The 544,676-nt window shown below is 47.5% G+C and overlaps 3 protein-coding genes, 1 long non-coding RNA gene and 1 other non-coding gene across 11 annotated transcripts; 1 reads left to right on the top strand and 4 right to left on the bottom strand.

Annotated features, from left to right (window-relative positions):
• Positions 1–62,178: 62,178 nt before the first annotated feature.
• Positions 62,179–66,812, bottom strand: LOC138431270 (amelogenin, Y isoform). Its single transcript, XM_069573393.1, has 4 exons — positions 66,759–66,812; positions 64,867–64,914; positions 63,373–63,417; positions 62,179–62,619 (listed from the first exon to the last, which is right to left on the bottom strand). The coding sequence occupies exons 1-4, from the start codon at positions 66,810–66,812 to the stop codon at positions 62,179–62,181; spliced, it is 588 nt and encodes a 195-aa protein (XP_069429494.1).
• A 77,091-nt stretch (positions 66,813–143,903) lies between these two features.
• On the top strand, positions 143,904–177,587 carry LOC138431418 (G-protein coupled receptor 143). The gene is made up of 9 exons (XM_069573554.2): positions 143,904–146,849; positions 154,233–154,342; positions 155,139–155,233; positions 158,034–158,126; positions 163,370–163,479; positions 165,787–165,895; positions 167,563–167,680; positions 168,990–169,233; positions 177,141–177,587. Exons 1-9 carry the CDS (start codon positions 146,582–146,584, stop codon positions 177,221–177,223), a joined length of 1,230 nt encoding a protein of 409 aa, XP_069429655.1. The 5' UTR covers positions 143,904–146,581; the 3' UTR covers positions 177,224–177,587.
• LOC138929851 (uncharacterized) lies at positions 153,394–182,052 on the bottom strand. 3 transcript variants are annotated; one of them, XR_011446058.1, is made up of 5 exons: positions 181,958–182,052; positions 167,538–167,710; positions 155,205–155,316; positions 154,218–154,882; positions 153,394–153,747 (listed from the first exon to the last, which is right to left on the bottom strand). It is a non-coding gene; the product is annotated as an uncharacterized lncRNA (long non-coding RNA). The 3 variants fall into 3 exon arrangements; XR_011446059.1 differs by lacking the exons at positions 167,538–167,710; positions 181,958–182,052 and adding exons at positions 159,591–159,736; positions 162,510–163,388; XR_011446060.1 differs by lacking the exons at positions 167,538–167,710; positions 181,958–182,052 and adding exons at positions 159,591–159,736; positions 163,186–163,388.
• Positions 182,053–182,166: 114 nt separating this feature from the next.
• On the bottom strand, positions 182,167–430,159 carry LOC138431416 (F-box-like/WD repeat-containing protein TBL1X). 5 transcript variants are annotated; one of them, XM_069573549.2, is made up of 18 exons: positions 429,874–430,159; positions 337,419–337,492; positions 298,412–298,564; positions 256,453–256,541; positions 245,197–245,307; positions 217,579–217,724; positions 212,216–212,480; positions 208,662–208,794; positions 206,991–207,132; positions 204,516–204,579; positions 204,285–204,382; positions 201,882–201,942; positions 194,537–194,658; positions 191,922–191,996; positions 191,311–191,438; positions 188,344–188,509; positions 186,593–186,694; positions 182,167–185,645 (listed from the first exon to the last, which is right to left on the bottom strand). In XM_069573549.2, exons 5-18 carry the CDS (start codon positions 245,252–245,254, stop codon positions 185,619–185,621), a joined length of 1,587 nt encoding a protein of 528 aa, XP_069429650.1. In that variant the 5' UTR covers positions 245,255–245,307; positions 256,453–256,541; positions 298,412–298,564; positions 337,419–337,492; positions 429,874–430,159; the 3' UTR covers positions 182,167–185,618. The 5 variants fall into 5 exon arrangements, with proteins under 5 accessions (XP_069429650.1, XP_069429653.1, XP_069429651.1 ...); XM_069573552.1 differs by having other exon boundaries at positions 256,453–256,537; XM_069573550.1 differs by lacking the exon at positions 429,874–430,159 and adding an exon at positions 372,466–372,621.
• Positions 342,904–342,979, bottom strand: TRNAC-GCA (transfer RNA cysteine (anticodon GCA)). Its single transcript has one exon. It is a non-coding gene; the product is annotated as a tRNA-Cys (tRNA).
• Positions 430,160–544,676: the final 114,517 nt, after the last annotated feature.

Below are 544,676 nucleotides of genomic sequence, written 5' to 3'. Positions count from 1 at the left end.
CCATTGGTGCTTTAATTTTGCTTCTTATAATCATTCTTCCTTGAATTGTCAGGATTCTTTGGCAGAACGTTCAGAAGCTCTCAACTGACCTGCACCTGATTAAATTAAACAAAAAAGGGGGATATGCCGGGGGCCAGCATGAGGAACTCCGCCCATGGCAAAGGTCATGAGGAAGGAGGCTTGATCACGCCTTTGCGTATGCCAAGCCTCCTTCCTCATGACCTTTGCCATGGGCGGAGTTCCTCACGCTGGCCCCCGGCACTATGGTGAATGGGATTGATTCCTTAATTTCTCTTTTTGATTTTTCATTATTAATTTAAATGTGCAAGTGATTTCTGTGTATTCATTTTGTATCCTGAAACTTTTCTAAATTCACTGATTAGCTCTAGTAATTTTCTGATTCTATCTTTAGGGTTTTCTATGTGTAGTATCATGCCATGTGCAAACTATTAGAGCTTTACCTCTTCTTTTCTGATCTGGATTCCTTTTGTTTTTCTTCTCTGATTGCAATAGCTAGGACTTCCAGAACTATGTTGAATAATGTGAAAGTGGATACCCTTGTTCTGGTCCTGATCTTAAGGGGAATGCTCTCAGTTTTTCACCGTTGAGAATAGTGTTTCCTGTAGGCTTATCATATACAGCCTTCACTAGGTTGAATTTAGTTCCTTGTATGCTCATTTTTGGAAGATTTTTAATCATAAATAGGTGCTGAATTTTGTCAAAGGCTTTTCCTGGATCTATTGAAATGATCATATGGTTTTTATCTTTCAATTTGTTAATATGATGTATCACATCATATTGATTGATAGATTATTGATTAATTTTGATAAATTGAAGAATCCTTGCATCTCTGGAAGAAATGCAACTTGACCATGGTTTATGGGCTTTTTGATGTGTTGCTGAATTCTGTTTGCTAAAATTTAGTTGAGGATTGTTGCATCTATGTTCATTAGTGATATTTGCCTGTAATTTTCTTTTTGTGTGTTATTTTTGTCTGGTTTTGATATCAGGGTGATGGTGACCTCGTAGAATGAGTTTGGAAGTGTTCCATCCTCTGCAATTTTTTGAAAGAGTTTTAGAAAGATAGGCATTAGCTCTTTTCTAAGCATTTGATAGAATTCTCCTGTGAAACATCTAAGTCCTGGGCTTTTGTTTTTTGGAAGACTTTTTATCATAGTTTCAATTTCAGTGCTTGTAATTGGCTTGTTCATAATTTCTATTTCTTCCTGGTTTAGTCTTGGAAGATTGAACTTTTCTAAAAAACTGTCTATTTCTTCCAGGTTATCTATTTTATTGCCATATAGTTGTTCATAACAGTTTCTTATAATCCTTTGTATTTCTGCATTGTCTGTTGTAATCTCTCCTTTTTCATTCCTAATCTTGTTGATTTGATACTTCTTTCTTTTTCTTGATGAGTCTGGCTAAGAGTTTGTCAATTTTGTTTATCTTCTCAAAGAACGAGCATTTACCTTTATTAATCTTTACTATTGCTTCTTTCATTTCTGCTTCATTTATCTCTGCTCAAATATTTATGATTTCTTCCCTTCTACTAATTTTGGGTTTTTTTCCTTCTTCTTTTTCAGTTGCTTTAGGTGTAAAGTTAGATTGTGTTTTCAATGTTTTTCTTGTTTCTTGAGCAAAGATTGTATTGCTATAAACTTTCCTCTTAGAACTGCTTTTGCTGCATTTCACAGGTTTTGCATTGTCATGTTTTCATTGTCATTTGATTCTAGAAATTTTTGATTTCTCTTTTGATTTCTTTAGTAATCTGTTGGATATTTAGGAACATCTTGTTTAATCTCCATGTGTTTGTGTTTCTTACAGTTATTTTCTTGTAGTTGATATCTAGTCTCATAGCGTTGTGGTTGGAGAAGATGCTTGATACAATTTCAATTTTTTAAAATTTACTGAGGTTTGATTAGTGACCCAACATGTGGTCTATCCTGGAGAATGTTCCATGTGCACTTGAGAAGAAAGTGTATTCTTCTGCGTGTATGGAATGTCCTGAAGATATCTATGAGATCCATCTCATCTAATGTATCATTTAAGACTTGTGTTTCCTTATTAATTTTCTGTTTTGATGATTTGTCCTTTGGTGTGAGTGGGGTGTTAAAGTCTACAAGAAATTCTCCTACTATGATTGTGTTACTGTCAATTTCTTCTTCTTTTTTTTTGTCTGTTAGTGTTTATCTTATGTATTGAGGTGTTCCTCTTTTGGCTGCATGCTGCTGCTGCTGCTGCTGCTACGTCGCTTCAGTCATGTCTGACTCTGTGCGACCCCATAGATGGCAGTCCACCAGGCTCCACCGTCCCTGGGATTCTCCAGGCAAAAGCACTGGAGTGGGCTTCCATTTCCTTCTCCAGTGCATGAAAGTGAAAAGCAAAAGTGAAGTTACTCAGTCGTGTCCAACTCTTAGTGACCCCATGGACTGCAGCCTACCAGGCTCCTCCGTCCATGGGATTTTCCAGGCAAGAGTACTGGAGTGGGTCGCCAGTGCCATAGATATTTACAATTGTTATGTCTTCCTCTTGGATCGATCCTTGATCATTATGTAGTGTTCTTCCATATTTATTGTAATTTATTTGTTTATTTAAGGTCTATTTTAAGGTCCAATTTCTTTATTTTAATGTCTATTTTTTCTGATATGAGGATTTCTACTGCAGCTTTCTTTTGCTCCCATTTGTATGCAATATATTTTTCCATCCTCTCACTTTCAGTCTATACGTTTCTTGAGGTCTGAAGTGAATTTCTTGTAGACAGCATATATATGGGTCTTATTTTTGTTTCCATTGAGCCAGTCTGTGTCTTTTGGTTGGAGCATTTAATCCATTTACACTTAAAGTAATTATTGATCCATATATGTTCCTATTGCCATTTTCTAACTGTTTTAGAGTTGATTTTGTAGATCTTTTTTACCTCTTGTATTTCTTGAGTATGTAAGTCCATTTAACATTTGTTGTAAACCTGGTTTGGTGCTACTGAATTCTCTAAACTTTTGCTTGTCTGAAAAGCTTTTTATTTCTCCATGAGTTTTAAATGAGATCCTTGCTGGGTACAGTAATCTTGGCTGTAGATTTTTTCCTTTCAGTACTTTAAATATATTCTGCCATTCCCTTCTGGTCTGCAGAGTTTCTGCTGAAAGATCAGCTGTTAAGCATACTGGGCTTCCCTTGTGTATTACTTGTAGCTTCTCAGTCACTCCTTTTAACATTCATTCTTTGTGTTTAGTCTTTGTTAGTTTGATTAGCATGTATCTTCATGTGTTCCTTCTTGGGTTTATCTGGTATGGGACTCTTTGTGCCTCTTGGACATGATTGGCTGTTTCCTTTTCCACAGTAGGTAAATTTTCAACTATAATCTCTTCATAAATTTTCTTATAGAATTTCTTTGTCTCTTCTTCTTCTCAGACCCCTGTAATTCAAATGTTGGTGCATTTGATATGGTTCCAGAGGTCCCTGGGACTGTCCTCAGCTCCTTTCATTCTTTTTAGTTTAAAGTTATTTCCACCATTTTATCTTCCAGCTCACTGGTTAGTTCTTCTGCTTCAGATATTCTGTTATTGATTCCTTCTAGAGTATTTCTAATTTCAGTAATTGTGTTGTTTATCTCTGTATGGTTATTCTTTAATTTTCTAGGTCTTTGTTAATTGATTCTTGCATTTTCTCCATTTTGTTTTCAAGGATTTTTATCATCTCTACTATCATTATTCTGAATTCTTTTTCAGATATTTTTCCTATTTCCTCTTCATTTATTTGGACTTCTTTGTTTCTAGTTTGTTCCTTCATTTGTGTAGTATTTCTCTACCTTCTTTTTTTCCTTTTTTTAAAGTTATTGTGCTTGAGGGCTCCTTTTCCTGGGCTTCAAGGAAAGTTGAATTCTTTCCTTGAAGAAGGTTGAATTCTTTCTTCCTTTTGGTTTCTGCCCTCCTAAGATTGGCCCAGTGGTTTGTGTGAGCTTCATATAGGGTGAGGTTTGAGCTGAGATTTTATTTGTTTTTCCTCTGATGTGCAAGCCTGAGTGAGGTGGTGTCCTGTCTGCTGATGATTTAGTTTCTATTTTTGTTTTGTTTGTTGTTTAGATGAGGCTCCTGCACAGGGTGCTACTGGTGGTTGGGTGATGTTGAGTCTTGTATTCAAGTTGTTTCCTTTGTGTGAGTTCTCACTATTTGATACTCCCTAGAATTAGTTTTCTGGTGGTCTAGAGTTGTGTAGTCAGTGCTCCCACCCCAAAGGCTCAAGGTATGATCTCTGGTCAGGAACGAAGATTCCACAACTGGTTTGTTACGGTATTAAGGGACAGTAAAACAAATATCCAAAAACAAGAAACAAAAGATGAATCCCAGACAAAAGGCAGTTATAAAGTTGGGCAAATAATAATTAAAATAATGGAATACACACATATACTCATGAGCAAATAGAAAACAGTCCAACAAAAACAGAGTACAGTACAGTGATCTCGTAAACAAAGGAAGTCAAAATTTTTATTTATTAGTTGAGAACAAAACTAACTTAAGCACAAACTGGAAAACAAAACTAAAGTAAGGTGCTAAGTGGGGAATAAAACAATGAAAACAAAACTATCAAATATGTTGAGTGGAAAGGAAAAAAAGAAAAGAAAGGAAGAATATGCAAAGTTAAATAAAGGTAGATGAAGAAGGTTTATATACATTAAATATTAACTGCAAGGGGGAAAACAGTAGAAAGGTAAACAAAGGCATAAATATAGAAAAAATAAGATAGGTTTAAAAATTAAAATTATAAAAAAGAGAAAAGAAGAAAAAAAAGGGGTGGGGCAGGGGGAGGTAGAAAATCTCCACAGAACTGCAAAAGCCCAGTTTAGAGGCAGAGGTTAGTAACAATAGAAAGTGTAACTGAATATACATATATACATATACACCCATAAACAAGATCAAAACATTTGTCCAACAAAAATTAAATAACATAGATTGACCTGGTGAACAAAGGAAACCAAAAGTTATATCTACCAGAAAGAACAAAACTAATTAAAGCACAAACTTGGAAGACAATACTAAGGCAAGGTGCCAATTGGGGAATAAAGCAATGAAAACAAAACTAACAAATACATTGAGAGGACAAGAGAGAAAGAAAAGAAAGAATGAATAGATATGCAAAGTTAAACAGAGGTAGATGAAGGTTTATATATGTTAAAGATTAACTGCAAGGGGAAAGAGCAGTAGGAAATGCAAACAAAGAAATAAATATAAAAAGTAATAATAGGTTTAAACAACTAAAAATTAAAATTTAAAAAAGGAGAGAGAGAAAGAAAAAGAAAACTCCGCAGAACTGCAAAAGCATAATTTAGAGGCATTGTTTATGACAACAATGATAAATGTGTCTGTGGAAAAAGGAAAAAAAGAAAAGCTCAAAAGCTTAATTGGCTTTCTTAGTGCCAATAAAATCAACAACTGCAACAGAGTGGGGAAGAAAGGGGAGGGGGGAATCCAAAAGAATCTACAGAACAAGTCAAAAAATAATAAGAAATGTTTTTCTTGAGTCATTGCTGTCATAGTCCTTTTTTGTGCTCAGAATCACAGTCCACTTCCTTTGATGCCCTCCAAATACTGTGCTGATCTCTGAACCTGCTGTGGGGGCTGCTCAGATTCTAATCTAGTCCTACTCCTCTGTGTTCTTGCCTTCAATGTCCACAGCTATCAGAGCTAGTACATTTTCTGTTGTGGAAGCTCTCCATGGCCTTTTATATATTCCATAGACATAGAGTCTGCTTAGTTGATCATGTGGATTTAATCTGCAGCTTGTATAGCTAGTAGGAAGGTTTTGGGTCTTCTTCCTTTTCCACACTGCCCCTGGGTTTCAATTGTGGTTTTATTTCCACCTCTATATTTGGGTTGTCCACTGGGGTTTGACTCCTGAGGCTGCTCTGGATGGATTGGGTTTGCTCCTTTGAGGGCCAGGTGTGGAAATGGTCCAGCTACTTGGGACACAGGGGTTCTGACAGCACCAGGTGCCAGGAGTTTGGCATCTAGGGTAGTGGGAAATACAGTGCTCTAGAAGTGTATGGCAACCAATATTGACCAATACACTCCAGTATTCTTGCTTGGAGAACCCCCTCTCTGTCAGAGAAAGCTGGCAGGCTGCAGTCTACAGGGTCACAAAGAGGCAAACAGAACCAAAGAGATCCTGCACGCATAAATGCAATAATTTTTTTTTTTTTTTTTTTTGCCTATGGCAGCTCTGCCTCAGTAAGAGTTGAGAATGAAGGTATGCACCTGCTTGAGTTGTGGGGACCATGGTGGAGCCAAGTGTGCGGGGACACAGACTGCCTCCATGGCAGGAATTATGGCCCTTTCAGTCTTTTTTTTTTTTTTTTTTTTTTTAAGCCTCTTGTAGCTGGCAGTCAGAAGGCTTCTTTGTCCAGTCTTTCTCCATAGCTCTACCTGTTCAGGCACTTAGAGGGATCCCTTGTCTGGGATCCTACTCTATAGATCTGCATGTCAGGCACTTAAAGGGGTAGGACCTTGGATGGGGTCCTACTCTGTAGTTCAGTGTGTCAGGCCTTTGATGGGCCAGTCTTTCTGTTGATCAGCTGCCAGTGCTGGTGGGTGGGGAGAGAGAGGCTATGGTGATGGCTCCACCCCAAACGCATGACTCAGCAGTATTGCCTTGCTTCCATGGCTGCCTGGCTTTCCTCCACAGGCATTTCCAACCACAATCTCCTCCCTCACATCCCATTGGCCCGTCTCTCCACAGAACAGTAGCCCTTGCCCTGGCTTGCTCCACAATCCCTAAACTCCAGTTCCCAGCCGCTGCCCCTTCCAGGAGATCCATGTTTCTGCCTCTTTACATATGGCTGTGGCAAGGACTGTCTGATTCTCATTCCATTTAGGCTGCCACAGGTCAGCTGTTTCCCTCTAAGCTTCAAATGTTTCTCCTCTGATTCAGAGAATTGCTCCGCTGCGGGGATCAGACGCCTGCTTTAGTTCCCCCACCCGTTGAAGTAAGGTGCGGTCCTAATAACACTCCTGTTTTTCCCTACTTCCTTCATTCTACCATGTTTTGCGTGGTTCTATATCTTCTTTTTCACAGGTCAGTTACTCCTGTCCTCTGTTAGCTGGTGTTCTACATGCACATCTGTGTCTGAAGGTGTATTGCTGATGTATATGTGAAGAGAGATGTACTCCATGTCCACCACATACACCTACTTCACCATCTTGTTCTCCCTGAGGTCTTTTTTCACATGCATATTAGAATTTATTTTTCTTCTTGATATACTCATCTGAAAATCCTAACATGTCTCTTGTTTCACATATCTTTGCATTTTAATTCTCTGCTTTAGATTGCATTTGTAGGCCACCTTTACTGTTTTCTTTTTTGTCCAAAAACATTTAACTGCAAGTTACAGGAATGTGACTTTTTACAGGTAGCTTTGTGGCTTGTCTTTAAAAAATAAACCAAACAAAATACAGACAGGTTCCCCTCCTGTGTAAGACAGTGGTTTCCCATGAGTAAGGCTTTTCACCAAACTGTCACTTTGTGTTCTAATTATATTAGTGAAATACATGGCTGGAAAAGAGAATAATTATCAATATTTTATTAACTATACAAATGTACCACATTACATATACTATATATGCATATATTAATCATTTCTTGTGGTCAGACCTCACTGAAATACCTGATTAGGCCATTTTTATTCTTTCACAAACAAAAGCTCAGCATACATGTTGTGTGTACACACACACAGTCATTATCTAACGTGATTCTAGAGAGTTCATTTTCCCCCTGCAGCTGATTAATAGACTCCCAGTTAAACATTTTGTGATTTTTTTTTTCGCCAAATCTCTGTCAAGAGCCAATATTGATACTAGCATCATATGTCAGTTTTAAATTTAAAGCGGTTAAAATTAAATATAGTTAAAGATTCAATTCCTCAGTTAGACAAACCACAGTTCAAGTGCTAAATAGGGAGATACAGCTCCTGGCTATGAAACTGGATGGCACAGAGAAGGCTATTTCCACCAAGGCAGATAATTCTCTTAAGTTGTATTCCTCCAGTTTCACAAAATATTTAAGATTTTCCTTGTTGACAAAGTTTGTATTTCCCCCTCTCACTTGTTTCCTTGCAACTGTCCTTCTGATGCTTAATGACTAGTTATATACCCGAACAATGGTACTTTGTTTAAGCAAAATTGGTGTGTGTGTGTGTGTGTGTGTGTGTGTGTGTGTAAAAATATCTTTTTGAGTTTGTATACTGTGTGTATTTTGAAGTTAGTTTAAAAAAAGCAGTGACTGTCTGAGTAGGCTTTGCAAATAGCTGAGGAAAGAAGAGAAGCAAAATGTAAGGGAGAAAGGGAAAGATATACCCAACTGAATGCAGAACTCCAGAAAATAGCAAGGAGAGATAAGAAAGCCTTCTTAAATAAGCAATACAAAGAAATAGTGGGAACCAATAGAATGGGAAAGACTAGAGATCTCAACAAGAAAATTGGAGAAACCAACAGAATATTTTTTGCAAGGATGGTGCAATAAAGGACTGAAGGGGCAAGGACCTAACAGAAGCAGAATATATTAAATACAGATGAAGAATATACAAAAGCATTGTGTAAAAAAATATCTTATTGATCTGGATAAACACAATGGGGTGATCACTCACCTAGAGCCAGACATCAGGAGTATCAGTCAAGTGGGCCTTAGGAAACATTATTGCAAATAAGGCTAATGTAGGTGATGGAATGCCAGCTGAACTACTTCAAATGCTAAATGATTATGCTGTTAAACTACTGCACTCCATATGCCAGCAAATTTGGAAAACTCAGCAGTGGCCTCGGGACTAGAAGAGGTCAGTTTTCACTCCAATCCCAAAGACAGACAATGCCAAGGAATGTTCGAATTACCTTACAGCTGCACTCATTGCACATGCTAGAAAGGTAATGTTCAAAATCCTCCAAGCTAGACTTCAGTAGTACATAAATTAAGAACATCCAAATGTACAAGCTGGGATTTGAAAAGACGGAGGAACCAGAGATCAAGTTGCAAACATCTGTGCATCAAGAGAGAAGTCCAGAAAAATTACTTATGCTTCATTAACTATGCTAAACCCTTTTACATGTGGGTCACAACAAACTGTGACAAATTCTTTAAGAGATGGGAATACCAGACCACCTTAACTGTATCCTGAGAAACCTGTATGCAGGTTAAGAAGCAACAGATAGAATCCGACATGGAACAACAGGCTGTTCCAACTGGGAACGGAGTATGTCAAGGCTGTATATTATCATTCTGCTTACATAACTTATATGCAGAGAACGTCATGTGAAATGCTAGACGGGATGAAGCACAAGCTGGAATCCAGATTGCAGGGAGAAAGACAAACTTTAGATATGCAGATGATACCACTCTAATGGAAACTAAAGAGTATCTGGAGCAGGGTAAAAGAAGAGAGTAAACAAGCTGACATAAAACTGAACATTCAGAAAATGAACATTGTGGTATTTTGTCCCAATACTTTATCGCAAACAAAAGAGAAAAGGTGGAAGCAGTGACAGATTTTATTTTCTTTGACTCCAAAATCACTGGACAATGACTGCAACTGTGAAATTAAAAGATGTTTGCTCCTGGGAAGAAAGTTATGAAAAATTTAAAGTATGAAACCTAAAGTTATGAAAAGCCTGAAGTGGAGACATCAAGGGGCAGTCCTAAGATGGCGAAGGATAGGATGGGGAGACCACTTCCGCCCCCACAAATCCATTGAATGATCATTTGAACGCTGACCAAAATCCACAACACAACTTCTGAATGCTGGCAGAGGATACAAGGCACCCAGAAAGGAAGCAGATTGTCTTCTAAAGGAGATGTTTTATCATCAGTACTGTATGGATGGAGAAGTCTTGAGGTTATTGTAAGAAAAAGACTGAAAGCCAGAGGAAAGAGGCTTAAATCCAAACCTGAGGACAACAGAAAACTGACTCCAGGGAATATTAATTGATAAGAGCTCATCTGAAAGCCTCCGTACTTACACTGAAACCAAGCTCCACCCAAGAGCCAACAAGTTCCAGAGCAAGACATACCACACAAATTCTCCAGCAACACAGGAACATAGCCCTGAGCTTAAATATACAGGCTGCTCAAAGTTATGCCAAACCCATAGAAACCTCAAACTCACTTCTGGACACTTCATTGTACTCCAGAGAGAAGTAATCCAGTTCTACCCACCAGAACACCGACACAAGCTTCCCTAGCCAGGAAACCCTGAAAAGCCACTCGTCCAACCCCACCAGCTGGGAGGAACCTCCACAATAAAGAGGAATCACAGCTGCCACCATACAGAAAGGCCACCCCAAACACAGCAATCTAAACATGATGAAAAGGCATAGAGATATTCAGCAGGTAAAGCAACATGATACATGCCCACCAATCCAAACAAAAGAGGAGGAGATAGGGAGTCTACCTGAAAAAGAATTCAGAATAGTGAGAGTAAAACACAAGCTGGAATCAAGATTGCTGGGAGAAATATCAATAACCTCAGATATGCAGATGACACCACCCTTAAGGCAGAAAGTGAAGAGGAACTAAAAAGCCTCTTGAGGAAAGTGAAAGTGGAGAGTGAAAAAGTTGGCTTAACCCTCAACATTCAGAAAACGAAGATCATGGCATCTGGTCCCATCACTTCATGGGAAATAGATGGAGAAACAGTGGAAACAGTGGCAGAGGTTTTTTTTCTTTGGTGGGGGGGGGGGGCCTCCAAAATCACTGCAGATGGTGATTGCAGCCATGAAATTAAAAGACGCTTACTCCTTGGAAGAAAAGTTATGACCAACCTAGATAGTATATTCAAAAGCAGAGACATTACTTTGCCGACTAAGGTCCGTCTAGTCAAGGCTATGGTTTTTCCTGTGATCATGTATGGATGTGAGAGTTGGACTGTGAAGAAGGCTGAGCACCAAAGAATTGATGTGTTTGAATTGTGGTGTTGGAGAAGACTGTTGAGAGTCCCTTGGACTGCAAGGAGATCCAACCAGTCCATTCTGAAGGAAATCAACCCTGGGATTTCTTAGGAAAGGAATGATGCTAAAGCTGAAACTCCAGTACTCTGGCCACCTCATGCGAAGGATTGACTCATTGGAAAAGACTTTGCTGCTGGGAGGGATTGGGGGCAGGAGAAGAAGGGGACGACAGAGGATGGCTGGATGGCATCACTGACTTGATGGATGTGAATCTGAGTGAACTCCGGGAGTTGGTGATGGACAGGGAGACCCGGCGTGCTGTGATTCATGGGGTCGCAAAGAGTTGGACACGACTGAGCAACTGAACTGAACTGAAAAATGATCCAAAATCTTGAAAACAAAATGGAATTACAGATTAATAGCCTGGAGGCAAAGAATGAGAAGATGCATGAAATGTTTAACAAGGACATAGAAGAAATAAAAATGAGTCCATCAATAATGAATAATGCAATAACAGAGATCAAAAACACTCTGGAGGGAACCAACAGTAGAATAACCGAGGCAGAAGACAGCATAAGTGAGGTAGAAGATAGAATAATGGAAGTAAATGAAGCAGAGAGGAAAAAAGAAATCAGGACAACCTCAGAGGCCTCTGGGACGATGTCAGACACTACAACATTCGAATCATAGGAGTCCCAGAAGAAGACAAAAAGAAATTACATGAGAAAATACTTGAGGAGATAATAGTTGAAAACTTCCCTAAAATGGGGAAAGAAATAGCCGCCCAAGTCCAAGAAACCCAAAGAGTCCCAAACAGGATTAACCCAAGGTGAAACACCCTAGTTCAGTTCAGTTCAGTTGCTCAGTCATTGACTCTAAGACACATATTAATCAAATTAACAAAGATCAAACACAACAAATATTAAAAGCAGCACGGGAAAAGCAATGAATAAGACACAAGGGGGTTTCCATAACGATAACAGCTGATCTTTTGATAGAAACTCTTCAGGTCGAAAGGGAATGGCAGGACATACTTAAAGTGATGAAAGAGAAAAAACTACAACCCAGATTACTATACCCAGCAAGGACCTCATTCAAATATGAAAGAGAAATCAAAAGCTTTACAGACAAGCAAAAGCTGAGAGAATTCAACACCACCAAACCAACTCTTCAACAAATGCAAAGGTATTTTCTTGAGATAGGAAACACATAAAATCTATATAAATTTGAACCCAAGGCAACAAAGTAAATTTGAACCCAAAGCAAACTCAAGATCATACTTATCATTAATTAACTTAAATATAAATGGGTTGAATGCCCCAACCGAAAGACAAAGACTGGCTGAATGGATACAAAAACAAGACCCCTATATATGCTACAAGACACCCACCTCAAAACAAGGGACACATACAGACTGAAAGTGAAGGTCTGGAAAAAGATATTTCACACAAATGGAGATTAAAAGAAAGCAAAAGTACCAATATTCATATTAGATAAAATAGACCTTGAAATAAAGGCTGTGAAAAGAGACAAAGAAGGACACTACACAATGATCAAAGGATCAATCCAAGAAGATACAACAATTATAAATATATATGCACCCAATATAAGAATACCACAATATGTAAGGCAAATGCTAACACGCATGAAAGGGGAAATTAACAATAACACAATAATAGTGGGAGACTTTAATATCAAGAAAACATAAAATTAGCAAGGAAATACAAACTTTAAATGACACAATAGACCAGTTAGACCTAATTGATATCTATAGTACATTTCACACCAAAACAATGAATTTCACCTTTTTCTCAAGTGTACACAGAACCTTCTCCAGGATAGATCACATCCTGAGCAACAAATGTAGCCTTGAATTCAAAAAAATTCAAATCATCTCAGACATCTTTTTGGATCACAATGCAGTAAGATTAGATGTCAACTACAGGAAAAAAACACAAAACTATTAAAAAACTACCAACATATGAACTAAACAACACGCTTCTGTATAACCAACAAATCACAGAAAAAAAATCAAAATATGCATAGAAATGAGTGAAAATGAAAACACAGCTACCCAAAACCTAATGGACTCAGGAAAAGAAGTACTGAGGGGAAGATTCATAGCAATACAGGCTTACCTAAAGAAAAAAGAAAAAAGTCAAATAAATAACCTAACTCTACACCTAAAGCAACTAGAAAAAGAAGAAATGCAGAACCCCAGGTTTAGCAGAAGGAAAGAAATCACAAGAATTAGGGCAGAAACAAAGGAGACCACAGCAAAAATCAACAGAGCTAAAAGCTGGTTCTTCAAGAAGACAAATAAAATGGACATACCATTAACTGGACTCATCAAGAAACGAAGAGAGAAGAAGAAAGTCAACAAAATTGGAAATGAAAATGGAGAAATCACAATGACAACACAGAAATACAGAGGATCATAAAAGACTAATATCAGCAACTATATGACAATAAAATGGACAACTTGGAAGAAATGGACAAATTCTTAGAAAAGCATAACTTTTCGTAATTGAACCAGGAAGAAATAGAAAATCTCAACAGACCCATCACAAGCATGAAATTGAAACTGTAATTAGAAAGCTTCCAGCAAACAAAAGCCCAGGACCAGATGGCTTCACAGCTGAATTCTACCAAAAATTTAGAGAAGAGCTAACACCTATCCTACTCAAAGTCTTCCAGAAAATTGCAGAGGCAGGTAAACTTTCAAACTCATTCTATGAGGCCACCATCACCCTAATACCAAAACCAGACAAGATGCCACAAAAAAAGGAAACTACATACCAGTATCACTAATGAACATAGATGCAAAAAATCCTTAACAAAATTCTAGCAAACAGAATACAACAACATATTAAAAAGATCATACATCATGACCAAGTGGGCTTTATCTCAGGGGTGCAAGGATTCTTTAATATTCACAAATCAATCAATGTGATAAACCATATTTACAAACTGAAAGATAAAAACCATTTGATTATCTCAATAAATGCACAGAAAGCCTCAACAAAATTCAATATCCATTTATGATAAAATACTCCAGAAAGCAGGAATAGAAGGAACATACCTCAACATAATAAACGCCATATATGACAAACCCACAGCAAACATTCTCCTTAGTGGTGAAAAATTGAAAGCATTTCCCCTAAAGTCAGGGTCAAGACAAGGGTGCCCTCTCTCACCACTACTATTCAACATAGTTTTGGAAGTTTTGGCCACAGCAATCAGAGAAGAAATAGAAATAAAAGGAATCCAGATGGGAAAAGAAGTAAAACTCTCACTATTTGGAGATGACATGATCCTATGCATAGAAAGCCCTAAAGACTCCACCAGAAAATTACTAGAGCTAATCAATGAATGTACTAAAGCTGCAGGATATAAAATCAATATACAGAAATCCCTTGCATTCCTACTCAGTAAAAATGAGAGAACAGAAAGAGAAATTAAGGAAACAGTTCCATTCACCATTGCAATGAAAAGGTTATCCTTTTAGGAATAAATCTATGTAAAGAAAGAAAAGACCTATATATAGAAAACTATAAAACACTGATGAAGAAATCACCTATGACAGAAATAGATGGAGAAATATACCATATTTATGGGCCAGAATAATCAACATAGTGAAAATGAGTATAGTCCACAAAGCAATCTATATATTCAATGCAATCCCTATCAAGCTACCAATGATATTTTTCACAGAACTAGAACAAGTAATTTCACAATATGTATGGAAATATAAAAAAACTCGAATAGCCAAAGGAATCATGTGAAAAAAGGATGGAACTGGAGGAATCAACCTGCCTGACTGATTTGTTGAGCCTCAGTGTCTTAAGGTTGAAACTAAACATTGATTTTCTTCTAATCAGAACATTCAAAGCTAAGATACAGAAAGGAACATGTGAATTCAGAAGAGAAGTTCCTGAATTAAACCTAAAGTGATTATTTCGATTTAAATTTTTGAAAAAGGAGTCTGAAATAACAAACTATGTGTTTCTGCCCCTGGATCCTGCCTCAGAGCTCCTGAATTCCTTGGAAGTTTGGTTAGTGATAAGAATGTTTTTTGTTTTAATGAGTCAAGGTTTCCAGGGCTACTGAATGGGGGAAAAGACCATACTGTGGTTAGAAGTGGGAGGGGATGGACTTGAAAGTGGTGTTAATGACTGATCTTGCTTATACTTAAGCCTTCATAAAATCCCAATAATTTGCCCAGGGAGTTTTTGGATTGATGTACAAATGACGATATTGGGAGAGTTGTACACTGATCAGGACACGTGCAGCTCCATGTCTTTTCCAATGCCTTGAATATTTTCCATCTCAATGTTCATTTGTTTCTAAGGTGTATCCTATTATAATAAACTAACTTCAGTTATGAACTGAGGCATATTGGAAATTTTAAGATTTTATGTTAGCAAAAAACTTTGAATTGGGCTGCGCTGAACCTGAAGTAGTTAGGAGTGTCCTATTCACAGCGGCTGGGGGATAGACTTTTTTCTTTAAGTTGTATATAATTTTGCAATGTTGTGTCAGTTGCTGCTGCTGCTTCTGCTGCTGCTAAGTCGCTTCAGCCATATCCAACTCTGTGCGACCCCCTAGACGGCAGCCCACCAGGCTCCTCCGTCCCTGGGATTCTCCAGGCAAGAACACTGGAGTGGGTTGCCATTTCCTTCTTCAATGCATGAAAATGAAAACTGAAAGTGAAGTCACACAGTCGTGTCCGACCCTCAGCGACCCCATGGACTGCAGCCTTCCAGGCTCCCGCGTCCATGGGATTTTCCAGGCAAGAGTACTGGAGTGGGGTGCCATTGCCTTCTCTGAGTCACAGCTGTACAACATGAATCAGCTATATTTATATGTGTATCGCTTCCATCTTGAGCCTTCCCCTCACCCCTGTCCCACTCCTTCGGTCATTACAGAACATGGAACAGAGCTCCTTGTGCTATACAGCAGCTTCCCACTAGCTATCTGATTTACATGGTAGTGTATACATGTTTCTGCTACTCTCCCAGTTCATTCTACCCCTCATTCCTCTGCCATGTCCATACATCCATTCTCTACATCTGTGTCTCTATTCTTGCCCTGCAGATAGGGTCACCTGTACAATTTTTCTAGATTCTGTATATACCCATTAATGTCTGAAATTTGTTCTCTTTACTTCACTCTGTATGACAGACTCTAGGTCCATCTGCATCTCTGCAAATGACCCAGTTCTGTTCCTTTTTGTGGCTAAGTAGTAGTCCATTGTGTGTGTGTGTGCACACATCTTTGTCCATTCATCTGTTATCTATGGATCATTTAGATTCTTTCCATGTTCTCACTATTCTGAATAGTACTGCCATGAATGTTGGAGTGCATTATGGCTTTCTCAGGATATTTGCCCTACAGTGAGATTGCTGAGTTATATGCTAACGTTTTAGTTTTGGGTGTTGAAGCTCCAGTACTTTGGCCACCTAATGTAAACAGCAGATGCATTGAAAAAAAAACCCTAATGCTGAGAAAGATTGAAGGCAGAAGGAGAAGAGGATAACAGGATAAGATGGTTGGATGGCATTGCCAACTCTGGACATGAGTTTGAGCAAACTCCAGGAGATAGGGAAGGACCAGGAAGCTTGGCATGCTACAGCCTATGGAGTCACAAAGAACTGGACACAATTGGTGACTGAACAACAACAACATACTGTTCTTCATAGTGGTTATATCCTACCATCCCACCAATGGTTTACATTCCCACTAACAGTGTAAGAGGGTTGGTTCCCTTTTCTCCACACCCTCTCCAACATTTAGTTTTCATAGATTTTTTGATGATGGCCATTCAGAGGTGTTCAGTGGTACCTCATTGTAGTTTTGATTTGCATTTCCATAATAATGAATCATGCTCAGTGTTTTTTTTTCATGCGTTTATCAGCCATCTGAATGTTTTCTTTAGAGAAATATCTATTTAGATCATCTATTTTTCAGGTTTTTTTTTTCATTTTTGAGTTCTATTTATGTATTCTATAATATAAGTCCTTGTAAGTCACATCATTTGCAAATATTTTCTCCCAGTCTGTAGATGATCTTTTTGTTTTTGTCTGGAGTTTTCCTTGCTTTGCAGAAGCTCATAAATCTGATTAGTTTCCATTTGTTTGCTTGTATTTTCTTTACTCTAGATGTGGGTCAAAAAATCTTGTTGTGATGTATGACGAATAGTGTTCTGTGTTTTTTCTTTAAGAGTTTTATAGCGTCCACTCTTACATTTAGGCCTTTACCTCAATTTTAGTTCATTTTGTATTTGTTGATAGAGAGTGTTCAAATTTCATTCTTTAACATGTAGCAGTCTAGTTTTTCCAGCACCACTCACTGAAGAGACTGTCTTTTCTCCATTGTATATTCTTGCCTCCTTTGTCAAAGATAAAGTGTCCAGAGGTGAGTGGATCCTTCTCCAGGCTTTCTGTCCTGTTGAACTACATTTCTGATTTTGTGCCTTTATACCATATTTTCTTTATTACTGTAGGGTTTCATTCAGATATGGAGGAAAGGTTTACAGATGAGTAAAAGGTAAGAGAATTCAGCAACACCAAACTAGCTTTAAAACAAATGCTAAAGGAACTTCTGTAGATGAGAAACACAAGAAGAAAAAGACCTGTAAGAAAACCCCAAAACAATAGAGAAATAGGGAATAGGAAAGTACATATCTACAATTACATTAAATATAAGTGGATTAAATTCTTCAATCAAAAGACACAGAGAGGCTGAAGGAATAGGCTTTTATGTTTTTAAGGTGACCATTCTGATTTTTTTCATTGCAAATGATGATTATGCCCTGAAGAGTTACTGTAAGATTTATAATTTATGTGATGTACATTTTTAAATGGCATTTAGTCCACTTGCCATAGTATTACTTGATTATTGTAGTCATTCTAAACTCTGTAATCCAAGGGATTTTTGCACTCATTTTTGGTAGATAAACAGTCTTTATTCTTTTAAAATGTCTATAAGCTGTTCATCAGCCATCTCAAGTTTGATGTATCTATGTGGTATCTCTGAATTGAATGAAAGTGCTTTTATGTCAGTAGAAAAGAAGATAGTTTATACAATTGTTTCGATCATGATATATGGCAAAGTAGAGCTCTACAGTTTATTCAGAGGTGTTGGATGTCATCATTGACTGAATAGACATGAGTTTGAGCAAACTCGAGGAGATAGTGAAGGACAGGGAAGTCTGGCATGCTACAGTCCATGAGGTCAAAAGAGTAGGACACGACTGAGCAACTGACACCAACAAAATGCTCATCTGATTATTTTAGCAGATGCTGCCATATTCCCAAATATGAATGTCTGAGAGGCCTCAGTTGTAAATGGGAAATGTAAATATGGTACTGTCTTCTGTCGTGTGGCTCTAGCATACATGACATTTATTTGGTCACAGTAAGGCATAAAAGTTCCACATTATAATGCAAAAGAAAAAGAATGTACTCTCCTGGTAAAACTATAAATTACAAGTTGTAAGGAAATTATAATTAATTTAGTGTATTTATGTAGCTAATAATTTGAATGGTCTTGTTACATTGCATGATCTGGCTTATGCTATTATTTAAAGATTTCAAAAATTCAGTATTACACACTAAAGTTATTTTCTGAGAAGGCACGCAGACAGATTGCTATTAAAATTTTCAGATAGACTTCTGGCTCCTTACCCAGCATGTAATGATCCTGGAAATGTTATTCCCATCCATGCTGTGCTGTGCCCAGTTGTGCCTGACTGTATGAAACCCCTTAGACTATAGTTTTCCAGGCACCTTTGTCCATGGGATTTTCCAGGCAAGAATACTGGACTGAGTTGCTACTCCCGTCGCCAAGGGATCTTCCCTACCCAGAAACTGAACATCTCTCTCCTGCTTGGCAGGCAGATTCTTTTCCACTGAGCCACCTGGGAATCCCGATTCCCAACCATAAAACCACACACACTCAAAAAAATAAATCTTCTTGAGGAACTGAAAATCATTACCTGTTCTTACATCTGTCACAGAATTGAGGTAAAAGAGCCAAGCATGCCCCTTGGAAATGAAGAGACAGGCAGATACAGAGAGTCACTTACTGTGAACAGAAGCTCAGGAGTATAAGCTATCTTTGACTATCTGTTGTAGGCTGAATGTGAATGATCTTAAGAGTTTAAAAAACTCCAGGGACCTAGTTTTGAGACTGAATATTTTACCTCTAGGAAATCTAGTACATTTCTGTGTGAAGAATGGATGACAAAAAGGAACAGAAAAAAGGAAGAATAATCTGTTGGTGTTTCTGGCAGAATGAGGGGAAAGTTAAGAAAACTATTCTCTTTAACAAGAGCCCAGCATACAGGAAGAAGTGTAAGAAAAAGGAGAATAAATATTTGAAGTATTGGTGACAGAGATTCAAAGAATTAGTAGTACACACCAAACCTCAGATTCAGAAAGCCCTCCAAAATACTGGCAAGAATATACCTAAAAACTACACCTTAACTATCATACTTACTATAGAAAATCAAAGAGAACAATGAAATCACGAAAGAATCCAAAGTATAACTTTACCCTAAGAGCAGTACTGAAAATAATCACGCTGGACTACTCTTTCAGAAACCATGATTCCAAAAAGAGTGGAATGAAAGAAAATATTAAAAGGAAAAAAGCAAACCTGGATTCTATGTCCAGCAAAATTGTCCTTTGTAAAAAATGACAAATGTAAACTGTCTCACACAAGTCAAAATTAGAGAGTTTGTTGCTGTATGTGTCTGCAAGAAATGTTAAAACAGCTTGTTTCGAGAGAAGGAACATGGCACCTATTACTCAGAAACTGGAGTCTAAATAAAGAAGGAAGAGTTAAGAGTTACAGAAAGAATAAAAGAGACTTACAGAAGGTGAAATACTTATTTTCCTTATCATTATCTGTTCTAACACATTAAAACTTCTTTAAAATAATCATATTGAAAATAACATCTGTCCTGAAACGTATCTGTATTACCTATGTAGCACTAAAGTATGGTGTTATGTAAAGATGAACCTACCTTAGCGATAAATATATAATGCAGGCTCCAGGAGAGCCACTAAAAAATTTGCTTAAACAAAAAAATATTTTGTTAAAATATTCTAAAAGAAGAAAAAAGTTATGCAAAGTTCTTAATAAAAGCAGAGAAGGCAGAAGGAGTTAAATGAGTAATCATTTAAAAGTGTTCTGAATATACCAAATAAAGGAAGACTTTCAGAGTGAATATAAAAATAAAACTTAACTTTTTTGTCTACACAGAGTGAAGTAAGGCGGAAAGAGAAAGGCAAATATTGTATATTAATGCATGTATATAATATAAAAGTGATATTGATGATTCTACTTGAAGGACAGCAAAGAAGACACAGAAACTTTGGACACAGTGCCAGAAGGAGAGGGTGGGATGATATGAGAGAGTAGCATTCAAACAAATACATTACCGTATCTAAAATAGACCGTGGGAATTTTCTGTGTGATGTAAGGGACTCCAATCTAGTGCTTTGTGACAACCAAAAGGAATGGGATGGGCAGAAAAGTGTGAGGGAGATTCAAGAGAGGAGACATATATGTACCTATGGCCCACTCGTGCTGATGTTTGGTAGAAACCATCACAACATTATAAAGTAATTATCCTTTAATTAAAAATAAAGAGAAGCCTCAAAAATGACAATGTAGGTTATTCTGTGTTACATATCAGTTCAGTTCAGTCGCTCAGTCGTGTCCGACTCTTCGCGACCCTAAGAATCGCAGCACACCAGGCCTCCCTGTCCATCACCAACTCCCAGAGTTCACTCAGATTCATGTCCATTGAGTCACTGATGCCATCAAGCCATCTCATCCTCTGTCGCCCCCCTTCTCCTCCTGCCCCCAATCCCTCCCAACATCAGAGTCTTTTCCAATGAGTCAACTCTTTGTATGAAGTGGCCAAAGCTTTAGCATCATTCCTTCCAAAGAAATCCCAGGGCTGATCGCCTCTAGAATGGACTGGTTGGATCTCCTTGCAGTCCAAGGGACTCCCAAGAGTCTTCTCCAAAACCACAGTTCAGAAGCATCAATTCTTCGGTGCTCAGCCTTCTTCACAGTCCAACTCTCACATCCATATATGACCACAGGAAAAACCATAGCCTTGACTAGACGGACGTTAGTCAGCAAATGTCCTTATTTCAATGGCTGACCAACTTTTCAAGAGAGTAAAATCTTTCAAAACGATGGATATCTATGAAAATTGTTGCTGTTCAATCAGTAAGTTGTGTCCAACTTTTTGTTACAGCATGAGCTGCAGAATGCCAGGCTCTCCTGTCCCTAACCATCTCCTGGAGTTTGCTCAAACTCATGTCCATTGTCAATGATGCCATCCAACTATTTCATCTTCTGTTACCCACTTCCCCTCCTGCCTTCGATCTTTCCCAGGATCAGGGTCTTTTCCAATGAGTCAGCTCTTCACATTAAGTGGCCAAATTATTGCAGTTTCAGTTTGAACCTGTTCTTTCAATGAACATTCAGGATTTACTTTGTTTAGAACTGAGTGCATTGATTTCCTTGCTATCCAAGAAAGACTTCAAGAGACTTCTCTAGGACCAGTTTGAAAGCATCCGTTCTTCATTACTCAGCCTTCTTTATGGTCCAGCTCTCACATCGGTACATGACCATGTAGCTTTGCTTATCTTTTTTATCAAAGATAACCTTTGTTATCAAAGTAATGTCTGTTTTTTTCTAGGTTTGTCATAGCTTTTCTTCCAAAAAGCAAGTGTCTATATGTTTAAAAGAGAATAATCCTTTTTTTTTTCCTTGTGGGTTGCACTATCAAAATTAAATTTTAAGTGAACTCTACTTACAGTCATCAACATTAAGTATAAAACCTTTGTTACATGTAGGTTCAGTTCAGTCGCTCTGTCATGTCTGACTCTTTGTGACCCCATAAATTGTAGCACCCCAGGCCTCCCTGTCCATCACCAACTCCCAGAGTTCACTCAAACTCACCTCCATTGAGTTGGTGATGCCATCCAGCCGTCTCATCCGCTGTCGTCCCCTTCTCCTCCTGCCCCAATCCCTCCCAGCATCAGAACTGAGCTAATTAAGACATACTGATTTGGTAATTTATACATTTTAAAGAGAATTGAAATATTTATCTTTTCTCTATCTGCTCCCTCCAGAAATTGAAAGCTCTTAGGTTCCCAGAAGTTTTATCAGATAAATTAGGAAGGCTACCTCCCAAAAGGTTAATAAATATCAAGGTATTTTAGGGACCTTGAAAAGAGAACTTACCTATATATGTGTTAGGCAAAATCTCTTGCAAGCCCATGGCATGAATTTCCTAGCCTTGAGTTCAGTCTGAGGCTCCTTACAGAAAAATTCCCAAAAACAAAGAAAAAAAAAAGCCTATATGATTATATATATATATATATTTATATATATATATATATACATATATATTTCCCCCCCCTGCACCCCCCCCCCCCGCACCCCGCCTTAGGCCAAATTTACTGAAAGCAGATGTACTTTGGAAAAAAAAATTAGTGTTAATTTGATTATATTTGGTAGAAATGAAAATAATTTTAGAAAAGATTTGTTTCAATGAATGTTAAATTTCAGTTTTAATAATGGAGGTGTGTATTTACTAAGACCCATTACCCAGATAGTTTCTTGCTATTACATTATACTGATGTAAAGATTAATTCACTTACTAAAGGACATTCTGAGTTTGTTTCTGAAGGCTATCTCAGTAATCTATCTTTAGATGAAGATCAGATACCCTGTGACCTACAGCCAGGGGATTATGCATACTGGAAAAGAATAATTTAAATGCCTATCTTCAATCTAGAGGGAAGGCCTTTTTTTTTTTTTTTAAATCATGTACTCTTAGTTCATGCATAGTGAAATTGAAAGGAATTGACTCTTGAATTAATTCCCACTTACAAACCCCTACACTGGACTTATCCTCAAATTCACCTTAAAGCAATGCTCAAAGAAAGGAAGAACTATACTACATCAGGACATGAAGAAGATGGCATTAGAAGTAGACAACTTGCCCAAGATCCTGACTTGACTTTCTGATCATTATGTTTTCTTGACTTCTTGAATTTTTGCACGTGAATAAAATATTTTCTATCATAGGCATGATCTGATGCTAATCATAAAAATATTTCTAATTGTTTGTATTGTGGATTACTCAGTCTCTGTCAATTTTGGATTACCTTTGTGGGTTTCTCCACCCCAAGGCTTGAACTGGATGTCCCTTAGGAACTGTATTCTAGGATAGAGAAACTTAAGTCCTGTTCAGTATAATACCTGCTTTGACTCCACCATAAATATGAAAGTTCCTCTGAGTTACTCAAGCTAAAACAGGGCTACAAGCAAAATTTCAGCCAAGAAATAAATGTCTCAGAGTTATAGGATGGATTAGGTGTTTAACACAAGGCTGAAGTCATTTAGGTTTAACGTCTGCTCCATGTTAGGAATAGTTAAATCATAATAAGAATTACCAGTCTAGTGACAATAGGAAACAGGATTGTAGGCTTTATAGACAATGCCAATATAGAATTACCCTGAAAGAAAAGGGTTGGTACAGAATATAGTAAGTCAGACAACCTAAGATATTACTGAATTACATGTATTGAAATTTCTTAGCTTAATTCTTACTTACACTTTATTAATACTGCTAGCTATGTTATTTGTATTTCCTTGTTTCACAAGATTATTATTTCTTGCATTACCAAATGTGTGACTGAACCTCCAACAAAAATAATGAAGACTAAGTGCCTTGAAGCACTGATTCAATGTAGAATTCTGTATGAGATGAATATAATATTCACTGACTATAATAATAATTATTACATTCAATGAACATAATAGTGTAACTCTAGATATGGGAAGATGCAAAAAGATGAAAAATTTTTTCCTGGACTCTTAAGAGACCATTTTAACTGTCTCTTGAGAAATCTGTATGTGGTTAAAGAAGAAACAGAACTTATGTGAGATAACTGACTAGCTCAAAATTGAGAAATGAGTACATCAAGGCTGTGTATGGTTTCTCTATATAAGTTATATGCAGAGTACATTATGCAAAATGTCAGGGTGAATGAAAAATGAGCTGGAACCAAAATTGCTGGGAGAAGTAGCAACAAACAGATATGCAGATGATGCCACTTTGGAGAAAATGAAGAGGAACTAAAGAACCTCTTAGCTGGTGGTGAAAGGGTGAAATATGAGAGTGAAAAAACTGGATTAAAACTCAACATTCTAAAACTATGATTACAGCATCTGGTCCTACCATTCCATGGCAAATAGATGGGTAATAATTAGAAGCAGTGACAGATTTTATTTTTTGGAACTCCCAAATCACTGTGGACTGTGACTGCAGCCATGAAATTAAAAGATGCTGGCTCCTTGGAAGGAAAGCTATGACAAACCCGCTGCTGCTGCTAAGTAGCTGCTGCTGCTGCTACTAAGTCACCTCAGTTGTGTCCGACTCTGTGCGACCCCAGAGATGGCAGCCTACCAGGCTCCCCCGTCCCTAGGATTCTCCAGGCAAGAGTGCTAGAGTGGGTTGCCATTTCCTTCTCCAATGCATGCATGTATGCTAAATCCCTTCAGTCGTGTTTGACTCTGTGTGGCACTATGGACATCAGGCTCCTCTGTCCACAGGATTCTCTAGGCAAGAATACTGGAGTGGGTTGTCATTTCCATCTCCAGTGGCAAACCTAGACAGCATATTAAAAAGCGAAGGCATCACTTTCACTTTGCTAACAAAAGTCTATATGTCAAATCTATATTTTTTCGATAGATCATGAATGGATGAGAGAGTTGGACCATAAAGATGGCTGAGTCCTGAAGAATTGACACTTTCAAACTATTGTGCTTGAGAAAAATCTTGAGGGTCCTTTAGACTACAAGGAAGTCAATCCAGTCAGTCCTAAAGGAAATCAACTCTGAATAGTCATTCGAAGGACTAATGCTGAAGCTCCAATACTTTGGCCACGTGATGCGAAGAACTGACTCCTTGGAAAAGACCCTGATGCTGGGAAAAACTGAAGGCAAAATGGAAAGTGGGTGGCACAGATTGAGATGGTTAGATAGCACACAATGGACATGAATTTGAGCAAACTTTGGGAGATAGTGAAGGGCAGGTAAGCCTGGTGTGCTGCAGTCCTTGAGGTTGCAAAGTTGAACATAACTTAGTGACTAAACAACAACAGACTAGTAAAACATGTGATTCAAAGACCTTTAGTTACTCTTAGTAAGACCTAGTCCAGAGATAATATATTTGAGTGGCCTATCAATGAAATCTTTTCCAAATCTAGAAAGGAAGCTTCCCAGCACTGTGGGATGAAATGCTCCTGCAGTGTGGTGTAGTGTCCTACACATTGGTACTTGCCAAGGGTACCTGCCATATACCTCTACAAAATTAGTAAATTATGTGCTGCTACAGCTGCTGACCTCCAACACCCCCTGAAAGGAACTTTGCATGGATAACAAGAATGAAGCACCCGTGTTCTTGGAAAAAATAGGCTCAGTACAGTTCTTCAGGTAGTTAGATATTTTTAGGATCTTATCTTATGTTCCCAATTCTTGTATTTCTTCATATCTAGAAATACACTAAATTCCTTCACAGTTATGATTGTTTTTCTCAAACTTGCACAACACATTGTGAAAATATGTGCTTGATTGCAGTAACACTCCCTTCACCAAAATGACATATATACAGACCTTCCTCCACCTGTTTGGAGCAGATTCTCAGAGTTATCTGAAATCTTAGTCAACCACAAAGATGGACTTGAAAGAAGTCAAGAGTGTAGATGTCCCATCTTCCAGGTTGGCACGTTTGGAGCCAAGACTTTTGTAAGTCATAGGCATGGGTGTGACCAAGTGGAAGAATTTCAACGGGGAGGCTGGGCTTTTGCTGCCCAGGGCTTAGGGCTTTGGGCTTTGGGCTTCCGCACTGGCTCAGTGGTAAAGAATCTGTCTGCCAAGCAGGAGACACATTTTTGACACTAGGTTGGGAAAACCCCCTGGAGAAGGGCATGTCAACACACACTAGTGTTCCTGCCTGGGAAGTCTCATCGACAAAGGAGTCTGGTGGGCTGCAGTCCATGGAGTTGCAAAGAATCGAACTAAATAACAACTCTCATCTCAGAGCCCTTTAGATGTCATGAGCTAGATTTTGCTCTATGGGTGGTGAGCCTTTGGAGTCCATTCTGCCTCTCAGAAGTCCTGAGGTAGATGCAGAAGCCTGAACTATCCAAGTTTTCTCTTTAACACTTCTGCTAAATACCTGCTTCTGACTTCCCCATCTTCTTGTCTAGTTCAGTTCAATTCAGTTGCTCAGTCATGTCTGACTCGGTGAATCCATGAATCACACCATGCCAGGCCTCTTTGTCCATCATCAACTCCCGGAGTTCACTCAAGCTCACATCCATCAAGTCGGTGATGCCATCCAGCCATCTCATCAGCTGTCGTCCCCTTCTCCTCCTGCCCCAATCCCTCCCAGCATCAGAGTCTTTTCCAATGAGTCAGCTCTTCGCATGAGGTGGCTTAAGTATTGGAGTTTCAGCTTTAGCATCAGTCCTTCCAATGAACACCCAAGACTGGTCTTCTTTAGGATGGACTGGTTGGACTTCCTTTCAAACCAAGGGACTCTTGAGAGTCTTCTCCAACACCATAGTTCAAAAGCACCAATTCTTTGGTTCTCAGCTTCATAGTCCATTTACTTCTCTTCAAACTGCAGTTATTTGGAACTTATCAACTTTTGTTCTTACTTCAGAGCTCTTTGGGACTGTGGAATTATGAACCTCAAGCTTTTTTTTTTTTTTAAGTTACAAATACATGTGTTTTTTTAAATAAATTTATTTTAATTAGAGGCTAATTACTTTACAATATTGTAGTGGCTTTTCGCCATACATTCATATGAATCCACCATGGCTGTACATGTGTCCTCCATCCTGAACGCCCCTCCCACCTCCCTCCCCATCCTCAGGGACATCCCAGTGCACCAGGCCTGAGCACCTTGTCTCATGCATCGAACCTGAACTGGCCATCTATTTCACATATGATAATATACATGTTTCAATTCTATTCTCTCAGATCATCGCACTTTCACCTTCTCCCACAGAGTCCGCAAGTCTGTTCTTTATCTCTGTGTCTCTTTTGCTGTCTTGCATACAGGGGCATCATTACCATCTTTTAAATTCCATATATACATATATGTGTGTGTGTTAATATACTGTTTTGTTGTTTTTCTTTCTGACTTAGTTCACTCTGTATAATAGGGTCCAGTTTCATCCACCTCATTAGAACCGATTCAAACGTATTTTTTTTTAATAGCCGAGTAATAGTCCATTGTGTATATGTACCACAGCTCTTATCCATTCGTCTGCCAATGGACATCTAGCTTGCTTCCATGCCCTGGCTATTGTAAACAGTGCTGTGATGAACTTTAGGGTACATGTGTCTCTTTCAATTCTGGTTTCCTTGGTGTGCATGCCCAGCAGTGGGATTGCTGGGTCGTATGGCAGTTCCGTTTCTAGTTTTTAAAGGAATCTCCACACTGTTCTTCATAGGGTCTGTGCTAGTTTGCATTTCCACCAACAGTGTAAGAGGGTTCCTTTTTCTCCACACCCTCTCAAGCATTTATTGTTTGTAGACTTTTGGATAGCAGCCATTCTGACTGGTATGAGATGGTACTTCATTGTGGTTTTGATTTGCATTTCTCTGATAATGAGTGATCCTGAGCATCTTTTCATGTGTTTGTTAGCCATCCGTACGTCTTTTTTGGAGAAAATGTCTGTTTAATTCTTTGGCTTAATTTTTGATTGGGTCATTTATTTTTCTGGAGTTGAGCTGCAGGAGCTGCTGGTATGTTTTTGAGATTAATTCTTTGTTAGTTGCTTCCTTTGTTATTATTTCCTCCCATTCTGAACGCTGTCTTTTCATCTTGTTTATAGTTTCCTTCGTTGTGCAAAAGCTTTTAAGTTTAATTAAGTCCCATTTGTTTATTTTTGCTTTCATTTCCATTCTTCTAGGAGATGGATCATAGGGGATTCTGCTGTGATTTATGTCAGAGAGTGTTTTGCCTATGTTTTCCTCTAGGAGTTTTATGGTTTCTGGTCTTACATTTAGATATTTAATTCATTTGAGATTATTTTTGTGTATGGTGTTAGAAAGTGTTCTAGCTTCATTCTTTCACAAGTGGTTAACCAGTTTTCCCAGCACCACTTGTTAAAGAGATTGTCTTTTTTCCATTGTATATTCTTGCCTCCTTTATCAAAGATAAGGTGTCCGTAGGTGTGTAGATTTATCTCTAGGGTTTCTATTTTGTTCCATTAATCTATATTTCTGTCTTTGTGCCAGTACCATACTGTCTTGATGACTGTAGCTTTGCAGTATAGTCTAAATGCAGGTAGGTTGATTCTTCCAGTTCTATTCTTCTTTCTCAAGATTGCTTTGGCTATTTGAGGGTTTGTGGTTTTTTTTTGTAATTTCATACAAACAGTTCTGTGATGTTCCTGACCCAGGGATTGAACCCAGGTCTCCTTCATTCAGGCTGACGCTTTAACCTCTGTATTCTTGCTGTAGAACCCTATGGATAGATAAGCCTGGTGGGCCAGTCCATAGTGTCACACAGAGTTGGACATGACGAAGTGACTGAGCATACATGCAGATTATTTCTAGTATTTTCATACTGCTAACAGCCATGCATGGGATATCCTTATACATCGGCTAATGCATATATTAGGCTCAGCTTCTAGAATTTAAATTGTTAAGTCTAGGTGTTGGTTTTCCACTTTGCCAAATGTACTAATTAATCTCCCTCTGATGTGAAACTAATTTTTTAAAATTTATTTTATAGTTTATTTTTATTGGAGTATACTTGGTGTTCCAAGTATATTCCCCAACTACTAATGCCAAAGAAGCTGAAGTTGAACAATTCAACGAAGACCTACAAGACCTTCTAGAACTAAAGCCAAAAGAAAAGAAACAACAACAACAATAAAAACAGTCATTTCCATCATAGGAAAGTGGAATGCAAAAGTAAAAAGTCAAGAGATACCTGGACTAACAGGCAAGCTTGGCATTGGAGTACTAAATGAAGCAGGGCAAAGGCTAGCACAGTTTTGCCATGAGAATGCACTGGCCATAGAAAGCACCCTCTTCCAACAACACAGGAGATAACTCTACACATGGTCATCACCAGATAGTAAATCCTGATATTTGTTTATATTCTTTGCAATTGAAGATGGAGAAGCTCTATACAGTCAGCAAAAATAAGACCTGGGGCTGACTGTGGCTCAGATTATGAACTCACTGGAAAATTCAGCCTTATTGAAGACGGTTGGGAACACCACTAGGCCATTCAAGTATGACCTAAAACAGATGCCTTATGATTAGACAGTGGAAGTCACAAATAAATTCAAGTGGTTAGATATGATAGACAGAGTGCCTGAAGAACTATGGGTGAAGCTTCATGACATGGTATAGGAAATGATGATCAAAAGAAAAAGAAATTCAGGAAGGCAAAATGGTTGTCTGAGGAGGTCTTACAAATAGCTCAGAATAGAAATGACAAGCAATGGAGGAAGTTAAAGATATACATGTCAGAATGCAGAGCTCCAAAGAATAACAAAAAGAGCTACTAGCTAATATTTGCTAGAAGTAAAGAGAATAAAGAAAGACTTCTTAAATTCTGTAAAGCAATTCTAAAAATGAGAAATTCTTCTTAAGAGAACAGTGCAAAGAAATGGTGGAAAATAATAGAATGGGAAATAGAAGATCTCTTCAAGAACATAAGAGATACAAAAATGGGCACAATAAAGGACAGAGTAGATAGGGAACTAATGGAACCAGACGATATTAAGAAGAGGTGACAAAAATACACAGAACTATTTAAAAAAATCTTAATTACCCAGATAACCAGGGTGGTGTGATAGCTCACCTAGAGCCAGACGCTGGAGTATTTCTTGACTCCTGTAGTGAGAAGTCAAGTGGGCCTTAGGAAGCATTATTCAGAGCAAAGCTAGTGAAGGTGATGGAATTCCAGGTAAATTGCTTCAAATCCTAAAATATGATACTGTTAAAGTGGACTGATGTTGAAACTGAAACTCCAATACTCTGGCCACCTGATGCTAAGAGCTGACTCATTGGAAAAGATTCTGATGCTGGGAAAGATTGAGGGCAGGAGAAGGGGACAACAGAACATGAGACGGTTGGATGGCATTGCTGACTCAATGGACGTGGGAGCTGGTGATGGACAGGGAGGCCTGGTGTGCTGCAGTTCATGGGGTCTGAAAGAGTAGGACACGACTGAGCGACTGAACTGAACTGAACTGAAAGTAGTGCACTCAATATGTCAGCAAATTTGCAAAACCCAGCAGTGGCCACAGGATTGAAAATGGTCAATTTTCAGTCCAATCCTAAAGAAGGGCAAAGGCAAAAAAATATGTTCAAACTACTGCACAATTGCACTCATTTCACAAGCTAGCAAAGTAATGCTCAAACTCCTTCAAACTAGGCTTCAGAAGTTCAGGAACCAAGATCTTTCAGGTGTAAAAACTGGGTTTAGAAATGGCAGAGGAAAACAATGATCAAATTCTCAACATCCATTGGATGACAGAAAAAGCAGAGAATTTTCAAAGTATATCTAATTCTGCTTCATTTAGTAGCTTAAATTCTTTAACTGTGGATCACGATAAATTGTGGAACAGACCACCTTACCTGTTTTCTGAAAACCTGTATGGAGTCAAGAAGAAACAGTTAGAACTGGTCATGGAATGGCAGACTGATTAAAAATCAAGAAAGGAGTATGTCAAGGTTATGTATTATCACCTGCTTATTTAACTTATATGCAGAACATATCATGTGAAATGCCAGGATAGGTGAATCACAATTTGAAATCAAAATTGCTGGGAGAAATATCAACACCCTCAGATATGCAGATGATACAACTTTAATGGCAAAAAGTGAAGAGGAACTAAAGAGCCTCTTGAGGAAAGTAAAGGAAGAGAGCGAAAAATCTGACTTAAAACTCAACATTCAATAAACTAAGATCATGGCATCCAGTCCCGTCACTTAATAGCAAATAGACTGGGAGCAAATGAAGACAATGACAGATTTTATTTTCTTGGGGTCCAAAATTACTGTGTACAGTGATTTCAGCCATGAAATTAAATGATGCTTGCCTTTTGGAAGAAAAGCTGTGACAAAACACTAGACAGTGTATTAAAAGTCAAAGACAATAGTTTGCCAGCAAGTTATTTATAGTGAAACTATATTTTTTTTTCCAGTAGTCTTTTACAAATGTGATCACTGGACCATGAAGGAGGCTGAGCACTGAAGAACTGATGCTTTCAAACTGTGGTGCGGGGGAAGACTCCTGAGAGTCCCTTGGACAGCAAAGGGACCAAACCACTCAATCCTAAAGGAAATCAACCATGAATATTCATGCAAAAGATTGATGGTGCAGCTGAAGCTCCAATACTTTGGCCACATGAATGGAAGAGCCAGCTCATCAGGAAAGACCCTGAAAGTAGGAAAGATTGAGGGCAGAAGGAGCAGGAGATTACAGAGGATGAGATGTGAGGATGGTGTCTCCAACTCAATGGAGAAGAGTTTGAGCAAATTCTGGGGGATAATGAAGGACAGAGAAGCCTGTTGTTCTGCCATCATGGGGTCACAAAGAGTTGGACACAACTGAGCGACTGAACAACAAAATACATACCTATTAATAATTTCTTTAAATGTCAGTGGCATTAAATCTGTGATCAAAAGACACAGAGAAGCTGACTGGATTAAAAAAATGAGAACCCACAGCAAGATGCCTACAAGAGACCCACCTCAGAATGAAAGAAACAGACTGAGAATGAGGGATGAAAAAAGGTATTTCATTAAAATTGAAGTCACAAGAAAGATAGGGTATACAAACATATCAGACAAAACAGATTTGTAAACAAAGACTCTAGAGGAGAAGAATATTATGTAATGATAAAGGATTAATACAGGAAGAGGACAATATACTTGTTTATAAACAAGGAAAAAAAATATGAGCACCTAAATATCTAAGATATATAAAGTAACTACTAAAGACAAAATAAGGAGAAACTGGCAAAATATAATGATACTAGGAGATTTTTAACTCTCCAGATATCAGTGGACAGATGATGCAGGCAGAAAATTAGGCAACAAAATTTTTAAATGATAAAATAGAATGATCATATATAATTTTTCCTGAATTGTTTCCTTTATTTTACTTTTCCATCATGGATTCTTGCTTTTACACTTGGGCAATTTTAAGATCACTTTCATTTTTTGCCACTTTATTTTTATTTATTACATTTTAATGTAAATTTATTTATTTTAATTGGAGGCTAATTACCTTACAATATTGTATTGGTTTTGCCATACATCAACATGAATCCACCACGGGTGTACATGTGTTCCCCATCCTGAACCCCGCTCCCACCTCCCACCCCATACTTTACCTCTGAGTCATCCCAGTGCACCAGCCCCTAGCATCCTGTATCATGCATGAACCTGGACTGGCGATTCATTTCACATATGTTATTATACATGTTTCAATGCCATTCTCCCACTTCATCCCACCCTCACCCTCTCCCACAGACTCCAAAAGCCTCTTCTATACATCTGTGTCTCTTTTGCTGTCTCGCATACAGGGTTATTATTACCATCTTTCTAAATTCCATATATGTTGAGGTCCTTTAATGGACCAGAACCTCATGGTCTGGAGTTGGTGATAACAAAGTAAGTTCAGTTCAGTCGCTCAGTCATGTCCAGCTCTTTGCGACCCCATGAATCACAGCATGCCAGGCCTCCCTGTCCATCACCAACTCCCGGAGTTCACTCAGACTCACGTCCATCGAGTCAGTGATGCCATCCAGCCATCTCATCCTCTGTCGTCCCCTTCTCCTCCTGTCCCCAATCCCCCCCAGCATCAGAGTCTTTTCCAATGAGTCAACTCTTTGCATTAGGTGGCCAAAGTACCAGAGTTTCAGCTTCAGCATCATTCCTTCCAAAGAAATCCCAGGGCTGATCTCTTTCAGAATGGACTGGCTGGATCTCCCTGCAGTCCAAGGGACTCTCAAGAGTCTTCTCCAACACCACAGTTCAAAAGCATCAATTCTTCGGCGCTCAGCCTCCTTCACCATCCAACTCTCACATCCATAGGAAAGTAAAGGAGAGAGAAAGAGAGGCTGATATTCCTCGGTTTATGGAGAGAACCAATAAAGCCCTTTGACACAGGGCTTGCAACATGCACGAAGGCACCTGGAGCCCATTTTATGCGCCACTGTTTTCCCATTGGCACCCCACTCCAGTTTTCTTGCCTGGAAAATCCTATGAGTGGAGGAGCCTAGTAGACTGCAGTCCAAGAGTCAGACACAACTGAGTGACTTCACTTTCACTTTTCCCTGTCATGCATTGGAGAGGGAAATAGCAACCCATCAAGTGGTCTTGCCTGGAGAATCTCAGGGACGGGGGAGCCTGGTGGGCTGCCTTCTGTGGGGTCGCACAGAGTCAGACACGACTGAAGTGACTTAGCAGCAGTAGCAGCAGTTTCCCCATCTGTTTCCCATGAATTGATGGGACCAGATGCCATAATCTTTGTTTTCTGAATGTTGAGCTTTAAGCCAACTTTTTCACTCTCATCTTTTAATTTCATCAAGAGCCTTTTTAGCTCCTCTTCACTTTCTGCCATAAGGGTGGTGTCATCTGCGTATCTGAGGTTATTGATATTTCTCCTGGCAATCTTGATTCCAGCTTGTGCTTCCTCCAGCCCAGCATTTCTCATGATGTACTCTACATATAAATTAGATAAGCAGGGTGACAATATACAGCCTTGACGTACTCCTTTTCCTATTTGGAACCAGTCTGTTGTTCCATGTCCAGTTCTAACTGTTGCTTCCTGACTTGCATATAGGTTTCTCAAAAGGCAGGTCAGGTGGTCTGGTATTCCCATCTCTTTCAGAATTTTCCACAGTTTATTCTGATCCACACAGTCAAAGGCTTTGGCATAGTCAATAAAGCAGCAGTAGATGTTTTTCTGGAACTCTCTTGCTTTTTCCATGATCCAGCAGATGTTGGCAATTTGATCTCTGGTTCCTCTGCCTTTTATAAAGCCAGCTTGAACCTCAGGAAGTTCACAATTCCCGTATTGCTGAAGGCTGGCTTGTAGAATTTTGATCATTACTAGTGTGTGAGATGAGTACAATTGTGCAGTAGTTTGAGCATTCTTTGGCAGACTTCACAGAGTTAGTAGTATATATGCTTGTCCACATTTACAGTGGTTTCTTCCTCTGCTATGACAGTTTACCACAAAAGTAAACTAAGTTTTCCCCATGCAAATGAAAAGTTGTTATTAGAACAGCTTTCTGTTGTTTGACTTTTTATAGTTACATGGCACATCTTAGGAAACTCAAATGAACAGGGACATTTAAGTGATAAAAGGACAGCTTTCTGACATTAATCATATTGAGTTCATAGCTGCTTTTGTAAATCGTTTCATCATTTGAATGATGATCCTAGGTATAGCGTGAGGTAGAGTATAAGCCTCTTTTAATGACTGTCTTATTTCATGTTGAACTAACTTTGAACACATCATCTGTAAAATGAGGCTTAAAATACATCTACATCTATATGGCTGTGAGTGCTAAATGCTATAATGCATGTTATTTGCTTAGAACAGTCTCTGGAGTATTCAGTTCAGTTCGGTTGCTCACACGTGTCTGATTTCAGCAGACCAGGTTCCCTGTCTATCACCAACTCCCAGAGTTTACTCAGACTCGTGTCCATTGAGATGGTGATGCCATCCAACTATCTTATCCTCTGTTGGCACCTTCTCCTCTCACTTTCAATCTTTCCCAGCATCAGGGTCATTTCAAAGGAGTCAGTTCTTTGCATCAAGTGGCCAAAGTATTTGAGTTTCAGCTTCAACATCAGCCTTTCCAATGAATATTCAGGACTGATTTTCTTTAGGTTGGGCTCGTTGGATCTCCTTGCAGTCCAAGGGACTCTCAAGAGTCCTCTCCAACACCACAGTTCAAAAGCATCAATTCTTCCATTCTCAGCTTCCTTTAGAGCTGAACTTTCACATCCATACATGACTCCTGGAAAAACCATAGCTTTGACTAGATAGACATTTGTTGGCAAAGTAATGTCATTGCTTTTTAATATGCTGCCTAGGTTGGTCATAACTTTCCTTCCAAGGAGTAAGCGTCATTTAATTTCATTGCTGCAGTCACTTTCTGCAGTGATTCTGGAGCCCAAAAGAATAAAGTCTGACACTGTTTTCACTGTTTCCCCATCTATTTGCCACGAAGTGATGGGACTGGATACATGAACTTTGTTTTCTGAGTGTTGAGCTTTAAGCCAACTTCTTACTCTCCTCTTTCACTTTCATCAAGAGGCTCTTTAGTTCTTCACTTTCTGCCATAAGGGTGGTGTCATATCTGAGGTTATTGATATTTCCTCTGGCAATCTTGATTCCAGCTTGTACTTCTTACAGCCCACATGTCTCATGATGTACTCTGCATAGAAGTTAAATAAGAAGGGTGACAATATACAGCTTTAATATACTCCTTTTCCTATTTGGAACCAGTCTGTTGTTCCATGTCCAGTTCTAACCATTGCTTCCTGACTTGCATACACATTTCTCAAGAGGCAGGGCAGATAGTCTGGTATTCCCATCTCTTTCAGAATTTTCCACAGTTTATTGTGATCCACACAGTTAAAGGCTTTGATGTAGTCAATAAGGCAGAAGCAGATGTTTTTCTGGAACTCCCTTGCTTTTTTGATGAATCAGCAGATGTTGGCAATTTGATCTCTGGTTCCTCTGCCTTTTCTAAATCTAGTGTGAACATCGGTAAGTTCATGGTACACATACTGTTGAAGCCTGGCTTGGAGAATTTTTAACATTATTTCACTTGTGTGAGATGAGTACAGTTGTGTGGTAGTTTGAACATTCTTTGGCATTGTCTTTCTTACGGGTTGGGATGAAATTGAATATTTCCAGTCCTGTGACCACTGGTGAGTTTTCCAGATTTTTTAGCATATTGAGTGCAGCACTTTCACAGCATCACATTTTAGGATTTGGACTAGCTCAACTGGAATTCCATCACCTCCACTAACTTTGTAGTGATACTTCCTAAGGCCCATTTGACTTCATATTCCAGGATGTCTTGCTCTAGATGAGTGATCACACCTTCATGATTATCTGGGTCGTGAAGATCTTTTCTGTATAGTTCTTCTATGTATTCTTCCCACCTCTTTTTAATATCTTCCACTTTTGTTAGCTCCATACCATTTCTGTCTTTTATTGAGCCCATCTTTGCATGAAATGTTCCCTTGATTGCTCTCATTATCTTGAAGAGGTCTCTAGTCTTTCCCATTCTATTGTTTTCCTCTATTTTCAGTGATCACGGAGGACTGCTTTCTCATCTCTCCTTGCTATTCTTTGGAACTCTGCCTTCAAATAGGTGTACATTTCCCTTTCTCCTTTGCTTTTCACCTCTTCTTTTCACAGCTATTTGTAAGGGTTTCCCAGACAGCCATTTTGCTCTTTTGCATTTCTTTTTCTTGGGGATGGTCTTGAACTCTGTCTCCTTTACAATGTCATGAAGGTCTGTACATAGTTCATCAGGCACTCTGTCTGTCAGATCTAGTCCCTTTAATCTATTTCTCAGTTTCACTGTATGATCATAAGGGATTTTATTTAGGTCAATCCTGAATGGTCTAGTGGTTTTCCCCACTTTCTTCAATTTAAGTCTGAATTGGGCAATAAGGAGTTCATGATCAGAACCATAGTCAGCTCCTGGTCTTGTATAGAGCTTCTCCATCTTTGGCTGCAAAGAATATAATCAGTCTGATTTCTGTGTTGGTCATCTGGCAATATCCATGTGCAGTCTTCTCTTGTGTTGTTGGAGGGTGTTTGTTATGACCAGTGCATTCTCTTGGCAAAACTCTATTAGCCTTTGTGCTATTTCATTCTGCAGTCCAAGGCCAAATTTGCCTGGTATTCTAGGTGTCTTTTGACTTACTACTTTTGCATTCCAGTCCCCTATAATGAAAAGAGCATATTTTGGGTGTGTTCTAAAAGGTCTTGTATGTATTGATAGAACTGTTAAGTTTCTTCAGCATTGCAGGACGGAGCATAGACCTGGATTATCATGACATCGAATGGTTTGCCTTGGAAACTATTGCATTTAAGTACTGTATTTTGGACTCTTTCGTTGACTATGATGGCTACTCCATTTCTTCTAAAGGATTCTTGCCCACAGTAGTAGATACAATGGTCATCTGAGTTAAAGTCACCCATTCCAGTCAATCTTAGTTCGCTGGTTCCTACAGTGTTGATATTCACTCTTGTCATCTCCTTTTTGACCACTTCCGGCGCACTTAGCACGGGCGGCTGTGATCGTTGCACTTAGCACGGCTGAGAGGAGCTACCCCAGTCCGAGGTCAGGGGTGGCAGCCTGGAGGAGCTACCCCACATCCAAGCGGTGGTGGCTGCACGGGCGCAGAAGGGCCTAGGGGAGCTATCCCACATTCAAGGTCAGGAGGGGTGGAGGTGAGGAGATACCCCTCCTCCAAGGTAAGGAGCAGCGGCTGCACTTTTCTGGAGCAGCTGTGAAGAGATACCGACGTCCAAGGAAAGAGAAACCTAAGTAAGAAGGTAGGTGTTGCAAGAGGCCATCAGAGGGCAGACACACTGAAACCATACTCACAGAAAACTAGTCAATCTAATCACACTAGGACCACAGCCTTGTCTAACTCAATGAAACTAAGCCATGCCCGTGGGGCCACCCAAGACGGGCAGGTCATGGTGGAGAGGTCTGACAGAATGTGGTCCACTGGAAAAGGGAATGTCAAACCACTTCAGTATTCTTGCCTTGAGAACCCCAGGAACAGTATTGTCATGCAAGTGTATGTTCCTCAGTTCTTTGTCTTATCACAACAAAGATTTGGAGTGATGGACATTAAAGCCCCCTCAGCGTGTCACAGCTCTCAGGTCTTGCATATACCGTGCTATAGCTGTCAGGTCTTGAATGGACCATGTTATAGCTCTTAGACAAATCAGTGTTACAGCTGTATTTTATTTAGCAGACAGTAGGAAAACCCATCTTTGAGGTGTGAGGGCACATCGATCCAAAGACACGAGGAGAAGAGCGCTCCAGCGTGTTGTGGGGAGAGAGAGAGACAGAGAGCTAGCTTTGGCTCTTTTATTTATATGTTCATCTCTCCCTGGGCCTGTCCTAAGTAGATTGGGCCAGCGAGGAGTGTTGCTGTTTTACCTGAGGTCTTCACTCTGGTCCTCCTTTTTCCTTCCTTGTGTTTTAGCCACCACCATTTTGGACTCCTTTCCCCTATTCTATCTGCCTAACAGTCCCCCCTCAAGAGATGGGAAGCCCAATTCTTTGGAAATAGGGGTGTTGAGGTCTTTCTGGCTACTCCCAGCTGAACTGGGGCGGCGAGGGGTATTGGGCCTCCACCTCTTTTTAGTCTCAAGCCTCAGAGTCTTTATAGCGGTGTCCATCTAAGGGTGTGATATTTTCTGTGGTTAGCTGTAGTTTCACATCTTTGTTGATCTGGCACTACGTGTTGTAGCTTGTTGACCTGGGCAGAGACAAAATAGGTTAGACAATTGACAGTACATGGAATAATCATAAGCATCATCAGTATAGCATAACAAGGACTAATAGGGGCATTAGTCAATTTTAAATTTACTTGAGCCAAGTCCCTCCTTGTTCAGGGATCAGAAGATCTAACTCCTGTCTGTTTTGGAGTACAATCTCTGTCAAGCTGTGTTGGCTCTTTAGAGCTATCCTGAGAAATCTTATCTCCAGAAACTAGATTTTGGGGGGTGTTCATTAGAATGGTGCTCATTGGTAGCCCTGAGTAGGTATCTGAGATCTCCTAGAGGCTCACAGGTGTATTGAGTGACCTCTTCTGTTTTCTCTGTTGACTCGTGAGTAGTGAATCCAGGTGTCATGTCCTGGTACCTTGACTGCTGGGGGCGTAGAAAGCATTACAGGGTAGGGGCCCGTCCATGTGGGCTGGAGTTGAGCCTTTGGGGACCCATCTTTCCAGACTTTAATTAGGACTTGAGTTCCTGGGGCCTATAGTGGTGACTCCTTAGAAACTTTTGGGTCCTGGTTCATACCCCACAAGCGTATATCCTGCGGGAATTGCCCAATGGCCGTGGTATAAGACTGGAGGGTCTGAACCTCTGGATCTAGGAAGAGGTCACTGACATAAACAGAAAGTCTTCCATATAGTATCTCAGAAGGACTAAGGCCAAGCTGTTCCTTAGGGGCAATGTGGGTGTGGAGGAGAGCTATTGGTAAAGCCTCCTTCTATCCCAGGGAGGTCTCCTGGGTTATCTTTTTTATCGCTGATTTTAAGAATTGGGCTCTTTCTATTTTTCCTGAAGATTGAGGCCTCAGGCACCATGGAGATAGTAAGTAATGTCCAATGCTTTTGAGACCCCTTGGGTAACCTTAGAAGTAAATGATGTCCCATTGTCACTTTGTAATGACCTGGGCAGACCAAATCTTGGAATGATTTCATGAAGCAGTTTTTTTTTTAACCACCTCCTCAGCCTTCTCAGTCTGGGTGGGAAAGCCTTCAATCCATCCTGTGAATGTATCTATCATGACTAATAGGTATTTTTACCCTTCAGAAACTGGCATCTGGGTGAAGTCCATCTGCCCGTCCTCTCCTGGGTAGGCCCCACGTCGTTGGGTGGGCTGGGCCAGCTGGGGTCTTTGAGCTTCTTGGGGGTTGTTTAATTGGCAAGTGGGACAAGAGGAGACCACCTATCTCATAGTTGTTTGGAAGCCTGTTCTTCTGAAGGACCTTTCTAGTAATCTTTGGAGGGCCTTTTGTCCTAAATGAGTAGTGCCATGTAAGGAGTTAAGCAACTTCCATTTGAGGTTCCCAGGCAGAAAAAGGAGTCCCTCCTTTTGGAACCACCATGTATGATCTTGAAAGCCCTCGCTCTTAGCTTTAAGAGTCTTACCTTCAGTATATGAAGGAGTTTCTGGCAAATTAGTCTGTGGAATTAAGGTGGCAATCAGTCCCTATTAGGTCATGGTTCTGTAATGCTGTTCTCTTAGTTGCCTGCTTGATTCCCTCATGCCACTTCTCTGCTCCCTTTTTGGTGTCCTTTACAGTGGGAGACTGAAACCTCAGTGGGCAGATGGTCTGCCTCCAGGAGTCGAAGAATCTGATCACCATATTTGATTGGGGACCCTCGGGTGGTCAAGTGGCCCCTTTCTTTCCAAATAGCAGCAAGTGCATGTATCACCAGAAAGGCCTACTTGGGATCAGTATAAATGGCTATTCTTTTTCCTTTCCCCAGCTCTAAAGCTCGAGTCAGGGCTATAAGCTCAGCTAATTGGGCTGAAGTACCTGGTGGCAGAGGCTTAGCCTCTATGGTCTCAAAATTGGAGATTTCTGTATACCCAGCTCTTCTTTTTCCATCTTAGACAAAGCTGCTTCCATCAGTGTACCAGATTTCCTCAGGATTGGTCAGAGGACCTTTTGACAATCCCTCTCGGAGTTTTATCCAGTGGTCCAAGGTTTCTAGACAAGAGTGAAAGGGGAGAGAGCCCTTGAGGGTAGGCAGGAGGGTGGCTGGGTTAAGAACCTCACAAAGGGATATAATGAGGCCTGGATTTTCCATCAGCATTACTTGATATCTGAGGATTCTTTGATCAGACATCCATAAGTGGCCTCTCCCATTTATGAGTTGTTTTATTTGGCAGCTGGTAAAAATAGTTAGTTTGCCCCCAAAGGAGAATTTTAAAGCATCTTCTATCATGATTGCAATAGCTTCAAGATTTCGAAGGCAGGGGGGGTCCGCCTCGGGTAGTTTGATCGAGCTTTTTGGATAAGTAAGCTACAGGCTGGGGCTCAGATCCCAACCTTTGAGTTAACACTCCCAAGGCTATTCCCTCTTTCATGGACATAAAGTTGGAATGCTTTTTCTGGATCTGGCAACCTCAAGGCAGGTGCCTGAGTTAAGACCTGTTTTAGTGTAACCTCTGCCTTCTTTTGAGGAGTTCCCCACATCAGTGGGATTGAATCATCTCATTCCTTTAAGCTTTCAAATAAGGGCTGGGCAATTAGACCATAGTTGGGTATCCAGATTTTACAATATCCAGTTAGCCCCAGGAAAGCTTGCAATTGTTTTCGAGTCGTGGGGGAGGGCAACTGGAGGGGCAACTGGTCAGAGGACAGCCTCCTGGACCCGTGTGTAATCTGAACTCCCAGGTAAGTGACCTTTGTCTCCACCATCTGTGCCTTAGCACGGGAGACTTTATATCCTCTTTCTGCCAAGAAGTTTAGAATCTGAATTGCATGTTGTTGGGCACTTTTCTCATCTGGAGAGCAGATTAGTAGGTCATCTATGTATTATAATATTTTCCCACCAGGTCCCAGGTCCAGATCTAAGAGATCCCTGGCTAAGGGCCTGTCCAAACAGGTGGGGGCTATCTCTGAACCCCTGAAGTAATACTGTCCAAGTCATCTGTTGGCATTTTTCTGCTGGGGCCTCCCACTCAAAGGCAAAAAGATATTGGGATTCTTTAGCCAGTGGTATGCAAAAAAATGCATCTTTGCGATCCAAGACTGTAAACCACTTGGCACCGGGTGGGATTTCTCCCAAGATTACATAGGGATTGGGTACTGTGGGATGGAGAAGGGACTACAGCTTCATTTATGATCTGGAGATCTTGAACCATTTGCCAGGTTCCATCTTTTTTCTTTACTGAGAGGATTGGGGTGTTAAATGGTGAACTGGTGAGGACCAATAGCCCACAAGCAAGGAATTTATTTATTAAAGGCTGTAGTCCCTCCCGAGCCTCTCTTTTGAGAGGGTATTGTTTCCAGTTAGGAAACTGAGTGGGATCTCAGAGGACAATGATGACTGGTTCAGCTTGGTGGGCTCATCCAGGAATCCCCTGGTCCCACACCTGGGGGTTAATTTTGTCTTCCCATAGTTTTGGTCCCTCTCTATTGAAGGTGTTATGGGTTCTTCAGTAGTAACCAGGAGCTGTAGAGCTCTAGGGGCTGAAAAACTTCTAATCACAAGGGTGGTCCCCAGTTTAGTGACTATATCTCTTCCCAATAAGGGAGTAGGACACTCAGGGACCACTAGAAACTGGTGGGAAAATATTTGTCCACCCCAGCAACAAAGAAGTGCTCGGGTGAATCTTTTAGTAGTTGCTTTTCCTGTAGCACCCAAAATGGTACAGGTTTGGGAGGAGAAGGCTCCAGAGTAGGAGAGCAAGACAGAGTAGGTAGCCCTCTTGTCAACCAAAAAATTCTCGGACCTACCTGCCACATCCAGTTGTACCCTTGGCTCTAGCCCCGTGATGGTTATCTGTGACAGGCGGGCTGGCTGGGGTGGGCCGCTTCAGTCCTCTTGAACCATCGTGAGAGTAGGCTTGGCGCTTGACCATGAGGCTCTTGGGCCCCCAGGGCAGAGTGTCACCCAATGTCCAGTTGATGACATTTGTGGCAAGGCATTCTAGGAGACTTGTCACGGTTTGGACACTCTTTGGCCCAATGCCCCGCCTGTCTACAGATCAGGCATTTGTCTTGTGCCTTGTCCTTCAAGGACTTGGGGTTTGCCACAGGACTTCTCTGGAGGGCGGCCAGCATCTGGGCACGACTTGTCTGTTTCTTTCTCTCCTTTCCCTGGGCCTTGGCCTCCTTCTCCTGTTCTCTGTTATAAGACGTATTGGTGGATGTCTGGACCATCTCATATAAAGAGGCAGCAGGGTCCTGCTGTTGTAGCTCTTGTAACTTAATTTTGATATCTGATGCACATTGGGAGAGGAATTTGTCCTTTAAAACCACCTGTACCTGGTAAGAGTCTAAGTCCAGATTGGTAAACGTTTGCACTGCCTCTTTTAGCCTTTCCAGAGGCAATGGGATTCTCATTGGGCTCCTGAGTTATTGCTGAAACTGGGCACAGTCCCACAAGTAATAGGCTTTCTTTTGTTTCCATGAGTGGACTTCCTTAGGGGTGAGTCTTTCTGAAGCTTATCCTACCCAGAACTGTTGCAACCTGAGAGCCAGGCGTCCCTGGGCCAGGGTGCAGATCCCCAGGCAGGCTGAGGCATGACAGCCTCCTAGAGATCGAATTCCTGGGCAGGTTGAGGCATGATGGCCTCCCGAGAATTGGGTCCCTGGGCAGGTCGAGGCATGATGACCTCCTGGGACCCTTGGACTAGAGTTTGGGCATCCCCAGCATGACCAGTGCTGGGTAGAATTAAGGGGTTTGTAACTCATTGCTAGTTTGACCACCATGGGCAGGAATAGATATGATGTCTGAGTGAACTCCAGGAGTTGGTGATGGACAGGGAGGCCTGGTGTGCTGCAATTCATGGGGTCGCAAAGAGTTGGACACAGCTGAGCGACTGAACTGAACTGAACTGAACTCAAGCTCATCCTACCTAGTACTGTTGCAACCTGAGAGACAGGTGTCCCCGGGTCAGGGTGCAGATCCCCAGGCAGGTCCAGGCATGACAGCCTCCCCAGAATTGGGTCCCTGGGCAGGTCGAGGCGTGACGACCTCCTGGGACCCCTGGGACTAGCGGATCCCCAAGCAGGTTGAGGCGTGATAAACTTTTGAGGACCAGATTCCTAGGCAGGTCAAGGCGTGATGACCTCCTGGGACCCCCGGACTGGAGTTGGGCGTCCGCAAGATCTCCAGCATGACCAGTGCTGTGTAGGATTAGGGGGTTGGATATTATAGAGTATTTCCCTCCCAAGGCCAGCTATTTTCTGGTTGTTTCTCCAGAAGATTGTAGAGGCAACCTTGTGGGTCTGGATGGGGCTCAGGAAAAGAGCATGAAACAGGAGGGAAGGGGGCAGAGCATAACCTTTGAAAGAATGACATGGCACAAGGGTATAATGTAAACCAATTAAAATCAACTGGGTCCCAAATGACAAGTCAAATTCAATTAAACCTTAGTCCCCAATCTATAAACCAACAGACACAACCAGAAGTGGCAGGACAGCTCCAAGGCACTGTCAAAAGATGGAGGAGTGGGTGGCTCCCCAATGGCTGGGTGATCCTCTCAGTCATTAGTATATGAATTTACCCCCCAACACCCCCACACACCTCCCCACCCCCCCACCCCCACCCCCCCTGCTCGCAAAACCTAGCCAGGTTGCATTCCATGGCCAGTACCCTGTAGAGTGGGCGCTTCTCTCTGAATCTTAACAAGTCTACCTCTTATCTATTGCTTTGAGTCTCAGTGAATTTTTGTAGTGAGACCTCAGGGCCTGAGTTTCATTAGTTTTGGCCAGACTTGCGTCCCAGGAGAGAGCTGAAGGATAGGAGGACAAAAGCAGTGGGGAAAATGTGCCAAGGAATCCCCTTCATAGCCTGCCGGAAAATTTGCTAAATATCTGACCAGGGCTCACAATTTCATTGGTCTGATTCTTGGCACAGAGAAGAGAAAGGAGAGAAGAACCCCCACTGGCTTGTGTAACAGCTACTGGGGCTCAGCAGATAGCACCTTTGGGACATGCTGAGGAGTAGCCTCTCCAGAGTCCATCAGTTGTGCCCCCTGCTGCCCACCTGTTCGCAGGAGGTTCAAGGGAACAAGAAACAAGAGATTGTAAAGGAATTAAGATTTCATTAGCCAGAAGAGGATAAGCCTCTTACCTTAACTGGAGGTCTTCTGGGATCTGAGACTGGGTCATGTGGGCTTTCCACTGTCCTGGTTTCCAGCACGATGGGCCTTCCCCTGCACTGAATTTTCTTCGCGTTCTGCCTCTACCGCGGAAGCTTCACTGAGCTGGGATCCTGCGTTGCTTGGCCTCTTTCGTGTGGAGGTTGTTTCAGCCAGGTTAAGCAAGACTGATGGCACTATAGATGTCACGCAAGTGTATGTTCCTTTGTTCTTTGTCTCGTCACAACAAACATTTGGAGTGATGGACATTAAAGCCCTCTTGGCGTGTCACAGCTCTCAGGTCTTTGATAGACCGTGTTATAGCTCTCTGGTCTCGAATGGACCATGTTATAGCTGTTAGACAAATCAGTGTTACAGCTCACTGTTGCAGCTCTATATTATTTAGAAGACAGCAGGAAAATCCATCTTCGAGGCGTGAGGGCACATCAATCCAAAGACACGATGAGAAGAGCACTCCAGCGCCCAGGAGAGAGAGAGAGCGAGAGCGAGCTAGCTTTGGCTCTTTTATTTATATGTTTATCTCTCCCTGGGCCTGTCCTATGTAAATTGGGCCAGCCAGCAGTGTTGTTTTACCTGAGGTCCTCACTCTGGTCCTCAGACCTTTTTCTGTTCTATTTTTGTGGGCTTTTTCCTTCCTTGTCTTTTAGCCACCACCATTTTGGACTCTTTTTCTCTATTCTACCTACCTCGCAGTATGAAAAGGCAAAATAATAGGATACTGAAAGAGGAACTCCCCAGGTGAGTAGGTGCCCAATATGCTACTGGAGATCAGTGGAGAAATAACCCCAGAAAGAATGAAGGGATGGAGCCAAAGTAAAAACAATACCCAGTTGTGGACGTGACTGGTGATAGAAGCAAGATCCGATGCTGTAAAGAGCAATATTGCATAGGAACCTGGAATGTCAGGTCCATGAATCAAGGCAAATTGGAAGTGGTCAAACAAGATATAGCAAGAGTGAACGTCAACATTCTAGGAATCAGTGAACTAAAATGGACTAGAATGAGTGAATTTAACTCAGATGACCATTATATCTACTACTGCAGGCAGGAATCCCTCAGAAGAAATGGAGTAGCCATCATGGTCAGCAAAAGAGTCTAAAATGCAGTACTTGGATGCAATCTCAAAAACGACAGAATGATCTCTGTTCATTTCCAAGGCAAACCATTCAATATCACAGTAATCCAAGTCTATGCCCCAACCAGTAATGCTGAAGAAGCTGAAGTGGAATGGTTCTATGAAGACCTACAAGACCTTTTAGAATTAACACCTCCAAAAGATATCCTTTTCATTATAGGGGACTGGAATGCAAAAGTAGTAAGTCAAGAAACACCTGGTGTAACAGGAAAAATTGGCCTTGAAATGCGGAATGAAGCAGGGCAAAGACTAATAGAGTTTTGCCAAGAAAATGCACTGGTCATAGCCAACACCCTCTTCCAACAACACAAGAGAAGACTCTACACATGGACATCACCAGATGCTCAACACTGAAATCAGATAGATTATATTCTTCTCAGCCAAAGATGGAGAAGCTCTATACAGTCAACAAAAACAAGACCAGGAGCTGACTGTGGTTCAGATCATGAACTCCTTATTGCCAAATTCAGACTTAAATTGAAAGTAGGGGAAACCACTTGGCCATTCAGGTATGACCTAAATCAAATCCCTTATGATTATACAGTGGAAGTGACAAATAGATTTAAGGGCCTAGATCTGATAGAGTGCCTGATGAACTATGAAATGAGGTTCGTGACATTGTACAGGAGACAGGGATCAAGACCATCCCCATGGAAAAGAAATGCAAAAAAGCAAAATGGCTGTCTGGGGAGGCCTTACAAATAGCTGTGAAAAGAAGAGAAGTGAAAAGCAAAGGAGAAAAGGAAAGATATAAGCATCTGAATGCAGAGTTCCAAAGAATAAGAAGCAGAGATAAGAAGGCGTTCCTCAGCGATCAATGCAAACAAATAAAGGAAAACAACAGAATGGGAAAGACTAGCAATATCTTCAAGAAAATTAAAGATACCAAGGGAACATTTCATGCAAAGATGGGCTCGATAAAGGACAGAAATGGTATGGACCTAATTGAAGCAGAAGATATTAAGAAGAGGTGGCAAGAATACACAGAAGAACTGTACAAAAAAGATCTTCACGACCCAGATAATTGGTCATGGTCGCTTACCTAGAGCTAGACATCCTGGAATGTGAAGTCAAGCGGGCCTTAGAAAGCATCACTACAAACAAAGCTAGTGGAGGTGATGGAATTCCAGTTGAGCTATTTCAAATCCTAAAATGTGATACTGTGAAAGTGCTGCACTGAATATGCCAACAAGTTTGGAAAACTCAGCAGTGGCCACAGGACTGGAAAAGGTCAGTTTTCATTCCAATCCCAAAGAAAGGCAATGCAAAAGAATGCTCAAACTACCGTACAATTGCACTCATCTCACACACTAGTAAAGTAATGCTCAAAATTCTCCAAGCCAGGCTTCAGCAATATGTGAACCATGAACTTCCAGATGTTCAAGCTGGTTTTAGAAAAGGCAGAGGAGCCTGAGATCAAATTGCCAACATCTGCTGGATCATGGAAAAAGCAAGAGAGTTCCAAAAAAACATCTATTTCTGCTTTACTGACAATGCCAAAGCCTTTGTGTGGATCAAATAAACTGTGGAAATTTCGAAAGAGATGGGAATACCAGACAACCTGACCTGCCTTTTGAGAAACTTGTATGCAGATCAGGAAGCAATATTTAGAACTGGACATGGAACAACAGACTGGTTCCAAATAGGAAAAGGAGTACGTCAAGGCTGTATATTGTCACCCTGCTTATTTAACTTATATGCGGAGTACATCATGAGAAATGCTGGGCTGGAAGAAACACAAGCTGGAATCAAGATTGCCAGGAGAAATATCAATAACCTCAAATATGCAGAAGACACCACCCTTATGGCAGAAAGAGAAGAGGGACTAAAAAGCCTCTTGATGAAAGTGAAAGAGGAGAGTGAAAAAGTTGGCTTAAAGCTCAACATTCAGAAAACAAAGATCATGGCATCCGGTCCCATCACTTCATGGGAAATAGATGGGGAAACAGTGGAAACAGTGTCAGACTTTATTTTTTGGACTCCAAAATCACTGCAGATGGTGACTGCAGCCCTGAAATTAAAACATGCTTACTCCTTGGAAGAAAAGTTATGACCAACCTAGATAGCATATTCAAAAGCAGAGACATTACTTTGCCAACAAAGGTCCGTCTAGTCAAGGCTATGGTTTTTCCTGTGGTTGTGTATGGATGTGAGAGTTGGACTGTGAAGAAGGCTGAGCACCGAAGAACTGATGCTTTAGAACTGTGGTGTTGGAGAAGACTGTTGAGAGTCCCTTGGACTGCAAGGAGATCCAACCAGTCCATTCTGAAGGAGATCAATCCTGGGATTTCTTTGGAAGAAATGATGCTAAAGCGGAAACTCCAGTACTTTGGTCACCTCGTGCGAAGAGTTGACTCATTGGAAAAGACTCTGATGCTGGGAAGGATTGGGGGCCGGAGAAGGGGATGACCGAGGATGAGATGGCTTGATGGCATCACAGACTCGATGGACATGAGTCTGAGTGAACTCCGGGAGATGGTGATGGACATGGAGGCCTGGCGTGCTGTGATTCATGGGGTTGCAAAGAGTCGGACATGACTGAGCGACTGAACTGAACTAAACTGAAATCACAAAATGAAATATAAAAAAACTAACTAAAGCAAAATGCCAAGTCAGTAATAAAGCAATGAAAACAAAACTAGCAAATATCATGAGAGGAAAGGAAAGAAAGAAAAGAAAGAATAGATATACAAAGTTATATAGAAGTAGATAAAGATTTATATACATTAAAGATTATAGCAATTGAGAAAGAACAGTAGGAAAAGGAAACAAAGAAATAAATGTAGAAAAAAATAACAATAGGTTTAAAAAGTTTTTAAATTAAAATTTTTAAAAGAGGAACAAGATAAGGAAACAAAAAAAGAAAAGAAAAAGGAAACTCCACAGAACTGCAAAAGGCCAACATAGATGCAGAGGTTTATAACAACAATAAAAATATGATTAAAGAGTAATATGGAAACTTACATTACTGTATGTAAAATAGAGAGCCAACAGAAATTTGCAATATGTCTCAGGAGACTCAAAAAGGAGCTCTGCATCATTCTAGAAGGGTCGGATGGTGGGGGAGATGGGAGGGAGTTTCAAAAGGGGTTATATGTATACCTATGGCTGACTCATGTTGAGGTTTTACAGAAAACAACAAAATGCTGTAAACCAATTATCCTCAAAAAAAAATAAATTAATAAAAAAGCATAATTCAGTTCAGTTCATTTCAGTCGTTCAGTCGTGTCTGACTCTTTGCGACCCCATGAACCACAGCACACCAGGCCTCCCTGTGCACCACCATCTCCCAGAATCCACCCAAACCCATGTCCATCGAGTCAGTCAGTGATGCCATCCAACCATCTTATCCTCTGTTGTCCCCTTCTCCTCCTGTCCCCAATCCCTCCCAGCATCAGGGACTTTTCCAGTGAGTCAGATCTTCGCATCAGGTGGTCAAAGTAGTGGAGTTTCAGCTTTAGCATCAGTCCTTCCAATGAACACTCAGGACTGATCTCCTTTGGGATGGACTGGTTGGATCTCCTTGCAGTCCAAGGAACTCTCAAGAGTCTTCCCCAACATCACAGTTCAAAAGCATCAATTATTCAGCGTTCAGCTTTCTTCACAGTCCAACTCTCACATCCATACATGACTACTGGAAAAACCATAGCCTTGACTAGATGGACCTTTGTTGGTAAAGTAATGTCTCTGCTTTTTAATATGCTGTCTAGGTTGGTCATAACTTTCCTTCTAAGAACTAAATGTCTTTTAATTTCATGGATGCAATTACCATCTGCAGTGACTTTGGAGCCCAGAAAAATAAAGTCAGCCGATGTTTCCCTATCTATTTGCCATGAAGTGATGGGACCGGATACCATGATGTTAGTTTTCTGAATGTTGAGCTTTAAGCCAACTTTTTCACTCTCCTCTTTCACTATTATCAAGAAGCTCTTTAGTTCTTCTTCACTTTCTGCTATAAGGGTGGTATCATCTTCATATCTGAGGTTATTGATATTTCTCCCGGCTGTCTTGATTCCAGCTTGTGCTTCCTCCAGCCCAGCGTTTCTCATGATGTACTCTGCATATAAGTTAAGCAGGGTGGCAATATACAGCCTTGATATACTCCTTTTCCTATTTGGAACCAGACTGTTGTTCAATGTCCAGTTTTAATTGTTGCTTCCTGACCTGTATACAGGTTTCTCAAGAGGCAGGTCCGGGGGTCTGGTATTCTCATCTCTTTCAGAATTTTCCACAGATTATTGTGGAAAATAAACTGTGATCCACATAGACAAAGACATGTCATAGTCAATAAAGCAGAAGTAGATGCTTTTCTGGAACCCTCTTGCTTTTTTGATGATCCAGCAGATGTTGGCAATTTGATCTCTGGTTCCTCTGCCTTTTCTAAAACCAGCTTGAACATCTGGAATTTTATGGTTCATGTATTGCTGAAGCCTGACTTGGAAAGTTTTAAGCATTACTTTAATAAAAACATGATTTTAAAAAACTGAAAAGCTTAATTAGATTTCATTGTCCTAATAAAATCAATAGCTGCTAAAAAAAGAAAAGAAAAAGAAACAAACAAACAAATCCAAAAGAAACTGCAGAACTAGTCAAATAAAAGAATAGTAAATATTTTTCTGTAGTTACCTGTGTCAATGTCCTTTCCCTCACTGGGAGTTACAGTACCCCTCGCCCCTCTAAAGTGCCTTCCAACACTGACCTAAGTCTCTGGACCCGCTGTGGGGGCATCTCAGATTCTAAACGTGTTATAATCCTGTGTGTTCTTGCTTCCAGTGTCCACAGCTGTCAGAACTAGTGTGTTTTCTTTCATATGGGGCCTCATTGTCATTTTATATATTCCACAGTCTCAGAAACTGGCTAGTTGATCGTTTAAATTTAATCTGCAGCTTATTCAGCTGATTAGAAGGTTTTGGGTTTTCTTTGTCAGCCACACTGCCCCTAGGTTTCAATTGTCGTTTTGTTTCCACCTCTGCATGCGGGTTGTCCACTGGAGTTTGCTCCTGAGGCTGCCGTCCAGGACTTCGGTTTTCCCCAATGTAAGCCAGGTGTGGTGGTGGTGCAGCTGCTTGTGTTACAGGGCTTCTGGTAGAACCAGGTACTCGGGGAAGTTGGTGGCTTAAGAGCAGCAGGAAATATACTGCTCTAGAAGCATATGGCAACCAATACCCTCCACTATTAGCCAATTCACTCCAGTATTCTTTCCTGGAGAACTCCACCAATGGAGAAGCCTAGCAGGCCACAGTCTGCAGGATCACAAAGAGTTGTACATGACTGAAATATTCCTGTGTGGATAGACACAAGACTTTTTTTTTCCTGTGGGCAGTTCTGCCTAGTGAGGGTTGATCATGAAGGTGGTGCAGCTGCTTGGGTTGTGTGGACCCTGGTGGCACCAAATGTGCTGGGACACAAACTTTCTCACCTTCAGGAGTAATGGCAGTATCAGTCTTTTTCTTTTTCTTTTCTTTTCTTTTTTTTTTTTTTTTGAGACTGGTAGTTGGCAATCAGAAGACCTCTTTGACTAGTCTTTCTCCATAGCCCTGCCCAGTCAGGCACTTGGAAGGTTCCTTTGCCTGGGGTCCTTTTCTGTTGTTTGATGCATCATGCACAGAGAGGGGACCCCCAGCTGGGGTCCTACTCTATAGATCGGCCCATCATGCACTTAAAGGAGAACTCTGGGTGGGTCTTACTCTGTTGTTCGGTGGGTCAGGCACTTTATGGGCCAGCCTCTCTTGTTCAGCTGCCAATGACAGTGTGTTGGGAGAGAGAGGCTATGGTGATGACTCCACCACCTATGGATAACTCACAGCATTGTCTTGCCTCCATTACTTCCTTGTTTTCCTCCACAGACATTTCCCACCACAGTGTTTTCCTCATGACTCCCTGGTCCATTTCTGCTCAGTTGACAGAAACCCAGTTTCAGCTGCTGTGCCTTCTAGGGGACCGTCATCCCTGTCTAGGGTACATATGGCTGTGGCAAGGACTGTCTGATTCTCATCCCATTTAGGCTGCCACAGATCAGCTATTTCACTCTCAGCCTTAAAAGTTTCTCCTCTGACCCTGTTAATTGCCCCAATATGGGGACTGAACCCCTGCTTCAGTTCTGTGATCTGCCAAGTGCAGATCCAGACCTATTAATACTCCTGCTTTTCCCCCCTAGTTCCATTATCCTACCAAAATTTTCATGATTCTGGGAGGGATTGGGGGCAGGAGGAGCAGGGGGCGACAGAGGATGAGATGGATGGATGACATTACTGACTCGATGGATGTGAGCCTGAGTGAACTCCAGGAGATGGTGATGGACAGGGAGGCCTGGCGTGTTGTGGTTCATGGGGTCACAAAGAGTCGGACACGACTGAGCAACTGAACTGAACTGATACATCCTTTTCTCATGGTCAGGTATTCCAGTCAACTCTCAGCTGGTGTTCTGCAAGCACTTCTGTGTCTGATGTATCTGTGAAGAGAGATTACTCCAGGTCCACCTATTCCTCTGCCATTTTGTTCTCTCTCTGTTTTTCCATTCTTTATGCTCACATCTATATGGCATTCAGTCACAATCTAGATGAGGGACTCATACTACATGTACTTTTCTGTTGCTACATTATCCCTTTGATCCACCCCTGTTTCCCTCTTCATCATCACTTTGGCCAAGGACTTTTTCTATAATCAAAAACCTGAAAAACTCTCCTAACATTCTAAAGAATCCTCTTCTCATTTCTCCTGTCTCTCAGAGTTGGAGGAGCACAGAAAATGGGAAGAAAACCAATTTTCCCCACTCCTGCCAAATTCCCTTACTCCATCAGATTCTTCTGGTCAAACTAATGCCCAACCACCACAGAGGAACAGTTCCTCCTAGGGCAACATCATATCAGTCAGTATCCACCTGATTTAGGGCCATCTGAAGCTCTGTTTGGTCTATATTGTAATTATGAAACTATAATTGAAAAGATGACATTTTGGACACTGGGTGGCTGTGATATTTTTAGGCTCTGGAGAAAAGTGGATAAAATGAAATCATTCTGAATTTTCTAAACTGGTTCTTTTTGCAAATACAGTTAGAAAAATTTAGCTTGTTGAAAAAAAATTTTTATTTGGAGCTCTGACCCTGAAAAAACAGAAACATGACTAGAAAATCCCTGAAGTTAACTCTTTTCATGTCCCTGAGACAAACAGCCCACTATGCCTGAGACTAACCTTGGGCAAATCAATAGAAATTCAAGCCATGTCAAAAAAAAAAAAAAAAAAAATCCGGGGTGGGGGGAGTGGCAATTGAGAAGTGGAAAATTGTGAGATCTCTGTATGTCTGGAATTATGTATATCTCAGTGTGTGTCTTTGGATAATAGGATTAATTTGTAAATTAGTTCTAATTTATTTGGCCTCAAGAAAAGTTCAGTTCAGTTCAGTTCATTCCAGTCACTAACTCATGTCCAATTCTTTGTGACCCTATGGACTTCAGTGCTCCAGGCTTCCCTGTCCATCACCAACTCTTGGAGCTTGCTCAAACTCATACCTATAGAGTCAGTAATGCCATCCAACCATCTCATCCTCTGTCCTCCCCTTTTCCTACCTTCAATCATTCCTAGCAACAGGATCTTTTCCAGTGAGTCAGTTCTTCATATGACATGGGTAAACTACTGGAGTTTCAGATTCAATCCATCTAGTGAATATTCAGGACTGATTTCCTTTAGGATTGACTGGTTTGATCTCCTCACAATCCAAGAGACTCTCAAAAGTCTTCTCCAACACCACAGTTCAAAAGCATCAATTCTTTGGCGCTCAGCTTTCTTCATATTCCAACTCTCACATCCTTACATAACTCCTGGAAAAACCGTAGATTTGACTAGATGGACCTATGTTGGCATAATAATGTCTCTGCTTTTTAATATGTGGTCTAGTTTGGTCATAGCTTTTTCTCCAGGGAATTCCCATCTCTAAGAATTTTCCACAGTTTGTTGTGATCCAAACAAAGACTTTAACACAGTCAATGAAGCAGAAGTAGATGTTTTTCTAGAATTCAGATTTTCTGTGATCCATATGTATTTTGGCAATTTGATCTCTGGTTCCACTAACTGTTCTAAATCCAGCTTGAACATCTGGAAGTTCTCACTTCATGGACTGTGAAGCCTAGCTTGGAGAATTTTCTTCGTTCCTTTGCTAGCATGTGAGATGAGTGTAATTGTATAGTAGGTTGAACATTCTTTGGTATTGCCTTTCTTTGGGATTCGAATGTAAACTGATCTTTTCCAATCCTGAGGCCCCACTGCTGAGTTTTCCAAATTTGCTGGTGTATTGAGTGTTGCAGTTTAGTAGCATCATCTTTTAGGATATGAAATAGCTCAGCTTGGAATTCCATGGCCTCCACTAGCTTTGGTCATAGTGATGCTTCCTAAGGCCCACTGGACTTCACACTCCAGAATGTCTGGCTTTAGGTGAGTTTTCACACCATTGTGATTATGTAGTCATTAAGCTGTTCTTTGTATAGTTCTTCTGTGTTATCTTGCCACCTCTTCTTAATATCTTCTTCTGTCAGACCATACCATTTCTGTCCTTTATTGTGCCCATCTGTGAATGAAATATTCCCTTGGTATCTCTAGTTTTCTTGGAGAGATCTTTAGTTTTTTCCATTCTATTGTTTTTCTGTATTTTTTTTTTCCACTGATCATTTAGGAGGCTTTCTTATCTCTCCTTGCTTTTCTTTGGAATTCAGCATTCAAATGAATATATCTTTCCTTTTCTCCTTTGCCATTCACTTTTCTTAATTTCTCAGCTCTTTGTAAGGCCTCCTCAGGCAACCATTTTCCCCTTTTACATTTCTTTTTCTTGAGAATGATTTTGATCACTGCCTCCTGTACAATGTTTTGAACCTCTATCCATAGTTCTTCAGGCATTGTGTCTATCAGATATAATCCCTTGAATCTACTCGTCATCTCCATGTATAATGTTAAGGGCTTTGACTTAGGTCATACCTGAATAGTCTAGTCATTTTCCCAACTCTCTTTTCAATCTAAGTCTGAATTTTGCAATAAGGAATTCTTGATCTGAGCCACAATCTGCTCCTGGTCTTGTGTATTTCTGACTGTATAGAGCTTCTCCATCTTTGGCTGCAAAAAATATAATAAATCTGATTTTGGTTTTGGTCATCTGTTTGCTATAATCAGTGCATTTCCTTGGCAAAACTCTGTTATCCTTTGCCCTGCCTATTTCTGTACTCCAAGGCCAAACTTTCCTGTTACCACTCCAGGTATCTCTTGACTTCCTATTTTTGCATTCTAGTCCCCTATGATGAAAAGAACATCTTTTTTTTAGTGTTATTTCTAGAAAGTCTTGTAGGTCATCATGGAACCATTCAGCTTCAGTTTCTTCAGCATTAATGATTGGGCATAGCCTTGGATTACTGTAACACTGAATGGTTTGCCTTGGAAACAGATTAATCTGTTGTTTTTTAAATTGCACTCAAATACTGAATTTTGCAAACGTTTATTGACTTTGAGTGAAGAAGGTAATGGCAACCCACTCCAATACTCTTGCCTGGAAAATCCCCTGGACAGAGGAGCCTGGTAGGCTGCAGTCCATGGGGTTGCAGAGTCGGGGGCGACTGTGCGACTTCACTTTCACTTTTCACTTTCATGAATTGGAGAAGGAAGTGGCAACCCATTCCAGCCTACTTGCCCGGAGAATCCCAGGGACAGCAGAGCCTGGTGGGCTGCTGTCTATGGGGTCACACAGAATTGGACTTAGCAGCAGCAGCAGCATTAACTTTCAGGGTGACTTTATTTCTCCTAAGGGATTCTAGCCCATAAGGACTTACAAATCAAACAATTTTAACTACAAGTAAATTTAAAAGAAACGAATTTCAGGTTCACATGAACTGGGAAATACAATATTAAATAGTACCTGATATTAATGCTTGTTGTTCTAATTAATAGAGGGATGTCTTAAAGTTCATTAATATTAGGAGTAATACCTTTATTTTGACTGGGCTTCCCTTTGGCTCAGACTGTAAAAGAATCCATCTACATTGTGGCAGATCTAGGTTTGATCCCTGGATTGAGAAGATCCCCTGGGAGAGGGCATGGCAACCCACTCCAGTATTTTTGCCTGGAGAATCCCCAAGGAGAGAGGATTCTGGAGGGGTACAGTCCACCAAAAAGAAGAGTTGAAGTTGCAAAGAGTCAGACATGACTGAGTGAATAAGCACATAATATACATGGGCTAAATAGAAACTGATAAAATCTTATTATATCTGCTACAAATTTTCAGCAGGGAAAGTAACTGAATGTGAAGAATCTTTCAAGAAAAGAAAATGCAAATGGGATAAGGGTTTTCGTTGATTTGTTTACCAGTCTGCTGATATAAAGGACAGTTCATGGTTGCTTAAGGAAAGTAGGATGTGTGTTTTTAGTTTTAAAAATGTATAAAAATTGAGCTACATTTTATTAACGGTAAAGGAAGTAGGTCTGACTTATAGGCAGCTGTTCTCTGAATGGATAAATAAAATGAATATATAAAATGAAAGAAAGGTTAGTGGAAATTGGACATCAAGAAAAGGATTTTGTGCATGGTACAAGTTTTCTTGAGATGTTGAACTACCCTTGAAAATGAATTTCAAGTTTCTTTGCCTCATAAGTGATATGTTCTGTATTTATGTTTGAAATGTTTATTACCTTGGTAAAACTAACATGTATTATTATTTCACAAAGATCTGTGAAGACTGTGGCACACAAAGATATAGATCATTCTGTTTCTACAAAGATTAACCCCTTATTATCAGATTTTTGCTATCCCAATGCCCTGTGGTACTGCATACTCTTGAATCAGAAAATTTAAAATAGGTAAACAGTGTCTGCAAATCAAACAGTCAATGTTATGATAAATTCAAGATAGCTACTTGGCTCTTCCTGGCTCCCTGACAAACCTCACTTTTTATTTGATGGGATAAAGTTCCCAGCTTAAGGACTGATGTTCTCACAATGGAAAAAAGGGTTAAAATGTGTCTTCCACTTAGAGTATACTTTCCACAGTCTCCAGTGATCAAGGCATGCACTTCACTGGAAAAATCGTATCAGCCTTCACAAAAATGTCACAAACCTCTCAAAACTATGTCAACATCATCAATTATCAGACAAAGACTATAGGACAAAGATTCATTATATGATTAATTAAAGGTTAATCATTATTAATATACTTATTTTAAAAATAATCTTTAATAAAATAATCTTTAGAATAATCTTTATTAATTTAAAATTTTAATTAAAGATTAAACTGCTAAATATGATTATACTTTTCATGACTTTTTTGTCTGACATATTAAGTGGCTTTTAGTCTTTGTTTTCAAATATAAAGAAGCTTTTCTCCTCCAGTTATTTATGGTTTAAAACAATTTGGTAATTTGCACTGTGGGTAAAATTAAAACATTTTTCTTTTTCCTCTGCTTTGTTCCTCCAGAAGTTGGAGACATTTAGGTTCTGAACAGCTTTGTCAGGTAAATGAAAAACTATCTTCAGACATGTACAGGAATCTCAAAGTAGTTTGAAGACCTCCAGAAAAGAAAACATTCACATTAACAAAATCTGATAACAGGTCCATAGCAGCTATGGTTAACAGATCAAACTTTTTAAAATTAGTCTTGTTTAGATATTACTTTGCCAACAAAGATCAGTCTAGTCAAGGCTATGGTTTTTCCAGTGGTCATGTATGGATGTGAGAGTTGGACTGTGAAGAAAGCTGAGCACTGAAGAATTGATGCTTTTGAACTGTGGTGTTGGAGAAGACTTGAGAGTCCCTTGGACTATAAGAAGATCCAACCAGCCCATCCTAAAAGAGATCAGTCTTGCGTGTTCGTTGGAATGACTGATGCTGAAGCTGAAACTCCAATACTTTGGCCACCTCATGTGAAGAGTTGACTCATTGGAAAAGAGCCTGATGCTGGGAGGGATTGGGGGCAGAAGGAGAAGGGGACAACAGAGGATGAGATGGCCGGATGGCATCACTGACTCGATGACATGAGTCTGAGTGAACTCAGGGAGTTGGTGATGGACAGGGAGGCCTGGTGTGTTATGATTCATGGGGTTGCAAAGAGTCAGACACGACTGAGCGACTGACCTGAACTGAACTGATGTTTAATATCTGGGGAAGGAAATGGCAACCCACTTTAGTATTCTTGCCTGGAGAACCATGGACTGTAGCCTGTCAGGCTTCTTGTGTCTATGGGGTCACCAGAGTTGGAGACGACTTAGAAACTAAACCAACACCACCACCATGTTTAATATAAATGGGAGTACCTTCAGAAAATTATGTTTCACTAAATGTTAACTTTTAGCTTTGTTAATTAAGGCCTGCATTTACTTAGACTGACTTGCCAGATAGTCCCTTGCTGCTATGTTATGCTGCTAAAAGTTTTAACTGAGTTAATGAAAGCTCATCCTAAGTTCGTTTCTAAAGCCTAACTTTGTAATTAACCTTTGGATAAAGATCAGATGCTCCATTATATACAGCCTTAATGCAAGACTACAGTCAATTAACAGACTAAGTCAACCTAGTTGTGTATCTAATAAAACTTCTTAAATTCTTAGTCATGACCTTATTTTTACTACTAACTATATTGTTTTCTCTGTGCTTCCCAGGTAGTGCTAGTAGTAAAAAATCTGCCTAAGAATGCAGAAGATACAAGAGACTTGGATTACATCTCTGGGTGAGGAAGATTCCTGGAGAAGAAATGGCAACCCACTGCAGTATTCTTGCCTGGAAAATTCCATGGACAGAGGAGCCCAGTGGGCTACAGTTCAGGGTGTTGCAAAGTCAGATATGACTAAGCATGCGTGCTTTTTGGCTTTTTATGTTATTTGTGTATTTCTTGTTTCAGAAAGTTTCTATTTCTTACATTAGCCAATATGTTACTGAACCTCTAATAAAACGATGATATATAGTTCTATATGATATCAGTGATTATAATAATGTACCTCTAGATATGAGAGAGGAAATAAGAAATATTTTCTCTGACTATAAGCCTGCCAGTAAAGTGTATTATCCAGGACTTTTGCTACTTTCATGGACCAAACCAGGGACAGCATACTGAGTGAACTATCAGAAAAATCTTTGCCAGGCCTGGAGCAAAATTCCATGAGATGCCCCAAATCCATGCTTCAAATTGTGGCCATGAAGGGATCCTGCCAGCTGGAAACTGGCCCTTGTCATCTGCATCTACAACGATTACATTGGTAGTCACTTCATGTGCTGACCTTCAATACCCACTGAAAGGTACAGCATGGAAATCAGAAAGGCCCTCTGTGCTCTTAGAAAAACTGGCAGGGTAGGCCTTCAGATAGTTACAGGTTTTCAGTTAAACTTTTTTATGAACTCCAATTGTTGCATCTTCTAATTCCTAGAGAAACACCAACATCATGAGTTAATTTCTGGTCCTGGTTCTTCAGACCAGCCCTCTTCTAGGCCCCTTGGCAGCTTTTCTACTTCTATTAATATTCAGGCCATGTATCTTTAACCTTCTTGTTAAGTTTGTTTTTTTCTAAAACATAGTAAATAAATCTCCAGATGCTGTTAAATAAAGGATTCCAGCCAGTTAACACACAGACTACTCTGGAAAAAGCTGCCTTGTTATTTCATGGACTCTCATCTTCCTCCACAAATGTACCCTGACAGAGAGGAGGTATTAGGACCCAGGAATACACAATGCCCCTGTTCAGAAGTAAGGAGTCAGAGTGGCCTCCACCCCTTTGCCCAAAAATTTGGGACCCATGTCCTGATATAGGTAGTTAGACATGAGTTAAGGGGCCAACAATCTGCCCCACTTGTAAGAAAAAGGGTGATGTTGAATCCTGCACCAAGGCTACAGAAGTGTAACCCAGAAGCATGGTCACCTCTGAAGCTGACTGAGTCCCTTTGTAACTGCTGCCAAAAGCCCCCTAGTCATAACTAGCAGGCTTCGTGATTTCAAATTAGGCAAAAGATGCCCATTGTGGTAGTCACCCTATAACATCCTAACCAATCACCTGATGCCAACCTTCCAGGAGGAATTTTCTTCATCTTGAGCTTATAAAAACTGGCTATTAACCCACAAAAAGACTGTCAGTTTTCTCGTGTTTGTCAGGAGGCCAGCCAGCTACACTCACAGTGCCTATTATATTCTCTACTTTTTGTTCTTAATAAGCTCACCTCCTTCTGAAATACTGTGTCTGGAAACTGTTTTCCAACCTGTGCTCAGACTGCCTCAACAAATAGTTTTCTAAAATTTAGGTTCAGTGACTTTACTTATGTTTTGACTGTATCATGAATAAAGTAAAAAAGATGTTAAGTAGTATATCTTAAATTTTGCCTAAAAAGGAAGTAGCTTTAGTTACTTGACAAATACCTGTTTATAGGTTGTAAATTATATGACCCTTTAGGTGACTTGAAAATTTACATTCAATTCAAAAGCAATACATGATTAATTTTTACAATATTTTTATTGGTTTTTAATAGTACTTACTTTTACTTACAGAATTTACTAGTAGAATGATTATGGGACAAATTATTGGTTTTTGTGTCATTCCTAAGAACAGTTGCATAATAACAGGTTTTGTTCTCTCATTTTCTTTTAATCCTGGGGAAAAAAAACAAAATTAACATGTAATTTACAAATATTACTAGAGAGCACCATGTATAATATAATGTCATATTCATCTTCAGTTTTACTAGAAAAGATGGTAACCAGTAAGTTAAAATTTATAATTTGCAAAAGGTCTTTGTCATTTTATCATTATATTTGAAGTGTCTATGCAGGCAGCCCTGCCTTAAAACCTTTATAACCATCAGATAATTTTGAAATAACAGAGCTATTTTGCTCTGACCTTCTCCTGCATGACAGACTTATAGCTAATCTGTCAATCTAATAGTTAAAATAATAATTTTATATCATTTTCTATAAATAATTCTAAGAAGATCCATTTATCCTAATTTACCAGAAGCAGAAATGAAGTTTTAAGAGTCTACCTAACTAAAGCATCTTTACATGCATATATTTGACATGATATAAACATACTGTAAATTCCATGACATTGTTAATGAACAAAGAAATGTATCTTCTATATAATAAGAGCTATATAGGTTAGACTAAAATAGTCATTGGTACCACAATGTTTGGGATACAACCAATTTTCAAACAGTGATAATTTCTCATAAATGTACCAAAATTATGGTATTGTGTATAAAAATTTTTATTGGGAAATTATATTTAATAATAAAATATTTTGATTAACTGAATATTTTAACTTTTAAATAATGAATGTAAAATATTTTACTACTTGTACTCTAGGCACTGCTGCTAAATCGCGTCAGTCGTGTCCAACTCTGTGCAACCCCATAAATGGCAGCCCACCAGGCTCCCCCGTCCCTGGGATTCTCCAGGCAAGAACACTGGAGAGGGTTGCCATGTCCTTCTCCAATGCATGAAAGTGAAAATTGAAAGTGAAGTCACTCAGTCATATCTGACTCCTAGCAACCCCATGGACTGCAGCCCACCAGGCTCCTCCATCCATGGGATTTTCCAGGCAAGAGTACTGGAGTGGGGTGCCATTGCCTTTCAGAGAGCCTTTAAACTGATCACTTTCACTTATTTTAGAAAGAGGAAAACAAATTTAGAGGAAACATTTAAAGGAAAACAGCTCTAAATTTCTTCTTCAGGGCAAAGCTAGCAATAGAAGCCACATATCCTGACTATATATTCAGGTTATTTCTACCTTTCTCCTCACTATTTCTCAGTAGCAAATCCCTAACAGCATTTATAAATTGTAGAATTACTAAACTTAATGCAGAGAAATGAGGGTTTACAGGAATGAATGAAGATGACCTTATTGGTTACTTCTCATTTATTTCCAAAAGCTTTCTGAAGTGGGAGGAAATTTTGAGCTATGTTATTAAACATTCATATTAAAATTTTATTTTAGTCCTGGGAATGAAATAGAATCTAAAAGTTTGTCTATTTTAGCTGTCTCGAAATTACTGTAAAAACCACCTACAACAGGTAATATCCCTTGAGAGCCTTGAAGATCCAGCTATCATTTTTTAAAACTGATACTTCCATCACCTCAATCCGAGAAGTACTCTTTTTAATTATTTCTGTGTAAGTCTAATGTACTAGTTAAGCAACCTGAAGATAAGAATTGTTGCGTTTATTATACCGCATTTCAATAGTAATTCATATTGCCATTAAAATTCAAAACAATTGTAGATTTTGAATTCACAAAGTATATGCCATATAGATAGACAAGCTCATTTATAAACTTACAACACACACTTGGACTAATAGCATCACTAACTGCAGTTGAAACTCTAGGCCTTGGACTGTGAGAGAATTTTTATTTCTGTGGGCTTTTTGCTGGATCATTTTCATAAGTGTTGTAAATGGCTTCAAGGTGTGCTCACCACTTCTTCCCGCTTGGTCTTGTCTGTTGCTGGCCAAGCTTCCAGAGGCAGGTCAGGAAGCACAGGGGGCAGAGGTTGCATGGGGAATATTGAAGGCAGAGGTGGCTGTGGTGGCAAGCGCTGGATGGGGTGCACGGGTGGCTGGGGCTGCAGGGGTTGGTGAGGCTGTGGCTGGATGGGCTGGGGCTGGAAGGGCTGCTGGGCGGGCAGAGGGAGGTTTGGCTGGTGGTGTTGGATTGGAGTCATGGAGTGCTGGCTAGGAACTGGCATCATTGGTTGCTGGGGTACCACGGGCTGCTGAGCTGGCACCATGGGGATGTGGTGATGAGGCTGCAGGGCATGATTCTGGGGACTCTGCTGGGACACCACAGGAATTATTTGGTGATGCAGCCATCCACCAACGGGTTCATAACCATAGGAAGGGTACTGGTGAGAAACAAAGAGTCAGGTTTACCATCAGCTCCATTAACTACTATCAATTACAGATTGACACTTGCCTTGGACACCTGCCATCTACCTCTACAAGGATTAGGTCATTGATTGTTGCAGCTCCTGACCTTCAGCACACCCTGAAAGGAGCTCAGGGTGGACAGCAGAAATGATGCATCTATGCTCTAGGAAAACTAGCAAAACAATACTTCAGATATTTCAGTAGCTGATTTTACTAGCTCAACTTTTGTGTCTTCTCATATCTAGAAAAACACTAATTTCCTTCATGTGACATCTGTTCCACATGACTAGCAGTAAACGTAGAGACATCATCAACATTTTGAAAAAAATGTGTGAATTCATGCATTCCCCCTTCCCTAAAATCAAATATATACATATATATGACCTCTACCTTGCCTCTTTGGAGCAGTTTCTGGAACTACCTGTGGTGCTGTCTCCTAGACTGCAATCCTCACCTTGTTCCAAATAAAACTTAATTCATAACTTAGGTTGTGCATTTGTTTTCCAGTCAATGCTTTGCACAGATGGGGCAATATTTTCTTTGTCATTGTGACAAAATGAATTAATACTTATTCATTTTTCCTTGCAAAAATTCCTAACTGTATATACAGATATAACCTATTATAAACTGCATTTCCCATTAGTGTCTATATGTGACATAGATATGTTTCCTCATTTAAAAGGGAATTGAAAATGCATGCTTCACTAAATAACTAAAAGTCTACATACCGGATATCTTAACATGTTCTGATACCATTTCAGAGGTGTAAGTACCTTAGGAGAAAAAGACATTAGAAAACATTGGTTTTAATTTTGTTACTTGAAACACAGGCTCACAGATACATTTCTGTCAGTACTGATAACCTTAAAAATAAGAGCTTTATGAATGAAAGAATAAGGAAAACATTTATCAAATGCTTCTTATTTGTGAGGCTCCAACTTGCAGACATCATACATATTTTTCATGTTTTCTTACAGATTCTGAGGCAAGTATCATCCTCACTTTTACAGAAAAGGTCATGGATAGTTAAAGAGGTTTATAAAGATTGTAAATCTGTTTAATTCTCCAGCTTCTGCTCTTCTTTGCAAGAGGAAAATAAAACCAAATTAATGTGTTGAACATTAATTGTATCCTTTTTTTAAATGTGATGTCACAAAGGAAAAAGTAAAAGCATAAACACTGTCCATCCTACTAGAAATCAGGTTTCCAGGTCAAATGTAATTCTTTTAAGGTTCAACAGAAAATCTGCCTCAGATTTTTACTAATGCTTTTCCTTAGTTTGTATGAGTAAACAAGCTCATGGATTGTCATTTGAACCTGTGAAAGAAGGAAGAGTTTCCCTCCTTTCTAAACATGTATTTGGTTCACCTCAGATCCAGGGATTCCTTCAGATACTAGTACAGTATTTTATATCAATACAATAAATAATAACCTTAAGCATCTTTGATACTGCTTTAACTATTTTGTTCCCAAAACAATACTTTAAAGCTGTGTATATCATTATTTCCCTTCTCCAGATGAGGAAATCAAAATTCTAGAGAGAGAAAATGTTTTTCCCAAGGTCTCATGCCAAGTATAGGGATGAGGAGAGCCTCAAACTTGATTTCCAGAAATTTCTTTCTTTCCATGGCATCACTGACTCAATGGACTTGAGTATGAGAAAACTCAGTGGGTTAGTGAAGGACAGGGAATTCTGTTATGCTGCAGTTCAAGGGCTTGCAAAGAGTTGGACACAACTTAACTGAACAACATCCTTTCCATTGCTCTCACAAATCACTTGGTCATTGGAATTTCAATAAAGATAAATAAAGGAGATACACAGAGTGCGAAACACCTTAGAATCAGGAGTTTTCCAAATGGAAAGAATCTTAAATAATGTTTTACCTGATTACCCATGTTTTACAGTCTGGGACAGAGTAAAGTTGTTCAGCCAAAGTTCATTTCTGCCCTACTGTGCAGTCCTCCTGACTAGTAGTTCATGGGAGATAAATTTTATAGCCATATAAGTAGAAGAAACTGAGTCAGAGAGGCCAGGCAGGAGTGTTCTGGGGCAATGAAGGCTTGAGGTGACCCATCAGTGCTTAAACCAGTAAGCTGGTAGTGAGATCTGAAAAAGTGGAACTGACAAACATCTTGAATGAAGAATAAACACATTATTATTTACAGACTCCAGGGAATTTTTAAGCTAAACAATGGTCAAAATTATTAAAGAGAAAAATTACCTCATAGCTGAAGTTGATATAACCAGGGTGCCCAGGATGAGGTGGTAGCTTTCATGTGAGGGGGGGAAAGGGAACAAAAAGAATGAGAGAGAGGAAGAGAAGGGGGAGAGGAAGAAGTGGGGAGAGAGAGAAACAGAGAGCGAAAGATTAATTATGCAATTTTACACTAAAAGAGATTGCAGCTACTTTAAAAAATCTACATAGTACAGAAGATATTTGAGATCTGCTTTTAGTTTGAACATGTATGTTGTGTAGAAGAGGAACACTCTTATATTAAAGAGGTGAAAAACAATTAAAAGAGTCCTGGGAACAGAGAAAAGCACATATTTATCCTTTAATGATCTTCAGATACCCCTCCATCTACGCTGCCAAGTCAGTCCTACTCTAATCCTGTCATTATTTTATTTCTTGATGAAACCACTCAAGGTTGGGGAGAAGGATATATTTCTGTTACACAATTATAAAATAGCCACAAAAAAGCACATTGTCTCAAAAACCCTTCCTTTTGGATCAGGAGGTGGATAAGCACTTAAGGAGGTAGATAAGCACTTAAGTATCAAAGAAATTACTCATAATTGGGGTGCAAAGTAAATAACACATCAACAACAAGGGAGCAACTTTGTATAAGTTATTAATGAATGTGAAAATAAGATAGGTATGGTAAGGTAGAAATGTTATAAATCCCATGGAAAATGAAAGAGTTTATTAGTGAAGTTTAGGCTGATTTTTAAAAATTATTCTGTCAATGTTTCTATGGCAGAAAAAATTAAAAGCTCAAAATAAAAAGCTACATAAGTAATTATCTAAGCCATGACTCTCTGTCTTGTCCAAAGTGGAAGCCAAGTATTTGATGTCTGCATTGTGGAATTCTGGTTGGCTCTGGGGTAGGGGATGAGGAGAGGAGAATCATGTAGATCATCCCCCTCGGGCAGTGAATTAAGGGTCTATTCCTTTAAAATGCTCATATTTCATAAAAAAAAAAGGCTTGCTCCTCTCAGCTGTAAAATTATAGCCAGATAATTTCCTTTCCTCTATCTTCTGGACACAAGGCCACAGACAGTAGGAGCATTAAGTTGAAAAAGGACAGAGCTTGTAAAGCAGAAGCCTTCAGGGAATTAAGAATTATCACAGTGCAGGATTTTAGGAAGGCTGAGCATAGAATATTGGTCTTATGGATGTGAAACAAAAACATGAAGTTGATATTCAAGCTTTGTTGGCTTTTGGATCTTGCTTTGCTTGCAGGTGATCTAACCTTTCTGAATTTATGTACATATATTTCAAGAGAATAAGTCAGACTTCCTGGTTCTTGGTGCATTTGAATGTAAAACTTATATTTATGCGTTAGGCATATAGAATATTCTCAATAACAGCTTGTAAGTCATTTCTTAATTAAGCACAATGCACCAAAAGAACTGGAAGGTGGTTTGAGAAGGGAATTTTTAACACAGAAGCATCACTCTCTGAATGATAAGAGCAGTGGAGTTTGGAGGGCAGGAAAATATTTATAAACTTGTAAGAAATTGGATTTTGGGTAAAACTAGTATTTTTGAGTATGTAACTAACATTGATTAAATACTTACTCTTGAGGCCTTTGAAGAGTGCCTTCCAGAATTTCTCACAATTAGAGATGGGTAATTATATTTATAGGATAATTGTATCAATGGAATCCTCTCACATGTTAAAATACACTTCACCCCAGCTACAATGAAGCAGAATCTTTAGCAGAAATATCTGAGTATCTTATTTTTTTTTTAAATAACAAGCTCTTCAAATTGTATCTTAAACAGAGACATTTTAGGACATTTGATCTTATTCTAAACACTGAAATTTACCAATTTTGTGGCAGATTTTTTTTCCAAGCCTGGAAAATTAGCTCATTGGTTTATACTTACAGGCATACTATAGGCTCCTCCCAAAAGGCAGGCGAATAAAATCCAGGTCCCCATTTCTTGATGGCCCTGAAATACAAGTCAGCATCTGCTTTGCTTAACCCATGTCAAATGAGCACATAATTAATGTTTTATAAAATACAAGTAACTCACATCAGTCTATAGCTAATGATTAGGGCCATTTTTGGTGAGGTTACTTCATTCATATTTAAGCTTCAATTCTCAGCTCAGTTCATTGTTTTTGGAGTCAAAGAAGTAAAAAGATGCTTTTTATTTAGACTGTCTGATAAAAAAGCTTAAGGGGATGTATTGTCTATTATGTATTTTTACATATTAGACATAATATCTGTCTATTATGTATTTTTACAAAGCCTTTTTCTATATCTACTCAGACTTTATAGTCACCTCATCTTGTGTCAGAGAAGCTAAATATGATTTATAATTAAAAATATACAGTTGGCTGTAAAAGTTCAGGGGACATTAAGGTATTTTCATTGTCATATTATTATTTTATAGCAATGGATGGCAAAAATGTTTCTTTTATTGTCCACTGGGTATTGGTACTGTTGAGGAGATGATATTTTGAGGAGATATACTTAACTACTGTTGAGGAGATTTAAGCAAGTTGCAAAAATAGATTAAAGAGTAAATGAGAAATAATTCTGGTTGTTCTAACTGTAAAGCACTTTAGACAAGATCCTCAAGTAATACCTCTGAATTCTAAGAGTCCACATTGCAAAAAAAAGTGCTTGAAAAGAAATTCTCTCAAGGGATGAGAGGTTTTTAAATTTTTAATTCTACTATTTTTTTATTTTTCTGTGAATATGGAATGATTTTTACCCCCAAAATTCCATTTTTAGTCAATGGCATTTTCCTCTTCATAGGTGTTTGCAATTCTTCCACAAATTACTCAAATGAAGCAAACCTAAACATCCTAAGAAATGCTTATTGCTTCACGTCACAAACTTACTTTGAAAACTGTAAGTAGATAAGTCTAAACTATTTCTATAAAAAATAAATATAATATGCCATAATGCTGATATAAGAAACATAATATGATTGTTAACATTCGGTCTGTTGTTTTGTGAACTAATAAGAAAACTGTGAAAAAGAAAATTTAGTTGATGATTCTATTTTAAAATAAGTTTTTGATGTACTTAAACTTTTTAAAAGCATAATAAGTAGATCACAGCATAAAAATAGAATTTTAGCAATTGTTAAATGATTAAAATATATTTACTGTAGCTATGATTTTAGAAAGTCTTTCTGGGTTCTGGAACTCAAATTTAAGGAAATTAAACTAGTGGTCTGCTACATTAAAAATAAAAATTAGTTTAATCAATCAAAGAATAATTAAATTATAGTTCAAATGAAGAAATTACTAGACAACCTAAGGTATTTGTATCTGTTAAACATTAAACACAGAGAAACCAAGAAGGATAATAGAAATATAATAGAAAGGATATGAATTTATGGATAAACTTCACATACCTTTGAGTGTACTCAGAGGAAGTTTCTATCTGAAAGTCAAAAATGTCTGATCTAATGGATTTCTTGCAAGTATGAACTCAATTTATATCACTCACAGCATCTAAAATAACCAGTCATATTTCTGAAGACAAAAATATGTGGTGTATAAATAAAAATTATTGTATCATGAATTTTTAGCAACTGTGGGCAAATTTAAAATGGTATATTGCGATTAGTATGTATAGTCTTTCATTATGGGAAATAATACATTTCAGAAGCAAAAAGAATTTCACTAGACTGTTTTTAAGTCAGTAAATTGACTGATCATACATTGCTGATACATTCAAGATTATAAGAAACTGCTATGCCTGAGCAAGTTACAATTTTGTAATAACCACTGTTATGCCTGAACAAGATACAATTTTGTAATCACCACTGGTTTCATTGAAGGTGTGGCCTCCTTTCCCTGTGATTACCCTCTGATTACCAGTATGACTGTCTATTCAAGTAAGGGACAAAATCTATTTTCCTTAATCCAAATATGAAACATATTAGCCACCAAAGCAACAAAGTTTGTCACAATAGCAACACTTTTACTACTGATCTGAAAGATAAGGTAAGAGACATATCACATACTACATCACACACTAAAACATATATTTTTAGTTTTACAAACTAAGGACATATTGCCCTGGCTTCCGTATTCTTTGTAGCAATAATTCAACCTTATTTAAACTAAGTAGACATAGTTGCAGGTCAGCATATGTACACCCCAAGGTAACCACAAGACAAAAACCTACCATAGATATACAAAAATTAAAGAAAAGAAGGCATACTACTAAAGAAAATCATCATGCCACAAAGAGAGAAACAAAAATAATTTTTAAATGACAAGTGCATACCTGTTAATAATTACTAAATGCTTTGATTGAAAGACATATGGTGGGTGATTGGATAGGGGAAAAAAGACCCATCCATATACGCTTAACAGAGGCTCAGATTCTACAGATACTATAGGCCTTTAGAAACAAAGGCTATAACAAAAGACATATACAGTGATAACAAGATCAATACTAAAAGAGGATATTTTAAACATTAAAAAATATGCACCAATACAAGAGGATTTAAATATATGAAGCAAATACTAACAGATACAAGAAGATAAATTGATCATACTATAAGACTAGGGGACTTTAACATCCCCACTCACATCAATGGACAGATCATATACACAGAAAATTAATAAGGACAGAGTTGCCCACTATAACATAGTAGTCCAGTTGGACTTAATAGATATATATGGGACATTATGTCCAAAGCTACAAGAACACACCTTTTTTTTTTTAATTAAGTCCACATGGAGCATTCTACTTGAAGGACCTTGATCTAAGCTAAAACAGACATCTCAACAAATCTTAGAAGGTAGAAATTATACACAGCATTTTTTCCTGACCCCAATTCTGTGAAACAAGGAACTAATATCAAAAAATAAGAAAAGAAACACATGGATGTTAAACAACATGCTACTATGAAACTAGTGAGTCAATGAAATCAAAGAAGCCAGAAAAATCCTTGGGACAAATGCAGATGGAAACACAATGCTCTAAAATATATAGGATTTAGTAAAAAGCAGTTGCAAGAAGGAAATTAATAGAAATATGAGCCTTCCTCAAGAAATAAGAAAAGTCTGAAATAAACAGCCTAATCTACCATACATACCACTTAGATGTCAGAGAAGAAGGGCATGTCCTCATCTTATCATGATAACATCAAAATTGCAAATAGCTACTGCAGAGGCATCAGTAGGAGAATTCTGGAACCCCACATCCAGGGGCAAAGAAGAAGCTGCAACAAGATGGTGGAAGGGATTCAATAGCATTCAAAAATCAAACCTCATTCCCACCAGAGATTCTGGGAGGGCAAAAACAAAACCTTGTGCATATCAGGATCCCAGGAAAAGGAGCAGTAACTGCCGTAAGAGACTGAGCAAGATCTGCCTTGAGTGTTCAATAGTCCCCTGCACAGGCAAGGATCAGCAGTGGCATGACATGGAGACAGGACAGCAACAGTCATGGGAAGTATGGTGTGTGGCATAAGTCCTCTCAGAGGTGGTCACCACTAGCCCTACTAAAGAGCTTCTAGGTGGGCAATCCACAAACTGGAGAACAATTATACCAAAGAAATTCTCACACTATTGCAAAAGTTCTAGGCCCTTCCCAGCCTGGGCACCAGCAGAGGGATGGAGAATCCCCAGGGAATCTGCCTTTGAATGTCAACAGGATTTGATTATAGAACTTCCACAGGACTGGAGAAACAGAGGCTTGGAAGGCCCAAGTAAAACCATGTGAGCAACCAGGACCCAGGAGAACAGAGCAGTGACCTGAGAAGAGACTAAGCCAGTCTTGCCAATGAGTGTTTGCAAGTCTCTGGCAAAAGTGTGGGTTGACAGTGGCCTGCCATGGGGTCAGGGTCACTGACAACAATGGTCCTGTGAGGCACAGCATACTGTCATAAATCCTTTTGGAGGAAGTTACCATTACACCGTTACCCCTACCACAGTTTGGCTAAACAGCAGGAAGGGAACACAGACCCACTCATCAGCATAAAATTGGACTAAAGATTTACTAAGCATGGACTTGCCCACCAGAACAAGACCCACTTTTCCCTACTCCCAGTCCCTTCCATCGGGGAGTTTCCGCAAAATTTTATCCTCATTATCTGAGGGCAGACAGAATGAAAACCACAACCACAGAAAGCTAATCAAAATGATCAAATGGATCACAGTTTTGTGAACTTAATGAAATTATGAATCAGACTGTGTAGCACCTCCCAAGATGGACAGGTCATGTTGGGAAGTTCTGACAAAACATAGCCCACTGGAGAAGGGGATGGAAAACCACTTCAACTTTCTTGCCTTGAGAACCCCTTAAAGAGTATGAAAAGGATAAAAATATGACACTGAAAGATGAACTCAATATGATACAGAAGAAGAGCAGATACCTATATCTCTGGAAGAAATGAAGAGGCTGAGCCAAAGTGGAAATAACATCAAGTTATGGATATGTCTTGGAGGTGAAAATAAAGTCTGATGCCATAAAGAAAAATACTGCCTAGGAACCTGTAATGTTAGGTCCCATGAATCAAAGTAAGTTGGAAGTGGTTAAACAGGAGATGGCAAGAGTGAACATCAATATTTTAAGAATCAGTGAACTAAAATGGATGAGAATGGATGAATGTAATTCACATGACCATTACACTACTACTGTAGGCAAGAACCCCTTACAAGAAATGGAGTAGCCATCATAGTCGACAAAAGAGTCTGAAATGCAGTACTTTTGTGCAATCTCAAAAACAACAGAATGATCTCAGTTTGTTACCAGGGCAAATCATTCAATATCAAAGTAATCCAAATCTATGCTCCAACCACTAATGCCAAAGAAGCTGAAGCTGAATAGTTCCATAACATCTTATAAGACTGCTAGAACTGGCAGCAAAAAAAATTATATACATATATATTTTTTCATCATAGGGAACTGGAATGCAAAATTAGTCAGTCAAAAGATATATAGAGTAACATGCAAGTTTGGCCTTGGAGTATAAAGTGAAGCAGGGTGAAGGCTAGCACAGCTTTGCTAAGATAATGAGCTGATCATAACAACCACCTTGAAGAACACAAAATACTGCACATGGAAATCACAGTGGTCAACACCCTAATCTGATTATTCACTTTGTAGTCAAAGATGGAGAAGCTCTAGAATGTCAGCAAAAACAAGAACCAGAGCTTAACAAGGTTCAGATCATGAACACTTTATTGTGAAATTCAGACATAAATTGAAGAAAGTTCGGGAAATTATTAGGCCATTCAGGTATCAGTTATTTCAGTTGCTCAGTTATGTCCAACTCTTTGCAACCCCACGAAGCATGCCAGGCTTCCCTGTCCATCACCAAATGCTGAAGCCTACACAAACTCATGCTCATTGTGTCAGAGATGCCATTCTACCATCTCAGCCTCTGTCCTCCCCTTCCCCTCCAGCCTTCAATCTTTCCCAGCAACAGGGTCTTTTCAAATGAGTCCACTCTCCATATCAGATGGCCAAAATATTGAAGTTTCAGCTTCAGCATCAGTCCTTCAATGAACACTCAGGACTGATCTCCTTTAGGATGGACTGGTTGGATCTCCTTGCTGTCAAGGGACTCTCAAGAGTATTCTCCAACACCACAGTCCAAAAACATCAATTCTTTGGCACTCAGCTTTCTTTATAGTCCAACTTTCACATCCATACATGACTACTGGAAAAAACATAACTACGGAAAAGCATGCTGGAAAAAACCACTCAGGCAAAGCCTAATCAAATCCTTTATGATTACAGTGAAAGTGACAAATACATTCAAGTTATCAGATTGGACAGAACTAAGAACTGAAGAACTATGGGCAGAGATTTATAGCTTTGTACAGGAGGCAGTGATCAAAACCATCTCCAAGAAAATATGCACAAAAGCAAAATGGTGCCTGAGGAGGCCTTAAAAATAGCTCTGAAAGAAGAGAAGTGAAAGGCAAAAAAGAAAGAAAAGATATACCCATCTTAATGCAGAGATCCAAAGAATAAAAAGGAGAGATAAATGGTAATGATGACCCTATATGTGAGACAGCAAAAGAGACACAGATGTAAAGAACAGACTTTTGGACTTTGTGGGAGAAGGCAAGGGTGGGATGATTTGAGAGAATAGCACTGAAACATGTATACTTCTATATGTGAAATAGATCACCAGTCCAGGTTCAATGCACGAAACAGGGCACTCAGGGCCAGTGCACTGGGGCAATCCTGAGGGATGGGATGGGGAGAGAGATTGGAGGGGGGTTCAGGATGGGGGACACATGTACGCCTGTGGTTGATTCATGTGAATGTATGGCAAAACCCACCAAAATATCATAAAGTAATTAGCCTCCAATTAAAATAATTTTTAAAGGCCTTCTTAAATAAGCAGTGGAAAGACATGGAGGAAAGCAATAGAATGGGAGAGACTAAAGATTTATTCAAGAAAATTAGAGATACCAAGGGAAAATTTCATGCAACGATGGACACAATAAAGGACAGAAACATTACAGACCTAACAGATGCAGAAGATACAAATAAGGGATGGCAAGAAGATGCAGAAGAAGTTTACAAAAAAGGTCTAAATGACCCAAAGAACTATGATGGTGTGGTCACTCATCTAGAGCCAGACATCCTGGAGTGTGAAGTGAGGTGAAGTGGGCCTTAGGAACCATTACTGCAAACAAACTAGCAGAGGTGATGGAATTCAGCTGCCCTATTTCAAATCCTAAAGATGATGCAAAGTGCTGAACTCAATATGCCAGCAAATTTGGAAAACTCAGCTGTAGCCACAGGACCAAAAAAAGGTCAGTTTTTATTCTAATCTGAAAAAAGGACAATGCTAGATAATGTTCAAACTGCTGCAAAACTGCACTTATTTCACGTTAGCAAGGTAATGCTGAAAATCCTTCCAGCTATGCTTCAACAATATCTGAACTGAGAACTTCCAGATGTTCAAGCTGGATTTAGGAAAGGCAGAGGAACTAGAGATCTGATTGCCAACATCCCCTGGGTCATAGAAAAAGCAAGAGGATTTTATAAAACCATCTATTTCTGCTTCACTGACTATGCTGAAGATTTTGAATACAGTTTAGACATATTTCTTTTCCTATTTGGAACCAGTGTGTTGTTCCATGTCCAGTTCTAACTGTTGCTTCATGACCTACATCATAGTCAGCAAAAGAGTCCAATATGCAGTACTTGGGTGCAATCTCAGAAATGACAGAATGATCTCTGTTCATTTCCATGACAAATCATTCAATATCATGGTAATCCAAGTCTATGCCACAACCAGTAACGCTGAAGAAGCTGAAGTTGAATTAATTTATGAAGACCTACAAGACCTTTTAGAACTAACACCTAAAAAAAGATGTCCTTTTCACTATAGGGGACTGGAATGCAAAAGTAGGAAGTCAAGAAACACCTGGAGTAACAGGAAAATTGGGCCTTGGAATAAAGAATGAAGCAGTGCAAAGGCTAATAGAGTTATGCCAAGAGAATGTACTGGTCATAGTAAACACACTTTTCAACAACACAAGAGAAGATTCTACACATGGACATCACCAGATGGTCAACACTGAAATCAGATTGATTATATTCTTTGAAACCAAAGATGGAGAAGCTCTACACAATCAGCAAAAACAGGACTGTGAGCTGACTGTGGCTCAGATCATGAACTCCTTATTTCCAAATTCAGACATACATTGAAGAAAGCAGGGAAAACCACTAGACCATTCAGGTATGACCTAAATTAAATTCCTTATGATTATAAAGTGGATGTGAGAAATACACTTTAAGGGACTATATCTGATAGACTGAGTGTCTGATGAACTATGGATGGAGGTTCATGACACTGTACAGAAAAAAGAGATCAAGACAATCCTCAAGAAAAAGAAATTCAAAAAAGCAAAATGGCTGTCTGACGAGGCCTTACAAATAGCTGTGAAAAGAAGAGAAGTGAAAAGCAAAAAAGAAAGGGAAGGTAATTCCCATTTGAATGCAGAGTTCCAAAGAATAGCGCGGAGAGATAAGAAAGCCTTCCTCGGCAATCAGTGCAAAAAAAAAATAGAGAGAAACAATAGAATAGGAAAGATGAGTGATCTCTTAAAGAAAATTAGAGTTACCAAGGGAACATTTCATGCAAAAAATGAGGTCAAGAAAGGGCAGAAATTGATGGACCTAACAGAAGCAGAAGATATTAAGAAGAGGTTGCAAGAATACACAGAAGAACTGTACAAAAAAGATCTTCATGACCCAGATAATCACTATGGTGAGATCATTCACCTAGAGCCAGACATCCTGGAATGTGAAGTCAAGTGGGCCTTAGGAAGTATCATTACGAACAAAGTTAGTGGATATGATGGAATTCCAGGTGAGCTATTTCAAATCCTACAAGATGAAGCTTTGAAACTGCTGCAATCAATATGTCCACAAATTTGGAAAACTCAACAGTGGCACCAAACTCGAAAAGGTCGGTCTTCATTGCAATCCCAAAGAAAGGCGATGCCAAAGAATGATCAAACTGCCACACAACTGCACTCATCTCACATGCTAGTAAAGTAATGCTCAAAATTCCCCTTCCAGCCTTCAGCAAAATGTGAACCATGAACTTGCAGATATTCAAGCTGGTTTTAGAAAAGGCAGAGGAACCAGAGATCAAGTTGCCAACATTTGCTGGATCATGGAAAAAGCAAGAGAGTTCCAGAAAAACATCTATTTCTGCTTTGTTGACTATGCCAGAGCCTTTGACTGTGTGGATCCCACTAAACTGTGGACAATTCTGAAAGAAATGGGAATACCAGACCACCAGACCTGTGTCTTGAGAAACAACACAACTGAAATTAAAAATACTCTAGAATGAATCAATAGCAGAATATCTGAAGCAGAAGAATGAATAAGTGAGCTGGAAGATAAAATAGTGGAAATAACTTCTGAAGAGCAGAATAAAGTAAAAAGAATGAAAAAAGCTGAGGATGGTTTCACAGACCTCTGGAACCATATCAAATGCATGAACATTTGAATTTCTGGGTTCTGAGAAAAAGAAGAGGAAAAGAAATTTTATCATACAATTTTTTTTTTAATTTTTAGTTTTTTATTTTTTAAATTTTAAAATCTTTAATTCTTACATGCATTCCCTAACATGAACCCCCCTCCCACCTCCCTCCCCAGAACATCTTTCTGGGTCATCCCCATGCACCAGCCCCAAGCATGCTGCATCCTGCGTCAGACATAGACTGGCGATTCAATTCACATGATAGTATACATGTTAGAATGTCATTCTCCCAAATCATCCCACCCTCTCCCTCTCCCTCTGAGTCCAAAAGTCCATTATACACATCTGTGTCTCTTTCCCTGTCTTGCATACAGGGTCATCATTGCCATCTTCCTAAATTCCATATATATGTGTTAGTATACTGTATTGGTGTTTTTCTTTCTGGCTTACTTCACTCTGTATAATAATTTCAAGCTTTGTATGGAAATACAAAAAACCTCGAATAGCCAAAGCAATCTTGAGAAAGAAGAATGGAGCTGGAGGAATCAACTTGCCTGACTTCAGGCTCTACTACAAAGCCACAGTCATCAAGACAGTATGGTACTGGCACAAAGACAGACATATAGATCAATGGAACAAAATAGAAAGCCCAGAGATAAATCCACACACATATGGACACCTTATCTTTGACAAAGGAGGCAAGAATATACAATGGAGTAAAGACAATCTCTTTAACAAGTGGTGCTGGGAAAACTGGTCAACCACTTGTAAAAGAATGAAACTAGATCACTTTCTAACACCGCACACAAAAATAAACTCAAAATGGATTAAAGATCTAAATGTAAGATCAGAAACTATCATACAATTTTTGAAGTTATTATAGTTGAAAGTTTCCCCAACATGGAAAAGAAAATATCTAATCAAGTCCAAGAGGCACAATAAGTCCCCAAAGGATAAACCCAAGGAGAAACACACAAAGACACATACTAACAAAGATGAAACACAAAGAAAGAATATTAAAAAACAGCAAGGAAGAAGCAACAAATAACATACAAGGGAAACTCTATATGCTTAACAGATGATCTTAAGCAAAAACTCCACAGGCCAGAAGGGAAAGGCAGAATATAGTTAAAGTACTTAATAGGAAAAAATCTACAACCAAGACTGCTGTACCCAGCAAGGATCTCACTCAAACTTTATGAACAAATAAAAAGCTTTTCAGACAACTAAAAGTTAAGAAAATTCAGTACCACCAATCCACCTTTACAACAAATGTTCAATGGACTTATGTAGTCAAGAAACACAACAGAAGAAAATAGATCTAAAAAATCAACCCCAAATAATTAGAATATGGCAATAGGAATGTATATGGGTTAAATACTGCAATCAAAAGAGACAGACTGGCTGACCTGATACAAAAACAAGACCCTATATATGCTGTCTAGAAGAAACCACTTCAGACTTAAAGACACTATAGACTGAAAGTGAGAGGATGGAAAAGCATATTCCGTGTAAATGGGAAGCAAAGGAAAGCTGGAGTAGAAATCCTCATATCACACAAAATAGACCTTAAAATGAAGATTAGAAGAAATTAGAAGGACACTACATAATGATCAAGGGATCAATCCAAAAGAAAAACATCACAATTGTAAATATCTATGCACACAACATAGGAGCACCTCAATACATAAAACAAACACTAACAGACATAAAAAGAGAAATTGACAATAACACAATCATAGTAGGAGACTTTAACACCCCACTCACACCAATGGAAAGATCATCAAACCAGAAAATTATAAGATGGTTCTCACTGACATCTTCAGGACATTCCATCCAAATGCAGAAGAATATATCTTCTTCTCAAGTGCACATGGAACATTCTCTAGGATAGACCACATCTTGGGTCACAAATCAAACCTCAGTAAATTTAAGAAAATTTAAATCTTATCAGACATCTACCCCGACCACAATGCTATGAGACTAGATATCACTTACAAGGAAAAAATAAAAAATAAACCATAAGAAACACAAACACGTAGAGATTAAGGAACTCTTTTCTAAATAACCAATTGGTTTCTGAAGAAATCAGAAGGGAAATCAAAAAACTTCTAGAAACAAATGGCAATGAAACACAACTCAAAATCTATGGGATGTAGCAATAACTGTTCAAAGAGGGAAGTTTATAGCCATATAATCCTACCTCAAGAAGCAAGAAAAATATCTGATAGAGAACCTACACCGAAGAACAGAGAATAGAGAACTAAGAATAGAGAAACTTTACACCTAAAGCAACTGAAAAAAAAATAGTAGAAATCAAAATATCCAAGCAGAAATAAATGAAAAAGGAATGAAAAAAATAGTAAAGATTAATATGGAAATAGAACTGTCTTATGACCCATCAATGCCACTGCTGGGCATACACACCGAGGAAACCAGAATTGAAAGAGACACGTGTACTCCAATGTTCATTGCAGCACTGTTTATAATAGCCAGGACATGGAAGCAACCTAGATGTCCCTCAGCAGATGAATGGATAAGAAAGGTGTAGTACATATACACAATGGAGTATTACTTAGCCATAAAAAAGAATATGTTTGAATTAGTTCTAATGAGGTGGATGAAACTGGAGCCTATTATACAGAGTGAAGTGAGCCAGAAAGAAAAACACCAATACAGTATACTAACACATATATATGGAATTTAGAAAGATTCAGAAAACGAAGATCATGGCATCCAGTCCCATCACTTCATGGGAAGTAGATGGGGAAACAGTAGAAACAGTGTCAGACTTTATTTTTGGGGGCTCCAAAATCACTGCAGATGGTGACTGCAGCTATAAAATTAAAAGACGCTTACTCCTTGAAAGAAAAGTTATGACCAACCTAGAGACAAAAGCAGAGACATTACTTTGCCAGCTAAGGTCCGTCTAGTCAAGGCTATGGTTTTTCCTGTGGTCATATATGGATGTGAGAGTTGGACTGTGAAGAAGGCTGAGCACCAAAGAATTGATGTTTTTGAATTGTGGTGTTGGAGAAGACTCTTGAGGGTCTCTTGGACTGCAAGGAGATCCAACCAGTCCATTCTGAGGACCAACCCTGGGATTTCTTTGGAAGCAATGATGCTGAAGCTGGAACTCCAGTACTTTGGCCACCTCATGCGAAGAGTTGACTCATTGGAAAAGAGTTTGATACTGAGGGGGATTGGGGGCAGGAGAAGAAGGGGACAACAGAGGATGAGATGGCTGGATGGCATCACAGACTTGATGGACGTGAATCTGAGTGAGCTCTGGGAGTTGGTGATCGACAGCGAGGCCTGGCATGCTGTGATTCATGGTGTTGCAAAGAGTCAGACACAACTGAGCAACTGAACTGAACGATAACTCTGTATGTGAGACAGCAAAAGAGCACAGATATATAGAACAGTATATGTGTTTTATATGACATATAAAACAGTATATGTGTTTTGGACTCTGTGGAAGAGGGAGAGGGTGAGATGATTTAGGAAAATGGCATTGAAATGTGTATAATATCATATATGAAATGAATCGCCAGTCCAGGTTTGATGCATGATACCGGATGGTTGGGGCTGGTGCACTGGGATGACCCAGAGGGATGATGGCAGGTTCATGTTGATGTATGGCAAAACCAATACAATATTGTAAAGTAATTAGCCTCCAATTAAAATAAATAAATGTATATTTAAAAATAAAAGTAAAATAAAAATAAAATATTTTGAGGAAGAAGACTGTGAATAAAAATAAAAAGAAATAAAGATTAATAAAACTAAAAGCTGGTTCTCTGACAGGATAAACAACATTGAGAAATCCTTAGGCAGACTCATCAAGGAAAAAGAGAAGAATCAAATCAACAAAATTACAAATGAAAAAGGAAAGGTAGCAACACATAATGCAGAAATAAAAAGGATTGTAAAAAAGACTATTTTGAACAACTATATAGCAATAAAACAGATAACCTGGAAGAAATGGGAAGAGTCTTAGAAAAGTTCAATCTTCCAAGACTGAACCAGGAAGAAACAGAAATTATGAACAACCAAATTACAAGCACTGAAATTGAATCTGTGACCCAAAATCTCCCAAAAAACAAATGTGCATTACCAAATGGCTTCACAGGAGAACTCTGCCAAACATTTAGAGAAGAGCTAATGCCTATCCTTCTAAAATGCTTTCAAAAAATTGCAGAGGAAGAAACACTTCCAAATTCATTCTATGAGGCCACCATAACCCTGATATTAAAACAAGACAAAGAGAACATAACAAATGAAAACTACAGGCCAATATCACTGATGAACATAGATGCAAAAATCCTCAACAAAATTTTAGCAAACAGAATTCAGCAACACATCAAAAGGCTCATACACCATAAACAAGTTGAGTTTAATCCAGGGATGCAAGGATTTTTCAGTACATGGAAATCAATCAATGTGATATACCATATTAACAAACTGATTGATAAAAACCATGTGATTATCTCAACAGATGCAGAAAAAGCCTTTGACAAAATTCAGCACCTATTTATGATTAAACTCTTTGAAAAATGGGCATAGAAGGAACCTACCTCAACATAGTAACTAAAGTTAATATATGATAAGTCTACAGCAAACATTATTGTCAATGGAGAAAAACTGAAAGCATTTCCCCTAAGATCAGGAATAAGACAAGGATGTTCATTTCACCACTGGGAAAACATAGTTCTGGAAACTCCTGGCTATAGAAATTAGAGAAAGAAACAAAATAAAAGGAATGCATATCAGAAAAGAAGTAAAGCTCTCACTTTTTGCAGATAACATGATACTGTACATATAAAACTGTAAAGAGCTCAGAAAAATACTAGCACTAGACAGTGAATTTAGCAAAGTTGCACCATACAAAACCAATAGACAAAAATCACTTGTACTTCTATATACTAACAAAAAAAAATCAGAAAGAGCAACTAAGGAATCAGTCTCATTCACCATTGCAACAAAAAGAATTAAATTTCTAGGAATAAATGCCTAAGGAGAAAAAAGAACTGTATGTTGAAAATTACAAAATATGAATGAAAGAAATCAAAGATGACATAAACAGATGGAGAGACAGTCCATGTTCCAAGGTAGGAAGAATAAATACTGTGAAACTGATTATTTTACCAAATGCAATATACAGATTAAATGCAACCCCTATCAAATTACCAATGACATTTTTCACAGAAGTAGAACAAAAAATTTCACAATTAATATGGAAACACAAAAGACCCCAACTAGTCAAAGGAGTCTTGAGAAAAAAGAATGGAGCTGGAGGAATTAACCTTCCTGACTTCAGAATATACTGCAAAGCTACAGTCATCAAGACAGTATGGTACTGGGAGAAAAAGAGGAATATAGACCAATGCAACAAAATAGAAAGCCCAGAAATAAACCCTAGCACCTATGAGGTCCTTCTTTTTGACAAAGGAGGCAAGAATGTATAATGGAGCAAAGACAGACTCTTCAATAAATGGGGCTGGGAAAACTGGACAACTGCATGTAAAATAATGAAATTAGAACACTTCATAACCCCATAAACAAAGATAAATTCAAAATGGATTAAAGATCTAAATGTAATACCAGAAACTATAAAATTCTTACAGGAAAACAGGCAGAACACCCAATGATGCAAATTAAACCAAGATCCTCTACGACCCACCTCCTACAGTAAGGGAAATGAAGACAAAAGTAAACAAGTGGGACATGATTAAACTTAAAAACTTTTACCCAGCAAAGGAAATTATAAGCAAGGTTAAAAGACAACCCTCAGAATGAGAGAAAATAATAGCAAATGATACAACTGACAAATGACTAATTTCCAATATATACAAGCAGCTCATACAACTCAATGCCAGAAATACAAATGAAAAACTCAATACAAGAAACTGAATGAAAAAGTGGGGGAAAACCTAAACAGACATTTCTCCAAAGAAGACATACAGATGTCTAACAAACACATGAAAAGATGTTCACCATTGCTCATTACTCACTTCAGTAAGGTTCACTCACTCAGTCGTGTCTGACTCTTTGAGACCTCATGAACCACAGCATGCCAGGCCTCCCTGTTCATCACGATCTCCTTGACTTTACCCAAACTCATCTCCATTGAGTCGGTGATACCATCGAAACATCTCATCCTCTGTCATCCCCTTCTCCTCCTGCCCTCAATTTTTCCCAGCATCAGGGTCTTTTCCAATGAGTCAGTTCTTCACATCAGGTGGCCAGAGTATTGGAATTTCATCTTCAATATCAGTCCTTCCAAAGAACACTCGGGACTGATCTTCTTTAGGATGGACTGGTTGGATCTCCTTGCAGTCCGAGGGACTCTCAAGCGTTTTCTCCATCACCACAGTTCAAAAACATCAATTCTTCAGCATTCAGCTTTTTTTTTGAAATATAAATTTATTTATTTTAATTGGAGGCTAATTATTTTAAATATTGTGTTGGTTTCACCATACATCAACATGAATTCACCATGAGTATACATGTGTTCCCCATCCTGACCACCCCCCGCCCCCATCCCACCTCCCTCCCCATACCATCCCTCTGGGTCATCCTAGTGCACCAGCCCCGAGCATCCTGTATCATGCATCAAACCTGGACTGGCGATTCATTTCACATATATTATTATACATGTTTCAATGCCATTCTCCCAAATCATCCCACCCTCACCTTCTTCCACAGAGTCCAGAAGACTGTTCTATACATTGTGTCTCTTTTGCTGTCTTGCATATAGGGTTATCATTAGCATCTTTCTACTTCCATATATATGTGTTAGTATACCGTATTGGTGTTTTTCTTTCTGGCTTACTTCACTCTGTATAAGAGGCTCCAGTTTCATCCACCTCATTAGAACTGATTCAAATGTATTCTTTTTAATGGCTGAATAATATTCCATTGTGCATATGTACCACAGCTTTCTTATCCATTCATCTGCTGATGGACATCTAGGTTGTTTCCATGTCCTGGCTATTATAAACAGTGCTGCAATGAACATTGGGGTACACGTGTCTCTCTCACATCCATACTTGACTACTGGAAAAACCATAGCCTTGACAAGGTGGACTTTTGTTGACAAAGTAATGTTTCTGCTTATTAATATGATGTCTAGGTTGGTTATAACTTCCCTTCCAAGGAGTAAATGTCTTTTAGTTTCATGGCTGCAGTCACCATCTGCAGAGATTTTGCAGCCCCCAAAATAATGTCTGCCACTGTTAACCCATCTATTTGCCATGAAGTGATGAAACGGGATGTCATGATTTTACTTTTCTGAATGTTGAGCTTTAAGCCAACTTTTTCACTCTCCTTTTTCACTTTCATTAAGATGTTCTTTAGTTCCTCTTTGTTTTCTGCCATAAGGGTGGTGTCATCTGCATATCTGAGGTTATTGATATTTCTCCTGGCAATCTTGATTCCAGCTGGTGTTTCACTCAGCCCAGAATTTCTCATGATGTACTCTGCATATAAGTTAAACAAACTGGGTGACAATATATAGCCTTGATGTTCTCCTTTATCTATTTGGAACTAGTGTGTTTTTCCATATCCAGTTCTAACTGTTGCTTCCTGACCTGTATACAGATTTCTCAAGAGGCAGGTCAGGTGGTCTGGTATTCCCATCTCTTTTAGAATTTTCCAGTTTATTGTGATCCACACAGTCAAAAGCTCTGCCATAGTCAGTAGAGCAGAATAAATGTTTTTTTCTGGAAGTCTCTTGCTTTTTTGATGATCCAGCAGATGTTGGCAATTTGATCTCTGGTTCCTGTGCCCTTTCTAAAACCAGCTTGAACATCCAGAAGTTCATGGTTCATGTACTGCTGATGCCTGGCTTGGAGAATTTTGAGCATTTCTTTACTTGTGTCGGAGATGAATGCAATTATGTAGTAGTTTGAACATTCCTTGACCTTTCCTTTGTTTGGAATTGGAATTAAAACTGACCTTTTCCAGCCCTGTGGCCATAATTGAGTTATTTCCAAATTTGCTGGCATATTGAGTACAGCACTGTTACAGCATCATCTTTTAGGATTTTAAATAACTCAACTGGAATTCAATTACTGCCACAAGCTTTGTTTGTAGTGATGCTTCCTAAGGCCCACTTGACTTCACATTCCAGGATGCCTGGCTCTAGGTGAGTGATCACACCATCATGATTATCTGGGTAGTGAAGCTCTTTTTTGTACAGTTCTTCTGTGTATTCTTAATATCTTCTGCTTCTGTTAGGCCCATACATTTTCTTCAAAAGTATAATGAGATATCTATCACCTCACACCAGTCAGAATGGCCCTCATCAAAATGTCTACAAACTATAAATGTTGGAAAGAGTGTGGAGAAAAGGGAACACTCTTGCACTGTTGGTGGGAATGTAAATTGTTACAGCCATTATGGAAGACAGTATGGAAATCCCTTAAAATCTAGGAATAAAACCACCATATGACACAGCAATCCCATTCTTAGGCATATACCCTAAGGAAACCAAAATTGAAAGAGACACACGTATCCCATTTTTCATTGCAGCACTATTTACAACAGCTAGATTATGGAAGCAACCTATATGTCCATGGACAGATGAATGGACAAAGAATTTGCAGTTTATATACACAATGGAATATTACTCAGCCATAAAAAGGAACACATGATTCAGTTCTAATGAGGTGGATGAACCTAGGACCTATTTGAACAGTGAAGTACATCAGAAAGAGAAAGATAAATACCATATTCTAACACATATGTACAGAATCTGGAAAAATGGTACTTAAGAATTTATTTACAGGGTAACAGTGGAGAGACATACAGAATAGACTTATGGACATGGGGAATGGGGAGGAGAGGGTGAGATGTATGAAAAGAGGAATGTGGAAACTTGCATTACATATGTAAAATAGATAGCCAATGGAAATTTGCTGTATGGCTCAGGAAACTCAAAGAGGGGCTCTGTATTAACCTAGATGGGTGGGATGGGCAGGAAGATGGGAGGGAGTTTCTAGACAGGAGATATATGTATACCTGTGGCTGATTCATGTTGAGGTTTGACAGGAAATGGCAAAGTTCATAAAGCAATTATCCAATAAAAAATAAACTAATTTTTAAAAAGAAAAAGGAAAAAATCAATTTACTAATAGGATCTACATAGGTAGTCAAAATTTTGTTTGTTTATGGGGTAAACAATGCCCATTCTATTATAGATTGCCATATTATTCCTGTAGGATAATGAGTTGTAGGTATAATTAAAGCAGTTAAGTGTTGTTGAATATCAATTAGAGATAATTGTTTTTCTTGCATGGCTTGGTTAATTTGTTGTAATTCTTAATTAGGTGCAGCTGTGAGTGTTCTAGACTATTGAGATCTGCATCTCCTTTTAGAATATTAGATAAACTTCTCAAAGCTTAATTGGTGATATCTAATGTACGGGGTTACACAGAGTTGGACACAACTGAAGCAACTTAGCAGCAGCAGCAGCAGCAGTGTAGTTTGTAACCAATTAATATCTCGTAATAATTTTTGGAAGTCATTGAGGATATTAAGGTGATCAGTTTTAATTTGCATCTTTGAGGCGATAAGGTATGAAGATTAAGAATGTATCCAAAATAATTGTAAGGTGCATCATTCTGTATTTCATCCAGGGCAATTATTAAACCAAATTCTTTTAATGTGTTTTGAGTGTCTAAAAATATACAGTGCAATAACTGATTATTAGGGGAACCAGCAAAATTGCCCCATAATATATAATATAAATGGGGATATTTTTGTCTAATGATAGATAAGGTTGATTAACAGAAATTTGACATAAAGTAGGACTGTTCATCATTCCTCAAGGTAAGAGAGTCCATTGATATTTCCGACTGGGCCCAATATTATTAATGCTAGGGAGAGTACAAGCAAATTTAGGAGCATCAGAAGGATCTAAAGGAATAGTAAAAAAAAAAAAATCTTTTAAGTCTATTATTATAAGATGCCTTTTTTTAGGAATCATAGATAGTAAGGGAATACCTGCCTGTAGGCTCCCATGGGTTCCATTACAGCATTAATTTTTCTTAGATCTGTTAACATTTTCCTACCTGATCTCTTTTCATAACAAAAACTAGGGAACTCCAGGGGCTAGTAGATTCAATTATATCCCCCTTTTTTTGGCCCTAATATTAGCTCAGATAATGCTTCTAATTTCTCTCTGGTTAAGGGCCATTACTCCACCCATATGGGTTTTTCTAAAAGCAAAGTCAGTTTTAACCTAGTCTTTTTTGAAGCAGTGGCCCCTAGGATAAATTTGGGTTTTGGAAAGGGTTATTTATTTGCGGGGATATAGTCAGTATGGTTACATATGCTCCCCATTGCATTAATAAATCTATGGGGATCAACCTCAGATTGCAATGTGGCAGCTTGTTCTGGGCCTTTAGAGAGCATAGGTTGAGAGCTTTGAGATATATCATTCATAGTCTGTATTCCTGTTATAACAGTAGGAACTGATTTTAATGGCCAGGAATGAGGGCAATGTTTTGTAGCTATCATTGAAACATCAGCTCTTGTTTCCATTAGCCCAGAAAATCTCTTTCCTATTATTTCTATATCTAGTTTTGGTCTCTCATTAGTAACATATGTCTGCCAATATGTTTGTTTTCCTGTACTTCCAAATCCTCCTTCACTTTTACTAGGAGAATTATTAATCTTTATATAAGGCAAGAGAAGGAGTTGTGCAATTTGGTCTCCCTTATTTATTCAATATGGAATATTAGTGCTCATCATAACACGAATTTCCCCTTCAAAATCTTCATTAATAATTCCAATTTGTACTGTCCTTTATAGTAAAACTATTTCTACCCATCCTAAGTCCAATAGTACTTTTTGGAAGAGGACCCCATTTTCCCCATAGGAATTTTATAGATTCCCATAAATGGCACCAATAATTGATTATCTAGGGCAGGAATATCTACTATTGCACTGTCTGAGGTTTCTAAGAGTAAATCATAGATTGTTTTCTAATGTTTGAGTGGGATATATGAATGAGACTGCATTCCATGAACTCAGATTGTTTTGGAGGAACCAAGCTGGGTCCCATGAGATGTTTCCCAACAGAGAAGTCCCATCTTTATGAAATTTGGGATGGCATTGATTAGCCCAGTGATTTCCCATTTGACATTTGGGACATAATCCAGGGGCTTTAGCTTCCCCTTTTTGATTATCATTTTTTTTTAATTTTACAATCTTTTTTCATCCAGTTTTCCATATCCATGATGTTTAATTTTATTGTCAATTTTTTCCTTTTGAAAGGGCCTGTGCCAATAATTCCATCTTACATAGTTTTGATTCAATATCCTGATACACCTTTATATAATCTTCCAAGTTGCTTCCCTTAGATTTTAAAGATTGGGGCGCCTTTTGGCATTCAGAGTTAGCATATCATAAGCCAATAGCTGTAAAAGCATGTCCCTCAGATTATATTGAGACACCACCCTCACTAAATTTTGTTCAAGTCTGGCTATAATGTCAACATAAGGTTCTGCATAAGATTGTCTAATTTGTGTAAATGGTGAAGTAGTACGTCCAGGAGGATTAAATTTTTCCCAAGCTCTTAAATATACGTATCATACTTTGGGAGGACCTGACCATCAAATTGTAATTGAGCCTGTATTCCAAAATATCCTCCTGACCCCATACCTGTTCCAAGGAAATCTTAAGAGGCAGATCTGAAGTAGCATTTTTATGGGCTTGTTGATTTGCTTCATCTTGCCACAAGGTTTTAAATTGTAAAAATTCAGGAAATGGCAAATGAGTTCTTGCAACCATATCGCAGTCAAAAGGGATCAGCATTTCAACTTGTAAAAGTCCTTGAATTAAATCCATGGCATGTGGAGTTAGTATCATATTTTAAACATGCTTGTTTTATCTCTTTGACTGTCTTAAAAGGAAGAGGATGATAATCATAAGTAATAGCACCTTGTGGATATTGTGGACCAGGGGGAACATGAGTGACTACCCACAGGGAGGGTTAGGGTATCTCATCCTCTTGTAGTTGTGCCTGTCCCCTTTGAAAGGGAGAATATGGTTGGGCACTGTCAGACAAGATTTCAAAATGTCATCATCCCATGGAGTCTCTGGATCCAAAGTGGGTGACTCCCTTAAGGATGCTGAAGGATGAGCCACATTAACTATGGGAAAATAATCATTACTCCCATGTAATTTTATTCTCATTCACTCTTTTCTTTTGGGATGCAGAGGTGCTTTTCCCCTTCAGAATCACTATTTTCGTATAAACAAGATTCATTCTCCAACTGTTCATGTATTGTCTCTACAGAATCTTCAGAATTGGAAGCTTTCTAGAGCAGTGTTAATAAGATTCCCCAATGACCAGACAAAGGAATACATTCCCCACTATGACAAGCTCTACGTAGGCAATGCATAACTTCTTACCATTCTTTATACCTTAAAGTACCTCTATCTGGATCAAGGCCATTAGCGATGCTTTTCAACAGCAGAAAATAAGTCTTTAAGAGCAGAATGAAACACCTGCAACTCCCAACCTTTTCAACAGTCTTTAAGACCTGCATATACCCGGTATGCTTAGAAGGATTTTTCCCCATTGTTCGATTATAAGCAGGGGGTATAGTCACCAGGTGCTTTTCACCTGCACCTCTTTAATCAGAATTCCCTGCATATGTGGCCGCCTGAGGAGAAGCTTGGAAAGCTGGCTTCAGCTTTCAGGTCCCTGTTTGGCCACTACTTGTCAAGTCCAGCTCAATACAAGTTCCTGGAAGCACAGAGTGGGAAAGAATGAGAAACACTCAAGAAAGTTACAGCAGGGATCAGGGGACCAACATCTCTATGAAGTGAAGGTGCCCAAACTAATCTCACGTCTGCTTTATTATACTTTTTGAGACTTGCTTGTACATGTTTACATGAGCATAGCAGGCCAGATGGCCTTCAATGATAATCCTGTGCAGTTAACATTTAACATTTTTTGTGTCCCTGTTTTTCTGCCTCAAGGACAAAGACCCAGTTAATCTTCCCAGTACTTTGGACACCTCATGCGAAGAGTTGACTCATTGGAAAAGACTCTGATGCTGGGAGGGATTGGGGGCAGGAGGAGAAGGGGACGACAGAGAAATGAGATGGATGGATGGCATCACAGACTTGATGGACGTGAGTTTGAGTGAACCCCAGGAGATGGTGATGGACAGTGAGGCCTGGCATGCTGTGATTCATGGGGTCGCAAAGAGTCAGACACGACTGAGCGACTGAACTGAACTGAACTGAATCTTCATGTGTCTCCCAGGTGCCAAAGGTAAGAACAGTTTGTGGATGGCTGGTGCCAAAAATAAGAACAGTTTGTGGATGGCTTTCCATCCTCAGGCGTATATCCTGCTTTCAAGATGTTTTTGTGCCTTCTTGGATTCCCTTCAGGAGTCAAATACTGAGTCATGTCCTCTTAGCAAGATTGTTTAATTATTTTGCCAGACCTTAGAGTAGGTCTGTATTCTACAGGTTTCCTTTAAAATTCTGTGTTGCCATGACAACATATGGTTCCACCAGAACTTAACTTTTCTCAAACGTTGAGCTACCCAGTGCATTTTTTCTTATGGAATGTTTTTCTTATGCTTTGTCAGTGAGCTATGTATTTACCTAAGTCTCCATCTTTCTTCAAGTTGATTCTGCATAAGATGCAGAATAGACTTAACAAGCCAGTATGTTTTGCTCAACAAACCAATATGTATTACTCATTCAAAAGTTACCTTAAGCTATGTTAATGAGCCTATGTATTTGCTTGCAAACCTGCCTTTCTTCAAGATTCATGTCAAAAATTTTATAGCCTGGGGTGACTCATCTTGTGCCAATGTTATCTCAAAATGCATGTTGTGGGTGAAAAGCCTGCTGCCACTCTGAGTTGTGAGACATTTCCTTTCACTAATTAGCACCCTAATTATGTAACTTCCTGCTAAAGACTGTCATGGGGGCACTCTTTCTGCCTCCTTCTTATGCCTTTGTCAGAAGTTTTCTTTATCTCCCTTATACTTTAATAAAACTTTATAACACAAAAGCTCTGAGCAATTGAGGCTAGTCACTGGCTCCAATTTAATTCCTCTCTTTGGAGGCCAAGAATCCTGGTGCTTTTCATGGCTTAGCCTTTAAAGCTGAGGTAACAGGGAAGCCCTCATACTTTAATAAGCAGTGCAATATACTAAACAATGGGATACTATAGAATGTTCTAGAATATTACATAATCAAGTTTCTGTGCTTAGCGATAGCATCTTAACCAAGGTAGTTCTTCCTTTAAAGAATGAAAAACACGCTTAAAGTATTGGGGAAATAATCTTTGCACATGACAGCAAGATTTGAAAAATGCAGTCATTGTATTTTTCCACACTAAATATGTTTTATTGATGTAGAAAACATATTTTTTAGGTTCCAAGATAGTGAAGGAATAGGATTGGGAGACAACTTTCTCTCCCACAAATTCATCAAAAGATCAACTGAATACTGAGCAACTTCCACAAAGCAACTTCTGAACACTTGCAGAGGATACCAGGCACACAGAAAGGCAGTCCAATAGCTTTGAAAGGAAGTAGGACAAAATATAAAGACAAAAATTTAGACAAAACATTTAGGGATAGAGACCATCCTGGGGAGGGAGACCAGAAGGAGAAATCTCCACAAAGTAAGAGACTTTGTGTGTGTCTGTGGGGAGGTTTGAAATCTCAGAGGGCAACATAACCAGGAGGGGGAAAAAAAGACTAAACAAACACCCAGAATACAAATTTAATCAACTTATAGTAGAGAAATAGCATATATATGCAAGTATGCCATCAACAAGTGGGGGCTTGTCAGAGAGGCACAGGCCATCATTAGTCCTTAGGGTAAGGATGGGGCCTGAATGCCCTGAGGACAATCTGAGGAAGCTAATATGAGATAGCAACCCAAACCATGGGCTCACCAGAGAGACAAAAAGAAAAAAAAAAGAAAGACATCTCCCACAAAAGGCTCAATTGCCACACGGTAAGCCCTGGTGCCCTAGAACAAGGCTTAGAGTGAGTACCAAAGAAAAACAACCCAACTGTGTATAGGGCCTGCCTCCATGGAGGCAGAGAGGCGGGCGTGCCATGGCTAGACCTGGAAGGCAAGGGGCTGCTGCAATCTTGGATGGAGATACCACATCTTACACCAAACTCTAAGCAGACTCCCAGGTGCTAACATCATTTTCCTGGGAACATGGATGGTTGACATCTGGCAGGAGTATTGCAGCTTGAGATGAGCTTCCCAGAGGAGACACACAGCAAACCTGGGATTGTGCTCACACCGCACACCCAGGAACCCAAGCAGCGGGGACTGGGCAGGTGAATAAGATGCATGGCCCTCATGGGACACTGTGCTTGCTAGGTACCCAGTCACCTGAGCTGCTCGGATCTGGGAAAGGCACAAAATGCACAACCCATCTGGGTCTTGCCCCTGTGGAGCACCTGAGAACCTGAGCAGCTTAGACCTGGGAAGTGCATAAAATGCAAAGCCCACTTGGAATAGTGCCCTTGCAAAGCACCTGGAGTACCTGGAGCAATGTAAACATGGGAAACACATTCTTCCTTGGGCTGTGGCACACCCAGTAAGGTTCATTCACTGTGAGCACTCCCCACACATGCCAGAGGTATTTGTTTGCAATGTCCCTCCCTCCCCACAACACAACCAAACAAGTGAGCCTTAGTAAGTAGCCACCTTCACCCTCTGGTGTCAGGGCACAAGAGAAATTAGACACTGAAGAAACTTGCAAACAGAGGAAGTCAAATAATGAAAACCACTTTGGAAGAAACAGGCGCAACAGATTAAAACCCTGCATTTAATACCGGAGACATTTGGGGGACACCCACAGAACTTATCAACAAGCGCAAGATGGAACAAGGGACTATCTGAGCCTGAACTGACCCCAAACTACCCATAACAGCACCAGAGAAATTTTTAGATATGTCTTTACTTTTATCACTTAAAAAAATTTGTTTTTTAATTTAGCTCTTTCAGTTCAGTTCAGTCACTCAGTTGTGCCCGATTCTTTGTGACCCCATGAACCGCAGCATGCCAGCCTCCCTGCCCAACAACAACTCCTGGAGTTTACCCACACACACGTCCATTGAGTCAGTAATGACATCCAACCATTTCACCCTCTGTCATCTCCTTCTATTCCCACCCTCAATCTTTCCCAGCATCAGAGTCTTTTCACATCAGTCAGCTCTTCATATCAGGTGGCCAAAATATTGGAGTTTTAGCGTCAACATCAGTCATTCCAATGAACACCTAGGAATGATCTACTTTAGGATGGACTGGTTGGATCTCCTGGCAGTCCAAGGGACTCTCAAGTGTCTTCTTCAACAATACAGTTCAAAATCATCAATTCTTCTGTGCTCAGCTTTCTTTATAGTCCAACTCTCACATCCATACATGACTACTGGAAAAACCATAGCCTTGCCTAGATGGATGTTTTTTGACAAAGTAATGTCTCTACTTTTTAATATGCTGTCTAGGGTGGTCGTAACTTTCCTTCCAAGGAGTAAGCGTCTTTTAATTTCATGGCTGTGGTCATCACCTGCAGTGATTTTGGAGCCCAGAAAAATAGTCAGCCATTGTTTCCACTGTTTCCCCATCTATTTGCCATAACGTGATGGGACCAGATGCCATGATCTTAGTTTTCTGAATGTTGAGCTTTAAGCCAACTTTTTCACTCTCCTCTTTCACTTTCATCAAGAGGTTCTTTAGTTCTTCTTCACCTTCTGCCATAAGGGTGGTATCATTGGCATATCTGAGGTTATTGATATTTCTCCTGAAAATCTTGATTCCAGCTTATGCTTCTTCCAGCCCAGTGTTTCTCAAGATTTAGCTCTATATTACTTCTTTAACTTTCATTTTTGGAGAAGACAATGGCCACCTACTCCATTACCCTGGTAGGCTACAGTCCATAAGGTCACAAAGAGTCAGACACAACTGAGTGACTTCACTTTCACTTTTCACTTTCATGCATTGGACAAAGAAATGACAACTCAATTCTGTATTCTTGCCTGGAGAATCCTAAGCACAGAGGAGTCTGGTGGGCTGCTGTCTATGTGGTCACACAGAGTCAGACACAACTGACACAGCTTAGCAGCAGCAGCAGCAACTTTCATTTTTATAGCCCACTATTACCTTGGAAAGAATGATGCTAAAGCTGAAACTCCAGTACTTTGGCCACCTCATATGAAGAGCTGACTCATTGGGAAAGACTGATGCTGGGAGGGGTTGGGGGCAGGAGGAGAAGGGGACGACAGAGGATGAGATAGCTGGATGGCATTACTGACTTGATGGACATGAGTCTGAGTGAACTCCCAGAGTTAGTGATGGACAGGGAGGCCTGGCATGCTGCGATTCATGGGGTCACAAAGAGTCGGACACGACTGAGTGACTGAACTGAACTGATTACCTTAACAAAAAAAAAGAAAAAGAAAGAAAAACCCTATTTTTAAGGGAAAATCCATATATTTTAAAAGTAATTGTGATTCATTATGTTTTGTATTTTTATATCATATTTTTGAGAGTCTAAACTCCATTCTAGGTATCTAATCTTTGCTTTTATATATTTGTTATCAATTTTGTACATCTAAGAATCTAATCTTCAGTATTCAGTTTTGCTTAGAGATTTGATTACTGGCTTGATTGCTCTCTCCCCTGACCCTCCTTTTTCTCTTCCAGGTCACCTCTGTCTCTTTCCTCACTATTCTCTTCTTTACTTAACACTGTGACTCTGTTTCAGTGTTTCAGGCTGTGGTGAGCACTTAGGGATTAGATTACTGGCAAGATTGCGCTCTCACTTACTGACTCCCCCATTTCTTCTCCTGGTCACCACTATTTCTCTCTTCCCTCTTCTCTTCTCTGTATAACCCGGTGAGTCTCTCTGTGTGATCCTGGTGGTGGAGAATTGTTTCAACAATAGACCTAGAGATTTTATCTTCTATAAAGAGTGGAGAAATCTTAAGGCTACTCTTAAGAGAAGGGCAGGAGCCAGATGCATGAGGCTTAACTCCAAAACCTTAGAACATCAGACAATTCCAGACTTCAGGGAATATTAATAGATAAGAGCTCACTCAAAAGACTCCACAACTGCACTGAAACCAAGCTCCACCCAGGAACCAACAAGATCCAGTGCAAGACACACCATGATTATTCTCAAGCGAAACAGGAACACAATCCAAACATTAAAGACAGGCTGGCAGGCCTGTCTTTTAAAAGACAAAGCCAGCCCAAACCCTAGACACCCCAAAACTCACTACTGTACACTTCATTGCACTCCAGAGAGAATATATCCGATTCCACACACCAGAACACAAACACAAGCTTCCCCTACCAGAAAAACTTGACAAGCCATTAGTTCAACCCCACCAACAGTGAGCAGCTTCCACAATTAAGAGGATCTATGAACTTCCTTTGCGCAAAAAGGGCACCCCAAACACAGCAATCTGTACAAAATGAAAAGGTAGAGAAATACCATCAGATGAAGGAACATGATGAAAACCCACCAAAACAAACAAAAGAGGAGGAGACTGAGAGTGTACCTGGAAAAGAATTCAGAATAATGATAGTAAAGACGATCCAAAATCTTGAAAACAAAATGGAGTTATGGATAAATAGGTGAGAGACAAGGATCGAGATGATGCAAGAAATGTTTAACAAGGACCTAGAAGAAATAAAGAAGAATCAAAAAACAATGAATAAAGTAATAACTGACATCAAAGGTACTCTGGAGGAAAACAATGGTAGGATAACTGAGGCAGAAGATAGGATAAGTGAGATGGAAGAAAGCTGGAAATAAATGAAGCAGAGATGAAAAAAGAATTAAAATAAATGAGGACGACCTCAGAGACTACTGTGACAATGTTAAATGTGCTGACATTCTAATCATTGGTGTCCCAGAAGAAGACCAATAAAATAAAATAAAATAAAATAAAATAAAATAAAAATTGACGAGAAAATACTTGAGGAGGTAATAATTGAAAAACTCCCTAACATGGGAAAGGAAACAGCCACCTAAGTCCACAAAACCAAGAAAGTCCAAACAGGATAAAGCCAAGGATAAGGCACCCTAAGAGACATATTAATGAAACTAACAAAGATCAAACACAAAGAGCAAATATTAAAAGCAGCAAGGGAAAAGCAACAAATAACACAAAAGGGGATTCTCACAAGGGTAACAGCCAATTTTTCAATAGAAACTATCCAGGTCAGAAGGGAATGGCAGGACATACTTAAAGTAATGAAAGAGAAAAACCTACAACCAAAATTACTATACCAAGTAAAGATCTCATTCAGATATGAAAGAGAAATCAAAACCTTTAGAGATAAGCAAAAACTGAGAATACAGTACCACCAAACCAGCTCTTCAAGAAATCCTAAAGGATCTTCTCTAGAAAGGAAACACAGTAAAGGTTTAAAAAATGAACCTAAAACAATAAAGTAATGGTAATGGGATCATATTTATCAATAATTACATTAAATATAAGTGGGCTAAATGCTCCAACTAAAAGACAAAGACTGACTGAATAGATAAAAACACTAGACTCCTATATATATGCAGACCCAATTTAACATAGGGACACATACAGATTGAAAGTGAAGGGCTGGAAAAAGATATTTCATGCAAATGGGGATGAAAAGAAAGAAAGCAGGAATAGCAATACTCAGATAAAATAGACTGAGATAAAGACTGTGATAAGAGACAAAGAATGACACTACATGTGTCATTCAATGATCAAAGGGTAAATCAAAGAAGAAGATATAAAGAATATAAATATATATGCACCCAACATAGTAGCACCTCAATATGTAAGGCTTACAAGTATGCAAGGGGAAATTAACAGTAACACAAAAAATACTGGGAGACTTTAATACCCCACTCACTCATATGGATAGATCAACCAAACAGAAAATTAACAAGGAAACACAAGGACCAGTTAGACCTAATGGTATTTATAGAGCACTTTACCTAAAAACAACAGAATTCATCTTTTTCTCAAGTGCACATTGAACATTCTCCAGATACATCACACCCCGGGCCATAAGTCTAGCCTTGGTAAATTTTTTAAAAATTGAAATCATTTCAAGCACATTTTTGAATCACAATGCAGTAAGATTAGATGTCAACTACAGGAAAAACATTCAAATAGATGTTAAAATAAAATAAAATAAGATATATTAAAAATGAAAACACATGGAGGCTAAACAACATGCTTTTGAATGACAAATAGATCACAAATCAATATATGCATAGAAACAAATGAAAATGAAAATACGACAACCCAAAACCTAAGGAATTCAGTAAAAGCAGTGCCAAGAGGGAGATTCGTGACAATAAAGTCCTACTTCAAGAAACAAGAGAAACATCAAATAGTGACCTAACTATACACCTAAAGCAACTAGAAAATGAAGTTAAGAAGAACCCAGAGTTCATAGAAGGAAAGAAACAATAAAAATCAGAGAATAAATAAGTGAAAAAGAAATGAGAGACTATCACAAACGTCAACAAAACTATAAACTGGTTCCATGAGAGGATAAGTAAAATTGACTAACCATTAGCCAGACTCATCAAGGAAAAGAGGGAGAAGAATCAAATCAATAAAATTAGAAATAAAAATGAAGAAATCTCAACAGACAACACAAATACAAAAAATCATAAGAGATTACTGTGAGCAAATATATGCCAATAAAATGGACAACCTGAAAGAAATGGACAAATTCTTAGAAAAGTATAACCTTCCAAAACTGAACCAGAAATAAATAGAAAATCTTAACTGACCCATTACAAGCATAGAAATCTAAGCTTTAATAAAATATCTTTCAACAAACACAAGCTCAGGACCAGATGGCTTCATAGGTGAATTCTACCAAAAATTTAGAAAAGAGCTAACGCCTATCCTACTTAAACTCTTCCAGAAAATTACAGAGAAAGGCAAATTCCGAAACTCTTTCTATAAGACCACCATTACCCTAATACCAAAACCAGACAAAGATGCCACAAAAAAAGAAAACTATAGGCCAATATCACTGATGAACATAGGTGCAAAAATCCTAAACAAAATTTGAGCAAACAGAATCAAACAACATATTAAAAGATCATAAAAATCACATGCCATAAGTAAGTGGGCTTTATCCCAGGGATTCAAGGATTCTTCAATATTCACAAATCAATCAATGTGATACAACATATTTTTAAAAAATGAACGAAAAAATCCATGTGATTATCTCAATAGATCCAGAGAAAGCCTTTCACAAAATCAACTATTTATGATCAAAACTCTCCAGAAAGTAGGCAGAGAAGGAACATACCTCAACGTAATAAAAGCCTTATGCAACAAACCCACAGCAAACATTATTCTTGATGGTGAAAAATTGAAAGCATTTCCTTTAAAATCAGAAACAAGACAAGGGTGCCACTCTTACCACTTCTATTGAACATAGCTTTGGAAGTCCTAGCCACAGCAATCAAAGAAGACAAAGAAACAAAAGGAATCCAAACTGAGAAAGAAGAAAAACTCACACTGTTCGCAGATTACATGATCCTCTACCCAGAAAACCCTAAAGACACCATCAAAAAATTGGTAGAGCTAATCAATATATATAGTACAGTTTCACAAAATAAAATCAATACACACAAATCCCTTGCATTGCTATATAATAACAATGAGAAAACAGAAAGTTAATTTAATGAAATATTCACCATCATGATGAAAAGAAAATATTCAAGAATAAATTTACCCAAAGAAACAAAAGACCTATAAATAGAAAGCTGTAAAACACTGATGAAAGAAATAAAAGCGACACAAATGGATGGAGAAATACTCCATGTTCATGCTTTGGAAGAATCAATAGTGAAAATGAGTATACTATCAAAACCAATCCATAGATTCAACATGATCCCTATCAAGCTACCAATGGTATTTTTCAGAGAACTAGAACAAATAATTTCAAAATTCGTTTGAAAACACAAAAAGCCTTGAATGGCCAAATCACTTTTGAAAAAGAATAGAACAGGAGGAATCCACTTGACTGACTTCAGACGATATTACAAAGCTACAGTCATCAAGACAATATGGTATTTGCATAAACACAGAAATATAGATCAATGAAACAAAATAGAAAGCCAAGAGATAAACCCACCCACCTATGGACTCCTTAACTTTGACAAAGGAGGCAAAAATATACAAAAAAGGAACGACAATCTCTTTAATAAGTAATACGGGGAACTGGCCAACTACCCATTAAAGAATGAAATTGAAACAATTTCTAGCACCATACACAAAAACAAACTCCAAATGGATTAAAGATCTAAATGTAAGGCAAGAAGGTCTAAAACTCTTGGAGGAATACATAGGCAGAACACACTGTGACATAAATCACAGCAAGATCCTGTATGATCCACTTCCCTTAGTAACAGAAATAAAAGCAAAAATGAGCAAATGGGACCTAACTAAGTTTTGAACAATGAAGGAAACTATTAGCAAGGTAAAAAGGCAGCATCAGAAGAGGAGAAAAAAATAGGAAATTAAGCAACTGACAATTAATCTCCAAAATATACAAGCAGCTCATGCAGCTCAATACCAGAAAACTAAATAACCCAATCGAAAATGAGCCAAAGAACTAAACTGACATTTCTCCAAAGAAAACATACAGATATGGCTAGCAAACACATTTTGTCAGAACTCTCCACAATGGCCTATCCATCTTGGGTGGCCCTATAGGGCATGGCTCACAGCTTCTTTGGTTTTTCCAGTGGTCATGTATGGATGTGAGAGTTGGACTGTGAAGGAGGCTGAGGGCCGAAGAATTGATGCTTTTGAACTGTGGTGTTGGAGAAGACTCTTGAGAGTCCCTTGGACTGAAGGAGATCCAACCAGTCCATTCTGAAGGAGATCAGCCCTGGGATTTTTTTGGAAGGAATGATGCTAAAGCTGAAACTCCAGTACTTTGGCCACCTCATGCGAAGAGTTGACTCTCTGGAAAAGACTGATGCTGGGAGGGATTGGGGGCAGGAGGAGAACGGGACGACAGAGGATGAGATGGCTGGATGGCATCACTGACTCAATGGACGTGAGTCTGCATTAACTCCGGGAGTTGGTGATGGACAGGGAGGCCTGGTGTGCTGCAATTCATGGGGTCGCAAAGAGTCGGACACGTCTGAGTTACTGAACTGAACTGTGGTCTCTGTGATCAGTTTGATTAGTTTTCTATGATCATGGTTTTCATTCTGTCTGCTCTCTGATGGATAATGATAAGAAGCTTATGGAAGTTTCCTGTTTAGAGAGACTTACTGATGGGAACACTGTGTGTAGTTCTAATTGGCAGGGCCATGCTCAGTAAATCTTTGATCCAATTTTCTGTTAATGGGTGGGGCTGGGTTCCCCCTTTGTTGTTTGTTGAGGCCAAACTATGGTGCAGGTAATGAATATAATGTCAAATTCCTTGAAAAAGTCCTGTGCAGGGCACTCAGACCCCAACTCTGCAGCAGGCCACTACACCACGCCTCTGTGGAAACTCCTAGACATGCATTGGCAAGTCAGTGTCAGTCTCTTGTGCAGTAACTAGTCCTTTCTCCCATGTCCTGGGGCACACATGGCTTTGCTTATGCTCTTCAAGAGTCTGTTTTCCCAGTGTTATGTAAGTTTCGGTGGTTCTATGGTGGGGTTAATGGCGATGTCCTCCAAGAGGGCTCATGCCATACCCAGTCCCTGCAGTCCTTGGACTGCTGCACCAAGTCCCTGCCCCTGCAGCAGACCACTGTTTACTAGTTACTTCTTCAGGAGACATAGAAACATTCAAAGGCATGTCTGGCTCAGTCTCTTTGGGGTCTTCTGGTGTGTGCACAATGTTTTGTTTGAGCCCTCTGAGCGTCTTTGGCGGGTAGGATGTTTGATTCTAAACGTGATTTTGTCCTTCCTAGCATCTTTCTGGGGCTTCTCCTTTACCCTTGGTGTGAGTATCTTTTTTTGGTGGGATCCAGCATTCTCTTGAAGATGGCTGTTCAGCAGTGAGTTGCAATTTTGGAGTTCTCACAGGAGAAGATGAGTACCATCCTCTACTCCATCTTGTATTAAAACAAAACACAACACACTAGCAAAGTTATTTTTGAATTTTTCCGAGCCAGGCTTCAATAGTACATGAACTGTGAACTCCCAGATGTTTAAGCAAGATTTAGAAAAGGCAGAGGAGCCTGAGATCAAATTGCCAACATCTGCTGGATCATCAAAAAAGCAAGGGAGTTCCAGAAAAACATGTATTTCTGCTTTATTGACTATACCAAAGCCTTTGACTGTGTGGATCACAACAAACTGGAAAATTATTCAAGATATGGGAATACCAGACTACCTTACCTGCCTCCTGAGAATCTGTATGCAGATCAAGAAGCAACAGTTAGAACCAGACATGGAACAACATACTGGTTCCAGACTGGGAAAGGAGTACATAAAGGCAGTATATTGTCACTCTGCTTGTGTAACTTATATACATGATGAAGTGAACTTGCTCAGTCGTGTCCAACTTTGTGACCCCATGGACTGTAGCCTATCAGGCTCCATCCATGGGACTTTCCAGGCAAGAATACTGGAGTGGGTTGTCGTTTCCTTCTCCAGGGGATCTTCCTGATCAAACCCAGATCTCCCTCATTGCAGGCACATGCTTTACCATCTGAGCCATCAGGGAAGCTCATATATACATGGTACATCATGCTAAATGCTGGGCTGGATGAAACAAAAGCTGGAATCAAGCTTGCCAGGAGAAATATCATTAACCTCAGATATGCAGATGACACAATCCTTATGGCAGAAAGCAAAGATGAACTAAAGAGACTCTTGATGAAAGTGAAAGAAGAGAGCGAAAAAACTGGCTTAAAATTCAACATTCAGAAACCTAAGATCTTGGTGTCTGGGCCTATCAATTCATGGCAAATAGATGGAGAAAAATGGAAAGTGTCAGACTTTATTTTGGGGGGCTCCAAATCACTACAGATGGTGACTGCACTCATGAAATTAAAAGACACTTGCTCCTTGAAAGGAAAGTTATGAACAATTTACACAGCATATTAAAAACAAAGGCATCACTTTGCCAACAAAGGTCCATCTAGTCATGGTAAGATTTTTTTCTAATAGTCATGTATGGATGTGGGAACTGCACCATAAAGAAAGCTGAGCACTGAAGAAGTGGTGATTTTGAGCCTTGTTTTTGGAGAAGACTCTTGTAGAGTCCCTTGGACTGCAAGCAGATCAAACTAGTCAATCCTAAAGGAAATTTATCTTGAATATTCATTGGAAGGGCTAATGCTGAAGTTGAAACTCCAATTGTTTGGCCACCTGATATGAAAAGAGCTGACTCATTTGAAAAGACGCTGATGCTGGGAAAGACTGAAGGCACAAGAAGAAGGGGACAACAGAGGATAAGATGGTTGGATGGCATCTCCGACTCAACGGACATGAGTTTGAGCAATCTCTGGGAGCTGGTGATAGACAGGGAGGCCTAGCATGCTGCAGTCCATGGAGTTGCAAAGAGTTGGACACAACAGAGTGACTGAACTGAACTGAACTGAACTGAACTGAACTGAACTGAATACTGAATGGGTAAAAGGGAAAAGTCATATTTGATAATTTTAATACTTAGATTTTCAAACACTTTACAGTTGTAATCCAGTTTCAGGTTTTGAAAACAACAAAGTAATTATACCATATCAGTGAATTCTGTGGTGATTAAGATGGTCAGGTCTCTTGTGCTTTCACTCCAAGTGTGCAGGTTCAATCCATGGTTATGGAACTAAGGTCCTCTAAGCCACATGACAAAAAAAAAAATACATTACAAATTATCTATATAAATTTGTATTTAATTTATGTAACGAAATTAAGTGTATGTAATGGGAAATGTATGTATGTAATGGGAAAGACAACTTACTTTTTCTGTGTTAGGCATAGCTTTTGTACTATTTGTACTGAGTCATTTCCAAAATAACTGTCAGATATATGTTTTCTTTTTTTAAATTGTATTTATTTTAATTGGAGGCTAATACTTTACAATATTGTGGTGGTTTTTGCCATACATTGACATGAAACAGCCATGGGTGTACATGTGTCCCTTGATCCTGAAACTCCTGCCTATCTGCCCCGCACATCCCATTCCTCTGGACTGTCCCAGAGAACCAGCATTGGGTGTTCTGCTTCATGCATCAAATTTGCACTGGTCATCTATTTGACTTATGGTAATATACATAGTTAAATGTTTTACTTTTATATTGTCCCACCCTTGCCCTCTCCCACTTAGTTCCATAGGCTGTTACATCTGTGTCTCTTTTGCTGTCTTGCATATAGGGTCGTCATTACTATCATTCTAAATTCCATATATTTGCGTCAATATACTGTATTGGTATCTCTCTTTCTGACTTACTTCACTCTGCATAATAGGCTCTAGTTTCATTCACCTCATTAGAATTGATTCAAATGCATTCTTTTTTATACCTGAGCAATATTTCATTGTGTATATGTACCACAACTGCCTTATCCATGAATCTGCTGATGGACATGTACATTCCTTCCATGTCCTAGCTATTGAAAACAGTGCTGCAATGAACATAGGGGTTACATGTTTGTCTTTCTGGTTTCCTCAGTCTTTATGCCCAGCAATGGGACTGCTGTGTTATATGGCAGTTCTATTTCCAGTTTTCAAAAGACTCTCCACACTGTACTAGTCTGCATTCCCACCAACAGTGTAAGAAGATTCCCTTTCCTCCATGACCTCTCTAGCATTTACTATTGTAGACTTTTTGATGGCAACCAGTGTGAGGTGGTAGCTAATTGTGGTTTGGATTTACATTTCTCTGGTGATGAGTGATGTTGAGCACATTTCCATGTGTTTCTTCAGTCAGTTCAGTTCAGTCACTCAGTCGTTTCCTACTGTTTGCTTTCTGCCATAAGTGTGGTGTCATCAGTAAAACTGAGTTTATTGATCTTTCTCCTGGCAATCTTGATTCCAGCTTGTGCTTCTTCCAAGCCAGTGTTTCTCATGATGTACTCTGCATAGAAGTTAAATAAGCAGGGTGACAATATACAGCTTTGATGTACTCCTTTTCCTATTTGGAACCAGTCTGTTGTTCCATGTCCAGTTCTAACTGTTGCTTCCTGACCTGCATACAGGTTTCTCAAGAGGCAGATCAGGTGGTCTGGTATTCCCATCTCTTTCAGAATTTTCTCAGTTTATTGTGATCCACACAGTCAAGGTTTTGGCATAGTCAATAAAGCAGAAATAGATGTTTTTCTGGAACTCTCTTGCTTTTTTCAATGATCTAGTGGATGTTGGCAATTTGATTTCTGGTTCCTCTGCCTTTTCTAAATCTAGCTTGGTCATCTGGAAATTCACTGTTCACGTATTGCTGAAGCCTGGCTTGGAGAATTTTGAGCATTTCTTTACTCACATGTGAGATGAGTACAACTGAGAGAAACTGAACATTCTTTGGCCTTGTCATTCTTTGGGATTGGAATGAAAACTGACCATTTCCAGTCCTGTGCCCATAGCTGAGTTATTTCAGGTTTGCTGGCATATTGATTACAGTATTTTCACAGTTCTGCCTTTGAGGATTTGAAAAAGCTCAACTGGAATTCCATCACCTCCACTAGCTTTGTTTGTAGTGATGCTTCCTAAGGCCCACTTGACTTTACATTCCAGGGTGTCGGGCTCTAGGTGAGTGATCATACCATCATGATTATCTGGGTCACAAAGATCTTTTGTACAGAGCTTCTGTATATTTTTGCCACCTCTTCTTAATATTTTCTGCTTCTATTAGGTCCATACCATTTCTGTTCTTTATTGAGACCGTCTTTGCATGAAATATTCAACTGGTATCTCCAGTTTATTTGAAGAGATCTCTAGTCTTTCCCATTCTCTTGTTTTCCTCTATTTCTTTGTTCTGATCACTGAAGGTTTTCATATCTTTCCTTGGTATTCTTTGGAATGCTGCATTCAAATGGGTATATATTTCCTTTTCTCCTTTGTTTCTCACTTCTCTCTTTTCACAGCTATTTGTAAGGCCTCCACAGACAGCCATTTTGATTTTTTGCAATTCTTTTTCCTGGGGATGGTCTTGATCCCTGTCTCCTGTGCAGTATCACAAACCTCCATCTATAATTTATCAGGCACTCTGTCTATAAGATCTAGTCCCTTAAATCTGTTTCCCACTTCCACTGTATAATCATAAGGGATTTGATTTAGGTCATACCTGAATGGTCTAATGGTTTTCCGTACTTTCTTCAATTTATGATCTTAGCTACAATCAGCTCTCGGTCTTGTTTTTGCTGAATGTATAGAGCTTCTCCATCTTTGGCTGCAAAGAATATAATCAGTCTAATTCTGGGTCAACTTATAGGCAATTATTTGCAATTGGAAAAAAATATACCTTTTTAGTTATACCCAAGAAGAAGACTCTTGAGTCTCTTGGACTGCAAGGAGATCCAACTAGTCTATACTAAAGGAGATCAGTCCTACGTGTTCACTGGAGGGACTAATGTTGAGACTGAAACTCCAATACTTTGGCCACCTGATGCAGAGAGCTGAATCGTTTGAAAAGACCCTGAGCCTGGGAAAGACTGGGGGCAGGAGGAGAAGTGGATGACAGAGGATGAGATAGTTGGATGGCATTACCACAACATGGGTTTGGGTGGACTCCGGGAGTTGGTGATGGACAGGGAGGCCTGGCATGCTGCTGTTCATGGGGCTGCAAAGAGTCAGACATGACTGAGTGACTGAACTGAATTAAACCAAAATCTAATGAAATGCTTTCTTAAGAAATTTTTGTTGTAAAATCATACTGTTGAGTCATATGGAAGTTTTCAACTAAAAATCATTTCTTCTCTTCAGGTGTCTCCTTACTGTTTTATTTTACTGCATAAGAAAAGCATGCTATAGAAAAAGATTTGTTAATTAAAACATGCTCTTTGTAATTTTCACACAGATAATGACAGTTTTGTTATGAAAATGTGTTTCTACAATGTATATCTTGTGCTATAATGAATAAAAAGTTATGTAGAGGCTTTGTCCTCTGGCATTAAATAAACTTTCACCCCATTCCAGATCTATACTTCATTCTGCTGTCAAATTTTAATGAATAACGTAAAAACTATAAAAATAAAGCTCAAAAACTTGTAAAAATGTCAGCTGCTTTGGAAAAACCTATCCTGTAATACTTAAGAATTAATGAATTTATAATAAATTTGTAATAATTGTTTGTAGCAAGAAATGTTGATTTCCTCAATTATCAATAAGGAAGCAGTTTTCTACAGGTGAGAACTTAGCTTTCCTACCTGCTGGTTACAAGAGCCAAGACAAATTTTACTAGTCTCAATTTCTCTATAAGCCTTAGATGCTTATTTTTTTTCAGGGCTGAAATAATAAAATTTAATATTATATCTAATGTTTTTTTGGTGAAATAATTGGGAAAAAAGAGCACTGCTAAGTTGCTTCAGTTGTGTCTGACTCTGTGTGACCCCATAGACAGCAGCCAACCAGGAGCCACCGTCCCTGGGATTTTCCAGGCAAGAACACTGGAGTGGGTTTCCATTTCCTTCTCTAATGCATGAAAATGAAAAGTGAAAGGGAAGTCACTCAGTCGTGTCAGACTCTAGTGACCCCATGGACTTCAGCCTACCAGGCTCCTCTGTCCATGGGATTCTCCAGGCAAGAGTACTGGAGTGGGGTGCCATTGCCTTCTCCAAAAAGAAAGAGCACATTATTTTGTAAATATTATTGTGTTGTTCAGTCACCAAGTCAAGTCTGATTTTTTGCAGTACCATGAGCTGCAGTGCACCAGGCCTCATGTCCTTCATTAACTCCCAGAGTTTGTTCAACTTCATATCCATTGAGTTGGTGGATGCTATGTAACTGTCTCATCCTTGGTCACCACTTTCTTTCTTTGCTCTCACTCTTTTCCAGCATCAGGGTTTTTCCAGTGAGGCAGCTCTTCACATCAGGTGGCCAGTGCTGGACTTCAGCTTCAACATCAGTCCTTCCAATTGACATTCAGGGTTGACTTACTTAGGATTGACTGTCTTGATCTCATTTGAGTCCAAAGGATTCTCAAGAGACTGCTCTAGAATCACAATTTGAAAGCACCAGTTCTTCAGAGCTGAGACTTCTTTGTGCATCTCACATCCATATATGATTACTGGAAAAGCTATAGCTTTGAATATATAGGCATTTGTTGGCAAAGTGATGTGTCTGTTTCTTAATAAGGTGTCTAGTTTTGTCACAGGAGCAAGCATCTTTTAATTTCATGGCTGCAATCAACATCCACAATGATTTTGGAGCCCAGAAAAATAAAACGTGTCACTGCTTCCACTTTCACCACCCTCTCTTTGCCATGAAGTGATCGGACCACATACCATCATCTTAGTTTTTTGAGTACTAAACATTAAGCCAGTTTTTAAACTCTCTTTCAAGAGTCCTCTTTCAACTCTCCTTATCAAGAGGCTCTGCTGCTGCTGCTGCTGCTGCTAAGTCACTTCAGTTGTGTCCGACTCTGTGCAACCCCACAGACGGCAGCCCACCAGGCTCCGCCATCCCAGGGATTCCCCAGGCAGGAACACTAGAGTGGGTTGCCATTTCCTTCTCCAATGCATGAAAGTGAAAATGAAAGAGAAGTCATTCAGTCGTGTCCGACTGTTTGAGACCCCATGGACTGCAGCTTACCAGGCTCCTCCCTCCATGGGATTTTCCAGGCAAGAGTACTAGAGTGGGTTGCCATTCCTGTCTCCAATCAAGAGGCTCACCTGCACCTAAAGGTCACAGGAGTACTATTGACAATATCTAAGATATTAAAGAAATCTAATTTCTATTGCTAGATAATGAATAAAGATGTGGCATATAAAGAAATGGTACTCATCTACAAAAGCAAAATTTTTCCATTTACAGGAAAATGGATGCACTTGGAGGGCATTCAGTTCCGTTCAGTTCAATCACTCAGTCGTTCAACTCTGTGACTCCGTGAACCGCAGCACGCCAGGCCTTCCTGTTCATTACCAACTCCTGGAGTTTACTCAAACCTATGTCCATCAAGTTGGTGATGCCATCCAACCATCTTATCCTCTGTCGTCCCCTTCTCCTTCTGCCCTCAATCTTTCCCACCATCAGGGTCTTTTCCAATGAGTAAGCTCTTTGTATCAGGTGGCCAAAGGATTGGAGTTTCAGCTTTAGCATCAATCCTTCCAATGAATACTCAGGACTGATCTCCTTTAGAATGGACTGGTTGGATCTCCGTGTAGTCCAAGGGACGGACTCTCAAGTCTTCTCCAACACCACAGTTCAAAAGCATCAATTCTTTGGTGCTCAGCTTTCTTCACAGTCCAACTCTCACATCCATACATGACCACTGGAAAAACCATAGCCTTGACTAGATGGACCTTTGTTGGCCAAGTAATGTCTCTGCTTTTCAATATGCTATCTAGGTTGGTCATAACTTTTCTTCCAAGGAGTAAGCGTCTTTTAATTTCATGGCTGCGATCACCATCTGCAGTGATTTTGGAGCCCAGAAAAATAAAAGTCAGCCACTGTTTTCACTGTTTCCCCATCTATTTGCCATGAAGTGATGGGACCCGATGCCATGATCTTAGTTTTCTGAATGTTGTGCTTTAAGCCAACTTTTTCACTCTCCTCTTTCACTTTCATCAAGAGGCTTTTTCGTTCCTCTTCACTTTCTGCCATAAGGGTGGTCTCATCTGCATATCTGAGGTTATTGATATTTCTCGCAGCAATCTTGATTCCAGCTTGTGCTTCTTCCAGCCCAGCGTTTCTCATGATGTAGTCTGCATAGAAGTAAGCATGGTGACAGTATACAGCCTTGATGTAGTCCTTTTCCTATTTGGAAACTGTTGTTCCATGTCCATTTCTAACTTTTGCTTCCTGACCTGAATATAGGTTTCTCAAGAGGCAGGTCAGGTGCTTTGACACTGTTTCCACTGTTTCTCCAAATAGTTTATAATAACTATAAGTGCAAAATAAGCTTTAAAAATTATGAATCACTACATTGTGAACCTGTAAGAAATTACACTGTACTTCAGCTATAATTTTTAAAAATAATAGTAATGAAGTAAAGGAAAAAGAAAGAAGATGTTGGATAACAACAAAGGGGAAAAAAATCAAGTTTAGAAGAGAATATAGAATTTTATTTGAGCCAAACTGAGATATATAACCTGAGAGACAGACTCCCAGAAAACTCTGAGGACTATTTCACCTATTAGAAGTCAAAAACATAATCATATCCATTTGGTGGAAAAGCGAATATACATCAAAGAACATACTGATATTTTACATAAGCTTCACCAAGGAGGATACATGGTCCAGCTAGGAACACACAAAACAAATAGAAAGCTGCAGTTACCCACTACAGAGTTGGAAAATAATTCCATTCTTTTTAGAAGCTGGTAATTGATAATGTCAGAAGAAAGGAAAAGAAAAGATCTTTATAATTGAGCAGGCAGTTTCCACCTTTCAGGAACTTTGATTAATGTGCATTGCAGGTGCACACTGCACATTAGGGAGAGAAGGAGGAGATCTAAATAGACAGAGAAAGTTTTTTAATGCCTTAAAATGTAAATATTAGTTCATCTATAGTCTGAGTCCCCAGGGAAGCCCAGATGAGATAATAAACCTACCAGTTATATTATTTTCACATATTTTCTCATTCAACTAGATTGTCTTCCATTTTCTCATGTACCTTTGCTGTGAAAAAGCTTTTAAGCTTAATTATGTGTCATTTAATTTTAACTATGTCTAATTTAATTATGTCTCCAAAAGTTGCTTTAAAACTCAACATGCAGAAAACAAAGATCAAGGTATCTGGTCCCAGCACTTCACGGCAAATAGATGGAGAAACAATGGAGAGAAACAGTGAGAAACTTTATTTTACTGGCCTCCAAGATCACTGCACATGGTGATTGCAGCCATGAAATTAAAAGATGCTTGCTCCTTGGAAGAAAAGCTATCTAGACCAACCTAGACAGCAAGTTAAAAAGCAGAGGCATTACTTGCCAACAAAGGTCCATTTAGTCAAAGGTATGGTTCTTCCAGCAGTCATGTAAAGGTGTGGGATTTGGACCATAGAGAGAGTTGAGCAGCAAATATGTGATGCTTTTGAACTATGGTGTTGTAGAAGACTTTTGAGAGTCCCTGGAACTACATGGTGATCCAACCAGTCAACCCTAAAGGAAATCAGTCCTGAATATTCATTGGAAGTACTGATGCTGAAGCTGAAATTTCAATACTTTGGTCACCTTATGTGAAGAACTGACTCACTGGAAAAGACCCAGATGTTGGGGGAAATTGAAGGGAGAAGGGGATCACAGAGGATGAGATGGTTGGATGGCATCACCTACTCCATGGACTTGAGTTTGAGCAAGCTCCAGGAGTTGGTGATAGACTTGCAAGCCTGGTGTGCTGCAGTCCATGGGGTCACAAAGAGTCAGATGTGACTGAGAAACTGAAATGAACTGACCTGAACTGATATCTCATGTAGTTAATCTTTTTTGTGCTTATTTTGCCTTCAGAGACAGACTCCAAAATGCTGTGATTTATGTCAAGATTTGCTGCCTATCTTATATTTCAGAAACTTTATCATTTCAGTTCTTTAGATATTTGTCTTTAATCCATTTTGAAAGGTTTTTTTTAATATCATTTAATGGAACCTTCTAATTTTATCCTTTTGCACTCAGTTCACTTCAGTCACTCAGTTGAGCCCGACTCTTTGTGACCCCATGTACTGCAGCATGCCAGGCCTCCCTGTCCAACCAAACCCATGTCCATTGATCGGTGATGCCATCCAACCATCTCACCCTCTGTCGTCCCCTTCTCCTCCTGCCCTCAATCTTTCCCAGCATCAGGGTCTTTCCCAATGAGTCAACTCTTCTCATGAGGTGGCCAAAGTACTGGAGTTTTAGCTTCAACATCAGTCCTTCCAGTGAACACACAGGACTGATCTCCTTTAGGATGGACTGCTTGGATCTCCTTGCAGTCCAAGGGACTCTTAAGACTCTTCTCCAACACCACAGTTCAAAAGCATCAGTTCTTTTCAAAAGCATCAATTCTTTCAAAAGCATCAGCACTCAGCTTTCTTTACCGTCCTCTCTCTCACATCCATACATGACTACTGGAAAAACCATAGCCTTGCCTAGATGGACCTTTGTTGGCAAAGTAATGCCTCTGCTTTTTAATATGTCTATGTTGGTTGTAGCTTTCCATGCAAGGAGCAAGCGTCTTTTTATTTCATGGTTGCAGTCACCATGTGCAGTGATTTTCAAGCCCCCAAAAATAAAGTCAGCCACTGTTTCCACAGTTCCCCATGTATTTGCCATGAAGTGATGGGACTGGATGCCATGATCTTAGTTTTCTGAATGTTGAACTTAAAGCCAACTTTTCACTCTCCTCTTTTACTTTCATCAAGAGGCTTTTTAGTTCCTCTTCACTTTCTGCTATAAGGGGTGGTGTCATCTGCATATCTGAGGTTATTGATATTTCTCCCAGCAATCTTGATTCCAGCTTGTGTTTCTTCCAGTCCAGCATTTCTCGTGATGTACTCTGCATAGAAGTTAAATAAGCAGGGTAACAATATATAGCCTTGACCTACTCCTTTTCCTATTTGGAACTAGTCTGTTGTTCCATGTCCAGTTCTAACTGTTGCCTCCTGACCTGCAGATTTCTCAAGAGGCAGGTCAGGTGGTCTGGTATTCCCATTTTTTCATAAATTTCCACAGTTTATTGTGATCCACATAGGCAAAGAATTTGGCATAGTCAATAAAGTAGAAAGAGATGTTTTTCTAGAACTCTCTTGCTTTGTTGATGATCCAGTGGATGTTGGCAATTTGATTTCTGGTTCCTCCACCTTTTCGAAAACCAGTTTGAACATCTGGAAGTTCATGGTTCACGTATTGCTGGCCAGTTTTTCAAGCACTGCTTATTGAAGAGTCTACCTTTTCACTGTTATACACTCTTGTTTCTTTTGTAATCAATTAGATTTCTATCTGGGCTTTCTGTCCTGTCTCTATCTGGGCTTTTTGTCCTGTCCTTTTGGTCTTTATGTTTGTTTTTGTGAAGTACCATACTGTCTTGATTACCATAGCTTAAAAAGCCTAACTTGAAGTTAGGTAACATGATACCTCACCTGGATTTTCTTGGGAAGATCATACCTCCACTGCACACAAATATATCAAAAATACAACTGCATACGAAAAAACTGCAGAACACCTGAACACTTCCAGAAAGGCAAGATCTCATCAGAATGAGATAGGGTGAAAGGTAAAGATAAAAGAACAGGCAAATAATTTCAGGACATTATCTGCACCTGTGGGAGGGAGTCTTGAAGGAAGAAAAGTTTCTGCACACTTGGAAACCCCCGTAAGGATGGGAACAAGGGGAATTTCAGAACCTCAGAGGGTAGTGGAGCAACAGGTGTTCAGAAGGCAAAATGGAGAAAATTCACCACAGAAATAACTACTGGGTATCACTTCTCGGCTTGTACTCTTGGGCTGGGTGCTCACGCAGGCTTTAGACTCCAGGGAAAGGACTGGGATTGTCGGCTGTGAGGATATTCTGAGGGGCCAGTGTGACACAGTTGTTGGAATCCAGGCAAAACCTTAGGCATTCAAGAGAGACAACAGATTATTGCCACGGTGATACTCTAACTCCACGTGCAGGACCCCACCTTCAAGAGTGCTATAGGTGAAATAAGCCTTGGCTGTGGACGGTGACCCCAGAGGTAGATGAGCCAAACCAAGCATGAGCGGCAGAGGCAGGACTATATGAACTGCAGTTTATGATCCTAGAGGAGGGTACACTGGCCACCTGACAATTTCCAGGGCCAGGGTGGTACCAGAGGTGGAGGACAAATGGTGTGTAGTCCCAACTCCTGTAGCCAGAGCTGCCACCAAGCTGTGAAGTCAGCACAAGTTGCACCCCAAACTTTCCTGGGATCCTTAGGAGGTCAGCTCTGCTGATTGATCCACAACTTGCAGCCAACTCCCCTGGGAAAGCAAGTTATCTTCTTCAGACTGTGGCGACTTCCCACAGCTCTTGGCCACAGCAGACATTCTGCACACACAACTTTGTCTGCTGTTCCCCTCACTCTTCCTAGCCCAGTTCAGCACCTGACACCTAATGCGTTGCTTCTTTCATCCCCTTAAGCCTGAGTGAGGAACAGATATTGGAGGGCAGTCCTCAAGCAGAGGCATGTCCTACCCCAAGGCAGAGCTGGCTGTTGAGCAAAGATGAGAATGGGAATTCACTCCTGCAGCAGCAGCTGTGAGGGGTAAAATCCCCACACTTAGCCTAAGACTGTGGACTATATGAGTAATTGTGGATTTGGTAGCAAGTATAGGCTGGAGTAACGCAAGATTTGAGTCTTTATACTGCACAGAGCAGGTGCAGAAGCCTTCCTACACTGGAGGACTTTCTGAGTAGGCAAATTGGCAAAAGCACACTGTGCGGAGAGGTCAAAGAAGGAATCACTCCACACTGTGTAGAGTAAGACATTCTTCTTACTACCACTCTCTCTATACTTTTCTCTTTTTTTTAAAATTCTTTTAATATTAGAAAAAAAAATTTTCATGTTAGAACAAAACATGTCTTAATGTTTTTAAATCTTTTTTATTTTTATAACCTCTTTCTTAAAAAAAAATCTTGTTTTAAAATGGAATTTTCTGGTGGTTCAAATGGTCGAGTCTGCCTGCAATGCAGGAGACACAAATTAGATCGGGTTGGGACTATCTCATGGAGAAGGGAATGGCAACATCCTCCAGTATTCTTGCTGGAAAATCCCAAGGGCCAATCGACATCAATTCAGGCCCCGAAATCACTAACTGGAAAAGAATGACTCAACAGAACAAAACTGTTTTTCAATCCAAAAAATTATGGTTGAAGGAACCATCATTTAAACAATATGATCGATCAATGTGCCAAAATTACTAAATAAGGTGCTTTATTATGTTCCAATTTCAAATGTTCCTAACACCACATTTAGCTGTTCCCACAAGGCAAAGTCTTACCCAGGACCATACACTAGATTTAATTAGCAACAAGACTCCTTTTGTCTTAAAAATAATTTTCAGCTGTTTCATTTTTCTTTCTTCCTGTCACAGCTTAACATTTTTGTTAAGAGTCTAGGCCATGTGTTTCACACACGAAATCTGTCTGTTTCCCCAAGAGCAAACATCTCTGGCATACGTCCAGCCTAGGCGTCACAAATCACTCTTTCTATATCTAAGTCCAATCATGAAAGTTATCGAGGATTTGCTAGTTTTATGCATTTATACTGCCTTATACATCACCGTTTTTGAAGTCTTCAAGAATTCACCAAGTTCACTCACTTGGAAGCACAGATAAATGTCTTAAAGGTAACTTCTGTACTAAAGGAAAACATATCTACACACTGACCTGTTTCCTCAAGCTTCCTCGGATACGACATATCCGTGTCACTCCATCAAAACACATTGCTTCCAATCGTGCATTTCCCAACATCTTGGTTACCTGAGCATATTCTTAGGAAGGGGCAAAAAAGAAGAAAGCAAAACAAAACCGTAAACTACTGTTCAATTTTTCTTAAAATGCCAACACTTGTTATTAGGTTGGTAAGGTCACTTTTAGTGCTAACTGTAGACCAAACCAAGATTTAAAAAAGAACAAAATGTTCAAGTATTAGAACAACTGAGAGCTGTCTCAAGGTGACATATATATGAATTTTATCCACAAAAAGGAGAAAACTCTTAATCTCTCAAACAATGTCTATAGTCTCTTCCAGCTACACCTTTGCATTTAGCCTCTTGTTTTTAGAGCAAGGAAAAGTTGACAGAAGTGAAGCAGTTAATCCAAAATCACAAATGTTATTTCCACGAGAAGATACCTGCTGCTGGGAATGTTTATCTACTAATTTGAGAAAATCAGTTCAGTCTTGGTCTTCATGACTGCATGCTCTATCTTTGGACATCAAAGCAGCTCACTTCAGACTGCACCCTAAATGCTGACTTAGCAACCTCTCACGCTGAGTATTCACAAAATCTTGGCTCTCCTTTCCCTCATTAACTCTACTGATAATCAACTGATCAGTAGGCTGATCGTTAACAAACTTTTGCTTGGGAACACGTTGATGCTTTTTCTAAAGTTCTTAAAATGGCATTTCAAGGTAAAGCGTCAAATGTTTAAAGACAATTATATCTAAGCATAGTCAAGAGGCCACCTGATTCTACTGTCACTTGAAAACACTGACGTACGCATTAGCCAGTACGGGACCATGTCTTCTTTACTTAAATGACAAAAGCGGGCATCCGAATAAAGAGAAAGAAACAGGTAGTTAGTATAAAGCCAGTACATTACTACTTTTTTTTTTTTTAACCAAGGACTAACATCAAAGTGACATCCACCACAGCCACAAAATTAAAAGGCACCTGCTCCTTGAACTTTCAGGTATGACATAAATCACATCCAATCCCTGATGATTATACAGTGGAAGTGAGAAATAGATTTAAGGGACTAGATCTGATAGACAGAGTGCCTGATGAACTATACAGGAGACGGGAGCAAGACACACTGTACAGGAGATGGGAGCAAGACCATCCCCCAAGAGAAAGGAATGCAAAACAGCAAAATGGCTGTCCCATGGAGGCCTCACAGGATAGCTGTGAAAAGAAGAGACGTGAAAAGCAAAGGAGTAAAGGAAAGACACACCCATCTGTATGCAGAGTTCCAAAGAGTAGCAAGGAGAGATAAGAAAGCCTTCCTTGGTGATCAGTGCCGTGAAAGAGAGGAAAACAACAGAATGGGAGAGATATCAAGGGAACATTTCATGCGAAGATGGGCTCCAGAAAAGGCAGAAACTGTATGGACCTAACAGAAGCAGAAGACAGTAAGAAGAGGTGGCAAAAAATACACAGAAGAACTGTACAAAAAAAGATCTGCCAGACCCAGATAATCACCATGGAGTGACCACTCCCCTGGAGCCAGACATCCTGGAATGTGAAGTCAAGTGGGCCCTAGGGAGCATCACTATGAACAAAGCTAGCAGAGGTGATGGAATTCCAGCTGGGCTACTTCAAATCCTCAAAGATGATGCTGTGAAAGTGCTGCACTCAATATACCAGCAAATTTGGAAAACACAGCAGTGGCCACGGGCCTGGAAAAGTCAGTTTTCACTCCAGTTCCAAAGGAAGGCAATGCCAAACAACGCTCAAACTACCGCACTATTGTACTCATCTCACACGCTAGCAAAGCAATGCTCAAAATTCTCCAAGCCAGGCTTCAGCAATGCATGAACCGTGAAATTCCAGAAGTTCAAGCAGGTTTTATAAAAGGCAGAGGAACCAGAATCAAGTTGCCAACATCCACTGAATCATGCAAAAAGCAAGAGAGTTCCAGAAAAACATCTATTTCTGCTTTGCTGACTATGCCAGAGCCTTTGACTGTGGGGATCCCACTGAACTGTGGACAATTCTGAAAGAGATGGGAATACCAGACCACCTGACCTGCCTCTTGAGAAAGCTGTACGCAGGTCAGGAAGCAACAGTTAGAGCTGGATATGGAACAACAGACTGGTTCCAAGTAGGAAAGGGAGCACATCTAGGCGGCACATTGTCACCCTGCTTATTGAACTCACGTGCAGATTACATCATGAGAAACACTGGGCTGGATGAAGCACAAGCTGGAATCAAGACTGCCAGGAGAAAATTCTATAAACTCAGATATGCTCATGACACCACCACTGACGAAAGATCCTCTCTAAGAAAGTGAAAGGAGAGAGTGAAAAGGTTGGCTTCAAGCTAAACATTCAGAAAACCAAGATCATGGCATCCGGTCCCATCACTTCATGGCAAATACACGGGCAACAGTGGAAACAGTGGCTGACTTTATTGCGGGGGGCTCAAAAATCACTGCACATGGCGACTGCAACCATGAAATAAAAAGACACTTGCTCCTTGGATGGAAAGTTACTACCAACCTGGACAGCGTATTAAAAAGCAGAGGCATTACTTTGCCGACAAAGGTCCGTCTAGGCAAGGCTGTGGCTTTTCCAGTAGTCACGTACGGATGTGAGAGAGAGGACGGTAAAGAAAGCTGGGTGCTGGAGGACTGATGCTTTTGAACTGTGGTGTTGGAGAAGAGTTGTGAGAGTCCCTAGGACTGCAAGGAGATCCAACCAGTCCATCCTAAAGGAGACAGATCAGTCCTGGGTGTGCACTGGAAAGACTGATGTTGAAGCTGAAACTCCCAACATTTTGGCCACCTGATGGGCAGAGCTGACTCATTTGCAAAGACCCTGATGCTGGGGAAGACTGAGGGCAGGAGGAGAAGGGAACGACAGAGGATGAGATGGTTGGATGGCATCACCGACTCAATGGACAGGAGTTCGCGTACACTCCGGAGTCGGTGATGGACAGGGAGGCCTGGGGTGCTGCAGTCCATGGGGTCGCAGAGAGTTGGACTCGACTGAGCGACTGGACTGAACTGAACCGCTCCTTGGAAGAAAAGCTATGACGACAAAGGTCAGTATAATCAAAGCTCTAGTTCTTCCAGTAGTTACATATGGATGCGAAAGTCGGGACCGTAAAGAAGGCTGAAAGTTGAAGAGCTGGAGTTTTTCAACTGTAGTGCTGGACAAGACTCTTGAGAGTCCCCTGGACAGCAAGGAGATCAAACCAGTCAATCCTAAAGGAGATCTACCCTGAATAGTCAGTGTGAGGACTGCTGCCGAAGCTCCAATACTTTGGCCACCTGATGCAAAGGGTCAGCTGCAAGCAGACCCTGAGGCAGGGAAAGCAGGAGGGCAAGAGAAGAGGACAACAGAAGATGAGACGGTTGGATGGTATCACAGGATTCAAGGGACACGAGTGTGAGCAAATGCAAGGATACTGTAAGGACAGGGAACCCTGGTGTACTGTGTCGTTCATGGGGTCCTGCAGGGTCACAGACATGGCTTAGTGGCTGAAAAACAACAACTCCTCCAAAGAGATCCTAGGCTAATCTGTCGTTATCCTGAAAGGTAAACGGGATTCAAACTATGGAGAGTCCCTTGGATCACAGGCCATCAGTCCAGCTTGGTACTCTGGACTGCTACACAGGAGAAAATAACAAAGAAAAAGAAAATGATCATTTAAAACCTGGCGCTGAAAACAGACTGCTAATGTAAGGAAAAAATATGAAGGTCAAGGACCAGCTTATCTTTAGCCACACATCACGTTTCAAATGATTAATAAAAATAGTTGTGTTTCTCCCTGAGCATGTGTGTATGTGTGTGTGTGTGTGTGTCTAGTGACTTGCACTATGCAGGAATAACTACATGGCTTTGTTATGAAGTGCTGGAAATTACTGAAACAAATGGCCAGCTCAATAACAGAGAACAGAATTGTTAGTTCAGAGAAAAGTATACGTTTGAACTGAGCAATACGTTCACCTCAACTCACTTCAGCATGCACATAGGGCTACTGGCTATTCCAAATCACAGGTCTGCCCGGTGGCTCAGCCATGAAGAATCCGCCTGCAAATGCAAGAGACAAAGGAGACACGCACTAGACTTCCGGGCCAGGATGATCCCGTGGAGAAGCAAATGGCAACACACTCCAGTATTCTCTCCTGGAGAATCCCATGGACACAGGAGCCAGGTGGGCTACAGCCCACGAGATCGCTAAAGAGTGAGACATGCCTAAGCGCAAGCAACGGGGCTAGAAAAAAGTACTTTTTCGGTAAGCTTAAATATCTTGAAACCGTGCTAATGGAGTTACATGCGAAAAAGGCTTTGCTCTTAGAGGATGATATAATTAGGGCGAAAAACCGTAACTGTATGTAACTAGACCTGCCTACAGGAAAGTTTAAAACATTAGGAGGAAAATGTGCGTGTTCCGAAAGAAAGCACAGGGAAAAAACATTTAAGATTAGGGAGTGAGTAAAAACATACGGGAGTTGTACTCATATTTCAGCTCCTCTGTGGGGCTTAGCTATCCATTAAAGGGAAAAAAGGAAGTGTTTCAGTCAATTATTTTACTCTTATTTTAGTCTGCACTTACTTAAAAAAGAGATAGTCAATTACTCAGTGACTTTATTAAACACACTCATGCGCTAGTGACACTGGAGTACTGAGGGGCTGAGGCCTTGGCATAGATTTCTCATAGTCTACTGAAAAATATTACAAGAGTAGGGGATTTTCAATGTTGGCAGCCAGGCTTGCTCTGCTCTCGACACTACGATTCACCGTCATTCATACCATGTTTTTCCTCAGAATAAAAACAGGACACCTTGTTTACACATGCCACATTAAGCCTGCAGGAAAAATAGTGTAAAGTGAATTATTTAATACAGAAATTCTGGAAAACGTAGGGCACTGGAATTGGGGAAAAGCTGGAGATACGAGGGGCTTCTGGGTAGCTCCGTGGTAGGGAATCCACCTGCCTAAAGTCCTGGTTGTTCTTTGGAAGGACTGATGCTAAAGCTGAAACTTCAGTACGCTGGCCACCTCATGCAAAGAATTGACTCATTGGAAAAGATTCTGATGCTGGGAGGGACTAGGGGCAGGAGGAAAAGGGGACGACAGAGGATGAGATGGCTGGATGGCACCACTGACTCGATGGACGTGAGTCTGAGTGAAGTTCATGAGTTGGTGATGGACACGGAGGCTGGTGTGCTATATAATTCATGGGGTTGCAAAGAGTGACACACGACTGAACGATTGAACTAAACTGAACTGAAGCTCTGCATAGCTGAGCCAAAGAGCAATGAGCTGAGGAGGGCTGAGCTAAGGGGAGCTAAGCTAAGGAGAAGTATGGACTGCTAAACTAAACAGACCTAAGCCAATCAGAGCAGAGCTGATTAAGGAAAGCTAAGCTAAGGAGACCTGAGCTAATGATAGATATCCTAAGGAGGGCTGAGCTAAGGAAAGCTGAGCTGAGGATAGCTGAACTGAGAAGGGCTATGCTAAGGACAGTTGGCCTAATGAGAGCTATGCTAAGGAGAAGCAACTAAGGAGAGCTATCCTAAAGAGGGGTAAGCTAAGGAAAGCTTAGCTAAAGAGAACTGCAGAGAGCTAAGCTGATGAGAGGAGAGCTGAGTTAACGAAAGCGAATATAAGGAAAGCCGAGATAATGATAGCTCTCCTAAGGAAGAGCTGAGCTGAAGAGAGCTGAGCTAAGGAGGGCTAAGCTAAGGAGGGCTGAGCTAATGAAAAGTAAGTAAGGAGAGCTATCACTGCAGATGGTGATTGCAGACTTGAAATTAAAAGATGCTTACCCCTTGGAGCCCACTTCTCTTTACATTCCAGCATGTCTAGCTCTAGGTGAATGATCATACCATTGTGATTATATGGGTCATGATGATATTTTCTGTATAACTCTTCTGTGTATTCTTGCCACCACTTCTGAATATCTCTGCTTCTGTTAGGTCCATACTGTACGTACTTCTGTTAGGTCCTTTATTGTGTCCATCTTTTCATGAAATGTTCTCTTGGTATCTCTAATTTTCTTGAAGAGATCTCTAGTCTTTCCCATTCTATTGTTTTCCTCTATTTCTTTGAGAGCTCTCCTTAGCTCTCTTTAATTACTTCTCTTTAGCTTAGCTCTCCCTAGTGTGGCTCTCCTTCACTCAGCTCTCCTTAGCTTAGTGCTCTTTAGGATAGCTCTTTTTAGATTTGCTTTCCTTAACTCAGCTCTCCTCTCATCAGCTTAGCTCTCTGCATCTCTGCTTAACTTACAGAGAAGGCAATGGCAACCCACTCCAGTACTCTTGCCTAGAAAATCCCATGGATGGAGGAGCCTGGTAGGCTGAAGTCCGTGGGGTCGAGAAGAGCTGGACATGACTGAGTGACTTCACTTTAGTTTACTCCTTGGAAGGAAAGTTATGACCAACCTAGATAGCATATTAAAAAGCAGAGACATTACTTTGCCAACAAAAGTCTATCTAGTCAAGGCTATGGTTTTTCCAGTGGTCATGTATGGATGTGAGAGTTGGACTGAGAAGAAAGCTGAGCACAGAAGAATTGATGCTTTTGAATGGTAGTGTTGGAGAAGACTCTTGAGAGTCCCGTGGACTGCAAGGAGGTCAAACCAGTTCACCATAAAGGAGATCATCCTGGGCGTTCATTGGAAGGCCTGATGCTAAAGCTGAAACTCCTAGCCACCTCATGCAAAGACTCATTGGAAAAGACCTTGATGCTGGGAGAGATTGAGGGCAAGAGGAGAAGGGAACAACAGAGGATGAGATGGCTGGATGGAATCACTGACTTGATGGACATGAGTTTGAGTAAACTCCGGAAGTTGATGATGGACAGGGAGGACTGGTGTGCTGCAATTCATGGGGTCGCAAAGAGTCAGACACAACTGAGTAACTGAACTGAGCTAGCTAAAGGAGAGCTACAGACAGCTAAGTAAAGAAAGCCAAGCTAATAATAGCTATCCTATGGAGGGTGAGCTAAGGAAAGCTATGGAGAGGAGGGCCAAGTTATGGAGAGCTATGGAGAGCTAAGCTAAGTCTGCTGCTGCTGCTAAGTCACTTCAGCTGTGTCCGATTCTGTGCAGTCCCAGAGACAGCAGCCCACCAGGCCCCCCATCCCTGGGATTCTTCAGGCAAGAACACTGGAGTGAGTTGCCCTTTCCTTCTCCAATGCATGAAAGTGAAAAGTGAAAGTGAAGACTTTCAGTCATGTCCAACTCCTAGAGACCCCATGGACTGCAGCCTACCAGGCTCCTCCATCCACAGGATTTGCCAGGCAAGAGTACTGGAGTTGGTTGCCATTGCCTTCTCCAAGCTAAGGCTAAGGAGACACTAAGGAGAGCTATCCCAAAGAGGACTGAGCTAAGCGGAGCTGAGTGAAGGAGAGCTACGGCTGAGGAGACACTAAGGAGAGCTAAAGAGAGCTATCCTAAAGAGGACTGAGCTAAGGAGAGCTGAGTGAAGGAGAGCTACACTAGGGAGAGCTAAGCTAAAGAGAAGTAATTAAGGAGAGCTAAGGAGAGCTCTCAAAGAAATAGAGGAAAACAATAGAATGGGAAAGACTAGAGATCTCTTCAAGAAAATTAGAGATACCAAGAGAACATTTCATGAAAAGATGGACACAATAAAGGACCTAACAGAAGTACGTACAGTATGGACCTAACAGAAGCAGAGATATTCAGAAGTGGTGGCAAGAATACACAGAAGAGTTATACAGAAAATATCATCATGACCCATATAATCACAATGGTATGATCATTCACCTAGAGCTAGACATGCTGGAATGCAAAGAGAAGGGGGCTTTAGGAAGCATCGCTATGAAAGAAGCTAATGGAGGTGATGGAATTCCAGTTGAGGTCTTTCAATTCGAAAATATGATGCTGTGAAAGTATTGCAGTCAATATGCCAACAAATTTGGAAAACTCAGCAGTGACCATGTAACTGGAAAAGGTCAGTATTCATTCCAATCCCAAAGAAAGGCAATGACAAATATGCTCAAACTACTGCACAATTGCATTCATCTCACACACTACTAAAGTAACATTCAAAATTCTCCAAGCCAGGCTTAAATAGTATGTGAGCCATGAACTTCCAGATGTTCAAGCTGGATTTAGAAAAGGAAGAGGAACCAGAGATCAAATTGCCAACATCCTTTGGATCATCAAAAAAGCAAGCAAGTTCTAGAAGAATAACTACTTCTGCTTTATGGATTATGCCAAAGACTTTGTGTGGATCATGATAAACTGTGGACAATTCTGAAGATGGGAATACCAGACCACATGACATGCCTCATGAGAAATCAATATGCAGCAGCAGTTAAAACTCAACATGGAAAAACAGACTGGGAAATAGGGAAATACTCCTTTCCAAATGGGGAAAGGAGTATGTCAAGGCTGTATATGGTCACCCTGCTTATTTAATTTATATGCAGAGTACATCATGAGAAACACTGGGCTGGATGAAGCACAAGCTGGAATCAAGATTTACGGGAAAAATATCAAAAACCTCAGACATGCAGACACCAACACGCTTATGACAGAAAGTGAAGAAGAACTAAAGAACCTCTTGATGAAAGTGAAAGAGGAGAGTGACAAAGTTGGCTTAAAGCTCAACATTCAGAAAACGAAGATTATCCCATCAATTCATGGGAAATAGATGGGGAAACAGTGGAAACAGTGGCAGACTTTACTTTTGGGGGCTCCAAAATCACTGTGGATGGTGACTGCAGGCATGAAATTAAAAGACGCTTACTCCTTGGAAGAAAAGGTATGACCAACCTAGATAGCATATTCAAAAGCAGAGACATTACTTTGCCAACAAAGGTCTGTCTACTCAAGGCTATAGTTTTTCCAGTAGTCATTTGTGGATGTGAGAGTTGGACTGGGAAGAAAGCTGAACGCCGAAGAATTGATGCTTTTCAACTGTGGTGTTGGAGAAGACTCTTGAGAGTCCCTTGGACTGTAAGAAGATGCAACCAGTCTATCCTAAAGGAAATAATTTCTGAATATTCATTGGAATGACTGATGCTGAAGCTGAAACTCCAATACTTTGGCACCTGATGTAAAGAACTGATTCATTTGAAAAGACCCTGATGCTGGGAAAGATTAAAGACTGAAGGAAAAGGGGATGACAGAGGATGAGATGGTTGGATGTCATCACCCACTCAATGGACCTGAGTTTGAGTAAACTCTGAGAGTTGATGATGGACAGGGAGGCCCAGTGTGCTGCAGTTCATGGGGTTGCAAAGAGTCAGACAAGACTGAGTGACTGATCTGACTGACTGAATAAGAGCTGAGCTAATGATAGCTATCCAAAGGAGGGTTGAGCTAAGGAGAGCTGAGCTAAGGGAAGCTATGGAGAGCCTAGGTAATGATAGGTATTCTAAGGAGGGCTATGCTAAGGAGAGCTAGGAGGTCTGAGCTTGGGGGAGCTGAGCTAAGGAGAGCTAAGCTAAGGAGAGTTTAGCTGAGAAGAGCTGTGCTAGGACAGCTACACTAAGGAAAGCTGAGCCAAAGAGAGCCGATCACCAATATGGTGGGTGAGATGTCACAGATATAGTGGATGTGAAACCTATAATGGGTATGATGTCATAAATACATGGCTGCTGGTGCTGCTAAGTCATTCAGTCATGTCTGACTCTGTGTGATCCCATAGATGGCAGCCCACCAGGCCCCTCCATCCCTGGGATTCTCCACGCCAGAACACTGGAATGGGTTGCCATTTCCTTCTCCAATGCATGAAAGTGAAAAGTGAAAGTGAAGTTGCTGAGTCATGTTGGGCTCTTCACAACCCTATGGACTATAGCCCAAAAGGCCTCTCTGTCCATGGGATTTTTCAGGCAAGAATACTGGAGTGGGTTGCCATTTCCTTCTCCAATAAATATGTGGGTGTGGTGTCAAATATAGTGCATGTGATGCCCTGAAGACGGTGGTTGTGATGTCATCAATACAGTGGTCATAGATATAGTGGATGTGAAGTCACAGATGGAGTGGATATAATGGATATAGTGCATATGATGTCATATATACAGTGGGTGTGATATCATCTATACAGTGAGTGTGCTGACACAGACACAGTGGATGTGATGTCAGATATAATGGGTGTGATGTCAGATATAGTCATTTTATTGTCATGAACACAGTAGGTATGATGTCATATATAGTGGATATGATGTTATAAACATATTGGGTGTGATGTCATAGATACAGGGGCTACTACGATGGCACAAGTATAGTGGGTGTGATGTCATGTACAGTGGTGTGATGTCATATATATATATTGGGTTTGATGACATGAATACAGTGCATGTGATGTCATAACTACAATGGTGTGATGTCATAGTGGATGTGATGTTGTGTATAGTGCATATGATGTCATACATACAGTAGCTGTGATATCATTGATGCAGTGGGAATGATGACACAGATAAAGTGGATGTAATACCAGATATAGTGGGTGTGGTGGTTGCGTTGTCATATGCAGAATAGGTGTGATGTCACAAATACAGGGGCATGATGTCACTGGAGTGGGTTGCCATTTCCTTCTCCAATAAATATGTGGGTGTGGTGTCAAATATAGTGCATGTGATGCCCTAAAGACGGTGGTTGTGATGTCATCAATACAGTGGTCATAGATATAGTGGATGTGAAGTCCACTATAGATAGAGTGAAAGTTCACAGATAGAGTGAAAGTGACATCATAGAGTAGATGTGATATCACATACAGTGGGTGTAATGTTGTCATTACAGTGGATGTGATGTCAGATATAGGGCTTCTACTCAGCCTAATTGGCTGGCCTCTCCTATTGCTGGTGGGAGATCTTCAATTTGGGGGCCATGTTGCATGACAGTGGTGTGATATGTGGAGCCCGGTTCCCTGACCAGGGGTTGAACCCACACCTTCTGTATCGGAAGCATGGAGTCTTCACCCCTGGACCACCAGGGAAATCTCGAAAAACTTTCTGTAGGAGACAGGAGGCTGTCAGCATCCTGCCATGGTAGATGCATCTCAACAGGGCAGGAGGTTGAAAGGGTGTTTCAGAGCTGTCCTGTTTCCTGTTGTGTTCTACCGAGGGTTGTCATGAGTGTGGCAGGCACTTTATCCTTTCTCTAAAGTGGAGGTTCCCACTTGGGAATGATTACTTTTGTCCGTCACGGTACATACCACACAGTATCTGGGGGCATTCCAGTTATTATTGGTGGCGGGGGAGGTGGGGCATGCTACTGACATACAGTGAGCAGAGACCAGGAATGGCGATCATAGACATCCTTCAGGTAAGGGACAACCCTGACAGAGGATTATCCAGCCCTGGACATCACTAGTATTCAGGGGACAAACGTGATGAGGCATCCTGTCATTCAGCTAGGCCATCCATGTTTAATTTTTATTACTTTTAAAAAAATGTTTATCTATTCGGCTGTACCTAGTCTTTGTTGTGGGGCACACAGGGGCTTTGATCTTATTTTTGAAAACCTTATTATAATTTTTTCTACATTTATTCCTTTGTTTGCCTTTCCTATTCTTCTTTTCCCCTGTGGTTAATCTTTATGTTTATAAATCTTCATCTACCTCTTTTACTTTTGTATATCTATTATTTCTTTCTTTTATTTCCTTTCTGCTCAACATTTTGCTAATTTTATTTTCACTGCTTTATTCCCCAATTGACACCTTGCTCCAGTTTTGCTTTAGTTAGAGTTTTCTTCTGGTAGATATAATTTTGGTTTGCTATTTTAGAGAGTTTGATCTATTGTAACTCATTTTTCTGGGACTCTTTAGATTTGGCTTATGGGTGTACATGTATATGTGTAAATTCCATCACACTTTTTATTGTTGCTATAAATCTTGGCCTCTATGTTGGGCTTTTACAGTTCTGTGGAGTTTTCCTTTTCTTTTCTTTTCTTTTTTTCCTTTTTCTTTTTACTTCTGTTATTTTTTCTCTTTATAATTAGAATTAAAAAATTTTTCAACCTATTATGTTTTTCTACATTTATCCCTTTACTTGCCTTTCCCACTCTTCTTTTCCCCTTGCAGTTAATATTTAATATATATAAGCCTTTTCATCTACCTCTACTTAATTTTGGATATCTATTCTTTCTTTTCTTTCTTCGGTTCCTCTCTACTTCATTGACTATGCCAAACCCTTTAACTGTACCAGACCACCTGACCTGCCTCTTGAGAAACCTGTGTGCAGGTCAGGAAGCAACAGTTAGAACTGGACATGGAACAACAGACTGGTTCCAAATAGGAAATGGACTATGTCAAGGCTGTATATAGTCACCCTGCCTATTTAACTTCTATGCAGAGTACATCATGAGAAACGCTGGGCTGGAAGAAGCACAAGCTGGAATCAAGATTGCAGGAGAAATATCAATAACCTCACATATGCAGATGACACCACCCTTATGGCAGAAAGTGAAGAAGAAGAAAAGAGCCTCTTGATAAAAGTGAAAGAGGAGAGTGGAAAATTTGGATTAAAGCTCAACATTCAGAAAACTAAGATCATGGCATCTAATCCCATCACTTCATGGGAACTAGATAGGAAAACAGAGGAAACAGTGTCAGACTTTATTTTGGGGGGCTCCAAAATCACTGCAGATGGTGACTGAAGCCATGAAATTAAAAGATACTTACTCCTTGGAAGGAAAGTTATGGCCAACCTGGACAGCATATTAAAAAATAGAGACATTACTTGGTCAACAAAGGTCCATCTAGTTAAGGCTACGGTTTTTCCAGTAGTCATGTATGGATGTTAGAGTTGGACTATAAAGAAGGCTGAGCACCAAAGAATTCATGCTTTTGAACTGTGGTGTTGGAGAAGACTCTTGAGAATCCTTTGGGCTGCAAGGAGATCCAACCAGTCCATCCTAAAGCAGATCAGTCTGAGGTGATCATTGGAAGGACTGATGTTAGAGCTCAAACTCCAATACTTTGGCCACCTGATGCAAAGAGCTGACTCTTTGAAAAAGACCCTGATGCTAGGAAAAACTGGAGTCAGGAGGAGAAGCAGATGACAGAGGATGAAATGTGTGGATAGCATAACCGACTCAATGGACATGGGTTTGGGTAGGCTCCAGAAGTTGGTGATGGACAGGGACGCGTGGCATGCTGTAATTCATGGGGTCACAAAGAGTCAGACTTGACTGTGTGACTGAACTGAACAGGCTAGTCTGTCATTTGACTGAGCCAACAGAATAGGCCATGGCCACACAGGCTGTTGGCCATTTGATTGAAAGCACTGTTTAGGCCAGGCCCAAACAGGCTTGTCTGCCTTTCCATTGACACCACTGATTAGGCCAGGCCCACCCAGGCTAGTCTGCCTTTTGTTTGAGACCACAGATTAGACCAGTTCAAGAGGCTACACTGTCATTTGGCTGAGACCACGGATTAAGCCAGGGTCATCTACCTTGCCATTTGATTGAGAACACAGATTAGGCTAGTACCAACAGGCTTATCTTCATTTGACTGAGACCACGGATTTGGCCAGGACCACACAGTCAAGTCTGCCTTTGAATTGAGACCATGAATAAGGCCAGGACCACCGAGGCTAGTCTTCCATTTGTTTGAGAGCACTGCTTAGGCAAGGCCCACCCAGGCTAGTCGGCCTATTGATTGACACCACTGCTTAGGCAAGGCCAACCCAGGCTAGTCAGCCTTTTGATTGAGACCACGGATTAAGCCAGTACCAACAGGCTAGTCTCTCATTTGACTGAGCCCACGGATTGGGCCAGGACCACCCAGACTTGTCTGTTATTTGATTGAGAGCACTGCTTAGGCCAGGACCACCTGGGCTAGTGTGCATTTTGATCAAGACCACGATTAGGTCAGGCCCACACAGGAGAGTCTGCATTTTGACTGATACCACTGATTAGGCCAGGGCCACCAAGGCTAGTCTGTCATTTGACTGACATGAAGGATTAGCCAGGCCAATCTAGGCTAGTGCCATTTGACTGACACCTTGGATTAGGCCACAACCTCCCAGGCTAGTCTCCCATTTGATTGAGAGCACTGCTTAGTCCAGGCCCACCTAGGCTAGCCTGCATTTTGATCAAAACCACAGATTAGGTCAGGCCCACACAGGCGAGTCTGCATTTTGACTGGCATCACTGATTAGGACAGGCCCACCTAGTCTAGTCAGCCATTGACTGATGATACGGATTAGGCCAGACCAAATCAGACTAGTCTGCTGTTTGATTGACATAATGGATTAGATCAGCCCCACCCGACTAGTCCACGTTTTGATTGTCACCACTGATTTGGCCAGGCCCACCCAGGCAAATCTGCCTTTGAATTGAGACCATGAATTAGGCCTCACCACCCAGGCTACTCTGACTTTTGTTTGAGAGCATTCCTTAGGACACTTCCACCCAGGCTACTGTGCCTTTCGATTGACACCACTGATTTGGCCAGGCCCACTCAGGCTACTCTGCCTTTGAATTGAGACCACGGATTAGGCCAGGACGACCCAGGCTAGTCTGCTTTTTGATTGACACCACTAATAAGGTCAGGCCTACCCAGGCTAGTCTAACATTTGATTGAGACCATGGATTAGGCCAGTACCAACCGGCTAGTCTGTCATTTGACTGCGACAATGGATTAGGCCCAGCCCACCCAGGCGAGCCTATCATTTGACTAAACCCAATGATTAGGCCATTCACACCCAGAATAATCTGCCATTTGATTGTGACCAGTGCTTAGGCCAGGCCCACCCAGGCTAGTCTGCCCATGAAGTAAGACCACAGATTAGTCTACCCAGTCTAGTCTAGTCTACCATTTGTTTGAGAACACTACTTAAGCCAGTCCTACCCAGGGACTGCCTTTCAATTGAGCCTGAGAATTAGGACAGACCACCCAGGCTAACATGCCATTTGTTTGTGAGCACTGCTTAGGCCAGGCCCTCCCAGGCTAGTCTGTATTTTGATCAATGCCACGAATTAGGTCCAAGGCCAGGGGTGGCAGCCAAAGGAGCCAGCCTTTGTTCGAGGTCAGGGGCAGCCAGGAGAAGCAACCTCGAGCCCAAGGCCAGGGTTGGCGGCCAGGAGGAGGCACTCCAAGCTGGGGGCCAGGGGCAGCGCCCAAAGCTAGGGGCAGCAGCTAGGAGGAGCAACCCGAGGAGCAGTGGCTGCCTGGGTGCAGGAGGGCCTAGAGGAGCTATCCCACGTTGAAGGTCAGGAAGGGCGGTGGTAAGGAGATACCCCTCATCCAAGGTAAGGAGCAGTGGCTGTGCTTTGCTGGAGCAGCCGTGAGGAGATACCCCAAGTCCAAGCTAAGAGAAACCCAAGTAAGAAGGTAGGTGTTGTAAGAGGGCATCAGAGGGCAGACACACTGAAACCATACTCACAGAAAACTAGTCAATCTAATCACACTAGGACCACAGCCTTGTCTAACTCAATGAAACTAAGCCATGCCATGGGGCAACCCAAGACAGGTGGGTCATGGTGGAGAAGTCTGACAGAATGTGGTCCACTGGAGAAGGGAATGGCAAACCACTTCAGTATTCTTGCCTTGAGAACCCCATGAACAGTATGAAAAGGCAAAATGATAGGATACCAAAAGAGGAACTCCCCAGGTCATTAGGTGCCCAATATGCTACTGGAGATCAGTGGAGAAATAACTCCAGAAAGAATGAAGGGATGGAGCCAAAGCAAAAACAATACCCAGCTGTGGATGTGACTGGTGATAGAAGCAAGGTCCAATGCTGTAAAGAGCAATATTGCATAGGAACCTGGAATGTCAGGTCCATGAATCAAGGCAAATTGGAAGTGCTCAAACAAGAGATGGCAAGAGTGAACATTGACATTCTAGGAATTAGCAAACTAAAATGGACTGGAATGGCACCAGATAGTCAACAATGAAATCAGACTGAATATATACTTGGCAGCCAAAGATGTAGAAGCTCTGTACAGTCAACAAAATCAAGACCAGGAGCTGACTGTGGCTCAGATCATAAACTCATTACCAAATTCAGACTCAAATTGAAGAAAGTAGAGCAAACCAATAGACCATTCAGGTATGACCTCAATCAAATCCCTTATGATTATACAGTGGAAGAGAGAAATAGATTTAAGGGACTAGATCCGATAGACAGAGTGCCTGATGAACTATGGAATGAGGTTCGTGACATTGTACAGGAGACAAGGATCAAGACCATCCCCATGGAAAAGAAATGCAAAAAAGCAAAATGGCTGTCTGGAGAGGCCTTACAAATAGCTGTGAATAGAAGAGAGGTGAAAAGCAAAGGAGAAAAGGAAAGATATAAGCATCTGAATGCAGAGATCAGAGAATAGAAAGAAGAGATAAGAAAGCCTTCCTCAGTGATCAATGCAAAGAAATAAGGAAAAGAACAGAATGGGAAAGACTAGAGATCTCTTCAAGAAAATTACAGATACCAAGGGGACCCCTGGTGACTCAGAGGTTAAAGCGTCTGCCTCCAATGCGGGAGACCTGGGTTCGATACCTGGGTCAGGAAGATCCCCTGGAGAAGGAAATGGCAACCCACTGCAGTATTCTTGCCTGGAGAATCCCATGGACGGAGGAGCCTGGTAGGCTACAATCCACAGGGTCGCAAAGAATCGGACACGACTGAGCGACTTCACCTTCAAGGGAACATTCCAGGCAAAGATGGGCTCAATAAAGGACAGAAATGGTATGGACCTAACAGAAGCAGAAGATATTAAGAAGATGGGGCAAGAATACACAGAAAAACTGTACAAAAAGATCTTCACCACCGAGCTAATCATGATGGTGTGATCACTAATCTAGAGCCATACATCCTGGAATGTGAAGTCAAGTGGGCCTTGGAAAGCATCCCCACGAACAAAGCTAGTGGAGGTGATGGAATTTCAGTTGAGCTGTTTCAGGCTACCTGTCTGTTTCAATTGACACCTCTGATTAGGCTAGATTCACCCAGGCTTTCTACCTTTCAATTGAGACCATGGATTAGGCTTCACTCACCCAGGCTAGTCTGCCCTCTGATTGACACCACAGATTAGGCCATGCCCACCCAGGTTAGGTTGCGAATTGAGTACACTGCTTAGGCCATGCCCACTCAGGCTCGTCTGTCATTGGATTGTGAGCACTGCTTAGGCCAGGCCGCCCCAGGCTAGTTTGCATTTCAACTGACATCACTGATTAGGCCAGGACAACCCAGCCCTGTCTGCCTTTTGACTAAGACCATGAATTAGGGCAGTATCAACAAGCTAGTCTGTCATCTGACTGACCCATGGGTTAGGTCAGGCCCACCCCAGCGAGTCTGGCATTTATTGAGCCAGTACTTCTTAAGCCAGGCACACACAGACTAGTCTGCCTTTCAATTGACACCACTGCTTAGGTCAGGCCCAGCCAGCCTAGTCTGCCTTTCGATTGACACCAATTAGGCCAGTACCAGCAGGCTAGTCTGCTATTTGACTGAGACCATGGAAGAGGCTAGGACCACGAAGGCTACTCTGCCTTTCAATTGACACCACTGATTAGGCCAGACCCTCCCACGCTAGTCTGCCTTTCAGTTAACAGTACTGATTAAGCCAGGCCCACCCTGGCTAATCTGCTTTTTGATTAGGCTGGGCCCACCCACGCCAGTCTGCCCTCCAATTGACACCACTGATTAGGCAAGGCCCACTCAGTCATGTCTGCATTTTGATTGAGACCACAGATTGGGCCAGTATGACAGGCCAGTCTGTTATTTGACTGATCCCAAGTACATTATGCCAGGGCCACATAGGCTAGTCTGAAATTTGACTGAGCCATGGATTATGCCAGGCTTACTCAGGCAACTCTGCATTTTGATGACACTATTGATCAGGCAAGGCCCACCCAGGCTAGTCTGCCATTTGATTGAGACCATGGATTAGACCAGTACCACCCAGGCTACTCTGTCTTCGATTGACACCACTGCTTAGGCCAGGCCCACACAGGCTAGTCTGCCTTTCGATTGAGACCACGGACTAGGCCAGTACCAACAGGCTAGTCTGTCATTTGACTGAGACCACGTATTAGGGCAGGACCACACAGGCTACTCTGCGTTTTGATTGACACCACTGATGTGGTAAGGGCCATCCAGGCTTGTCTATCTTTTGATTGAGACCACGGATTAAACTAGGCCCATCTAAGCTACTCTGCCCTTTAATTGGCACATGGATTATGCCAGGCTAACTCAGGTGACTCTGCATTTTGACAGATACCACTGATCAGGCCAGGCCCACCCAGTCTAGTGTGCAATTTGATTGGGATCATGGATAGGTTAGTACCACCCAGGCTTTCTGTCTTTTGATTACACCACTGATTAGACCAGACCCACCCCAAGGTTAGTCTGCCTTGGATTGACACCACTGTTTGGGCCAGGACCACCCAGGCTAGTCTCCCTTTTCAATGAGACTGATTAGGCCAGTAGCAACAGGCTAGTTTGCCATTCGACTGAGACCACGGAATAGGCCTGGACCACACAGTCTACTCTGCCTTTCGGTTGACACCACTGATCAGGCCAGGCCAACCCACACTAGTTGGCCTCTCGATTGACAGCACTAATTAGGCTAGGTCCACCCTGGCTACTCTGCCTTTTGATTGAGACCGTGGATTAGGCCAATACGAACAGGCTAGTCTGTCGTTTGACAGAGCTCATGGATTAGGCCAGGCCCACGCAGGCTAGTCTGCCTTTCTACTGACACCACTAATTTGGCCAGGTACCAAATTAGGCTAGTCTGAAATTTCACTGAGCCATGGATTATGCCAGGTTCAATCAGGCGACTCTGCATTTTGACAGACACCATTGATCAGGCCAGGCCCACCCAGGCTAGTCTGTCATTTGAATGAGACCATGGATTAGGCCAGGACCACACAGGCTTCTGACATTCGATTGACACCACTGCTTAGGCCAGGCCCACCCTGGCTAGTCTGTCTTCTGATTGAGACTATGGATTAATCCAGTATGGCTCTTGAAAGTAAAAGAGGAGAGTGAAAAAGTTGGCTTAAAGCTCAACATTCAGAAAACTAAGATCATGACATCTGGTCCCATCACTTCATGGGAAATAGATGGAGAAATAGTGGATACAGTGTCAGACTTTATTTTGGGGGGGCTCCAAAATCACTGCAGATGGTGATTGCAGCCATGAAATTTAAAGACAATTACTCCTTGGAACAAAAGTTATGACTAATCTAGATAGCATATTAAAAAGCAGAGACATTACTTTGCCAACAAAGGCCCATCTAGTCAAGGTTATGATTTTCCCAGGGGTCATGTATGGATGTGAGAGTTGGACTGTGGAGAAAGCTGAACACCAAAGAACTGATGCTTTTGAACTGTAGTGTTGGAGAAACCTCTTGAGAGTCCCTTGAACTGCAAGGAGATCCAACGAGTTCATTCTAAAGATCAGTCCTGAGTGTTCTTTGGAAGGACTGATGGTAAAGCTGAAACTCCAGGACTTTGGCCACCTCATGTGAAGAGTTGACTCATTGGAAAAGACTCCGATGCTGGGAGGGATTGGGGGCAGGAGGAAACGGGGACAACTAAGTATGAGATGGCTGGATGGCATCACCAACTCAAAGGCGGTGAGTTTGAGTGTACTCCAGGAGTTGGTGATGGACAGGAAGCCTGTCAGGTGCTGTGATTCATGGGGTCCCAGAGTCGGAAAGGACTGAGCGACTGAACTGAACTGAACTGAACAGGCTAGTCTGCCATTTGAATGACACCACAGATTAGGCTAGGCCCACCCTGGCCTAGTCTGCCCTCCGAGTGACACCACTGAAGGTGCCATGCCGAACCAATTTAGTCTGCAAATTGATTGACTACACTGCGGGGGGCGGGGTGGGGGGGCGGGGTGGGGGGGGGCAGGGCGGGAGGGTGGAGGGGCGGAGTGGGTAGGGCGGAGCTGGGGTAGGAGGAGGGGGAGAGGGAGGGGGAGAGGGAGGGAGAGAGGGAGGGGGAGGGGGAAGAGGGGGGACGGGGAGGGGAGGGAGGGGGGAGGGAGGGGGAGGGGCGGGGGCGGGGCGGGGGCGGGGGCGGGGCTGGCTTGCTCCGCCTGGGCAGGAAGGGGGTTTTCGCGCTGCGTGTGCCTAGAAGAGCGGGGTGGGGCCGGGTCGGGGGTGGGCAGGGGGGGCACGGGGGCCGGGGCGGGCCGACACCCGGCGCGCAAGCGCCGCAGGTGGCTGCGGGCCCCGCGTGCGCAAGAAGGCGGAGCTCGCGCCCTGCAGCGTGGGCAGGAAGGGGGTCTCTCGCCGCGCGTGCCGGTGGACCCTGCGCTCACCGGAAGATGGGGGCTCGCCCCCGCGCAGAGGAAAGGGCGGCACGTGCCTCTCGCGCCAGGAGAAGGGCCGGTTACGCGCGAGCGCGTCTTAAGGTCTCTTCCACCTCCGGGTCAGGGTTGGGACGCGCTATGGCCGCTGTGAGCTGTCCGGAGGGTGGCAGGGGCGGGGAGAGGCGCGCTTGGGACCTCCCGCCGCCTGTGGGGAGTAGAGAGCTGCGGGCTACGGCTGCAGCTCGCGCGGCTTGCGGTGCCCTGGAGCGGCGCGGGGCTGAGTGGCTCTCCCCGTGGGGCCAGAGGTCCGGCTGGGGCGGCGGCTCGAGGCCCAGCCATTCCCCGCGCCCCCAGGCGACAAGCTCGGCACGTGAGGCGGCGGGAGCCCCCTTGTTGGCACCGGGGCCGGGCGGCGCCCAGACATTGTTCGCGCGGAACCCTGGAGGCCGGCGACCGCGGAGGTGAGGCCGGAAGCGCCCGAGTCCCCGCAGCTGTCCCACGCCCGCCCGCCAGTCCCCTGTGCCCCCAGCAATGGGCCAGGGATGCCGGTCCCCGGAGGCCTCTGCGCGCGCACTCGCGGCGTGGCCAGAGAGCTAGCCATCAGGCGATGCTCGGAAATCGGGCGGTAGGAGAAGGGGTCTTGATCTCTCACGGGGGCTGCCCGTACATCCTCACATTGCCCAGTGCGGCGCGCAGCCCAAATGCGGAATGGTCTCTGTGGGCGCTGCCTGTAGTTACCGCTCTCAGTCTTTGCGCTCAAACCCTGCTGTCGCTGTGGCACAAGTGTGCGACGAGGACGTTAGGTGGTATATGACTGTTCTGTAGCTGGGCGCTGGTGAATACCTGATCCCGTCAGCCAAGTGCTGTGCAGGAAGAAGGTGGCAAGGTCAACCCAGGAGAGCACAGACAGAACGGTGAGTCAGAGGTCCTGGCAGGTCCCAGAGGAGGTCGCGCCAGGACCTGCATCTCAGCAGGATTGCCAGTGTCTTTAAGTGTCACGAGCGGGATTTGTATTCTCTGGTTCCGTGGCATCTTATGCAGACACCTGGGAAAAGACGCCCTGGCCAGGTGGACAGGAGTTTCCGCCCCATAAAGGATTCAAAGCTTCAGTGTCCACAAGGCCCCCGGGAATTAGTATGAAAGGACTTCTCCTTTGTAAAAGGAGTCTCCAGGAGGGCGCCTGTGAGAAGCAGGCTCTGGTGGACGTTGGCTGTGTCGGGTCCATTCAAATGCACAGAACTCAACCCAGGCACGAGCTGTATGGTATCAGTGTTCACATCCTGGTTGTGATAGAGTGGTCTATCATTCTGCTGAATGTTCCAACTGGGAGAGGTGAGCACGGTGCAAGGTGGTTTTTTTTTTTCGTTTCTTATGTTAGAGTGCCATCATGTGGAATGTTTATGTAATTGCAGTTCAGTTCAATTGAGTCGCTCAGTCTTGTCCGACTCTTTGCGACCCCGTGAATCACAGCACCTGCCAGGCCTCCTGTCCATCACCAGCTCCAGGAGCTTGCTCAAACTCATGTCCATCGAGTGGGTGATGCCAACCAACCATCTCATGTCTGTCGTCCCCTTCTCCTCCTGCCCTCAATCTTTCCCAGGATCGAGTAGCGCGGTCTCGGGACACCTCCGTGCTGCCCGCGAGTAGGCACTACGCCGTGCGCGGTTGAGAACTCACGGCCCGCGGGTGGGAACCGCTCCATGCCCAGTGGAGGCCACAGGGCCCGCGGGTGGGGACCCCCTTCTTGGGAGTTGAGGGAACACTGCCCTCGACTGGAAAACCCTTTATGGGCGAGCGCGGGGAAGGACACCTGTCCGAGGGGACCCCCGAGCGCAGAAAGGGGGATTCAGGACACGCGACCAGGAAGCAGGGGCTCGCGCCGCCCCGCGTGGTCAGGAAAGCTTGGGGCGGGGGAGGTGGACGCTGGCGTTGCCTGGTCAGAAAAGGGGGGCTAGCGCCGCGTGTGCTGGGGGTAGGAATGGTTCGCACGCGCAGGAACGGGAGTGGTCGCGCTGCGCCGGCGAGTAACAAAGGGGCGGTTCGCGCCGCGCACACCTGGGGAAGGGCTGGCCCCACACACGCTCAGGAACTCGGGGGGGCTCGTGCCCCGCCGCGCGCGCAGCAACTGGGGTTTTGCACAGCAAGTGCTGGGAACCTGGCGTGTGCATGAAGTGGGGGTTCGCATCGCGCCGCGTGGGCGGGTAGCGGGCGCTGCGCTGCGCCAGCCTCGGGAGGGCTGGCTTGCGTGCGTAAGAAAGGGGCGACCCCGCCAGGTGCGCAGGAAGTGAGCTCGTGCCGCGGGTGCACTGGAGCGGGCTGATATCGCGTGCGCAGGAACGGGGGATTTGGGTTGGGGGGACTTGGAGGGCTTGAGACAATCAATTCATTCGCTCAGTCGTGTTTTTGCGACCCCATAGACTGCAGCACGCCAGGCCTCCTGTCCATGACCAACTCCTGGAGCTTGCTCAAACTCATGTCCATCGAGTGGGTGATGCCAACCAACCATCTCATCGTCTGTCGTCCCCTTCTCCTCCTCCCCTCAATCTTTCCCAGGATCGAGAACCGGGGACCCCTCCATGTCCAGTTGAGGACGTACTGCCGGTGAGGACCACTACGTGCGTGGTTGAGAGCACACGGCCCGCGGGTGGGAACCGCTCCATGCGCAGTTGAGGGCCCACGGCCCAAGGGTAGGAATCCCTCCATGCCCAGTGGAGGGTGCGGGGCCCGCGAGTGGGGACCCCCTTCTTGGGAGTTTAGGGAACATGGCCCTCGACTGGAAACCCGTTCGTGTGCGGGGAAGGACAGCCGTCCCAGGGTGCCCCGCGAGTGCAGAATGGGGGACTCAGGACATGAGCCCAGGAAGCAGGGGGTCACGCCGCGCCACTTGGTCAAGAAGGGGGGTGCTGGCGCTGCGCCGTCCGGAAGGGGGAACTCGCGCCACACGCGCTGGGGGGAGGGATGGTCCGAGCGAGCCGGAACGTGGGTGCATGAGCCACGCGCCCAGGAAACGGGGTGCTGGCGCTGCGCCACGCAAGTAGGAAAGGGGGCTCGCGCCACGCGGGCTAGGGTAGGGCTGGCCCGCGTGCGCGAGAAAGCGGTGCTCCCGCCAGGTGCGGAGGAAGTGGGCAGCTCGCACCTTGCGCGCGCAGGAGAGGGCTGATAACCGCGCACGCAGGTATCGCGGGGGGAGCTGGGGGGGGGGGGGGGGCTTCAGTCAATTCAGTCGCTCAGTCGTGTCTTTGCCACCACATAGACTGCAGGGTTAGGCCTCCTGTACATCACCAACTCCTGGAACGAGCTCAAACTCATGTCCATCGAGTGGGTGATGCCAACCAACCATCTCATCCTTTGTCTTCCCCTTCTCCTACCCTCAATCTTTCCCAGGATCGAGTAGCGCGGGCTTGGGACACCTCCGTGCCCAGTTGAGAGGGTGCTGCTCCGTGAGCGGTTGAGAGCACAATGCCCGCGGGTGGGAACCCCTCCATGCGCAGTTGAGGGCACATGGCCCTCGGGAAAGAACCGCTCCATGCCCAGTGGAGGGCGCGGGGCCCGCGAGTGGGGACCACCTTCTTGAGAATTGAGGGAACACAGCCCTCGACTGGAAAACCGTTCGTGTGCGGAAAAGGACACCCGTCCCATGGGGCCCCGCGTGCGCAGAAAGGAGGATTCAGACCGCGTGGTCAGTGAGGGGGGCTCGCGCCGCGCGTGCTGGGGGGAAGAACGGTCCGCGCGCCCAGAAACGTTGGGGGCTCGCGCCGTGCGAGCAGGAACCGGGTGCTCCCTCTGTGCTGCGGGGGCAGTAAATGTGTGGGATTGCACCGTGCGCGCCCGGGGAATGGCTGACCAGCGCGCGCAGGACGTGCAGCATGTGCCAGGGGACCCCACGGGCGCGCAAGAAGGGGAGCTCGCGTCGCTCCGTATGCGCAAGACGGTGGGGCTGGCGCTGCGCGCGCAGTAATTAAAGGAGTGCGCGCCCAGGCAACGGGGGCTCACGCCGTGCCGTGCGCAGAAAAGTAGGAGCTCGTGTCCCCCGGGTGGGGTAAGGGCTGGCCCCGCGCGCCAGGAATTGGGGTGCTCGCGCCACGCGCGCAGGAAAGAAGGCCGCGCCACGCGCGCCCAGGAAATAGCTGGGCCCGCAATGCGCAGGAACAGGGATGCTCGCGCGGTGCCGCGCGAGCAGGAAAGGTGGGGGCTGGCGCTCCGCGCGCCCAGGAAAGGGCTGGCCTCGCATGCGCGCAGGAACAAGGGTGGGGGCTCGCGCCGCGCGCTGGGAAAGGGCTGGCCCCACAGGCGCGTAGGTACTCGGCGTCGGGGGGAGGGGGGGTGCTCGCGCCCCGCTGCGCGCGCAGCAACTGGGGTTTTGCACCGCCTTTGCTGGGAGGCTCGGCGCACGCAAGAAACCTCACGTCGCTCCCGGAGAGCAGGAAAGGGGGCGCTTGGGCCGCCCGCGCCCGGGGAAGGGCTGGCCCCGCTCTCGCAGAAGTGGAAGCTCCAGCAGCACGTGCCGGGGGGACCCACGCGCGCAAGAAGGGGAGCTCGCTTCGCTCCGAGTGCGCAGGACGGGGTGTGGGGGCTCGCGCTGCGCGCGAAGAGTGCGCGCGCAGGCAACGTGGGGCACGCGCCGTGCGGAGGGGCAGGAAAATAGGGGCTCGTGTAAGCGCTGGCCCCGCGCGTCAGAAATGGGGGAGAGGGGCTTTCGCTCCACCGCTCGCTCAGCAGCTGGGGACTCACGCCGCTCTATGCGCGCAGTAAAGCAGGGACTCGCACCGCGCATGTGCATAGGAAAAGAATTGCGCCGCCAGTGCCCCGGGGAGGGCAGAAGTTGCGGGTGCAGGAATAGGGGGAGACGCGAGATAGCGCGCGCGCAGGAAGTTTGGGGAGGGTGGAGGTTCACGCCACGCCGCGTGGGCAAGAACGGGGGGCCTGCCTCCGCGCGTGCCTGGGGGAAGGCTGCCCGCGTGCGCAGGAAAGGGGGTGCTCCCACCAGGTGTGCAGGAAGAGGGGAGTCTCGCGCCTTGCGCCCACTGGAGAGGGCTCATCCAGCGGGCGCAGGAACGGGACTGGGGGGTTCAGTCAATTCAGTCGCTCAGTCGTGTCTTTGCGACCCCATGAACTGCAGCACGCCAGGCCTCCTGTCTATGACCAACTCCCGGAGCTTGCTCAAACTCATGTCCATCGAGTGGGTGATGCCAACCAACCATTTCATCGTCTGTCGTCCCCTTCTCCTCCTGCCCTCAATCTTTCCCAGGATCGAGTACCGCGTGTCGGGACCCCTCCCTGTCCAATTGAGGGCGTGCGGCCTACTTAGGAGTGGGGACCACTCCGTGCGCGGTTGAGAACCCACGGCCGCGGGTGGGAACACCTCCATGCCCAGTGGAGGGCGCGAGGCGCGAGTAGGGACCCCCTTCTTGGGAGTTGAGGGAACACGGCCCTCGACAGGAAAACCCTTCGTGTGCGGGGAAAGACACCCGTCCCAGGCGGCCCCGGGAGCGCAGAAAGGGGAACTCAGGACAGGCGCCCGGGAAGCAAGGGCTCGCGCCGCGTGGTCAGGAAGTTGGGGGCTGGCGCCGCGCGGTCAGGAAGAGGGGTCTCGCGCTGCGCGAGCAAGAAAGGGGCGGGGGCCGCACCGCGTGTGCCCGGGAAATGGCTGGCCCCACACGCGCGCAGGGACTCGAGGGGGTTCGCACCCCGCCGGTCATGCAGCAAGTGGGGTTTTGCACAACCCGTGCCTGGAGGCCCGGCTCGCGCAACAAGTGGGGGCTCGCGTCGCGCCGCGTGGAAGGGGGAGTTTGCATCGCTCTTGCCTCGGGGATGGCTGGCCCGTGGGCGCAAAAAATGGGTGCTCCCGCCTGGTGCGCAGGAGGTGGGGACCTCGCGTGGAGCGCGCACAAGAGAGCTGATACCGCGTGCTCTGGAACAGGGCAGGGGAGCTGGGGGTCGGGGGTCGGCCGTGGGGCGGGGGGCGGCTTCAGACAGTCAACTCATTTGTTCAGTAGTGTCTTTGCGACTCCCTGAATCGCAGCACTGCAGGCCTCTTGTCCATCACCAACTCCCGGAGCCTGCGATTTTGCTCAAACTCATGTCCATCGAGTGGGTTGATACCAACCAACCATTTGATCGTCTGTCGTCCCCTTCTCTTGCCCTCAATCTTTCTCAGGGTAGAGTACCGCGGGATCGGAATCCCTCCGTGCCCAGTTGAGAACGTGCTGCCCGCGAGTGAGGACCACTCCGTGCGCGGTTTGAGAGCACACAGCCCGTAGGTGGGAACCCCTCCATGTCCAGTGGAGGCCGTGGGGTCCGCGAGTGGGGACCCCCTTCTTGGGATTTGAGGAAATACGGCCCTCGACGGGGGGACCCTTCGTGTGCGGGGAAGGACAGCCGTCCCCGGGGGCCCGCGAGCGCAAGAAAAGGGGGCTCGCGCCGCACGCCCAGAAAGCAGGGGCTCGCGCCGCGCCGCGCGGTCAGGAAGGGGGCGCTGGCGCCGCGGGTGCTCAGCGGAGGGATGGTCCGCTTGCGCAGGTAAGGGGGTGCTCGCGCCGCGCGCCGAAACTGGGGTGCTCGCGCTGCGCCGCGCGAGCAGAAATGGGAGGGGGGCTCGAGTCGCGCGCTCCAGGGGAAAGGCTGGTTCCGCACGCGCGCAAGTTGGTTTTGCACCACCGGTACCAGGAGGCCCAGCACACTCAAGAAGTGGGCACTCGCGTCGCACCACGCAGGCACAGGAAAGGGCTGATACCGTGCGCCCAGGAAGAGGGACTCATGTCGCCTGTGGCGTGGGGCCCCGCACGTGACAGAAGGCAAAGGTCGCGCCCTGCAGCCTAGGCAGAAAGGGGGGATTCGCGCCTCGCATGCCAGGGGGAGGGCTGGCCAGCATGCGCAGGAACAAGGATCCTCGCGCCCCGCCGCGCACGCAGGAACTGGGGTGCTTGCGCCGCCTGGGCAGGAACGGGGGTTTTGCGCCGCGCTTGCCTGGGGGAGGACCGACACCCAGCGCTCAAGAACCGCGGTCTCGCGCCGCGCCGCGCGTGTTGGGGGTACCCGCGTGCACAAAAAAAGAGAGCTCGCGCCCTGCAGCGTGCCGTTGTCTCTGTTCCCACAGGAAAGGGGGACTCGCGCCGTGCTCAGAGGAAAAGGGGACACGGCCGCTCGCACCAGGGCTGGTTGGGGTCTCTTCCACCTCCGGGTCAGGGTTGGGATGCGCTATGGCCGCTGCGAGCTGTCCGGAGGGTGGCAGGGGCGGGGAGAGGCGCGCTTGGGACCTCCCGCCGCCTGTGGGGAGTAGAGAGCTGCGGGCTACGGCTGCAGCTCGCGCGGCTTGCGGTGCCCTGGAGCGGCGCGGGGCTGAGTGGCTCTCCCCGTGGGGCCAGAGGTCCGGCTGGGGCGGCGGCTCGAGGCCCAGCCATTCCCCGCGCCCCCAGGCGACAAGCTCGGCACGTGAGGCGGCGGGAGCCCCCTTGTTGGCACCGGGGCCGGGCGGCGCCCAGACATTGTTCGCGCGGAACCCTGGAGGCCGGCGACCGCGGAGGTGAGGCCGGAAGCGCCCGAGTCCCCGCAGCTGTCCCGCGCCCGCCCGCCAGTCCCCTGTGCCCCCAGCAATGGGCCAGGGATGCCGGTCCCCGGAGGCCTCTGCGCGCGCACTCGCGGCGTGGCCAGAGAGCTAGCCGTCAGGCGGTGCTCGGAAATCGGGCGGTAGGAGAAGGGGTCTTGATCTCTCACGGGGGCTGCCCGTACACCCTCAGATTGCCCAGTGCGGCGCGCAGCTCAAATGCGGAATGCCCTGAGTATTTGCGCTCAAACCTTGCGCGCTCAAACCCTGCTGTCGCTGTGGCACAAGTGTGCCACGAGGACGTCAGCTGGTATATGACTGTTCTGTACCTGGGCGCTGGTGAATACCTGATCCCGCCAAGAAGCTTCAGCCAAGTGCTGTGCAGGAAGAAGGTGGCAAGGTCAACCCAGGAGAGCACAGACAGAACGGTGAGTCATAGGTCCTGGCAGGTCCCAGAGGAGGTCGCGCCAGGACCTGCATCTCAGCAGGAGTGCCAGTGTCTTTAGGAGTCGTGAGCAGGATTTGTATTCTCCGGTTCTGTGGCATGTTAGGCAGACAACTGGGAAAAGAGGGCCTGGCCAGGTGGGCAGGGGTTCAGTTCACTCAGTCGTGTCCGGCTCTTTGCGACCGCATGAATCGCAGCATGCCAGGCCTCCCTGTCCATCACCATCTCCCGGAGTTCACTCAGACTCACTTCCATCGAGTCTGTGATGCCATCCAGACATCTCATCCTCTGTCGTCCCCTTCTCCTCCTGACCCCAATCCCTCCCAGCATCAGAGTCTTTTCCAATGAGTCAACTCTTTGCATGAGGTGGCCAAAGTACTGGAGTTTCAGCTTTAGCATCATTCCTTCCAAAGAAATCCCAGGGCTGATCTCTTTCAGAATGGACTGGTTGGGTCTCCTTGTAGTCCAAGGGACTCTCAAGGGTCTTTTCCAACACCACAGTTCAAAAGCATCAATTCTTCAGCACTCAGCTTTCTTCCCAGTCCAACTCTCACATCCATACATGACCACTGGAAAAACCATAGCCTTGAGTAGATGGACCTTTGTTGGCAAAGTAATGTCTTTGCTTTTCAACATGCTATCTAGGTTGATCATAACTTTTCTTCGTTACTACCCCATAAAGGACTCCAAGCTTCAGTGACCTCAGGGCTCCTGGGTAGAAGTATGAAACGACTTCTGCTCTTCTGCTCGAGGAGAAAGGAGTCTCGAAGAGGGTGCCTGTAAGAAGCAGACTCTGGTGGACTTTGGTTGTGGCAGGTCCATTCAAGTGCACAGAACTCAATACAGGCATGTGGTGGATGGTATCAGTGTTCACATTCTGGTTGCAATAGTGTGCTCTATCATTCCGCTCAGTGTTCCCATTGGGAGAGGTGAGGCATGGCGCACAAAGCAGGTCCCTGTATCATTTGTTTACAACTACATGAAAATCTACAAGTGTCTCCAAAACCAAAGTTGAAAAAGTTGCTGGCGTGGGAATGCCATGGCAGTCCAGTGGTGAGGACTCTGAGCTTCCACTGTGGGGGGCACAGGTTTGATGCTTGGTTCTGGCCGAGGAACTAAGATCTCATGTGTTGAGGAGCAGCTAAACCCGCATGTATCAGAGCTACTGACCCCAGGCGCCACAAGTAGAGGGTCCAGGCACCACCCTAGACAATTCCAAGTGCAATAACTGACACCTGACACAGCCAAATTTAAAAAAATAAAAAATTTTTTAAGTGGATGGATTTGATCAATTGAAGGCCTCACAGGTGGCACTAGTGACAAACAACCTGCCTGCCAAAGCAGGAGACGCAGGAGACACTAGGTTTCATCCCTAGGTGGGGAAGATCCCCTGGATGAGGGCATGGCAACCCGCTCCAGTATTCGCACCTGGAGAATCCCATGGACAGAGGAGCCTGGTGGGCTACAGTCCATGGTGTCACAGAGAGTCGGACCTGACTGAGTGACTAAGCACATGATCAACCATAAGATGAAAGACCATATAAATGCACCTACAGCTTTTGGATGTGCCCTGTCCCAACTCAGGGCTTCCCTTTTGTCTCAGCTGGTAAAGAATTGTGCAGTGTGGGAGACCTGTGTTCCATCCCTGATTTGGGAAGATCCCCTGGAGGAGGGCATGGCAATCCACTCCATTATTCTTGCCTGGAGAATCCCAGGGATAGAGGAGTCTGGGGAGCTACAGCCCATAGGATCACAGAAAGAGTCAGACATGGCTGAAACTGAACACACATAGCATCCTAACCAATCACCTAATGCCATCCTTCTAGTAGGAATTTTCTGTCTTGAGGCTATAAAAATGGGCTGCTAGCCCATCAAAGGGGCTGTTCTAAAGGCGTCTCCCTCTCTGATAAACTCCTCTCCTCTCATTCTGCCTCACCTCTGGAAACTTTTCCAACCGGTGCACGGACCACAACACTCCCCCCAAAACACATTTCCTTCAAAGTGCGGTGACATTCAGATGCCATCACATCTGAGACCACCTGCGACCTGCCTCCAGCCTCTCAAAAGCGGACTTCTTGCTGCTTCGAGATGCTGAGTCGCACAGAGTGCTTTGGTCAGTCTGACCCCTTTGTGGACACTCAGACTGATGGGGCAGTGAACCTCCTATTCCCCACTGGAGCTTAGGGAATGACCTGCCTGGATTGAAGTCTCAGCTCTACGACCTTTGTGAGCTTGGACACGTCACATGTCTTCTGCTGCCTTGGACAGAAACTAGAGATAGAAAGGTGAGCCACCAGGATGGGGGGTGCCAGTTAAGCCAGACTTGAAGTTGTCCAGTGCAGCCAACACTGCACTGGGAGGCAGTCGGATAAGGATACTCGTGTTAGCTTGGGTTCCTTCTTTGCCTCTGGACACAAACCCCACCCTGTCCTTTCCAGCCTGGGCTCATCTCCTTGCAGACTGAGAGATGGAGCTCAAGACTTAGTCTGATGGCTGCAGCACTGAATGTTCTGCTGACTGCTCTCTTAGGCACTATTTCTCAAGCCATCCATTTGTGCTGTTTTTTTCAGAGCAAAGACTGGGTTTCCTTCAGGAAGCCAAGTCAGGTGAGGTTAATTCCCCACAAAAACCACAAGTCAGACTCTTTGGCTTCTAACTCTCAGTAGCTCACTCATAGTCTGATTCTTTGTGACCCCATGTCCTGTAGCCCGCCAGCTCCCCTGTCCACGCAATTCTTCAGGCAAGAATCCTGGAGTGGCTAGCTGCTGTTCCCTTCTCCAGGGGATCGTCCTGACCTCTGATGGAAACCTGGTCTCCTGCATTGCAGGCAGACTCTTTACCTTCTGAGCCACTAAGCCCAGGTTCAAAACCCATCCACTGTGTGCAATATTTACAGAGCTACTGAATTCTCCCGGGGTAGGGGGTGGGGGGCAGAAAAGAGGTTGCATGCCAAGCTGTAACCCACAGCAAAACTTTTTTTTATCCTCGTAGAAGCTCTGTAGGCAACCTTGAGCAGTTTTGTCTGTTCTGGAGACACTGGGCAGAAACAGGCTGAAATGCAGTGACGCTGTTGCACGGATCCACCCCCCCGAATCTTTGGCATCAGGGCAAATGGACAGACGCGGCATTTTCATCTTTTAAGGCACATTCCACACACGATCTTCCAAAAGAATGTTCTGGTTTCCAGGAACCAAGGAAATAGAAGAGCAACTGTTCCCAACAGGTCCTGAGATCTCCGCTCTGAAGGAATCAGGGTCTCGGGAGTAGTCCTACGATGGTTTGTCCTGTGTTTACAAGCGAGTGTGTACTCCCCAAGGGTGGTTAAGGTTTCATCACCGTCAGCGTGTGTTCTGACTTCTATCAGAGCAGCTGCCCCTGCTTCCAGACAAGCCAGCCTGGATCTTTCTGAAGTGGTAGCGCTTGCAGCTCCTGGTTAGAGGCCCTGGTTCAATCCCGCAGTGACCTCCCCTCTGCCTTCTGCCCCAACAGAAGCCCAGTCCTGGGGTTTTCCAAGAGGAAGGCTGAGGAGCTGAGGCCAAACTCTGTCTTACTTAAAACTGCAAAGCTGGTGGTGGAAATGGAGATGAGCCGCTGGGGTGGGAGAAGGTGGAGGAAAAGCTTAGGGACACCTTACATCTGGTTGGAAAAATTCTGAAACGGCATGTTTACTGCTGGGAGGAGGTCAAAGACTGCTCTTGACTGCAAATGGACCTGTTAAATTTCCTGATGATAAGTATGATGGAGCTGGTGTTTTTCTTTCTTTCTTTCTTTGTCAAATTTTGATTAGTGAAGAATCTGCCTGCAATGTGGGAGACCTGGGTCCGATGCCTGGGTTGGGAAGATGCCCTGGAGAAGAGAAACGCTACCCACTCCAGTATTCTGGCCTAGATAATTCTATGGATGGTATAGTCCATGGGGTCGCAAAGAGTCAGCCACGACTGAGGGACTTTCGCTTTCACTTTTAGTAAAGCCATAACTTAGATGAGGCTCTTACATTTTCAACTTGAAGAGTTTTTTTTTTTAAAGTCCACTCAGTATATTACCAATAGTACTAATATAATTTTGAAACTTTTATGCATATAGAATTCAGCATGATTGTCAATGTTTAATGCAGTTCCTCTAAAAATTAAAGCAGGTGGCTAACTTGGTAAAGAATCCACTTGCAATGAAGGAGACCTGGGCTCAATCCCTGTGTCCAGAAGATCCCCTGGAGGAGGGCATGGCAACCCACTCCAGTATTTTTGCCTGGAGAGTCCCATGGACAGAAGAACCTGATGGGCTACAGTCCACAGGGTCGCAAAGACTCGAACACGAATGAGGGACTAACATACTTTAAGAAAATCTGAATAAACTTAAACTTTTTTTTTTCCTAAAGAGAGTTACTCTTGAAAGCTAATATACAATGTCAAAAATCTAACCCTACATTATTGAGCTGAGTAAAAATGGAGCGGATCTGAAGGTGCAAAACTGTGTGTGTGTGTGTGTGTGTGTGTGTGTGTGTCCAGCTTGGCAAAAGAGTTTCCCCTTTCTTCAAAGGTTTGTTGATTTCAAGCGAGAGTCCTAGCTCTGTGGGGTGATATCCGTTGTGGAGAGGGGTCATAGAAAAGAAGTATTTTCATGCTAATCACGGAAGGGGCACTGTTTATGAACTGGCAACGGATCAAAATGAAGGATGTCAGAGACTCAGACTGCTCAGACCTGGCAAGAGCGCGTGCTTTCTGGGGGAGATGAGTTAAGATGAGACAGCACTGTTGAGGGCTCCGGGTTCTGGGTAATTAACCTCCCCCGCCCCCCGGGAAGGCCTGCTGACGGGCGAGAGAGCTGACTTCCCGCCCCTGAGCTCTCTGCCCCCACCCCTCCTCCTCGCTACCAAGCATCACCCTCGTGAGGCCTCGTGGCGTTCCGCGCTGCCCTCACCGAGCCTGGCGCCTCTTCTGCCAGCGCGGGGCGGGGATCGGGCGGGGGCTGCGGGGAGGCCCAGGGCACATGACGCCCCCTCCCCGCGGCCCCCGCGCCAAGCACATGACTCAGGCCGGCAGGCAGACCCGAGCCGCGCGCGTCCCCAGCACGACCCATGGCCTCTCCGCGACTGGGCACCTTCTGCTGCCCCACGCGGGACGCCGCCACGCAGCTCGCGCTGGGCTTCCAGCCGCGGGCCTTCCACGCGCTGTGCCTGGGCAGCGGCGCGCTCCGCCTGGCGCTCGGCCTCCTGCAGCTGCGGCCCGGGCGCCTACCGGCGGGCCCCGGGATCGCCTCGGCCTCGCCAACGACCTCAGCCCGCGGCCCCGCCTCCGTGCGCATTGTGCGCGCCGCCAACGCTTGCGACCTGCTCGGCTGCTTGGGTTAGCGCGCGATCCGCGCGGGCTTGGTGCGGGGGTGGGGAACCCGTCAGTGTGCGAATGAGGGCGCCCGGTCCGCGAGTGCGGACCTCTTCTTGGGAGGTGAGGGCGCACGGCCGGGGACCCTTCCGTGCGTGGTTCAGGGCCCGCGCGGAGACCTCTCCGCGCGCAGTTGAGTGCGTGCAGCCTGTGGGTGAAGACGTTGGGCTCCTAAGTAGGGGCGAGTCTGTGCGTTTTTTCAGGGCGCGCCTAGGTGCGCGGTTGAGAGCCCGCGGCCCACGGGTGGTCCTTTGTGGGAGGTTGACGGGGTGCGGCCCGCCAATGGGGACCCCTTCGTGGGAGCTGTGGGCGCACGGCCCGTCGTAGGTGGGGACCACTGAGTGCGCGGTTGAGGGCGTGCAGCTCAAAGGTGGGGACCCCTCCATGCGCAGTTGAGCGCGCGCGGCCCGCGAGTAGGGCTCCCTCAGTTTGTGGGTGAGGACGCCCGGCCCCCAAGTAGAGACACGTCTGTGCCTTTTTTCAGGGCGCGCCTACGTGCGCGGTTGAGAGCCCCGAGGGTGGGCCTCTGTGCGAGGTTGACGGGGTGCGGCCCGCCACTGGGGACTCCTTCGTGGGAGCTGAGGGCTCACTGCCCGTCGTAGGTGGGGACCACTGCCTGCGCGGTTGAGGACGTGCGGCTCTACGGTGAGGACCCCTCCGTGTGAGGGTGAGGACGCCTGGCCCGCGAGTAGGGACCCGTCTGTGCGTTTCCTGGGGCGCACGCACCGCAGGTGCGGACCTCTCCGTGCCCAGTTGAGGGCGAGTGGGGATCTTTCTGTGTGTGCTTGAAGGCACGCTGTCCGCGAGTGGGGACCCCTCCGTGTGCAGTTGAGGGTGCACGGCCCGCAGGTGGGGACCACTGTGTGCGCAGCTGAAAGCACACGGCCCGGGGTGGGAACCCCTCCATGCCCATTTGAAGGCTCATGGCCCACGAGTGGGGACCTCTCTGTGCCCAATTTAGAGCGCACTGCCCGCGAGTGGGGACGCCCTTCATGGGAGTTGAGGGCACACAGCCTTGTGGTGAGGACTACCACTCCGTGCGTGGTTGAGGGTGCATGGCCCACGGGTGGGGTCCTTGGTGCACAGTTGAGGGTGCGCATACTGTGGTGGGGATCCATCCATGCCCAGTTGAGGGCCCAGGAGTGGGGACCCCTCTGGATGCAGTTGAATGCGCACGGCCGGCTGGTGGGATCCCCTCCATGTGCCGTGAGGACGCCCAGCCCATGAGGCCCATTCCGTGTGTGCTTGAGGGTGCGCTGCACGCGAGTGGGGACCGCTCCGTGCATAGTTGAGGGCGCATGGACCGCGGGTGGAAACCACTGTATGAGCGGTTGAAGACACATGGCCCCGGGGTCTGCGAATGGGGACCTCTCACTGCACACGAAGGGGTCCCCACTCGTGGACAGCTTGCTTTCAAGCACACACAGAAAGATCCCCACTCGCTGGCCGCGGGCCCTCAACTGGACACGGAGGGGTCCTCACCCGCGGTGCGTGCGCCCTAGGAAACGCACAGACGGGTCCCTACTCGCGGGCCAGGCATCCTCACCCTCACACGGAGGGGTCCTCACCGTAGAGCCGCGCGTCCCATGAATGGGCCCTTCATGGGCATGGAGGGCGCACAGCCTTGTGGTGAGGACCACTCCATGAGGGGTTGAGGGCACACTGCCCATAGGTGGGGAACCCTTGGTGTGCAGTTGAGGGCGCGCCTACAGCCTTGAGGACCCATCCGTGCGTGGTTGATGGTGTGTGGCCCGTGAGTGGGAACCCTCTCTGTGTGCTTGTGGGCTCACGGCCTGCGAGTGGGAACCACTGGGTGAATGGTTGAAGGCACACAGCCTTGTGGTGGGGACCACTGCATGCACGGTTGAAGGCACACGGCCCGTGGGTGGAAAGCCTTTCGTGTGCAGGTGAGGACATCGGGCCGCGAGTTGGGACCCGTCTGTGCGTTTTCCAGGGCGCGCGTGGAAAGGATAGTACATGTCAGGATCCCTCCATGCCCAGCTGAGGCCCGCAGCCCTCTAGTGGGGATACCTCCGTGTGTGCTTGAGAGCGCGCTGCTCGCGAGTGGGGACGCCTCTGTCTGCGGTTAAGGGCGCACAGCCCAGTGGCAGGGACTACTGCGTGCGCGGTTGGGGACACCTGGCCCGCGAGCAGGGAGCTGTCTGTGCGTGTTTCAGGGCACGTGCACCTCGGGTCAGGGCTCCTCCGTGTGCCGTTGAGCGCGCGGCCAGCGAATGGGGACCTCTCCTTACGCGAATGAGGGCAGACGGCCCGCGGTGGGAACCCCTCCATGCCCAGTGGAGGCCGCGGGGCCCAAGAGTGGGGACCCCCTTCTTGGGAGCTGAGAGAACACGGCCCTCGATTGGGGAACCCTTCGTGTGCAGGGAAGGTTCCGGGAGTCGTGTGCATGGTTCAGGATGTACGTACCGCGGATGGGGACCACTCCTTGCAGAATTGAGCGCGCCTGGTCTCCGGGACTCGGGGACCCTCAATATGTGGGTGAGGATGCCAGGCCCGCGTGTGGGGGACCCGTCTGTGAGTGGTTGAGGGCGCCTAGCAGATGGGTGGGGTCCCCTCCGTGCAAGGATGAGGGCACCCCGTCCATGGGTGGGGACCCATCTGTGCGTAGTTGAAGGCATGGGGCCCGCAAGTGGGGAGCTCTGTGTATGAGTGGGGGTGCCCAGCAGTCGGGTGGTGCGTGTTTTAGGGCCCGTGGTCCGTGAGTGGGGACCCCTACGTGTGCAAATGAGGATGCCCGCCCCGGGGAATGGGTACTGCTTGTGCGTGGTTGAGAGTGCCTGGCCCGCGGATGGGAGGACTGATCCAGAGGCTGCTACCCAGGGACACTACGGGAGAACGAGTGGATTCTGCAATACAAGATGGGTAAAAGTTGCTTCCAGGGACTTCTTTTTTTCTTTTTTTAACACTTTGGTGTATTCCTTACTGCTCATACTAGGGAAGCTTTAGGCAGTGTTGTGAAGGAAAACCCAGAAAATACAATGGTTCCATGATCTTTCCACCAATAAGAGACTAAGAGTTGATATTATCAAGCCTGTGCTCGCAGGCATGCAGTTGTTTCCAAACCAATTTAGCAGAATTAGGAAGAAAACTCCATATATACGATAAAATTTTCATTTCCTTTTTTATCTATGTATCTAAGTTTGGGTTTTCTGTCACAGGTGTGCAGACTTGTAGTCTCTAGGCTAAATCCAGCCTGCTTTTCTATGTACGGCCCATGAGTTAAAAATGTTTTTACACGTTAAAGTATGTTTTAAAAATCTACAGGGACTTCCCTGGTGGCTCAGACAGTAAAGCATCTGCCTGCAAGGTGAGAGACCCAGGTTCGATCCCTGGGTCGGGAAGATCCCCTGGAGAAGGAAATGGCAACCCACTCCAGTACTCTTGCCTGGAAAATTCCATGGATAGAGGAGCCTTGTGGGCTACAGTCCATGGGGTCACAGAGAGTCGGACACAACCAAGCAACTTCCCTTTCTCCCTTTCTAAGGGGAGAGTGAAAAAGCTGACTTAACACTCAGAGCTTAAAAATCTACAGAACAGGGGCTTCCCTGGTGGTCCAGTGACTCAAACTCTGCACTCCCAATGCAGGAGACCCAGATTCAATCCCTGGTCAAGGGAACAAATCTCACATGCCGCAGCTAAGACCCGGCCCAGCCAAGTAAATAAATACTTTTAAGAAAATCTACAGAACAACGGTATTTCAGACATGTAAGCATTCTGTGAAATGTGAATGTCAGCATCCGTAAGTGGAGTCTGATGGGGATACAGCCGTGCCCTGCACTTGTGCACTGTTGGGGCAACATCTTCCACCCACCCTGTTCCCCCACGAGGGCAGAAGTGGGTATTGCATAGATAAAGTGTGGGCCACAGGCCCTAAACTATTTTCTCTCTGTTCCATTACAGAAACTTTGCTGACCCCTGCTTTCAACCCTAGCATGGCACGTTTTACAAACTCTAAGCTCAATACTGCTGACCTTTTAAACTTTTTATTTTGGACTTTATTAAATATATGCAAATGTAGAGAGACTGTAGAATAAGCCCCCTGTTCTCATCACCTAGCCTCCTCTATACTTCATCCCTGTACCCCACTCCCCATTGAATTAATTTGAAGCAGATCCAAGAATTTATATCATTTCATCCACACAAATCTCAGATGTATCTGCAGAAGTATTCAGCATATATATATATGTATATAACTATATACATAATTATATAACATGTCTATTGTAACATACTGTATACTACATGTGTGAGTGTGTTAGTCACTCGCTCATGTCTGACTCTTTGCAGCCCATGGACTGTAGCCCGCCAGGTTCCTCTGTCCATGGGATTCTCCATGCAATAATACTGGAGTGGGTTGCCATTCCCTTCTCCAGGGATCTTCCCAACCCAAGGATCAAACCTGGGTCTCCCACATTGCAGAAGGATTCTTTACTATCTGAGCCACCAGGGAAGCCATATATTGTATGTTACAATATTTTCTATATTACAATATATAGCATATTTAATATGTTATATTAGTGAAGTGAAATTGCTCAGTCATGTGCAACTCTTTGCAACCCCATGAACGGTAGCCTACCAGGCTCCTCCATCCATGGAATTTTCCAGGCAAGTGTACTGGAGTGGGTTTCCATTTTCTTCTTCAGGGATCAAAGCCAGGTCTCCTGCATCACAGGCAGACACTTTACCCTCTGAGCCATCAGGGAAGCCCAATATGTTATATTAAGTGTATATTTAATATAGTATCATATTATAATATGTAATTATATATATATATATCACACTGATATCACTACCACCTAAAAAATAAGGAAAACCATTTCCTTCACGTCACCACTACATGTTCAGGCATGTCGTACACGCCGGTTTTCAGTTTGTTTGTTCAAATCAGGATCCAAAGGGCGTCGATGTTCTGTGAGCGCTGACTGGTGCTGGCCATGTTGGAATCATGTACTCTTGAAAGAGAGGCTCTGATGGTATTTGAATGGCTTCCACCTCGTGTCCTGAGGGTGTAGCAGCAGCTTCTAGCCCACCTTGACCAGATACCTGGTGGATGTGTCCCAGGGGTTGGCTCCCCTGTTTCTCTTGCTGTTTTGTGCTTGGAGACGCTCAAGAATCTTGACTCCAGACACATGCCATGGAACTTGTAGTCACTTTTTCAGACTGGAGTAAGACAGGAAGGAATACATCTCTTTCTGTTAGCGACAAAGCGAGTGTGGTGCAGGATAATTAAATTTTTAAAAATTGGCTTTCTCCCTGATTCTGCTGAAGCATTTGGGGGAAGCATCTTAATAGTTTCAGTAACTTGAATATCTGGAGATAGAGTTGCAGCCAAACATCTTTTGAGGGGTCAGGAAGTAAGATTGGTACATCCTTTCACCTTTCGAAGGAAGGTACATGGCACTGTGGGCAAATGAACAGAAGCAGGAGTCAGGGCAAGGCGGGGGGTGTCCAGACCTCCTCGCTGAGAAATAACAAGCACAGATGCCAAGGCATCCCTGGTGGTCCAGTGGTAAAGGACCCGCCTGCCAATGCAGGGGATGCAGGTTCGATCCCCGGTCCGGGAGGCTGCTGCATACTCCAGAGTCTGTGAGCCACAATTGCTGAGCCTATGGTGTAGAGACTTCTGAAGCCCACGACCCACCTAGAGCCTGCGCTCCTAGAGATGCCCCGGTGGTGAGAAGTCCACACACCACAGTGAAAAGTAGCCCCCCCTCTCTGAAACTAGAGAAAGCCTGCGAAGACCAAGTACAGCCAAAATAAAGACAGAAAGAAATACAGATGCTATCGCATGGAGTGTGGTCCCCCGCCCCCCCCCCAGGATTTTTTAAAATCTTCCCCCCCACCCGGACAAATTGCACAGCTTGTGGGACCCCAATTCCCTGACCAGCGATTGAACCTGGGCCATGGGGGTGAAAGCACAGAATCCTAGCCACTAGACCACCAGGGAAGTCCCACCCCAGTTTTACTGAGACTTCACTGACATACAGCACTGGGAAACATTTAGATATCCAGGACAATGATTCACATTTACCACAAAATGTTTCCTAAACACCCATCACCTCATATACATGCAAAAATATATACATATGGTGTTTACTGAGCTCAAAGCAGATCTCTATAGTGAAAACAACAAAGCACTGATTCGAATAAAACATTATTCCTGTTATTTGCGCTTAAGAATGAGAGGCGACATCTTTAGGATTTTAGTGTGCATAATTCCCTTTGGTGGTGTAGGACAGTGTATATTTGGTTGCCTAATTTGAAGTATATGTTTGTATGCCAACTATACACATCATGCTAGTATCCAAGTCTGTACTGTTCATTTCCCCTTGAGCATTTGGCGTTATGCAGTGTACACTCAAACAGACGTTATCACAAACCTCACAACGCTCGAGTGTGGATACTGACTATAGGCGAATTAGATATCTGGATCTAAGAGCAAGGAAAACTCACAAATAATAAATGTCAGAAGTAGATTACCAAGAGCTAACTTGTGAAAATCTTCAATTTTTATTTTTTATTTTTAAAAAGAACGGAAGGACTCTCTTCCACAACTTCAGAATAAGCTTTTTCGGGACTTTGCTGGTGGTCTGGTGGTTGAGAATCCACCTTGCAATGCAGGGCACGTGAGTTCCATCCCTGGTCGGGGAAGATCCCACGTGGCATGGAGCGACTAAGCTCATGCCCCACAACTACTGTGCCCACGAGCCATGACTGCTGAGCCCAGGTGATGAAACTGCTGGAGCCCAGGTGCCCTGGAGCTGGTTCTCCACAACAAGGGAAGCCACAGAGACGAGAAGCCCAAGAGTAGTGCCCCTGCTCGCTGCACCTGGAGAAAGTCCTGTTAGCAGCAACAAAGACCAATCAATAAAATAAATCAATACATCCTTTAAAAAAAATTAAAAAAGAAAGAATGTGCTTCTTTTCAGTCGTTCTTTTTTTTTTTTTTCACACAAGGACTAGTTAATCTGGACACTAAAAATACAGCCAAGAAACAGTTGCTTCTTAGAGGCAAATAAACGAACAAGCAAAGTAAGGAACGTGACTGTAGCTGATGTCAGTGGAAGTGGAAATCAAAGTGCCTGGGTTTGCCTGCAACCATAATCCTTATCTTCTGAGTCTTTTTTCTTCCCCCTGTCTCTCCTGCACCCATCATCTCTGCCTCCCTCACGTCTTTCTCTCTCCCTCCCTATCTCCTATCCATCCATCCTTTCACCTGTCCATGTGTCCATTTGTCCATCCATCATTTTTACTGTCACCAGGTCCCCTTTAGGTCTGAGTCAGGAGCAGATACAAAGAAAGCGTTATCACCTGGTTGTCCCTTAGGTATCGTGGTCCGATCTGCGGTGTGGTTAGGGTTTCCGAGTTTCGTGGATGACATCTCCGCCGTGAACAGGACAGATGTGTGGCCAGCCGTCTTCTGCATGGGGAGTGCAGTAAGTGTGGCTCCCCTGGCCCCCCTCCCCACCCCTTCACTCCCCTCTGTTACACTGAGTCCTCAAAGTATGGTCCTGACCTTCCCACCAACCCAGTGCAGTTTTTAGAAAAGCTCAGAGACCCCCACCCTTACCCCACTGACCAGGGACCCTGCGGAAGGGGGCCTGTTTGTGATTTAACAAACCCTCCAGGGGTCTCTGGAGCTTCCCAGGTGGCTTACGGTGAAGAACCCGCCTGCTAATGCAGGAGATGTGGGTTCGATCCCTGGGTTGGGAAGATCCCCTAGAGGAGGAAATGGCAACCCACTCCAGTAATTTTGGCTGGAGAATCCCATGAACAGAGGACCCTGGGGGGCTACAGTCCACGGGGTCGCAGAGAGACAGACACCATGGATAGGACTTAGCATTGCAGCACGTCCCTGCCTTGCTTCTCCTGGGAAGGCCCTTCCTGCGCGTCCTCTTCTTTCGTCCTCAGCAGAAGGGAGTCTGGTTCAAAGTGCCAGGCCAGGCCTTTCGTCTCTGAGCTCTTCATCTCTCTGCCTACATGTGTGAGCACCAGGCAGGGCTAGCTGGACCAGTCCAGCTGAGCAGACGGGGAAGCCAAGGCCACATCCCAGCCTGGGCTTCCAAGGGTGGCCACATGTCTGCGGAGGGCTTTCAGGGACACGTGATGACCTCAGGGGAGGAGGCAGGGCCACCTGGAGCCTGCCCCCAGGGGCTGGGATGACATCAGGGGTGGGGCGGGGCCACCCGTAGCCTGCACCCTGGGGCTGGGATGCCGTTCTTCTGATTATAGCTCTGGATCCAGCTGCTGTACAGCGCCTGCTTCTGGTGGTTGTTCTGCTACGCGGTGGATGCCTACCTGGTGATCCAGAGGTCGGCTGGACAGAGGTATGCAGGGCGAGCAGCCGGGGTCTTCTGCCCTAGCTCATTGCCCAAGGGGAAGGTTGGAGAGGCCACGAGCACTCTTATTTCTGTAGGGTAGACACGGAAAGTGAAAGAGGAGAGCAAAAAAGTTGGCTTAAAGCTCAACATTCAGAAAACTGAGATCATGGCATCTGGTCCCATCACTTTATGGGAAATAGATGGGGAAACAGTGGAAACAGTGGCAGACATTCTTTTTCGGGGGCTCCAAAATCACCGCAGATGGTGACTGCAGCCATGAAATTAAAAGACACTTACTTCTCAGGAGAAAAGTTAGGACCAACCTAGATAGCACATTAAAAAGCAGAGACGTTACTTTGCCAACAAAGGCCTATCTAATCAAGGCTATGGTTTTCCCAGTAGTCATGTATGGATGTGAGAGTCAGACTATAAAGAAAGCTGAGTGCCAAGGAATTGATGCTTTTGAACTGTGGTCTTGGAGAAGACTCCTGAGAGTCCCTTGGACCTCAGGGAGATCCAACCAGTCCATCCTAAAGGAAATCAGTCCTGAATATTCATTGGAAGAACTGATGTTGAAGCTGAAACTCCAATCCTTTGGGCACCTGATGTGAACAACTGACTCATTGGAAAAGACCTTGATGCTGGAAAAGATTGAGGGCAGGAGGAGAAGGGGACGACAGACGATGAGATGGTTGGATGGCATCACTGACTGAAAGGACATGAGTTTGAGTCAACTCCGGGAGTTGGTGATGGACAGGGAGGCCTGGCATGTTGCAGTCCATGGAATCACAGAGTTGCACATGACTGAGCGACTGAACTGAACTGAGACACAGTCCGTCAGAACCTCTCAGTGGGCACTCCACCAAGAAACATCTAATGCCAGCTCGTTTTTGTATAAAAGGCAGAAGGCACAGTCAAAACAGCAAGGTATTCTTGCTGGGCACCTGAAACATTGCCAGTCAACTATATATACATATATATAAAGAAAAAATAGCAAAATATTTTCCAGGTGCCCCTTCCCCCCAAAACTGAGGATTTTAAAACCGTGGAAATAAGTAATTCAGTAAATTTCATATTTGGAACTGGACAGATACTAAAAAAGGGTTGGCATGATTCTGATGGTATCTAAAGGTTATAGGAAGAAGTTCTAAGAAGTATGTATGGATGTGTTATGCTAAGTACAGAGCCCAAGAATTCTGGAGCTGGAGAGGGGGCTGTCTAGGAGGAATTACATAGTGGTTAGTGCCTTGGCCCCAGTAGGTTCAAGTTCCTGGCCCTCACTCATGCACCTCAGTCACTGAGTGACTGTTGGCAAGTTTCTGAACCTCTCTGGATCACCTGCAAGGCTTACTGCCTCTGCTCCTTCGGGGGGACAGGGTGGCGTGTGTGGGTGTACAGAGATGAAGGATGGGGATGGTTAAGGATGTAAGCATGGGGGTGGTAAGAGTATCAACTCTGCCAGGAATGATCAAGAGTGGCAGTGGAGAGAGATGGGAAGTTTCCCTGCTCTCCGGGAATGTCAGATGGCCACCCGTTTCTCAGAGACCTTCCTTGTGGTTTGGACTGAGCATTAAGGCCCTTGCACGTTAGGTACCGAGATGACCTCAGGAAGGACAGAGGCTGGGAACCCCTTGCTACTGGGGGAGCGGGGTCCCTAGGAGGAATTATGCCAGCTCATTTTTACAAAAAGAAGAAGGCACAATCAAAACGGCAAGGTGTTCTTGCTGGGCACCTGAAATGTCTGTCCCTCCTGTCAATCTTGAAAGCCTTCAGTTCAGTTCAGTCTCTCAGTCATGTCAGACACTTTGTGACCCCACGGACTGCAGCACGCCAGGCCTCCCTGTTCATCACCAACTCCCAGAGCTTACTCAAGCTCATGTCCATTGAGTTGGTGATGCCATCCAGCAATCTCATCCTCTATCGTCCCCTTCTCCTCCTGCCCTCAATCTTTCCCAGCATCAGGGTCTTTTCTAATGAGTCAGCTGTTCGCATCAGGTGGCCAAAGGATTGGAGTTTCAGCTTCAGCATCAGTCCTTCCTCAGGATATTCAGGACTGATTTCCTTTAGGATGGACTGGTTGGTTCTGCTTGCAGTCCAAGGGACTCCCAAGAGTCTTCTTCAATGCCACAGTTCCAAAGCATCAATTCTTCAGCACTCAGCTTTCTTTATAGTCCGACTCTCACATCTATACATAACTATTGGAAACACCATAGCTTTTCCTAGATGGACCCTGAAAGCCTTAGGTTAAGGGAAACAAACCAGACACAGAAGGCCACACTTTTTACACTTCCACTTGGATGAAATGTCCAGAATAGGTGAATCCATAGAGAGAGGTGGTAGCTGAGTGGTTGCCAGGGGCTGGGGGTGCAGGCGTGATGGGGAGAGACCCCCAAATGGGTGTGGGTGTCCTTTTAGGGGGATGAACATGTTTTGAAACTGGCCTGAGGTGGGGCTTGCATGGCACTGTGGATGTCCTAAATGCCGCTGAGTTGTTCACTGTAGAATGGTGACTTTGATGTTACGTGACTTTCACTACTCAGCACTAAGGGGTGAAGCAGCCATAGACAATACATACACTAATGGGCACAGCTGTGTGCCAATAAAACTTTATTTACAAAAGCAGGCGGAGGGCCGGATCCGTACTGAGGGCTGTGTTTAAACAAATAGACAAACAAAACAACCTCAGAGGCACAATCGGGGCTGTTTGCTGAGAGTCTGCTCTGCATGTGTTTTACCGCTGCTCGCAGAGTGCGAGGCCGGGCAGGTGCTGGACCTGAGGTTCTGGACCTGTATCCTCCCTCCCCAGCACAATCCTGCTGTACCACCTGATGACCTGGGGCCTGGCCGCCCTGCTGAGCGTGGAGGGTGCCCTAATGCTGTACTATCCCTCCGTGGCCAGGTGAGCCGGGGCTCCCCCGATGCCCAACCCCCATGGGGTGTCCTCCTGCAGGACGTGCCTGGGTGCTGACCCCACATAGGTGGGCGGGCCTTTGTCCAGGTTCCGTGCAGCTGCAAGCATCTGCCTGGCTCCTTGAGCCGGCCAGGGTCCCCTGCTCCTGCCCGTCACGTGTGTGTTGGGTCAGTGCTGTGCCCAGTGTGGATACAGAGCTTGAGGTGGGGCTTGCACAGCACCATGGATGTCCTAAATGCCGCTGACTTGTTCACTGTAGAATGGTGAGTTTGATGTTATGTGACTTTCACTACTCAGCGCTAATGGGTAAAGCAGCGATAGATAATACACGCACAAGTGGGCATGGCTGTGTGCCAATAAAACTTTATTGGCAAAAGCAGGCGGAGGGCTGGATCTGTACTGAGGGCTGTGTTTAAACAAACAAACAAAAAAACAACCTCAGAGGCACAATCAGAGCTGGGGGTGCATCTCTTCTCCCTAGATATCTGTGATGGGCATGGCTCCCTCCTATCTGCTCTTGATTTTTTTTTGTCCTTCAAACCAGCTTCCTCTGGGCATGCAGGTGAGTTGAACATCCCAGGGCTGAGTTCCAGATGTCTGGGAGACTCAAAGGGTTGCTTTTAGAATAGCTCATTTTCAGCCTCTGCTGTCTACACCTTTTTTTCATGTCTCCATCCTGTGCTCTTCTGAACACACACTGGGAGATGTGGCCTCTGAAACTGTCTCAGACATTTCTTTGAGTCTGAACCCCTGCCCTTTACCATTTGTAAAACCTCAAGGTCCCTCTAAGGAGATATATTCTACATTTTAATGGAAAACTGAAAATCAGAGGTTGAACATGGTCTCTTGGTGGTTTTAAGGTGGTGTAGACCCAGGGAGGGGCTTTCTGGGTAGCTCAGCTGGTAAAGAGTCTGCCTGCAATGCAGGAGACTCCAGTTCAATTCCTGGGTTGGGAAGTTCCCCCAGAGAAGGGATAGGCTACCCACTCCAGTATTCTTGGACTTCCCTGGTGGTTCAGACAGTAAAAAATCCGCCTGCAATGTGGGAGACCTGGGTTCAATTCCTGAGTTGGGAAGATCCCCTGGAGGAGGGCATGGCAACCCACTCCAGTATTCTTGCCTGGAGAATCCCATGGATAGAGGAGCCTGGTGGGCTACAGTCCATGGGGTCACAAAGAGTTGGACACAACTGAGCGAATAAGCACAGCACAGCACAGACCCAAGGATCAGTGCAGCATGGCCCTTAATACAGATCGGGCCCTTAATACAGATCTGGCCCTTTGCCTGCTTTTGTAAATAAAGTTTTATTGGCACACAGCCGTACCCATTTGTGTATGTATTGTCTATGGCTGCTTTATCCATTAGAGTTGAGTAGATTTGACTCAAATCCACTAGTAGGTTCTAAAGCCTAAAATATTTCCTATCTGTTCCTTTAGAGAAAAAAATTGCTGACCTGTGGTGTAGACTGTTTCTCCCCATCTTTCTTAATTTCTTGCAGCTGCTCACTCAAATGTCTCCACAGTCCTATTGCCTTGTCAACTGTGACTACTTCCAGGGCTCTGCGTAGACCCCTCAAAATAATCTGCTCTCCCCAGGAGCCTTAAAAGGGCAAAGACAGAGTTAGCAGCTGTTACAGAGGGATGCACTTAATCGGAAAGAGAATCTTTATCACTTGCCTCCACCCGTGGGATCCTGGGGCTGTTTTATTTGAGCCCAGGTGCTCCAAGATTAACACAAGGCCTCCCCCTGAAGCATTTTAACTCTGCATCATCTCATCCTCCAACATCTCCACCCTCAATCATCCCCACCCTCTATCATCTCCAACATGCATCACCTCCAACCTCCATCATCTCCACCCACCATCATCCCATCATGCCCATCTTCCATCATCTCATAGGCCACCATCTCATCCTCCAACATCTGTACCCTATATCATCCCCACCCTCCAACATCTCCACCCTCAATCATCCCCACCCTCAACATCTCCACCCTCAATCATCCCCACCCTCCAACATCTCCACCCTCAATCATCCCCACCCTCCAACATCTCCACCCTCAATCATCCCCACCCTCCAACATCTCCACCCTCAATCATCCCCACCCTCAACATCTCCACCCTCAATCATCCCCACCCTCCAACATCTCCACCCTCAATCATCCCCACCCTCCAACATCTCCACCCTCAATCATCCCCACCCTCCAACATCTCCACCCTCAATCATCCCCACCCCTCAACATCTCCACCCTTAATCATCCCCACCCTCCAACATCTGCAACATACACCACCTGCAAGCATCATCATCTGCAACTTCCATCATCCTGTCTTCTCTAACTTCCATCATCTCATCTTGTCTTCCACCATCTCTACTCTCCATCATCTCCACCTTCCATCATCTCATCTTTCATCATCTCCACCTTCCATCATCCCATCATCCCCCCCATCATCTCCACCATCCATCATTTTCATCCTCCATCATCTCCATCCTCCAACAGAACCATCCTCCATTATCTCCATCCTCCATAGTCTCCAGCCACCATCATCTCATCTGCCTCATGTCCACCCTCCACCATCTCCACCATCCATCAGTCTGCCCTCCACCATGCCATCATCTCCACCTTCTGTCATCCCATCATGTCTAACTCCATCTTCTCCCCCTCCATCATCACCACATTCCATCATCTTCACTCTCCATCATCTCCACCTTCCCTCATCCCATCATGCCCACCCTGCATCATCTCATCCTCCAACATCTTCCCCCTGCCTCATCCCCACCCTCCAACATTTCCTCCATCATCTCCGCCCTCCATGAGCTCCAACTTCCATCATCACATGTCTCTAACCTCCATCATCTCATCCATAATTATCTCCACCATCTATCATGTCCACCCTCCATAATCTCTGACCTCCTTTATGTCATCATCTCCATTATCCCATCATCTCCTGCCTCCATCATCTCATCTTCCACCATCACAACCTTCCATCATCTTTCAGTTCAGTCGCTCAGTTGTGTCTGACTCTTTGTGACCCCATGAATTGCAGTACACCAGGCCTCCCTGTCCATCACCAACTCCCGGAATCTACCCAAACTCATGTCCATCAAGTCAGTGATGCCATCCAACCATCTCATCCTCTGTCCCCTTCTCCTCCTGCCCTCAATCTTTCCCAGCATCAGGGTCTTTTCAAAATGCCCTCCATCATTTCCACCTTCCATCAGTCCTCTCTCCTTCTACCATCCCAATCTCCTCTAACCTTCATCATCTAATCCTACATCACCTCCACTCTCCATCATGTCCAGATTCCATCATCCCATCATGTCACCCTCCGTCATCTCATCTTCCTTCATCATTCATTCAGTCCAGTTCAGTCACTCAGTCGTGTCCAATTCTTTGCGACCCCATGAATCGCAGCACGCCAGGCCTCCCTGTCCATCACCAACTCCCGGAGTTTACTGAAACTCATGTCCATCAAGTCGGTGATGCCATCCAGCTCTCTCATTCTTTGTCATCCCCTTCTCCTCCTGCCCACAATCCCTCCCAGCATCAGAGTCTTTTCCAATGAGTCAACTCTTTGCATGAGGTAGCCAAAGCCCTGGAGTTTCAGCTTCAGCATCAGTCCTTCCGAAGAACACCCAGGGCTGATCTCCTTCAGAATGCACTGGTTGGATCTCCTTGTAGTCCAAGGGACTCTCAAGAGCCTTCTCCAACACCACAGTTCAAAAGCATCAATTCTTTGGCACTCAGCTTTCCTCCCAGTCCAACTCTCACATCCATACATGACCACTGGAAAAACCATACCCTTGACTAGACGGACCTTTGTTGGCAAAGTAATGTCTCTGCTTTTGAATATGCTATCTAGGTTGGTCATAACTTTTCTTCCAAGGAGTAAGTCTTTTAATTTCATCATTACCCTCCATCATCATCACCCTCTATCATCTCCATCCCCCATCATCTCCAGCCTCCACCATCCCATCATCTCCTCTGCACCCTCCATATTCTCTCCACCCTCTATAATCTCCACCCTCCACCATCCCATCATCTCCTCTGCACCCTCCATCTCTCCACCCTCCATCATCCCATCATCTCCTCTGCACCCTCCTCTGCACCCTCCATCTCTCCACCCTCCATCATCTCCACCCTTCATCATCTGCATCCTCAGAGCACTGTGCAAGCTCCCACCCTCACTCATCTGTCCCTCATCATTCGAATCTCATCTTTTGTTCCTCCTGTTTCCCTTTCTCCCCTCAAGCCCTTGTAGACCATGGTTTAGCTTTCACAGCTGAAGAAGAAAGCTTCATTTAAAAAAGAACGCACCATGTTCACATGGTATTGCCATCCTTAGGGCAACAAAAGGTGGGCACTGCATTGTTCACACCTGTTTTCTTGCATTCTCCTGCCACTTTCATCTCTGGCGTGCGCACTCCATACTGATGAAAGCACCGGCATCTTTATCAAGCCGTCCTCCCGGACCTCCAGGGCTGCGCCTTCCTCTGGTTTTCCACCTCATCTGGGGTCAGACCTGAGCAACTTCTCCTTTGGATGCCCTTTCCCCCTTTCCCACTTTCTCTACATTACACATTTGTTCAGTGACACTCCCAGCCTTGGCAACATAGCTGTGTGTGGCACACCACCATGTCATGTTGCTGACGGATGAGTCTCACAACCCATCTGTAGACATTCCTGTCTTTCTTTCTGAAAAGAACCACCAAAATGATTATGGGTCACCTTGAGAACAAGTGTCCTGAGAAATAGGAAGCTCGGGTGTTTTCAGTTGTTCGAGGGCAGAGCTTGGATCTTATTGATGATGTCAGCCAGGCCTAGCATGTAGTAAAGTGCTGAGACCTAACTAGTCTGTTGAGTACCTTTGTCTTGCTTGAACTGTGTGTGTTTTCTTTGCAGGGGTCCCACAGAGGTGTTGTGGTGGGGGTGGGCATCCACCATCCCATCTTTTCCTGTCTTTACTTTTTTTCCAGCGGGCAACTTGAAAAGCGGCCTGCTTTCTGAGACAAGACAGAACTGTGATTGATCCTCCTTCTCCTTCTGTGACTTACTTGCTTGTCCACAGACAGGAGGAGATGAGTCAGGTTTCCTTCCTGCAGCCAGAAGTGATCTGTGCATTTCCCTTTGCACTTGGGTCCTCTTATCTCGGCTTTCAGATAAAGCAGCGGGTTATTTCAGGTAAAGCCTCATTGTTGGAGAATGCCTCTGTTTTTCTCTCCCCCCACCCCCCACCAGGTGCGAGAGGGGCCTGGAGCACGCCATCCCCCACTACATCACCACGTACTTGCCGCTGCTACTGGTCCTCGTGGGCAACCCCATCCTATTCCGAAAGACAGTAACTGCAGGTAAAGGGCAGGGAAGCTTCCCTGGGGATGAGGCCACGGGGATGAGCCCCAGGTCTTGGGTCCCTGACCTCATCTGTCATCCTGCAGAGACTAGCAGAATAGAGTTGGAGAGAGTGAGTGGGTTTACATCAGTGACAGGGAGCAAGCCTACTCAGTCACAGGCTAGATGAAGTCTTTGCCAGCATCCGTTAGCGCACGGCTCAGGGACCTGTGGACTTTTCCCTTCTACCTGGACTCACCCTGGGTCTGTCCTTGGCGTGCCCCAAAGACCCAGTGTCCTTGAAACCTGGCGGAGGGGGAGATGGGAACAGGAGAGGAAAGGAAAGGTCAGCTGTTGGCGAGGGGTGGAGATGGAGAGGGCTATCCCCGTGTTGTCTGGGCCCGTGTCTTCTCCCAGCTGGGCAGGAAGCAGGAAGGGGCCCACAGGACATGAGTCAGAGGCACCAGAAAGATCTGGGCAAGAAGGTGAGTCAGCAGACCCGGAGGAGGGGGACTGCATTCCAGCCCCCTACCCCATCCTTGAGGAGACGAGCCCTGGGGCAAGTCTCCAGCCCCCTCTTGCCCTGTGGGTCCCTCACGGGCAGAATCAGGATAAACAAACACACCTCCGCAGAAAGGTCACTGGAGGAGCGACTGGACTGCAGAACGTTAAGCGATATGCTCTGCTACTTAGGGAGACATCACCAAGGCTCTTTGGGTCTCTCTCTTCATATCTGTGTTGAAAACCAGTGTGTGTACGCATGTCACTAACACAACACTGGAAATCAACTCTACTGCAAGAAAAATTGAAAAACACACAACCCCCCTAGTGTATTAGAAAGAAAGAAAGTGAAGTCGCTCAGTCGTGTCCAAACTTTGTTACCCCATGGGTTGTAGCCTGCCAGGTTTCTCCATCCATGGAATTTTCCAGCCAAGAGTACTGTAGTGGGTTGATATTTCCTTCTTCAGGGGATCTTCCCAACCCAGGGATTGAACCCTGGTCTCCTGCATTTTAGGCAGATGCTTTTACTGTCTGAGCCAAATACAGCTTTTTTAAAACTACTGCATTAAAACATAGTGATTAAAAAATAGTGATTCAATTACATCAAATAAAACAAAGTGTAGAAAAAAACACTGGAAAGAAATACAGTAAGATGCTAATAGTTGTCTTTGGGGGATGATAGGTTATTAATTTTTTTCTAAACTTTTTAAATATTTTTCAACTTCTGTAAAGGAGGAATGCTAACTCTTTCAACATTTTAAAATAGCAAGTATGAGACGCACATTCTTTCACTGCAGGGGGCCTGGGTTTAATCCCTGGTTGAGGAACTAAGATCCCACATGCAGAGAGTCTTGGCCAAAGAAAGAAAGAAATCAAGGATAAATTATTATTATTTTAAAATTTTTTGGCTACACTTTTCAGCATGGGGCATTATAGTTCCCTGATCAGAGATCGAACCTTCACCCTCCGTGTTGGACGCATGGAATCTTATAACCACTGAACCACCAGACAAGTCCCCTAGTGAATTATTCTTATAATAAAAATATTTTTTTATATTTGTATTTTATATTTATAAAATAATTTTTATTATAAAGATAAAAAGTATAACCTGTTAAAAATACAGTTCCTGAATGAATAAAATCCAGATAAAATTGGGGGTGTAGTTAACAGCCTGTACCAGCATTGTGTTCTTCATGCTGACCAACGTGTGGTTGTGGAAGATGCTAACACTGGGGGCAGCTGGGTATAGCTATATGGGGACTCTGCTATCTTTTTATATCTTGTATAAATCTAAACAATTTCAAAAGTGAAAGTGAAAGTTGCTCAGTCATGTCCAACTCATTGTGAACCCACGGACCATAAAGTCCGAGAAATTCTCCAGGCCAGAATACTGGAGTGGGTAGCCTCTCCCTTCTCCAGGGGGATCTTCCCAAGCCCAGGGATTGAACCCATGTCTCCCACACTGCAGGCAAATTCTTTACCAGCTGAGCCACCAGAGAAACCCCAGAATCCTGGAGTGGGTAGCCTCTCCCTTCTCCAGGGGCTCTTCCCGACCCAGGAATTGAACTGGGGTCTCCTGCGTTGCAGGTGGATTCTTTACCATCTGAGCTATCAGGGAAGCCACAAAGACTTCAGAGTAAACCTTTAAAAGCTATGTATTCCCCCCGAGTGTCTGAGAAGCACCCCGCCCCGCCCCATGCAGTGGTGAGAGAGGCATGGCTGGTATCTTGCCTCTTGCTCTCCAGGGTGACTTGCGGGGTCCCATCAGGTTTGCTGGCCTTTGCAAATCATGAACATCACACGCCATTCCCCTCTGCTCTTCACAGTGGCCTCCTTACTGAAGGGAAGACAAGGCATTTACACGGAGAACGAGAGACGCATGGGAGCCATGATCAAGACCCGATTCTTCAAAATAATGCTGGTTTTCATCGTTTGGTAATGTGTTTCTGTTTCTTTAAACTGTCACTGGGAGGTGAAATGCAAACCACTTGTAAGATGCCTCCCCAAGTGTGACCTGAGTTCCAGAGGCAGAGTCTTGGGAGACAAAACCTTCTGAGGCTTGTCCAGATAGCCCTGGAGGCAATGCTGTCCAGACAGGAAGGCCAGTCTACAGCCGTAACCTTCTGGAAAGAAATTCATGTCCACTCAAATTATAGAGAATCCCTAAGAACAGAAAATCCTCACTTTTATGTGGTCACATCCCAACCACTTGCCTCCAGAGTATTGTCCCATCGCCGGGGGTTAATGTTCAAATCAAATGCTTCATCATGCCTTCTAAATCCATCTTTTATTTTTGCATCCATCTTTGTTTTATTTTTTAATTAATTAATTTTTTTAGTCGTTGCTGCAGTGTGAGGCAGGTGGGATCTTACTTCCCCGGCCAGGGATTGAACCCTCATCCCTTGCACTGACAGTACCGAGTTCTGACCACTGGGACGGCTAGGGAAGTCCCTGCATTTGTCTTGACAGCAGGATTCCTGTGTCTGATGAGACACAGGGGCAACGGCCCGTGTCTGTGTGATGACTCACAGCTCAGGGCAACAAGGACAGAAACCATGACTCCCCAGGGAGTCCAGTGGTTAGGCCTCTAAGCTCCCATTGCATGGGGCAAGAGTTCCATCTCTGGTTGCCACGGCCAAAAAACAACCAAAAAAAAAAAACAAAAACCAAGAATGGTATAGAGCAATCTTCATCTCCTCAGTGGGCCTACCCTGTCCCCCACAGTCAGTCTGCCCCAGCATTTCAGGTGGGTTTGCTCTGTGCACATAGACCTGTGACGAGCACCAAATCAGAAAGCCCTTTGCTGCAGCGACAGAGTGCTTTGCAAGACAGGGCACATGCTGGTGGTTAATAATTTATCTGATGGGAGGAGGCTGGTTTGGACATTCTCCTGGGAGAGCCGTGAGTTACCTCCCTCTAAAAATATCCCGAGCCTGCCATTTCCAACTTCACTGACCTGCCGACAGTAACGTCAGAAATTTCCGACGTAAAACATCAAGGTTCGTGTTGGTCTCCATTAAGACGTCAGCTTGCTCATCAAAGGAAGAATGACTTCTGGGCTATTTGACGTGTGCTAGAACCTTCCACCCAACATGGTGTTGATTGTGACCATCGGAAGGGTCTCTTGGTCTCTGCTTTTGGCTGAGGGGGATGCCATCTCTGACGTCTAATTCTCGTCTAATTCTCCTGCAGCTATTTGGTCACCCCTGCCAGACTTCTAGGTCTTGGGAGACATGTTCCCTGGGGCTTCTCAGGTGGCTCAGTGGATAAAAAAAATCTGCCTGCAATACCAGAGGTGTGGGTTCGATCCCTAAGTTGGGAAGATCCCCTGGAGGAAGAAATGGCAACCCACTCCAATATTCTTGCCTGGGAAATCCCATGGACAGAGGAGCCTGGTGGGCTACAGTCCATTGGGGTCGCAAAGAGTTAGACATGATGGAGTGACTCAACAGTCATGGGTGCAGACATGTCCCCTGACCTCTGGCACTGATAAAAAATGATATTGTGACGCAATTATCCTCCCATTAAAAATAAGCAAAAAAAAAAAAAAAAGAATAATATCGCATGTTCTCTTTACCTGTGGCCCATTTTCTGTCTCACAGCTGGTTCTCAAATGTCATCAACGAAAGCCTTTTGTTCTATCTTGAAACGCAAGCAGATATCAACAGCAGCTCTTTGAAACAGGTCAGAAATGCAGCCAAGACCACGTGGTTCATGATGGTAGGTCAATCTTGATTTTAAATGTACTTCCTAAAGAAGAAAAAAACCCAGACAGGATAAAAACCACTGAGAAGTATGATCTATGTGTTATTTAAATATGCAGTGAGTTGGAGAGGTTGCGGGGGCCCCCTTATCTGGCTGTGGTCCATGAGCCAGCTTGTGCATTTAGTGTTGGCATCATTATTAAATGGATCTGACTCTGGTAAGTCAGTTTGGCAAGTGTCTCGAACCCTTCAGGCTGACTAAACATATCTGGGAATTTATCTGGAAGAAATGTTTCAGACTGAAAACGCCGCAGAGTTGGAGGTATTCCTTGGAACACTATCCATAAATATAAAGCATTGTAGACAACCCACATTTTTTTTTTAATAAAAGGGAACGGTTAAGTAAATCACTGTCTTTGATCTTGACGGAATGGTATGCAGATGTTGAAAATGATAATGTAAAATATAACAATTCTGAAATCTCATAAATGAAAAATGCAGGATGTAGAGATTATACTCATTTCAACCACCTAATCACACATGTAGGCAACCATATTGCCTAGAAACTCACCACCATAATCAGGTGGAAAGCTGTTTCCAGTATATTGTGTCTCCACTACAAAAACTCCATACAGGAGCTGTTAGTGGAGAGGTGCCTGGGTTTCCCTGGTGGCTCAGCAGTAAGAGAATCCACCTGCCAACGAAGGAGACCCCAGTTTGATCCCTGAGTCAGGAAGATCCCCTGGAGAAGGGCCTGGCAACCCACTCCAATATTCTTGCCTGGAGAATCCCACGGGCAGAGAAGCCTGGTCGGGCTACGGTCCATGAACTTGCAAAGAGTTGGAAGCCACTTAGCAAGTAAACAAGTGGAGAGGCGCACCGTGTCCTCAATTAAATGCTTGTGCGTTCAGTGTTAGCATCATTATTAAACGCATTTGACTCTGGTAAATCAGTTTGGCAAGTGTCTCAAACTTTTCAGGCAGACTAAGAATATCTGGGAATTTCTCTGGAAGAAATGTTGCAAAGTGAGAAAGCCACAGAGCTGGAGGTATCCCTTGGAACACTGCCCATAAATATCAAGTGTTCTAGACAACCCACATTGCTGGGGTGATGCCCGGGACCTTCCTCTCCACCCCGCTGGTCTCCTGTGTCCCCCACGCACCTCTGAAGGCCCAGCACCTCCAAGCCAATCTCTCTCTTGCCCCAAACTAGCCAATAGGACGTGCCCCAGCTGAGGCCAGACCTGTGGACCGAAGTGACCCCCATGAGCCCCGATGCCCGTCAGCACCCTGACTTATATGCCGTCTCTTTCTCCTCCCTTCCAGGGGATCCTGAATCCAGCCCAAGGTTTCCTCTTGTCCCTGGCCTTCTACGGCTGGACGGGCTGCCGCCTGACACTTCCAGGTCCCAGCAAGGAGATCCAGTGGGACTCGATGACCACCTCGGCCACCGAGGGGGCTCCCCCATCCCCCGGGGGCCCCCACGAGCCCAGGGAAGGCCCCGCTCCCAAGAAGGAGCTGCCAGGCGGCACGCACACTTCCGATGAGGCCTTGAGCTTGCTTTCTGAAGGTAAGAGCCTCTGGGTAGAGGCAGGCCTAGGTTGGGGGCCCCAGGCTCCCCAGGAACTCCTTTGTCAATGACCAGGAGACTCTCTGCCCTGATTTCTGGAACCAGCTTCAGGGCATGAGTGGAAAGGGACCACCTTAATCTTGCAGCTCATCACTCACCTGTCCTTGTAATATGAGCATGGTGCCTTTCCCCTGCCTGCGAGCCACGTGGCTTCAGTCCTGTTGAACTCTCTGCGACCCCAGGGACTGTCACCTCTGCCAGGCTCCTCTGTCCGTGGGCATTCTCTTGGTGAGAATACTGGAGCAGGTTGCCATGCCCTCCTCCAGAGGATCGTCCCTTTCCCACTACTGAGCACCGTAGCCTTGCGTTAATGATCACTAGCTCTGCCTTGGGGTGCATGACATTCTGAGTCTGAGATAAATGGTCATTTCTCACCCGGCACTGACGTGTGCTGTAAGACAGTGAACAGTAGGCAGCCTGACCTCTGGAGATTTTTACGTGCAGTTTTGGTTTGTCCACTTCATCCGGGGGCGTTTAAGATGAAATGCAGGTCGCCTATCACTGGCTATTCCACTCTGTCCTCTTCATTTCAAGACTCTTGCACTGTGGTCCTCAAATCGGTCCTCTTTTTCAACTCCTGTTCATCTAATTTGGACTCCCCTAGTGGCTCAGATGGTAAAGTGTCTGCCTACAATGCTGGAGACCAGGGTTCGATCCCTGAGTCGGGAAGATTCCCCTGGAGAAGGAAATGGCAACCCATTCCAATCTTCTGCCTGGAGAATCTCATGGATGGAGGAGACTGGTGGGCTACAGTCCATAGGGTCTCAAAGAGTCAGACATGACTGAGCGACTTCATTTTCACTTTTCCTCTAATTTGGGGTTATGTCCATTAACCCAACTGATATGGAGGATGAAAGTATCAGTTTACGGCCCAAATAATGCTTTAAAGCTTGAAAGTGAAAGTGAAGTCAGGACTGATTTCATTTAGGATGGACTGATTGGATCTCCTTGCAGCCCAAGGGACTCTCAAGGGTCTTATCTAACACCACAGTTAAAGATGTGGGTACAAGTCAGCAAAGAGAATGACTCCCACATACAAGACCCCTGTGTCTATACCACAGGCTGTATGCTGAGGCCAGAACCCTCAGGAACCGGGGGCCTTTTCAAATAAAGTGGTAATCTCGGAAATGAGATAAGGCTGCCTTAATCTCGAGCGTGTTTCCTTTCTCCTTTCCAGCCAGTTTGCTTCCATAAAACAGAAAATAGTGTTACATGTCAGAGAAAAACCCAGAGACACAAACTCGAAGCGGTAAGTATGGTTAGGCCTCTCCCCATCTGCACTGTTAGGACGAAGCTTGACCTGTTTATCATCCTTAAGCCTCTATCTGCTACTTTAGGATTCACTTCCAGGCCAACAGGCTTCCATCAAGCCTCCGTCATTAAGTGTCTAACGCGGTGTCTGGCACTTACTCACCACTTAACAGAAAAGTCAACGGATTTTGAACAAATATTCCTCGAGCGCTTGCAACCCAATCAACACCATTTTAGCTGAGGCGGGGCTGGGGTGTGAGCGTCTCTGAGAAGTATCATGAGGGGAATTTAGGAATAAAGACTTATAAATAAATAAAGGCTGAACTTGCATGTAGTTTGGCAGTGGGAAGCTGGAGAGAGGCAGGTGGGGCAGAGATCCATCAAGGGGTGTTTACAGATTCTGCATTTTGGAGCCGGCAAAAGGCCAGTTAAGGTTTCTGAGCGGAGATAGAACGCTTACATTTGCTTGTAGGACTAACCTAGTGACTGGAAAATCCCATGGATGGAGGAGTCCATGGGGTCGCGAAGAGGCGGGCAGAACTGAGCGACTTCACTTTCATGTCTGTGGTGGCGGTTCACAGTGAGAGGATCTGCGTCTAATTCCTGGTGACAACTTGAGTCCAGAATACGAGGAGCACCTTTGTAAAGAGTCAGGATTTCCCACAAGCCCTCCCATCTCTCCAATAATCCCTTGCTTTTCCGTTCTTCCTCCTTCTCCATGCAGTCCCCTGTGTTTCCCACAAAGCTCTATTCCCCGTAATTCCCTACTTCTCTCTCCAACCCCGTGTCTTTTCCGCAGCGCTACACTTCTCCCACAATTTTCTTTCTTCCCCATAATCCTTGTCTTGCCCACAACTCTCCATTTTCCCGCAGCTTTCTGTTTCTTTCCAGAATTCCTCTTCCGGATAATCCCACTTTCCCATAGCTCTTTGCTGTCTGTGGTCTGTCTCACATCGCCATCTTGTCTCCTAGGGTTCTGTCCCGACCACATTTCAGTTCTTCCGCCATTTTATTCTTCTATGATTGTCTATGTTCTCATTTTTGTTTTTTTCTTTTCCACAACTGCCTATTCATCCTCAAATTATTCATTCTTAGGCAAAAATCTTCCAGGGCTCCCCTAACCCTCTTTTTCACGACGACCAGTCTCTCCCACAACACGCTTTCCCCGAAATGAAACAAAGCGAGACTATGATCCTTGCCCACTGCCGCCCACCATTCCATTATGTTCTCTGCCTGCCTGCTGCTGGTGGAGAAGTTTAGTCAAAGAATCAGTTTAATCAGAGAGGTGAGAAATGCTAAAAACAAAGGAAAACCGTCAAAGGAGACCAAATAATAATAATGTACTCTTTAAGTGTCGTGAGATTTCCACTGTAGCTCAAACGGCAAAGAATCTGCCTGCGAGGCAGGAGACACGGGTTCGATCCCTGGGTCGGGAAGATACCCTGGAGAAGAGAATGGCAACCCACTCCAGTATTCTTGCCTGGAGAATTCCGTGGACAGAGGAGCCTGGTGGGGTACAGTCCGCGGGGTCACAAAGAGACATGACTGAGTGACTGACACACACACATACACACAAGGGCCTTTAATTCTTTCTGAAGGGGCTATAGGTAATATTCTGAGCCACCTCCTGTGAGCTGTCTTATAGATACCAAAACACACCAGGTGGAAATGTTAACTACACAATGACCCGACTGTACCCAGGTCTTGAGCTGCCAACAATTCCGAGAACTGACCGCAAAGACGTGGGAACACGTGCTCCCAGGAAGTAAAGATTATCTGTACCTAAAACAACCACGGTGCTGCTCTCAGTGAAGATGACTGTCAGAGGGGACTGTACTGTTTCTGCATGTACCCCCTCCCCCAACTTTGTCTCACCCTCTGCCTGTCAGGGGTTGGCCTTTGGACAGACATCTGCCACTCTCCCCTGTAGTTGCCAGCATCTGAAATATAGCATATTTTTCCTTTCCACCAACTTGGCCCGCTTATTGGCTTTTGAGCGGCGAGCAGCCAGACCCTTTCACATATACCTTTTAGTAACCATAATTTTCTGTTCTGACAATTCTGTATCTCTCCCTCAAGTTCCTGCCCTTTCCCACAGCAGCCTTTCTCACGATTCTCTCTCTCCCATCTCTCTGCATCCTCTGAGCACAGTTCCGTGGCTCCAAAAGTTCCTTTCTCTCTCCAGAATCCCACGCTTCCCCCCAGTTCTCTTTCCCCCTCATCATCGCTCGTCTCCCTCTTGCAGTTTGCTCTTCTTCCGCAGTTGTCCCTCTCACAATGCCTTGTGTTTCCCTCCACGCCCTGTTTCATCTGTGTTTTTCCCCCCACACAGTTCTATTTTGCATAATCTTCCCTTGATCTTCAGAGTTCCCTGTTCTCTCCCACGCTTCCCCGTTCCCTTCCACGTTTCTATTCTGTCTCATCCATCTTGTTGTCTCAGATTCTTTCCTGCCACCCACATGCGGTCCACATGACTCCTGGTGGTTCCACGGGTTCCCAGTGCCCAGGGAGTGTGGGAGCTAACAGACCCCAGGGCCTCCAATCTGTCAGGCTGGCTAAACCTTGAAGACGACTCCACAGCTCGCAGGGGATGCGCGGCCAGGTGTCATACTTTCTGTATAGCGTATGCTCCATACCTCCTGGTTGGGGTTGCCAATTTAGGGCTTTGAGGTGTCAAGGAATCCAAGGACAATGGCCTAGGGCCCAAGAGATGACATGCCTCCCCAAATGGTAGGTCTGCACAGAGCCAGGAAGCTCCCAAGAGCCTGCCTGGACTTGCAAAGCTCACTGCTGGGAGTTGCTAGGAAGGAGGCCCAGCCCTTGGGCACTGTGAGGTCACCAGCAGCTGCACTTCCTGCAAGGACACTCAGGTATTCACACAGTACCGATGCAGAATGAGTACACACCCACCACGGCCTTGTTTGATTTGCTAAGCCCAGATGAGAAGCCCGTGGAAAGTCAGACAGGCTGGAAAGCGCTCGGTGCAGACAGCAGACCAGCTCAGCCCAGGCTGGGCTAGGCCTAGGGGGTCAGGGGTCATCTGAAACGGTGCTGGCATCTGAGACTCACAGAGTGGTTGTGGCAAGAAGGGGTCTCCTTTGAGGAGCCCGAGGGGACAGCGAAGGATGCAAGAACTTAGGAGAAACGAAAAACCACAGGATGTGGAGCATGCCCCAAAGTGTCAGGTCACGAGGGTGGGTGCTGAGCTGAGACCTTGATCACGAGCCACTGTGTGACCCTCCAGGCCATGGTCTTTCTGCAAGAACTACAGAAACTGCACCCCAGTTCCCACGAGCTCAGGATGTGAGGGTAAACAGTGTGGGGTGACCCTGTGAGAAATCAAAGCCTTTGTGAAGCGCCTCCAGCAGGAATGCGGTTTTGGAACCGGAAGTCGTCTTCCCAGCTGGTGCCTGGTCTCCAGTTGAGCTGTTTCAAATCCTAAAAGATGACACTGTGAAAGTGCTGCAGTCAATATGCCAGCAAATTTGGAAAACTCAGCAATGGCCAAAGAACTGGAAAAGGTCAGTTTTCATTCCAATCCCAAAGAAAGGCAATGCCAAAGAATGCTCAAACTACCTCACAGGTGCACTCATCTCACACGCTAGTAAAGTGATGCTTGAAATTCTCCAAGCCAGACTTCAGGAATACTGAACCATGGACTTCCAGATGTTCAATCTGCCTTTAGAAAAGGCAGAGGAACCAGAGATCAAATTGCCAACATCTGCCAGATCATCAAAAAAAGCAAGAGAGTTCCAGAAAAACATCTACTTTTGCTTTATTGACTATGCCAAAGCCTTTAAGCATGTGAGTCATAACAAACTGTGGAAATTTTTTTAAAGAGATGGCAATACCAGACCACCTGACCAGCCTCTTGAGAAACCTATATGCAGATAAAGAAGCAACAGTTAGAACTGGACATGGAACAACAGACTGGTTCCAAATTGGGAAAGGAGTACATCAAGGCGGCTGTACATTGTCACCCTGCTTATTTAACTTCTATGCAGAGTACATCATGAGAAACGCTGGGCTGGAAGAAGCACAGGCTGGGATCAAGATTGCCAGGAGAAATATCAATAACCTCAGATACACAGATGACACCACCCTTATGGCAGAAAGCGAAAGTGAACTAAAAAGCCTCTTGATAAAAGTAAAAGAGGAGAGTGAAAAAGTTGGCTTAAAGCTCAACATTCAGAAAACGAAGATCATGGCATCTAGTCCCATCACTTCATGGCAAATAGATGGGGAAACAGTGGAGACTGAGAAACTTTATTTTTTTTTGGCCCTGAAATAACTGCAGTTCATGGGTCACAGAGTCGGACACGGCTGAGCGACTGAACTGAACTGACTGCCTGGCCTCCAGGAGGAGCACGTTTTCCACTCCAGCCAAACGGCTGCTCCCACACTCTTGACGGGCAACCTGGACTCTCCTGAGATGGGGCTGCAGGGTCCATGCCCGTTGATGTGAGCCTTCCCCCCCTACCCCCGTCTTCTAAATTCCTCTGCTCTCTGGGGGCTCATCACTCTTGGTGTGACCTACTCTGACCTAGAGCCCCCCGGACATAGCTTCATCCTGCCCTGGGAGCTCCCTACGAAACCGTGGGGTTTTGTGGGGGTGGTCGTGGGGATGCTGCAAGCACACACTTGCTTTTTCTTGGTCGTACTCGTGGCCTCTCCCTGCATCTCAGCCTTCTCCAGGTATTTACACCCCTGAGGCTCTCTCTTCTCTTCCTTGAGTATTCTCCAAAACTCTGCACCTGTTAAATAGGGCTCATTTCTGCCTGTCTTGATACATTAGTGTCTTACTGCTCAGAGGGACCCGTGTGGCCTCCCCCTGTTTCAACGCCGCGACCCCACAGGATTTACGCATCTCACATTTGTTTATGGAGCACTTTCTGTGTGTCAGGGGCCACACGTACTACGGCGACTAAGAGAGAGAAATGCGCTGTCCACTGAGATGCTCCATTCTAGCGGCAGAGACAGAATGAAAATCACAAAGAACTGAAGGACGTCCCTGGTGGTCCCTGGGGAAGAATCCACTTGCCAGTGCCAGGGACATGGGTTCGATCCCTGGGCCAGGAAGATTCCGCATGCTGTGGGGCAACTAAGCCCAGGCACCATAAGTACTGAGCAGCAAGTACTATGAAGGACTCCAGCGGTTCCTTGGTGGTCCCTGGTGCTGTGACGGACCCTTGGTGGTCTGGTGGTTAAGAATTAGCTTTGCAATGCAAGGAACACTGGTCTGATCCCTGTTCCAAGAAGACCCCACATGCCACAGGGCAAGAAAGCCTGTGTGCCACCAACTACTCGGCCTGTGAGCCACAAATACTGAAACCCGTGCTTTGCAGCAGCAGAAGCCACCACAATGAGAAAGCCGCTTACCGCAACTAGAGAAAGCCCACGCAGAGCAGCAAAGGCCCAGCACAGCTACAAACAAGCGATTTAAAATAATGCACTTGAAGCAGAAGCGACTCAAGGGAAAAAAAAAAAAGCTGGACGTCATCGAAATTAAACAAGTTAAAAAAAGAGAGGAAAAAGGAAGTGCTGTGAACAACGGCATATCCGTAGAGGGCAGGAGACTGGTTTCAGCAAGGTGTCCAGGACACCTCTTTGAGAATGAAGTGACATTCGCGTTGAGACCTGAGTGCAGCGTGGGAGTGAGCCACAGGAACATCAGGAGAGCTTCATAGGCAGAAAAGGGGACGTGCAAAGGCCTGGTGGCAGGACTGAGCTTGGGTGTAAAGAAGCCTGTGCCTGAAGTTTGTGAGCAAGCGGAGGGTCATGACGGGAACAGGCTGCAGCCGTCCGTAGGGTGTATAGGTTGAGAGAATTTGGGATTTGGGAGGTTTTCAGCAAGGGCAGTCACCTGCCTCACGCACAGCTGAAAAGGCCACCCTTCCCTATGTCCTCCATGGCTTACTCCTGACACACACATACACACCCACCCTAGAACCTGGCACAACAGCAGGCAAGCCTGGGTACTTCTGCCCTGAGAGAATAATCCTCACATCTGTTCCCACAGAATCCAGAGGAAGCTGTGTCATTGGGATGGATTAAACAGGCCTCTAGGAGTACAGTTTTGGCAAGGCATGCCTGGCTTTGATTCTACTGATTGCTCCCTACACCCTTCCCCCTCCTCCATCCGCGAAAAGGCCACTCTCAGTTTTAGCAAGAGAAGGCCTCTGGGCACCTCCTGGAATTGTGCAAAAGCAGTGGCCGGGTGACCATGTAGCCCCACTGCCCTAGTGACCCCCTAGCATCACAGAGCGCTGAGATAGCAGGACCCCTGATTTAGCGCAAGCCCCAGGGCCGGGAGCTGCAGAGGGTCAGCAGGCCTGGTTTCCATTTGCTCTGCAGCACCCACAGGGTTTGGCTGAGAGTGTCTCAAGGCAAGGGGGCGGGGTGGATATAGTCATGACGTCAGTCAAGTTGCCCGAGAAGATTCTGTAGGGCTTGCTGTGCCCTTTGGGATGCTTTAATCCCACGTAGGTGGACGTATTGTGTATTTTTCTTTTTTCTCTTTTTAATACGGCCGTGAAAGTTGTAAAAGGCATTCCAGACATTGACACCAACCCGTGACAGTCTTTCCTCCTCCCCAGGTTCCGACGGCAGCACCATTGAAATCCACATCGCAAGCGGGTCCCGCGGCGGAAAGGCGGCGGACTCTCTTCTGAAAGTCTGAGGAGACCCGTAGAGAGGACAAGACAGGGGGGTCTGGACCCTGTGTGTGTTTTCAGACACGAGGGTTCTCATCCCTTCCGACAGTACTCTTGCCCCGCAGTCAGCACACTGCGGGGTGTAGCGTGCCCCGCCACTGGATCTTCCTGCCATCCCAGTTAAGAGCATGTTCCCTGGCAGCCTCTGTGTGACGCAGAGGCCCACCGCGAGCCTGTGCTTGGGAAAGAAAGGCAGATTCCCTTGGAGACCAGCAGCTTGTCTGAGTCTCTGTGGACATTCATTTCTCTAATCTGGCTGTAATCTCAACGCCAGATCCAGGTCCTTGGAAGAGTTAATAAATAACAATAAAAAAAAGTAGTTGTGTCCGAGCTCCCAGCCTGACTTGGGGTCTGTCTGAATAACACCTCTAAGTGAATGCTATTGTTTAAGATAAGTGATGTTGCAGGGACCGGTGACGCACCTGGGAGCAAGTTCCTCATCCACCACTAGGGGGCAGAGGAGGGCAGGCTTGGACCTCCAGGTTAGCCTTCGCTGGGTCCTCAGCTGTGTTGAGCGGTGGTTGATGCAGTCTGAGGGAGGCTTCCGTTCAGTGACTCAGCCAGGTCGGATTCTTTGCGACCCCATGGACTGCAGCACGCCAGGCCTCCTTGTCCATCACCAGCTCCCAGAGCTTGCTCAAAGGCATGTCCATCCAGATGGTGATGCCATCCAACCATCTCATCCTCTGTCATCCCCTTCTCCACCTGCCCTCAATCTTTCCCAGCATCAGGGTCTTTTCCAAGGAGTCAGTTCTTCGCATCATGTTGCCGAAGTATTGGAGCTTCAGTATCAGTCCTTCCAATGAACACCCAGGACTGATCTCCTTTAAGATGGACTGGTTGGATCTCCTTGCAGTCCAAGGGACTCTCAAGACAGTTCAAAAGCATCAATTCTTCGGCACTCAGCCTTCTTTATGGTCCAACTCTTACATCCACACATGACTATGGGAAAAACCATAGCTTTGATTATATGGGCTTAGGACCTGACTCTGCTCAGATCATTGCCTACATTTCCATCTTTCCATAATTTTACATATATAATAATATATGTATGGATGCGAGAGTTGGACTGTGAAGAAAGCTGAGCGCCGAAGAATTGATGCTTTTGAACTGTGGTGTTGGAGAAGACTCTTGAGAGTCCCTTGGACTGCAAGGAGATCCAACCAGTCCATTCTGAAGGAGATCAGCCCTGGGTGTTCTTTGGAGGGAATGATGCTGAAGCTGAAACTCCAGTACTTTGGCCACCTCATGCAAAGAGTTGACTCATTGGAAAGGACTTTGGTGCTAGGAGGGATTGGGGGCAGGAGGAGAAGGGGTCGACAGAGGATGAGATGGCTGGATGGCATCACTGACTCGATGGACGTGAGTCTGGGTGAACTCCGGGAGTTGGTGATGGACAGGGAGGCCTGGCGTGCTGTGATTCATGGAGTCGCACAGAGTCGGACACGACTGAGCAACTGAACTGAACTGAACTGAGTAATATAAAGCTGTCCTTTGGTATCCATGAGAGGTTTGTTCTGGGACCCCTACGGATACCAAAATCCACGGAGGCCCTCCACACCTGCATAGTCTGCCGTCACGGGGCAATGTGGATGACTGTCTGTTTACAGACTTCATGTATTATAAACATACATGTGTATATACGTATTTGGAGACAAAAATATTGGACACACTACACCCAGGAGACACAAGCCACCTAGGTAAGTCTATGGCACAAGCACACACCATTTCCTCAGTTCTTCTGTGTGACCCTCATTCACATCAAGACTAGGACTCTTGTCTCGCACTGGAAAAGCTGCTTCTGGGTTTGTGCTTTTGGAGTCGTAGGGCCACAGATGGGATTCAGGGCATCCCACAACCGTGACTGTGGTACCCCAGGGCCGCACGCTCCTAAAACTGCACTTGTTATTACATCACAGCCACCTTGACCCAAACTGTCCAGCAGCAGTAAAAAGGACTTTTGAGCCTGTCTGGGTTTTTAACCTCTGTGTCGATATCCTGTCTGCCCCAATCATCAGAGAAGCCCCGAGACCTCTTCTCTGAGGGTTCCTCCTGCCGAGCAAGACACAGCCCCAACCCCACTCTAGAGCAAAGATGCTAGCCGCTGGCTTCCCCAGGCTCCCTTTCAGCTAGAGTGTGTCTGGCGTGGCCGATGAGACTCGTGCCCCAAGTCAACGCTGGAAACTGATGCACAAGGCAATGGTCTGTGCAGAAGCAATGCTGGGGAGGGGTTGGCAGCTGGCATGTCTGCTTTGGAAGGCAGCCTGGGTGAGACCCCAGGGGCCAGCCCAGCGTCTGGCATCGAGCTGTGAGCAGCTCCCCAGTGCTGTGTGTGTTACCTGCATGGGCCTGATTCGGTGCCTGGCTCAAGCCAGTTCTATCTGCACTGCCCACAACACCTGGGATACCCCAGAGCTGCTCAATATACTCCTCAGCCATTCTTTCTGGCTTATGTTAGCCAGAGTCCAGTGGACCAGCTGGTAAAGAATCTGCCTGCAATGCAGAAGACCTGGGTTCGATACCTGGGTGGGGAAGGTCCCCTGGAGAAGGAAATGGCAATCCACTCTAGTATTCTTGCCTGGAGAATTCCATGGACAGAGGAGCCTGGCGGGCTACACACAGTCCATGGGGTAGCAGAGTCAGACATGACTTTAGCAACTAACAGTTTCACTTTCAGTTCAGTTCAGTCACTCAGTCTTGTCCGACTCTTTGCCACCCCACGGACCGCAGCACGACAGGCCTCCCTGTCCATCATTAACTCCCGGAGTTTACTCAGACTCACATCTATTGACATGAGTTTCACTTAGTTGCTCAGTCATGTCTGACTCTTTGCAACCCCATGGACTACAGCACAGCAGGGCTCCCTGTCCATCACCAACCCCCAGGGTCCACCCAAACCCATATCCATTGAGTCCGTGATGCCATCAAACCATCTCATCTTCCTTCTCCTCCTGCCCTCAATCTTTCCCAGCACCAGGGTCTTTTCAAATGAGCCAGCTCTTTGCATCAGGTGGCCAAAGTATTGGAGTTTCAGCTTCAACATCAGTCCTTCCAATGAATACCCAAGACTGATCTCCTTTAGGATGGACTGGTTGGATCTCCTTGCAGTCCAAGGGACTCTCAAGAGTCTTCTCCAACACCACAGTTCAAAAGCATCAATTCTTCGGTGCTCAGCTTTCTTTACAGTCCAACTCTCACATCCATACATGACCACTGGAAAAACCATAGCCTTGGAAAGTGTTTAAATGAGCCTACTCACTGGCCTATTGCAAAGATTCCCTACCTCCTCATTCACAATCATAGTTTGGGTGGAGTTTCTCTCAGCAACTCGCCTCAAGCATAAGTGTTTCCCTTTATAGGAGCTCCCATGCTCCAGAGTATTATTAACTTCAAGGTTCAGGGGAAGGTAACACTTTTAACCGTCCCTGCCTGCCCCCACCGCTGTGGAGTGTCCCTCCCCTCGACTTCCCAGGCCGCTCTGCGTGTGGACCTATATCTTAACTTTGCTTACCTTGCACGTGGATGAAGACACTTTGCAGAAAAAGGGAGCCAGGCTGGGGAAAAAACAACAAAAATCCCACCCAATTCTGAGTCTTTCGTAAAGGTCCATATCTGCTGCCCACGCCTTACCATGAGTGTAAACTAGTGATTTGCAGGCTCCCAACACCAACAGTGACTAATACCAGTGCCCACAGGTGCACAGAACCCTCGCCGTGAGTATGAAGAACACCTCGAAGACCTTTTAGGAACATCACCCAGATGTGTGCCCCTAAAAAAAGCCAAACAAGTTCTCTGCTCCGTGAGTGGAAACTCAGATTCCCAAAACAAATTGGGGAAAGGGGGGTGGTTCTCAACAGACAAATATTTTTAGAATCACTGCAGCAGAGGGTTGCATAGAGATTCAAGTTAGGTAAAAGTTTGGGCAATCTGGTCTCAACCCAGTTTCCGTCATAGCGTGAAGAGACCTCCTTGGAGCTGTGCCCGAGCTACCAGTGTGTTGCTTCAGGTACGGAAGCCCGAGTTCCAACACACTCATTTACCGGTCGTTAAGTCCTGCCTTGCGACGTGCACCCCGGGGGGTTTGGGACATGGGTCACCCCAGGCCCTTCAGCAGCAGGGCTCAGGAGTGCTCAGAGATTCACCCCAGATCCGCCATGTGAAAGCACTGGCAAGGCTTACCAAAAAAAGAGAGAGAAAAAATCAAAACCGGGCAGGTCTGCACCTCGGGCAACACTGGGGTAGAAGCAACAGCCGAGGTCTGGCGTGATTCCCACGCAGGGTCAGCTTGTGGCCAGAGGACACGGGGGCTCTTTGGGGTGGCTCACATGCACAACCAAATGCAGCCCGTCTGGCTGCCTCTGTGTCAGCTCCCCGCTGCCTATCACCAGGGGAACATCTCTTCAAAGTGACCATGTCACTTCTGTTTACTGATCACAGTGGCATAAAGGGAACCGGTCACCGTCTGCATGCATCTGCCTGCACCGTGGGTTGTGCCCAGTCACCGGCATCCCTATGACTTTAGGTTCTTCTAACTCATTACTCATCCTGGAACTCAAAACTGCCAGCGACCCAAGCCTGCAGACAGGAGAACATCCATCTGCTTTTTGACTTTTCTAAAACCGCCCCAGCCTGAAACAAAGTAAGGAGAAGGAAACTAGTTACCAAAAAAAAAAAAAAAAAAAAAAAAAGGGCACGCTCACCTTTCACATCAGAATGCATCTGCAATCTCTGGTCTCTTCATCCATCTGGTTTACAACCAACCGGTTGTAAAAGCAGCCCCGGCCCCTGCCCATTTCTCCAGGAGAGAAAAAAAAAAAAAGAGCTTGGGGACTTGAGGCAGCGGAGTTAGGTTAGCGCGGGGCCCCCCGGAGATGCCACGCCAGACGAACAAGAAAGCACACGCGGAAAGTTCTCTATCAAAATAGAGCAATTTATTCAAGACAACCGAATATGGTCTGTTGATTCTTTCTTGGAACAAATGAGCCATCTCTCTCGCTCTCTCTCTCTCTCTCACACACACACACACACACGGTGATTCTCTTTCTGGGAGCACGTGAGGGTGGAGGTTGCAGTGGGGGATAGGTGGAGAGAACGGAACGGGGTTGGGGGGAGGGGGCCAGTGTGGATGGAACAGAAGCTGGAAGATGCGGACAGAACGACATCTGGCTGTACGTCTGACACAGACAATAAAAACCGCAGAAGCCAGACATTCACAAACCTCAGGGAGCGGCGGGAGGGAAACACTCTGCATTGGATGGGAAACACGATCGGAAAAACAAAACAAAACAAAAAAGTGGGCTGAAAGGTTAAAAAAAAAAGAAAAAGAAAAAAAGAAAAAAAAAACACGGAACAAAGTAGACCCTTACTCCCGACAAAGTGCACTTCACTTGGCTCCGAGATGTCTTTTCAGAAAGACGAAGTGAATGAACATCGCGGTTCTGTAGCCGTCGAGTGGGATCGGACGCGCTTCACCAGGCGTGTGTGCGCACGTGCACACAGGGCGAGCTCCGCAGCACGGAGGACGATTCCGGAGTTTTTTCTGCGCGTTACTCTCTGCTTTCAGCACCAAGGTCCCATCTGCGCACTGAGGACTGCGAAGCGCCCTACACGACGTCTAAGACCCGCTTGCACGGACGGAGCGATGCGCCCACCGCACACTGGCAGAGGGTGTAGCGGGCGTGACTCAGGGCAGGCATGGTTTCCTGGGGCGCCGGCTGCCTCCTCTTCGTGGTCCCCACCCCGGGGGCTTCTTCCCGATGGTACATGGGCAGTTCTGCCTTCCTCAGCAGCGTCAGGTCATCGCCAGGCCCAATATCCAGTCCTTGGCCTTACAGCCCCCGTGGCTCCAACCTGGCAACTTCCAGCCTGGTACAGGTTTACCAGGAGGCCCCCATCAGTACCTGGGAGACCCTGCATACCGACCTCCCCGTGGCGATCCTCTCGTGAGCCTTTTATACCAAATCCCACCTTCACCACCCTCCAGCAGCATTTGGCTCATCAAACGTAAACCGCGTCTGGAACCTGGACAGCTGATGCTGTGTGGACAGCGACAGGTTTTCACTCCGGGGGCGGGGGTCCAGATGGTGTTCAACTAGACCTCTGCAAACTGCATCTCAAACTTAATCATTTTGGGGGGTGGGGGGAGCAGTGATTATCCGTGGACCCCCGAGGGCGTCTGCTATCTTCAAAGGTGGGAGTGGAGACTCCAATAGAACACTGACCTTAAAGGTTAAACGTTTAGATATAGCAGAGCCTGAAGAACACGCCCAACCTGTGCAGAGTGCCTTTTGGTCTTCTGCTATCAGAGGGGTTTGAAAAACTCTCAGATCCACGGAGATAATGAGCTGAGAGAGATGAATGCACTCTGGCTTTGGGGCTGCTCCTGGGACAATCCAGCTTCTGCACAAAGGCCTAGCCATGCCTTACTGTTGCCTTTTGGTGCATGGACAGACACCACCAATCTCCGAATACCATCCAGGCCGGTTGCTGGAACACAAAAGGGCTGCAACCTACCCACTGCCAGCCCCACCCCAGGTGGAAGATGGATAAGCCCAGAGGCCCTGCTGCTAATTTACAAGCTGGGTGGGCATGGGGTCATGACATTAAAAGTACAAAGATCACCTGATCCAAGGGAAAGGAAAACTCCCCTAGGGACACACAAAGCCATGTTTTGGTTTTTGGTTTTTTTTTAAAAAAACAGTAAAAAGATTCATTGCTTAAAAAAAAAGGACAATTTCTCCTGACCTACTGCCAGAGGAAGCAAATTGTGAAGATGGCCTGTGAACTGACGCACCCTACCTCTGTTAATTCACCCTCAGGACTGAAAACCTCTCCCCGATCACTTGTGTCACTGTGAGACCCAGTGAGGTCCCAGAGGCCCCTCCAGTTGGTCAGCCCTGGAGGGACTTGGCCGAGCTGCTCCTGGTTTGGAGGGGAGTCCCCCCGCGGGTGGCCCCTAGTCTTAAACGAGGTGGCATTGGTGTTGTGGAGTGGGGTGGTTCCGACGGCCCCCTTTCAGTGATGCTGGTTCTGGGAACGCTTCTTGGGTTTGAGGGCACTCTCTTGTCCACTGTTCCGGTCTGACGCAACCGGAAAAAAGAAACGCCCAGGTCTTCCTGGAGCAGAAAAGGGGTTGGGGTCTTCCTCTCCAGCCGCACAGACCAGCCCCAAAGCTGACCCCAGAGCTCTCCACCCAGAGTCCCCTCACTGCCTTCCACCAAGCTCAAAGCGAAGGGACCCCTCTACCTGTCTCTTCCTAAAGGTTTCTTTTTTTCTTGTTGTTAAATATGAATCACACAAAGCTCTCGTGTCTGAATGGCCATTTTACGATTTTAAAATTGTTTTAACATAAAAAATATCTTTTTTTTTCTTCTCCAAAAATACTCCGGGCTCTTTCTCTTATAAGTCACTTTTTTTTTCTTCTTCCCCCTCCTGCAAAAAGTCCCCCTTGCCCTGCCTTCTTACATAAAGCACTTACTATGCAAGGAAAGTGCCCTTGAGACTGGAAGATGGGAGGTGACTATGAGGGAGGGGGAGGGGGATGGGGGAGGGAGAAGGGGAGGTGGAAAATGTAGGCGAGAAAGCTGTCATCAGAGATTGTCACCACATCCGAGAGAGGGGCTGTCTCTCTGGTGGGTGAAACAACAGCAAAGAAGCAAGACACCCAGTAACAGTTTCCACCTTGGACCCAAGGCCCGGCCCGCCTCCCCCACCCTTCCACCCCACCCACCAAGACGACAGGATTCCAGCCCATAGAAAAACCACGGGGACAAAGGTTCTAGAAAATAGAAACTGTTGGGATTACAAAGGTACCCATTTCATCCATACAAACTGGTCTTTCGAACGTCCTTGTGAGAGTTTTAACTGTAGTGTCCAAATTTTTAGGGGGGGGAAAAAACCCAACCCATTGAAGGGAGGAGTTTTTCCTCCCCTTTTGGTTTATCACAGCATTTTTTTTTCTCTTCATTTTGGCACAGGCTTTCCCGTTTTTTCGTTCCTCTCAATCATCGGAGCCTGTTCTGGGTGGAAACCAATCCATGCGCCGAGTCAAGCTGGCGGCTTCGCGCTCCCCCGGGGCTGGACGTTCCGGGTGGAAACCATTCCTTTTCCCCCCCTTTGATAGGACTTGCGTGTGTGTTTTCCATTTTAAACTTCTCAGTGACGGTTATGAAAAAAGAAAAAGAAAAAATAGAGCCTCCTGTGGCCAGGGATGACGTGGTCTCAAAGGACACTCCCTAAGGTCAGGCTGGTGCTGTTTTGGAGCTGACGGAATTGTGTCTGAATAGTGCTACGACCCCACACATCCACTGCTGGTCCGCTAGAATTCTCTTCTCATGCCTATAATACTTTTCCTGTGTGTGTTTACTTTCGCAGATCTAACACGCACACCTGAAAGGAGAGAGAAAAGCGCCTGTTATCTTGAGAGGCAACACAAGATGCCCTTAAGAGCTCAGGACAGCACGTGGCCTGTGGACCAAATCCGGCCCACCGCCCACTTGTTTATAAAGTTTTATTCGCACACAGTCCAGAGGGTTCAATCAGACCGGCTCTAGCGGACAGGGGAGTGTCTAAACATCATTAGCAACCAACCCCAGGCCATGGCCGTCAATGGGTGTCACAGACCAGACCCCTACACGGTGGAGCAAATGGCAACTGAAGCCTTAGCACACATCTAGTGGGGGGCGGTGGGGCACAGGCTGACAGCCAGCCAGCCAGCACCCTGCCCTACATCTCAGGGCAATTCCAAGTGCAGAAAGCTAGACACCTCAGGGGACCAGCACAAGCTTACTGGGACCCAGGAGACCTGCTGAATGGAAAGTTGGGCCCTCATCATCAGAGGGTCCAGGTGGGAGCGCAAAGGTTGAAGCCAAGGGTGGACCAAGTTGCTCAGCCTCAGCATCTGTGATGTGGGGGTCACTCCTCTGTTGTGGGGGGGAGGTCCTAAGCACCCTAAGACTTCCAGTAGCAGCCCTGGATTCCACACCAGGTGCCAACATCTCCCCACCCACAACCCCCCAAAAGCACTAAGAACCCAAATGCCTCCAGACACCTCCAATGTCTCCAGGGGTGTAATCGATGCAGCTGAGAACCACCAATTCCGCCGGGAAAAAAACACACATCATTCAGGAAGCGAGAAGAGCCGTCTGCTCCCAGAGCACTGCCCAGACCAGATGCTTCCTTCACCAACAAGTGTCTCTGAGGCCCATCACGGCCCTGGGAGTACGCCCACGTGGGTCTCAGGGGTCTGGACTGTTCTTGACCCCACCCTCCCCAAGCCCTCCCTCCTCCCTGCACCCCCCCTCTCCTGCCTGGGGAAACCCCAGGGTGCTGCTTACGGAGCCGTCTGACGCACTGGCGCCCACTTTGTCGCCCCGGGCATTCCAGCACACCTCGAAGATGCCCCCGGTGCCTCGGTAGCTGTGGACGAGACTTCCGCTCTGCAAGGCAAGGGCGTCGTCACTCAAGAGGCACAACACTGGTGAGGCCACCCCGTCCCATCCCACCTGGGGATGTCAGCCCAGAAGCTTTCAAAGACACAGATGCTAACAGAACTTTCAGTTAAAGGGGCTCTGGCAGCTGCAGGATCATGTGACTCAGAACTACGGCCATAGGGTCGGGGCGGGGGGGTACCTAAATGACCCTCGGCTGCCCACCAAGAGAGACAGCCTCTACGGTTTCCGCCGAGCTAATGCCTCCTGGGGGAAGGAGAAAGTCAGCAAGATCGGATATGTGCTTCTATTTCAACCAGGCTTCCGTCTCACTGAGTGTTCAAGGGAGCCTCAGAATGACTCAAGAGAGTTTGATGATTTAGTGGGGGGAAAAAAGGATGCAAAACGCGGGAAGCTGCTGTGTATGTACAGCACAGGGGCCTCAGCTCGGTGCTCTGCCGTTATCTGGAGGCTTGAAGACGGGTCGGGAGAGGGAGGGTCAAGAGGGAGGGGACATTTATTTACTTATGGCTGATTCCGTTGCTGTACAGCAGAAATCAGCTGTAAAAAAAAGCAATTATCCTCTGATTTAAAAACAAACAAACAAACAAACAAAAAAAGGGTGGGTAAAATGATTTGCTGAGCTGCTGACGGCAGAACCCAGCTAATGATGGCAATTTTTCTGAAAGTCAAGCATCCTCCTGTGATGCAAGTTCGATCCCTGGGTCAGGAAGATGCCCCTGGAGAAGGGAAAGGCTACCTTAACTCCACCATTTTTGCCTGGAGAATCCCGTGGACAGAGGAGCCTGGCAGGCTACATAATATAAGTCTATGAGGTTGCAAGAGTCGGACACCACTGAGCGGCTAAGCACACACATGGGCGGCCGTCAGCCTGGTTCCATGTTAGGGCCACTGTTGCATCTCGTTTGCCAAGAAGGCACGACTGTGTGAGGCGGCCGCAGAGGAGGAGCCCCAGGTCTCAGCAGGCTGCAGCCTCGGCCGCAGGCTGGCTAACATGGCGTTCGTTACTACCTCCCTTGAGAAAGCATGTTCATCAGTGTCTGCCTGGCCTCAGGGCACACCAAGGGGGTGGCGGATTGAAAAAAGGCCATTTCATCCCTCCTGGGACCACACGCAATGTCTGCTGTTGTCAATGGAAGGCAGTGGGTGCCAGGTTTCCTGCCAAGGACTCAGAAAAAAGATAACCCAAGTCCCTGGCAGGGGCGACCCAGCATCCACAAAGAGCCCGGGGCAGATGGCGCTAGGTGGGCTTCTGACCCTCTGGGGAACCAGGGATGTGTCTAGGTCCGTGTCCGAGGCAAGGTGTTCCTGAGTGCAAACTCAGGTTCTGGGGTCACCAAGAAAGTGAAATCAAAGCGTCAGTCACTCAGTCGGTCCGACTCTTGGCGACCCTACGGACTGTAGCCCGCCAGGATCCTCTGTCCATGGGATTCTCCAGGCTAGAACACTGGAGTGGGTTGCCATTCCCTTCTCCAGGAGAATCTTCCCAACCCAGGGATCGAACCCGGGTCTCCCGCAATGCAGGTGGATTCTTTACCGTCTGAACCACCAAGGAAGCCCACGGGTCACTGAGAACTTGACTGTATTGGGTGTGGGGCTGGGGAGGGACCCGGGCAGTGGGAATGCAGGGGGTTTACCTGAGTGTTCCAGATGTGCACACACTTGTCGAAGGAGCCGCTGGCCAAGTACTTCCCGTCGGGGCTGAAGGCCACGCTGTACACGGGTTCCTGGTGCTTGGTGAGCGTGTGGATGCACACGCCCCGCTCGACGTCCCAAAGTCGGACAGTAGAATCGAACGAGGCGCTGGAAAGACACAGAGAAGGTCACTGCGGACGCCCATGGGTTCAAAAAAGGTCACCAGAGCTGTCGGCAGGTTCCTGCTGGTCTCCCGAGGATGCCGCTATCACAGTGGAACTGACTTTCCTTACATTTCAGAGACCTTAAGCGGGTACCTCTTTCTCTTCTAGAATGTGACTCAACACGCATGGAACACACAGCCTTGGTCCAGGGAGGGCACATGTATGCCTGTGGCCGATTCATACTGAGGTATGCCAAAAACCATCCCAACATCGTAAAGTATTCCTCTTCCAATTAAGATAAAGTCGTTTTTAAAAAATCACACAATAAATCTCTTTCTCTTTTTGGGTGCCGTTATCAAGGCAACAAATTGACAGCCACACTCATTTATTTCTGCACTTCTCTGAGACACAAATGATACGTATTCGCTACATTTGCTAAAACGGTCCCACCACTGACAACACATGTATCCCTGCCAAGTGTAAAACAAAGCCAAAAATAAAGCCGAGAGCCGTATTCAGGGAAATGGCTAAGTGAGTGAACACAAATTTTAATCCCACAGGAATTAAAATATAATCGCATCCAAATATATAATCACACTCCCGGGAGCTGCAAATTTTAGTTTCGTCTAAATCTGAAAGAAGAGCGTGCGTGCATGCGTGCCAAGTTGTCCCATTCATGCCTGACTCTGAGACCCCATGGACGGCAGCCCAGCCAGGCTCCTCTGTCCATGGGATTCTCCAGGCAAGAATACTGCAGTGGGTTGCCGTGCTCTCCTCCAGGGGATCTTCCTGACCCAGGGATCGAACCGATGTCTCTTACATCTTCAGCACTGGCAGGCGGCTTCTTTACCACTAGGGTCACCTGGGAAGCCCACCCACCATAAACCTGTTTCACCCGGCATTTCCTTCCTCTTCTGGGACTTACATCCCTCCCTCTATGCTTGGCACCTAGAAGGCTCACTTACGGCCGTCATGGGTACCATGTGATTCAAAAGCACCTTACAAGTCATCAAACAAAACAAAACAAAACAAAGAAAGATAACGTTCTGTTCCTGGACCTTTAAGTGGATTTCAGGACAGCATGCTATAAGAGGATAACAGCTCTCACGGTTTTCTGGATCAGCTTTTCAGCTGATGCAGGAATTCCTTTCTGTGGTTTCTGAGAGATGGCCTTGGGTCAGGCACTTTCAGTAACAGATTGTTCATCCCACTGCTATGTGACAAAGACAAGGGGAGGGGGGCTCCCCCTCATTTACAGCAGGGCTGGGCCACCCATTCTCCCCACTACCCCATTCTCTGCAACTCTGCAGAAAAAAACACCCTGCCACTTTCTCCCAAGTCCGGTCTTTCCCAGACCAGACACACACCGACCCTTCGTGGGATCACGTCTCCAGAACCCTCAGTGTACCCCACGTTCACTCCTAGAATCTGTTTAGCTTGTGTGCCTCAAGGTTCTTACTAAAATATCCTCCTGGGAGTGCCACACTGTATCCTGCGTGAGGTCAGACCAGGACCTGGAACACAGAATGCAGCCTCAGTGATGAGCTTCTGTGGACTTCTAACCGCTCTGCTCCCCTCTGGCGAGTCACTGACTCACTAGTCCTCTGCATCTGATCCTGGTGTCTTCGGGGGTTTACTGCATAAACCTGGGGGCCCCATCCTCTGGGACCTGATGCCTGATGATCCAAGGTGAAGCAGAGGCAATCATAACAGAAATAAAGGGCACAATAAATGTAGTGTGTTCGAATCACCCTCTAAACCTTGGAAAAGTGATTTTCCATAAAACTGGTCCCTGGTCCCAAAAAAGCTGGGGACAGCCAGGATGAATGGTTAGGCTGGATCTGGTATCACCATTCAACATTCTCACCACCTGTAGCTCCGAGTTGGGCCAAGTAAACCAAACCCAAAGTGAAGTGAAATGAACTGAAAGTCACTCAGTCGTGTCCAACTCTTTGCGACCCCGTGGACTATACAGTTCATGGAATTCTTCAGGCCAGAATACTGGAGTGGGTAGCCTTTCGCTTTTCCAGGGGATCTTCCCAACCCAGGGATCAAACCCACGTCTCCCACACTGCAGGCGGATTCTTTACCACCTAAGCCATCAGGGAAGCCCAAGAATACTGGAGTGGGTAGCCTTGCCCTTCTCCAGAGGATCTTCCTGACCCAGGGATCGAACCACGTCTCCTGTGTTACAGGCAGATTCTTTACCAACTGGGCTACCAGGGAAGCCCAACCAAGCCTGAGATCCAAGCTAAATTGCTTCCTTTTTTCAGTCATAATAAAAACCTTCACCAAAGCAAAATGCTGGGAGAGTGGATGTAGGCAATTCCTCCCTCCAGCATCATGGTTTAAAGCATCCTTATTTCAACTTAGCCATCATATGATAACCTCTATCTCTCGGCCCTTTCACAGTGAGCCGTCTCTCCGTTTACTTTGAGTTAGTTAGTTTCTAAGTAACTTTGAATGTGAGTCACTCACTCGTGTCCAACTCTTTGTGACCTCACAGACTGCAGCCCTCCAGGCTCCTCTGTCCACGGGATCCTCCAGGCCAGAATACTGGAGTGCGGTAGCTTTTTCCCATCTCCAGGGGAACTTCCCAACAAAGGGATAGAACCCAAGTCTCCAGCATTATAGGCAGACTCTTTAGCAGCTGAGGGCATAAACACCTTTGCAAGCCACACTGACAGCATCTCCTGGTCTCTTCGGGACATGAGTGACTTTTACCCGCCACGTGGCTAGAGCAAACTCAGCCACCAAGGCTGCTTTCGAGAACCGAGACTGGGGTGCAGGCTGTCTGCCCTTTACCTCGCCAACATGATGCTGGAGTTGGGGTTGCTGGTGGCCGGCCCGGTGGGACTCCACTTGATGGTGTATATCTCTTTGCTGTGTGCCTGAAGGTCGTGGACACACGTGTCCTGCTTCATACTCCAGATCTACGGGCATGCAACGAGAACATGGTGAGCAAAGGCTGATTCTCCCAACGGGAGAAGCACTGCAGAGGTTTCTCTGTCCCTGGGAAGCTGACGTCCAGCAGGGTGGGTGGCTGACAAAGGGCAGGTGCTTCCCAGGCAGAGGCATCTGCTCACCACCAGGGGGCGCCCGTCAGAAAGGCCAGGGGGATCCATACTACCCTGGTCTGATCTCTGAAGCCAGGCAGGGCCGGGTCGGGTCTAGTTAGTACTCGGATGGGAGAAAGGCCTCGGGAACGGAATGAGGCTCCACGGGACCCTCGACCGATAAACAGGGCTTCACTGCTGGGGCAAGCAGCATGTCATTTGCAAAGAGAAAAAACGACAGAGGCAGCGAGAGGGCTCACAAACACAACAGTCAGCTGCAGGAGGAGCGCTGGGACTGAAGACACAGCATGAGGCCCCCGGGGTCACCAAGGGTCACACGGCCCGGCCTTGCAGCCTTACCTTCAATGTCATATCATCAGAGCAGGAGGCTAGCAACATGCCAGAGGGATCCCATTTGATAGCGTTGACCTCATTCTGCAAGAGAGCAAAAGGTTTAAAAAAAAAAAAAGAAAGAAACAAATGAAGGCCTGGGTGTAGTAAGCACAAGCTTCCAGCAGGGGGCAGGAGCGCTCTGTCCTCACTGCAAAGAGCTTGGGACCTGTAACAGAATTTGAATGCTGAGTTCCAAAGAATAGCAAGGAGAGAGAAGAAAGCCTTCCTCAGAGATCAGTGCAAAGAAACAGAGGAAAACAAAAGAATGGGAAAGACTAGAGACCTCTTCAAGAAAATTAGATACCAAGGGAACATTTCACGCAAAGATGGGTTCAATAAAGGACAGAAATGGTATGGTCCTAACAGAAGCAGAAGATATTAAGAGGAGGTGGCAAGAATACACAGAAGAACTGTATAAGAAAGATCTTCATCACCCAGATAATCATGATGGTGTGATCACCAACCTAAAGCCAGACATTCTGGAATGCAAAGTCAAGTGGGCTTTAGGAAGCATACTACAAACAAAGCTAGTCGAGGTGATGGAATTCCAGTTGAGTTATTTCAAATCCTGAAAGATGATGCTGTGAAAATGCTGCACTCAATATGCCAGCAAATCTGGAAAACTCAGCAGCGGCCACAGGACTGGAAAAGGTCAGTTTTCATTCCAATCCCAAAGAAAGGCAATGCCAAAGAATGCTCAAACTACCACACATTTGCACTCATCTCATACACTAATAAAGTAATGCTCAAAATTCTCCAAGCCAGGCTTCAACAGTACGTGAACTGGAACTTCCAGATGTTTAAGCTGGATTTAGAAAAGGTAGAGGAACCAGAGACCAAATTGCCAACATATGTTGGATCACCAAAAAAGCAAGAGTTCCAGAAAAATATCTACTTCTTACTTTATTGACTATGCCAAAGCCTTTGACTGTGTGGACCACAACACACTCTGGAAAATTCTTAGAGATGGGAATACCAGACCACCTGACGTGCCTCTGGAGAAATCTGTATGCGGGTCAGGAAGCAACAGTTAGAACTGGACATGGAACAACAGACTGGTTCTAAACAGGGAAAGGAGTACGTCAAGGCTGATATTGTCCCCCTGCTTATTTAACGTATATGCAGAGTACATCACGAGGAATGCCGGACTGGAAGAAGCACAAGCTGCAATCAAGATTGCCAGAAGAAATATCAATAACCTCAGATATGCAGATGACACCACCCTTATGGCAGAAAGTGAAGAGGAGCTAAAAAGCCTCTTGATGAAAGTGAAAGAGGAGAGTGAAAAAGTTGGCTTAAAGCTCAACATTCAGAAAACTAAGATCATGGCATCTGGTCCCATCACTTCATTGCAAATAGATAGGGACACAGTGGCTAACTTTATTCTTTTGGGATCCGAAGCCACTGCAGACGGTGACTGCAGCCATGAAATTAAAAGACACTTACGCCTTGGAAGGAAAGTTATGACCAACCTAGACAGCATATTCAAAAGCACAGACATTGTTTTGCCAACTCAGGTCCGTCTAGTCAAAGCTATGGTTCTTCTAGTAGTCATGTATGGGTGTGAGAGCTGGACTATTAAGAAAGCTGAGTGCCAAAGAACTGATGCTTTTGAAATGTGGTGTTGGAGAACTCTTGAGAGTCCCTTGGACTGTAAGAAGATCCAATCAGTACATCCTAAGGGAGATCAGTCCTGAATATTCATTGGAAGGACTGATGCTGAAGCTGCAACTCCAAAACTTTGGCTACCCGCTGCAAAGAACTGACTCCTTGGAAAAGACCGTGACGCTGGGAAAGATTGACGGCAGGAGGAAAGGGGACGACAGAGGATGAGATGGTTGGATGGCATCACTGGGTCAATGGACATGAGTCTGAGCAAGCTCCAGGAGTTGGTGATGGACAGGGAGGCCTGTGTGCTGCAGTCCATGGGGTTGCAAAGAGTTGGACACGACTGACCCACTGAACTAACTGAACTGAACTGAAGTAACACAACCTTCCAGCAGGGGGCAGGAGCGCTCTGTCGTCTCTGCAAGAAGCCTGCTTGCATTCACCCTGGATAACCAAGCACCACCGCAGGTTTCAGGCATTTTTCTCTTTCTCCTTAATCCAAAGTGCAGTCATATGCTCTACACAACCAGCCACCCTCAGCCATATTTCTCCAAGGGGAAAAAAACCAAAAACAAAATCACATCTAAGAAGGAAGCCAAATGAATTTATCTAGAAACCAGTGTAAAAGCAGTTAGTTATTTCAAAGCTTACTTTAAAAGTAATTTTCCTACTCACTTTTTTTTCCCGTTATGTCCTCAGACATTTTTATAATACCTACTTTAGTGTCTTTCCTGCAAAATCCAACACCTGGCTCATCCAGATAATTAAAAAACCAACAAACAAAAACACCACTGCCAACCCAGGTGGATAACTGACCACCAGAGGTAGCAACAATAGTCCCGAGGAGGCTGTAGGAGAATGAATCGGCAGTCACAGTAAGCAGGCTTTTAATCCTAGGCAGAGACCAGCCGGTTTCCCAGCTCCCCACACACCTTTGGTGAACCCAAGGCCCCACAGTCAGGACTCACACTCACCGTGTGTCCCTGGAAAGTTTTGACGGGACGGTCGCAGCCGAGTCTGCAGACGTGAATGCACATGTCCGTGCTGCAGGAGGCAAAGGTAGTGTTGTTCTGCCAGTCCACGTCGAGAGCAGGGGCTGCAGAGAAGCAAAGGGCGGAGGGGAGGGGGAGACGGGGCGACACAGCCATTCAGCAGGTGTGCACAGAGCTCAGCTGACTCGGCGGCAGCAGCAGCAGAGTTGAGAAACCTGACTGTGTGATAGAGCAACACTCGCAGTGCCAGCACAGTCTCGGTCCATCACAGACCCTGAGGTCTGCCGTTTCTATCTGCAAGGATACCCAGACAGCTCCAGAAAGAGACCCGACCCCCACCAAAGTGTCACCCAAAGTGATCCCAAAGTGATGCTTTGGGTGCCCTGAACACAGCAACTCACTCCCCTGGTGCAGGTGAGACGGTAGGGGAGAAGCACCCTGCTGCTCCCAGGGACATCACCGGGCTGGGTGATGGATTTTTTTTTTGGTGGGGAAGGCAGAGAGCACACACTTCACAGCCTATGTTCAACGTGTGTGTGTCTCTCGCTCAGTTATATCTGACTCTTTGGGACCCTGTGGACCGTAGCTCGCCAGGCTTCTCTGTCCATGGGATTCTCCAGGCACGAATACTGGGGTGGGTTGCTATCCCCTTCTCCAGGGAATCTTCCCTGATCCAGGGATGGAGCCCAGGTCTTCTGCACTGCAGGCAGGTTCTTTACTATCTGAGCCACCAGCGAAGCCCCTCGTTCAAGGTTATCAGGGTTGAAAGAATTGCCCCACAACCCGTTACTGCATTCTACAACTTCAAGATGCTGAGTTGACAAGAATATCTGAGGGGAGACGTGTGGCCTTAGGATGGACACCGTCTCTAGGTCCTGGGCCTTTCTCAGGGGCCGCTGGCTTGAAGACCTCCATGAAGGTTTGGGGGATGTGACGGCTTGCTTCCCTTCTGCCATTGTCCCCAGGAGACGACTCAGTACCCACGTCCCTGCTTCTACGGAAAAGGAGGGTTAAGTCCTGCAAGCCTCTGCTCAGATCTTCCTCAACTGATCAATACCTAACCTTGTCTCACATGTTTCTTACACATAAGTCAGCACTGAAGTGGGACAAGACTCCAGCTCACCCAGGATATGACAAATTGGAAGACCCCCTCCCATCCTTAGCCTTCAACATATGTTTATTAATTTTTTAAATTTATACTTTGGCCACCTGATGCAAAGAGCCGACTCATTGGGAAAGACCCTGATGTTGGGAAAGATTGAAGGCAGGAGGAGAAGGGGATGGCAGAGGATGAGATGGCTGGATGGCATCACCAACTCAATGGACATGAGTTTGAGCAAACTCCGGGAGTTGGTGATGGACAGGGAGGCCCGGCATGCTACTGTCCATGGGGGTCACAAAGAGTCGGAGACGACTGAGCGACTGAACAATTTCTGGCTGTGCTGGGTCTTGGCTGCTGTGTGTGTGTGGTCTCTAGCTGAGGTGTGTGGGCTTCTCACTGAGGCGGCTTCTCTTGTCGGCGAGCACAGACTCCGTAGTTGAAGGGCATGCGTTTACTTGCTCCTCGGCACAGGGTATGTTCCCTGGTCGGGGATCGAACCCAAGTCCCCTGCCTTGCAAAGGCAGACTGTTAATCGCCGGACCGCCAGGGAAGCCCCTGTTCTTAACCTTCAAACCAGAGGTGCACCCTGTCCACCCTCCTGCCTTCCAGAACTGCAAGACGGATCCCATCAGCTTCTACGTCTTAGCACCAACCCCTCACAGAGCCTGCGTGGGAGGGTTTCACGTAGCGGCAGCGCTGGCTTCCTCAAGAACCCACGAAGGGGGGTTCAGCACAGGTCCACAGCTGCTGCTAAATTTGCCACACGCGCCCAGTGGAAGGAAGGAGCCGGACCCACTTGGTCAGCAGGACGATCCAGGGAGCGTGGAAGCAAAGCCCGCAGCGGCTCTTGTTTATAACACCACACACGAGCCAAGTCACAGATTTCCCTCTGCCTTCGGGCGTGCAGTTAACACGCCTGGAAGGGTGACAATCTGGCACGCGGTTCCAGGGATGGTTAGCGGCACCTGGCCATAAAAACTAACGTGTGCTGAGCCCCGGCCATCTAAACAGAGGACGCTGGGTTGCTGGTCTGCGTCCACTGTGCAGCTGGGACCCTGCCCTCCCCCGATCAGTCACGATCCAGTGTGGCTGACAGACACATAACAGGGCTCAGCGGTTCTAGGGGGTGACTTGCGCACACTTGGCCAATGACATTTGACGATCAGCACCGCTCTAGGTACAGTCGGGCTTCACTTTGCTTTTGTCCTTTTAACTTTTAATTGAGAAAAGGTTATCGAATGGATGCTTTGGAACTGTGGTGCTGGAGAAGACTCTTGAGAGTCCTCTGGACAGCCAGGAGATCCAACCAGTCCATCCTAAAGGGAATCAACCTGGAATATTTATTGGAAGGACTGATGCTGAAGCTGCAATACTTGTGATGAAAGTCACCTGATGGGAAGGACTGACTCACTGGAAAAGACCCTGATGCTGGGAATGATTGAAGGCGGGAGGAGAAGGGGATGACAAGAGGATACGATGGTTGGATGGCATCACTGACTCGATGGGCATGGGTATGAGCAAACTCCGGGAGATGGTGCAGGACAGGGAAGCCTGGCGTCCTGCAGTCTGTGGGGTGGCAAAGAGTTGAACACGACTGAGCAACTGAATGATAACAACAAACAGAATCCCGGGAAGGTGCAGAGGTGTTACAGGAAGGCTCTACCTTGAATCCGTCACCCAGTGGTTGCATGCCACGGCCCTACAGTACAGGGCCGGACTTGGAAGGTGAATGGGTCCAGACTCGGCTGTGTGGGTCATAGGGTTTGATCTCGAGAGCCGATCCATGTAACCACCACTGCGGTCAAGAGCCACAAGTGTGTCCCAACACCACCAGGACCTCCCTTGGGCCATGTTACTGGCCCACCATCCCCTCCCTGGACTGAGATATAAATGCTATCTCACCCAGGATGTGATCTTTGCAGTCTGACTTTATTTATTTTATTTTCCAAACTGCAGAAGCCCCTTGAGACCTATCCAAGCCTTTGGGTACTACCCACCTTATGAGTCACTCAGTTGTGTCTGACTCTTTGCGACTCCATGGACTATAATAGCCCGCCAGGCTCCTCTGTCCATGGGGTTCTCCAGGCAGGAACACTGGAGCGGGTTGCCATTTCCTTCTCCAGGGGATTCTTCCCAACCCAGGCATCAAACCTGGGTCTCTTACATCACACGCAGATTCTTTACCATCTGAGCCCCCAGTCAGGTCCTGTCTGAGCCACAATTTGACCCTTGTGGCTCGGGCAGTATTATCCACAGTCTATCAAAAAAAACGAGTGGGGTGCCATGCCCTCCTCCAGGGGATCTTCCTGACCCAGGGACTGAACCTGGGTCTCCTGTATCACAAACAGATTCTTTACTGTCTGAGCCACCAGGGAAGCTCCTGCACTTGTTTTTAACCTGTTCTTTCCCATTGCTGAATGTGGTACAACACTGTTAAGCTCTGAGGCCTAATGCTTCTTGCTGACCGAGGGCACCCCCACCAGGCCTTCATGGGGAGCACCTCTGGAGAGGCAAGGCAACTGCTGATTTTCAACGCATCACACACTGAGGGACGGCTGTCCCTGCAGCTTGTACAAAAGCACGCTCCCTTGTCTTCCATCTTGGACAGTGTCTACCACACTGCTTCATGCTATAGACAAACAGCAAATACCACCCAGAGGCAACCCAGCAACGGGCTACGGGTCGACCCCGTGGGCAGCATCACCCCAGGTGAGAAGCTCCCTGAGGGCAGAAGAGACACGTGGTCCACGGGATAGAAAGCCTGGGACCTTGGCAATGCTCTGGGGAAAATTTACACCCTGCTGAAAGACTCAATACAGAGTCCTCAAGATGAAAACTGGTACAGGAAAGTTATGGGCATATTCCTCTCAGAAGAAATCAGAAGCCAGAGCTGCCTGTGTTACAGACATCTCCCCCATCACATGAGCACACTGGTGCTCAGCACCAAGAATCAGAACCCTGGCAAGCTTCTGCCCCATCACTGAGTCCCTTCCCTACAACAAACCTCGAGATGGTCTTAGCCTCTGTCATGAGGTTGCAATCCCAAAGGGGGCTCACATCAAACCTGACAGAAAGCCACCAGGCTCACCTGCCACGGTCTGCTCCGTCTATGGCACAGACGGCCGTGACACGCACGGATCAAATCATGGAGATTGGGAGACTGGGTTGTCAGGGCCTGGGGAGAGGGGCCCTAGACACACAGACACAACCCACCCCACCCCTTCCACAAAGACAGACACACGCCCACACACAGACACAACCCACCCAGACCCCTTCCATAGAGAGAGACACACGCCCACACACAGACCCCTTCCACAGACACACCTACCCACCCACACACAGACCCCTTCCACAGAGAGACACATGTGCACACGACCCCTTCCAGGAGAGACACACACCCACACACAGACCTCTTCCACAGACACACCCACCTACACACACACAGACCCCTTCCACAAAGAGACACACACGTACACACACACACACCCACCCCCACACACACCCCTTCCACAATGAGAGACACCCACCAACACACAGACCCCTTTCATAAAGAGAGACACACGCCCACACACAGACACAACCCACACACAGACCCCTTCCACAAAGAGACACACATCCACACAGACGCCTTCCACAACGAGACACACACCCACACAGACCCCTTTCATAAAGAGACACACACCCACACACATACACATCCAAACACAGACACCTTCCACAAAGAGATACACACACCCACACAGACCCCTTCCACAGAGAGACACATACCCACACACAGACACACACACACACACACAGTTTCCAGAGAGACACACACACACAGACCCCTTTCACAAAGAGAGACACACCCACATACAGATACACACAGACACACAGACTCCTTCCACAAAGAGAGACACATGCTCAGACACAGACACACACCCACACACGGTCACACACACAGACCCCTTCCACAAAGAGAGACACACAGACACACAGTCACACATGGACACACACACACACAGACCCCTTCCACAAAGAGAGACACACACACACACAGACACACAGTCACACATGGACACACACACACACAGACCCCTTCCACAAAGAGAGACACACACTCACACACACCCACACACCCACACACAGACCCCTTCCACAAAGAGAGACACACACTCACACAGACACACAGTCACACACGGACACACACACACAGACCCCTTCCACAATGAGAGACACACACCCACACACATACACAACCCACACACAGACCCCTTCCACAAAGAGACACACATCCACACAGACAGGCCCCTCCAGAGAGATACCCACACACACAGATCCCCCCAAAGACACATCCCTTCCCTCACACAGACACACACTCACACACAGACCCCTTCCACAAAGAGAGAGAGAGACACACACACACAGTCACACACAGACACACACACAGAGACCCCTTCCACAATGAGAGACACACACCCACACATAGACTCCTTTCTAGAGACACACGCCCACACACAGACACAACCCACACAGACCCCTTCCACAAAGAGACACACATCCACACAGACGCCTTCCACAACGAGACACACACCCACACACAGACCCCTTTCATAAAGAGACACACACCCACACACATACATATCCAAACAGACACCTTCCACAAAGAGATACACACACCCACACAGACCCCTTCCACAGAGAGACACATACCCATACACAGACACACACACACACAGACAGCTTCCAGAGAGACACACACACACACAGACCCCTTCCACAAAGAGAGACACACAGACACACACCCACACACAGACCCCTTCCACAAAGAGAGAGACACACACACACACAGTCACACACAGACACACACACACAGACCCCTTCCACAATGAGAGACACACACCCACACACAGACCCTTCTAGAGACACATGGCCACACACAGACACACACCCACACACACACACCCACACACAAACCCCTTTCACAAAGAGACACACACCCACACACAGACCCCTTTCTAGAGACACATGGCCACACACAGACACACACCCACACACAGACACACACCCACACAGACCCCTTTCACAAAGAGACACCCACACACAGACGCACACCCAGACCCTTCTACAGAGAGACAGACACCCACACACATACACAACCCACACACAGACCCCTTCCACAAAGAGACACACATCCACACACAGACAACTTCCACAAAGAGACACACACCCACACAGCCAGGCCCCTCCAGGGAGATACCCACACACACAGATCTCCCCCCCAAAGACACATCCCTTCCCACACACAGACACACACCCACACACAGACCCCTTCCACAAAGAGAGACACACTCACATACAGACCCGACCCCTCATACACAGGGACTCCCCTACAGAGAGACACATACACAGACCCTCCCCCCCGCGACAGATGCACATCGCCACACAGAGAGACATGCACAGAAACACACACACAGACCCACCTACACACGCTCACACACACACACACCCACATACACACGCTCACAGGTTGGGCGTCCAAGCTCCCTGCTCTTGGAGCCCTGCCCACTTCCTGGTGGGGAAACACAACTCTACAAAGGCTCAGTGACTCCCACCTCCATCATGCTGTCAGGAGTAAGGCAGGACCAAGCACCCCGAGCCCAGCACCGCCAGAGATGTGTGCACAGATGAGTCCTCGGGCACAGCCACGGAAGACACGGGCTGACTGCCTCTCCAGCGGGGCGAGGTATGCACGGGGCGCGGTATGCACGGGGCGCGTATGCACGGGGCGCCTCCCCGGGTCTGCCGGCTGCACCAGGAGGGAACCAAGGGCCACGTGCCTCTGCCACAGTCATGTCGAGGACCCTGCGGGGAGCCTCTCCTCCCAGTCTGCTCCTGCAGGGACACACCGTCCCCTCCTGCTTGGAGCCCTTCCCGGGCACCGAGGTGGGTCGCGCTGGCTTGGGGAGTCCTGGGGGCCAGCCCTGTGGTTCTGAACATCACCAGGAACCCAGATCTGCCCATCAGGAGAGACCCTCGGAAGTCTGCCAACACATCACCTCAGGGCCACGATGTGTCAGCAAACGTCCACCCCACACGCTCAGCACTGCTCTTGACGCATGCCCTCTTCCGAGCATTCACCGTTACTTAAAGGGACCCTTCTCAGGACTCCGGATTCTTATTTTTGAATTAAAAACAAGAAAAGTTAAAAAAAAAGGAAAAAGTAAATATTAAGAAAGTACTCACCAGAATGAAACGGAAACTGCTGTTTGGCTTCTCCTGTGTGAGCATCCCAGATTATTGTTGTCTGTAATCCACAAAAAAAAAAAAAAAAATTTAGTTACGGGTTCCTCCAGCCAAGTTTTCTCCAGAAAAATTTGTCACACACGAGAACACAGCGAGCCCTTCTTTTTTCTAAACTAGCACTGTTCAAGTTAAAATTTTCTAGTAAGCACAGTAAAAAATAATTAAAAAACCAGTAAAACTTATTTTCACAATATATAGTTTATTCCACTCCAGTACAGTGAAAACGTCGTCACTTCAACGTGAATCGATATGTTCGCATCACGTGGCCTGCGTCTTTTTCGCCCGCTCTTTGGAATCCAGGGTGTGTCTTACACACTTAAATCACCTAGACATCACACTTATGAACTCAGCCACGCCTGTCTGGTTATTATACTCCTCTGGACAACGGCAGCCATAACTGATATGCAGGAAACTACCAATTCTGGTGGGAGTCCCATTTTTATCCTCAAACTTAAAAACCTATCATTAAAACAAAAAAACTTTTCTTTTTAAATGAAGAGATTTTTGGTTGCACAGGACGTGAGATCCCAGCCATGCATCAAACGTGTGCCCCTCTGCACTAGAAAGTGCAGAGTCTTAACCACTGGACCCAGCAGGGAAGTCCCAAACTTGAGAAACTATTAAAACACACACACACAAACAATGCATATATAAAACTCTGTTTTGGAGCAATTTTCCAAGTGAAAAGCTGCAGAAATGGTTACTTCTGAAAATTCCTGTCACTCTGTGAAGTAGGGGCATTACACAGGCTAGAGAAACTGGGTTCCACTGGGGTCTGGCACTGATGTATTGCTGCACATATTAAGGAGGGAAAAAAAAAAAAAGATCTCCACTCCAGAAGACAAAGGAAGTCTCGAATGCTTCGGAACACATTATAGTATTTGGGAGACACTTGGGGAAGAAGCCGGAGGCAGCTCGATGCAAAACATTTGGAATTAATTCTCAACTGGAGTTTTCAGCTAAACTGGAAACTTGACGCCTCCCTGTCAATGACATTTTAATCAAGATCTTCCTTTAGGAAAAACTGGTTCTACTTTGTATCAACAGCCTTAACTTTTCCTGGCGAAATACTGACAGCACTGAGTGTGTTTGAAAACCTTCAGGCCAGCTCCAGCACAAAAGTCGCTTCAGTCGTGTCTGACTCTCTGTGACCCCATGGACTGTAAGCCCACCAGGCTCCTCTGTCCATAGGATTCTCCAGGCAAGAACACTGGAGTGGGTTGCCATGCTTTCCTCCAGGGGATCTTCCCGATCCAGGGAACGAACCTGCATCTCATAAGTCTCCTGAACTGGCAGGCGGGTTCTTTACCACTCGCGCCACCTGGGAAGCTCTAGACCAATTAACATTTTTATCCCCCGCTCCACACTGTGGTTTATAGGATTTTAGTTCCCTGACCGGGTACTGAACCTGGGCCCTGAGCAGAGAAAGTGCCACGTCCTAACCACTGGACTGCCAGGGAAGTCCCAACAATTTTTTGTTTGATGGAGATCAATCTTGAGTGTTCACTGTAAGGACTGATGTTGAGGCTGAGACTCCAATCCTTTGGCCACCTGATGCGAACAGCTGACTCATTTGAAAAGACCCTGATGCTGGGAAAGATTGAAGGCGGGAGGAGAAGGGGATGGTAGAGGATGAGGAGGCTGGATGGCATCACCGACTCAATGGACATGAGCTTGAATAAACGCTGGGAGTTGGTGATGGACAGGGAGGCCCGGCGTGCTGCAGTCCATTGGGTCGCAGAGAGTCGGACACGACTGACTGAACTGAACTCTTTACTCTTAACGGAGCCAGTCACAAGTCTGGCAAGGCAGAGAATATATAAACACTTTCACAATTCTGACACAACTTCACACACTACATCAGTTGTCGTAACAACTTACTATCAGTTCAGTTCAGTCGCTCAGTCATGCCTGACTCGTTTGCGACCCCATGGACCTCACAACTTACTCTGCGTTACCTTAAGCATACACTGAGCCAAAGTAAACATGACTTACCCAAAGACTTTTATGGATCAGAAATACAGGTTAGCCACTCTGGGTTAAGCACGCACTGAGGGCCAAAGCCAGTATCCCTAACTTATATTTCCTCCCTGAGATTATATCATTTTCAAGAACACTGTTATTATTCCCGCCATAGTTGATTCATCACGGTAGACAGTCTCTCACTCAGACACTTCTAGAATTCCAGAAGATCAAAACCACAGAAGCTCACAAAACCTCCAAACAAGGCCCCTTTGATTTCTTAAGGGGGAGGCAGAATTCCCAGAATTCAAAGAAACCGTGACGTTTTCCGAGAGATTAAACATAGATGAAAATAGCAATGTATCTCACGCAAACACTCACTTTGTCTACTCCAGCACTCAAAATGTAATTGCCCTTCTTGTTCCACTTCAAGGCGAAGATGGGGCCTTTATGTTGACCTAAGGTGCTGGCCAGGTTACCTGGTACGTTACAAACAAAGAGAGAAAGCGGGGTGATTTCTGAGACACGCTCGGTCTGTACCCCAGATGATGACAACTGAAAGCACCCCTCCTCCAACCCTAATGCGAGGGAGGCGGGGTCAGGAGGACTTACCATCCTCTGTCCAGATTCTTGCAAAACCATCATAGGAACCCGTAGCCAACAGTGTCCCGTCACTCTGTGGGCCAGAAACACACACCAACACAAACTGTTTATTAGAGCTTGCACAGGGGACCTTCATTCCCCGAGCAGGGGTCGAACTCACGGCCCCTGCGATAGAGGTGCAGACTCCTGACCTCTGGGCCACCGGGGAAGTCCCAGGCTTCCCTCCCCCAAAATCATCACAAGGCCAGGGGGCGAGGAAAACACACCACACTCTGTCACCACTGACGACATCAACAAAAGGCACTGTATGAAAAGCTACTGTGTGGCTTTCGGAGACCTTGGCGAGCTTTGAGAAATAGCTGCAGATACTTGGACGAGAGAAGCATTTGTGACGAAATGACAGGATATACAGGGATATGATAAACTGTTGGTGGGAATGCAAACTAGGACAGCCACTATGGAGAACAGTGTGGAGATCCCTTAAAAAACTGGAAACAGAGCTGCCATACAGCCCAGCAATCCCACTGCTGGGCACACACACCGAGGAAACCAGAAGTGAAGGAGACACGTGTACCTGAATGATCATCACAGCACTTTACTATAGCCAGGACATGGAAGCAACCCAGATGCCCATCAGCAGACGAATGGGTAAGAAAGCTGTGGTACATATGCACAATGGAATATGACCTAGCCATGAATAAGAATGCATCTGAATCAGTTCTAACGAGGTGGATGAATCTGCAGCCTATTATACAGGTTACAAATAGGAAAAGGAGTACGTCAAGGCTGTATACTGACACCCTGCTTATTTAACTTATATGCAGAGTACATCATGAGAAATGCTGGGCTGGAGGAAGCACAAGCTGGGATCAAGATTGCTAGGAGAAATATCAATAACCTCAGATATGCAGGTGACACCACCCTTATGGCAGAAAGTGAGGAAGAACTAAAGAGCTTCTTGATGAAAGTGAAAGAGGAGAGTGAAAAAGTTGGCTTAAAGCTCAACATTCAGAAAACTAAGATCATGGCATCCGGTCCCATCACTTCATGGCCAACAGATGGGGAAACAGTGGCTGACTTTATTTTTCTGGGCTCCAAAACCACTGCAGATGGTGACTGTAGCCATGAAATTAAAAGACGATTACTCCTTGGAAGGAAAGTTATGGCCAACCTAGACAACATATTGAAAAGCAGAGACATTACTTTGCCAACAAAGGTCCGTCTAGTCAAGGCTATGGTTTTTCAGTGGTCATGTATGGATGTGAGAGTTGGACTATAAAGAAGGCTGAGCACAGAAGAATTGATGCTTTTGAACTGTGGTGTTGGGGAAGACTCTTGAGAGTCCCTTGGACTGCAAGGAGATCCAACCAATCCATCCTAAAGGAGATCAGTCCTGGGTATTCATTGGAGAGACTGATTTTGAACCTGAAACTCCAAGACTTTGGTCACCTGATGCAGAGAGCTGACTCATTGGAAAAGGCCCTGATGCTGGGAAAGATTGAGGGCAGGACGAGAAGAGGATGACAGAGGATGAGATGGCTGGATGGCATCACTGACTCAATGGACATGGGTATGGGTGGACTCTAGGAGTTGGTGATGGACAGGGAGGCCTGGCGTGCTGCGATTCATGGGGTTGCAAAGAGTCAGACACGACTGAGCAACTGAAGTGATACAGAGTGAAGTCAGAAAGGAAAACACCAAGACAGTATACCAACACATATATATGGAATTTACAAAGATGGTAACAATGACCCTATATGCGAGATAGCAAAAGAGACACAGATGTACAGAACAGTCTTTTGGACTCTGTGGGTGAAGGCGAGGGTGGCATGATCTGAGAGAACAGCACTGAAACATGCATATTATCGTATGTGAAACAGATCGCCAGTCCAGGTTCGATGCATGAGACAGGGTGCTCAGGGCTGGTGCACTGGAATGACCCAGAAGGATGGGAAGGGGAGGGAGGTGGGAGGGGGGTTCAGGATGGGGAACATGTGTATACCCATGGCAGATTCACGTCAAGTATGGCAAAAACCACCACAATAGTGTAAAGCAATTAACCCTCTGATTAAAATAAATTAGTAAAATAAAATCGAAAACAGAAAAAAAATAAACTTATGTATAGTCCAAAAAAAAAAAAAAAGAACGTGATAAAGAGAAAGTGAAAAGACGCTGGAGAGCTGTGTGTGCGCCCAGGCACAGATGCTGGGGGTTGGGTGGGAAGTCAGCATCTTCCTGGGCACACCTCACAGGGTACCCCCATGTAACAGGCTCCGCGATAAAGCCGCCAGACTCCTCCTGTCGACGTGCAGCTTACTGAACACCATCCGGCTGGTGGTCGGCCTGGACCCCTGGCTGGGCTGACCCACAATCCCGTCCCCTTCCTGGGGTGCGCCCCAGCTCCATCCAATGCCACAAGCCCTTGCCAAGGCCACAGGGACCGCACAGGTGTCCCTGATGGCGTCCGGGAGGGAGGCGGCTTACGTTCCAGTCCAGCGAGGTGACGTCTTTGTTACTGGGGACGTCGTGGCCCCCCTCCCGGATACAGTGCCTCAGCACCAGCTGCGTGGAGCCCCCGTTGCTGTTTTCATTCAGGTTCCATATCCTGGCGGTCGAGTCTCCGGACCTGCGCAAGGAACACAGCCAGGCTTCAAGCTCCCGGGCCCAGAGCAAGTGACACCCACTGCTGCTTGTCACCTGGCTGGGTATCCATCTTTTTAATCTTGCTCCAGAAAACAAAAAATCACCGTGGTTTTCTCTTTCCACTCTTAGGTGCCCTTAGTCATTTTAAATGTCTGCGCATAGCTTTCCACACGGCTGAGAAAAGAGCTGAATAAGGACTTTTGCACAGGCTTAGACACCCCAAGGGTTCCCCTCGCTCAAAGCCCTGCTCTGTACACTGAGAAGATTGCAAACATGACGTAGGAAGGTAGTGTCTGTCCCAGGAGGAAGGACTTGGACACCCAGACCCCGGGCACCTATGTCTACATACCCCCCAACCTGTGTATACTCAGACACCTGGACCCTGGCGCCCCCTAACCTGACCCTGGAGGACTCAGAACACCCAGACATGGGCACCCCCCAACCTGACCCCGGAGGACTCAGACACCTGGTCACTGGGCACCCCTTGCCTGACCCTGGAGGACTCGGACACCTGGACCCCAGGCACCCTCCAACCTGACCCTGGAGGACTCAGACACCTGAACTCCGGGCACCCCACCAACCTGACCCTGGAGGACTCAGACACCTGGACCCCAGGAAAACCCCCAATCTGACCCTGGAGGACTCGGAAACCTGGTCACTGGGCACCTCTTGCCTGACCCTGGAGGACTCGGACACCTGGACCCTGGGCACCCTCCAACCTGATCCTGGAGGACTCGGACACCTGAACCCCAGGCACCCCCTGCCTGACCCTGGAGGACTCGGACACCTGGTCACGGGGCACCCCTGGCCTGACCCTGGAGGACTCGGACACCTGAACTCCGGGCACCCCACCAACCTGACCCTGGAGGACTCAGACACCTGGTCACTGGGCACCCCTGGCCTGACCCTGGAGGACTCGGACACCTGAACCCCAGGCACCCCCTGCCTGACCCTGGAGGACTCGGACACCTGAACCCCAGGCACCCCCTGCCTGACCCTGGAGGACTCGGACACCTGGACCCCGGGGACCCTCCAACCTGACCCTGGAGGACTCGGACACCTGAACTCCAGGCACCCCACCAACCTGACCCTGGAGGACTCAGACACCTGGACCCCAGGAAAACCCCCAATCTGACCCTGGAGGACTCGGACACCTGGACCCCAAGAAAACTCCCAACCTGACCCTGGAGGACTCGGACACCTGGACCCCGGGAAAACCCCCAACCTGACCCTGGAGGACTCGGACACCTGGACCCCAGGCAACCCCCAACCTGAGCCTGGAGGATTCAGACACCTGGACCCCATGCAAACTCCCAACCTGACCCTGGAGGACTCAGACACCTGGACCCCAGGAACCCCCCCAACCTGACTCTGAAGGACTGGGACACCTGGAACCTGGGCACCCCCCCCCGACCCTAGAGGACTCGGACACCTGGACCCCAGGCACCCCCCAACCTGAGCCTGGAGGACTCGGACACCTGGACTCCGGGTACCCCCGACCTAACCCCTTACCCCGAAGCCAAGAGGTCACTGACAGGGTTCCAGGCACAAATGAACACCTCGGACTCGTGGCCCCGAAGGACGGTGGCTTTGCTGGGTGGGATCTCCACATCTCCGTCGATTTCCATTGGTTTTGAATGATTATCTGTTGCGGGGAACAGGACAGGACACGGGTCACGGAAGAAACCCATCCATCCTCAGGGCATGTAAGCTTTATAGACAACTTCCTCCACTGCACTGCCAGGCCACTGGTGACGATTATAATCAGATTACGGCTTCTGTGAAGCCACACCTCTTCACAGTCTCCAAATCTGATAGGAGAATTAAAAACTGGTGTTTATTCTTTGTAACTAGGGCCAGGCTCATAGGTAATAACAATGGGAACAAGACTGGACACACACAGGAGACAGCTGTCTCTTGGACAGAATTTGAAGGTTCCTTCTCTCTCTTTTATTTCTACAGTAAAAAGAAGTATATTTTGTTACATTTTCCTAAGAAGTCAATGAGGAGAATTGGATGGCATCACTGACTCAATGGACCTGAGTCTGAGCAAACTCCAGGAAATGGTGATGGACAGGGAAGACTGGTGTGCTAGCCCACGAGGTCTCAAAGAATCAGATACCACTGAATGAACAACAGCAACGAAAGAGAAGTTAGGAGTTTCTGAATACCAAAGGCTATCTCACTCTTTGTTATATGCCTAGAACTTAAGTCAAGTTGCTGCTGTTTAGCGCTGTCACGTCCGCCTCTTTGGGACCCGGCTTCTCTGTCCACAGGGATTCTCCAGGCAAAAATACTGGAGTGGGTTGCCATTTTCTTCTCTAAGGGATCTTCCCGACCCAGGGATCGAACCCGCCTCTCTTAATGTCTCCTGCACTGGCAGAAAAGATCTTTACTGGTGAACAACTTCGCAACTGAGCAAGTCAGCTGCAGACACTGCTGCTAGAATACAAGTTACAATTCAAATGACAGTGGGGATAACTAGGATACATATAAAGTTTTCTCAGCAAAAGTTCCTTCTGTTGAGGGGACAAGTGATTTTATAAGACATCTTCCTGATGTGTTAGCTCCTAACCTACGAAGCTCCCACATGGACATGGCATCCTTCTTCCAGAAGGCTCACCACCCACAACCCCTCAGCCTGCAAACCACCTCATGGTCTTGGGACTCAAATGCTATTTTCTTACTGGAGCCAAGTGTGTTCCGGGCTTTTGAAGCCATGCAGACACACCCCAGATGACCCCAAGGGGACTCCAGGTTGTGAAAGAGTCGGGGGCGACAATCATGGTCGACGCTACACAGAAGAGACTCATCCCGGATCATACTGTAGCGTTTAGTCACTCAGCCATGCCCGACTCCTTGCGACCCCCTGGACTGCAGCCCGCCAGGCTCCTCTGTCCATGGGATTTCCCCAGGCGGGAATACTGGAGTGGGTTGCCATTTCCTTCTCCGAGGATCTTCCCGACCCAGGGATCGAACCTGGGTCTCCTGCACCGCGGAACCGTTTTTTCCCCTTCTATGCGGCACAAGAAAGAAGGTTCTTGAAGGTCAGAGTGAAGTCTAAATTCAGACGCTGTAAGTCTGGCTGAAGCTGCCTTGTAACAAGAGCAGGTCGGACGGAGTAGAGGTTGGAAAACTGGACATTGCCTGCGTGTGTGTGTGTGTGTTTAGGTGGGGAGGTTGGTGGCCAGCCGTCAAGTGGAAAGTAACCCCACCGCCGAGGCCCCCTCAAACGAAGGAGGAGCTGGGAGCTTCCAGCACACCTTGAGGTCTCCATGTGGCTACGCTTCCTCGGCATCTTAGATTGAAAGACATGGTGGAGTTTAAAAGTTCGCAAGATTTCTGTCACAGTCGTAGGTACGTAGATTTCTCAAGCCTCACCAGTTACGCTTCCTTTCTGGGGTGGAAGGTGAAGAAAACAGGGACGTTCACCCCCTGGGCTGTAGCTGAAGCAAACGAGGACGTTCACTTTCTTCCTGTTTCGCTCTTAGCACCTTGACGGAGAGACCCCACGGGGCAGGGCAAGTCCACGAATGACGTGAAGGCACAAGCCACGTTATCTTTTCATCTCCTTTCCTGGCCCCCATCCTTGCGAACCTTGTGAACAATGATTACGGGGCCTGCTGATGGGAGGTCATGTGATTCGATGCATGGCAGCCTGGCCCTTCTCTCTGCCCAGTGGTTGAGCCGTGTCCCAACTCCAGTGCGGAGAGGCCTCGGCCCGAAGATGACTATCTTCCCCCTCGGGAGAGTGCAGCGCCTTGGAGGGAAGGGGCGTTCAAAATAGGGAAGAACACACACTCACTGGCAGAGCCTTACACGCACGTACACAGATGCACACTCTGAAGCTGTCCTTGAAGCCGTCTCTGAATTTGTAAGCAGGAGGTTCTCTGGCCTTCCCTAGCGGCTCGGACGGTAAAGAATCCGCCTACCAATACAGGAGACGCAGGTCCGATCCCTGGGTCGGGAAGATCCCCTGGAGAAGGGAATGGCTACCCACATTCCAGTGTTCTTGCCTGGACCATTAAATGGACAGAGGAGCCTGGCGGGCTACAGTTCATGAGGTTGCAAGGAGCTGGATATTATTGAGCAACTAAGCACTCTCTAATTTGAGGCTCTCTGCCTCATTTCGCACACACTTTTGGGCATTAGCTAACAGGAACCCTGCTGCAACGAACCGCATAAGCCAGCATTCGCTATGCGGGCCTGGTGACCTCTCAGTGACCACGGGTTCTGAGTGTCATGTCAGAATCCGTCCACAGGGCAGGACAGTGCAGGGAGCCTCCAGAGACGAGACCCTCCTGAGCCGGGCGGTGTTCACACGGCAACACAATTACCTTTACACCAAGTGAGCTGTCAGAGCAGCAGAATCCCTACAGCTGAGGACGTGCAGGTATTGGAAAGTCACGTCACTGGTACCACGTATAAAACTAGACAGCCAGCGGGAGTGTGCTGCGGCGTCCCACGTGGCGCTCGTGGTAAAGAACCCGCCTGCCCATGCAAGAGACAGGGGTTCTACCCCTGGCTTGGGAAGAGCTCCTGGGCAGAGGAAACGGCGACCCACTCCAGCATTATTGCCTGGAGAAGCCCGGGGACAGAGGAGCCGAGACAGTCCACTGGGGTTGCAAAAGAGGCAGACGCGACGGAAACGACCTCGTGCACACTCCTGCACAGGAATATGCTGCTGTGATGCACGGCGCTCTGTAAACAACCTAGAGGGATGAGATGGGCTGGGAGGAAGCTTCAAGAGGTAGGGGACATGTGTATCATGGGTCTATCTATGGCTGATTTGCGCTGACGGATGGCAGGGGACCTATGGATACCTATGCAGATGCTGGTGTTGATGGATGGCAGAAACCAACACGATTCTGCACGTTAATTATTCTCCAATTAAACAAACAAAACCACATCTAAGGATTTCGATGGGAAAATTGGAGCAAGAAGGCCTCCTGGGTGCAGAGTAAGCAAACGCTAGGCAAGGCCTGCAGGGCACCGACCAGAGGACCCAGCCGGACTGGGAGGACACCAGAGAAGCCGGCCAGGAGTGGGCACCCCCCCGCACTCACTGATGGCGTGTGCTCCGTTTTCCTCCCCGTTGACCGTGGCCTCGCCGTTCTTTGGTGGGTTCTGCTGGGAAACGGCCGCGGGGGCTGCCGTCGTGGCGGCTGCTGCTGCGGCTGCTGCTGCGGCTGCGGCTGCTGCGGCCGCAGCCGCCTGCTGCTGGGCCAGCTTCTCCCGGAAGGCCTGCTGCCGCGTCTGCACCACGTCCGGCATCACCGCGTCGATCAGGGACAGGGACTCGATGGGGCGGCCGTCAAACACTGTGCCGTCCTGTGGACAGAGCCCCAGGGAGCGGGGTGGGTCAGCGCTGGCTGGGCATCTCCTGGGTTGGAAATGCAGCTGCCTGGGGGAGGCGTGGGGGGCTGCCCGGGATTGGAACTGGGAAGGGGCAGCCCACAGACACCGAGGCCCAGCACTCGGTCAATAGCAACGTGAACCCAGGCGTGAGGGGGCCACCCCGAGCCTCCTACTTCCCGTCACAACTGGAGGGCTGCAGTGGTCTCAATGGAAGGGGGCGATCCTGCTCCTCAGGGCCGGGGGGCATCCGGGAAAATCTGGAGGTGTGTCTGGTGATCACGACTGCAGGGTGGGAGGGGGATGGGTGCAGCCGGCACGCAGCGGGGAGGGACCGGAGATGCTGCCGAACATCCTCCAGTGCACAGGATGCCCCCCGCCTCCACCCCCAGGGAGGAACGGTGTGGTCCTCAATAGTGGAGAGCGGCGTGAGAGACCCTGCCCTTGCCAGACCCTCTGACAAGTCTCCGGCTCAAGCTGCAAAGTCCTGCTTCTACCCCCACAACAAATCAGGCTCTGACTCAGAGCGTATCCTTCCATCTGACATTATCAAACGCATGTACTGCCATGCGAAGTGACTTCTGGGGACTCAGGATGCAAGATGCACCCATAATACAGCTAACGACGGCACCGCTGAGGTACCATGCCTGTTTCCTCAGCTTCCTCCGAGTCTCCTAGTGTTCATCGAGGATGAAAAAAAAAAAAATCTCTCCCTACCTGCTGAGAAAACACAGGAGAGAGTAACAGAGTCCTTTCCTGAGAAGGTGCTCTGATTATTAGAGTCACACGAAACTCCGGGCCTCTCGCTGTGTCTGCTGGATACTCAGACAGGTTTTAGACTGTTCTTTCCTCATAAATCAGGAAGAGCTGAAGGACGTGTGTGTCAACTACACAGTAGTCAAAAGAAACGGCAGCCCAGCTGACTACCGGATACTACACAATATCTGAAAATTAGAGACCAGTGTAGAACCTGGAAAAAGAAGTCACCCTCATCCCCTGATTCTGCCCATGGAGTGGCCAGTGATGACCGGCCGGCCGGCCGCCTTCTACGTCACCTTCCTTCTTTGCATATTCATGCCCCAGACGGATGACGATTTTGCAAAAGGTAGTAACTGCGCAGAGTAATAAAAACGCTTCCTTGCCTAAACTCTAAACGCACACTGTCTCACTTGTAACAACTGGAAAGCTAAGTGACAAGTGAGACGACCTTTCCGTCTCCTCTAGGCAATGTTGCATTTTGAATTGACAAGGGAGAGAAGGTATGGAAATGAAAGACATGGAAACTGGGTGTATGTGAGGCTATGTGTGTGTGTGTGTGAAAATGAAAGTCACTCAGTCGCGTCTAACTTTCGCAACCCCTTCTCCAGGCCAAAATGCTGGAGTGGGTAGCTGTTCCCTTCTCCAAGGGATCTTCCCAAGCCCATGATTGAACCCAGGTCCCCTGCGTTGCAGGTGGATGCTTTACCAGCTGAGCCACCAGGGAAGCCCAAGAATACTGGAGTGGGTAACCTATCCCTTCTCCAGTGGATCATTCTGACCAGGAATCAAACCTAGGTCTCCTGCATTGCAGGTGGATTCTTTACCAGCTGAAAATCCTTTGCCTTTACAAGGGAAGCCTGTATGTGTGTTTGTGTGCCTGTGTGTGTGTGTATGTGGGTATGTGTGTGTGTGTGCCTGTGTGTGTGTATGTGGGTATGTGTCTGTATGTGTGCCTGTGTGGGTGTGTGTGTCCGTATATATATCTGTTACGTGTGTGTGCGCTTGTGTGCATCTGTGTGTGTGCAGGGAAATCCAATCACAGCATTGCACAATCTGAGAGCTGGGGTCCTGTACTCCTATTCCCACACGTATCTTGTGGGGAAAAAAAAGAGAGAGAGAGAGACTTAGATGGGATCGTGTTGCCAGCAGAAGATCCCGGGCACCCCGATGTAAGAAAAGGAAAGAGGAGATTGCCTGCTGTCAGGCAGGAAAGCCTACAGTGTCGGCAGACAGCTGGGTGTTCTCTGAGATGTGGGGTTTTGGAAAAGGAGAGAGGAACACACAAGAGAGAATGTGAGATACGCTACGTCTGTGATTGTAAAAGCTGAAGGGAAAGTGGCGATAAATACGACAAAGAAAAGACAGGCCTGCAAGGATGAGAAAGGGGAAGAGGAGGCGGAGCAAAGTGTGCAAGGGTTCAGGGAGACGGGCTCGAGGGTGGGGTGACTGTGGGAGCAGACTTCTGGTGGTAAAGGGGAGGGGGCGTGTGGCCGCTGAACGATGTCAGCCGTGCTGGACGCGTCGCAGCAGGAAACGGGGACCTGGGGCACGGCAGTGTGCTGGATGGAGCGGGGTTGTCGCTAAACGGAGGCAGGACGGGGGAGAAAGGGAGCTAAGTGCAGTTACAATCAGACGGTCTCAGACTGAGACTCCAGCAAGACCCGGATGTCACAGGAGGCCCAGGATCCTCACAGGACAGTCCCCAGACAGCAGCAAAGCAGGTGGGAAGGGAAGCTGTCTTGACCCCTCACCCTTTATCTTTAAAAGGGTTCAGTTCAGTTCAGTTGCTCAGTCGTGTCTGGCTCTTTGCGAACCAGCATCAGGATCTTTTCCAAAGAGTCAGTTCTTCACATCAGGTGGCCAAAGTACTGCAGTTTCAACTTCAGCATCAGTCCTTCCAATGAACACCCAGGACTGATCTCCTTTAGGATGGACTGGTTGGATCTCCCCTGTAGTCCAACGGACTCTCAAGAGTTTTCTCCAGCACCACAGCTCAAAAGTATCAATTCTTTGGCACTCAGCTTTCCTTATGGTCCAACTCTCACATCCATACATGACTACTGGAAAAAAACCATAGCTTTGACTAGAGGGACCTTTGTCGGCAAAGTAATGTCTCTGCTTTTTAATATGCTCTCTAGGTTGGTCGTAGCTTTTCTTTCAAGAAGCAAGCATCTTTTAATTTCATGACTGCAGTCACCATCTGCAGTGATTTTGGAGCCCCCCAAAATAAAGTCTCTCACTGTTTCCATTGTTTCCCCATCTATTTGCCATGAGGTGATGGGACCAGATGTCATGATTTTAGTTTTCGGAATGTTGACTTTTTAAAAAGGTTACAATAACTCATTTAAAAACCGCTATAAAATTGGCCCCGATACGCACGTGCCCTCATCTATAAAGAGGGAGGGTATTTAAGCAAATCGGGAGCGACTTAAATGCACACGTCTGGTCCCAACCTCCCGGAGGCAGCTGTGCAGTGAGGCCTCTATCAAAGCCATCGCTTGACATAACCCCCTTGAACTGAACAGTACTCATCTCTCTCTGCTTCAATTTTCTGGGAGTGCCCTTGCTCAGGTTCACATAAAACACAGACTCTAGGCGAAATGACTCACACGGTCCCTCTTCCACTGAACTGCTGAGAGACCTCCAGGAGGAAGGGTGATTTCTGCGCCCGTGGCTGGCCCATGCCCGTCGTGAGGCACGGCTGAGTCTTGAACGAGGCGGGTCTGACCTCCCAGGATCCACTACACGCGGATGTGTTCCAGCACGCTCACCACTGTGTTTGCCCTCCGCGGCGGGCGGAATCCGCAGATACAGAAGGGCTGGCTGTGGGACCCGAGCACCCCCTGTGGATTTTGGTACCCACGGCAGGTCTTGGAACAAATCCCAGGAGGATTCCGAGAGACTATAAATCAGCATCCTTTCCCACGCATCACGATGATCCCTTCATGGTGAACGGTGTCGGACTCTTGATCTCCAAAGAAGAAGATTTCACTTCAGGACCAGGGACCAGGCTTGATCACTCAAGAGCTGTTGTGTAGCAGAAGTTTTACTAAAGTATAAAATGGGACAGAGAAAGCTTCTGACACATATATCAGAAGGGGGACGAAGAGTGGCCCCCTCACCAGTGTTCAGTTCAGTTCAGTTCAGTCACTCCGTCGTGTCCGACTCTTTGCAACCCCATGGACTGCAGCACACCAGGTCTCCCTGTCCATCAGCAACTCCTGGAGTTCACTCAAACACGTGTCCATTGAGTCAGTGATGCCATCCAGCCATCTCCTCTTCTGTCGTCCCCTTCTCCTCCTGTCCTCAATCTTTCCCAGCATCAGGGTCTTTCCCAATGAGTCCGCTCTTCGCATCAGGTGGCCATAGTATTGGAGTTTCAGCTTCAGCATCAGTCCTTCCAATGAACACCCAGGACTGATGTCCTTTAGGATGGACTGGTTGGATCTCCTTGCAGTCCAAGGGACTCTCAAGACTCTTCTCCAACACCACAGTTCAAATGCATCCATTCTTCGGCGCTCAGCTTTCTTTATAGTCCAGCTCTCACATCCATACATGACCACTGGAAAAAGCATAGCCTTGACTAGACGGAGTGTTACCAGTGCTGGCAAGGGAGCTATATTCTTTCTCATTAATTATTACAAGAAATCAAAAGAATGTCTCAAGTTTGTGAAAACTTTACCAGACCGACTCCCATAATTCATATCTAAGATAACAGGATAAGCCAGAGGGTTTTCAGGAAGGAGAAACTGTCCTCAAGCAGGAGATATACACTGTTGTTACATAATCCTTAGGACAGAGTTTAAAGTGAGCTGTTTACGTATTCATCAGTTCAGGCTCAAAAATAACAAAAACAAAAACGTTTTATGTGACTAAGACTTAAGGAAGTGTCAAGGGGGGGAAAAAAAAAAAGATGTTTGTCTTTCCTCCTCCTTGAGAATTCCAGGCCCCTATCTTCACCTTGAGCACCCCAGGTCCCTTTCTCCTCCTCCTCCTCCTGCTCCACAGCAACTCCGGACTTCTTGTCAACCTGCCTAGGCATTGCCTCTCTCAGTGATACCACCACGACCAACCAGTCCACAGCCATCTACGGGGCCTCAGGAGCTGGCTCCTCGGGTGTCACAGCACCGGGATCCCTGCTGGGAAAAGGGCTAGCATAAGGGAAGACGGGACCCTAACGCACTGGGAGAGGCTGTGGGGAGCTCCCTCGCTAGGGTCTTCCCAGAGCGCCCAGGCTCCCCGGGGCGGCAGCGTGCTGCAGGGGCCCCGTCCTGCTCCCCCGCGTGCCCACCCCCCGGGGGAGGGCCCACGTTACCTCGTTGATGCTGATTTCGGCCTCCACATACTGCAGGCCCTTCTGCAGGATGGAGATGAGCGCGGCGGGCGGCACTAGCGTCCCGTTGATGTTGGACTGGCTGATATGGCTCTCGATACCGAATGTGAACGCCGAGTGGGAGAAACCTGCAGAAGCGCATGGGAGGTGGGGTAGGAGGGTGCGTGGGTGGGTGGGGTTCCGTGAGGCCTGGACTTGTAGCACGCACCCCTGGGAGGTCAGATGCGCCTAAGGAGTACGGGGCAGGGGGTGGGTTCGTGGTCATAGGACGCCCAGCCTCTGGTGTGGGCCGTGTCCCAGAGACAGACGGCAGACCAAGGTGTGACTGCCTGGAACAGCTGGTAAAAAAGCTTTAAAAAAAAGAGAGAGAGAAGAAAGCAAGCAAGCAGAGGCTTTCCAGTGCCATTATTATTATTTAAACAAAGAAACAACTTATTTTTTAAAAAATATTTTTTGGCTACCAAGCGCAGCAAGTGGGACCTTAGTTCCTGGACCAGGGATCGAACCCATGGCTCCATCCCACCCCTGCACTGAGAGCTCAGGAGTCTTAAGCACTGGACTGCCGGGGAAGTTCCCCCTCCCCCATACCCAACCCTTTCCAGCATTATTAAAAGCAAAACAGAGGCCACAGTCTGCCCTGGGGTAGACGTTACAGAAGTTGGACTCCAGGCTCTGTGTGCCTGGGTTCCGCACGGCTCCTTCCAGAAGCTCACGCTGATGTCTGCTGGCAGGAGCCAGCCTCCTCCCAGCGTTCGGGGCAAATGAAGCTCATCACCAACCGTGGGAAGAAACATGAGGCGGTTCTGCACCCATCGCGGGGTAACCTTGAGTCGCTTTACGGAACTGGGCATGACCCCCTCCCCACCCTTGGCTAAGGGATGAAGGGTCCCCCACACCCGCAAAGCCCCTGCAGCACCCTCGTCAAATGCCTCAGCATGAACCCACTGACAACACTGGGCAGGTGAAAGGTGCTCACGGAAAAGGCGTGCAGGAAGCTGCTTGGATGAAAATATGCAGGGAGAAAGACTGGGCCGGTGACCACACGTAACGAACGAGGCGCGATTCAAAGACGGAGACTGCTGTAACAAACGAGGCCCGTGTCAATGAAGGAGGCTGCAGGGCCAGGAAGGAGGTTTTCGGGGGCCTTCTGGATGGGGAGGGAATGGTCTGAGGCATAAGTTTCCCCTCTGCTGTCACCTGTTGGGGGGTCCCGGGCAACCCACTGCCATCACTTGTGAACATCTTCCCATCAAGACCAGCTCATCCTACATGCTGGGGTGGGTAGAGGGGTTGGGGGGGAGTCTCACGGGGGAACCTGCACACCGCCTCCCCACTTCACTTTCCTAGGACACCCCCTTCATCAGCCGGATGATGGGCTGCCCGCCCCCAGATCCCCCAGCCTCCATCTGGGTCAACAAACACAGCCAGCCTCTGCAACACACAGAACGGCCCGCAAGATGGCAGTGTTGCTCCAGGCAAGGAGAGCCCTGTCTGCAAACTTCCCTTTCTCTTCCCTCACCCCTCCTCCTCATGGCCTGATTATTAAGAATACATGCAATAGGCGCTTGATTCATATTTATTTCCAGAGTAATACTGTAGAGCCTGCTATTAACTTCCCGTGTTATTTCTTTACAAGCTGGAACCACCTACATGAGACTGTGCAGGAGAGCACCTTGGAGGCCCCTCTCCAACACAGGGTCCCTGTGCTCCTGTTGTTGGAAGGGCATGAGCACAGAAAGGCCCTCTGCAAATCGGCCTTCTGTTTTTCCTTCTTACTTGTTCTCTCTCTGGCCCTCCTTTGCCCTAACCACTCCTGCCACAACAGAAACATCCACCCCCGTCTTCACCAACGACCTTATTCTTTGCATCTCCGCCACCACACACAGAGTCTTAATCTCCAAGCTCTCTCATCCAGTTTCCGGCAAGGGTGCACGAGAAAAACCTGGGTCAGCAGACAGAGAAGGACCGAGTGGGTATCACTGGCTGAGAGACGCCCCAACCTCATGGACTCCCTTCCTACGTACTCTGGGCCACCATCGCTTCTGGCTTGTAGAATTCTTCCCGGGTGACCATCTGGCTCACTGACTTTTTCCATCTCCTTATCCGTGTCTCCATCAGCAGATGGGACAGGATGTAGGACTGAGAGTCATCTGCTTCCCTCCTGGTGTCGTCACGAGGTCCAGAGCAGGACCACGCCCACTGGGGTAGTGACAAGACGCCACCCCGCCAGCTCCGACACGGTGCCCACAACTGACCAGGTTTTGCTTCTAATTGAAGAACGCTTCCTAATTCATGTAAGCCTCCCCACGACCACCTTCCCTCCCTGCTGGCTCAGACAGTTAAAGAATCTGCCTGCAATGTGGGAGGCCCTGGGTTAGATCCCTGGGTTGGGAACATTTCCCTGGAGAAGGGAATGGCAACCCACTCCAGTATTCTTTCCTGAAGAATCCCCACGGACAGAGGAGCCAACAGGGTCGCAAAGAGTCGGACGTGACTGAATGACTAAGCACGCACAGGACCGCCTGCAGTCTCTCCCTTGCACCCTTCTCTTCTTTTTATGAATCAGGTCCCGAGATCACCCTTGGGGCCTGACACAGGCCACGCGCTAGCTCCAAGCTTGTGGCTGGACACCCGTCTCTCAGCCCACCACAAAATTCCACGTAGCACCTTCTGCAGAGCACTGCCCCAGGGCACAGCGTGGACTATGGCCAGGGCCCCAGACAAATAACCTCTCAGCAACCGATGGAGTAGCAGTCGTCAGAGAGAGGTCACACTTCTGGTGTACGTCTTTGTCCATTCGAGCTGCTGGAGGAAAATCCCACAGCCTGCGTGGTGTCAGCCACAGACATTTACTGCTCACAGTTCTGGAGGCTAAACTCCAAGATCAAGGCACTGGCACGTTCAGTGTGTGCTGAGAACCACTTTACGGACCACACACATGACTACATTTTCCTCGTAACCTCAGGAGCAAGAAAGCTCTGTGGGGCCTCTTACAAGGGCACAACTGCATTCACAAAGGCCCCATCCTCAGGACCTGATCAACTCCTAACGACTGAACTTCCCAGTATTAACTGGGGATAGTTGTTCAGTCGCTCAGTTGTGTCTGACTCTGCAAACCCATGGACTGCCGTACACCAGGCTCCTCTGTCCTTCACCATCTCCCAGAGTTTGCTTAAACTCATGTCCACTAAGTTGGTGATGCCATCCACCATCTCATCCTCTGTCGCCTGCTTCTCCTCCTGCCTTCAATCATTCCCAGGAACAAGGTCTTTTCCAGTGAGGCAGTCTTCACATCAGGTGGCCAAAACATTAAGAGTTTCAGCATCAGTCCTTCCAGTGAATACTCAGGGTTGATTTTCTTCAGGATGGACTGGTTGGATCTCCTTGCCGTCCAAGGGACTCTCAAGAGTCTCCTCCAACACCACTGTTTACAAGCATCAATTCTTTGGCGCTCAGCCTTCTTTATGGTCCAACTCTTATATCCATACACGACTACGGGAAAAACCGTAGCTTTGACTCTATGGACCCAGGTTACGTTTAAACGTATGTACTGGGGGGAGGCTCGCAAAATTCAGTCTGGAGTCACCTTGGAAGACTGCCATCTCCAGGAAGGATGCTACCCTTGGGGTGGCCCAGCCTCCACCAGCATCAGCACCCACCCCTCCCAATCGGACTCCAAGGCTACTGAGCATATTCACTAGCAGCTTGCCGGTCCTGTAGCTTCTGTGCCTTAAGCCTGTTCAGCTTTCTGCACACCCCTTCTTCCACCCAGCAAGACGCGGAGGAATAAAGAACACAGTATCAGCAGGCAGAGACGGAAACGCTCGGGACCGGCTCAGTGGCAGGCGTGGAAGTTGGTGAAAAGGGGCAGAATAGAGAGCTTGGTGGCCCCTGGATGACTGATCCACGTGACGGCTCAGTGTGATTGCCGCTGGTGTCCACTGGAGCAGTCGCTGAAGCCTGCAGACGTGCCCACTACCTAGGAGGCGTCCCCGATGAAGCACTTCTCAGGAAGGTTTCTCAACCGTGACATTGGGACCAAACTGTTCTTTGTTGTGAGAAGCGCTGTGTCCTAGGCATTACAAGATGTTTAGCAGCATCTATGATCTCCACACCCTGGATGTTTGTTTTCTGTCTTGGGTTTTTTTTTGGCTGCCCTGCATGGTGCCCTGCCCCGCATGATCATAGTTACCAAACCAGGGCCTGAATCCACGGCTGTGGGAGTGAAAGTGTGGGGTTCTAACCACTGCACCAATAGGGACGTCTCATTACACACTAGATGTTAGTAGCAAGCCTTCCTCAGTCATGACAACTGAAAAACGTCTGACGAACCCCGCCACGGCAGAGAACCAAAGACCCACAGGAACCACAGCCCCTTAATGACACAGTCCTCAGGTCTACACGCTTCTGCTCCATTTATAAACACCACGGGTGGATTGCTGTCACTAAAAAGCAAGCCAGCGAATTCAGGAAACACACAGTAATGGGGGGGCCGGGGGCACGGGCGGATAACCAGGTGAAGTCAGAGTATTTCTGAAGAGGAAAAAAGGGGATAAGCATGCTAAGATGGGAAAGGTTTCCATGTGCTTAGCCACTCAGTCGTGTCTGACTCTTTGTGACCTCCGTGGACTGTAGCCCGCCAGGCTCCTCTGTCCATGGGATTCTCCAGGAAAGTATACTGGAGTGGGTTGCCATGCCCTCCCCTTCAGGGGATCTTCCCAACCCAGGGATCAAACCCAGGTCTCCTGCACTACAGGCGGATTCTTCAGTGTCTAATCCAGGAAGGGAAAGATTTATACTACATTTTCTATAAGGCACAACAAGACCATCAAGAGTTAAGTATGCACCCCATCTGTCCATTGCAGCATTATTTACAATAGGCAAGACATGCAAACAACGGAGAAGTCCATCAACAGGTGAACAGATAAAGAAGACACGGTACATAGAGAAAATGGAATCTTACTGAGCCAAGAAAAGCAATGAAACAATGCCATTTGCAGCAACGTGGATGGAACTGGACACTATCATACTAAGCGAAGTGAGTCAGACAGAGAAAGACAAAAGCCAAATGATATCACCTGTATATAGAGGCTCTTAAAAAAAAAAAAGCACTAATGTACTTATTTACCAAACAGAAACAGACATCCAGATTTAGAAAACAAACTTGTGGTTACTAAAGGGGAAGGTAGGGAAGGGATAATTAGCAGTCTGGGATTAACAGAGACACAATACCATTCAGAGAACAGATAACCAACAAGGACCTACTGCAAGGCACACACGACGACAGTCAATACCGTGCAATAACCTATAAAGTGACAGAAGTTTAGAAAGAATATACGTATACATTTATGGGGCTTCCCTGGTGGCTCAGCTGGTAGAGAATCCGCCTGCAGTACGGGAGACCTGGGTTCCATCCCTGGGTTGGGAAGATCCCCTGCAGAAGGGAAAGGTCACCCACTCCAGTATACGGGCCTGGAGAATCCCAGAGTCCATGGAGTCGAAAAGAGCTGGACACAACTGAGCGACTTTCACTTTCACTTGCTAAACACCCCAAACACACACATACTGTAGATCAACTATCCTTCAATAAAAACAATACATTGAAAAAAAAGATCTGGTGCTATACATCTGAAACTAACACACTATAGATCCACTATGCCTCAACACAAACAATACGTTAAAAATAATAAGATCTTGAAGAGCACTGTTCTTCCCATTTGGGGTGACAGGTGCTAGGAAAGCAGCGTGGGCATGGATGTGCCTCACCCACTAGGCAACCCAAACAGATTAAAAACTAAACCACTGCTAAACCACTAAGCCAGACCTCTTTCACAAATGGCCTCCCAAACCATTCGAGCTGTGCAGTGAACCATCCTGCCCAATTAAATGTTGGCCTGATTCATCAGCAGAACCTGCTGAAGAATCACTCACTGGCCCTTGGAAACACTGGTTATTCAGCGGAGAAAGGCAGACATATAATATTCGGGCAGCTGTGAGGCCGGTGGTCCACCTTCAGCTGAAACAAAGGCACCTTGGTTGGGAAGATCCCCTGGAGAGGGGAAAGGCTACCCACTCTGGTATCCTGGCCTGGAGAATCCCGTCGACGGTGTAGTCCATGGGGTCACAAAGAGTTGCACACGACCAAGCATGTCCAACTCTTAACATTAAAGGCAGCATTACAGGCATTTGTTTGAGGCATTAAATGCAGAGTCTTTATTAAGGACTTCATAGACTCAATACTGGGAATACTGACAGCTATCCAAAGCCGGCGGGCACGATATGAAAATTGTCTAGACCAGGGATATACAGCCCAGGGCCCACGCTGCCTGTGTTTATCAATCAAGTTTTATTGGAGCAGTTGTTGCCCATGAGTTGATACGCTATCTGTGGATGCTTTCACACTGCAACGGCAGAGCTGAGTCATTGCAAGACACACAGTATGGGCCGCAAGTGAAAGTGTTCACTGCTCCGTCGTGTCTGACTCTTTGCGACTCCAGGGACTGTAGCCCGGCAGGCTCCTCTATCCATGGGGATTCTCCAGGCAAGAATACTGAGGTGGGTTGCCATGCCCTCCTCCAGATGGGCCACAAAGTCAAAAATATTTAGGATATGCTCCTTTATAGGAAACGTGTGCCAACTTGACTATTACGTGTATATTGTATATACACACTTATGTGTCTGTGTGTTCAGTAGCTTAGCTGTGTCCGCCTCTTTGCGACCCCTTAGACTGCAGCCCGCCAGGCTCCTCTGTCCATGGGATTCTCCAGGCAAGAATACTACAGTGGGTTGCCATTGCCTCCTCCAGGGGATAACATCCTGACCCAAGGGTATCGAACCCACGCCTCTGGCATCTCCTACACTGGCAGGTGGATTCTTTACCAACTGTGCCACCTGGGAAGCCCATATATACACATATGTACGAACGTATGTATGTATATATATGTGTACCACAGACGTGTGTGCAAATATATATATATGGACCCGCAGACACAGACCACACGAAAGCAAGTGTCAGTCTACCCCGCATCCATTCTGCCCTTTCTTACTGCTATGGACTAAACGCCTGTCTCCCAACATTCATATGCTGAAAATGCACTCCGTCAGGTGGTGGTGTCTGCTTTTGAACTCTGGTGCTGGAGAAGACTCTTGAGAGTCCCTTGGACTGCAAGGAGATCCAACCAGTCCATCCTAAAGGAGATCAGTCCTGGGTGTTCATTGGAAGGATTGATGCTGAAGCTGAAGCTCCAATACTTTGGTCACCTGATGCGAAGAGCTGACTCACTGGGAAAGACCCTGATGCTGAGAAAGATTGAGGGCAGGAGAAGAAGGGGATAACAGAGGATGAAATGCTTGGATCTCAATGAACATGAGTTTGGGTAAACTCCAGGAATTGGTGACAGACAGGGAGGCCTGGTGTGCTGTGGTTCATGGGGTTGCAAAGAGTCGGACACGACTGAGTGACTGAACGGAACTGAACTGAAGGTGGTGGTGTCAAGGAGGTGATTAGGACACGAGGGTGGGGTCCTCACGAATGGGGTTAGTGTCCAAACATCGACACGGCAAACACTCAGTTCATGACTGTTATCTGCAAGACCACATACAACTTTCTTCCCACAACACCTTCCTGGCCTTTCAGCAGCCCGCAGTGACTCCACCGGCACCTGGGAATTCCTATTCTCCGTAATGGTAAGAAACAAACTGTTCGTGTTTACGAGCCTCTCGGTCTGCAGCCTTTTGTCACGGCAGCCGGAAAGGCCCTGAGACGCGCCTTCTGCTCTGTGTGATTGACAAGGTGACGGCATCAGTAGCCGCCGTTCACCGAGTACTTCCCTAAGTGTCAGCCGGCAGTAGTAGAGCTTTCTAGGTGCTAGTCGACAGGACCCAAGGCCGTCACGGTAACCTGGCTGATCTGACACGAGGAACCGAGGACTCCCTCTCAATCTCAAAAGCAGTGAAGAGTCTGCAGACCCAAACGTAGCCCTGCAAACCTCTCATTTCCTGCCATAAGAAGCTTGGCCATCTCTCACTATACCTCACCAGGCTGCCTTTGCGAGAAGCATATATACCACTTTCCTGCAGGACACCTCTGCTTAAGACTCTGCTCCCTTGGTGTACAACGGTGGTTCCTGGTTGTGAAGTGTGGGCACTTCTGTCAGCCAGAGGGAGACGGGGGCAACACCTGGAACACCTCTGCTTGTCACCAGAGGGTGTGTTGGTGTGCAGTTGCTAAGTCTTTGAACAACATTCCATGCATTTGCTACAGTTCCTTTTTATTACGAAGGGGGCGACAGAGGATGAGGTGGCCGGATGGAATCATCAACTCAAATGGACATGAGTCTGAGCAAACTCTGGGAGATGGTGATGGACTGGGAGGCCCGGCGTGCCGCAGTCCATGGGGTCACAGAGTCGGACACAACTGAGCAACTGAACAACTTTCTATTTGTGGAGAGAACACACTTCACCAGCCTGGGCCTGCCCTCATTAGCTTCCTTCTCTAACCAACAAAACAGGTGGAATTAGCTGATCGCCAAGGTCCCTTTCAATTCTATACAGAGGAAGGAACGACCTCATCGTCCCAACTGAACCCGCGAGATCTTGATTTATGGAGGTGAGTGAGTGACGTCACACAGAGATTAAGGCCACCAAGAACCCGTGACTTGCAGTTCCTGTGGGAAGGGGCCGGGCCATGTCACGCTGCCGGGGATACAAGAAAGCTTATCGCACCAGGGGCCACATCACCGAGAAATAGACAGGAACTGAGACTACAGCTTTATGGAAACGAGGGTGAGCGAGCAGCTCAGTGGGAACGCTGCCCACTGGACAGACGAGAGTTAGAGTCTGTGTGCCTGGGAGGTCTGTAACGTGATTTTCACGAGAGCCACCTCTCAGAGAGAGAGAGAGAGAGAGAGAGAGAGAGCCCACTGGCTCTGGCCATCGGTCCAACCCTACAATCAGTGAATGTCAAGCAGCCACTGGTCAGGACACTCATCCATTCCAACTGGCTATGCGGATGGAAGCCCAGTTCAAAAATCACTGCAGATGGTGACTGCAGCCGTGAAATGAAGACGCTTGCTCCTTGGAAGAAGCGCCATGACAAACGTAGACAGCGCATGGAAAACCAGAGATGGTGCTTTGCCGACAGAGGTCTCAACAGTCAAAGCTGTGATTTTTTCCAGCAGTCGTGTGCGGATGTGAGAGCTGGACAATAAAAAAAGGCTGAGCGCCAAACAACTGATGCTTCTGAACTGTGGTGCTGGAGAAGACTCTTGAGAGTCCCTTGGACTGCAAGGAGCTCCAACCAGTCCCTCTTAAAGGAGATCAGTGCTGAATATTCACTGGAAGGACTGATGCTGAAGCTGAAGCCCCAATCCTTTGGCCACCTGATGGGAAGAGCGAACTCTTTGACAAAGACCCTGATGCTGGGGAAGACTGAAGGTGGGAGGAGAAGAGGACGACAGAGGATGAGATGGTTGGTGGGCCTCACCGACTCAACGGATATGAGTTTGAGCAAGCTTCGGGAGGTGGTGATGGATAGGGAAGCCTGGCGTGCTGTGGTCCATGGGGTCGCAAAGAGTCGGACACGACTCAGCGAGTCAACAACAAACGGGGATGGCACCTAACAATGGGATCATCTCTGGAAACAAAAGTGTGGATTCTAAGGTAGATCAGTGCCTCCTTGTTTCTGGAGCATCCCTGGACGCAGAGCAGTGAGCACTCTCTGTCCATTCTCCTCCATCCGTTCTTCCTGAATCGTAGTTTTCTGCCACAGAACCGCAGAGGCCTGCAACACGGCCTGCCTTCCTCTCGGTGTGGGAGACCAGGAGATTCAGGTGCAGGGGAGTTGGCGAGAGTACAGGTAACCAATATACATGGAAGAGAGGTTGGAGGGAGGTGAAATGGCTGATGTTGTTTAGTCACTAAGCTGTGTCTGACTCTCTGTGACCCAGTGGACTGTAACCCGCCAGGCGCCTCTGTCCATGGGATCTCCCAGACAGGGATACTGGAGTGGGTTGCCATTTCTTTCTCCAGGGGATCTTCCCAACCCAGGGATCGAATCCAAGACTCCTATGCTGGCAGGTGGATTCTTTACCACTGAGCCCAGTTAGGTGCTGAACCGCTGAAGTCGCTCAGTCGTGTCCCAACTCTTCGTGACCCCATGGACTGTAGCCTACCAGGCTCCTCCATCCATGGAATTTTCCAGGCAAGAGTACTGCAGTGGGTTGCCATTTCCTTCTCCAGGGAATCTTCCCAACCCAGGGATCGAACCCAGGTCTCCCACATTACAGGCAGACACTTTACCATCTGAGCCACCAGGGAAGCCCAGTTAAGTGGCAGCTGGGTCCAATAAATCAAAACACACACACACAGACACAGACAGAGACAGAGACACACAGACACAGACAGAGACAGAGACACACAGACACAGACAGACACAGACACACACACACAGACACAGACAGACAGACAGACAGACAGACAGACACACACACACACACACACACACACACACTCACACTGTAAACAGGCAAGGCAGGAGAATAAGATACCATCCCCTCATCTTTGCGGGCTAATTTATCATCAGTTCACTTCTTTTTGGATGTGATGGCTTTGTCTCGCCAGAGGATTACCTTTTCTGTCCGGGAAGCCACACAAAACCGCTAACCCCAGTTTCATTTATGGTCAACAGCACAAATCTTTGCTCAGAGTTGCTTTTGACTCTGCGATCTGCAATCACTGCACACATGCACACTGACTTTACATTTCATCTAAACCAACTCCTCCCCCCACCCCCCAGCCCCGAGACCCAGCCCCGCTTTCTGTCCTAATTCTCTACTATCTTGCTGGAGAAAAACTTGAGCGCAGGCAGGCTGCTCTCAGAGCTGCAGACCTACTCCCACTGACCTGCCGTCACGTGGAATTTGGTGTAAAATGGAACTGCTTGGAAGGCGCCCAAAAGAAATAGCAGGAGGACCTCGTTAAAAATAGGGTTTTGCTTCTAACATCTGGCCCAGACCCCAGGGGTGGCGGCTGAGTGCGGGCCTGCCAAGATGTTTAATATCTCCCAAACCTGGGAGGGCTCCAGGAGGAGAAGGCATTAGTCAGGTTATAAATGCACGGTGCTATTTCCTCCCGGGGCCGACAAACTGCGAGGGGAGGCAGCTCGCCCACAAGGGGCATCGGGGCGCGCTCCCCCAGACCCCAGCCCTGGCTTCCAGCCGCCATGCAGAGAAGCAAGGTTTGCAGCCAGCCCCCTTTGGCCCCATCACCCCCAACAGCCCTTGAACCCTCATAAAGCTTGGATTTACTATTTTGTTAATTGGGGAATTCAACCACGACCGCCAACACAGAGATTTACGATGGATGACACCATTAAAAATTACAATAATAAAAACACACACACGACTTAGGGGGAGGAGAAACAGAGAAAGCAGTTTGGAAGAGAGAGGGAACAGTCACATCACTAGATGCTTGATGCAACTGCTGTTCTTACCCGGGGGTAATTTCCTCCAGTCCCCCTTACCTCTGTAAATTGATTTTTTACACGTTTAATTCTTGCGGTCCTAGGATTTCACACCCCTGCTCTTTCTCACCTAACACAGTATCAGCAGCTCTCCCAGTGACTCATTAGTCTCAGCCACCATTCTGCCTGGGGCTTCCTTCCCTGGCGCCTGAGACGGTAAAGAGTTTGCCTCCAAGGCAGGAGACGCGGGTTCGATCCCTGGGTCGGGAAGATCCTAGAGGTGGACACAGCAACCCTCTCCAGTAACCCCGCCTGGAGAAGGACAGAGGCAGCCTGGTGGGCTTATAGTCCACAGGGTCGCAAAGAGGCAGTTGGACATAACTGAAGCGACTTAGCATGCACATTGTTCTCGTGGAGTCTGTTTTCGCGGAGAGTCACCCCTGATGCACACGGCCTTCAGATTTCATTTTCAAACACTAGCCAATGGGCCTCCCGTCGGACACCCTGGCCTTCACTTGCTCCCCGTGACCCAGAGCCCCTGCACTTCCTTCCTCTTCCTCCCATCCTGTATACTTTGTACTTCTTGCCAAGATGCTTCTTCTCCCCTAAACGGTGTAGCCGGCTTTTGCTGAGGCTTGTAACGTTAATGCGGGCTCTTGACGATTTTGCTTGAAATGCTCTGCTTCCTTTTCCCCTGAAGAGTTCTAGCTCAAATGCCTCCTTCTGTCTGCACCCCTCCCCTGCTCCTCTGTGAACACCGCCAACTCGAGTTTAGCAGCCCCTGTGTCAAGACGCCTGTTTAATTCCCTGGGTGGGGAGAAAAAGACTTGCTCCTCTCGTGCGTCCCCTTCTAATGCTAGCACTAGGGCGGTGCCACCACTCAACAGGGCCAGCGGGAAACACTTGGTAGAGCTGAAAATCCTGACAGCTGCTTAATCCGCACACATCGGATTCCTGGAGAGTGCCCGTACCTCTGATGGTACCCAAAACAATTTTACAAAGCATGAGGGGTAGATATTTTAAAATTTAACAATCATTATTTTTTTAAATTGTGCATTATGCAAACACAATAGTAGACGTATTTGAAAATTTAGTGAAACGTTAACTGCTTCAATTTAAGGAAAAATGTAAGTAAATATTAACAAAATACTTTCAGGTGTACGCAAATATGGCAAAATGAGGTCTCTGGTACAAGAGAACCAAGGATGGGAAATACACGCATAGACAAGGGAGGGCTACAGACACGTTCAAAAGACAAGGAGGTAATAAATACTCAGGATACCAACACTGCGTCCAGGCTCCCTGGACAGGAAGAAACATATGTATTCTATGGGCCGTCTCAGACAAGAGTCTGCAAGCTGTATCCTCTGGGCCAAATCTGGCCCCTGGCTTGTTATTATAAATAAAGTTTTATTGAAACACAGCTACTCTCAATGGTCTATGCACTTTTGATGGCTGCTCTTGGACCACAAAGACAGAAATGACTGGTTGCGATAGAGACCAAAGCAATACCTTTTAAAGTCAGATTCTGCCAACTAATCCAGGGGAGAGACCTAAATTATGGGACTACAGGTCCTTAGGAAAGCAGTTTTTGATCCGTCGGCTTGTGTAACCCCTAAGGTGCAAACCTAATGAGAATACTGGGAAAGGAACATCACTGCCTAGCCGCCCTTAGTAAAACAGACATGAACATGCCAGACAGAGAATCAACAAGACGGAATCCAGTGAAGGGGACAAAATGTCCAGGCCATGTGGGGTTTATCTCAGGAATGCAAACTTAATGCTGAAAAAGAAACCAACCATCCCACCACGTTAAGAGCGAAGAAAAATCATTTAAGTGGAAGATTCTGGAGCCAGAGGGTGTGTTCTGAATTCTAGTTCTATGTCTTCCTGGGCAAGCCACTATCTCCTCAATGCTTTGGGTCGCTCACCTGTCAACGACGGAGGCAGCTGTATCTACTTCTTGAAAAGAAAATGAAAGCGTTAGTTGCTCGGTCGTGTCCAACTCTTTGCAACCCCATGGGCTATAGCCTGCCAGGTTCCTCTGACTGAGATTCTCCAGGCAAGAATACTGGAGTGGGTTGCCATGCCCTCCTCCAGGGGATCTTCCTGACCCAGGGATCGAACCTGGGTCTCCTGCATTGCAGGCAGACTCTTTATCGTCTTGAGCCACCAGGGAAGCCCCATCTCCATCTTAGGGGGAAACAGTCTGACTCATCAAGAACTTGAGAATCATGCCCGGCACACAGCTCATGCTTAGTAAATGGGACCTACAGTCACTCAGACAAAACAATGGAACAGATGGAAACACTGATAAGATACAGGGAGTGCCCAGCTGACAGAAAGGCGAGGGGGAGAGGACTGGGCATGGAGGCAGTCGGAAAGACACCGTGAACGAGAAATAGATGACAGTGATTCTGACATTTTCACGTGAAACCTGGATGAGGTTACGGGGTCAGAGGGAGTTCCTCTTTGCAGGGGAGGAAGAGTGGTCAGGAAATGGCAATGCTCTCAGTGTGGGATCATGTTGAAGAATGCTTGGGAAATACACAATGAACACAGCAGTACAGAAGGCAACAGAGAGGCTGGACGTGGGCCCCGCAGACCGGGGGAATCTGAGGAGAGGCTGGGGAGAGACCGCCCACTCCCACCCCCAGACTGGCGGAGAAGACGTGAGTTAGGGACAGAAACCTAGACCTGGATGTGGGAGGGAAAGAAAAAAGGATGTCACCCTGGGGATCGTGGCATTTTAGACGTGGACAGAGAAGACATCACTAAGGCTACAGACAGAAACTTGGGGAAAAAAGGACAGTGTTGTGTCTGACAGTCCAGATGACTGGCTCGCTGAGTCTGGAAGGAAGAAAGGGAACTATGATTGGCAGAATGAAGCACATCAAAGCTGGACACTTTGAAGGTCACATTAGAATTTCAGAGCAGGCAGATCTGAAATGTGATGGTGTATGAACTTTGGAAACAGGCACCATGGTAAGCACGGTTAATTCATCTCAGCCAAAAAAGGAAACGGGAACCATCTGAGGCTTTTTCGTATCGTCCCCACCCTTTAAAGGAGGAAGCAATGGCCTAAGAAGCTTTAAGGACTTTTTCAACAGCACCTAACCTTTCTCTGATGGCCATACTCATGGACACGATTTGGCTATACTGAGCAAGACGCACAGTGAAACAAGTGTAACTTACATGCAGGCTTCCCAGGTGGCTCAGTGGCAAAGAACACACCTGCCAAGGCAGGAGACCCAGGAGACACGGGTCCGATCCCTGGGTTGGGACGACTCCCTGTCGAAGGAAGTGGCAACCCACTCCAGCATTCTCGCCCAAAAAAATCCCACGGACAGAGGAGCCTGGGGGGTGGGGTGGGGGGCTAAAGTCCACGGGGTCACGAAAGAATCAGACGTGGCTGGGAGACTAAACAAGAACTTACAAACACTCGGCCGATTCTCCAGTGCTTTTCTAGCGAACTGCTTTCTCCCGATTCTCTGAGAAGTAAACAAGCACAGGAATGGCAAACCTTGAATCTGAGCTTTGACCGCACGGACGACGGAAAGCAGCACACTCAGAAAAGACGGCACAACCACAGCCACGTGGGAAATCGAGAGGACCGTGAACCTCGGGGATGCATCAAGAGCAACTGCGCCACGGTTCCGTTTTGCTACGCTTCAGTGGGTTATCGTCACACCCAAAGGGCAGTTCAGAAAGACACTCTTTTTCTGAATGAAGAGGAGCTTGTTGGCAATGGGCACCAGTCAAAAAGGGTTTGGGATGAGATGACCCCCACACAGTGCAGGGTCTTTCGAAAGCCCTAAGGGGCCTAAGGGGAGATCGGCCCCCCAGACTGAGCTCTGTCCTGCAAAGGAAATGTGGGCAAGCTTTGCTGTGGGAGGTGTGTGCAGCCCTGCCCCGACAAAGCTCTCCTGGGGGGTGCTTTACGCTCTTCTATGTGAGAGGCGTGGATATCACATTCTCCAGCTACTTATCTGCCCCTACACTCTTTACAGTGAGTTTTCAAACGTGAAGTAAAAACACACGTGACCGATACACAACCACACACCGCAGGTGTCCACCTGGAGGGGACTGGGGCTGGGTGGACAGCCTGGGTCTGCCCAGGTGCTCCTGTCCCTTCGACAAGAGTTGCAGGTCCACATAAAACCCTGGATGGCGAAGCTCGGGAGGCTAGCAGCTCAGCCCCTTTGCCATCAGACATGCTGCTGGGAGAACCAGGTATCATCACACTGCTCAGCCAGGAGGGGACACCCGCAAGTCTGTGCCTGGTTCTCCTGGACTGGACCCCACGCACTTTGCCCTCGGCTGACTGTAACCTGTCTCTTTTTTACTTGGGAGGGGGGTGGGGGTTGTTCCCAGGTGCTGCTAGGGGTAAAGAACCCTCCTGCCAATGCAGGAGACTTAAGAGATGCAGGTTTGATCCCTGGGATGGGAAGATCCCCGGGAGGAGGGCAAGGCAGCCCACTCCTGGAGAATTCTTGCCTGGAGAATTCCCCCAGTCCATAGGTTCACCAGAGTCACCGAGAGTCACTTGGCACCCACGTACGGATTATATCTCAATGGAGAAAAACTGAAGCTATCAATTCAAACAAAGGGCTCCACTGGATACTGTATAAACAAGCCGAACAAACAAAATATACACTCAATCTATATGATTAAGAGGGATGTAACAAAAATGGAGACGTAGCACCGACTTTGATGAACCTGTTGATCTTTTCGATTGACTTTTCCTGGGACTTAAGTGCCATGTAACAAAGTGTAAGTTTGGGGTATACACGGTGATGATGTGACACGTGGATATACATTGTGGAAGAACTACGCAATAAGGTCAGCTCACATATGCAGCACCTCACATGATTAACCTTATTTACTTCACTGAGAACACTTCCACGATCTCAGCAACCTCAAGTACCCCATATACCACTACGAAGGTTATAATCCGTATCTTTTTGCTGTAACCCACTGCGAGTGGAACGGTTACCAAATTCTGTGAAAGTCGCTCAGCTGTATCCAATGCTTGGTGACCCCATGGAATTCTCCAGGCAGGAATCCTGGAGTGGGTAGCCTATCCCTTCTCCAGGGGATCTTACCAACCCAGGCATCGAACCCAGGTCTTCCGCATTGCAGGCGGATTCTTCGTTTACCAGCTGAGCCACAACGGAAGCCCAAGAATACTGGAGCGGGTAGCCTATCCCTTCTCCAGTGGATCTTCCCGGCCCAGGAATCAAACCGGGGTCTCCTGCATTGCAGGCAGATTCTTTAGCAACCGAGCTACCAGGGAAGCCCAAATTCTGTGACTCCTAGCAAATCATAGAGCCTAGGGGTAATCTAGGAGACAGGGATACATCACCAAAGAACTGGAAACAAAGAAATGAGACGTTTCTGTTTCACCTGACTTAATTCCTTGCTCCCTCTCTCCCTTTCCTTCCTCACAGCTTGCAAGACTGTAGATCCCCAACTGGGGATCGAACCCCGGTCCCAGCAGTGAAAACGCCAAGTCCTAGCCACTGGACCACCAGGGATTTCCCTCACCTGCTTTTAAATTACTTCTACCCTGCGCTCATGAGGACAAACCATTCAGGTATTCCTTATTTATTATCTGATGAAACGAATATTTTCCTGTATGCTTTCTAAAGCAAAGACTACCACTGCCTCACAGAAGTGCTTGCCTTTACCATTTCATAAGGATTCTCTCTTTAAATGGGGACAACATTAGCAATGTAAAAACGCCACCGCAGTCAGAGAAGTATTTTTAGCGGCTCAGCTGAACAATGAGCCCTGAACCTGGGTTTAAATTAAGCTAGCTGAACCATTAAAATGCCTTCCTGAATCTGGGCGGCGGGGGGAACGTGTCTAGCATAAGAAGGCAGTCCAAGCTCCCAGGAAACACAGAGGAGCCTACAGGGTGACCTGTCAGCTGCTGAAATTAGAGGGCAACGCTGCTGAATCATTTCTGGAGACGCAATTATTCACGAATGTTAAGAGTAACACCCTTTTCCTGGTTATCTAATCTCCTCACCGGGAGTCCAAAAAAAAAAAAAAAAAACCCGAAAAACAAAACCCAAAGAAAAACAAAACCCGGATTGAAGCCAGCTACTCCCAATTATTTTATTATCTGCTGGAAACAGTATTGGCAGAAGGTCCCCCCCTTCCTTGAGGGGAAAAATACTGTGGAAAAATTTAGTAAAAGCAGGGACCACCAGGACCACTGTTAAAGAGTTCACTTGCGTTCTGCAGAAAGAATCAAAATGTAGCCCGAGACGAAAAAGAAGGGAGAAATGAGAATCTCGTTACAACTCCACTTTGCAATAAAAACTAACTGAAGAAACACATTCCACAATTGAAGGACGTGTTATCAGTGGTTCGCAACCAGGGGTGGTTCTGCCCTCAGAGGGACATTTGGTAAAGGGCAGAGACATCTTTGGTTGTCACCATGGAGGGCAAGGGGGCAGGGCATTCCTGTCACGCAGTGGGTGGGGTCCAGGGATGCAGTCTTAAGAACCTACAATTCAGCATAGCCGCCCAGCCCATACGTCAACAGTGCTGAGGTTCAGGAAGCCTGGCCTCTAGGAAAGGTTGAGCGTCTTTAGATAATGCATGCTGTTCTGACCATTCAGAGTCCCTCCAAGAGATTCAGTTCAGTTCAGCTGCTCAGTCGTGTCCGACTCTTTGCGACCCTATGGACCGCAGCACGCCAGGCCTCCCTGTCCATCACCAACTCCCGGAGCTTACTCAAACTCATGTCCATCAAGTCGGTGATGCCATCCAACCATCTCATCCTCTGTCGTCCCCTTCTCCTCCTGCCCTCAATGTTTCCCAGCATCAGGGTCTTTTCAAATGAGCCAGTTCTTCGCATCAGGTGGCCAAAGGATTGGAGTTTCAGCTTCAGCATCAAGTCCTTCCAATGAACATTTAGGACTGATGTCCTTTAGGATGGACTGGTTGGATCTCTTTGCCGGCCAAGGGACTCTCAAGAGTCCTCTCCAACACCACAGCTCAAAAGCATCAATCCAAGCGATTAAGACCCTCAAACTCTGCCCACCTAGGAGAAATCTGCAAGGTGAAGACCACGAAGGGGATATTGAAAAGCTGGCAAGACACGGGACCCGGAGTGCAGAAGAACCCCGAAGAACACCATTAAAATATTTCCTGATTTTCGGCTGGGACGGGTCTTCGGTGCTGTGGGCGGGCTTTTCTCTGGCTGTGGCCAGCAGCGGCTACTCTCGAGGGACAGTGCCTGAGCTCCTCATTGCAGTGGCTTCTTCTGTTGCAAGAGCACGGTTTCGAGGGGCACGTGGGCTAACTCATTTCAGCCCAAGGGCTTAGTGGCTCTCCAGCATGTGGCATCTTTCCGGACCAGGGATCGAACATGGGTTCCATGCACTGGCGGGTGGATTCCTACCCACGACACCACCAGGGCAAGTCCCTGACTATGGACCTTTATCCTTCTGCTAACGATACAGCCTGTCCAGCGACTACGGTGCCAATCAAATGCAGAACGGCTTCTCACGACAATGTCCCAGGAGGAGCCAGCAAGGTGAGCCTGGTCTATGATGTGCACTGGAGTCTGCTGAATTACCAAGGAAGCAAAAATCTGACTCTGGATACACAACAACCGCTGTTCACCTTCAGATGACTCTATTATTTTTCTGTTGCCAAAAGCCCCAGAATGGCTGTGTGGCTATCCGCTTCTAAGCACACACGGTAACGCTCAAACTCATTATACAAAAGATGCTCCATCAGAACCGAAGCCTGCGCCTTGACTAACGACCTGAAAAAATCTTAATTGAAATGTCTCAGCTGCATTTGTATCACTGGCCACCTTCTCCGTCTCATAGGCAAAGCTCTGCAGAGCATGGAAGCGCAGTCATGATTTCTCTGCTCTTTTTTCATTTTAGTAATTTCAAGATGATCACAAGCTCAAAGGAAGCTCTGAAAACAGTGGAGTCATTTCACCCAGCCACCTTCAACGGTGACATCTTCTCTTGCCGTAGGACAGTGTCAAAACCAGGGAGTGACATTCAGCTGATGGGTCACCTGACTCAAACCTTCAGCTTTCCTCATTTCTGATCAGTGTGTGAGCATCACCTAGGCACACAGCATCTACGTGAAAGCCATTCAGTCGTGTCTGACTCTTTGTGACCCTGTGGACTGTAGCCCACCAGGCTCCCCTGTCCATGGGATTCTCCAGGCAAGAATACTGCAGTGGGATGCCTTTCTTTCTCCAGGGGATCTTCCCCACCCAGGGATCAAACCCAGGTCTCCTGTACTGGCAGGCAGGCTTTTTTTTAAATCACTGAGCCACCAGGGAAGCACTTACCAAGTGAATTCCACCATGTGAGATATTCCCGGGCCAGGGATCAAACCGCTGTCAAACCGCAGATGGATTTTTAATCCCTGGACCACCAATATGCATAATTCTCACACTGCTCAGGAACATTTCTGCAGAGCCATACATACCTCTGTGTGTTCAGAACAGAACCATCCTTCAGCTCTGTGCTTGGACTTGCCTGTGGAGGGAAAATGCCACCTAAATCTTACTCTAAATCTGCCGTGGTGGGGTCGGGGGGCAAGACAGGACATATGTGTGTGCTACGTGGTCAGCAAAACTTTCTAAGCATTCTCTTAACAGAAGCTCCAAGAAATGAATGAAAAAATGCCATCTACCTTCCATTGAGAACCTCAAGAGTCTGGCTATGTAACATGTATTCACAAGGGTAATATAGAGAGATGTGGGTATTATGTAAACCAAATGAAACATGCCTGATTCTACCTGGCCAGTCACATGAGTGCAGATATGGGCTCGAAACCAGTCCATCCTAAAGGACATCAACCCTGAATACTCCCTGGAAGGGCTGATACTGAAGCTGAAGCGCCAATACTTTGACCACTTGATGCGGAGAGCAGACTCACTGGAAAAGACGCTGACGCTGGGAAAGATGGAAGGCAGGAGAAGGGGATGACAGAGGATGAGACGGCTGGATGGCATCACTGACTCGGCGGAGTTTGAGCAAGCTCCAGGAGTCGGTGATGGATAGGGAGGCCTGGCATGCTGCAGTCCATGGGGTCCGCAAAGAGTCAGACACGACTGAGCAACTGAACCACAACAGAAAATAGCACGCGTCGCATGTGTAGGTGCTTACGTTTGAAAACCACCAGCGCTCCTTGCAGGAGACAGCAGGTATGGCTGTGCTAACGTAGGCAACAGATATGCATAACAGATTAGCCTCTTGAGCATGAACCGTGACAAAGCAGGAAGCATATTTCACTGTATAAGGAGTTTCCAATCTTATTCAAAGGTGTTCATTTAATTTTTTAGTCTTTATTCAAAGTCTTACCATGTTGCTTCCGTTCTATGTTCCGGGATTTTTGGCCTCGAGGCACATGGCTCCCCAACCAGGGATCGAACCCACAACCCCTGCGTTGGAAGGTGAAGTCTTAACCACTGGACCACCAGGGAAGTCCCTCGAGGGTCTTTTTGTTGTCGTGTTGAGTCGCTAACTCGTACCCGAGGCTCTTTTGAGACACCCATGGACCACAGCACGTCAGGCGCGAACGTTTCAAAATCCCCACAATACGCAGAGAAATGCACCATCGTGTTGATTTCTGATATATGCGAAATGAATTTCTGCCATCTGCACCCTAACCAAAGGCTGCTTTTATTGTCTAAAGTGTTTCAAATGACAGCCACTGGGGACACCCAGCCTGGTGGCACCTGACAAAACATTAGGGAAACTGAATTTCTCACTCGAGTTTCTGGTTTGCTGTCAAAGCTACCACCACAGTCGTCAAATGGTTTTGATTAAGGGCTCTCTGTTTTTCCCGGTGTGCAGATGTCGGTCACAGCGCTAGAGGTGGGGGAAATACTTCCCCCAAGCCATGAATACCTTGGGTGAATTTGCATGAATACCCATGCAAATCAATGCACGTGGAGTTTTAGCTTCTGCCTTCCCAGGTGGGGCAACGGTAATGAACCTGACTGCCCACGCAGGAGACTCAGAGGACTTGGGTTCGGTCCCTGGGTGGCAAAGATCCGCTGGAGGAAGGCATGGCAATGCACTACAGTATTCTTGCCTGGTAAGTCTCACGGACAGAGGAGCCTGGCAGGCTACAGTCCATGGGGTCGCAAAGAGCTGGACATGACTTAGGGACTAAGCATATCAGGTTCAGTTCAGTCGCTCAGTCGCATCCGACTCTTTGCGACCCCATGGGTTGCAGCACGCCAGGCCTCCCTGTCCATCACCAACTCCCGGACTTGACCCAAACTCATGTCCATAAGGTCGGTGATGCCATCCAACCATCTCATTCTCTGCATCCCCTTCTCCTCCCACCTTCAATCTTTCCCAGCATCAGGGTCTTTCCCAGTGAGTCAGCTCTTCGCATCAGGTGGCCAAACAACTGGAGTTTCGGCTTCAACATCAGTCCTTCCAGTGAATACTCAGGACGGACTTCCTTTAGGATGGACTGGTTGGATCTCCTTGCAGTGCAAGTGACTCTGAAGAGTCTTCTCCAACACCACAGTTCCAAAGCACCAATTCTTCAGCGCTCAGCTTTCTTCATAAAGAAACTCCAGTTTCTTTATAAAGTTGGATGTCCAAGTCTCACATCCATACATGACTACTGGAAGCACCACAGCGTTGACCAGACTGACCTTTGTCGGCAAAGTAATGTCTCTAGTTTTTAAAACGCTGTCTAGGCTGGTCACCAGCAGCTGCGGTGGGGTGAGGGGTAGATAGCAAAGGTTCAAGGGGGACTTTTGGGGTGGTGGAACCATTCCATATGTTGTTTGTGCAGCTGTTTACATCACTCTGAACATCTGGCAGGTGCTGCACATTTGTACTCTAAAAAGGGTCAATTTTCTGGTGTGAAAATTATACTCTATGTAAAAAAAAAAAAAAAAGGTAGAAATGAAGGTGCGGAGGGATGGAGAAACTGGACACTGATCATGAAGGGAACTGATGGGCTGGGTGGCAGAGACGCTCTGCCTCAATCTGCTTCTTCAAAATCATCCGGATGGCAAAAGTGACCCCTGATTAACCCCCAAGAGGCAGAGGCCCATGGACTCCTAGCCCTCAAAAGCGGACTGCCGCAGCTCATGCAAAAATAAACACTTTGCTGCTGGGGCTGCTCAAAATCTCTAGCTGAACTGGGAAAAAAGAAAAAACAAGCCTTGCTCACTAACAGATCTTCTTTATCTGGCTGCCAGGAGGAGCAACCAGAAACAACAGCATGCAGACAGCGCCTTCCACTGGCACGGCCCTTGCTTTAGACAACAGTGATGCCATGAAATCCCGTCTGCCTTAGAGGCTGTGGAATCCACGGCCGGGTGGAGGAAGGCCAGACAGGAACCCTACATGATGCGAATTCTGCCTCTTGAGGGCAGAAAAGGAAGCCCCTTTCCAAGATACTTTTCCTGAGTTTGCGGAGATGTGATGTGCATTTTGTCATAACGCTTTCAGGAAAGTGTTGCTTCCGTACTGCGCCTCCCAGCTATCTGGTGGGGTGGGGTGCGTGAGGAATCAATGTTCTGATGGGGACCGTCTTCCCTGCAGCCCCGAACATCCTGACTGGCACAAGTGCTGCACAACTCGGCACCAGCCCAGCCCCTGCGGTGGCAGAGAACCTGTGCCTCGAGGCGGGGTGGAATATTCTGGGTCTACCCACTGCCTGGTTGTAAAGCCAACAGCAGACCCCCCCCCCGCCCAAGCCCAGGGATCCGGAGGCCTGCCTCCCTGCAGGGTCCTCCCCACCGTCTCCCAACCTCCTGCACACACACACACCTTCTACACACAGCCTGGGGCGGGGGGAGGGGGCGGGGGGGGGGTGACACCACTGAAGACTTGGAAATGGAACTTTCAAACCCCTAGTGGAGAAGCCGCACTGGGAGGAGTTGAGTGAGTCTCCTAGTGTGCTAGAGAATTTATGGATGATGGGTTTGATGCTGGTAAAGGAGAGACAGCACAGATACTTGATCAGGAGAGTCCTTCCTTCTCCTTCCTGCCTTCTTTTCCTTCCCCTTCCTCCCCTCCCCTTCCTTCCCTCCCTCTTCTTCCCTCCCCCCTTTCAGCTAGAAAGGAGACATTATGAAGCCAAGAAGGTGCTCTGTCCACCTGGCGGCTGCTCAGTAAATTCCCTGGTGGCTCAATCAGTCAAGAATCTGCCTGCAGTGCAGGAGGCCTGGGTTCAATCCCTGGGTCGGGAAGATCCCCTGGAGAAGGGAAAGGCTACCCACTCCAGTCTTCTTGGGCTTCCCTGGTTGCCCAGCTGGTAAAGAATCCACCTGCAATGCGGGAGACTTGGGTTCGATCCCTGGGTCGGGAAGATCCCCTGGAGAAGGGAAAGGCTACCCACTCCAGTCTTCTTGCCTGGAGAATCCCCATGGCCAGAGGAGCCTGGTGGGCTACAGCCCACGTGCTTGCAAAACGTCAGACACAACTGAGCAAGTAAACCACCAGCTAACCAAAGTGTGAGGATTTGAGATAAATGTTAACCAGTCCCACCATGAACGCTTCACAACATTAGGTGTTTCTTCTTTGGAGTATGCCCTCGTGGGGGTTCCAGAGGCAGTTCCCGGACACACACAGTCGTCAGAGGAACACACAGTCATCTCTTAACTCCTCACTCGATCTATGGCATCCTACTCGAGGCCGACAAATTACGACAGCCGCTCAGCAGACGCTACACACAACCGGCATTGATGGAATACATTGCGTCTCCCAAGGCTCCTTTCTCAGTCGCCTGGTTACAGAAAGTTTCTCAACAAATGTGAGACAAATGTAAACAGAGCCTAAAAAAGGAAGTCTCGCTTTTCTCAGGGGGGGAGGGATAGACATTTCTGTGTTTATTCAAAGAGGCCAGCAACGCTCTTGCCCTGGGGGGCCCTAGGGACTGCCCACCGGGAGAAACCTTTCTCTAGGTTACACAAAAGTTTTCTTTCCCAAGTCTCTATTTATCCTCATGTTCACAGAGGGATGGCAATTTCACCTTAAGATTGTTTACACATTTGGACTGCACTGTTTCAGCCTATTTTTGTGCAGGTGTTTCTAAAGGGAAAGAATCCTGAATTCCAAGCTGGAAGTCTTCAGGGAGGCAGGGTTTGGTACGTGGAATTTTCATCTGTAGACATCTCTGGGAATCTATGAGATCAGTGCTGGGAGGACACTTGGACTCCAGGTGAGAGATTTCCTGGTTAATTTCCGAGGTTAAGTTATCAGAGCCGTGGGTGTGACCTCCCTGACTGACGAGGGATGAGGTGGTACGTTTTGTTCTGCTCATCATTTTTTTTTATACAAAACATCTAGCGAGAGCTAATCCAAATGGTCAAACGTATATTAGAAAGAAGGTGTACTTTTCATGAATAATGCTAGCTAGGGTTGACAGCAGAAACAGGACCTCAGGCTTGCGTGGGGAGAGGTTTACTTATAACATGTGGCATGCCCCACGTATTTCATCCTTTTTGTTCGAGGATCAGTACTGAGCCATCTGGGTCGCCTGCAAGACTGGCCCATCTCACCCTTGTGGGCTGATTCTGCAACAGTCTGGACCCAGGGACTCACACTTCGATCACCCTCAATGACAGCATGTGCGGAAGTGGGATGTGAGAACTGGCTTCCTTCTTGAATAATCAATTTGCAGACTACAGAAAACGTGGACACAAAGTGAATAAAGCTTCAATACGCGCAGAACCGACGGTTATAGCTCGGACTGTGTCCCCTGCAACTGCCCAGGTTGGTAGTCCTGGCCCACAGTATGGCTCAGGATGTGACGGCGTTTGGAAGAGGGTCCCTGAAGATGTCACTTGTTAAGACGAGGTTGTGCTGGAGTACCGTGAGCCCCCTAAATCCAGTATGACTGTGTCTTTACGAAAAGGGGAAATTTGACAAACGTGGACAGAGGGTGACACGCACACAGGCAGAGCGCCTCGTGAAGGGGAAGGCAGGCCTCGGGGGAAGAAGCGCCTAGGGAGCAAGGAGTGCCAAAGACGGTCCAGCCGAAGCTGGCAGACAGGCTGGAGCAGACCCCCGTGAGGCAGGCAGTCGTGGGAGGAAAGCCAGCCAGCTGGCACCCTGCTTCGGACTCTGTCCTCCACGGCTGGGATGGTGCACTTCTGTTCAAGCCACCCCACTGAGTTACCCCGCCCCACACCAATTCTGTACACGCATCTGTAACCAGCCCACAAACGCTCTCTCTGTGGTCGGGACCAAGAACACCAAACACCTCACCCCCATATATATATATATGTGTGTATATACAAAAACACACACACACACTCACCCCACCCCCATATATATGTGTATACACACACACTCACCCCACCCCCATATATATATATGTGTATATATACACACACACACCCCACCCCCATATATATATGTGTGTATACACACACACACACTCACCCCACCCCCATATATATGTGTATACACACACTCACCCCACCCCTATATATATATGTGTATATATACACACACACCCCACCCTCATATAATACATGTGTATACACACACACACTCACCCCACCCTTATATATATATGTGTGGACACACACACACTCACCCCACCCTCATATATATATGTGTGGACACACACCCCACCCTCATATATATATATGTGTGTACACACACTCACCCCCCATATATATATGTGTATACACACATGCACACACTCACCCCCCCATATATGTGTGCACACACACACACTATATGTATATACCAGCCCACAAATGCCCTCCCTATGGTGGGGGGGGCTGAGAACATCCAATCAACCCACTCCCCATGTATATACCCCATATGTATACACCAGCCCACAAACGCCCTCCCTGTGGGGGGTCTGAGAATATCTAATCACCCCAACTGCCATGTATATACACGATATGTATACACCAGCCCATAAATATCCTCCCTATGGTGAGCACCAAAAACACCAAACACCCCACCTCCACATACATATATGGGATCTTCCCAACCCAGGTCTCCCGCATTGCAGGCGGATTCTTTACCAGCTGAGCCACCAGGGAAGCCCAAATGTATACAGCAGCCCATAAATACCCTCCCTATGTTGGTTGCCGAGAACAGCACGCACGCAGCACGCACGCACGCACGCACGCACGCAGCATGCACGCACGCACGCAGCATGCACGCACGCACGCAGCATGCACGCACGCACGCAGCATGCACGCACGCACGAAGCACGCACGCACGCACGAAGCACGCACGCAGCACGCACGCTGGGTCCAATAAATTGGCGGCTGGGTCCAATAAAACACACAGACACAGACAGAGACACACACACAGACACACACACACACACCCAGCCACCCCCGTATTTATATATATACACCATACGTATACACCAGCCCACAAGTGCCCTCCCGAGGACGGGGACCCAGAACTCCAAATCCTCCTCGCCCCCCACCACATCTATCACAGCTGCTCTTCATCTTAATGCGCTTCCCTTGTGGCTCAGCTGGTAGAGAATCTGCCTACAGTACGGGAGAGCTGGGTTGTATCCCTGGGTGGGGAAGGGCCCCCTGGAGAAGGGAAAGGCCACCCACTCCAGTATTCTGGCCTGGAGAATCCCATGGAAAGAGGAGCCTGGTCAGTTATAGGTGTTCGGGTTACAAAGACTCAGGACTGAGTGACTGACACTTGACTTCACTTTATTAGAGGTTACTTCCTTGGTGGCTTAAGCCGGTAAAGAATCTGCCTGCAGTTTAAAGAGACCTGGGTTCAATTCCTCAGTTTGGGAAGATCCCCTGGAGGAGCGAAAGGCCACCCACTCCAGTATTCTGGCCTGGAGAATCCCATGAACCAGACAGTCCACGGGGTCGCAAAGAGTCGGACAGGACTGAGCGACTTTCACCTTCCCTTCACTTGATCTTTATTCCAGGCTGGCTTCAGGTGAACAGAAATGTCAGCGGAAACAAGAACACGTTCTCTCATCCCACCCCAAGAGCAGGACGGCCCAGCCCCTTCTCCACCTGCCTTCAGTCCTCTGAATGAGAGCATCCAGAGCTCTGTCTTCTCTATAGCCCAGGTTTTCCATCCGTGGTTGCTGGCCCTGCAGGTGGTGTGTTGGAAGAAGGTGTTTTTCTCCCCGCTCCCGGCAGGAAGCCAGCTTCTTACCTGACTCCTGGAGATATCGGTACACCAGGAAGTTCACCTCGTCACTGGTAATGCTCATCTTAGCCTCACCTCGCGGGGATGAGGTCTTTACGAAGCAGCAGCCACCACCCTCTGTCGGAAAAGGCGAGAGGAGAAAGCGGAGAGATGTTTCAGACACTGCCTGCGTGTTCCTCCTCAATCGCGATTCTTTCGGAAAACAATTAACACATGTAATACTCAGGAGGTAACTAATGCCCGATTCCTGCTGTACGTTCCGGTAACATAAAGGCTTTATAATTATCTAAACACATACAGGTGAAAATTTTCCCCTGTATTTTCTGGTGACATAAAGCTTTTATAATTATCTAACATAAACATACCGGTGAAAAATTTCCCCTGTATTTTCTGCTTATGTAAAGATTTTACAATTAAACATATAAACATACAGGTGAAAATTATCCCCCAGAACATGAGCTGATGCGTTTCAGAAGGCTGGCATGGACCCATCTATAAACCACATTAACGGAGACAAAATCAGGGGCACCAGAAAATGAGGACAAACACCACGACTTGATTCAATGAAGACCCTGAAGCGGTTGGTACCGAGCTTCAACAGAACCCCGGGACAGAAGGTGGCTGCTTGCACCAGCTGGCCCTTCCGTGGACAGATGAGGAAGATTACCGGGGGTACCCCCATAGTCCTGTCAACACCCTCAGGTGGGGTGACCACGTGGCCCCATTCACACCTGTGGTTCTGCAGCACAGATGATTCACAGCAACCTCCCACACATCACAGTTCCATGCTGAACCTGACGGTCACCGAACCGACAGGGTGCACCCACGTGGCCCCAAGACACACATCAGCGAGGAGCTGAGTCATCGACACAGTGACGTGACTTCTATCACGAGGTGGGGAGTCAGCAAGCAGCCCCATGGACACAGACCGAACCAACAGAGTTCGATTCTGCGGCAGACTGGCCGAGACCCCGGCATCTTCAAGGATGGACTGAGTGCTCCCCGGGACCCAGGAGCAGGAAGACCAGCCTGTGTGCCTGGACCGTGGACTCTGAGATGGCAGGAGTCGGCCTGTGTCATCAGCCAAGCAGGATTCTTACAGAGCTCAGAATGCCTCTGCGTGCTAAGTTGCTTCAGTTGTGTCCGACCCTCTGCAACTCCCATGGACTATGTGTAGCCCTGCCAGGCTCCTCCGTCCTTGGGATTCTCCAGGCAAGGATACTGGAGTGGGTTGCCATGCCCTCCTTCAGGAAAATGCTTGTGCTGGCTGCAACGAAGTTAGGGGAACCCCAGGGCGATGGTTCGGACCTCCAACGATTGATTGGCTGGAGGTAAGGGGAATCATGTCCTGAGGGCACCAAGGAGAACAGGGAACGTGGCACTCGGGGTGTCAGGGGGGCTTGAGGCTGAGCCAGGAGGCCTGATGCTGATTGCACCTTCATCCCTATGCAGCTGTGGACCGCAGGCCTCAATTTTCCACCTATGCCAACTGTGGATGCTAAAAACCGCTGCCCTCCCCCTCCCCCGGGAAGGCGGTGAGGATGACATGCTTCTGCATACACTTCCAGACCAGGGCCCCGAGCACCCCAGAGACCCAGGAGGGCTCTTAATCCTACTCTGCCCCCCTGCAAGCATCCTCAAAGCAGAGAGGCCACACTCGCCCCCAAGGAACACGCCTCCAAAAACAACAACAAAAATGGGTTCTCGATTAGTGGCATTAGTTTATTTTCTTGCCTGACCCAGTTATGATTCATGCATGTGAGTGCTCTATTGCGCCCGGCTCTTTGTGACCCCTATGGACTGTGGCCCGCCAGGCTCCTCTGTCCATGGGATTTCCCAGGCAAGAATACCGGAGTGGGTTGCCATGCCCTTCTCCAGAGTTTTCACTGGAGGCACCTCCCATTAGGTAGATCTGAGATCTCTGCGGTTGTGACTGGGCAGAAAGGAAATGACCATCTTCACTGTGTGGCAAAAACCACATATTCCCTCACTGTTCTGGTTTCACAGGAAGAAAAAAATCAGTGTGAGCTGATGACACGTCTGGAGACTTCCTGCTTAACATGAGTATTCCAACATAAATAACCACTGGGGGGGCTGAAATCCATCACGAAGCTGAAGGGAAGATTATTTACAGTATTTTTCCTTTTTTAACAACTTAATTTCCAGGTGGCAAAAGACTCTTAATAACCAAGGTCACAAAACAGTTTGAAATTCAGTTGCAAGAGAAGTCAGAACCAACAGGACCTGCTGTCCAGCACAGAGAACTCAGCTCAATCCTCTGTAATAACCTTATGGTTCCCAGGGGGAAGGAAGGGGTAAGGGTTAGTTAGGGAGTTTGGGATGGACATGGACACACTGCTGTGTTTAACATGGAGAACCAAAAAGGACCTGCTGGACAGCACAGGGAACTCGGCTCAATGTCATGTGGCAGCCTGGATGGGAGGGGAGTTTGGGGGAGAAGGGATACATTTAATGTACGGCTGAGTCCCTTTGCATTCCACCAGAAACTACAGCAATGTTGTTAATCGGCTGCACCCCAATACCAAATACAAAGGTAAAAAATATATGGTTTGTTTTTTTTTTAAAAAGGGAGCAGGAAATGTTGTCTAAGGGTTTGGCTGTATTGCGTGTACAGTATTTAATATGCTCTCATACTCCAGGAAGGGACAGGACCGCTCCCCAAACAATAAAATCTGAACTGCTGCGTGATGATCTTGTAATGGATGTAATGACCACAGAGCCACTTGAACGTCGGCTCTGGGAGATGAAGACAGAAAGGGCGAGTGAGTTTCCCTGCCCATGGGTGGGGAGCCTGGTTCGGAAACAGTGACGGCGCACAGTGACTCCAGGGTGGGGAGCGTGGTGTTCAGCGTGATATCATCCGTGGCAGAAGTTTCTCTCTTAGCAAATCGGTACTGTTAGGACGCGGTCTCTTAACATCCTCTCATGCATCCCCTTCCTTCGTTCTCCAGGAATGGAAGAAAAAGCCGGTCTGAGGTCTTGTCTCTGCTACGAGTCTGCTGGCCTGGACGCTGGAAGAATGCATCGCGTAAAGTGATCTACTGGACGAGGCTCAGGGCTATGGGACTTGATTCCATGCGGGGTGAGGGTGCAGAGTCAGAGCTGCTGGAAAATCTGCTGTGAATGACCTCATTGCAGCAAGGCGCTTTCACAGATTCTCTGCCGACTGCAACGCAGTAGGTCTCACCCCCTGGCTTCCCTTCTCCATAACACTGGGGGTGGTTTAGCTGATCAGTCGTGTCCAACTCTATGTAGCCCGCCAGGCTCCTCTGACCATGGGATTCTCCAGGCAAGAATACTGGAGTAGGTGGCCATTTCGTCCTCCAGGGGATCTTCCCGACCCAGGGATCCAACCTGTGTCTGCTGTATTGGCAGGCGGACGCTTTAGCGAGCCACCAGGGAAGTCCATAACATTGCTCTCTTTTCAAATGGAAACTGTGTTTTCCAGTGGCCAGTTATGAGACTAGAAGTTTAATGTGTGCATCAACATTTACATATAAATGCTCCTGTACACACTGCTGCAGACGAAGGTAGAGAGGAAGCAAGCCTGTTTCAGCAGGTCGCACACCTGCTCTGCTTGTGCTGACTGAAACGAAGCCGCCACGTAACTGCTGGAAAACGACTGCAAACTTGTTGTTGTTGTTCAAAGACAGTAATGAGTACTATTCAACAAATGATGGCTTTTACAGTTGGACTTCAGCTATTGCAGAATATATATATATATACAGAATAGACTGGACAAAGAACAAGAAAATGTCAACAGTGGTTTCAGCTTCTTCCCCGCCCCCCCCGACTTATCTTCATTTTAGTAAGGAGTATTTTCATGCATATTATTCTACAGTAAGAAAGAGAGTCCCCCCCAAGGTAAGATTTTTCACTAATTTTATATTCAAATTTATTTACTTGGGAGCCCAATGGTCCAAAATTATAAACATAATCAAAGAGCTATTCTTTCCTCACCAGAGTTCACATGCCCAGCAGTGGCACGCATGCGTGCCAGCTTGCGTCAGTGTGTCTGACTCTTTGCAACCCTATTACCTCAGCCCGCCAGGCTCCTCTGTCCATGGGATTCGCCAGGCAAGAATGCTAGAGTGCATGGCCCTGTTCTCCTCCAGGGGATCTTCCCAACCCAAGGACTGAAAGCCTCCTGCATTGGCAGGCGGGTTCTTAACCACTAACGCTACCATCTGAATAAGAGAATGAAGTAACCTAGTAAGATTGTAGTCCTCAAAAGGATTTTCATGACTGGTGATGACGTCCACGATACAGTGCTATGTGGGAAAAAAAAAAAAAGGAGGCTTCAAATGGAATGCACGTGTGCCTAAGTTTCATTTTGTACACACACACAAGGCCTCCCCTGGTGGCTCAGTGGGTAAGCAATCTGCCTGCAACGCAGGAGACCCAGGTTCGATCCCTGGGTGGGGAAGATCCCCTGGAGAAAGAAATGGCAATCCATTTCCAATTCTTGCCTAGAGAATTCCATGGACAGAGGAGCCTGGCAGACTACAGTCCATGGGGTTGCAAATAGTCAGACACGACTTAGCAACTAAACCACACAAACCACACACACACACACACACACATACGTACACATAAAAGATACCCTCTAAAATGTAAACAGTAAAATAAAATACACCGGTCTCTCCAGGCCTGGGATGATGCTGGACTTAAATCTATGTACATGTGGCGTGCCTTTTCAGTATTTTCCTAATTTCCTCCTACGAACGTGAACTGCAGTCACATTCATTAGAATGTAATTAAAATCTGGCAGCGTCTTCAGAAATCAGTATGAGAACAACCCAGCTAAGGAGGAAAGAAATTGGCAGGGTTGAGACAGCAGGGAAAAGGGAGCCTCCTCGGGTTAGAAAAATAATGACGCGCTTCACAGAAATCAAAAAACACCCCCAGGGTGAGGCCTTCAGAAAGGGGCCTTTCTGAGCCTATTTGCCCGCCCGGATTCATTAGTGGCTGGTTGGTGAGCTCCGTTCCGACCCTGTGCACAAAGGCATGAAGCATGGAGATTCGAGAGGATGGGGTGTCCTGGCCCAGACATGCTGCCAAGACCACATGTCCCCTCCCAAGCAGCCATGGGTCCCCATCTAGAACCCTCTGAGCCGCACACCCTGCCCAGCCCACACTCCTCTGCCAGATCGGGAGGCAGGTCCAGAGGGAAACCTTCCTAAAAAGTCCACCCCGATGACAGCAAGCCACTGCTAAGAAAGGTCTGCGTCACAGAGAGACAGACATACACGTAACTCCGACAGCACGGTTTCACTTAGCCTTCCATCCACGCGGTGAAATGCAAGTTCAGGCACCCAAGCTTTCGCAGCTAAGTGCCTCAGGAGATACGGACAGCTTCAATGTAAAAATGTCCTTTCCCTTCTTTGCTGGAGGACGTGGGTCTGCCAGCTAAGGCTTCCGATTAGTCTGTAAATTAATTTACAGACTTTAATTATCTCTGAGACCAAGGGGCTGGAATGAGAGTCTCTGCACTAGGCCCTCTGATAAATCACAGGAATCTACACAGGCTGGTTACGAAAGCTCTCAGACACTGTGATTTTCAGCCACATACGCAAGATTTACCTTGGCCTGGATGATTCCCTTTTCTGTGGTAGGTGGAATCCTAAGTGAGGTCATCGACTCCTATAATGTGGTCTCCAGAGTTGTGAAAAAAAAAAAAAAACAACAAAACCCTGTGGCTTTCTCTGTAAATATAAAGGCAGGTGATGCTTTGCCCTCTGGGTCAGCCTGTATCTCAAAAACCTTGGTACTCAAATAGGGAGACGTTGAGGGCAGGGGGAGGGGGTGACAGAGGATGAGTTAGCTGGATGGCATTGCTGAGTCAATGGACATGAGCAAACTCAGGTCAACAGTGAAGGACAGGGAGGCCTGGCATGCTGCAGGCCACAGGGTCGCAAAGAGTCGGACACGGCTGAGTGACCGAACAACGACAACAGAAATATATTGTGATGCCTCAGCTTTAAACGAGCATGGTGACCCATGGCTCTATTCTTGCCTGGGACATCCCTCGGACAGAGGAGCCTGGTGGGCTACAGTCCATGCAGTCTCAAAGAGTTGGACACGAGTGGGCACGCATACACACACACCGACAACAACAACACACCGCATAAAAGAAAAATACTAAAAGCATCGTGAAGTCGAGCATCGCAAGAGCATCCTTTGACACTTAAATCAGCAAGCGGAAGGCAATTCAGTTTTCTCATCCAGCGCTCGGCAGGTGAAATTCCCACAGCCAGAGGACTGCGGCGATCAAACCACAGAAAGAAATACCGACGGGAGCAGGGAGGGGTCGTCGGTCTCGGTACTGTGGGCACTCGGGACCACATGGACCTCTGTGATGGGTTCCCCGATGCCCTGGAGGATGTTGAACAACATTCCTGGGTCTCCACCCACTGGGTGTCAGGAGCAACATCTTCCTCAAAGGTCTCCAGACATGATCAAATGTCCCCTGGGGAAGGCTGGTTACACACGTCCAGAGCCACTCTGCTCATGGAAGGGCCTACAATTCCTAAAGTCCATGAGCAACTGCAGGGTCTTGGCCGAGCAACCACAACTTAGTAATAAAGTGTGAGTCCCTTCAATCGTGTCTCACTCTTTGCGACCCCATGGACTGTAGCCCGCCGGGTTCCTCTGTCCATGGGGATTCTCCAGGCAAGGATACTGGAGTGGGGTTGCCATGCCCTCCTCCAAGGGGATCTTCCTGACCCCAGGATCGAACCCGTGTCTCCTACGCTGCAGTCGGATTCTCTCCCATCTGAGCCACCAGGAGAAGCACAATGTGGATGCTGTCTTAAGTTCTCCATGGACCTCTCAGAGCTGCATGTTAAAGGCCCTTCAACTCAGAGCTCATGGTTGGAGGAGAAATGAGACAGGTGTCTTTCTCGAGGTCAAGCCTGGTGCACTGCAGCCCACAGGCAGATTCACATGTTGCCCACCTTCCGTAAGGCTTAGGAGCTATCCACGGAGTCTCTGCTCCTACATGGTTGCAAGGAAAATCAAAACAGTCCTATTGTGCCACTCCTGAAATTGCGATGACAATGGAATTCCAGTGCCCATCGGCGACGTATTACCGATGTCACTCAGCCACACTCGTTCATTGGTGTGTATGATCAGTAGCGGTTCTCACAGAGTAAAGGCAGAATAAAGTAACAGAGACCCCGGGGCCCACAAAGCATCAACTATCAACATCTACTCTCTGGCCCTTGATGGAAAACGTCTGCCAACCTCGCTCTCCCGAAGATTCTCCCCTCTCTACATTAGAGCATGCCCGCTTTGTTGCTTTCCGGCCGGAAATCTTCCTGTCTGGGAACCTGAAGGTGATGCCCCCAAGAATGTGGACGGATGCTCCTCGGGGATAACCCACCGGTCTCTCTGCAATGAAGAGCCAAGAAGAAACCACAGCCGTCATCTGCTGTTTGTCCGTTGCTTTCCGAGGAGGGACCTGCTGAAACTAGGCTAAGTCAAATGGGAACAGACCAAGGTCCATCTGGTCAAAGCTATGGTTTTTCCAGTAGTCCTGTATGAATGGGCGAGTTGGACCATAAGAAGGCTGAGGACCAAAGAATCGATGCTTTAGAACTGTGGGGCTGGAGAAGACTCTTGAGAGTCCCTAGGACTGCAAGGAGATCCAACCAGTCCATCCTAAGGGAGATCAGTCCTTGGTGTTCATTGGAAGGACTGATGCTGAAGCTGAAACTCCAATACTTTGGCCACCTGATGTGAAGAGCTGACTCACTGGAAAAGACCCTGATGCTGGGAATGATTGAGGGCAGGAGGAGAAGGGGACGACAGAGGATGAGATGGCTGGATGGTATCACCGACTCGACGGACATGGGTTTGAGTAAACTGTGGGAGATGGTGAAGGACAGGGAAGCCTGGCGTGCTGGAGTCCATGGGGTTGCAAAGAGTCACATAAAACTTGGCGAATGAATAACAACAGGAACAGACATGAGCCCTCACACTCTAACGCACAGCACCCAGCACAGAGAGAAAGGGCTGTGATTTACAGCTGACTCCCAAGCTCACCGTCACGGAGGCACCATGGGCACTGTGGTATGTGAGCAGCAATGCCTTTCCCCAGCATAATCCCAAATGAACATCCGCATATGGAAATTGCACAGGGAATCATCAAAGGCTACACGAAATTCCAGAGTCATCTATGAAGCTAAACACCAATGCCCAACTCACAACAGGAAGTCAACGTGTGTGCTCAATGCAACTCACTCAAAGCTTGTATGTTCCCTGAATACTGAATTCAGACTCAATCAAGACACTGGTGAGCAAAAGACGTTCTCTCTCCCCTCTGCCCTCTGACATTTGAACTATGACTCAATTGCATTTTATTTATTTATTTTTTCAATTGCGTTTTAAAAATACTGACTGATGGCACAGCCACTTTGGAAAGGTTGGGATGATTCTTCCAAACGTTAAACAGAGTTACCATATGACCAAGCAATTCTCCTCTCAGGTATATACCCAAGAGAAAATGAAGGTACATATCCAGATAAAATTTACACACGAATGTTCATGGCAGCGCTATTCTCAACAACTCAAGAAAAGTAAACACGACTCAAATGTCCATCAGCTGATGAATGGATAAATAGAATACAGTGGTACATCCATACAAATGGAATATTCTTTGCCCATTAAAAGACTCATGCTACAACCTGAACATGCGATGTCACAGACTCAATTAACCTTTTCTAATTTTTTATTTTTAAAAAAACCAAACTACCCCTTCCAGATAATTAAGAAAAATATTGAAATTCTAATACAGCTGGCCCTTGAACAAAATGCAGTTTGGGGTGAAAATCCCACACAGCTGAAAATCCACTTATAACTACAGTGGGCCCTCATATCCATGGTTCCTCATCTGTGGATTCACTCACGGACTCTGCACAGCAGTTAGTTACTGGGGGAAAAAAAAAACCCAAGTATAAGTGGACCGGTGCAGTTCAAACCGGTGCAGATGACCCCAGTCAAGGGCCAGCGGTACGTATTTACCTTGCTACATGTTTGGTCTTAAACAAAAATACCACATAAGGTTGTTCCTGTGGTTACATCTGGGCCTATGATTTTACTTCTGACTGGTTCTTTTTAAAGCAGTACAGCAAAAAAATCTTCTGCAGATTTCTACCTCTTATGTTTTTAAAATAACAAAACTCCTATCAGCATTTTTTTGTCCCATTAAAACAATTAAAGAACCAGAAAACACACACAAAAAAGGATAAAATCAAACGCTAAAATTCCATCTTCCAAAATATTAACAGCGCTGCTTCTTGATAGAGGCTGGAGAAGGGAACCATCAGCTTTAGGTTGAGACATGGGCTTCAACTCTGGTTTTTCATTTTTGGGGGGGTCACAAGGCTTTTGGGATCATAGTTCCCCGACCAGGGATGGAACCCGTGCCTCCTGTAATGGAAAGTGCAGATTCCTAACCACTGGAACCACCAAGGAACTTCCTGGGCTTCCATTCTTGATGTCTGTGCATCTGTGATTGTTTGGTTTGCTCCTCTGGGTACTCCTTGTCATCTCACTAGATCTATTGATAGTAAGCTGCATGTTTTCCTAATACTTTCAAGGTTAAGTAGGAAATCAATTTGCAGATAGACACAAATCATATTAAGAAACTAACAAAGCAAAGAATTAAGATACAGGAGCCAAATAAGATACAGACTCATGCCCTCAAGTATAATCCATTTTGCTGCTTAATTTTAATTCATAATGCTGATGAGAGGCATTGATTTTAGAAGGTGTCATCTGCTCCTGGTAAGACCCAGAAAAGTTTAAAATAGCTGGTTCCGTATTCAGCTTCATCTTCAGTTCAGTACAGTCGTATCCAACTCTTTGCGACCCCACAGACTACAGCACGCCAGGCTTCTCTGTCCATCACCAACTCCTAGAGCTTGCTCAAAGTCATGTCCATCGAATCGGTGAGGCCATCCAACCATCTCATCCTCTGTTGTCCCCTTCTCCTCCCGCCTTCAATCTTTCCCAGCATCAGGGTCTTTCCCAATAAGTCAGTTCTTTGAATCAGGTGGCCAAAGTACTGGACTTTCAGTTTTCAAATCAGGTGGCCAAAGTATTGGACTTTCAGCTTCAGCATCAGTCCTTGCAATGAATATGCAGGACTGATTTCCTTTAGAATGGACTGGTTTGATCTCCTTGTAGTCCAAGGGACTCTCAAAAGTCTTCTCCAACACCACAGTTCCAAAGCATCCATTCTTTGATGCTCAGCTTTCTTTATGGTTCAACTCTCACATCCATACATGATTACTGGACACACCATAGCTTTGACTAGACAGACCTTTGTTGGCAAAGTAATGTCCCTGCTTTTTAATATGCTGTCTAGGTTGGTCATAGCTTTTCTTCCAAGGAGCAAGCATCTTTAATTTCATGGCTGCAGTCACCATCTGCAGTGATTTTGGAGCCCAAGAAAATAAAGTTTCTCACTGTTTCCCCATCTATTTGCTATGAAGTGATGGGACCGGATGCTGTGACCTTCATTTTCTGAATGTTGAGTTTTAAGCCGACTTTTTCACTCTCCTCTTTCACTTTCATCAAGAGGCTCTTTAGTTCTCCACTTTCTGCCATAAGGGTGGTGTCATCTGAATATCTAAGGTTATTGACATTTCTCCAAGCAATCTTGATTCCAGCTTGTGCTTCATCCAGCGGGGCATTTCACATGATGTACTCTGCATATAAGCTAAATAGGCAGGGTGACAATATACAGCCTTGAGGTACTCCTTTCCCAGTTTGGAACCAGTCTGCTGTTCCATGTCCGGTTTTAACTGTCCGTGTCTTGACCTGCATACAGATTTCTCAGGAGGCAGGTATGGTGGTCTGGTATTCCCATCTCTTTAAGAATTTCCCCAAATTCTTAGAAGGCAAAAAAGCCCAATTCATCTTAAAGAATCAAGTTAGTAGCACATCATTATTTAATAATGCTTCGTCTATTACCTTCATGGAGAAGGAAATGGCAAGTACTCCAGTATTCGTGCCTGGAGAATCCCATGGACAGAGGACCCTGGTGGGCTACAGTCCATGGGGTAGCAAAGAGTCAGACATAACTTAGTGATTAAACAACAATTACCTTGAACTTCAGCAAGACGACCTCAGACACATATCATTTTAAAACAGAAGGTGTTCAGTTTTGGCAAAATGCAGTTGTGTTTGAAACGAATTTCAGGTAGAGAACAAAGATCAAATGCAGGGGTGTACCTTTAGGGCGACTTCATGTGTAGACCTCTGAACCAGTGGGCTCCCCAGCACCCGATCATAGGAACCGCCAAGTGTCTGCTGGGACCTGCCTGGTGAGAAACAATGAGACTGAAAAACAGGAAGACAACAAAACCAAAATAAACCTGAAAATCCTTTGGGAATTGTTCACCTTTGATCTCTCCTATTCTTCTTTTCCGTTGTGATCTCAAACACGTGTTACTGTTTCATACCCTCTGTCTTCAACTTTTACACAAACTATGCACTTTTATTTGCAGTGTAAAAAAGTAATTAAAACCAGCCATCAGCATTATGGTACATGCAGAGATTTACAAGGAAAACCTCTCAAAGTAAGTAACACTGGTTTTAGGGCAGACAAGGGTTCTGCTATCATTCAATGATAATGAACGCCCACTTGAAACATCTTTGTTTTAGGGAGTGTATCATATACAATCAATCAATTAAACTGTACACATCCTGAAGAGAAGAAAGATGCCTCACAGAAAGTTTATAAAGAGTGCTTGGGCCAACGTTACAATAATCATGGCACGCATGTTTGTGTGCAGATATTTGCTCATTTATGTGACAGGGAAACATTAGAATCTTTCTCCCCCCCTTCTTTCGGCTTCCTAAAATAAAGCAAGGAAGCACTGACTGCTAGGTCTCAAGTTTTCCTCTATTATTCTCCTACATTTCCGTTTCAGAGCGGTTCTGTATTTGCACAGATTTGTAAAGAAGCCAGGGGTGTATCTCACAAGATAATCCTTCATATCACAAGCTTGCTTTTTTCAGTCAATATTAATACAAAGCAGTCAACCAGCCTCTATTTCAGGATATGTACCTCCTTCCTTACAAAATGTCTTTGGCTGGGGGTGAGTCCAGCCTCCTACAGGGTTTAAATTATCCACATGCTCAAAAACTAAGGAAATTACATGACTACCGCTTTCTGTAAATTCTTGTTCAATAGTCTTAAGTGATATAAAAAGGTGCCAGGTTTAATGTAATTCAAATTCAGAAGCACGGCTATGAATGAAGCTGTTTCTTATTAGTGAATTAATCAGAACCTCTTGAAACGTTTTTAAGGAAAGTCAAGGAAATTATTCCCACTGAGGTATGTTTATAGTTACACTGTTCAAAGAAAGGAGATTAAAAAGATTCTATAAGCAGGTTCATAGGCTGTTAAGTTTCATTACAGTGCATTTTTAAAACATCATAAGGATCTGTAAGATGTAAGTAATAATCAGAACAACTGAAAAAAAATCTACCACCGAAGGAAAATAAGATTTAAACGAAACTCTACAGTTGTTTGAACAGGCATTTAAGGGCATCAGACTGAAGCAGGGACAAGGGAATATGCACTTTTCTTATAAAATAAAAAATGCATTTCATTATGAAATAAGTTCTGTAGTAGAGATGAAATAGGACAATACTCCTGAGACTAACCTGATGCAGAAAGCAACTGACTGTTTTCAGGACTGTGTTGCAAACCCAAAATAGCCTTCTGATGAGACTGCTAAATACGATAAACTATCAAAGTATGAGCAGATGTCACCACAATAAGCCCCAAATTGCTTGAAAATTGAAACATTAAGATACACAATAATTCAATTAGGCAATTAATATATAAACAGCTCTTATTACAAGCTGTTCAGAAAAAAGAAAAAAAAAGCCTCAGTATTTAGTTTGGACCTATTCTTTGGTCCAAAACAGATGGTAACTCACAAATTGAAGGTTATCTTTGATATAAGTTGTTAAATTCAATAAGACTAATTAACATCATGTGTGTGTTATAAACACACAAAACATGTGAAATATGACTTTGGTTAATGACTTTCTGGTTATACAACATGACAAATTAATTAGTTTACTGCTAAAAAATAAGAAGTGAGAAATCTGACCTTCCAATACCTTGTCATTCGTGATTTTCCCATTATGAACAACCAAAGAGAACCACTATCCATAAACCGTGCTGGTAAGAATTTATGGGGCTGAAAAGTATTTGTGGGATATGCAAATGATTTTAACAAATGCAATACATTCCTTAATTCTCAAAGGTATTCAGAATGAAACTGACAGTGAGTCCCTCAGTCACGTCCAGTTCTTCGTGACCCCATGGACTGTAGCCCACCAAGCTCCGCTCTCCATGGAATTCTCCAGGGAAGAATACTGCAGTGGGTTGCCATTCCCATCTTGGATTTAAGAAGGGAGTGAATTGAATTGGATTGATTCCATTGAATGAACTGAATTGGATTGACTCCACTGAATCAGTTGAACTGAACTGGATTCCATTCAATCCCAGGGGATCTGCCCGACCCAGGGATTGAACCTGGGTCTCCTGCATTGTAGAGATTCTTTACCGACTGAGCTGAGTTACCCGTAATAAAAACTCGGAAGCATCATGGCACGTCCACAGTGGTAACACAGGTGCTTTCAACCAGGGGTGGCTGTGTCCTCTGCTCCAGGGGACTCTAGGATATTAGGCAACGTCTGGAAACATTTTTCGGTTGTCCCAACTGGAGGAGGGAAGCTAGTGGCATAGCATTAAGCATCTACAACTCACAGAACAGTCTTCCACACAGCAGACAGATCAGGCCCCCAAATGCTAATAATATCCAGAAACTATATTTTAATGGGACAGACTTTACTGTTAGGTAGGTTAGACTAGGGAAACAGAGTCCAAGATGGTAGTCAGAGGAAGGGACGACGAGAAGAACCATGTGCAGAGGAAAGGAAAGGAAAAAGCCCATGAAAAGGAAAACTTGAGGCCTGGAATAAGAAGCTCTGGAGGGGAAGGAGCCTAACACGGCCCTTTCCCTGATTGGCTTGACCATACACCCTAACTGCATTCCCTTCCCTGACTGGGTGCAGACACAAGCCCTATTTTGCAAGGGGAAACAGCCAATGGAGCCCGAGAACCGCCAAGGGGACGAGAAACACGTATGCAGAGGGAAACGGAAAAAATGAGACCAGACCACTCCAGTGGGTGTGGGTCCACTCTCCCGTCTGAAGACTGTCCTGCCTGTGGCTTGCTTAAGAAATCCTGCCTGCTTGAGCTGTGTCGGTCTGTCGTTTCAATTCTTTCCTACGAAGAGACAAGAATGGAGGGGAAGAAACCTACTCGACAGTAGACTCACCAAGCAGACACTTCTCTTCACGACTTCTGCCTGATTCTTACTGTGCAACATTAGAAGTAACGCTTTCACACGGGCCTTAGACTCAGAAAGGAATGCCTAGGGGACACTTTAGCCTAGATTGTCACCATCTAAAACGGGTTACCGAGGTCAACCATGGATTCTGTTCAGAGAAAATGGTTCACTAAGAGACACAAAAACATCAGATATCCAACTGCGAAATAATTCAGGGCATTCAGTGAATTAAGAGCATGAGAATAACAATGAATTCTGATAACATTCATTACAGGGGGCACATCTCCTGGTAAGCGAACTAGGACCCCACATGCTTCGAAGCATAGCCCCCCAAAAAATTCTGATAAAGAAAAAATATTTAAGAGCAATGAAGCGAAATAATAACTATTACAGAGAGAAAGTCTCTGGAAAAATAGGAATAGCAAAACATGCACGGTTCAGCATATAATCCCATCACTTAATGAGGTACAAATGAAACCAAGAAGAAACTGCATCATTCATTTGAAAGAAGAATATCCCTGTTTGCAAAAAACATTTAAAAAGAGGAAGAAAAATGGCTTTAACAAAATAAAGTTGCAATTTGAGTGGAAGGGCTTGAAAATCAAGTATAAAGGATTATAAGAGAGGAAGTTTATAGGCTTATCCTTTTCTGTAAATACACGTAACGTGTACACGCTTTCTATAATAAAGAGTCCTGAAAAAAGTTTAGCAAAATGTTGAAAATTTCTGATGCTTTGCAATGAATACTTGGAAGTCCATTCTTCTCTTCATTTCTTAGTATGTTTGAAATCTGCCAAAGGGTTTTGTTTTGTTTTTTTTTAATTCACATAAAAAGATCTGTGAACTTACTGATTTGCCCTTGTTATTTATGAGGCTGTAAGCTACTTTAACAGTGCCTTATACCATCTCTTTGTACTTCACTGTGGCTAATGTACTATTCTACATTCAGGGATAAACAGCTCATCAGGGTATGCTGAAATATTAAAAACAAAATGTCTTTTTTGTGGGGAGCTAGATACAGTTAAGTGCCTTCTAGCTCTGAGATTCCATGCTATCAAGTTTCAATTTATCTGCTTATGCTGAACTCTTAACTCACCAAGATACCAAAAATTACCTGGCCAGGTGATCAAGTCACGTGTTAATAAGTCCTTTCCAAAGCACAGGTGAAGAGATTCCAGGCTTGGCTTGTTTTTCTCAATTACAAACCAGCAAATTAAAGAGAGAAGGAAGCAACCTTTGCAATATTGTCAGGGGTCTCACACCCTGATTTCAAGCAGTTTATGTCTGAGTTCCCTCCAATATTCACTTAAACATCCATGATTAACAAGAAAGTAGAAAAGAGCCTCCTCCCAGAGGAAAGGACCAGGGAACTGGAGCTTTGAGAAAAGACTAACATGTGACTTGACTGCTGCACTGGAAAACTAAAAGGAAAGAGGAAGTGAACTCACAAGATTTTTTGCACAAGAAACCACAAATGAAACAAAAAGACAACCTACAGGCTGGGCTGCAGTTCAACAGGGCTCAGTTTCCAAAACACATGAATAGCTCATACAACTCAATAACAGAAAACCAAACAACTCCACCAAAAAATTGGCAGAAAACCAAAGTAGATGCTCCTCCAAAGAAGACACACAAATAGCCAATGAGCACATGAGAAGATGCTCGATGCTGCTGATCACTGGACAAATTCAAATCAAAACTACAATGATGCACCACTGCACACAGGTCCACATGGCCATCATCAAAAAGTCTACGGATAGTAAATGCTGGAGAGGGTGTGCAGAAAAGGGAACTCTCGTACCCTGTTGGCAGAAATGCATTTGGTATGGCCCCTGTCAAGAATGGTATGCTGCTGCTGCTAAGTCACTTCAGTCGTGTCCAACTCTGTATGACCCCAGAGACGGCAGCCCACCAGGCTCTCTTGTCCCTGGAATTCTCCAGGCAAGAGCACTGGCGTGGGTTGCCATTTCCTTCTCCAATGCATGAAAGTGAAAGTGAAAGTGAAGTCACTCAGTCGTGTCCGACTCTGTGCGACCCCATGGACTGCAGCCTATCAGGCTCCTCCGTCCATGGGATTTTCCAGGCAAGAGTACTGGAGTGGGGTGCCATCGCCTTCTCCAGAAGAATGGTATGGAGGCCCCTTAAAAAAACTCAAAGCAGAATTGCCATAGGATTCAGCAATCCCACTCCTGGGTATGCTGCTGCTGCTGCTGCTGCTGCTGCTGCTGCTGCTGCTGCTACTGCTGCTAAGTCGCTTCAGTCGTGTCCGACTCTGTGCGACCCCACAGACGGCAGCCTGGGTGTATATTTAGAGAAAACCCTAACTCTAAGAGATACATGCACCCAAATATTCACAGCAGCACTTTACCCAGCAGCTAGGACGTGGAACAGCCTGAATGTTCACTGACAGACAAGACGGTAACGGTGTGGGATGTTGTTGTTTAGTCGAGAAGTCGTGTCTGCCTCTTCTGTGACCCTATGGCCTGTAGCCCACCAGGCTCCTTTGTCCATGGGATTCTCCAGGCAAGAATACTGGAGTGCATTGCCATTTCTTCCTGCAAGGGATCTTTCTGACCCGGGCATCAGAGCCACATCACCAGCATTTGCAGGTGGATTCTTTACCAATGAGCCACCTGGGAAGCCCCAAAGGTGTGGTGTGTGTGTATATGTATATGTGTGTGTGACTCAGTTTTGTCTAACTCTTTGCAACCCCATACACTGGGGTAGCCTGCCAGGCTCCTCTGTCCATGGGATTCTCCAGGCAAGAATATGATAGTGGGTTGCCATGCCCTTCTCCAATATATCCATATCCATCTATATATATATACACACACACATATATATACATACAATGGAATATTACTCAGACATAAAAAAGGATGAAATAATGCTATTTTCAACAACATGGGCGGACCTAGAGATTACTGTACGAAGTCAGACAAAGGCAAACTCATCACTTATACGTGGAACTTAAAATATGACACAAACGAGCTGAGTTACAAACCAGAAAGACTCAAAGACACAGAAAACAGATTTATGGTTACCAAAGGAGACTGGGGAGGGGTAAGCTAGGACTTTAGGACTAGCAGACACATGCTACTAGACTTAAAACATAGAAAAAACAAGGTATTTCCATGAAGTACGGGGAACTACAGTTAATATCATATAATAAGCTATAATGAAAAAGAAAACTAACCGTAAAAATGGTTTATACATAGCTGCATCCACTGTGGGTCTAAGTGCCTTAAAGTCATGTAATCCTGCAAATAAATAATGGCAGAATCCTTCCTACCAGAATGTCACAACATGTTTTCAACGAGGAGCCCAGGTACCACCACGGGCAGTGTCAGACCAGGGGTTCACACACAGCAAATCATCGCTTTCTTGCCATGATGCCTTCCTGGCTCTGAGCTGCAGGCAGCAGAAATTTTGTGAATCACTGTCCAGGTCTGCCCATGTTGTTGAAAATAGCATTATTTCATCCTTTTTTATGTCTGAGTAATATTCCATTGTATGTATATATATGTGTATATATATATAGAGATGGATATGGCTATATTGGAGAAGGGCATGGCAACCCACTATCACTGGCCTTCCCTGGCAGCTCAGCTGGTAAAGAATCCGCCTGCGATGCGGGAGACCTGGGTTCCATCCCTGGGTTGGGAAGACCTCCTGGAGAAGGGAACGGCCACCCACTCCAGTGTTCTGCCCTGGAGAATTCCACAGACTGTATAGCCCATGGGGTCGGACACGACTGAGTGACTTTGACTTTCCTTCTCCAGCTTGTCTATGTACGTAGGTTTTCCCCTAGAAAAATGACACTCCGTGCTCAGTATGTAACTCTCCCAAACTTCGACTTTTCAGACACATGCTGAGATGTTCCTGACGACTTCCTGACAGATTGTGAATACACCAGTTGCTAGACACGCTAATAAACGGCGGTTCTCCTGCTGGAAGCGTATAGATTCCCCAAAAGAAATAGAAAACCAACGTGCATTTCTCTAGACTCTGGAAGGCTACAAGCTAAAGATGACAGCGCTTGACGAAAATGAATGCAAGTATGCCAAGATGGTAATGACTTCCAAAAATAAACTCTACTTTTAATATCATAATAGTGTCAAGAAGTAGGGCAGTTCTACATGAGCCTTTACCCGCTGGGAATTAAAATCAGGCCATGATCCTCACTGCTCTTTTCACTCACCAAACTAGGAACATAGGTACCGTGAGGTGAGAGGTCACACTGCATTAATCAGTTCCAAGGCGATGGCACCCCACTCCAGCACTCTTGCCTGGAAAATCCCACGGACGGAGGAGCCGGGTGGGCTGCAGTCCACGGGGTCGCGAAGAGTCGGACACGACTGAGCGACTTCCCTTTCACTTTTCACTTTCATGCATTGGAGAAGGAAATGGCAACCCACGCCAGTGTTCTTGCCTGGAGAATCCCAGGGACGGGGGAGCCTGGTGGGCTGCCGTCTATGGGGTCACACAGAGTTGGACACGACTGAAGTGACTTAGCAGCAGCAGCATCTCCTATCATCGCATTCCTCTTTGAAAACCATTCATTTTTGGAATACTCTTTATTTACATGGAGTAGTTATTTTTTGTCACTATACTAAAAGGTTACCCAATTCTCTTTATATGTAAACTGGCAGACAAGAGTAAAGGGATCCGTTCTCTTTAAAGAGTTCTATTTACGACACACACACAAAGATTCTGTGTTGTTTCGTTCATGATAAACACTAATTATGTGCATGAATTTCAAGGGGAAAAAAAGGGAAGGAAGGGAGAGGAAGGAAGAAGAGGAAGGAAGGACTGGGAAGGAAGGGGGAGGAAGGGGAAGGAAGGGAGAGGAAGGAAGGGGAAGGAAGAGAGAGCAAGGAAGGGGAAGGAAGGGAGAGGAAGGAAGGGGAAGGAAGGGAGAGGAAGGGAGAGGAAGGGAGAGAAAGGAAGGGGAAGGAAGGGGAAGGAAGGGAGAGGAAGGAAGGGGAAGGAAGGGACAGGAAGGAAGGGGAAGGAAGGGGAAGGAAGGGAGAGGAAGGAAGGGGAAGGAAGGGAGAGGAAGGAAGGGGAAGGAAGGGACAGGAAGGAAGGGGAAGGAAGGGGAAGGAAGGGACAGGAAGGAAGGGGAAGGAAGGGGAAGGAAGAGAGAGGAAGGGAGAGGAAGGAAGGGGAAGGAAGGGAGAGGAAGGAAGGGGAAGGAAGGGAGAGGAAGGAAGGGGAAGGAAGGGAGAGGAAGGAAGGGGAAGGAAGGGAGAGCAAGGAAGGGGAAGGAAGGGAGAGGAAGGAAGGGGAAGGAACGGAGAGCAAGGAAGGGGAAGGGAGAGCAAGGAAGGGGAAGGGAGAGGAAGGAAGGGGAAGGAATTGGAAGGAAGGGGAAGGAAGGGAGAGGAAGGAAGGGGAAGGGAGGGGAAGGAAGGGAGGGGAAGGAAGGGAGAGCAAGGAAGGGGAAGGAAGGGAGAGGAAGGAAGGGGAAGGAATTGGAAGGAAGGAAGGGGAAGGAAGGGGAAGGAAGGGGGAAGCTTGGTGTTTTGTATCCTCGGTTAAAAGGCCCAAGGAGCAGGCATTTCAACAAAGGCATCCTATACGCACGGAGTGCGTCTCACATGCAGTTAGCAGGAGTAGCGCTGCAGGATCCTTCACAGGGGATGTACTTGTGTGGCTCTATTATTTGTCTAACTAGGCTACTCTGCCGACAATCCTCCCCTTTTCTGAAACCGAGTTTAAAAATCAGGAGACATTCAGGATATGATGCCCGAAGAGGGAAAAGTTCTAGACTGGTAAAGCAGGGGTGAGCACACTTTCTCTGCACGAATCTTGGACCCTTGACAGCCAAACTGAGTCTGCTACAACTGCTCACGCCTGCTTTAGCTGAAAAACAGCTGCAAATGGTACATAAATGGGTGTTGGGTATGCTTCAACACAGCTTGAAAAAAAATAGACTGCAGGTGGGGTTGGCCTATAGGTAGGAGTCTGCCGATCCCCACCTGACGGCAGTATCAGTGAAAATCACTCAGTCGTGCCTGACTCTTTGCGACCCCATGGAGTACGCAGTCCATGAGATTCTCCAGGCCAGAATACTGGAGTGGGTAGCCTTTCCCTTCTCCAGGGGATCTTCCCAACCCAGGGATTGACGTGAGGTCTCCCACATTGCAGGCAAATTCTTTACCAGCTGAATCACAAGGGAAGCCCAATAATACTGGAGTGGATAGCCTTTGCCTTCTCCAGCGGATCTTCCCGACCCGGGAATCAAACCAGGGTCTCCTGGATTGCAGGCAGATTCTTCACCCACTGAGCTGTCAGGGGAGCCCCAGGCAATATCACGTTCATTTTATTCAGGTGTGTACTCCAAACTTGTTGTGTGCAGGTGTGCCGTCACTTCAGTCGGGTCCAACTCCTTGCGACCCCATCGACTGTAGCCCACCAGGCTCCTCTGTCCACGGGATTCTCCAGGCAAGAACACTGGAGTGGGTTGCCATGCCGTCCTCCAGGGGATCTTCCCAACCCAGGGATCGAACCCGCGTCTCTTATGTCTCCTGCAGTGGCAGATGGGTTCTTTACCACGAGTGCCCCCTGGGAAGACAACCCCTATTACATTAAAACAGACAACCTTCTAATATCCTCAGGGAGACTTTAGACGATTAACATATGGCAGAAGTGGTCTATTCGAGAAGTAAAACAAGTCTCTGCCTTGTTTCTGGGAATGACCACAGTGGAGGGGCTGCCGCTGGACTGAGGGGTGGATTTCAGCCCAGGTTCTTGGTCTCTGGGACACACACACACACACACACGCACGCACGCACGCACGCACGCACACCTGCCACGGGGAGCCTTCAGGACACTACTGCAAATGCCCTTCCAGGTTAAGATGACGCTTTCAGAACCCAAGTGCAAAGTCTCATGAAACTTCCCAGTTCTTTCATGGATCGTGTAAGTGTGAAACTGAACAGAATAAATCTCAAAGGTGTGCAGATGACATCTCTCTCTCTCTTTTTTTCACCCCTTTTAACAGGTTTCATTTTTATATTAGTTTTGGATCTCCAGCGAAAGTGACAGGCAGGTACACAGATTTCCTGTATACCGTTTGCCCCTACACAGGCTCCATTTCCCTCATTATCCAGGTCCCCCAGCAGAGGGCCCATCTGTTACAACTGATGAACCTACAGTGACATTATCACCTGAAGCCCACAGGTTAGATCAGGCTGTGGCACCTTCTATGGGTTTTGACAAATGACATAAACACACCTGAGCCTCCCAGGTGGCGCTAGTTGTAAACAACCTTCCCCCTTCAATGCAGGAGACCTAGGAGACGCAGGTTCGATCCCTGGGCCAGGAAGATCCCCCGGAGAAGGGCACAGCAACCCACTCCAGTATTCTTGCCTGGAGAATTCCATGGACAGAAGAGCCTGTTGGGCTACAGTCCATGGGGTCGCAAGGAGTCACGCACGACTGAGCGACTTTCACTCACTCATTCAAGAAAACCGAGGCTTAGCGGACTGATGGGGTCGAAAGAAGTCGGACGTGACCGAAGCAACTTAGTACAGATGCACGCACGTGTCCACCACTACACCACCATCAAGAATACCTTCACGGCCCTAAAAGTTCTCTGTGCTCCAGGGGCTCATCTCGGCACTGAAGATGGTGTTGCAAAGAGCTGGGACACAACTGAGTGACTGAACTGAACTGAACTAATATTCCACTGTCTAGATGCAACATTCAAATATTTATCCATTCATGTATAAAAGGACATCATGGTTTCTCCCAAGTTCTGGCAATGATGAATCAAAGCTCTATAAACATATGTGTCCAGGTTTTTCCTTTGGGTACATTAAAAAAAAAAAATGCCATTAAAATGATATTAAGTAAGGATTTGCCTGCTGGTCCAGTGGCTAAGTCTCCACGCTCTCATTGCAGGGGGCCTGAGCTCGATCCCTGGTCAAGGAATTAGATCCAACATATGCAACTAAAGATTCTGGATGCAGCAATGAAGCCCAAAGACCCACAGTGTTGCAACTAAGACCTGGGCAGCCAAACAAATTAACATATTTTTATTTTTTATTTTATTTTTATAATTTTAAAATCTTTAATTCTTACATGCGTTCCCAAACATGAACCCCCCTCCCACCTCCCTCCCCATAACATCTCTCTGGGTCATCCCCATGCACCAGCCCCACAAATCAACATATTTTTAAAAGAGTTATCTAATTAACAGATGTTCATGGGAAAGATTTAAAGAGGTTCTCAATTGTGGGCAACTGTGTCCCCGTAGGGTCATCAGTCGATGTCCGGAGATATTCCTCACTGTCTCAACTCTGGGGAGGGTCTCTGGCATGGAAGGGGTAGAGGTCAGACAAGACATTCCCACATGAGAAAGGATTCTTGGGCCCTAAATGTAACTAGTGCTGAGGTTGAGAAACCCTGCTGTTGCTGTTCGGACACTCAGTCCTCTCCGACTCTTTGCGACCCTGTGGACTGCAGCCCGCCAGGCTCCTCTGTCCATGGGATTCTCCAGGCGAGAGGACTGGAGTGGGTGGCCACACCTTCCTCCAGGGGATCTTCCCGACCTGGGGATCGAACCCATGTCTCTTATGTCTCCTGCATGGCCAGGCAGGTTCTTTACCACTAGCGCCACCTGGGAAGTCCGGAGGAACCCTGGCGTGAGGACAAAATGATAACTCTCCCTAGGTCCACTCAGTCTCACCTCACACAGACTGCCTCTATTTCCCAGCTTCCCCTGCAGTCCTACAAGTGCCCACCGGGGGGCACTCTGCCTTTTAACACAAATGTGCTCTGCTACCTGTCCTTGAATGTGAGTCATGAGAGGCGCGTGTCACTGGTTTTCATCTCAGCACCTGCCTACACAAAATAACTCAGCGTCCACCTGTTCTCGCGCAAGTGTGCATTTTATCAAGTCCCTTTAGGTCCGTGATATAACTTAACCGTCAAGTCAATCCTTTTGTTATACCCACTGTCTAGCTGAAAAAGGCCAAGTTCTAGAGAGTTTAAGTGAAACAGTCCAGACTGGTTTCACAGCTCGGAAATGGTCAGATTTGTTTGCTGTGGTTCAGAAGCTCAGTTGTGTCCGATACTTTGCGACCCGATGGGCTGCAGCACGCCAGGCCTCCCTGTCCATCATCAACTCCCGGAGTTTACTCAGACTCCTGTCCACTGAGTTGGTGATGCCTTCCAACCAACTCATCCTCTGTCGTCCCCTCATCCTCTTGCCCTCAATCTTTCCCAGCATCAGGGTCTTTTCCAATGAGCTGGCTCTTCGCATCAGGTGGCCAAATTACCGGAGCTTCAGCATCAGTACTTTCAATGAATACTTGGAGATGATTTCCTTCAGAATGGACTGGATGGATCTCCTTGCAGTCCAAGGGACTCTCAAGAGTCTCCTCCAACACCACAGTTCAAAACCATCCATTCTCTGGTGCTCAGCTTTATGGTCTAAATCTCACATACATACATGACTGCTAGAAAAACCATAGCTTTGATTAGATGGATCTTTGTTGGCAAAGTAATGTTTTTGCTTTTTAATGTTCTGTCTAGGTTGGTCATAGGTTTTCTTCCAATGAGCAAGCATCTTTTCATTTCGTGGCTGCAGTCACCATCTGCAATGATTTTGTAGCCCAAGAAAATAAAGTCTGTCACTGTTTCCATTGTTTCTCCATCTATTTGCCATGCAGTGATGGGACTGGAAGCCATGCTCTTAGTTTTTTGAAGGTTGGTTTTTAAGCCAGCTTTTCCACTCTCCTCTTTCACTTTCATCAAAAGGCTCTTTAGTTCCTCTTTGCTTTCTGCCATAAGGGTGGTGTCATCTGCCTCCCTGAGGTTATCGATATTTCTCCTGGCAATCTTGATTCCAGCTTGTGCTTCATCCAGCCCAGCGTTTCTCATGATGTACTCTGCATGTAAGTCAAATATGCAGGGTGACAATATACAGCCTTGAGGTACTCCTCTCCCAAAATGGAACCAGTCTGTCGTTCCAAGTCCTGTTCAACCTGTCCAGTTCTTGACCGGCATACAGATATCTCAGGAGGCAGCTAAGGTGGTCTGGTATTCCCATCTCTAAGAATTTTCCATAGTTTGTTGTGATCCACACAGTCAAAGGCTTCTGCGTGGTCAATGAAACCAAAGTAGACGTTTTCCTGGAATTATCTTGCTTTTTCTATTATCCAACAGATGTTGGCAATTTGGTCTCACACTCCTGAGCTGGTCTGAAATGTATTTGGTCATTTGCACTGTGTGTATACGTGTGTTAGTCTCTTAGTCGTTTCTGACTCTTTGCGACCCCATGGACTGTCCCAGGCTCCTCCATCCAGGGGACTCTCCAGGCAAGAACACTGGAGTGGTAGCCATTCACTTCTCCAGGGGATATACACGACTCAGGCATCGAACCGGGGTCTCCTGCACCGCAGGCAGATTCTCCACCGCCTGAGTCACCAGGGAAGCCCTCGCTTGCACTTTATCTACAAGCAACTACGCTATATTCAGTTTTGGATTTTCTTTTTTCCTTCACCTGACCGCCTTCCAAGTTTCCGCAGTTAGCCTTGACATCTAGAAGATCAAAGCCAGAATGGGAGTGAGTCATCCTGGGGCTTAGCATTCCGTTCACGTGCGCGTCTCTCCCATGGCGTCAAACTCAGATCCACAGCGAATGTCTTATTTATAGCGATTGTTTATTTATAGATGAGCAGGATGACCAAGAGCACCCTGACCCCTACCGAGAAAGCAGCAGCCTGTGCGGCTGGACGAGGAAAGGCAAGTGCGGAAAAAGGCGGTTCCTTCCTGATTCGTGGAATGCAGTTCTTTGGAGATAAAACACACCCTATCTGTCATTAAAATTCTTCCTGAGGGCATCTGCCTTCAAGATGTTCACGCTTCTCTTGTTCCATCACTGGAGACTTGTGAAATCACAAGCAACCATTATTATTCATGTCATGACTGGGGACTTGCCTGGGAGTTTAGTGGTTAAGACGTGACACTTTCACTGCAAGGGGCGTTGAGTCTGAGCCCTAATTGGGGGCCTAAGATACTGAATACCTCGAGGTAAAGCCAAAATGCAGACATATATATACATATATATACACACACATGTACACACACACACGACTGTAAAATCATAGCTAAATGTGTACAGTGTGCATTCTTACATCAGGCCTCATGTCATGCAGCTACAGCTATTGAATATGGATTTTCCGAACCAGAAAATGAGAGCTGGGAATTCCCCGGGCTCTGTGCTTTCAGTGTCAAGGGTCTGGGTTTGATTCCTGGTCGGGTAATTAAGATCCCATAAGCCCTTGTGGTGCAGTGAAACAAAAAGAAAAAAAAAAGTCACCCGCCACTTTTTCTAAGTCTTTTTTGATTTTGTTACAGTATCACCTCTGCTTTATGCTTTGCGTTTTTAGGCCTGCGGGGTCTTAAGCTTCCCCGACCAGGGATCAAATCCACACGTGCTATATTGGAAGGCGAAGTCTCAATCACTGGATCTCCAGGGAAGTCCCGGCCCACCTTTTTTAGAATTCTGATTCCTCACTGCCCCTTCCTCCTACGTGAAGGCTGCTAACCAGAACAGCCTCACGTGTGGGTGCCAGTCAGTCAGTCCGTCCTCCAAAGCTAGGGACAAAGAGGACATGTGGGTTGGTCTGTCTCGGATAAGATGACTAAAACAGTTTGAGAGTTTGTTTCTTTCTAGCTTTCATGATATGTTTATCTCCACGTGAGGCACTTTCTACTATGGGCTCCAATATCACTGGGGATGGCAACTACAGCCATGAAATTAAAAGACACTTGCTCCTTGGGAGAAAAGCTATGACCAACCCAGACAGTGGATTCAAAAGCAGAGACATCACTTTGTTGACAAAGGTCCGTCTAGTCAAAGCTATGGTTTTTCCAGTGGTCATGTATGGATGTGAGAGCTGGACCATAAAGAAGGCTGAGCACCAAAGAATGGATGCTTTGGAACTGTGGTGTTGAAGAAGATTCTTGAGAGTCCCTTGGACTGCAAGGAGATCCAACCGGTCCATCCTAAAGGAAATTGGCCCTAAATATTCCTAAGAAAAACTGATGCTGAAGCTCAGATACTCTGTCCACCTGATGTGAAGAACCAACTCATTTGAAAAGACCCTGATGCTGGGAAAGATTGAGGGCGGGAGAAGGGGATGATAGAGGATGAGACGGATGGATAGCATCACTGATATGATAGTATCACAGATATGAGTTTGCATAAACTCCAGGAATTGGTGATGGACAGGGAGGCCTGGCGTGCTGCAGTCCATGGGGCCACAAAGAGTCGGACACGACTGAGCTACTGAACAATGGACAATACAATACAATACAATAGCAAGTATGCAATTATTTGGAGCAACAAACACTTGAGACAATTCATTTGAAGCAAGACCAAGAGATCCATCAGTTAAGTAAAGCCTCCCCTTTTAAAGCAATCTGACATAAATTCTGCGAGGCAGGTACCACCTCTGTAAGCTGATGGTGTGTGGTACCAAACGATAGCACAGCTCAGGGATTGAGGAGGCACTGCAGGGCCTGGCATTACACACGTCAACAAAGACTTGTGGTCTCCTGTAGCTTCAGAGGGCGACTGACTCGAGACATAAAAAAATGACACGCAATTTAACGCCAGAAAAACATAAGCACAATTTCATGAGTATCCATGGGTCAACAAGCCCTGCTTGGCTGGCGCTCAGAATTCCCAGATTCATCCCAGGGAGTGATGGTCCCCACTGGCTTTCCAGGGTGAATGTCACCCTGCGTGATCAGGGATCAAAGATGCACACGTAGGACAGGGCTACAGGACACGCGCGTCATGCTTCAAGTCTGCACGGACGTGGTCCCCGCAGCGATTTCATCATCACCCTGTGCCACCTCACAGACTTGGGAGAGCCCATCGCTGGGCAGTCAGAACCCGGAAGCCATCCCAGGTGGTCTGGCATTATATATCCCATCTCCGTTCCACTGTACCTCTGGCCCATCTTCAGATGCACCTCTGAGGCCCTAAGAAACATAAAATGAACACACTCGCACATGCCGGTTCTTCTAGCCCTTTATGTTTGCCTTGAAGGCCACACTCTTGCCTCTGTCTTGGGTGGCTAGTCTCAATCACGCCGTTCTTTACGCCCACTCTAAGCTGGCTTCCTTTTCTCCAGATTCCAGCACGGTGTTATTTCCCAGAAATTACACTCAGTGCTTGGAAAGCGTAGTGGTTCCCTTCTGACACAAGCTGGCAAACTTCCGGAGAAGCAGTGTGGTCCTGGCGTGACCTCAGCTAAACCCCAGACTCCTTCGCTAGGGCTGTGTGTCCCCGGTGAGGAATGTAACCTCTCTGGGCCAGTAAAGGAGCATGGTGTGCTTAACAGTTATGCTGCTGAAATTCACAGATTCAGACACATAAAGGCGGATGTGTAGGCCTGTACAGAATGATAGTTAACTGCAGCATGCTAACACCTGTGGAGTGGTTACTGGAATGATGCTGTGTTCCCTCTGTTCTGTTCATCATTTGTTTCCATTTTTAAAGAAAAAATAAAAACCAAGATGATTAAATATATCAATATATAAAATTATAAATAATAAATTATATATAAGTATAATATATATACCTATAAATAATAATGTATAAATATATTAATATATTGACTATATAATTAAATATAATTATATTAATAATTATATATTAACATATTGTTGATATAATTATATATTAATATATTTAACCATCTTGATATATATAAGCCAAGAAAAAATAAAAACCAAGATTATATTAATATATATAAATTATATTATAAATAATAATAAACATATATAAATATAATATATAAATCTGTAAATAATGTATAAATATGTTAATATATTGAATATATAATTAAATATAGTTATATAAAATATACAATAATTATATTACATATTTAACCACCTATATATATATATCCCTAAAAGCCAAGATAAACCTACATTTTCACCAGTAACTCCCACAAAGGAATAAACATCAGAAGTTTCTTTTAACGGGATTAAGAGAGTCACGTAAGTGAAAGTGTAAGAGAATGATGTTTTTGTTTCCACTGGAACATCATCACAGTTATCTCTGGTTGTTTCTTAAACGGAAACTAACTGCTTGGTTTTCAAACGACTGAACTTTGAAGTGAGCAAATGTGTCTGAGAAACGAAAAGAACAGGGTCAGAAGAAGGAAAGAAACCCATCAAGTTAGACGGAGTGTAGACGCTACAATTCTCGGCTCTAGCAGCATCTTCATGCTACACCCACCGAATGATCTTACCTGCCTAGCGTTCTTTTACTGACCCCCCTTTCCCACTCTAGTAAGCAGTCAATTCAGTTCAGTTCAGTCGCTCGGGCGTGTCCGACTCTTTGCGACGCCATGGACTGGAGCCCGCCGGGCTCCTCTGTCCGTGGGACTCTCCAGGCAAGGAGACTGGTGTGTGTGGCCACTCCCTCCTCCAGGGGATCTTCCCGACCCAGGGATGGAACTTGGGTCTCCTGTATTACAGGCCGATTCTCCACCGTCTGAGCCACCAGGGCGGCCTAATGGCTGCAACCACAGTAAAACGCAAATGCTCTGTGTCCTATAAACAGCAAATATAAAGGAAGACTAGGATTTAGGTGAATATCCTAGTTTAAGCTTAATCTGATTTCCTTTGAGCCTGTTCAAACTTCTCTGGGGTCCTAAGATCACCCTCATGAACTATGGAATGTGTTAGATGCCTAAGTATACTGGAGTGTGTAGTATAGGGCTTCCCAGGTGGCGCTAGCGGTAAAGAACCCCCCTGCTCATGGAGACATAAGAGGCGGAAGATCCCTTGGAGGAGGAAGCAACCACTCCAGTACTCTTTCCGGGGAAATCCCATGGACAGCGGAGCCTGGTGGGCAACAGTCCGTGGGGTGGCAAAGAGCCGGACACGACTGAAGTGACTTGGCACGTCTGTACTATCGTTTGGAAGGTATATTAAGCTGTTCTGGGGATGCGATTTCTGACAGCACACTAAACAGAACAAAGGGTGACCCTGAAATGGTGCTGGGAAGATGTCACTGGTAACAGGGAACCGGTGTTGTGTCAGATTACCTGCTTGTGCAAACAGAACTATTCACAAGCCACACGCAGCCCTAAACACACAGAAACCCTCTCTGCAAAAAAATGCTGAAACGCCCTGCACTTTCACATATGACATTTACATGGTTTTACAGAAATGCGACAGATTAAAAATAAAAGTGTCTTTTGGTAGGACAGAAGCCTTGTTCCTCCAAAAAGTATATGAGAAAACTAAAGTGAACTTTGAGATATCTTTCTCAATTTGGTTCCTCCATTACACAGAGATTTACTTACTCAAATAAGTAGAGAAGAGACGGCCCCTTACAAAGAAAAGAATGCAGAGTCTGGAAGCGGGAGCAGAAAAGTTAATGTGTCTGAAACAGGTGACTCTCAGGTTTAACTGGGGACTTTACACTGTGTATCTCCCGCTGACAAAGGTCAGTACAGTCAAAGCTATGGCTTTTCAGTAGTTACGTACAGATGTGAGAGTTGGACCACAAAGAAGACTGAGTGTCTAAGAAGTGATGCTTTTGAACTGTAGTGTTGGAGAAGACTCCTGAGAGTCACTTGGACTTAAAGGCGATCAAACCAGTCAATGCTAAACCCTCAATATTCAATGGAAGGACTGATGCAGGAGCTGAAACTCCAATCCGTTTGCCACCTGATGTGAAGAACTGATTCACTGGAAAAGACGCTGATGCTGGGAAAAATTGAAGGCGGGAGGAGAAGGGGACAACAGAGGATGAGATGGCTGGATGGCATCACCGACTCGGTGGACATGAGTTTGAGCAAGCTCTGGCTTGGTGATGGACAGGGAGGCCTGGTATGCTGCAGTCCATGGGGATGCAAAGAGTCAGATATTACTGATCTGAACAACAACAAATCTCCTACTGAAGGAAGTCTCCTGGGGGCTTTTATTTTTCCCCATAAAGAATAAAAATCTCTATTTGGGATCTTAAGAACCGCAGTCCAGGAGACACAGATACAGGTAAAACCAAAGGAAGCGTCTGGGGAAAAGAAAGAACCAGGGGCTTATAAAGACAGAACTCACAAGGTTGCTAAAGTTGCCCAGTGAGAATTATGACTGACTCTGTTGCAAGTCACAGGTTATCTGTCCTCAAAGAATCATGAGTTATTTTAGGGTTCCCCGGGGCTTTTTTTTTTTTGATACTCAAATGTGAAACAGTGACAGCAAAAGGGTTCCGAACAGCGTGATTCATTAAGGAGACACTCGATGCACCCACGGACACCCCGGAAAAGCCCCTGTACACAGGCCCAGCACTCGACAAGTGTGAATATGCTCCTCTGACTTCTGGGATCTTAACGAGCTCGATTCGATTAGAGGTTGGTTAAGATTGTTCTTAAAGGGCCAGAGACTAAATACGTTTCACGCCATGAGCCACAGAGAGCTGCAACCGTGCAATTTCACCACTGGCGTTTGAAAGAGGCAGACAAGAGAGACCTCAGTGGGTGCAGCTGCGTCCCAAGGAAACTTAATTGTGTATAACGAAACTGATGGAATTTTCATGCCTTATACCTTGTCATTCTCCTTGGCTTCATTAAAAAAAAAAACACACTCGCTTTATTTATGTTTAGATTATTTATCTGGCTGTGACTAGTTGCGGTATGCAAACTCTTAGCAGCATGTGGGGTCTAGTCCCCTCAGCAGGACTGAACCCAGGGCCCCTGCATTGGGAGACTGGAGTCTTAGCCACTGGACCACCAGGGAAGTCCCTGGTTTTTACATTTTTAAGTGGTTAAAAAAAAAAAAAAAACCACAAAAACCTGGTGGTTCAGTGGTTAAGACTCCATGCTCCCAAGGCTGAGGTCCCAGCTTGGATTCCTGGTCAAGTAAACTAGATCCTACATACCTCAAGGAATGATTCCCTCTGCCGAAACTAAGACCCAGAGCAGCTAAATGAATGAATGAATAAATCAGTTTAAGTTCAGTTCAGTCGCTCAGTTGTGTCCAACTCTGCGACCCCATGAACCACAGCACGCCAGGCCTCCCTGTCCATCACCAACTCCCAGAGTTCACCCAAAGCCATGTCCATTGAGTTGGTGATGCCATCCAACCATTTCATCCTCAATTGTCTCCTTCTCCTCCTGCCCTCAATCTTTCCCAGCATCAGGGTCTTTTCAAATGAGCCAGTCCTTCGCATCAGGTGGCCAAAGTATTGGAGTTTCAGCTTAAGCATCAGTCCTTTCAATGAACACTCAGGACTGATCTCCTTTAGAATGGACTGGTTGGATCTCCTTGCAGTCCAAGGGACTCTCAAGAGTCTTCTCCAACACCACAGTTCAAAAGCATCAATTCTTTGGTGTTCAGCTTTCTTTACAGTCCAACTCTCACATCCATACATGACCACTGGAAAAACCATAGCCTTGACTAGATGGACCTTTGCTGGCAAAGTAATGTCTCTACTTTTTAATATGCTGTCTAGGTAACTAAGTATTGGGTTGGCAAAAAAAAAGAGAAAATGTAGAAACCATCCTTAGCGTATTTAATGTACAAAAGTAGACAAAGGGTTAAATTTGGCCTGCAGGCTACTCTGCTAAAACTGTCTTAGATAAGATGAGGCATGGTTAGATTCCATTGCTATCGTAGCTTGCAAAGATTCCTGAAAAATGAACCTCCAGGAAAGCACTATGATGATTCATCAAAACATTCAACACACAGTTACCATATGATCCAGCAATTCCACTTTTAGGTGTAAAACCAAAAGAACGGAAAGCAGGAACCCGAACAGATATTTGCACCCCAATGTTCTAAGTAACAATATTCACAATTGGCAAATAACAGAAACAACCCACATGTCCACTGATGGATGAATAAAATTAAAAAGTGATGTTTATTCATACAGTGCAATGCTATTCAGCTTAAAAACAGAATGAAATTCTGAGACATCCTACAACATGGGCAAACCTCAAAGACATTGTTTAGTCGCTAAGTTGTGTCCAACTCTTTGCGAGATGCCATGGAGTGTATCATAAAGAAAATCAGTCCGGAATATACACTGGAAGGACTGATGCTGAAGCTGAAACTCCAATACTTTGGCCACCTGATGCAAAGAACTTACTTAATGGAAAAGATCCTGATGTTGGCAAAGATGGAAGGCGGGAGGAGAAGGGGACAACAGAGGATGAGATGGTTGGATGGCATCACTGACTCGATGGACATGAGCTTGAGCAAGCTCCAGGAGTTGGTGATGGACAGGGAGGCCTGGTGTGCTGCAGTCCATGGGGTCGCAGAGAGCTGGACATGACTGAGCGACTTAACTGAAGCAATGGACTGTAGCCCATCAGGCTCCAATGTCCATGGAATTTTCCAGTCAAGAGTACCGGGAGTGGGTTGTCATTACCTTGTCCATCTGAAGACACTATGCTAATTGAAATAAGTGAGACATAAAAGGAGAAATAATGTATGATCCCACTTACGGGAAGTATCTAGAGTAGTTAAAAATAGAGACAGAAAATAGAATGGTCTTGCCAGGAGAGGGGCGAATGGAGAGGAGAGTTAAGTTTAAGAGTTTAAATCTGGAAAGATGGAAAAGTTCTGCAGGTGGATGGTGAATGTACTTAACACTACACAGCACAGTATACTGTGTACCTAAAAGTGGTTAAAAGGATAATTTTTATGCAACGTATATACTTTACCATAACAAAAGAGATCTCAAAGAAAATGAACCTTCAGTGCAAATGTATTTCCTCCAAAGACCCAGCGGCTAGTTACAAACTTAGGTCAAAATGTTTGTGACAGCTAAAATGTGGATTAGCCAGTTTACTCTGAAGAAAAGTCAACAGTATCTGCTTTTTCCATACTGCTGCTACTGCTACTGCCAAGTCGCTTTAGTCCTGTCCAACTCTGTGCGACCCCATAGACGGCAGCCCACCAGGGTCCCCCGTCCCTGGGATTCTCCAGGCAAGAACACTGGAGTGGGTTGCCGTTGCCTTCTCCGGCTTTTTCCATAAGCCAGAGCCAAATCCTTCACTGTGAAAAGAAGCTGTCCTCGGTTATCTTCAAAGTCACAGATGACATTTTAAGATACTTGCCACTGCAGCGGAGGCATTCCCTAGAAAACAGTCTCAAAATCTGGGTAATTTCTGGAATTTCTGAACATTGGTCAAACCTAGAAATTCTTAAGCCAGCTTCTGTCCTTGGAGAATTTATCTTCACAGAAGCAGAATGACACATTTTGGCTAACTGAATTTGTATTCATCTTTGTGGCTGGGAAATGAGATTGATGTTCTTGCTAAATCAAGGTTCGTCATAAAAGTTCATTCAAAAAAACAAACACCTGATGCTGTGGCGTGATTCTCAGGACCATACTTGTGGTTGTTAGTAAAAACTCTAGAATCCAGGAACAAAAACAGCAGCTAATCTATCTAGGGGGGTTGTTTTGTCCTACCTAAGATGAAAGCTGCAAAGAGAGGGGGAGAAACTGGGGGTGAGGGTGGCGGATTTAAGCATAATTCTTGGTGGAAGCTATTTCCCTTATTTAAAAGAAAAGAGCTCATAAGAATAAAAGGAGATTAATGCATTTTTCCATCAAAAACTCTCCCGATGGCTGGTTCACTAAACTCTGATCTCCTGTAAGCTTGGGGCTTCCCAGGTGCCTCAGGGGAAAAGGTCTGCCTGCCAGTGCTGGAGGCATGGGCTTGATCCCCGGTTGGGGAAGATCCCTGGAGGAGGGAAAGGCTACCCAGTCCAGTATTCCGGCCTGGAGAATTCCATGGACTCTACAGTCCATGGGGTTGCAAAGAGTCGGACACAACTGAGCGACTTTCACTTTTTCACTGAATGAAAATACACAGGGGGTTATCAAATGACTTTGGAAAACTTGCAGGCACCTTAAGTTTCCAACAGGCATTTTTTTTTTTTAATTGGCCTCGCCTCTTGGCTGGCAGGATCTTAGCTCCCCGAGCAGGTATGAAATTCAGGGCCCAGGGAGTGAGCACGCCTAGTCCCAACCACTGGACAGCCAGAGAATCCCCAAAGGCCTCTTTCTGTCATTTGGTTTTCTCCCAGTGCGTGTACACTAAGGCGCTTCAGTGGTGTCCGACTCTGTGCGACCCCACGGACTGTAAGCCCACCAGGCTCCTCCGTCCCTGAGATTCTCCAGGCAAGAACTGGAGTTGGGTTGCTGTGCCCTCCTCCAGGGGATCTTCCTGACCCAGCGATCGAACCCATGTCTCTTCCATCTCCTGCACTGCCAGGCAGGTTCCTTTACCACTAGCTTTCTCCTTCACCGGACTGCAAATCGACCGCCTTTTAGGACAGGACTATGCTGCGTCCTGGAGAAGGCAACGGCAACCCACTCCAGTATTCTTGCCTGGAAAATCCCACGGATGGAGGAGCCTGGTAAGCTATAGTCCATGGGGTCGCAAAGAGTCGGACACGACTGAGTGACTTCACTTTCACTATGCTGCGTACAGCCACCCTGTGAACTCACGCAGCACCCCTGCCCGCTTTAAATCCCAGATCCACGCCTCAGGTCCCAGGCCTCGCCGCTGCACACTCAGCCCAGGACCGGCCCCAATGACGCGTGCACATAGCGGTCCCTGTGGCATCTCAAACATGGCGTGTCCACGTGTCCACCCTGCACGCCCCCCCACTCCAGCCCACCTTCAGAGTTAAAAATGACACCTGCCTCCCACTCAGGGGACACGGACCAGACCCGTGGCTCCTCCAACCGGGATATCCACACATCCGCTGGGGCTCATTGCCCAAGACCGCCCAAGTCTGCTCTTTTCCTTCTCAGATCCACTGGGCTGTGCTAGTGGAAAAGCAAGACTGCCTTCATCCCGGGACCCACTAGGACCACTCCAGTTCTGACCCCCAGCAGTAGCCAGCCACCTGTCACTGTGGTGGGAAAAGTCTGCAGGCTCTCAACTTCAAACGCACCACCATGACCATCGTATCCTGCAAAGAGCCGTCGGGTGGGCCCCGCACACAGCTCTCAACCTCATCTCCTGGTCGGTCTCGGGCCCCCACCAAACTGGCCTGGCCTCCTTTTTGTCCCTGGGGTTTCCAGAGCTCAGCGCCGCAGGCTGCCCTTTCTCTGAAACCATCTTTTCCCTGCTCTTCCCGGAGACATCCTTCAGATGGTGGCTCACCAGTCTCCCCTTCTAAAAGCTCCAACATAGAAGCCCTCCTGGTCCGAGGCCTTCAGCTACACGGTCCCACTCCTTCTTGACAACATGAGTCACCATCAAAACATCTGTGCCATCTGTGTACTGCCTGTCCTCCAGGCAGCAGGCAGGCTCCGGCAGGACACGGCCTCTGGACCACCATATCGCTGAGCTCAGAGCTCTCCCTCCAGCCACAAAACTGAGTTTCACGCCAGATGCAACAAACACACGTGATACACAGCCTACGACATACAAGCATGAACTTAAAAACGGGCATGAACTTAAAATTCAGAACACAACACAAAAGGGACATCCCGGGCGGTCCAGCGGTTAAGACTTCGACTTCCAAAGCAGGGGGTAATAGGTTCGATCTCTGGTCAGGGAGTTAAGATCCCATATGCCTTGGCGGTGGGGTGGGGAGGGGCAAAACACAAGAACACGAAGCAGAAACAGTATTGGAACAAAATCAATAAGGACTTTAAGAAATGGTCCACATATGAAGAATCAAATAGAGAAGTTAAGGACACAATCCCCTTTATCACTGCAACAGAAAGAATAAGATGCCTCGGAATAAAGCTCCCCAAAGAGACAGAAGACCTGCATGCAGAACACTGTAAGACCCTGATAAAAGAAACCCAAGAAGACACAAATATGGAGAGACATACCATGTTCTTGGATGGGAAGCATCAATACTGTGAAAGAAACTATGCTCTGCCGAAGTAAGCTACCAGATCCAGTGCTATCCCTATCAATAACCAATGGTATTTTCCACAGAAGGAGAACAAAAAATTCCACAATGTGTAGGGAGAAGGCAATGGCACCCCACTCCAGTACTCTTGCCTGGAAAATCGCATGGGCGGAGGAGCCTAGTGGGCTGCAGTCAATGGGGTAGTGAAGAGTCAGACACGACTAAGCTACTTCACTTTCACTTTTCACTTTCCTGCATTGGAGAAGGAAATGGCAACCCACTCCAGTGTTCTTGCCTGGAGAATCCCAGGGACGGGGGAGCCTGGTGGACTGACACCTATGCGGTTGCACAGAGTTGGACACGACTGAAGTGACTTAGCATTAGCATGGAACTCAAAAGACCCTGAATAACCAAAGCAATCTTGAGAAAGGAGAAGGGGGCTAGAGAAATCAACCTTCCTAACTTCAGACTTTACAGTCTGAAAATAGATAGCTACGGTCATCAAGACAGTATGGTACTGGCACAGAAACAAAAATGTAGACCAATGGAATAAGATAGAACGCCCAGAGATACACTAAAGCACCTATGGGCGCCTTATCTTTGACAAAGGAGGCAAGAATACAGAAGGGAGAAAAGAAAGCCTCGTAATAGTTGGTGCTGGGAAAACTGGACAGCTACATGTGAAAGAATGCAACCGGAACACCTCCTAACACCCAACACAAAAATAAACCCAAAACGAATTAAAGACCTAAGTGTAAGACCAGAAACTATAAAACTCTTAGAGGAAAACATAGGCAGAACACTCGATGACATAAATCATAGCAAGATCCTCTATGACGCACCCTCTAGAGTAATAGAAATAAAAGCAAAAAGAAGCAAATGGGACCTGTTTAAACTTAGAAGCTTTTGCACAAACAATCGACAAGGTGAAAAGTCAGCCCTCAGAATGGGAGAAAATAACAGCAAATGAAACAACTGACGAAGGATTAACGTTCGAAACATACAAGCAGCTCATGCAGCTCAACAGCAGAAAAACCAACCAACCAAAAAGTGGGCCAAAGACCCACGTATCTCCAAAACAGACATACAGATGGCTAATAAACACATGGAAAGATGCACAACAGACTCACTATTAGAGAAATGCAAGTCAAAACAATGAGCTATCACCTGACACCAGTCAAGAATGGCCACCATCAAGAAACCTACCGACAATAAGTGTTGGAGGCAGTGTGCAGAAAAGGGAACCCTCTCGCGCTGTTGGTGGAAATGCAAACTGACGCAGTCACTATGGAGAACAGTGTGGAGAACCCTTAAAAACGGAGGAAGAAAACTACCATCTGACCCAACAATCCCACCACTGTGCATATACCCTGAGAAGACTGGAACCGAAAGAGACACGTATCCCAGTGGTCACTGCAGCACTGATCACAAAAGCCAGGATGTGGAAGCAACTTAGGTGCCCACCGGCAGATGAATGGATAAAGAAGCCGCGGTACACGCACACAATGGAATATCACTCAGCTATGAGAAAGAACGCATTCGAGTCAGTCTAACGAGGTGGATGAACCTGGGGCCTATTATACAGAGTGAAGTGAGAAAGAGAAAGGCAAACACTATATATTAGCGCATATATACGGAATCCAGAAAGAGAGGGCTGATGAACCTACTCGCAGGGCAGCAACGGAGACGCAGGCGCAGAGAACAGACTCGTCCACACAGTCAGGGGACGGGAAGGAGCGAAAACTGGAGAGAGGATCATTGCAACATATACAGTACCGCACGTGAAGTTAAAAGCGGCAGTGGGAATTTGCTGTATGACGCAGGGAGGTCAAACCCACCTAGAGAGGCTGTGAGGTGAGAGGTAGGTTCAACCGGAAAGGGTCACACACATACCTGTGGCTCATTCATGCTGGTGTCTTGCAAAAAACCAACACAATATTGTAAAGTGATTATCCTCCAATTAAAAATATTTTTTTTAAAAAGAGAGAGAGAGGGGGAAAAAAAGGCCCATGTTAAAAAGACAAAGAAAAACCAAACATGAGCGCTGAAGACCCAAACTCCAGTGAAGATGGCACTTTCCTCCTTCATGACTCAGGGGCAGCTTTCAGGCCTTGCTGGGCTTTTATACCAAGCGTTAACGACAAGCAGATAGTGTGTGTGGAAGTTGCCTGGAATCATATCCTTCTAAACGCATAGTTGACCGAGCAGATGGCATGACACCTCCACATCACCTACATACAAGGATACATCATCGACATTACATGAGACAGACAATCGGGCAAGTCCTGCCCCCAACACACACGTACACACATACATAATTAACAGGGTCTGCTCTTCGCTGGCAGGGCTAACATTTAAAAATATGAATGGCAAAAGGATCTCGTAAAGGATTCAGCCACTCCCAGGGGCCGAGCCTGCTACCACCAGCTGGGCACGGATTTCCACGAGCACAGCTCAGGAAAGGGACGCCAGCCCGTCCAGGCTGTTGACAGGTCCTTACCCATGATCTGCACCTTCTCTACCGAAGAACCTTAAAGCGGGATGCCCAACGCACAGGGATGGACGAACACAGCTGGGAAGGCAGTGTTCACAACCATCCGCATCTTTCCTCCCCGTACCTCTGGATACGCCCGCTCCCAAAGCCGGTCCCGCTTTGCTCAGCTGCACCTGCTGCTATAATGACACACGTCCCTGACATATTTCACTTGAGGAAGTATGACTACACACACAGCCAATGACCGGAGTTTTGCTAAAGCAGAGTTGACGCTCTGCAGACAGGGTGAGTGGCAATCATTTTAACAGAGGCTGTGGAATCACATGTGGGAAAGACAACCACGAGGGGCTTCCCTGAGGGCTCAGCTGGTAAAGAATCCGCCTGCAAGGCAGGAGACCCTGGTTCAATCCCTGGATTGGGAAGATCCCCTGGAGAAGGGAAAGGCTACACACTCAAGTATTCCTGGGCTTCCCTAGTGGCTCAGCTGGTAAAGAAGCCACCTGCAATGTGGGAGACCTGGGTTCGATCCCCAGGTTGGGAAGATCCCCTGGAGAAGGGAAAGGCTACCCACTCCAGGATTCTGGCCTGGAGAATTCCATGCACTGTATAGTCCACGGGGTTGCAAAGAGTCGGACACGACTGAGCGGCTTTCACTTTCAAGACAACCAAGACTCAAACAGAGGAAGACCTTACGGTCCTTTCCCCTCACGTCCTGCACCTCCTTTTTTGTCTGTGGAAAAACGTTAGCCAAGGAATAAGTTTAATCAGAGGAAATGCAGAAACAAAGAAAAACAGTCAGAGACCAACCATAAACTATAATAACAATTTAGTCACTAAGAATTGATGCCTTCGAATTGCGGTCCAGGAGAAGAGTTTCACAGTCCCTTGGACAGCAAGATAAAAGCAGTCAATCCTAAGGGAAATCAACTCTGAATATTCCTTGGAACGAATCGAGCTCCAATATTTTGGCCACCTGATGAGAACAGCCGACCCCTTTGTAAAGACCCTGATGCTGGGAAAGATTGAAGGCGGCCGGAGAAGGGGACAACAGAGGATGAGATGGTTGGATGGCATCACCGACTTGATGGACCTGAGTTTGAGTGAGCTCCTGGAGTTGGTGATGGACAGGGAGGCCTGGTGTGCTGCAGTCCATGGAGTCACAAAGAGTCGGACGTGACTTAGCGACTGAACTGAACTGAGCTGAATGTGCAGAAATCTAAGAACTCATTTGTGCTTCCAAATGTCAGGAGTTTATGACAGCTAACAGTGATTACACACACTTTCTGGAGTCCTGAGAAAGCCCAGAGTTAAATGGCTATAACTTTATAATATGAAATTAATGTAGCAAAATCACTACAATATTCCAGACACCCCTAGTATTCTGAAGCCCCTTCACAAGACAGTAGTGTCTGAATGCTGACTCTGTAACACAGATAAATTAAGAATATATACAACTAGCTTCTTGGGCTCCCCTGGTGGTCAGATGGTAAAGAATCTGCCTGCAGTGTGAGAGACCCGGGTTTGATCCCTAGGCCAGTAAGGTCCCTGAGAAAAGGGAAGGCAACCCACTCCAGTATTCTTGCCTGGAGAATTCCACGGACAGAGGAGCCCGGTGGGGTACAGTCCATGGGGTCGGCAAAGAGTCAGACACGACGGAGCAACTAACCCTTTCAATTTTTCACAACTGGTTTCTTAACATCAGAAAGGATACACAATGGAATTGGAACAAAATTCATACTGAAATGAGTATATTCTGCACTTTGTTGAATGCATTAGCTTATACAAAATCATTTATGACAGTTTTTAAAATTAAAGCAGCTATCTGTGAAGTGAGATATATACCCATGAAATAAGATACATTTTAAAAAAAGGATACACCCTGCTGATCCTTTTGATCTAATCCCTCACCGTATCTCCACTTCTGCCTTCACTGGCTTAAATTTATCTCCCCAGGAGATGGTTAAGTCAAAGCCTTCTGGGCCTCAAAAGGAATGGTTCATTGGTTGCTTGCCTGGGCCCCAGGGTATGCTTGTGGGCATCGGCATGAAAGAACCTACGTCATCATGTTACTCTACGTCTGTGTTGCCATTGCTGCAAATCACTTCATCAGTACTGTCTCTGTAGATCCCATATATGTGTGTTGTGTGTGCTCAGCCGCTCAGTCACGTCTGATTCTTTATGACCCCATGGACTAGACAGTCCATGGAATTCTCCAGGTCAGAATACTGGGGTGGGTAGCCTTTCCTTCCTCCAGGGGATCTTCCCAACCCAGGGATCGAACCTAGGTCTCCCGCACTGCAGGCAGATTCTTTACCAGCTGAGCCACCAGGGAAGCCCAAGAATCCTGGAGTGGGTAGCCTATCCCTTCTCCAGGAGGTCTTCCAGACCCAGGAATCGAACCAGGGTCTACCACATTGCAGGCAGATTTTTTACCAGCTGAGCTACGAGGGAAGCCCAAGAATCCTGGAGGAGGTAGCTTATCCCTTCTCCAGGAGGTCTTCCAGTCCCAGGAACTAAACCGGGGTCTCCCGCATTGCAGGTGGATTCTTTACCAGCTGAGCCACCGGGAAAGCCATTAGTATACAATATTTGTTTTTCTCCTTCTGACTTACTTAACCCTGCATTTTGCCTTGTCACCTTGAAAGTGTATGATTTATTATAAGATTATGTCTGTTCAAATATATTTATAAAAGGTTTTTCATTTAAAATTATCAGTTGTGTTTGACATAGGGATTTGAATTTATCCTCAAAGATTTAAGTCCCTATGATGTAACTAATCCAGCTCTAATTCACTCAATATATATAGAATGACTTTGCAACTACTATTCAAATTAAAGTACTAGCTGATGTAACATAGCCTCCTTATAAAATGTATTTACAATAAAAAAAGGCTGCAAGGGATTAACCTGAAAACATTTTTTAAAAAGAACTTACATTAGTACCCTCTAATGGTTTCTTTCATTTCGGAAGCCCCCACCAAATGCAAGAGAAGATCCTCCCATCTGTCTGCACTGACCTACCTACTGTGGTAGTTCTCACTGGGGGTGATGTTGCCAAGCACTCAGGGGTGGGGGGATATCCGCCAATATGTGGAGACACATTTGGTTGCTTGAGCTGTTGGAAGAGAGTTCCTGTACACTACTGCATAGAGACCAGGATGCTGTTCCATACCCTACAACGCAGAGAACATCTCCTACCATCAAAAATTGGTGTTGCTGTTCAGTTGCCCAGTCGTGTCCGAGAGCTGGACCGTAAACAAAGCAGAGCGCCAAAGAACTGATGCCTGTGAACTGTGGTACTGGAGAAGACTCCTGAGAGGCTTCCCCCCAAATCCAGTTCAGTTCAGTCGCTCAGCCGTGTCCGACTCTTTGTGACCCCACAGACCGCAGCATGCTAGACTTCCCCGTCCATCACCAACTCCCGGAGTTTACTTAAACTCATGTCCATCGAGTTGGTGATGCCATCCAACCATCTCATCCTCTGTTGTCCCCTTCTCCTCCCGCCTTCAATCTTTCCCAGCATCAGGGTCTTTTCCAGTGAGTCAGTTCTTCGCATGAGGTGGCCAAAGGATTGGAGTTTCAGCTTCAGCATCAGTCCTTCCATCCTTCCAATGAACATTCAGGACTGATTTCCTTTAGGATGGACTGGTTAGATTTCCGTGCAGTCAAAGGGACTCTCAAGAGTCTTCAACTCCAAATGTGAAAGGCACCAAGGTTCAGAAACCCATTCTATCCCCCTTATGTACCCGGGGAATTTATCTCCTCTTCCTGGAGCCAGCCAGTTTTCACAGTTTATACAAGTTGTACCTTTTTATCCTCACCCCGTTGTTTCTAGATTGTCCATAAGATACTTTCATTTTTGTAATAACTCAGTCTTGCTTCTGTCTTTCCAGCATTCAAAGACTCTTCACGTCGTAACGGACAGCTGCTGGGAATAAGTCGTTATGAGCTGGCAATTCAGACACCTTTTACACCTTTTTTTTTTAATATTTATTTTTATTCTTGCTTATTTGTTTGCACCAAGTCTCACTTTTGTTGCTGCTCACGAGAACTTTCGCTGTGGCATCTGAATTCAGTGGTGGTGTGTGGTACCTAGCTCCCTCACCAGGGACTGAACCCGGGTCCGCCTGCATCCGGAGCAGCGACTATCAGCCACTGGGCCACCAGGGAGACCAACATGCCTCTCTTCGGAAGCTACTACCTCACAAAGATAACTCCCCTTCAGTCTCCACAGGTTAATTCTCAAGGGGAAACTTCTACCTTCTCCCCAAAGTTAACAGACTTAAAAACACTGGAGATAACGCCAGTCAACTTGATGAATTCTAGGTCAGATAATTCCACCATCGATGTACCATCTTTTACTCCAAACATTTAGAGCATCAGCTTCATCCAGACGGGGGAAAAAAAAAACCCAGCAGGCCAAAACGGAAGGATGCTCTGAAGCTTCTAGAAGGCAACGAAGCTAACCTTCTGCTCCAGGGAGAAGACATTCTGTACGTGGTCCTGTTTTGAGCAGAGAACCCAGGTCTATGATCAGGGCAAAGTTTTGTGGAAAGGACGGAGCGGGCAGGCGAGAAATGGAAGACCACGATGATCATTTGGGCGTCAACAGGCTGAGAATTCACAAGGCATCTATTTCAAATGTGGCACACCAGCCATCATGAACGCTGTCTGATCAGAGCGTCTACCACGAAAAGCTGCACCTCCCAGACCTCGCACATCCAGCATATTCAGTCCCAGGTCGGTCAAATAATAATAATAATTTTAAAAAAATACAGTGTCTTGTAGCTTATCTGTGCTGTCTTCCCCCCACTGCACTGCATTATTCCTACTGGATTTTAAAGGCTCAATGAGTCAAAAATGGGGTCACACAGATGAAGTCCACATTAAAGCACTCGTGATAAATGGCTCTGCTCCTCTGTCCACACAAGGGAGGCAAAAGTCCACCCTAAACGCAAGGAAATCCATCACCACACACAGAGGGCCTCACACAGCTAGCTCTCTCTACATTTATCTCTTCTTAATTTCTACAGGGCACAAGCCTCCATTCCACAATACGATTTTCGCGGAACAGAAAATTCACAGTGTCAGGTCAAGAGGAGCGTTGAGAACCGATACCCTGGATAAAAATAATTGTAATGATTTACCAAGAGCCCTGGAAAGCAAAACTGCATGAAAGGCCCAGTAATAATTAACGCGTTCCATCTGCATACATTTTAATAACACTACCACTGTAAGAAAACACAGTGTGAATTTTCCTTACTGTCTCAGCATATGTGATTAAAACAAAATTAGGGGCTTCTTATTAATCAGTTCAATTCTCCTCTAAACCACTATCCACTCCATTCAGCCTGCACGACCAAAAATTTCTCAGTAGCTTAAAAGAGACCATGCTCAGGAAAAATCATTATGTGTGCTAATTTCTATTAAAAAAAAAAAAAACCCAGGAGGAATCAATTTTTCCTTACAATCTTTCTGATTGGCAAAGGTCCACTCAAGAGTGCTGTGGTTTTGTTTTTTTCCCCCAACTCAAGTACTATTATATTAATATAAAGGGAGGTAATAGTTTACATATTTGTTGAAAACATAGAAAGAAGTTAAATGAACTTTCATTTTCTATTTACATGGCTGAAAAATTATGAACAAATAATCCAAACACACCATATTCACATTTAAAAAAACATTCAATGAATACTCAACATTTCTACTCTATTTCTTTTCAGTGGCTGGGGATGTGTGTATGTTTGCTAGAATCTGCTCTCTAGTAAATACTGCTGATATTTAAAAATTATGAAGCACAATGTATGTTGCAAATATCAAAGTGATTTCACACGCACTCATGTTTGACACCAAAGCACCAAATGCAGGCTTCCCAAGTGGCTCAGTGGGAAAGAATCCGCCTGCCAAAGCAGGGTTGAAACCTTGGGTTGAGAAGATCCCTCTGGAGAAGGAAATGGCAACCCACTGCAGTACTCTTGCCTGGAAAATCCCATGGATGGAGAAGCCTGGTGGGCTGCCGTCTATGGGGTCGCACAGGGTCGGACAAGACTGAAGTGACTTAGCAGCAGCAGCAGCAGTATTCTTGCCTGGGAAATCACAGACAGAGAAGCCTGGTGGGCTACCGTCCATGGGATGGCAAAAAAGAGTCAGACACGACTAAATAACAACACCCAATGTGTCACGCCCAACACATACTGTTACCCATCAGGATGCACGCGTTCTGTCTAATTTGTTCACTGTAAGATTCTCTGCATCTAGAAGAATTCCTGAGACAGGTGGTAGGTGCTCTAGAAACATTTATTTACTGGTTAGGTGAATGTGTTCAATCTGAGAGATGGAGTGAACGCAAATGACCCAAGAGGCATACAAGTTCATCAAGAACTTCATGTGCAAATATTATGCAAAGTGCTACGCGGTGCATAAGGACCGTGGAGACAGATGCCTAAGCCACTTTTGTACAAGAAGCCTGTGCTACAAACCACACAGGCTTTGTGTAGAAAGATAACTCCCAACAAACAGCACATTAGACTGTGACCGAGGTACAAGGAAGGCCACAAAGGCATGCCCTTTCATCTTTATTACTTCATGCAACCACTATAAACTCAGGGGAGATCATATTCCCACTTGGTGCACAAAGAAAGAGGTTCCTGGTCACCTGACTAAAACTCAGAGTAAGTGGTGGGGAAGAAGGGAAACACACAGCTGAGCAGAAGATGAAACCCAGAAGCTCTCTGCAGGAGCCGTTGCTGTACCATATACCCATCCTCATCCCACAGTCTAGAATTCTGCATTGAACACGTGGTTGTTTTAGCAACGCCTTGTTCCCACTAGAGTGAAGACAGGGTCGAAGGTAGAATCTGCAAGACTACCATTATCCAAGAAACACAAGCTGGAATCAAGATTGCCGGGAGAAATATCAATAACCTCAGATATGCAGATGACACCACCCTTAATGGCAGAAAGTGAAGAGAAGCTAAAAAGCCTCTTGATGAAAGTGAAAGAGGAGAGTGAAAAAGTCGGCTTAAAGCTCAACATTCAGAAAACGAAGATCATGGCATCCGGTCCCATCACTTCATGGGAAATAGATGGGGAAACAGTGGAAACAGTGGCAGACTTTATTTTTGGGGGCTCCAAAATCACTGCAGATGGTGACTGCAGCCATGAAATTAAAAGACGCTTACTCCTTGGAAGAAAAGTCATGACCAACCTAGATAGTATATTCAAAAGCAGAGACATTACTTTGCCGACTAAGGTCTGTCTAGTCAAGGCTATGGTTTTTCCAGTGGTCATGTATGGACGTGAGAGTTGGACTGTGAAGAAGGCTGAGCCCGAAGAATTGATGCTTTTGAACTGTGGTGTTGGAAAAGACTCTTGAGAGTCCTTTGGACTGCAAGGAGATCCAACCAGTCCATTCTGAAGGAGATCAACCCTGGGATTTCTTTGGAAGGAATGATGCTAAAGCTGAAGCTCCAGTACTTTGGCCATGTCATGTGAAGAGTTGACTCACTGGAAAAAGACTGATGCTGGGAGCGATTGGGGGCAGGAGAAGGGGACAACAGAGGATGCGATGGATGGATGGCATCATGGACTCGATGGACGTGAGTCTGAGTGAACTCTGGGAGATGGTGATGGACAGGGAGGCCTGGCGTGCTGCGATTCATGGGGTCGCAAAGAGTCGGACACGACTGAGCGACTGAACGGAACTGAACCATTATCCGCTTCCATCCCTCCCCCTTTGAGAACAGGACACCTGGATTCTGTGTGGGCACATGGCACACCCCGCCCAAAAGGACAAGCTTTCCCTTGTAACCCAGTTCTGGCCAACGGCTACGAGCAGAAGTCAAATACGAAATCTCTAGTCTGTGCTCTTAAAGGCAATGAAACCCCTCTTCTCACTCCTTCTCAGGGACGTGATGTGAGGGCAGGAGCTGGCGCAGCCATTCCAGACACAGAGGAGGACAGAACTTCGGGGCGCCTACTGTGAGGCAGTGCTTCATGGAATGAGAGGTCCATCACCCCACTTCCAAAGCCACAGAAAGTTACATCTCAGCTGACTTCAATGACTTGCCCCGTCACTGCCAAATCACCTTGCAGAAAGGTTAGAAGCTGCTTCCTGGCCTCTTATAACACAGAGACATGCATCAGCAGGGAAGAGGAAGTGAAGAAATTAAAAAGTACAGCTACTAATGATTTCCTGGTCAGAAACCTAAGGCTTCACAGCGTGTTTTGGAACCGATGTTAATTCACGGGCACCCTAGGGTGTTCTACCACATAAATAAAGCCTGAAGAAAGTCCCTTTTGTCAGAGGAGGCATCAGTTAGAGGCGGCCCTGAGCTTATGACTTTCTGGCTCTGAACCTGTATGAGTGTCAAAGCGTGTGCACAGCAGTCTGTGAGACTCTTGGGGACCCCTGAACTTATAGGCTGCCAGGCTCCTCTGTCCGTGGGATTCTCCAGGATTGCAAGAATACTGGAGCGGGTTGCCAGTTCCTTCTCCAAGGGATCTTCCCGAGCCAGGGATCGAACTGGCATCTCCTGCAAAGGCAGGGGGGTTCTTTATCACTAGAGCCACCTGGGAAGCCCAATTCAACCTGAGACCTTTTTTTTCAAGTGCACACTGGGAAGAACCAACCACCTTTATCTCACGCGAGAGGCCGAGGGGTCAGAAAACCAGTGTAGACTGAGGACCTCGTTCCCTTCCACGTCAGCAGTGCCTTTTGTGGCCAGTAACCCATACATCCAGCAGAGGTAAGGGGAGGTGGCCACGCATGAACGCATCTCTCAGTGAGCCGAACAAATCCTCACACTGACTCACGGGCGTACAGAACGCTTTACAAAGGCCAACAGTGGAAGCAGGGCCCATGTTCAGACGGGGGTGTCACAACCCACCCACCGCCTGTGACCTCAAGCACTGCTTCTTTCGTCTGTGGTGCGAGAGCTCTGATGGGAGACGTGGATGGTCCAACAGAAATGCGATGGGATGGGCCAACAGAATGTGAGGTGAGCTTACATCCAATTAAAGAATGTTTAAATGCAAAGTAATTTTCACAACATATTTAAACTTCACCCAGCATATCCCAAATAGCATCATTTTAACTGTACTTCACACTGGTTTTTTTTAAAAAAAAACTATTGAGATCTTCGACATTCCTTTTACCTACAAAATCTCTAAAATTCCCAAAGTCTACGTATTTTCCACTTGCGTCACATCTTAATTAGGAAACGGAATTTTCAAAGGAAATAGACCATTGCTATTATAGTTCAGAAGATGTATTCTGTACACTGAAAACACAGATACACATACCCATGTGATTCCCAACATAAAACTTATGGAACAGCTGAACCAAGGATCGAAATTTAAATCAATAAGGAAATGAAATCTCTAAATCAGATCCTCAGGAACCCTAGCCATATTTGAGGGTGCTCCTTGGGTCTACAAGGCTTGCGGCCCCTATACTGGATGGTGCAGGTCAGCATGGCTGCTAAGAAGCCTGCAGCAGCGAAAATGACTGTGGTCTGCAGGACGGAAGGACCTGGGGACATTCCAGGCCACACGATTCCTCTGTAATTGGTCCACATGCAAATTCTTAATTATGCACCCGCAACTTTTTTTGCCCTTAACAAATTTCAAATAAATTAAAAAGAAAACCGAACAAACCGTCCAACTTTTAAACTATCCCTTTCTCAGAATAGTGTAGCTTCCTGATAGAAAATAATTTTTCACAATGCACATTTATTTTCATATTTTTACATAGACACTGGAATTTGGGTTCTCAGACCGGACTGACCAAAGCAATGAGTCCAAAGTGAGAAGGGCTGCAGGTTTAAATTCTACGCTGGATTTTGCAGACTTAGAACAGAAATGGAAAGAACATAAAATATGTCTTGGATGATTTTTAAAATATGAGCAACTTGTTGACATGATACTATTTTGGATAGTGAGTTGACTAGATTATTGAATTATTATATATTAATACATATGTTGCAAATAATGGGCTTCCCTGGTGGCTCAAACGGTTCGATTTGCCTGCAATGCAAGAGACCTGGGTTCGATCCGTGGTCTGGAAAGATCCCCTGGAGAAGGGAATGGCAACCCACTCCAGTATTCTTGTCTGGACAATCCCATGGACAGAGAAGTCTGGCAGGCTACAGTCCACAGCGTCCCAAAGAGCTGGGACATGACTGAGAGACTGATTTTAATGTTTCAAATAATATTAATCTAGCATATATTTTGGAGAAGGAAATGGCAACCCACTCCAGTGTTCTTGCCTGGAGAATTCTTTGGATGGAGGAGCCTCGGGGGCTGTTGTCCACGGGGCTGCACAGAGTCAGACACAACTGAAGCAACTTGGCATGTGTGCATGTATTGAAGAAGGAAATGGCACCCCACTCCAGTATTCTTGCCTGGGGAATCCCTGGGACAGGGGAGCCTGGTGGACTGCCGTCTATGGGGTCGCACAGAGTCAGACATGACTGAAGTGACTTAGCAGCAGCAGCATATATTTAGATACATATTGCAAAAATAATTTATGATTTCTTTTTACTTCTCTACTGTGGCTACTAGAAAACCTTAAATTAAACTTATGGTTTGCATTCTACTTCTATTTGGAGAGTGCAAAAACCCAGACAGTTTCTATGGTGCCTGCAGGCTCTAAAATGTGTTGCTAATAGTCAGCAAGATGAAACCATAGCATTTTTTACAAAGCTTCTTTTGTGTCTACTGCAAAATTTTAATTAGATGCCCCTCACATCATTTTTTTATTCCGTGACCAATTCAAGACAGATTAATAATCACAAATTGTTCTAAATGCAGACCACCTTTCTCTAGGAAAAAAAGCAACTTTCTGTTGGAGGATTTTTAAATATAGGGATTTATCACAAGTTCTGTTAAGACACCTGAAAGGGTTGTGGGTCTCAAAAAGAACCACGGTCACTGGCAGGTTGCTCGCTTTGTGGGCAAACACTGACCTCGCATCTGAGTGTGTATTGTTACACCTTCTAGTTTCAGAGCCACCTGGCCCAGCAGACAGCAAGGTTCGCGGTGAACTCCAGGGCTCACTGCAGAGCACTGGGTGTGGATCCCGTCTGGCTGAGCCTCTCTCGTCTATAGCCTGGGGGGTGACGTCACCAGAGCTGCACCCCTCTTCCTAGCAGGTTGCCATGGGAGACCAAGGGTGACGATGCTACAATGGACTCTGTACCACAGTCGACAGTACAGCTCAAATTTCAGTGTTTAAGATGCGCTTCCCTGATGGCTCAGCGGGTAAAGAATCCGCCTGCAAATGCAAGAGACACAGGAGACACGGGTTCAATGGGTTCAACCCTCTGGATCAGGACCAGGAAATGGCAACCCACTCCAGTATTCTTGCCTGGAGAATCCCATGGGCAGAGGAGCCTGGCGGGCTACAATCCAAAGGGTTACAAAGAGTCGGACACGACTGAGCTTGCACACATTCTGTTTAAGAAGGGGTGCTGCTGAACAGATATTTTAGCCAGGACTACAGTTTCTCTTGCTGTTATTGTTATATTAAACCTCCTGTTAGACAAGGCTTCCTGCCCCTTACACTGTCAGCTATCACTTTGAAGGTTTAATTCAGCCTTGCCCACTCAAAGCGCTGGAGAACCCACAGCTAGAGATGCTTAGGCTCCCAGCACAGGGAGCTGTGTGCATCTCATCAGTGACGACAAACTGAACACTCGAAGGCCTCCTTTTGCAAGAGGCCCTTTATTGTCTCTTTGAGTTCTACTATGAATTAACAATAAAAAAAAAAAAAGGAAAGAAAGAAAGGAAAAAAACACCATCCAGATATGGATTGGTTGAGTAGCTTGGCCACTAAGTTGCTTTCTAGCCTCTGAGTCTCCTGAGTCGTATTCCACTGTTTCCCAGCCTCAGGGACTATAGCCCACCAGACTCCTCTGTCCACGGGATTCTCCAGGCAAGAACACTGGAGGGGTTTCCATTTCTTTCTCCAGGGGTATCTTCCCGACCCAGGGATTGAAGCCGAGTCTCCTGCACTGGAAGGCTGATCCTTTACTGCTGAGCCACCAGGCAAGCCCAGGTTGGTGTTAAGGAGAAGGAGTTTATTTTGCAGCAATGGTACGATAGTACAGGAGAGCTTTCTACTTTTACTACTTGGGTGAAGGGAATATGGCTTCCGTTTGCCCACAGCTGGAACCGTTTGCCCACAGCTGGAACCGGTACTGTGCACGTATCTGGGAAACGGAGTTCAAACTGAGCATCTCTGACCTCTAGCCACCGTGGGGAAGGGAACCTGGGAGTGAGTCCTCTCCCCATCCCTCATTTCTGTGCGTAATCACACAGAATGGAGAAACAAGAAAAGTCCTAGTAGGTAGGATCCACGTAGACAGGTAGAAACAAGGCAACTCCTCGTGTGCAGCAGTAACAAACTGAGAGGAAAAAGAACCCTGAGACCTGAGAAGATGCATGTTATTACAGAAATAAGGTCATTTCTCCACGCACTCATTACCTCGTCGATTGAAATCTGGCAGGAAATGATTCATGGCTCACCTACTGAACATAATCTAGAGCAAAGACATTCACACGTCATTGAGAAGCGAAAACCGTTAAGCTACAAGGCGACAAGAACCGTACCCCAAAATCATCACATTTGTTTTTTAATAATCTATCGATGAATTTTTTTTTTGCGGTCACATCCACAGGCATGCAGGATTTTAGGACCCTGACCAGGGAGCAAACCAGCAACCCCTGCGATGGAAGTGCCGAGTCTTAACCACCTGACCGTCAGGGGAGTCCTTCTACTGATCATTGCTGTATCATCTTTTCCCTCGCCTTTCCTTTCCAGATTTGGAAACGAAAAAAAAAAAAAGAAAAGAAATACTTAAACTCTCTGAAAGGAGGAACTGAAATAGATCTTTGCAAAGCCTTCCAAATGTGTGATGTTATACAACAGCGAAAGGAGAGAGAAGTAACAGCAAATGCAGAGACATCTCACTGATGACTTCAGAGCAACACAGAAAACAAACAATCCCCGCCTCCTTGTCCCTAGTGTGCCAAGAAACAGCACCGTGCTTCAAAGACACAGCAGAGACATTCGATCAATTCATTTGCACAACAAAACACGTCACCCGTACACACTCATCCACACCTGGACACACACCCTTGGGAAACAAACTTGTGCTAATGACAAGCAGAAACAAACTGCAAGCTGGCCTATTGATAATTATAAATATTTTAAGGTCTTTTGCAGGCTAACCTAAGAATCTGCGCTTTTCCTACAGACGTCATTCTGTAAAAACACCGTCTTCTGATAAACACACTAGGAATCGTGAGATGCGCTGAATCCATGTAGAGCAGTGATATTCAAAGGCATCAATTCTCATCCATGAGCAGTCACGGCCCACACACACCCCGCCCCCCCCCACACCCAGCTTTAAAGAAAGGGCCAAAGAGTTAATGAGCAAAGAACGTATTTTGGTATAATCTCAGTAATAAGTTCATGTGCTGACCTGCCTTCCTGCTTTCTGGACTCAACTCCTGTTTAGGACGCAGCCCCAGTATGCAGACTCACAGTCTGGCTCCAATCGGGAGACTCAACTTCCCGGCAAATGCCAGAAACGGCCCGTGTAGCTGAAACTCTGACAGTGCAGTCTTTATTAAAACAGCTGGCATTCACGTGGAACCCAGAGAGTGTAACCCCAAACAGAACCTGAGCCATTGCTTGCAAAACAACTTACATCCAAGTCACAGAAAAAAAAAGAAATGCAAAAGACTGGCAAACAGGATGAAATATTCCACCTCATTTTTTTTTTCAATCAAAGAAATCCAAAAACAACAAAAAAAAGTGCCTGCATCCCCTTCTCAGTTGACCACAATGTCCTGAGCTGTCTGAGAGGCAGGGCCCCACCCCCACCCCAGCACACTCCACCCTGGGCTCTGGCAACAGGGAACAACTGCCACAACCTTTCAAGGAAAGCAATTTGGTAATCGGTCTCAAGGGCCCTACAGCCCCATTCCCAGCCATCTCTCCCAAAGTAAAAAAAAAAAAAACAAATTGGAAGCAATCTGAAGCTCCGGCAACAAGTGTGAAATCAATTACGGTACATGCACTTGACGGGATGGATGCCTGAAAAATGTTTCCAATGAACGTCGGCGATGATCACAAGGCTCACTCCGTAAGGTTAAGCTGGGAGAGCCGGGTCACAAAGCTGAACCTCCTGACGTTTCATGCACAGGAATACAGGCAGCTGGGAGGAAATGCACCAACAGTCTGATGGGGGTGGGCTCAGGTGTTTATTTTGTTTTCAGATTCCATTCTCTCTCTCCATCTTTTCCCCAAATTGCTCATTCTATGCAGCACGTTGCTTTTAAACAATCAGAAAAGAGGGACCGAAACTACTAGCCTGCAAGGAATAATGACTAAATTCCTCATCTGTCGAGGATGACGAAGATGAATTAAGACAGTGATGTACCTGTTCACCTCTTTCCTAAGAACGTCAACGAGGGCTTTCTTCACAGTGCGGTGTACCGGCGGGGCAGGGCAGGGGCGGAGATTCCTTCTCCTCGGGGGTTCACAGTGATCAGCCTCCTCTGAGTCACCTTGTGAAGTTTTATGATGCCAGAGTCTATAAACACAACATTAAATATTTACGGTTGATATTTGCTGCTTCTAAAAATAATGTGAAGGAGAAGGTCTCTTAACAAGGCCTCCCAGTGACCTTCTCGCTGAAATCACCAAGGCTGACTGTAGGTGCGCTGACAGCCACCCCCAGGCCCTGGAAATCCGTGATCCAGTGGACGCCCCAGGGGCCCTTTCCACTTGAGCCAGGTACCCTGGGCCTTCATACCCCAGTGTGTCGATGGGGCCCCAAACCCACTTATGTGATGGGGCCTCTTACTCCATCAATGAAATGTAACGAAATATTACATATGCTTATCAGCTAGGAAGACAGTCTTTTTTTCCCTCTACCAAAACTCCTTTGGATGCTTTGTTACAGACTAATAGACACGTGGTCAGACAAAAATGGACCACGAGGGGCTTCTGGAAGGTCCGCTGGTTAAGACTCTGAGTGTCCACCGCAGGGGATGTGGGTTTGACCTCTTGTCAGGGAAACTCGGATCACACATGCTGTGTGCATGGTGCAGAGAGCAGCCCAACATAAAAAAGGGCATCATGAGAACACTGGTGGAGTGAACAAGACCGAAGAGATCTCAGAAAAGCCAGTGAGCATGCAGATGGATTCTGTGCAGAGACGGTTTCCTTCGGGAACCACTGCGCTTCACGGGACTCAACCCCAGAAACCGTAGAGGGTGCATCATGGGTACAGTTTATTACGGAGAGACGACCCCAAACTAGAATTACTGGACTCATATTCCAAAACAAGGCTGAATTATCTTCCATCAAGCGACGAGTGAAGAAACCTGCGTTTAAATTTGCTGCTGTTTAGACGCCATCGTCGGAGAAGGTGATAGCACCCGACTCCAGTACTCCTGCCTGGAAAATCCCATGGACGGAGGAGCCTGGTAGGTCGCTAGGAGTCAGACACAACTGGGCGACTTCATTTTCACTTTTCACTTTCATGCACTGGAGAAGGAAACAGCAACCCACTCCAGTGTTCTTGCCTGGAGAATCCCACGGACGGCGAAGCCTGGTGGGCTGCCGTCTATGGGGTTGCACAGAATCGGACACGACTGAAGTGACTCAGCAGAAGCAGACGCTGTTGTATCCCACTCTTTTGCGACCCTGTGGACTATAGCGTCCGCCAGGCCCCCTCTGTTCATGGGATTTTGCAGGCAAGATTACTGCAGTGGGGGACTGCCCTGGCTATCCAGTGGTTCAGACTCCGTGCTTCCCACGCAGGGGGCACGGGTTCAATTCTTGGCAGGGGAAATAAGATCCCACAAGCCACATGGTGCAGGCCCCAAAAGTTAAAAAAAAAAAAAAAAAAAGAATACTGGAGTGAGTTGCCATTTCCTTCTCCAGGGGATATTCCCAACCCAGGGATTGAACCAGAATCTCTTGCCTTGGCAGGCTGTTTCTTTATCGCTGAGCCACTGGGGAAGCCTGGCATTCAAACAGTTTAACCTAAAGCCTCCAGGAGGTGAAGCTTACCTTGCTCCCCCTACACCAGTGAGCATGGGCTTTGAAAGAAGTGTGGACAGACGAGAGGGAAAAGCGGTAACTCGATAGTGAAGAGACTCTGCAAACGCACACCCTGAGCAGAGGGCAAGCTCTGCAGGCTCATCAGCGCTAAGTCGCGTTGAGAGTGCCCGCCCTGAGGCGATGTGTCCCCGCCCTGAGGGGACATGATCACAGGGCCCGTCTCTGTGGTCTATGCTCCCCACACAACCCCAGCCTCATCACGGGGCACACACCTGCCAAGCCCAAAGTGAGAGACGTTCTACGAAAGTCGTGGCCGGTATCCCTCAGAACAGAGCCACCAAAACCAAGCAAAGTCCGAGACCTCGCCCCGGCCCAAAGAAACATGGAGAGCGGTGACTGAGTTCAGTGTGATGGGGATGGAATTCCAAGACAGAAAGGGGACATGGATCAAGAAAAGGTTAAAGGTGAAAAATAATCCAATATGTAGTGGACAAAATTTTTTAAAATCATGTATACGTGCTTCATTTCTTTTTTCTAATTCATTTATTTATTTTGATTGGAGGCTAATTACTTTACAATATTGTATTGGCTTTGCCATACATTGACAGGAATCTGCCACGGGTGTACACATGTTCCCCACCCTGAACCCCGCTCCCACCTCCCTCCCCATCCCATCCCTCAGGGTCATCCCAGTGCTCCAGCCCTGAGCACCCTGTCTCATGCATCGAACTTGGACTGGCGACTCGTTTCACATAAGATAATTTACATGTTTCAATGCTATTCTCCCAAACCATCCCACCCTCGCCTTCTCCCACAGAGTCTAAAAGTCTGTTCTGTACATCTGTGTCTCTTTCGCTGTCTTGCATACAGGGTTATCATTACCATCTTTCTAAATTCCATATATATGTGTTAGTATACTGTGTTGGTGTTTTTCTTTCTGGCTTACTTCACCCTGTATAATCGGCTCCAGTTTCACCCACCTCGTTAGAACTGATTCAAATGCATTCTTTTTAATGGCTGCTTTCTGATGAAATGCCCAGAGAGGGGTCTCACTATTCCAGCAAAGCGGCTCAACCATGATGGTTAAGAAATCTGTTCAGGAGTGGCTGTGCTTGCCACCTATATAAAGCCCCATGTCTCTGGGCAGCAAATCCGCACACACACAGGTTTCCAAACTCACCCCCATCTGGGTCAACAGCTGTTACTGTGGCCAAACCACCAATAATTCTTTCACGGTTATGAGCGAGCCTCACTCCAAATCTTCAGACACATCAGCAGTCCCCGGTCTTGGCAACCCAGGAGGAAACACACGCGTGCACACACACAGACACACACACACACACACACACACACACACACACGATCCTATCAAGTTGCATTTCCATCCTTCAAAATGCCATTTTCTTTCATTTCTCTTTGACTTTCCGCTTTTCCTCCCTTAGGAATTTTGGCTATCTGCCTTAGCTGAACTTGAAAAGGCAAGGAAGATGAGTGTCCATGGGAGAAAAATTAAAGTTGGGGTAGGGGGAGAAGATACTGGCAAAGCCCTGGACAGCAGCATGATGGCCACTAGCTGTGAAGGTGGCAATATCTCCAACCTCATGCCAAAGAGACCAGCGGCATTTAGGGCAAGTCAGGTCTTCCCATTCAGCCTTTCCACGTGCAAAGGCTTCTATACATGAAGGCTGCTGACGCAGCTCGTCTGGGGGTCAGATCCTTTGGGGTCCACCTTGGGCCAGGTCCGGCTCCCTATCCTGGAAACCCACTCCTCTTTCTGCATAGCAGTTGCCTTTCTAGAAAACGCAAACAACAAGAGAATCCTGACTCAGGATCCTCCGAAATGTTCATTAAGTCAACCGGCAGGTGCAGAATTCACAAAATTCAGTTCCCTACCCACCGGGGTTCACTTCTTCTGTCTATATGCTCAGTCCTATCTGACTCTCTGCGACCCACCCTGTGGACCGTGTAGCCCACCTGGCTCCTCTCTCCCTGGGATTCTGCAGGCAAGGATATTGCAGTGGGTTGCCATGCCCTCCTCCAGGGGGAATCTTCCTGACCTGGGTCTTCTACACTGACAGGCAGGTTCTTTATAGTCTCAGCCACCAAGGAAGCCCTTTCTTCTATCTGCTGCTGCTGCTAAGACACTTCAGTCACGTCCGACTTTGTGCGACCCCACAGACAGCAGCCCACCAGGCTCCTCCGTCCATGGGATTCTCCAGGCAAGAGTACTGGAGTGGGGTGCCACTGCCTTCTCCTGACGTGCCTTTAAATAACCGTAAAGAGGTCATTTGAGCTTGCACTCTACCCCTGCACTTTTACAGCCTCACCGGCACATGGAGGCTATCTGCGGAATGAATGAAGGATGTGAGCGCTGAGACTGAAGTGCAATAAAGATGTTATCATCTTTGAAAGTGTCACAAAGAGCTCGAGGGCACGGAAAAAATTCTCATTCATATTTTTCCCCATTAACTGCCTAGAAGACAATAATAAAAAAAAAGGCAATTCATTATTTAGAAAAGGCAAGGGCAACCTTTCCTAAATGTCTTGGGGCCAGAAGGTGGACGTGCAGAGGCAGCAATAATTCAGGCAGGCACTGACGATTTATTTACCCAAGTTCAAGGAGGAGATGGGAGAGCTGACCGGCCACGTCCACCGGGGGCAGGCTCAACGGATGTTTCCATTTTGCGGGAGGGAAAGCAATTTTCTGTCCAAGAATATCGTGGAGAGCACAAAACAGGTGCATTATTTTCATTTAGCTAGGTAGTAAAGCGACGGGCTTCTGAGATGCTGCTCGGGGGACAGAATCTGCCCGCCAGTGCAGGAGATGCAAGAGACTCGGGGTCGATTCCTGGATTGGGAAGATTCCCCTGGAGAAGGAAAACAGCAAGCCGCTCCAGTATTCTTGCCCTGGAGAGTCTCATGGACAGAGGAGCCTGGTGGGCTACAGTCCACGGGGTCAAGAAGAGTCAGACACGACTGAGCACACACATTCAGACACACAGACACACACAGAGCAAAGTGACAGTCGTTACATGCAGATTCTGTTGTATCCAAATGTCAGGGCACAGACACACCTACAGAAATTTCCCCACGCTTGCTGACAGTTGACTACGTACTCAAGTGAGTCATTCTCTAACCAAGATGGCAACTTACGGGTGCAGAAAACAAAAGGCTGTGGTAGGCAGCCTCTTCACATGCATTTTCCTTTGTTTTCTCGTTTATGTGCCCCTACCGTGTAGCATGGGGAATCTCAGCTCCCCGACCAGGGATCGAACCTGTGCAGCTTAAGGATGGAGTCCTAACGACTAGACGCCAGAGAAGGCCCTGGGCAGCCTCTGAGATGAAATCCAAGGAGCCCCACCGTGCTGCTATCTGCACCCAGGAACCACCCCAACCCACCCCGACCAGGATTGGTCTATGCAACCGACAGAGCACGGCAGAAGGAACAGCACGTCCCCTCTAGATCAGGTTGTGAAAGCATGTGGCTTCCAGCACTTTCTTTTTATGTTTTTTTTTTAATTATTCTGTTGTTACTTTATTTATTTTTGGCTGTGCCGTGAGGCATATGAGACCCTTAGTTCCCCATCCAGGGCTGGAAGATCTCCTTGCACTGGGAGATTAGTGTTACTCACTGCTCCACCAGGGAAGTCCCAGCACCATCCTTCTCTCTCTTTCTCCTGGACTCTGTTTCCCCTCCTGTACTATCTCTCTCTCTCTCTCTCTCTCTCTCTCTCTCTCTCTCTCTCTCGATCATGCACTCTGGGGAAGCCAGGTCACGGGCAGCCCTGCAGAGACGGGAGGGACTGAAGCCTCCCACCAACTGCCACGTTCGTGAACGGGCTTGGGGTTGAGCCTCCAGTTCAGCACTAGGCTCAAGAGACTGTGGTCTTGGGGCCAACGCGCCGACTGCAACTCATGGGAGACCCTGAGCGGGAACACTCCGGCTCATCCGTGCTTGGATTCCGGAGTCTCAGAACCCACAGGACATGATCCGTGTCTGCAGTGTTCAGCTGTGGAGCGCTGGGGTGATCGCTCACACCCCAACGGATAAACAACACAGGGGCTGGAACTGGGAACGCACTGGTGGACGTCAGAGAACACTGGCATAGAAACTAACCCCATTCATTCGCTCCCCACAACTCGCCACCCCCTCCAAGCCAATTAGCATCTAATTACATTCGTTTACCTTCAACCAAGCATGCAAACACACAAACACCTGCAAACGTAAGACCCAGGAAACTACATGCATCTATCTTGCCCCCATCACATAGCTCTCTTTCAGTAAAACCGGGTCTACCAGGTAAACCACGCACGCTTAGAAACCACACTGACATTCTCACCCCTAAATCCCCAGCAATCACTTGCTCCCCTCAGCCAGGCACTTTCACGTCCGAATGGTACAAAAGTGGCATTTTTTCCATTGTTGTCGTTTGTTGTTTGGTGCTCAGTTGTGTCCGGCTCTTTTGAAACCTCACGGACTGTGGCCCGCCAGGCTCCTCTGTCCGTGGGATTCTCCAGGCAAGAACACTGGAGTGGGTTGCCATTCCCTTCTCCAGGGGATCTTCCCCACCCAGAGATGGAACTCGCGTCTCTTGCATTGGCCTGTGGGTTCTTTAGCCATGACCCACCATTTCCCATTAGATTAGAAGAAAAGTTCTTTCCAGTCAAGCGTAAAGCTCTTGATTCAGAATGAGATGAATCCTAAACGTGTCTGCCTTATTTTAGCAAAGTCTTGCCATCAGGTCTTGAGACGCTGTGCTGTGTGTTACATCATCGTTAAGGAGTTCAGAGCTGCTCAGTCATGTCCGACTTTTTGAGACCCCATGGACTGCAGCACGCCAGGCCTCCCTGTCCACCACCAACTCCTGGAGTTTACCCAAGCTCATGTCCATTCAGCCGGTGGTGCCATCCAACCATCTCATCCTCTGTCACCTCCTTCTCCGCCTGCCCTCTATCTTTACCAGCATCAGGGTCTATTCCAATGAGTCAGTTCTTTACATCAGGTGGCCAAAGGATTGGAACTTCAGCTTCAGCATCAGTCCTTCCAATGAACACTCAGGACTGAACTCCTTTAGGATGGAACTGGTTGGATCTCCTCGCAGTCCAAGGGACTCTCAGGAGTCTTTTCCAACACCACAGCTCAAAAGCATCCATTCTTCGGTGCTCAGCTTTCTTTACAGTCCAACTCTCGCATCCATACATGACCACTGGTTAAACCGTAGCCTTGATGAGACAGATCTCTGTTGGTAAAGCAATGGCTCTGCTTTTTAATATCCTGCTTAGGTCGTTAAAGCATAGATCGACCTGACAGAAGAGTCCCCACTTGCGGCTTTCAACTATTCTAGATTATTTTTCTCATATGCAGAATTCCCGTTTCTGTTTAGCAGACTTTCTCACAGCAGGGCTCAGAAACAGTGGATGTGTACATATTCTAACTGGGGCCCTAATTTTGGAGCTGGATCGGGCTCAGGCGCTGTAATTACGATGGGAAATTATATTCCCCGTTGTCCAAACTGCTCCTGGAAGCTGATCGTCCAAGGCCCCAAGGTCCATCCCCGAGGGCTGAACACAGCGACGGGGCACCCAGGCGACCTGCTGTTTACCACGTGAAGCCACCGTCGCCAAGAGAAGCAAACCCAAGGTCAAGGTTTCACCTACCGCGCTCTGAGACTTCCAAGTTCGGAGCATTTCTGACGTGTTGTCTGTTTAACACGTTTCCCTGAAAAGTGTCAGGAAGCCTTGAAATACGTGCCAGACCCACTCCAACAGTCCTGGGAAGAATCCGCCTGCAATGCTGAAGATCTGGGTTCAATGCCTAGCTTGGGAAGATCCCCTGGAAAGACGGAAACAGCTACCCACTCCAGTATTCTGGCCTGGAGAATTCCTGGAGACCGTACAGTCTCCATGGGGCCGCAAAGGGTCAGACACAACTGAGCCACTTTCACTCTAGGCACCAAGGAGTCTTCCACGGTGCAATTTCTTCCGGAGGAAACTGGACAAGACTGCATGGAAGGGCCTGGGGATTACAGGCACCAAAACCACTCATGGGCACAACTGGTTCTACCCTCGATCACCTCTGCTGGGAAATGGAAGGGGGTTGCACTACAGAGCGTGGACTCTAGAGCCTCCCCTGGCGGTTGGGGGCTTCGCACGGTCAACGTCACGTGGTTGCATCACGGACTACTCCAGGGATCAGGTTAAGCGGGCCCATAGTATCCACTTTGTCCACTTCACCCCCTGAACCCCATCTTCATAAGCAGCAGCCCTCCGGGCTGGTCTCAAGGCAAAGCCCACCACCTCCTGCTCACCTGTGACCGAGAACAGGCTCCACGAACCAGCAAAGCCGCCCGCACCTCCATGAACTGAGGCTCACGAAAACACCCCCTCCTGACGGACAGGCCACGAGAGCTCCCAGACCTCCCAGAAATGTCAGGAAAGACACAGTCCCCTGGGGCTTGTGGGTATGATGGTCACCCAGGCCCCACAACACCAGGCCTGGCAGGTGGCAGGTAGCCGCACCTGCAGCTCTGTTCTGCCGGCTCGTTCGTTTGATTAAAGGCCAAGAATTTATACCAGTTTGGACTTCTTCACCCGCCCTGTAAATGGCCAAGGGTAAAAGGAGATCACCACTACCATGGGGTGAACTGGGCACCCCCTCAAAAAAGGTATCTTGTGGTCCAATTTCCTGGACACCTTAGAGTGTGACCTCATTTGGAAATAGGTTGGTTGCGGATAGAATTCATCAAGATGAAACGCCAAGTGAAAAAACAATGAGATACCCACCTGACACCTGTCAGATTGTTGAGCGTGGGCTCAGCCAGCCAGACAACAAATAACAAGTGTCACCAAGGATGGAAAGAAAAGGGAACCCGTACGATGCAGTGACGCTAAGAAAGTCAACTGGTGCAGCTACTGCGGAAAATAGTACAGGGCTTCCCCGCAACATTACAAACAGAATGATCGCACGAGCTAGCCAATGCCTCTTCTAGGCATTTTCCTGAAGAAGACAAAAGCACGAAGTTGAAGAGATATACATGCCCGTACGTTCACTGCAGAATTATTTAGAATAGCCATGATCTGGAAGCAACCTCAGCGTCCACTGAGAGATGAACGGATGAAGAAAATGTCACACACACACAGGAAAATGGCTCAGCCATAAAAAAAGCATGAAATCTTGCCATCTGTGACCACATGGATGGACCCATAGGCTATTCAGTTCAGTCACTCAGTTGTGTCCGACTCTCTGTGACCCCATGGACTGCAGCACGCCAGGCTTCCCTGTCCATCACCAACACCCTGAGCCTGCTCAAACTCATGTCCTTCGAGTCAGTGTAGGGTATTGCATGAAACTCCATAAGTCAAAGAGAAATACTGCTTGCATTTATACACAGAATCTAAAAATTGAAACAAATGAACAACCACAGCAAAATAGAAAAGGACTCATAGCAAGAGGTAGTTGGCAGGGGGCAGGAGGTGAAGGTGAGTGAAATGAACAAGGGAGCTTAAGAGGGAGAAACTTCCAGCTACAAAGTGAATCAAGGAGATGAAACACAGAGCCTGGGGTATACAGTCAGTAAGTGTCATACGTCTGTACGGTGACAGATGGTAACTAGACTTGTCATGGTGATCAATCTGTCATGTACAGACGTATCGAGTCATTCGTCACGTACCCGGAATTAACATAGTGTTGAGGGTCAATTTGGGCTTTCCTGGTGGCTCAGGTGGTAAAAGAATCAACCTGGGTTCGATCCCTGGGTTGGGGAGATCCCCTGGAGAAGGAAAGGTCACCCACTCCAGGATTCTTGCCTGGAGAATCCCATGGACCGAGGAGCCTGGCGGGCTACTGTCCCCGGAGTCGCAGAGTCAGACACGACTGAGCAGCTAGTATTTTCACTCCTTTCACGGCTCAGTGTAGGTCAATTATATGTCAATAAAAGAAAAAAAGAAAATACATCCAATCACATACACAGAATTCATCAAATGAGGTCACAGTGGAGCAGGATGGGCTCTTAACCCACTATGATGGTGTCCATGTAAGAAAATGACCGTGTGAACAAAGACTCACAGACAAGGCGCAGACCAGGATGACGTATCTGTGTCTAGGAACATCCAGGGTTGCTGGAAACCACGAAAGCTAGGAGATGGTCAAGAAAGGAGCCCGCCCAGAGCCTTCAGCAGAGGGCCAGTGGTGACATCGCGATCTGAGACTTCTGGCCTCCAGGAACATGAGAGAATGGGCTCCTGGTGCTGGAAGTCACGTGGCTTGTGGAATTTTGTTAGGGCTGCCCTGCGAAAGTGCTATGACCACTAACAAGCATGGCTTCTAACCTGCTTTATAATCAAGACAAGAGTTTCCTAAAATGCTGTTTCCAAACGTATGTAACAACAATTTTCATAAGACATTCATTTCATTAAAAGAGAGAAAAAAAATCAAATAAAAGGAATCCCCTCAAAGACTGTCAGGGAATCCACACATAAGGAAAAGGTCCCTCTGGCTGGCTTTGGTCCTGGGTTGGGACTTAGACCTTCTCCACCCAGGTGGCCACCCCAACATTTAACCTCAATCACCCAGGGCTCCACCGCATCCCCTCCACATCCTGGGAGGAAGCTGGGGTTGAGGTGGGGACGGAGCGGGACGAGGTACAAGGTTCCACATTACCAAGCTGTATTTTCGGGGCTGAAAAATGTTGTCCACAAATGCACAGATCAAAAGCATAGTTTGTTTGCATGACTGGTATCTACATGCGTGTCCATGCATGCATTTTAAAATCTTTCCTTAATTTCTACTGTGTTTAACATCGCTAGATAATTATTCTAAAAACCAAGGTGGCATGTGGGTTTCAGACCAATAGGAGAGGCCCTGAAACTGCAGTTCAGCCAGGCCCCCAGGGTCCGTACATCAAATCTCAGCACGGACGAGATACCATCGCCATAATGAGAATCTCTCTATGCCTCCCGGTAATGAGCCCTTTTGAAGAATGAATTAAAAATTCTGACATGGCTTCTCTGAAAGCAGAAAGGCGGGCTTCTTGAGAGGGGCCGAAAAAACTAGCTCGTATCATTGTGCGTCCTTAGTCATCCACCTTTACCGCTCACGTTTTAGGATGTCTGCAAAGTCAAGGGATCTTCACGTACTCCAGGAGTTCTCCAGTGTTATCAGTCAACGCATCACGCTTAACAGGACTGAGAAGAATGCCGACTCCACGCGGATGAAGTTCCACATGTGACTAAGGGCTAAGTCTGCTTAGTCAGCCATAAAAAAGAACAGAATAATGCCATTTACAACACTATGGACCCAGAGAATGTTGTACTGAGTGGAGTATTTCAGACAAAGAAAGACAAATACCATATGATATCATTTATATGCAGAAGCTTAAAAAAAGAAAACCACTGGTACAAATGAATATATTTACAAAATAAAAGAGAGTCACAGATGTACAAAACAAACTTATGGTTACCAGGAGCTGGGGTGGGGAGAAAAATCGGGAGACTGAAATTAACATACACGCTGCTGCTGCTGACTCTGTGTGACCCCACAGACGGCAACCCACCAGGCTCCCCCGTCCCTGGGATTCTCCAGGCAAGAACACTGGAGTGGGTTGCCATTTCCTTCTCCAATGCATGAAAGTGAAAAGTGAAAGTGAAGTCACTCAGCTGTGTCCGACTCTTAGCAACTCCATGGACTGCAGCCCACCAGGCTCCTCCGTCCATGGGATTTTCCAGGCAAGAGGACTGGAGTGGGGTGCCATTGCCTTCTCCACTACTACATATTAAATAGGTAACTAACAAGGACCTACTGTATAGCACAGAGAACTCTACCCAATACTCCCTCATGGCTTACATGGGAAAAGAATCTGAAAAAGCGTGGATATATGCGTATGTAAAACTGATTCACTTTGCTTTACACCTGAAACTAATGCAACATTGCAAATCAATTATAATCCAATTTAAAAAAAAACTACCTCTTGAACTTGTGGCTTCTGTTATTCCATGAGCAGTCAACCAAGACCAATTATTAGAAAGAACAAACACCACCACGTTGAGGCTTTCCTGATATTTGTAAAAGCAAAAGGACACAGTCTATCATAATTTATTAAATAGCATCTATCTTATAAGATAGCTCAGGTAAAGAATCTGTCTGCAATGCAGGAGACCCTGGTTCAATTCCTGGGTTGGGAAGATCTCCTGGAGAAGGGAAAGGCTACTGACTCCAGCAATCTGGCCTGGAGAATTCCATGGACTATATATAGACCATGGGGTTGCAAAGAAACATGGGGTTCCTGGTTTTAGAAAAGGCAGAGAAACCAGAGATCAAATTGCCAACATCCGTCGGGATTACTGAAAAAGCAAGAGAGTTCCAGAAAAACATCTATTTCTGCTTTATTGACTATGCCAAAGCCTTTGACTGTGTGGATCACCACAAACTGTGGAAAATTCTGAAAGAGATGGGAATACCAGACCACCTGACCTGCCTCTCGAGAAACCTGTATGCAGGTCAGGAAGCAACAGTTAGATCTGGACATGGAACAACAGACTGGTTCCAAATAGGAAAAGAGGTACCTCAAGGATGTATACTGTCACCCTGTTTATTTAACTTACATGCAGAGCACATCATGAGAAACGCTGGGCTGGATGAAGCACAAGCTGGAATCAAGACTGCTGGGAGAAACATCAATAACCTCAGATATGCAGATGACACCACCCTTACGTCAGAAAGTGAAGAAGAACTAAAGAGCCTCTTGATGAAAACTGGTGGTGAGGAAAGCGGAAATCCAACACTCCCAGTCTTCAAGGGGAGGAGAGGAACTTGAACACAAACGTGTCCTTAATGATCACAGACTGTTTGCCTGCAGTCCCTGCACTGAGCTTCCATAGCGCCTTGAGATGTTACGGACGGTTCTGCAAGGTGACGCGTGGCACAGAATACCGCCATTGGTCATTAACTATCTCTTTGCAAAAAAAAAAAAAGCGTTTGCTTATGATCATGATGACAAGAAGAGAAAACGCCATCGGGGGGCTGTTCATGCCCAGATTCCCGTGGATGTGGCCAACATTTCAGTCTCACTCCAGGCACACAGCAGTGGGCCAGGGCTGCAAATGCTTGCACGTCCTTCCCTGGGATCTCGTGCTGGCCACTCGAGACTCTGAAGCCCCTCACCGCACCCCTCATCAGAGGAGAGGCAGAGCGGCCCGGGTAGACTGAACGAGAAAGCGGAGCCCCTGGCAGCGTGAAATGAGAGGGTCTGGATGGAAGACGTCAAAGACATCACGAGCCTTAGTTCCTTCCAGTGATCTTCACCCAGACGTCCCATTTCCGGGGCAGTGGACGTCCCAGGTCACACGTCCAGGGGTGTGGACTGGCCAGTGGCTGCTCCTCCCTTCCAGAAACAAGCTCTGTCCTTACAGAGGCTGCCCAAAGCTGGACAGCCGTCTGCAACCTCTGTCATTTATGTGATAAAACACTCCACACGTGTAACCCAGCCTGGGGAGCACGTTCCCCCAGGGGAGGCCAGCCCTCACCCAACAGCCCGTTCCTGAAATCTCCACGGGGCCCGCTCGCGGGCACCAGGGTCCCAGCACAATTTGACCCAGATGTTCACGTTGGTCCTTCTGTGAGGACACAGAGTAGCTGGTGAAGGCCAATGGTGGGGCACAGGGGTGCCGTCCTCCAGGCCCTGAGCTGCAACCCCAGATTTCTGCCACCCCCAGTCTCGGATCCCACTGCTGAGAAAGGTAACGCCCTGGGGCTTCCGCGGTGGGCTGGTGACTGGAAATCTGCCTGCCAAGGTAGGGGACACAGGCTCTGTCCCTGGCCTGCGAGGATTCCACATGCTGTGGGGCAACTGAGCCTGAGTACTGAGCTCGTGTGTCACATGTACTGGGCCCATTTGCCACAACTACTGAGCCGGTGGGCTGCAACTACTGAAGTCTGTGTGCCCTGGAGCCTGTGCTCGTTAATAAGAGAAGGCACCGTAATGAGAAACCCACGCACCGCAACAAAGAGCAACCCACTCGCTACAATCAAGACCCAGCAGAGTTAAAAAATAAATAAATGAATAAAAGACTTTTTCAGTTGATGTACGAAGATTTTTCTTTTAAAAAAAAAACAAAAACAAAAACAGGTAATGCCCTAGAACATGCGCTGATTACTTCATTCAACCAACTCCCGAGTGGTCCCCTAAGTGCCTGTAACTCAGTCCACACATCCTGACTCGTCTGTCTTCCCTCTACCAAGAAAGAAGACCTGTCCCTCTGCTCCCTTGTGACTGAGGGGTCTGGCCATTTTCAGGCCTGCCCAGTGCAATCTGATGATAAAAAAAAAAAGAAGTTTTATTTATCGGTGTACCTCCCATACCCAGCATAATGCTCGATCCACACAAAAACACTCAGCAAGGGTTGGCTGCACTGAATTAAATTCAGATATAATATTATGAAAAGACTATATGATGAAGCATGGCTTTGTACAGATCGCGGGAAAGCACAGGCAAGCTTTTATGACTTAAGCTCCTGTCAACAAGCATTTCCAACAGGGGTCAGCAATGCTTACCAATATTACCTAAGTGGAGGCGGGGTCAGGAGTCTTCTCTCTTATGAAGGAACGTTGTTCTCTGGTATTTTCTCCAAGCTGTGATGACCTGCTGGGTTTCCATCACAGGCAGTTAAGAGCAAATGAAGACCTAGGGAGATTTATCGATCCAATCGAGACACAGCAGTGCCAAAGATTGATTTCCCACCAATGATGCAGGTTGAATACATCCCTGTGATAGCGGACAACCGCAGACCAGACAGGTGTTCTCACTGGGGCTCCCAGTCTCTCCCGGGCTTCTGTGGGGTTCACAAATGACTGACATTTCGAAGGCAGAGCACCTTCCCATTTTATAGAGATCTCCCCAAACGGGAAGTGTCAGGAATACTCTAGAGAAGTCCAACGTTCATGATCTTTTAAAAGAAATAGAGATAGCATTCAAAGCCATTTATTAATCCATTCATTTATTGACCAAATATTTGGCATGCATCTATAGGGCTTCCCAGACTTCCCAGTGGGAAAGAATCAGCCTGCCAATGCAGGAGATGCAGGTTCGATCCCTGGGTCGGGAAGATCCCCTGGAGGAGGAAACGGCAACCCACTCCAGTTTCCTGCCTGGAGAATCCGCAGAGGAGCCTGGCGGGCTATAGTCCATGGGGTCTCAAAGAGTCAGACATGACTGAGCGACTGAACACACACACACGGCACGCATCTACTATACGTTAGACACTTGAAAAAATGCTTAAAGTCTTCATTAATTTTGTTACAATATTGCTTCTGCTTTATATTTTGGTCCTTCGGCTATGAGTCATGCAGGATCCCAGCTCCACGACCAGGAAAAGAACCTGTACCCCCTGCACTGGAAGGCAAAGTCTTAACCACTGGACCACCAAGGAAGTTCTTATGCTAGGTACTTTTAGGTCCAGGGCATTTAAATAAAATAGCTCAAAAAAAATTTTTTTTAATGCCAACTCTGTTTGCTATCTTCTATTTTTTTTAAAACTTTTTATTTGGTATTGGGGTATAGCCAGTTAACAATGCTGTGATAGTTTCAGGTGGAGAGTGAAGGGACTCTGCTACCCTATCCATGTATCCACTCTCCCCCAAACCCTTCTCCCACTCACACACCATGTTCATGACCTTTCATTAAAGGAACCACGGCCGGCCCCTATAGAAAAGTTGCCAAGTGGCACAGGCCTGTCCTTTACTGTGCTTCAAAAAAAAAAAAACACACACACACACAAAAACCTGGGCTCTACCAGCTAATTCCTCATCCTCACCAAGACCGAGCCAGCTCCCAACAACCGAAGCCTGGGTGGAGAAACACATTTACAGTTCTCATCACCGCTACGGCTTTCCTGTGAACCCAGGAGAAGCTTTGACTCTTTTCTGTCTCCACCTGGGAGCCCCAGCTGGGGGTGGGTCTCACGTCCAAGTGCAAGGAAGAGTTTCCCAGGGTCAGCCTGCCTGGCAGAACAGCCCGCAGATCTCCTGGAAGCTCACGGCCAGCCCTGGCCCAACACAACCCTGGGTACTTGTCAGCGTCTCTGCTCCTCTCCCACCTCTTAACGCCTGTGAGCGCTCGGGTATCACCCATCGCAGGACACAGATGTTCATTATGCCTCCCACCCAGAATCCGCCCGTATCCCATGCCCACTTATTCACACAGGATTCTGAGCTTAGCCATTCACTATGGATCGCTGTTACTGCCACATTCAGATGGCACGATAAAGATCGAGACAGCAGGAACAAGGAACCCGTCTTTCTCCTTGGGTTCTAATATGTGATGTAGTTGACTCTGAGATCAAGATTGTGTGTGTGTGTGAAGTCGCTTGTGTTGGATTCTTTGCAACCCCACGGACTGTAGCCTGCCGGGCTCCTCTGTCCATGGGATTCTCCAGGCAAGAATACTGGAGTGGGTTGCCATTCCCTTCTCCAGGGGATCTTCCTGGAGATCTTCTTTGACCCAGGGATCAAAGCCAAGTCTCAGTCAGGTTCGTTATCACTAGTGCCACCTGAAGGACAACACTGACTAAAGACAGGGCCAGGGTGGGCTCAGAATTCCTTGCTCAGGTTCTTGCTTCAATAAAACATCTGAGCATGCAGCAGCGGGGGCTGCCAAGGGCCATCCCACGGGACAACTTCCAAAGGACATACACTCTGGACTCAAGGGCTGCTTGACCTAAACATTTCCCATAAATCTTGGGCATATCATGCATTTCTTTCTTTCTTTCGTTCTTTTTTAAAAAGCATTCTATCAGTGTCTATCACGCCCATTGACTTTCGGCATTTAGAATATATTCTGACCAGTGGGTGGCTGAGTATGTGTGTGGGCTAGAAAACCATGAGAGAGTGGGCATCCACTGTTGTTCCCAATTAATATCTCTGGGAGGAAAAACGCCCCCAGAATTTCATGAAATAAATGAAGGGTGAAGAATTCTATAGGGTCCACTGTCGGGGCAGTTCAGTCCTCTGGCGTGACAACAAAGCTCGCATTCTAAAATAAAGCAGCAGCTATGCTCCAAGTCTCCCTTCTTCAGTCACTCAGTCATGTCTGACTCTTTGTGACCCCACGGACTGCAGCATAGCAGGCTTCCCTGTCCTTCATGATCTCCTGAAGTTGGCTCAAACTCATGTCCATCGAGTCCGTGATGCCATCCAACCATCCCATCCTCTGTCGTCCCCTTCTCCTCCCGCCTTCAATCTTTACCAGCATCAGGATCTTTTCCAATGAGTCAGTTCTTCGCATCAGGTGGCCAAAGGATTGGAGCTTCAGCTTCAGCATCAGTCCTTTCAGGGAATACTCAGGACTGATTTCCTTTAGGATGGACTGGTTGGATCTCCTTGCGGTCCAAGAGACTCTCACGAGTCTTCTCTAACACCACAGTTCGAAAGCATCAATTCTTTGGCTCAGCTTCAAGCCTGAAGGCTTTTAAACACCCCTCTCCGTTTCTATCAGTGTTGAATCTATATTTCTAATTTGCTTTACCCTGGGTCCTCGTATCCACTGAAGACTTAATGATTAGTCTCATTTATGACTTTTCCTTCATGAATGTTTGAGCGTCAATGTCAATTATGTAAAGCCTCCACCTAATTATGCATAACGAGATGCTCCAGGTGTGATGGGTTAAGGTAAGCTGTGATGTGGGCGTCCAGGGTCCCCCACCAGCTTACTCCCTGGGCTTCCCCAGGAAGGCTGGGGATACTGCGAGCCCCCTCCACCAGGACACGGCTCTCCCCGCTCGGGCTGAACACCACCTCCTGCGCCTCTGTGTTGTTGCTGTTTACCCGCTCAGTCGGGTCCAACTCCCTGCGACCCCATGACTGTAGCCCTTCAGGGTTCTCTGTCCCTGGGATTCTCCAGGCCAGAATACTGCAGTGGGTTGCCGTTCCCTCCTGCAGGGGATCTTCCCAACCCAGGGGATCGAACCCAGGTCTCCTGGAGCATCGGCTCGTGGATTCTCTACCACTGAGCCACCTGGGAAGCCCAACTGCTCTGCACCCTTTCACTGAGTCAGTCAAGTGAACTGTCTGCCTTTACGTGACAAAAAAAGACAGCTACAGGACGATCCTGGGCACATTATGGACTCCTGTGTATACCCTGGAGACAAACCTCGTCCATACCCGGATTCACAGCTGAAAGCCCTGTGATGACTTCCCATCCTCTCGCACATGTCCAGCAAAGACCCCCACACACACCCACCAGCCTCCATGAACAAGTTCAAAGTGAAAAGCAAAAGCGTTAGCTGCTCAGTCCTGTCCGGCTCTTTGCGACCTCATGGACTGCAGCCCACTAGGATCCTCTGTCCGTGGAAATCTCCAGGCAAGAGCGCTGCAGTGGATTACCATTCCCTCCTCCAGGGGATTGTCCCGACCCAGGGGATGGAATCCAGGGTCTCCTGCATTGGCAGGCGGATTCTTTACTGTCTGAGCCACCAGGGGAAAAGCCTGGTTGAATGAATTTAAAGCGAAATCTAAAACAAGATGAAACTCGTGCATCCCAGAGAGGGCGATGGGAGATGCTGACACGTGCGTTTCCAGAGACTACAACGGAAGGCGGCGGGGGGCCGTGTAGGTGGGCGGCACTCTAGACGGTGGGGAGTGAGGACCTCGGGGTTCCCCTTCTGCCCCTGCAAGATGCTAAGCCAGATCCAGGGGGCCACTTACCTCCCCCTGAACAGAAGAGGCCACACGGAGAGGGAAGGGCGTTTAATGGGTGGCTTCAGAACCTCAGAGATGGGAGCATGGGAGGTCCTAACAAGGGCGGTGATGCCGACCCAGGAGGCGGGACCCTCTCCGCGGACGTTGTGGGCTGTCCCGGGTAGACAAGGATGCTGGGGGATGATGCTGACTCCTCGTGGCGGGGGGGGGCAGGGGTGCTGGCCTGCCCACCAGCCTCCACCCACAAGAAAAACCCAGAGCACTCTTCCCCAAGTTGTTAACAACCACCAGTAACTCCAGACCCTGCCTGATGGCCCCAATCGGAGGTAAAACTGCCCTGGTGCTATTCTGTGCTGAACGGCCGACTTCATTGACCTGTGCTTATGACACACTCAAGACTTTAGAGGGCTGACTGGCGCGAGAAATAACAATAAGCATTTCTCATCTTCCCTAGGAGCCGTAAGCAGCTTGACGAGGGCCACATCTAACCATCCTGGCTCAGCATCTGCAAAGTACTTGCAAAACACTTCACATCCACTCTCCACTAATGAAGCCACGCGTCTGCCTGCAACGTCTTCCCAGTCATGAGTGCGGCTGTCTGTTCCCTCCCTAAACAGTCTCCCTGTGATTTTATCTACAAAATCAACTGTGCGGAGTGCAGGGGACTGTGAGAGGTCACCGAGCACACACTGCAAAAATAAATAAATACGCCACAGCTGACTGGCTTCCCGTGTACTTATGTGATGTTCAGCCCTCCTGAAGTCTGGGAGAACCCACTGTATGTAAATGATGACATGGAAACAGAATTGCCTAAACCTTTAGGAAGTACTGTTCCCAACACAGTTTGCGTGATTTCATGGAGCGGACTGGAGGGATACTGTTACCAGATGTTAGCTGAGAGAATCTGGCACTGTGTTCAACTCAGGCTGGTGACCAAACCCACCCAGGGTGCGGACACACGAAAAAGATTTATAAGCCCTCCCTGGTTCCCCTGCTAGCATTCAATTCTTCCAATGTCCCAGGGATTCAAACCACAGTTCCGGATTCCTTTTCACGTTTGACGACCTCTCCCTAAAAGCCGGCAAGACGCTGGCAAGGAGGGCGTCTGAAAGGCGGCGGCACCCAGGAGCCATGCAGCCAGCAATTCAATCAAGGGAACTATTTATTATATGAACCCTCTACATCAAAACCCTGAAGCCAGGTTAACATTTGGGCAAAAAGGTATTTACATTTCAAACACGGAATACTGAGCACGGTCTTATCAACAAAGCTGTTAAGCCACTTCGCTGCCAGCAAAGGGAAATAAAACGTGATACGCCCATCTAGTCTTATTATTGGCAACAAAACCTTCAGGGCTCTCCTGTCGTCGGACCATTATCTAGCTGGGTGCTCAGTCATGTCCGACTCTTTGCGAGCCCATGGACTGTAGCCCTCGAGGCTCCTCTGTCCGTGGGATTCTCCATGCAAGAGTACTGGAGTGGGTTGCCATTTCCTTCTCCAGGGGATCTTCCCGACCCAGAGATCAAATCTGCGTCTTCTGCAAGGGCCAGGCGGATTCTTTCCCACTGAGCGAGCCCCCTGAGCGAGTCTGAGTGTCAGAGGGGGGTCTAAGAACCACCGTGTATATTACAGGGCCAAGGGGCTAGACCATGCACAGACTCAGGACATGGGTTTGCCCTCTCACTTGGACATTCTGAAGTCCCCTCCCCATTCACCAGGATGCCAAAGCTCCACTCCCTGCAAAGTCTACCTTCTGTAACCTCACTAGAAGAAAAGCGCAGCTGTGCAAACACACAGGTGAGAAAGGAGAACATCACGGAGGTGAGAGGCTGTTGCAAAGGCAGGGCGGGCACCCGGCCAGCTCTGTTCCAGCCTGTCTGGCTGTGTCCACGTCTTCACATCATGGAACTTATACTTGGCTCAACTGAAACTCTGCTCTGGAGTGGGCCTCCCCAGGTGACTCCGTGGTCAAGAAGCTGCCTGCCAGTGCAGAAATCAGAAGAGACGTGGGCTCGATCCCTGGGCTGGGACAATCCCCTGGAGGAGGAAATGGCAACCCACTCCAGCGTTCTTGCCTGGAGAATCCCCTGGACAGAGAGGAGCCTGGTGGGCTACAGTCCATGGGGTTGCAGAGAGTCGGACATGACTGAAGTGACTGAACACGCACCCACGCACTGCTCTGGAGACCTCTGAAAGAGTGACATCTCCACTCGGCTAGCTGACACCGAGGTGACAATGAAATGCAGGTTCTGAAATTTCAAGATGCTCTTCAAGCCGTCTGCCTTGGACAGAGGGAATGCAAATTGTGCTGTAGGCACAGTTGGGGAAGGCTGCGAGAATACAGGTCTATGTGAATAAATTGGAGACAAGAAACCAAAATAAACCCACCGAGGTACAACATGGTGATTCTAGTCTTTGGCTCTTAAAAAAAAAGTTTTGTTTCAACATGTCTAATCTCCAAGGACAATACAAGGATCCCTCAAGGCTAAAAATGTATTTCCTGTAGATTCTTGAGAAGTTAGGCTCTGAAATAATTCTCCCCTCTCTAGGCAAGGCACCACAAAATGCAGGTTCAGTTGCTCAGTTGTGTCTGACTCTGCAACCCCATGAAATGTAGCCCACCAGGCTCCTCTGTCCACGGGATGCTCCAGTGGGGATACCGCAGTGGGTTGCCATTCCCTGCTCCAGGCGATCTTCCCAACCCAGGGATCGAACCCGCGTCTCCTGGGGCTCCCGCATTGGCAGGCAGGTTCTTTACTGCGGAGCCACCCGGGAAGTTCACCACTAAAGAAGGCTAAGGACAAATTCCTAGAAGAAACCCCAGAAAGAGAGTAAAGCAGAAAGCGGGGGTAGGGGGTGCGGGCAGGGAGGGCTGCATTAATACGGAATGCTGTCATTGAGAAATTTTCCCCACGACCCAGTACAATTAATACCCAGAGCTATCAAATGACGGCCTAGGAATCCCTGACAACTAACACACACCGGGACACAACTGTGTTCCTCTTAGAATGAAGTAAAGTCAAGTGAAAGTCGCTCAGTCACGTCCGGCTCTTTGCGACCCCATGGACTTGTACAGTCCACGGGATTCTCCAGGCCAGAACACTGGAGTGGGTAGCCTTTTCCTTTTCCAGGGGAATCTTCCCAACCCACGGATGGAACCCAGGTTTCCCCCATGCATTGCAGGCGGATTCTTTACCAGCTGAGCTACCAGAGAAGGCCCCTTTTAGAACACAGATACCTAAAAGTGGGGAGGTTATTACAGCAACATATGCATGGATATAAAAAAATTCTTGGAGGTGCTTTCAAACGAGTCTCAAACAAGTTCACCCTGCTCTATAAATGCTGGTCCTTCCCAAGAAAATCTTCCCTGGTGGTTCAGACGGTAAAGCATCTGTCTACAATGCAGGAGACCCCGGTTTGATCCTCGGGTTGGGAAGATCCCCTGGAGAAGGGAGGGGCAACCCACCCTAGTATTCTGGCCTGGAGAATCCCACGGACGGAGGAGCCTGGCAGGCTACAGTCCATGGGGTCGCAGAAAGTCGGACACAACTGAGTGACTTCGCTTTTCCTAAGCAATTCCTGTTGGCACCTCTCTGGGGTCTCAGGTGGGCGGGGTAGTCCATAGTGGGGAGCTCCGGCAGTATCAGGCGGGGGTGTTAAGTCAGGGAGAGAGGGGAGGCGATGGTGGGGGTGGGGCGGGGAGGTAAAGGCTGCCTTAGGGTCGATGGTGGGCTTAAGAAAAGGTGGGGGGGACGCTTCGGAGCTGGGTGTGGGCTGGGGAGTGAATGCTGGCAGGCATCCCAGCCAAAGGCTGCTGGGGAGGGTGAGGGGAGAAGGTCAGGGAGCCCTCTAGCTGGGGCAAGAGCAAAGCTACCCCCCCTCAGATCAACCCCACCCCTCCAGCGGTCCGCACACCTCTCCAGGCTTGATCTGGGCAGCGTGCGCAAGTGGAGGACACTGGGGGCTGGAAGAGGCCCCCAGATTCTAAACGGCCTTCCCCGGGGGTTCTCCAACCCGGACGACACTCCAAACAGCTGAGCGCTGTCACCCGCCAGCCCTCCCTCCAGCACCCCAGACCCTGGACAGGCAGGCAGGATCTGAATGAGCAGACGTGGGGTTTCACGGGGGGCCTCCACACACTGGGGGTTGGGGTGTGCAGGGAGCCAGGCTAAGCTGTCCACCCCCAGGAGACACGCACGAGCTCCCCAGAGCAGGCTGGGTTTCCGGTAGCTAAGCAGGACCCAGGGAGGCATGCACACAGGGAGAACACATTGTTCTCGGGAGGCTGGTAGCCGAGCCTTCACCGGCCATCACGTCTCCTGTTCAGTCACCGTATCAGGCGTGAAAATCGGCCGGAGTTCTCCACCATACGGAACACAGGAGAACCGCAGTGCCATTCTTCACCGCCTTCACGTCCTAACTTTCCAGCGATAGGTAAACACCAGGATCTGTGAAAGCCCCAGACGCTCAGAAGCACCCCCCAAGGCCCCTCCACCCTCACTCCAGACTCACACACTGATTTTCCCCTTCAAGTGGAGAGTACTTAAGTAGATTGCATCGCAATGATCCGAGAACCATTAGGAAAAAAAAAAAACACCCTATTTAGAAACCAGTTACAAATGGTGGTGATAAATCACGCTGAAAGCGATTTTTTTTTCATGGCTGTTCTTATGCAGAAGAAAAAACAGCAAACATGGGTTGTAAAAGGTACGAGATGGGATACACAGAAACAGATTAGTCAACCTCTCTTATCTGCAATGAAAAACTCTTTAACAACTTCTTGAGAAGGCAAGATAAAGACAGAGGGAAGAGGACAGAGCTGAGCCAAGGACATTGTTAAACTGGAAACACCCCCCACCCCCAGCACATGACTGAGCAACTGAACAGTGAGGGTGAAAGGCGCTCAGTTGTCTCCTACTTTTTGCGACCCCATGGACTGTACGGTCCATGGAAATCTCCAGGTCAGAATACTGGAGTGGGTAGCCTTTTTCTCTTCTCCAGGGGGCACCTTCCCAACCCAGGGATCGAACCCAGGTCGCCCGCACTGCAGGTGAATTCTTTAGCAGCTGAGCCACCAGGGAAGCGACCAAAGAGGAACAAAAAGGAACTTAAATCAGCTGGGACATGGGAGAGCAGTGAGCTGGGACATGAAACGTGGCATCTGAGAGAAGACAGACCAACAGGAGGCTGGGCAACCCCGCATCTCTTCTGCTGCAAAATGATGAGGATACGTAACATCTCAGTGGCCGAATGGCTGCTGAAGGGCCCGACACTGTGCCAAGTGCTTTCCGTGGACACCAGCGTTTAATGTGCACACAAAGGCAAAGATATCATTCTTCCGCAGGGCACCGTAAGTGAGGCTTAAACCTCAGAGATTTTGCTGAAGGGAACATGGAGTGAACAGGAGCCCTCGCTAGCTGGGATGGCAGAGCCCAAGAAATGGTGGCTCCATCTCCGGGATCCATACTGGGTCTTCCCTGCCAGGTGGTTCCTGCCCTCAACCACCCTTTTCCATGACTATTTCCCCCCATAAGGCCCCCAAACCTCATCATGACTTGGGTTGGGGGATTCACCCTCCCCCCGCAACTCTCCAAGCTTATGTTAACAAGCTAAGAGTATACGTGTCAGATGTCAGCAGACATACAGCGCCTAAACTATAGTCGCAACGTTCTGTCCCACCATCCACGACCGATGCTGCGCTGCGTGATCAGTTGCTCATTCGTGTCTGACTCTTTGCCACCCACCATGGACCGTATCCTGCCAGGCTCCTCTGTCCATGGGGATTCTCCAGGCAAGAATACTGCAGTGGGTTGCCATGCCCTCCTCCTAACCGACGCTATCCACTTCAATATCCGATCTTACTCACTACCTTCTTTCACACAGAAACAGCAGCAAAGCCATGGGAATCCCAGTCATTAGAACGGCCATCACACAGGGGCAGCCGTCATCCACTTGACTTTTTTGCAAATACCTTCGATTTATAAACCTCATCTCCCTGTAATGCTTGATTCACATATTTAGTATCACAAGAACAAAGGACCTAGGTGCACTGGATAAAAATTAAGAATTCTCGGGACTTCCTAGGTGGGGCGGGGTCCTGTGGCTGGGACTCTGTGGCCCCAGTGGACAGGCAAGGAGGCAGGTGCGTTCGATTCTGGGTTGGGGAGATGGATCCTACATGCTACAGCTAAGAGGTCCCGCGTGCCATAACTAAAGATCCTGGGTGTTGCAGCTGAGATGTGGTGCAGCCAAATAAAGAAACATTTACACTGCATTTATATTGTTAATATATCAATTATATTATGTATTATTAATATATTAATATATTACTATATATTATAATACATGTTAACATATAATACACAATTATAATATAGTTGTACATATTATATATTAATATATGTTCTATATTTATATAATATAAATGTATTGATCATATTTCTATTATAATATATTAATTAAATTATATAGATTATATTATTGTATGTATTGATATTAATAGTATATATTATAAAAATTGTAACATATAACATAAATATAATATATAATAATATATTTACATTATGTTTATAAATAAATGCATTCATAAATATAAATATATAGTGCTTGATATTAGACCAACCACTTGATAACAAGCGAACTCCTTAAGATTGTTTCCCTCCCCTTCACACCTATCCCAGATATGAGTTCAAGTCTGAGCCAACTCCAGGAAGGATATGGTGATGGACAGGGAGGGAGGCCTGGCCTGCTGTAGTCCATGGGGTCGCAAAGAGTCGGACACAACTTAGCAACTGAACAACCACATAAATACATTTAACATCTATTACATGTTTGTAAGTAAATATCCACTAGATATTTATTTATTTGGATTCTTGCCTGGAGAATCCCACGGACAGAGGAGACTGGTCAGCTACAGTCCAGGCTGTGGCAAAGAGTCAGACACGCGTGTGCGCGCGCGCGCACACACACACACACACACACACACACACGAATTCCTGTTCCCAGGCGCTAGGCTCATAGCACTCGAACAGAACTAAGGAAAGGAATCAACATGTCAGACACATGACCCTTGCTAAGACTACCAACTTGAGAATCAGGTTACCATGGGAACATCAGCAAAGCGCTGCTCAGCCTGCTGCGGTTCAGTCGCTCAGTTGTGTCTGACTCTCTGCAACCCCACTGACTGTGGCACGCCAGGCCTCCCTGTCCATCCAACTCTCACGGCTTGCTCAAACTGCTGTCTATCGAGTCGGTGCTGCCATCCAACCATCTCATCCTGTATCAACACCGGTACCAAGAACTCCCTGGCGGTGCAGTCAAAAAAAGAAAAAAGAAAAAAAAAAAAGCTGGTACCAGCGTGGCTCCCTTTACTTTCATGAACCCATGAAAAAGGTTCTCCTGGTCATCTCCACCTTCCCCTGTTCCCTTGCTCGACTTTTTGCCACTCCCAGTGGCTGAAGAGAGCTCACACCCAGCGTGCAGAGTGGCTGTGCGCTCCATCTCTTGCTGTCTTCCAGGGAAAGAAGAATCACAGAGCTGACGTGCAGAGACGGGGCAGGGTTTAAAGCAGCTCGCAGCCCCACGATGCTTGCTTCTGGCTTCTCTTCATGTCAGTTTGTGTCTCTGTCTCCCTTGGGGCTCAGGAAAACAGAACTCCCCCCCACCCACCCCAGACGTGGCTGTATCGGGATCTGGAATCCCCAGCTGCAACTCCATGCAAATAAAGGAAGGCAACAACCAGCTGGATCATCTCCCAGTCATTTCCTCCCTCAGTCCCTGCAAGAGCAAACAGGGTGTGCGTTCGACTCCTTTCTCAGCTCACACGTGAAATGTGGCAAGTCAATCTAATTATTCTGCCTCCAATTTCCAATTCTGTCAGTAAGCACTGACACAAGACAGGTCAAGGGCATTCCCTACAAGAGGCGAAAAATAAAGTTGTGCCTTCTTCACCACCCCAAAGGCAGGGGTCCTAAAGCCCCATGACAGCAAAAATTTCAGACGGGAGCTTGCAACGGTGCCTGGGAGGGCTTCCCAAGGCCCCGATGGTGGACACACATTTGCAAGTTTCTAATCTGTTACAGCTTTCTTGCACCACGTTGTTGTGCAGACAGATTCTGTTATAACAGTACTCTTCAATTCTCTGCTGAAGAGGAATTTATCTGACACCTCCCTCCTCCCGTCTCTCTGTGGCTTTATTTTCCACAGTTGGCACACAGAGTAATTCACACATTCACAAATATTTAAGGGAAAATTAAATTTAAAAAACCAATAAACTACTTGGAACCACAACATAATGCCTGCCTGTCTTTGCTTCGAGGAATTTTTACATTAAATAAAGATGCAAAATCCACTCCCCCCCCTCCCCCCCGCCGGGGTTTCCAGTTTGCCAGAGAGCTTATTTCTGTGAATGATTTCAATCTAACTCCTAGGATAACCGTCTTCGGTACATTGCTAACACAGCTGCCCCCCACCGAAATCTATGGTTTTTTTGCAAACAGGATAAAAATGACTTTCACGGAAAAGAAAGCATCGTAGTTTCTTTTCTTTTTTTCTTCTTTCTGTTATTTATTATCCCTGCTATCTGTCTGGCAAGCTGTCCCAAGCTTCCTTGGGACGCCAGAGGCTGCAACAATTTGCAGTATCCTTCAAAGAAACGGCCGATTCAGTTTCCCCCTCCTCCCCCACCAAGGCCGCCTTGCTTGCCAGGTCGGTCTCAGTGCCAAACACGCCCGCGTATCCTGCCGTGGGGGAACCACGGAGGACACAGGACATCGCTTGTTTGACACCACCAACAGAGTCCTTTTCAGCCCAGCATTTCCAGGGCTCCCTCCTGTTCTATCCTGCAGCTGGGCGTGACATACTGCTGGGCTTCGACGCTCACAGGTGTGGGGCATCACTTGTGACACCCCATCGTTGTCAGCTCCAGACCCACCTCCCACTGAAGCATTTTCCTTTGGAGACGAGGGTGCAGGGAAGCCAGGGGGCGGGTTACCACCTCCACTTGGGGTATGTGGGTGGCGGGCGGGTGGGGAAGGTTTACTGTACTCAGCAGAGAGTCTTAAGCATCTCATCACAGCCTTAGCAAGCAGTGACCTTCCTCGGCAGTTTTACCCGGAGGATCTGGGGCCCCGATACTGCCAATACCCCGGGGCTTCTTCCCAGGTGGTTCAGTGGTAAAGCAGCAGCCTGCCAAGGCAGAAGATGCGGGTTCAGTCCCCGGGCCGGGAAGATTCCCCGAGGAGGAGGGCATGGCAACCCACTCCAGGATTCTTGCCTGAAGAATCCCCGCGGAAAGAGAGGAGCCTGGTGGGCTGCAGCCCACGGCGTTGCAAAAGAGCTGGACGCGACTTAGAAACTAAACAACCTTTGTCAAGGCTGGCTGGCAAAAAAGGCCCTTTCCAGAGGCTGACGATCTTGGACTGTAAGTAAACAAACAGGAAGTGAGGAGGACACAGCCAGGTCCCCTGACCATCTCCCTAAAAGCTGGTGGACAGGGTTGGGTTTCCCATAATTCAAATTGAGAGAAAGCGGTGAACAGCGTGGAGGCGTTGCTGGCTTCTCTCACTCAACCAGGAAACACTCAGAGGCTGATCCAACAAACTTCACCCTCCGAAGTCTGGCACCTTGTGGAGAAGCCACACGGAGGGTGGACGCCTGGCTTGACCCGGCAAACAAGCACCTTCTCTTCCTCTGGAAGACGGGGCTGCAGCCGTCTCTACTGTATGGAAGGACCAGGCCAGGACTGGGAACCTGGGTTTGATCCCTGGTCCAGCAAGAACCCACCCCTCATAGAGCAACTGAGCCCACGTGGCCGCAACTGCTACTGAAGTGCACATGCCTGGAGCCCATCCTCCAAAACAATAGAAGCCCCCCGAAGTGAGAAGCCTGAACATCAGAACTGAAGCAGCCCCTGATCTCTGCAACGATATAAACATAAACCATATGTATGTAAGATTATGTATATATAATTTTTTTGAATGCACTTCCACACATTGTGTGTGTGTGTGTGTGTGTGTGCACACATTTTAAAGACCACCCCTTTATCAATTTGGCAGCCAGCGGTTCACTGGGCCATAGCAATCTCACGCAGCACACATCCACATCACATCCAGGACTGGAACGTTCACAGCAGCGTGACTGACATCGTCAAACAGCGGAAACAACCCGTGTCCATGAGCTGATGCGTGGATGGAGAAGATACAGTCTGTCCCTACCATGTTCACTGGAAGGACTGATGTTGAAGCTGAAGATCCAATCCTTTGGCCACCTGATGCAAAGAGCTGACTCATCGGAAAAGACCCTGATGCTGGGAAAGATTGAGGGCAGGAGGAGAAGGGGACGACAGAGGATGGGATGGTTGGATGGCACCACCGACTCAGTGGGCATGAGTTTGAGAAAGCTCTGGGAGTTGCTGATGGACAGGGAGGCGTGGCGTGCTATGGTCCATGGGGTCACAAAGAGTCAGACATGATCGAGCGACTGAACTGAACCAGGAAATAGTAGTATCTGGCTGTAAGAAGGAAGGAAGCCATGGACACAGCCTACGACATATGTGAATCTTGAAAACACTGTGAGAAGTGAGAGAAACCAACTCACCAGAGGCCATATAACATATGATTAACTGGAAACGCCCAATACAGGCAAATCCACAGACTTACACAACAGGTCCTCAGCTGCAGGGGGTGCTGAGGAGAACAAGAAAAAAAACAGGGAGCAGCGGCTCTGGGGGATGGGGTTTCTTTGGGGGGGGGGTACTGAAAATACTCTAAAATTAAATTGTGGCAATAACTGTACAGCTATGCCAGTAACCTGTTCTTGCTGCTCATTCGTGTTCCACTCTTTTGCGATCCCCTGGACTGTAGCCCCGCCAGGCTCCTCCGTCTGTGGGCCTCTCCAGGCAAGAATCCTGGAGTAGGCTGCCATTTCCTCCTCCAGGGGAATCTTCCTGACCCAGGGATCGAACCCCTGTCTCCTGTATTGGCAGGCGGGTTCTTTACCACTGACCCACCTGGGAAGTCCCTTCTACACCCTACGTGGCTACAAAGAGCCTGGGGTGCAGACGCTGCTCAACCTCCAGTGAGTGAACACACCTGACAACTTCCTGCAGCCCCTGGGACCCGGAATGCCCCCGAGGGGTTATGGAGCAAGCCTGATCCCCACGCTGCAGCCCCTGGGACCCGGAATGCCCCCGAGGGGTTATAGAGCAAGCCTGATCCCCACGCCTGGGGCTCCTACGTGAAGGAGCTATCTCATTCTCTCAAAGGGAGTCCAGCGCAGCAGCATCAGAGAGTTGGGACCAAAGCCGAGGAAGCACATCGCAGGAAATGAATCTCCGGCAGGATGATGTATTTTGTGGCAAATCAGGTCACGCCAGCCCCAGCTAGCCACAGTCCGGAATTCCTTGATTTGTATTCAAGAACTCTCCGTCGCGGCAGAGTTCACAGGTTTCGAGAGCCACAAATCCATCTGCTCCCGGCTTATCTTGAGTTTCACATGAAATTAATATTCCACCTATATCCTAGGCTAGGCAAAGACAAACAGCTCCAGAACGCAAAGTGGCAGTATTCAATGTAAGTGAACACTGTGAAAAGACTCGGTTAAAAACATATCTGCAGCTTAACTTCTGTGTTTTAGAGGAATGTATATTTTGGCTTAAAACTCAACATTCAAAAAACGAAGATCATGGCGTCCAGTCCTACCGCCTCATGGCAAATAGATGGGGAAGCAATGGAAACAGTGGCCGACTTTATTTTCCTGGGCTCCAAAATCACTGCAGATGGTGACTGCAGCCATGAAATTGAAAAGACGCTTGCTCCTTGAAAAAAAAGCTATCACCATCCTAGACAGCGTATTGAAAAGGAGAGATATTACCTTGCTGACAAAGGTCCATCTAGTCTAAACTATGGTTTTTCCAACAGTCATGTATGGATGTCACCGTTGGACCATAAAGCTGAGCACCAAAGAATTGATGCTCTTGAACTGTGGTGTTGGAGAAGACTCTTGAGAGTCCCGTGGACTGCAAGGAGATCCAACCAGTCAATCTTAAAGGAAATCAGTCCTGAATATTCATTGGAAAGACTGCTGCTGAAGCTGAAACTCCAATTCTTTGGCCACCTGATGCAAAGAACTGACTCAATGGAAAAGACCCTGATGCTGGGAAAGACTGAAGGAGGGAGAAGGGAACAATAGAGAATGAGATGGTTGGATGGCATCACCAACTCGATGGACGCAAGTTTGAGCAAGCTCTGGGAGTTGGTGATGGACAGGGAGGCCTGGCATGCTACGGTCCATGGGGTCACAAAGAGTCAGACATGACTGAGCGACTGAACTGAACTGATATTTTGTAAACCAGATACTATGTGGCCACACAGAAAAATGTCTTTAAAGTGGATGGAAAAAATTTTTAAGGTCAGGAAATACCCAGCCCTTTATCATTCTGAAATGCAATGCCTCCAATTAGAAGGTCTGTAAACCAAAGAATAAAGTACCCAATAACGGAATTAATTTAACAAAGAAAGTGTAGGCCAAAATGAGAGTCACACTTAAAATTAATCAGCAGCACTAAAATAAAGACAAAATGCGAACCCAATAATGTCATTAACTTTCAACAGAAACCATGTTAAACTGTGAATCATGCTTCAAATTAATCAGTCACATAAACCAGAAAATTCCACAGCACTGAGGATCTGCCTTACCGATGAAGCTTTACTTCAGGTTTACAAAAATAAAAGGTCGACCGCAGCGCCTTATTTACTTTGAAAAAAATAAAAGTAAAAGATAGCTGTGTATTTTAAAAGACCCAAAGATCCTACCAGAGCACTTCATTGAGCAAGGTAACTTGCCAGAAAGAATATAAATTGTTTAACAGATTTTCAACTATTCTAGTACACTTCTGTCAAGACTCCAAGTCTGCACCCTACAATTTCCACCCCAAACCAAAACTCAGATCAAATATCTGTGTGGCACCCCTGGCAAATCTGTATCCTGCTCCAATCCTGGCATGCAACACTCAAATGCCCTCCTTACCTGTGACAGACGAACAGACAACCTCAACATCCATTCTGGGTTCCTACTCGGCAACGAAGTGTCAAAAGAAATTCATTGCAACCACTCTGTGTGAAATTCTAACCTCATCCAAGCTGAAAGACATTGCTGTGTACCCCGTCAGCAAACAGCAACTGCTTGAGGATTTTAGTATTGCAATAACCGTGTCAGGACAAAATCAGATCCCAATATAGAGCACTGTTTTTTTTTTTTTTGGGTAGATGATGCTTGAGTTATAGACCCGTTTAGCAATCGTCAAGAACCCTTTCACATAAACACTTCATCACATTGATTGCAAAGTGTCTCAAAAGTGTATACACACAGCGCCGGAGTTGACACTTTCGCAGAGAAGGCAAAGGAGGTGGTAACAGGAAGGCAGAGTCAGGCGGCAGGCAGATGGGGGACATTCACCCAGCCCTCTTTGGGGCTGTGGTCAACTGCTAAGGAGGTGGTTTCCCCAGTGGCTCAATGGTGAAGAATCCACCTGCCAATGCCGGAGACATGGGTTTGACCCCTGGCCCTGGGAAGATCCCACACGCCGTGGACCATCTAAGACTGTGCGCCCCAACTTCTGAAGCCCGTGCCGCTGAGAGCCAGTGCTCCAAAACTACTGAAGCCCCAACACTCTAGGGACCGAGCTCTCACCAACAGAAGCCACCGCAGTGACAGGCCCATGCACTGCAGCTTTACAGAGAGGAGGCCCCGACCTCTGCAGCTAGAAAGCACGCCCAGACAGCAGCGGCGCTGGAGTGAGCCGCCCTGCTCCCACGAGGACCTTCCCAACCCGGGGATCGAACCCAGGGCCCCCACACTGCAGGCGGATTCCTTTTTTGTGTTTTTGTTTTTGGTATTATCACCTTTTTGTATTTCTTTTTTCTTTGTTTTAATTGGAGGCTACTTACTTTACAATACTGTGGTGGCTTTTGCCATACTTTGACATGAGTCTGCCACGGGTGTACATGTGTCCCCCACCCTGACCCTCCCTGCATCCCCTTCCCCATCCCATCCCTCAGGGTCATCCCAGTGCACCAGCCCTGAGCACCCCGTCTCATGCAACGAACCTGGACTGGCGATCTGTTTCACATATGATAATTAATATACATGTTTCCATGCTGTTCTCTCAGATCATCCCACCCTCGCCTTCTCCCACAGACTCCAACAGTCTGTTCTTTACATCTCGGTCTCTCCTGCTGTCTCACGTACAGGGTCATCGTTACTGTCTTTCTAATTTCCATACATAAGTGTTAGTATACTGTATTGGTGTTTTTCTTTCTGACTTACTTTGCTCTGTATAATAGGCTCCAGTTTCATCCACCTCCTTAGAACTATCTTTTTAATGGCTAATGTTCCCTCGTGTATATGTACCACGGCTTTCTTATCCATTCGTCCGCCGCTGGACATCTAGGTTGCTTCCATGTCCTGGTGATTGCAAACAGTGTGCAGGAGGATTCCTTACCAGCTGAGCCACCCGGGAAGCCCAGTGGAAGACCCAGCAGAGTTAAACAAAAAATGAATAAGTACACTATGCATATTTTTAAAGACAGCTCAGGAGGAAGCCATCTCACTGGAAAACAGCACAGGAGGCGTCGGCCGGCAGGGGAGACGTCGGCCGGCACAGGGCCCGGTTCTGAACACGCCTGCTACGCATGCAGACACTTCTTCTATGGCTCTCTCCCGTGGAGGCCAACTGGAACGAGGCAGGTGGGATGAACGAACAGAAGCTCGTCTCAGAAGACAGTTCCTAAATCAGCAGAATTCTGCGTTAAGGCACTTGAGGAAGAGTATAAAAGAAGATTCTGGAGTTTTTCCGTGTGAGTACCATACCATGGAGTCCACACGCCTCCTGGAATCGCTTTCTAGGTCTAAAGAGTGGCTGCAGGCCAGATATGAAGGGACCCCCCACACACACTTAATTTCTTTTGTCAAAACTGATGTATTATTTCGTGACCTGTGTTGGGCCTTCCTTGCAGCTATCCATCCATGGGGTAAACAAACCATCACACGCACACACACGCACGCACACACACGATGGAACATTATTTAGCCAAAAGAAGGAAAACACAAGCTACCCCATCATTAAACTGCAAAGACATTTCACTGGATCAACTAAAACAGGCTCAAAAGGATGAATCTCAACAGTCAATATATGCCAAGTTTCGGGGCAAATCCTAAACCAGCCAAGCTCACACTACCGACATTTGAAAGCGGAAGTGAAAGCCGCTCAGTCATGACTGACTCTTTGTGACCCCGTGGACTGTACAGTCCGTGGGATTCTCCAGGCCAGAATCCTGGAGTGGGTAGCCTTTCCCTTCTCCAGGGGATCTTCCCAACCCAGAGACCAAACGCAGGTCTCCAGCATTGCAGGCAGATTCTTAGCAGCTGAGCCACCAGAGAAGCCCAAGAATACTGGAGTGGGTAGCCTCTCCCTTCTCCAGGGGAACTTCCTGATCCAGGAATCGAACCGGGGTCTCCTGCATTGCAGGCGGATTCTTTACCAACTGAGCTATCAGGGAAGCCCATTTGGGGTCAGATAATTCTTTGGTGTGTGAGAAGGTGGGAGAGGCTGTCCTGTCCATGGTGAGGTGTTTGGCAGCATCCTCAGATGCCAGGATCGGCTGTCCTGTCCATGGTGAGGTGTTTGGTAGCATCCTCAGATGCCAGGATCACTCCTTCCCATCAAATCAAGCATATGTGACAACCAAACATGTCTCTAGACTTTGCCAAGTGTCCCGGCGGGGTTGCGGGGGCCGGTTTAAAAGACTGCCCCCAGTGGAGAACCCCTGTCCTCAAGAAAGAGATCTTCAGGAACCACCCATGTTACCAAAAGGTAACACTAAGAAAAATAACACTCTCTGATCCTGTGGTCAAGTATGGTTGTGAGAGTTGGACTGTGAAGAAGGCTGAGCGCCGAAGAATTGATGCTTTCGAACTGTGGTGTGGGAGAAGACTCTTGAGAGTCCCTTGGACTGCAAGGAGATCCAACCAGTCCTTTCTGAAGGAGATCAGCCCTGGGATTTCTTTGGAAGGAATGATGCTAAAGCTGAAACTCCAGTACTTTGGCCACCTCATGTGAAGAGTTGACTCACTGGAAAAGACTCTGATGCTGGGAGGGATTGGGGGCAGGAGGTGAAGGGGACGACAGAGGATGAGATGGCTGGATGGCATCACGGACTCGAGGGACGTGAGTCTGAGTGAGCTCCGGGAGATGGTGATGGACAGGGAGGCCTAGCGTGCTGCGATTCACGGGGTCACGAAGAGTCGGGCACGATTGAGCGACTGAACTAAACTGAACTGATTTGGTGTCAGAGTCAGAAGTAGTAACAGATGTCAGAAATGAAAGAAACCTGCCATCACCTTCAGGCCGTTTTACAACCAGAAGCCAATTTCAAGAGCTTATTCTTGAATTTTAATTTATTGGAACTCAATGTCCATTTATACCTTCCCAGGTGGTGCTAAGCAGTGAAGAACCAGCCTGCCAATGCAGGAGACATAAGGAACACGGGTTCGATCCCTAGGTTGGGAAGATTCCCTGGAGAAGGGAATGGCAATAGACCCGCTCCAGTATGCTTGCCTGGAGAATCCCCATGGACAGAGGCGCCCATGGGCTACAGTCCACGGGGTCGCACAGAGCTGGACACGACTGAATTAGCACAGCACAATGTCCTTTTGTATCAAGTTCCATGAAGAAGAGACTCACTAGACTCCTGACCCATCAGTTGAGGGCATGCCCCTGCCAACAGCACGAGTTTTTGTGGGTTCGAGAGGAAAGAAGTGGTTTCTCAAGAGAAAGTGGGTTTTTCCCTGAAAAGCTGGAGGAAGGCATGTCTGTGGGGCCCTACCTCTGTGTTCCGGGGATTTAAGAAGGCAGAGGTTGTTTGGATGAAAAGAACACTGAATAAAGCTCAAGCGAAGACTGGAAGCAAGGGCTGAACCACGCTGTCAAACAGCACCTCATCACACGTTTTTCATCAGTGGGAGACCTCAGAAAATGAAACTGCACTACGCCATTATCCATGCGGAATTCACGTCTTCAAATCAACTAGTTATGGTTGCCAGGACACCTGGATGCTGTATGGCTTCTGATAAGACAAATGAGCAACAGCGTACATCTAGCCCATGGCACCCCAAGCCTTCCGAACAACACCCATGTCCCAACCTGTGCCACTGCCTGCAATACCTTAGTACGAAAAACCCCTGCAACCGGGTTGGTCTGTAACACGGCGGACCGCCCAGCTGAGATTCACAGAACACACTGTTTTGCCCCTGCTACAGTGTATGGCTCTGACTATCAACAATTCTACCGGGAATGTCTCCAGGCTCCAGGTAATCACCTGTCTCAGCATCATGGCTACTTCTAAATGCAGTCCTTTGAGCCCTTTTAGGACTTTATGAACAGAAAAGTGTTGGTGAGAACGGGCCACCCATCCCCTTATACTAGGCTCACCTCACCCCAACGGACCGGTTCCAAACTGGGAAAGGAGTACATCAAGGATGTTTATTGTCATCCTGCTTATTTAACTTATATGCAGAGTACAGCCGAAGTTGTGACTAACCTAGACAGCATATTAAAAAGCAGAGACATTACTTTGCCAAGAAAGGTCCGTCTAGTCAAGGCTATGGTTTTTCCAGTGGTCGTGTATGGATGTGAAAATTGAACTACAGAGAAAGTTGACCGCTGAAGAACTAATGCTTTCGAACTGCGGTGTTGGAGAAGGCTCTTGAGAGTCCCTTGGACTGCAAGGAGATACAACCAGTTCATCCTGAAGGAAATGAGTCCTGAATATCCACTGGAAAGACTAATGCTGAAGATGAACCTCCAACACTTTGGCCACCTGATGCGAAGAACTGACTCCTTAGAAAAGACCCTGATGCTGGAAAGATTGAAAGCAAGAGGAGAAGGGGACGACAGAAGACGAGATGGTTGGATGGCATCACCGACTTGATGGACATGAGTTTGAGCAAGCTCTAGGAGACGGTGAAGGACAGGGAGGCCTGGAGTCCATGGGATCTCAAAGAGTTGGACATGACCGAGCCACTGAACAACATCACACGAAATGCCGCGCTGGATGAAGCACAAGCTGAAATAAAGATTGCAGGGAGAAATATCCACAAGCTGGAATCAAGACTGCAGGGAGAAATATCAACAACCTCAGACATGCAAATCATACCACCCTAATGGCAGAAAAATCATTCTTGGAAGGACAAAATTACAGAGCCAGAGAAGTCAGTGGCTGCCAGGAGCCACAGAGGGTGGCCATGCAGTGGGGCATGCAGGGGTTTTCCTGTGTGAATGGAACGGTTTCTGTGTTGAATTATGGCGGGGGTTACTTAAAGCTCCACATATGATTATAGCTCACACACTGTCCACATGCATGCACACACACACACCAAAACTGCTAAAATGCAGACCAGGGCTGCATCAGTGCAAAGCTGCAGATGTCAGGTTCCTACTTTTGATAACACAGTATCTTCTCGAAAGACCAGGGAAGGCGAGGGAGGGTACCCTAGACCTCAGTTTACCATTGTTTTTATTTCCCGGATGGCGCTAGTGCAGGAGATGTAAGAGACTGCGGTTTCCGTCCCTGGGTCAGGAAGGAGGAGGGTGTGGGCAATTCCCTCCAGTGAGAACCCCATGGACAGAGGAGCCTGGCGCGCTATACATTTCATGGAGTCGCAACGAGTGGGACACAACTGAAGCACCTGAGCACACTCACACAAGCTATTTTTGCCACGTCTTGTGAGTCTGATGTTATTTCAAAATAGAAATCATCAAAAGTAACAGCGCCTCACTGATGAACAGACACACCAAACGTGGGCTATTCATCCAATGGAATGGGGTCTGGTAATCAAAACCAATGCAACAACACGGTTGAACCTTGAAAACGTTCCACCGAGTGAAAAACCAGCCATCCACAAAGCGCACACATGCTGGGTGATTGCATTCACTCGAAACATCCAGAATGAACAAATCCAGAGATGCTGACCGTCGACGGGTGGGGACTGGGGACTGGGGGAGGCCTGAACAAGGAGTGAGTTCTCATGGGTCCATGGGGTTCTTTGGGGAGCAAGGAAATGATTTAGAATCAGCTGTGGCGATGGCTGTGGAGCTCTGTGAGTATTCTAAAAATCACCAAAGTACACTCTGAATGAGTGAATTGTCCACTATGTGAATAACAACGCAATCAAGTCATTAACACAATACGGCCACGTCTGGCAGACAAGTTGTTATGTACGTTATCTTGCCAGGATTTACTGTTATTTCTTCACCCCAGGGTGCTGGGGGGTGGTTGGTTGAAAAGGTCACCTATGATACTGTTTCAAATTACACACGCCCATCTGTTACTGATGGGTATGTGACCCCAGGCGTGTCTAGGTAAATGGAGATAGCCACTCTGATGCTAAGAGAATCAGAATCAGACTCCTTTGGGCACTGTGCAGGCAGGGTTAACATCAGGGTCCTTGCCTTTTCCTTACGGAAGCCTGGCATGCTGCAGCCCACGGGACTGCAAAGGGTCAGACACAACTGAGCGACTGAACAACAAAAACCCCCACCACTCCCCTGCATTCCACCAGGCGGGCTTATCAACTTTTCCCTTATCATCTCTCTTATTGTTCGTTCCACGCCTTTGCCCATAGAGTCCGCCATCTAGAATGCATATCTTCACTATGCATTAAGATCCCAAGCGCCACCAAAGCCAGCCCAAGTCTCCCCTTCAAGACGAAGATCCAGCCTTCCTCAGCGGCTGCAAGGCAGGTTAGTAGATCCTTCCTGGGAATTCCCACAGCAGGAGACCAGCACCGTCCATGGGACACCCATCCAGGCCACGGCTTTCTAGGACCTGTAATGCCTTCCCCAAAGACACGAGACACATCTCACTTAATCTCCGCACACTCCACAACGCTCCAGAAGTTAAGAGATTGAGAGAACGGTCAACCCCAGAAACAGAAGACTTTCATAAAAGGGGGGGTCTTGAAAAGGAAGTTCTTGATCTGGGTGAGACCCGGGCCTTGCTGCAAGCTGGGTGAAATACAGCTGTCAAGATGATGGCTCCAGACCCCAGAGGTCCCTGTCCTAGGAACCCTGCCTGGGTTCTCTGTGCTCTCACAACAGTCCACGTGGGGCTCAGACGGAAGGAAAACGCCTCCCCAGGGGCCCCCAGCACAGGCCACGTGGCCTCACAATGCTGTCCAACAAGGTGTTTATGCTACTTTCTGTCTGGACCACAAACTAGGCTGTGGAGGTCTGTCGTTTCCAAACACATACAAGACAAGCATCAAAAATAAAAAATAAAAAAATACAACCACCTCTGTTTCTCATAAATCAGCCATCCGAGGGAAAATAAGTGCCTGAAACGTTCACGGAATGTGAGACCATGAAAGAAATAACCATCTCTATCTCTCTTTCCTAAACTTTCTGACTTTCCAAACGCGCTGTGAAACAGGAGTTTATTACGAAGGGCCAACACAGACGGATACACAGCGTGTTTTGGTTCCCAAATCAACTATTACAAGACATCTTGAGAAATCACTGTTTCTGGTACCTACAGCCAATAAGTAATAGTAAATTTTTTTAAAAAACATGGACCAGTTGACAGGATACTTCATTACAGAATAAGAAACAAATGCATCTTACAATTTTACTTACTCAGAGACAAATGTAGGCAAATCTCGTCTTCCTTCTGGGGTTTATTTTTAGGCCTGTTTTCTGTCTTCAGTTACCTGTCAACAAAAATACATCCAAAATCAGGCAAAAAAAAGAAGTCGACGAAACCCACTCTGGTACTCTTGCTTGGGAAACCCCACGGACAGAAGAGCCTGGTGGGTTACAGCCCCTGAGGTCTCAAAAGTGTTGGACACGAGTTAGTAACTAAGCAACAACAAATTGCATTTTATCACACCAAGTATTTTGTAACGTATTTTTTTTTTAATGCAGTAAATATTACAATAGAATCTGGAAAACAGATCCTGGTGAACTCAATAAAAATTGCCAGATCTCCCTTGTAGCCATTCAAAAACAAAAAAAGTCAACAAAAACATCTCAACTACATTTTCAACCGTGCGCAGATTTCTGAAGCAGGGGGTTCTTAGGAAGCGGAGACACTGACAGGGTCAGATGGTGGACAACCACCGTCGGCGAAATTCAGTCTTTTATCTCTGTGCATACAGTGAGCCTGTTCACACGAAATCTGTTCAACACTCTCAATCTCAAACTAGTTATGATCACCTCACTAGACATTCCAATCACCCCAAAACACGAGACACATCTCACTCATCTCTGCACATTCCATAATGCTCCAGAAGTAAGAGATTCAAAGAGCGGTCATCTAAGCCAGCTAGAGTATCTTGCCGGCTCTCACTGTTCTCTAAGCACCCTAAAACACACTAAATGAAAAACACAGGTTATTTCTCGTGCGATTCGATGCAACTTGGCACATTCTCACTGAGAACTCTGCGTCCAGCCATGTGGAAAGAGCAAACGCCGCTCGGCGACGCTGCTGTTCGCATCACGTGTGCTGGGGTTGGGGGCAGAAGCAGTAAGGATGCTTTCCAGGTTCAGAGCTTGAGCAAAAGGTGGGATGTTTGGGAAGTCGGAGTGGAGGAAGAGAGCAAAAGCTTTTGAAGGTGTGAACTTCTCCTAAACCCCTGTTGGCTCTCCCATTCTCTGAGCGATTCTGAACTAGGTGATCGCACATGTCTGAGCTGGTGGCAGGTCACATTCCCAGAGTTAGGTCTGTGTAACCAACGGACTTCCCTGGTGGCTCAGACAGTAAAGCATCTGCCTACAATGCATGAGACCTGGGTTCAATCCCTGGGTCGGGAAGATCTCCGGGAGAAAGAAACGGCAACCCACTCCCGTATCGTTGCCAGCAAGACCCCATGGACAGAGGAGCCTGGTGGGTCACGGGATCGCAAAGAGTCAGACATGAGTGAGTGACTTCGCTTCACTTCACGTCAACCGCGACCCCTGGAGCTGTGGGCCTGTCTGGGATGCACCTAGGGTGGGATTTCTCCTCCTCAGCAGCACTGGCATCAGGACCAGGTCACTCTACGCGGTGGGCTTCCCAGGTGGCGCTCGTGGTAAAGCCACCTGCCAATGCACTGGATGTTAAGAGATGCAGGATCAATCCCTGGGTCGGGAACATGCCCTGGGGGAGGGCATGGCAACCCACTCCAGCATTCTTGCCTAGAGAAATCCCATGGACAGAGGAACCCAGTGGGCTACAGCCCATGGGGTCACGAAGAATCAGACACAATTGAAGCAACTCAGCAGGCACGCAAGCATTCTCTGGGTTGGGGATGGGGGTGGGGATGGGGGGCTGCGCCCGGTGTGAGAGGACTCTGAACAGCATTTCAGGCCCTATCTACGCGACGCCATAGGAATCCTGCCGTCCACCCCCCAGGGTGTGACAACGAAGCTGACCCTCGCGGCCCAGTGTCCCCTGGACAGCACGGTCACCCCAGTGAGATTATCTCAAGATTATCGCACTAAGCCTTCCCAAGTGGTGCCAGGGGTAAAGAATCTGCTAAGGCCTCCCAAGTGGCGCCAGGGGTAAAGAATCTGCCTGCAGGAGACGCAAGAGACCTGGGTTGCGTCCTTGGGTCGGGAAGATCCCCTTGGAGGAGGGCATGGCCACACACGCCAGTATTCCTGCCTGGAGAATCCCACGGACAGAGGAGCCTGGTAGGCTACAGTCCATGGGGTCGCAGAGAGTCAGACACGCATGAAGTTAAGTGATATCACATGACATCGCTTACACGTGGAGTCCAAAAATAAATGTAATACCCTGGCCGTCTAGTGGTTAGTGGTCTGACCTCTTACTGCCCAGGACCCCAAATCAATGCCTGGTCAGGGGGCAAACTAAGATCTCACAAGCTGTGCAGCACAGAAAATAAACAATTTTTAAAAAGACAAATGCTACAAAGGAACTTCTTTACAAAACAGAAACACACTCAGACACAGAAAACAAACTGATGCTTACTAAAGGGGGAAGAAGGGCTGGGATAAACGAGGAATTCGGGATTAAGATATACACACTACTATGAATGTAGATAAAATGGATACCCAACTAAATTGCACAGCCCGGGGAATTACAGTATCTTTCTCATAACCCACCATGGGAAAGAATCTGATAAGTAATAGATTCGACGGTACTTCTATAAATGTAAAGGCCACCACTGAACCCAGAGGAGGAGGACCTGGCCAGGGAGACAGAGAAACAAGAGCACAGCCATGTGGGATGAAGACCCCAGACAGTGCGGCATTCCTGGCTTCTAGTGACAGCCGCCACTCAGATTACCAGGGGAAGACTAGCAAGTAACTGCCGCCGAGAAGGAGGACTCGAGCGGGGCCCGTGGCTGATAGGATGACAAGGACGAACACACGCCGTCTTCTCTGCATCTGCTCCCTGCATGGAAGAAACCCAGGAAGACTTCACGGAGGTGGCAGCATCCCTTGCTGCAAGAAGTCAGGTGAAGAGGAAGGTAAAGCAGCTGCCACACATGAGCGGTACTGGAGGTCAACGGGTGGGCGCAAGCAGAGGGCATGGAAGTTTGCCAAAATGTTCTGGGCGGGTGCTCGGAAAAGAGGATGCTGACAGCAGAGTACGGGAGGGCTGGTTGGTGGGGGAGAAAGGGGAGCCCCACGCAGCACAGGAAAGAGACCCCTCTCCCCCACCGCCCGATCAGCGTAGACCAACCTCAGTCCTGGGGCCGCCCAGCGTAAGAACAGCTGCTAGTGGTGGTGTATGCGGGCTCCAGGGCCGCCCAACGACCAGAGCCGGGAGACCCGGGGACCAGTTCCGTTCAGTCACTCAGTCGTGTCCGACTCTGCAGACCCCATGGACTGCAACACGCCAGGCTTCCCTGCCCATCACCAACTCCCGGAGCTTGCTCAAGCTCCTGTCCACTGAGCTGGTGAGGCCATCCAAGCATCTCATCCTGTTGTCCCTTCTCCTCCCGCCTTCCATCTTTCCCAGCATCAGGGGCTTTTCCGATGAGTCAGTTCTTTGCATCGTGTGGCCAAAGCATTGGAGCTTCAGCAGAGGACCACAGCCAAGCTGTTTTCTGACTTGCTCTCAAACCATCCCGAATCCCCCTACCCCTCGAAGGAACACATCTGGACCACCAGGAACTGGGGTTAAAGGGCACCTCATGAACTTCCAGTCTTGCTCTTTTTTTACCCACGCCCCCACCACGTGTTGTCTAAGCTTACAAGGAAGGGCCCACCCTCTTGGCAGACAGTGCTCAGAATCCTTTAACTCTACCAGTTCCAGTTCAATTACTCAGTCGTGTCCGACTCTTTGCGACCCCATGAACCGCAGCACACCAGGTCTGCTGTCCATCACCAACTCCCGGAGTTTACCCAAACTCATGTCCATTGAGTCGGTGATGCCGTCCAACCATCTCATCCTCTGTCGTCCCCTTCTCCTGCCCTCAACCCTTCCCAACATCAGGGTATTTTCAAATGAGTCAGCTCTTCGCAACAGAGAGCCAAAATATTGGAGTTTCAGCTCCAGCATCAGTCCTTCCAATGAACACCTAGGACTGATCTCCTTTAGAGTGGACTGGTTGGATCCCCTTGCAGACCAAGGGATAACTCTATCAAAGGGCTGGCAAAAGGTGCCCCATGCATGATCCACTCCCCTGCTCCATTCTGTCTTCCTTCCACCAAACTACTATGCACATATACTCAGTTAAAAAAAAAGTTAAAAAAAAAGAGAGAGAGAAACAGATTTACAAGCCTCACTTTGCTCCTAATTAATTATAAGAAACTCTCTCTGGACCAAAGACTCCTCAGCTGTGAAATGAGGGTATTAAATTATTTATGAGGTTTCACCCACATCAAAAAGGAAAATCGGAGGAACCATTTTCCCGTTGACTTCCTTGGTAAATTCTAAGGGAAAACACCTTGCAGGGAACTAAGGGTTTGCAAAGGCATTGCTTTGGGAGGACGCGGAGGGCGGGGGTGGGGGGGGTGGGGAGGGCGGGGGGGGGGGGAGTGGGGAGGGCGGGGGGGGGGAGTGGGGAGGGCGGGGGGGGGGGGGGCGGCAGACGGGTGTGAAGAGGCATTCGTGTGTGTTCCACAGCCACCTGAGCACAGAAATGCATCCAAGGCAATTTTTTTCCCCTCCTCTGAAGTTGCCATAATGATTAACATGTTCACCCTGGAGAAACTCAAGTTGTACAATCATGGGGAAAAAAAAAATGTGAAAAAATCTAAAATATGTTTCCCGAAACCACAGAGCATGACACAGGAGCTGCCGTTTCCTCCCGAGTCCTCTTCTTTTTTTAAGAGAGCCCGGAATTAACCCAGCCTAGCCCCAGCAGCTAAGATACATTCCGGCGGGAGGGGTCTCAATGCCAGAGAATTCGAACCACTTCATTTGCCACCTACTTGCAGAGTTCAGGTTCTGTATGATGAAGCTGTCGTCTCCTGCACTATCAATACCGCCCAGTGCTTTTTATATATTCGGATGATTCAGTCCATATTAGATTTTTTTAAATTTACTTTTAATTGAAGGACATTTGCTTTACAATGCTGTGTTACTTTCTGCTGTACAACAATGTGATTCAACCCTAGGTACAAGTATGTCCCTTCCCTCTTGAACCTCCTTCTCATCCCCCTACCCCATCCCAACCTTCTAGGTCATCACAGAACAGAGAGCTGGGCTTCCTGCGCTATACAGGCAGCTTCCCAGGAGCTAGTTATTTCACCCGTGAAAGTGAAAAGTGAAAGTCGCTCAGCCGTGTCTGACTCTCTGCCGACCCCATGGACTTGTACAGTCCAGTGGAATTCTCCAGGCCAGAATACTGGAGTGGGTAGCCTTTCCCTTCTCCAGGGGATCTTCCTGATCCAGGAATCGAACTGAGCTCTCCTGCATTGCAGGCAGATTCCTTACCAGCTGAGCTGCCCAGGTGACACACGGTGGTATTATGTACATACCAGTAACACTGTCTCAGGCCACTCCATCCTCTCCTTCACCCACTGTGTTCACAAGCCTGTCTCTATTCCTGCCTTGGAAATAGGTTCATCAGCACCACCTTTCTAGATTCCTACCAGGCTCCTCCATCCGTGGAATTTTCCAGGCAAGAGTACTGGAGCGGGTTGCCATTTCCTTCCCCAGGGGATCTTCCCAAGCCAGGGATCGAACCTGGGTCTCCTACATTGCAGGCAGACGCTTTCTTTACCATCTAAGCCACCAGGGAAGTCCTCAATTCCATATACATGCCTTAATACACGACATTCGGTTTTCTCTTTCTGACTGACTTCCCTCCGAATAACATGCTCTAGGTTCAGCCACCTCACTAGAAACATCCGTTCAGTTCAGTCGCTCGGTCATGTCCGACTCTCGGTGACCCCGTGGACCGCAGCACACCAGGCTTCCCTGACCATCACCAAGTTCCGGGGCTCGCTCAAACTCACATTCATCGAGTCACTAGAACCTACCAGATGGTTAATCCTTTAAATCTGTGCTTTCTCCAATGGGGCTGATTGTGTCCCCTGCCCTCCCCAACCCCAGCCACCGTCACTGAACACCAGGCCATGTCTGGAAACATTTTCAGTCCTCAGGACTCCAGGAAGAATGTTACTGGCATCGAGTGAGGCCAGAGATGCTGCTGAAGCTCCTACAGCACATAGAACAGCCCCCTTCATAAACAGCTAGTAATATCTGGCTCAAATGTCAATATTGCCATGGCTGAGAAATTCTCATTTGAACTATATTTTAAAAAAAAAAACTTATTTAGTGGTGCCGGGTCTTAGTCACAGCATGCAAGCTCTTTAGTTATGGCATGTGGGATACAGTTCCTGAAGGGAGATTTAACCCAGGGCTCCCTGCACTGGGAAGGGGGAGTCTTAGCCACTGGACCACTGAGGAAGTCCCCATACCAACATCTCTATAATTCTGCAGAAGGTATACACCGTGTATCATGCTTATTCTTTTCAAAGTAACAGAATACATACACTACAGGTGAAGCAAGACTTCTCACCTCAGCTGCAAACTTTCCAGCATCCCCTATCCTCAATTCTGCTCTCCACAGCAACCACATTCGAATCACATAATCGTTTCTACAGTCGGCAATATTCCTTGTCATGGACTCACATGATTCTAAATAAGCTGCTGTGTGATATACCCTATCAACTTTAGAGATCGCTTACTTGGTTTTCTCACATACGGATGAAGATTTTGTTTTTATAAATTCCGCTTACTCCTTGGAAGAAAAGTTATGACCAACCTAGACAGCGTATTAAAAAGCAGAGACACTACTTTGCCAACAAAGGTCCATCCAGCCAAGACTATGGTTTTTCCAGTAGTCATGCATGGATGTGAGAGTTGGACTATAAAGAAAGCTGAGCACAGAAGAATTGATGCTTTTGAACTGCAGTGTTGGAGAAGACTCTTGAGAGTCCACTGGACTGCAAGGAGATCCAACCAGTCCATCCTAAAGGAAATCAGTCCTGAATATTCATTGGAAGGACTGATCCTTTATTCAGTTTGAAGCTGAAACTCCAATCCTTTGGCCAACTGATGCAAAGAACTGACTCATTTGAAAAGACCCTGATGCTCGGAATGATTGAAGGCAGGAGGAGAAGGGGATGACAGATGATGAGATGGTTGGATTGCATCACCAACTTGATGGACATGAGTTTGAGCAAGCTCCGGGAGTTGGTGATGGACAGGGAGGCCTGGCATGCTGCAGTCCATGGGCTCGCACAGAATTGGACACAACTGAGCAACTGAACTGAACTTCCCGCCAGCCATCCTGGCTTACCCTCCCACATTTTTCCAACAGTGTAACATGTTTTGGTTACATATAAACTCTACACATGCTATTTTGACAGTGGAACAGGCACTTTCAGGCAAGCATGCAGTAGGGTGATGATGTCTTTCTTAGGTCTAACTCTTTAATTTTCCTGGGATGATTTGGCTGCCTCTGTTTCTCTTTGATAATTCCTCCAACAACCTTCCACCATCTTCCAATTTTTCACTCAGATAACCTGGCAGTTCTGTGTTCACCCTAACCACTGCTCTCCTGACCCCCCCAAATATATATACACACACCAAACCTTCCTCGTGAAGCTTCTGGACTCTGCTCCAGTCTCTACTTGTCAGAGTGAGATCTGCTGAGACCAGATGCCCCAGATCGCACCACCAGCATTGTGACGATTCCTGCCGCCTCTCTCTGTCTCAGGGACCCCAAGTCTCCCCCCTTTCTTGGTTTACTGTCTCCTTTCGATGGAACCCATTCTGCAGCAGCTTCCTGAGAAAAGTGATGTATGAAACCTAGAAGCCTGCTGATAATCCTGAGTATGGACGAATCTCTTTATGCTACTCTGAATTAACAACCTGTGAGGGAATGAACGCAAAACTCTGAGTGAAAATAAATTTTCACAGAATGCTAAGCTCAGCCTGTTTTCCGATTTAAGAAATATGATGTCATTCTGATTCCAGGCCCTTCCTATGACTCTTTTCCATCCAAAAAAAAATTAGTCCTTAGACGCTGCCTTTATCCCTGATTTTCTACAAGGAAATGCTGATGAGATTTCAAGTAGTAACTTTTGATATGCTTAATTTCTATTCTATGTTTTAGTGATTTGGTTTGAAATTTCTGTCTTCTTCAGATTGGAGATCCCCCTCCTTCCCTTTGCCTTCTTCCCCTGTTTCCCTGCAATACTTATTAGGCAAAATCTGAATAACTATCTCTCATCTGTCTGACAAAACTTCCTGCACTGTATCTTTGTTGCCCAGTAAGGTATTCATTTACTTCCTATCTGAGAAGTAAAGGGCTTCGCCGCTAGCTCAGCTGGTAAGGAATCCACCTACAACGCAGGAGACCCCAGTTTGATTCCTGGATCGGGAGGTTCCCCTGGAGAAAGGATAGGCTACCCACTCCAGTATTCTTGGGCTTCCCTCGTCGCTCAGCTGGTAAAGAATCCATCTGCAATGCGGGAGGACCTGGGTTCAGTCTCTGGGTTGGGAAGACCCCCTGCAGAAGGGAATCCCACTCCAGTATTCTGGCCTGGAGAATTCCATGGACGGTATAGTCCATGGGGTCACAAAGAGTTGGACACGGCTGAGTGACTCGCTGGGAAGTAAGGGCTTCCCAGGTGGCGTTCATAGTAAAGAACCTGCCTGTCAGTGCAGGAGACGAAAGAGACCTAGGTTCAGTCGCTGGTTCGGGAAGATCCTCTGACATAGGAGATGCCAACCCACTCCCATATTCTTGCCTGGAAAATTCCACGGGCAGAGGAGCCTGGCGGACTCCAGGCTCGCAAAGAGTCAGGCACAACAGAGCATGCACTCAAGTACGGGGATTCACTTAGCCATGTGTGAGTACTGAGCAGTTGAGAAGTGGACAGTACAACTGAGGCGTTGACTGTAAATGGAATTTGCTTTTCGTTAATTTAAGTTTAAAGAGTCACACATGGCCGGGGGCTACCATGTGTGACGGCACAAACCTAAAGATGACGCCGAGAGGAAAAGAAAGCAACCGAGGAAGGTCAGTGCCTTTAGCATGACCTTAAGATGTTTTAAATGATGTTTAAGATGATATTAAACATGGAATAAAAAAGTGAGAGCGATTCCTAAATCCCCTCGGTTACTATTTCCAGCATGAGGTTCCAGGATGTAATTCCTTAGGGGTCTCCTTCCTCGGAAGAGTTGGAGGACCTTTTGGCATGATGTCAGACAAGCAGAAGCATCCATCTGCCCGTAAGACGATGTTTTATTATACCCAATGTATGAACAGGGCAGCCAAGGGTCCTCTCTCTCCTGAGGGGGAGATAGGAAATGAAAGTTGCTCAGTCATGTCCAACTCTTTGCGACCCTATGGACTGTAGCCCCACCAGGCTCCTCTGTCCATGGGATTCTCCAGGCAAGAAGACTGAAGTGGGTAGCCTTGCCTTTCTCCAGGAGATCTTCCCGGACCAGGGATCGAACCCAGGTTTCCTGCATTGCAGGCAGACTCTGCCATCTGAGCCATGAGGAGAGCCCAGGTCGCCTCCGTATTTCACAGAAAAGAGAAATCTGTATCATAGTCACAGCATCACAGCATAAAGTAGAAGTGAAACGTTAAAAATAATAAAACTCAGGGGACAGCTAAGTTGCAGACGGCAACTTCTTCGAATGCCACCCCTGATGGCTGTCACGGAGCCCTGATCTCAGCATACTTGGCAATAGAACATGGTTCTCTACACGTATTCTAGCAAAAAGGCACTGCTTCTGCGTGATGGGTGCTCCCAGGGACAGCAACTAGAGCAGCTGGCAAAGGCCTTCTCTGTGCGTTCATTCACTCACTCATTCAACAAACGTCACAAACATCACAAACTGGCGTCCATCTGTGATCAGTAAACAGGGACAGAAAACAGAGCAAAACCAAACCGGACGACCCACCACAAAGCTGCCCAGCGTCTTGCCTGATCAGAACCACTGGGAACCGCTTTATGAAAGTCCAGAACAGAACACGGCCAGCACGCCACAGCTGTGCATTTACAACAAAGAGCAGGATCGCCACGCAAAAAAAGGCCACTCTTCTAATTTCAGCTCTGAAGAGACACAACCACACTCGCATTCTAGCGAAGTGAAGTCAAAGTCACTCAGTCGTGCCCAACTCTTTGCAACCCCATGGGCTGTACCCGCCAGGCTCCTCTATCCATGGGATTCTCCAGGCAAGAGTACTGGAGCGGGTCGTCATTTCCTTCTCCAGGGGATCTTCCCAACCCAGGGATTGAACCCAAGTCTCCTGCATTGCAGGCAGACTCTTTACCGACTGAGCTACAAGGGAAGCCCTTGTAGCTAGCACTGGCACTCTAGGTATAGGGAAATTAAAATTCAGGAAACACCGATCATTTTAAATTTAAGGATCAACAGGGAAACACATTTTCTCCATCTACTCTTCTGCTAAGTCATTTAATATGCACTCCGTCCTGCAAAGTGACGTTTTATTATGCTTGTAGATTTTTTTACAAGCTCAGCGTTAGAAGTACGAGTTATTCAAATAAGGACACTAACCAGGACATTTATATAAACTGGATTTCTTCCTCAATGCGTTATGACGCTAATAACAAGTATTTCATCCTTGTAACTGGCAAAATCAATGCCTGCGAGCCTGCACCGACGTGTCTGAGCACATGCGTACTGCTATACAGACACATGCATCATTCACCTCACTGGAAGGACTGATGCTGAAGCCGAAGGTCCAACACTTTGGCCACTTGACGCGAAGAGCTGACTTATTGGGAAAGACCCTGATGCTGGGAAAGATTGAAGGCAGGAGGAGAAGGGGACGACAGAGGATGAGATGGTTGGATAGCATGACTGATTCGATGGACATGAGTTTGCTGCAAAGTCCAGGAGATAGTGAAGGACAGGGAAGCCTGGCGTGCTGCAGTCCGTAGGGTCGCAAAGAGCGGGACACGACTTGGGAGACTCAACAGCCACCAGCACGGCAGCAGGCTGAACCATACACACGTCACACGTGATAAATGGAAAGTGCTTTCCCAACTCACACCACGATAGGCCAAGTAAATTTCACACGGAGAGACTAAGACGGGACTTGTCACCTGAAAATATGGTATGAACATGACCCAGCTGGTCTTCTAATTATATAACCACCCAGAGCTACTATCAACAGGAAGAAAAAAAAACAGGCCCATGACAACTATCTACCAGTCGCACAGAGTATGTTGGCAGGCAATTTTATTTGGTGGTGTGAAATTTTATTTAACGAGAGAAAACAAATCACAGCACTTAAAAAAAGCATTAGGATAACACGATCTTTTTCTTGTTCAGCCAACTGTCCATCAATAGCCACTACGATCTCTACACGGAGAACCACACCAAAGGATAAAAATAACCTTCAGGTGAGACATCAGTTTCTGGTTTAGAGATGACACTGTGAGTATACCACAGTGTACAAAACAATCCTAATTAATCTTCTCCTCATCTCCCAAAGCAGTCTCTCCACATTTTGCAATGAGCCATTAAGATAACTTTTTTTTTCCCCCCTGATGTGGACCATTTTTAAGCCTTGATTGAATTTACCACATTGCTTCTCACCTCAGTTTTCCTGTCTAAGCAGTCCTCTTCAACGTAATTGTCAAGCACAAGACGTGTTATCTACTGGCTGAAATCGTCATACATGTTTCTGAGCAGCATATGGTGTTGACGTTGCTGTTTCTGTCATCTGCAAACACTTCCTACTCCCTCCCCGCCTCACCTGGAAAGCTCAACTGTATGGTCCTCAATTTCATTTAATGACATAGCTCTAAGAAGATCCCTTTGGGAAGACGATTCAATTCGACGCTGTGCTTACATAAACACCTCAGAATCCAGGACACCAATGGCAACGATCAGCTCATTCAAGAAGAGAGTCTGAAAACGCAGGCGCACACACACCTTCCAACTCACGGATCTAAGTTCTGCAAATGTCACCTCCTGGGTTGCTGATGAGGAACTGCTGTACAACATGGCAGAGCCCAGCCAAGGACTCTGTGACTACCTGGAGAGCTGGGATGGGAGAGGAAGCAGGTTCCAGAAGGAAGGGATATTATGCATCAGTTCAGTCCAGTTCAGTCGCTCAGTCGCATCCAACTCTGTGACCCCATGAATCGCAGCACGCCAGGCCTCCCTGTCCATCACCAACTCCCGGAGTTCACCCAAACCCATGTCCATCGAGTCGGTGATGCCATCCAGCCATCTCATCCTCTGTCGCCCCCCTCTCCTCCTGCCCCCAATCCCTCCCAGCATCAGGGTCTACTCAAATGAGTCAACTCTTCGCATGAGGTCGCCAAAGTATCGGAGTTTCAGCTTTAGCATCAGTCCTTCCAATGAACACTCAGGACTGATCTCCTTTAGGATGGACTGGTTGGATCTCCGTGCAGTCCAGGGGACTCTCAAGAGTCTTCTCCAGCACCACAGTTCCAAAGCATCAATTTTTCGGCACTTCAGCTTTCTTTATGGTCCAACGCACACATGACTACTGGAAAAAAACCATAACTTTGACTAGGTAGACCTTCGTCGGCAAAGTGATGTCTCTGCCTTTTAATATGTTACATAGGCCGGAGACATTCCACGTTGCCACATCTGGGGCTGAAACCGAAGGTTTCCCACCACCAGCAAGGGCTGACAGCTCACGGAACATACACACCTGCCATCTGTCCACACCTGGCTCACGCACACAGCCCAGACTCTGTCTGGCCCGGCCACAACCCAAGCCCACCTCCTTCCCCACCTGTTCACAAGCTCCCCTCACGGGTTTTGCATCCCCCAGCCTCAGACCTTTGAGAGAACCCATGAGTCCAACCCAGGAGCGTCTTCAAGCCTCCTGTCACGTCTCACCCTGTCTGCAAGCTCCCTGCTGAAGCCACACGTTAGCCGCCGGAAACAGTTCCTCCAGGCACCCTCCCGAAGTCTCATAATCAAAGTGAGAAGAGACAGCTGGCATTAGAGGCTCTTGGGGCTGTGACGTGGACACCCTCCGTTATTCCATCCGGGATGCACTTGATCGAGTAACCAGGAGTGTGCATGCTTGGGCCAGAAGCTCGGGGACAATCCACCCCTTGCTGGTCATACGTGCCCCTGGGCCAGGATTTCTCATGCCTCCAGCCCCTCACCTCTTCGAGAAGGGTTGTCTCTATTGAGTCTCTAAGTTGTGCCTGACTCTTTGGTGACCCCACGGACTGCAGCCTGCCAGGCTCCTCCGTCCATGCGACTTCCCAGGCAAGAACACTGGAGCGGGTTGCCATCTTCCTGACTTGGGGATTGAACCCACATCTCCAGCACCCGCAAGCATTGATTCTTCACCAGTAAGCCCACCAGGGGAGCCCTGTCCAAAGGGGGACACATGACCGAGTGACAGAATCTAACTGACCTTAGGGGAACGGATTGAGAGAGCTCACTGCATGCACAACCATGCCTACGGGCCACGCGGCGTGTGTGTCTGGCTCTCTGCAGCCTCACAGACTGTAGCCCACCGGTCTTCTCTGTCCGTGGGAGTCTCCAGGAAAGGATACCGGAGTGGCTTGCCATGCTTTCCTCCAGGGGATCTTCCCAACCCAGGGATCGAACCCGCATCTCTTATGCTGTTTACCACGAGTGCCCACCCGGGAAGCCCAGAACGCCACACAAGTCATTGGATAAAATCAGTTTCACCAATGCCGTCCATTCATTCTGGAATCAGCTCACAGCCTGCTCACCAAGGATACCTCTGACTCCAGACAAGAAATCTGTGAACCTCGTACTTCCCTCTCCCTGTAAAAACGGGACAAAGCCCGTCACACGGCGGGGGGGAAAAACAGAGACCCAGGAAGTAAAAATACACAGAACAGCTCCTGGCCCATCAAACCTATTAAATCAGAGGCTCTTATCGACAGGGAGACGCTGAGGCCCTGAACTAATCCAGAAAGTCATTCCAAATCTTTCCTCCTCCAAAGTGGAGAAACAGCTATGCTTCCTGCACCAATTCTTTTAAACTTGCTTAGGGAGAGATCAGTGTGAACCCTTTTACTTCCATAACCTCGATTTCATTTCCTGCTTTTCAACTCAAGTGATGATGCATATTCAAGGCACTGAAGCCCAGTATTCAGTGGAGTTTAGAGGCAACTGCCTAGCCACACTGATGGAGACAGAAAAACAATTTCCACTTCATTCAATGTACCTTTAAGCCCAAGAATTCATTTTTTAATGGGTTTCTTCCCAGCCCCCTGCCCCCGCCCAGTAAATTTAAACGATTCAGAACCTTTGTTACTTGTTATAAATCTTCCTTTCATAGACTGCTTTTAAAGAACTTTAGTTTTCAGGCTTACAAGGCCCTAGAAAGTTTAACCAGGGTCTGCTCACCAGCTGCCTTTGACACTGCCCTCATCATACTAAATTCAGACACACAGTTTGCCCTGAAGGAGTTCATCACAAAGTTTCCAGACTAAAATAAGATGCCGCCAGCACATCAGAATTCAAAAGCCACTGTAAGCCAACAGAACTTCCAAGAAGCGACCGTGCTCTCTCATTCACAAAAATGCCTAAGAATTTCCCACCTGGGAAAAGAGAGGGAGAAAATGATTTGAGGTAGGTCACACACACACACACACTAGCAAAAGTAAAATAATTCACTGAGTGTGTGCTTAGTCAAGTCTGACTCTTTGTGACCCCATAGACTGCAGCCCGCCAGGCTCCTCTGTCCATGGGTCAAGAACACCGGAGTGGGTTGTCATTTCCTCCTCCAGGGGATCTTCCCCACCCAGGGATCGAACCCTGCATGGCAGGCAGATTTCTTTACCCACCGAGCCGCCAGGGAAGCCCTAACTGGGGAGAATTCAGGGCCAACAAAAGACAGTGTCACAAAAGATGAGATAAAGCTTACAGGTCAGCACAGTGGCTTAAGTCAGCCACCAGACACAACTTTACATCAACTGGAAGATTCACAGTTTCCTAGCTGTGTCTTCAAAGAAACAAATATGATTAGATGGATGCTTGATTCACAGTATGCAAAAGATGAACAAGATACAAGGATCCGAAACACAGAGCCTTCTAGAGTTGGACACACAGGCAAAATTTCTCCCCTGGCTAGGGACGCCTCGAACCTCCTAAGTGCGGTCCAGCAGGTGACCGGGCCACTTCTTAAAATAACCCTCAGTGTCAGATAACCGTCCGGCACCAAAGCTCAGCTAAGTAAATCAAGTTGAATACGGCAGCGGCCTGCAGACCGCCCCTTGGCCTCGTTTACTCCAGGGGTATGTCTCACAAGTGCTCAAAGTGCCAACTGGGCTGCAGGTCTGTTGTTGGGGGAGGAGGTCACAGAAACACATCTCTGTTTATCGTAAACACATTTCACAGCCAATAAATACCCCACTTCGCCAGTATTGCTTCTAACGGTTGCCTAGTAACCCACGGTATGGGCGAGATCACACTACGACTTCCACTGGGCCAAACAATTCCTTGCGATGGTAAGCGATGCCCCAGTCACACAAACAGAACGATCTTTCTTAAGTGTCAAAAACCTTGCAAAACCACCTACACTAAAAAAAGAAAGCTACATTTTTATTACCTACTGTTCAAGGGGGGGGAGAAGTCCTAAAGGCAAGACTACCTCACAGCCGTAAATTTCAGGAAGCCTTTGTAATTATTTCTGTCTGTATTGATCACAATGCGTGGGTCTGCATGTATTTGCAGAATAGCAGCAACCGCACCGTGTGTGTGTGTGTGTATGTATGTGTGTGTGTATGTGTGTGTGTGTGTGTGTGTATTTCTGTTTGTATTCATCACAATACATGGGTCTGCAGGTATTTGCAGAATAGCAGCACACATGACATGGGACATGGGAACCACACTGGTGTGTGTGTGTGTGTGTGTCTGTGTGTGTGTCTGTGTGTGTGTGTCTGAACAAATTTCCTGGTCTCCTGAGAAACAAAGCACTTGGCACTGAAAGTTTTCCAGGGACTTCTCTGGTGGTTGGGTGGTGAAGAATCTGCCTTGCAGGGCAGGGGACACAGGTTCAATCCCAAGTCGGGGAACTAGGATTCCCACATGCCGTGGCTCTACTAAGCCAGAGGGCTACAACCAGAGGTCCCGCATATGGCAACTACAGAGTCTGGGTGCTACAATGAAAGACGGCATGTGACATGACAAAGATCACAAGGGATGCAACTGAGACCCAACGCAGCCAGATAAATAAATAAATGATTTTTTTAAAGAGAAAAAGACCTTCTGCAAATTTGAGTGGAGAATTTCAGGAGAAACACCCAGAGCTGTTTACAACCTTTATTTCAGGAGAGTAACAAATCCCTCGTCCTTCTGCTTGAGATGGTCCGAGTTGATCCGCACGGCCTCAAAGTAATGATTCAAAGTGCTGGTTACCAACTGAACCACCAGGGAAGCCCAAGAAGACTGGAGTGGGAAGCCTATCCCTCCTCCACGGGATCTTCCCAACCCAGGAATCGAACCGGGGTCTCCCACATTGCAGGCGGATTCTTTACTAGCTGAGCTATCAGGGAAGTCCTTTTCTCTCTCAGAAGAGTGCCACTTTGCAGAGATAAATTATATGGCAACTTGACATACCAGAGACAAGTCGATAATCAAGACGGACTAGGTTCTAGGACAACGAACTAAGGATGCCAGGGTCCCAGACGTGGGCTTCTGCATAAAGAAGAGTCTGTCGTTCAGTCACTCCGCTGTGTCCAACTCCATGAACTGCAGTGTCCCAACTCTTTGCCACCCTATGGACTGCAGTACACCAGGCCTCCCTGTCCTTCACCATCTCCCGGAGCTTGCTCAAACTCATGTCCATTGAGTCGGTGATGCCATCCAACCATCTCATCCTCTACCTTCCCGTTCTCTTCCTGCCTTCAGTCTTTCCCAGCATCAGGGTCTTTTCCAAAGGCTTACAATTCAATCTTCCTTTTTTTTCCCCCTCCATGTGTCTTTGGCTGGTCATTAGGTCATGAAAGTAGAAACCCAAAAACAAAGACTTGCTGTAGTTCAGTTGCTCAGTCATGTCCGACTCTTTGCGACCCCATGGACTGCAGCACGCCAGGCCTCCCTGTCCATCACCAACTCCCAGAGCTTGCTCAAACTCATGGCCATCCCACCATCTCATCCTCTGTCGTCCCCTTCTCCTCCCTCCTTCAATCTTTCCCAGCATCAGGGTCTTTTCCAATGAGTCAACTCTCATAAACGAGAGGGGAGTTAAAGAGTCCAGGGGCATCTTCTTGCAGGGGCTTCGGGAATGCACAGTGAAGAGCAGAGACTCATAAGGAGCGGTGCTCAATCTGGGAATTTACGGTCTCGGGAAAAACTGCACCTAACCAGCCAGGAGTCCTGACTCACAGTCTGTGCCCGAGCCCCGAGTGTCTGAGGGCCCTTGAGGGCCGGGAGTGCCCACCCTGCCTGCCTCTGTTCAGAATCCTTCACCAGTTCTCCCATCCACTCAGACCACGTTCATCACACTGCAGAAACTCAAAAAGACAGAAGATTCGCTCGGTTTATTGCTTCAAGGAACGCACGGTGTTTCATCAAGTAGGTGATCAGTTCAGTTCACTCGCTCAGTCGTGTCCGACTCTTTGCGACCCCATGAATCGCAGCACGCCAGGCCTCCCTGTCCATCACCAACTCCCAGAGTAGGCGCTGAACATCCCCTAAATCCCTCCTCGACGAGCAACACTCTGGGCCTTATAAACGGAGGTCAGGACGTTCTTAGAGAGATGATGAGGAGTGCTGAGGGAGGATGTGGAGAGACTGGAACGCTCACGTGTCCTGGACAGAAACACAAAACCACACAGCCACTCTGGAGAACACTGGCGGTTTCTTAGAAAGTTACACACACACAGACAGTCTCGCAGTTCCACCCTGGGGAGTAAACCCAAGAGAAACAAAAACGCTTGTCTACACTGAAGCCTGCACGCGATGTTCAGAGTGGCTTATGTGAACGTCGTTCAGTCGCGTCTGACTCTGTGTGACCCCACTGACTGTAGCCAACCAGGCTCCTCTGTCCATGGGATTTCCCAGGCAGAAATACTGGACTGGGTTACCATTCCCTTCCCCAGGGGATCTTCCCAAACCTGGGATCAAACCCAGGTCTCCTGCATCGCCAGGCAGGTTCTTTTATCATCTGAGCCACTAGGGAAATCCCATAGCAGCTTGTTCATAACAGCCAAATAGTGGGAAAAGCCCACGTGTCCAGCAACTGAGGAACGGGTAAGTGAAATGTGCTATACTCACTCACCACAGAATCAGTTCAGTTCAGTCGCTTAGTCATGTCTGACTCTCTGCAACCCCATGAACTCCATCCAGCACGCCAGGCCTCCCTGTCCATCACCAACTCCCAGAGTTCACTCAAACCCATGTCCATAGAGTCAGTGATGCCATCCAGCCATCTCATCCTCTGTCATCCCCTTCTCCTCCTGCCCTCAATCCCCCTCAGCATCAGGGTCTTTTCCAATGAGCCAAGCCTTCTCATGAGGTGGCCAAAGCACTGGAGTTTCAGCCTCAGCATCAGTCCTTCCAATGAAGAACACAGAGGACTGATCTCCTATAGGATGGACTGGTTGGATCTCCTTGCAGTCCAAGGGACTCTCAAGAGTCTTCTCCAACACCAAGGTTCAAATGCATCAATTCTTCGGTGCTCAACTTTCTTCACAGTCCAACTCTCATATCCATACATGACCACTGGATAAACTATAGCCTTGACTAGATGGACCTTTGTTGGCAAAATAATGTCTCTGCTTTTCAATATGCTATCTAGGTTGGTCATAACTTTCCTTCCAAGGAGTAAGCGTCTTTTAATTTCATGGCTGCAGTCACCATCTGCAGTGATTTTGGAGCCCAAAAAAATAAAGTCTGACACTGTTTCCACTCTTTCCCCATGTATTTGCCATGAAGTGATGGGACCAGATGCCATGATCTTCGTTTTCTGAATGTTGAGCTTTAAGCCAACTTTTTCACTCTCCTCTTTCCCTTTCATCAAGAGGCTTTTCAGTTCCTCTTCACTTTCTGCCGTAAGGGTGGTGTCCTCTGCATATCTGAGGTTATTGATATTTCTCCCGGCAATCTTGATTCCAGCTTGTGCTTCTTCCAGCCCAGCGTTTCTCATCATGTACTCTGCATAGCAGTTAAATAAGCAGGGTGACAATATACAGCCTTGATGTACTCCTTTTCCTATTTGGAACCAGTCTGTTGTTCCACGTCCACATCTAACTGTTGCTTCCTGACCTGCATACAGGTTTCTCAACAGAATAGCAGTCAACAATTGAAAAAAAGGAGAGAAATACTGATTCATGCTGCAACAGGGATGAACTCTGTAAACATTATACCGAAAGGCCAGACCCGAAAGACACACGTTGTACAATTCCACCTATTTGAAATGCCAAGAACAGGCAAATTCACAGACACACATAACAGAGGAGTGGTTCCCAGAGGCTTCACGGGTGACGGGGGGAGGTGTGGAGTACCAACCAGCACAGGGATTCTTTCTAGGTGATAAGTGTTCTAAAACCGTATGTGGGGACTTCCCTGGTGGTCCAGTGGTGAAGATGTCGCACTTCCAAAGCAGGGGATGCAGGTTCAAGGCCTGGTCTTGGAAGTTAAGATCCCACATGCTGCGGGCTGCAGCCAAAAAGTAAAAATAAATTTAAAGACAAAAGTGGGAGTATTTTAAACCTATACTGTGGCACTGGGTGCACAGCTGTGTGTGTGCAACCTGCGTACATCCTCAGTCGTGTCCGACTCTTTGTGACCCCACGGACTGCAGCCCGCCAGGCTCCTCTGTCCATGGGATTCTCCAGGCAAGAACACTGGAGTGGGTTGCCGTGTCCTCCTCCAGGGGATCTTCCTGACCCAGGAACTAAACCCAGGTCTCCTGCATTGCAGGCAGATTCTTTACCAACTGAGCCACCAGGGGCTCCTACTCCACACAACTCTGTAAATTTGGTAAAAATCATTGAATTGAACCCTGACAACAGGTGAATTCTGACAGGTCAAGCATGTCTCAGAAACTTGCTTTGCTTTCTTTTCATGCTTTTTTAAAAAACACCTTTCTGACTCTTAAAGCAAAGATCATCTGTGTATATGCACACAAATGTTCAACAAACCATGGTTACGTGGGCATCGCACAATGAAAATTCCAGAGACAAGTTCCACCTTTTTTAAAAAAATGAAACTCATTTGCTTTGATACAGAGGAGTTAAATAAGTGCGCTGCCTCTAATGTGAAATGCATCATTGCACAATTTTAGTTGGGAAGAGGCCTATAGATAGGCTTTCTGATTCAAATTACACCTGAACAATAAACGCTCTTGAGTCAAATCATATTTACACATAACATGACTGTCAGCTGGTCTGAGATGAAAACTGAACAGGTGAACCGTTTGTTGGCATAGTCACAACAGAATCCAGAAGGGGAAACTCACCAGAAAATCTGCTTATGAGGACGCCAGAATCCTAACACCTGAAGCCCCAGTTTAAATGAATTTCAAATTTGATATAAGTGGATTAAGAAATTCAATTTTCTCTAGTGACACATGACAAAAGGTTCAGGAATGACAGGGAAATACATCTTTTAAAACTGCCCAGCAGCTAATCGACCTTTTGCAGGGGCTGTTCACACACGTCGTCAAGTTCGGCACTGCTGAAAAGATGTATGGAGCTCACTGACTTTAGCGTTAGCTCATTTCTGTGAAAGGGCCCTTCTATTTTGGACCGCATGCTCATTCAGTTCAGTTCATCTCAGCCGCTCAGTCGTGTCCAACTCTTTGCAACCCCAGGGACTGCAGCATGCCGGGCCTCCCTGTCCATCACCAACTCCCGGAGTTTACTCAAACTCATGTCCATTGAGTCGGCAATGAGATCCAACCATCTCATCCTCTGTTGTCCCCTTCTCCTCCTGCCTTCAATCTTTCCCAGCATCAGGGTCTTTTCCAAGGAGTCAGCTCTTCGCACCAAGTGACCAAAGTACTGGAGTTTCAGCTTCAACATCTGTCCTTCCAATGAACATTCAGGATTAATTTCCTTTAAGATGGACTGGCTGTATCTCGTTGAAGTCCAAGGGACTCTCAAGAGTCTTCTCCAGCACCACAGTTCAAAAGCATCAATTCCTCGGTGCTCAGCTTTCTTAATAGTCCAACTTTCACATCCATACATGACCACTGGAAAAATCAAAGCTTTGACTAGACGGACCTTTGTTGGCAAAGTAACGTCTCTTCTTTTTAATATGCTGTCTAGGTTGGTTATAACTTTCCTTCCAAGGAGTAAGCATCCTCATTACAGAATCGGATTTCTGTAGGACTGTTTTTTTGCCAGGTCATGCCAAAGAACACGGTCAAACCTGCCCCATCTTAGCAGCACTTGTCACACACTGGGCAGAATAAGGATTAGCAAGAAGGGACACAACTGAACACAACCAGGCTGTACTGCTCACTGCAAAGTCCTGGAGCGTGACGTCACACCCATTGGTAACTGAACGGCGTCATGCCAGCATGTGAAACTCCTGACCTGGAGCACCTGGACAAGTGTGCCGCCATCTTAAGTCTCCCACGGCCATTTAACACACACTCAGCTCTCTTAAGCAACACGGACTGATGTTTCGTCTAGGGGTGAGGGGTCTACAGGGGTCATAGGGCTGTGCTCCATCTATAGGCTTCAGGGGAAGAATACAGGGTCCCAATTTCGTGCAGCTCCTAGAAGCCATCCGTCTTCTTCGGCCCATGGGCCCCCCCAACCTCTGCCTCCCAGGACACATGTCATCTCCAAGTCCAACCCCTCTACTCCCTCAGACACCCCCCACCCCAGGTGGGCACTCTGGGCTCAAGCAGACAACACCCCCCAACTTTCAAGATCCCGGACCTAGTGGGCACCTTCCCTTCGGCCGTGTGATGGCACAGGGTCACAGGCTGCACCATCAGACCTGGGATGTCTTGGGAGCACCATCGCTCTGCCTAGGCTGAGTATTGAGAACCAACGTGGGCAAAATGTGAGAACCATCTGGAACCTATGAAGCTTGACACAAGAGTCAGGCGGTGGCGGTGGGAAGAGTGACCAGACATAGCAGAGTTCAGTCTAAACTACGTGGGCCCGTGGCAGTAATCGCCTTCCTACGCCTTTAGGCAAATCCATGCATTTGTGGCTCTTTGTAGAGGCCCCTGGTCTCTACAGAACTGTGGTCAAGGGAGCAGGTTGGACGAGGCGTCTGTCTTGTAAGTTTCATCCTTCAGGCTGGAGCGATACTGATCCCCGGAGCTGGTTGGGGAGCAAAACCTAGTCACCTCCTCCTCCAGGGAGGCTGGACCTCAAAGGATGCCAGCTTTCACTCACCTCTGCCTCTGAGCCTATGTAATTCTCACACCGACGACCATCCCTCCATCATGCATAATCAGACCGACAGCGGACCATTTCCATAGGGTCACAAAGCCACGCGGCACTTTTTGCAAATTCACAGTCCCAGAGAGGCCGCGGTGTCTGCCTTCCTCTGAGGCTAGGGGTTCAGCCTAGTCCTCACCCCCACAACAGCTGCACCATCCTTTCCCCCTAAAACACCCAAACCGGAAGCATGTGACCTCAAAGGTCCAGAGAAATGCAACCACGGCGTTCCCAGGCCCAAACAGGCGGCCCAATCGAGGCAAGCTGAGCCAAAGGCTTCTTCCCAGCCACTGGGCAGCACCCACGGCCACAGCGTGCTATGAAATGCCGGCACCCTGAATCCACATTCTTTTTCTTTCCTTAAAATAAAAAAAATTTATTTATTTGGTTGCCCTGGGTCTCAGTTGCAGCTCTAGAAGGCTCTAGTTCCCTGACCAGGAATCAAACCTGGGGCCTCTGCTTTAAGATCACACAGTCTTGCCCACTGGAGCAGCAGGGAAGTCCCCAATCCATACTTTTTAAATTTTAATTTCCCTTTTCGTTTTTTTTTAAACACCGAAAGCATTTTGTATTGGGGTTCAGCCAAAAACAGCAGCACAGAGAACTCTGCTCAGTGGTGCGTGGCAGCGTGCATGGGAGAGGAGTTAGGCGTGAGGGAACAGATAGACACGCGTACGTGTGAATGACCCCCTCCGCTGTTCCCCCAAACCCATGCTCTTAGCCTCCACGGTCAAAGTTAAGCGTGGGGAAACATCCCACATTCTCTCCACATACATGCTGGAACACAAGCATTTCGAAAGACTGTTTCACGCGCCAGGAGCGTTCTTTCTCCATATTTGTAGGGGGTTGTATGTTTGCATTCAAGCCCTCTGGGTAACCATCTCCGCTTCTGTAGCACAAAGGTGTCCAGGAGACCCTACAACATAACCCACTGACACGTCCAAAAGAAAACCAGGCTGAAATCTGCCGCAGTGAAAATGAAACCTTGCACCAACTACTTTCAAAACATGAACGCAACTCCACTCTGGACTCCTGAGCAGAAGACGACAAGAGGTCCTGTGGTCTTCTATCACTGCCACACACATCATCAACCAGAGGTGGGCAGCAGGCACAGGAAGTTACAGTCGCCTGGGGAAAATGCTGGGCATTAAAACCGGGTATCGGGGTCCAGTCCCACGACACGCGTCCTGTGTACGGTGACTGGGGCCTTTGTGTGTGCCCACGCGGACGCCTGGCTGCACACGCCTGAGTAAGCGCGCACATGTGTCTATGTATGCATAAAACTTTAAAGTTTAACAAGTCATGCTTAAAAAGCCATGAAGTGAGGCTCCAAATCACTCTGCATTCCAGTTTCTCAAGATGAGCACTATTAACATTCGGGATGCTTTCCAGGCGGCTTCCTGGTCAAGAATCCGCCTGGCAATGCGGGAGACATAAGAGACGCGGGGAAGGTGTCCTAGAGGACGAAACGGCAACCCACTCCAGGATTCCTGCCTGGAGAATCTCATGCACAGAGGAGCCTGGAGGGCTGCAGTCCATGGGGTCACACAGTGTCAGACACGGCTGACTGGACTGAGCGTGCACACACATTCCTGAGAAAAACCTCTCTGGACAGTTACCCCCTTTGCTGCCTGCAAACCCCCAAAACTACAAACTCAACAGGGCCCAACAGACTCACAAGCCATCATCTGCTTCTCTCAGCTGACTCAACAGAGCTGCTCTGCTCAGAAACATCCTGAGAATATTCCAGATCTCCTTTCGCTGTTTGTATCGCAAGAACTGTGTCTACGGTCCACAGTCCAGGGGAAAGTGACCTCTCCCCTCCGGACTCCACAGCTGAAGAGTAAAGACCTTAGCGATATCTGAAGACTCTGCTGTCACCCAGCAGACATTTTTGGGGACATGGCCTCATATGCTCATGGCTTCTCATCCTCTGTCGTCCCCTCCTCCTCCTGCCTTCAATCTTTCCCAGCATCAGGGTTTTTTCCAATGAGTTAGCCATTTGCATCAGGCGGCCAAAGTATTGCAGCTTCAGCACCAGTCCTTCCAATAAATATTCAGGATTGATATCCTTTAGGATTATTTTCCTTTGGAACGGTCTTAAAAATGCAATAAGTTCTGCCTAACACTGTGTTGAGCAACATTCAGTTTGTAAGTTCTTACAAAGGAAAGCTTTAGAAGTCATTTTACCATGCAAAAAAAGACTATTTTACTGAGATGACTTTGAAGAGTCTAACACAAATCAAAATCATCTTCTTTCATTAGTTTCACACCAAAGCCTACAATCAGGGAGATAACTCAGGAGACGGTCATATTAACCCAGATTCCGTCTTTCCCTCACCTGACCGAGATTTTTGTAGGTTACATAAATATTACCTTGAAACGACTGTTTTATCTTCCTCCAACGGGCGGAGAGAGAATGAAATGGATTGCCAGGGAACAGAGTCTACATAAAAGCCAGTCCTTTCTCCTTCATCCGGAACACCCATATGAATTTGCATGCCTCCGTCTACCTCTTCCCCCCGCACCCCCCCCCCCCCGGTCCCTCACTAATGGCATGGAGTCTTGGGCACGGTCAGAGAAGAGCACTTCTGAGATCTCAGACCCCCACGGTTCCTCTTGAAAACTACCGTGCTCGGAAGAGAAAGGGTTCTCGGCGATTTCTAAGACAGACCTCTCCAGCTTCAAACAGAGGCGGGGAACGGGCCTTGTCTGCCCACCCTCCTGCCCCGAATCCTCAGAGCGCTATTCGATCTGTTCCAACCACCCCTCCAGGCTTCCACTCCCGAGCAGAGAGGGGTCAAACTCATCATCTTCTCCAAAGTTCCAGAGGGAATGAATAGCTGCACACAACTAGGTGTGCAAGTCACGATGGACCACCCCCCTACACACACACACACTCCATGCACACACACACACTCACTCCATGCTCAGAAACCATTGGTAGCTGAACACACACACACACACACACACACACACACACACACACACACACTCCATGCTCAGAAACCATTGGTAGCTGAAAAGCATCACAAAGTTTAGGGAACAACAGAATTCCTGTCCGCAGGGGTCTGTCTGGTGCAGAAGGAAGTGGACCAGTCCTCTGACTTCAAGTCATAAAGCATAAGAACGTGAGTGGCTTTTGTAACAGATGGGTATGCACAATGCCCAACACCGGATTCTGTACATCTGGGGTCAGTGCATCTTTCTCATAAGGGCCAGACAGAAGACAGCTGAAGCTTGGTGAGGTAAAGGGTAAACCTGAGAATGGGACAGAGAGATTATATGTAACAAGAGAGAAAACAGATTTCTCCCAAACTATCACTGACAAAATTAAAAATGTCACGGACACGGAATAACAGATCGCTTCAAAATTGGGAAAGGAGTATGTGAAGGATGCATTATTGTCACCCTGCTTATTTAACTTATATAGAGAGTACATCATGAGAAAAGCTGGGCTGGATGGAACACAAGCTGGAATTGAGATTGCCGGGAGAAATACCAACAACCTCAGATATGCAGATGACACCATTCTCATTGCAGAAAGAGAGGAACTAAAGACCCTCTTGATGAAGGTGAAAGTGGAAAAGTGAAAAAGCTGGCTTAAAACTCAACATTCAGAAAAAACTAAGATCATGGCATCCAGTCCCATCACTTCATAGCAAATAGATGGGGAAACAGTGACAGATGTTGTTTTCTTAGGCTACAAAAATCACTGCAGATGGTGACTGTAGCCATGAAATTAAAAGACACTTGCTCCCTGGAAGAAAAGCTATGACAAACCTAGACAGTGTATTAAAAAGCAGAGACATCTCTTTGCTGACAAAGGTCCATATAGTCAAAGCTATGGTTTTCTCCAGTAGTCATGTATGGATGTGGGAGTTGGACCATAAAGAAGGCTATTGATGCTTCTGAATTGTGGGGGCTGGAGAAAATTCTTGAGAACCCCTTGGAAAGCAGAGATCAAACCAGTCAATCCTAAAGCAAATCAACCCTGAATATTCACTGAAAGGACTGATGCTAAAGCCGAAACTCCAGAAGACAAGATGGTTGGACGGCATCAGCGACTCAACGGACATGAGTTTGAGCAAGCTCTGGGTGATGGTGATGGACAGGGAAGCCTGGCGTGCTGCAATCCATGAGGTCGCAAAGACCCAGACATGAGTGAGCGACTGAACTGAAAATACCATGAAGGAGAAATAAAGAGGGAACCTATCAAAGCCGCAAGCTACTAGCCCACGGAAAGTTCTTTCACAGAATTTTCCTCACGTACAAAATCGTTTGTCAAATTTTTGCCATTTATCACACCAAATTATTAGACTATTCCAAACTTCAGAAGCCTCAAAAAGTTACATGCCACTGGCTGCCTTGACCGGGGGCCCTGTTCTAGCCTAGAGATGGCACTCGACTCTGGTTCAGAAATGAAATACGCAAGGGCACTCACCCACACGCATTAACCCACAGCCACCAAATCCTGAGGGGCCGACTCAAGAACAGAGACGTATCTGGAGTCCCTCTTCCTCTTGGTTACACTGGCGTGATGATATTCAGGCCATAGAGTTCCTGCCAGGGTGAAAACTGTCGATTCTGAAGTCCTTGATCCCTGCTGCTCCCGAGAGCCGTTTCATTGGCCTTCTCCAGCTCCTGTGAGTCTGGCTTACCTTAGGCAGGAAGTGATTGGGTAGTTTAAAACTAGGAACCCTGCTGGACACTCTCCTGATCTACAAAGGGATGGATGTCACTGGTATACCAACATGTCCAAGATACGTGTGCATGTGATATTCACTTCAGTCACGTCTGACTCTTTGCCGACCCCGTGGACTGTAGCCCGCCAGGATCCTCTGTCCATGGGATTCTCCAGGCAAGAATACTGCAGTGGGTTGCCATTTCCTCCTCCGGGGGATCTTCCCAACCCAGGGACTGAACTCCCATCTCCTGTGTCTCCTAAACTGAGAGGTGGATTCGGGGCTTACCTGGTGGCCCAGAGGTTAAGGCGTCTGCCTGGAATGCAGGAGACCCAGGTTCGATCCCTGAGTCGGGAAGATCCCCTGGAGAAGGAAATGGCAACCTACTCCAGTACTCTTGCCTGAAGAATTCCATGGAGGGAGGAGCCTGGTAGGCTACAGTCTATGGGGTCACAAAGAGTCGGACAGGACTGAGCGACTTCACTTTCACTTTCTTTATCTGCAGAAAACCAGGGTTTGATCCCTGGATGGGGAAGATCCCCAGGAGAAGGGAAAGGCTACCCACTCCAGGATTCTGGGCTGAAGAATCCCACGGACTCTATAGTCCATGGGGTCGCAAAGAGTCGGACATGACCGAGCGACTTTCACTTTCGCTTTCTTCACCCGCTGAGCCATCACGGAAGCCCACATGTATGCACATGTGTGTGTATGTTATTGACAGGTTTGTTCTGTTCAAAACCAAGCTGTCAATAAAGTACACAAAACGTACACGCTTATAACCACTTGCAAAACACTGGGAAAGATACTCAAGAAAACTATCGACGGTGGTTACTCTGGGAAGTGAGATTATGACGGAGAGACTGCTTTTGTGTGTTAACACACACCCTGGGACTCTGAAATGTAAAATTTTTAAGTTAACTAAACAGCATTACTATAACCAATACATTCAAAACTCAAAGGAGGGTCTTTTGGCTTCCCCGGGTGGCTCAGTGGTAAAGAATCTGCCTGCAATGCAGGAGACCCAGGTTCGATCCCTGGGTTGGGAAGATCCCCTGGAGGAGGAAATGGCAACCTACTCCAGTATTCTTGCCTGGGAAATCCCATGGACAGAGGAGCCTGGCGGGCTACAATCCATGGGGTCACAAAGAGTCGGACATGACTGAGCGCACACACACGCTCTTCCCAAACAGCATTACTAGAACCCATACGTACTAAACAAAAAGGAGGGCGAAACCCAGAGAATAAACTCTCACCCACAAGAATTGCTAAGTCTCCTTTGCAATCTTTCTCCCCACTTCTTTCTAAAGCCGCTCCCTCTGACAATATCCACCCTGAGGCCCATCTCCGTCTCTGGGCCAAATTCAATCTGCCCATGCAGTGTTCCAAGAAGCAAGAGAGAAACCTCTTTTCTCTGAGAGAGACAGAACTGAATTGCCAAATCTAGCCTTAGGAGCTCAGGCCCACTCTACTGAGATTTCCACATTAGGAGCTGCATGTTTAATAAATTAAAAAAATTCAAGAATGACCTGAGTTGCATCATAATGGCCTTACAATCATCCGAGTCTACAGAACAGAATTAGCACAGCTAACTATAGTTCAGTTCCACCAAACACGTCCTTCTTTTTTCGGTTTGGCTTCGTTCTTATATTGCCTGATTCCCCAGGTCCCTCTTTATCCTGGCGAGTGACATTCTCTCTCCATCCGCTATTATGCTTACGCCTTATACGGAAAGGACATTCTGCCTCTATGGCCACAGGAGAAGCAAAGTTAGAAAGCAGCAGAAAGCCAATGCTGCCTTCATACTCGATTAGATTGATAGAAAAAGCATTTTCTAACATCCTTTAGAAAAACCATGAGGGAGGGATACACAAACGATATGTTAGACCCGACTGAAAGTAACAGTCCCTGGGACTTGTCTCCGAAACTGGAGGGTTTTCTAAACCACACGGCAAGCATTCGTGAATGCAGAGGCAGCTCTCTCTCGGTTTCATCCTTAATGAATATTATGGGGAAAAGAAATGCTGTCCAACCCACTGAATTTCGAGGTGTCTGTAATTAACTGTCCTTTCTCAACTGTTACCATAAAACTTTGGTTTTCTTTCCCTTCTAAATCCACAACATACGGGGAATTACTTCGGGCCTCACTTCCCTCAAAGGATTTAATTTAACCCTCATGAACCTTCTGAGGAGGAAAAACACACACAGCCAGAAAATTTCATCTTCAGTGAAGCAGTCACGCTGCCAGAAACGGGGCCTTTCCGGTTCACAGATTCTCTCTGGTTCCACAGGCCCGATGACCTGGTCTCTAACGTAAACAGAACAAGTTTCAACAGCCCTTAATTAGGGCACTGGGAAGTCCGGGCTGCACGCCTGGCTCTGACCACGTTCTCCGAAACCTGTTGATCAGGCTTCAGCAGGCCTGGGTCCCATGACTCAGGAACTACCCAAGAGTCGTTTCTTTGTAACTTGTGCTCCAGGCCTCATTCTTTGTTCTGATAACCCATCTAGTACAGTCGACCCTCTCGAACCCAAGCCCTGAGTTTTCAGTTCAGTTCAGTCGCTCAGTCGTGTCCGACTCTTTGCGACCCCACCGACCGCAGCACACCAGGCCTCCCTGTCCATCACCAACCCCCTGCCTGGCCCTTAAGTGAGCGCTAGGCACGTGTGAGCTCTTGACACTGGGATCACGATGATGCTGAAAGGACCGCCCAATCTCTGTCCACAGGGTCCACGGCTTCACCTCTTGCTTCCTCCCTGAGCTACCAGGACCACCTGTCCTACACACACAAACCCTGCTCCGCTGCCGGCGGTGGAGGTCTTCTAGGATTCTGCCCAGAACCAAACCCTTCTGGAGCCCACCGGGTCAGGCTAGCTCTAACTCTCCGCCTACAGCCTGTGAGGATCACCTGAGATTGCTGGGACATGCCCTTCGGCTGATTAGATATCAAGGGTTGGGAGGAGACGATTCCACCGCGTAGCCTTCACCTGTCTGCCTGGGTACACGCGGCATGCCAGGCTCTGTGCGAGGGGTAGGACTACACGGTGAATGTGCTAGAGCCCTGGGCGTAACACAGAGGGCAGTGTCGTGGGGAAAAGGAGAGGGATATTCCTACAGATCATCACGAGACACCACAGGAGCGCCATCACAGACTGCCCACGGCGTATTACAAAACACAGGGCAGAGAGAGAGAGAGACGCCCGTGGAGAAGGTGGCGCCAGAGCCCAGTCTTCCAGAATAACCTAAATTAGTCACGAGAAAGAAAAGGATGTAGGGACCACAAGACGATGACCCTTTTGTCTAACAGAAACTAACCTTCCCCAAGTGTCCACGCACCCGGACTGGCACCTGGGGCACGTCGCTGAACTCACAAAACCACCTTAGGAAATAAACACTGCCAGCTCCCTCCTCCTGATTTAAAGGCCAAGGCAGGAAGGGGTGGCCCTGACCGGGCGCCACAGCTGTGCAACTGGAGGAGCTTCGATCCACCCGGGCCCAAGTCACCTTCCAGGCAAGACCACGCCGTTCCCAGGACACCCACGACCTCCGTGGGACCTCAGTGCTGTGATGAAGGTCACAAGAAGGGCTCTGTGCATCGGAGCGAGTTCACAGGCGTCCAGACATTCCTTTTCTCCCCTGCCCCCACCCAACCCAGCATCTACCCCTTTCCTCTTTGCAGCCACTCTAATAAAATCTTCAGAAGGGTAAGGAAGAAGTCAAAGTCGTTCGGTCATGTACGACTCTTTGCCACCCCATGGACTATACAGTCCGTGGAATTCTCCAGGCCAGAATCCTGGAGTTGGGGAGGCTTTCCCTTCTTCAGCGGATCTTCCCAACCCAGAGACTGAACCCAGGTCTCCTGCATTACAGGCAGATTCTTTACCAGCTGAGCCACGAGCTAAGCCCAAGAAGACTGGAGTGGGTAGCCTATCCCTCCTCCAGGGGATCTTCCTGACCCAGGAATCGAACCGGGGTCTCCTGCATTGCAGGCGGATTCTCTACCGGCTGAGCTCTCGTGGAGATCAACGTTCGAATTCCTTATCAGCGTCTCCCCCACTTTTAACCGTAAGCTGGCCCCTCCTCAGCCCTCCTATTTGAGCACCACGTGCCCTGCAGTTTCTGGATTACACAGGCTCCATGTACCCGCCTCCCTCCACCCTGCTGCAGACGGTCTGGCTGGTACAGACAGGACAGCCCCAGGTCTGCTTCTCCCAGAGGCACACAAACCGCAGCACTCAAGCATTCAACCTTCCCCGGGCCACCTGCACATCCCAAATGGTCATCCATAGACAAGTGAACACGCTCCGGGGTCTGGACGCTTGACACCCCTTCCCAAACAATAAACAGGAAGGAGGACCAAATGCCACTGAAGAAACTGCTACCACACAAGACAGAGACAGAGCTCTCCCATCCACCCTTTACGACAGGGACCCTTCCACGGGGGTCCAAGTGGTTAGGAACGGCCTGCCAATGCACGGGACACGGGTTCAATCTCCGGTCCAGGAAGATTCCACACACCTCAGGGCAACTAAGCCGGTGCACCCTAACTATTGAGCCTGAGCTCTAGGGTCTGTGTTCCAAGAACAACAGAAGCTACTGCCCACCACAATGAAGAGCAGTCATCCTGAATGATTTCATCATCAGCGAAGAGTTCCCATCATCGCCACTAGATAAAAAGCCACAAGCAGCCATGAAGACCCAGCGCTGGCCAAATCGAAATTTAAAAATTGGTTTTAAAAATTATTTTCAAAACCCATCTCTTTATGGCAAGAAAAGTCCCATAAACCAGATAGAAACAATCAAAACTAGAACAGCAGTGTGACTGTCACAGAGGTCACAGACCCCGTGGACAGTCACATGCCAGGCTCCTCTGCCTATGGAATTTTCCAGGCAAGGATACTGGAGTGGGTCACCGTTCCCTACTCCAGGGGGATCTTCTAGACCCAGGGATCGAACCCAGGTCTCCTGCATTGCAAGACGATTCTTTACTACCTGAGCCACCAGGGAAGACCTAAATTTTAAAAAGAAATTGTTTCAATAAATCTTTCCAAAACCCATCTCCTTACTGCAAGAAAAGTCCCATAAACCAGACAGAAACCATCAAAACAGGAATAGCAGCAAGACCGTCTCAAAGGTAGGTCCTTTGAGGGAGTAAGGGGAAAAAAACAGAAGACAAGCCAGACAAAGTAAACCTCATCTCCGGTCTCCATAAATCATTCATGTTTCAACAATGAACTGAATCCTCAGACACACAGCACAGACACCCACGTGGTTAACACTTGGGCTCCCGAGTCAGAGTCTCAACCCTTCCACGGCTCTCGACGCTCATGACCTGATCACAGATGCACTCCTACCATCTCAAACACTCCTAGCTTGGGGCTGCTCGTGACCCCAAAAACGCACACCCCTTCCAAAGCCTTCTATCTTCCAGGTTCCACCATGCCAAAGCCTTCTATCTTCCAGGTTCCACCATGCCACCCACTGCTTCTGTGAGCAGCCCCCCACACACCCCAGTGTCTCTGTAAGCTAAAGTATAAAGTCACGTAACGGCCACAGCAGCATTATTCACAGGAGCCAAAAGGCAGAGACGAGCAACGCATCTATCGATGGGTGAGTAGGTAGAAAAAATGTACATATACCCACGATGGAATACTGTTGCTGTTGTCCAGTCGCTCAGTCGTGTCCGACTCTCTGTGACCCCATGGACTGCACCACGCCAGGCCTCCCTGTCCATCACCAACTCCTGGAGCTTGCTCAAACTCATGTCCATTGAGTCAGTGATGCCATCCAACCATCTCATCCTCTGTCATCCCCTTCTCCTCCTGTCTTCAATCTTTCCCAGCACCGGGGTCTTTTCCAATGAGTCAGGTCCTCCCATCAGGTGGCCAAAGTATTGGAGCTTCAGCACCAGTCCTTCCAATGAATACTGAGGACTGATTTCCTTTATTGATGGACTGGTTGGATAGCCTTGCAGTCCAAGGGGCTCTTCAAGAGTCTTCTCCAGCACCACAGTTGGCAACTACTCGAAAGGCACTGGAATGTGATTCCAGCCTCAAGAGGAAGGAAGTCTGACACCTGCTCCAACATGAAATGAGCCTCAAGAGAACGTACGCTCATCACTAAAGGATACATACTGATTCCACTCATCGCAGAACAGTCACATCCAGAGAGGCAGAAAGTAGAACAGGGCTGATCAGGCTCTGGGAGACAGGGAGGCTGGGGAGTTAGTCCTTCACGGGGACACAGTTTCGGTGTGGGCAGTTGCCACGCTTCTGGAAACACATGATGGTAAAGGCTGGGAAGTGAGCTGAAAGCCAGAGAACTCGACATTTTACAATGCTTCAAACAGGGATGTTTGCTATCTTTGTTACCCAGGAAAAGGTATGAACAAAATTTACAATTCCGTCCTTCTGTCTGGCAAGGCCCCTCTCAGGAGTCCACTGGCCTGGCCGGAACGGCTTGGCTGGGCACAGATGACGGAAGGCTTCCACCCCCTGCACGAAGTTCTTGGCTAACTCTGGTTAGTGGCTACTTGACTGAGGAGCTGCCCTGACCTGAGGAACCGCTGCGACTAAAAAGGGGTGCTCCCCATCTTTACCTGGCCCGCTGCGCCATCCGGGACCCACTCACGCATTCACTCAGCAAGTGTTATGCAGCACCCGTTCCACCTGATGCCAGGCCCTTGCTCCAAACGCTCATAAACAAAAATCATCAAGACGTCCTGGGCCGCTGAACATCTCCCAGGATGACCAAGCAGCGCGCGGTTTTATGGAGAAGTCACCAAGTGACAGAACGCGAGAGGTTTCACCCACATACACAAACGCCACCTGCCTCGGGACTCTGCTCTTGGCAGCACAGGTTGCGGAAAGCTCCACGCTGCTACCAGGCCAGCTCCCTTCACCCTGCGCCCCCAGTGCGATGCACAGAGTCTCCGCTGCCACCTTCTACACCCCAAAGCTCACCTTCTACAAGGAGTCTTCCCGCTCACTTTGAGACGAAGAATCAGCCTTCCCGGATGGCTCTCACAGTAAAGAATCTGCCTCCTGCAATGCAGAAGACCCGGGGTCGATCCCTGGGTCAGGAAGATTCCCTGGAGAAGGGAACAGCAACCCACTCCAGTAGTCTTGCCTGGAGAATCCCATGGACAGAGGAGCCCAGCGGGCTACAGTCCATGGAACTGCAGGGAGTCAGACACGACTGAGCGACTAACACTTTCGCAGAGAGGCTCCCTGCAAAATAGCTTCTTGATTCCACCCTCCCCTACCTGTCCTGGGCCAGTCTCCAGCCTCATTTCTCTAGTTCCAAAGGACCCCTGCCCTTAGCTAACTACACACGAGCTCAACCTCCTCTTATTATAGGAAAAACCAGGTTATCCTGTCCTTTCCAACCCAGCAGGGCTTGGCACTACGTGAGTGAAGGGCCAAGCGTTCATAACAAGTATCGCAGATTTTAGGGATCACACACGGACTGTTACGTGTGGCTGTTCACTCCTCTTCCACAGCTCTTTAACATGTAAAAACATGCTTAGCTTAGGGAACAATGGGGGTACATGGACTCAGCCCACAGAAATACAGGCACCAACTCGATGTACACGTTACTCTCAGATCATTTTTTCCTCATGTACAGTGATCTTTCTTTACCTTTTTATTTTATACGGCAGTATAGCCAGTTAACAATGATGTGATGTGTTCAGGTGGACAGCGAAGGGACTCAGCCATACATATACATGTATCCCTTCTCCCCCAAACTCCCCTCCCATCCAGCCTGCCACATGACACTGAGCAGAGTTCCCTGTGCTGTCCAGCAGGTCCTTGCTGGTTCTCCTTGTTAAATGCAGCAGCGTGTCCATGTCCATCCCAAACTCCCTGACTATCCCTTCCCCCCATCCTTCCCCCTGGGGACCATAAGGTTATTACAGAGGATTGAGCAGAGTCCCCTGTGCTGTCCAGCAGGTCCTTGCTGGTTCTCCTTGTTAAATGCAGCAGTGTGTCCATGTCCATCCCAGACTCCCTGACTGTCCCTTCCCCCATCCCTCCCCCTGGTAGCCATAAGCTCATTCTCTGAGAGTCTCCTTCTGTTCTGTAAATAAGCTCATCTGCATCGTTTCTTTTTCAATTCCTCATATAAAGGATGTCATGTCGGATTTCTCCTTCTCTGAATGACTCACTTCACCAAGCAGGACAGTCCCCAGGTCTGTGCGTGTTGCTGCACATGGCATAACTTCACTCTTTTTTATGGCTGAGTGATATTCCACTGTATATACGGCTGAGTGATATTCCACTGTATATACTTTAGGTACAGCTTTTGGTGTGCCCGTTTCTCTGTGGAAAAAACAACAACAACATTTGGTGGTCTCCCCTCTTTCTATACAGTACGTTCCATTCTCCAAGCATGGGCCTTCAAGACCCCATGAAAGTCACCCTCTCAAAGTCCAAGCTCCCCGCTTCCCTTTAAACACCTCCGAGCACCACCCAAATGGCCCCACTTTGTCCTGCCTGCTCCATCCTGCCTTGGACCTGCGTCCGCCCCGATCGGTGGTCCTCACTGAGATGTCTCACACGTGCGGAGCCCCGAGCAAACACCACCACACTTACACACATCACCGTCTCCAATTCCAGTGACCTTCCAGCACTATCACCAAGGCACACGTCCCTCATCTGTTGTGTGATCGCCCCAAGACAGCAAGAAGGAGCTATTCCCGATACCCTTGTCTTTTTTAAACTCAGCTTACATAGTATTGTTCATCAACACTACCTCAATTAAAAACAAATTAATAAAATGCAACCCCCCGCTTCCAGTAAAAATAAAGAATGAGAACTCTCGTTTCTACAAGACTATCCGAAGTTGAATTCAAGAGCTGTTCTCACCCTGATCACCAAGAAGCACCAGCACGGCAAGGCTGCACAACTCCTCGCCTGACCTGTGAATCGGGGAACCGGTTCTGCCACGCAATTAACAGGTTCCATTCGTCTTAGCCTACCGGGCGTGTCCCTCATGAGAGGGCATACTTGACAGGCCATCATCAAAGACGTCTCTTGCCTATTTGATCCCTGCCACAACTGAATGGTTGTGTTTCCCCCAAAACCCGTGGTGCATGTAAATCCGCCCCCCAAGGTGATGATTAAACTTGGGAGGTGGGGCCTGTGGGAGGTGACGGGACTTGAGAGTGCAGTCCTCAAGAAGGGCGGGCGTGCCCTTATGAATGAGATCCCACTGAGCTCTGTCAGCCCTTCCAGCAGCGACAGCATAGCAAGGAAATGATCGTGTTACGAACCAGCAAGCAGGCTTTCACCAGCCAACAAATGCGCCTGCAACACGTGGCCCCCTCCGGCCTCTAGGACCATGAAAAAGATGTTTCTGTCGTCTTATAAGGCAGCCGGTTTATGGTATTTCGCCGCTCAGTCATGTCCAACTGTTTTGCAACCCCATGGACTGCAGCCCAACAGGCTGCATAGTCAAAAAAGGTCAGTGTGTGTTAGTCACTCAGTTGCGTCCAACTCTTTGTGACCCCCAGGGACTGACTGTAGCCCACCAGGCTCCTCTGTCCACGGAATTCTCCAGGCAAAAAAATACTGGACTGGTTGCCATTTCCTTCTCCATGAAGAAGTTGGAACTAGTGGTAAAGAACACACCTAGCAACGCAGGCAGAGGTAAGAGACACAGGTTCGACCCCTGGGTCACGAAGACCCCCCTGGATGAGGGTATGGGAACCCACTCCGGTACTCTTGCTGGAGAATCCCATGGACACAGGAGCCTGGTGGGGTACAGTCCACGGGGTCGCAACAGGCATGTGTGGATGTGAGAGCTGGACCATAAAGAAGGCTGAGCATCGAAGAAGTGATGCTTTCAAACTGTGGTGTTGGAGAAGACTCTTGAGAGTCCCTTGGACTGCAAGGAGATAACACTAGTCCATTCTAAAGAAAATCAGTCCTGAATATTCACTGGAAGGACTGATGCTGAAGCTGAAGCTCCAATACTCTGGCCGCCTGATGCAAAGATCCGACTCACTGGAACAGACCCTGATGCCGGGAAAGACTGACGGTGGGAGGAAAAGGGGGCGACAGAGGATGAGATGGTTTGGATGGCATCACCGACTCGATGGACATGAGTGTGAGCAAACTTTGAGAGGTCGTGAGGGACAGGGAAGCCTGGCATGCTGCACTCCATGGGGGTAGCAAAAAGTCAGACACAACTTAGCAACTCAACAACAACAAAGGAAAAGATAGGCAAAGGAAACCAAACCTCCAAGAATAGGAGTGGGAGGAACTGTGACATTGAAATGGACACCTGCACACTACTGATTCCATGTATAAAATAGACAGCTAATAAGAACCTTGTACACAGCACACACAACTCTCCTGAGTGCTCGGTGGGGACCCAACAACAGCAAGAAGCGTATGGTACTAAGACTGCCACAGCAGGGCAGAGGGACTAAGGCAAAGCACCCTGAACAGATTCAAAGGTCTCAGGTTTCCGGGTAGTCAGTCCTCAAGGTCAGGGGCAGCATCAACCAACAAGGATCGACGCCTGCCCGGGCTGGTGGTCCAGTGATTAGGATTCCACGCTTCCAATACAAGCGTTGCGGAGGAGTCGACCCCCCACCCCACATGGTGCAGCCAAAACCAGAATTTTTTCTTAAATTGAAAACAAAAAATAAAGTTAACAAAGATCTAAGGTTAATGGTCCTCAACACAGCTGAATCCTCTCACAACATAGTGCTCACCACAGGCTGGTCAAGGTCATCCTTCCAGTCACTCCCCAGGGACTTAGTAAGCACCTACTGTATGCTTCCCCTCGTAGCTCAGGCGGTAAAGCACCTGCCTGCAGTGCAGGAGACCCTGGGTCAGGAAGATCCCGTGGAGGAGGCAACAGCAGCCCACTCCAGTATTCTTGCCTGGAGAATCCCACGGACAGAGGAGCCTGGTGGGCTACAGACCATGGGGTCCCAAGAGTTGGACACAACTTAGCAACTAAACCACCACCAACCACCGCCACGACACAGTGCTGGAAAGTGAGGTACAATCGAAAGCAAAGTCTTCCACACCCCCGAACACGGACAGCGGGACGTTTCTGGCCCCAACACACACAGATCAGGCAAGACAGTACATGTGTCAACCGGTGGAACGTCCAAGATCGCTGAGACTCCCACCCCCGCCAGGCCCCCACACTGACCTCTGCTCAGAGTCAGCGCTTTGAACCCCCACGCTGATGCGAGTTCCCAAGGATCGCTTCAAAGGCCTTTGGTAACTCTGGAAGGCATCAGCGGACTGACCTTTGAGCAATTAATTACGTCAAGACTGAGAAGGAAAGAGAGGCAGAGAGAGGAGAGGCTCAAAACTACTCCAGAAAGAATCAACCTAAGAGAAAGACATCTGTGAACAGTTTTTGTACTTGAGTTTTCTGTTCCAAGGGAGATGGCTCTCATCCTTCAAGCAGAAGAGAAATTAAAGTCATTGCCTCCGTGCGATAGCCGGAAAGGGTCGTTATGGTGAATTTCAACAAGCAGCCTGTGACTGCCACGTCATTTCAGTATGTAGGTATGCTTGCTTCTCGGCGAGGTTAAATGAACCACGGTGGTGGGCAAGCTGCCCTTTGCTTTTATGGCGACGCGAACCACGCTGCCGGGTCAACATGTACGCTCGGGTTTCTTGCAAATTATTTCATAATTGTTACCTGTGTGTGCCGAATGGGGCTTACTTAACTTGCTGCGGTCACTGGCAACAGGACACCAACAGCCGCGTGATCAAGAGTGCGCGATTCCCACGTTTGGCCAGACAAGGGCTGCCCCATACACTGAGAATGTGACAAGCGTTATGTAACAGCCACACAATAACCACTGCAATACCTCGTGCAGACGGTACTCTTCAAACAGAGAGGACACTCGAGGACCCGTCACAGGATCACTTCAGTTCGGTGCACTTGCTCAGTCGTGTCATACTCTTTGCGATCCCCGTGGACCGCAGCACGCCAGGCCTCCCTGTCCGTCGTCAACTCCTGGAGCTTGCTCAAACTCAGGTCCCTCAAGTCAGTGATGCCATCCAACCATCTCACGGGATAAGAACACCCATTACTGAGCACTTCATGTCGTCAAGAGTTCCTTAACAAACATGCCACAATCGGGTATCTCACGAGTCCTGAGGCACGTACTGGCTAATCCAGGCCAATCAATTTCAAGTCATTCTGTGTTAAAGAGTGACTTCCCTGGTGGCTCAGACGGTAAAGCGTCTGCCTACAATGGGGGAGACCGTGGTTCGATCTCTGGGTCGGGAAGATCCCCTGGAGCAGGAAATGGCAACCCATGTAAAAAATGAATCATTCAAAAACACTTGGGGAATAAACCATAGGACCTTAAACATTCATGCCTCCAGATCCCAATGCTCTTGCTGGTCTGTTAAATTTACATCACTTTAAAACCTCCCATGCCCATAATTGCAATAAAATAGCTCCCTCTAAATACTCTTTTCACAGTAGTAATGTATAGGTGCGCCTAAATAAAGAGTTTATATAGAGACTTACTTATACAGACGTACTTATTTATATAGACCGGGCTTCCCAGATGGCTCAGTGGTAAAGAATCTGCCTGTCAATGCAGAAGACCGGAGTTCTATCCCTGGGTCGGGAAGATTCCCTGGAGGAGGAAATAGCAACCCTCTGCAGTATTCTTGCTTGGGAAATCCCGTGATCAGAGGGACCCGGCGGAGTATAGTCCATAGGGTCACAGAGAGTCCACAATTTAGCAACCGACTACACGTGCACATTTATATAGATTGGGAAAAACTGAAGGCAAGAGGAGAAGAGGATGACAGAGGATGAGATGGTTAGATGGCATCACCGACTCAATGGATATGAATTTGAGCCAACTCTGGGAGATGGTGAAGGACAGGGAGGCCTGGCGTGGTGTACTCCAAGGGATCGCAAAGAGTCGGACACGACTGAGCGACTGAGCAACAACTTATTTATATCCAAACAGTAAGATTATAAAGCATGTTTTCATTAGTGCTAAGCATTAGGCATGAATGACGGTCTACGGATTTCTAAGGGGCTTCCTTGGGTGCTCACGGCACCCGCCAACGCTAGAGACACAGGTTCGATCACTGGGTGGGGAAGATTCCCTGGAGAAGGGAATGGGAACCCCACGCCAGCATTCTTGCCTGGGGAATCCCATGGACTGGGGAGCCTGGTGGGCTGCCGTCCACGGGGCTGCAAAACAGCTGCACGTGACAAAGAGGCTAAGCAACAACTGATTCCTAAACAAGTAACAGATGTGGCGCCATCACTGAATTCAACCGTAGCCCCCGAGGATCACAGCCAGAGGCAGAGACGCTGTCTGAACTCCTGGCAACCCAATCCTTCTGGGCTGCTAATTCAGCACCCGCCCCACCTTCGTGTTCTCACAATACCGCATAAATACCAAACCGTCACCACGTCCTTACTCTGGGTCTGACTGTGTGCGAGGCAGTCCATTTATGCCTTGGAAACTGTCCTGACCCGAGGGTCACTGAACGAGCATCTGGAATGTCCAGGGAGGAATTCAGAGCACGTGGACACCCTTCTCTGGGGGTCAGAACCTGAAAACTGCGTTTTCTCAACACCTGAAACGGGGAAGCACGTCTTCTCACTGAAGATTTTCACGCAGAAGGAAAGCAAAGCGTTTCCACAACTGTTTTCCTCATCTAGCTCCCTCACATCAGAACACTTTTCTGAAGAGCAGAACTGCTTGCTTCAACAAAATTTCGTGTAAACACCAGTCAGGGGCAAGACCGGTAAAAGAAACTGCCAGCCAGTGTAGGAGAGGCAGGTTCGATCCCTGGGCCGGGGAGATTCCCCTTGGCGGAGGAAAGGGCAACCCACTCCAGTATCCATGCCTGCAAAACCCCCTGGACAGAGGAGTCTAGCAGCTTCAGCCCATGGGGTCACAGAAGAGTCAGATACGGCCGAGCTAGTAACACACAGACTACAAGGGATTTTTGTTTGGTTGGTTGGTTTTATTGTCATTTCACTAGTTTTTTAAGAGAAATCCTTTGTTCACTTATTTTTAGCCTTATTTCTCCAATTAAAAGAGAATTGTAACAGGTCATAAACTTTCTTCTCAGGACAGCCTTTGCTAGGTCATTGGTTTTAGGTTTTACATTATCTCCTCTTTAGTGCCTTTAAGCAACAAAAATTTCCCTTTGGATTTGTCTCCTTAAGCCAAAGATTGTCTAGGTCCATGTTTCTTAATTCTTAGGTAAAACCTTTTCTTCACCTTTTAATATTTTACTTTTAAAGTTACTATATACTAATCAGAAAATCTGCCTGGTTATATGTCCGTTATATCTCCATTTCAAAAATGGAAAAAGAAATTTTGTCTATAAAACTGCTACTTAAGAAAGGTGTGTAGGGATGGAGGCTCAAGAGGGAGGGGATATATACAGAGTTATGATGAGTCACGCTGTTTCATGGAAGAAAGCAATACAACATTGTAAAGCAATTACCCTCCAATTAAAGAAAAACTTTAAGGGGAAAAAACAAAGGGCAGTGGGAGAAGAATGCATGGATATAAAATAAGGAATAGAGAGAACTATCCCAAGGAGCACAGAAAGGAAAACAGGTACTCACACAGCCAACACGCCTGCATCAAGTGTTTACCCTCGTGGGACTGAATGGTGTCTTCCCCCAAAACTCAGATGATGACACCCCGACCTCCCAAGACCTGAGAATGTGGCTGGAGGTGAAGACCGGTGTTTAAAAAAAAAAAAGGGGAGGTGATTCAGTTAAACGACATCATCAGGGTGGGCACGGCTCCCATATGAGCGGTGTCCTTGTTAAGAGTGAAACCGATCAGGACGCAGACGCGCCCACACAGAGGGAATAAATATCAAGTGAGCATACAGGGAGGAGACAGGATCCACACGCCAAGGGGAGAAGCCTGGAGGGAAACCAGCCCCGAGGACGCCTGGATCTCTTGACTCCAGCCTGCAGGACAGTGAGGAAGCAATGTCTTCAAGAAGCCCAGCGTGCAGCCCTCAGTTACGGCAGTCAGAGCCGCCTAACACCCGCTCTATCAGGCTCTCTGCTGCTCCAACGCGTGGACAAAAAAAGCAGTAGGAAAGGAAGTTCACGACCCTTCTGGGCCCAGGCCGCCGGTCCCCTATAAATAAGAACAACAGATGTGTTTGGGTAGAAGACCGCTCCTCTCTCTAAGCCTCTCTTTCCTCACCTGTATAATGGGATCATAAGAGGAAGGTCGTTACTAGGGTTCCCCGAGAGACGGAATACGCAGAAGCCACCAAACTTCTCAGACCTCCCAAGTGCTCAATACACACTTGGTTGTTCAGTTACTCGTTTCTGTCCGAATCTTTGTGACCCCGGGGACTGCAGCAGGCCAGGCCTCCCTGTCCATCACCAAGTCCCAGAGTTTGCTCAAACTCATGGCCACCAAGTCGGTGAAGCCATCCAACCATCTCATCCTCTGTCGTCCCCTTCTCCCGCCTTCAGTCTTTCCCACCGTCAGGGTCTTTTCCAATGACTCGGTTCTTTGCATCAGGTGGCGAAAGTATCAGTTTTAGCTTCAGCATCAGTCCTTCCGATGAATATTCAGGACCGATTTCCTTCAGGATGGACTGGTTGGATCTCCTTGCTGTCCAAGTGACTCTCAAGAATCTTCTCCAGCACCACAGTTCAGAAGCATCAGTTCTTTGGCGCTCAGCCTTCTTTATGATCCAACTCTTACATCCATGCATGACTGCTGGAAAAAACCACAGCCTTGACCATACGGATCTTTGCTGGCAAAGTAAGGCCTCTGCTTTTTAACACGCTGTCTAGGTTGGTCATAGCTTTTCTTCCAAGGAGCAAGCGTCTTTTAATTTCATTTTCAACATACACTATCATTCTTAAAACTGGGCTGCACCTGGGCCAGTTCAACCGGTCTCTGGTGTTAGGTATTCAGTTGTGTCCAACTCTCTGTGACCTCATGGACTGTAGCCCGCCAGGGTCCTCTGTCCGTGGGATTCTCCAGGCAAGCATACTGGAGTGGGTTGCCATGTCCTTCTCCAGGGGATCTTCCCGACCCAGGGATGGAACCCGGGTCTCCTGCACTGGTAGGCAGATTCTTTACCGCTAAGCCAGTGAGAGGCCCTTTGAGAAGGGGAGCTATTTCTATAATTGAATACATCTAAAAATGTGACCAGAAGGTACGAATGAAGGTGAAAGACGAAAATGTGCCATTCAAAAATAGACACATTTGGGAACACTTCCAGAGACGTTCTCCTAAGGTTACATGTTAAGATTTCATAAGCTGAAGTCAAGCCAGATACATGCATATTTGTGACGGAAAGACAAACTATTATTCCTTAAAACTGAGAAGCCGGTAGGATTTTCTCACTCTATATTGAAAGAAAAAAAGCATAAATACTTTTGAAAGGATGGGGAAGGAAAAACATATAGCACTTTAAAAAAAAAAAAAAAGAGTACTGTTCTACTGCTTTAAAGCCGTGGATAATGTAAGAACATAAAATATCTGTGATGTGGTCTGTTCATTAAAGTGCAGGATTTAGTATAAATTGAATTTTAAAGTATAATTTACCCAGACGATAATTTTGAATGTAATAACTGAATTTGCTTTAATTGCTTTTAAATCCTGCTGGCAAAATTTAAGGAAACTCTTAATTTCTGCCAATTTATTAGAAGCAGGCAAGCTGGAACACACAATAAAAATCATTAGGTAATAAAACAAATCTTGCTTGACTTGGTGAACCCACAATGTCAAGCAGACCCAGAAGCTATTTATGTAACAAAAGAAACGGACGAGGAGGAGAGGAAAGACCACCTCATTCCATTAAGGAAAACATCTGGCTTATAAACACACGTTCATTGGAAAGACACTATAAACGGGATCCTTCTGGTGCTGCTTTTCTCAGAATCACCCTTTTAAGGCTTTTTAAGTCTTCTAAGAGGGGAAGAATTCATAAATGCTTTCCCCACATTGATGAGCTTTTCCTATTGTGTCCTGGGTCGTGTTTTTAATTCACTGTGTTGCCAGACATTAACCTCTTCATCCACGCTTGGAACAGGAAAAGCTTCTGGAATCGAGGTTTCCTACAGGTCACCACCCAGAGTCTCCCAAGCCCTTCATGTTACTGTTTGGTGCGGCTGAGGATACGTAGTGCCTGCAACCAAGGGCGGGGTGTCTGAGCCCTGGGACCAGTGTGGCTCTGACTGTTTGGGGCAGATAGTCAGACACAACAGACTCCAGTACCCACTCCTACGGGAATCTGGAAGCATCACATCTTTGGCGGGGACCTTCCTTCAACCAGTTAGAAATTCAGCCTCGCAAATGGCTGGACTTCCTGGCAGTCCAAGGGACTCTCAAGAGTCTTCTCCAACACCTCAGTTCAAAAGCATCAATTCTTTGGCGCTCAGCTTTCTTCACAGTCCAACTCTCATATTCATACATGACCAGTGGAAAAAACCACAGCTTTGACTAGATGGACCTTTGTTGGCAAAGTAATGTCTCTGCCTTTTAATATGCTGTCTAGGTTGGTCAAAGCTTTTCTTCCAAGGAGCAAGTGTCTTTTAATTTCATGGCTGCAGTCACCATCTGCAGTGATTTTGGAGCCCAGAAAAATAAAGTCAGCCACTGTTTCCACCGTTTCCCCATCTATTTGCCATGAAGCGATGGGACCGAATGCCATCATCTTCGTTTTCTGAATGTTGAGTTTTAAGCCAACTTTTTCACTCCCCTTTTTCACCTTCATCAAGAGGCTTTTGAGTTCCTCTTCACTTTCTGCCATAAGGGTGGTGTCATCTGCATATCTGAGGTTACTGATATTTCTCCTGGCAATCTTGATTCCACCTTGTGCTTCACTGAGCCCAGCATCTCTCATGATGTACTCTGCATAGAAGTTAAATAAGCAGGGTGACAATATACAACCTTGACGTCCTCCTTTTCCTACTTGGAACCAGTCTGCTGTTCCATGTCCAGTTATTACTGTTGCTTCCTGACCTGCATACAGGTTTCTCAAGAGGCAGGTGAGGTAGTCTGGTATTCCCATCTCTTGAAGAATGTTCCACAGTTTGTGGTGATCCACACAATCAAAGGCTTTGGGATAGTCAATAAAACAGAAATAGATGTTTTTCTGGAACTCTCTTGCCTTTTCGATGATCCAACAGATGTTAGCAAGTACTGTGTAAGTCTGGCTTGGAGAATTTTGAGCGTTACTTTACTAGAGTGTGAGACAAGTGCAACTGTGCGGTAGTTTGAGCATTCTTTGGCATTGCCTTTCTTTGGGATTGGAATGAAAACTGACCTTTTCCAGTCCTGTGGCCACTGCTGAGATTTCCAGATTTGCTGACATATTGACTGCAGCACTTTCATAGCATCATCTTTCAGGATTTCAAATAGCTCAACTGGAATTCCATCACGTGCACTAGCTTTATTCGTAGTGATGACTCCTAAGGCCCACTTGACTTCACATTCCGAGATGTCTGGCTCTAGATGAGTGATCACTCCATCGTGATTATCTGGGTCATGAAGATCTTTTTTGAATAGTTCTCCTGTGTATTCCTGCCACCTCATCTTAGTATCTTCTGCTTCTGTTAAGTCCATACCACTTCTGTCCTTTCTTGAGCCCATCTTTGCATGAAATGTTCCCTGCGTATCTCTTAATTTTCTTGAAGAGATCTCTAGTCTTCCCCATTCTATTGTTTTCCTCTATTTCTTTGCATTGACCGCTGAGGAAGGCTTTCTTATCCCTTCCTTGTTATTCTTTGGAAGTCTGCCTTCAAACGGGTATATCTTTCCTTTTCTCCTTTGCCTTTAGCGTCTCTTCTTTTCTCAGCTATTTGTAAGACCCTCTCAGACAACCATTTTGCCTTTTTCGCATCTCTTTTTCTTCGGGATGGTCTTGAAGAGGTACACATCTTCGTGACAAAAATACGTGGGTCACAGGCATGAGAAACACACAGCACAGGGACTACAGTCAGTAATAACGTCACCCCTTTGCACGGTGACAGCCGGTAACTACAGACTTACCCCAGGGATCGTTTCCAAACGTACAGAAATATTGAATCTCTATGTTCTGCGCCTGGAAGAGACCCGGCTCTACAGGTCAACTGCAACTTCAAAAACAATCAGACAGATGATCAAAGTCACAGAAAAAGAGATCAGACTTCTGGTTACCAGAGACGAGTGCTGGGCGGGCCGAGGGAAGTGAATGAAGGCGGTCGTTAAGTGCGAACTTCCAGTTTTTATATGAGTGCTTGGAATGTGACGTACACCATGGTGACTGTAATGAACACTGCTTGTATGTTACACATGACAGTTAAGAGAGCAAATCAGAGTTCTCATCACAAGGAAAAATATTTTTCTTCTTTTTTTGCTTTTTGGCTATCTATTGCCTGTTTAGTACCTCAGTCTCACTCTCTGTGAGCCCCTGGACACGAGCCCGCCAGGCTCCTCTGTCCACAGGATCCTCCAGGCAAGAATCCTGGAGTGCGCTGCCATGCCCTTCTCCAGGGGATCTTCCCAACCCAGGGATCGAACCCAGCTCTCCCACGTTGCAGGCGGATTCTTTACCCACTGAACCATCAGGGAAGCCTCTGTATCAATTATAGATGATAGATTTTCACTGAACTTCTTGTGGTCATGATTAAAACGATGTATAGAAATCAAACCGTTAAACTACATGCCTTAAACTTATACAGCGCCGTATGTCAATCAGCTCTCAGTAAAACTGGAAGAGACCCAAGAACAACAAAGAGACCGCCTTTACCTTCTGCGTCCCAGAAAGCTGTACACATTTCTCACAGCACTGGTGGTCCGTGTCTCCCACCAGATGATAAATATCCTCAACATCATGGTCTGGACAGTCTCTGTTGCTACTACGCAGCTCTGCCCCCAGGGAAGAAAGTCTCAGGATAAACAATGGATGTGACCAAGTGTCCCAGTAAAAACTGCTTTTCAAAACGGGCCATTGGAAGTACCTTCCCGTGACACACAGCCTTGCCAGAATCTAGCTCCCAGCACTTCCTTCATGACTGAATTTCAGCAAGTCATATCCTGATATGTGGGCTTCCCAGGTGGTGCCCGTGGTAAAGAACCTGCCTGCCAATGCAGGAGACGCAGAAGACGCAGGTTTTGATCTCTGGGTCCGGGAGGGCATGACAACCCACGCCAGTATCCTTGCCTGGAGAATCGCATGGACAGAGGAGCCTGGCGGGCTATGGTCCATGGGGTTGCAAAGCGTCGGACACGACTGAAGCGACTTAGCACACACGTGCGCACACAGAAAGCAAATAAAAAGCAAAACCATCCAAGAACTTCTGGGCTCGGTATTTTTAGATGATGGCTTCCAGGGAAAGGCCAACAACATACGTTACTGGTATAACAGAGGCAATCATTGCTGCAAAGAACCCCCCAACTGCCGGGAGTGGCCCTGAGCTCAACGCATGCCCCTAATGAATAACAGTCGGTGGGCAGGCAACGGTTGCAAAGGCCTCTTGACAGGAGTGGGTGATGCTGGCACCGGGGTCACCTGAAGCCATGTGGCTTCCTCATGCCCGGCTACCCCTTCCTCCTAAACTGGCCTCCTCCTCCTCTCCCACCCACAGCTGCTGATCCCAAAGGGGGTCCCACCCCCAGCCTGAACTTCGCGCATACCCAACCCCCTACCCAGAGTCAGCTTCCCAGGAGACCCACTCTGCAGAATTGGGTCACCTTCTCAGGGGGCCACAAAACTCCTGGGTGAGCAAATGAAGAGAGCCTGGTCAATACAGGTTATCATTCTTGGGAAAAAAGCTATGACACACCTAGACAACCCATTAAAAAGCAGAGACGTCCCTTTGCCAACAAAGGACCATAGCGTCAAAGCTATGGTTTTTCCAGTGGTCACGGACAGATGTGAAAACTGGACCGTAAAGAAGGCGGCGCACCAAAGAATTGATGCTTTTGAACTGTGGTGTTGAAGAAGACTTGAGAGTCCCTTGGACTGCAAGGAGATCCAACCAGTCCATCCTAAAGGAAATCAGTCCTGAATATTCATTGGAAGGACTGATGCTGAAGCTGAAGCTCCAATCCTTTGGCCACCTGATGCAAAGAACTGACTCACTGGAAAAGACCCTGATGCTGGGAAAGAGTGAAGGCGGGAGGAGAAGGGGACGACAGAGGATGAGATGGCTGGATGGCAGCACCGACTTGATGCGCGTGAGTCTGAGTGAACCCAGGGACATAGTGATGGACAGGGAAGTCTAGCCTGCTGTAGTCCATGGGGTTGCAAAGAGCTGGACATGACTAAGTGACTGAAAAGCAGCCTCGATGACCCCTCCTATCTTCTATTTCACAGACATTTTCCCCGATTCAGGACTCCAACACCAGGCAACGTGTACTTTCATAGGCAGGTGAGCTCCAGGGCCTCTCAAGACCTCCTTGACCTTCAAATGGGAAAGACTGCGTGTTCCTAAGCCTTCCTTTCATTAAGACAATCCCTAGGGAACTGTGCTGAGCTACAGTGACTCTAAATAACCAAAGAAAATCTACTTCCAGTAACGTACTTACTGGTATACAGTACGGTGGAGTATTATTCAGCCATAACGAAGGAAAAGAGTTTCAGTCGCTACATAACGGCGGAACCTTGAGGATGTGATGTTTGCTGGAAAAAAAAAGGCCGTCACGAACAGACAAACACAGTGACGTTCTGGAGTGGCCCAAGTCACATATGCAGACAGCAGGACAGAGGTTTGGGGAGGCTGGGTGGAGGGGAGGGGAGGGGGCAGCTGCTGCTTATGGGCACAGAGCTTACTCCTGGGAGGGGAAAGACGTTACAGTGACTGGCTGCCCATCATCTGTCTACACAACCAATGGCCACTTTTTGACACGCAACATCCAGATACCATACCGTCAAAAAAATCCTCAAATACCCACCATCCAGCCTCTTACAGAAAATTTCGCTGATGACAAAAATGAACCGAAATACTTCCAGCCAAAACTGCTTTAGCGCAAGTGTAGGGTTAGTGACTAAATGTAGGGTAAAAGGATTATGGTGAGTTATTTAAGTCACACTGCAATGGCACCCTACTCCAGTACTCTTGCCTGGAAAATCCCATGGGCGGAGGAGCCTGGTGGGCTGCGGTCCATGGGGTCGCTAAGGGTCGGACATGACTGAGCGACTTCACTTTCACTTTTCACTTTCCTGCACTGGAGAAGGAAATGGCAACCCACTCCAGTGTTCTTGCCTGGAGAATCCCAGGGGTGGGGGAGCCTGGTGGGCTGACGTCTATGGGGTCACACACAGTTGGACACGACTGAGGCAACTTAGCAGTAGCAACAGCAGTTAATAGAGCCGTGATGAGATGTAAAGCGGGCTTTCCAGGTGGCGCTAGTGGTGAAGAACGCAGCTGCTGATGCAGGAGACGTAAGGGACACAGGTTCGACCCCTGGGTCGGGAAGATCCCCTGGAGAAGAGAATAGCAACCCACTGCAGTGTTCTTGACTGGAGAACCCCATGCACAGAGGAGCTTGGTGGGCTTCAGTCCATAGCGTCACACAGAGTCGGACATGTGTGAAGCGACTTAGCCGTGCACACACGAGACGTGAACAGTTGTTTTTCTCAAAGGGCCTTGTACAACTAACGTTGTCTTTGGTCCTTTTTTCCCTCTCTGACATTAAAAACACCATGGTATCTGAAAAAGAAGTGCACACAACCTCTTCAGAGGTACTGGCTGGTGTGTTTCTCAGTTACACTCATTCTTCAAAAGCCCAACCTCTGAAACTCACATACAACCCAGCAATTCCTCTCCTGGTGTATCTCCAAAAAACTCAAAAACTGTAATTCAAAAAGATACACGTACCCCAGTGTTCAGAGCAGCACTATTCACAATAGCCAAGACATGTTCAGTTCAGTCGTTCAGTCGTGTCCAACTCTTTGTGACCCCATGAATCACAGCACGCCAGGCCTCCCTGTCCATCACCAACTCCTGGAGTTCACTCAGACTCCCGTCCATCGAGTCAGGGATGCCATCCAGCCATCTCATAGTAACAAGCTAAGTGTCCATCGACAGATGAATGGATAAAGGAGATGTGATGTACGCCCAGTGGAATATTACACAGCCGTAAAAAAGCATGAAACCGTGCCGTTTACAATAAGTTGGAGGTCAATGGAATTTGACTAGGTACAGCCACATTTAGTTCATCACACAGGTCTGGGGCTGCGTCCCGACTCCAGACAGAAGGAAACACAGACCGTGGGAACTTCCACGGCCGAAACAGGTACGACTTGGCCCTCCACAGACAGAGGTCAACCACCCCTGAAGTCAGGAACCCGGGGCCACACAGGGCCCCAGTGCTGCCTGTGAGGGACCCAGGAGGCCACCTCACGCTCCCCAAGCTCCACATCCGAACCCAGGATAGACCGGACCGGACAGTCACCCATGTTTCTCTCCCGGTTAATAAATACTCTGACCGACTCTGAAACCTACCAGTCACGGAGCACCCAGACACGGAATGGGGGAAGACACAGGTGTCATCTCTAACAGCACATGGCCTCTTTTGCCATCTCTGCTTACTTTGAACTCACCTCTAACCTCTCCCCCCAAAATGCACGGCCAGAGAAGTTCAGGAAAGTTCCCTGAGCCAGACTTCTGCGCAGAGCTGGCTGCGCTACACAAAGAGAGACTGTGTCTTCCCTCTCTCTCTGAGTCTCTCTCTCTCTCTCACACACACACACACACACACACACACACACACCCCTTCATTTTGAACGCTGCCCACAGCTGCACTCATCACTCTTACTTCTTCCACAGGAAACGGGCCTAGAAGGAAAAATAAGGCAAGAACATCGCCTTGAGCACTCACATCACCCGGTGCTTAAGTCTTAACCCTCTCGGGCAGAAAAAAGAGGGGGGGTGGGGGGAAGCCAAGACAGCCTGCACTTCAAGCAGGATCGGGACTTGTTTACACTCAAAATCTCTCTGGAGAAAAAAAATAATAATTTTCCCCGTGCAAACAAATAAGGAAAAATACAGAGTGCACGCACCCCAAGACATTTGATTTCCAAAACTGACACGGCGGCCCGGTTGGCACTGCTTTACGTGTCGTATATACTATAAAGACCAACACGCTCACGTTACAGACGAGATGGGTTACGTCTGCTGCTGACAACCAGCTCTTAGGACAGAAGCAAAGGCAAGACACCACTAGGAAGACTATGCAATTTTTCCATAATTTTTCTTTTTTAAAAAGCAAGCTCTATAAATGCAAATAGTGAGAAGGCCTCCTTATATAGCAGTGATACACCCCCTCCAACAAATAAGGAAAAATACCGAGTGCATGAACACCGAAATATTTGATTTCCAAAACAGCGGATGTACATAACCACCGACAACGGTGGCCCGGTTGGTACCGTCTTACGTGCCATATACGCTATAAAGACCAACACATTTACATTACAGACGAGAGGGGTTATTTCCTCCTGTTCACAACCAGCTCTTAGAACCAAAGGCAAAACACCACTCGGGAGACTATATAATTTTTCCACGAAAATCCAGATAGTTTTCCATGAAAATTTAGATAGTTTCTTTTTTAAAAAGCAAACTCTATAAATGCAAATACTGAGAACGCTTTCTTATATAACAATGATTACCCCCCTCCCGCGAGTCTAGAGACTCCAGGGAAACTCCAGGAACAGACGCTCCAGCTCAGAGGGTCCCCACAACGTCCTCTCTTACAAGTTAGACTGATGCTTGCACTGTGCTCATCAGGAAACGTGTGCAAACACCCAGGAACGCAGGACCCAGAAGAAGAAAAGAACGTTACGTTACGTTCAGTAAAATATGGGTTGGATCTTAAACACTCAAAGCCAGGAAAGCTAAGGCTGTGCCCTCGAGTCTCAAAGAGATTTAAAAGGAAGGCACCGTAAGACAGGAATATAAACGCATTAAGAAGGATCGTGTCGTCGTGGGTTGCCGTGGCAGGAAAACGAAAGGGAGGAGAAAGGTGGCAGAACTCAAGATGCTGTCCTCAGTTGTCTCCGACTCTTTGCAACCTCATGGACTGTAGCCCGCCAGGCTCCTCTGTCCATGGGATTCTCCAGGCGAGAACACTGGAGCGGGTCGCCATGCCCTCCTCCAAGGGATCTTCCCAACCCAGGGATCGAACTTGAGTCTCCTGGGGGCTTCTTTAACCAACTGAGTCTACCTAAGACATCTAACGAACTTCCAAAGTCTTGTTTAACCGACCCCCTCCCTTCCCTGTGTCCTGGGCCACCTGCCCTGGGCCAAGGAAACACCCCTGCAAAATATTCTAGCAGGCAGCATCGCTCAACGCACTTCCCTTCCTGACTTCCTCCAGGTCTCTCTCCACTGAGAAGCCAGAGCGGACATCAACCTGGCATTCCCTTCCGAGCTACTGTTCAATACTCACAGGACAGAACTAACTTCTAAGTCAGTCTCCAGACGCCCGGCAAAGGGGCCAGTCCCTCCCCTCTCTCCCTGGACACCTCCACTCCGGGCAACTTCAGGGCCTTTGCACAAGCTGCTCCTTGGCCGGGCATGCGTTCACTCCAGTCCTTCCGGTCCTACCTTAAGATGCTCTCCTCTCAGCACAACTAAGAAGGAGACTGTCTTCACGGCCGCCTGCGTTTCCCCGTGACTCTCATCACTGTTGAGATCCAGTCAATCTCAGTACGGACGCCTGCTCACTCCTCCCCTCTTGGGTCACTGACAGGCACCCCAAGCACCCAGGGAAGCACACAGCGCAGACCAAGCTATTTGTGATGAATGAACACATGAGTTGGGGAGACGGAACCTTGTCCCACAGCTGAGCAAGCATTTTCCGTAGCTGGGATACCAGCTGGAGCTACCAGGGCAGAGGTACCAGTGCCCGCAGTGAACAGAGGAGGCAAGTCCCTTGTGCGTCCTGGGAAACCCGGTCTGCAGACCACACTGGAATGGACCCGCAGGCCACAGGTCAAGGGCGTCCATGAACTTGGATGGGGGCTGGGGAGAAGCACGAACATTATTTTCCTTCACCTTTTGCGAAACTCCATAGGTAACTGCATTGGAAACACAGGCAAAGGGCCCTCGTGAAAACTGCACAGCCTGAGATTCTACCTGGTAGGACCCTGTAGGCATTTTCAGATCAGCTTTCAGATGTCTCAGACACTTTAAAAAATACCGCAGACACCCACGGCTACTTTGCAATGATGGCAGTGGTGAAAGCCATTGCTAGGTCATGCTCTGAATATTCACTGCAAGGACTGATGTTGAAGCTGAAACTCTAATACTTTAGCCACCTGATGCGAAGAACTGAATCACTGGAAAAGACCCTGATGCTGGGAAAGATTGAAGGTGGGAGGAGAAGGGGACGACAGAGGATGAGATGCATCACCGACTCCACGAACCCGAGTTTGAATAAACTCCGGGAGTTGGTGATGGACAGGGAAGCCTGGTGTGCTGTGGTCCACCGGGTGGCAAAGAGCCGGACATGATGGAGCGACTCAACTGATCATGTTCAAAAAGCACACGTTAAAGAACCGAAAGTGGATCTCAAAGAGATGTTCGTACACTCAGATGGAGAGCAGTCCCAACAGCCAAAAAAATGTATATAAAGCAGCGATCCCCCACCTTTTTGGCACCAGGGACCGGTTTCACGGAAGACAGTTTTTCCAGAGACCACAAAGGGGGTGAGGTGGGAGCGTGGGGGGTGGTTTGGAGATGATTCAAGTGCATGAGATTTATTACTCACTTTATTTCTAATCTAATGCCACTGCTGATCAGACAGAGGTACCGGTCTACAGCCCAGAGATCGGAGAACACCCCTCTTCCGGCAGAAGGGGCCACAATGCCCATCCACAGGTAAGTGGATAAATATATAATGAGGTCTCTCCATACAATGACATAGGATTCAGCACTTTAAAAAAAAAAAAAAAAGGCAGCAAAGTCTGACACCTGCTGCAACAGGGGAGAACCTTGAGGACATGATATCAAGTAAAAGCAGCAGACACAGGACAAATGCAGTGTGATTCCAGCATTTGTAAGCACCTACAATATACTCAGATGCACAAAGACAACGTATTGGGGGCCAGGGGCTGACGGCGGGGGGACGGGGAGTTGGTGTTTAACGGGTACAGACTTTCAGTCTGGGAAGATGAACACGTGGTGTGGATGGATAGTGACGTGTGTGTGTGTGGATGGATAGTGACATGTGTGTGTGTGTGTGTGTGTGCTCAGTCGTGTCTGACTCTTTGTGACCCCATGGACTGCAGCCCACCAGGCTCCTCTGTCCCTGGGGATTCTCCAGGCAAGCACACTGGAGCGGGCTGCCACTGCCTTCTCCAGGGGACTGCAGCCCACCAGGCTCCTCTGTCCCCGGGGATTCTCCAGGCAAGAGTACTGGAGCGGGCTGCCACTGCCTTCTCCAGGGGATCTTCCCGATCGAACCCGGGTCTCCTGCACTGCAGGCAGATTCTTTGGCATCCGAGCCACCAGGGAAGCGAAAGGATCAAATAAGCAAGTCTGGATAACCAAGCGGGGACACGCTGCAATGCCCCCCCACGCTGCTGCTGTCAGCATGGGGGTTTCTGGGGAGCCCCTCAGGGCGGGGGACAAACCCCAGTCCCAGGACAAGCAGGCCTGGTAGAAGCAGAGGGCGCTGGAGCAGCCGGGGTGAGGCGAGGGGGGTCCCCCCACAATCTGGCATTCACAGCGACTCAGAAGCCGCTTCTGCCAGGCGGGGGTGGGGGTGGGGGTGGGGGAGGGCAGACGGCACGTGGTGCAGGGATGCTTTGTGGAGAGGGGAAGGCAGGGGACGGGGAAAGTGTTCTCTGCAGAAGGGCAATGAGTGGGGAGAGACACATAAATAGAGCGAGGAGCTCCCGGATAGGAAACGGGTTCTGCTAATCTTTTCCTTTTTTATGACGCCCGGCTTGCACTTGCAGCGCTAGACTAAAAGGCCTTGAGGAGGCTGCAGGAGACGCAGCCGCGAGATATTTTTTTTCCTCTCCCAAAAAAACTGACGGGTTTTTAACAAGATTTCCCCAAACCACGTGACTGCTTGCTGGCGCACACACAACGGAGCCCACGCTTTCAATGGGCTCAGACCCCCTGGCACGCAGATGGAAAGTTCCAGATGATCTTTTCCTTTCTCAAGGCTGAAATGTCCCCAGAGAGGGGGGAGGGCCTGACAAGAGTTGATATTTAAAGGTGGGGGCTGCTGAGCAGGGGCAGCAGATGGAGACGTGCGTGCTGTGGCGTTCTCCCGCCCTCCCTGAACCCAAGGAGAGCACGCTCCCCTCCTCCTCCCTGTGGTCATCAGAGATGGCCGGCAACGATCCACTAACAACGAATTAGCAAAGCCCCCTGGTACTGATCAGTTCCCCAGGCTGAGCAGAGAAACCGGGAAACTCCAAGCTTCCTGTAGTTTCAGTTCAGTTCAAGTGCTCAGTCGTGTCTGACTCTTTGTGACCCTATGGACCGCAGCACGCCAGGCCTCCCTGTCCATCACAAACTCCTGGAGTCCACCCAAACCCATGTCCATCGAGTCGGTGATGCCATCCAACATCTCATCCTCTGTCGTCCCCTTCTCCTCTTAAATTGTAAGAAAATAAGTAGAAAATTAAAAGTCGCTTCCTCCTTGGAAGGAAAGCTATCACAAATCTAGAAAGCATTTTCAAATGCAGAGACACCATTTTGCCATCAAAGGTCCATACAGTCAAAGCTATGGTTTTCTCAGTAATCATGTACAGATGTGAGAGAGCTGGACCATAAAGAAGGCTGAGCACCGAAGAATAGATGCTTTCGAACTGTGGTGTTGCAGAAGATTCTTGAGACTCCCTTGGACTGCAAGGAGATCCAACCAGTCTATCCTAAAGGAGATCAGTCCTGAATATTCATTAGAAGGACTGATGCTGAAGCTGAAACTCCAATCGTCTGGCCACCTGATGTGAAGAACTGACTCACTGGAAAAGGCCCTGATGTTGAGAAAGACCGAAAACAGGAGGAGAAAGGGGTGACAGAGGATGAGGTGGCTGGATGGCATCACCGACTCGACGGACAGGAGTTTGCGCAAACTCCGGCAGTTGGTGAAAGACAGGGAGGCCTGGCGTGCTGCAGTCCATGGGGTCATAGAGAATAGGTCCAGACTGAGCAACAAAGCAATGAGTAAGGACAAACAGAAGCTAGGACTTCCCTGGGGGCGCCGTGGGTGAGAATCTGTCTGCCAATTTGGGGAATGTGGGATCCCTGATCCTCAAAGTCTGGAGCAACTAAGCCGGTGCGCCCTAACTACTGAGCCTGTACTCTGCAGGGCCTGGGAGCCGCAAGTAGTGAACCCGGGTGCTGACACTGCGGATGCCTGCAGGCCAAGAGCCTGAGGTCTGCGACAGAAGAAACCTGAGCAAAGAACAGTGGCCCCTCAGTCGCTCCAACTAGAGAAAGCCTGCCCGGAGCAACAGAGATCCGCCACGGCCAAAGGTAAAAAATAAATACAAAGAAACAAACAGAAGCCAGAGAGAGGAAAATATAGCTAGCCCAGCTTCGGTTCGCAGGGGCCATGAGCACGCAGGCTTTCTCCCTTCCCAATCCTCTGCGTTGACCCCACCCAGGCCATTTTCCCACCAGCTACTTTCAGCTTCCCCAAGCCCTGGCCCCTGGAGGCTCTGCTGATAGGACATTAGAGAAGCCCTCATCCTGCTGGCTCATGAGACGCCCAGTAAATCCACACCCGCAAGTGGCCAGCGACTCCCACACCGGACAGCAAGGATACAGATACGCGTCATCACGGCGGAAAAAGCCCTGCTGGAGAATATTTGCTCAATGAGACCATCTCCGATCAATCCTTTTCAGTCTGCCCTGGTTTACGCTTCAAGCCTTTTCTTCCCCCCCGCCCCCTTTAATTATTTACTTGATGCCCTGGGTCTTTACCAACGGAGCCACCAGGGACACCCATACACATGCCACCAACAGTGGGTGGCTTTATTTTTTTTTTTTTTAATTTTAAAATCTTTAATTCTTACATGCATTCCCAAAGTGGGTGGCTTTAAAAAAAAATTAAAATTATTTACATGGATGCAGCAGGTCTTTACCAACTGAGGCATCAGGAAAGCACGCGCGCACACACACACACACACACACACAGAGGTGGCTCAGTTGGTAAAGAATCTGTCTGCAACGCAGGAGACCCGGGTTCCATCCCTGCGTTGGGGAAAGATCCCCTCGAGAAGGGAATGGCAGTATTCTCCAGTATTCTGGCCTGGAGAATCCCATGGAGAGAGGAGCCTCGTGGGCTTCCAGCCCATGGGCACTCACACAGGGTCAAACACAACTTAGCGACTAAATCACCACCTGGGTCTTAGTTGCAGCATGTGGGATCTGACTGTACAATTCATGTCCCCTGCACTGGGACTGTAGAATCTTTCGCCACTAGACCACCAGGGAAGTCCCAATCCATTGATTTTTAAAAACCCAAGCAGTGAGCTCAAACAGCCTGTTAAACAGAAAGTCTTATCTAGGGTAGATAGAACAGGACTCTTCTGATTCCAAGTACAGCCGGTGATCGCAGACAAGGGCAGGCAAGGAGAGACATCGCCAAGCTCTCTACACCAAGCTTACAGCCTCTGTTCCGAAGCACAGTCTGAAAGCCTAATTCGTCTCCTGCATCAGCTTGCCCCAAAACGTCTGGCTTCCCTTGGGTCAAGACCCTTGGCTCTCTCACAAAACCAACACCTTCATACTTGGTCATCGTTCGGTAAAGCTTTTAAAGAGAAATCACTTTCGAATCCGGCCCTCTGAAAGTCTACACCCTCATCACCTTCCCAAGCATCTCAGAAGAAATGTACCCACCTCTCCTTTTCCAAGGGAGAGAAATACAGCCCGCATCCTCTATGTCAATTCCTGAACCTCTCACTTCCTGTTAAACTAAAAAAAAAGAAAGCACTAATCGCTCAGTCGTGCCCGACTCTTTTGTGACCCCACAGACTGTAGCCCGCCAGGCTCCTCTGTCCATGGGATTCTCTAGGCAAGGATACTGGAGTGGGTTGCCATGCCCTTCTCCAGGCGAATCTTCGCAATCAAGGGATCGAATCCCCACCTCCTGCGTTGCACGTGGATTCTTTCTGATCCGAGCAGCCAGGGCAGCCCTCACCTCCTGTCGGCGTCCACCCAATCACCCAGTCTTCCCCCACACTAGAACCCCTCTCTGCACATGAGCTTCCTTCCCAAAGGCTGCTTGGTGTGTGCTCAGTCGTGTCCCGCTCTTTGCGATCCCACAGACTGTAGCCCGCCAGGCTCCTCTCTGCCCACGGGGATTCTCCAGGCAATACTGGAATGGGTTTGCTGTTCCCTTCTGCAGGGAAATCTTTCCCCACCCAGGGATCGAACCCGGGTCTCCAGCGTTGCAAGCAGACTCTTTACCTACTGGGCCACTAGGGAAGCCCAAAGGCTGCTGCACTTCTCTGCTGACCTTCAGGGCTGGCCTTCCCAGAAGATGCACGCACCCAGCCACCTCCAGCCTCTCGCCCGTCACTCCGTCTCCAGCGGCTGCTCCCCAGCGCCGAAACCACCCTCGGCTTCTCACAGGAGGTTCCCAACCTCCAGGTGCTGAACCACCTCTGCAGGCCGAGAGCTCCTGCTTCTCCGGCTGCTCCCTCCCACCTCCCCCGGCTCCCTGCGCTCCTGTGGACACCCTCCTTCACGGCTCTCCTCCCCAGACCTGCCCCACTTCACTGCGGCCTGCTCCCCCATCCCAGAGCTCCAGGGCGCTTCACCCACTCTCCGCTGAAGCAATCGCCACACCAAAGCTTCAGGGCATCTGCGACACCCTCTGCTACAGATGCAACGCAACCCCTCCACCACCTCGCTGTCCAACTAAAGCACAGGGCCTCTCAGTCAGACACCTGTTCATCTAGAACAGGAGGCCCTTCTTAAAGGCTCTTCTACTTCACGCTTGAAACAGCCGAGCATCCCAGTCCGACCCGCTCCTGATAGCACCGTGATCCATCCTGTTCCGTGCTCCCATATATGTTGCACTTCCTGGGTCAGGAAGGGAAGATGTTGACAGAGCATGTTTAAAGGGACAAGAAATGGCAGGCAGGGGTGAGTCCAGGAAAAACAGAGTAGCTGGCTCCACCCACCCTCTCCCAAAGAACACCAAGGCCCTTGGGAGCCTCAGTTCCTACCCTGATATCTCCCAGGCCAAGGAGACCAACAAGCCAATGGCCCAGCTCTCCCTGAGGTTATTTGTAGATCTTGTCAGAGGGGCACAGGAGAAAGCCGAGAAATTTCCACACTACAATTCTTCTAGCAGCTTTCAAAGTAGGTTAATAGGGGAAAAGATCTGGGCTGTGTGTGCGCACGTCTGTGTGTCTGTCAACTGTTCAGGCATGTCTGACTCTGTGACCCCATGTTCGACAGCCCACCAGGCTCCTCTGTTCATGGGATTCTCCAGGCAAGAATACTGGACTGGATCTTCCCAACCCAGGGATTGAACCGGCTTTTCCCGCACCGCAAGCCAATTCTTTATCATCTGAGCCACCAGCGATACCCCCTGGCTCTGTCACTGCTGCTTTTCAATCCTCAACTTTACCCCTTCTGCCAACGTCCCTCTCCATGCCACTCCCAACCAGAAAAGGCGGATGCCTCCGGCACATTGTAATGAGGGTTTGAGAAATCTAGAAAGAAAACAGAAGTGGGAAGGAGAACAGAAGCCACCCAGGATACCGCAGCTAATGGGACACCCTGGCTCCGTACCATGCCCATCAACACGAGACAAGTTTAAAGAAGTAATCGGAAAGTAAAGTGGGCTCCAAATTACAGGTGTGAAATCGTCCAAGGCCGCACTGGCTTCTCACTCAGAAAAGTTCTTCTAGCGCCAGCACGCTAAGTTGGTTCAGTCGAGTCCAATTCTTTGTGACCCCATGGACTGTAGTCCGCCAGGCTCCCCTGTCCACGGGATTTTCCAGGCAAGAACACTGGAGTGGGTTGCCAGTTCCTCCTCCAGGGGATCTTCTCAACCCAGGGCTAGAACCGGGTCTCTCAAATCTCCCAGCTTGTGCAGGTGGGTTCTTTACCACTAGCGCCACCTGGAAAACTCCAGCCTTCAGGAGAAGCAACCCAGAAAAACAACAGTGGGTAACAGACTTCCCTGCTGGTCCAGTGGTTAAGAATCCCGCCTTCCAACGCAAAGGGTGCAGGATCCACCCCTGATCGGGGAGCTAAAATCCCACATTGCCTGGAGATCAAAAAAACTAAAATAGAAGCAACATTGTATCGAAGTCAATGAAGACTTAAAAATTCATCCATATCAAAAACACACACACACACAGACAAAAAATGAAAACAGAAGCAATTCAATTCAACAGACTTTTAAAAACTGATCCATATTAAAAAAAAAAAAAAGGTTAGAAAGGCAAGAAATGGGTTACCGCCATTAGTATGTTAAGCCAAGCCTTCCAGGAAGGTGCTAGAATGTAGTCAGCACCCAGGAAGAAGACTGCACGCCAAATCCTAGCTGTTCCACCTCCCAGCGGTGGGCCCTGCCTTTCAATTGCATTCCGAGTATCAATGGCACTGGGCTGTCCCCCAAGACCTACAGCGAGCAGATCATCTTCCTCGGAAGAGAGGAGCTTCAGTTCAGTTCAGTCACTCAGTCATGTCCGACTCTTTGCTACCCCGTAGACTGCAGCACGCCAGGCCTCCCTGTCCATCACCAACTCCGGGAGCTTGCTCAAACTCATGTCCATCGCGTCAGCAACGCCACCCAACCATCCCATCCTCTGGAGATGGGCGCTTAGCTGTGGCCTTTGTCTACCAGCAACTCCCAGCCTCTGGGTGACTGAGACGGGGATGAAGAGAAAGCAGGACAGGAGCAAAGGTCTCTTTGGGGGGAGTTTCTGTTTGTTTGGCGGTGCCTGGTCTTAGCTGTTAAGCAAGCATAGTCTTCAGCTGCAGCACGTGGAATCCAGCTCCCTGGGCAGGAATCAACCCCCTGCATTGGCAGCACAGAGTCTTAGCCACTGGACACCAGGGAAGTTCTGACAAAGGTCTCTTCTAGATGACCCAACTTCCTCTCTTCTCCCACTGAGAGGGTAACGGGCAGGAAGGCCACGGGTCCCCAAGTGGAGGAAACAGGCTGCAAAGTGTCAGACTTTTTTTTTCTCTCTTAAACGGCAGGAGGAAACACACCACAGGTGTCACTTTCTTTTCCCCCCTTGCTCTATACAGTTTTAAAGGTTTCTTTTAAAACTCTGCATTCCCATGACGACACCCAGTTCCACCTGAACTTCACTTTTCTCAAACCTTGAGCTCACCAATGCGTTTTGCTTAAGAAAATGTTTCTTCTGAAACTACGTTAATGAAGTCTGTATTTACCCTAGACTCTGTCTTTTCTTCAAGTCGGTTCCGCCTAAGACTCAGAACCCATAATGGCTCAACAAACCAATATGTTTTACTCATGGAAATGTCCTCTAAAGCGATGTTAATGAACCTACACATTTGCTGAGAAACCTGCCTTTCTTCAAGGTTCATGTCAACCGTTGTATGGCCCGGTATGCCTCACCTGGTGCCAATGTTATCTCAGAATGCATGTTGTGGGTGAGGGGCCTGGTGCCAGTCTCTGAGTTTGGAGACAGTTCCTTCCTCTAATTTAGCAGCTTGCAAATAGCTAAATAACTTCTTGCTAAAACTTAGCAGGGTGGAGGGGCACTCTTTCTGCCCACTTCTGGTGTCTATGTCAGAATCTTTCTTCATCTCTTTTATACTTTACTAAAACTTTATTACACAGAAGCTCTGAGCCATGAAGCCTCATCACAGGCCCCAGAACGAATTCCTGTCCTTCGGAGGCCCAAGAATCCTGGCATCGTTCACAGCTCCTAGCAACAACCTTTCACCACCAAGCGCAGGGGCACCCTGTACCCCGCTTTATGCACCGGCCCTGATCTGCTCTGATGAAGCCAGCACCCCGTCCACTGCAACCCTGCCATATACATGACTGATACGGCTGACTGTGGGCTTCCCTGGTGGCTCACATGGTGAGGAATCTGCCTGCAATGTGAGAGACCCAGGTTCCATCCCTGGGCCGGGAAGATCCCCTGGAGGAGGGCATGGCAACCCACTGCAGTATTCTTGCCTGGAGAATTCCATGGCCAGGGGAGCCTGGAGGGGCTACAGTCCATGGGATCACAAAGAGTCAGACAGGGCTGAACGACCTTACACACACACACATCCACGTACACACACAGTTTAATGCACTCTACCTTTTCTGGGACCATCACATCTTAACTGGGACACAGTTTCATGTCAAACACGTGATTCTCTAATTGTGGAATACCAGGTTCCCGAGTGTCTCATCTGGTAAAGAATCTGCCTGTAATGTGGGAAACGTGGGTTCGATCCCTGGGTCGGGAAGATCCCCTGGAGGAGGTCACGGTAACCCACTCCAGTATTCTTGCCTGGAGAATCCCCATGGACAGAGGAGCCTGGCGGGCTACAAGTCCACAGGGACGCAAAGAGTCAGACGGGCATGGATCCCACCATTTCTGATCCCCTTTCAGGCTGGTTCTGAAAGAGCCAGAGAATCAACACGGGAGGCTTCCAGGGGCCCGAGGGAAACTCTGTTGTAACGCCCTTTGGAGGGAGGAGGCAACCAACCACAGACACTATCTGAACGAGCAGGTATGGCTGGGTTCCAGCAAAACTGGGAATTTCATAGCATTCTCATGTGTCACGGAATATGAAGCTTTTTCCAGCCGTTTAAAAATACAAAACCATTCTGAGATCGCAGGCTGTACCAAAACAGGTGGCAGGCCAAGTCTGGCCTCTGCCTTCAAGGGAGCCTGTCTCACGCTGCAGCCCGAGAGATGCTTTTTGGAACCAGACACCGTCCAATTTTTCCAGGGCTCCCATGCACCCAGCCCAGGCCTCCAGCTACCCGGTCCGTGACCCCACCCCGTGTCCAGAGGTCCCTGTGGAATCCTGAGAGCAATCAGTGCCGTGAACTCGGGGTGAATAAACCTCAGGCAGTTGAGAAAGAGCCCTGCCCTGCAGAGAGCATGGACCCTGAAGTCCCCGTTCCGTCTTGGCGACCTGGCGCGTCACTGCCCTCAGTTTGGTTGGAAGAGACTTTCCACAGATGTGGATGCCTCATGCAGGCCCAGGGAGGACAGACCTTCCTGCCTGCAGATAGAGAGCACCGAAAAAAACCACATGTCCATCACCGATGACATTTATCCTTCCCTCCCCACCTCGGCCACACTGCTAACTCCAGCCCCAACGTCCAGGTTCAGGTGCCAAGCTGGGGACGTGACCCTGGCCACTGAGAATGCAGCGGGTACCCGGGAACAAGGCTGGAGTCCATACAGCAGAGGTCAGAGGCGGGACAGGCTGCTCGGGCTGCAACACGCAGGAAGACACACCAAGAAATCCTCTGCCTGCAGATGAAACACGCAAAGGAGCGCTGGTTCCACTGGGGCAAGGGGGGAAGGGTCACTCCTTCCTGAGGTCCGGAGTCACCTCCTCACTCAGCTCTCTCAATCCCCAGCCTGCCTCTTCTGCTGTTCCTCACTGCTATGCTGAGGGCACACCTAATACACTCAACATGGAGGACATGCGACTTGTGTGCCGCAACAAAGTAGCAAAGGATGACCCTTCGGGACCTCCCTGGCTCCCCAGTGGTGAAGACTTGCAATCTCCATACAAGGGGCCCGGGTTTGATTCCTGGTCAGGAAACAAGATCCCACAAGCTCTACGAACCGCCCCGCCCCTCCCCCCCCCCCTTCGGGACCTCCCTGGCTCCCCAGTGGTGAAGACTTGCAACCTCCATACAAGGGGCCTGGGTTTGATCCCTGGTCAGGAAACAACATCCCACAAGCTCTACGAACCGCCCCACCCACCACCACCACCACCACCACGAGAGCTCCAAGCAACACCCCGATCAAGAAAAAAAACAGACAGCTCTTTAGACAATGGTAGACAACATTTCTTTAGGAGACTAAGTGCTGAGGTTTTTTTAAACCTGACGGGCAATTTCTTTTTTTTTTCTTTTCTTGTTCTTGTTTTTGATGGGTTGGAAAGTGTGTCCCTGTCTCACTAGTCGTTTGGCCTGAGGTTGCCAGCGCTGGAGTTTGTGGGCAGTTGACTGGAGCTGGGTCTTGGTGTTGAGATGGAGACCTCTCTCCAATTACTGTTTCTTGGGGCCTGGGGAGTCTCTGTTATTTCAGCATTTCAGACTCAGGGGCTCAGAAATGATCCCCGGGCCATGAACCATGATCCCACAAGCAGTGGGATTTCGAAGGGAATTCAAAGAAAAAATAAAAAAGGAGATTAAAAAAAAGAGAGCGAGATGAAAAACAAACAAATAAAAATAACCGGAACAAAGAATAAAAAATAACAATCCCTGATGGTCCCTGGGGCTGTCTTGTCTGCCTTCTGCCCAAGTTCAGTTCAGTTCAGTTCAGTCCAGTCACTCAGTCGTGTCCAACTCTGCGACCCCATGAATCGCAAGGCCCCCCACTAATGCCTGCTAAGTTCCTGGGGAGACACAAACTCCGTGTCTTCCCTCACTCCCATCTCGGCTCCGTCACCCCCAACGGTTAATTTCAGTCATTCCCTGATTAGCTTAAGCACAGGGCCAACTGTACAAAGCTCATGGCAAACACCGCTGAGTGTTAGGAAAATGAAATGACCACCTGGATGTGCTTTTTTTTTAAAACAGGGCTCTGCTTATGAATGGAGAAATAGATCACGTGAGTTCGAAGGATAAAGTTGTAATCATTTCCAAGCAAGAGTCACTGGAGAACAAACCACAGAACTGGGGGTCACGCACATGAGCACACACGTGCATCAAGCACTTCCCCTCCACGGTGGGGAAAGGAGCCACCCTGAATCTTCATCGGAAGGACTGAAGCTGAAGCTGAAGGTCCAATCCTTTGGCCGCCTGATTCGAAGAACCAACTCACTGGAGAAGACCCTGATGCTGGGAAAGATGGAAGGCAGGAGGAGAAGGGGGCGACAGAGGATGAGACGGTTGGATGGCATCACTGACTCGATGGACATGAGTCTGAGCAAGCTCCAGGAGTTGGTGAAGGACAGGGAAGCCTGGCATGCTGCGGTCCACGGGGTCACAGAGAGTCGGACACGACTGCACGGAATTGAACTGATGTCAGTTTCACAGAAGGTGACGAGGGTGACTTGAGGTACCCCTATTTTCAAAATTTTCCTACCCCTCAGTATTCAGAAGGATGCTCTAGAAGTCTCTGCGTTTGATGTCTCCATCTTTATCTCTGTGTTGCAAGGGTAAGAAGCTTTGTTTTCCCTCCCAGATGTGTATTTTGTTCTAAATGAAAGCAGCATGCCACACCCCCCTCCCCCCCTAATCTCAGGCCTTCTCTTGGCTGTCTGTTTGCTGGAAGAGAGGAGTCAAAGGGGGCTGAGAAAAGGGAAAATGCACACACAGAGAGGACACCGCCCCACTTCCTCTGATAGCAGCCACTGTCTGCCCACTCACTGTGGACGCCGGGTTCCTAACTGGGGCTGGAGCAGAGATAACAGACCGGGACATGTTTTCCGGAGCCGAAATCTCTGAATCTGCTCTCCCCACACGCAAAGTCACACCCTGTCCTCACACGTGGCCGGGGGGTGGGGAGTGGGGGGGGGGTGGCCCTGATCACCACCCGTAATTACGGGACGGGTGCTCAGGGCACAAAGTATGAAAGCGGTCCCGAATCTGTTTTAAAACAGTTCAGTTCAGTCGCCAAGTCGTGTCTGACTCTGGTCCCCGTGACTCTCCAGCGTCACAAAGGGGAGCTAAGCACTTTCTGCCAAATGCACGACGCAAGATCCCCCTACACCATGTGGTTGTTGTTCAGTCGCTCAGTCACATCCACCTCTTTGCGACCCCATGGACTGCAGCATGCCAGGCTTCCCTGTCCGTCACCAACTCCCGGGGGCTTGCTCTGACTCACATCCATGAGTCGGTGATGCCCTCTGACTGTCTTATCCTCTGCCACTCCCTTCTCCCTTTGCTTTCCATCTTTCCCAGCATCGGGGTCTTTTCCAAAACAGCGTTACTGAGATGGAAAGCACATACCAAGACAATTCACCCCGTGGAAGGTGTGCAAGTGAAGAGCTTTCAGTAGATTCAGACGTGTGCAACGGTCATCAGCTGAATCAACAGAGCATTTCCAGGAACCCCAGAAGCAGCCCTGAACCCCCTCCCTCAGCACTCACGAGCTGCGACACCCAGCTCCCTAGTCCCAGGCAACAGTCATCTCCTTTCTGCCCACCACGCCCTTTCTGGTTCAGCCCGCAAGCCTCTGTAAGAATCTGACAGCCTCCCCTGTGTCAGTGACCTTCACAACCAACTTCCCAGTTTTATCATCACGTCTCAGGGGCTCAAGCCACAGCAGCAGCTCCTGCAACTGCACCATACACCTCACACACGCGGGGAGGGAGGAAGGGGTAGGAGCTTCTCGATGCCCAGAGCGACAGCCACCATCCTGAAGGAGCTCCTGAGTGGCTTGGCTGGGATGCTCCCCCGGGGCGTTGGACGCACACCGGGTGCCTCTCGAGATAAGAGATGCTGTCCCACCCCTACGACCCCGCAGAGAGCTATGCACCTCCGGGCTGCCTTGGGACTATCACTGACCATTTCCAAACTGAGGAGTGAGGGGGGAGAGAAAACCATTCTACAGCATTCCATGGGGTGGGAGAGTCACGTCCATTCTATGTATAAGTTTATTAACAGCATCTTCACTGTCCCAGGCAGACGCGCAGTACACCATCACCCCAAAGGAAGAGAGGGAAGAAATTCTAAAGAGGGATCTCGATGGCATGGATAATAGCAAACCATCATCAGAAGAGAACAGAAGAGGCTGTCTCATCCATTTACTGAAGAAGGGCCGTGGCAACTGATTAAGGACGTGAAGCCAGACTCAGTGATTTCAGGCTGCAATAGACAAGTTGGGATGGGGGTGGTTTCTCTTCCACACTGTGTTCACTCATCGCCCTGCCAGACCTAGAAACTGGCTTGTCTTATCTGAGCATTGAAAACCAAAGGAGCACACCCCCGATGGGAGCTCGGGCACGGCACCAATCTGGATTTTTTAACCACCCAAGCGTCCCACGCCTTCAGGGGCGGGCTGCCACCCGTCCCGTCCACTTCGGCCACCAAGGAAAAGTCAAGGGACTCTTTTTAACTGGTGCCTGTTTAAAAGCCCTAACTCGTCCCATCCCCTTTTGTTCCATTTATCCTCCACTCAAGGATTGCGAGACAAGATATTACATATGCTTATCTTTAAAAACGTGTAACTCACCAATGAGTGCAAGCAGAAACTGCTGCACTCCCAGCAGGGACCATGGGCAAAGTGACTATGTTACGCCATGCCGATTTCCTGCTTCGGCTGTTGGTCTGAAGTTATGTAACAACGGCACCGTTGGAGGCGGCGGCACACAGGACCTCTCGACACTATTTCTGGAACTTGCTGTGGTTTATAACCAACCAAAGTAAATCATGTTAAGTGAAAATTGTCTAAATAAATTTTTTTTTACTCTAGCAGCCTCTCTTACTGATGCTCTGGGGAACTAAAAACTGGGGGCTAACCAAAGGCTGCAAACAAGCCTTCAGAAGGTCTTTCAAGTCAATACAAACTCACTGCCACAAACACAGGCAGTGAACCAGGAAAAAAAAAAGATCTCTTCTTGTAACTAGGAAGAAAGAAAAAAAAAAGGTCTCCTATTGCATTAAAATGTAATATCCTGCAAGTACCAATGAACAATCTGGAAATGAAATTAAGAAGACATCATTCACAAAAGCATCAGAAAGAATACAGCCAAAACTCCAAAACTGAAATTAAGACGACATCATTCACAAAAGCATCAGAAAGAATACAGCCAAAACTCCTCAACAGAAAGCGCAAAAAAGTTCCATCTTTACAGCTCCACCTCCACTGAGACTGGCTTTCCACAGCCCTGAGTTGCGCTCGTGGTTAGGGTCCGCAGGAGTTAACGGAGGTCTTCCATCAGCATCGAAAGCTTAGCCGACGAAGCCAGGACCAGTCGTCCAGTTGTCTGAGTGCATGATATTAAAACTGAGTGATCAACAAGCGGCAGAGACGCAGCCAATTAATCACCCGTCTAGTCTCGCCATCAAATATGTATTAAGCAAAAAGGCAGCCCGGCATTCACAGCCGGGCTCTGCCGTTCTCGCGTTGGAACATAAACAATTCAGAGAACACTAACCTCAGAGAGGGACTTGAGTCCTGGAAATGCGGAAATCTAAATCGTTGATGGTCTGTCTAGCACTCTGTGACTGAGATGTCCCACGGTTCCCTTGACGCCAACGAGTCAACACACAGGTCTTAACAATAGCTTTGTGCAGTCCCTGTAGGACTCGCTTAAGAACACTGACTGTACCTAGGAACGCACGTTAAGGGCAAATTCCTTGTAAAGAATGAGTCTCGGCATAGCGATGTCCAACAGGCACGAGAAAAGATGCTCAACGTGGCTAATCGCTAACATTAGAGAGATGCCACGTCAAAGCCACAACGAGGGACCACCTCATCCCAGTCAGAATGGCCATCATCAGAAAGTCTACAAATAATACAAGCCGGAAAGGGTGTGGAGAAAAGGGATCTCTTGCACACGGTCAGTGTTGGAATGTAAATTGGTGCAGCCACTATGGAGAACAATACGAAGGATCTTCATCAAAATAAAACTAAAAACAAGAGTTGCCATGTGGACCCTGTGATCCCACTCCTGGGTTTATACTCAGAGAAAACTAAGATTCTGAAAGATACACACAGCCCTATGTTCACAGCAGCAGAGCCAGCCAAGAAAGGGAGACAACGTAAATATCCGCTGACAGAGGAATGGATAAGGAAACACACTACATAGTATACATGGTGGAATATTACTCAGCCGTGAAAAAGGATGGAATGCTGCCGCCTGCAGCTACGTGGATGGGCGTAGAGACAATCACACTAAGTCAGAATGAGACAGGCAACCATCAAATGATGTCACTTAGGGGCGGAATCTAAAATATGACACAAACTAACTTTATCCACAAAACAGACAAGTCCACAGAAAACAGGCCTTGGGGCTGCCAAGATAGGAGGGTGGTCCAAACAGGCCTTTAATTATACCACATCCAGCTGGCTAGGTAAGAAAGGCTCTCAGAGCTCAAGCTAAGATGAGCCCTATAGCGTGCAAACTGCTGGAAGGTGGGTCCTTTTCCCGGTTCCTGTTAAGGCAGTTGTGTCATTAACAACTTCCAGGGAACAGAGCTAGCATAGAGCATTCCCTAAAAGGTAACAAGAGAACATTCCAAAGGGCAGAGAGGTGGCCACCAAGTTTCACCACACATAACTTTCACCTCTGCAACCGAAAAAGTTAGCCGCCCCCCATACTTCTAGTAACTCAAACTACAGGCTGTAAACAGTCCCCCTTCTAAAAAACAAAAAAAAAAAATTTATTTGGCTGCGCTGGGTCTTAGTTGTGGCACTTGGGACCTTCATTTTGGTCTGAAACGAAGCCTTTCAGGGGCTGAAGCCACGTCCCTTGCATCGCAAGGCGGATGCTTAACCATAGGACCGCCCAGGCAGGTCAATGTGAACAGTCTTGAAGATGGAGTGACCGTACTGTGAGCTAAGTACCTTCAGAAAGCATGGAGCGCAAGGGCCTGGCAGACAGAAGCAACGGGATGATTCGTTTATTCCCTTGGGGCCAGTGAGTGGGCGGTTACTGAGAGCATTAGGCCTAACACTCAATAATGCAGCTCCCATTTAAGGGTTCCTTCCAGGTAAACATCAGTCATGATATTGTCCAGTTGCTCAGCCGCTGTCCGACTCCTTGAGACCCCATGGACTGCAGCACGCCAGGCCTCCATGTCCATCACCAGCTCCCGGAGCTTACTCAAACCTATGTCCATCGAGTCGATGATGCCATCCACCCATCTCATGCTCTGTTGTCCCCTTCTCCTGCCTTCAATCTTTCCCAGCATCAGTGTCTTTTCCAATGAGTCAGCTCCTCCAATCAGATGGCCAAAGTACTGGAGTTTCAGCTTCAGCATCAGCCCTTCCAAAGAAACATGCAGGGTTGATTTCCTTTAGGACGGCCTGTGGTTTGATCTCCTTGCAGAACAAGGGACCCTCAAGAGTCTTGGTATCGCAAAAATAAAAAAAAATAAAAAATTATAATCTACAGTTACATGGCTCTCCTTTGATTTCATCCAGCAAATCTTGGATGGCAAGGTCAGCAACTTGCCTTGGCTCAAATAACCCCAGTTTCCCAACAGGAGAATCCACCTTATTTCTGAAAGTATTTGCTTCCCACTGTGGGTGCTTCTGCATGCGGACAAGAAGGGAAGAATTTACCCTGTGAGAACTCAAAGCTTCCAGGAAGATCAGGGTGTAACCCTCCACTGACAAATGACCCAGTCATTAAACGAACACAGGGGACTGCTCACCTGATGATGTCAGCTCTTTAGAACACAGTGAGGCAAGCCGAGGAACATCACCTCCATCGACCAGCAAGAGCTCCTGGAGCGTGTTCTGGAGATCTGAACGGAGACACTGCCCCATGGCTCCAACAAAAAGGCTGGAAGGAAATGACCCCTGGGATCTCCCTCATCACTGTGAGTCACAGGTCACACACCCAGCCTGTTGGCAAAGGTTTGCCGGCAAAGGTTTCCTCGAAAGCACATCTTCCTCACATGTTCCCCTGCAATGCAGGCGCTTCCATCAGACTGTCCCTCTCTCCTCTTTACACACTCTCTCACACACACACGTGCACACACAGCCACACCCATCCTCAATCTCAACAACTTTCTCTTCTCCGTGGGTCAGATGGCAAAGAACCTGCCTGCCACTGTGGGAGACCCAGGTTCGATTCCCTGGGCCGAGAAGATCCCCTGGAGAAGGGAAGTGGCAACCCCACTCCATTATTCTGGCCTGGAGAATCCCATGGACAGAGGAGCCTGGCGGGGCTCCAGTACATGGGATGGAAGAGTTGAAAAGGACTGAGGGACTAACACTTCCACTTCATGTTCGAGAGACGATCGCACGAACTGTCTTCTGCTCTCGGGACAGGACTCGGGGGGCTCGGATCGCCTCGATGCAGGCACGGCAAACAGAAGGGGAAGGTGTGTTCCCTCCTAAGCGCAACGTGTTCAGAACAAGTGACATCTCGGGTGTCTCTTAGCGGGGAGTCAGGTCGGACAGGGTGCTTTCCTAAGAAGCAGAGACTCCTCAAAGTCAAAGAACAGAGCGGAGGAGGCGGGGAGAGGGGACGTGGGTCACACAAGCATCAAAGGTGCAGACTTTCAGCCATAAAGTCAGTCCTGGTACTGCCCTGATGGGCCAGTGGCTGCGACTCTGCACTTCTGCTCCTGATGCTGGGGGGCCCGGGTTCGATTGCTGGGCAGGGGACTAAGACCCCCCTCGCTGAGGCCGTCAAGAAGCGTGGAATACCAAATGCTAATACTAAGACCAAGCACAGCCAAGTAAATAATAAATCCTGGGGATTCGATGCAATACATGATTGCAGTTAATAACGCTCGAGTCTGTATCTGAACACTACTAAGAGGATAAATCTTAAAAGTTCTATGAGAAAAAAAAAAGTAAGCAAGTGTGGTGATGGTTTACTAAACCCACTGTGATCTTTGCACAGTGTTTACACACATCGAATCATTGTGTCGCACACCTTAAGCTCACACAACGGCCTTTAGTCACTCAGTCATGTCCGACTCTTTCGTGGACTGTAGCCCGCCAGGCTCCTCTGTCCACGGGGACTCTCCAGACAAGAATACTGGAGTGGGTTGCCATTTCCTTCTCCAGGGGATCTTCCCAAGCCAGGGATCGAACCTAGGGCTCCCACATTGCAGGTGGATTCTTTACCAGCTGAGCCACAGGGGAAGCCCAGATACAAGATGACATATCAAATTACACCTCACTTCTTACAAAATGAAAATTAGAAAAGGACAGCTGGGGACTCCCCCGGTGGTCCAGTGGTTGAGAATCCGCTTGCCAATGCAGGGGACACAGGCCTGGATCCCTGGTCTGCCAAGAGCCCCCATGAGATGAGTCACAACTACCGAGCCTGCGCTACAATTAAAGAAATCCGGTGTGGAGCAATGAGCAGCCCGTGAGGTACACAGTGAAGACCCAGCACAGTCAAACAATTAAAAAAAAAAAAAAAAAAAAACAAGGACAGCTGAAGGCTGGAACTGTCTCTGTGGGTTCTGACCCTCTCCCCATCACCCATGTCAGGAAATGTCATGCCTCACATGGGGAATCAGGAAGAACACAAAGTCTTCCTCTTAAAACTACTGTCCCAAAGACACATTCAACAAGAACCAGGGCAATACAACATCACTCGACCAAGGGAGAAGAAAAAAGAAAAGAAAGTTTTCCATAACGAAGTTCTTTTCCTAAAACTTGCTGGTAGTCCCAGTGGAGCTTGACTCAGTATCACCATGGTGATAGCAAATTCGAGGGGACTCAGCACCTTCAGAGGCAAATGCTTCCCCAGCTGGCTTTTTAGAAGAAATCTTCCATCGGCCTGGTGTGCAGGCACGTGCGGTCCAGGGAGACATCGACTCACTCTCTGTCCTCTGCTTGTCCTGCCAGCAAGCCACATAACCCGATTTCATTTCATTTTTTTTCACACCTCCAACACTTCAATCACCAAAATAAAACAACGCCTGCATAGGAGAAGCAATGAGGCTATCAGGCTCTCCCTTCCTCAAATGAGGTCCAAGGCTTCTTTTTGCCACTTAGCACCTGAACATCAACAGGCTAACCCCTCAGCCCTCAAAGACTCAAACCGGAATCGACGGCAAGATATAAAAGGCTGGTCTGGTACATGAGCCTTAACCACGAGACACAACGCGCTTTTCGACGGACACAGCTAGCAACTGACATTAACAACCATATGCTCGTCGTGCGGCAGACCAGAAAGAAAAAGGCATGATCTTTGCTGTCAAGGACTTGCAATCTAACTGACAAGGAAAAGAAAATACACGCGTAAGAGAAACAGTTGGCAAAAGGCCACCTGGAGGAAAAAAAAAATTAAACTCATAATGGAAATCTCCTAATAAAAAAACAGATTTTTCAACACCAAATAGATTGGGCAACAGAAAAAGAAAGAAAGAAATGTAATAAAGCTGAAAGGATGAATTCAGTACGAAGGCAGTAAGAATAAGTCACAGAAATCCTAGTGACCTAGTCAAGGTCCTCAGGTTTCCAGTTGCCTGCATACAGCCTCCTCTGAGACTTAAACGACCCCCTTTTCCTGGGGAGGGCTTTATGTCTTTATGTGGAAAGGACTGCCAACTGCCGTTTCCCAGTGCCGACTATACTACAAGACATGGTGCTTCAACTGCAAGGTGCGCGAGGGTAACCTGGAAACTGCGTTTGTGCGGGGCTCTTCAGGCTGGGCACGTGCAGACCCCAGGCCAGGTAACTCCTTGTGGGGGGCTAACTCGTGCATTCTTAGGGGCTGAGCACTATCTATCCGTGGCCTCTGCCCACAAGATCCCCTGAAGTCTCCAAACCTTGCTGAATGTCCCTGGTCGGGGTGGGGCCGGACGTGACATGATTGCTCACCTCTACCCCATCCCCCAACCCCACCACCAACCACCGCATCCCCAGTTAAGACTCAACCTTCAGAGAACTAAGATCATGGCATTTGGTCCCATCACTTCATGGCAAATAGATGGGGAAACAGTGGAAACAACTGAGAGACTTTATTTTTGGGGGCTCCAAAAATCACTGCATATGATGACTGCAGCCATGAAATTAAAAGATGCTTGCTCCTTGGAAGAAAAGCTATGACCAACCTAGACAGCATACTAAAAAGCAGAGACACTACTTTGCCAACAAAGGTCCGTCTAGTCAAAGCTATGATTTCTCCAGTAGTCATGTATGGATGTGAGAGTTGGACTATAAAGAAAGCTGAGCGCCAAAGAATTGATGCTTTTGAACTGTGGTGCTGGAGAAGACTCTTGAGAGTCCCTTGGACTGCAAGGAGATCCAACCAGTCCATTCTAAAGGAGATCAGTCCTGGGTGTTCACTGAAAGGACTGATGCTGAAGCTGAAACTCCAATACTTTGGCCACCTAATGTGAACAACTGACTAACTGGAAAAGACCCTGATGCTGGGAAAGATTGAAGGCAGGAGGAGAAGGGTGTGACAGAGGATGAGATAGCTGGATGGCATCACTGACTCAATGGACATGAGTTTGAGTGAACTCCAGGAGTAGGTGATGGACACAGAGGCCTGGCGTGCTGCGGTCCATGGGGTTGCAAAGAGTCGGACACGACTGAGCGACTGAACTGAACGGAAAGACCGTCAATGGAGTAAGAATAACAGTCTCCCTGAGAGTCCCATGCCCTAATACCTGGGCCCTACACAACCGTGGGTGGCAGAAAGGACTCTGCAGAAGCACTAAAGTTAAAGATCTTGGGCGGCGGGGGCGCGTGAGCCCCCCACTAAGTGAGCCATCTCGCCCGGCTACCGTTGGAGATATGCGACCGCGGAAGCGTGATCAGAGAGGTGGTGTGCTGTGGGCTTTGAAGACGAGGAAGGGGCCCTGAGCCAAGGAACTCAGGAGGCCTCTAGAAGCTGGCGAAGGCAAGGAGTGCCTTCTTCCCGAAAGCCTCTGGAAAAGCACGTGGCCTCCCTCAACACACTTGAGACTCATCTCGAACTTGTGACGTCTGGAAGCATAAGATGATAAAGCTGAGTTGTTCAAGCCAGAAGTCTAGGGTCATTTGTCCCAAGAGTGACAGGACACTACCACAGTCAATTTACAAGATAACTGAGAAAATACATGACCTTCAGCTCCTGGTGGCTCAGTTGGTAAAGAATCTGCCTGTAATGCGGGAGACCCCGGCTCTACTTCCTGGGTCGGGAAGATCCCCTGGAGAAGGGATAGGCTACCCACTCCAGTATTCTTGGGCTTCCCTGGTGGCTGAGCTGGTAATGAATCTGCCGGCAACGTGGGAGACGTGGGTTCGATTCCTGGGGTGGGAAGATCCCCTGGAGAAGGGAAAGGCTACCCAAGCCAGCATTCTGGCCTGGAGAATTCCACGGACTGTACAGTCCATGGGGTCACAGAGAGTCGGACACGACTGAGCGCGACTTTCACTTCATTTTAGTTCCTAAGAGTAAGCCCTTTGTTAGAGATACGGACACCCTAGAAAGTTGCACCCATGGATAGTTTGAGAAAAACCCGCCTCCAGATTCTCCCACCTGACCCCAGAGTGGAAATTCTGGCCCCTCACAGAAAGTTTATAAATTCTTTAGAACAACAACTCTGCTACTCTGTTTCAGTGTAAGCCGGCACTGTGGCTTCAGGGAGCCCTCAGAAACCACCTAGCTGGTTGGAACCCCGTGACCCCAGAGCAAGCTCACACCAGCCTCGTGGTAAATACAGGCTTCCAATGTCTTGGCAAGGACGCTGTAAAGCTCCACCCAAAAAGGCAGCACAGAAGGGTATATGAACGCATGTGTGTGTATGCAATCTAGAAGGATGGTACTGATGATCCTATTTGCAGGAAAAAATGGAGGGGCAGTCACAGAGGACAGACTTGGGGGACACAGCAGGGGAAAGAGAGGGTGGGGCGAACTGAGAGAAACACACTGACACAAATGCACGACCATGTGTAAAACAGCTAATGGGAAGCCACTACATAGCACAAGGGGCTCAGCTCAGTACTCTGGGATGACCTAGAGGCGTGGCATGCAGGACAGGGAAGGAGGTTCCAGAGGCCGCGGACATAGGTAAACTTGTCTGATTCACGCTGATGTGCCACACAACACTGTAGAGCAACTGTCCTCCAATTAAAAAAAAAATTACACACACACACACAAAATCTCTCCCAAACCACTGAAACTGAATAAAGACGGTCAGCAGGTGCAGCTTTAATTGAACAAAACTTTTTCTCCACCCGTCTTTAGGGGAAGAGATGGGATAAACAAAGAGGAAGAGAAAGCAGGTCATGGTTTCCGCTGGAGTGGAAGCTGAACTGGAAAGGGTTTTGTAAACATTCCTCACTGCTGAAGCAGTTTGCATCTCAGCATCATCTGAGAGGGGCCAGAGGAGCCGTTGACCCAGCCCTATACGCTGTGTCCACCCGAACTCCCCACCGCCACCCCCAAGCCCTGCTCCATCACCCGGAGACGCCACAAAAGGCTCACCAAGAAGCTGGGACAAGAAGCTGATACATGATGCGAAGTGGAAAAGGCTAGGTAGCAAAGACTGCGTACTGCATGATCCCACTGATAGAAGTTTCCAGAACAGGCCGATGCATAGAGACAGAGACCACGCCTGGTGGCTGCCAGGGACCAGGTGGAGAGAGGGGGACGGAGAGACGCTTCATGCACGTGGGGTTTTCTCTGGAGTGACAAAAAATGCTCTTGAGCTCCAACAGCGGTGATGGCTGCACAACTTCATAAAAATACCAGGAAAGCAGTGAGTTATACACTTTGAATGAATGAGACACTCGCATGATAGGTGAGTTCTCTCTCAACAGAGCTGTCGTATTTTAAAAAAGTAATAAAAGTAAAAAAAGAGAAGGAAGAAGAAACAACGCAGAGGATATTAGCCAATGATTACGAGACACTGCAAACTTAAAAAAAAAAAAAGTAACCATCCCAAGGAGGTGCGCTTACCTAACAAGCCTGGAAGCCTGCACACTGACTGACTCCACTGTCGAGATTCTGAAACGCACGAGCAGAGGTCAGTAGCAAACTGTGACCCGAGGTGGTTTATGGACAGGACCGGGGCACCAAGTGGGAAGACCTGGGGTTCACGATCAAATGCAGAGAGATGACTCCAAAAGCAACAGTTCTCAGTCCAATGACTCACTGGAAAAGACCCCGATGGATGGGAAAAACAGAAGGCAAGAGGAGAAGGAGGCGACAGAGGATGAGACAGTTGGATGGCATCACCGACTCAATCAACGGACGTGAGTTTGAGCAAACTCACCCTGGCGTGCTGCAGTCCATGGGGTCGCAAAGAGGTGGACGCGACTGAGTGACTGAACAGCAAAGTTATGAGTCCCCTCAGCAACACTGCTATAGAAAGCCAACGTGGTCTTAAACGGGATTTAGAGCTCTTAACTGAATCACCGCAGGCAGCCATCGACAGTCACCCAAAGGCAAAGCAAAGATGGATGGCAAACGCAAACAGAGCCCGCAGAAGCAACGACAAGCCCAACCTGAATCTTCAATGTGTCCCACTCAGTCCTAGGAACGACCCAACAAGCGAACTGCCCGACGCCAGCAGTGTGTACAGAGAGAAATCTCACTCTGACGAACATCTGGGCCATCAGAGACCCATACAGAAAACACACATTTGCGGTCCAAATATAGAACATTCAATGGAAAAGCAAACACCACAGGAAATTCAAGGAGGTTGAACATTTACTTGTAGACAGCAAACAATGAATCAAACCCAAAACTTCCCTTAAAGCAAACGCCACCCAGACAAATGGGACCCAAGCTGACCTCTTCTCTTGGGCCAGGAACTGACAAAATTAAACTTCACGAGGGACAGCTGCTTCTGTGGACCATTTCAGGTTGAAATATAAACTGGGAAGTCGTGAAAAGAGACAGTCTCTGGTTTTATTCAACTAACTTCTCTGAAAACACACACATACAGGATCATCAAAAAAAAGAAAAAACACAAGGCCATTAGAACCTATTAACGACTGGGTGGGTATGAGCTGTACTGAGAGAAAAAAGAAACACTTCCATGAGCTAATCTTACTAAATATTTACTTTGAATATACTAATGTAATTAACCGGGGTTACATAATGTTGCTAAATTCAGATTTCCAATCGTAAAGCTTCACATACAATTATTTGAACTGCAATGGATTTTTATTTCTGCGGGAAAATGAAAATAGTTCATTTTCATAACCCAAGCTTCCCTAGAAATAACAGCCTTCCTTCATAGAAATTTCGTGGATGGTAATTCACAACACCACAGACTCGAGTGTTTACATCTTCCCTCAAAGGTTAGCATTCTGCAGATATTCCACATACTGCTGGCTCTTACCATTTGTCGCTTCTATTCCCCTATAGTCTTGCTTCCCACACCTGTGACTGTAATTCCCCAGGAGTATACATAGACAGATCTTGGGCTTCCCTGGTGGCGCAGTGCTATAAAGACTCTGCCTGCCCATGCAGGAAACTCAGGTTCAATTCCTGGGTGGGGAAGATCCTCTGGAGGAGGGCATGGCAACCCACTCCAGTATCCTTGCCTGCAAAATTCCACGGACAGAGGAGCCTGGCAGGCTATGGTCCATGGGATCACAAAGAGTCAGACATGGCTTAGAGATAAGCACATATACACAGATCTCTGCACTTCATGGGTACCTGCGGCATGCATTTAGGAAAGAAAAACAACTTTTAAACCCGTTTCTTCGAGGAATCTCAAGATATGGTTATTCTCTGATACAGCTCTGAATATTATTTAGCATAATTTGGCTCGAAAATAACCAAGCGAGTAATTATTAGAGAGTTATCAACAACAAAAACAGGAAAAGATTCCTGCCCAAAGCTGAAGCGATTTATCAGTGTTGAGCTGACCTGTGTGCAACAAGACGTTGGGTCGCCGGGACTCCCCTGACTGTCCACTGGCTGAGAATCCGCCTTCCGATGCAGGGGACGAGGGGCTCAATCCCTGGTCAGGGAGATAAGCTCCCACACCCTGGGAAGCAACGAAACCCGTGTGCCACAGCTAGAGTGCCTGGGGGTCACAACGAAGACCCCTCCTGCTGAAACCAAGAGCCCTCCTGGGGGAGGCTCAGGACCTGGGCGAGGCTTAAGGCATCCAGTTAAAAGCAAAATACTTTGCGTCAATGTCTCTCGCCTCTTAGACGATCCGGGACGGGGCAGACAAGAGTACCTTCCGAAAGGCTTTCATCAAACCATGTTACAGGAGCTTCAAGCACTGATCTCTGGAGAGCAGAGACAAAGGGGCATAACACAGACATCAAAAATTCTACTTCCCGGGAATTCCCCGGAGGTCTACTGGCTGGGATTCCAAGCTTTCAGTGCCAAGGGCCTGTGTTCTATCCCTGGTTACGGGGGTTAAGATCCTGCAAGACATAGGTTCAATTTTTAAAAAAAGGAAAAAAAAATCTACTTCCTGTTTCTTCTATGTCTTTACAGTCAGTGTCTTCTGAATACTACCATAAAAGGAACCATTTTCTGTTTTTTTCATTAGCAGATTAAACGGATCAGTTTTGTTGTACAGTCGCTCAGTCATGTCCGACTCTGAGACCCCACGGCACACCAGGCCTCCCTGTCCATCACCAACTCCCGGAGTTCACTCAAACTTATGTCCATTGAGTCGGTGATGCCATCCAGCCATCTCGTCCTCTGTCGTCCCCTTCTCCTCTCACCTTCAATCTTTCCCAGCATCAGGGTCTTTCCCAATGAGTCAGCTCTTTGGTAGCCAAAGTATTGGAGCTTCAGCTTCAGTCCTTCCATTGAATATCCATTGAATATTCCATTGATCTCCTTTAGGATGGACCAGTTTGATCGATTTACCCAAGGACAAATGAATGTCTTGAGTGGATACTGACGAGCCTGAGGGTCGTCATCTGCAGACGTCTTGTGTGCACAGGGCTGGTTCTCTGCTTTCCTGGACTCACAAAAGCTACACTGCAAACTCAGGAGCCACAAAAAGAGACACAAGACTCGAAAACCACAACTCACACACAAAACCCGAAGCTGACACCTCAGTCACTTCAAGCTAAGCAAACACAACGGCTGCTGTGGAAACCCAGGAACTACTTGCGGTCGTTATTCAGTGTGCCGCAACCGAAGCTTCAGCAGTCCTGCGCAAAAGACCTGAAGCTCAGGCAAAGACCTGAAGTGTGGAGGTGAGTCCCAGGTCTCACCTCTGCAGCCCACAGTGCAGTCTAGGTTGTGAATATAATTTGTTATTTATTTACTCTCTGCAACGCTACCAACAAGCATCAACCAAAATGACACTTTTCTCTATTAAAAAGCCTCTCAAGTGATACGCAAAAAAAAAATATATATATATATATATATATATATATATATATATAAAAATAACCATGATGGATGAAATATGTCTTTTGGGGAAAAAAAGAAAAAAACACAATATAAACAGCCAGACTGAAGGCACACAAAGGCTTGTATCACAAGCCTGTTCCAGCGCTATCTCACATCTTGTGCAGTTGGAACCACGTCTTCCACACAAAAAAAAATAAAAAGCGTGGTTCTTGGGAGCCCCGAGGGCATCCGTAAATGAGAGCAGCCGATTTACAGACAGAATTGAGTGATTATGAAAACACCACGGCGTTAAGAAATGCTTTAAAAAGCACAGCACTGTTCCAACGTTTCCCCATGCAGCTGCAACTGGGATACTGTCATCCGGTTCCGAAACACTCTCAGCTCTCAAAGCAGGCAAAACCCGGTAGACCCAAATATACAGTACTGTCACTGTATACGCTGGTTTCTCCAAATGACATTATTAATAGCTGCACCCCTGGGGGGAGGTCTGATCTTTAAGGTGGCAGGCCTGTCACTTAACGCACATGTGTACACACACAGAGACTACATCTGTGCCCCCCTTTATTCAGGGACTTCAGTTTCTTTCCTTCATCACCTCTAAGGACCTCACCGGTGATCTCTAAGACACTTTTTCACCAGACACCTCTCAGTGAAAACCACTGAAGCATTAACCCCAACTCCTCTAAGTATTAGCTAGAGATAACACTCAACTAACATTGCATGCATTTTTCGTAGACCACAGACATTTTCTAACTATTCAAAAAAAAAAAAACACACAGACAACTTAAGTTTCTTCCTGCACTCCAGTAAATCTCACAGAGCACCTACCAGAGGTGACATTCACTTCTCAAGAGTCCACTTCGGGAATTAAAAGCGGAAACAAGGCATCTGTGTCCTCCTCGGCCCCAACTAAAGGTGGAGACTCTGGGTTTCAAGGAAACGTAGTCAGAGGCCCGTGAAATTTAACAGGCAAGTTCCATTTCCATAAACTCCTCCACTTTTTTCAGCCGGTCTACAACCATCTCTTGTCATGCCCTGGACACGCGACATCATTAATTCTCACTGTCACCAACTTCTGGGCCAGGTGCCCCTCCACCGCTCTCTCTCCTGGCAAAGCTTTTTGAAGAATTACACTTCAGATCCCTGGAAACTGTTGAAATTGGCACAGAATCATCATGCGTCTTAGGAACACAAACCTAACATGATTACTTTTTCCATGATCACATTAGGAGCTAAACCAAAGCGTGTCTCCCAAGACTGACCTGCAACTGTCAGAAACTAGCAACCGTGGTTCTTACGTTGATAACCGTGAATATCTATCTGAGTCTTTAACCAACACTGAGTTGGCAGTCAAGTCTCAAGGGATTAAAATGCCTGATAAGATTCTGTTGGGAAAAACCACCTTGGCAAGGACCCAACTTGAACCTGTCTCCTAAATGAATCAATTCTCTGCTGAGTTGCTTTTCTGAAATTCAACATAAAACTCGGCAACTACCTGGCTAACTTCATAGATGCTGAGAATTACGTCTGCATAACCAGCACTACAGACATGAAGGAGACTCTACTTTCTCAGTTCTCATCTTCAAACGCATGTTAAGATAACAATGGTACCTGGAAAGGCATAGTTGACCTGGCTAAATCCAATACTTTGGCCACCTGATGAGAAGGGCTGACTCATTGGAAAAGACCCTGATGCTGGGAAAGATTGAGGGCGGGAGAAGGGGACGACAGAGGATGAGATGGTTGGATGGCATCACTGACTCAATGGACCTGAGTTTGAGCAAGCTCCGGGAGTTGGTGATGGACAGGGAGCCCTGGCGTGCTGCAGCCCGTGGGGTTGCGAAGAGGCGGACACGACTGAGCCACTGAACTGAAGAATCACTCACGACGCACTGGAAACAAAAATCTCTACTCAGTGACACAGGATTTTCTCCAGTTCTCCATCATAACTTACCAGGTCTTTACCACATCAAAGTATTTGCTATTCCTGATTTAAGAAACAATATGGCATCACACAAACTTCTTTTGCCCACATTTCCATCTCCCAGAAAGTTTAAACTAACAGAAATTATTGCAAAGTGGATAACGGATGTGCACAGACACCTTAGAGCCGGATGACAAGGGGCAAGCCTGTAACAGTTACGAGTCCAGCTCTCCAAGACAGGAAGGGCCGTCTCTGTACATGGATTGCTCCAACATGGATGAGGCTGACTCTCACAGAAGTCTTCAACGTCTTGGAGAAAAACAGGGAGGCTGATCGAGTTGGTGGAGGAGGTACGGGGTCGGGGGGTGGGGGGGGAACGGGGATGGGGGGTGGGATGGATGGGGCAGGTTGGTGGCAACTGTTCCAGAAAGCAAAGGGCTAGGGGATGGCTATTTGGGATCCCCTTTGGGCTCAAGAGAAGTAAATAAAGAGATCTCTGTTTCCTTTTTAGCATTCCAGCCACACAGACCACGACAGGAATAAATGACAGGAATTCCAGGCAAGAGACACTCTTCACAAGAATAAACACTGTGAATTTTGCCCTGAGCATCATTTCTGCTTCTTTCACAGGGTCTCTGGAGATCAGAAGACAACACCACTCCTAAGAATTATTCGGGGGTAACTCACAGCGCAAAGTGTCCTCTGAAATGCTACAGGGTTTTTTTTTTTTTTTTTTCCCTAAGTAGGCAACTGACTTAGCAATGTTGAGGATTGCCTATTTCACCTATTTCAATCATGGGAAACAGGACAAAGCAGGACACACAGTTCTCCCAAACAGCTAGTTAATACAAAACCACCATAAACTCAACGTTCAAAACACAAAGATCATGGCATCCAGTCCCATCACTTCATGGCAAATAGATGGGGAAACAATGGAAACAGTGACAGACTTTGTTTTCACAGGCTCCAAAATCACTGCAGATGGTGACTGCAGCCATGAAATTAAAAGACGCTTGCTCCGATGACCAACCTAGACAGCATATTAAAAAGCAGAGACATCACTTTGCCAACAAAGGTCTGTCTAGTCAAGGCTATGATTTCTCCAGCAGTCATGTATGGATGTGAAGGTTGAACCATAAAGAAAGCTGAGTGTCGAAGAATCGATGCTTTTGAACTGTGGTGTTGGAGAAGACTCTTGAGAGTCCCTTGGACTGCAAGGAGATCCAACCAGTCCATCCTAAAGGAACTCAGTCCTGAATATTCATTGGAAGGACTGATATTTAAGCTCCAATACTCCGGCCACCTGATGGGAAGAACTGATTTCTTGGAAAAGACCCTGATGCTGGAAAAGATTGAAGGCAGGAGGAGAAGGGGACAACAGAGGATGAGATGGCTGGATGGCATTACCGACTCAATGGATATGGGTTTGGGTGGACTCCAAGAGTAGGTGATAGACAGGGAGGCCTGGCATGCTGCAGTCCATGGGGTCGCAAAGAGTCAGACACGACTGAGCAACTGAACTGAACTGAACCCGTAACCTATAAGAGTGTTTTTTTAAAAAAAAAAAAAGATGGGAGCTTCCCTAGTGGTCCAGGGGTTAAGAATCTGCCTTGCAATGGAAGGCAAACAGGTTCGATCCCTGGCCAGGGAAGATCCCCCAGGCCACCATGCAACTAAGCCTGAGGGTTACAAGCGCTGAGGCCCTGGGCTGCAACTACTGACACCCGAGCACCCTAGAGCCTCCACTCTGCCACAAGAGACGCCACCACAACGAGAAACCTAAGCACTGCCAAGATTAGACGCTGCTCTCCGGAACGAGAAAGCCCACACGATGCAACAAAGACCTATCACAGTCCAAAAACTGCAATCAATTTTTAAAAAAAAAAGCCATCATCAACACTGAAGCAGTCTTCCTTTTCCACATTAGGATCTGCACACACGAGACATGTGAGAGGCTTCACAGCTAGCTCCTTTACGCCTTCAACGCTACACTTGAGGACACACAGGTTCAATGACTTCAACACAAGCCCAAGGCAGGACTCACCTGGCCAAAACGTCAGGCGAAGGCTTGTCCTAAGAGAACACGCCACGTCTCACTTGATCACAGACAGTGAAATGACGACCCAAGGTAGAATGTAGGTCAGCAACCACAGAGAAACACAGCTGTAGGAATTTTATTTCTACAACAAGCCAATGCCAGCACAAGTGGGTATTTTTAGCCTGCCTTATGGCCCCGGTATTAACCCACTGGGAAAAACCACTGCCTCGAAAAGGCAAGTCCAGTTTTTGAAACTCAAGACACGAGCTACGAATATACGGGACATATTCAATGTCTCTCCGCAGGATTGCTGGAGAAAGTCTCTGAACGCGGCCCCCCAAAAAATGTCCCACCTCAACTGACCTCGAAGCAAGGACTGCCCGGCATAGGAAGAGACTAAATCTCAGGCACCTAAGACCACAAGACACCTGACATTTTTTCACCATGATCTCTTCCAAGTATTAAGAAGCTCTACGTGCGGTTTTCCCTTGCTTTTGATGATATGCTCGGTGCAGAATGATTCTCAGGAAAATACACTGGCCCAAGTGTTCTGTTAACTAAGCTCAGTCACATCTGACTCTTTGCGACCGCATGGATCGCAGTATGCCAGGCCTCCCTGCCCACCACCAACTCCTGGAGCTTGCTCACACTCATGTCCATCGAGTCGGTGATGCCATCCAACCATCTCATCCTCTGCTGTCCCCTTCTCCTCCCGCCTTCAATCTTTCCCAGCATCAGGGGCTTTTCCAAGGAGTCAGGTCTTCACTATCAGGTAACCGAGGTACTGGAGTTTCAGCTTCAGCATCAGTCCTTCCAAAGAATATTCAGGACTGAGTTCCTTTAGGATGGACTGGGTTGTATCTCCTTGCAGTCAAAGGGACTCTCAAGAGTCTTCTCCAACACCACAGTTCAAAGGCATCATTTCTTAGGCGCTCAGCTCTCTTTATGGTCCAACTCTAACATCTATACATTATTACTGGGAAAACCATAGCTTTGACTAGATGAACGTTTGTCGACAAAGTAACGTCTCTGATTTTTAATACACTATCTAGGTTGGGCAGAGCTTTTCTTCCAAGGAACAAGCATCTTCTAATATCATGGACGCAGTCACCATCTGCAGTCACTTCGGAGCCCAAAAAATAAAGTCTGCCACTGCTTCCACTGTTTCCCCATCTATTTGCCATGAAGTGATGCCATGATCTTAGTTTTCTGAATGTTGAGTTTTAAACCAGCTTTTTCATTATCCTCTTTCACTTTCATCAACAGGCTCTTGAGTTCCTCTTTGCTTTCTGCCATAAAGGTGGTGTCATGTGAGGTTATTGATATTTCTCCGGCAATCTTCATTCCACCTTGTGTTTTATCCACCTCGGCATTTAGCATGATGTACTGTGATGTGAGAATTGGACTATAAAGAAAGCTGAGTACCAAAGAATGGATGCTTTTGAACTGTGGTCTTGGAAAAGATTCTTGAGAATCCCTTGGACTGCAAGGAGATCCAACCAGTCCGTTCTAAAGGAACTCAGTCCTGAATATTCACCAGAAGGACTGATGCTAAAGCTGAAACTCCAATACCTCGGCTACCTGATTCGAAGAGCTGACTCATGTGAAAAGACCCTGATGTTGGGAAAGAATGATTGAAGGCAGGAGGAGAAGGGGAAGACAGAGGATGAGATGGTTGGATGGCATCACTGACTCGATGGACACGAATCTGAGTAAACTCCGGGAGTTGATGATGGACAGGGAGGCCTGGCGTGCTGCAGTCCATAGGGTCGCAGAGAGTTGGACACAACTGAACAATTTCCCTGTCCCTTTTCACCCTGATTCTGGTGGTGCTGGTTACAGACATTTCAGCATGCAGAAATTCAAACTCCATCATGTAGTAAATCTGGGAAACACACAGAGTATCTATGGGTCTATATATAGCGTGTATCTGTGTGTGTGTGAACGTGCCAGCCCCTGAAATTTAACTCAAGAGGAGAGAAAAAGACAAGGAAAGCAAGCAGGCAATTGCTGGAGACCACCGGAACTAATAAAGACATAGTATTCTTGTTATTATTGGATGCTTCCCCAGCCACTCCCAACTTCAGAGGAGAGTAAGACATGAGCGCAGCAGGCTCCAAGCATGATGATAACCCTGTCTGTTAACACAACAAGCCTGAGAAATAAATTTGCTTTTCTCTGCCTCTGTCTCTCTCTCGACATGAGTAAACCAAGGCCAGGGGAGATCACTGATATGCCCAAAGGCGACATCGGTGCATGGTGAGCTGGCCTCAAACCAGATTTCCTTCAGAGCCCTGCCCCCCGACGCCCAGGACCACCAGCAGCTCACAAGGCCCCCAACCAGGGTGTGCCTGGCGCTCCCCTAGGGCTTCCAGAGGAAAGCGCTTCAGGCTGGCTCCGGGAGACCCCAGTGCACGCAGGGACCAGACTCTGGGTGCCAGGGGTGACCCCCACCCACCCACTGCAGGTCCACAGCCCTGCGGCTCCCCAGCCCTTGTCCACTAACCCACTAGTCACAGGAGAGGGGACCCAGCCTGAATCCCGCAAGTAGGGGACCCTAACCCCTCGCCCTCTGGAGCACCCCCAGCAGTGGAGGTCACCACCCCCCAGTCCAGGTTAACCCACATGGCCCTGGGCCCTGTGAGGGCCTGAAAACAGCAGACAGGTGCTGGGTTCCCCCCATCCCAACCCGATAAATACCCAAAGTCCCCAGAAGCTGACTGAGAGCGACACCTGGGCAAATCTGCAGTGACGTCAGCAAAACCCACAGGAAGAAGCCCAGTGCAGGGGTGCAAAGCCTCGAGGGCTCTGAAAAGCCTGGGGCTGAAGACGGAGCGGTAGCTGAACTGGGCGTGAACACATCCTGGCCCACCGAGCCCCTCCAGCTGCTGCGGTCCCCAAAGGCCATCCACCTGGCCACCTCCTCCTGTTCCCTTGTCCTCCCTTCCTCCGAAAGCATCCTAAAACGGCCTGTGAGATCCGACCGACGCCTACCTTGTCCCGCCATCCCACTGGCCCCCGGACCAAAACAGGACTCAGGACTCACAGCGCTGGGTCCTTCTTTGGGGGTGGCTCTGTACCAAGGAGCACCGTGAGAGGGGACCCAACATCCGTGGGCCCACCAGGGAGACCACCGTCCCCTCAACCCCCGACACGTGACCATCGCAGGTGTCTCCAGATGCTGCCAAACACTGTAGGGGGCGAAAGTGCCTGAGCTGAGGACTATGAGGGGACGATGAGCTTCCCGCGTTCAAACGCTGAGGACACGGTTTCCGTATGCAACCATCTCCTCTACCTTCACCTGCTTAAACTTCTATTTCTCTTCAACCTGCAAGCTAATGCTTCATGGCTCATTTCCACCCACCAAGAGCTAACCAGACCCGTGGAAGTGGTACCCAACTTCCTGCAGAAGATGGAAATTGTCTTCTCTCTGTTTCTCTGTCTTCAACCTGCAAGCCAATGCTTCATGGCTCATTTCTACCCACCAAGGGCTAACCAGACCCGTAGAAGCGGTACCAACTTCCGGCCTAAGATGGAAATAATCTCCCCTCTGTTTCTAAGTGTACGTTTGCTCCAAGCAAACTGTTTTCAATGGCTTCCACTTCACACCTGCATGCTTCCATCCGGCAGAGGATTCCCAGAAAATATTTGATGGCGGTGCAGGAGGCCATCCCCTCTGCCAGCTTACGACCACCCTGGATCAAGTGTCTGGGGAGCACATTCGTGACCGCCTCCATTTCCACCCCCACCCCCCCACCACCCTGAGGTTTTAAATTTGCTTTCTCCCTTTCCCTTTAAAAAAACACGTGGACTCCGTCCATCTGTCCCTTCACACATCCAGCTTTTCTTTTGGTTTGACTGGTGGTATGGCCAGGCCCATCCGTTTGGTCCAGCCCCATGGGAAGGATGGATGAGGGGAGAGGGCCACGGAGGGCCAGCCTCGAGGGGACAACTGGTGTCCAGTTACTTCCTTCACGCTAAAAATAGTTATGGGGAAAAAAAAAAAGTTTATCATCTTTTCAACTTAAGCATGTTTACAAAACTTGAGTCTTGCCTCCCAACTGAACGCTATTTTTTAAGTGTCTCGGGTGCTGAAAACAGCAGGTCACATAGTCTTCTAAAGGAGAAACAGGAGGCAACAGCGAGGTGTGGAGAGACCACACCTGGGGGGGCCTCATTTTACAGGGCAGTGCGATCAGGCTGGTCCCCTGGCCCCGGTCAAACCTGGCAATGCTCCTGGACAAGAGCTGGGCGAGGGGGCATCCCCAGGGTTGGCCTGAGGAGCCCTCCTTCGCAACAGGTCACTGAGGGAGGCTGTGAATTCCTGATGCTCAAGACCTAAGTGAGATGCCTTCTCTGGGTCTGGCTTCCCCCTGCTGGAACCCATTTCACCACTCTGCAAGCGAAATAATCGTGACTATCCCGGGTGTCTCAAAGGCAGACGGCTCTTGAGATGAAAGCAAGACTAAAGACAAACAGTACAAAGCGGCCATCTGGGAAGTCACCTCTCTCCCAAAAGCCAAACTGGGTTCCCCCCACCCTCCTGATTTACAAATAAAATTTCTAATCCGTGGCAAAAAAAAAAAAAAAAAACACGCAAAAGATTATGCAAACACATCAACTAAGGAATTAAAAATAACATCCTGATGCAGGGACCGGTGTACAGGAAACAGCCACCATTCAGCCACTTGTTAAAAACACACTGACCATTGTCAAGTCTCATCTGTAGGGAGGATTCCTCGTCGGCCTTCTTGATACAGAAGATTTTGCCCTCAGGACGTTAAAACTTAGAACACAAACTTGGCTGGGGGAGTGGAGAGAACGGGAGCGTATCAGATAGTCTCTCAATCAGCTACACGGGGCCACACTGTTGGCAACACCTTGAGACCCCCAAGGGATGTTGGCCACAACACACTCGGGCAGGCAACGTGAGGACTGGCTTTTTTTCAGAAAGGGAAACAGAGGCACACACTTTTTCCAAACTTGAATCCTCACGAAAACTCCAGCTTGGAGTCCTGGTTTTCCAATTCAGAAGTGATCCACACTGCCTCAACCTTAAAACTGCAGCTGTCAATCTTACTGAAATCACTTTCCCAGGTGACTTGCTAGCTGAAATTTTTTTTTTTAAAGGTTTACTTTGGCCACCTGATTCGAAGAGCTCACTCACTGGAAAAGACCCTGATGCTGGGAAAGATTGAGAGCAGGAGAAGGGGTCGACAGAGGATGATGGCTGGATGGCATCACCCACTCAATGGACATGGGTTTGGGTGAACTGTGGGAGGTGGTGATGGACAAAGGCCTGGCGTGCTGCAGTTTATGGGGTCGCAAAGAGTCGGATACAACTGCAACTGAACTGACTGACCAGTAAATTGTCTAAAATTCTTAGAGCCTCTCCCCTCCTCCCACAAGCAGCAGGCTAACTCTTTACTGTTCTCTTTACAGAGCCTCACTTGCAGTAAAAATAGAGTGAGTGTGTGTTAAATCACTTCAGTCATGTCCAACTCTTTGCAACCCCGTGTACTATAGACTGCCAGGCTCCTCTGACCATGGGATTCTCCAGGCAATACTTGGGTTGCCATTTCGTCCTCCAGGGGATCGTCCCAGCTCAGGGATCGAACTCGAGTCTCCTGCATTGCACGCAAATTCTTTACCATTGAGCCACCCGGGGAAGCCAAACTGCAGAGCACCACTCCCAAACTGGACTTTCTTCAAGTTCTGCACTGTTGTAATAAGGTGACCCCCAGGTACACACACCTGTTGGCTATCTGAATTATGGACAGAGCACTGAAGCAACAGACCTGGGCATTTTAGTAACACCACCACTATTAAATGAACTTTAATTAGCTGGAATCTAAATATGCCCAGGTGGGTAGTGGCTACCACACCAGATAATTAAGCTACGCACAAAACAATGCTGCCACTGTGATTGACCTTTCATGATTTCTGTTGAGAAATCTAGGATTTTATATAGAGAGAGAGAGTTTAATGTAAGATTCTGTGTGGGGGAGAAAGTGTGTCTCTGTAATTTAACAAGTTTGTCTCCAAATGGGAACATTCACCCCATGTCAACACAGCAAGACAACACCCAGCTTCAGAGCTGGGTTTCCAGAATCAAACAATCTTCCCTCCACCACAGATGAGCAAAGTCAGTGTCTTCTGCAGCTGAATGGAAATAATAATCGCTGCACACAGGGCGTTAAGTGCCTGTAAAATCCTCAGTGCATGGCATCTGAGTAACCAAAGGACGATGAATCTACCTGCGCCAGAGCAACAGTGAAAATTTACAAGCGAACTCGACATTTTCAAAAAAACTTACACATAACGGTTCCTCCTCTCTGCCCCTGCACTATCCAATGAGTACCGTGATCTCAGTTCCCATTTTTATTTTTGCACATATAGCAAATGTTACCCGGAAAACTGGCAAGACTTCAAGGTCAATGGTGGAGCAGGACATCAGGGTGGGCTGTTTCACTAGTTCAGGCCAGATGGGGACAAAGGTTGCTTTTCCAGCAAAAGCAGTTTTACGTGTCCCCACGGAGCTGGACTCAGGGGGTCTTTGGCTGCCTAGCACTGAAACCTACAAACCTCCCACCCAGGTACACTCAGGAAGTCATCACCAATGAGAACACTGAAGCTCCTCTGGTTCAAAGGGGCTGACTTCATGAACTTTAACTAAAACACCCCAACTTGCAGGAGGGGCGAGACTCAGGCTCCGGGGGTGAAATTTCAATGGCGGGGGGGCGGGCGGGGGGGGGGGGCGGGTGCAGGTGCTGATAATACCTGGAGTGACTAAGCCGTGGAATAAAAGCAGACCCAACCTCCTTGCTTTGCACAGCACCAAAGGAAAAACACCTTAGAGTCTTCACGGGCTGTTCCACAGGTGTGTGTTCACTTAAGGAACTTCACACGGAATGATCCTTCAGGGGCCATTTTAAGACATGGGTCAAGGGATGGGACTTCAAACTTTCATTTCCGGATTCGTTATCCAGCTGGGTGGTTTTCCACGGCAATCTGCAGTACATCTGAGATATCTGAACATCCCTTCCACGTGAAAAGCGTCTTCAACTCTCAATGGTTTCCATAATCGACATCTCCCCACCCCCACCCGATCGCGTCTCTTCTAGGAATGACTAAACTTCCCAGAAGACCTTCCACCATCTGCTACCCCTGAGGCCACCGATCAGACTGGACTTAACCCGAGCCTCCCCGCCATCACCACCCGCACGCCCCCCTCCCCCAGGCTGGAGTCCCGCCCCTCGCCTGCCAGGTTAACCCAAGGGCTCAGGCGGCGCGTCTGGATAGAAAAACATTTAAGAAGTCAGCTCAAGCCACATGTGACAAAGCCAAGCAAGAACCCAAGCCGCGGCAGAAGGAACAGAAGAGACGGATTTCTATTTCCTTGGCGGTTCCGCGCTACAACATCGGCGACAGGAGAGGAAAAAATCGACAACACCAACACACCTCGGACTTTTTAACTTCGTGGAATTTGCAGTGGACTCGGAGGAAGGCCAGGCCGTGCCTTAAAACCATCCCGGGCGCGGGCCTTGCCGCGCACGGGCAACGCACGTGAAGTCCCAGAGCCCCGAGTTGGGGGGGGCCCTCTAGTGACCCCCAAGTGTCACAGCCCCCGGCGACCTCCGGTGGCCCCCGACCCCACGATGGCGCGCCCCACTCCATTCCGAACCGGCCACCCCCACCGCCGTGGGCGAGGTCCCCTCGGGAGGGTGGCGGGGTAGGGGGTGGGGAGAAGGAAGCACTGCCTGGCACGCGGATCTCGGGGCACCCCTCCCCCCCAGGCCGGGCGCAACAGGTCTACAGCCGCCCCCCCCCCCCGGGGCGCGCTCTGTAGATCGCCTAGGGACGCCCACCCCCACCCACCCAAGGTGTCCCCATCCTGTTTTCCTCGCTACGGGCAGGGCTGGGAGGGTGGGGGCGCAAGTTGGGGGGAGCTCCCCACTTCCTGACAGTTTCCGCGCCGCAGAAACTGAACCGCCGCGGGCCCGCGCTGCCTCGCCCGCCACACAGTGCGCCCTACGCGCGCCGCCGCGGCGCGCCCCCCGGGGTCCCGGCCCGCGCCCCCGGGGGGGGCGATGAATGGGGCTCCCCTCCCCCATGAGGGGGGGGTCCCCGCGGCCGCGCAGGCTTGCCCGGCCAGCCTCGGGCCCGGCAGACAAAAGCGGCACCCGAGAGGGCCAATGGAGCGCTCCCCACCCCCACCCTCCTCGCCAAAACTTACCGGTCACCTCCCCCTCCCCAAAACAAAGAAGCCTCCCCTTCCCCCCCACTCCAGTCTCCGCCCGCCCCCACAACCCCCGACGCGCCGGCACACTTTGGGGGAGCGGCCCCATCGGGGTATTGTTCAGCCTGCAGGGAGCGCGCGCAGCACCCCAGCCCGAGCCCCCGGGGGACACTTGGGGAAGCTGGGCCCCCCTCTCCACTGCACCCCGCCCCCCTAACCAGAGACGGGGGTCCCCGGGCGGCCGGCCTGAACCCCTCGGAGAGCCGGAATGAGCTGGGCCCGGGCCTCCCCCCTACCCCGAGCGAGAGAAGTTTCCGCAGCGCGCCCGGCCCGGGCCGAGCCCCGCGCGCACACTCACCTCGCCCTGAGCCGCGCAACTTGTGTCCGGCGCCGCCGCTCCGAGCCTGCGCCCCGCCGGCCGCCGCCGCCGCCGCCGAGCCCGGGCCGCGCCGCGGCCGCCGAGGGCCCGGCGCCCGGAGCCGCCGCGCGCCGCCCCCCCGGGCCGCCCCCGCCCCGCGTCCCCCGCCGCCGCCGAGTCCCCGAGACGCGCGGGCGCTGGAAAGTTTCGGGTGCCGAATGGCGGCGAGGGCGCTGCGGCGGCGGCGGCGGGGCGGGGGCGCGGGCGGCTCCTCGCTCCCGAGCGCGGAGGACGGGGCGGGCGGGGAGGGGGGGAAACGGCGGCAGCGGGAGAGGGCGGGACACGGGAGGGACCGGCGCGGCCAGTGACCTCCGCTGGGGAGCGGCCGCCGGAACGCCGACCCCGGCCGGGAGGACGGCCCTGGGCGCCGCCCCCAGCCTGCGCCCGCCCCCGCCCCCGCCGCCGCCGCCGCCGCCGCCGCCGCCGGGGGAGGGGAGCCCGGGGCCCCCCCATTGCCCTCCCCCATCGCCCCCCACATCCCCCAGCCTGCGGCCTCCCGCACCCAGGGCCTCCCCGTCGCCCTCCCCCACTGCCCCCAGCCTGCGCTCGACCCCGCCTCAGGGAAAGGGGCCCCTGCACCCTCCCCCACCCGGGTCCCTTCTCACCGCCCTCCCCCACCCCCAAAGCGGCCTCGTCCTCGGCCAGCCCCTGCCCCACGGCCCCAGCCCGCCCCCTCCCCCACCGCCAGGGGAGGGGAGCCCAGGTCCCCTGCGCCCGCCCCCAACCCGCGTCCCCCCTCCCCACCACCCAGACCCTCCCCCATCGCCCTCCCCCACGCCCAAAGGGGCCGCGGTCCCAGGCCAGCTCCCCTCCCCCACGCACCCAGGCCTGCCCTTCCCCCACGGTGCAGGCGGTGTGAGCCTGGGCCCCTCCCCCACGGCCTCGGGGGGGGGGGCGGGAAACCTGTGTCCCAATCCACCCCCTCCCCCGCGGAGGGGGACCCTCCGACCCTTCCCTGTCCCTCACCCTCCCTCCCCCAGCTCCCCGCTCCCCGCCACGCCTGGGGTGGGTGAGAGGAACCCCGGCCTCTTCCCTCCTCTCTGCGAACCTTGTCCCAACCCAGTGGCCTCCATCGGGTGGTGGGGGGGGTGCTCATCAGAAAACTCGGACCTACTCCCCACCCAGTTCCAAACCCATTATCCAGGAGGGGACAGGAACCGAATCGCCACCCCCGTGGTCTCCGGGGTGGGGGTGGGGGGGCAGGGAGACAGGGCTACTGCTGTTACCCTCCCCCAGCTCAGAGATGAACCCCCCTCCCCGAACCTGCCTGAGGGTGTCAGCCCCCTCCAAGTCGCCGGCCGAAAGGCCATCCCCCGCCCCCCGCGGTCTCTTCCCCTTCCCCCCAAAAGTGGGGGCTCCAGTGAAGCCTCCACCTTTGCAAAAATCCCTAGCAGGGAAGGCGCTTGGGGAAAAAGAAACTCAAGACATACTGGGGTGGACGCCAGGAGCTGGGGTGGGGGTGCTCCGGGCGGGGGTTTTGGGGGGAGTGTGGTGGTGGAACCGGGGCCCTGGGGCCTTCTCACCCGTCCCCACCCCCACCTCCAGCCGCAGGCTGCAGAACCTGGGACATTTGCAAAGCTGTTTGCTGTTGCAATAGCTGACTCGGCCCAGCCCTGGTAAACCCAAGGCCCCAGGTTGCTTTCTCCCCCTCCGGGTTGGTGACAACTGCCCACCACGCGTGACCTGAATTCGCTGAAACAAACACGCGCGCGCTGCACACGCACCCCAGCACCTTGGATGTCTGCTTTGGCAAATATTTTCAAGGAAGCGAGCCCCTCCCTTTGGTGCCTAACGAGGGTTTTTTTTTTTGTTTTTTTTGCCCTAAAGAGCCCAGGATACTCAGCATTTTGCACTGTAACCTCGCTTGCTCCTTTCTGGGACACTGGGCCGTTTGTTGTTCCTGACCGTGTGGGGAGGGGAGGCGAGGTGACTTTTTTTTTTTTTTAAGGGGCTGATCCTCCATTCCAAAAGGCGGCCTCAAAATGACGTTGCCGAATATTGCTGTAAAACGTCAATGATTTCAAACGACGGTGACTGCACCATTATTCGAGCACAGCAATAAAAAAAAAAAAGACACTTACACGGTCTCCATAATTGTGAATCAGCAGAATAGATTTTGCCCTTCTTTTCTACCGGTTGCCATTCAAGCCTCTCCCCACCCCCCACCACACACACACAGACACACACACAAAAGGACGTGGCGGGGCCTTGTCTCCAGCCTGCCCGGCCTGGCTCCCGGGCTCCTAGGGCTTGTGAGGACTGAGGCTGAGGTCTTTTTATGCAATCGGAAAAAAAAAAAACCAAGGCTATGCAACAGAAAACCCAGGCCGGCTAGGGCGCCTGATGCAACTCGGCCCGGGTTACACGTGCTTCCCTTCCCCCCACCGCCCGCTGGTGGGAGCGCTGCGTTTTTTTCCGCCTGTAGGGTCACATTGCGGTTGATTGATTTCTCCTTTCGCCTTGCTCAGTCATTCAGATTTGGAAAGTAAATAACAAGTTGACATCATTACCGCGCTTTGCTCTACGGGGACGTCGGCCCTCGGCTACCGCACACTCTCGAGTAGCCGCGCAGCCAAACCTGGCCCTCTCTGGCTTGCCACCGCTAGCTGCTCGTCGGGAGCTGCTTGGAAATTCCGAACCGAATGAGACCAGGAGAAAGGCTTCTTTTGTATGTTTTGATGTCTTGGCAGATGCCAGTCATTTTTTAAGTATGGAAAAGTGGTGGAAATCTTCCCTCCCTCCTACACCCCGGCGTGGCCGGTTTTTGCAGCTGGTCTGGTTCAGAAAGAATCCATGCCTGCAATGCGGGAGACCTGGGTTCGATCCCTGGGTTGGGAAGGTCCCCTGGAGAAAGGGAAAGGCTACCCCACTCCAGTCTTCTGGCCTGGAGAATTCCATGGACTGTATAGTCCATGGGGTCGCAAACAGTCAGACAGGACTGAGTGATTTTCACATCCTTGTAACTAACAATGCAAGGGAGTTTGGGGTTCATCTTTCCTGTTTGATCGGCTCCCAGCAATCCCAGGGGTCTTCTTACAAGTAAAGACTGGAGCACCTTTATCAGAGAGTCCTAGGAGCCCCCAGGGATTTTGTGACCTCAGATAGGAAAGGCGACCCCTATATTACCATAATAACATTGAAATCCCACTTTCTGAATGCTAGATGGGCGGTGGGTAGGTGGGAAATTAGACTATTTAATGTGGCTTTCGGATTTTTCAAATGGTGGAAGAAAAAAAGAGCACGTTAAGGTCGAGCAGGAAAGGAGCTCGTGCATTCTGACAAGGGTATAAAGGCTACCATGGAGGCCTCAGCAGCAATGATTTCCACAGTTATCCACTGCACAATGTCTGTACTGCAAACAATTTTTGGTTGTTGATGGAAAGAGCTGGAATACAAGAATCTGCTTGCAACAAATGCTATCAATATTCCCCCTAAACAGCAGCCAAATTTGTAATAAAAGGGCAGCCAGAACCCACACAAATACGGTCACCTAGTTTTTGACAAAGGACCAAAGGTTTTTCAGTGGAGAAAGAATATCCTTTTCAACAAATGGTGCTGGAACAAGGGACATCCATTTACAACACAAACAAAACCATTGATCTAGCCCAAACCTTAGGCTTTTCACAGAAACTAACTTAAAATGGATCATTTGCCTAAACACAAAAGGCAAAAAACACAAAACTCCTAGAAGAAAACATAAGAGAAAAATCTAGATGGCTTTAGGCTTAGCAATGAGTTTTCAGATAAAATATCAATAACATGATCCCTGTTTAAAAAAAAATGATGAGTTGGACTTATTAAAATTTAAAACTTAACGTTCTACAAAGGAGACTGTTAAGAGAATGAAAACACAAGCTACAGACTGGGAGATCATATTTGCAAAAAATCCATATCTGATAAAGGACTGAACCCCAAATAGGCAAAGATAAAGTCTCATAACTGGACACTAAGACAAAAATCCAAAATAAAAATGGACAAAAGGTCTGGAAACAAAATCTCCCCAAAGAGATAGACAGATGTCAAGCAAGCACATGAAAAGTTGTGGAATATTATATATCACAGGGAAATATCACATTGAGAACTCCCTGGCGGACCAGTGGTTAGGGACCCGGTACTTTGACTTCAGAGGCCCCTGGTTCTGTTCCAGGTTTGGGGACCAAGAGAATGCAAGCAGGGCAAAAACAAAAGAAAGGAAAAAACTCAAATGCTAACAGGATGCAGACAAACAGGAACCCTGAATGCCCTGCTGGTGGGAATGTGAAACTTAAGACCACTTTGGAAGGCAGTTGGTCAGTTAAAGCTCCTCTGTCCATGGGATTCTCCAGGCAAGAATACTGGAGTGGGTTGCCATTTCCTTCTTCAGGGGGTCTTCCCAACCCAGGAATTGAACCCCGGTCTCCTGCATTGCAAGTAGATGCTTTATCCTCTGAGCCACCAGGGAAGCCCTCTTATCAAGCAGAAACATACCACTACGCTCCCGGGTTTTTAACCCAGCTAAGTTGAAAACTTTAGTCTGTAGAAAAACCCGCACAGCGATGTCTAGCAGCTTTACTCACCCAACACCGAAGGCAACCACGATGTTAAGTGGGTAGGTGGACAGGTAAGTAAACTGGGACACGTCCATATGGTAGAATATTACTCTGCAACGAAAAGAAATGAGATATCCAGCCACGGAAAGACATGGAGGAACTTTAAATGTACGTCAGCGAGTGAAGGAAGCCAGCCTGAAAAGTCTACATCCTGTATGAGTCCGACTCTATGACATTCTCAGTTCAGCTCAGTTCAGTCACTCAGTTGTGCCCGACTCTTCACGACACCATGGACTGCAGCACGCCCGGGCTCCCTGTCCATCACCAACTCCCGGAGCTTGCTCAAACTCACGTCCATTGAGTTGGTGATGCCATCCAGCCATCTCACCCTCTGTCGTCCCCTTCTCCTCCTGCCCTCAATCTTTCCCAGCATCAGGGTCTATTCCAATGAGTCAGCTCTTCACATCAGGTGGCCAAAGGATTGGAGTTTCAGCTTCAACATCAGTCCTTCCAGTGAATATTCAGGACTGATCTTTAGGATGGGCTGGTTGGATCTCCTTGCAGTCTAAGGGACTCTCAAGAGTCTTTTCCAACACCACAGTTCAAAAGCATCAGTTCTTCAGCGCTCAGCTTTCTTCACAGTCCAACTCTCACATCTATACACAACTACTAGAAAAACCACAGCCTTGACTAGATGGACCTTTGTTGGCAAAGTAACATCTCTGCTTCTTAATATGCTGCCTGCTGCTGCTGCTGCTAAGTCGCTAAGTCCCATAGATGGCAGCCCACCAGGCTCCCCCATCCCTGGGATTCTCCAGGCAAGAACACCGGAGTGGGTTGCCATTTCCTTCTCCAAATATGCTGCCTAGGTTTGTCATGACTTTTCTTCCAAGAAGTAAGCATCTATGACGTTCTAGAAAACACCAAACGGGAAAGGTCAGTGGTGGCCTGGGGGCTCTGAGGATGAGAAAGAAAGGCTGAACATGGGGCTCCCAAGGGACTTTTCAGGGCAGTGAAGCTACTCTGTATGAAACTGGAGTGGTGAGTGCATGACATTCTGCATTTGTCCCAACAGGTAGACCTGGCCAGCACCGAAAGTGACCTCGAATCTCAACTGTGGGTTTTATCGATATTGATTCGATAAAGAGTGGTAACAAATGTACCACTCTCACACAAAAGATGTTCACGCTGGAAATGCCGTGTAGGAGGTGGGAAAATGGAACTCTCTGTACTGTATGCTAAATTGTTCTGTACATCTAAAACCATCCTTTAAAAAACAGTCTATTAATATTATTTTTTTTTTAAAAAAAGAGAGACAGTAGGAAGAGGTATTAAGCTTCTCTCGAGAATTACTGCCTAGTTTTCATTGAATCCACTATCTAATTTCACCGAGGCCCGTATGATTTTCTGCAGCTCCTCAGACATAGGCCAATAAAGTGAAAGTGAAGTCACTCAGTCGTGTCCGACTCCTAGCGACCCCATGGACTGTAGCCCGCCAGGCTCCTCCGTCCGTGGAATTTTCCAGGCAAGAGTCCTGGAGTGGGTTTGCCATTTCCTTCTCCAGGGGATCTTCCAGACCCAGGGATCGAACCCGGGTCTCCCACATTGCAGGCAGACACCTTACCATCTGAGCCACCTGGGAAGCCCACACAGGGCAATATTTGCTTGCAAATCTCAGAAAGGACCGAGACTCCAGGATTGCTGTGCTCCGTGCCTCGATGATGGTCGCAGAGGATGTCTCACTTTTGAGGAAGCATCTACCTACCACAAGCTTCCCTTATGAAACGAGTTCTCCAGGCAAGAATACTGCAGTGGGTTGCCATGCCCTCCTCCAGGGCCTCTTTCCAACCCAGGGATAGAACCCAGGTCTCCCGAATTACAGGCAGATTCTTTACCAGCCGAGCCACCAGGGAAACCCAAGAATACTAGAGTGGGTAGCCTACCCCTTCTCCAGGGGATCTTCCTGAGCCAGGAATCGAACCCCTGTCTCCCACACTGCAGGCAGATTCTTTACAGCTGAGCCACCAGGGAAGCCCATTTGCTTTGGGCACTTGCTTTTAATTTTCCTTAGGGAGACCGGAATGGAAACTATAAAATGGGCTGGTTATACAAGAAGGCTGAGTACAAACATCCCTGGAGAAGTAAACAGGGCTGAGGACAGAGAGAGAGGTCCATTATCTGACATGGAGGCGAGATGAGGTAGGTGGTACCCTTTCGTCTCCTCCTGAGCTGGAGACATCACATCTCTCTCTTTTTTATTTTTTAGAAAAGTGAAAGTCCCTCAGTTGTGTCCGACTCTTTGTGACCCCATGGACTGTATAGCAGTCCGTGGAATTCTCCAGGCCAGAACACTAGAGTGGGTAGCCGTTCCCTTCTCCAGGAGATCTTCCCAATCCAGGGATCGAACCCAGGACTCCCTAGTTGCAGGCGGATTCTTTCGCAGCTGGGCCAACAGCATATTTTTATTTATTTATTTTTGCCTGCATCGGGTCATGGTTGCAACACACAGGATTTTCACTGTGGTGTTTAACAGTAAATAAAGACAACCCAGCAATAAAGTGGGCTTCATTGCTCTGAGGTATGTGGGATCTTAGTTCCTGACCAGGAATCTAACCCACGTACCCTTGTGCCGAAAGGTAGATTCTTAATCACTGGACCACCAGGAAAATCCCTCTTCTCTCCTTCAAGGTGGGGTGAATTGTGTCTCCTCACTCAAACTCCTGTGTTCAAGTCCTAAGCCCTAATACCTTCCTCTCAGTTCGGTCGCTCAGTCGTGTCCAACTCTTGGTGACCCCATGCGCTGCGGCACACAGAGAGCAACTGCTTTTGGAAAGCCAGCTTATAAAGCAATAAATGAATCAGAGGCAGTCATTACGGTGACCCTTCCTTATCCAATCTGACTGGTGTCCTTCCAAGAAAAGGCTGCTGCTGCTAAGTCACTTCAGTCATGTCCGACTCTGTGCAACCCCATAGACGGCAGCCCACCAGGCTCCCCCGTCCCCGGGATTCTCCAGGCAAGAACGCCATTGCCTCTCCAAGAAAAGGCTATTAGGACACAAACATGCAAGAATAGACTATTAGGACACAAACACGCAGCAAGGGATGACCTGTAAAGACACAGCGAGAAGGGAGATCTTTGGAGAACTCCACCTAGCCAACATCCTGACTTAGACTTCCAGCCTCCAAGATGGTGAGAAAACACTTTTTTTTTTTTTAAACTTTCCCCACACCGCGGGTGGGATCTTGGTTCCCCCATCAGGGATCGAACCAGTTTGCCCTTGCTCCCTGCTTGGGTGGTACAGAGTCTTAAGGACTGGACCAGCCGGGAAGCCCCCGTAAATTTCTCTTCCTTGAACCACCCAATCTGCGGTGCTTTGTTATGGCGGCGCCTACAGAGTAATTCACTTGAGTCGTGGCTCTTTCCTTCTGTTTGGAGTGTCACGTTCAGTTCTCACCCTTCCAATACTGAAAACACCTTGCAGTTGGCGTGGAGGAGCTGGTACAACAGTATCCAATTCGATCCTCCCCGGAATACTGGAGGGCAGGGATTTTTTATCTCTAGGGTTCAGAGGGGAAGACTGGACCCACGGTCGCTCAGCTGGTAAAGAATCCGCCTGCAACATAAGAGACCCTGGTTCAATTCCTGGGTTGGGAAGATCCCCCCAGTGAAGGGATAGGCTACCCAGTCCAGTATTCTGGCCTGGAGAATTCCATAAACAGAAGAGCCTGGCACATTACAGTCCATGGGGTCGCAACGCTTTCAAGAAGTTAAAGGACTGAGGAAGGGGCTCTGTAACAATTTCCATGCCCCAGACCTTCTCTGGCAATTTAGTGATTATATTGATTCCAAATGCATACATGCATAATACACGTAAGATGACAAAGAAACTCAAGTCTGTTAAGATGCAGTTAAATTTTTTTTTCAGGCCTTCCAGTGTCATGATACATGTCCTTCTTTCTCAGTCCTTCCAATCATAAGCTCTAGAGGTGGGACTAATAACTTCCATCATTTCAAAGCAGTGGTTCACATAAACAAAATGCAATTCAACTGCAACCTGCTCTGAAAACACATCAGACTTCTCTTGGTGACAGCTTGGTGGCAAATGAAAGGTACCGTTAACTGTCATCTCCTCTATAGTCACAGTTTTCTTCGGAAATGCTACATTTAGTTTCGCTGCAGGGGTTCTTCCCACCCAAGTTCATGAAGTCCCTTTAATCTGTCTCCCGAGGGAGAAAGTGTGATGGTTGTCCATGGCCCTGTGGCCTTAGCAGGACTAATCCATGTCACCAGCATGGAATACCCTCCCATGGTTCATGGGCCAGGACCCTAGATCGAGATGACTTTAAGGGGGAGCCAAAAACTTAACTCATCAACCTAATCCATATTTTTAAACGCTGAATTAACACTGAAAAGATACCTCCATGATCAAGAAAATATCAAAAGGTATTCTAAAACACAGGTTCTGGGGAACCTGTAATGAACAAGACAGGAAAAATTCCTTGCCCTGATGGGGCTTCTGTGCTAGGACAGGAGCTAGCAGTGGACAGCTCTGACACCTGGTTTTTTTTGTGTTTTTTTTTTTTGGCACAACCTGCAAGCTAAGGATACATTGTTTAAAAACTGGGGGAATCACTGGGCTTTCCTTGGGAATCCACCTGCAACCCAGGAGACACGGATTCAATCCCCGGTCCAGGAAGATCCCACCTGCCACCGGTCCAGGAAGATCCCACCTGCTGCCAATCTAGGAAGATCCCACCTGCCGAAAAGCAACTAAGCTCATGCACCACAACTGCCGAGCCTCTGCTCTGGAGCCCAGGAGCCCACCAGCTGCAACTACTGAAGCCCACTAGAGCCCATGCTCTGCCACAACAGAAGCCACAGGCAATGAGAAGCCGGCATACCGCACCCAGAAACTAGCCCCTCACTCGCCACAACTAGAGAACAGCGCAGCCACAAGTAAATAGTTTTTAGGAGAATGGCATCCTAACGTGTATACTATCATGTAAGAATTGGATCGCCAGTCTATGTCTGACACAGGGTGCAGCATGCTTGGGGCTGGTGCATGGGGATGACCCAGAGAGATGTTATGGGGAGGGAGGTGGGAGGGGGGTTCATGTTTGGGAACGCACCTAAGAATTAAAGATTTTAAAATTTAAAAAATAAAAAACTAAAAAAAAAAAAGAAAAAAAAAGATTTGGCGGGTGGGGTGGGGAGGGAATCACACAAACAGTGATACTGCGTGACGTGGAAATTAGGTCACACTTCAATTTCAGTGTCCATCAATAAAGCTTTATTGAAACACACGTGTGTGCATTCCTTTTCAGCTCACAGCACTATAAGAGCAGAGGTCAGCGACCCAGTGAAGCATGAATGATAGTGACTACTTGGCCTAGAAACGCGTTTCTGGGCAGTCAAAGGACTCAGTCCATCCTAAAGGACATCATCCTAAAGGACCAGTCTATCCTAAAGGAAATCAGTCCTGAATATTCACTGGAAGGCCTGATGCTGAAGCTGAAGCTCCAATTCTTCGGCCACCTGGTGCGAAGAACTGAGTCATTGGAAAAGACCCAGGTGTTGGAAAAGATTGAAGGTGGGAGGAGAAGGGGAGGAGAGAAGATGAGACGGTTGGATGGCATCACCAACTCAATGACATGAGTTTGAGTAAGCTCCGGGAGCTGGTGATGGACAGGGAAGCCTGGCGTGCTGCAGTCCATGGGGTCGCAAAGAGTCAGACACCACTGAGCAACTGAACTGAACTGAACTGAAGGACTCAAGGTTCTTCATGTAACTTGCCGACCTCTTCCTAGAAAATTCTTTTTCTGTTTTTATAGTGTGTTTTCAAAAAGTTTTCAGCGGGACTTTCCTGGCGGTTCAGTGGTTGAGAATCCGCCTTCTTGGGTTCGATCCCCCGTGAGGAAACTATGATCCCACGTGGCACAGAGAAAGTAAGCCTGCGACCCAGAATGAGAGAAGCGACCGCGATGAAAAGCCCGCACGTGGAATCTAGAGCGAGATCTCCGCACTCCACAACTAGCAAGCTCACATGCTGCAACCCAGACCCGACACAGCGAAAATAACTACGAAGAAAACACTTTCCATAAAATGTTATGTGAAGGAACTCCTTTTATTAACATTGAAGAAAAGGCAGAAGGAACAGGATAGTGGAAAAGCAGCAGTGTGTCTTCAGGAACCCAGCCCATCCTGTATGGGGGGATGGGTCCGAAAAAAGGCCCAGAAATGCCTGGGAACAGCCAGCCGCTCAGAGAGGGTGGAGGCCATTCGAAGGACTCGGGGAAATTAAACCTATCTTGACAGGAGCAGACGCAGGTGGGCAAAGGAAGAACCGAGGCTTCTCCTAGCTGTGAAAGTGCTCTGATGGTTTCCTAAACAGTTTTCAAAGACGAGCTCATCCGTTGCCATAGCAACCTATGACGTTGCTGGGGAGATACAGTAGGGATCCTATATTCGTTTCACAGGGGAGGAAAGTCCAGTCTCACAGAGGTTAAGGGCTGTATCAGTTTCCTTTTCTTGCTGCAACAAATTATCGCACACTTAATGGCTTAAATTTTAAAAAAATACATAAATAAAATGTATTATGTGGACTTCCCTGGTGATCAGGGGTTAGGAATCCCCCTGCCAACTCAGGGGGGAGCGTGGATTTGACACCTGACCTGGGAAGATTCCACGTGCCACGGAGGCAGCTAAGCCCATGGGCCACAGCTACTGAGCCCAAGTTCCACAACCACAGAAGGCACCACAGAGAGAAGTGTGCACGGCACATCTAGAGAGTAACCCCCCGCTCACCACAACTAGACAGAAACCCACGCAGCAATGAAGCCCCAGTGTAGCCAAAAATGAATTAAGAATGAGAACAAGCCAAACTCGTTATCTGACTATTCTGGAGGCCAGAGGTCCCCTGTGGGTCTCACTGGGCTAATTAACATTGAGTTGTTGGCAGACTGGTTCTTTCAGAGATTCCAGAAGAGAATCTGGCTCCTTTTGCCTTTTCCAGTGTCTCGATCCCAAAGGCCTTGACACGTGACCTCCCTTTGCTTGTGTCCTTCTCCCGATGAGCAAGCCCCCTCCTGCCTGATCCTGGTGATTCGATTAGCCCAAACTGTTAACTTTCCATCTCAAAGTTCTAAATTGAGCCATGTCTGCAAAGTGCCCTTTGGCCAGAGAAGGTGGCCTTGACATACAGGTTTCAGGGCATTCAAGTGTAGACCTGTTTTGTTGTGTATATCAGTCACTCAGTCATGTGCGAGTCTTTGCGACCCCCATGGACTATAGCCCCGCCAGGCTCCTCTGTCCATGGGATGCTCCAGGCAAGAGTACTGGAGTGGGTTGCCACACCCTCCTCCAGGGGATCTTCCCGACCCAGGGATGGAACCCTGGTTTTCCGCATTGCAGGCAGATTCTTTACCATCTGAACCACCAGGTGAGCCCCAATATTCATATTCTACTTTCCAAAGTGGCCCATCTATTGTAGTTCCAACTCCTACGGCCCTCCTAAACACAAACCACGTTGCCTCTGGATCAGCGAACAGTTTCCAAGCCCACCCACCCAGCAACACGCAGAACATCAACCAAGGAGCTGCCTGGGTTTACTCAAAGGACATGGCTCTTACAGTTACAAACTAACAGGAGACAGTAATTGTCAAAAGGCTGTTCCTCCTCCCTCTCTATTTTGGTAACCATATTTCATTATAAGACATTCTGTGTTTTTTATTCCCACCCCCCCCCCCCGGGTTTGTTTCCACTTCTGCATTTACTGTTTAAAAGTCACTGTGGAGAAGGAGCCTGGGAGAGGAGAAGATTTTATAAATAGTCGCTGCACAAAAATCATCTCCCACATAGTCAAGCTCCTACATTGACAAAGAACATTCAGCAGCTGCAAGAAAAGCAAAGCACAGGTGAAAGTACGTGGAGGTGGAATATTTGCATTTTCTTCCCCCTCCGCTGCCTTGGTCAGAAGGCCTTTCTAATGATGTTTTGATGAAATGAATAGCCACCTGATAAGCTCAGATGGGCACACACAACCCAGCCGTTGCCTCCTACTTAAGTCACCTAAGAGAGTGAAAATGCAGGTTCACACGAAAGGCTATACACTTGTAGGTTGGCTCACAGATGCCCCATCCTGGAAACAACCCAGATGTCCCTCAGCAAGGGAAGGGACAAACTCACCGCACTACATGCACGTCATCACTCCAGGTGCCTGTGTGCCAAGGAGCTTCAGTCGTGTCTGACTCTCTGCGACCCTCTGCACTTTAGCCCACCAGGCTCCTCTGTCCATGAGATTCTCCAGACAAGAATACTGGAGTGGGTTGCCATTCCCTTCTCCAGGGGATCTTCCTGACCCAGGGATCGAACCTGGGTCTCCTTCCCATCTTGCGCTGCAGACAGATTCTTTACCACTGAGCCACCAGAGAAGCCCACGATAGCTCTCTTTTTAGGAAGTCTGCTTAATTGCTCACTCATGTCCAACTCTGCATCCCCATGGACTATAGCCTGCCAGGCTCCTCTATCCATGGGACTCTCCAGGAAAGAATACTGGAATGGGTTGCCATGCCCTCTTCCAGGGGATCTTCCCAACCCAGGGATCAAACCCAGGTCTCCTGCATTTCAGGCAGATTCTTTACCATCTGAGCCACCAGGGAAGCTTGTAAATTATATCTCAGTAAACAATGGAAACAGTGACAGATTTTATTTTCTTGGGCTCCAAAATCACTGTAGATGGTGACTGCAGCCATGAAATTAAAAGACACTTGCTCCTTGAAAGAAAAGTTATAACTAACCTAGACAGCATATTAAAAAGCAGAGACATTACTTTGCCAACAAAGGTCCATCTAGTCAAAGCTATGGTTTTTCCAGTAATAATGTATGGATGTGAGAGTTGGACCATAAAGAAGGCTGAGCGCCAGAGAACTGATGCTTTTGAACGGTGGTGTCGGAGAAGACTCTTGAGAGTCTCTTGGACTGCAAGGAGATCCAACCAGTCCATCCTAAAGGAAATCAGTCCTGAATATTCATTGGAAGGACTGATGCTGAAGCTGAAACTCCAATCCTCTGGCCACCTGATGGGAAGAACTGACTCACTGGAAAAGCCCCTGATGCTGGGAAAGATTGAAGGCAGGAGAAGAAGGGGACGACAGAGGACGAGATGGTTGGATGGCATCACCGACTTGATGGACATAAGTCTGAGCAAGCTCCAGGAGTTGGTGATGGACAGGGAGGCCTGGCGTGCTCCAGTCCATGGGGTCCCAAAGAGCATGACACAACTGAGCAACTGAACTGAACTGAAACTTGACTTCAAAAAAAAACAGAAAACTCAGCAGATTCAGGAAAGCACCATTAAACTCAAAGGAATTGGAACACAGGGCTTCTCCCTAGTACGTGTGTGAGAAACTCTTCCCGTTTGTTGCTATGACCACTTGACTGAAGCCATTTACTGAGGTCAGATATATGTCGTCTACAGTTCGTAAAATGTCCCTAAGGAAGGGAGAAAGGGAAAGAACGTGTTAATCTATTTTTGAGATAACCATCGGAATCGGTCACATTTCTGGAAATGACTGCTTCGGATAAGACTCTCTGCAGCCATGGAAATCCATGGCTACACACTGCTGTCTGGTCACTCGAATGTGGAGCTGACCTCAGCAGCCAGCGGGTTTCCCAGGCACAGCCTGAACAGTGGCTAAAAGCACCGGAATTATTTGAGATGATTTCTGGGGCAGGGAAACTAGAAATAAGATCCAAAAGGAGGGTAGATTGCCTTTGCATAGATCCCCCTTGGATGACGAAAATAACTTTTTCAAATGACTAGATAATTCCAAAGAGGTTTGAAATTTTAAATGTTACAGTTCTTCCCAGAATGGCAGAATTTGAAGATGGAAAGGTTTCATATAAGGAGCTAAGAATACCAAATGGTGGCTGCATCTCCCGTAGCTTTCTGCATTCTTAAGGAGAGAGGGCAAAGATTACAGCTACTAAGTAAATGATTGTAAATAAATGATCACAGCTGCTAAACACATGATTCCTAGTTTAAGTATGATTCTTGTTTAGGATATACTGATGTCTGCGGAGACTTCCCAGGTGGCTCAGTGGTAAAGAATCTACCTGCCAATTCAGGAGATGCAGGAGACCCAGGTTTGATCCCTGGGTCAGGAAGAGTCCCCTGGAGAAAAAATGGCAACCCACTCCAGTCTTCTTGCCTAGAAATCCCATGGACAGAGGAGCCTGGCGGGTGTCAGTCCACGGGGTTGCAAGGAGTCAGACAGGTCTAGCCCACACTCATGCCATGTCTATTGAAACATTATAAGCAAAGAAGTGTCAGGAAAAGCTTGAGCATCTCCCAGATCCCACAATCCCAGTCTCTTCATGAGTAAAAGGGGACACAAACTCAAACTGAAGGACATTCTATAAAATACCTGCCTGACGCTGCTCAAAACGGACAAGGTCATCAAAAACAGGAAGGATGGAGACCCTGACCCAGCCCTGAGGCACCCAAGCAGATGCCTGAACTCTGTTCCGGGACAGAAAAGAATCTCAGCGGAAGAACTGGGAAAATCCACAAACGGTCTGGAGTCTAGGTCACTGTCATGGACCCAGGTCAATTTGTTTACTGTGACAAAGCCTGTCCATACGTAGGGGGAACCAGGTGAGGGGCAGATGAGAGTCTCAGCCCTAACTGTGTGTGCTTCTGGGACTATTCTAAAATGTCAGAAGCTTGCTGAAGCAACTCAGAATGGTCTGTTTCAGTGGAGACAACTATTTTGAAAATATAAAGCACTTGAGCTTGTACACACAGATACAATCCCATTTTGAAGAAACTGAAAGAGGCCTCTGGAGAGGAGACAAGAAAATAAATTTTATATAAAAATGTCAAGACATATGGACAAGAGGGGACACACAGGCCTGTAAGCCGTGGTGTCTGTTACCCAAGGGACTGTAGCCCGCCAGGCTCCTCTGTCCCTGGGGATTTTCCAGGCGAGCATGCGGGGTAAGCAGATGCTTTACCGTCTAAGCCACCGGGAACGCTCAGTTCTTGTGTCTTAAAGACAAACGAAAATTAGTGAGAGGCGGGATGCTCTGGGTTTTTTTCACTTTCCCCGCACCTACTTGGTTTCAGCCCCCTCCCCACCCCCACCCCAGCCCGAACTCATTCCAAAATGCTCTCAGCTCGCCCCTCCCCCTCCCCCTCCCCTCCCCCTCCCCTCCCCCTCCCCTCTCCCCGTCCCCCCCAAGCCCCACCCCCACGTCCCATACGTTTCCTTGGCAACCCGGGACCCTCAGCGAACTTTAGGCTCTCTGCTGGGATGAGGGACCCCTCCCCCCCCCCACCAATCTCTCTCTCTCTCCCTCTCCCTCATGAGCCAACATGTCGATGTTTATGTTTTTGTTGGGTTTTCCCCGGCTAGGATAAGAGCTCCATGCAGGAGCAGAAGGTTAGGGCAGACAGATAAGACGGGGAGGCAGGTGTCATGGGCTTTTGATGTGTTAACCTCACACATCTTCACACAGTTGGCAGTGATTCAGTCAGACAGTGTGTCTATTTCCTAGGGCAGCAGCAGCTGTAACAAAGTACCTATAACACAGGAGCTTAAAACCATATAAGTTTCCTTTTTTTTTTTTTTCCCCCTGGAGGCCAGAAGTGCAAACTCGAGGTACTGGGAAGAACAGGTTGCCATGGAAGGCTCTAGGAGGGGAAAAGAAATTCTTCTTTTTCAGTCTGTTCCAGCTATTGGAATCCTTACTGTTCCCTTGGCTTGGAGCTGCATCGTGTCCAATCTCTGCCGGCATCTTCATGTGGCTGTGTGTGTGTCTAAACCTCCCTCTCAGGGTCCTGGTGGTGAAGACTCCATGGCTCCAGGGCAGGGAGCGGTTGTGGGTTCGATCCCCGATTGGGGAACTAAGATCCCCCATGCCGTGTGGCACAGCCAAAAAATGTTTTCAAAAATAAATAAATAAACTTCTTCTCCTTTCTCTTCGAAGAACACCAGTCACTGGATTTAGGACTACCCTAATTTAGTATGAAACTGAAAGTTGGTTAGTCATGTCCGACTCTTTATGGCCCCATGGACTGTAGCCCGCCAGGCTCCTCTGTCCATGGGATTCTCCAGGCAAGAATATTGGAGTGAGTTGCCATTTCCTTCTCCAGGGGATCTTCCCGACCCAGGGATCGAACCTGGGTCTCCTGTGGGTCTTTTATTGCACGTGGATTCTTTGCTGCTGAGCCACTGAGAGAAGACCCTACCTATTTCCAAATGAGATCACTTTCACGGATACCAGAAGTTGGGATTTCAACATACCTTTTTGGGTGAGACACAATTTAACTCAACACTCACACTAAATGTTCATTGGAAGCACCGATGCTGAAGATGAACTCCACTACTTTGACCACCTGATGTGAAGAGTTAATTCACTGGAAAAGACCCTGATGCTGGGGAACGTTGAAGGCTGGAGGAAAAGGGGACGACAGAGGATGAGATGGTTGGATGGCATCACAGGCTCGATGGACATGAGTCTGAGCAAGCTCTGGGGGTGACTGAAGGACAGGGAAGCCTGGTGTGCTGCAGTTCATGGGGTTGCAGAGAGTTGCACAGGATTTTGCGACTGAACCACCACAACAGCAAATTGTAAGTGTTGCTGTGGAGGTATTTTGTAAACGTGATCAAAGTCCACAGTCAGTTGACTTTAAACTAGGGAGATGATCTCAGATAATCTGAGTGGATCCCATGCAGTCAGGTAAAAGGCCTGCTGAGCCCAGCTGAGGTCTCCATGACAAAGAGGAAATTTCTTTTGGGGACAACAGTTTCAGTCAGTTCCCAAGAATATTCTGACCTGCCCTTCCTAACTGCATGCCCTACAAATTTCAGTCTTGCATAGCCTGCCCCCACAATGGCACAAACCAATCTTTACAACAACAAATGGCTTTCCCTGGTGGCTCAGATGGTAAAGAATCTGCCTACAATGCAGGAGACTCAGGTTTGATCCCTGGGTTGGGAAAAGCCCCTGGAGAATGGCATAGCAACCCACTCCAGTATTGTGCCTGGAGATTTTCTGGGACAGAGAAGTCTGGAGGGCTACAGTCCCTGGGGTCACAAAGAGTTGGACATGACTGAGTGACTGACACTTTTTCACTTGACACTGATTCTGTTTGAACCAAAATTTTACATTGAGATTGAAGAATTGCCTTGAATTTATCAGTATATATACATAGGATCCCAAAGCAGAATATCTTATGTGCAATGGTAAATTGCCTGAAAATGCTTACGATATGCCTTGACTATAACCCAGAATATTGTGGTTGAAAATACTAAGTCATTTATAAAGAGAGCTAGAAATAAGTCATCTTCAGTGCTAAAAAAAAAAAAAAAGTGAATGCAGTAGGGAAATGCATTTTTCAAATTCTGTAACTTATACTTCCGAGCCACTGGGTTCCGATGACGTATGGCCTTGTGCCTTAAAAATCAAATGATCATCTTGGTTCTGCTTCAACAGTATTTCAGGTTTTTTCCTACAGCAGCCCCAGGATATAAATGACCATAGAGACTGGCTGGCAGTAGTGGCCAGGAACCAGAGCTTTTCTGAAGAAGAAAGCCAGTGAGCACCCAAGAGTTAGGAACAGAGGAGGAAGGTGAGAGATGGATGTCAGCCCATCTGAACGTGTGGGAAGGCCAGACCAAGAGAAATCATTCGCTGTGTGATTCCACTTCCGTGCTGTATTAATTTGCTTCTCCCGCTGCAGCTGTTTACTCCCTCAGTTGCGTCCGACTCTTTTGCAACCCCCACGGACTGTAGCCTGCCAGGCTCCTCTGTCCATGGGATTCCCCAGCCAAGAATACTGGAGTGGGTTGCCATCTCCTCTTCTAGGGGATCTTCCAGACCCAGAGATCAAACCCGTGTCTCCTGCCTTGCAGGCAGATTCTTTACCACTGAGCCACCTGGAACTGGCCAAGTGAAGTGAAGCAAAAGTTGCTCAGTCGTGTCCGCCTCTGCAATCCCATGGAATAGTCCATGGAATTCTGCAGGCCCAAATACTGGATTGGGTAGCCTTTCCCTTCTCCAGGGATCTTCCCAATGCAGGGATCGAACCCAGGTCTCCAGCATTGTAGGCAGATGCTTTACCAGCTGAGCCACCAGGAAAGACCAAGAATACTGCAGTGGGTAGCCTATCCTTTCTCCAGTGGATCTTCCCGACCCAGGGATAGAACCTGGGTCTCCTGCCTTGGAGGTGGATTGTTTACCAACTGAACCATCAGGGAAGCCCCAGAATTGGCTAGGGCGGAGTAATAAAGCATGACAAACTGGGTGACTCCAACAAGAGACACCTGCTGTCTCCCAGTCCAAGATCGAGGTCTCAGCAGGGCTGGTTCCTCCCGAGACCCCTCTCCTGGGCGTGTAGACGGCTGTCTCCTCCCTTTGTCCTCAAATGGTCATCCCTCTGTGCATGTCTGTGTCCTGATCTCCTTTTTTCTACAAGGACACCAGGCCTGTTGGCATAGGGCCATGCTAGGGACCCCGTTTGACCCCAGCCATCTCTTTAAAGACCTTATCTCCTTATTTGGCTACATTCTGAGATACTAGGAATTAAGACTTTTCAGCGTGTGAATATAGAGGGGCGCGATCCAGCCCCGTAACATATGGAATGTCTAGAAAAGGCAATTCCCTAGATACAGAAAGTAAATTAGTGGTTGCCAGGGGCTGGGGGATGGTGGGACATAGAGTGGCTGCTAAGGGATACACAGTCTCATCGTCATTTTTTCTTTTTTAATTGGAGTACAATTGACCTACAGTATTGTGCTACCTTTAGAGTGATTTGTTTTTGGTGTGTGTGTGTGTGTGTGTGTGTGTGTGTGTGTTTCTTAAGAGAATTTTGTTTCCAAATGAGGAAAATATTCTGAGACTAGAGAGTCATGGTACAACTCTGCGTGTATGGGAAAAGCCACTGAATCGCACACTTGGAAAGGATAAATTTAACAGCACATGAATGATATCTCAGTAAAGCTATTATACGCAAACAAAAACCCAAGCGTGCAGAGGGGAAGTTAAAAGCGGCACCACGTCTAAACGATTTGAGGAGGACAGAAGCTATCTTTTCCCCATTGTTCTTACTGGAGGAAAACTCACCCTCCCAGCCCCCTAAGATCCATGAGAAGTAATTAGATGCCTTACGGCCACTTTCAGTACCCCCTAAAATATCTCTGCCCAGGTGGCTCAGTGGTAAAGAATCCAGCTGCCGGTGCAGGAGACAGGAGTTTGATCCCTGGGTCGGGAAGATTCCCCTGGAGGAGGAAATGGCTACCCACTCCAGAATTCTTGCCTGGAAAAATCCCAAGAACAGAGGAGCCTGGTGGGCTACAGTCCACGGGGTCACAGAGTCAGGCATCACTGAGTGACTAACACAACAACATACGTACATATAAACACATAGGTAAGTGTATCCGCACACTAGTGAGTGTACATCGATACACACATATACACACACTCATACGTGTTTGCCCAGCATACATCATACATATATATATCTAGCAGGATTATGGCAAAGAATCCACTTGCAATTCCGCGGAGGCAGGTTTGATCCCTAGGTCGGGAAGACCCCCTGGAGAAGGGAATGGCAACCCACTCCAGGACTCTTGCCTGGAGAATCCCATGGACAGAGGGGCCTTGCGGGCTACAGTCTGCAGGGTTGAAAAGAGCAACTTACACCTTTACTTTAAGCAGGACTAAGTACAGCCTCTGATCCGAGAGGCCTCCAACACTGCCCACAGCCTCCATGGAGACATTCCCCCATGTGCAAAGGTGACATTTAGTTCAGGCCACATGGATTCCGAGGACTTCGTGCTGAACTGAGTTCTCCAGAGCTAGTTACTACTTGCTGCTGCTGCTGCTGCTGCTGCTAAGTCGCTTCAGTCGTGTCCGACTCTGTGTGACCCCATAACAGCAGCCCACCAGGCTCCTCTGTCCCTGGGATTCTCCAGGCAAGAACACTGGAGTGGATTGCCATTTCCTTCTCCAATGCATGAAAGTGAAAAATGAAAGTGAAGTCGCTCAGTCGTGTCTGACTCTTAGCGACCCCATGGACTGCAGCCGTCCAGGCTCCTCCGTCCATGGGATTTTCCAGGCAAGAGTACTGGAGTGGGGTGCCATTGCCTTCTCCAGTTTCTGCTTAAGCACACTCAGTAAAGACTTTTTCGGACACCTTCACGAAGGTGCTCCTTCTGTGTGGTATCTGTTAGCTTTCACCTTTCGCTCCCACCACTGAGCTTGGCTGTACAAACTTGCACTTTCATTCGAGCATATAAATTCAATTTTATTTTACCATTTGAGAGACTGCGAGTAACTAAATACTGAAAGGAGAGTGAACACTGAGGAAACACATGGAGTATTAGTATAGGGTATTTTTAAAACATGATAAACATCTGCCGCTGGAGTGTGTTTTTATTCAAAGAGAGGTTGGTTAATTAGATTGAACAAGGGGCTGATCATTTATTGGACTGTTTCCTTAAAATCCCAGCATACCATCTTTAATAACAGCTGTAATTTGTTAAAAACATTAATTTGGGGGTTTCCCCAATCTTCAGTTGTCCTTGTACACATAGCCATATTAAAAGAAAATCTGTTCAAACTGGGTCCTTGTTGGTGGTGTTTAGATTGGCCTAGCATGAATACACCAAATAAAATGCGTTTGACAAGGGGGAAAAAAAAAATAGAATTTTTTGGCTTGTGGAAGGCCCAGGTTTAATATTTTATACCAGGCCATGCAGACTGAAGGGTGGATACCAGGCTTTGCCTCTGGATAGGGACCTAGCTAATGGGGCAAGAGTTGCAATGCCCTGAGTGCCAAGATCTTCCCTTGGAGTGATCAGAGGTCACTGATCAGTAGGGAGGGGACTGTAACAGTAGCGGTGATAATAACACCTTGCTACCTTCATCCCTGGCAGAGGCAAAAAGTGCATCAGCTATTATGCTTAAAGTAGCTCGAAAACATACATGTGCTAATTTCCACCTATCCGCTCTAAATTATGTATTTGTGTCAGAGTCTGTGTAGGTGGATAAGATAAGGGCTTTTTCTCCTTTAGGAGATGTTTTTGCTACAACTTCAAAACAAAATTTAGGCTAAAACAGTTTAGATTCTTTTAACTGTGAGTTCAGTTGGCTTGAAAGAAGCAGCTTTGCCAAAACCTATGTGCAGATTTCAGAGGTTGCATAAAAGTGACAGAAATGAAGTTACAGGAGTGAAGTTGCATAGAAAGTATACAAAACACATTGGAAACAACAGTTGGATAAATGAAGGTAGGGCTAAAATCACAGAAAACTGTAACTTGTACGAAAAGAAGAACCCAACTTCCCTTCCAGATTGCATTCAGTTCAGTTTAGTTCAGTTCAGTCTCTCAGTCGTCCGACTCTCTGTGACCCCATGAATGGCAGCACACCAGGCCTCCCTGCGCATCACCAACTCCCAGAGTTCACTCACACTCACGTCCATCGAGTCGGTGATGCCATCCAGCCACCTCATCCTCTGTCGTCCCCTTCTCCTCCTGCCCCCAATCCCTCCCAGCATCAGAGTCTTTTCCAATGAGTCAACTCTTCGCATGAGGTGGCCAAAGTACTGGAATTTCAGCTTTAGCATCATTCCTTCCAAAGAAATCCCAGGGCTGATCTCCTTCAGAATGGACTGGTTGGATCTCCTTGCACTCCAAGGGACTCTCAAGCGTCTTCTCCAACACCACAGTTCAAAAGCATCAATTCTTCGGCGCTCAGCTCTCTTCACAGTCCAACTCTCACATCCATACATGACTACTGGAAAAACCATAGCCTTGACTAGACGGACACTACTTACTTCTTACGGAATGTGGGTCCTTTTAGGAATTACTTGAAACAAGTGTAACTTTCTAAGCAGCAAACTGTTCCTAAAATAGCAGTTCAGTGGGTCCTCTAGGAAAAAAAATACACAAGTTGAAACAAACACTGTTGTAGTCAGGTGAATTTAATTCTGTTCTAACAAACCTTGAGTTTAATTTATGGATCCATAAGGGAGGAAAATGAAATAGTAAGATACAGCCTTACCTTCCAAAAGCTTCTAGTCTGGTAGGAGGCAAACTTAACTAAAAGTTGTGAGGAATACATAGTAGAAATGAGTGTGTGTGTGTGTGTGTGTGTGTGTGTGTGTGTGTGTGAAGCTTCATTATCTCGGAAGAATTTATCTTTTCCTTAAATTGTGCTTTGCCTGGCAGGTGTTCTAAAAACTTGGAACTCTGTGTTCCTTTCTTTTTGAAACAGCCCTGAGTATAACCTCCTTCAAGGAACTGCACAATTATTAAAATGAAATGAAAAGGCATGTCTCTTGTGACTTCATGACACTCGACCATTCCAGGTAACTGAGGGAACTCCTGAGGCTGGCAATGTAGACAAGGCGGATTTCAGCGCAAAATAGACAAGGCGGATTTCAGCGCAAAACAGACAAGGCGGATTTCAGCGCAAAACAGACAAGGCGGATTTCAGCGCAAAACAGACAAGGCGGATTTCAGCGCAAAACAGACAAGGCGGATTTCAGCGCAAAACAGACAAGGCGGATTTCAGCGCAAAACAGACAAGGCGGATTTCAGCGCAAAATAGACAAGGTGGATTTCAGCGCTGGCCTGAAAAATGCTCAAACCGGCGCAGACCTGCTCTCCGCATGGAACCTTTCTCTTCACCTCTCCCAGACCTTATCCAGGTTTAATTTGCTGGCGGGTTTTCTGGGAGGTTCGAGGGGATGTTTGGTCTCTGCTTACTGTCCATCAGTAATTAGCCACGTAGCCACTCCCACCCCGCACACAGGGGCTTCCCCGGTAGCTCAGATGGTAAAGAATCTGCCTGCAATGTGGGAGAGCTGGGTTCGATCCCTGGGTTGGGGAAGATCCCCTGGAGGTGGGCACGGCAACCCACTCCAGTATTCTTGCCTGGAGAATCCCATGGACAGAGGAACCTGGTAGGCTACTGTCCACGGGGTTTCAAAGACTCGGCCACGACTGAGTGACTAACACCCATCACTGAAAATAAGGACAGTGAAGGGCTCCTTTCGGGTCTTCGTGCTGGAGAAGGTGGGCAGGGCTGTGGGGTTTCAGCGCTCAGGTCTCTGACCCCAGGGCTATGGCTGGAGGAACAGGACATCCTGTGATGGGGAGGGTGGGGGGCCCACATGTCTCTGGACACGTTTATCCCTTGGATGAACTCCTGAGACAAGAGCAGGAAGTAGGAACACTGTTTCCACCACCATGAGGAGCGGTCTGCCTGGGGCTGTGGTGCATTGTTCAGCCTCTCCATAGAAACAGGCAGCGTCCTGGGGCGCGTAGGGCTGTACCCACTTCAGTCTCCAAGAGCTCCCGGGAGCTGAGCCTTCTATAAACAAATATGACAGGTGTCATGCTTCTTGCTAAGACTTGGCCGTAATGCCTGCGTGTGTCTCATTGCTGTCAAGCAGGCTTTGCGGGATGGTGTCCTGGCCTGAGGGGCTTAGGGGTGACCCCGTTCACTCCCAGTCATGGCCTGGCACAAGCAGGCCCTTCTGTACCCCCTTTCTGCGTTTCCAATTTTTCTCCCAGTTACACCAACTCCACCCTTGAAACCAGCTGCTGCTGCTGGCGCCCCACAGATTCTCAGGCAATTGATTCCAGCTGTCCCTTCCAGCTCCTTCGATCCATCTCGCCTGTCTGCCTAACCTGCCCTCCACCCCAGCCCCCAACCCAGGACCTCATCACCCACGCTGGACTCTTCCAGGCATCTGCTGCCCACCCGGGCCCCACCAGTCTCCCCCCGCATCCACAGTAGCAAGTCTGTTCTCCATGACTCTGTTGTGACCTCCCTACTCTTCCCACGCATGTCATCCTCTGGCCGCTTTGCAGGTTGCACTCAACTCTTTCTGTATCTCTTATCCTTCACGTTTCCAAGCCCCTGAGGGAACGCTGCTGCTGCTGCTGCTGCTAAATTGATTCAGTCGTGTCCGATCTGTGCGACCCCATAGACGGCAGCCCACCAGGCTCCCCCATCCCTGAGATTCTCTAGGCAAGGATACTGGAGTGGGTTGCCATTCCCTTCTCCGGGGGATCTTCGTGACTCAGGGATCAAACCTGTGTCTCTTGAATTGCAGGCAGATTCTTTACCATCTGAGCCACCAGGAAGCCCTTATGTCAGTGTTTACATCATGCCATACACAATCAGGGCTTCCCTGAGAGCTCAGTTGGTAAAGAATCCGCTTGCAGTGCAGACGACCCCAGTTCGATTCCTGGGTCTGGAAGATCCGCTGGAGAAGGGAATGGGCTACCCACTCTAGTATTCTTGGGCTTCCCTGGTGGCTCAGCTGGTAAAGAATCCACCTGCAATACGGGAGACCTGGGTTTGATCCGTGAGTTGGGAAGATCCCCTGGATGAAGGGAAAGGCTACCCACTCCAGTATTCTGCGCTGCAGAATTCCGTGGACTGTATAGTCCAACAGGGTCGCAAAGAGTCAGACTTGCACTTTCACTTTCATACACAATCTAGGGCCTGGCACACCACAGGCACTCAATAAACAAACTCCTAAAGTGTGTTTAAGATTATTTGTTTTAATATAAAATTATTTTCATTTGAAAATGAATTACATGAATTAGTGACACATGCTACCCCGTGGAGGAATCTCTAGAACAGGCTGAGTGAAAGAAGCCAGAGCGGAAAGGTCACCTATCCCATGATTTCACTTATACGCAAAGTGCAAGACCAGTAAATCATTAGAGACAGGAAGCAGATTAATGTTTGCCTGGGGCTGAGCAAAGACGGACTAGAATGAGGACTGAGCGCGCAGGTAGCACAATTCTGTGAATATATTACGTGCCACGGAATCGCCTGCATTGAAAGGGCTAATCTTATGTTATAGGAATTTCATGTTGGCAAAAAAAAAAAGTGCCAGGAAAGTTGCAAAGAACCTTTTCAAAATAAAATTAATTTAAAATTGGAAAAAGTCATCCAAGTTCTTTTCTGACTGAACTGCAGAAACACAAACGGCTCCTCCCCTGGATGTGTGCCTGCAGTTTAATTCCAGAGACACACACATACAGTGAGACCCACTCACAGTGCTACGTCGCTTCAGTCATGACTCTGTGCGACCCCATGAACTGGAGCCCTGCCAGGCTCCTCTGTCCACCGGACGCTCCAGGCAAGAATACTGGAGTGGGTTGCTGTGCCCTCCTCCAGGGGATCTTCCCAACCCAGGGATCGAACCCACGTCCCTAGGGTCTCCTGCCTTGGCAGGTGGGTCCTTATTGCTAGCGCTACCCGGGAGGCTCTGTATTTGTGTGAAAGTCGCACTGACTGTGTCTGACTCTTTGCGACACCAAGGGCTATACAATCCATGGAATTCTCCAGGCCAGAATACTGGAGTGGGTAGACTTTCCCTTTTCCAGGGGATCTTCCCAACCCAGGGATCGAACCGAGGTCTCCTGTATTGTAGGCTGATTCTTTACCAGCTGAGCCACCAGGGAAGGCCAAGAATCCTGGAATGCATAGCTCATCCCCTCTCCAGTGGATCTTCCCAACCCAGGAATTGAACCAGTGTCTCCTGCCTTGCAGGTGGATTCTTTAACAACTGAGCTATCAGTTCAGCGGAGCCCTGCAAACACACAAATTTGCCGTGCGTGGTTCAGATGACACCCACCATCGGACAGAACGGACCCCACAGCCACCCAGAGTGAAACCTGGATGCAAGTTGCTTGAGATTCTTGAGGCAAAGAACCATATTTTCCTTAATATAAATAGAAGCAGCAAATGATAACTGCTTAGCTAACAGGAAAAGGGTGAGCAATGCCAGGTTTCATTTATCTCACACGAAAAGCTGCACTGACCTACTGGTTTGCTCGCTCCCAGAAACACCACCCAGCCACGCTGACAACGAGGACCCGCTGAGCAAGACTGAGGCAGATCGGCACAATTTGTATTTCTTCCTCTCCTTCCAAGGACGGAATTAGAAAACATTTCAAGAGGGAAATATGAGTAATCTGATATTATACTCTTAAAATGCTGCATCTTTGTGCCAGAAGCTGGTTGAAAGAAAATAAAGTAACATACAACCAAGATGGACTTCCCAGGTGGCGTGGGTGGTAAAGGACTCACCTGCCAATGCAGGAGATGTAAGAGGCATGGGTTCGATCCCTGGGTGGGGAAGATCCCCTGGAGGAGGGCATGGCAACCCATTCCAGTATTCTTGCCTGGAGAATCCCATAGACGGAGGAGCCTGGCGGGCTCCAGTCCATGGGCTCTCAGAGAGTCGGACACGACTGAAATGACTTAGCACGCACCCACAACAAAGACAGGTATTGGAGGGGAGAGGAGAGAGGAGGAAGTGAGGTGCGGAGTGGAATGGAATATTCCAGATGTCTGTTGATGTTTAGTCACTGGATTCATATTTTGTCAAAGTGCCTTGAGTTAGGTCGGATTTTTGTGTTTAACCTCGGGGTAATAACTTACATACCTTAAATGCAAAAAAAGCATGTGTCGTACACCAGTATGCACTTGATGCTGGGAGGCGGGAGGAGAAGGGGACGACAGAGGATGAGATGGTTGGATGGCATCACCGACTCGATGGACATGAGTTTGGGTGGACTCCGGGAGTTGGTGATGGACGGGGAGGCCAGGTGTGCTGCAGTTCATGGGGTCACAAAGAGTTGGACATGATCGAACAGCCAAGCACATCCTGAATGCTCTTCTGATTTCTCTCATTGGAGATGAATTTTTTTTTTTTTTTTTTGGCTGTACCAGGTCTTAGTTGAGGCCTGCAAGATCTAGTTAGCAGACCAGGGATGAAGCCGGGCCCCATGCATTGGGAGCTCGGGGTCTTAGCCACTGGACCACCAGGAGAACTTCACCAGAGATGGTTTTTATCATTTTGGGGGTGTTAATGAGTGTCAAGTCACTCTCTGCAAAATGCTTATTCTCAGCAGAGCTGGAAGAACAACAGGTGTACTGTGGCATGGAGTCTTACTGAAGTCATCATCCGGCTGTCATCCGGATACATCTTTCTCATCAGATCCACTTGAGAATGTAGGACAGATGATCCTGAAATCAGTGGATACAAAAGAATCCTGCTGCCCAAAGACAGAAGGTAGAGGAGGTGGGCAGAGCCTGTAGGTGTGTCTTTCTCTCTGCCTCGTTTATCTCCCTTCCCTTTCCTCTGCTCAAACAAACTCCAGATCAATAGGAGGAAATAAGAAAAAAAAAATCAAATTTATGTGCAGCCTCCGAGAGTGGCTTTTCCTCTCTTTGCAGAACGTGTTCTATTTATGTAAAAACATCAGCTCTGAAAAGCATAATGCATTCATTCCCACCAAATATAGTGCATTAGGGTTTATTAGCGTTTGGGAACTTCAAGTAATGGAAAAACTGAGCCGCATAAAAAGTGACACATGATAAGTAGCTCTGAATTTAGCACCATTTTATTAAGAAGCCAGCACAGCCCAGTTGACAAATGGGCCAGACATGCTGACCTGCCTCACCTCCCCTAAAAAGCTCAGATGAAAACAAAAAGTTCTCTAAGCGGATGAAAATAGCTACAAAAATAAACGCGATATCCTGCTACAGGTTCACTGGGTTCAAACAGGGCTTTGGAAGATATTAAATGTTTTAAACAGAAAGGCTGTTAAAAATAGAGAGCAAATGTAAATAACCAGGCAGGGTTTGTTGTTTTTTTTTTTCCCCCAAGATATTTTGGGGCTGAGAGTTGCAGGTGGAGGGAAAATGACTGAGACTTAAAACCAATCTGTCCCTTGATTGCATTTCATCCCAGTCTTAATGGAGAGCTCTTAGAAAACATCTGCCTCATGTTGTTGGGGTGAAAAAAGGTCTGTCTACATATTTTTCACGTGTGCATGGTCAAAATCGGGGTGACTTCAGGAAAACTCAGGAGTGAAGAGCAAAATGTCCCCCTTGCTGGCTTTCCATGACGATTTCTCCCATCAGTCTTCCCCCTACCCAACCCCAAAGGCGTGCTGGACAACTCTAGGCAGCCCCACTGGTGCTTTCGGCTTGGTGGCCTCCCATCGCCTGGAGTGTGGGCGGGAAAGGGGAGGGTGGTAATGCTCATGATCAAGTTGGAGCTAGACGCCCGAGAGGCCTCCTGGCTGGCTTGAGGAGGTACAGTGCTATGTCAGGAGAGGAGAGGAACCGGCAAGAAGCCGGGGTCCTATATCCTGCAAAGACAAAAACAAATTGCATCCTGCCGTCGCAAGGAAATGAGTTCTTCCAACAACCCAAGGGAAACTCAGGAGCTGACTGTGCCTCGGTTGAACCTCCCAAGGAGAACTCAGCCCAGCTCTCCCCTGGACTGCAGGCCTGTGAGCACCCCTCCCCCTCCCCCAGAGAAGCAGAGCAGAGGAGCTGGCTAAGTTGTGCCTGGACTCCTGACCCCTAGAAATGTGACCTTAAATAAAATACGTGTGTGTGTGTGTCCTTGCCCACCCCCCCCCCGCCCCCCCCCACCCCGTTGCTGCCCTGCAAGGCTTGCAAGAAGATCTTACTTCCCTGACCAGGGATTGAAACCATGCCCTCAGCTGTGAAAGCATGGAGTTCTAACCACTGCAGCTCCAGGGAATTCCCAAAATGTGTGCTGTCTAAAGCCACCAAACTTGCGGCAGTGTGTGATGGAGCAACAGATGACTAACGCACGAGGACTTATGCTTTATTCTGTTTCCACAGGACGTACTGTCGCTGGACATGGACCAATTCCGTGTTTATCACTAGGCACCCACTGCCTCTTCGCCTTTCATTATCCTCCTCGTTCTAAAAATAATATGTTGCACGCACCAAAGGCCAAAATTCACATGATTCTTCTTGGGGCGTGGGGGGCGGTGCCCAGGATGGGCAAAATCATGGAAACAGAAAAAGTAGTCATCGCCAGGGGCTGAGGGGAGGGGACAAAGGGTGGAGACGTTATTTAAAGGAAACAGTTTCTGTTGGGGGTGATGAAAAAGTTCAGGATGTGGACGGTAGGCTTGTGTCTGTGCCTGAGTGCTCCGTGGGCATCTGGCTCCTTGTGACCCCATGGACTTTCGCTAACCAGGCTCTTCTGTCCATGGGATTCTCTAGGCAAGAATGCTGGAGTGGGTGGCCATTTCCTTCTCCAGGGGGATCTTCCTGACTCGGGGTGGAACTTGCCTCTCCTGTATTGCCGGTGGATTCTTGACCACTGCGTCATCACCTGGGAAGCCCCCAGGTGGTAGTGTTAGATGCACGACATGTATGCATTTTACATGCATCTAACATGCATGTACTTAATGTCACTGAATCAAACGCTCAAAAAGGACTCAAGTGGTAGATTTTGTTAGTTATCCTTTAGCACCACAGAAACATCTAAACAAACCGTGACCAGGTTTTATAGCATTGCTTCTCCATTGTATTAGGAGACTCCTGAAAACCGAAATGCTTTAAGGCCCCAAAGGACTCTGTCATGAGTGTAGAACTGGGAGGATGCGGAAGCAAGGTGGCGGGGGGGGGGGGCAATGCAAGGGGAGGGAATCACCTTTCTCAGTGGTCATGGTGCTAAGCCACCATGTGATTACTCCATAAAAGGGCAGGGATGAGAGGGCCAGGAGGCAGGAAGGGGGAACTCCCAGGCTTTGTCTGGGGGTTTTGCTTAAGGAACTCTCCCCTTCCACCTTATAAGAGTGCTGAGACACTCAGTGTCACAGAGGTGGCTGGTGGTGATGGTCTGAAGGGAGGTGGGGATGGCCTGAAAGGATGCAGAGATGGTCTGAGAGGATGCATAAATGCCTGAAAAGATGAAGAGACGCCTGAAAGGATGCAGAGATGGTCTGAGAGGATGCATAAATGCCTGAAAGGATGAAGAGACGCCTGAAAGGATGTAGAGATGGTCTGAGAGGATGCATAGACACCTGAAAGGATGCAGAGACGCCTGAAAGGATGCAGAGATAGCCTGAAAAGATGCAGAGATTAGATGCCTGAAAGGATGCAAAGACACCTGAAAGAATGCAGGGACAGCCTGAAAGAATGCAGAGACACCTGAACAGATGCAGAGACGCCTGAACGGATGCAGGGATGATCTGAAAGGATGCAGATATGGCCTGAAAAGATGCAGAGATGCCTGGAAGGATGCAGAGACGCCTGAAAGGATGCAGAGATACCTGAAAGGATGCAGAGATAGCCTGAAAGGATGTAGAGATGAGATGCCTGAAAGGATACAGAGACACCTGAAAGGATGCAGAGATAGCCTGAAAGAATGCAGAGACGCCTGAAAGGATGCAGGGATGGTCTGAGAGGATGCATAGACACCTGAAAGGATATAGAGATGCATAAAAGGATGCAGAGACGGCCTGAAAGGATGCAGAGACGACATGAAAGGATGCAGAGGCCAGATGTGGAGGGGGTGGGGCAGCTAGCAGCCTCTGGGGAGGGGTCCTGGGTGACAGGGGGACTGAAGGCAGCCCTGGAAGTTGATTCTAGGACCAGCCGGAGGCAGCACAGTGTTTGGAGTCAAAACGAAAGACTTAGTGGCTTTCGCAGGACACCAAAGTGATGCTGACAAAGAAGACTGTTGGTCATGGTCTACTCTGCTCCTTAGAGAGGCATAGTTCGTCCCCAGAACAGAAAGAAGAGCTAGTCAAATAGGCTCTGGGACAAACAGGGTGCATGATTAAGCCACACCATGGAAGGCAGGGACCTTCTGTTTGATGCCCTCGAACCTCCCCTGGTGGCACTTCAGTTTGCCTCCATCAAGGGGCTTTGGTGACAAAATATGTGGGTACAGTGAACAGTTGGCGGTAAAGAAGCCGTCTGCCGAGGCAGAAGATGCAGGGAGACTCAGGTTCAGTCCCCAGGTCGGGAAGATGCCCTGGAGGAGGACATGGCAACCCACTCCAGTGTTCTTGCCTGGAGAATCCCATGGACAGGGGAGCCTGGCAGGTTACAGTCCAGGGGGTCAGAAACAGTCAGACACGATTGAGCAACCGAGCACGCACCCACAAACTTTAAACGTTTCAGAGTCTAAGGTTCTGAAACTAGTCTGGGGTTACAAGCATTGGTTTGAATGTCCAGTCTGTGCTGGCTGTGGGGTGCAGCACATATGTCATTTCTGGGGCTCCACTCCAGGCTCTTGCCTCTGAAATGTGGGATCAAGGCTGTGTCTTCTCCTGACACTGATTTGAGAGGAACATTTCTGCGTTTAGCACTATGATTAGCACGCCGTCATTGCTCACCACACTGGAGGTATGATGATGCCCCTGAAATATGTCTGTCACACAATTAGAATGTAAGCAGACACAGTATTACTTATATGACTTGAAGGACTTCAGCACAAAGATCCCAAATAAAACAACTACCAAAAAAAAAAAAATCTGGGGAATGAGACCTGGGAATTATTAAGAGACTGATTGCCTGAAAAAAACACAAAACCTTAGGCTAGAAGAGTGATTCTCAAATGAAAAGTGTAGCAGAACCTCTGGGAAGACTTACCAAACCTAGATGGCTAAGCCCCCGGCCTGGGGTTTTTGATTCAGCAGGTCTGGGGGGAAGCCAAGAATCTGCATTTCAGACGAGCTCCGAGCAGAGGCTGAGGCTGGTCTGAGAAGCACACTTTGAGAACCTCTGTGCTGAAGGAACGTGGCACTAGGCTGTTATTACTAGCTCATTGGGAAAGACCTTATGCTAGGAAACACTGAGGGCAGGAGGAGAAGGGGCAACAGAGGATGAGATGGTCAGACGGCATCATCGACTCCATGGACGTGCGTTTGAGCAAGCTCCGGGAGACGGTGAAGGACAGGGAAGCCTGGCGTGCTGCAGTCCATGCTAAGTTGGACACGACTCAGCAACTGAATAACAACAGGCATGGAATCAGCATATAGAGGGCTGCAAATGGAAACAGTGACAGACTATTTTCTTGGGCTCCAAAATCACTATGGACAGTGACTGCAGCCATGAAATTAAAGACGCTTGTTCCTTGGAAGGAAAGCTATGACAAACTTAGATGGCATATCAAAAAGCAGAGACATCAGTTTGCCAAGAAAGGTCCGTATAGTCAAAGCGATGGTTTATCCAGTCATCATGTACGGATGTGAGGGTTGGACCAGAAAGAAGGCTGAGAGCCAAAGAATTGATGCTTTTGAACTGTGGTGTTGGGGAAGACTCTTGAGAGCCCCTTGAACTGCAAGGAGATCCAATCAGTCTATCCTCAAGGAAATCAATCCTGAAAAATTATTGGAAGGACCAATATTGAAGCTCAAGTACTTTGGCCACCTGATATGACAACATGCATGTGTCCAGCATGTGGGGGACCACAAGTGCACATTTGGTGAAGTGCTCAGGAAAACCTGAAAAGGTGAAGGCAGATTCCTGCCTGGAAAAGCGAGATGCTAAGGGAAGCATGGAAGCCAATCCCACGCTAGCAAAAAGAGAGTGCTTTAACAGGGGCCTGCAGAGAGGCTCGGGGAGTCCTGGGCAGGGACCCTGCCTCCGGGGACCTGCTGGAAGCCTGGGGTGGAGAGCCAGGTATTTCGAGAGTGTAGACAGGGTGTTGTCACTGTTAGAAGGAGACAGGCCTCCATTTACCCTTGAAGGAGGCTCTAGCAGGCCTTAGCAAGGAACCTTGCTGGTTTCTCCAAGACCACCGCTTTCCTCCCTGAGGTCATGTGAACAAACAACAAAGGGCATGCTACTTCATTTTCTCCTTGCCCCCGCTCCATCCCAGCCGTTAAAAAAAACTAGGGGGGCTTCCCTGGTGACTCAAAAGTAGAGAATCCTTTGATGCAGGAGACGCTGGGGGAAGATCCCACAGGCCGCGGGGCCACTGAGCCCCGAGTGCTGCAAGGACTGAGCCTGTACTCGAGAGCCCCGGCTTCATGGCAGGCGGGGCGACGAAACAAGAAGCCCGCAGCAAGGGAGCAGCCCCCGCTCGCCCGGCTAGAGAAAAGCTGCGCAGGGATGGGGCCCCAGGGTGCACAAAAATGATCACTTAATCTATAAATGGTTAATTTATCAATATATTATAACTCTATAACATAACTACTTATACAAGTATATATTTATAAATATATAATATAGAAATATGTTTATAAATATATTATATACTTATATATATATATAATATATATATAATATATTATATACTTATTTATATAAATATACAAATATATTTATAACATGTTTGTTGTATGTTATAACATATAACATATTTATAACATATAACATATGAATAACATATTCATTTATACTAATATATAAATATACAACATATTCATTCATGCAAATATATAATAAATATATTCATTTATATAAATATATTATAAATATATATAAATATATTATAAATATATATAAACATACAAATACATTTATAAATATATATTTATTTTATATAAATATAAATTTATTATATTATTTATTATGTTTATATACTGTAATAAATTCTAATATATTTTATATAATAAAATATATTTATATTTATATAAATATGTTTATAAATAGATACTTATATAAACATACAAATATATTTATAATATATAAATATATTATAAATATAAAACATGCATTTATATAATTATAAATATATAACATTAATTTATACAAATATATAAATATACTATAAATATATCTGTTCTATAAATATATAAACATACAATAAATATATGATATATTCACTTATATAAATATATTTACAAATATATAATATATTCATTTATATAAATATATAAACATACTTATAAATATATAATAGTTTAATATATAAGTATATTTACAAATATTAAAAATACATTATATATAAGTAATAATATATAAAATAAAGTATAACAGTAAATAATAACATAATAATAAGCAATGATAATAGACAATAAATAATAATATATACAGTATATATTATAAAATATATAAATATGTCTTTAAATAATAATATTATATTTTAAATATATTTGAATATAATAAACATAAAAATAAATTATAAAATATTTAAATATATTGTAAATATATAAGTACATTATTTATAAATAAATAAAAGCTTAACTAATTAAAAAAGCAAGAGAAGCAGCGTACGACATGGTGCCTGACTGAGGCTACAGATATCCCCAGCAGACTGGTCTTCTCCTGCCGTGTCGCAGATCACCCCTGGCGTAGAGACACACCATGGTCCTCTGGTTCGCTGGTTCAGGCGTGTGCACACGCCATAAGCAGGTCCTCTGCGCTAACTGCAGTCGAGGTGTTGACTGACACTGCATTTTCCACCTGAAGCTCAGGAGTCTTCTCTTCAGGCCCACTGGTGTCGTCTCATTCACTCCCTCATGGGGGTAGAACTCAGGTCCTCAGGTCCTAGGGAGGGCCTGTCCACAGGCAGCTCACAAGTGGCTGTGGGTTTTGTGTCTGAGATAAGCAGGAGAGTGTCTATTTTATAAAGCTCACCTGATGAAGCCAGGCCCAGCCAGGTGAGCCTGCCTTTTGATTGACACAGCTGATTAGGACAGGCCCACCCAGGCTAGCCTGCCTTTTGATTGACACCCATGATTGAACCAGGGGCACCCAGGCTAGTCTTCCTTTCGATTGACACCACTGATTAGGGCAGGCCCACCCAGGCTAGTCTGCCTTTTGACAACACAGATTAGGCCAGTAGCAGCAGGCTAGTCTGTTATTTGACTGAGTCCACAGATTAAGCCAGCACCAGCAGGCTAGTGTGCCTTTCGATTGACACCACTGATTAAGTTAGGCCCACCCAGGCTAGTCTGCTTTTGATTGACAACACAGATTAGGCCAGTACCAGCAGGCCAGTCTGTTATTTGTCTGAGACCACGGAACAGGCCAGGCCTACCCAGGCTAGTCTGCCATTGGATTGAGAGGACTGCTTAGGCGAGGCCCACCCATGTTAGCCTTCCTTTCGATTGATGCCACAGATTAGGCCAGGCCCACCCAGGCTATTCTTCCTTTCGAATGAGAACACAGATAAAGCTAGGTCCATTCAGGCTAGTCTTCCCTTCGAATGATGCCACTGATTAGGCCACGCCCACCCAGGCTAGTATTCCTTTTGATTGACACCACGGATAAGGATAGGCCCAGCCAGGCTCCGCGACCACTTGATTGACACCCCTGATTAGCCCATGCTCATCCAGCCTAGTCTGCATTTCAGTTGACACCACTGATTGGGTCAGGCCCACCCTGGCTACTCTGCCTTTTGATTGAAATTAGTGATTAGGGTAGGACCACCCAGGCTAGTCTGCCGTTTGATGGACACCAATGACTAGCCCATGCCCACCGAGGAGAGTCAGTATTTCGACTGACACCACTCAATAGACTAGGTCCACCCAGTCTAGTCCCCTTTTGACTGCCATCACTGATTAGACCAGGCCTTTCAGTTGACACCACAGATTAGGCCAGGCCCACCCAGGCTACTCTGCCTTTTGATTGAGACCTCGGATTAGGCCAGAAGCAAGTAGTCTGCCTTTCGACTGACACCACTGATTAGGCCAGGCTAACCCAGGCTAGCCTGCCCTTTGAGTGAGTGCACAGATTAGGCCAGTACCAGGAGGCTAGTCTGTTATTTGACTGAGACCATGGATTAGGCCAGTACCAGCAGGCTAGTCTGTAACTTGACGGACATCACTGATTAGGCTGGGCCCACCCAGGCTGGTCTGCTTTTGATTGACACCACTGATTAGGCCGGGCCACCCAGGCTAGTCTAGCTTGTGAATGAGACCACGAATTAGGCCAGAACCAACAGGCTAGGATGCCTTTCTACTGACACCACTGATTAAGCAAGGCTCCCTCAGGTTAGTCTTCCTTTCGAATGACGCCATGAATTAGGCCAGGCCCACTCAGGCTAGTTTGCATTTTGATTGACACCACTGATTACACCAGGCCCCCCCAGGCTAGCTTGCCTTTTGATTGAGACCACGGATTAGGCAAGTATGAGCATGCTAGTCTGTTATTTGACTTAGACCACGGATTAGGACAGTACCAACAGGCTCGTCTGCCTCTCGATTGACACCACTGATTAGGCGGGGCTCACCCAGCCCAGTCTTCCTTTCGATTGATGCCACTGATTAGGCCAGGCCCACCCAGGTTACTTTGCCTTTGATTGAGACCACGGATTAGGAAAGCACCAGCAGGCTAGTCTGCCTCTCGATTGACACCACTGATTAGGCCAGGCCCACCCAGACTCTTACGTCTTTTGATTCACACCACTGGTTAGGACAGGCCCACCCAGGCTAGTCTGCCTTTGATTGAGACCACGGATTAGGAAAGCACCAGCAGGCTAGTCTGCCTCTCAATTGACACCACTGATTAGGCCAGGGCCACTCAGACTCTTATATCTTTTGATTCACACCACTGGTTAGGACAGGCCCACCCAGGCTAGTCTGCATTTTGGTTGCGATCACAGATTAAGCCAGTACCAGCAGGCTGGTCTGTTATTTGACTGACACCATGTATAGGTGAGTGCCAGCAGGTTAGTCCGTTATTTGACTGATACCATGGATTACGCCAGTACCAACAGTCTAGTCTTTCTTTCAATTGACGCCACTGATTAGGCCAGGCCCACCCACTCTATTCTGCCTTTTGACTGAGACCACGGATTAGGCAAGTGCCAGAAGGCTAGTCTGCTATTTCACTATGATCACGGATTAGGGCAACACCAACAGTCTAGTCTCCCTTTCGATTGAAACCACTGATTAGGCCTGGACCACTTCAGCTGGTGCACAATTGCACTCCTCAAACCACAATTGCACTCATCTCACATGCTAGTAAAGTAGTGCTCAAAATTCTCCAAGCCAGGCTTCAGCAACACGTGAACTGTGAACTTCCAGATGTTCAAGCTGGTTTTAGAAAATGCAGAGGAACCGGAGATCAAATTGCCAACATCCGCTGAATCATGGAAAAAGCAAGAGAGTTCCAGAAAAACATCTATTTCTGCTTTCTTGACTATGCCAAAGCCTTTGACTGTGTAGATCACAATCAACTGTGGAAAATTCTGAAAGAGATGGGAATACCAGACCACCTGACCTGCCTCTTGAGAAACCTATATGCAAGTCAGGAAGCAACAGTTAGAACTGGACATGGAACAACAGACTGGTTCCAAATAGGGAAAGGAGTACATCAAGGCTGTATATTGTCACCCTGCTTATTTAACTTATATGCAGAGAACATCATGAGAAACACTGGGCTGGAAGAAACACAAGCTGGAATCAAGATTGCTGGGAGAAATATCAATAACCTCAGATATGCAGATGACACCGCCCTTATAGCAGAAAGTAAAGAGGAACTCAAAAGCCTCCGGATGAAAGTGAAAGAAGAGTGAAAAATTTGGCTTAAAGCTCAACATTCAGAAAACGAAGATCATGGCATCCGGTCCAATCACTTCATGGGAAATAGATGGGGACACAGTGGAAACAGTGTCAGACTTTATTTTTGGGGCTCCAAAATCATGTAGATGGTGACTGCAGCCATGAAATTAAAAGACGCTTACTCCTTGGAAGAAAAGTTATGACCAACCTAGATAGTATATTCAAAAGCAGAGACATTACTTTGCCGACTAAGGTCCGTCTAGTCAAGGTTATGGTTTACTGCAGTAGTTATGTATGGATGTGAGAATTGGACTGTGAAGAAGGTAGAGCGCAGAAGAATTGATGCTTTTGAACTGTGGTGTTGGAGAAGACTTTAGAGAGTCCCTTGGACTGCAAGGAGATCCAACCAGTCCATTCTGAATGAGATCAACCCTGGGATTTCTTTGGAAAGAATAATGCTAAAGCTGAAGCTCCAGTACTTTGGCCACCTGATGCGAAGAGTTGACTCATTGGAAAAGACTCTGATGCTGGGAGGGATTGGGGGCAGGAGGAGAAGGGGACAACAGAGGATGAGATGGCTGGATGGCATCACTGACTCGATGGACATGAGTCTGAGTGAACTCCAGGAGTTGGTGATGGACAGGGAGGCCTGGCATGCTGTGATTCATGGGGTCGCAAAGAGTCGGACACGACTGAGCGACTGAACTGAACTCAGGCTAGTCTTCCTTTTGATTGAAGACACTGATTAGGCCAGGCCCACCCAGGGGAGTCTGCCTTTCGATTGAACCACTGATTTGGCTAGGCCCATCCAGGGTTGTCTTCTTTTGCTTGACCCCACTGATTAGGCGAGGCCCACACAGGCTAGGCTACCTTTTGAACGAGACAACGGATTAAGCCAGTACCAGCAGGCTAGTCTGCTTTTCGATTGACACCACTGATTAGACTAGGCCCACCCAGGCTACTCTACCTGTTGATTTAGACCACGGATCAGGCAAGTACCAGCAGCCTATTCTGTTAGTTCACTGAGAGCACGGACTAGGCCAGTACCAACAGGCTAGTCTGCCTTTTGATTGACACCACTGATGAGGCCAGGCCCACCCAGGCTAGTCTTCATTTCCATTGACAGCACTGATTAGGCAAAGCCACCCAGGCTAGTCTGCCTTTTGATTTAGAACACAGGTTAGGGCAGTACCAGCAGGATAGTCTGTTATTTGACTGAGACCACGGATTAGGCCAGTACCAGCGGGGTAGTTAGCCTTTCGATTGACACCACTGATTAGGCCAGGCCCACCCAGCCTAGTCTGTCTTTTGTTTGAGACCCGGGCTAGGCCAGTACCAACAAGCTAGTCTGCGTTTCAATTGACACCACTGATTAGGCCAGGCCCACCCAGGCTAGTGTACACTTCGATTGATGCCGCTGATTAGGCCAGGCCCACCCAGGCTAGTCTGTCTTTTGTTTGAGACCTGGGCTAGGCCAGTACCAATAAGCTAGTCTGCGTTTCAGTTGACACCACTGATGAGGCCAGGCCCACCCAGGCTAGTGTACACTTCGATTGATGCCACTGATTAGGCCAGGCCCACCCAGGCTAGTCTGTCTTTTGTTTGAGACCCGGGCTAGGCCAGTACCAATAAGCTAGTCTGCATTTCAATTGACACCACTGATTAGGCCAGGCCCACCCAGGCTAGTCTGTATTTCGATTGACGCCACTGATTAGGCCAGGCCTATCCTGGCTAGTCTGCCTTTTGAACGAGACAACGGATTAAGCCAGTACCAGCAGGCTAGTCTGCCTTTTGATTGACAGCACGGATTAGGCTAGGCCTACACAGGCTGGTCTACCTGTGGATTTAGACCACGGATGAGGCAAGTACCGGCAGCCTATTCTGTTAGTTCACTGAGACCACGGAGTAGGCCGGTGGCAACAGGATAGTCTTCTTTTTGATTGACACCACTGATTAGAATAGGCCCACCCAGGCTATTCTACGTTTTGATTGACAGCACTGATTAGGCCAGGTCCACACAGGCTAGTCTGCATTTTGATTCACACCACTGATTCGGCCAGGCCCACCCTGGCTCGTCTGCCTTTTGATTGACACCATTGATTAGGCCAGGTCCGGAAGGCTAGTCTTCCTTTCGATTGATGCCTCTGACTAGGCCAGTCACACACAGGCTACTTTTCTTTTAGATCAATGGCACTGATTAGGCCAGGCCCACCCCGGCTTGTCTTCCTTTTGATTGACACCACTGATTAGGCCAGGCCCACCCTGACTCGTCTGCCATTTGACTGAGACCATGGATTAGGACAGTACCAGCAGGCTCGTCTGTTATTTGACTGAGATCACAGATTAAGCTTGTACCAACTGGCTAGTCTGTCTTTCAATTGACACCACTGATTAGGCCAGGCCCACCCAGGCTAGTTTTCCTTTCGACTGAAGCCTTGATTAGGCTGGGCCCACCAAGTCTACTCTGCCTTAATATTGACACCACTGATTAGGCCAAGTCCACCCAGGCTAGTCTGCATTTCGATTCACAACACTGATTAGGCCAGGCCCACCCCAGCTAGTCTTCTTTTGATTGACACCACTGATTAGGCCAGGACCACCCCAGCTAGTCTGCCTTTAGATTGAAACCATTTATTAAGCCAGTACCAGCAGGCTAGTCTGCCTTTCGACTGACATCACTGATTAGGCTAGGCCCACCCAGGCTAGTCTATGAGTTGATTTAGACCACTGATGAGGCAAGTACCAGCAGCCTATTCTGTTAGTTCACTGAGACCACGGAGTAGGCCAGTGGCAACAGGCTAGTCTGGCCCTCGACTGACACCACTGATTAGGCCAGGCCCACCCAGGTTAGTCTGCCTTTGATTGAGACCACGGATTAGGACAGTACCATCAGGCTAGTCTGCCTCTCGACTGACACCACTGATTAGGCCAGGCCCACCCAGTCTAGTCTGCCTTACGACTGACACCACTGATTAGGCCAGGCCCACCCAGGCTAGTCTGCATTTCAATTCACACCACTGAATAGGCCAGGCACAGCCAGGCCAGTCTGCCTTTGGATTGAGACCACGGATTAGTACAGTACCAGCTGCCTATTCTGTTATTTTACTGAGACCACGGATTAGGCTAGTCCCACCCAGGCTAGTCTTCATTTCCATTGACGCCACTGATTAGGCCAGGCCCACCCCAGCTAGTCTGCCTTTTGATTGAAACCATGGATTAAGCCAGTACCAGTAGGCTAGTCTGCCTTTCGACTGACATCACTGATTAGGCTAGGCCTACACAGGCTAGTCTATGTGTTGATTTAGACCACTGATGAAGCAAGTAGCAGCAGCCTATTCTGTTAGTTCACTGAGACCACGGAGTAGGCCAGTAGCAACAGGATAGTCTGCCTTTCGACTGACACCACTGATTAGGCCAGGCCCACCCAGGCTAGTCTTCATTTCAATTGACACCACTGAATAGGCCAGGCACAGCCAGGCCAGTCTGCCTTTGGATTGAGACCACAGATTAGTACAGTACCAGCTGCCTATTCTGTTATTTTACTGAGACCACGGATTAGGCTAGTCCCACCCAGGCTAGTCTTCATTTCCATTGACGCCACTGATTAGGCCAGGCCCATCCCAGCTAGTCTGCCTTTTGAATTAGACCACAGATTAGGCCAGTACCTGCCGGTTAGTCTGTTATCTGACTGATAACAGGTTAGTCTGTCATCTACCTTTGTATTGAGCCCACTGATTAGGCCAGGCCCAACTAGTCTAGACTTCATTTTGATTGACGCCACTAATTAGGCCAGGCCCACCCAGCATAGTCTGCCTATTGATTGATACCCCTGATTAGGCCAGACCCACCCAGGCTAGTCTACATTTCGATTGATCCAACTGATTAAGCCAGGCCCACCGAGGCTAGTCTGCTTTTGATTGAGACCATGGATTAGGCCAGTACCAATAGGTTGTCTGCCTTTCAAATGACTCCACTGATTAGGCCAGGCCCACCGAGGCTAGTCTGCTTATAGATTGACTCTACTGATTAAGCCAGACCCACTGAGGATAGTCTCCATTTCGATTGATACCACTGATTAGTCCAGACCCACCCAGGATAGTTTGCCTTTTGATTGAGACCATGAATTAGGCCAGTACCAGCAGTCTAGATGTTATTTGACTGAGACCACAGTTTAGGCCACTAGCAACAGGGTAGTCAGCCTTTCGACTAACACCACTGATCAAGCCAGACCCACGCAGGCTAATCTCCCTTTCGATTGACGCCACTGATTAGGCCAGGCCCACCCAGCCTAGTTCGCCTTTTGATTGAGACCATGGATTAGGCCAGTACGAGAAGACCAGTCTGTTACTTGACTGAGACACGGATTAGGCCAGCACCAGTTGGAGAGTTTACCTTTCAGTTGACACCATTGATTAAGTCAAGCCCACCGAGGTCAGTCTGCCTTTTGATTTAGACCACAGGTTATGCCTGTACCTGCAGGCTAGTCTGTTATTGGACTGAGACCACGGATTAGGCCAGTACCAACAGGCTAATCTTCCTTTCGATTGACACCACTGATTAGGCCAGGCCCACCCAGGCTAGACTTCATTTTGATTGATACCACTGATTAAGCCAGTACCAAGAAGCTACTATGTTATTGGACTGAGACCACAGATTGAGCCAGTACCAGAAAGCTAGTCTTCCTTTTGACTGACGCCACTGATTAGTGGCCCACCCAGTCTAGTCATCCTTTTGATTGAGACCATGGATTAGGCCAGGCCCACTCGGGCTAGTCTTCCTTTTGACTGACACCACTGTTTAGGCTAGGGCCAACCAGGCTAGTCTTCCCTTCGAATGATGCCACTGATTAGGCCAGGCCCACTCAGGCTAGTCTGCCTTTTGACTGACAGCACTAATTAGGCAAGGCCCACCCAGGCTAGTCTGCCCTTTGATTGAGACCATGGATTAGTCAGGACCAGCAGGCTATTCTGCTATTTGACTGAGACCACTGATTAGGCCAGGCCCATCCAAGCTAGTCTAACTTTTGATTTAGAACACGGATTAGGCAAATACCAACAGGAGAGTCTGTTATCTGACTGAGCCCACGTGTTAGGCCTGTACCAACTGGCTAGCCTACCTTTGGATTTAGCCCACTGATTAGGCCAGGCCCACTCAGGCTAGTGTTCCTTTTGACTGATGACACTGATTAGGCCAGGCCCACCAAGTCTACTCAGCGTTTTGATTGAGATGACAGACTAGGCCAGTATAAACAGGTTAGTCTGCCTTTTGACGGAGACCACTGATTAGCCCAGGCCCACCCAGGCTAGTCTTCATTTTAATTGACACCACTGATTAGGGGAAGCCACCCAGGCTAGTCTGCCTTTTGTTGAGAACACGGATTAGGCCAGTACCAGCAGGATAGTCTGTTATTTGACTGAGACCACAGATTAGGCCAGTGCAACTGGGTCATCTGCCTTTCGATTGACACTACTGATTAGGCCAGGCCCACCCAGTCTAGTATTCATTTTGTTTGACACCACTGATTAGGCCAGGCCCACCCAGTCTAGTCTGCCTTTTGACTGAGACCCCATTGATTAGGCCAGTATAAGAGGGCTGGTCTGTTATTTAACTGAGAACACGGATTAGGTCAGTACCATTGGAGAGTTTGCCTTTCGATTGACATCAGTGATTAAGCCAGGCCCACCTAGGCTAGTCTGCCTCATAATTTAGACCACGGATTACACCTGTACCACCCAGGCTAGTCTTCATTTCCATCGATGCCACTGATTAGGCTAGGCCCACCCAGGCTAGTCTCCCGTTTGAATCACATCGCTGATTAGGCATGACACTCAGGCTTGTTAGAGTTTAGATAGACACCACTGATTAGGCCAGGCCCACCCAGGTTAATCTGCCATTTGATTGAAACCACGGATTAGGCCAGTACCAGCAGGGTGGTCTGTTATTTGAGTGAGACAATGGATTAGGCCATTACTTACGCGCTAATCTGCCTTTTGATTGACACCACAGATTAGGCCAGGCTTAGCCAGGCTAGTCTTCCTTTCAACTGACGCCACGAATTAGGCCATGCCCACCCAGCCTAGTCTGCCTTTTGACTGAGACCTTGGATTAGGTCACTACAAGAAGGCTGTTCTGTTATTTGACTGAGACCACGGATTAGGCCAGTACCAACTGGAGAGTTTGCCTTTCAATTGACACCACTGATTAGGCCAGGCCCACCCAGGCTAGTCCGCCTTTTAATTTAGACCATGGATTATGCCTGTACCAGCAGGCTAGTCTGTTATTTGACTGAGATCACGGATTAGGCCAGTACCAACGTACTAACCTGCCTTTTGATTGACACCGTTGATTAGGCCAGGCCCACTGAGGCTAGTCTGCATTTTGATTGAAACCATGGAAAAAGTCAATACTAACGGGTTAGTCTGCCTCTCAATTGATGCCACTGGTTAGTGGCCCACCCAGGCTAGGCTGCCTTTTGACTGAGACCACGGATTAGGCCAGTACCAGCAGGGTAGTCCGTTATTTGACTGAGACCACGGAAGAGGCCAGTACCAATAGGCTAGTCTGCTTTTCAATCGACACCACTGGTTAGGCCAGGCCCACCCAGGCTAGGCTGCCTTTTGATTGAGACCACAGATTAGGCCAGTAGCAGGAGGCTAGTCTGTTATTTGACTGAGACCACGGTTGGGGCCAGTACCAACAGGCCAATCTGCCTTTCAACTGACACCACTGATTAGGCCAGGCCCACCCAAGCTATTCTGCCTTTTGACTGAGACCACAGATTAGGCCAGTACCAGCAGGCTAGTTTTTCATTTGACTCAGACCATGGAATAGTACAGGACCACCCTGGCTAGTCTGCCATTTGATTGAGAGGACTGCTTAGGTGAGGCCCACCCAGGCTAGTCTGCCTTTTGACTGAGACCACAGATTAGGCCAGTACCAGCAGGCTAGTTTTTCATTTGACTCAGACCATGGAATAGTACAGGACCACCCTGGCTAGTCTGCCATTTGATTGAGAGGACTGCTTAGGTGAGGCCCACCCAGGCTAGTCTGCCGTTTGACTTAGACTGCGGATTAGGCCAGTACCAGCAGGCTAGTTTTTCGTTTGACTCAGACCATGGAATAGTACAGGACCACCCTGGCTAGTCTGCCATTTGATTGAGAGGACTGCTTAGGTGAGGCCCACCCAGGCTAGTCTGCCTTTTGACTTAGACCACGGATTAGGCTAGGACCAACAGGCTAGTCTGCCATTTGATTGACACCCCTGATTAGACCAAGCCCACCCAGGCTAGTCTGCCTTTTGATTCAAAACACGGATTAGGCTGGTACCAGGAGGCTAGTCTGCATTTTGGTTAGCACCACTGATTAGGCCAGGCCCACCCAGGCTAGTCTGCCTTTTGACTGAGACCATGGATTAGGCCAGTACCAGCAGGGTAGTCTGTTATTTGACTTAGACCACAGATTAGGGCAGTACCAACAGGCTAGTCTGCCTTTTCATTGACAGCACTGATTAGGCCAGGCCCACCCCAGCTAGTCTGCCAATTGACTGACATCTCTGATTAGACCAGGCTCACACAGGCTATTCTTCCTTTCATGATCACACTGATTAGGCCAGGCCCACCCAGGCTAGTCTGCCTTTTGATTGACAGCACTGATTAGGCCAGGCCCACCCAGGCTAGACCTGCTTTCGATTGCTGCCCCTGATTAGGCCAAACCAACATGGGCTATTCTGCCTTTTTACGGAGACCACGATTAGGCCAATACCAACAGGCTAGTCTGTCATTGGAATGAGATAGTGGAAGAGACCAGGACCACCCAGGCTAGTCCACCTCTCTGTGGCTTAGCCGGTAAAGAATCCGCCTGCAATGCGGGAGACCTGGGTTCAATGCCCGGGTTGGGAATACCCTCTGGAGAAGGAAAAGACTACCCACTTCAGTATTCTGGCCTGGAGAATTCCATGGATTGTATAGTCCATGGGGTCACAAAGAGTCTGACACCACTGAGCGAATTTCACTTCACTTAGTGGTCCTCAAACTCAAACTGTGGTCCCGGGATCAACAACATCAGCATCCATGTATCCTCATTTGCTCAGTCATGTCCAGCTCTTTGCGACCCTGTGGACTGTATAGACCACCAGGCTCCTCTGTCCACGGGATTTCCCAAGCAAGAATACTGGAGTGGGTAGCTATTTCCTTCTCCAGGGGATCCTCCTTATCCAGGGATCGGACCCTCATCCTGCATCTCCCACAATGGCAGGCAGGTTCTTTCCTGCTGAGGTATGGGGAAGCCCGAGCAATATCATCATCATTTGGCAGATTATGAGAAGTACAAATGGCCCAACCTCATTCACACCTCCTGACTTGAGAATTCCAGGCATGGGGCCAAGAAATCTGTGTTTAGGGCACTTTCCTTAGTGGTCCAGTGGTATGCTGCCAGCAAGGGAGTGTGGGTTCAATCCCTGGTTGGGGAACTAAGATCCCACATGCTGCGTGGTGCAGCCAAAAGATTTTTTTAAAAAAAGAGAGAAGAAAAGAAATCTGTGTTTTAACAAATCTCTTGTGCATGCCAAAGCTGGGGAAACACTGCTTTGGATCAACAAGTCTCAATCTGGGTCATCCACTGGCCTAGTCTTGCTTCCCTAGCAAAGCCTCTGCTACCTTGACTGCTGACTTAGGTCCTCCTGTTTAAGACCCTGTACCTCTCCTGTGGAGAGATCTCTCTCTCTCTTTAATTTATTTTATTTTAAAAATAAAAAAATAATAACTTTTTTTTTGTTGCACCATATAGCATGCAGGATCTTAGTTTCCAAATCAGGAAATGAACCCTTGCCGCCTGCAGCGGGAGTCTTACCCACTAGACCACCAAGAAAGTGCCCTCTGTATGGTTCTAATTTACAATATTAGAAAGTCTGACTCCTCAGCAGGATTAGTTCACTGAGACCACGGAGTAGGCCAGTGGCAACAGGATAGTCTTCCTTTTGAATGACACCACTGATTAGGCCAGGCCCACCCAGGTTATTCTGCCTTTTGATTGACACCACTGATTAGGATAGGCCCACCCAGGCTATTCTACGTTTTGATTGACACCACTGATTAGGCCAGGCCCACTCTGGTTAGTCTTCCTTTTGACTGATGCCACTCATTAGGCTAGGCCCACCCCAGGCTAGTCTCCCTTTTGATTGACAGCACTGATTAGGCCAGGTCCACACAGGCTAGTCTGCATTTCAATTCACACCACTGATTCGGCCAGGCCCACCCTGGCTCGTCTGCCTTTTGATTGACACCACTGATTAGGCCAGGTCCGGAAGGCTAGTCTTCCTTTCGATTGATGCCTCTGACTAGGCCAGTCACACCCAGGCTACTTTTCTTTTAGATCAATGCCACTGATTAGGCCAGGCCCACCCCGGCTTGTCTTCCTTTTGATTGACACCACTGATTAGGCCAGGCCCACCCTGACTCGTCTGCCATTTGATTGAGACCATGGATTAGGACAGTACCAGCAGGCTCGTCTGTTATTTGGCTGAGATCACAGATTAAGCTTGTACCAACTGGCTAGTCTGTCTTTCCATTGACACCACTGATTAGGCCAGGCCCACCCAGGCTAGTTTTCCTTTCGACTGAAGCCTTGATTAGGCTGGGCCCACCAAGTCTACTCTGCCTTAATATTGACATCACTGATTAGGCCAAGTCCACCCAGGCTAGTCTGCATTTCGATTCACAACACTGATTAGGCCAGGCTCACCCCAGCTAGTCTTCTTTTGATTGACACCACTGATTAGGCCAGGACCACCCCAGCTAGTCTGCCTTTAGATTGAAACCATTTATTAAGCCAGTACCAGCAGGCTAGTCTGCCTTTCGACTGACATCACTGATTAGGCTAGGCCCACCCAGGCTAGTCTATGTGTTGATTTAGACCACTGATGAGGCAAGTACCAGCAGCCTATTCTGTTAGTTCACTGAGACCACGGAGTAGGCAAGTAGCAACAGGATAGTCTGCCTTTCGACTGACACCACTGATTAGGCCAGGCCCACCCAGGTTAGTCTGCCTTTGATTGAGACCACAGATTAGGACAGTACCAGCAGGCTAGTCTGCCTCTCGACTGACACCACTGATTAGGCCAGGCCCACCCAGGTTAGTCTGCCTTTGATTAAGACCACAGATTAGGACAGTACCAGCAGGCTAGTCTGCCTCTCGACTGACACCACTGATTAGGCCAGGCCCACCCAGGCTAGTCTGCATTTCAATTCACACCACTGAATAGGCCAGGCACAGCCAGGCCAGTCTGCCTTTGGACTGAGACCACGGATTAGTACAGTACCAGCTGCCTATTCTGTTATTTTACTGAGACCACGGATTAGGCTAGTCCCACCCAGGCTAGTCTTCATTTCCATTGATGCCGCTGATTAGGCCAGGCCCACCCCAGCTAGTCTGCCTTTTGATTGACACCATGGATTAAGCCAGTACCTGCAGGTTAGTCTGCCTTTCGACTGACATCACTGATTAGGCTAGGCCTACACAGGCTAGTCTATGTGTTGATTTAGACCACTGATGAGGCAAGTAGCAGCAGCCTATTCTGTTAGTTCACTGAGACCACGGAGTAGGCCAGTAGCAACAGGATAGTCTGCCTTTCGACTGACACCACTTATTAGGCCAGGCCCACCCAGGCTAGTCTTCATTTCAATTGACACCACTGAATAGGCCAGGCACAGCCAGGCCAGTCTGCCTTTGGATTGAGACCACGGATTAGTACAGTACCAGCTGCCTATTCTGTTATTTTACTGAGACCACGGATTAGGCTAGTCCCACCCAGGCTAGTCTTCATTTCCATTGATGCCACTGATTAGGCCAGGCCCATCCCGGCTAGTCTGCCTTTTGAATTAGACCACGGATTAGGCCAGCACCTGCCGGTTAGTCTGTTATCTGACTGATAACAGGTTAGTCAGTCATCTACCTTTGTATTGAGCCCACTGATTAGGCCAGGCCCAACCAGTCTAGACTTCATTTTGATTGACGCCACTGATTAGGCCAGGCCCACCCGGCATAGTCTGTCTATTGATTGATACCCCTGATTAGGCCAGACCCACCCAGGCTAGTCTTCATTTCGATTGATGCAACTGATTAAGCCAGGCCCACCGAGGCTAGTCTGCTTTTGATTGAGACCATGGATTAGGCCAGTACCAATAGGTTGTCTGCCTTTCAAATGACTCCACTGATTAGGCCAGGCCCACCGAGGCTAGTCAGCTTATAGATTGACTCTACTGATTAAGCCAGACCCACTGAGGATAGTCTCCATTTCGATTGATACCACTGATTAGTCCAGACCCACCCAGGATAGTTTGCCTTTTGATTGAGACCATGAATTAGGCCAGTACCAGCAGTCTAGATGTTATTTGACTGAGACCACAGTTTAGGCCACTAGCAACAGGGTAGTCTGCCTTTTGATTAACACCGCTGATCAAGCCAGACCCACGCAGGCTAATCTCCCTTTCGATTGACGCCACTGATTAGGCCAGGCCCACCCAGCCTAGTTTGCCTTTTGATTGAGACCATGGATTAGGCCAGTACCAACAGGCTAATCTTCCTTTCGACTGACACCACTGATTAGGCCAGGCCCACCCAGGCTAGACTTCATTTTGATTGACACCATGGATTAAGCCAGTACCAAGAAGCTAGTATGTTATTGGACTGAGACCATGGATTGAGCCAGTACCAAAAAGCTAGTCTTCCTTTTGATGGATGCCACTGATTAGTGGCCCACCCAGTCTAGTCATCCTTTTGATTGACATCTCTGATTAGACCAGGCTCACACAGGCTAGACCTGCTTTCGATTGCTGCCCCTGATTAGGCCAAACCAACATGGGCTATTCTGCCTTTTTACGGAGACCACGGATTAGGCCAATACCAACAGGCTAGTCTGTCATTGGAATGAGATAGTGGAAGAGACCAGGACCACCCAGGCTAGTCCACCTCTCTGTGGCTTAGCCGGTAAAGAATCCGCCTGCAATGTGGGAGACCTGGGTTCAGTGCCCGGGTTGGGAATACCCTCTGGAGAAGGGAAAGACTACCCACTTCAGTATTCTGGCCTGGAGAATTCCATGGATTGTATAGTCCATGGGGTCACAAAGAGTCTGACACCACTGAGTGAATTTCACTTCACTTAGTGGTCCTCAAACTCAAACTGTGGTCCCGGGATCAACAACATCAGCATCCATGTATCCTCATTTGCTCAGTCATGTCCAGCTCTTTGCGACCCTGTGGACTGTATAGACCACCAGGCTCCTCTGTCCACGGGATTTCCCAAGCAAGAATACTGGAGTGGGTAGCTATTTCCTTCTCCAGGAGATCCTCCTTATCCAGGGATCGAACCCTCATCCTGCATCTCCCGCATTGGCAGGCAGGTTCTTTCCTGCTGAGCTATGGGGAAGCCCGAGCAATATCATCATCATTTGGCAGATTATGAGAAGTACAAATGGCCCAACCTCATTCACACCTCCTGACTTGAGAATTCCAGGTGTGGGGCCAAGAAATCTGTGTTTAGGGCACTTTCCTTAGTGGTCCAGTGGTTAAGACTCCATGCTGCCAGCAAGGGAGTGTGGGTTCAATCCCTGGTTGGGGAACTAAGATCCCACATGCTGCGTGGTGCAGCCAAAAGATTTTTTAAAGAAAAGAGAGAAGAAAAGAAATCTGTGTTTTAACAAATCTCTTGTGCATGCCAAAGCTGGGGAAACACTGCTTTGGATCAGCAAGTCTCAATCTGGGCTGCATATTGAAAATACTAGAAAAGCTTTTAAAAGTCCCATAACCCAGGCCACGCCACACAGCAATGAACTAAATCAACTTCACTAGGGGCAGGATGCAAGCCACACTCATTTTCAAAGCTACAATGTGCCACTAGCCCAGGATAACTTTTGGATTCTAAGTACAGCGCTTACTTTCCCCATCACCTCTTGGAGGGGACAAAGCAGGTGTCATGACAAAGTGGGGTCATGAGTCCTTTTCTCCCCTGGGGCAGGGGACCTTTCTCCATCTCCTCTCAGGAACTGTTCACACCCATTTCCCCCCACCTTAGAATGTCCTCTGTCCACTCTGATTGGGTCATCCACTGGCCTAGTCTTGCTTCCCTAGCAAAGCCTCTGCTACCTTGACTGCTGACTTAGGTCCTCCTGTTTAAGACCCTGTACCTCTCCTGTGGAGAGATCTCTCTCTCTTTAATTTATTTTATTTTAAAAATAAAAAAATGATAACTTTTTTTTTGTTGCACCATATAGCACGCAGGATCTTAGTTTCCAAATCAGGAAATGAACCCTTGCCCCCTGCAGCAGGAGTCTTACCCACTAGACCACCAAGAAAGTGCCCTCTGTATGGTTCTAATTTACAATATTAGAAAGTCTGACTCCTCAGCAGGATTTCATCTTACAGAACGAGTGAAGATTGAGGTCAGACTGCCACCAAGAAAAATGAGAAAATCCATTTTGTTGTTGTTGTTGTTTTGGTCCAGCGTAAAGTTTGTAGAGACTCCAACAAGGTGACAGGTACCTGACCTTGACAGGTAAAGGTGTATTTCCTGTCTTCCTTACAACTTTTGGTGAGGGGAGTGGGGCACACGCACAGCTGGGCACATTTCCCAGGGCACATTCTTACGACAGTGCCCCTTACTAGAATCTCCAGGGTGTTGTAAGGCTGGATTCCTGACATTAAGGAGTGTACAGGGGGTTGAGAAAAGCCAGCTTCCTAAAGGATAAGCTTCCTGGGGTCACCCCAGGGCCCTTCAAGGCACCGGGGTCCTAGTCTTTCCCTTGGGCGTTGCCCTCGGTGGACTGCAGACCCTCACAAGTCAAAGCAGGGGTGTCCTTGCATGTCCGAGTCTCTGCTGAAAAGGGACCACGCGCCAGCACCGAGCCGTCCTGGGCAGAGCCCTCGCCACACTCCGTTCTACTCCTCGTTCAGCCTGCGTCGCTGCACTGAAGTCTCTGCTCCGTAGCTCCTCGTGAAAACCAATTCTCTAGGTTCCTTCCCCCGCGTTTGGGCATGGTGGTTCCCGATGGTTCCTGTGGTTCTCACATTCATTCCCAGCCCTTCTCTGTCGTGCAGGGTGCAGTGGAGGCTGGTCCTCGCACACTCCACCCTGTGCTGTACCGTACGAGCTTTATCTGCTACAGCCGTCGTTTATTTCTGGCTCACGAAGCTCGCGGGCTGTGTTTCGACTCTGGCCTGGCTCAGCTCTGCTGACCAGGCTAGGCCCAGCTCCATGTGTCTTCCTACACCTGGAGCCAGGTGTAGGAACACTGCGTCCTTTCTCAGCATTCTTTCAGAGTCAGATCTTCTCTGGTTGGAGTTTTCCTGCCTCCCTCTTCTGCGTTTACGCATCCCCGTCATTTCACTGGGAGCACCCAGATAACCCGGCATTTCTAAGAGCCTTCCGAGAGACCGCTTCTTATTTCACACACACCTACGGATGGGGGAATGATCGCACATCTGACCCAAGGAGCCTCTCAGAAGTCGTGCTAAGTGTACATGGGAATGTTAAGAGCCACCTGGATGAACAAAGAATCGCTGGCGGCAGAGCTGACATTCATCTCACTTGGCATCGAATCACCCGCTCTTTGCATTTCCCCCGTTGGCTCGAGGTTGTTCCCGCCTATCCAGCAGTAAGAGCTCTCAGATCCAACTTCTCCCTTGGCTTCCTGTCTCCCACTGCAAAATCCCAAGGAAACTTCAGAGAGTGGACTCGACTGAGCGACAAGCACTTCTCTGGAATTTGCCTCCCAAAGAGGAGAGAAGGTGGAGACTGAGAAATTCTATCACATCCAACCCCAAGAGATGAAAGCTACAAGCAGGCAGGTTTCCAGGGCTGGCCTGAGGGAAGCAACGAGCCCCCTCCCTCCTGGGACTCCACGCCCACCTGAGTGCCCTGCCTCAGTCCAGTGGCCCCCGGGGGAGAGAGGTGGTACGTAGGAGGCAGGAATAACCTCCCCTCCTCCTTTGACGTTCTTCCTTTCCCACACTGTCCATTGCTGGTTGTTAATCCTCCCCACATTGGTTGCCTGTGGCTGCTGACATTATCACAAGCTGAAAGAGCTTTAAAGCAACATATGCTGAAGCTCTCACTGGGCTAGAGGTCAGTGGTCTGAGACAGGTTGTTGGCAGGGCTGGGTCCTTCTCCAGGCTCGGGGGTGGGACACTCTTGTTTTTCTGTCTCTTCCAGGTTCCAGAAGGCACCTGCTTTCCTTGGCTCCTGGCCCCTCTCTGCATCTTCAAAGCCAGCAGCGGACCAGCTTCACCGTGCTGACTCACACCTCTGCTTCCAGGCTCACATCTGCTTTTCTGCTCCTGACTTTCCTGCCTTCCTCTTACAAGGATCCTTGGGATTCTAGGGGCCCGCTCAGACCACCATGGACAAGGTCTCCATCTCCAGATCTGTAATTGATGACATCTAAAGAGGAGAGTGAAAAAGTTGGCTTAAAACTCAACATTCAGAAAACTAAGATCATGGCATCTGGTCCCATCACTTCATGGCAAACAGATGGGGAAACAATGGAAATAGTGAGAGACTTTATTTTTTGGGGGGCGGGGTCCAAAATCACTGCAGATGGTGATTGCAGCCATGAAATTAAAAGACTCTTACTCCTTGGAAGAAAAGTTATGAGCAACCTAGATAGCATATTCAAAAGCAGAAACATTACTTTGCCAACAAAGGTCTGTCTAGTCAAAGTTTGGTTTTTCCAGTAGTCATGTATGGATGTGAGAGTTGGACTATAAAGAAAGCTGAGCGCTGGGGAATTGATGCTTTTGAACCGTGGTGCTGGAGAAGACTCTTGAGAGTCCCCTGGACTGCAAGGAGATCCAACCAGTCCATCCTAAAGGGAATCAGTCCTGAATATTCATTGAAAGGACTGATGCTGAAGCTGAAGGTGCAATACTTTGGCCACCTGTTGCGAAGAACTGACTCACTGGAAAAGACCTTGATGCTGGGAAAGATTGAAGGCAGGAGGAGATGGGGACGACAGAGGATGAGATGGTTGGATGGCATCACTGACTCAATGGACATGAGTTTGAGTAGGCTCTGGGAGTTGGTGATGGACAGGGAAGCCTGGTGTGCTGCAGTCCATGGGACCGCAAACAGATGGACACGACTGAGTGACTGAGCTGAGCTGAGCAGCGTCCCTCTTGCCATGTGAGGTCACAGAATCACAGGCCCTGAGGACCAGGTTTTTAATTCTTATTTTAATTGTTATTTTTTGGATTGCCTGGGGCTCTGTTGCTATGCTTTGGCTCTCTCTACTTGCAGCAAGTGGTGGCTACTCCCTGGTTGCATTGCATGGGCTTTATATATTTATTTTTTCTGTTATACACAAAAGTGATACCAAACAGTCTTTGACTAATCAAGTCCATCCATCTCGTTGCAAGTGGCAAAGTTTCATTCTTTTCAACGGCTGGGTAGAATCCCACTGTGTGTGTATCCACGCGCGTGTATCACCAGTGATCTGTTTCTGAAAATCTATCAACAGGAGGAACCTTCATTTGGACATTGCTGGGGACCAAGGGAAGGGTGGGAGAGGCAGCCGTGTGGACCCTCCAGGGAAGGCAGTGGAGACGGATGGACCCCACTCTAACGGGCTTGTGCTCTGCATTTGGGGGGGTCATCAAGCCAAGGGATGCTCCCCACCGTTGCCCACACCTCCTTGTGTGTTGTGTGCCAAGGTGGGCCACGTCTCAGCCATCTGGGGTCAGAGGGGGGTGGAGGGTGGGTGGTGAGCCACCAAAAAGGACAGCTGTCATCTCCCACTGGGAGGTGTTCATTTCATGAGCCTGGAGGTTACAGACAGGACTGTGTACTCACTCTGAAAGGATGGGTCAGGACGAAGGGTGAAATGACTTGGAGTCAGCTTACGTGCAAGGTTGCTGTAAATTCGCAGGAACGTTCTGCGTGTAAAATATTTTGAAGGCCTTAATGATTTTAAGAACATAGGAGAGCCTGTTTCAGGTTAATAAACTGTCATCTCAACGAAGCCCTTTGAGGGCTTGCTTTAATGAACAAGTGAGGATAATTCATAATTAGCATGCACTTTTTTGGGGAGAGCCTGGGGAAAATAATCCTGGTGAAATTAAGGGCTGATTACCAGGCTAGAACCCAGGAAACAGATCTGCAAGAGCCAATGCCACATTTTTTTTGGATGCGTGCTAAAAATACCAGCTCCGCAATAAGGGAAAACCCAATTTCAAGTTATCTAATATTTATGACACGCATGAAAAATATTTTTATTCATTTTGTTAAAGAGAGAAGCAGGAGGAAACGGCGCCAATTAATCTACCAGAGCTATATCTTAATAGACTTTCGAAGACGCGTGTCCTGAATTAGCTAATTATTCCTACAGAATTTTTACTGAAAAATCATATTAAAAGTCAAAAGCCACACTCTTGTATTCTTTCATCTTCCCGACGATTAACTCAAAGGTAATTGCGTTGCCACCAGCATGCGGACTCCTTACAGCTTATGCACAGATCTGCCATTTCCACTTCTTTTTCTCAGACTAGAATATGTGTCCCTGACTGTTCACTGTCTCCCCAAACTGGAGGCTTCATCTCACGTGTGTCTGTTTCCAAATGCGGAATATTTATTTATCCTGTCAGTGTTATCTTTAGGGAATTTACAGCCTGGTTGTGCTTGTTGATTCAGAAAGGCTTTTTTTCTCTTTTAGGAAGCTCTCCACCTAGGGTTGGCTTGTTGCATAAGAGCTCCAACATCTCAGAACTGTTGAAGAGCAAGACGCGTAGGATTTTGAAGAGATGCGATCATAATTATACATTCCCAGGTCCGGGTGGCTGCAACAGGCTCAGAGAAAACCACGCCTGGGCAAACAGATACAACAAAGCACCCCCCTAAAAAAGCAAGACACTTGTACTACCTAAGGACGTGATAGGTAAACCAACACTCTGGAAAAAAAATCAGCTATTATTGCTACAGAAGAATTGATGCTTTTGAACTGTGCTGTTGGAGAAGACTCTTGAGAGTCCCCTGGACTGCAAGGAGGTCCAACCAGTCCATCCTAAAGGAGATCAGTCCTGGGTGTTCATTGGAAGGACTGATGCTGAAGCTGAAACTCCAAAACTTTGGCCACCTCATGCGAAGAGTTGACTCATTGGAAAAGACCCTGATGCTGGGAGGGATTGAGGGCAGGAGGAGAAGGGGACAACAGAGGATGAGATGGCTGGATGGCATCACCAACTCGATGGACGTCAGTTTGGGTGAACTCCGGGGGTTGGTGAGGGACAGGGAGGCCTGGCGTGCTGCAATTCATGGGGTCACAAACAGTCGGACACGACTGAGCGACTGAACTGAACTGATGAAATAACATGGGGTTTCCCTGGTGGCGCTAGTGGTAAAGAACTCTCCTTCCAATGCAGGAGATGTAAGAGACATGGGTTCAATCCCTGGGTGGGGAAGATCCCCTGGAGAAGGGCATGGCAACCCACTAAAGTATTCTTGCCTGGAGAATCCCCATGGACAGATGAGCCTGGTGGGCTACAGTGCATGGGGTGGCAGAATCAGACACGACTGAAACGACTTAGCAGGCACACACACACGTGTGAAATGTGTTGTTACATATGTGTAAACCATCATCTCAGCTCCATGACCTGAAAACCAGATTAACCCAGTCCCTGCAATGTTTGCTCCGTTAAAGTGATTAGCCAGCCTTCTCTTCATGGAGTGAAGGTTCATCAGGTTCAGTTCCTGTCAAAACCATCACGGGATGCAAATGAGTGGAGTCCAGATTTTTTTTTATCTTTTTACTTGCGAGCCTGCTGGTTCCTAGCAAGGCATATCCAAGGGATTTGAGAGGCACAACCATGTTGGGAACTCCAGCAGCAGAAAAGATGAATAAGGCAGAAAGGAGAGCAGAGACTAAACGTTCACAGTTGGCAACAGAGTGGAGGCTAATTTGGTTGGAATGTGCTTAAGCAGGAGTTTCTTGTTCTAAGCTCCTACAGGCAGGGCTGGTGAACTATGGCCTCTGTCTCTAGCTGTGAGGGTGGGTGAGGGAAGCAGAATCAGGGTGAAACGGGGAAGGGTCAGGGTGGAAGCCCCAGGGAGTATTTAAAGGTCAGAACTTGCTCTGACCGCAGCCTCGGCTCTGGATTTAAACCCACTTTGCAAAAATTCAGTTCAAAGCCCACGGGCTCCGATTTCACAGCACATCACTTTATGGTGAAACACCCAAACACTTCCACTGGTCCATCTGACCCTGCAGGAACTCCCCGGGTGGTGGTGGGGGAGAAAGGGGACCACCAGGAGTGGCCAAGAGCTCAGAATGTGGACACGCCTGGGGCTATCCACTGACCCTCTCTGGGTCTCAGTGTTCTCATCTGTAGAATGGGGACAGGGCTGTTAGGAGAATGAATGGGCTTCCCTGAAGGCTCAGACAGTGAAGAGACTGCCTGCCAAGGCAGGAGACCCAGGTTCGATTCCTGGGTGGGGAAGATCCCCGGGGGAAGCAAATGGCCACGCAGTCCAGTATTCTTGTGTGGGAAATCCCAGAGACAGAGGAACCTGGCGGGCTATTATAGTCCATGGGGTCGCAAAGAGTCGGACACGACTGAGCGACTAACAGTTTCACTTACAACAGTGGAAAGCGCCATGTACGTGATGTTTTTTGCCACCTGAGACCCACCCTGCCTGAGAACCACACTGGGCAGGGGGTGGCCCTCTGCCAGCCACACACCCAGTTTCCTTTTTGCCCTCCCCTCAGTGAGGACCAATGGAGAAAGAAATGGCAAAACGCTCCGGTATTCTCGCCTGCAGAAGTCCACACACAGAGAACCTTGGTAGGCTGCGGTCCATGGGGTTGCAAAGAGTCGGACATGTCTGAGCGACTTTCCCAGTAAGGACCGAAGAGTCACTTGTTCCAGAAGCTTCTGGATCTTTCACAGAAACTGTTGCAAACCTGAAGAATGCCGCAGGATTCCAAGAATGTATTTTGAAGGGTGGGCCCTCTGGCAGAGGCTTGGAGAAACCCCCATGGCAGGGACGTGACTCGCTGTGTGATGGCCACCCACCAGGAAGGCGGGCCAGCTCTCCAACCACAAAAGACCCTCTTCTTCACCCAAACACGCGAGCGCCGGGGTTCATGACATGTCAGGTCTGAACGCGGTGGGCTAAGAGTGTGATACACATGCCAGACCTCAAAGACCTCCCCAAGGTAAAGCCTCCCATTGACCATTTTTATATAGATCACAGGTTAACACCGTGACCTTTTTTTGGGCGGGGGTGGTGGAATCTTAGTTCCCCAGTCAGGGATCAAACCTGCACTCGATGTATTTGAAGCAGAGTCTTAACCACAGGACCACCGGGGAAGTCGCAGAAACCATTGCATATTTGACATACTGGATAAAGAAAATATATTCTTAAAGTTAATTTCACCTCTTCCTTTTTACCTTTTAAATCACAGCTCTAAACATGGACCTTGGGGCACATATCAATAACCTCAGATACGCAGATGACACCAACCTTATGGCAGAAAGCGAAAAACTAAAGAGCCTCTGGATGAAAGTGAAAGAGGAGAGTGAAAAAGTTGGCTTAAAGCTCAACATTCAGACAACTAAGACCATGGCATCTGGTCCCATCACTTCATGGCAAACAGATGGGGAAACAATGGAAACAGTGAGAGACTTTGTTTTCTTGGGCTCCAAAATCACTGCAGATGGTGACTGCAGCCATGACATTAAAAGACACTTGCTCCTTGGAAGAAAAGCTATGACCAACCTAGACAGTGTGTTAAACAACAGAGACATTACTTTGCCAACAAAGTTCTGTCTAGTCGAAGCCATGGCTTTTCCAGCAGTCATGTATGGATGTGAGAGTTGAACCATAAAGAAGGCTGGGCGCAGAAGAATTCATGCTTTTGAACGGTGGTGTTGAAGAAGACTCTTGAGAGGCCCTTGGACTGCAAGGAGATCCAACCAGTCCATCCTAAAGGAAATCAGTCCTGAATATTCATTGGAAGGACTGATGCTGAAGCTGAAACTCCAATCCTCTGGCCACCTGATGTGAAGAACTGACTCATTTGAAAAGACCCTGATGCTGGGAAAGATTGAGGGCAGGAGGAGAAGGGGACGACAGAGGATGAGATGGTTGGGTGGCATCACCCACTCGATGGACATGAGTTTGAGCAAGCTCTGGGACTTGGTGATGGACAGGGAGGCCTGGCATGCTGCAGTCCATGGAATAACAAGGAGTTGGACACGACTGAGTGACTGAACTGAACTGACTTGGGATACATGTTCTGTTTCTAGGGGGAAAAGGTTCTGCAGAGGCATCTCTGGTGAGGGTGAACAAGTTTCTAAGAGCTCCTCAGGGCAGGGCTGGGAGGGTGGAGTGGACAGGCAGCCGGGATGAAAGCAGAGAATTTTCTGAGGACGTTTCCGACCCAGCCAGGTCTCTCAGGTAGACCCAAGGGGTGGGGGAAATTCGTAGTTGACGCCGCCTGTGAGGGTAACAGTCCCACACCTCATGCGGTTGCTCTCTGTGGGAGCTCCTGGAGAAATGTGTCTCTGAGACGCAAAGCAGTAAAGCAGGGATGAAACAGACAAGGAGACTGGGAGATAAGAGCCGGATGAAGCGAGAGGCTGGCCTGCTGCAGGACGAGCTGTGTGCTGGGTTTCAGCACACGCCGGCATCTTCCAGAGCACGCGGGTGCAGGGGGTGGTGTATGCATGGGGAAAACCTGCAGAGCTGGATTATTTACTGCGTCTGAACACTTGGTTGGTGGCGGGAGCATCTTCAGACAGGAGAAAGTCTCTGGGGAAAAAAAAAAACCGCCTGCAACGCTAGAAAACTGACCAACGGCATGAGATAGGTATTAGTTCCAGAAAATTCTCCGGGCTGAACTAGAAAGGAAACGCAATCACAGCTTGCCACTTGGATCCGTGGAGAACATAGGAAGCCGGGACAGTATAAAGACTGTATCAACAGAATCTAAGTTGAGGGGCTGGAGGGCGTTGAGCTGGGGTGGTTAGACCAGCCCAATCCCCCAGGTACCAGCATAAACATGGATGAAATGACTGAAATGAACAAATCAAGAAAAAACAACATGTCCCAGGTGGCGCCAGTAGGAAAGAACCCGCCTACCACATGAGAGACACATGAGATGAGGGTTTGATCCCGAGGTTGGGAAAATGCCCTGGAGGAGGAAATAGCAATCTACTCCAGTATTCTTGCCTGGAGAATCCCATGGACAGAGGCGTCTGCTGGGCTGCAGTCCAAGGGCTCACAAAGAGACAGACATGACTGAAGGTTCTGAGCAAGCAAGCATGCATGCATAGAAATATGGAGAGAAATGCTAGAAGAAAGACAGGAGTGGAAAGCTGTTACCTGGGGGTGAGGAGAGACAAGAGTAAGGCATCGATATTTAGTCCTTTTTATTGAATTACATGCCAGCTCTAGTTTGATGGTTCTGAACTGCGGTGTTGGAGAAGACTCTTGAGAGTCCTTTGGACAGCAAGGAGATCCAACCAGTCCATCCTCAAGGAAATCAGTCCTGAATATTCATTGAAGGACTGATGGTGAAGCTGGAACTCCAATCCTTTGGCCACCTGATGCGAAGAGCTGACTCACTGGAAAAGACACTGATGCTGGGAAAGACTGAAGGCAGGAGGAGAAGGGGACAACAGAGGATGGCATCACCAAAGCGATGGACATGAGTTTGAGCAAACTCCAGGAGTTGGTGATGGACAGGGAGGCCTGGCGTGCTGCAGTCCATGAGGTAGCAAAGAGTCAGACACGACCGAGTGACTGAACTGAAGTTAGTTGAAGAGTGGTTTTTTTCAAGTACACAGAGATTCCTCACCGGCTGAGCCTCCCTGTGAAGTGAAGTGAAGTGAAGTTGCTCAGTCGTGTCTGACTCTTTGCGACCCCATGGACTACAGCCTACCAGGCTCCTCCGTCCATGGGATTTTCCAGGCAAGAGTACTGGAGTGGGTTGCCATTTCCTTCTCCAGGGGATCTTCCCGACCCAGGGATCGAACCCAGGTCTCCCGCATTGTGGGCAGACACTTTATCCTCTAAGCCACCAGGGAAGCCCTGAGCTTCCCTGTAGGAAAGAAATGTCACCAGAATTTGAGGCTTGATGGTATGATTTTCTTCATACAACAGAAAGAAGCAAATTTCAAAACTATGCTCTCCTTGCACAAGAGTTTCCCAAGCCGGTGGTTTTGAGGGCATCCTCTGCTAGTCCCACCCCACCACCCCACCTCCTCTGCTCAGTCCTGTCGTCGTCTCAAAGGCTATTGGGGAGTCTGCCCCCTGGGGCCACGAAGCCAGCAAGTTTCCCGTCTCCCTCCTGGCTGCAGTTCCCAGCTCAGCTCCTCCTGTCTCTGCATCCTTCTCAAAATCTTCCTTCCCCCCACCATCGCCCAGTGACTCAGGACACCGGTACGAGATTTCAGAGACAGAGGAGACCACGCAAATGCATCCTCGGGCTGGCATTTGTTAAAAATAAAACGTCGGCATGCATATTTTAACAGGAGTCCGATTGGATCCCAAAATAGACAGAGTGATGGGAAGGACACACAAAGGGGCCTCCTTTCTCTCTTGCTTTCAGCTCCAGAAAAAGTGTTCAAGGCAGCTCTTGTTCTCTACCTAACTCCATCACCACCCTGCCCCCACTGCCAGCTACATCTTCAGAGAAAGTGTTTGCACATCTCAGATTGGACAACAGACAGTCAGGGAGGTGGGGGCAGAGTACACAGCATCCTTGCACTCTGCATCTTTGAAAAGGAATGAGATTTTCCCTGTTGGGCTCTGGAAACAGGGATCTCGCTGTGCGTCTGTGCGTTCAGCTGAGCGAGTGGAGAATACGGCGTGTGGCTCACGCCCCGCGTTGCCCAGACTGCCCCTTTGGCAGACCTGGGCGGGAGATGCTGGTCTCTTTCCTCCTCTTCCAGGGTCGTGGGACACGCTCTCTCCTCCTGGCGAGTCGTTGAAACTCGACTTCTTACTCAGCGTTGTGTTTCTCCCGGAACATAAAAATCACTGCTCAAGTTTCTACTGCGGGCAATGGAAACCAACAAGGCAAACAACCCAGAGAGAAAAATTAACCTTGTGGGGAGTGCTTGCTTTTTTCTTTACCAGTCATGTACGGATGTGAGAGTTGTACCGTAAAGAAGGCTGAGCGCCAAAGAACTTGATGCTTTTGAACTCTGGTGCTGGAGAAGGCGCTTGAGAGTCCCTGGGATGGCAAAGAGATCCAACCAGTCCCTCCTAAAGGAGATCAGTCCTGAATATTCATTGGAAGGGCTGATGCTGAAGCTGAAGCTCCAGTACTCTGGTTACCATATTCTAAGAGCTGACTCATTAGAAAAGACCCTGATGCTGGGAAAGCTTGAGGGCAGGAGGAGAAGGGGATGACAGAGGATGAGATGGTTGGATGGCATCACCGACTCAATGGGCATGAGTTTGAGCAAGCTCTGGGAGCTGGTGATGGAGAGGGAGGCCTGGCGTGCTGCAGCCCATGGGGTCGTAAAGAGTCAGGCACGACTGAGCGACTGAACAAAAACAACTCTTCATAAATGAGGAGCTGGTTTCAAAACAACCCAAGTCAATATGACATCATTAGATGGGGGCTGGGGCCCAGCTCTCTGGCCCGTCTTGACAGATGTCCCGTCACCAAGCCTCAGGTCTCAGATTCAAGTCCAAGTTGGAGAGACTAGAAAGGGAACGTTGCTTGCCGTACAAATATGGGTTTTCTTGAGCAGTGCTAAATTCCAGCAAGTGCTGCCGAGAATCACATGGGATTGGGCTGTACACGATCCACGTCTTCAAGGAGACCTTGTTCCACGTGAGCCTGCTGGATGAAAGCCCACGTTGTTTCCTAGAATTCTTGGGCCTCTGGCAGACACTTCTTAGAAACTCTTTTTTGTTTTTCTTTCTCAAAGCACCAGCTCTTACAGAACCAAACCTGAGTCCCCTCGCCTGTGGACAGTGCCGATGGTCTGCTGACCCGGGGGTGGTAGTGGAGGAACGTGTAGCATTCACCGCGGAGCGCCGCGCAAGGAGGCCCGGGCAACGGGTGATCAAAAATCCACACTTCCTGATGGGTTTCAGGAAAGCGCTCGTCTTTGATTATTGATTGATTTTATTTTGTATTGGAGTACCTCTGATAGTTTCAGGTGGACAGCAAAGGGACTCAACCATGCATATCCACGTATCCATTCTCCCCCAGACTTCCCTCCCATCCAGGCTGCCACATGACACTGAGCAGAGTTCCCTGTGCTGGACAGCAGGTCCTTTCTGGTTCTCCATGTGAAATACAGCAGTGTGTCCCTGTTCATCCTAAACTCCCTGACTATCGCTTCCCGCATCCTTTCCCTTGGGAACCATAAGGTTATTACAGGGTATTGAGCAGAGTACCCTGTGCTGGACAGCAGGTCCTTGGTGGTTATTCCTTTTAATTCCAGCAGGGTGTACACACCCATCCCAAACTCCCTAACTATCCCCTACCCCTCATTCTACCCGCCCCGTCCCTCCGCTGGGAAACCATAAGTCTGTGAGTCTCAGAAAAGCATCTTTAAAGGCCAGGTGAGGAAGGCAGGTTGTCGGGTGTGTGGTCAGCTCATGCGCAGTGCTCTGATTGGCTGACAGTGAGGTAACAGGTCGGGGTCACAGGAGCAACCTTATCAATTCTGGCACTGCAGTAGGCCTAGGGGCTATGGGCTCAAGGTCAGCAATTAGCTAGCTCTTTCATCTGGTAGGGGTGGGGGTGGGCTTTAGTATCTGTAGAACAGCTCAGGAAGGGTGTCAGGTACTTTAGAAAGAAGCTAGATCGGAGGACAGTGGAGGGTGTGTCTGTCCACAAAAGGCCCATATGGTCTTGCTGGGTTACACAGCCACTTGTTTGCAGAGAAATTCTCTTTTCCTAGCTCCTCATCCCATGTTGCTGTTGTTTATTTGCTAAGGTGTGTCCGACTCTTTGCGACCCCGTGGACTGTAACCCACCAGGCTCCTCTGTCCATGGGAATCTCCAGGCAAGAATACTGAAATGGGTTGTCATGCCCTCCTCCAGGGGATCTTCCCCAACCCAGGAATCGAACCCACATCACCCACATTGCAAGCAGATTCTTGCCTGGGAAACCCCATGGACAGAGGAGCCTGGTGGGCTATATAGTCCACCAGGCAAAAGACTGGGACACGACTTAGTCCCTAAGCAACAATAACCAAACAGGTATCAGTCTGAATATCCTTCGTGTGCAGTGAAGTGAAAGTCACACATGGAATTCTCCAGGCCAGAATACTGGAGTGGTATCCTTTCCCTTCTGCAGGGGATCTTCCCAACCCAGGAATCAAACCCACGTCTCCCACAATGCAGGCAGATTCTTTACCAGCTCAGCCACCGGGGAAGCCCAAGAATACTGGAGTGGTAGCCTTTCCCTTCTCTAGGGGATCTTCCCAACCCAGGGATCGAACCTAGATCTCCGGCATTACAGGCAGACTCCTTACTGGCTAAGCCAACAGGGAAGCCCAAGAAGACTGGAGTGGGTTGCCTATCCCTTCTCCAGGGGATCTTCCAGACCCTGGAATCGAAAAGGGGTCTCCTGCATTGCAGGCAGATTCCTTACCAGCTGAGCCACCAGGGAAGCCCAAGAAGACTGGAGTGGGTTGCCTATCCCTTCTCCAGGGGATCTTCCAGACCCTGGAATCGAAAAGGGGTCTCCTGCATTGCAGGCAGATTCCTTACCAGCTGAGCCACCAGGGAAGCCCAAGAAGACTGGAGTGGGTTGCCTATCCCTTCTCCAGGGGATCTTCCAGACCCTGGAATCGAAAAGGGGTCTCCTGCATTGCAGGCAGATTCCTTACCAGCTGAGCCACCAGGGCAGGAGAGACACTGATAATTGATACACACAACCTGGATGAGTCTCCAGGGGATTATGCAACGTGAACACAGCCGGTCCTCAGCAGGCCCCTGGCTGCCTGTGGCCAGGGAAGGAAGCACGGGGAGTGCGATCGTAGTTAGGTGACCCAGGGGATTTCCCTTGTGGCTGTGGAAGAGTGCTGTCTTGATAGCGGCAGAGCTACGCAAATGTAGAAGCCGTGCAGCTTCATACTGTTACACGCAATGCCACATCTATTTCATGAACGCACAGGAAAACGTGAAATGCAAATGAGGAGTGTGGCGATTCCACTGGACTGGGCCTTGTCAGCCTCTTGGCTTCGGTCATGCGCCATGGTCTTACGTAAGATGCTGCTTTTCAGGAAAAATGGGGGATGGAAACGAGAGACTCTCTGTGTCTCTTGCAACTTCCTGGGCGTCTGTCGTTAGTTCCAAATACACAGCTTCCTTCGGGGGCTCAGACCGTAAAGAATCTGCCTGCAACGCAGGAGATTTGAGTTCACGCTCTGGGTCGGGAAGATCCCCAGGAGAAGGGAATGGGCTACTGACTCCAGTATTCTTGCTTGAGGAATTCCCTGGACAGAGGAGCCTGGCGGGCAACAGTCCCCGGGGTGGCAAAGGGTTGAACACGACTGAGCGACTCTCATTTTCACTTTCAGACGTTATTTGGTGGAAAAATCCTGGCTCGCAGGAAACCCTCAGGGGGATCTCTTAGGTTAGTTCATTCACACACCTGGTGACGAGTTGACCTGGAGTGGAAGGCGTGTCCTTCCAGGCAAGTACACAGCTGGCCATGTTAATAGATGAAAATGTCTAAAGTACATTTGTCTTAAAAAAAAAAAAAAACCCATCCCCCCCCCCACCCAAGAATCCACTGCTCCGGAGTAATACGCAAGCCAGACACCAGATGAAGGCGCATTCAGGCCGTCTTGGTCGGTGAGCAGGCAGGGACATCCTCCTGAAGAGCATGTCCAAGTTTGAGGTACACCCCCTTTCTCTTTTGAAGCACGTGGTCCGCTGTGTCTGATCGCTCTCTGGCCGTGTCAGCCTCTGTGGCCCCCTTCACCCCAGACCTCCCCCCGCCCCTCTGCACAGCTGGTTCAGACGCTGGTTCTCTTGCATCTGAATTCTGAAGCGGCAGCCTGGTGTGCCTTCCTGTCTCCAACTACGAGGCCACAGATGCATCCTGGGAACGCTCATTGAATAATTAATCTTCCCTTTTAAATAATTCACAAGTCCTCGCCTCATAATTGCTGGGGACAGAAGAATGAATTTGTTGCATGGCTCTTCTTTCTCCCTGTTTGCTTGGAGGAAGGGCTAGGTACCGCTGAGTGGAACAGAACCCCGAGAGGCCTCTAACTAGGCCATTATCTCAACAACGTCTGAGCACGTGATGGCGAAAGGGTAGTCACTACCACAGTCCTGCTGGGGGGAGTTGGGGGCAGAAAGCAGAGATTTTGACTTTCAACCGAAGCCCACGGTTCCTTTCCCGGCAGCCCACTCATCCATCCTGGGGAGGATCAGGCCAACTATCAGTTCAGTTCAGTCGCTCAGTCGTGTCCGACTCTTTGCGATCCCGTGGACTGCAGCACACCAGGCCTCCCTGTTCATCACCAACTCCCGGAGTTGACCCGAACTCATCTCCATTGAGTTGGTGATGCCAGGCCAACTATAGGTAAGTAAAATCAAAACATGCCCCAAAACCCTTGGTTTACCACAAGGGCTGGCAAACTACTGCCCACGGGTCAATCCGGCCCACCGTCCATTTTTACAAATAAAGTTTTATTGGCAACACCCACTCCCGTTCACGAACATGGAGTCTCTGGCTACTTTCGGCTTCAGTGGCAGAGTTGAGTGGTTGTGACAGAGACCGAAGGGAGAGCAAAGTTTACACAAATTTATTCTCTGGCCCCTTGCAGAAAAAGTTTGCTGACCTCTGGTTTAGAACCCCACTGAAGCCACCTGTCTGTCCTGAGTTTAAGACAGCTTTGCTAGGGCTGCCAGCCCTATGGACCCTCAGGGTTGACTAGGATTTCTTCTCACCTTATTAAGGGGAGGCAGGGAGGAGAAACCGAGACAAGAATTGAGAACCCTGAAAATTCCTCACTGCACTCTGGGCCTTGAATATTTGAGATGAGGACCTGGGCTCTTGGGCGGGAAGGTGGTGATGGGGAGTGGGAGACAGGGGGTGTGGGTAGGGGCGGGCTACACACACTCACAAATTGAAAGCAGGAGTCGTGGTGCCTGGCACGTAGTAAATAGCAGGGCTCTGTGATTGATTTGATCATTATAATTACTGTTTCAGCAAGATCGACTTTATCTTTCAGCGATGAGTTTATCACATAAACTACGATTTTCTCTGTACTTGTCGTTTGAACCAGAAATTACGATCTTCCCCACCTGCGGAGCTGGGAAAGCTCCACCTCTGTCAGCATGGCGCTGGAGCATGCTGGGGGAGCAGGCTAGCTTTTTGAGCTGGTCAATGCTTGTCTCTCCATAGGCACCTGGGCCCCTTCTCCATAGGCAGAAAGCCAGCGTGCTTTGGAGCAAACAGAGCTATGTATATAAAAAGGAAATATTTTCTAGTGCAGAATCTGTACCACCCAGTAGGATCCCATAGTAAGCCCCCAAAAGGGGCAACAGGGGATGAGATGGTTGGATGGCCTCACAGACTCAATGGACATGAGTTTGAACAAACTCCAGGAGGTCGTGAAGGACAGGGAAGCCTGGCGTGCTGCAGTCCATTGGGTCCCAAAGAGTTGGACACAACTGACCGACTGGACAGCAACCACCACAACAAAAGAAGCAAAGAGATGAGCAACTAGGAAAAGAGGAAAGTCACAGTCACACCGATCTTCTGAAAACAAACCCCATGGTATCACCTGCCCTCTGAGAAAAGTTGTGCTAACCTGTGCGTTACGTACACGTTGGCCACTGGCTACACTCATTTACAATGTCGTGCACCTTTCAGTTCTGTTTCCAGAACATTTCCATGACCCTCAAAGGCAGCACTGAGCCCACTCAGCAGTGTCTCTTCCCTGCTTTGTGTCTCCATGGGTTTGCCAAACCTGGATCATTCAGGTAAGCAGAATCACACAATATGGTTTTGTGGCTGGCTTCTTTGGCTTAGCATATTGTTTTCAAGGTTTCATCCACGCTGCAGCATGGATCAGTACTTTACTCCTTTTTTTAAATAAATTTATTTTTAAAAAATATTTTGGCTGCAGTGTCTGGCATGTTGGATCTTAGTCCCCTGATGAGGGATCAGACCCGGGCCCTGTACATTGGAAGCGTGGCATCTTAGCCACTAGACTGCCAGCGAAGGCCCTTCACTTCTTTTTACCCTGGGATAATATTTCACTGGGTTTCCCTGGTGGCTCAGATGGTAAAGAATCTGCCTGCAGTGCAGGAGACCAGGGTTCGATCCCTGGGTGGGGACGATCTTCTGGAGCAGGGCATTGAAACCCACTCTAGTATTCTTTTTTTTTTTTCATTTTTTATTTTATTTTTATTTTATTCGTTTATTTCGCTGCTCTGGGTCTCAGTTGTAGCATGTGGGATCTGGCTCCCTGACCAGGGATCGAACCTGGGCCCCCTGCACTGGAAGCTCAGAGTCTTAGCCACTGGACCACCAGGGAAGTCCCCCACTCTAGTATTCTTGCCTGGAGAATTCCATGGACAGAGGAGCCTGGTGGGCTACAGTCAGAGGGTCACACAGAGTTGGACACAACTGAAGCGATTTGGCATACACAATATTTTATTTTAATACAACACTCTATTTATCCATTCACCTGTGGGGACTTTTGGGTTGTTTACAATTTGGGGCTATTGTACAAAGTGCACGTATTTGTATTTCATATTTTCCCAGTAGGTATGTATGGATGTGAGATTTGGACTATAAAGAAAGCTGAGCACCGAAGAAATGATGCTTTTGAACTGTGATGTTGGAGAAGACTCTTGAGAGTCCCTTGGGCTGCAAGAGATCCAACCAGTCCCTCCTAAAGGAGATCAGTCCTGAATATTTATTGGAAGGACTGATGTTGACGCTGAAATTCCAATCCTTTGGCCACCTCATGAGAAGAGCTGACTCATTTGAAAAGACCCTGATGCTGGGAAAGATTGAGGGCAGGAGGAGAAGGGGACAGGGAAGCCTGGTGTGCCGTGGTCCATGGGGTTGCAAAGATTCAGACACGACGGAGCGACTAAAATGAACTGAACTTCACGGATGTTCAGTTCTTTGGGTACATACCCAGGGGGAGAATTGCTGGATCACATGAGAAATTTAAAAATATGTAATTTTTGGCCAAGCGCCCCCCCACCCCCTACCCCAGGGAACCGAGCCCACATACCCTGCATTGGAAACACAGAGTGTTAACCACTGGGAAGTCTGGAGAATCTTATGTTTAAGTTATTGAATTGTAAGTTTAAGTGACTGAGGCACCACGAATGAACATGTTCCCACTGCGGCTGTGCCATCTTCCATGCCCACTCGTGTTCCTTCATCAGCTCGAAAGAATGGCTTCCCACTGCCTCCCTCTTCTGCTTCGCCTCTGCCTGCCGTGGTCTTTCCCACCACACTCTCTCACTTGTCCTGTGTGCTCACATCTCTGACTAGAGCCCTCCTGTCTTTTCACATGTTTAACCAGTTGACCCTCCCGGACTCTCCCTATAAAACCCTCAAGCCCTAGACATACGCCTCTGATGGGCTTTGAGATCACAGCCCTCACTGAACTGTTGTGAAACTGCAAGCCGCTCAGTCGTGTCTGACCCTTTGCGACCCCATGGACTAGACAGTCCATGGAATTCTCCGGGTCACAATACTGGAGTGGGTAGCCGTTCCCTTCTCCAGGGGATCTTCCCAGCCCAGGGATCGAACCCAGGTCTCCTGCGTTGCAGGCGGATTCTTAACCAGCTGAGCCACCAGGGAAGCCCAAGAATCCTGGAGTGGGGTAGCCTATCCCTTCTCCAAGTGGATCTTCCTGACCCAGGAATCAAACTGGAATCTCTTTCGTTGCAAGCAGAGTCTTAACCAACTGAGCTATCAGGGAAGCTCCTTTCTATTTGGTGAGTTTCCCACTAAATATTAATAGTATCTTCCACGCAGGCAGGGGGAACATCTGCCCTGCTCATGATCTTACACTCAGGTCTCAGCACAAAGTTAGGTATTTGAACACATTAAATTCCAAGTATCACCCATGACAAGCTCAAGACTGACAATGGTGATTAAGGGACGCGGCACACGTTTCATCCTGGTTAGCACTGAGCTGGTTTCCAGCCTTCAGTCCTCTCCCTCGCATTCTTATTTCTGCGTACCCATTATCTTCACATGTCCCAGTGGCTCTCATCCTTACGATGGGGTCCTTAGAAGCCATTTGTACTGAGGTAAGGGGCTCTGGTTTGAGACATAACCATTTGAAACTGCTGGTAAAGAATCCGCCTGCAATGTGGGAGACCTGGTTTGATCCCTGGGCTGGGAAGATCCCCTAGAGAAGGGAACTGCTAACGACTCCAGTATTGTGGCCCGGAGAATTCCACGGACTGTCTAGTCCATGGGGTCACAAAGGGTCAGACACAACTGAGTGACTTTCACTTTCACTTAAAACTGCAATGTTGTTAGATGGGTGATTGTTAAGAATTAGATTCCTGTTGCTTCCGATTTACTCTTTTTCCACAATGTTGAACAAGCTGCCTCTATGATGCCAGTTAGTTATCCAAAACCAGTTATTGTTCAGTGAAACAAGTGTTCTTCAACCTTTGCATGCAAAGGAAACTTTTAAAAAGAAGTCTTTGGGCCTGCAAAGAAATACCCATCCTAGGGGCTTCTCCAATGGTCCAGGTGTTAAGAATCTGTGCTTTCAATGCAAGGGATGTAGACTTGATCCCTGGTGGCTCAGATGGCAAAGAATCTGCCTACAATGTAGGGGACCCGGGTTCGATTCCTGGGTTGGGAAGATCCCCTCAGGCAGGGAATGGCAACCCACTCCAGTATTCTTGTCTGAAGAATCCCATGGACAGAGGAGCCTGGTGGGCTACAGTCCATGGGGTCGCAAAGAGTTGGAGGTGACTGAGGAACTAATGTTCTCACTTTTTGTTTTGGGGAACTAAGATCTAGCACACTGCACAGCTGGAAAAAAGAAAGAAGGAAATACCGTATCACAGACCAGCTCATGTCATGTTCCACATGGAAGAAGAGCAAGGATGAGGAACCACCAGAATTCCCACACACTGATGGTGGGCATTGAACAGAACTCAGCTGCTTTGGAAAACCAATCAGAGGTTTGTAAGAAATTCCGCACACATCCATTCTACGCCCCGCACTTTCACACACAGGTAGTTACATAAGAGAAATCAGACTATGTCTACATCAGCCTGGTGCAAGAATGTTTGAGTTGATTTATTTACAGTCACCAAAAACTGGAAACAATCCAGGCATCTTTCACTAGGAAAACAGCTAAATGAGCAATGACCTTGCTTTAGAATGCCTCCCAAGGGGTGGAGTGCTAAAGAAGCCACCTGCCAGTGCAGAAGATGCCAGAGACACAGGTTCAATCCCTGGGCCGGGAAGATCCCCTGGAGGAGGAATTGGCAACCCACTCCAGGAGTCTTGCCTAGGGAAATTCCATGGACAGAGGAGCCTGGCAAGGTTGCAAAGAGTCCACGGGGTTGCAAAGAGTCGGACAGAACTGAGCACGCACACACGTCCATAGAATGGAATACTGCTCGGCCCTAAAAAGGAAAGAATGATCTATGCATGCCACAACATATAAGGATAAATTTCCGAAACATTTTGCTGAGTAAAAGAAGCCAGTCACGAAAGAGTATGTACTAAATGATTTGGGACGTTCAATGAGAGACAAATCTAATTTTTAGTGACAGAAGGCAGATCAGTGGTTGCTTCTGGGCAGAGAGAGGATTAACTAGGAAGAGTGACAGGGAATTACCTGATGATGGAAATTTTAATATTTTGATAGTGGCTTGACTTACACAGGCACCCAAACTGATCAAACAGAACATTTAGACTTATGCACGTCGGTCTGTGAAAACTAGACTTCAGCCTTCAAAATGTAAAATAAAAGTCACCTTGCTGCTTGTAAATAACAAGATGACATATGCCGGGGGTGGGGAGCTTCCCTGGTGGTCCAGCAGTTAAGAATCTGCCTTGTGATGCAAGGGACACTGGGTCGATTCCAGGTCCCAGGAACCCATGTGCTGGAACCACTGGAGCTTGCAAGCCCTAGAGCCCATTCTCCACAACAACAGAAGTCTTTCCTATGAGAAGCCCACACATCACAAAGAAGAAGATCCCCCACTCACCACAACTAGAGAAAGCCTTGCACAGCAAGGAAGACCCACTATAGCAAAAAAAAAAAACAAACAAACTTAAGAAAAGATAATGTGTGTAAATACCTGCTTTTTTTTATGGTTAGGTCTATGGAACAATTTTGGGGCTTCCCTGAGCCAACAAATTTGGTGGCTCAGATGGTAAAGAAATCTGCCTGCACTGTGGGAGACCTGGGTTCGATCCCTGGGTTGGGAAGATCCCTTGGAGAAGGGCATGGTATTCTACCCTAGTATTTTTTGCCTGGAGAATCCCATGGACAGAGGAACCTGGTCACAAAGTTTGTGACCACAGGGTCACAAAGAGTCAGATAGGACTGAGTGACCAACACTTTCACTATGGAACAGTTTAATCGCACAAGATCTGTGACCGTATTTTAGGTGGTGATATTTGGTGGCATTCTTTGCTTTCTACTCTACAGTCACTTACTTAAAAAAAAATGATTCGTAAAGATGAAATTTTTTTTCCCACCATTGAAAATATTGCTGTATTTGAATAATTTTCAGACCCTCACTCTTGAATGCTTATTATAGTTAAAAAAAAAAACTCTTTGAGGTATTTGTATGTTAGCTTTTGCTGTTTTGATCAACGGCTGTGAAATTTAATGGCTTAAAAAAGACACTGTTAATCTTGCTCACGGTTCCTGGGCCAGCAATCTGCACTGGGTTCAGGCAGGTGCTTCTTCTGGCCTTGCTGGGCTCAGTGTTGCGGAGCAGTTATCTTCCTGCTTGCAAAGACCGAGTTAGCCACGCGTGCCATCAGCAGTTGTAATATCTGAAGAAGGGCTAATGTTGTGGGGATCCGAAACAGGCATGACCAATCAGCAGAAGCGGGTCCACTCCACTGCCTTCCACAGCCCCACACTTCCCATCTTGAAAAGGGCTCCCTTCTCAGTTTGCTTCTTCTGTGGAGTAGGGCTGGAGATCCTCCTGACAGTAAAAGCTAGCTGGTTTGTCCTCTCCGGCACTAAAGTAGCAGAAAGGCAAGCTTGACGTAGTTTTGAAAATATGCAAGGTTTTCAAAGAAAATGCAAGCCCAGAGCTAACAAGAATGCTGTTTAGTCTCCAGGCTGTCTCTGACTGTTTGCAACCCCATGGACTGCAGCACGCCAGGCTTCCCTGTCCTTCACCATAGCCCGGAGTTTGGCCAAGTTCATATCCAGAGTCAGTGATGCCATCCAACCATCTCATCCTCTGTTGTCCCCTTCTCTTCCCACCTTCAGTCTTTCCCAGCGTCAGGCTCTTTTCCAAACAGGGCTGCAAGAAGCTTAAGACAACGCTACAATAGAAAAAGAGCAATCTACCGTGCATTTTTTCTGGTGGATTCTGCTTTGATCATCACATAACCAAGAAGAACAGACAGATTAAAATGGTTGAGATGAACCATCATTGCTGATTTCAGGTTTTAAGAAGTCACAGTAAGAAGGAAATTGTGATGTTTCCTTGTTAGAAGCAGAAGTTATCTAATGGAATGCTTAGAAGAAAAGGACAATTAGAAGCAGATGTAAGCACCTTTTAACATCTAGTTGGTTTCTTTTTATTATTTACCTATTATAGGTAATACTGACTTTCCCATCTATTCAGTTCAGTTCAGTTCAGTTGCTCAGTCGTGTCTGACTCTTGGCGATCCCATGAATCACAGCATGCCAGGCCTCCCTGTCCATCACCAGTTTCTGGAGCTCACTCAAACTCACGTCCATTGAGTTGATGATACCATCCAGCCATCTGATTCTCTGTCGTCCCCTTTTCCTCCTGCCCTCAATTCCTCCCAGCATCAGAGTCTTTTCCAATGAGTCAACTCTTCGCATGAGGTGGCCAAAGTACTGGAGTTTTAGCTTTAGCATCATTCTTTCCAAAGAACACCCAGGGCTGATCTCCTTCAGAATGGACTGGTTGGATCTCCTTGCAGTCCAGGGGACTCTCAAGAGTCTTCTCCAATGCCACAGTTCAAAAGCATCAATTCTTCGGTGCTCAGCTTTCTTTATAGTCCAACTCTCACATCCATACATGACCACTGGAAAAACCATAGCCTTGACTAGACTGACCTTTGTTGGCAAAGTAATGTCTCTGCTTTTCAATATGCTATCTAGGTGGGTCATAACTTTCCTCCCAAGGAGTAAGTAATTAACAGGTCTTTTAATTAGAAGTAAATTATGTTAAAATAGAAATCTATCCAAGACTAGGAGAGATAGTAACAGAGTCATTTCAACCTTGCACATGTGTATTAAGTTTTAATGCCAACAGCTAAGAATCTTGTTCCTTGGAAGAAGAGCTATGACCAAACTAGACAGCATATTAAAAAGCAGAGACATTACTTTGCCAACAATGGTCCATCTAGTCAAGGCTATGGTTTTTCCAATGGTCATGTATGGATATGAGAGTTGGACCATAAGGAAAGCTGAGTACTGAAGAACTGATGCTTTGGAATTGTGGTGTTGGAGAAGACTCTTGAGAGTCCCTTCGACTGCAAGGAGATCCAACCAGTCCATCCTAAAGGAACTCAGTCCTGAATATTCATTGGAAGGATTGATGTTGAAACTGAAACTCCAATACTTTGGTCACCTGGAACTGACTCTGGAAAAACCCTGACCCTGGGAAAGATAGAAGGCGGGAGGAGAAGGGGACAACAAAGGATGAGATGGTTGGATGGCATCACCGACTCAATGGACATGGGTTTGAGCAAGCTCCGGGAGATGGTGAAGGACAGGGAAGCCTGGCGTGCTGCAGTCCATGGGGTCGCAAAGAGTCGGACACGACTGAGCGACGGAACAACAGTAATCTGACATTCAAATTTCACTTGTACTTACAGAAAGATATTTTCTCTTCAGGGGCAAGGCAACGTTTTTTTTTTTTTCAGTGATGATTCAGTTCAGTTCAGTTCAGTCGCTCAGTCATGTCCGACTCTTTGTGACCCCATGAATCGCAGCATGCCAGACCTCCCTGTCCATCACCAACTCCGGGAGTTCACCCAAACCCATGTCCATCAAGTCGGTGATGCCATCCAGCCATCTCATCCTCTGTCGTCCCCTTCTTCTCCTGCCCTCAATCCCTCCCAGAATCAAAGTCTTTTCCAATGAGTCAACTTTTCCTATGAGGTGGCCAAAGTACTGGAGTTTCAGCTTTAGCATCATTCCTTCCAAAGAAATCCCAGGGTTGATCTCATTCAGAATGGACTGGTTGGATTTCCTTGCAGTCCAAGGGACTCTCAAGCGTCTTCTCCAACACCACAGTTCAAAAGCATCAATTCTTCGGCACTCAGCCTTCTTCACAGTCCAACTCTCACATCCATACATGACTACTGGAAAAACCATAGCCTTGACTAGATGGACCTTAGTCGGCAAAGTAATGTCTCTGCTTTTGAATATGTTATCTAGGTTGCTCATAACTTTTCTTCCAAGGACGATTAACAGGTAATAATCTCAGTAAAATGGTTCTTCCGAAAGTCATTTATCCTAAAAAACCTATAATGGACACTCATGTAGCGGGGTGTGAATATTCCTTCTCTATAGGCACAGTGATGCAGACACAGGAACAGAGAAGGAGAAATAAGATTGTGCCCACCCTGCCGCCACTGAGAATCAATATTTAATCTTTTCTGCTTGAGAAGTCTGATCCAGTTAGTCAGGTAATTGAGACTGTGATGTGGTGTCCTCTGAGTTCCCTATTCTCATCACTCTTCTTTTCCACAGAGATATTATTTTCTGAAGGGTCGGATTTCTGACTTGTAGAGCAATTGATTTGGCTTTCACATATTACACTTATGAATCAAATAGAAAAAAAAAACCCTTAGTTATATCTTTTTTTGCCTTTTCACAGGGGATGACAGAGGGCGAGATGGTTGGATGGCATCACCGACTCGATGGACATGAGTTTGAGCAAGCTTCTAGAGTTGGTGATGGACAGGGAAGCCTGGTGTTCTGCAGTCCATGGGGTCACAAAGAGTCAGACATGACTGAATGACTGAACTGAACTGAATTATATCTACTTTGGGGCCTGAATTTCACCATCAAGAGTGCCTAGGTGCTTCTTAGAACTGTATCTTCTCTTTAGACCGTGGCCAACAAGTCTGTGAACTCCGATGACCACCAGCTACAAAGTCCAAGCTCTGTCTGGCTGCATCGTCGTTATTTAAAAATTTTAGTTGACCCAAGTCTTCGTCTATGGTTTTTTCAGTAGTTACATACAGATGTAAGAATTGGACCATAAAGAAGGTCAAGTGCTAAAGAACTGATGCTTTCAAACTGTGGTGCTGGAGAAGACTCTTGAGAGTCTCTTGGACAGCAAGGAAATCAAACCAGTCAATCCTAAAGGAAATCAACAATGACTATTTATTGGAAGGACGGATGCTAAAGCTGAAGTTCCAATACTTTGGCCACCTGATGCAAAGAGCCTACTCATTGTAAAAGACCCTGATGCTGGAAAAGATTGAAGGCGGGAGAAGGGGATGACAGAGGATGAGATGGTTGGGTGTCATCACTGAAACAATGGACGTGAGTTTGAGAAAGCTTCAGGAGATGGTGAAAGATGGGGAGGCCTGGCGTGCTGCAGTCCATGAGGTCTCAAAGACTGGAACAAAACTTTGCAACTGAACAACAATGAAAAGTCCTCTTCATGCCTACAGTTGGGCTCCAAGTCGGATAACTATCTAGATCTGGGTTTCTGCAAAGCATACCCCGAGACAGGGTCTGAGTGCAGGCAACAGGCTGATGTGTGAGCAAATCTGGGAGGCAGCTTGGCAGACTGAGGAAATGAGAAAGGGAAGTGAAGGCAGACAATGAAGGGAGCCTCACCCAGCCCGTGAGTGTGAGCGCCATGGGCAGAGGAAACCCCATTTCCCCGGGGCCCTGAGGGAGCTGGTATAGCTCAGAAGCCCTCCTTGTACAGGAGGAGGGGGCTGGGGTATTATACTCTGGCTCCCAGAGCTGTGTGCTGAGCACTGCTTTCGGGAGCCAGGTACCAGTGGCGTCCGCTCCCCCATCATGATGAGTAAAGATCTCCAGACAGGGCCTGATGTCCCCAGTGGGTAAAATCACCCAGGTTGAGAACTCCACTGCAGAAGGAAGTGAGGATGGACTTTGACATGCAGCTCAACGGCACCATCCCTTGCCTGAAAAATGGGTTCCTTCCCTGCATCCAGGCAAACTCTCCTTTGAAATAATTATTTTTTTGGCTGAGCTGGGTCTTAGTTGCTGTGTGTGACTAAGCTGCCGGAAGTGGGGGCTGCCTCTAGCTGTGGGGTCAGGCTTGTCGTCGAGGTGGCTTCTCTCATTTTGGAGCATCGGCTCCAGGGCACGTAGGCTCAGCAGCTATGGTGCACAGGCCTAGTTGGGTTGCGGCGTGTGGGATCTTCCTTGACCAGGGATCAAACCCGTGTCCACTGCACTGGCAGGAGGATTCGTCAACCCTGTGGGCATCCAGGGAAGTCCAGCTCTTCCTTTCTTATTCATGGTCCAGCTGTGGTGCTATTATTTCCAGGTCTGACACCCCTCTAGTCTGGACGGGAGCCGTGGTGTGATGTTTTGCTACTACTTCTGACCTTGTCAGCTCCACGTCTGGGGCATCCTCTTGGAGAGTCTGTGAACTACTTACTGTTCCCTAATAAATTCATTTTCTGTTTAAACTAGCCAGAGTGAAGGCCTGTGGTTCACCACTAAGAACCCAGGCTGATACAATCGGCCTCATTATGATGCACCCACGATCCCTTTCTAAAACCTAGGTCTTTTGTTCTTCAGGTTCAGAAGTCAGGCAGATATTCCAGGAAGAGCTCACAAAGGCCAGTTCCCATGCCTGAGACCCATGGGAACATGCCAATTTCCACGTGAATGTTTAGATTCAATGCTGTCTCTATTATCTTTTTTATTTTTTTTCCCTCCTCCTTTCAGGACTAGTTGAGAAAGTTTGTACGAATCAAAATTGCATCTGATCTCTACACATTTATGCTTTTTGTCCTCTGGATTCCAAACACAGTCCACCCTAACCCTCCCCACTTCCCTTGTTATCCTTTCTCCCCACTGGAGTGATTCCTTTATTTTTAACTCTCGTGAGCTTCTTCTCTCTCCTTTTTCTTCTGACCCAATCTCTTTTCCACCTAATCTTGTTTGTTTGTTTTTTTTTTAAATGAACTTATTTATTTATTTGGCTGCTCCGGGTCTCCGTTGTGGCCTTCCAGATCTTCACTGCAGCACGCAAGCTCTTTTCGCTGTTGCATGTGGGATCTAGTTCTCTGACCAGGGATGGAACTCGGACCCCCTGCATCAGGAGTGTGGCATCTTAGCGACGGGACCACCGGAGAAGTCCCTCTTCCGCACTGAAGTCTTACCCTCTCTTCCTCTTGCCGTATCTTTCTCTCTTCCGTCTCTGTCCAAGTCTCCCCTAAAGCCTCCCACCTCTGCTGTCCATCCTGAGGGTGAGGTCAGAGGCTCCCCGTGTTTCCAGGCTTTGCACCTTGGCACCCCTGGGCTGTTCTGATGGTGTCTGCGGCATCAGCGATGGCCACCTGCACGCCGAGGTGGAGATATCTGGCCCTGTACTTAGGTGGAGGACCTGGCAGTCATATGAACGGGACCTTTGTGTTCATAGAGAGCCCAGCTTGCCTCAGGGCTCCACCAGCTTCAAAGAAACTGTCCTACGTTTTCAGCAGCTCTCCCCCGCCTGCCGGCCTGTGACAACCTGCCCCATCCCTTCATCCCTCTTCGGAACTGTTCCCCGTGACTCATTCCTCTTGTGGGAGGCAAAAGGGAGTCCTTGACTCCAGTAAAGGCTCAAAACAAACAAACAGAAAAAACAAATCACAGATTCCCAGACAGCGGGGAGGAGGTGAAGCAGAGGCGGCATTTTCCCACTATTGTGCGAGTGTGCGTGCCCAGTCGTGTCTGATCCTCTGTGACCCCATGGACTACTGTAGCCCGCCCGGCTCCTCTCTGTCCGTGGGATTCTCCAGGCAGGAATACTGGAGTAAGCTGCCATCTCCTTCTCCAGGGGGTGTCTTCCCGGTTCGGGGATTGAACTCACATCTCCTGTGACTCCTGCCTTGGCAGGTGGATTCTCTACTGTCTGAGCCACCAGGGAAGCCCCCCCACAAATGAAACTGTTATTTACTCAGTCATGTCCGACTCTTTGCAACCCCATGGACTGTAGCTGCCAGGCTCCTCTGTGTTTGGGAATCACAAGGGGATTAAGGAATTTGCATAGGACCAGAGAGTGGCAGGTTGGGACACGAACCCCAGTGGTGTGGCCCAAGGGCCTACATGACCCAGCCTGTGTCACAGCACTGTCCTATGCCCACCACAGCCTGCCACTGCCCCCCACTGTCTGCAGTCTTGGGCTGCCTGTGGTAGCAAGACTCAAGACAGTCACTGATGATCCTCGCCTCCTGGGGTTCACGCCCTTGCCTCACCTCCTCCCTTGTTGATATGGCTGCCTTCCGTGGCCAAAAGAATACTGAGGAAGTGACGGTGTGTGACTTTGGAGGGCTGCGTCACGACAAACATTCCAGGGTCCTCTTTGGAGCCTTGGGTCGCTCACTCTAGGGGAGCCAGCCGCCATGTTGTGACGAAGCTCAAGCTGTCCTGTTGGGGTCCCCTTTGGCGTCTTGGGTCACTCACTCTAAGGGGAGACAGCCACCGTGTGAGGAAGCTCAAGCTGTTCTGTTGGGGTCCCCTTTGGAGTCTTGGGTCACTCACATTAGGGGAGACAACTGCCATGTTGTGAGGAAGCTTAAGCTGTCCTGTTGGGGTCCCCTTTGGAGTCTTGGGCCGCTCACTCTAGGGGAGACAGCTGCCATGTGAGGAAGCTCAAGCTGTCCTGTCGGGGTCCCCTTTGGAGTCTTGGGTCGCTCACTCTAGGGGAGACAGCCACCACATTGTGAGGAAGCTCAAGCTGTCTTGTCGGGGTCCCCTTTGGAGTCTTGGGTCACTCACATTAGGGGAGCCAGCTGCCATGTTGTGAGGAAGCTCAAGCTGTCCTGTTGGGGTCCTCTTTGGAGTCTTGGGTCATTAACTCTAGGGGGAGCCAGCTGCCATGTGAGGAAGCTCACACCGTCCTGTCGGGGTCCCCTTTGGAATCTTGGGTCACTCACTCTAGGGGAGACAGCCGCCGTGTGAGGAAGCTCAAGCTGTCCTGTTGGGGTCCCCTTTGGAGTCTTGGGTCACTCACATTAGGGGAGACAGCTGCCATGTTGTGAGGAAGCTCAAGCTGTCCTGTCAGGGTCCCCTTTGGAGTATTGAGTTGCTCACTCTAGGGGAGACAGCTGCCATGTGAGGAAGCTCAAACTGTCCTGTCAGGGTCCCCTTTGGTGTCTTGGGTTGCTCACTCTAAGGGGACACAGACGCCGTGTGAGGAAGCTCAAGCTGTCCTGTCAGGGTCCTCTTTGGTGTCTTGGGTTGCTCATTCTAGGGGAGACAGCCACCACTCTAAGGGGACACAGACGCCGTGTGAGGAAGCTCAGGCTGTCCTGTGCAGAGAGACTGTGAGGACATCACGTGGAGAGGAACTGAGACACTGTGTGGAGGGGGCCCTCCAGCCTCCACTCTAGGTACTGTGGTCTCCAGGCTCTAAGTCTTCCCGCAGAAGGCCAAACACCGTGAATCCAGGACAAGCTGTCCCTTCTGGGCCCTGTCTGGTTTCCTGACTGGAAGGAACTCTGACATGTAATAAATGTTTATGACTGTTTCACATCACTGGATTAGGGAAGGACTTATTATGCAACAATGCACGATTAATGTACAGCCTTTCCCGAGGACTGGAGACATCACCCTGCACTCAGTTGGTTCTGTTCAGCTGCTCAGTCGTGTCTGACTCTTTGTGACCCCATGGACTGCAGCACGCCAGGATTCCCTGTCCTTCCCTGTCTCCCACAGTTTGCTCAAACACATATCCATTGAGTCAGTGATGCCATCCAACCATCTCATCCTCTGCCGTCCCCTTTTCCTCCTGCCGTCAATCTTTCCCAGCATCAGGGTCTTTTCCAAAGACTCGACTCTTCCCATCAGGCAGCCAAAGTATTGGAGCTTCAGCTTTGGCATCAGTCCTTCCAGTGAATATTCAGGGTTGAGTTCCTTTAGGATGGACTGGTTGGTTCTCCCGCTGAAGTGTGAACTCGGATGCCCTGGCCTCTTGACCAAGTCTGACAGCACACTTCTGCAGGGGCACAGATGAGGGCTCTGGAGCGGGTGAAAGGACTCGCATGCTGGCTGCTAGGTGGCTGGTGGCCAATATGAAATAGACAGGGAACCTTGAAAGGTTATCTGTGGCTGAAGACACAGAAGGTCTCAAAGCCCTAGTTAGTCACAGAGTTACAACACTTTGGAGAGTGTCTCCAGTGGGAAACATGATGGCTTCCTCCAGAATACCTTCTTCTTCAGATTGTCTCCCAACCTACAAGACGAGTGGCCAACAGCTCCTTTCCTACATACTATTTCCTCGTCTGCGGGACGTACTTCCCACACTCAGAGATAGTTCTGATTGACTTGTTTGCTTTGCCTGAAAATAAGCTTTTCAGGTTCCCTATTCCATTTTAATCTGTCCTTCACTTCATTGAAGGCCTTCCCTGGTAGCTCAGATGGTAAAGCGTCTGTCTACAATGCGGGAGACCCGGGTTTGATCCCTGGGTCAGGAAGATCCCCTGGAGAAGGAAATGGCAATCCACTCCAGGACTCTTGCCTGGAAAATCCCATGGACAGAGGAGCCTGGTAGGCTACAGTCCGTGGGGTCGCAAAGAGTCGGACACGACTTCACTTTCACTTTCACTTCATTGAAGTAAATCTGTTCCCGAGTGGCTTCTGGACATATCCATAACTTAAAAGACAGTTCTTGTCATGGTAGTAATCTAAAGACAACATGGAAATGAGAACCCATTCTCTCTGCCCCAGGTCCCCTGCCCAACAGTCAAAATGAATAGAAAAACCCCACTGGCTTTTATAATATCTTAGATAGTAAACCAATGCACGCGTGTGAACTCAGTCCTGTCCAACTCATTGAGACCCCACGGATTTCAGCCTGCGCCAGGCTCCTCTGTCCATGGGATTCTCCAGGCAAGAGTACTGGAGTGGGTTCCCATGCCCTCCTCCAGGGGATCTTCCTGACCCAGGGATCGAACCCATGTCTCTCCAGTCACCTGCATTGGCAGGCAGGTCCTTTACCAGCTGAAACACCAGGGAAGCCGACCAAACCAATGCCAGCCCAGAAATGTGGAAACCTGACTGCCTTGGCAAGGATTCTGGCATATGGGGAGGCAGGCTATTCTAAATAAAACGGTTGAAAGAATTCAGCACTCGAATCATTCTCTCCACTTACCTCTGTCTCCCAGAGATCATTCCAATACGTCGTGTCAGGAACAATTTGAGACAAGTGCTAGGTACATTCAGCAAGAAAGGTCCCCTCGGAAGCATCATCTGGAAGCTGGGATTGCTAAGTGGTCCAGGGATATGCTGAAAGGTGATTTCCTTGATTCAAGTGATTGGGGTGGGGAAAGGTCAATCACGGCCACATCAGCAGTGAGACGAGTCGGGGGTTGACAGCTTCTGGAAGAAACATTTTAAAGCAATGGTCTGTGACTTCCTTGGCCTCGAAGACTCATAAAGGGTGTCTTGTTGTGCAGTCGCTGAGACAAGCCTGACTCTTTGTGAGCCCCCCCTGGACTGCAGCACACCAGGGTTCCCTGTCCATCACCATCTCCTGGAGTTTGTGCAAACTCAAGTCCATTGTGTCCGTGATGCCATCCAACCATCTCATCTTATGTCGTCCCTCTCTCCTCCTGCCTTCAATCTTTCCCAGCATCAGGGTCTTTTCCAGTGAGCTGGCTCTGTGCATCAGGTGGCCAAAGTATTGGAGTTTCAGCTTCAGCATCAGTCCTTCCAATGAATACTCAGGACTGATTTCCTTTAGGATTGACTGGTTGGATTTCCTTGCAGTCCAAGGGACTCTCTAGAGTCTTCTCCAACACCACAGCAAGGGTGTTCTAGAACACACAGCGTCATTCTCTGCCTTGCACACCATCAGTGAGGACACGGAACCTCCACGTGTGTTCTTTTCACTGGAGAGGAAAAGCCAGCTGCATCACCCATGACATACACACGCTCTGCACACATCTCTTTAGACTGTTCTCTGTTTCAGACACACATCACCGTGATAAATGTTGAACACATTTGGATATAACAAAAGATACGGCAGAGAGCCCTAAATTAAATTCAGGGGTTCCCCCAGGCTTGCAGGTGAGAAAACCAAACTGAAAAGATTCAGATTGGACTTGAAATATTTGAAAAGAAGTACATGGCCATATGGCTTCCCTCATAGCTCAGTCGGTAAAGAATCTGCCTGCAATGCAGGAGACCCAGGTTTGATTCCTGGGCCGGGAAGATCCCCTGGAGTAGGAAATGGCAATCCACTCCAGTATTCTTGCCTGGACAATCCCATGGACGGGGAGCCTGGCGGGCTACAGTCCACGGCGTCACAAGAGTCGAATGCGACTTATCGACTAAACCACCACCACATAACCGTATGGGTATCTTTGGGCATGTTATTTTAGCAACTGCTTGAATACCAAGCCCCTGCTCTGTAATCACATCATGAGTTTACGTTCACGGACACTCGCTATGGACTAAGCTTTTCACATTCCCTGGCTCACCTAATTCTCACCACTACCAGACGGCAGAGAAAGGTGTACATGTGCTCCCAGGAAGAGGAAAGAACCTGCCCAGTGCTACACAAACCCTAAAAGGTGGAGCTGGGGTCACCCGGAAGGTGGTCCACCTCCAGACCCAACTTCTTCCCTGCCTGATGTTGCCTTTTGTACAGGCAAAGATTTCTGCATATTTGCACAAGGCCTTCAAATGCATGACAATAAAGGCATCTGAACTTGATCACCTGCAAATTAGAATCTCTACCTTTTTCTGAGTTTTATTCCCGATACAGTTTATTCTCAATATTTTTCAAGAGGGTCAGTCGCTCAGTCGTGCCCAACTCTTGGAGACCCCATGGACTGTAGTTTGCCAGGCTCCTCTGTCCAGGCAAGAGTGTTAGAGTGGGTTGCCATTTCCTTCTCCAGGGGAATCTTCCCTACCCGGGGACCGAACCCAGCTCTCCTGCATTGCGGGCAGACTCTTTACTGTTTCAACCACCAGGGAAGCAAGGTCCTATTTATTCTTCAAAACCCAGTTCAAATAGCACCACCCAGCACAAACCTTCCCCTCACACCAGCCCTTGCCTTTTCATCCTTCACCTCCCCTTTGTCCTGGTCATTGAGCTCTTTCATATTTCTGTACCTGTGTGAGCTCCTTTAGAGCAGAGTTAATTGGAAAAGACCCTGATGCTGGGAAAGATTGAAGGCAGGAGAAGGGGACGGCCAAGGACGAGATGGTTGGATGGCATCACCGACTCAATGGACATGAGTTTGAGCAAACTCCAGGAGATGGTGAAGGACAGGAAAGCTTGGCGTGCTGCAGTCTGTGGGGTTGCAAAGAGTCGGACACAATTTAGTGACTGAACAACAGCATTGCTTTACTTTTGCTGGCCTGCTGGAAACGTCATCATAAAAAAATCTCGACCTATGGAGGTTTCATTAGCATGCAGCCAAATGCACAGGTGTTGGATGTGCTGTTGGCTGGGTTTTGACACCCTTGCACCCCAAATCCTGGTTGAGAACATTTCCAGCACCCCTTAGGCTCCTTCAGGCAACCGCAGATAGGAGGCTGTTAAAAACGGCATGTTGTGAAAACATGTCAACCCTGATCGATTTCTGTGTGTCTTCCTTCCTACAGTTCATGCTGCCGACTGGTTATCTTAGAGCCTCCGTGTGCCACCATTTCCCGTCCATCCTCAACCCGTGGTTCCTTCTCTGGGTGCTCCCCACACCGCTCAAGCAGGCAGGCAGTCAATACAGGCTGTTTCAAGGAATTTTACAATGCGGGAGCTGGGAGTGGGGGCGGCAATCGGAGGATACGAGCTCAAAAATCATCAGTAAATCCTTGTAGTGAAATGCCTGAAAATAAAGTTCATTCTATTCTAGGATGAGGATGGAATTAGGGCCACCGAGCTCGCGTGAAGGGGAGGAAGAGACTGCTCTTGGAGCTGAGAGAAGCACTGTTTCACTCAGAAGGTGATGAACGGATGCAAAGTCATGGCAGAGAAGGAGACGTGGCTACAAGCGCCAGAGCATGTAAGTACAGAAGGAATCAAGGGTCCTGGGGGCCTTCGCGTTTCCAGGGAAGCTGTCAAAAGGTGGGTTGCTTCTGCCACAGCCAAAGGGAAAGGCAAGATGAAATGGATGGCTCTTTCTCTGCCTCTTAACGCGCTTCCGTCAACCCGTTGTACGGAAACTGGAGATTTGACGACGCGTAAAACTGGAGACAACTCTGCTCACAGTTCCCTGAGCTGTCTTCCTGTCCATCTACGAAGCCACTTGGAGAGTTGCGCCGTCTGGGTTGGAACGTGGAATGGTGGCCAGCTCATCTGCGGTCCATTCTCAGGCGTCCCGGCCGCACTGATGACACCCAATCTTCCTAGGGAACCTCCCAGAAGGAGAACTCATGGCGTCTGGCTTGGGATCCGACCCCAGGGCCTAAGCCCATCTACCCCACCTCGCAGAGGCCTCATATCTACCCTGCAAGCAAAGCCAGACTGGCAACATGCCGGGAACCCCAGTGGGTGTAGACAGGCAGCCTCCTGATTCTCAAGAGTTACCCAGCATCATCTCATCCTGCGGTGGCTTGCTCCCGAGGCTCCCAAATTGGCCTGCATCTTGCTGTATTTTTTTCCTGTGGGCATCTACATGGGTGTCCTCATGTGGCTAGGATTTCAGTAAAAATTTTTTTTAACCTGAGAATTAATTTTTTTTTTTTTTCTTTTCTGGTTTTCCACAGATGACCATCAAATACAGCAAACGCAGGAACCTACCTGTGGGAGCTGACATGCCTGCTTTCCCTCACTTTCTTTGGCATCTTTGATCTTCAGTCTTTAGTCATCAGTGGCTGTAAGGTCAGGTGTTTTCAGTCTTGGCATTATTCTTTTAAAACCTTATTTATTTATTTATTGGGCTGCCTCAGGTCTTGGTTGTGGCATATGGGATCTTCATCTTGTCGTGCAGGTCTTTTGCTGTGGCCGACGGACTCTCTAGCTGTGGCTTGCCGACATCTTAGTTCCCAGACCAGGGGTTGACTCCGTTTTCCCTGCAATACAAGATCAATTCTCACAACCCCTGGACCACCAGGGAAGTCCCATCAGCCTTGGCATTACTGACATTTCTGACTAGACGGGCCCTTGGTTGTGGGGTTTCCCTGGTAGCTCAGTTGGTTTGAGAACCAGCATGCAATGCAAGAGACCTCAGTTCGATTCCTGGGTCAGGAAGTTCCCCTGGGGAAGGGATAAGCTGCCTATCCCAGTATTCTTGGGCTTCCCTGGTGGCTCAGATGGTAAAGAATCCGCCTGCAATGTGGGAGACCTGGGTTCAATTCCTGAGTTGGAAAGATCCCCCTGAAGAGGGAATGGCAAACCCACTCCAGTCTTCTTGCCTGGAGAATCCCGTGGACAGAGGAGCCTGGCAAGTTACAGTCCATGGGGGGTCACAGAGAGTCAGCCCTTGGTTGTGGGGTGTGCTGCACATCCCAGGATGGTTAGCAGCGCCCCTCATCTCTACCTACTCGACACCAGGATCACCCCTCTTTGCCAGGTGTGCTGACCAAAAATGTCTCCAGACATTGCCAAGCATTCCCTGGGGAGCGAAAGCACTCCGGTCAAGAACTGCTGCTATAGGGGAAACAGGCTGGGAAGTCAGGGGCAGAGGTGTTATTTTAAGGCAGTCGTTTCTGCTGCAAAGCCATTTGGAAAGCACAGACACTTCCTTGTCTTCTCCGAGGTGGGAACCACGTGACACCAAGCAAGGAGGGAGGCAGGCATCTCTCGTGTAGACTTGCCCTGACGAGTCTTGAGGGAATTCTCCCAGACCTGAGGCCAGTGAGGACCCAGTGAGAAGTCTCCAGAAAAGTTTGTTCATTTGTTCAATCACCCACTGGAACAAGTCTCTGACGGTTCATCATTGTGTCTTGCATGCCTAGAAAAGGCTTCCCTGGTGGCTCAGCAGTTAAGAATCCACCTGTACTGCAGGAGCCACAAGAGATACCGGTTCGATCCCTGGGTGGGGAAGATCCCCAGGAGAAGGAAATGGCAACCCACTCTAGGATTCTTGCCTGGAGAATCCCATGGACAGAGGAGCCTGGCAGGCTACAGTCCGTGCAGTCGCAAACAGTCAGACACGACTGAAGCGACTGAGGCTCAATAAATATTTGTTGAATGGATTAACTTACTTCTCAAAAGCATTAGGTCAATGACTATTACTTAAGGCATCTAGGGCTTCCCTTGTGGCTCAGCTACTAAAGAATCCGCCTGCAGTGCAAGAGAACTGGGTTCGATCCCTGAGTTGGGAAGATCCCCTGGAGAAGGGAAAGGCTACCCACTCCAGAGTTCTGGCCTGGAGAGTTCCATGGACTGTATAGGCCATGGGGTCACAAAGAGTCGTACACGCCTGAGCGACTTTCACTTCACTCCCAGGTGAAGGGCATCTTGTGTGTTCTGTGGTGGTATAGGCAGAATGAACGAATGAATGATTCCTTGGGACGGCGGTGATTTTCTAGTGCAGGAAATCACCATTTTCGTAGTAGAGGTTGTGGTAGGCAGGATTCTAAGACCCCTGGAGTTCCTTATCCCTGGGATACACACACCTCTGAGTGATTCAGTCACACACTAAAACCTAGCTGTGAGGGGATTTTTGCAGATGGAATTAAATCCCTATGGTCCTTACCCACCTCCCTCCTGTCCTCTGCCTGCCTTTTTGTCTGTGGAAAACTTTGGTCAAGGAATAAGCTTAATCAGAGAAGCGAGAACATGCAAAAACAAAGGAAAACAGTTAACGGAGACCAAATTATAATAAGGTACTGTACATTAGTGAAGTGAAGTGAAGTTGCTCAGTCATGTCTGACTCTTAGCGACCCCATGGACTGCAGCCCACCAGGCTCCTCTCTCCATGGGATTTTCCAGGCAAGAGTACTGGAGTGGGTTGTGATAATTAATAAACTAAATCATCAAATTTAACCTGATCATTAAACATAGGCAAGGACTTTGCGTTCTTTCTCAAGGGCTGTAGATAACATTCTGAGCCATGCCCTGTGAGCCGTCTTAGAGATACTGAAACCCTCAGTAGGAGAAGTTAACTCCATGATGACTAGATTGCACCTACAACATAAGCTGCCACGACTCTGAGAACTGGCCTCAAAGAAACGGAAACGAACTGACCCTGAAACTGCAGAAGATTCAATCAGCTCAGTTGCTCAGTCGTGTCCAGCTTGTGGTGACTGCATTGACTGCAGCACGCCAGGCCTCCCTGTCCATCACCAACTCCTGGAGCTTGCACAAACTCATGCCCATCGGGTCCGTGATGCCATCTGACCATCGTGTGTTTCTAAAACAATCAATGTTACACTGGTCAGACCAATTTGGAGAAGACTGTCAGAGCTAACTGAGCTGTTTCTGCATTGAGCCCCCTACCCTCTGTTTATAAAAGCTCTTCCCCACTGACTGTCAGCGGGGAGAGTCGACCTTTGGAGTGATGTCTGCCCTCCCTGCCCGTTGCCGACATCTGAAATAAAGCCAGCTTTCCACCAGCTCAGCCTGTTGGTTGGCTTTTGGGTGGCAAGCAGCTGGACCCTACCTTTCGGGAAGAGCAACACACACAAAAAAATATTTCATTCCTTGTCCGTCTTGAAGGCAGTGCTGCGTGCTGGTCTGACTTCATCTTCCTTTGCATTAGAACAAGGCCTTTAGGACTGATTTCTGTCTAATGGCCCGGGTATACAGTCTGGAGGGCTTCCCAGGTGGCTCAGTGGTAAAGAATCCGCCCGCAATGCAGGAGACCTGGGTTCTATCCCTGGGTCGGGAAGATCCCCTGAAGGTGGGCATGGCAAGTCACTCCAGTATTCTTGCCTGGAGAATCCCAGGGACAGAGGAACCTGGCGGGCTATAGTCCAGGGGATGGCAAAGAGTTGGACTCAACTGAATCAACAGCACGCAGGCACACTCTGGAAGGGGAATTCTTTTTTATAAAAACAACTTTTAAGCAAAATATTTATGTTTATATTAATTAAATATATACCTACATTTAAATTCAAAATATTATATAGCCACAAGAGAAACAAGTGTGTGTATGAATGAGTCCCTTTGTTACCTACCACAAACTATCACAACATTTGTTTTATTTTTTTGCATTTTATTTTTAATCTGTTAGTCGCTAAGTCACGTCTGACTCTTTGAGACCCCATGGACTGTAGCTTGCCAGGCTCCCCTGTCTGTGGGATTCTCTAGGCAAGAACACTGGAGTAGGTTGCCATGCCCTTCTCCAGGGTGAATAATTGCAACGCTGTGATGATTCCTTGGAAGTGGCACTTTCAATGAAGTCCTGAAGATTTGCTGTTCCTCCTCACTCACTTCTTTTATGAAATCAGCTTTTGGAATGCTTAATCTTGATTGAGGTATGTTCTGACTCCTTGAGAACATATGATATTGTAAATACTTTTCAAGGTTAGAGCAGATGCTATCTTTTTAGGGGGTGAGATTATAAAAATCAAAGACAGGTGCCCCAGTGATGAGCCCCTCGACCACTAGAGAAAGTGATGTCGGAAATAGAGTCCTTGATGGTTTTCCTTCTGCTTCATGGGATTAGTAACTCAGCTGTGTCTGACTCTTTGCGACCCCATGGACTGCAGCCCGCCAGGTTCCTCTGTCCATGGGATTCTCCAGGTAAGAATACTGGAGTGGGTTGCCACACCCTCCTCCAGGGGATCGTCCATATCCAGGGATCGAACCCGGGTCTCCTGCACTGCAGGCAGCTTCATTACCGTCTGAGCCACCAGGGAAGAGTTTCCCCTGATTAATTGTTCATCTTGGCGTTGCTGCCCTAGAGCTGTTTTAGGAGTGGTTTCCCAGGCTTACACCCAAGTGGGAAACCACTTGGGTATGCTGGTGGGCAGTTCACTTTGGTAGCTGCATGGTGTGAGCTGATAAGTATTGGGACCTCAAAGGTAATGTCTCCAATAGGGAGAAAAAAAAAATATATATATATATATGAAAGTGCTGCAGGTAATCGATCTCTTTTAAGCCATGCTTTTGCCCTTGGTCTCTTTGGCAGTTACCCAAATTATAAGACTTGTCACTCACTTCTGCTTAGTAACCTTGCTTTGAAACTCAGGAATTACCCCGCACGCAGCCTTGTCAAAGGCGCAATCATTAACTTTGAGCAGACAAAATGTATATGCTTAATTGTTTTTCATGAAATAAATGCCCGGGGTGCCCCCTGCGATTTAATTGGCTCACACAGTTTCACAAGGAGGCGAGTCACAGCTGCCATCTTCCATTCTTCACTTTGGCACTTGCAAGCAGAAAAGGAGGCTTGCTTTCACGAGACACGGAATTTCACCTTGTTGATTTTAAGCCCCGCCCCACCCCAGCCTATTTCCCAAAGTAAAAGGAAGTGGATTAACAGAGGAGGAAGGGAGACTCGTGAGACCTTCTCTGTTGGCACCTGTTTACTCCCCATTGGAGAAGTGGTGTTTCAAGGAAAACTGAGATGCTGACAAAGCTTTTTAGAGTTCTATTAGAATGTTAGTCAGGCTGCGGTACACTCCTGCTTTACAGGAAAAACTGGAAGCCAGGTCTTTACAGGGCTCAGAAATGTGTATCCCGGCACCTTCTCTTTAGCTGTGAGAAGACAGCAACGTCAGCTTAATTGTCAATGAAATCACTGCAGATGGCGACTGCAGCCATGAAATTAAAAGATGCTCATTCCTTGGAAGAAAAGTTATGACTAACCTAGGCAGCATATTAAAAAGCAAAAATTACTTTGTCAACAAAGGTCTGTCTAGTCAAGGCTATGGTTTTTCCAGTAGTCATGTATGGATGTGAGAGTTGGACTGTAAAGAAAGCTGAGTGCCGAAGAATTGATGCTTTGGAACCGTGGTGTTGGAGAAGACTCTTGAGAGTCCCTTGGACCCCAAGAAGATCCAACCAGTCCATCCTAAAGGAGATCAGTCCTGGGTGTTCATTGGAAGGACTGATGTTGAAGCTGAAACTCCAAGACTTTGGCCACCTCATGCGAACATGACTCATTGGAAAAGACTCTGATGCTGGGAAAGATTGAAGGCAGGAGGAGAAGGGGGCGACAGAGGATGAGATGGTTGGATGGCATCACCGACTCGATGGCCATGAGTTTGAGCAAACTCCAGGAGTTGGTGATGGACAGGGAGGCCTGGCGTGCTGCGATTCATGGGGTTGAAAAGAGTCGGACACAACTGAGCGACTGAACCGAACTGAACTGAACCCTACACGTCACTGCACAGGCCAGGCTTCTCCCGTTTCCTACCCTTCCTTCATCCCTTTCTCCTTCCCTTCTTTCCTTCCTCACTCCCTCCCCCTCCCTTTTCATGTGCTTCACTGAAGAATCCAAGGAACTCTAGCCCTGCTTCAGATTCTTGATTCTGGGACTTCCCTGGTGGTCCAGTGGCTAAGAATCTGCCTGCCGATGCAAGGGACCCAGGTTCCATCCCAGGTCAGGGAAGATCCCATAGGCGGCGGAGCAACTAAGCCGGTGAGCTTCAAAGACCGAAGCCCCAGCACCTAAAAGCCTGTGCTTGGTGACAAAGAGGAACCGCTGCAATGAGAAGCCCACGAACCACAGCTAGAGAGTAGCCCCCACTTGCTGCAAATAGGGAGCGCCTGTGTGCAATAACAAAGGCTGAGTGCAGAAAAAAAAAAAAACACAACTCTTTTAAATCAATGAAATCAGTTCAGTTCAGTTCAGCCACTCAGTCGTGTCCGACTCTTTGTGACCCCAGGGACGGCAGCACGCCAGGCCTCCCTCTCCATCACCAACTCCCGGACTCCACCCAAACTCACGTCCATCGAGTGGCTGATGCCATCCAACCATCTCATCCTCTGTCATCCCCTTCTCCTCTCGCCTTCAATCTTTCCCAGCTGGGAATGACTGCTGGGAAATAAAGCCTAGATTTATTTTTTAACAACAGAAAAAGGAGTCTTGACTCTGGGATGGGAAGTTTCAGATTGTGCCCTTTGGTACCATGGGGATATCGGCTTCCCATCAAAATCACCCCTACTTTGGAAGTGTCTCAGACTTCCCAGGCACCAAACTGAACTGTATCTCCCCCATCCAACTCTGCTCCTTTCTCGCCTTGTTTACTAAAATGGATCCATCCTCCAACTCGCCATCCCGCCTGATGTCTTTAAATCACTTTTTAGCTCCATCTCCGCCAATATTCACTCAGTGACTTCACTTTCACATTTCACTTTCATGCACTGGAGAAGGAAATGGCAACCCACTCCAGTGTTCTTGCCTGGAGAATCCCAGGGACGGCGGAGCCTGGTGGGCTGCCGTCTGTGGGGTCGCACAGAGTCGGACACGACTGAAGCGACTCAGCAGCAGCAGCCATAGTAGCCAATATTCATACAGAAAAGAGCAGATGTGATATTTTAAGCTCCCTGAAATTTTCACCATGTAAATGCTTTCATGAAACTGGCACCAAATGAAGAAGTGAGACAGTATTGGCGCCCTATGAATAATGTTTTCCTCTTTTGAGCTGATTTTTTTTTCCAGCTCTCATGAACTCTGAACTCTGCCTGTTTCCTCCTAGAACCCTCTTTCCCCTTGGGTTCATCTTCTCATTTGTCTCTCAGTCCACATTGTGTCCCTTCCTACCTTTTATCCTGCTCACTGGCAGCCTCAGGCTACAGAACATCCCGAATGTCATCTGTTCCCGGTTCAGAAAAATTCCCCCGTAGTAAGGGGTGAAAACTCTACTTTCTCATCAAGAATGCAAGGTTCTCGAGGACCAGCCTGCAACCTGTATTTCCAGCTCTGCTCCCCACAGCTTTGCCTCATACAGCTCATGGCTCAGCCGAGTGAAAATCCACTGACCTCACGGCTCCAATCCCACGGACAGGGGAGCTACGGTCCTTAGCATCGCAAAGAGTCAGACACGAGTGATGCGACTCAGCATGCTCGCGTGATGGAAACAGTGTGAGCCGTGACAGCTGACTAGTCATAGATATTCAACACACGCGGGGCCCCGAGGAAGGTGTCACAGATTTTCACCCTCGCAGCAACCGTAGGAGAGACATGCTATCATCAACCCCCTTTACTGGAAACTGAGTAACTTAGCCCAAGTCACAGGACGGCATTTAGCCTCAGAGGCTCTGACCTTGGGACTTGTGCTTGTAAGCAGGACGTATACCAGGGTTTTCCAGGCCTATGATTTTGCCCACGCTGTTCCACTCTGCGGGGCCTGCATCGGCAACTTTCCTTTCAATCCACAACTGGCTCAGTCTGAGAAAGCTCGGCAAGTATACTTCCTCCACCAACGAACTCTTCTGGGTTTCCTTCAACTAGAAGTTGGCTCTGAACATACCAACCATCGTAGCTTCCCTGTGAGACACACATCCTTCATTGAACTCATTGATTTATCAAACATGGTTGATTCTTATTATCTGCAGTAGTGATGGAAACTCCAAAGTCACCAGGAACTCTGAATGAGCGGACGCTGAACCACTGCTCCTTGGAGACAGAGTTGGGTTCCTGTGAGTCTCTGCTACAATATCCCGTCAACGGATCAGTACCTATGCTTCTTTTATGCATGGGCCCTGTTCACACACACCGTATTTAATAACTGCTACTGATTTCATTCACACAGAGCTCGTGGCCGGCACCATAACCCATGCATGGAAGATGTTCACAGCTAACACACATATGGAGTGTGTTAGCTTTTCTCCAGAAGGCACTCCACAGCCTTCTCAGGCTTAGGACATCAAACAGCACTTCTGCATTTGTGGGTCATTTTAAACGGTGATACCATCAGTAAAAAGCACCAACAGGCAAAAAAGAAAAAAACAAGAATGGTGGCACTAAATGGGCTGTGAAGAAACCTCAGCTGGCAACACGCTTGTCAAACAACCGAACATTTTTCACCGTTGAGAATGTGTCTTTGAATGACTGTGAAAGCACCAGGACTATTGATTTCAATAAATAACTCTTATTGAGAGTCCACAAGTAATGAGGACGGACGCTATTCATTTCAACCTTGGGTTACTGTTATTGAATGAGTGCCTCCCTTTCCTGATAAGTTACACTCTCCTCAAGAAGAAGAGCCATGTTTTATTCATCTCTAGGCTTCCCCCACAACAAGCCCAATGCCCTTCTCACGTTACAGGCTCAATAAATAATTTATTAAATTAATTAAAAGGAAAAGGAGGAGATAGGTAGTGGCTCAGAGGTTCACGATGTCATTTCTTCACTGTATCCGGCTTTCCCTCAGATATTTTTGGTCAACCAGATGGCCCAGCTTCCCTGGTGGCTCAGCTGATAAAGAGTTCTGCCTGCAGTGTGGGAGACCCGGGTTTGATTCCTGGGTGGGGAAGATCCCCTGGAGAAGGAAATGGCAAACCACTCCAGGATTCTTGCCTGGAAAAATCCCGTGGGTGGAGGAGCCTGGCAGTATGGGCTGTAGACTCTCCCAAAGGGTCAGACATGACTGAGTGACTTCACTTTCAGATGGCTTATGCCATCAAGATACCTTCTGTAATGTCTCATTGTCCACCCCCATCCCCCAAAGCATTTCTTCTTATTTTAACACCAAAGGTATCGGGGAGTGAGAAGGAATGGGTATTTTTATCCTTGGAAATGTGCCATCAACGTAAACAAATGCAATGTAATACTTTGGTGATGCTTCCCAGCCCCCTTGTGATGTTTCAGGAAATCATACCACCCACGTGTGGACAGTGGCCCCATGACCCTGAGAAGTGGGGGGGGTGGGGCGGTGGGAGAAAGGAAACAGGCTCTGGGCCACGGGTCATCTTTAGTCCTGACAGCAGCAGGGTTTTCACCAGGCACAACCCTGTGGATTCCCTTCTTCATCATCCTTGGTTAATGCCTCCAACTTGTGAAAAAGACATTAATGATTTTCTCCTCCTGCTTTTTATCCCCCCCTATTTAATAAAGTTGGCTTGCCTCTCCTCCCCCACCATCCTTTGCATTTTGAATGGAATGCAAAAATAATGAAGTTGTTGTGTTCAACATCCGTGATCTTTAGCTATGTAGACTTTATATATCAAATCAACATTTTTTTTTCCATTACCATGACTGCAAGGAGATCCAACCAGTCCCTCCTAAAGGAAATCAGTCCTGAACATTCATTGGAAGGACTGATGCTGAAGTTGAAACTCCAATCCTTTGGCCACCTGATGCAAAGAGCTGACTCATTGGAAAAGACCCTGATGCTGGGAAAGATTGAAGGCAGGAGGAGAAGGGGGCGACAGAGGATGAGATGGTTGGATGGCATCACCAACTCGATGGGTATGAGTTTGAGTAAACTCCGGGAGTTGGTGATGGACAGGGAGGCCTGGCGTGCTGCAGTCCTTGGGGTCACAAAGAGTCGGACACGACTGAGGGCCTGAACTGAACTGAATTGAACCGAACAGCTGTATCTCTACAATGGTTATATGTGATCTTCCACTGCTATAGGAGACAGAGAATTATTTTACCAAGCAAGAAAAAGGGGCAGCTTTGGGAGCAATTTAAGAATCTGATGATGTTCAAGGTAATATTTTGAGGACAGGTATGTAGCCAGACTTCTCAAAGTTTAAAACCAATGTCCATTCAGGATATTCTATTTGGGGCTTGTGTCAAAGGAGAATCCAATGGAGATGTCTGATTTTCAACTCTTTTGGCCTATTCTTTCTTAAATTCTCAAAAAAACCCCACATAAGAGAATGTGATTAGGAAAACAGAAACAAATACGACTGCAGATTGTAGGAACCGGCCACGATCCCTCACTGGTTACTTGCATGCATGCCCGTTTGCAATATGATCCTGCAATGACCCCCATCAGGAGGTGACATCTATTTTCCCTTCCTTTTGAATCTGGCCTGGCCTTGTAACTTGCTTTGGTCAACAGAATGTTATAGCAGGGACAGTGTGTGAGTTCCAGGCATAGACATCAAGAGCCTTATACCTCTCTTCCCTCTGTGAAGTCTGTGTAGTCTGTTGGCCTGGGCGGGGGCGGGGGGTGCAGAGTGGGTGGCAGGCCAGGCATGGCAGAGACAAATCCTCTCCTGAGCAGTCAGTCTTCAGTGCCCGTGGAAGCCAACTACAGAATCGTGACTAGCTCAGGTAAGACTGAGTCCAGCCGCTGAGGTCCCCCCAGCTTACAGAATCATGAGCAAAGTAAATGGTGGCTGTTTTCAGTCATTAAGTTTTTGGCAATGCTTGTTACGCAGAACAAGCTGACTGATACAAACATCCCAAAGGGGTCTAAAATTTTAATCTAGTGAGCAGACAAGAGTAGTCACTTGAAAATTATTTTCTAGCTACTCCAAAGCAGCAGTTTTTAGAGGATTTTTAAAAATTCTTAATTAAAAAAAAATTTGCCTTTAGCAATTACAGTAATCTTTTTGGAGGAGTGATCAGAATTATTAACCTTTGCCCTGTGAGTACAAGTGTATGCATTTCTCCTTAGTAGGGAGCAACAGAATTGGGAATATTGAGAAGAAAGAGAAGTGTCCTCTGACAAGGACTTTGATTACTAGGAAGTAAGACAAAGAAAGCAAGAAAATATCACAACCCCAAACAATGCTACTGTCTCCTAGAATTTGCATTCTGTAAGCCAACAGAGAAGAAAGAGTGTGCAAAAGTTCTAGTGGAGGATTTTCCTTCAACAAGAATTGAAAATCTCCGCTAAGAACCTTTCTATACTGATCAAGCCTTTCTATATCTATCTTTCTAAGTAGGTAAGAGATATTTCTATACCTTATCTAATTTACAAGCATTAAGTGAAATATGTGTAGCAAAGCTAATCAGAATGGCTATTAAGAGCAAAACCTTTCATGCTGGAACACAGAAAACCCATCTGAGGTTGTTTCTATACCATGAATTACATTAAAATCGTTCTGAGCTGTTTGAACGGCGTGCCTTCACAGAGACACATTTTGTGCCCAATTACGTTGAGCGTGATCAATAACTGTTTCCTACGAAAGTGACAGGAGAGTGATTGGAACAGGCAGATACAGTCGATTTCGAGGAAGCCGGTCCACATCTACTGAATCTGCAGTGTTCGTTCTGTCTTCAATCTGCTCAGAAGGCAGCAGTCTGGTCTTCAAGAACCCAGGCAATCTTACGTTCGCCTGTGAAAGCGTTTATGTCCATGGGGTCGCGAAGAGTCGGGCACAACTGAGCGACTTCACTTTCACGTTTATGCACTGGAGAAGGAAATGGCAACCCACTCCAGTATTCTTGCCTGGAGAATCCCAGGGACAGAGGAGCCTGGCGGGCTGCCCTCTATGGGGTCGCAGAGTCGGACACGACTGAAGCGACTTAGCAGCAGCAGCAGCAGCAGCCAGCATTCCTGCCTGGGGAATCTCATGGACAGAGAGGAGCCTGGTGGGCTCTGGTCCATGGGGTTGCGAAGAGTCGGACATGACTGAGTGACTAATACTATGGCTGCTATACTCCGGGCTCTGGGAACCCCCATCTGACAGTCCCATGCATGCTCACCCCTCCTGTTAGGCTGTAAAATGCAGATGTTGGCAGATGGCCCAGCCCTGAGACGCAAGAGGTCGGCGTCCGGAAACGGCAATGACCCTGTATGCAAGACGGCAAAAGAGACACAGACGTAAAGAACAGACTTTTGGACTCTATGGGAGAAGGTGAGGGTGGGATGATCTGAGAGCACAGCATTGAAACATGTCTATTACCATATGTGAAATAGATCACCAGGGCAAGCTCGATGCATGAAGCAGGGCACTCAAAGCCGGTGCTCTGGGACAACCCAGAGGGATGGGGTAGGGAAGGAGGTGGGAGGGGGGTTTAGGACGGGGTGGGGGAGACACGTACACCTGTGGCTGATTCATGTCGCTGTATGGCAAAAACCACCACAATACTGTAAAGTAATTAGCCTCCAGCCAAAATAAATGAAAGTGCAAGTTGCTCATTAGTGTCTGACTCTTTGCGACCCCATGGAGTATACGAGAATACAAGTGGATAGCCTATCCCTTCTCCAGGGGATCATCCCCACCCAGGAATTGAACTGAGGTCTCCTGCATTGCAGGCAGATTCTTTACCAACTGAGCTATCAGGGAAGCCCAATAATAATAATAATAATAATAGAAACGTCAGCGTCCTTACGTGCCTGTGTGAAGCACAACCTCCCCTCCCCCACTCCAGAGACTCAGTAACTGGCCTGTCTGGCGATGCTCACTGGGCTGGATTAGTGGTCTTCTTGCCCCGGTGGTTCTCTACTGGCGATGCACGTTGCTGAGTTTCTATGATGCATCTTCCTTAACAGGTCCCTTAGAAATCTTCCCACTGGAAGTTTCATCACCTAGCCTCCTCCTTGGCGCGCATGGGTTAATTGGAGTGACTCAGGTCCTTTTACGCCTGTCTTGCAATTTCTCCGCAGCCCTGGAAGTCAGCTCTTTTTGGCAGCTGTCCTTGGCTGACACTCCCCCTGCAGCTTCAGATCCTTATGAGAAGTGACTCTGTGTGCGGAGACACCCAGCCGGTGCAGGCCTGGGCGTAGTGGAGAGCCTGGGGCCAAACCAAGCCATACAAAACCCCATCTGCCTGACCTTCAATTGGTTGACTCTGTGTGTCTTTCTTATCCCAAGGATCTCCAGAGTCCTTTGCTCTCAGCAGCACACCCTCAAATCAAATAAAGGTTTCTGAGTAGAAAGAATAGCAGAGATGTTGCCTTTTTTGCTCACGTAGCCTGAGGTGAGGTGAGGTGTTATGCTCAGTCATGTCTAACTCTTTGCGACCCCACAGACTGTAGCCCACCAGGCTCCTCTGTCCATGGGACTCTGCAGGCAAGAATACTGGAGTGGGTTGCCACTCCCTTCTCCAGGGGATCTACTCAACCCAGGGTTCGAACCCGGGTCTCTTGCATGGCAGGCCGATGTTTTACCACTGAACCACCCAGGAAGCTACATAGCTTATCCAGTGAATAAGGGTTGATGCTGAAGCTCCAATAGTTTGGACCTGATGCAAAGACCTGACTCACTGGAAAAGACTCTGACACTGAGAAAGATTGAGGGCAGGAAGAGAAGGGGACGACAGAGGACGAGATGGTCGGATGGCATCATCGACTCAATGGACATGGGTTTGGGTGGACTACGGGAGTTGGTGATGGACAGGGAGGCCTGGCGTGCTGCAGTCCACAGGGTCGCAGAGTCAGACACGACGTGGCGACTGAACAACAACCTATAGGGAGTGTTCCTGCAGAATCCTTGGACCTTTCCTCTTTGCTGACTCACAGTAACACTGGGGGAACAAGAAACCGGTGGGGATAAGAGAGAAGAAAGCCCAGCCACTCTGTAACTCTGGGAAAGAGTAAAGTTTGTTCCTGCAACTCTTTGTTTGCTTGGTTCAAAGCTTTGTCCCCCTAGACCCTCCAGGCCAGGAGATCCTCAGCTAGCGGGTGGGACGGAGGGGTAAGGGGATCCCCTCCAGGAAGTGTGTGGGTTACAAAGTGTCCGTGGGGACCCCGAAGTCTTGAGGGACTTCACACACTGAAACGCTGGCTCATGTGATGCATGCAATGGGTTTCGCTTCCTGCAGGCTTCCCCGAAACACTCGCCAGCTTGTTGACCGTTATCACCATGCTGCACAATTTATGAAAGCTTCTCAGAAGCTATCTGAGTAATCTTTTTATGTGCTTCCTATTTTACCCTAAACTTTTTTTTTTTTCTTTCCTTTTGCATCTAGGACTCCTGGGGTATTTTTGCAATGTTTCCGTAGTTTAAATGGAACTCATCTCCTGAGGCAAAAAAAAAAAATTCAGGGAAAGAAGACAGAGTTTCGCCAGATGGGATCCTTCCAGAAACAAATGGGTTGCTACAAAGAAGACCAACTCCTTCTCCCGAGTGTCATGGAGGTCAGGGATGGACGTCTGGGAGAAGAGATATGACGGGAAGACCTTGTTCTAGACGCTCAGAGATGGAGGCTGATGTCCACTGTGGTCCAGTGCAAATTAATCAACCCTATCCCCTCAAACCAGTCCGTCCTAAAGGAGATCAGTCCTGAGTGTTCATTGGAAGGACTGATGTTGAAGCTGAAGCTCCAATCCTTTGGCCACCTGATGGGAACAGCTGACTCACTGGAAAAGACCCTGATGCTGGGAAAGATCGAAGGCGGGAGAAGAAGGGGATGACAGAGGATGAGATGGTTGGATGGCATCACCCACTCAATGGATGTGAGTTTGAGTAAACTCCGGGAGTTGGTGATGGACAGGGAGGCCTGGTGTGCTTCAGTCTAAGGGGTCGCAAAGTGTCAGACACGACTGAGCGACTGAACTGAACTGAACTGATCCCCCCCAAGTATAGAGAGTGCATCGTGTTTAAGGAAGATTCCACCGGGCTTCCCTGGTGGTCCAGTGGTTCAGAATCTACCTGGTCATGCCAGGGGGCATCAGTTCGATCCCAGCTTCGGGAAGATTCCAAGGACGAACTATTGAGTCCATGCACTGCAAGCAGAGAGTGGCCTGAGCAGCGAAGACCCAGTGCAGTCAATAAGAAATACAAATAATGCCCCAGGTTGGCGGATTTCTGTCTCAAGAATATAACAAAAACATCTTACAGGTGGAGATTTCTTCAAGTGAAGAAAAGGGTGAAGTCACTCAGTCGTGTCCGACGCTTTGCGACCCCACGGACTGCAGCCCGCCGACTGTAGCCCACCGGGCTCCTCTGTCCATGAGGATTCTCCAGGCAAGGATACTGGAGTGGGCCGCCATGCCCTTCTCCAGGGGAATCTTCCTGACCCAGGGATCGAACCCAGGTCTCCTCCACTGCAGGCAGACTCTTTACTGTCTGAGCTACCGGGGAAGCCCGAATTAAGAAAGTCACCTGCTAAGAAGAAAGGGGTGTGTTTTCCAAGCATCAGACACCTGGCTTTCCAGCCTTCCCTTCGATCGGATGTCGGGATTGTCACCAGGCAGCAAACAGAGTGTATCTGTACGTTTCACCATCTGGCTCGGGAGACGGAGAAGCTAGACACAGCAGTGTCAGGAGCTTTTGGACAGGTACCTTGAATCCAGCATGGCTGGAGAGGCCACTTTAGGGCACCCATGTCCTCAGAATTTTGCTGCTTGACTTGTTGCTTCTGTGGCATTTCGAGATGCCTTTAGACGCCATGTGTCAGTGGCCTGGCATTCCCGCCAAGGATGTCTAAGAACCAAGCACGGCAGCAAGAACACGAGAGGGCTCACCCTGCTTCCGGGGGGAGCTAGACTCTTGAGAGGCCCTTGGACTGCAAGGAGATCCAACCGGTCCATCCTAAAGGAGATCAGTCCTGGATGTTCATTGGAAGGACTGATGCTGAAGCTGAAACTCCAGTCCTTTGGCCATCTGATGCAAAGAGCTGACTCATGTGAAAAGACTCTGATGCTGGGAAAGATTGAAGGTGGGAGGAGAAGGGGATGACAGAGGATGAGATGGTTGGATGGCATCATGCACTCGATCGACGTGAGTTTGAGCAAGCTCCAGGAGTTGGTGATGGACAAGGAGGCCTGGCGTGCTGCGGTTCACGGGGTCACAAAGAGTCAGACATGACTGAGTGACTGAACTGAACTGAACTGAGTGTGGCTCACGATTGCCTGGGGCCTGAGACAGCCACGAAGTTCAACTGGGCCACTGTGTCTTCAAGGGTGAGTGTGTCAGCCACCTGGGGTGTTTGTCACAAAGGCAGACGCCCAGGACGTCAGCCTTGAAGCTGTGGCCCTCGGGGCTGGGCAGATTTCCGTGCAAGGAACCCTGGCCGACAAGTGACAGATTCCAGTGACAATCCTTTACAGCCACGCTTTCCAACTTAACCCGCGCTGTGGAGGCCAACGCCGGGCAAGTGACTTCGAGAACTTTTTGAGCAAGGGACAACCTGAGTTTTGTGAAATGTACATATTCTGCCCACAACAGATCCTCACTTGTTTTTTTGGATGTTTTGCGAATTAGTCGAGAAATATACGGCAAACTAGAAAAATAAGGAAACTGATTTTTTTTTTTAATGTATACTGCATGTTTTCCCTGCATGTTTTCTGCTGTGAAAAAGGAATTTGGTGACTGAGAAAAGCCGAAGTGTTTTAAATACTAATTCTGATAGAATGAATTATTTGGGCGCCGGGTTATTGCGATTGGGAAAATGTCTTCTTTCTTTCTTTCCTTAGCTAGGTAAAAGACTGACTGATGTTCGGCTTCCCTGGTGACTCAGACGGTAAAGAATCTGCGTGCAATGCAGGAGACCCAAGTTCGATCGGTCGGGAAGATCCCCTGGAGGAGGGCACGGCAACCCACTGCAATATTCTTGCCTGGAGAATCCCACGGACAGAGGAGCTGGCGGGCTACAGCCCATCATGGGGTTGCAAAGAGTCGGACACCACTGAGCGACTAACACTTTCACTTTCACTTGGGGGTGAGCGGGCTCAGATTCACTGTCGTGTGACTCTTCAGTGGCACAAGATCCCCGTGGTCGGATTTGGCCCTGGCTTTGGTTATAACATCCGGCAGGGTCATGTTGAAAGCTGTAACAGTTGTATCTCTTGAGTGTGCAGTTTTGAAGGTCGAGTCTGAGGATCACACTGCACACAGCTGGGGCTGAGAGTCTGGCCAGAACCACCTTTCTGCAGGCCCCTTCTCTGCCCCTGGTCCAGGACCGCTGCCCAGCTCTGCCATGTGACGCGGGGCAACGCTTGAGGTCAGCAGACACGTGTCTCACTTGGTAGCCCGGCACCCGTGACGGTCTGCCTCTAACTGGCTGTGCCCAAGGAAGTGTGACCTTGAAAAAGACCAAGGCAGGTCAAGAGAGGACTGAGCAAACGTCCTCTCTCGGGCTTTGGAACACAGGCCCCTGCATTCCCATTCCATGCCAAGCCCCACACCATCACACAGCAGGTATCTGTGTAAGTCACACATGGACTTGTCTTTGCCCAGCAGTGTACCACATGCAGGCCCCGGGAAAGGGAAAGAGGGTGACTCATTTCCCCACAAACCATCCCAGAGGGAAGAATCTGCCAGCCAGAGTCTCCTCTGAAATCCCTAACAGTGTTCTAGAAATGCTGCAAACTTCTCAAAACTCCAGTGATGCTCTGCTTCTTCTGACATACTCCTCCTGGTTATCGGCTTTCCCTGCTACAGACCTGTCTAGACTTTTGAGAGTCCCTTGGACTGGAGGGAGATCCAACCAGTCCATCCTAAAGGAGATCAGTCCTGAATATTCACTGGACGGACTGATGCTGAAGCTCCAATCCTTTGGCCACGTGATGCGAAGAACTGACTTATTGGAAAAGACCCTGGTGCTGGGAAAGACTGAAGGCGGGAGAAGAAGGGGATGACAGAGGATGAGACCGTTGGATGGCATCACCCACTCCATGGACATGCATATGCGCAAGCTCCGGGAGATGGTGATGGACAGGGAGGCCTGGCGGGCTGCAGTCCATGGGGTCACAAAGACTCGGACACGACTGAGCGACTGGACAACAACAAAAGGCCTGTGTAGAGATGAGATTGGATGGCTTGGAGGCTGAAGGCAAAACCCGCCCCAACTCGATTCAGGTAGCTCTTCCAGTGTTGGAGGCTGTGTGAAAGCAAGCTTTCGAGAGGGAAGGGGGTCTCAAGATGCCCAGAGAGAAGACCCTGCAGGGACCTGGCTGGAAGGCAGAAGATGGACTCAGGAGGCGCCCTGGGCCCGTCGCCGGCCCCTGCTGGACGCCCGCAAAGCACGTGCCTGAGCCCTAGCGGTGGAGCCACAGGTGATGGGGCCCAGCCTGCACTGACCTCACTGAACGCACTGCCTCCCGCTGAATTCTGCGTCTATTCTGAGTCACTGTTCCAGTGGGTCTGCTCTGGTTTTCCCTCTTCATGGTCCTAAGAGAATGGGTCTGGGAGGATAACCAGGGAGGGGTCTTTCAGAAGAAGCAGAGCATCAGAGGAGTTTTTTTTTTTTTTTTAACTTTGTAATGTTTCTAGAACGACGTTAGGGGTTTCAGAGGAGACCCTGGCCTGTGGATTCTTCCCTCCTGAAAGAAAAACCTGCCCAACACCCAACTTGCACGCAGCAGGATCCAGTCCCAAATGCCAACGCTGCTACAGTTAATGTAAATGAAAAAAAAAAAAAAACAAACCACTTATCAAGGAGTGCTCCTGAATTCCATCCCAACTCCCCTAGCAATAATCTAGCATTATTTTTTCTCTGGGAGAAGGCTCCATGACTCAGCATTCAGAATATTAACTGACAGGAAAATACCTCCGCAAAGAAAAACTCCGGAGTACTCCGAGTGCGTCCAAGGGAAGCAAAGTGGAGAAGGGCAGTGGTGCACTGGGAAGCAACAAAGGTGGGAAAAGGGGTGGGTGGAACTGGAGCTCCCACCTTGGCTGCCCATGGCAATGTCTAGGCATTAAAAAAATGTTTTTGACTGCACTGCATGGCTTCCCTGATTTCTGTTCCCCAACAAGGGACTGAATCTGGCCCCCTGACTCTGATAGCTTGAAATCCAAACCACTAGGGCACCTGAGAACTTTCCTTTTAAAAACAACCCCCCACAACCTGCACCCTTCTTTTGGATCTCTAAAGAAAGCGAAAGTCGCTCAGTCATATCTGACTCTTTGCGCCTCCTTGGACTACACAGTCCAGGAAACTTTCCAGGCCAGAATACTGGAGTGGGTAGCCTTTCCCTTCTCCAGGGGATATTCCCCACCCAGGGATCGAACCCAGGTCTCCCACATCACAGGCGGATTCTTCACCCGCTGAGCCACCAGGGAAGCCCTCCAAGTAAATTAAAAAAAATTCTGATGGGTGGACCACATCCCAGAGCTAAGGAACCCAAGTCCCTGGGGGTGGCGTTCTGGCCGTAGTGTTTTTGAAGAGCAGGGAATGAGTGATTTAGGAGCAGTGGGTGAGTGGAGGCCCACAAGGTGCCACACGGATGGTTCTTGGGTTCCCAAGTGAGAAGAAAGGAGAGCTAGGCCAGGGCTGGTGAGGAGGAGCTTTGCAAAGGAGTAGAAGGTTGGGGCTTCCATAGTAGTTCAGCTGGTAAAGCATCCGCCCGCAATGCAGGAGACCTGGGTTTGATTCTTGGGTCAGGAAGATCCCCTGGAGAATGAAACGCCAATGCACTCCAGTATTCTTGCCTGGAGAATCCCATGGACAGAGGAGCCTGGCGGGCTACAGTCCATGGGGTTGCAAAGAGTCAGACACGACTGAGCGACTTACACGCACACAGAAGGCCAGGGCAGGAAGGGGGAGCCCCCTGTGGGGAGGCCCGAGGCGGATGCGAGCGGAAAAGCCATCTGGTAGGAGGCGGGACCAGGACAGGATGCTCACTCATGACCGCCAAGGTGCACAGAGGTGGGGTCGTCAGGCCCGGATCCCTCCTCTGGGTGAGACCGGGTGTGGGCATAGCGGGCCTCAGTTTCTGGAACACCTCGACCCGCAGCTAAAGGAAGCGACCTCAGGCCCACATAACAAAGACTCACACTCCCCTGGGGACCAAGCCACTGGTGGAGGAAGCTGGTTCAGCTGGGTGGGTTGAATGGGGTTCACCGGGGTACCGTGCTCTTTTTACACGAGTGGGGATGAGCCAAAGCCAAAGCATCAGTCACTCAAGTCAAGTCTGACTCGTTGAGACCCCCATGGACTGTAGACCTTGCCAGGCTCCTCTGTCTGTGGGATTTCTCCGGGCAAGGATATTGGAGTGGGCTGCTGATTCCTCCTCCAGGGGGTCTTCCCCACCAGGGGATCAAATCCGTGTCCCTTATGTTTCCTGCACTGGCTGGCAATTTCTTTACCACCAGTGACACCGGGGAAGACCCAGGTCTGTGTCAGGGGTGCCTTTTCACGAAAATTGCATTATACTAGTGCGTTTAAAAAAGCAGTTTTATTGAGATACAATTTACATGCCACAGGGCTTCCCTGGTGGCTCAGCTGGTAAAGAACCCCCCTGCAATGCGAGAGAACTGGGTTCAATCCCTGGGTTGGGAAGATCCCCTGGAGAAGGGAAAGGCTACCCACTCCAGGATTCTGGTCTGGAGAATCCCACATACTGTATAGTCTGTGGGGCCGCAAAGAGTCGGACACGAGTGAGTGTCTTTTGCCTCACTTCACTTTACATACCATAAAATCCACCCACGGTAAAATGTGCAAATCAGTGTCATTTCTCAGTCAACTTTGATGTGTCTTTCATTTAAATTTATTTATCTGTTTATTTATTTTTGGCTGTTCTGGGGTCTTCGTTGCCATGTACTGGCTTTCTCTAGTCGTGGTGATTTCTCTGGTTGAGGTAATTTCTCTAGTTGGGCTGTTCTCTAGCTGCAGTGCGCAGGGTTATGTTGGCAGTGACTTCTCTTGGAGCAGAACACAGCCTCCAAGGCACACAGGCTTCAGTAGCTGTGGTACATGGGCCTTGCTGTCCCTTGGCCCATGAGAGCTTCCCGGACCGGGGATCAAACCTGTGTCCCCTGCTCTGGCGCTTGGGTTCTTCACCACTGGGGCACCAGGGAAGCGCTTTCAGTATATTTCTTTCTTTTTTTTTTTTTAATATTTATTTTATGTATTTGTTTGGCCGTGCTGAGTCTTCACTGTAGCACTCGGAATCAATCTTTGCTGCAACAGGCCATCTCTCAGTTGCAGCATGTGGATTCAGTTCCCCAACGAGGGATGAAACCCAGCCCCCTGCGTTGAGAGCACGGAGGAACTTAGCCGCTGGCCCACCCGGGAAGCCCCAGTTTCAGTGTATCTTGCCTTGTGCAACCATAACTCCACATCTAGTTTGAGACATCTTTCATCACCCCCAACAGAGCTGACAGCCACCTAGAGCTGTCCCCTCCTAGAGCTGACAACCACCATTTGGCTACCTCCTGTCTCTGGAGGTTGATCCATCCTGGACATTTCACAGAAACGGCCTCAAATGACAGTCAGCCTTTGGTGTCCCAGAACAACATGGTTGGATGACATCTCCGACTCAATGGACATGAGTGTGAGCAAACTCTGGGAGCTGGTGATGGACAGGGAGGCCTGGCGTGCTGCAGTCCATGGGGTCCCAAAGAGTCGGGCACGATTGAGCAACTGAAATGAACTGAACTGAACTGATAACGTGTCTGAGTTGCTACTGCCTTGCAGCCCCACCAGTACCTCTTTCTCCGGCTGACTCAGATTCTGCTCTGTGGACAGATCACATTCTGTTTATCCAACATCTCTTGATGTTGGTGTTTCTACTTTTTGACTTCTGTGAACAATGCTGCTGTGAAAACTCACGGAGGAGTTCGTGTGGACGTGCGTCTTCTTTTCTCCGAGTACTCAGATATGCTCGGTCACGCTATAACATCGATGCTGTTGACAGAAAGAACAGAAAAGTCGCTCTGTGAGGGTTCTGCGGAGGTACAAGGCCGGCCCTGGTATGAGTTCTCCGTTGCAGAGCAGAAGCTGAGGGCTGGTGCTTTGTGAAATGAAAGCTCTGCTTCTTTCTCTCATCTCTTCTTTTCACACTCCAGTCAAAGTGTGCTAAAACGTAACTCAGGGCAACGATTTGCTCACCAAGTCTGTGTGATGGGCACCAAAGACGGACTCATACCAGTTCATCATCCTGATGTTTGGAGAGAGAAATGGCAACTCACTGCAGTATTCTTGCCATGGAGACTCCCATGGACAGAGGGGCCTGGCGGGCTGCAGTCCATGGGGTTGCAAAGAGTCTCGGACGCGACTGAGCGAGTGAGCTTAGTAATCTAAGTAATGTGGAGAAAGAAATGGCAACCCAGTTTTTGCCTTCTTGCCTGGAGACTCCCATGGACAGAGGGGCCTGGCAGGGTACAGTCCATGCGGTCACAAAGAGTTGGACTCGACTGAGCAACTAAGCACCCTGTGACGTTTGTCATTAGCCAGGGAACAAACACACAGATGTCTTTTTGTTGTGGTTCCTCCCTCTCCTAACGCATAATTTGGGGCATTCAAAGTCATTCAATTTACAGGGAAGCAGTCATTTGCACCATGCCCCTAAAATGTGCACATGTCTATGAACGCCAACGGTGTGTAAGGAGAGGGAAAATTTTCACTCCTCACCGTGAAGATTTCAGGTTTGCCGGATGTCCCAGGGAGTGTGGCAGGTGGTGCTTTCGGACTTGCGCATTCTGGATCCTCCCAAGACTAGGGTGTTCAGGTATCTCTGGTTCCCTCCACTCATCTGGGGTGTCCTTTCTACCCCCTTTCAGGCCAACCTCTTCTCTCATCTGAGGTCTCCAAGGACAGGAAGCTGCTCTTGGCTTGGAACAGTGGCCCAACTTTTTTTTCTGCCCTTAACACTGACTGGGCCGGCTGATTAAGTCAGTCGTGTCTGACTCCTTAGACCCCGTGACTGTAGCCCGCCAGGCTCCTCTGTCCATGGCATTTCCCAGAGAAGAATGCTGGAGTGGGGATCTTCCTTCTTTGTTCTGGGAAGCACCCTGAAACTGCCCATCTTCACCAGGCAAGATAGTAACCATTTGTGCCAGCTTTATAACACAAGAGGGCTTTCCTGGTGGCTCAGCTGGTAAAGAATCTGCCTGCAATGCAAGAAACCTAGGTCTGGTCCTGGGGTTGGGAAGAGCCCCTGGAAAAGGGAACGGCTACCCACTCCAGTATTCTGGCCTGGAACATTCCATGGACTAAATAGTCCATGGGGTTGCAGAGTCAGACGTGACTGAGTGGCTTTCACTTTCACTTTACAACAGAAGGTCCCAGTAAGGAATCGGAGCTAATAAGCCACCACCAAGCAGAAGAGCTCAGGAAAGTTCAGGAGACACCACCTCCCTGGATCGTTCTTGCTGGCGTCCACCTTGGCTGAGCAACGTGTATACCACCAAAAAGGACTCTGAGTTAGAGCGACTGCCCACACACAAAACCCAGAAACTAATCCCATCACCATGAAACCCAAGACTGTGACCATGTGGCAAAGCAGTTCCCCTGGGTTCCCTTCCCTGGTTGCTCTCTGCCCGCGTGCCCCTTTAAAATCTCTTAGTCTGTCAGCTCATGTGTCTCCTCGGACAATTCATTTCCGAGGGTGAGAGCCCACTTTCACGGGCCCTGGAAGGGGTCGCCCTTTCTGCAACAGATCCAGGGATTGAACCCAGGTCTCCTGCACTGCTGGTCGATTCTTTACACTGGAGAGCTTCAAACAGGAAGCCCACAAACCCAAGACAAGCAATCTACACAGTTGTCCATGGCAGGGGGAAACTGTATCCTTTTTTTTTTTTTGCACGTACGAACGTTACTTGTATAATTTCTTTCAGTTCAGTTCATTTCAGTCGCTCAGTCGTGTCTGACTCTCTGCGACTCCATGAATCGCAGCACGCCAGGCCTCCCTGTCCATCACCAACTCCCGGAGTTCACCCAGACTCATGTCCATCGAGTCCGTGATGCCATCCAGCCATCTCATCCTCTGTCGCCCCCTTCTCCTCCTGCCCCCAATCCCTCCCAGCATCAGAGTCTTTTCCAATGAGTCAACTCTTCGCATGAGGTGGCCAAAGTACTGGAGTTTCAGCTTCAGCATCATTCCCTCCAAAGAAATCCCAGGGCTGATCTCCTTCAGAATGGACTGGTTGGATCTCCTTGCAGTCCAAGGGACTCTCAAGAGTCTTCTCCAACACCACAAAACAAAAAGAATGTTCTGCCCTGCGGGAATGGTTAGTACACTTCTGGCATTTGAAACTGGGGAAGGTGGAATGTTAAAAAGTATGCCTTTGAAAAATATTTAGTGACTTAGAAAAAATATTTTTGAGGCTAGGTAATAAAATCAGGATGCCAAGCTACTTAGACAGTGCGCAAGTCCCATTTTATTATTCATCGCCCCTTTACCCTCAACTCTCATGTTTGGATGGAAATTTTATTTTTTCCTGCAGAGACAAACGACAGGCATGTCATGCATGCAAATATGGATGCCAGCTTCTTCTGGGAATCTATTTTCTTGGATGGAAAGTTGGCTTTGCTTCCACTTATATTAGGAAGAGTAAAGATTATTTAACAGCTACTCTGTAAAGTCACAGCAGAGGGACACAGCCTTCAACGGGTGGCTTGAGAATGCACCCAAGCGTCTGTGATAACTTTGGGAAATCTGGGGGTTTAATGGCAGGGCTGGGTAGTAGGGAGTGGTTCTCAAACTGTGTGGCTGGGAACCCCCACCCCTTTGACTTTCAGCAGAAATTCACAGACACTCTCCTGTGTCCACCAACAGGACGGGCAGCCCTAGACTGTGGACCTCACTTTTCCTTCATTAGAACCCCCATCTCTGTCTCCCAGGGTCCCCTTTTACCTCTGGTCCCCCAATCCATCTATCTCCCCACCCGCTGCGGTCCCTTTCCTGTTTGTGTGCAGCCCCCAGCCCCCAGCCCCTGCCCGCGCCCCTAGGATCCCCAAGAAGGAAAGTGAGAGCCAGGGGGAGCCTAGGATTTAGAGAGAGCAGAGCCAGGCGGAGATGCAACCAGTCCATCCTAAAGGAGATCAATCCTACGTGTTCACTGGAAGGACTGATGCTGAAACTCCAATCCTTCGGCCACCTGATGCGAAGAGCTGACTCATCGGAAAAGACCCTGACGCTGGGAAAGACTGAGGGCAGGAGGAGAAGGGGACGACAGAGGATGAGATGGTTGGATGGCATCATCGACTCGATGGACATGAGTTTTGAGTAAACTCCGGGAGTTGGTGATGGACTGCAGTCCATGAGGTCGGACACGACTGAGCGGCTGAACTGAACTGAGCTGGACTGACCCGGGCCCGCAGGCGTCGAGGCGGGGGCCTCGAGTGCGCGGCTCTTCGAAGGTCGGCGGTAATTCTCTCCGGGCGGCGCGGGGCGCTGACCTCCTGACAAAGAACCGGTCAGGCCGCCGCCCCTCCCCCGCACCCCGGAGGGGGCCGAGGGGGTTGCGAAACCCGTCCAGACTCCAGACTCGGCCCACCCCCGCCCCCGCCCCGCCGCGAGGAGCCGGGGCCGCGGACTGGGGGAGGGGAGGGGAGGAGGGGGAGGGGGTAGGGGAGGAGGGAGGAGGGGATCGGAGATGGGAGGTGGGATGGGAGGAGGGAGGGGGAGGCGCTCTGAGGCAGGAGGGGGAGGGGAAGGGGCAAAGAAGGAAGGGGGAGGGGAGGAGGGAGAGAGGAGGGGGGAGGGGAAGGGAGGGGAGGAGGAAGGAAGTTAAGGAGAGACGGTGTATGGAAGGCCAAGGACTAGGGCATAAGAAACCCAGTTGCAAGACTCATTAGGATGCAATTGACAATTAAAAAAAAAAAACACCCAAAAAACAAAACCCAGACTGTATAAATTTACAGTTTCCTTTCAGCTGAAGCAGACAATATTAAAACACATTAGCTTTTCTGTTTCGGAATGCAAATTAAAACATAGCCGAGCTCTTGGAAGGCTTAATTAAGGGCTTAAGAAAATAAAGGATTTTTAAAACATGCATGTTTGAGGAAGGCAGATTTTAGTCTGGGAGAAATGTGGTTTTTTATTTTTTTGAAACTTAAGAAAATTGCTTAATAATAAAATGGCCCAAGCCTTCCTTGAGCATAACAGGAAGTCTGCTTTGAAAAAAAAAAAAACACAAACTTTTTTTTTTAAGCAACCACTTGTCCACAGACTGAGAGGGGGTGGCTTTGTGGTGGAGGCTGGGCACCCAGAGACCCCAGAGCTGAACCGCCTCAGGGTCAGTACATAGGGACCCTCCAAGCTTGCTCAACCCTCAGCGGTAGCACCCCTGTGCCCTTCCCCCTCTGGTTCAGAAAGGACTTTCCTAAATAGCTGCCTGGATCAGCCTTCCCCTTCTCTTCCCTACTCCTTTCCTTCAGCCACAAAGCTAAATGACAAAACCAACCAAACCAGAAGAGCAGCCCCCACCCACCCCAAACTTTGCATCAGCTGTTGCTCACATTATGTGAATTTTCGTGAGCTATTTTCTGCGCTTTCCTTTCCCTTGAGAGATATTTAAGGCCTTTAAATGCCATTCTGTGCACACATAACTTAAAAAGGTTTGGCAGGGGAGCAACACTAGAAGATGTATAGTTCACAATCTGTTACCATCACAGTGAAGCCAGATTCAGTTTTAAAAAAAAAGCTTGGCTGGCTTCTCCAAGCCAGGTTATGCAACTGTCTTAAAATCCTTAACACAGTCTAGGGACTTGTCTGTGAGATGCAGGCGCGGGAGCCAACCGGGAGAAGACAGGGTTTGGTTGCCTTGTGTAAATTTTTTTGGGGGGTCGGGTGCGGGGGAGGGGCTTGCACATGTTTGGGTTTAGTAAGCTATACTGTTTCAGTCAAAGAATTGAGAAATCTCTGGCATTGTAACTGCCTGGGCTTTGCAAATTGGGAATAAGAAGAAGAAGAAAAAAAAAAGGCACCCTTAGGAACTTGACAGTTTCTGTAGGGTCTCTCTGCCTTCTGGCAGCAGAGTGGTGGTCTCAGCTTCTTCCCAGGTGGTGCTAGTGGTAAAGAATATGCCTGCCAGTGCAGGAGATACAAGAGAGGTTTCAATCACTGGGTGGGGAAGATCCCCTGGCGAAGGGAATGGCAACCCACTCCGGAATTCTTGCCTGGAGAATCCCATGGACAGAGGAGCCTGGGGGGCTACAGTCCATGGGGTCGCCAAGAGTCGGATGCTACTGAAGCGACTTAGCATGCACTCAGCTGTTGGGTTAGGGCCCACCCCAGTGACCTCTGATGCTAGTGACCCTGATGCTGGGAAAGACTGAAGGTGGGAGAAGGGGACAACAGAGGATGAGATGGCTGGCTGGCATCACCGACGGGATGGCCATGAGTTTGTGCGAACTCCGGGAGTTGGTGATGGACAGCGAGGCCTGGCGTGCTGCAGTCCATGGGGTCGCAAAGAGTCGGACCCTACTGAGCAACAGAACTGAATGACTAGTGACCTCATTTTAACTTGACGTGAACTTGCTCAGTCATGTCTGACTCTCTGTGACCCCATAGACTGTAGCCCACCAGGCTCCTCCATCCATGGTGTTCTCCAGGCAAGAATACTGGAGTGGGTTGCCATTTCCTTCTCCAGAGGATCTTCCCGACCTAGGGATTGAACCCAGGTCTCCAGCATTGCCAGCAGAGTCTTTACGTTCTGAGCCACCAGGGAAGTCCCACTTTAACTTAATCGCCTCTTTAAAGATCATCCCCCGCCCCTTTTGACGTGTAGTCACTTTCCAGGCTGCCGGGCATAAGGATTTCAAGGTATGAATTTTGAGGGGGTGGATGGGTCACAGCTGAGCTCCTAACAGGGTGAGCTACAGGAAGATGGGCAGAGGGTGGAGAAGGACTCCTGTCCGTCCTCCCCCCCCCACCTGTGGGTGCCCTGCAACCTTCTGAACACCTGGGCTGTGTGTCCTGGAGGGAGAAGTGGGTGGACGAGGAGAGAGACCTGTCCATGGATGCTGGATGGTGCGGGGCGGTCCCTAACTCCCAGACCTGGGCCATGTACCTGCGTGACCACTGCTTTGTGTATCCTCCTTCCTGGGAGAGGACAGATTTTTTTTTTAAGAGATTCCTTTTCTATTCCATCTTCAACACAGCCTCTGTGTCATCAGAAAACACTGCTTGGGATGAATGATCCCCAAGTAATTTCCTTTTTTTGGCATGCATGAGATGTGTCTTATGAACGTCTGGGTCCCCAGCGTTTGCTAGAGAGCTGGACTTCCGTGGTGTCTCAGATGGTAAACGTCCGCCTGCAATCCAGGAGACCTGGGTTTGATCCCTGGGTTGGGAAGATCCCCCTGGAGAAGGAAACGGCAACCCCATTCCAGTACTCTTGCCTGGAACATGCCATGGACGGAGGAGGCCTGGCTGGCTATGGTCATGGGGTTACAGAAAGAGTCGGACACGACTGAGCGACTTCAGTTTCTGGACAGCCTCGGAGGGAGCCTAAGGTTTATCCGTGGAAGAATCACGTGGGTTTTCAAGATGTGATTTTAACCGTTGTTGATTGTGTGTGACAGAAACCGCAGAGTCTTTTGTTGTGCAGTGATCAGTGGTAATTATTGAAAAGAGACGGCGTTTTCTCATTCTTGGTTGCTTTTGCTGGAAAGAAGTATCCCGGCTGTGAATGCCGTGATGTTGCCGGTTTCCGCAAGCCGTTCTCGGGAAGGAGAGGTACTGAGCCTACGGTGTGTTGGAGCGTCTGTTTCAGTTGCTGCTGCTGCTGTTGTTAGTGGCTGTTGTGTCCGACTCTTTGTGACCCCGTGGACTGCAGCACTCCAGGCCTCCCTGTCCATCACCAACTCCCAGAGCTTACTCAAACTCATGTCCATCGAGTTGGTGATGCCATCCAACCATCTCATCCTCTGTCACCCCCTTCTCCTCCTGTCCTCAATCTTTCCCAGCATCAGGGTCTCCAATGGTGAGTCAGCTCTTCACATCAGGTGGTCAAATTATTGGAGCTTCAGATTCAGCCATCAGTCCTTCCAGTGAGTATTCAGGGTTGATTTCCTTTAGGATTGACTGGTTTGATCTTGCTGTGCAAGGGACTCTCAAGAGTCCTCTCCAGCACCACAGTTCGAAAGCATCCGTTTCAGAGGACCTTATTAACGGCTGATTCCAGCACAAGTTGATTCCAGCGCAGGGGTGGCTGGAAGGAATTGGTGATCTCGTGGTGGTGGTGGTCATTTAGTCTCTGGGTCGTGTCCAGC

Source organism: Ovis canadensis, chromosome Y, assembly GCF_042477335.2.
Source record: "Ovis canadensis isolate MfBH-ARS-UI-01 breed Bighorn chromosome Y, ARS-UI_OviCan_v2, whole genome shotgun sequence".
Lineage (NCBI taxonomy): Eukaryota > Metazoa > Chordata > Mammalia > Artiodactyla > Bovidae > Ovis > Ovis canadensis.
This window is presented reverse-complemented; position numbering and strand designations above follow the sequence as displayed.

Excerpts from the sequence above, each read along its gene's own strand:
- LOC138431418 (XM_069573554.2), top strand. The coding sequence starts at position 146,582 with ATGGCCTCTCCGCGACTGGGCACCTTCTGCTGCCCCACGCGGGACGCC. Across the intron at positions 146,850-154,232 it reads CGACCTGCTCGGCTGCTTGG|GTATCGTGGTCCGATCTGCG; the intron begins GTTAGCGCGCGA and ends GTTGTCCCTTAG. Across the intron at positions 167,681-168,989 it reads AGACCACGTGGTTCATGATG|GGGATCCTGAATCCAGCCCA; the intron begins GTAGGTCAATCT and ends CCTCCCTTCCAG.
- LOC138431416 (XM_069573549.2), bottom strand. The coding sequence starts at position 245,254 with ATGAGCATTACCAGTGACGAGGTGAACTTCCTGGTGTACCGATATCTC. Across the intron at positions 191,997-194,536 it reads AAACTTTCCAGGGACACACG|AATGAGGTCAACGCTATCAA; the intron begins GTGAGTGTGAGT and ends GCTCTCTTGCAG. Across the intron at positions 186,695-188,343 it reads TGCACATCTGGAACACTCAG|AGCGGAAGTCTCGTCCACAG; the intron begins GTAAACCCCCTG and ends CTTGCCTTGCAG.
- LOC138431270 (XM_069573393.1), bottom strand. The coding sequence starts at position 66,812 with ATGGGGACCTGGATTTTATTCGCCTGCCTTTTGGGAGGAGCCTATAGT. Across the intron at positions 63,418-64,866 it reads ATATCAACTTCAGCTATGAG|GTACTTACACCTCTGAAATG; the intron begins GTAATTTTTCTC and ends TTTTCTCCTAAG. Across the intron at positions 62,620-63,372 it reads AGAACATGTTAAGATATCCG|TACCCTTCCTATGGTTATGA; the intron begins GTATGTAGACTT and ends GTTTCTCACCAG.